The 576716-nt window shown below is 38.9% G+C and overlaps 3 protein-coding genes, 1 non-coding gene and 2 pseudogenes across 6 annotated transcripts; 3 read left to right on the top strand and 3 right to left on the bottom strand.

The window, feature by feature from the left end:
- Positions 1 to 6578: 6578 nt before the first annotated feature.
- Positions 6579 to 6685, top strand: LOC144249586 (U6 spliceosomal RNA). Its single transcript, XR_013342243.1, has one exon. It is a non-coding gene; the product is annotated as a U6 spliceosomal RNA (small nuclear RNA).
- A 2996-nt stretch (positions 6686 to 9681) lies between these two features.
- Positions 9682 to 20943, bottom strand: Ankra2 (ankyrin repeat family A member 2). Of its 3 annotated transcripts, XM_026393277.2 has the most exons (9): positions 20470 to 20943; positions 17055 to 17441; positions 16299 to 16457; positions 14651 to 14716; positions 12339 to 12436; positions 11713 to 11838; positions 11364 to 11430; positions 10720 to 10800; positions 9682 to 10191 (listed from the first exon to the last, which is right to left on the bottom strand). In XM_026393277.2, exons 2-9 carry the CDS (start codon positions 17341 to 17343, stop codon positions 10136 to 10138), a joined length of 942 nt encoding a protein of 313 aa, XP_026249062.1. In that variant the 5' UTR covers positions 17344 to 17441; positions 20470 to 20943; the 3' UTR covers positions 9682 to 10135. The 3 variants fall into 3 exon arrangements, with proteins under 3 accessions (XP_026249062.1, XP_026249063.1, XP_026249064.1); XM_026393278.2 differs by lacking the exon at positions 11713 to 11838; XM_026393279.2 differs by lacking the exon at positions 20470 to 20943 and having other exon boundaries at positions 17042 to 17215.
- Positions 20944 to 21007: 64 nt separating this feature from the next.
- Positions 21008 to 34994, top strand: Utp15 (UTP15 small subunit processome component). The gene is made up of 13 exons (XM_026393287.2): positions 21008 to 21148; positions 24181 to 24351; positions 25574 to 25666; positions 25757 to 25941; positions 26281 to 26459; positions 27134 to 27259; positions 28878 to 29010; positions 29703 to 29787; positions 30643 to 30792; positions 31436 to 31537; positions 31690 to 31823; positions 32000 to 32058; positions 32686 to 34994. The coding sequence occupies exons 2-13, from the start codon at positions 24262 to 24264 to the stop codon at positions 32901 to 32903; spliced, it is 1554 nt and encodes a 517-aa protein (XP_026249072.2). The 5' UTR covers positions 21008 to 21148; positions 24181 to 24261; the 3' UTR covers positions 32904 to 34994.
- A 72162-nt stretch (positions 34995 to 107156) lies between these two features.
- Arhgef28 (Rho guanine nucleotide exchange factor 28) lies at positions 107157 to 355221 on the top strand. The gene is made up of 35 exons (XM_077795966.1): positions 107157 to 107197; positions 173590 to 173737; positions 176741 to 177034; positions 196564 to 196747; positions 199119 to 199299; positions 202270 to 202339; positions 217441 to 217493; positions 218039 to 218099; positions 250561 to 250682; positions 256961 to 257241; positions 263652 to 263859; positions 266341 to 266452; positions 270529 to 270571; positions 275281 to 275404; positions 275685 to 275817; positions 282174 to 282229; positions 283251 to 283299; positions 285121 to 285265; positions 285350 to 285477; positions 286643 to 286783; positions 289601 to 289848; positions 294659 to 294781; positions 295951 to 296068; positions 299003 to 299257; positions 300966 to 301042; positions 305636 to 305814; positions 306805 to 306896; positions 307982 to 308164; positions 311412 to 311543; positions 314645 to 314745; positions 317597 to 317635; positions 317738 to 317785; positions 322349 to 322831; positions 324622 to 324922; positions 354094 to 355221. Exons 1-35 carry the CDS (start codon positions 107165 to 107167, stop codon positions 354255 to 354257), a joined length of 5109 nt encoding a protein of 1702 aa, XP_077652092.1. The 5' UTR covers positions 107157 to 107164; the 3' UTR covers positions 354258 to 355221.
- LOC113185992 (U6 spliceosomal RNA) lies at positions 168484 to 168584 on the bottom strand (annotated as a pseudogene).
- Positions 355222 to 562022: 206801 nt separating the features above from the next.
- LOC144253643 (F-actin-capping protein subunit alpha-1 pseudogene) lies at positions 562023 to 563294 on the bottom strand (annotated as a pseudogene).
- Between the last annotated feature and the right edge of the window lie 13422 nt (positions 563295 to 576716).

Here is a 576716-nt window from a genome sequence, read left to right as displayed (position 1 = left end):
ATCAGCTTTTAGTTCAATCTATGGATTTTGACCCTGAGGAAAGGGAGGGCTGGTTGTACTCATTTCACTCAAAGGAGAATCCCCCCCCCGCCCCGCCCCCGCCACCAGGCAATGAGTTTGCAATAGTCTTTCTTTCCCAGCATCATAATTTATGAACCTAATTTCAACTCCGTAGGACATAGAATCACCAATAATAAAGGTTTATTACTTCTAGTTGCTGATGTGGCAACAATGCAGATTGGTCATGTTGCTGGGTACACAGCTGGTATCACATAGCTCTCACTCTAATGAAGAGGGCTTGACCATGTAAAGAGGAAATCTGTTCACAAGGCAGAACAACCCTGTGAAGTTTACTTTAACCAAAAAATATTTACACAATTCTCTTTGGATTGTACCTCAGTGGGTGAAGTTCCTGTCTAAAAGCATGCCTAAAAATGTTTCAATTGTGTTACACTCCTTTATCATGTCTTTACCATTTTTTATTATAAAACCAGTAAACGTGTATAGTAAAAGGTTCTAAGCAATTAAAAAAAAATGTAAAGTTGGGCCATCTGTAATCCCAGCAGCTTGGAAGCCTGAGACAGGAGGATTGCAAGTTCAAAGTCAGCCTCAGCAATTTAGCAAGGTCCTGAGAAACTCAGCAGATCCTGTCTCAAAATAAAAAATAGGGCTGGGTTTGTGGCTCAGTGGTAGAGCACTTGCCTAGCACACATGAGGTGCTGGGTTCCACCCCTTAGCACCACATAATGAATAAATAAACAAACAAACAAATAAATAAATAAAATGGCTGGGGATATGTCCCGTGCTAAGTACCCCTGGGTTCAGTCTTTGATACCAAAACAACAACAAAATGTACATTCCTTTGAATTTTGTCAGTAGTATCCACTACAAAAGAATATGGTGGTAAACTTTTGAGGCTCTCATTAGTTATCTAAGTATGAGAAAATCTGACACAGAAAAAAAATTAAATATTAAAAAGAAAGAACACTTAATTTAAGAATTTATAATAATCAGAGTTTGTCTTGCCTTTTGTTTTATTTTTGTCCATTTTACATCAGATTTATAAACATTTTATTTATCACACAGAAAATTTATGAACAGACATGAATACATTCAATGCCACCCATTGGAAATATAAATATTCAATGATATAATTTGTATAAAATTATCTATGATCTGTCTGTTGATTATGTATGTAGATATAGCCAATTATTTTCTCACAAAATAATTTAAACTTTTTACTTTTTATATGCATAAGGATAAAAAGTTATGGTAATAAAATATTACAGAATGTTTTCTAAAAATCAGGAGATTAACTGACATTTTAAAGAACACTTCACAGCCATAAACCCATTACATTTTCCTTAAAAAAACATCAACAACATATTCACTTATCCAAACTATTGGCAATATTTTGTAAGATCAGGAATATTAAAATTTAACCTTTTGCATTCAGATCTCCAGTTTCCCTGTGGTGACTCTGGAGTGAATCATTTTTATATTTTATATTTTATATTTATAATCAGCAGGATGATGAATGAAAAGTGCTGTCACCAACACTTCAGGATGCCTGTATTAGTTTACTCTCAACTGATGAAAGGAGATTAATTACTAGTGTGATTACTTTAGCCACAGCCCAGCTTTCCCTGATGTACTAACAAGTCCTGGTGACACGTCTTTTCAATGTTCTATGAAACAAAAGCCATCCAAGGATTATTTGAAGAAATGGAATTCGGTTCAGTGTTTATTAAAGGTCTCAGACTTAGTGAAGTTACATGTTAATTTGAAGATTTTATCTAGTAAAGAAATGATTCTTGTTCCATGGAAATAATCCATTATGGCAATTTGTGTCCCTTTTGGACATTAACTGGGTTTGTATACAACCCAGCGATCTTACCTTACTATTGTCAAAAATTACTCAGCTTCTCAGATGCTCTTGGAGTCAATTTTCATCTCTTACTGGTTTCTTCATTAATTAATGAATTGAATGAAATCTTTCTCATGTGTTTATTTGTATGAGAGTGTCATATTTTGTAATCTTTTGAAAATTATATTTGATCAGTTCTGAAGGTCAGGCACTGAGATGTTTGAGGGGACTCACTTGATGAGTCCCCTCTTTAGCCTGCACATCTTTCCTTGACCTCTGAAGTGAGTCCTGGGTGGAAACACAACTTTAACTTTTCTTGCTCTCTAGGCCTTCCTCTTTTTCTATTGGTTTTCTGAATTTGTTTTTGTTTCTAGATTGCACACATTCAATAAATTATTTTCTATTAGTGGCAGCAATGATTGGGAATTCATTTTTATAATCTAGTTGGTGATCTCTGTTGGGTGAATAATGGAGACCTGTGCTCTGCTGGGTGAGAGATAACAGAGAATCCCATTTATCAGCCTTTTTTGTTGTTGTTGTTTGGTTTGATCTGTTCATCTACATGCAATCTCAGATGAAGAATTTTGTGATTGGTGGATAGGAACATAACTCTTCAATTGTCTGAACCTGTGACTGAATCTATAAATATGAAACTATTAGCACTCTGTATTTGCATGTCTGCACCTGTAATTGCAAAAGGCCTTTACCTCTCATTGTATAAGTAGGAAATACTTTCTAACTCTGGAAGGTATTTATAAACTAGATTATAATGTATCATTAAAAGAGTGTTATTCTGACTGGCTTGTATGAGTCAAATATTATCAAAATCTAGGAAATAGAATGAACCTCCTGCACTTCAAGTATGCTATAATTTTAAGAAAAAAACAATTGTTTTTCCAGAAACCACTATCTCAGAAACATTTTACAAATCCAAGTTTTCATAATGGTGAGTTTTTGAATAAATTAGCCTAATTTAATAATTCGTTTTTCTAGAATATTAGTTACATGTCATTGTCCTAAGTTTATCAATATATAGCATGATTCCAGCAAAAACTTTTTAAATGAAAACTTTAGTTTGTTATCACAGAAAAAGACTAATTTGAATTTCTTACACTTTTTATACTGGTTTACTTATTTAAATAAGATAAAATACTGCTACTTAATGCTTAATATTATAAAGGTGTAAATTTGTATTCAACTAAATTGAATCATGATTTTGACAAACTTCTAATATCACCAGTAATTATGTTTTATTTTTATTTATTTATTTTTTTTAAACAATGTTTTTATTTTTGTTTTTTATTTTTTTTTTTAAAGAGAGAGTGAGAGAGAGGGAGAGAGAGAGAATTTTAATATTTATTTTTTAGTTCTCGGCGGACACAACATCTTTGTTGGCATGTGGTGCTGAGGATCGAAGCTGGCCGGCACGCATGCCAGGCAAGCGCGCTACCGCTTGAGCCACATCCCCAGCCCAGTAATTATGTTTTAGAGTTTGTCAGCTTAAACATAATTTTTAATATCCTTGAGTAAAACTTGGATTAATAGCTGGTTGCAGTGGCACATGCCTGTAATCCCAGCGGCTTTGGAGGCTGAGACAGGAGGATCGAAAGTTCAAAGGCCAGCCTTAGCAACAGACCCTGTCTCAGCTGTAGGTAGTACCTCTGAGTTCAATTCCCATACCCCCCCCCAAAAAAACCCCTTAGATTAATTATAAATTATGAATAAGTGATTATTAGATAACTAATAATTTCCAAATAAGATAAAACATTGAAGCATTGATTGTTTAGTATACTTTTGGGTTTATATATTTTTGGTTCTAATTTTTATATGCTATTGGCTCTATCTCTGGACATATTAATGAATGAATGTTTGTTTTTACCAAAGTTCAAGAGATGTATGTGACCATAGAAAGTTGTATATTTATTCATAAATTTCTTTCACTACCCTGATACAATTCTCTACTCTGACAGTTCTCAATTTACCTCCTAGTTTTCTCTATAAAGTAGAATTATTAGTTTAGTTAAAATAAGCACTAATATAGCTGATTGAAACTATATTAGTTGATTGTAGCAGAGAAATACAACTGTGTATACAAGTACTATTTCTCAGCACTCAAGGGCTTATTTAAATAAAGACTGTAAATCTTCTAACTTAAAAAAAAATTGTCTCCCAGGGTCAGATTCTAAATTTTGAAAGAAAATATTTCCAGGACATCTTGTAGATCTACAGCTATCTTTGAGACTTCTTAGAGAGCCCTTGGAAGATTACAAAGATTTGTCATTTCACTTTATATGAAGAGGTAGGCTGGATCAATCATATTTGTTTGGTATTCTCCATATTTCTTAATTAGCTCAATATCATAAAAAGAAGAACATCATCGGAAGAAGTGTCCCATGTTAGAAACGAATGCTCAACCTTCCTAAAGTTGATAGGTTCAGATGAGCAAAATACTACTAATATAAATATTTCAGATATTGTGCATATTATGGAAAGACTCTGGAGATTTTTTAATACCCTTACTGTTTACCCTTTGGAGAGATAATCAATTGTGTACAAAATACTTATATAGAGTAACATAATAGAGAATTTTCTCCTTTCTGACACCAGTGAGTCATGCAATCTTATTATCATTTTTTATTTTATTGGATGCATATCTGAAGGTTCTGCTCTGGGCCCAGAGCCTCTAAGTGTCAGAGCCTTGTAGAAAGGTGTACCAGATACTGCTAACTACTGACCCTAACAAGAATAGACTCCTGGATACATGTTTCTTGGCTGCTATCACTTAAACATCCTTCAAAGACTAAAGTAGATTGAGTCAGAATTTCTGAATTCCAAGATTCCAAAGATTCATTTCTGTTCAGCTGTATTTTATAATAACCCACCATTTGACATAAGATTCCAGGAAATAAGAATTAATTACACAGAACCAAAATAGCTGATGAGGACTTTTAAAAATAGTAATTAGTATGGAATGTTATATTATTTTTGATGTTTTCTTCTCACAGAGACATGAAAAAAATCCTTTATCATCTCAAGTTATCCATAACCTTCAGTTTTTAGATTATGCACAGTAATCTAGAATGAAATGTTTAAAAACGGTATCTGATTTTTACTAATGTCTTAAGAGTGGGTCTCCTTACGTTTTATGACAAATTAGTTTTTTGTATAGGTTTAATAAGAATTTGTCATTATTTTCCCAAGATATAAGTGTACAGATATGTTTTTCAGCCAAAATCATACCCAATTTTAGAATGATCCTATTAACCAGGCATAAGAAGTTCATATTAAGGAATGGGTAATTTTTATTATGTGGAGCCACTGTCTACAAAGCCATTTCCTGCACTGGTCTTGGTGCCTGTCTCTGTACCCCAGGACTTACTGGTACTGAGGAGTCACTTCCTAAAAAGCCATGGACTTAGCAGATACTGCAGGCTTCAAGAATGGAGACATTTATACCTATTTATTGATTCTGTAGGTGAAATCTAGGGAAAAGAGTTTCCTGGGTGTAGGCCCCTAGCCTACAAAGGAGCAAATAATCCGGACTTTCAAAAGTCTGAGATTCATTATGAAAATTGCGGAAGAGAATGTAAATGTTGGCGTTTTAGTAGTTCCTCAATAATGTAAGGCTCTAGGTTTGCAGAGAAAACTTGAGGCTTATATTGTTAAATTGCTGCATGGATATAAAATATCAGGGCAAACCTAAAATGAACAGTCTTTTTTGTGATCAGAAATAATATTTAGATGTTATTATGATTCCAAGCCAGGAGACTGCCAAAAATCTTACTGAAACTTGAAAATAAAGAAACAGAAGAGGCACATTCTTTCAGGGCCACACTGGGGAGGCCATCCAAGAACAATCAAAATGAAGTCCCAAGACAAGCAGTATCAGAATCACTTGGAAACTTATTAGAATTGAAAATTCTTGGGTTCCACCCCAGACAAACTAACCTGGAAACTCTGGGGGGTAGTGTCCAACAATCAGAATTCTAACAAACCTTTCAGATGATTCTGATATATATCTGATAAAGTTTGAGAGCCATTAATTTAAGAGAAGGTACTTGTTCAACTATTTGACCAATTAAAGGTCTCAGATTTAATGAAGGCACATGTTATCTTAATGATTTATTTTCTCTAGAGATGTAAATAATTTCTGTTCTGTGGAAAAGATAACTTCAAAAGCTAAGGCTTATGACCTTGTTGGGCATTAGCCAGATTTGCTTTGCTTACACTGACATGACATAAACTATATAGCTTTTCAAATGTTCTTTGAATTAGTTTTGACATCATGCTGGTTTCTTCACTAATTGATGAGTAAAAAAAATCTTCAGTAGGTGTTTATATGAAAATAATGTTTTTTAACTTCTCAAAAATTATTCTTTATCAATGTATTTCACATTGTGACTCTATAATGAGTTCCATTACTAGGCAGTGAGTATTTCTTTCCATGTTAATTTTTGCTTAATATTTTATCCTTGTTTAAAGCACAGCATGTGGTACAGAAACTTTGAATGAATACGTGCAGTCAACAAATATTATCTAAAATACTTGATTTTTAAAAGAGAAATTTTATAAATTGCTTTTAAATACCACTCCTGTTAATTAACTTGTATTACTATTTCTTAAGGGATTTTTCTGGGATCTGTTATAAAGGATCCTGAGGCTAAAAGATGATAGAATTGCAAAGGGTAACATCCTTCAAGATCTGTTCTGAGTGCTCGCTTCGGCAGCACATATACTAAAATTGGAACGATACAGAGAAGATTAGCATGGCCCCTGCGCAAGGATGACACGCAAATTCGTGAAGCGTTCCATATTTTTAGGCAGAACTAACATCATCAAAATGGCGATATTACCAAAAGTTCTCTATAAGTTCAATGCAATGCCAATCAAAATCCCAACAGCATATCTTGTAGAAATAGATAAAAGAATCATGAAATTCATATGGAATAATAAAAGACCCAGAATAGCAAAAACAATACTAAGCAGGAAGTGTGAATCAGGCGGTATAGCGATACCAGACTTCAAGCTATACTACAGAGCAATAGTAACAAAAACAGCATGGTACTGGTACCAAAACAGGCGGGTGGACCAATGGTACAGAATAGAGGACACAGTAACTAATCCACAAAACTACAACTATCTTATTTTTGATAAAGGGGCTAAAAGCATGCAATGGAGGAAGGATAGCATCTTCAACAAATGGTGCTGGGAAAACTGGAAATCCATTTGCACCAAAATGAATCTGAATCCCTATCTTTCGCCGTGCACAAAAGTTAACTCAAAATGGATCAAGGAGCTTGATATTAAATCAGAGACACGGCATCTGATAGAAGAAAAAGTTGGTTATGATCTACACGCTGTGGGATCGGGCTCCAAATTCCTCAATAGGACACCCATAGCGCTAGAGTTAACAAATAGAATCAACAAATGGGACTTACTCAAACTAAAAAGTTTTTTCTCAGCAAAAGAAACAATAAGAGAGATAAATAGGGAGCCTACATCCTGGGAACAAATCTTTACTCCACACACTTCAGATAGAGCCCTAATAACCAGAATATACAAAGAACTCAAAAAATTAGACAATAAGATAACAAATAACCCAATCAATAAATGGGCCAAGGACCTGAACAGACACTTCTCAGAGGAGGACATACAATCAATCAACAAGTACATGAAAAAATGCTCACCATCGCTAGCAGTCAGAGAAATGCAAATCAAAACTACCCTAAGATACCATCTCACTCCAGTAAGACTGGCAGCCATTAGGAAGTCAAACAACAATAAGTGCTGGAGAGGATGCGGGGAAAAGGGCACTCTTGTTCATTGCTGGTGGGACTGCAAATTGGTGCAGCCAATTTGGAAAGCAGTATGGAGATTTCTTGGAAAGCTGGGAATGGAACCACCATTTGACCCAGCTATTCCCCTTCTCGGTCTATTCCCTAAAGCCCTAACAAGAGCATGCTACAGGGACACTGCTACATCGATGTTCATAGCAGCTCAATTCACGATAGCAAGACTGTGGAACCAGCCTAGATGCCCTTCAATAGATGAATGGATAAAAAAAATGTGGCATTTATACACTATGGAGTATTACTCTGCATTAAAAAATGACAAAATTATAGAATTTGGAGGGAAATGGATGGCATTAGAGCAGATTATGCTAAGTGAAGCTAGTCAATCTTTAAAAAACAAATACCAAATGACTCCTTTGATATAAGGGGTGTAAACAAGGACAGGGTAGGGACGAACAGCTTGAGAAGAATATTTACAGTAAACAGGGATGAGAGGTGGGAGGGAAAGGGAGTGAGAAGGGAAATTGCATGGAAATGGAAGGCGATCCTCAGGGTTATACAAAATGTCATATAAGAGGTAAGGAGGGGTAAGTCAAGATAATACAAATGGAAGACATGATTTACAGTAGAAGGGGTAGAGAGAGAAAAGGGGAGGGGAGGGGAGGGGAGGAGAGGGGGGATAGTAGACAATAGGACAGACAGCAGAATACATCAGACACTAGAAAGGCAATATGTCAATCAATGGAAGGGTAACTGATGTGATACAGCAATTTGTATACGGGGTAAAAGCAGGAGTTCATAATCCACTTGAATCAAACCGTGTAATATGATGTATTAAGAACTATGTAATGTTATGAACGACCAATAAAAAAAAAAAAATAAGAAAGATCTGTTCTGAGATCCGTTGGCTGTCAACCAAGAGTCAGACTAGGGCTAAAGTGGTTATTCTGTATTCAGCCTTGGCACAGGTTGTTTAGTTGTTGTTCAGCAGTGGAAAAAGCAGTTGCAAGTAATACTCAGTGCTGTGCACCCATGTATCATTGGATGCTGTTACTGGACAATATAAATGAGAACTAAAAATTCATAGACACATCCCATTGATAAGAAAAGGCACCAAATAAAAGGATGAATGACTTTAGGTAAATCCATCAAAAGTGCTAGAAAATCTGATTAAAGTATATGCCTTATTAAATGGGTGAAACATTAGGACTATTTTCACATATTACTTAGATTGCATGGAGAGAGAATATTTATTGGTTTTCTCTTTCTCCTGATTTTCTGTTAGGCAGCTTTTGCCTCCTGCATTCCAGGTGACCTGGGGGCAATGGAGTATTATTAAGCCATCTCCATATAGTGGCACATTTATATCTCATCATAAACAAATTTCTGCCTCCTGAGAATTTAAGTGCTAAGCAGAATGCTAAACAAAAAGTTTAAATGTGAACATTATAACAGCAGCACCCCAAATGACTGGCCATGTTTCCTGGCCAAGATCCTTAGTGTCATTCCTTGGGACTACCTGCTTCTTCAGCTTTTCCTTTCTTTCCGTATCTCTCCATTAATCCACTTCTGCTTAGATTATCCAGATCAAGTTAATGTGGCTTACAGCTAAAGTATCATAACTGATATAAAATCTGTTTTCCAGATGAAGTGAATTAACTAAATCAAGTCCCACAATCAGTGTTCAAATCAACTTCTAGTCTTTGACTTGCTCTTCTAGATTTTGGTGAAACATGAGTGTATAGTGTGCTCCTTTAGTTGAATTAAAGAGCATCTCACTTGTATTGCCTTCTCTTTTATGGAGGAATTTTCCTTCTAAAAAGCTTATTTAGGGGCTGGGGTTATGGCTCAGCGGTAGAGCGCTCACCTCGCACATGCAAGATCCTGGGTTCGATCCTCAGCACCACATTAAATAAATAAATAAATAAAAGTTATTGTGTACAACTACAAAAAAAAAGCTTATTTAGATGAGAAAAATTCTAAACATACTTATATAATTTAAAAAACTAGAATAATACAAAGTGACAGAAAAAGCACTTATTTATTTATAACATCAGTTTGTAAACAATCACACTGTGCACTTTTTAACAGTAACATTTTTTCCCCCTATGGATTTACAGTAAACTCTATGTAAATTCAATGAGTTAATACAGAGTGAAGATGAATAGGGTAGAATAATTTCTGAAAATGTCAAATTACGGCACTTGATAAAAGATAACTATCTGTACCATAAAAATTTACATGCCACAAAACATTAATTTATAATTTTAAATATATAGTAAAACACATTTATAAAAAAAGCATCAACGTTAATTTTATTATAAACCAGTGAATTACCCAGAGGAATATTTATTAAAACTTACTAAAAATCATAAAATATTGCAACTGAGGTAAATATTTATAAGTAAACAAAACTATCATTTATAAGGACTTCAAAAGTGAATGGAAGGGCAGACAACATTTTCTGGGGACTATGTCACTCTTTGATATTTTGAAGCAGCTTCAACAAATGTGACTCAATAACCTGTTGAACTAGAACAGATAGGTAATCAAGATTACACAGCATGTTGATTATAAAAATTTTAAAAATATTAAATTCAACTTATCCTTAATGTTTTTCTAAAATAAACTTTTTTAAAATAGGATACACCAATTATCTGAGGGCAATAATGCAATGCAAAACTTGAAATACTTAAAACTTAAGTCCATCACTAATTTAATAGTTGTCCAAGTTACTGGACTTTCTGTACCTAGGTTTTTATATTTTTTAAACTGAAGTAGAATCCAAAATAAGTAGTTTGTTATGCAAAATATTAAATAAATGTTTAAATAGGTATGCACTTATCCTCCAGTAACTAATTATTTGGGTCAATGAAAAGCACTGTAAACAAACTCATTTCTCAACTTTGTAGGAATTTTTTTTTTTTTACTTTGCCCACAGTTAAAAGCATGTATCAGGAGTTAGGGAAACATGCAATGTTTTATGACTACAAGTGATGAAACACTGGCCTATGCCATTTAAAATAATCAAACAAAACCTGAGAGTTCTAAAATACTTACCACTTCTATAACCCAGGGCTACAGCTAAATCCATAGAATTATACCCAGAGTCGGTTTCAATTGTTGGGTCAGCTCCATTTTCTATACCAAAACAGAAAAATATACATAAGTAAAATAAATGTGTGAATATGTTTACCTAGTACTGGCTGGTATGCAAATATCTGGATAGATTTTCAGCCAATTCAGAGTCTATTTTCAGAATGGTCTTCCCAAGTTCGTAGTATACTAGGGATACAGAATTCACTTGCATGGGCTGGAGGGAAAACAGTTCAAAAAGGCATCCCCTAGATGAAACTCATAGACAACTAAAAACTTATGCAAAGAGATACTACAAATGCAAAACTTATGCAAAGAGATACTACAGACAAGGAAAAAACATGACCCCAAATTCAAATGTGATTTACATGTGACTTCAAATGAAAGCAGCAAGGACAAATCCTTTAACAAAGATGTGGTGTTTTCATGGAGCTGCTTCTCTCATGGGCATCTCTGTGGTAGCAGGTACCTCAGGAGTGAACAGCAGCAGGATTAGTGTATTTTACAATAGATATTGGTCATCCTGACTAACACCAAGAAAGGCCAGATTGAAAAAATAAAGTCCTCGCAGGGCATTTTCTAAATAATTTTCATTTTCATCTGCTTACCTAAGAGCATCTTTACACATTTCACATGATTCCCATGTACAGCATAAAGCAAAGGTGTTCCTCCATTCTGCAAAATGAAAGAGCTTTTCAGGGTGAACAACAGTCAAATATTGCTGTAGGAAGTTTTACTAAGAATTGGGCATGTAAAAGTAGTTTAAGGTAATTTTAACATCTTTCAAAGAATGCTTAAGTCAGAACAAATAATTGAATTTATGGCATTAACTTGTTCTTCCAGGTATTTACTTAAATAAACATTTTTAGGAGCTTCATAAAATCTATTATGTCTCCCCCAGCCAAATAAATTCTAGAATGTGTTACAGTAGTTTTAAATTCAGTATCATAGACTCACCCAATCATATTCATTTACATCAACTCCACAATCAAGCAGCATTTTGACAATATCTGTGTAGCCTTTACTACAGGCCAATGACAGTGCACTTTCTCGACCTTTTCCTAAAAGTTGGGGATCGGCACCCTGGTATGGGAAGTTGAAATAAAAGACTTTCAGTGAATTTAAACAAAAATGTTGCTACTCCTATCAATAACAATTACAGTTCAACACTGAAGTCAGGTATTCTGGGGTCAATATGGAAATTATTATTCACGGATGCTCTTGTTATTGAGATTTTCTGAATGAATGAATGCCTTCCTTCTTCTATCTCAAGCCTAACTGTCCTTTCACTCCTGAGTCAAGTCACAACTCCTCTATGAAGCCTTCTCCTCCAAGGCCGATAGTACTTTTGTTCCTATTGCACTTAATGGGGGATGGACATGAAATTATTTCTCAATTTTTCATGTATGATTAGCATTGCTTTCCCAACTAGATCCAAGTTCTACAGAAATATAAAAAGCATTACAATGTTTTTTGTATCCTCCATAATTATATGTAGCTGGTTGGAGATACAAAAACTTTACTAAAGATTTAATGGAACTTAAGTAACTATACATATACATTTTCTGAGGCATTTTCCTTACATTCTGAAGTAGAAACTCTACCACAGCTATTTGCCCGTGTGCTGCAGCCCACATCAGAGGAGTAAATCCTTCTTCATCCGTGTGATTGATAACATTTTCTATTTAAAAGAAAAGCAATTTTTGTGATCTAACTTAACCATCACATATTCATAACACTATGAAATCACTGACATTCCAAAAAGTTGATTATATGGCTCAAAAAATTCACTTTGTGCTAAGGTCCAATGGTGTTGTTGCAACTTGAAGTCTGATTGTATTAAAATGTGCCTCAATGTACGTAGCTGGGTTTATAGAGCATGTTCTTGAAGGTATAAACTACCAGAGAATGACAAAAGGCTAGATACAAGGTGTCAATAGAACACTGGTCTCAGAATTAGGAGACCAGAGTTTGAATCCTGGCTCTGTTACTAGCAGTGTGACTCTAGGCAAGATACTTAATTTCTTCAATGCACATAATACCTTGTTTACCTCAGTGTATAAGCTGGGAGGATCATAATAAGAATTAGATTACTTGGTAGTCCCTAGCATTACATAAATATATACAATTATAAAAACTCCAAATTCTTTTGAAAGCCATCTTCTATTCCATAGCTGTTGCTGCCTATGAACTTCTCATTCATGTGGTTTGGTAACATAATATGAAAATTGAATGGTCTGAAATGCAGTATCACACAATCCCACTGTGAAACCCATTTTATTCCCTAGACTTAGTATAGTAGTTATAAATTCTAGCTTTCCCCCTAAATTATGTAGTAGACTGACAAGGAAACCTCCAAATATTTATAAACAAATGTAAATACAATGATTAAATTATAAGAATGACATGATCAAGAAAAACAAAACTCTGATCGTGCTCCCTGTATTCAATAAACAATGTTGGAACAACTGCTTAACTTTTTGAAAAGTGAAAATTAATGTAATCTTTACCTCATTACACCAAAACATTTTATGTGAGTCAAAGATGAGTAAGTTCTAGATAAGTAAGACTAAGGAATCAGTTCATTTATAGTTCTTGAATGGGAAATCTTTTTGAAGCAGGATATAAAACTCAGCAGGCACAAAGGAAATAAATCATTTACTACTTGAAAATATTAAACCTTGCTGGGCATGGTGGCTTATGCCTTTAATCCCAGTGACTTGGGTGGCTAAGGCAGAAGAATTGCAAATTCAAGGCCATCCTTGGCAATTTAGCAAGATCCTGTCTGAAAACAAATTTTTTTTTTTTTTAAATGGGCTGAGGATATAGCTCAGAGGCAGAATGCTATTGGGTTCAATCCTTGGTAGTGCCAAAAAAATTTAAGCCTTTGGAAGTAATAAAAGGCGGCAAAGGAAAAATGACATAATGGGAAGAAACTATATGCAACATAAATAGTAAAAAGCTAATTTCCTTAATTTAGAGAGTTCATATAAATCAATATATTGCAGGCAGTTCGCACAAAAAGAAATTCAGCAATCAAAATTTTAAAAACATAAAGTACTGTGAGATACCAGTTTTCACTCATGGATTTGTGAAAATCAAAGTATGATAAAATTCTATGTCAGTGAGGGTATAGGCAAATAGAAAATCTAACTATGGTATGAGGACAAACACCTGATTTTATTTTTATGCATATCTACGTACGTATGTATATATATGAATTTAGGGCTGGTGTGTAGTTTGATGGTAAAGCACTTGCTTAGCATGCACAAGGCCCTGGGTTGGATGTCTATTATTATAAGAAAAAAAAAGTGAACATATTCCCTTTGACCCAGCAAATCTACTTGTGCTAATTTACTCAATGAATAGATTTTAAAATAATAATGTTGTCATTTAATAGTAAAAATTTTGAATTAACTCCACCAGGATGAATAGTTAAGAATATGCATATGTAATATGCAAAATTATGCAGATATTAAAAGGAATAAAATAGATTTTTATGGCTTAAATGGAAAGCTCTCCAAAACATTAAGTGAAAAGTAAGGCATAATGCAGTATGAATATTTTCCTGCTGTGTAAATAATTAAAAGCAAATACATATTCTCACACATAACCCCAAATATAAATTGAAATGTTTTCTAGAAAGTTTTTCTGAAAATATAAGAAATGTATGTTTCAGGAAAAGTGTAGGGTGCCAAAGGAAGTTATAACTTTTGTACTTTCTATTACTTAAACTTTTTTTTTTTTTTATTATCCATTGGGTTAACTGCCTGATGAGATTATCCAACTATTTGTTTTGTCTTTATATGTTTCTGTGTTAAATAAAGCAAAACAACAAATCTAGTAAATCCTATTGAATTTGTTTTATATAAAATATTTAAAACTAAGCCATTACCTTGTTCAATACGAGTAGCCAGGTAGAGCATCTCTCCCTGAGCTGCCAACTGGTGAACAGACAAAGCTGAAACAATACCATAAAATATTTCATGTGCGTCTGTGTGGTACATGCTCATCATTCCATGGTTCATGTTTGTTTGGTAAATTTCTTTTCTAAAAAAAGCTTATCATTTAAAAAATCAAACATATAGTATATCCTAATATACTATAGTATATGCCCATTTTACATCTGAGAATTGACTCATACATTCATTTAAGGTGATTTGACATCTGCAAAATGTCCAGACAAAATTTATTCCAAAGAAATGATTTAGGCACTTACACACACACACACATTCAAATACATATATTGGTTAGTTAGTTTGTTTGAGACAGAATATCAATATGTTGCCCAGGCTAGGCTTAATCTCCTGGGCTCAAATGACCCTCTGCCTCAGCCTCCCGAAGACATGAGCCACAATGCCCAGCCTTTTGGAAGTCCTAAATATTTTTATTTCAAGATTCCAAGATTCCATAATATTTCAATATTTCCTTAACATTAGGAAGAGTGAGGTCATAAAAGCAAAACTGGCCTTGAGAACATATTCTTACAAAACCAATTACATATTTTTATTTGTAACATGAAGGATGTGATCCAGATGATCACTATTATTCATTTCTTTTCAGGATTTCAAAAATACTCCAGTTGGAATATTTTAAGGGAATCTCTTCATTTTAGAGCAGTAACAAAAAGACATTGTATTTTGAGAGTTCTCCTAAAAAATTAGTATTGCTTGATCATTGACTTCAGTGATATGATCAGATAGCTTTAACATTCAAAGGAAAGTAACAGGGAGTTACATACAACTTTATTTAAATAAACCAGAAACAGTCAATAGGTAGAAGGAGAGTTCCAGAGGAAGGTTTTATGTCTTAACTGCCACAACATGTGATTCAGAAATCAGGAGGGATTTAGTATTTCCAAAGTAAAAATAAAGATTTCAATAGGCTTTAGAATATATATATATATATATATATATATATATATATATATATATATATCACAGTCTCAAATATAGTTACTAGCATTAAATTGCCGATTTTCTTTCATTCACACATCCATACTGTATACTGTATAGAATACTTTCTGGTCTGAATAGAAAAACCTTATTTTCCTCTACAATGATTCTACAATTTTAAAAATTGTGAATTCAAAGTTTTAAAAAAACGTAGGTTTCACATTCATATTCTTATATTCAAATATAACATTTATACTTTATATTATAAATCACTTGGCTTTTTTGCAAAATCATTTGTTGAGCAATATTTTATAAGTAAAACAAGCATTGTACTCCAAGAGCACAAAAATATTGGCAATTAATATGCAAAATTAATTTGCAAAATGTTTAAAATAACTCATTATTTCTGTAGTAAAAATTAAAGATTTTAATATTTCAATCTGTATTTGTTCTCAACACAGAAACATAATATTAAATATTTAAATATGTAATAGTATATGAAAAAGTTTTAAATTACTAAAACTATTAGGATATTGCTTAACCTTTCAACAAGAGAATATGCATTTAATGAAAATAAATGCATATGAAAGCCAAATTCTTAAAATTCCTATACTAGAATATTTTAGTACATTAGCTACAAGTACTTACAATTTGCTAAAAGAGGTGTGGTAGAGACCTCGTTTCCTCTGTGTTTGTTGGTTAAAGTAGTTGACTGTTTTATGGGTGAGAAATGCTTTGTTGTAGAGGGAGTGTAGACATGCCTTACTTGAATTCCAGGAGAAGGAGATGTATGGATATTGCATTCAGCTAAGTGAAATAAATGTACATTAAAACAATACGATTAAAAAATGCATGAGGCATATGAACTTCTCACAACTATCTCTCATGTGATATTAAAATTTTTGTCATAAAGTCAATATTACCATAGTGAAAATTCCAGAAAAATAAGTATTAATCTCTTATTTTAAGAGATTAGTTTTATTATTCAATAGATCATTATAAAGGTAAATCTAAAGCATGTTGACAGACTTTATTGAATTAAAGCATTGGAAGCTAGTGCAAATTAAATATTCAGGGAACAAGGAATATTTAACTGATTCATTTAGAAAAGAAACAAGGAATTTTTTTCTATGATTTAAAAAGGTATAATAAAAAGCTTCACTAGAGAATTTGTAAATGAAGATTAGGTAAAAAAATTTTTAAAAATCAACATGTACTGCCTTTATCATAGACATTACATAGCATGAAATTATTTAAATTTGGTTTCTGTGAGGTCAGAAAATTCTATTAAAATATGATTTCCAAACTTCCTAAATATTTGTATTTTTGTATTTCCTATGGTGGAAATACACAAAACTCAAATAAACAAAAACAAATGCAGATATTTATACCATAACTTTCAACCTTTAAATAGGACGGATGCCACCTCCAGGTCAGAGTTAACCTGATCTTGAATGTTTTTACTATCTTCTTCATTTAAGGACTTCACAAATCGAGAACACACGTTCATATCAAATCGATTAGGCAATATGAATTTCATTCCCATGGCAACACCCTGAGCTGATCCTTCTTCTGAATTTGGATCCAGTGGGTGTTCTATTTTAATGTCTGGCATGCCAGAGAGACTATAACTGCTGGGACACTCTTCTACTATCAATTTGGCACCAATATCCAGATTTGCTGATGTAGCCATGATTTCAACTACGTTCAATAATTAAAACATTTCTTCATGATTTCTTCTTGGGTTTAGAGCAGTATCCAGTGTATTCTAGAATTTTGATATTGAAAAACCTGAAAGGAAAGAAATTAGAAAATTAGAAGTACTATATCAATTTAGTAAAAGAGCACAAAATAATCATTTTCAATGAAGCGTACAAACAGTGCTCTTAGAAGCAGCTAAACCTAATAGAGTACAATGTGCAAAGATACAGAAATCTGGGTATGTATTTAAGCTTCAGCACTTCACTTATAAGCTTTGTCACTGTACAAGTTATTGAACTTTCTGAACCTCAAACTCATTTATAAAATAGGGATACCACCATTAACTTTACATGATCCTGATAAAGAGCAAATGAAATACAGAAACATTATCACTTCTATCCTCCATTCCAACGAATTTTAGTCACTGTTTCTCTTCCTTCCTATATCTGAATATTGCCAAGTGGATAAAAGATAAGGCTACCAATGAAAATAAACTTTCATGTTAAAACTTTAACCTCTTACTTAAGGTTCATATTTTTAAAAACATGTTTATATAAGTGGCTCTCGGTTTGAATTTAATGAAAAATGTAACTTATGTTATAGCCAAGTTTCTTAGCATTGTTGTCTATAACACCTTTGTTTCTTAGTGAAAGACCACAGCTTTAGTTTTTTTTTTGTTTTGTTTTTTTAAGAGAGAGTGAGAGAGGAGAGAGAGAGAGAGAGAGATAGAGAGAGAGAGAGAGAGAGAGAGAGAGAGAATTTTTTTTTAATATTTATTTTTTAGTTCTCGGCAGACACAACATCTTTGTTGGTATGTGGTGCTGAGGATCGAACCCGGGCCGCACGCATGCCAGGCAAGCGCGCTACCGCTTGAGCCACATCCCCAGCCCACAGCTTTAGTTTTAATAAACTTAAAGGGGTATTTCTAAGTTTTTGTTTAGATTAAGCATTAGCAACTTAATACAGGTTTTTAAAAATGACAAGTAAAGTGTGTAGATTATGGATTGGCTTCCAAAAATAAATAGCTGTCCTGGATATGTAATCACGTGAGACAAGAAAACATACAATTTTTTTCCATGTTAGGATTTATTGCCTCTTAGAAATTTTGAGAGGGTTCAATGAGTTTTAAAATTGGAATTAAAAGAGAAAAATGCATTAGGATCATAGTGAAGCAGGTTTAGCAAATCACAGATTTCCAGATAACCAACTGCTTATAGTTTTAAAGATATTTTCAAAGGTTGATCTTTATAACAATCCTTCCAATAGGCAAGGCAAGTAATCATGTCCACACCAGAGGGGAGAAAAAGGCAGCTCATGAATTAAGGGAAACCTATCCAGTTTTATTGACTCCTTTCATCCTGACCATTAAATAAAAAGCAGCACTAAATCCAAAAGTTTCATGAGAGGGGGAGTTGAAGAATAATACACAGTCAGGAAAAAAAAAATCCAGGAATAAAGTTAGTACATTTTAGCAAAAGGAAAGAAGGAAACCAGAACAATTAGTTTGGTGACTCAAATGGACATGGATTCTTCTTGCATTCTTACAATGCAAGAAGTCTGTGGGTACTTAAAAGATGAGTGCATAAGTGAACTGTTTCCTGAGAGAAGAATGATTTCCTTCCTTCTTCAACCCAAAGGGAGGCTAAATGCAATTTCCCTAGGCTCTTAGCACTCTGTATATATCTTCAGCACTTGCCATTCTCTTGAAAATTCCCTTTTAAGCCCCCACTAAGTTGAAAACTCAAGGATGGGGACAACTCTTTACTAATCTTTTCACATGAAACAGTACTTGGTTCTACCAGGTGCTCCATACACGTTTTCTGATTTGAACTTCAACATTTTTTATAAAATATTCATTTTTTAGTTATAGGTGGACACAATGTCTTTATTTTACTTTATGTGGTGCTGAGGATGGAACCCAGTGCCTCACACATGCTAGGCAAGTGCTCTCCCTCTGAGCCCCAGTCCCAGCCCAATGAACTTCAACATTTTAAAACATTCTTTTTGGTGTCTAATATTTGCTGATGAGATCTTGCTTTCCATTCCCAACATCAACTAATTAGCTGTGCAACCCTGGATACATGAACCATATAAATTTTCTGAAAATCAATCATCTACAGAATAAAGGTGTTGAAATAAGCATCTCTAATAGTCTTCTCAGCTCTAAAGGGTTTACAGACGAAACTACCAGTTTTTGGAGGAGATCCGGCAAATGTGCTTAGGGGAGGAGGATGGAAACAATGCTTATCTTGGCACCACTCTAGAGAAGCTGCAAAATTGACTGGCAAGTCAAATTTTTGAATGGGAGGCGGAAGAAACAGACGACAGAGAAGTGGAGAGAGTGGTGAGAAAAGGAAAGCTTTGAAGTCGATCTGTCATAGCCCAGGAATGCAGGGAAAGAATATAAGGGGGCAAGGGGGCAACTGTGCTAGTCCTAGTGGAAGCTAATAGTAGAAGCCCCCGATTCTTCCCAATCCCGAAATTGTCCTAAAAGGAGAGGAAGGTACTATGTGGCATCTATACACAATGGAGTACTATGCAGCAATAAAAATGACAAAATCATAGAATTTGCAGGGAAATGGATGGCACTAGAGCAGATTATGCTTAGTGAAGCTAGTCAATCCCTAAAAAACAAATACCAAATGTCTTCTTTGATATAATGAGAGCAACTACGAACAGAGCAGGGAGGAAGAGCAGGAATAAAAGATTAACATTAAACAGAGACATGAGATGGGAGGAAAGGGAGAGAAAAGGGAAATTGCATGGAAATGAAGGGAGACCCTCATTGCTATACAAAATTACATATAAGAGGTTATGAGGGGAATGGGAAAATAAACAAGGAGAGAAATGAATTACAGTAGATGGGGTAGAGAGAGAAGATGGGAGGGGAGGGGGGATAGTAGGGGATAAGAAAGGTAGCAGAATACAACAATTACTAATTGGGCATTATGTAAAATTGTGGATGTGTAACCGAGGTGATTCTGCAATCTGCATTTGGGGTAAAATTGGGAGTTCATAACCCACTTCAATCTAATGTATGAAATATGATATGTCAAGAGCTTTGTAATGTTGTGAACAACCAATAAAAAAAAAAAAAAGAAAATAAATGAAGCCTCACAGGCGACAGGTGTCCCAGCGTCCCGGAACAGGAGGAGCCCCGTGGAGGGGAGACCTGTAGAGTGGGAAGTCCGCTCTGTCGCCGCTGGCCAGCTGTGCTCGAAATGTCCCAGGCAGAAACTCGCTCACGCTCGGCCTGGAGAGGTTGGAGGCTCACAGGGTGGGCGCGAGGCGACTCTCGATCACCTTCGAGGAGGCCACGGACTCGGTGCAGGCCGGGGTTGTTTTGGCCACGACGTCACTTCCGATTTTTTTTCTTTCGTTTTCTGGCAAAAAAAGCTCTGCAGCCGAGACGACTTCCAGGTGTTTTTTGTTTGATTGGTTATGGCCGCCCCCGCGGTCCGTCCTGTCCGAGTACCACAGAGACTGGATCACTTCGGTTGACAGCTCTGGGTCACCAGGAGAAGGCCGCAGTCTAGACTCCGGCTACGCCTCCTGTCTGGTTGCCCCGCCCGGCCGCCCCGGCCTAGCGTCATCCGGGCTGCGTAAGTCTTCTGAGCATGCGCCGTTACGTCATCTTGACGCGACGTTCTCTTCTTGGTGTGTGCCGACTGGGCAGTGGGTGGCCGCGTGACTTTGCCCAGGTGGATTCAGAACGGTCCGGTGCTGGACGCTGGAGAAGTCAGAAAACTTATCCTTGGAAGTCGGGTACCTCGGAGGATCTTTGGGTCTCAGTGGAGGTAGGTGAAGGCGGCTCCTGTGAAGGTAACCCGAACTGTCATCAGGCCTCCCTGTGGTTTCTGGCATGCTCTGGAGATGGTTAAACTTCCTAACCGGCTTTTCAAGATCCCGGCAATGGAATTTAGACCCAGATTTTGCTGCGCTACAGTCACCTTCTTTCTTGTTCATTTATCAGCTTCCGGAATAATCCTCACCCTTTCAAGGCAGTAGGCAGAATTCCATCTTTCTTTGCTTAGAAGGTTCCCTCGGTTTCTAATGACCCCGTATTTCCTCTTCTGCACCGCCTTCTGCTTGTGCCTGTCGTAAGTGGCGAAGACGGGCTAATGTTATACTTTAATGCCCAGGTGCAATGATACACTCTTTCCATGTAGAATTAAAACTTTTATAAGGCGCTCTCAGTACCCTGGTCGTTACTCATAGCATTTTATTTGATAGCATTGTATTGCAGTAGTACTTGTTATTCATTTAGATCTTGACTTAGGCCGAATCATTCTCCTTCTCTTCATTTTCACACATTTTTTTGCCTCAGGTTCTTTGCACTGTGTCTCCCCGCCACCCACATCCCTGCTCTCCACTACTCCTCATTTTGTAATCTGTCAAACCACTGCTACAGCACTTCACTACTACTACTACTACTACTACTACTACTACTACTACTACTACTTCTACTACTACTACTACTACTACTACTTCTTCTTCTTCTTCTTCTTCTTCTTCTTCTTCTTCTTCTTCTTCTTCTTCTTCTTCTTCTTCTTTTTTAGAGAGAGAGAGAATTTTTATTTATTTTTTTTAGTTTTTCGGCGGGCACAACATCTTTCTTTGTATGTGGTGCTGAGGATCCAACTGGGTTGCACGCTCGCCAGGCGAGCGCGCTACCGCTTGAGCCACATCCCCAGCCCCGAGCACTTCACTTCTTTCCACTAAAACTTTAAACTATTTGTTGAAAGGGATAAGAAGTGGTACTCCTATTACTGTAATGAGAGGTAAAGAAGGGAGTCAGGGAGCAGATTTGTGTATTCAGAGATTCAAGAATACTTTTTATAGATGAGCATATGCAGTCCTTGATGTTGGAAGCACTGACTTTGAACTGGAATTAAACGAAATGTTATCCCTTGCCCCCCTAAAATCCTATTTTTCTTATTCTAAACAACAACAAAAAAATTGTGATGTTTATTTTGGGAGGATTGTTAGTAAAACTTTGGGACTTTTTTTTCTTACTTGCTATATAAATAACTATATAATATCCTTCCTTCAATTTTCCTTGTTGGCCCCTCCAAGCCTAAAATATTTACCATTTGGCCCTTTACAGAAAGTTTGTGAACTGGTTCACTGTAGCAGTGTTCATATTTTAAGACAGTACTTGTAATTTTAATTTTGTGTTTCCCCATAGAAATTTACCCAGTGCTTCCTTTCTCTTCTTCCAAAAACATTCTTTGAGCACTTAAAAAAAAATCTTTCAGATTCAAAATTTCAATTCAACTTAACAGGGAAAAGAGATCATTCCAATGCAATAGAATTATGTGCATAGACAGAAATATTCAGAGCTAAATAGGATACTAGAAGACAGGACCCCTCCTCAGAGGGCAGAATAGGTTTCCTGGAGAATGATCTGATTCTTATGTTGAGCCTTAAATATTAAATATTAAATAGCAGAGAGCACAAGTGACAAAGACATTGAGGCAAGAATGAGCATGATGTGTTAAGTGAACAGTTAATGATTGGTAATAACAAAAGATGAGGCTGGAAGGTAAGCTAGGGCCAAATCAGAGAGGACCTTACATTCTTGTTCCTTGTTCTTCCTGTTAAGGAGCTTGTACTTTATTTTCTGGATAGCATTGGGTTTTGTAAGCAAGGCCAGCTGCTTACAAATATTTGAAAATTTGAAATATGGATGGGGTTGAGGGAGGTCAAAGAGACCTTGGAACATTGTTGCATTATTTACACAGATGAGAAAACCTGAATTAGGGTAATGGAACTAGCGGTTAAGTGGACTTAAGGAAGTTTAAGAAAGATTTGGAAGATTAAAATCAGTAGATTTTGTTTACTATTAGGGTGTGAGGAGGATGACAAGTCAAATCTGACTCTAGATTCCTAGCTGCAGCCAATCACCAGCCAAATGAAGAATATTCACCTCTGTATTCCCAGTGCCTGAAACAGTGTCCTGCACTTTATAGGTGCTTGAATGAACAGTAAAGATTTTCTCCTTTAGGCATGAATTGCCATGTTTATCAAAATAGCCTTTAAAATATGTCATATCTATTTGTTTTGGTGTTACCAATGTCATATTTTGGGGCTTTTCAAAACAGATGAAGAATAGCATCACTGGAATCATTCATCTGATATGATAGAATTGAATCTCTTTTTTTGCCACTGAATAGTTCTGGAAAGATGTTTTAGCTTGATTAGGTTAAAGGTTTTAGTTCATTTTTATCTTATTTTGTCACTTTAACTTAGAATTGCCTTTTCTGTTTTTTTCCTACTGTTTAAACCTTTTAAAATTACATTATAAGCTTCTATATCAGAATATTACCTTTTCATTACATTGTAAGCCTTACAAAATTAAGCTTCTCCACTAGAATCATTAGCTTTGGTTTCCTTCTTGGCATTTTTAGACTTTCAGAAAGTCAAGTCTGGGGACTTTATTCTTAAAGATTAAACATCTTCTTAAGTTTCAAGAAAGTTTTGTATTTGTAGTTATAGTACATATTTCCTATGGTCAAACCTGAAGCCAGTGTGCTTCTTTCTGGTTTGACTACCAGAAGGCTGCACCAGATTTATTCCTAACTATTGCAAACTGGTCAGGTAGGTGTGAGAACATTTGTATACAGCCCTTACGTACAGCTGAATAGATGGTACAGTGTGGTAACCTGACCTATATTCTTCTTGTTTCCTTTAGATTATCTCTTCTGGGTTACAATTAAGTGGTTTATTGGTCTATAAACTTCCACATAGCCTTCTGAAAGAAAGCAGAGTAAAAATCATATCCATATGTTTATGAATAATGTGTGTTTTAAAATATTTTCTTTTTCAGAGTTAAGCAGAGTCACTATAATTATTTCTAACATCAACTCTAAATTATTGACCTTGGACAAGAGTGCAATTATATGAAATCATGGCTGGTTATAAACCTGTAGCTATTCAAACATATCCTATACTTGGTGAAAAAATCACCCAAGATACTCTGTACTGGAACAACTATAAGGTAAGTATGGGAGATAATGAGGGAGGAGGGGAATTATGTTTATTTATTTATGCATTTATACCCATTTTTTCCTGCATATGTTATGCTTTAGGTATACTGACAGACCATTAACTAAAAACAATCTATGAGAGGCTTATAGTTGGGTAGATAACATGACACCTATTTATATCTTGGAATTCTATAAAAAGTCTATATTACTTGATACGTACAAGGGCCTAACTCAGAATATATGACTAATCAATACCAAATGAAATAAATTTTAGAATTTATTTCATTATTATATGTGAGAAGTATTTTCTTTCTTTTTTAAATCTAAGTGCTGTGAAATTAGTTCTATATCTTCTAATAAGGTTTACAAGTGATTTTTTTTTTTTTTTAGATGGAAAAACTAAATAGGAAACTGAAAAAAGTTTGGAAGTGGGCAGTTTGTGGAAAAAAAATACAAATATACAGTAAATATATTAAATGGTCATGAGGGCTACTTGGAAATTAGTACACATTTGGAAGGCAATTTGACAGTATCTGTTATGATTTTTAAAATGCAGATGTCCTTTGGCTTTGTACTTTGATAACTTGAAACATAATCAATATACTCCCCAAGGTTTGTTTAAGTATATATGTATGTGTGTGTGTGTATATATATGCATATACATATATTATGTATATGTATCTTAACATTTATATGTATACATGCATACGTATGCATATTAGATGTAAACTTATCAAAGTATTATATGTAAGAATTCCTGAAAAACTTGTGTCTATTACTAGTCAGCTGCTATAATAAATTTTGGTATATCCTTATAATGAATAGTTAATCTGTTGTTTTCTATATGAAAGTTTGCTAAGATGGGTTATTTAGTGACAAAAAGCAAGGTATATAACTGCCTGCATAGTATGGTCATGTTTGTGTTAATTTTTAAAAAACTAAATGTATGCTGGTAAAGACTTTACTTTTTCTTTTCTGTTGGAAATTACAGCATATAGCAACTGAAGAGATGGTGGGGTGTAGCTTTCTAGCCATGTTTATTTAAGTTAGCAGCAACAAGAATAGTCTGGGTGATGGGATATTGCCCTTTTTTGATTCTTTTGTATTCGTAAAACCTGATAAACCTAATAAATGTTATTAAGAACAAACAAATTATCTGTAAGAAATTACATAATGCTTAAATAGGTTTTCCAGGTGTAATTCTGTTAATACTCTTCATTCTTTTTCATGAAGACCCCTGTTCAGATTAAGGAATTTGGTGCAGTGTCAAAAGTAGACTTTTCTCCCCAGCCTCCATATAACTATGCAGTCACATCTTCCTCAAGAGTAAGTACAATAATATTTTTTTTTTTTTTTTTTTTTTAGTTTACTATTGATCTTGAGCCCCTGGTAAAAATATTGTTTTTTATCTTATAGATTCACATTTATGGCCGATACTCCCAAGAACCTATAAAAACCTTTTCCCGTTTTAAAGACACAGCATATTGTGCTACTTTTCGACAAGATGGTAGATTGCTTGTGGCCGGCAGTGAAGATGGTGGAGTTCAGCTTTTTGATATAAGCGGCAGGGCTCCCCTCAGACAGTTTGAAGGCCATACAAAGTAAGAGACAGTGGTTTTTATGTTTTTGTTTTATTTGTTGAAGCAAAACAATAGCTTCAGCATTTAAAATACTCATTTTCATTAAGCAGCTAAGTAGAATTATTAACATACTACAAAATGCAATTTTAAGACTGTTGTTCAATATTCTTATTAACTTTATAGTGTAGTGGTATTACCATTTTTAAATTGGCTTGTGGCAAATACCTGTTTTAAAAGATTTTTTTTTCTCTCATGATTTCTTTCTATAAATATTCTCTGAAAAAGGAATGTTTTCTGTTTGAAGGTATAATAAATATAATTTTTTCTTGCTTTTTAATATACTGGCTCTTGTTCTTTCAGAGCAGTTCATACAGTAGATTTTACAGCTGACAAATACCATGTGGTCTCTGGGGCTGATGATTATACAGTTAAATTATGGGATATTCCAAACTCAAAAGAAATTCTGACATTCAAAGAACATTCTGATTATGTACGATGTGGATGTGCTAGCAAACTGAACCCAGATCTCTTTGTAACAGGTTGGTGAACTCTTTGCATTTTATTGCTATGGGATTCTTTTGGGATAGAGAGGTTTAACTTTTTTTTTTTTTTAAATAGGACTGGGGGGTATAGCTCAGTGGTAGAGTGCTTGCCTAGCATGTGTGAGGCCCTGGGTTCAATTCCCAGCATTGGGGAAAAAACATTAAAAAGGATTTTTTAAATTAATTATATAATTATTTTTTCTTTTTTTCCTTTTAGTGGTTGTTCTGTTGTCCTCTAAATGTGTTTAGAAATATCAGGCTGTCTTGAAAACATAGGCTATCAAAACTGTCATGGGTTTAGTCTCCTGTTATTCAGAGAACTTCTAGCAGCCAAGACACTGTAGTGTTTTTACATGCAGTTCAGTTTTTAAGGGATTCTGTATAAAGATACCCAGATGATTCCACAGTGACAGTAGTCTGAAGATAGGAATAATTTAAGATAAGACCTGGTTAACTACTATGTAGAAATATATACTGCTTCTTCAGAAACAATAAGTCGTAGCAGAGGATTTAGAAATATTGTGTCGGGTTAATATATGTAGGCTTTTTTAAAAAAATTCCATCTAAAGTTTATCTCCTTTGAAAATTTATGTCTGGACACACATATACTTGTGTAGTTTTTATTTTTTTAGATGGTAAAACACACATAATACAAAAAATTGATATTTTAGGGTCATATGATCATACTGTGAAGATGTTTGATGCGCGAACAAATAAGAGTGTTCTCTCTGTGGAGCATGGGCAGCCAGTGGAGAGTGTCCTGCTTTTCCCCTCTGGAGGTCTTCTGGTGTCTTCAGGTATCTCTTTTAGCTCTCATCAGTATTGTTCTTGAATCAAACTTTTCTTTATCAATTGTTATTTATAATTTTTTAGTTTGTATTTGGATTACATATCTAAGTTTTTGCTTAAACAGTTGATAAGTGGGACAGGCAAATAGCTATTTATTGAAAGCGTAGTTGAGCCAAGCACTGTGCTGTTATATACAAATTATTTCTAATGCCTTCCAAAAGTCCTATAGGATTGTTAGTTTTCTCACTGCTTTACAACCAAGGAGATAAATGAAAATTTCAACTAATTGTCCGAGGCAAAATGATATGTGGCAGTTCCAAAATTCCAGAATTGAAAACTCTTATTATGCATTTAACTCTGTGTCATTTGACCCCAGAAATCTATTGGGTGCTCCTTTTGTTATTCCTGCATAAGAGATTTATAGCAGCTTTTGAAAACAGGATCTTTTAGATCTAGAATCAGGCTTGTTACTTTTTATGTATCTCTATTGATAAAATGTTCTTACCCAGTAGTCGTTGATAGTGCTGGAGGAGGAGCTAATGTGGAGTCAGGCATTTTCTTCAAATTGGGGCAGAAGATTTTTTTGATTAGTCCATTTTTATGATGATAATAGAAGAAGTAATTTGACTTTTATTCATTTCTTAACAAAGCAGAAATCTGTCAGCAGCATTGCCACACACCTATAATCCCAGTGGCTTGGGAGGCTGAGGCAGGAGAATTGCGGGTTCAAAACCAGCTTAAGCAACTTAGAGAGGCCCTAAGCAACTTAGCAACTCTATGTCTAAATAAAATATAAAAAGGGATGGGGATGTGGCTCAGTGGTAAATTGCCCCTGGGTTCAATTCCTGGTACCAAAAAAAAAAAAAAAAAAAAAATTGAAAAAGTGTTCACATAGAAGAATGTACAGGTAGTATGGATACTTCATAGCATACACATGGTAGTGTGTGCACCCATTCTTTTTGGCTTATCCTGTTTTATATTCTTTTTTCCTAGTACCTGTTTTTGTTTTAGTTTTTTTTTTAAAAGCAATAAGTTGACACCATTGTCAGATGTATCTATTTTTCTTGTTATTTTGAGAAATAGAAATAAGGCCAGGTTGAACAGGAGAATGAAAACCTATATGCTTATCTGCACTGTGCCATTGTCACTAGCTAGTTGTGTGACCTTGGGCAGTCACTTAATGTCTCTAGACTTGGAAAATAAGAGATTGGACTAGATCATTAGTTTCAAACTGTGATTCCTTTCATAAACTGCTACATTGAAGTAGGAAGGTAGGGATTGTGGATTGAATTGCAGCCCTGTTTCCCCAAATGATACAAAAGCTTCATTCCCCCATCCCTTTTTCTATTTTCTCTACTAGATTTTTTTTCTTGACATTTTGTTGAAAAAAGATACTGAATTTAAAATGTTCTTAAGCATCTGGACAGTTCTGTAAGGTGGGAAGTGTTATTATTTAGTCACATACTTCGTGGGTTGGGGAGCCAGGATTTAAACCAGGCAGTGTGGCTCTGGAACCTCTCACTCCACCTCTACCCTAAGGAATGTCTAGTGAAGGATGTTTTTCAGCTCCTTAAAATGTTGTTGATGTGGGTAGAATATCAAACTCATGACTATTTCTTTTTATAGGAGGTCGCTATGTTAAAGTTTGGGACATGTTAAAAGGACAGTTGCTCGTGTCTTTGAAAAATCATCACAAAACTGTCACATGTTTATGTCTGAGCAGCTCTGGACAGAGGTTACTCTCAGGCTCACTGGATAGGTTGGCATTTTAATTTTCTTGTTTATCTTTATTAATTTACAAGTATTTATTGCTTGAGAAAATAAAGTATTTTAGCAATATTTGTGGTAAATAAATAAATACATTAATCTTTTAAAATAATCTATAGTTTCTTTTAAAATCATTATACAATTATATATTTTGAAGTTTTTTATTATGAATATGTATATTATTCTAGATGTTTAAAATTTAAAGCTTCATGTGAACATTTCTATCATTGATATCCAAATATTACTATTTTAAATAGATATTTACTATTCCATTTATTAATGTTCTAAAACTGTGCTTCACACAAGCAGCCCTCACAACATGATTCTCTGACCCCAAATATCTGTAATACAGAGGTTGTAAAACTGTTCTGTTCTTTTGACTTGCAGTGGACATTCATGGATTCCTTTTTTTTTTTTTTAACTTGCAGGTTTTATCTTTAAATGACAGTGGTTCATGGTCTACCCTTTGGTTTCTATTTTAAGTGGCTAATCAAAGTCTTTATTCATGTATGGCCAGTGCTGAAATGTAGCTCATTTTTTAAAGGGATTCAGTGAAGAATTGTTTTTCTAAACTGTTATATAAATTTTAATGTTCATATATTGAGTTTTCCAATAGATGAATTGAAATGGAAAAATGCATTTTATACTCAAGATGATTTTTGACAATTCTTTCTTTTTTATTAGGAAGGTGAAAGTATATAGCACGACTTCCTACAAAGTAGTCCACAGTTTTGATTATGCAGCTTCAATTTTAAGTCTTGCACTTGCAGTAAGTACTTTTAGCTTTTATTAAAAGCTGTCACTAACCTTGTCTGTTAAATGAAAATACGATGGAATTTTAGGGTTTATCTTTGGATTAGAATAAACCACATTAGCTCTTAAGTTCTAGAATATGAGTTGTCCTAATAACTTAGCATCAATTTAGATTTAGGTTCCAATGACTCCTGTAGTAAGTACAGTGCTGTGGGCATTATTAACATCAGGGATTAAACCTAGAAAGTTGATAAATCTCTCTTCAACACATTTAACTCAAGGGTATTACGGTACTTTAGAAAGGCAATTTTGGCTCTATGTGTGTACACACACACACACACACACACACACACACACACCATGAAGTGAGAAAGGAGCAGCAAAACGAATATTTCCTTTCTTTGTTGACTGTTTTTTCTGGAATGTCCGTTATCAGGTTTCTAAGGAGCCACATTTGGGCTGGAATATGTTTGAATACATTATATAAAAATCTGAATTGGGAGCAGAAAAGCTAATTAAAAACTATTTTGGAAAGCAGTTCTGTGAAAAGTCATGCCACCGTGTAATCCTTTTTCTAATCAGAGAATGCAGAAAAATTATTTTGCATCTTTTCTAAGATGCCATTAACTGTGTCTTATTATATATACTTTGCCAGTGATATTTTACAAGTATAATAAGTTCCATCAACGTAATGGTGTCCTAGAGGAAAAAATGATTTTGCTTTTAACATTTTGCATAGATCATTGTTAGTTATAGTTTCTATGTCTGAATGATGCTGTTGATGATAGAGTGCATAAGTAGCAAACATGGTATAAAGGTGCTATAAAATTATTACACTGAAATAGACTAATGTATTTCTAATTGCTATTAGCATGAAGATGAGACAATAGTTGTAGGAATGACCAATGGAATATTGAGTGTTAAACATCGGAAGTCTGAAGCAAAGAAAGATCCTCTTCCAAGAAGAAGAAGGCCTGCATATAGAACCTTTATTAAAGGAAAAAATTACATGAAACAACGGGTAATTATATATTTCTCATATCTTTTAAAAGGTGACATTTCTTAAAGTAGCCAATTTCATCCCTGCCTATTACTAGAAAGTGTAGTTTGCGTGGTATTTAACTTTATTTTGCTTTTGGCTTTATTAGAATTGGCTCCAGATTGCTATATTGGGAACATTATTGAATAATTATTGAGTATAATAATGGGGAACAAAGGCTAGTTTATTTAATATTCTGAGCCATAACATAATAACGATACAGTGCATCACCGTGTTCAAAACACTGTCTTTAACACACTGTCTGATTTGCTTTTCTAAATGACTCCTGCCAATAATGTCTCTATTTGGCATCTGAGAAGATTGAAATACACAAAGCTTTGATTGATTCAGTATTCCATTACTGGTATCCAGAGATGTTAGAACTAGATCTTAATATCTCTGATTCTCGTTTTATTATTCTGCCTGCCATGTAAAGAGGATTGAGAAAGTTGTAAGTAGAAAATCATAAAAGAGTAAGAACACATTGATTGACAAATCATTATGGACATATGAACATTATCTGACATAGTGTAAAGGCACCTGATTAAAAAAAATCATTATTTCATTGTGAAAAAGTTTGTTTTGAATGGAACTTGGTATATGCTGATTTTCTTCCTCCATACAGGATGATATTTTGATCAATAGGCCAACAAAGAAACACCTAGAATTGTATGACAGGGATCTGAAAAATTTTAGGATCTCTAAGGCACTTGACAGAGTCCTTGAGGTGAGTAAGGGGCATTTTTTTTTTTTTTAATCATTTTAGTATTTGGTTTGTGTATTACCATGACTTGGAATTGTGGAAGTAGAAGAAACTTGGTGATTTAGCAAGGTGATTTTTTTTTTTTAACCCCATTTTTTCTCCTCATGTTTTTCTAGCCTAGTTGTGTAATAAAGACTCCTGAGGTTACAGTTTCCATCATAAAAGAACTAAATCGAAGAGGAGTCCTTGCAAATGCCCTTGCAGGTCGGGATGAAAAGGAAATTAGTCGTGTTCTTAATTTTTTGATAAGGTATGTTTTATGTTTATGAAACATTTGTATGTTTCATCAAAATCCTTCTTTAACACCTAATGAGAGACATTTATTTTTAGTTTGATCTTTGTGAGAAACTGGTAGAACAATTAAATCTGCTTTAGGGAGTTTTTAAAAGTTTGGAGGTTTCATTAAATAGAAGTTTTGCTTTGTAGGAATTTGTCTCAACCAAGATTTGCCCCTGTTTTGATCAATGCTGCTGAAATAATTATTGGTAAGTGTTGTTAAAACTTAAAAATCCTAACATAGTTGTATAAGTAGAGGTGTTGGGTTGGGGGTATAGCTCAGTGGTAGCATGCTTGCCTAACATGTGCAAGGTTCTGTGTTTGATCCCAGCACTACCTACCCCTCCCACCTCCAAAAAAAAGTAGAGGCATCATGATCAAATAAAAATTTAGAAATCCGAAGCAATTTTAGTTGTTTTGCTTTTTATCAGTTGTCCAATAAGGATTTTCATGAAGAAGACAAAATATCAATAATATATCATTGCAGTTCAAAATGGAGTAAAGTTCACAGCGGCATGACTTAGAATTGACAGGATTAGGGTTATTAAAATTAAAAAGAAATGTTTCCATAAACATCTGAAATGACCATGACTATTTTTTAATGGGAAAATGAAAATGAGACTACTGCTTTGTCGTTTCTATAATTATGTTTTTATGAAATGCATTTATTTAGATGAATTATTATGCTTTCTGTATATCATGAATTGATTATAAAATAAGTACAGATTTTTTTCAGTGTTTTTGTATTTAATATTTTAATACTTTTCTAACACTTGATTTTTACTTATTATATATAGAAAGCTGTTTCTAGTTTATGTGTTTCCTTCTCTTTTTAGATATATATCTGCCTGTGATTGGTCAGTCACCTGTAGTTGATAAAAAGTTTATATTACTTCAAGGACTTGTAGAAAAAGAGATTGATTACCAAAGAGAGCTCCTAGAAACCTTGGGAATGATGGACATGCTTTTTGCTACCATGACAAGGCAAGAAAGCTCTTCTTTGTTGGAACATACATCTGTTGAATTTCCAGACAAGAAGAAGACAGCATCGTAGTGTTGTCTTAATAGGACAAAGAAGAACTTCTAACTTTGGATAGATTTGACTCTAATAACTATTGGAAAGAAAATGTCTTGCTATATTAAAAAGACTACACAGAAGCAACTTTATAGAAGAGACTGGAATAATTATGATTGGAAAATAAGTACCTTTTCTAATACATGGTTTTCCATGTAAGAAATGATTTTATGGCATCGTCAGCTAGAAGATCTCATTTATCTTGGTCGAAGTGTTGGTCTACCTTGGATGAGTTGATACCGACTTTAATAAGCAATGTTTTGTGTCAGCCTTTGGGTAGGCATTCACATAAGAGTTCAAATATGAATCCTTTCTGGAGAAGTTCCAACTGGGAATCCTGCCAAATGAACAGAGCTTTTTTTTTTTTTTTTTTCTTTTTTTCTTCTAGCCTTGAAACAACAAAAACACATGGCAACAACATTATAACTCCACTGTAATCAGTGCCCTTGGGGTTTTGGGGCCCTTGCCCCCACTTGGTGGCCCTCTGCCACCGCTCCCTTGTTATCATCACTGTTTTAGATCACGTGCTCTGTCTGAGCTGGTCTGGGAACTGTGTCTGTTCCAAGTGTGACAGATTGCTGGTCAGCCCTGAATAGTTCATATTGGACAAGTGTTCAGAGGATGATAAGGCAGATTTGATGCCTAAAAATTATGCTCTCCAGCCCAGGTTTTTCTTTTTATTTAGTCTCAACTATTCTTACTAGAATAGTAAGGTCTACAGATAGACCGTATTGGACTGCATTTCCCCCCTTTCCTTTAATATGTGGGCTTTCCACCAAGTTTAGGTCAGGAGAAAGATAAAATTTGTCACTTCTTTTGTAATAAAATGGCCTTTCAGCCTAATATGTACATGTTTGTATCTTATTTTATAGCTACCTGTCCCTCTCAAAACTCTTCTCTGATCTAAGAATTTATTTTTTCTGTTCTTAATAATTACCTTGTGGTTCGGAACCTCAAACCAGAGCAGCTTACTTTGAAAAATAGTTTTTGAAAGCTTAATGTAAATTACATTTTTATTAAAGAGATTCTTATTTTCTTATTGGCTTTTTGGTAAGTACCAATTCCTGATGGATAATGTCTAGTAACTCCTAGCACACAGTTCACAATTGCTACCTCTCCCACCTTCCCCCAATTTCTACCAACCTCAGTTAGTAATGTGTATAGTAATGATGTCTTGAGCTAGAAGAATCTTTAGAGAAAGATTTTATTATGGGAATCTCTCATAATTTTGGTTTTGTAAATTCAGGTTTTCATAAAATGGAAAAAAGTGGGCTAATGTGTTCTAGTACGGCCATAAGCACAAATGTAAGGTATAGTTTCCCTTTTGTGAATTGTATAAGCAATCAGGCAGCACAATGGCTTGTAAGAAACCAGGAGTTTGCTTCCCTGAGTAATTATGAGATTAATCAAGATCAGAAGCTGTGTTTTCAGGTTGAAAAGGATTAATTTATTTAAATAAAATTTCTTTTTAAAAGCTTTTTTTAACATTAAAAAACTTTGTAAGCATGCTGATAATTAACGTACTAGAGTTGAAATTCTAACGAACTGTGGCTGCTATCAGTTGTGAAACATCGGAGTTTTTTGTAGTTATTTCATGTGGTTCTCACCACAGCCATCCAAGTCATCAATATTTTTAAGTTCAATTGTTTTTATATTCATGGGGATAAATATGCTACTTGAAGTATTTTAGCCTAATTGTCATGGTATAATATGTAACGTTGGCTTTAAGATTTTAATTTAAAATGCCTAACAGATTTTTGTGATTTTTAGTTGGAAGATATTTTTAAATGTTACTAAGTCTGCAAAAATACTGAAATGTTTTGAAGAACTTAGAAGGTCATTATATGTTTAACTTAATATGTTTGTAAGAGTTAAACACTTGAGAAGGTTTTGCTTGTTGGGTCAAGCAGTGGAAGTCCTGTTTAAAAGAGAATCAGATTCTTAAATCTAAATATTTTTTAATTGTATAAAGGAATTTGTAAGTGGAACAGTTAGAAGAAATTTACTTTGTGCAACTTAAATGAATAATTCCAAGCAATAGGAAAGGGGTCACTTGAAAGTAATCATTAAAATGAGGTTTTCCAAATGGAATATTTCTAAGTTATACTTAAAAATGCTTAAGGAAAATTTTGAAATGCCTTACTTTAACAAGTAATTATAAATAGCCTTATTTCTTAGACATTGAAAAATACTCACTGGTAGGTAGATGGCTACATGCCTGTTCCCTTGGCCATTGTTAACTGTAACAGTTGCACCTGACTCTTCAAAGACTTTGTTCTGTTTCAGAGCCATTCTCCACTTCTTTTTTCTATGGATGTTTCTTCCTTAACTGTATTTAATTCTGTTTAATTGCCTTCTCAGTGTCCATTCATATGGTTCAAACCCCTGACAGTTCTTTATTCTGACCTGTGAGAGTGTGGGCACAGTAATTCCTGCTGGGGCATATCACAGATGTATTTTCAGGTTACTTATAGCTTGGCACAGACTTAACATCTTGAGCCATCTCCACTCAGTTTTTCTAGGGTCTTTCCCTACCTAGGCCCAAATTTTTCTAACTCTTACTTGTTCTGTCTAACATAGTAGCCACTAGCCATAGCTGGCTATTTAAAATTAAAATTTATTGAAGCTTAAAGATTCCGGTCCTCAGTCATACTTGTCACATTTTAAGTGCTCTACAGCTACAAATGTCTAGGGGTAACCATATTGGACAGCACAGATATAGAACAGTTTGATCACCACAGAAGACTGTCTTAGAGATCCTTAGACCTTTGGCTCCTGAGAGATCTCTTCCTGTTGAGGGCCCATGTCCACTTCTTTGACTTGGTCTGAAGCACTTACTTGGTAGCCACTTGATCTGCCAACCTGCCTAACCCCTGGGTTTGATCCTTCCTGGATGTATTTTAGAGTTCTCCAGAAAAAACAAAACTAATAGGATATATATATATATATATATATATATATATATATATATATATATATATATAAAATATGTTATATAATATGTATCATTTGTATCTTTCTGTAAGAGGAAATTAATTAGAATTGATTCATGCAATTCTGGAGGCTGAGAAGTCTCACAGTAAGTTGTCTGAAACTGAAGAACCATGAAAGCTGGTAAAGGGGCTCAGTCTTAAGTCCAAAGGACCCAGAACCAGTGTTAGGGTTTAGATATGCTGTGTCCCCCAAGAGTTCATATGTGAGACAATGGGGAGGTTTCAGATGTAAAATGAGTAAAATTATGAGAGCCCTAACCTAATCAGTGGATTAATTCACTGATACAGATTGACTGGGTGGTAACTGTAGGCAGAGAGGGTGTGGCTGGAGGTAGTAAGTCACTGGGGATGTGCCTCTGGAGGTTATATTTTGTCCCTTGTGAGAGTAGCTCTCTCTGCTTCCTTGTTGCCATGTCCTGAGCTGTTTTTCTTCACCATGCCCTTTCATCATGATATTTTGCCTCATTTTGTCTCACCTCCAACCCAGAGCTATGGGAGTTGGCTGATTGTGGACTGATTCTCTGAAACTGAGCCGAAATAAACTTTTCCTCCTGTATGTTGTTCTTTTGGGTCAGTAAGAAAAGCTATTTTTTTTTTTTTTTGTCACAGTAATGAAAAGCTAATTAAGCCATTAGGAAAACTAACAGTGTAACAAAGGCCTGAGACGTGGGTTGGGTGATGGGATGGGAGGAGGAACTGGTGCACCTGGAAAACTGGTGAACTGGAAAACCTGGAATTCTGAGGTTCACAGGCAAGAGAACTGTCTCAGCTCCAGAAAAGTGAGGCAATTCATCTTTTTTTCTGCCCTCTTATTCTTTCCAGGCCCTCAACAGATTGGATGGTGGGAGCAACACTGGGGACAAGTCTTCCTCAGTTCACTGATTGAAAATACCTAGAAACACCGTCTCAGACATATATAGAAACAGTGCTTTACCAGCTACCCAGTGTCCCGTATTCTAGTCACATTGAGTGCTGAAATTTGCCATCACACTGGCCATGGCCCCTGACCCTGAGTGCCCCAGATCTGACCCTAGGTTTTCTTTCATTGATTTTTGCTCTTATTCTGCTCACAAATCTTGATCCTTCCAGCCTTGCTGTTTTGCACCAGCCTACAGGTATTTTCCCCAGATTCTTATGAACCCACAAATTTGGGGAGAGCTTCTGCTGTGCTCTGCAGCAATCTTTACTAGGCTGGAGGATCTGTCCCTACTTGCAGAGCCTTAGGTAATGATCAGAGAGCATAATAATTCACATGCACATGTTAGCATTCTTATGTTTCATTTACCAAACCTTTCTAGACCATAAACGGTGTTCCCTGAGTCCTGGGTCTGTGATAATGTTTGTGGATGAGACAGGCACTCTGTTCTTTTGAGGCTTCTTATGTTGCACATAGCCATCACCATGCCCTAGAAGGTCTCACCCTCTCAACAAGAAATTCATCGCTAACCTCTAGGCAGCTGCACATCCACATGGAGATTCCCTCAACAAACAGCAGGGGGAGCGCTAGGCAAACTCAAGCTATTGCTGATTTGTTTCCATTTTCCTCAACCTTGTAGACACTGCTCTGCCCTGAATGGCTGCAACTCCTCTGTTTTGGAGGAATAACTATGGCTTTGAGAACCACCAAGCCCCTTCACTAGTCAAAAGAGGAAATTCGTTAACTAATTTTTATTTTTTCACATCTATATCTTTAGTCAGTTCATTTGGAACTTAAGCACCTGTGACTAATTGTGAACTTTGACATGAACAGGTAAAGGAGAGTTTGGGAGATGAAGAAGTGATTTTTTACATTTAAAACTACAATGTTGAGTGAAAAACCAGCTCTGAATGTAAACTTGATTTGATAATTCCCTTTGCCTTGGCAGGGAGAGAGGACAAACGGGACATTGAAACAAAAAACTTGAAGCTTTCTGACCTAAGAGGGATCTTAACATTTTAGGGAGGTGGATTAGGGACCAGTGCAATTAGAGTGTTGTAAAGACCACACCCAGTGGCTTCCAGGGATGGAGGGAAACAAACTGGTAGGGAATCAGGCCTGTTTGGCCGATCATGTAGTATATCAATGACTGTATTGATGAAAAGTTTTCCTAAAGCAGCCAAACTTGAGGAGATGGGAGAGCAGGTCTCAAATTTGCCTTCCTGAGGGAAGGGTTTAGGAATATTTGTGGAATGAAGAAGCGGGTGGTTTAAGGTCTGGGGAAAGTTGATTGTAGGTGAGGTAATCAGTGTTCTGGGCATACATAGTCAATTTTTTGGCTCTTCAGAGGACACCTATTCAGAAAATGGCAGCGTCAGCATAATCTAAGGAGAGAGTTTTCAGCCCTCTGACATTACTTAAAAGGTGACCCATCCACCTACACTAGCCCAAGTCAACTGTTGGTAGTTTCAACAAAAATGGCTTGCAAGTCCTTGAAAAGTAAACAAGGCAACATATTGTTTAGCTGTGTGACTTCCAAAATTAGTGACTTTTAAAGTCAAAAAGAGAAAGAAACTAAAAGCAAGTGAAACCAGAGGATTTATTCAGGTTTTGTCTCAATTTCAGAACCCCAGCATACCAAATTCTTCCTAGCTCTTGTTTTTATTGCCTAAGCACTAGCCTACATTTTAATCTTAGTCTTACCTCCAAGTAATTGCCAGGAAGAAGCCTATGGCTTGGCCAAAGAAAATATTATTTTAAAACTTGATAGATCTCTAATTTTAATTAATAAGATAGTTTTGAATAGACATGTGAAGGGCATAAAATTCTAAAGTGTACAGTGAACCGAAATGAGTCTCTCTCCCTTCCTCCAGCCACCCAGCTACTCTTTCTGGAGGCATTTATTTTTATAAGCATTTATTTATATATCTACATATACACCTATAAATCTATACACATTTTTTCCCAATGCAGTTGAAACACTATGTATAATGTAGTTCACATTAAAAAAATTTAATTCCATGCTGTAGCTTTAGTTTCATATCAGTACATGTAGAACTGCCTCATAAAATCTGCATATACAAAATTTCTGATAGTGCAAAAGGGTATATGATGAAAAGAAAATCTCCATTCATTTCAGATCTCAGTCAATTTTCTTCCAAGGGGAGGACTTGTATTAGAGTTCTCCAGAGAACAGAAACAATGGGATATATATTGTATAAGATTAAGGGAACCAAGAAGTCCTGTGATCTGCCATCTGTAACATGGAGAACCAAGGAAACCAGTAGTTTTCAATCTGAGTCCAAAGTTATATGAGAATTGGGGTGGAGATAAAAGCTGCTGGTCTAAGTCTAGAATCTGAAGGTACAATAACCAAAAGATCTGATGTTTAAGGACAGGAGAAAAAGGATATTTCACTCAAGAAAAGAGACTGAATTCAATCTTCCTTTGCATTGTTTTCTATCCAGACCCTCAACAGATTAGATGATGCCACCCATATTGGTGAGGACAGATTTTCCTTACTAGGTCTACTGATTCAAATGCAAATATCATCAGGGAATACTTTCATAGACACATTCACAATAATGTTCTACCAGCTATATGGGCATCCTATAGCTCAGTCATGTTGACACATAACATTAATCATCACAGGACTAATACCAATTTATTTTGTATCTATATAGTCAAGGTTCAGTGCAGCAAACAAATCATTCTAGAAAACTAAAGCAGATAAGGATTTTAATACAGGGAACTATGTCCTTATGAAATCATTAGGAGAGAAGGGATGGGCTGTGGGAAAGGAGCCCTACAAATGGAGCCTCTACTCAAGAGCACAGCTCCAGAGAGAAAAATCCTCTTCTGCTGCCATCAAGAAGCCAAGGAATAGACCCTGGGTTGCTGGGTCACTTTACCACAATCACCTCTCAATTCCCACCTGCTGACTTGCTTGTCAACAATAACAGGCAGGAAGCAGACCTTGCTTCCCCTCTCTTTTGACTTTTAAATCATGTGTATGTACATCTAACTGGGGGAGCCCAGTTTTATATCTGGAGTACTGATGGCCTCTGGGAAATGTGGATTTTTAGTTTTCCAGCTCTGCAGCCCTAAAGGCATCCTAGAAAGAGCATGGGGCAGAGGTAAGGGAGCTGACTGATACAATATTCTTTACCAAATAGTCTGCACATCTTTAAGTACTGGTTAGGCACAATCTCACTTCTAAACAAACGAGAACACACTTTACTTGCTGTTGCGTATTTCAGTTTTTCAGTTTCTCCACTGAGGATGCGTTAAAGATTACCTTGTCTCAGTATGTGAATTTCTACTTCTACTTCATATATATATATATAATGATGGCTTCCTATATCACTGCCTAGATGTGCCATCATCAGTGTAACAGTCCCCTATTGATGGGCTTTTATGTGGTTTTTCAGTCCCTTGTAACTGTAAGCAATTCTACCCTAAGGGTTTTACTTAAGCCTTTGTGAATTTGAGGAGTGCATCTCAGGGTAAATCAACTTGATACTGGAGAGCAAGTCTGTCCCCTGCCCCGCCCCCCAACACTCACACCTGAAGTCCTTATCTGGTAACTCCTCATCCTGGAGCTCATCTTCACTTAAGGTAATGCTATCTGCCCTGACGACCTTCTCCTTACACATCTATGGTGCTTAATATTCCACCAAGTAGTTGATAACTGCAGGAGGCAGGTAGTATTATTATTCCTATCATAGGTGACCTGTTCAAAGTCACACAATTGACTAGTGGCAGACTTAGATTTGAATTCAGGTTAATTACCTTTAAAAGTACATATTCTCAACCGGCACATGAATAGCATTTTATGTTCTAAAAACATAGAGTGCATCCTTATTCACCTTTGTATTCCTAACAAAACACAACACAGCTTTGTATGCATGATACTTAGCTGGTGCTTAGTAAATACATGCTAAATCAATGAATTCTTACTGGATCCGGCTTTGCAGTTAACATGAAAAAGTAGCTTAAGTACTATGTGCAAGATAACATGTATATATTTTCATTTTGCTGTGAGATGCAATTCAAATAGAAAATGTTCCTGGAAGCAGCCCTATTGCCCTTTGAGAATTTCTGTCACGTGAAATTGAAGTTTTTCTATCTGAAACTGTGCTCTTGAGTAGAGGCTCCATTTGTAGGGCTCCTTTCCCACAGCCCATCCCTTCTCTCCTAATGATTTCATAAGGACATAGTTCCCTGTATTAAAATCCTTATCTGCTTTAGTTTTCTAGAATGATTTGTTTGCTGCACTGAACCTTGACTATATAGATACAAAATAAATTGGTATTAGTCCTGTGATGATTAATGTTATGTGTCAACATGACTGAGCTACAGGCATTAGGACAGCCTACCTCTGCCACCATTAGTCCACAAGGTGGCAGTATTATTTTGAAAACTGTAAGAAGACTGCTTTTCCTCAGCCTCTTTGAAGATTTAAATTGATGTTTCCAAAGAGAAATGAGAGTTCTTTCAGGAATTTCTTTCTTTCTTTCTTTTTCTTTCTTTCTTTCTTTCTTTCTTTCTTTCTTTCTTTCTTTCTTTCTTTCTTTCTTTCTTTCTCTCTCTCTCTCTCTCTCTCTCTCTCTCTCTCTCTCTCTCTCTCTCTCTCTCTCTTTCTCACACCTGAAGTCCTTATCTGGTAACTCCTTTCTTTCTTTCTTTCTTTCTTTCTTTCTTTCTTTCTTTCTTTCTTTCTTTCTTTCTTTCTTTCTTTCTTTCTTTCTTTCTTTCTTTCTTTCTGCATTACTTTCTGCAAGGCAGTGGACCCATATAAGAGATATATTCTTGACCAAGTGATCCCAAAAAACTTTTAATGCATGAGTCAAAAACAATTCTCTCATAAGAAATAAATGGAAAGAAGTGGCCAGATTTTTTTCTTTTACTGTTGCCCATTGAGGAGGGAAGATTTGTGTCTTGCCTTCTTAACCCAGTGTTCAGTAGGAATAGATCTAGGTTATAACAAAGAATTGGGAAGAACAAAATAGACAATTTGCAGTGTAACTTATTGACAACAGCATGTATGAACTTTCCTATTACTTTATAGTTTCTAAAAGAAGACTATAAGTTTATACACATGGTTTTCTACTGCAAAATCATTACCTGTAAACTTAAACATAACCCAATGGTTTTATAAATTTAAATAGGATAAATTGGTAATCATTAATGCAGTGCATCTTCATTAGAAAACTCTATGGTCAATTTTAAGATCATGTATAATTCTTTAGCAGTAAGTATAAGAGTGATAAAATTGAAAAATTATAATAAAAATAATAATAATGTCTAACACTAATCCTGAGCTTACCAAGGCACTGTTTTCTCATATATGTATATATCAACTTATTTAATCACAACAACTCCAAGGGTAGGTGCTATTACTATTGCTGCTGAAAGCTTGGTCCTTTTCCCTGATGCCAATCCAATAATGAGGACACGGTTTTGAGAAAAAGGAAAAAGATGGTCTCTTACTTTGCTAGCAAAGGAGAAATATGGGAGATTCCTCTCCCAAAGGCTGTGATTCTGCCCATCCTCAGGAACAGGAGGCTTTTAAAGAGGTGATTTAGAACAAATGAGATAGGGAGGAGAGATTTGGAAGGAGAAGATCAGGGGGGAAAAAATCTGGAAGTAGAAGGTTAAGTAAAAGACCAGGGAGGATAACATCAGAGAGAAGAAGTTTGGGAAAAAAGAAAAAAAAATGTAAATTTCAAAGCCACAAGGGATATAGTCAAAGCATCAAGTGACCCCCTGTTATACTGTCTCCACAAAAATGTCAGGTTTTGCAAATACATATACTGTACTGTGTAACTAGGAAAAATTAAACACAATTAGAAATAAGTAACAAGACATAATTATAGATACAAAGGGAATTTAAAAAATTAATTTATAAGAATCCTTGACAAACTTTTATACAAATATATTTTAGAAACCACATTAGATGAATCTTTTTAGGGGAGGAGGCGGATATAAGTGAACCAATAGATCTCACAGGGAAAAGAAATTGAAACAGACTACTGAACAGGAAAGTCAGTGAGAAGGTTATCCCAAAAGGTGATCTTCCTCCTCCTCCTCCTCCTCCTCTTCTTCCCCTTCTATTTCTTCTTCTACTATTTTCCTAAGTGTTTGCTTTCCCTCTTGGGGAACAGTTCTTCATCTCACTGGATCTGATTTACCCTCAGGACTCAAAGGTGCTCCTCCCTCTGGCAGAATTACACATCCCCATCTGTTGAGGCCAGGAGCAGTCATTTGCCTTGGCCGGTAAAATAAGGGCAGAAGTGACATCACACAACTCAGAAGAAGCTGAAAATTCAGTTCATGGTTCACCAAATCCTCATCTTTGCCAGGAGGACCAGGAACATGCCAGATGAGTTGCTTTATCCACCTCCTCTCAGAAGGAAGAAAGATGGCAAGGAACATGGACATAGCAGACCCTTGCTGGACATACACTAAGAGCAAAAATTAAGCCTTTTACACTAAAACCTACTAAAATTTGGAAACCAGGTTCAGTGGTCCATGCTTGTAATCCCAGCTATTCAGGCGACTGAGGCAGCAGCATTGCAAGTTCAAGGACAGCCTGGGCAACTCAGAGAGACCCTGTCTCAAAATAAAATGAAAAGGGCTGAGGAGGTACCTCATTGGTAGAGCACTTGCCTATCATGTGTGAGGCCCTGGATTCAACTCCCTGTCTTAAAAAAATAAGTATATAAATTAATTAATTTTTAAAGTTGAGTGTGTACTTAACTTTGTCAGAAATTTCCAAATATTCCTCCAGAAGTATTGTAACATTTGCATTCCTACAAACAATATATGAGAGTGCCCATTTCCCTAAGTCCTTGCCAACACAATGACTTGTCAAGCTTTTTAACTTTTGCTTATCTCATAGATGAGAAATGATAACTTAGTAATGCTTTAATTTTAAAATGTCTAGTTATGAGTGAGTTTAGACATTTTTACATTTTCTGTGAATTGTTAGTTCCTGTGTTTTCTCCATTTTTCTATCAGTTTTTTTTTGTTTTGACCCTCAATTTTTAGATGTTCTTCATATGTGAGCGATATCAGCCTCTTCCCCTTGTTGTGAAAATTGTCTTCCAATTGGTCTGTGTTCTTTAGACTTTGTTTATGGTGTCTTTGTCATGCAAAGTTTCATTTTCATGTCCTCGAATCTTTGTCAATTTTTCTTGTGTTGCATTCAGAATCTGAGTCATGGGTACACTTAAAAGTTCCACATGAAGATTAATAGGCACAGTTAAAAGCCCAGGTCTTTGTTTTCTGAAGAAAAGGTCTTCCTCAAGGGTCGGTTTTCATGGTTGCCTCTAAGCAAATATTTATAAGACAATGATACCAAAAGTTTTGGTAGTTTTAAGAGTAACAACGTTTCATTTATTTTTTTAAGTTATATTTTTGGTTAATCGATGTGTATATGCTGTGTGTGCTTGGGAAGATGGGGAGGTTTGTTTGTAGGTCTCTAAGGTGTCCTAATTAAGCTTTATATTTCCAGGAAGTATCTTTGGTTCCTTCAGGATCCAATGGGAGGAGGCAATGGTTCTTTCCACATGCTAGTTCTCTCAGTGTAGCATATGACTTTAGGGAGATGACTCTCAGAAAGCCTTTCTAGAACACAATTCCACCTCAGGACCTTTACGCTTGCTGTTTATTCCCCCAACAAAGGGTGTGCCCAGAGGCAAGCTGGTACAGGTCTGCTCAAAGGTCACCTTCTCCTTTGCATGAGGTCTCCTCTGACCCACATATTTAAAATCCCAACTCCAACTCTCCTTAGCACTTCCCTTTTCTTTTCCCTGTGCCTGACATACTGCATACTTATTTCACTTATTTGCTTAGTATCTACCCTTCTTCACTGGAATGTAAGCTCATGGGGATAGGAATTTTTGTTGCTATTCCTGTATTGCCAAAACCTGTTATTCCTGTATTGCCACAGGGCCTGGCATGTAATAATATATTATTTTATTAATATTATATTATTATTAATAATATAATATTAATGAATAATATAATATTAATGAATATTGAGTGAATTGATGTGGAGAAGAGGGTATTTTTAAAGATACTAAAATGACTCACAGAGGCTACAGAAATATTCCAGAATTAGGCTTGGAGTAATGCTCAGATTTATCCCTAACTATCTGGGGGATCCCCACTGCTGCCAGAAGCAGGTAAAGAGCTTCTTGTGACCTGGATGCTGGGCACTAGGACCCTCTGCCAGTGTGACTTCTAAAACTTTGGGTGTTCTCATATAGTGTTCTTATAGCTCTTACTGAGATTGATCCTAAAAGGCACTATTTCCACACACACACCCCACCCATTTTCTTTGGAATTGAGTCCTTAATGGAGTGCATCTGGTTGGAAGACCTAGGTCCTGTGGCAGGTGCATAAGCAAGAGAGTGGAACAGTGTGTCTCCAGCCTTTTCTTCTACCAGGGAAGCAGAACTACAAAGTGGGAAACTTCTACACAGGAAGCTTATCAAAAAGGGGATAGGCAGAGGGGGAAAGACATAGCAAAGAGTCCCTTGAAGTTTATACTGTGATCAAAAGGTAGGTATGAGCCCATGGCTCCAGGTAGGAAGTGAAGTGACAGGCCTCAGAAGACACTTGGCTCAAGGTAACACCTGGTGAGTGAAGTGTCTTGCAGGAAGTTCTGTGGACAATGGGATCAGGGAAGGATCTGCAAAGCTCTTTTCTAGAAGCAGTGATTTATTCCTAGTTTCTATTTTAAAACATTATCATCCTTAGGGCTGGGACTATGGCTCAGTGGTAGCATACTTGCCTGGCATGTGTTAGGTACTGGGTTTGATTTTCAGCACTGCTTATAAATAAATTTTTTAAAAATAATGGTCTATCAACAAATAAGAAATTTTTTTTATAAAAACATTATCATCTTTTAATATTAGGGGTATGATGCTAATTTAGTTAAGAAGATAAATCATTCATTAGTAATGAGTATTAAGCAGTGACTAAATTTAGGTATGGTGTGGCTACCAAGAAATGCAGGTGATTGGTTCTGGGGTGGCCAAGAACCCCCGAAAAGTTAAAACAATTGAGTGAATATGAGCAAATATACATTATTTGGAGCTGAAAGTCTGAACTTTTTAAGGTTCTTCAAAAATTATCTCCCTATTGATAATGATTTAATTGAATTCAGCAGACAGACAGATCATCCTTTTTCCCTTACTCAAACCTAAAATGCTGTGCTTGGCAAAATTTACAAAGGAAGACAGAATAAACTTTCATTCAAGCGGATCATATTAGTTGGAGAAAAATATAGGACATACAACGAGTGAAAGATACCAAGTTTCCCTCTTCTCTTGCCAAGAACACAGATCTGGATCAGTCTTGTTTAACTTACAGAGAAACAATTACATTTCGATGCCCACAGAAAATCAAATATGTGTTTGGTATGATTAATGATACTGCTGCACTTGGGGCTTTAATCTTTGGTGTGGTGTTTACTCATTATGGTTTATGCAATTTGTCATACAGTTGACTTTGAAAGTGAAAGTCAAACTGCAGTGGGCTAAGGGGTTTAGGGCATACCATTTCCATTCTTTCTTTTCATCAATGTCTCATTGCAGTTTATGTTGTGTTTGTTCTAGAGGAATGCAATACTTAGGAACAAGTTGAAGGCTTTATCCAATATTTGTTACCTGTCATTTTAGTGGCATACTTTACAGAGCCAAAATGACAGGTACAATAGATACTCAGTTATATATAAGTGTGATTGGTGATGAAAGTGATGATGAGTGTGATTTGTTTATAATGTGTTTAATAATCCTTTTGGTTTTTGTTTCTTGGTGCTAGGGATCAAACCCAGAGTCTCATGCATAATAAACAAGTGCTCTACCTCTGTGCTACATTGCAAGCCCTGATATTCAGTAATCTTGGAGTACAGCAGCAGTGTTCAAGGGGATTAATAGAAATTATTTGTAATATTGGTAATAGAAACTATAAGAGAGTATTTGTTATCCATAAAGTCTTCTAGAAGAGCAAACACCATTCTATGTTTCTTCCTACTTGGTTTGCTTATTCTCTTGGCCCTGTGTTGCAATTCCATTGGCAGTTCCTGCTCACCTCCTTTTTCTGTAACTCCTTGTGCATCAGGAAGCACAACTAATTCTGAAAACCTCAAATTTTAAATGATCACTGAGTGTTTTGGTGTATGTCTGCAATCCTCAGCAACTTAGGAGCTTGAACAAGAGGATTGCATGTTGCCAACCTGAGAAACTTAGGGAGATCTTGTTTCAAAATAAAACAAAAATGGAAGGGGATGTTGTTCAGTGGAAGAGCACTTGCCTAGCATATGTGACAACTTGGCTTCAACTGACAGTACCAAAAAATAAATAAAATAAAATATAAAGACAAGAACATTTTTGTCTGCAGCCTGCATGTTGGAGACAACTATGAAGTATTTTGGTATGTCATATGTCTGTTTTATTGGAGCTTTCATCTAGAGTGCTCAGGAACCCCCTTTCATTGTTTGGGAAGGTCTCCCACTAGTTAAGTCTGAGTAGAATGGAAAAGAGAGAATTTAAGAATGACAAAGTAGGTTTTTCTGTTAGAAAAGTTGGAGTTTGAATGGAAGTATACATTTTCCATAGTAAGGAAGGCTGCTGTGTCCTTGGCTCCTGGGCTTGAGAAAAATAACATATCAGGGGGTTGGAAGGAAAACAGAAAAGTATCCAAAGAGTGAGAGTCTGTACTCTTTAGAGGAAACCTTAAATAGGGGACTATTGGACAATGTCCCTTCTTGTTCCAGACTCCAGAGATGATTAATAAGCCTTCTTACAAGTTGAGGGGTAGAGGTATCATTGAGGCCAACACTGTTTATTCAACAAACAGTTGCAAAAAGAAACAAACAAACTCCTACTTTGTTTCTTCTGCAAGATCTTGTAGTAGGCCTTAGGGAATCCAAGATGCCAGAAATATACTCCTATCTGTAGCAAATGCCCAGTTGAGTGAGAAGGAGGTAGGGATTGGAATGCCTCATGGTAAATTTGGTGATCAAGAAATGTACAGAGTAAGGAGGGAAGTGCAAATAAAGTCTAATCCAGATAGGCATGGGCAGTGGGGGTGTTGGAGAAAGTTTTCTGGAAGGAGAGCCTGAGCTAATGCTTAGGGGATCAACAGGAAAGCATTGAGATCTGTGGTATTGTTACCATAATTCTGTGACTGAACAGAGCAAGGAGATAGGAGAGCTGGGGTGGTGGTAAAGCCAGGTGGATCAGGGTTATAGAGGTCAGCTTGGGTTGGTTCAATGGGAAAGAGACATGGGGCTGCTGAGAACTTCTGAAACTCACTGCAAGAAGCTTCATAGGGTGTTGTTAAGTGTACGCGCTGGTTCTAAATCTGGGCTTTGCCATCCATTAGTTGCTTCCTTGATAAAAAAATAAAGATAGTGCTAGTATCACATAGCATTTGGGTGAGGATTAAATGAGTTAAAAACCTAGAAAAGTGTCTGATACATGTTAAAGACATTAGCTGCCATTGTTGAGATTCTGAGGCTGTCATTCATAGTGTGATTCCTTGCAGGACTGTATGACCGAGGCCAGTGGTCAGTGAGAAAGTGGCTCTCCAGAATCCATTGCCAAGAGTAGCTCTTCAGACGGGAACACAGGTTGCGCTGGTGTTTCTTGAGTACAGAACCGGGAGGCACTACTTGGGAAACATTTTCCAGGATACACCCTGGAATTGCTGAATCAGTACCTCCAAGGGTGAGGTCCAAGCATGTGTAATAAGAAAAGCCTTCTGTGTCTTATGTCTTCCTAAGCTTCTGGCCTGAAGAAACTACTTCTGCCTATCCATGGGATAGCAATTGAACCGAGGAACTCATGTAGCATGGATGCATTCTGGGTACAATAGGTTGCCATATTGTTTTCCTAAATACACGGAAGAAATCATGTCCCTTTTCATTCTGTAATTTGATGTGCCAGTGTGCAAATGTAGAGAGAGAGAGGAAGAGGACAAAGATAAAAGGGTAAGCAGCAGAAGAGCTATGCTGCTGAAGGGTTAGGAAGGAATGCCCAGTGCTTAGAGATTTGACCTTGGGAAAGCAGGAGATGGTCTGAGGAGCTTTTGCGAAGCCTTTGTGCTTACATCATAACCACCCATGGAAGAGGTTGAGCTGCACGGCTACATGCAAGTGGACTCCCAGGGTCAGGGGACACATGATGAGACCAGCAGGCCTAAATGCATCTCCATACTTGGTACAGTGGGGACCATCTCATCTGCATATGTGCCAGGAAACTTTCTAACACAAGCACTCTGGCACAGTGGGCTTAAAGCAAGCTTTGCTAGCACAACACATACATATTAAATTATAAAATATATGGAAAAAGAAAGGAAGCAAAGGAAAGTTATTAGGTGTCTAGGATCTCAGAATTTCAACTGTGCTCGAAGAGAATTCTCCAATGTCACTTACCATCCCCAGGAGTGGTTTCCTATCTGGTTCTGGGGTAAGACAATAGGCCAGTGTGTTAGCTTTTTGTCCTGATGACCAAAACAACTTGGAGGAGGAAAGTTTGGCTCCGTTTCAGAGGTTCAGCTGGTGGTCAGCCTGCTCCATTGCTCTGGACTAAGATAAGTCAGAGCATCATGGTGGATGGATGTAGCAAAGGAAAGCTGCTCAGCTCAAGGCAACCTGGAAGCAGAGGCTGGGTAAAAGAGGTTGGGCACAAGAAAGAGTCCCCAGTGACCCACTTCTTCCAACTCGATCCCAATTCCTACGGTTTCGATCACCTACCAATCGTCCATTAAAATTATTAATTCATGGAATGGAGAATCCACTGATAAGGCTAGAAATTTCATGATTCAATAATTTCCTGAAAGCCCCATCTCTGCACATGGCTGTACTAGGGACCAAGCCTTTGACACACAAGTCTTTGGGGGTCACTTCATATTCAAACCACCACAGCCAGTCATCCATTCCCTGGCACAGAGTCTTGCTTGCTGCTGTCTTCTAGAACTCTCTTGAAGACCTGCAGCTTACCTTCAATTTCCTGGAATGGCATTTGGTATTTGGGTTAGACACTGGGGGTTCATGCAAAGATAAGGCTGACATGCCTCTGCCCTTAATGATCTTACTACCCTGCATGCAAGACAGAATAGTAATTAAGTCTGCCACTTGTAAATTCCTACTGAAGTACTAAGCTCCAATGTTTGCCACAGTCTCAAAAATGCATCTAAAATTCCTTTGATTGTCTTCATTTTAAGGGTGAGGAAAGTGTTTCTTAGTGAGTTAAAGTCACTTGTCAAAGGAATATCATTAGTACATAGTGTCAGTTCTATCTAAAGACAAAGTCCATGCTGCTCTTTCTACTCAAGTGCATATTCTCTCTCTCTCTTTCTCTCTCTCTCTCAAGCACTCTGCCACATGAGCTATATCCCTGTCCCAAACACATTACCCTTTAACCAGCAAAATGATAAACACTAACTAAGGCACAATGTAATCATTCTTATTATTATGATGTCTTCTAAGCACTATGGGTATATGCATGAGAAAGGAGAAGGCTGATTCTGTCACCATATGCAGACCAGAAATCTGCTCTGTATGAGTATAAAGGAGATAACGGAGTGTTAATAGATCTCTCTGTAAAGTTGTAGGAGGTCATAAGTGGGTGAATAGAGCTGGGCCAAATAATCAGCTATTTTTAGAAGTAAGCAGCTATTAGTGCTTTTCTAGTTGACTTTTTATTTCTTTTCTTTTCTTTTTTTTTTTTTATGGTGCTGGGGATTGGACCCAGGGCCTTGTGCATGCAAGGTAAGCACTCTACCAACTGAGCTATATCCCCAGCCCCTACTTCTTATTTCTTGATGCTTTTAAATATTCATTTCTCTACTTATTTCTTTATGGATTATAAGTAATTTGCTAAATTATTTAAAACTTAAAATCTTTTGACTCTTTTGTTTTCAAAACTTTCTTAATCTAAACAAATTATTTGGCAATGATGTGAACAGTCCTTTATTCTTAGAACCTTATACTAATAGGAGTTGCAATACTCCAGCCTAACAACATGCTTCCTGCCTCTTGTAATGGATAGAGGTAGCCAGTGAGATGGAAGTAGAAGTTGCGGGGTGAAGCTTCTAGGGAAACTCTTTAAAGGAGGCTAACTGGGTAAAGTATGTCTATTTTCCCTTGGTTTTTCCTCCTTTCTGCTGGGTGGAAAATAGGAATGATGGTTGGTGCTATGGAACCCATCTTGAGATGATGTGGCTAACTTGAAGTTAGAAACCAGTACTAACAATGATGAAGCAGGAGAATAGAAGGAACCTGAGACCCTTATGATGATGAAACCATTGAAATAGCTCAGCACTACCTACCTTTGCACTCCTTTGGTATGTTAGAAAAGTAGGCCCTTCTTGATGAAGCCATTGTTATTTGAGTTTTCATTGTCGTTGTTGTATACAGCTAAAGCTAATCCTAACTACCATGATCCCTGTAATCTAGGTGGGCTGCTCCCCTCACCTCTGCATGAATTCTACATGCTTAGTCGAATCAAGACCTTCACTCTTGCTGATTGTCTGACTTATAATGTTCTCCTTTCTGCCATCTTTCAACTCCCACTTGTTCCAGGAAGCATTCTTGGCTCCTCCAGCTTTCAATGATCTCCTCCTCTGAACTCCCAGGCCTTAATATAATGCACAATTTGATGGGAGACTGTACCACTGAGTACCAGTCATGATTGGCCATCTGTGTGGGCCTGCCTTTCCAAGTCTGCTGCAAGCTCCTGAAAGATAGGGCAATGCCTTAACTTCTCATATTCCTTATCTGGGTTATAGTCTTTCTCTAGTCAGGAATTTTCTTTTCTTTTCATTCTGACTCCTCATAACCTGCTGCTTTCCCCCAAAAAAAGTATAATAAAGGGAAAACCTTTCTTTTTTCTGTATAATATTGTAAATAATTTTCTTACTGCCATTGATTTTTAAAATGTCCAGAAGAAACACAGATTATTCAAAAATCAATAATATAGATATATGTAAATGCAAAGTTAAAAGGCAGTTCACTAACTCCTAGTTTCCTTCTCTCTTGAGATAATCACGATTGACATCTCCTTGAGTAGATTTCTAGGCCTGCTTCAAAGCATTTGCAAAACGTATAAATTTGTAAATAATTTTAAAATTATTATTATTATTTTGTGGTGCTGGGGATAGAACTTAGGGCCTGTGCACACTAAGAGTGTGCTCTGGGGCTGGGATTGTGGCTCAGGGGTAGAGTGCTCGCCTAGCATGTGTGAGGCACTGGGTTCAATTCTCAGCACAACATATAAATAAATAAAATAATGGTTTTGACAACTAAAAAAAATTTTAAAAAAACAGTGTGCTCTGCTCCTGAGCTACACTCCCAGTCCTTTATTTTGAACTATTTTTTTTTAAAAAAGAAAAATACATTCCCAGTAAACACATGGTTCTGCAACTTGCTTTTTCTCACTTAAGAGTCTGTTCTGAAGATCTTTCCATGTTAGTACATCCAGAGCCACATAATTATTTTTAAAACTTCATAATCTAGGTGTTTTATAATTTATCTAACAAAATAACCATTTAAACAATTAGGTCATTGCAAATTTTTGCTGTTTCAAAAATGTTGCATTGAACACATTGTTGTGTATGTGTCTTCATGTCCTTGCACATATCTTGAGGATAAATCTTTGAAGTAGACTTGTTTTCCTGAATCCTGAGTTTAAAAAAATTATGTCTTTAATCATTTACTTCGCTCTCTTTTCTGTCTTCTCCTAGAGCTCTTTATAAGTGGGAAGTTGAATGGGTGAGATTACTCTTGAAAAATTTAATTTTGATTTCATTTTTCTGTGCATTTGCCTTCTTTTTTTTTTTTTTTTTTTTTTTGCAGTGCTGGGAATTGAACCCAGGGTCATGTGCATGCTGGGCAAGTGCTCTGCCACTGAGCCATACCCCCAGTCTTGTGCATTTACCTGTTACAAAACTTTCTGTAATATTTTTCAAACTTTATCTTCAACCTTCTGTCATATTTTTAATTTTCTTTTTTAATTAATTAATTAATTAATTATTTTAAAGAGAGAGAGAGAGAGAATTTTTTTAATATTTATTTTTTAGTTTTTGGCGGACACAACATCCTTGTTTGTATGTGGTGCTGAGGATCGAACCCGGGCCGCACGCATGCCAGGCGAGCGTGCTACCACTTGAGCCATATCCCCAGCCCCATATTTTTAATTTTCAAAGAAACTTTCTCATCCTCTGGTTGTTCACTTTTGATAGTGCCTTCTTCTTGTTCTATAGATACATACTTTCTTTTATACCTTTGGGGTTTATTAATGAGAATTTCTGCAGTATTCTCTTTTCTTCCCTGCATTATGTTTTCTTTTTCTATAGCTTATGTTTTAATTTATATAGCTAAATTGCATAGCTTACTTTTGGACTATCCTTATATCGTGGATTTTTTTAAAGACCCTTGGTTCATTTCTGAGGGAATCCAACACCAGTGGTTTTTATAGCTTCCCAAGTTATTCCAATGGCCTACAGCAGGGCCTAGCAGAGTGTGGTTTAGGGGTCAAATCTGGCTCACTGCTTGCTTTTGTAAACAAAAAAGGTTTTTTTTTTTTTTTAGAACATAGACAAGTTTGTGCACATATCATCTATTGACATATTTTATCAATAGTATATATACATACACACGTATATATACTATATCAATAATATAGTATAGTACTATAATGACTGAGTTGAGTGTTTATGCCAGAGACCATATAGCCCACAAAGTCTAAAATACAGCTGTTCCTGGGTGTCTGAGGAAGATTGGTTCAAGGACAAACCCCCACCCCCCTGCAAAATAACAAAATCTGTGGATGCTCCAGTAACCACCATTCTATTCTCAACTTATATGAAATCAGCTTTTTAGTTTCCATATAGAAGTGAGAACATGTGTCTTTCTGTGCCTAGTTTATTTCACTTAACATAATGTCTTCCAGGCTCATCTATCTGTGTTGCCAGAAATGATAGAATTTTATTCTTTTAAATGGCTAAATAACATTGTGTTGTGTACATATACCACCTCCCTTGTATCCGTTCATCCCTTAAGGAATAAGTTCTACTACTCTACATCAGAGGAGGATGACTATAGTTTACAATAGTTTATTATATATTTTATGAAGAACTAGAAGAAATGAGTTTGAAGGCTCCCAACTCAAAGAAATGACAAATGTTTAAGAAGACAAAAATGTTAATTACCCCAGTTTGATCATTATGTATTGCATACATATATTAAATTATCACATTCTAACCCATAAATGCATATAATTATGTGTCAGTTAAAAAAATCCTAAAAATAATAGCATAGCATTTGCAGGTAACCTATATATATCCTTCCAAATGCTTTAAATCATCTCTGGAATGCTTATAATAATGCAATGTACACACTATGTAAATAGTTGTCATATTGTATTATTAGGGAATAATGACAAGTCAAACATCCATATATGTTCAGTAAGGTGCAGGTGTTTGTTCTGAATATTTTTTATCTGTTCTTTTTACATATACATGACAGTAGAATGCATTTTGACATGTTATACATGGAGTATAACTTATTATAATTAGGATCCCAGTCTTGTGGTTGTACATGATGTGGTATTTCACTGGTGAAATATTCATATATGAACATAGGAAAGTTACATCCTATTCATTCTACTGTCTTTCCTATTCCCATCCCCACTCTGTTCCCTTCATTTCCCTTTGTCTAATCCACTGAACTTCTATGCCCCCACCCCTGCTTCTTGTTGTGTGTTAGCCTCTACATGTCAGAGAGAACATTTGACCTTTGGTTTTTTGAGATTGGCTTATTTCTCTTGGCACGATGGTCTCGAGATCCTTCCATTTACCAGCAAGTCATAAAATCAGACTTTTTAAAAAAAATATTTATTTTTTAGTTGTGGTTGGACACAATAACTTTATTTATTTATTTATTTTTATGTGGTGCCGAGGATCGAACCCAGAGCTAGGCGAGCACTCTACCGCTGAGCCACAACCCAAGCTCCTAAAATCAGACTTTTTAATGACTGTGCAATATTCTATTGTGTATACGTACCACATTTTCTTTATCTATTCATCTATTGAAAAGTACCTGGGTTGGTTCCATAGATCAGCTATTATGAATTGAGGTCCTATAAACTTTTGATTCACAATTGGTCAAATCTGTGGATGAGGAACTGGTAGATAGGAAGGTCAACTGTATTTATAATGTGGGTCTTTACAGAAAAAGTCTGCTGAGCCTTTGTCCAGAGGGAGATGGTGAAGTTGTAGAAACTCCCTGAGTTTGCTCTTCACGTCTGTCCTGGATGCTTTCCATGTTCATTTGTTCCACATGATTGAGATTATTTTTCAAAAATGAAAAATAACTAATTATTTGCATTTTGAATGATATCAGAGTATAAAAATGTAAAGACATTTTCTTTGATTAAAGAGAATCATCTACATTTTATGGCAGGATTCTGGGTAGGACACTTAATTTTTAAAAAACAAGAAAGGTTAAAGACATTTTACTTAAAAACTATGTCTTCTAAGCCTTTCTGTTTTCTTCTGTACATTATGGAATGTTTTTCTTCTGTACATTCTTAAGACTTTTTTAGCTGAGTTGAAGTATTGAAGTATGAGGGTCTCTGTAAACTTCCCTGCCCTACCTCCTCTATAAAGTGCTGAAGATAGGGTTTTCAAGGGAGTGGGGCTGGTTTTTTAGAATTGAAAACAAGTTTCCTTACATTGCAGTAAGAAAATTGACAATCTAGGTCTTTGGAGTTGGATTCAGAGATCACAGGATATTTAACTTAGGCTATTCCAAAATTGTCGGATCCTTTTGTGGCAAGATTCCAAATTTAGTTCTTTAGTTCTTGGATGATATGAGCCAGTAAATGTATCTGAATTAACTTAAAAACTTAGTTAAAATATTTTTATATAATTTTTTAGGGGGGGAGAAAAAACTGATTCACACTCATTTTATTTATAGATTTTTCTGCCTTTTTCCTTCCCCTGCCTGCCCTTTGTCAATGAAAATCAGGATCTTGATATTCTGTAATGAGTAATAGCTGCCCAGAGCTATAAGTGCAGTTTGCAGCTTCCAGGTGACATCGTGGTCAGAACCCTAGAGCTTCATTCTCACTATCTGTCATGCCACCAGAAGTCTTAAATATAATCACAGCTCATGTGACAGTTGCATACACATTATTTCCCACATGTATAATCAGTGACTGACTAGCCATGCCACTCTAATTAAAATGGTATTAGTATCTCAATTATCAACTCTATTTTTTAAGATCTTTTTCTTATGTAACTATGAAAACCTGCTTGAGGGTGGGATTTAACTAGCGTCCAGCAGATGTTAGAGGACTGGAGAAATGTTAGATGTTGTGTTGTTCTGTCCTATGCTCCACACCTGAGCAACCTGATGTGCTCTTGGGAACAAAACTGCTGACCAATGGAAGATTTAGAGACACTCCATGCATCTGGGGAATATCCAGTTGCACTGCCTTGTATAGTTATGCCCTGGAAATGAAAAGAGGGCCTTGAGTTGGTTTAAAATTTATGAAGTTGGCTACAACTGGAAGTCACCTAAAACCGTTTTCGCAAAGGAAAAAATAAAAGATATAAAGAATAACTTTCAGTGAAGACTGTTCTAGAAACAATCTAGGGGAAAACTTCTGCAGCTCCTTAGGTGGATTTGGCATAGTATTTACTGACTTTTCACAAGTCAGAGAGGTCTGGCTCTCTTGAAGAGTGAAGAGTATCAGTGAAAAGTTGCTTTGGGATGTTTAGAAAAGACTGGAACAACTGATTGTGTGGTTACAGATCAGTTGACAAGAGGGAAAAAATTATGCCTGATCTATAGTCCAAATATTTCCACAATTACTTTTGTACTTCAGGATATTGAGGAAGGGTGAGCTCCTTTTTCTTCTCCACACAAAACCTCTATATCCTCACTGTCCAATAGGAACCTGTTGAGCACTCACTATGGGGCTAGTACAATGAAAACAAAATCTTAAATTTTATTTAGTTTTAGGAATTTAAACTTAAATAGCAACACTATGTGGTAGATAGTGAAACAATCAGTAATTTTTGTTAGGGTTATTGCATTGAATAACAGTAATGAAGGCAATATTCTTTATACATGAATGGCCATATTGCCTTTTTTAGGAACTGATCTGAATTGGACATAAGATTTCATTCCTGTTGGACATGGTGGCATTCACCTGTAATCCCAGTGGTATGGCGGGTTAAGGCAGGAGGATTGCAAGTTTGAGGTCAGCCTCAGCAATTTAGTAAGGCCTAAGCAACTTAGTGAGACCCTGTCTCAAAATAAAAAAATTAAATGTGCCGGGGAGGTGGCTCAGTGATTAAGTGTCCCTGGATTCAAACCCTGGTATCAAAACTCAGAAAGAAAAGATTCATTCCTATTAGAAAAATTTTTCATTATTGTATTTTCTTTTTTAAGGGAGATTCTTCCTAGATGTTTCCAGTATGTGGTTCTGGATCTGGAGGATAAAATAATTGGGCCTAAAAGAAGGTCAGTGTTACAAAGAAAGAGCTCTTGATCATGTGACTCTCTGAAGACTGACTCTGGAGGTAGAATAATTATTATTTTTTAAATTTTAAATAAATCTTTAATGGTAGAATTTTAGACCCTTAGCTATCATTTGAAGGAGCATAGGTTGTGTGTGTGTGTGTGTGTGTGTGTGTGTGTGTATGTGTGCTAATGGAATATTCCCAGCATTCTTCAAATCACACCTGTGGGAAGTGTTGAACTCTATGTACTTATATGGCCTGCCTCTTTCATGAGGTATATTAATTATTTCTCCCCAATACTCTAGCCATTCATGTAAATATCGATGTGCAAATATCAAGCAACAACAGATTTCACTTGCTTTCCTAAAATTTCCTGGGACTGGTTTGGACTCTAAGAATATGCCCACATTATGACTAAAGTGAGTTCTGGGAATTTTGCATTCATAAGCTCCTTTCTCTAGGAAAATCAAGTAAGTTAAAAAAAATGAAAATTATATTTTACTACTGCACATAAAGACAAATGTACTAGTATTATGTTAAAATAATTTTCTTGACCTAAAAATTCATTTGTCTCTTCTGATTTTAAAAGAAATGAAAACATTTTCATGGGTCCCTAAAGTATTATGGGCCTTGGGTACTGCCCCTACTTTGCTTAATGAATAAGCTGACCTTTTAGGGAAGATTCTGTACTTCTAACTGGCTAAAATCATCTATTCTTTAATTCAACTATTGAAAAATAAGTATTTTATGTATGGTTGGTACTCAATAAGTTGGTTAAAAATATTCAGGGATATTAGGACTTCTCTTTTAGGAAATGTAAATATTTCTCTGCTTTTTCCCCCCCTCCTAATATCCATTAAGAATCTATTATTTTGATGCTTAGAGTTTGGTTTGAGGCACAGGCACCACCTGAAGCTTGTCAGAAACATAATATTTTAGTCTCCATCTGATACTGAATCTGAATCTGCATTTTAACAAACCCCTAGATGCCTCATGCACACATTACTCTGAAGCACCACTTACCTGTAACTTCTTGTTCAACATTAGTAAAAATGAAAGGGCTAATCTCCTTACCCACATATAATTGAAAGCTGGACCTCACTCATCTCCAGTGGCAACAAATTCAATTTCTTTATTCCAGATTTTCCCAGATTTGGCTGAACAGTGGACATGGTGCGCTTTAAGAACACACCAAAGTCTGGGACCCGTTCCCTAGAGTTTCTAAAATAATTGGTATGGTGTGGGGTTCTGGGAATTGAGATTTTTTTAAATTTAATTTTTTAAAAAAATTTTGGTACCAGAGATTGAATTCAGGGGCACTCAACCACTGAGCCACATTCCCAGCTCTATTTTGTATTTTACTTAGAGATAGTGTCTCGCTGAGTTGCTTAGCATCTTGCTTTTGCAGAGGCTGGCTTAGAAATCATACCTCCTCCTGTCTCAGTCTCCAGAGCCACTGGGATTACAGGATATTAGGTGCACCACTGCACCCGGCTTAATTTTTTTTTAAAGCTCCCAGATGGTGCTAATGTGTAGGCAGAATGAGAATTGTGAGCCTTTATTCATGAGAACTGTCCCCTGGTTTTGATCACATGGGCCTATTTCCTCTGTGTTCTCTGACTTTAGGCTGCACAACCACATGTACAATCAAGAACTGGTCTCTTACCCTGGAGTGGGATGTACTCTATTAATTATCTCAGAGATCTGAAATGTTCTTCGAATACTCCATGTTCTGAATTATTAATTGCTACCATTTCCTGAATCCCTATATTTATCCTGCAGTCCCTGTTAGCCATTTAATCTTCACAATGATAGCAGATACCATTCTTGTACCCACTTTATAGATAAGGAAATAAAGATTTAGAAAGGTTGGATCTTCCCTAGGTCATCCTATTTTTAATTAAAGGTTTTCCCTATCCCCCACTAAATCTCCCATTTTCTAATATCTTGCTTTCATTTAAGGAACACTGGTAATTTCTTAACGCTTATGGCCAGATTTTTTACTTTTGAAGAATCGTTGGCAAAGAAAATAAACTAAAGGGTAGAAAAGAATTAAACAGATAATCAAAGTTAAAGAAAAATTAGAAAAATTTGACATACATTTTCCTTCCTGCAGAACTGATGAGATCATTCAATTAACAAACTATCATTAAATACTCCAGAAATGCCCTGTGTTTGGGCTGTAGAGATTTCAAGGTAAGAAACAGTCTTTGTCCTTGAAATGACAAGTTGAAAAGAGGATAAGAACCTGTAATAGCCCAACATATGATAGCAAGTATAGTCAGGTGCTATTACTATGTAATAAGACCATGATGCTTTGTACAAGTTCAGAGTTTGGCAGAAACCAGAACAATGAAGAAAGGATGTGTGGTGGAGGTGTGTCTAGAATGAAGTCTAAGAGGGAATGGAGATTGGATTGACAGACAAGAGGGAGCTTAGCAGGACACTGGTGTAATACTGGGAAGCTGAGCTGGAATTTTCCCAGCAGAATCGCCCACCTGGTTTCTTGCTGGCTGAATATTCCTTGTCTGAGACCACATGGTCTTTGTCTGAATTCTACACATACATTGTCCCAGCCAAGCTCTGTGCTATCCATGTCCCGTGTGACCTATATCTACAGCAGCCAAATCAATCAGATGCAAAGGGTTATTTACACAATGGAGAGCTTCAGCGGCTTCTTTTAAGGTTGTTGGAGCACAATTTGCTTAATGTTTGAACCTAGAAGTTGAAAGCCAAGTACTTATCTAAATATTGATCAAGTTGAGTGCTCAAGAGAAAGTAAGAAAATTGCAGCTGGTACCATTATATGTCCTCACATATATATAATCATGAGGAAGAGTTTCACAATTACAAGCTTTTCTGGTTTCTTTTTATTTGGGAAAGGGATTTCTTAAAATATTGGCTCATTTTCCCTCATTTCTTTTTCCACGCCATCTCTATATATTACAGAATTAAGGAAAAAAAGGGAAAAAAATTTCAAAACTAGTGATGTGAAAAAGAGTAACAAAGCCTCTAACACATTAACATTCTTGCTCACCAATTTGGTAATCATTTTTTTTTTTTTTTGGTAATCATTTTTGTCCACACTTTTGAAGGTACTTCGAAAGTGCAGACCAAATTCAAGCAGACATTTAATCTCCAGTAGACATTTTAATGTTAAAAACTTTTTTATGTTTGAAAAAAATATTATTGCTTTTATTTTTATCTTTAGTACCTTGAAGTCCTGGCAATGGGCAGGAACTTCTTTTGGGTTCACAGCTCTGTGGGACAGAATTGCCTGGGATGAGCACCCTGGTCAAGAGTGCAATGCCAGAGTCCAGGTTCCTTTACCCAGAAGGAATGGCTGGAACAGGGATATGGTCTTCAGACAGGGGATGGTCTTTTCTTGCTAACTTGTCCTTCCTCAAGCTCCATATCAGCAAAGTGGGCTCTGGAAGGTGGTCAAGACTAAGAGGTGATGGTGACAGGTGGGAAAGGGTGCTCCTTTCTGACTTGGTGCCTTGCTTCCCTATCAGGTCTTTTAGAGAAGAACAGAGATCAAGGTGATTACAGAAAAGTCAAATCGGCAATTTTACCTTTAAGGCTGCAACAATCATCTGTTTTATAGAGGTCTGGCTGACAGACTTGTAAGCTTGGGGTTACAATCAGTTCTAAGTGAGTGGAAAAGCGGGTTGAAGGATAAAAACAATCCTCCATATTGTTCATTGTTAAAAAAAAAGGATATGGTTTTCATTCGTTTTTGAAGTCGCAAGGTTGCCGACTTTTGGCCACTTGCATGCAAGAACGCAAAGGGAATCACAGCTTGCAAAAAGCTCCGGGCCAGAGGAACACCGGCCCTCATGAAATAAGAGGGCGTTTACTGTTTTTTTAAATAATACTTCCTATTGTAATAGACCTGGGTCGCATTATGTCACGGGTGTGGTGGCTTTTGGCTGAGGACAGCCCGGCCTCCCCCGGGCTTGGCACAACTCCTCTCAGGAGTGGACCGCCAGCCCCTTCCTCCTGCGGCGCCTAGGCGTGGGGGCCCCCAGGGCGCACGGGCGCCGCCCCTCGGGTGCAACCGGGCCCTCCCTTGGCGCTGCAGGTCCGCGCCAGTCTCCGCGCGTCCCGGAGCTCCGTGCCGGGGGAAGGGAAGCCAAGGCGACCTGCCACCGCCCCGCGGCAGGAGGGGCTGGTGGAGCCTTAGGAGTCCGAGCAGCTTCAGGTTTCCTCCTGGAGCCGGTGTCGAGCGCGGCTGGCGGGCCTCGCCATGTGATGCGGCGGCTGCGAGCCGTGGAGGCCCGGAGGTGGGCAGTCGCGGGATCCAGTGGCCGCGGGGAGGCGCGGGGGGAGTGGGGGCGGCACCAGTGGCGGGCAAGCCAGGCGGCCGGGGAGCCTCGGCTCCGCCCCCTCCGCCCGGGCCCCAGCAGGGCCGCCGGCGGGTGTTGGCAGCTCCGGGTAGAGGCTTCCCGGCTTCGGGCAGCGGCGGGCCGGGGGCGCATTCCTGGACGCCCTGGGGCAGGCCACGAGGGGCTGCGCCTCGCCTGGGCTCCGGAGGCTATACGGGGCCGCAGCTCCAGGTAAATGTTCCTTGGGGCTCCATCCTCCACGTCTCCCGGTAGCCCTGGGCTGAAAAGTTTGCCCACCTGACTTTGCAGGGGACAAACTCTCTCCAGAGGCCACTTGCTCCTCGGGGACGCAGGGGTCAGCAGACGTGAAACTGGGGTGCTACTGTATGCAGGGCGGAGGAAAGGCTGGGCGCCGCCTCCCGGTCTGTCGGGGACCGCAACAAGTGCAGAGAGCTGCTCAGTTTTGCACGGCGGCGGCAGCTGTGGAGCGCGAGGTTGCTCCGGCAGCACGGCCGCAAGAGCACCTTGAGCCTGCAGCGACCCTTCTTGCCCTGGTCGGCCAACCTTGGGGACGGGGGATGGGCAGAGGGAATACCCAACGCGAGTCCTTCGGGAGTCGGGGAAATTGATGGCACTGTAGCAGAGAAGGGAGAGCTTCGAAAGCTGGGGTCTGCCTTTCCCATCTGTGCCTCTGATCTTGGGTTGAGGTACTTGGAGGGACTCCAAAAGTGCAAACCAAGCTCAAGCTCCGGGGCACAAACACTAACATTTATTTTGTGTGGAAACATTTGCTGTTTTAAAAAGCATCTGTGGTCCTCTTGGTTGGGAGGAGCTTTCAGGATTCTGTGGGATTTCTCGCACTTATTTTATGGAAAGGTTTTCTCCTGGAATATTGGGGTATGGGTTGTTGCACCCTAACCTTCTCATGCTTAGCGTTGCCGAAGGGTCATAATGACAGACCTGTAGTCGACTGAGAAGCAGAGGGAGAAACCCTTCTTGTCTGTGGAAAACCATGTGGAAACTGGGTGCTCAGGCCGCTTAGGAAATGACAATTCTGGTTTCCCAGACACCAGTTAGATTTTCAAGAGAGAATCCACTTTAGGAGACGACGAGGTCCTTCCTATGTTACAGTTGAGTGGGTGGAGAAAGGAGGCAACATCGTGTGTGCACTGCTTCTCCCTCCTTGACCCCTGCTTGGGTCTCAGTCTCCACAGACTGAGATGAGGTTTACCACCAGTCCGCCCATTGGGCAAGAAATGAAAAAACAAAAACAAAAACAAAAAAACAAGTAAGCTGGTTATAAGGAACTGACCATTTGAGGTTCCATGTGTCCTGAGGCTTTGTCCTCTTGTGTTCCTCCTCCTGAAGCTTGTCTGGGTGAACAAAATCTTGTTTTCATAGCCAGAAAATAAAAAAACTTGCCTTTCTGTTCTGTGGGATCCACTTTGCACAGAACAGTCCAGATTGATAACTTTACCTGGAAGGTTTCTATATCTTTGTCCTGGAATTATATATAAAGGTTGTCAAAATAAATAGGTGTTGCCTAATCTTCACCAATGGCCAAGCTAACCCCTTGGGAGTATTTGGAGGAAAAGGAATAAATACTGCAAAAGCCTTTGGAATTTTTAATGCAATATAGCATTTCAATGTAATATTCTGATGTGGACATGGTATGTGATTATTATGCTCATTAACTTTGATTAAATAGGAATTTGAATAGTAGCAGACCTGATAGTTAGTGGTCAGGGAAACAGAGTCACAGAGCTAGTAATTGGGTGTGTGATTCAGATGTGTTCTGGCTAATAGGAGAATGGAGAACAGAGAGTGTTTGTTCTGCTTTTGACTGTTTTTCTTATCAAAACCACATAATCAGGCCAATCAAGCCCAGGTTATGTAACAGATGTGTCATTAGACTTCTCTTTGAAGTACCGTCTGTCCTCGAAGCAGTTAAGAAACACTTAAAGGTAAAGAAAAAGAAAAAAAGAAGTAGTTGGTAAGAGTCTATGAAATTTCATCAGGGCCTCTGCTTGGGTTTCACATTTTTTTTCCCTCTCTTTTTAAACATATGAGTACTATAGAAGTGTTAGGAATAAATTCTTATTGTGTTTTTATGAGAAACTACTCTTGTGGATAAGACATTGGGCAGGAATTTCAGGTGAGCTCTGATACATGACCTCTTTTAGTATGCCACATGAGAAAAGGAAATGTGTTTAAAGCAGTATTAAAACAAATAGGGGGATATACTATATTACTTTTTATTAAGAATTCAGTACAAAATTGGTCACCACTAAATTGGTACATAAGTTCCAACTTCAAGACCTGCCAGGGTTTATGACCAAGTACTGACTTCCAAGAAGAAAGATTTATGATATAGATGTTGGAAAACCCTTTTCTACTGAGCCATGGCTAGCATGGTACTGAAAAGAACCTAAATTACTCTCAAACTCTCAAGCTGATTATAATTTTATTGTGCTTTAATTTACTGATTAGATATGACAGACCTGATTTATGTAGGTTTTGTTTTATTGCATTTGCATTTATGTTGCTTTTAGTGGAGCAAAGTAGCTATGCCTCTCCCCACCCCCACCGAGTGACCTTAAACAGGATTTGTTATGAAGAGATGGGTCATGCTGGGCAACTCCTACTGAATTAAAAACAGTAGTACATTTGAAATGTACCAAATTGGGGGAATTTTGCCATGTAGAGAGTTGTACTATAAATATTATGCCAACCTTTAAGGCTTGAGTCCAGATCTCTTGCTTAGGCAAAGCTGGGCTTAGAAATATTTTTCTTGCTTACAAAGCATAGATCAGGACATATCTGACAGAGCATCTTGCCCTAAGTGGATGGTACTCTGTCATTTTGTCCAGTCTCCACAACATTTGGGTTATTATTCTACTGAAAATAAGTTCTCAAAACTTCAAGGGAGTGTTAACTGTTGTTTTGCCATTTTGACAGTCTATTGTGCGCCTCTCTGTGAAAAAAAAAATTGGGGGGACCAGTGTGCTTAACCATTCAGCCACAACTCCCCCCCTTTTTAAAATTTTTTTGAGACAGGGTCTTGCTAAGTTGCTTTAGGGCCTTGCTAAGTTACAGAGGCTGGCTTTGAACCTATGATCCTCTTGCTTCAGCTCCCAGAACCGCTGGGATTACAGGCATGCACCACCAGGGCTGGCTGAAATTTGTCTTTATTTACATTCATTCAATAAATATTTATTGAGAGCCTGGTATCGCTCTTTGCTCTAATTCTGTGGGTTGTGAATTTCATGTCACAGAGACACTTTGCTGGCTTTAGAGTCCTGGGATCTGCTGTATTTCCAGAGTAGACTTTTGCAGACTCCATATGGTCAAATAAGCCATGTGACTTTTTAATGTGATAGTGCATCTTCTTAATTGGCTCCCATTTTTCCCTTGAAATTTGATCTTAGGCACAATGGTAATTTGTTTATTTGTACCATTATTGCTTCTGGACTACTTCTCCTGGATCAGCAAGATAATGAGATTTGACATCATTTTAATAAGAGAAAAAGTAATATAATTGAATATTGGGTATTTGTTCCAGTGATGTTGGTTTTGAACACATTTATCAAAATGTATTTTTATTATTCTTTAGAGGTGTATTCTTATATTTTAGTTTAGTAATTTCCTCAACTATTAGCAATTTCAGGTTTGTTTTTCTTTAGAAAGTTAACACAAAAGTGATGTTCCTTTCAGAGTTGAAGAAATTATATCTATGAGTGAAGGCTGGAAAAGGCAGAAGTCAGCAATGGTACTTTTGCTTTCTGCAGTAGTGTGCCCAGAAGAGACCCTTCCAAAACTAGCATGCAAATAACATCCTGCCTATTTCAAGTGACAGGCTTTGACTGGTGTGCCTATGGCCATTTTGCCTTTTAAAAAATGTGCTTCTCTATAAATTTTCATCAAGTATACACAGATATTCCCTGAACTCAATAGATGACCAAGAGATATATTGCGTACGCTAACTGACATTATGTTTTAGCTCTTAAGTTCCATGCCCTTGGTGCTTAAAGCTTACTCCTTTTTTTCCCATTATTTGACAATTTAAATAGATTTTATTTCATAAACTCTAACAAAGTGGTTTTGAGTGTGGACTTTGGAGCCAGACTGTCTGGGTTAGACAGTCATCCCAGCTTTGTCCTGGCTGGGTGTCCTCTCCCTACCTTGTGTTTTCCATTTGTAAAATGGGAATAATAGTAGTAACCTGCGTTATTGGATTGTCAATGAGTTAATTGATGGAGCGCCCTTCTAGTAGTGCCTGGCAGAAAGTGTCAGAAAATGATTTTGATTATGTTTACAGAAGCTGATAACCATTTAAAAAGAGTGGTAGTGTGAGGGTGTAGTTCAGTGGTAAAGCATGTGCTTAGCACGTGTGAGGCCCTGGGTTTTATCCCCAGCACCAAACACAAAAATAAAAACACAAAACAGTGGTGGCTTTACTAGGTTTTCCAAGTTTTAGAAGGCTGAGAGATGTCAGTGTGACCCAGGGGAAATAGCTCTAGGCTGGAAGTTCAAGGCAGGTGTGGAGTCCCTGGTAATGTCTCAGCCATTTGACCTTGGGCAAGTGGTTTCCATTTCCTCATCCAGTTAAACAAAGGATTAGGCTGGATGGTCTCTAAGACCCTTTCAGTTTTAACATTCTGTACAGTCATGAAACTGGAAGGTGGGGAGGGTGTTTGTCAATTCAGTCTTTCCTGTCTGGGTCAACACTGTCAGGAATGTGCAGTCTACAGGTCAGCATTGTGCCTGCAGCAGGCAACCGTAAGCATTTGAAGGGATGATGAGGTATAACTATTGTTGCTTTATCTTACCTTAATTGCAGTCACCAGGTTTAAATGACTTGCAGTTATTTTTCTGGACTTAGTCCAGAGAGATTTCAGACATAAAAGTCTGAATCTCACACATGCAGGTCATGTGGCTACCCTGGTCCCTTCCTTCGGAAGAACCCCCACACCCATGTAGAAGCGAGGTGGTAAAGCACTGGAAAGAGGAATGATAAACAGGCTGATTGTTTCTTTTTTTCTTTTTTTAATTTTTATTGGTTGTTCACAACATTACAAAGTTCTTGACATATCATATTTCATACATTAGATTGAAGTGGGTTATGAGCTCCCAATTTTACCCCAAATGCAGATTGCAGAATCACGTCGGTTATTTTATGATAAAAATAAAATCTGGGCCAAAGGAGTTTTCATTAAGGACCTTTAAGTGTGGTGAGACTTGAGAGGTTTTTATTGGGCTGCATGGTTCAGACAAAGACCCTCTCCAGCAAATTTCTGCCTTTCCCCTAAGCCCTTGTTTATTGTCTGAGTCTATTATTGTTGTCACCTGGCTCTTTGTCAACAGTTTTCCTCCTTTTCTTGCTTGCTCTCTCAGCTTCCTGGTTTGCTTGTGGCCAAGTGTTAGAGTTCCAAAATGTAGGGAATGCTCAGTGATTCCTGGAACTATGGGTTGTTTACTTTGAGCCCCCTACCTCAAGATTTCAAGCCTGGTTGTACACTGGAACCACCTTGGCTCAGAATCTCTCAGCTGGACCTAGCATTCTTTTAAAAAGAGGTGATTCCAATATGCAGCCAGGTTTGACAGCCACTTTTCTAATCCTTAGGTGTTTCTGGCTTTCTGTATCCTGTAGTGTCAAGAAAAAGGGTAATGCCTACTGTATCTCATGGTGTTATTTTAACCTGCTGTTGTGTCAGCTTTCCCCTTTATGAAAACTTCACTTCCATCAGCCAGGACTAGTAATGGCCTGTGGGACCTGCTATATACAGCTGGCCCTCTATATCCATGGGTTCTGCTTCCTTGGGTTCAACCAGCTGCGTATCAAAAATACTTAGAAAAAAATGTCTTTAATGAACATGTACAAACTCCTCCCACTATTATTCTACTCTAAATGATACCATGTAACAATTATTTGCATTGTATTAGGTGTTACAAATAGTCTAGAGATAATTTAAAGTATACAGGAGGATGTGTGAGTTATATGCAAATATATGTAATTTTATTTGAAGGATATATTTTCCTCAAATTTTGGTATTCATGGATGTCTTGGTAACAATCCTCCTTGGATACTGAAGGATGACTGTATGTCTAACCTTTTTGACTTGTTTGCAATAGGTCTCATTTTTTTCCCTAGCTAACATCTATTATAGTCCTCACAGCACTTTCTTTCTGGAACCTTCCACTTAGTAACAACCGAACTGCTTTCCCTTCTGAATTCCTGTTACCACATTGCTGGTTCCTCTCATTTATCACTTGCCACCTGCCCTTGGGTTCACTGTGTGTAAGTGTCTTGAGTGTATGTAAATCTCAACTTTCCAACCTCAGTCTAAGTCTGCTGATGGCAGGGACTCTGATTTAGGCTATTTTGTATATATATTTGTTTGTTGGTTCAATTATTTTGCTATTTTTATCTCAGGTCCTTTCAGTTCACAGCATTGCTGCAAAGACTAGTGGTAGTTTGTTCCTGTGAATCAGGTGTAGATTGCTTTGGAAAATATTGTAATGCAGGGAAAGGAAGGTCATAATGCAGGAAGTTGATGGCTGGTTCTTTTTAATGTAAAAGGGAGACACTGTGGACATTTTCAAGGAAGTTGTATCATTCTGTTTGAGGAAATGAATGGAATTCTTGATTGGAATCTGAGTCTTTGGATTGGTAGAAACAGGAAAGTTTTTGTCTACTTGCTAGCAGACAACATTTCCCTTGTGTAACATACCTCCAGATGGTTGACCAGTCTGTCCTTGAATACTTTTGGTGATGAGGAACTCAACCATAAAGATATTCTAGTCTATCTTTGGAAAGCTGAGGCTTTTCAATACAATTCTTTCTTATACTAAGTTCACCATGATCCTGCTGCTTGGAGACCATTCTGAACAATTTCATTTTTATGAAAGCCACTTACATTTTTGAAAATTAAAACTTCTACCTTTGAACTTCTTTTATTGAAACTAGAAAAAAAAAACCCTTCAAGTTTTTGCAGCTTTTGTTAAGTGGTATGATTTTGAATTCTTTCATCATCCTTAGTATTTAACATATTCCAAGTCTACTATATTCTTCTTAAGGTGCTGACAGGGTGGAGTACAGTGGACCCATCCTAGTCTTGGAGAGATGCCCTTTTTTTCTAGGGAAAGGAGTAAAACCTCACTGATAAGATTAGCAGTTGAAAACCAGAGAGATAGTGAGACTCAGGGCTTTGCCACTTCTACCTTGTCTTGGACAAGTCACCTAAACTTTTAGTCTGAGTGTTTATTTTTCTCATAGGGTTGTTATAAGGACTTAATAAGCTAGTCTGTATAAATTGCTTGGCAAAGGACCTGAGAGAAAAATTCCTGCATAAATATTACAACTATGGTACTTTTAAGCAGTGGTATTTGCTGATCTTCAAGGTTCACAGTCATCTTGAAATTGCATACTTTTTATACATGTTGTTACTGAGGCACGTCTCATCATGGGATTGTGCAAAATTGTCCTTTTCAGGCTATGAACAATTTTACTCTCTCTTAAATGTATTTTCCTATATTTCACTATTTGATCTGGCCTTTCAGAAATATTTTAACTTGTTTATAAATTTATAACATTCACTAACCATTATTAGTTTCAAGTTATCCACTATACGTGTTTGTATGGATGTGTATACACATGTGTGTGTGTGTGTGTGTATATATATATATATATATATATATATATATATATATTTATATATATATATAAATGAACGTATTCATATATGCTTTCCAACTGCTACCTTAACATTTACCTAGCACTTAAATTCGAGGAAAGTAGACTTATGCCACCAATTTTAACTATAAGACAGCTTTTAGTCTAAATCTCAAAGCAATTCTAAAAACTGCAAAAATTCCTAAAAATGTCAGGCTTAATGAAGAAGAATACCACCCTTTTGTATATATATATGGTTATATTTATGATATATATCAAAGTAGAACATCCTCTTTTGTATATAAATGGTTGCATAGTCCTTTAATGCCTCAAGGATATTAAAAAATAAAAACACAACTGCTCTGAAGGGTGAGGTTTAGGATGGAGCAATCTGGTTTGCCTACATAAACTTCACACTTACATTCATCAGTTTTGGGTCGCATCATTCAACTAATTACCACCCATTTGTATGAGAATCTGATTATTAAACCTCCGTATTGTCATAAGGCTACACACTTTATCTATTTTATCTCTTTATTTACCAGTCTAATAGCTTATAATTACATAATATAATGGGGGTGATTCTCAGGGGAGTTATTCTTAGAGAACCCCATTGGCTCTGTGTGTCTGTTATTTTCACTCTGATATATTTGTACACCAGTCCTCTAATTTTCTGCTCTAGAATCTTATCTAGGATCAACATGAAATGTGTTCTGTCTAGAATTTGTAGATTCTGCCTTTTTGAAAATGGAAATGACATATAGCTATCTCCCATAGTGAATCCTTGCATCAGTTTCTGATGTAGTTAGGAAATCTCATTGGATTCTTCCCTATCCTGGTATGTCTAGCAGCCTGGAATTAATTTAAAATAGCTTGATACTCACTTAAAACTGACTTTCACACTAAGAGATGTTCTTTATCTCCTCTTTAATTAGAAAAGCATTCTCCTCCAGGAGTAGACCAAGTCCAAGTAGACATAGAGGAGTTCTCCTTATTTCTATGTCATTCTTCCACATCCTCTCACCAGCCCCATGCAGATCTATCCCTTCCTTGACACTGTAGCATAAAAAAAAATAAATTGAAACATACATCTTATCTATAGCTTTTTGGAAAGCCTGAGGTTATTTGGGTCATTCATCTGTCTGATAGAAGTCTTAAGAGCAATATTCCTCATCTTTGTTCCTGAAAAGGGGCCAAGAAGAAGGCAAAAAAAAAAAAAAGCCTTTAAAAAAATGGTACAAGTGGAAAACAGCAGAAACCTAGCAATGAGAAGGCTAGAATTGTGAGCTTGTTGAATGTAATGATCCCTTCAAATCTCTGTAACATCAGTTTCATTTCCAAGTGGGAGGTCTTTGGTTATTTTTTTTTTTTAATTTAATTTTTTTAGTTGTTGTTAGAACTTTATTTTTATTTGTTTATATGTAGTGCTGAGAATTGAACCCAGTGCCTCACACATACTAGGCAAATGCTCTACCACTGAGCCACCACCCCAGCCCCCATCTTTGGCTATTTCTATTAATAGATGAATTTTTTTTGTGGTGATTTCATTGTAGTAAAGTTAGGTGGAGGTGTAATTTGAATTGGGTGGAGTGTTAGGGGAATTAAGGTCTAGGTTTATGACTCTGTAGAAGAGTGTAATGTGTTTCCTTATTATTTTCAGAAGCCTTTTATTCTTTCATGTAAAAGAAGCAGTTGGTCTAATGCTGAAGGGTTGTCTTTCATGGAGTTCCCAAGTTTGCAACTTGTTCATGAATGGATTTCTGGAAGTTGCTTTTATACCAGTTATCACAGCCCCCAGGGACTTAGCAAGTTTCCTGCTGGCTCTTTCCTATTCTTGTAGGCAAAGGACAATGTATAAAACCCATTATCAATATAGGGTTTTAACTGATGGAGTCTCAGGGGAGTAAAAGAGAAGCATTTCTTGTCAGTTGCATACTTCTTGTCAGAATAAGTTATATAAAATACTATGTATTATTTTCTCATTTGATCACCAGGCATATTGATAGCTTGCTTATTGAAAATAAAAGGAATTCTTGGTTTCAGTTAAAAGGTCTTATTTAGTTAGATGTTTGTTAAGGACACTTTTTCTCATGTCCTTTGATTTTTAGCTTTCTTATAAAAATGTGCTGGAATCTTATGCAAGAAGAGGGTGATGAGATTTTATACGGATTTTGTGTAGACAACTTGGATTGTTTTGCAACTACTGTGAAAACTCTAGGTTATCTTCTTCAAGGCTGCAGAAAGTTCCAGGTTAACTTTTCACTTGCCTTATTCTTCTAACAGAAAATAGGGCTGAGCTAAAGAAAATCCAACTTCACTTAACCAGCAGTTTAAGAAAAATCTCATTTTGATAGAATGCCAAGTCTAATTTTCATACTGGTTTATCAGAAGAGGGGTTTTTTAAATTAAAAATAAAGAGTAAGATTTTTTTCTTCCACATTTGTGGTAGGAATCTTTATCTTCATTCATTAACTGTTATTCATTGGGTCTTTGTTCACAAAAGTTCACATTATATACTTTTTTTTTCATTATATACTTTTTTGTCATTGTAAGTTATTAGATAACTTAAAAAGTGTCCACAGAAGTGGACAAGCAGTGGTGGAAATGAGAAGTAGGTGAGGTGTCTGGATTTAAATGAATTTTAAAACAGTCTTTTTAGTGTGAGTTGGACTTAATTGTTGGTGGTTTGTGCATTCAGTGTAGGGGGTAATAGATTGTATGTGAGATGAAGGTTTTAAAATGACTCTCAGTCTGGATATAGGTTGGATCACAGTGGAATTTGGGGGGAAATCTTACATTGTGCCTAATATGTTGGTTGGGACATGTCACCTCTTTGGTCCCTGCTCACCTCATCTGAAACCCAGGGGGTTGGGGCCTGCCCACTCCGTGATGTGTTCCATCTTGCAGCTTTTGTGAATGGAAGGATGGTATGTTAAGGCCCCTGGGGTTAGTAGCATAATGCTTGGTTCCCAGAGCACATTCAGATACTTGACTGACAATGTCTAGATTGTTCAGGAAGTTGAGTGTGAAGATGGTACTTTGGTATTGCATCTGCATAGGGAAAAATGATTGCTAATACTCTGAGATTACCCTGTCACATTCAGCTCATGTTTTTGCTGTCAGAATACTTCAAGAGCAGTGAGGTGGAATCAGCCAATAATAATCCAGTAATTATTTTTAATTGAATTTTAAGATGAGTAGAAGTGGGTATTAATTTCATTTTAGCAGATGGAACTTAATGGACCCTACTCCATTTAGAGTAGGTGGAGAATATGCCCTGAAATATATGGTATTTTTGATAAATATCAATTTTCAGCCAAAGTAAGAACATTTCTAATGGTTCATTCTTTCTTTTCCTGCTTTCCTCTTCTTCCCCCTACTTTTCTCTCAAGAAATGTGTTGGTTTTCTTTCTGTTTCATTTCATAGTTTTTTTTTTAAAGCAAGTTTTGAAAACCACTACTATATCATGTGATTTCTAACTAGTAATATTTATTTTTTAGAAGTACACAATTGTTGTTAATAGGGATTAAAAAACCCACCTTGCTAAGTTGTGCTTATAAATAAATTGGACATTTATAGTATCTATTTGGGGATGAGGAAGGCCTTGGATATTATAAAATAGAAGAGACTATTCTTGTTTAGGCCGTGGATATAGCTCAGTGGCAGAGTGCTTGCCTAGCACATGTGAGGCCTTGGGTTGAATCCCTAGCAACACACACACACACACACACACACACACACACTCACATACAAAACCAGTTTAAGTTTATTTTGGCAATCTGTTATGATGACTTTACATCTTACATTTGCATGAAAAAGTCTAGTTTATGTATGAATAATTCTACATGCAGAATTTGGGAAATTCTGGTAAAGATCCTGGTGTTCCTCTTGCTATGTCAAGAGTGAAGTGATTCTCACATTTCAATTGATGGGGGAACAGCTCCCAGTCCAGGGATAAGCACCCCACAACCTTGAATTGCACTGAAGGCCATAGCTTAAGCCAAAACTAAACCAGGGAAGTTAAATCATCAAGCATTATCTTGCCCTAGTGACATTAAATAGTGCTGTTGTGAATATAGTGAGTGTCTGCTGGCTTTTATGCTTTTGGGGGCACAGAGTGATTTAAACAGCTTAGAACTTAAAATTAAAAAATAAATCCTTCTGTGCCACAGTTGAACATCACTAAACTTATGGAACATTTAAAGTCACAAAGTACTTACAAGATACTAATTGAATGAATCACCATCTCATGAGTTGTTTTGACAGGAAGTGTATCACATCTCAATAATTTCTTTAACATTTTTCCTGCCAGGTGCCTGTTTTCTTCTTATTAACTTATTTCTGTAGAATTCCAAATATGTGGCTGGTTTCCCTCACTGATACACTTTCACGTTCCTTTTTCCCATTCTTTAAAGTAGCTGGTGCACATATATTTGCTTGTTTATGAGCAGCTATTTTGGAGGATGAAGATGTCCAGCCAGGATGCCTTTATCTGGCAAGTGTATTTATGGTCCCAGCACATGGGATTTTACAGAGGAGGCTGGGAGACATACCTGTGGACAGAATGCTTCTAAGGCCAAACCTACTGAAGTGGTGCTCATTCAGTCACCTCTGGAGTGATGGAGAAGCTTTTCATTTTTCTGTTTTGTGTGTGTGTCTCTGTATACATATGTAATTAAACAAAATGTATTTTTACAATGCTCTGTGAGCTACCTTGAAATGAAACAAATTAGAAACCACCTTTTTCTAAATTAAGAGATTATACAGATGTATGTAAAGAGGCTTTTGTAATTAGTTCAGTAGTTTGTGCAGCTGTTGGAAACATTTGTGTGTCTGCCTTTGGAATATTTTTAGCAATAAAAATATACTAATATGTATAACTATAAATTTATATATTTTACCATTATAAAAATAAATTTTGAATTCTATTGATTTTACAAGTAAGTTATCAGCCATAGCCCTTTATGTTATGGTTTGATTTATTTGTGTGTGTGTGTGTGTGTGTGTGTGTGTGTGTGTGTGTGAGAGAGAGAGAGAGAGAGAGAGAGAGAGAGAGAGAGAGAGAGAGAGAGAGATTTAAATCTAGTGGTTTACTTCCTTGGAAAGATATAGTTTTGGTTTATGTCCTCTGTCTTTCTTTATTGAATATAGAATTATTGCATTAGAAATGCAAGTATATAGTGAATACTTTCTGCTCAGGAAGAATGATAGTGACCTTTTCTACTGTAAGCCTTCCCTTTTTGTAATGTGTGATTTACTAGTATAAATAGTGAGCCTTACCATCACTAGGTGTTTCAAGCATATAACTTTATGCTGTATAAAGACTCTAAAGAGATTTTAAGCTGCCATGCTTGTAGCAGTTGTCATCTTTGTGATTAGATGCAGTCCTACCACTCACACCTGTCAGTATAAACTTATAATTGAAATGAAAAACTAGCTTTATACATCAGGACTTTAACAGTTATACTTTAAAATTTTCTTATTTAGGAATAACACATAGTATAGAAAAATAGTACTATGTATTGTCAAATCTATAGCTTAATAAAGGTCAACCCTAAAACGAGAGTCTCTTTCTGTATTGTATAATGTTTGTAACAGAGATGAATATCAAAACTCAGAATATGGTTAAAATGAAGCTATATATAGCATCTATAGGAAGTAGCATTCCCAAATATAGCTAATCTAGGGCATTAGTACTATATGTAATTAGGAGATAAGAGGAGAGGGGGACGAAGTTCCCAAGGATGGGCACTTCTGGTCCTGACTGCTTGTTCCAACTTTCTCCCTTGGATTCTTCTCTGCATTTATTTTTCAGGGATTAAACAGGCATCTTGCCATAAGCTTATAAGTGATAGTACTATAAATCTCGGTTTCCTCGTCTGTCACCTTCTGTGATTCTATGAACAATATGCAAATAGTTGCATGTGTGATATGAAGTGCCCTGAAAAATGTTAAACAGCCTTATTAAATGTATTTCATACGGCTGGAACAAGAATGGCATTAAAGTGTCAATTTCACAGGGGTTTGATATTTATAGTGCCAAAGATTTGGCCAGCAGAGGTCAAATGAAAATATACTCTGTTTCAGCAGAGCTTTCTTCTATATTGCTATATAGTAATAAAAGTAAAAAATAAAAATTAAAAAGAAGCAATTATTCCCTCTACAAATAAACCAGCTAGGGATTTATTCTTTACAAGGTAGCCAGCTAAGGATTATTTATTAATAGGTCATTCTTGCTTGAAATGCAATTGATCTCACTGAGAGTCTCAAAATTAAATTTGAGATTGGAGGCACAAACCTATATTAACTTTATATGGTTGTTTTGCATTCCCCGTTTCCTCACCTATAGAATGGGGACAATAGCAGCCCTTTAGATAAAAGACTGTAGTTTACCAGTTAAATGAAGTTATAGAGCTAGAGATGGAAGCACTTTGAGAAGTTCAAGTGAAATATAATTATGAAACTATAACTCCATTTACAGAAAGTTATTTATGGCACGGATTTACTATTGCTGTAAATATGTATGTGGAAAAGCAGTGGATGTGATCAATTGGTGCTGTGCCAGTTCTAAGTCTCTTTGTTAACACTTCTGCATTTAGTAATGTGTAAGAAAAATGTGGGGCCAATTCAAATTAGGAGAAGAAAGTCTCAAAGAGGCCTGTTGTGCAAGAAAAGGGACTAATGAGTGGCCCTATTCTCATAGGAATCCTTGGTTCTGCCCTCATAGTCACAAAGACACTGTTCTTGTTTCACTGTTTAGCTAGAGTGTAAGGCCATTTGAGGAAAAAAACACTCATGAAGCATTTTATTACACCACAAATTCCCCCTTTAAGAAAAAAACAAGTTATTACCAAAGACATTTTGTGTACTTCTCTCATATATTGGTGGAGAGGTATATGTACAAATGGTTTACTAATGCTTGCCTCCTTCTTTCATTAAGAAAGAGTTCCACAGCCCCCAAGCATCAATCTCTTCTAATCTTTCAAACCTGGTGACCAGAAGACCCTTTTCTCTTGAATTGGTGGGTGATGACCAGGTGATGGCAAGGGGAACACTTTTTGCTCGTGTTATTCTGGATCTGGAGTCATGCTCAATTTGAACAACACACTTAAAAAAAAATATTACTCACCTCCATGTGGGAAATGTTTAGGGCTAAGTAAACTTTGACTATTTTGGAGACTTGAATTTTTGTTGCCTCCCTGAGAAGGATCTAGCTTCTTAGTGCATTAAACAAAAATTCTCCTCTCTGTATCTTCTGGGGATGCATATTATTCCTATTGCATAAGATGGGGATTTAATAAATTTCTCTAGGTAGTGAACATCTTTGCGCAGTTAAAATATGAAGCTTATGTGGTTTAGTTGACCATCTAAGTGGTTCCTGCAGCATTTGCGGGCCCTGTCATAAGAAGTATCTTATGTCACTTTCATTAGTTATTGAAAGACAATTTGGTTTGGAGTTCTGGAGTTCGATATTAATAATGAAGATGATGGTGACCACTGGTTGCTTTCCCTGGGTTGGGCACTGGACTTGGAGCCTCATGCATGTTATCTTTAATTCCTGCAACAACCTTACAACTTATCTCTAGTTTTCAATTGAGGGGTCTAAGGAGCAGAGAGGTTAAGTACCTACTCCTTGTGTAGTACTTGCTTCTTATTCCTGGTCTGTGGGACTTTTGGATCCTGTGTCCACTTTCCCATGGTGTCTCTATGGAAGGCTTGGAGAGGAATCCAGTTTGTCCACATGTGGCAGAGACCAGAGAAGGTTATGCCATAGTCAACTTGCTCTATGTTTTCAGTTTTGTCTTCATGATCAAAGTATTTGCCTCATTTTTTTACATTGTCACAATCTATATAAGATATCTGTCTGTGTTTGAGAATCTGATTTACATAGTCATCCTAAAACTTCACAGGAAAAAAATCCAATCTGTTTTTCTTTCATACCCTGACCCTGTCCTGCCTTTGAGTCTAATTTGCTATCTAATTGGTTAATTATGACTTCTCAAGTTCCTGGTTATTTTTTAGCAGAAAAGCCTCATACAAAGCACAATACTCTAGACCCCAAATTCTGACTTGCGCTCTGTTCTTAGCATTTTAAACACATTCCAGGAGTCTGTTTGCATTTTAAATGTGTTGTGTTTTGAATGTGAGGGTGATTCCCAAGGATTTATCCTGTTTGCTTTTGTTCCACTCTACTATTCTGTACTTGTTTTTTAATTGACCTTGATTCTGTCCTTTTTGGTCTTTCAGTTTCCATGGGCATCCCAAGGACAATGGGCATGTTCCCCTCTTCCTACTCCCAAGTATAGATGATAGAGTGTGCATTTTCTGCAGAAAATTTTAAAAGTACATTAAAAGCTGATATTCATCCATTTAGTCTTGCTCCAGCAATTCAGACGATATCTCTCAGAGTTACTGCTCCTCAAAACCAAATTTCTGTTCTAAGTTCTGAGCTATTGCTGCCCTTATAGTTGCATTTTAACCATATCCATTAAACTTCTAATTGGCACATATTAGTGATTTATCCTTTAATTCACATTGTGGTCAACATGGAATTTAAGTCTGACAACTCTGAGTTATATAGGCGAACCCTGTACATACTACCCATGTTTGTTCTGAAAATAGAGTCACAAAGTTTTGGCATCATTTAGGCTGGATCTGGGTCCACCTTGTGTCTGATTTCTATGGCACTATTTATTTTTATTTTATTTTTTTTGTTTTTGTACCAGGGATTGAATCCAGTGGCACTTAGCCACTGAGCATATCCTCAGCCCTTTTAAACATTTTATTTTGACACAGTGTCTCCCTAAGTTGTTTTAGGGCCTTGCTAAATTACTGAGGCTGGCTTTGAGCTTGCAATTCTTCTGCCTCAGCCTCCAGAGCTGCTGAGATTAGAAGCATATGCCACTGCCATCGCACCTGGTTATAGCACTATTTAACAGTGCATTTGCATAGTAGTAGGTTTGAGATAAGCAATGATAACAGTGATGATGAAGACCAAAAACAAAACTTGAATTACTTTAAATCTGTCAGTCTGTGTGATCTCTAGGAGTTTCTGTATTTAACTTGTAAAGCAGTGAAGCAGTGTGAGAGCTGTTTTTGTGGTTTTGTTTTCTAAGTGAACATTTTAAACTTGAAGTATTTTACTGAATTCAAATAATATCTTTTGATTTGAAGTTTAATTTTAAAGATCATTTTAAAACTAAAAGATAAATGAAGAAAATAAAATGTCATTGGCACAATTTAGTGGTTGCTTTCATTATATTGGGGAGACATTAAGGTTTTTATTTACATTTGCTTTATGTTTTACTGGTGTGATATATGCACACACATATCAATCTCATATGTGTGTGTGTATATATATATGTATATATGTATATATATATATATATCAAAAAACAAAATCAGAAAGCAAGATTTACAGTGCATTTCTTACTACAGTGCATTTCATTTTAAGGTTATGACTGAAAATACTTTTATGGCCTAGAGGAGGGGAGATTAAATGACCTGCCTCTTAGGTATTAGATACAGTAGGTGTGTGCCCTCCTGGGATTACTGTAACTGTTGCTCTACATCTTCCCATTTTGCATTATCCCTAAAGTCAGTGAGATTCAAGGTTCTGGGTAGGCATTGAATTAGCAGACCTCAAAGTAATTTCCGTGGTCTCAACTGTGTTCGCCTGTTTCAGGCTTTACCATTTTTCTGAGCTGCTATAATGGCTTCCTTACAACAGTCCCTGTTCCCAGGTTCCCCTCTGCCTGTCTGCATCCCTCTCCTTCCCTCTAACACCATCCATACTCCTCTCTGCTCTCAGAGGGAAGTTTAAAATACAAAGCCAAGCAGGCCAGTTTCCCACTTGGAATCCTTCACTAGCTCCCTATAGTCTTTAGTCCTCATGACTCTTGTTGGTCTGGCTCTGGTGTTCCTCTGACCTTGCCTTTGCAGAGTAGGTCTCCCATGTGCCTCCATTCAACACACCTAGATGCTTAATTTGCTCCTTTGCACTTATTTTGACCTCTTCATTTCACTCCCTCCTCCTTGCAAAGACCCAGCTGACTCCTGTTCTTAGAACACCTGAAGACTGAGTCAGTTGCCATCTGTCCCTTGTGCTCATGTGAGTACCTGGGCCCACTTCTGTCATTGCACATCCTGCACCATGTTATTATCGTCGCTGGTTATGTTGTCATGTGCCTTCCACACTAGACTACAGGCCTAGCTCAGTGAATTGTGTGAATTGGGTGCTGTCTACAAATGCTGCCCAGTGGATAGATGGACAGCTGCAGATTCCAGCCATCTGAGATACAGCAGTACTGAAAGGGCCTGCTATCTCAAGCATTTTCTAGGATAGGGAGAATATCGGTTTCTGAACTATCTACTTGTGAGAACCTGGGGAGGTCTTTGAAACACAAACCATTGGCACCAAGACCATTTAATGAAAATTTCTGTCAGGTGAGACCTGGGAATCTGCATTAAACACACCTGGAATAGATTATTATTATTATTTTTTTGTCTAGGAAGCTTTTTATGAAAATCATGGTTAATTATTGTTATTGCTTTCCTTCTGTCCACTAGCTTGCTGTTCCCTACAAGAAAGAGATTTTAGTAGTCTTTCAGAGTTTCTTCTGTGGAAGAGAATAGTTTGTATATCCATTTGATCCATTTGCAGTTGATATTTCATTTAGTTCTCAATAGTTCTGGGAGGTAGGAAGGTGGGTTTGATTTTATCATCATTTTAAAGATATGGAAACTGAAACTCAGAGAAGTTAAATAACTTGCCCAGGGTCACAGTTTTAAAAGGTGTTTATGTAATTAGGTTTTTATGGTTTCTAATCACTAGCATTTTAGCAAATTTAGAAGCAATGGAATTTTTTCTCGAGTTGCTTCCTCAAAAATGAGCCAAATGAATATATGTAAGTTCTTTAAAATAGCATATCCCAGTGGTTTCAAGTAGTAAAAAAAAAAAGTTACTATAAATTTCTATCCCATCTTGGTTGATTTTAATTTGGAAAAAATCTTAAATTGAATTATATCTTGGTACGTGTGGTCCTTCCTCAGAAAACATAGTAACTAATTAGAGAAAATGATTTTTTCTGAGCAATAGAGGAATTCACTACTATTAATAGTAAAATTAATGAAGAGGTTAAGAAAGAGCTATGTTGAGCAAAGGATTTGCTTTAAAATCTTGGCATAGCTTTGACTCCCTTTTAAAAAGATATTTATATTTTAGTTGTAGTTGGGCACAATACCTTTATTTTATTTATTTATTTTTATGTGGTGCTGAGGATCAAACCCAGGGCCTTGCATGTGCTAGGTGAGTGCTCCACCACTGAGCCACAATCCCAGTCTGAGAACAGGCTGGAGAGTTTCATCAGTGTCTCAAGATTCCATGATTTTGATGAATTTTTCCTCTTTTTCTTTTCCTCCTCCATTTCTGCCTTCAGGCATATTGAAACGCCTGGTTTGCCTGTCAGTATTTGTGGTCACGAGGTAACCACATGAAAACTATGACCTTCATTGATTCTGTACCATTTTTAAGTGCTGGGCAAAGGGAAGCTGTTTATGACATAAATAGGGTCTGAAACTAACCCTGTCACTTCCCCGCTTCACCCCAAATGACTCTCCTGCTACCTCCCCTGCCTCAGTTGTGAGCACCCTTCTCTAACCTAGAACCCCAAGAGTCTGCTTTTACATCTCCTTCTTCTTATTCCTAGGGTAACTTTACCTTGTGAATAGGCCTTAATTCTGTCGTATCGTCTCCATACTGCTATTGTGCTGGCAACAGAAAGATTCATCTATTGGAAAGAGAATTGATTGTTCCCTCCTTGGGTAGGCTCTTTAGTAGCTCTCTGTTCTATATGATTAACACTTCAAGGTCCCCAACTCACCATCCAAGTCTTTCTAGGACTTGACCTGCCTCTGCAGCCTTGTGCTTCAGTGCTCTTCCCTCCCTGGCCCTAAGTGCATGTTCCTGTTTGAGAGCTCACTGTGCACAACTGCAAGTCTCTCTCTGCTCTACCTTCTCCCTGCCCCCAAATACCCTTCTTCTTGCCCTTGGCCCTTGTGAACAAAACATCACTCTCCTTCTCCTGCTCTTTAAATGTCCTTAATAGTATCATCTCCTCTAGGAAACTTTCTCTTATACTCTTCTGTATTAACAGAATATTTTTTATTCATCTTAAAGAGATTAAAATAGAGGTTTAAGTAATCTAAGAATACCTGTCTTCTGTAAATGTATAAGCCAGAGAGTTGGGTGTGGAGAGCAGGGTGGCTTTCTTTGAGGTTATCCAGGGTCCATGTTCCTTCTCTCTTGCTGCTCTGCATCCCTAGGGCACCTCCTCATTGGCATGGTGGCAGCTGACTTGCCACCACTCATCTGTATCCATCCAGGAACACCAAGGGAAGAAGATACTCAGAGCAGAGCCCTTCCTTTGAAAAACCCAAGTTAGACATTGTATATATTATTCCTGTTCATTTCCCATTAGCACAGCTTCACCATATGCCCACATCTAACAGTCAAGGAAGGCTGCGTGATGGAGTCTTCAGCTCAGCCCTGTCTTATGCAAATATAACATGAGCTCTGCATATAATCTAAACTTTTCTAATAATATTAAAAGGTCAAAAGTGATAAGTGGAATTAACCCAGTGAATTTAACCAAATATATTAAAAATATTATCATTTCATCAGGTAAGACCAGCCACATTCCAAGTGCTCAGTGGCCCTGTATGACTAGTGGCCACCCTATTGGACAGTAATGCTTTAGCTGGCTGACTGAAATTGAAGGATCCTGCTAAAATGAAGAAGAGGGAGGATGGATAGTGAGGGTCAATTAGTAGTCACTGTCCTCGCTCCTCTTCAGTCTCTTCCTATCTGTTTCATCTTAGTTTCTACTCTTCAGTGTTGTCTGTGACAGCTCATATGTAAAGTTTTCTGTTTAAGTCTGTCATACCTTTTGGATTGAGTCTTTCTCCTCCTCCTCCTCCTTCTTCTTCTTCTTCATATTAGAGATTGAACCCAGGGGTGTTTAACCATTGAGCCACATTCCCAGCCCCCCTTTTTGGGGGGGTACTGGGGATTAAACTTGGGCATTCAACCACTGAGTCACAAACCCAGCCCTATTTTGTATTTTATTTAGAGACAGGGCCTCACTGATTTGCTTATTGCTATGCCATTGCTGAGGCTGGCTTTGAACTCATAATCCTCCTTCCTCAGCCTCCTGAGTCACTGGGATTACAGGGGAGGGTTGAGCATCTTAAGGTCAAAATTATTGAGCCCTATTTTTTCCACATGCTCTTCCAGTATTTAGCCCACTTTGATTCTCTGATATTAGTCAATTGAATGATAAATGTCAGTTAAATGGAGATGTTCATTTTTTCTTAGGCACATGCTATTATTCCCTCTTAAGCATCACAAGTCATAATATTTTTCTTAGGGGGATGATTTACTTTGATTCTATTTGGCAAACTTGCTATTAACTCACATTCAGAGATGCTTTTGGTTGTCATTCACATTCTGATATAATGGCAGATTCTCTGGTTCCACAAATGATGTTTTGGAAAATAATATGTCCAGTGTCCAGAAAATCAATATTTTCCTGAAAATTGAATTTTGGGAGGCTGCCTCTGCCTTATGAAGTAAAAAGAGAGAGCTGTTTCCCTGAGACTCTTCCATTGAGAGTTCTTGTTCAGTCTTTGGGGGAAAATGCCATTTCCAGGAAACATTATTATAAATCTGTTGCTATCACTGATAGAGACAGAGGATATTTACCAGAAGTCAGCAAGTGTACAAAACTTAATAGTGGTTTCTGGAATTACATGAAAAACACAAATGCAACTTCTCATTAAATGAGCGTTGATTGTTCCATAAAGATAGATTCTAGAGGTCACAGGCTGTTCCTGTCTCTCACCTCCCTGTCTTGCACTCTTTACAGAATGGACAGTCATAGGTGAGGGGTCAGAGGAAGGACAAATGCTCAGCATGGTGCCCCCACCTGCCACTTTTCATTAACAGTTTCCTTCACCTCTCATTTCCTCTCTCTCCTGCCCCCTAAAAACAGAAGCTTCTCTTTTTTCCACAAGCTGCTCTTGAAATGAGTGTCACTTGATCAGGTTGTGGCATCTTTCAAGAAAATATTTATAGCAGTAATAATCACCACTACCATTACCATGATGATGATGTTATAATGCAGGCACATGCCAGGCTCTTGCTAAGAGCTTTATATGTGTTTCTCATCTATCCCTACAGCATCTTATGAAATAGACATTGTTATGATCCCTATTTTATAGACAAGGAAACAGAGGCTTAGACTAAGTGGCTTATCTAGGGTCACAAGCTAATGAGTTGCTAAATTGGATTGACACCCATATGAATCTAAACCTTGGGCCTTTGGCCATCATATGATCTTGACTCCTAAATATCATGTATATGGCTTTTTTTTTTTGTTTTATATATGTATTTGTGGGGGTAGGGCTGCTAAAGGAATGGGGAGGGGCATAGGGACAGGAAGAGGGAGCCAGCACACTGGATCTAGAATAGAAAGAGTGAAGGACGGTTTGAAAGAGGCCTTTTGGAATGAGAATTATTTCTGTAGAGCAAGAGGAGCCAGAAATATGGGACTCATTTACATCCTGAGGTTGGAAAGACCTTTCATTGTGACCCTCTTTAGCATTAAGACACTGTAGATGTAAAAACCCTAGTTTTATTGATCAGGAAACTGGAGCTTAGTGACTTGGAAGCTATTTGCCCAAGGGCATGTTCCTCATGCCTAAAATAAAGTGAGCCACATGTTTGAACTTGTTCTTAGGTTAATTTTATTTAGTTATCCTGTTTCATTGTAACCTTTTAAGATGTTGAAACCAACTTTTGTTTGTTATCTCTATTTTATGTTTCTACTTGTTACCAGTAGAAAAGGTGCTTGGAAAACATCAAAAGGGAGTCTGTGCTTGCTTGAGGAAAAATAGCAGGGTGGTGGAGAGGCTGGAACAGAAATCTCTTCCTCAGCTCCCCAAGAGGATTGATGCAGTGTGGGGTGTAGGGTAAGGAATATCTAGGATGAACACTGGGTCCCTCTGCAGTGAAGGGAAGCAGGGGAGGGCTATTGTGGGACTCTGGGAGACCCTCTCCCCACCCTGTTGTGGCTCATACCTAGTCCCTGTTTCTCCATGGAGTTTAGGTGTCCCAATTCCATCACTTCATGCATGGAGAGAAGTGTGTATGTAAACCTTTCACCAAGAGTATAACAGGAGGAAGTATGTTCTTGGAATTCTATGGGAACCCTAATTCTCCCATGAAACATAGCTAAACATGATGCATAAGCCAAAGCTCCAGGTCAGCGTATGAGTTAAAGTGTCACTTATAGGTTGACCTCCTATGGAGTGTAGGCTTGTTTTGAAGCTGCAGATAATCCACTTAGAAGTGTTGGAATCTGTAACTTCTATCACAGAAGAAATGTGTTCTGATGATAGAAACTACCTGTATACACCAGCTTCTGATTTATCCAGATGAAAAGCTTATTCGAGTAAACATATCTTAATAGTAAGTGCTTGAGGAAATTAATTGAAACCCTGAAATTCTATAAGTCAGAGAAGCCAAAGTACTTTCAAAAGATGAATGCTGCTAATAGTTCTAAGATGTTTAAGAGAGTTGAAACAAGAACTTGAATTGGGTAAAATTTCATGATCTCAGCCCTGAACCTGTTTATATACACAGGCTTTGACTAGTCTGCTGAGTTTGTTTAGCCTTAAGAAGAAAGGGTGAAAATGCTCCTGGTCCAGGTAAGCAGGTAAGTGAGAGAGACTTGGTTTAATTCTCACCACAACCAAGGTTTAACTGGTGATTTTGGGCCTGTGCTCTGTTTTTTTTTTTTTTTTTTTTTTTTTTTTACCATAAATGGGAATAATAATGTTTTATGGGCTGTTTGCAAAATAATTACCATATGTTAAAAGGCAATTTCAGAATTTGTAAATAGCAAGAATGGAGGGAAAGCAACAGGACTATCTGGAAATGGAGGTCTTGTCTTGAAATGAAGCATGTTTTACTTGATTGTATTATTTGGGGGGAAACTGGTAGAGATTACGGGAGATATTAAAGGTGTCACCAAGCTGCCCTTGTTGCTGTCACTCTGGGAAGTACAACACATAGGGCCTCATGTGTAGTAAACCACAGCCAATATTTTTATGCTATATACATATTCAAAAATGATCATTTTCAATAACTGCATAAAATTCTCTATTACTATACTCTTTCCAGTATGGGACTTTTAGGTTATGCCCAACATTTTTCTGATGGCATAATTTGTGACTTGCATCTTGATCTGAGTTTATGGTTCAATTCCTACAAGAGAAAAAAGCAATTTTGTGTTTTAACTGTCGTTTTAAATTTCAAGTCAAGAGTTGGGATCCAGTGCTACAGCCATTGTGGGCCCAGCTTCCCATGCTCAGTTATTTGTCATTGACATGTTTGTCTCAATCTGTAGACCCAAGAACCTTCCCTACTCATCTTGGTTCCTGTTGGCATCAAGCAAAGAGTGTTTGTGGAACTGAATTGAGGATACAAGTTTTGGGTTACAAAGAGGTTTGAGAACCTGCAGGCCGCCTTTTCCTCCATGTGCTCTATGAACTATTTTGGAGTGATAGAGGATGAGAATATAAAAGATGATGTGATCTTTTTCCTCAAGCAGCTTATTATCTAGTTGAGACAACTGTATGCAGGAAGGAAATAGAGAATGTAGTCAAGTCTGAAATATCAATTGAAAATTTGGCTAGGAGTTCAAAACTTTAAGCTTTAGAGAGAATCCATATTTCTGGAGTAATCAGAGAGGGCTCCTGGGAAGAGATGAAGTGACTTGGGTTTTAGGATTTGTCCATGGAGAGAGACAGAAGGGGAAAGGCACGGGCTTTTGAGGAAGGGGGCACCAGGATGAGCAAGAGTGCAGGAGTGGGAATGAGTGTGGACCCTGGTGGGATAGAGGGAAGTGGCCTTGGATAACTCGGCAGGGTGGGACTAAGAAGGGTTGGAAAGCAAACAATTTGAGAGGTCTAATAAGCAATAAGGAGTCTTTGTGTAAGTTTATGAGTGACATAAGGAAAGTGGTTGAACTGGAAATTCAAAGGTGGTGTCAGAAATGTCTTTGAGAAGGTCATTCATAAGTACACAAACACTTGGCAAGAATAGCAATATCTTCTGCATTTGGAGTCCTTTGAAGTTTTCAAGAATCTGTTAATACTGACATGTCTAGGAGTAGACAAATAATTTTATCCCCATTTTACAGCTGGGAAAATTGAACCTCCAAGTGGTTGAATGATTTCTCAGTGTCACATCTCATTCCTGACCCATGGGCTTTTCGGTGATACCTCAGGGTACATGGGGCATGTCTTCTTTTGTTAGGGGCACTACTTCTGGTAAGAAAAGTATAGTGTCAGCCTCTAGTTAATGTAGCATTAGGTAGCTGGGCAGGGTGGGTGCTTTACATACACTTAACTTCATCACCCTGACAGTTTTTTAATTATTGGTATCAATAGCTCCACTTTATAGACAGGAAAACTGAGGTTTCAAAGAGGTTAAGTAACTTTCTCAAAGTCACACACCCAGTTAGAGGCAGAGCTGGGAGCCCTAATCCAAGTGTGTGTGACTTTCTTGCCTTGGGTCTTTTCAAAACCTGACACTTGGACAATACTGGAGCTGCTTCTATTTTCTGCTTTGCTTGGGAACATGTGGGGATTGATTTTAGGTGCTATGTATTCAAAATAAAGTAATTTTTTGGTTTGTCTTTTGGTACCAGGAATTGAACTCAGGGGCACTCAACCACTGAGGCACTCCTTAGCCCTTTTTGTATTTTATCTAGAGATAGGGTCTTAATGACTTGCTTTAGTGCCTTGCTTTTTGCTGAGGCTGGCTTTGAACTAATGATCCTCCTGCCTCAGCCTCCCAAGCTTCTGGGATTACAGGTGTGCACCACTGCATGCAGCTAAGATTAAATAACTTGGGGAAGAATTTAACTAAGCATGTGTTTTGGCTTAATATTACATTATATTTTATAGAGGTGAGTGCATATTGAGAATGAATATTAGGGATTTCAAAACACTAATTAGGGAAAACAGAATTTTGATCTGTATGATTTGGGGAAATCTATGCTTATACTTCTAAGGCCCTCCTTACTTCAGGATGGAGACTCAGATTATTAACTACATGCAAGAACTGAGTGAGTGGGCCCTGGCTTACATTTGTAGTCCAAGTACCCTCCATGCTGGTATCTTGCACACAGTGACATGGGAGCAATTTTACGTCCTATACATGGTTTGATATCTTCTCTGTCCTCAGTGCATATGCAGAATGTGCCTCCCCTCTCCAGCCCCTCCATCTTTCCCTTTGGTCTAGCTAACTGGTATTGATCCTTTACAACTCAGTGTCATTCATGTCCAGTCTCTTCCTGTAGGCTGCCCCCACCCCTTATATCCAGTCCTTGGACCAGGCTTGGCATTTCTGCCCCATGCTTACCCCTGCCAGGGCACTTCTGCCCTGTCAAAGGTGCCACGGGGTGGAGATATCTGCATGGTGTTTGGGGGACACTGAGTTGGCCAAACTAGTGGAATGGCCGGTTTGCAAAGGGGATGTTATATGAAAGAAATAAGCTGCAGAGGGCCTCAGTTATAGTTCTTGGATGTAAACAACATAAATAGACTTTGGTTCCTAAATATGACCCTGACTACTCCCACGTTATTATCTGCTTAGGAACGAACCCCTGCGTAAGCATCATATCCATGTGCCGACCCCTGGCTGCACTGAGGCAGGGAGTGGGTAATGAAATCCCATGGCTCTGTAAGGGATCCTACTTCGTATCAAAGCTATGCATGATGGGGATTCCCCAGAGGGAAGATCCAGGTGCCCAGCAGAAGGGGAAAAAAAAGGAAGGATGCCAGTACCCCACAAATGTCTACTTCCCAGAAGAAAGGAAGGTGCATGGGCCAATGTACACATGCAGGTAGGAGGGAGGACTTCCCTCTCTAGGCAGCAGGGAGCCTGTGGGGGATTTAGAGCAGGGGAAGGGACTGGATACCCAGAGCATTATTTTCATTATAATTCAATGTTTTTGTCTTGCTTTGAGCAGACTGGAGAGAGCTGGGGCCAACAGTGGGGAGACCAGTTGGGAGATCAGTGTGTCCAGTAAACATGAACTGGAGATCCAGAGTTTACCCTGGGTCATTAGGAGATGAGGGATGAGGACTCGCGCTGAGCTTGGGGAAGTCCTGAGACCTTCCTTGCCTCACACAGTGGTGTAATTTCGCTGCCCCACTTGGTAAAACGCGGTTGGAATGAACTCATGAAAACCTTTGGTCCAGATTCAGGCTGATGGTGGCATCCTTTTAAGCTCGTGGCTTCTTTTTGCCCTTTGTGATCATTTTCTAGCCACTGCGTATTTCTGCTTCCTGAAATGAGAAGTGAGGTGTGTGAAAACCCGAGGGTCGCAGTAATCTGAGCACACCCTGGCTTTGTCAGGGAAAGATTTTGCTTCCAGATTGTGCCTTCATCTAGTCCTTGGCACGCTCTGAGCCAGGAACTAGACAAAGTGAAAGGTTGTTTGAATACTGATGTAAAATCCCATTGGGTAGGGAAAACCATCTCTTTGAGTTATGAACACAATCTGTACAGTGGCCTATTCACTTCAATGTTAATTGTCACCATTTGAATGGAGTTGGACAGCATTTAGAAAATAAGGGGAAAACGCCTTCAACAAAGCCCTTTTCATGGGTGGCTCTTACCCTGTGCCTGATTCTACTGCTCTTGCACAAAATTCTGTATTTTCTCCCAGGGCTTTTTCATGCTTCTAGCTTGTACAATAGCTAGGAGTTTGGCCTAATTATGATTCACAGGCCAGCACATTCAAACCCCCTTGTGAAGCCTTCCTATACTGATGATTTTTGGTTAGTTTGCCTTTGGTGATTTTTGACCTGGTTAATACTGCATTTTTTTTTTATCCTGATAGGTCATTTCTAGAGAGAATTATATCAGAATTGTACTTCACAAAGAGCTTTCCTGTGTTATCTTACTTTATCTCTCAACAGGCTCATACAAAATAACTTCTGGTATCTTAGTCTGATTTGCTACAGAGTTTGTAAGAAAATAGTTAAAATTACTCTGTCTGGACCTCAAAAACATACAAATAGAGTTTCATTGTCCCTTTATTTGAGTAGCTCATAGTGTTTTATACACATAATTCAAGAACTCTCTCTGTGTGTAGGCAGTGGAAAATATTTTTTCCTTGAGGCAGTATTTATACATAGAGAAACAAAGTCCCAAGGAAAGCAGGATGGTCCTGTGAACAGGAAGCCAGGGCTGATTTGAGCTGCCGAGTTTTCAGTCTGGTCCTTTTCCTTGCCCATTAGAAAGCCTGAACTCAGGTATTGCCACATGACTGGAACCCCAGCTACTCAGGAGGCTGAGGTAGGAGGACTGCAAGTTCAAGGCCAGCCTCAGCAACATAGTAGGGCTCTGTCTCAAAGAAAACAAACAAACAAACAAACAAAAAAACGAACTCTTCTTTTTTGGGGGGAGGGATAATTGTTTTTAAGAAAATTAGTATTTTAGGCCAAATTCTCCCTGGAGAGCTAACTGTGAGAGGGAGCCTTTGGGTGACTTTTTCTCATGCAATAGTGAGGGGGTTTCCTTTTCTTGCATTGTCAGCAGTCCTTTTCTGTAGGGTAGCCAGAAGCCAGATGGTCAGTGTGGTAGCATGTTTTTGTTTCTGAAAACCATGTTTGGATGTCCCCATCTCGTGGGGCTGTGGAAGCCTTTCCAAATGTTAGAGAAGACAGCAGCTGCTCGTCCGCCTCAGGCTGTGATGGGCAGGGGAACAGGTCTCCTCTTCCCCTTATTTTCAGCATCTTCAAGGACAGGCAGGGTCTCTCCTCTTCTTCTCTGAACCTCTTTTCACCTTCCCACTAGTGCTTTGATCAAAGAGTAAAGGAGCAAAAAGACTTGGTGTGCAGAATAAAACCCAGGCTGGTATGCCACACGTCTTCAGGGCAGCTCTCTGTGCCTGGGCATCTCAAACAGAGATTGTATTCACAACTGAACTCCTGGTTTCCTTCCCCCAAAGGGGACCACCTATACCGTCCCCCAGCCCTGTGATGGCAGCTTCACCTTTTTCTCAGACTTCAAACTTGGGAGGTAGCTGTCTCTGTCACTTCCAGTTTGTCAGGAAGTCTTACTGCCTCTATCTGCAGAATATATCCAGGATCCTGTTGTGCACCCCCCCCCCCCCCGCAACCCCCTGCTACTCTGTGGTCTCAGCCAGTCTTTCTTGCCTGGATTATTGCAGTGGCCTCCCAAAGGCTTTTCCTTTGTCCCCTCTCAGTCTGTCTGTGGTGCAGTACTCAGAAGGATCCTTTCAGTGTATGTGTCAGATTATATCATTTCTCAGCTTAGAACCCTCAGATGGGTCTTCATTGCACTCAGAAGAGAAACCAAAGTCCTTATGGTGATGTGCAAAGCCCTTTGGGATCAGTCTGCCATTTTTCTCTCTGTCCTAATTTATATATATATTAATTGTAGATGGACACAATATCTTTATTTACTTATTTTTATGTGGTGCTGATGAGGATCCAACCCAGGGCCTCACAGGTATGATGCTGCTCTACCACTGAGCTACAACCCCAGCTCTTCTCTGTCCTGATTTTAAACGTTACTTTTTCTCACCTATTCTGCCCCAAAGTGTGGCCTTGCTGCTCTGTGAATATGCTCCTGCCAGACCTGCTTTTGTCTTGCCTTTAGACTTCCCACTCCCTACATCCTCTGCATGAGTATTCTCAGCCCACATATCTCACTCCTGCAGGCTTTCCCTGACCACTGTATTTAAAATTGCACCCTCACCACTGCCAGTCTTTTATTTTTTTAAATAACGCCTTTGCTTCATTTTTCAAATACCACACATCACCTTTTAATGCGCGATAATTTTTCTTTTTAGATGTGATTTATTATTGGCCAGAGGTAAACTGTAAACTTCAGAATGACTCGGATTTTTGTTTCTCTTCAGATATATAATATCTGGCACATAATAATCCTTGCACCTAGCAGGTGTCCAAATATTGTTGAATGAGTATATATTGTTTTCAAAACAATTATCTTTGCTTTACAATCCTACTCAAAGAACATAATAATTAGACTTATTCTCCTAATGAATTTTTGATATGTATGGAGTACAGCAAAGGGTGTGGGAGGAATATTTTAGCTGGGGAGGTAAGATAAACACATGAAACAATTAGCAAATAGTGCTGAGATATAATTAATTATTAGATTATAGGCCATCAACAAATAAATCACTCACTTGCTATAGTTGGGTTTCACAAGGCACATTCCACACTGGGGGATTGTGTGTGTTATCTGTGTTTTACTGAATGCTATTTGAACTCTCATCTATATAAACATGTAATCTAAATTTATAGACCACACACGTAGATACGTTTGTGATGCACACAGATGCACACACGAGAGCCCATGGGCACGCCCACATACACTCTCACGTACACAGAAAACTGCACATTTTCTAAAATTTGGCTAAGAGGCCTGCTTGTTCTAAACTATACCCCAATCTGTGTGTCCTTCTTTCCTTCTGTGTTCCATTTTTTTTAGTTATTTTGAGTCCTGGTCTGCTGGCAAGGAAGATCAAGATTTTACAGCCATTGCTACCCATTATTACAGCACTCAGTTAATCAACCATCCTCTAGTAAAGAATAGGAACTTAAAAAACTAGGAGACAAGAGAGGTAAAAGCATATGTGTTTGTGTATGTGCACATGTATGTTGGGAGTGGGGTTGACATGAACTAAAGTTAGTCCTATTAGTGTGGTGAGAAGTACTGATTAGGCACAGACCATTTATTTTTTTGTTTTAGGTGCTGTTTAGGTCTTCATTTTATTAAACTGAAAAACATTATTTTCTTTTTTTTTCAATAACTGAGATTTTATTTTAACAGTCATAAGTAAACCCTTTTTTATTTCTTTCTCTTCCCTTGTCTCCTCCCACCCCCTGAACCCCTGGGTCTACTCTACTGATTTCCCTTTTACTACTGCTGCCTATTACTACTGCTACTGCTACTACTATTGACATCATCATCATTTTAATTAGACTGTATATTTGGGATATATATCCTGTCACTGATAATGTTAGTATCTTGGATCATGTTTATTTTCCAGATCAGGCAGAGAGTGGTTTAGTTCGTGGCATGCAAAGATCTGTCTTCATGTGGCATTTGCTGCCTTAGGTACTGCAAAGCATCACATTTAGTTCCTAGTTCCTCTCTCTCTTTCTTTATCCCTCTTCTCTTTCCTATGGATGGAACCTGGAGCCTCCCCACATGCTAGGCAGGCAGTCTGCTACTGAGCCCTCAGTTCCTTTTGAACAGTGCTTTGGTCAAAGTATTAAGCTCAGTGTTGCATTAGGAAGCACATCAATATTTGAGAGTTATAAAAAAACATGATCTAAGGCGGGGACACTGAGTTTTTCTGAGGATTAGTATAAGCTACTACTGTGAAGAAGAAAAAAGCCCACATTCTACCTGCTACAGTAGACATTGTATTTTTTGGGGGAGTGTATCCAGTGTTAAAAGAATCTCCCACTTGTCCAAGTTAAGATCACCTGGAAAGACAGAGACCTTTTCTTTGGTTACTCTTGCTAATTGTTTCATGTGTTTATCTTGCCTCCCCAGCTAAAATATTCCTCCCACACCCTTTGCTGTGCTCCGTACTGATGAGAAACTTAACATACCATAATGTAAACCTATTCACCTTAGAGGAATCTATGCAGATTGCACATTTTAATTTTTTACGTTATTTTTAAATGTTGTAATAAGACTGCCTTTATATTTTATTTAAAATCAATTTTAATTTTATTAAGTGTGAGTTAACAATGAAATTATGTTGTAAAATCTTTAGGAATTTTATCTAGTATATCATATGTTCTTTATAATTTTAATTAAATTTTTCTTTTTCTTTCTTCCTTTTTTTCTTTTCTTTTTTTTTTTTTGTTTTTCAGTAACTGGGATTGACTCATGTGCTTTACCACTGAGCTTTTTATTTTTTTATTTTGAGACAGGGTCTTACTCAGTCACTCAAGTTGGTCTTGAACTTGTGATCCTCCTGCCTCAGCCTCCCAAGGTTCTGGGATTCCAGAAGTGTACCATCCTGAACAGCTTAGTACACATGTTTTTTAAAAAGGGATTTATAAACCTCTTACTAGGAAATTACACCTGGATATTCTTAGGAAGTTAATTGGTGTGATTCTCCTAGAATATAGGAAATAGCTGGAGAAGATCCTCTTTCTGAAGGAGTCTTCAGGAGGTAATTAACCATTTTTTGCTTTAAGGAAGAAGCATACTTAAACCATCAGCCATAAAATTAAAATCTGTCTAATATCCAGAGAAGGACATGGAATAGTTCTTCAGTGCCTAGGAGTACCCTGTGACAGGACACTGCACATCCCTGGCCACCACACTCTAGTGCCAGGACCTGTATTCTCCAGCACATTCAGCATCCTCATTTCTTTCTTCTCCTTGCAAATAGACACAGGTTTGCACTGCATTTGAACTGGTAGCTAGTAACTTTGTCACTTCCAAAGACCATGGCCCCTTCTGAGTCTTCATTCTTCTTAACCTTACTGCAGTCTGTTGTAAACACTAAGTGTTGCCTGTTATTATATTGAACTGTTATTTAGCTCTTGATTTTTGCTAACTGTACACGTGTTTGGACTTGTCAATCTGTAAACCTCTCAAAGGCAGGATCTTATATTTCTTTATGCCCATTGTAATATTCAGGATGACTTTAAAAAATAGATGCTTAATTTAAGATCTTTTTATAACTCGTTGCAACATTTAATACTTAATGGAAAAAGAAAATTCTTTTCTATTTGAATTTTAAATTCCAAATGCTGACTCTCACAAGTCTTTGTACATGATAGAAATCTATAGCAATGATTCTTAGTATGTGTAGTCATGTTTGTGTAGGTCCAAGGAACTCATGGTTAGAGGTGAATTTCAATCACAATAACAATTTTTAAGCTTGTGTTTCACCAGTGAAACCATTGGATTCCTAGACCTCAAACTTCCTGCTCTATAAGACACCATGATCCCTTTCTTGGTGCTGGCTTTTTTGATGGCTTTAGCTCAAAGCTCTTTCCTGTCCCTGAGCTCCTATAGCATTTACCATATAGCTGGGTTATCCCAAGTTCTTACCTCCTGGCTGCTACTTCACCTGCCCTTATCACATGAAGGGGCCAGAAATTGCTCACATCAAGGAGCCTATGAGCATTGGTCAGTTCTCATCCTGATTTGCTTCATTTATGTCACCATGTTTGCTGCCTTCTCTCTCTTTTGGATCTGTCTCCTTTCTTGGATTTTGTCACATTATACTCCTAAATTTCTATCACAGCAATAGAGTGAGATGGTTGGGAAGGAAGGATTTGGAGCAGACTGGTTTAAATCCTGGTTCCAAGTTTTCTTTCATATGTGGAAGCTAGAGAGGAAAAAGGAAATGACAGGTGTGGTGGTGTTGGGGAGGAATTGCATGAAAAATCAAGGGAGATCAGTAGAACAGAGGAAGGGGACCAGGGGGTGGGAGGTGGGGAGGGAAGGGGAGAGGTGCTGGGGAGGGCTATTGGTCCAGGTATATTGTTTTATTGTGTGCATGTATGAATATATAACAACACATTCGACCATTATGCACGACTGTAATGCATCAGTAAAAAAGAAAACCATATATAAAAAATAAATCCTGGTTCTGCCACTTATTAGCTATGTAACCTTGGACAAAGTGCTTAGCCTCTCTGGGTTAATATCAGCATTTTTCTACATGGTTTAATATCAGGTGAATTAAAAAGCACTCAGATTATGCCCAGTGCAATGAACAGTGCTAAAGAAATGTCAACTCTGATTGCTATTTCATGGATGGTTCTTTCTTGATGTCTTTGTAAACTCCTCTTCCTCCAATTTTCTCTTGGACTTCTCCAAGTTTCTAAGATAAGCTTTTCCGTATTTCCAATCACCCACCTCTTTGATCATGTTATTTATTCCCAATAGTGTTAATGTTTGTACCATGTAATCAAAATCTTGTTCTCCAGACCAGACCTCTTTTTCTGGAGCTCCAGATCTTTGTTTTCAACCCACCCTGGGCACCATCATCTCATCTCATTTCCTTCCTCTAATAATGTTTCATTGTTTATCTATTTCTCTTGTCTGCTTTTCTTTTCACTCTCCTTATTTTGGTTGATGACACTACCCACCTAGTTTCCCATACTGGGAGGGAAGGAGTCATCTTAGATTCCTCCTGGTCCTCATGCCTACATCTAGCGTAACACCAAGGCCTGTCTATTTTATACCTTATATATGTCTTGGCTTTACCTTTGTCCTTCCTATGGCATTGCTTTCAATCAGCTCTCATGCATGATGCACCTGAAGGATAGCAGTGGTCTCTTCTCTGGTTGCCCTGACTTTAGTCTCTGTCCCCTTTGTCCAACACTTGGGGAATTGTCCAGCACTTGCGACCACTGTGATCTCTTTAAGACCCAATTTGCATCACAGCCTCCCTGCTTAAAAAGCTACTTACATCATTTAGTATGACATATCATTGGGGTGTGGGAAAAGTTTCCATCTCCTTTCCATCACCATCCCATACACACATTCTTCAGCAGGCCTGGAGATCTCTGTAGCATCATGAACAGATCTTTTATGCTTCCATGGAGCTGTGTCTGATTCTTCCAATTGAACTGTCCTCCTGTTTCTCGGCTTACTTGGCAACAATACCATGTACCTCAATGATTCTCAACAGGAGCCACTGTTGGCGTTTGGGGTGGGACAGTCCTTTGTGCAGGATTGATCTGACGGGAAAGGATGCTTGGCATACTTGGTTCTTGGGCGTTGAATGCTAATAGCAGCTCCCTTCCTCCTCCTCTTCCCTCACCCCACCAACCCCAGTCACTATGACAAGCATAGAAGCTGCCTACCCCCATTTCCCAAGCCCTTTCTGGGTAGGATGTCCCTAGTTAAAAACCAGTGCGTTCCTTAAAACTCAGCTGAGGCTTCATCCACTTGGGAAGCCGTGCCTCCAACCTCCGCGGCTGCTGATACAGTTGAGCATTTCTGCCTCCCCGTCCTCGCTGATCCCCAGCACATTTTGTATTTTCATTATTTCCTTCTCTCTCTCATTGGGCGGGCAGTTCCTCTAGTACAGGTTTTATCTTTGCATCCCCAGGATCTAGTATATAATAGGCACCCAGTAAATATTTGTAAAGCAAGTGAATGTTTATATTATCCTTGGTATACATCTATTCTTTCAGGTCATTATTTATCTATTTCACATCTGTGTATCCTTCCTTTTCATGTAGTTTTAAAGGGGCTTAAAGGAAGAAACTTTTATGCCATTTTTTAAAAAAAACCTGTGGATAGCATGGGGTATGTTGAGCTAAATTAAACTTTAGAGACTTAGTCATATTTCTAAGGTTAAATCTCAATTCTTTAAATCTTTGCATAAAAGTCATATTTCTAAATGTTAAAGTATTATTCCACTCTCTTTCTGGAGCTCTTTATCTAGGTCTTGTACTTTTGTCCACTTAGAATTAGAATTGGATATAATAATTAACTATGCCAATTTAACAATACCTTATTTTTTAACATTTATTTTTTAGTTGTAGGGGGACACAATATTTTTAAAAAAAAAATTTTATGTGGTGCTGAGGATTGAGCCCATTGACTTACACATGCTAGGCAAACACTCTACCACTGAGCCACAACCCCAGCCCAAACAATACCTTAATTTTAATCAACTCAAGGAAGTAATTTTACATCCCTGTAAAAACTATATAAAGCCTGGGTGGGGAAAGGAGGTAGGTTTTGAGTTCTGGAAGAAAAATCACATTCTTCTGGTTGAGAAGCCACTTCTATGGAACTGTATAGTTTGTAACCTTTTGGGGGTTGGCATTTTTTTGCATAGCAAAATTTTCTGAAGTTTTATTCATGTTATTATATGTATCTGCAGTTTGATCTTTTTTATTGATTAATATATAGTCACCCTTGTTATCTGTGGGGATTGGTCCCAGGAATCCCCATGGGTACCAAATCCAAGGATGCTCAAGTTCTTTATTTAAAATGGTGATATTTTTGTATAGCCTATGCACATGCTTTCATATGCTCCAGATCATCTCTTGATTACTTATACTTGACTAACACAATACAAGTGCTATGTAAATAGTTGTTATATTCGTGTTATTAAGGGAATAGTGCCAAGACAAAAATCTGTACATGTTCAACACAGACGCACTCATCCTAGGCCTCGCTACCTTTCCAATCTGCATTTGGAGAAACCCATGGATGTGGAATGAGGGCCCACTGTACACTACTGTGATATGGACGTTTTTCTGTAGTATGTGTTTACATACCAGGATTTAACCATCAACCTGTTGAAGCACAGCTTGATAGATTCTAGCTTTTGGTTATTACAAATAAGGCTGCTGTTAATGTTTACATCCATTTTTTTATGTGAATATAAGTTTTTATTTCTCTGGAGGGAAAATAGCCACTAGCACAATTACTGGCATGAATTGTGTATTTAGTTTTTAAGGAGAAAACTTCTCCAGAGTGGCTGTATCATTTTGCATTCCCGCTAGCAGTGTGTGAATTTCCAGTACATCCACATCCCCTTTGGTATGTGGAAATGTCACTTTTTTTTTAAACCATGATGAATGATATGTATTGATAGCTATGATTTTAATTTGCCTCTCCCAAATAGCTAATGATTTGAACATCTACCCATGTATTTATTTGCCATCCTTATGTCCTCTTGTTCAAAACATCTGTTCTTAATTTTGTCAGTTTTTCTAATTGGGCTGTTGGAGGGTTCTTTGTTAAATATGTGGTTTGTAAACATTTTCTCCTAGACTGTAACATATCCTTTTATTCTCCTCACATGGTCTCTTACAGAGCACAAATTTTTAATTTTGTTGTCTAACATGATTAAAAAATAGTTCTTAGCTTTTTTCAGGTGTAGTGATCCTTTAAGAATCTGATGAAAACTATAAACTTGTTATGAAAATTCACTTACACAAATTTTTCTGTCTCATTTCATAGAGCTCATGGGCTCTCTCAAGCCCTCCATGGACTATAATTTATGATCTCATGGCTGAATTAATATTGTATTAATTTCTAGTAATCCCAGATAGGACTCCAGGAGAGTGGAGTCCTATCTGGGATTACTTCCCCTTGTCAAAGTGAGAAGTGGGAAGCTCTGCGGTTTACAAAATAAGAGCAAGTTGAGCATGCTTCTTACCAGGCTAGGGCTCAGCTCAAGTGCCCTTTTCTCAGTAATACATTCCTTGGTCTGTCTGGAAGATGTTGCCAAGTTGCTATTCTAAAGTTTTGTAGACTGAACAGCACCACAAAAAACCATCTTTCTTACATTGGATTCAAACATTTAGGCATCAGAAATGAATGAAATTTGGAACTTTCCTACCTACCAGTTCAGTTTTATTATCTAGGACTCTCTTGTTTGTGTGATTTATTATTTTTCTTAATCTAACTTTATAAAAATGGATGGAAAGTAAGACAACAAAAATAAGGTATTGGTGAAGAATCATGGGTCTGCTAAATTTGATATGATCATTCACAATGCCCAAGCATAGAATCCTCAATACAAGCTGGGCTTTCACTGAACTTGGGAATGTATTCCATTATGAGGGGAAAGCAAAAGGGAAGCACATGGGAATGCTGGAATATATGCTGTAAATTCTGATTAACAGGTGGTGTGTAATTAGGAGTGTCATTGTTAGATGGCTGGCACAATACCCTTGTTCCCTATCAGTTTGTACTTTCGTCACAGATGCAGCCTGTGTCTTTTAAGGATGGGTTGGATATAAACATAGACTCCGCGTCTGCATTCATGTCTGTCCCAGTGCTGAGCACATTCCATTTAGAGAACTCCTCTCTCCCTTCATGCTTGCCTTCCTCTACCACATTCTGCAATTTCAGTTGCCTCTCTCCTTCCCCTCTCTGGCTTCTCCTGGATGTAGACCTTATCATCCCAACTAGACTGTGAACCCAGTGATGATAGCTGTAGCATGCGATATATTTTAATACCTCTCCCAAGCAGCCTACATGGTGCTTTGCACAGTGTACATGACTGTGAATTGACTTTTGGACATCAAGGAGGGACTTTAGAGATCTATTGCTAATGAACAAATAGTCACTTTGATAGGTTGTATCTTGTCCAAGATACTTGAATGGTAATTGAGCTTTGCACTGACTATGAACAATACATGAAACAGACTCACAGCAGAAGTAAAATTGTAAAGAAGATGTTCAATAGATTTGGAAAAAGCCTTTTTAAAAGGCTTAGTGATAATCACTTTGTCTATGTGCAAATATATCCTGAGAAATACAAATGAGTGAGACAGGCTTGGCAGAACATTTTGTTAGCAGCCAACTCATGCTCCTCTTTGTACTTTATAAACATCCTTTAATTTAGGCTGCACCATTTCAGACTTACTAGCTCCCCTTCTTCCTCCCCACTACTCAGCCTTCATTAGACAGAATTAATGAGATCCTGTTGAATAGTTAGTGGTGTTTCCTTTCTAATCTTTAGACATCTCTTCATTGAGTTTACCAAATAATTCAACATTTTCACTCAAAGCTGCTTTGGATTGCATAATTCAGATAGATATCTCTGGTCTGAATCAGGTCTATAGATATCATTGGCTATTCAGTGGTAGGTTTATTTCTAAAATGCTCTTTCTCTCTCTCTTTGCTGATTTCCATTGTGTTGGCATCAAAGGGTTTTACTGAGACTTGGCCTTATCTCCCAGTTATGTGTTGTGTCTGAATAACAGCTCCAACATTTCTAAATATGTGACATTATGCATGTTGGAATTTTCAATTCTGTGCTAATTCTAAGAATGAACAGAAAGTGAATTGTGTGTGTGTGTGTGTGTGTGTGTGTGTATGCGCACGCTCTAGTATGCACATGTGTGTGCATGTAATTAATTGGGGAAGGAGATTGGGAATTTTTCTTATAAACCATAACATCTATGCTGCCACATTTTAAAATAACAACAACAACAATAATAATTTTGATTATCATTGGTACTGGGGATCCAACCCAGGGCCTCAAACATGCAAGGCAAGAGCTCTAATCCTGAGTTACACCCCCTGCATGCATTACATTTGATTTTCAAAGCACATTTGTGACAGTAATTTTTACTCAAGAGCTTCCATTTCCTCATGGTGGGGAGAGGTACTCTTATTCCTTTAATATTGAAATTATTATATTTGAAGCTCCTGTCTTCTCATGATTCCCCCTCCCTTTTTCACTTGTTAATGGGTCTCTGCCACATTCTCATGGATCAATAATTTCATGTATAGTTTAGTCAGTTCTTCAATAACACTATTCCCAACTTTGCAAAAATTTTATGCTTTAAAAAAACATTTCCAGTTTTATTTTAAACTGATTTGTATTTTATTTACATCAGTTGGTCACCATACCAAGACCAAAGCAAACAAACAAGAGAAAACAAACTACAAAACAATTTGTTTCTCTATAAGGATGTAATAGCTGGTAGATAGATGCTAGAATTAATTGGAGGAATGGGGCAGTGTATGAATGGGGAGAGCATTGCTTATCTGGGGCTTAATTTTATAAATGACCAAATCATTAAAAAAATAATTTAGGTTGCTTTCACTTCTTATGTAACCTTGAATACAGGGAATTAAACATGAATATTCGTGCAACAAGGTCTTCCTATGTTTTTTGTTCAAGGCTGCTGGGAGGATTTGAGTTGACAATTATGAAATATTTAGCATATGACTGAATCTTTAGGTTTCCAAAAGGTAATTATTAATGATGATAAGTATTCTTTGTGTATCACCTATTAATTGGTTTTATAAAAGTCATGTAATCGAGTATTAGTATGTTCAAAAACCAAATTCAATATGTCTTAGAATATTTCATTTAGATGCACAAACATGCGAAACCCCAAATTTCATAAAGTCAAGAATTAATTTTTTCTTATAAGTTGAATGTTACATTTGCTTTGCTCTTTAAAACAAATCAGCCTGTTTAAAAGGCTCTAATATTTTTCTTTAGTGATAACTAGCTGTCACAGGCATTAGAATATTATATATTCCTTATAATGTATGTCTAAAATATGTGTCTTGATATTCTTTTCATAAGATGTTTTTCCCCTTTTTGGGAAAAAACTTAAAAACTATGGTAACCTACTAAGGCCCAAATCGTTTCCTAATATCTGCCAGCAAGACTTTGCAAATATTTTGGCATTTACTTTCCCAAGAAATATTTTTGGAAAATGTAGTGCAATTCTTTTAGAAGTGCTTGAGTGTGAAAAACTTAGAATCACAGGTGAAAAAGTCAAGCATTAGGGAATAAAATTAAGCACAGAGGATGACATTTGTACAGTGGAAAAACTAGACCTTATGAAGAACTTAGGCAGTTGAAACTTGCCTGGCAAACACAAATTTGTTTGATTATTAAACTTTAGGTAAAGGAGACACAACATAGTTCAGCTATACAACTGTGCAAGGGAACATAGAACTTACTGCTCTTTACTGTGTAGGAATCAGTTTGGGGAAAATCCATATGAGAATATAAATACTTAAAATATTCAATTTGAGGTTTATAGTTATGTTGGTATATTATATATTTTCCCCAAATTATTTTTTTTCTGCAACTCATTTAGGAAATTCTGATAGGAGCTTTTTTTTTTTTCCCCTAAAATGTCTTAAAATTTAAGAAAAACAACAAACGGCAAAGTCTTCCCACATTTGCTATGTAAATGGCATTTAAAATTTTGTCATTTCCAATTTTCATTAAATTCTGCAAAATTGGTATTATTTTGATAGGGGTTTAGAAGGATTGGGAGTAGGGTTGAAGACATGCATTACTTCTATTCGAATTTATGTATCAAGAGTGAAATATTTTCTTTCAGCTATGAAACATTTTAAAACCAATTTCAAAGTAAAAACAGTAATAAGAACCAGACATTCAAGTTGAAGTGTTACAAAGTTTTAGAATGACTAAACCAACATTAAAAAAAAATAATGGCACATATTTTAGTTTTTGTTTTTCCTAGGGTAAAAAAAACACACACACACACACACAATACTTGCTGCTCAGAATGATTTTAAAATTTCTATACTGAAAATGGCAAAGGCAGAGTACACAGGAATAATAAGATATGAGTTATTAAATATAAGGCATTATTGGCCCTGGATGGTTCACTTTTGGGCTGAGATCATGTTACAATTCAAATGTTACAATTTGTGCTGACTGACTGACAAAACTCTGGAGAAACCAGATTCTTCTTCAAGCTGTGCCATGTTGGAATTCGCATGAGACTCCAGTTGACATGTGCCTTCTCACCATGTAAATAGAGAACTAGTTCCTGGAGCTTGCCACACTCCATAGGTCATGCTTAATTCTTCTAAAGGAAGAGAACAGTACCCATGGCCTGAGGAGGAGGGGAAAAGGTCTACTTTTTAGGAGCAGATCCTCAAAACGTTGTTGCCATGTTCCCTTATTAAATAAGCAAACAAACACGTATCTCATTTAATGTATTTATAAACCATATTAGCCTAACAATGTGTATTCCAAAGCATACACAAAGTGGAAAAATTATGAATATCAAACATGACAGTAAATTTTTTTTCTATTAATAAACCCTTTTTGTTTTCTAATATGTAAAATATATAAAATGCCAGTGATAGTAATATGATGAATACTTGACATTATTTTTGTAAACTTTGGTTTAATCATTTTAATACTCTGTAAGAGTCCCACTTGAATGTCTGGTTCTCATTACTGTTTACTCTGAAGTTGGTTTTAAAATGTTTTATGGCTGAAGAGGATACTTCACTTGGATGCATGGATTCTAGCAGACATGCTCTTTTGGCTGCACACACAAATTTATAAGGGACTTATGTTTCAATTGTATTTACCTTTTATGCAAAAGTTTCTTGTTTAGATGTAGCTGGTAAATAAATTCTCATCTTCTCTGATGGAAACCCATCCTTCTGCAAACTAATTAGAAGTTGTTGCATTAAGGAAAGAAAAAAAAATGCTTGAAATGTTCCCTTTGGAATATTTAAAAAAATAGACTAGAAAGCTCTTTTCCCAACAATTTACAGAATGCAGATGTGAGGGCTACCAGAGGTGGCAAACTTAAAAAAGTTATTGCAACAAAATCACATAACAACGAACGTGTGCAATTACTCTATTTCAAAATGTTCTAACTGTGGCATGCAACATCAATAATCTTTTGAAATGCATTTTCTTTTTCATTTATTAAAATATACTCCCTTCTTGAAGGGACAGTCTATTTATCTGGAAAAAAAGCATGTTCTTTAAAAAGCACCTGATATAAATAGTCACTTTCCATCTCAGAAATCTTAGCAAGTTTGGAATTTTTCTGTTTTTATAAGGGAAAATTATGTAGTATGTGTTTAAGTTTGACAACTTAAAAAGAATCTTTTGCCACAACATTACCAAAGTATCTCAAGGTAGTAAAAATTTTTTTAATTACATCCTATCTCATTACAAAAATGATCACGATATAACCACAATGAAGCTCTTATTTCTATAGTTAACCATATGGACTGGCTAGCATCCTGCTGATTTCTTTGTGTTTTTGTCTTCAATGTATTCATTGCAATATCTTGCCTATGACTGACAAAGTGATGGATCTCATGTGTAATGCTTTTAAAATTTCTTATCAGAGTAGCTGCCTTATTAGTGGTTATACTTACAGTTTTCTTATAGGACATTATTATTAATTAAAAAGCATCTTCTTACCAAAAACATTTTTTGGTATACTTTATAATCAGGCAAAATCTAGCAAATTGTATAAGCTGAGTTGTGGGAAACATCTGTACTCATATCTAAGTGTATAGAAATCGTCTCACACAATTTAATTTGCTGAATATAGTTGTTTCTTAAAATATCTAGCAGAGTCTAGAACAGTTTTATTCAGAGAGGAATGCATTTTTTGCTTTATTTTTGTGTATTATTTATGTCATTTAAAAATCACTTAGTTACTATGTAATGCATTTATTTTCCTATTAAATAACAATATTAAAAAAGTCTTCTAGTTTTATCATTGGTGAAATTTTGTGAAGGATTGGAATTGAATATGGCATGACTGTAAACAGAAGAAAAAATTGTTACTATCTTGAGGTGCAGCAGATATTTAGAGTGGAGGTCATTCATGGTCAATGTTAGTGGATATAGATTCATATTTTAAATGCTTTCTTGATAAGTTAGAATTTGAGGTTATCAACTTATCAGTGCTCTTGGGTTGGTCATTTTTATTTCATAGTGTGTTTGGCAAACAATTCATACTGGGAATTCATATTAGGAATATTTTATCATATTCTTGTTAGGTTATCTTTATTTTGAAGATTCTTTCCCAACCTTTTGAAGCCATTGGTATGGTCTGTAAAGTGAGTTCATTATAAATTGGTGATTATCATTAAGAAGCTCATTTGAGTGGGTCCATGTACACCTCCCCAGGGCATAACACGTTAGAAATGGGAGCTGTCGTCAAGCCCTTGACCTTGTGTGAACCTCTGTTGCCCGTCAAGATGACTCATGGAATATAGCTTGTGATGTTAGAGGCTACCATGCCAGCAATGCGTATGAAGTATTAGTAAAACTCAATATAAGTGGTTTCAGACAAAATAAATAGAAAGAGAGCTTTTCCTATTTTCTTCCTTGCCAAGTGCATCCTCTGGGAATTGCTATACTAAATGCCATGTGTCTGCCTTCTTAAGTCAAGTCCCCAAAGAACTGCAGTGGGACTGTGGCCTGGGACCCAGAGAACCTGGGCTTCAAAGTCGGGGAACAGGCAGGAATGTGACTGGAGTAGGGAGCCGCAGTGAAGAGGCAGCGAGTCCCCTGTGTGTGGTGCTCAGAATCCTCACCCAGCCTGCCCTTCACTTTGTCCTGATCTCTTTGCTGTTGTTTCTTTGCCTGAAACTTCGTGAGGGCTGGACCACTTTGTGGTCGCCTGACCATAGTTGTCGTTCAGTGAGCGATGCCACGTCTTTTTTGTTTTGTTTTATTTTTTTCTAATCAGGAAGCCAGTTTCTGGCAGTTATTCAAAAATTATTTTTAGTTTTTAATTGTGGCCGAATAAACATAACAATTTACCATCTGAACCATTTTTCAGTGAACGGTTCAATAGTGTTAAGTACATTCATGTTATTGTGCAACAATTGCCCTCGTTTATCCCAAGAACACTTCTCCTAGTGCAGAAAACTAAAACTCCATATCCATTAAAATCCATTAAATAATAAAGTCTCCTTTCCCTCCTGGTAACCACCATTCGACATCCAGTTTCTGAGTCTGACTGTACTTTTGATACTTCATACAACTGGAATCATGCAGTATTTGTTCTGTCTCATTCACTTAGGATGATGTTAAGCTTCATCCACACTATGAATAATATTCCACTGTACATATAGTCCACATTTTGCTTATAGATGTCTGTCCATAGACCCTGCAGGGCAGCACCTGCAGAGGCAGATGTAGGGCACACAACCAGCAAAGAAGTTGGTTAGCTTGACAGTGAACTGCATGCCTCCACTATGATCCTGTGGCTGGAATCTCTTGTATCTGTGAAAGAGGAAACTAGAACCGAGTTGTTACTACATCTTCTGCTTCATCTGCACAGACATAGATCTGATCTTGATGTGGCCTATGAGTCAAATGATAAACTAAGGCAAAACTTTCAAGGTGCTTCTGTTCCCTTCCTTGGCTTTCTGAAATATTCGTATTCTGGGAGCAGCCCGTGGAATAATGCCTGAGGTCATAGGTTTTCCTTATGTGGGGAAAATATTATGAAGGAATAAAGGTGGAGTAGAGATATATGTGTGTATATTTAAATTAAAATTATTTCTATGTTGCTTCATAAATACTACGTGTACTGTAATGAACTTACTGTGTTTTTTATTGTGGTGAAACTTAGATAAGTTTACCATCTGAACCACTTTTGAGTATACAATTCCAAACTGTCGTGCAACCACCATCACGATGCATCTTCGAGACATTTTAATCTTCCCAAATGGAAACTCTGCATCCATTGAACAATAAGCCAAGCTCCTGCCAACCTCCATTCTACCTTCCATCTCTATGAATTTGGCTGTACAAATGGAATTAGGTGGTATTTGTTCTCTTGTGATTGGCTTATTTCACTTAGTATAACATCCATGTTGTCAGAATTTTATTCCTTTTCAAGACTGAATGATATCCCATGGCATATGTATGCCACATTTTGATCATCCATTTTTCAGTTGATGACATTAGGGTTGTTTCTCCTGGGGCTATGGTGAACTGTGCTGCTATGAACATGGGTGTCAAATATCTAGGTCCCCGCTTTCAATTCTTTTGGTACTTCATACAACTTAGAGGTAAAATTATGGTATCATATGCTTATTGTATGTTTAATTTTTTGAGGAAAAGTCATATTGTCTTCCAAGGGAAAAAAAATATGGATAGCAACTCATTCCTTTCTTCTCTCTGTCTGTCTCACATCCTGGGGAATCAAACTCAGGGCCTCCCACTGAGCTAAACCCCTCGCTTTTTCTCTCTTCTTTCATAAAGTCTCTGCAGTTTTCCAATGATTTTACTGCTCCCTCCAGGATGTCGATAACTCAACAGTGGGCCACAGGGAGCTCTGCTGACTGGTTACATCGGGCCTCCTGCGATAACAGCTCTTGTTTGTTGTCATTGCAGATGCAGAAGCCATGGAGTTGAGCTGCAGTGAAGTACCTCTTTATGTAAGTCCCTAAGCTTTGGACTTCAGGTCCAAGTGGCCCTTTCTTCATTCAGAACCACGTGAAACTGAAGTGGAGAGAAATGTTTTACTTGCTATTGAGTTGGGCTTTTTTAAAACAACACACTGAGCATTACTGTCTACTTCAAGTATTTGCACGGAGCCTTTTAAAACTGGTTGGCTCCTGTTTCCAAAGTCTGCGTTTTAGTTAGATTTCCTTCATAGTAATTTTTTTTAACTGTATGGTTTCTGGATTCAGAAGCACTCAGTTCATGTACATGGGTGATTTTTGAGAATATTATTTTATGATAAGAGTAAAAAATGTTTCTGTGTGTGTCTTTTGGGGAATGGTTTGGTGATAATTGTGTCAGCAAAAATTATGAAATAGGAATTCAAATGGCAAAGTTCTGGGACATGTACAGAATCAATAGGGGGCTGTGGGGCAGAGATGCCTAGTGAAATTCTTAGTTAGGCATTTCTTCTGGGAAGAAGGAGGATTCTGTTTTTGAGAACAGTTCCTGGGTACAATAGGGAAGTGAACTGATTTTCTCTTCACACACAAAATGGCAGATAGTCTTGTCTGTCCTTCTTTGGGAAGCTGTGTTGGTGGGGGCTGGGCCTGGGCAGGGGAGTAGGGACATGTGGGGGAACAGTGTTTTGAAACAAAATACTAAGGGACTGGAACAAATTCAGAAACCTCAATTGATGAAAATATATTCATCCACTTCCCACATTTCACCTCCCAGCTAACATGGACCCCTCCTTCCCTTCCCCATTTCCTGCCATCTTCTCTCTCTTCTTCCACACCCACTGTACAGGTCACTCCATCCCCTGGAGGAAGAAAAGATAATAAAATAAATGGGTTTCAGAATAATAAAAAGCGCTGCCTTCTGGGTTACCCAGTGGTCTGCAGTTTTCTCTCTAGATTGTGATTTGCAGGCTATAAAAGGTATTCTGGCTCAGCCATAATTAAAGATTAAAAAAAGACTGGCCCAAGGCTAAATTGTAAAGTACTACCAAGTCTTACTGTTCCTTTGTGTGTGCATGCTTTCTTTCTCCTTTCTATATTCATTTCATCCTACTCCCCTACTTCAAAATGAATGATCCTGAACCTAATCATGATATATAACTTTGAAGTTGATCAATCCTGGTGGAGCTAGTTTGAACAGAGACCTACTAGATTAGGGTCAGATTAGGGGGAGAGGCAGTACACAATGTCCAAGGAAAGAAGACATTTAAACAAACAAAATAAAAATGCACAAGTTTTTCTAATTATTAAACAATATACTGATTAGAATAAGATGAAAAGTGTTTAGGAAAATGAGCTGTCATGGCATATACTTATTATTAAAAATTAATATATTATCAATTCTAAGGGGTTAGCTTTCCCCCCATTTTACTTTTGAAATTGAGGTGTTCTTACATTCACTGTGCATCTTGGCAGATTCTTTATCAATGCAATTGTGACCTTGGTCACAGTGGTTTAATTTTGTTATCACTGCAGTTTACTTATGTTCTTTGTTTATATTATAGGAATTAATTGCTTTCAAAATGATTTCAGCATTAAATGGCAAAGTTATTCTATATACAGATATGATAACAGTAGCATGATATATGATAAAATCTACAAATTAATTTAGAAGAGCTTGTTTGATATGTATACAATAAAATTCTAGGTGATTAAACATTACATCATACTTACTCAGCATTTTTAGTGGAATATAAAGTGCATATTATAACTGATGATGGGTTAGATGAAATACAGAAACTATATTAACATGCTTCCTATGTGTATGAATTATATTCAGCTTTTTTCACTTGACTTTTTTTTTTGTCAAAATTATCACAAACTGACATATATCCAACTGTCCATTTGGCCTTACCCAGTAAGACATCAGTAGAATGTGTTATGATGGAAACTCATTTTAAACCAAATTCCACCAAATAAGTGACAGGCATATGGTGCAGCCCCCAAAACTGTACTACAGCTCGTTTTATATCTTGAAGGACCGCTTCTTCCTCTTTGCCCTCCTATCTTCAGAGATTTGATAAATATCATCATTGGCCCCTGAATTCATGGGCTATGCATTCATAGATTCAACCAACCACAGATTGAAAATATTTGAGAAAAAAATTGCATCTGTACTCAACATGTAGACTTCTTTTCCATGTCATTATTACCCAAACAATACAGTACAGTGACTATTTACACAGCATGTACATTACATTAGGTTTTATAAGTAATCTAGAGATGATTAAAATATACAGGTGACTGTGCATAGGTTATATGCAAGAACTGAACCAGTTGTATAAGGGCTTTGAGCATGTGTGGTTTTGATATCTGCATAGGGTCCTGGAACAAATCCAAGGTTCTGAGGATGGAGCCCAGAATGTATTCACACTTTTTTTGGTGGGAGCCGGAGTACCGGGGATTGAACTCAGGGTCACTTGGCCTCTGAGCCACATTCCCATCCCTATTTTGTATTTTATTTAGAGACAGGGTCTCACTGAGTTGCTTAGCACCTTATCAATGCGGAGGGTGGCTTTGAACTTGTGATTCTCCTGTCTCAGCCTCTGAAGCAATGTAATCACTCTTAGATTCTCCTAGTTCACTGAATTTATATATTTAATGTTTTTTTGTAGTTTTATGTATTATATTTTATACACATATGGTCATAAAAATAAGAAGTAAACTTAAACTAAAAGAAAAAAATCAAAAACCTCATGTTTAGGACCGGAGCTATAGCTCAGTGACAGCTCAGTGACAGAGTGCTTGCCTAGCATGTGTGAGGCACTACTGGATTCAATCCTCAGCACCACATTGAAAAAATAAACAAATAAAATAAAGGCATGTTGTCCATACACAACTACAACTTTAAAAAAACCCTCGTGTTTAATTTCATTATGAATTATAAGCACTATTGACATTTTGATATATATTCTCCCAGAGATTTGTCTATGTCTCTGTTGAATTTTATCAAGTGTTCTCTTGGCATTTATTTTGATGATATAATGTTTTCTTGTTTGATTGTGATATATTGGATTTCTTCATTTTGATGCTTTTGTGTACTTCTGACAATCCTGTTTGGTTATTATGACACGTCCTTTTGGGAAAAAAAACAAGTTAAAAATAATTGTGTCAAGTATATAATTCAAGTGTATAGTTAAGATCTCACCAAATTACCAATTCTGAAGAGCCCGTAACATATTAGGATGCTATCTTAAAAGCATGTCTTAATACTAGGCATAATTATGTACTGATGTCTGAGAAAAAAATCTCATTACAATACTATTTTTAAAGCAAATAAATGAACACAATTTATCTCCTGGAGAATTAGATCACCTAAATAGGTCAATAATTCCAGAGGAAAAAATTAGTAGAAATTATTTCCCAACTTCTGTCTACCTTCTCAGAAAAGGGTACCTCATTCAGATAGTTTTATAAGTGATTTTAAAATTCCCTTTGACTCTAACCTGTTTTAACTGAATTATTATTCTTATAAAGCACTTGCCTATCATGTGTGTGACACTGGGTTCAATCCTCGGCACCAAATAAAACTAAATAATAAAATAAAGGTGTTGTGTCCATCTACAACTAAAAATATTTAAAAAATTCTCCCCCATTGCATTTTTGGGTTACTATAAACCCTTTCTAAAGGGTTTAAACATATAGACAATACATCCATTTAAATCTTTTTTATTCCCTGTGTTTTTGCTTGGATCCATGAAGAAACATTTCCATTTTCTTTCTTATTTTTTTAAAATTTATTTTATTTTATTTTTTAAATACATGACAGTGGAATGCATTACAATTCTTATTACACATATAGAGCACAATTTTTCATATCTCTGTATATAAAGTATGTTGACACCAATTCATGTCTTCATACATGTACTTTGGATAATGGTGTCTATCACATTCCATCATCATTGCTAACCCCCTGACCTCTCTCTTACCCTCCCACCCCTCTGCCCTATCCAGAGTTTGGCTATTCCTCCCATGCTCCCCTTTCCTACCCCACTATGAATCAGCTTCTTTATATCAGAGAAAACATTCAGCATTTGTTTTTTTGGGATTGACTAACTTCATTTAGCATTATCTCCTCCAACTCCATCCATTTACCTGCAAATGCCATAATTTTGTTCTCTTTTATTGCCGAGTAATATTCCATTGTGTATAAATGCCACGTTTTAATCCATTCATCTACTGAAGGGCATCTAGGTTGGTTCCACGATTTAGCTATTGTGAATTGTGCTGCTATAAACATTGATGTAGCTGTGTCCCTGTAGTATGCTGTTTTTAAGTCCTTTGAGTACAGACCAAGGAGAGGGATAGCTGGATCAAATGGTGGTTCCATTCTCAGCTTTCCAAGGAATCTCCATATTGCTTTCCTTATTGGATGCATCAATTTGCAGTCCCACCAGCAATGTATGAGTGTGCCTTTCCCCCCACATCCTTGCCAACACTTATTGTTGTTTGTCTTCATAATAGCTGCCATTCTGACTGGAGTGAGATGATATCTTAGTTTTGATTTGCATTTTTCTAATTGTGAGAGATGATGAATATTTTTCCATATATTTATTAATTGGTTATATATCCTTTTCTGGGAAGTGTCTGTTCATGTCCTTGGCCCATTTATTGATTGGGTTATTTGTTTTTTTTGGTGCTTAGCTTTTTGAGTTCTTTATGTACCCTAGAGATTAGTGCTATATCTGATGTGTGAGGGGTAAAATTTGTTCCCAAGACGTAGTCTCTCCATTCACCTCACAGATTGTTTCTTTTGCTGAAAAGAAACTTTTTAGTTTGAATCCATCCCATTTATTGATTCTTGGTTTTAATTCTTGGGCTATAGGAGTCTTATTAGGGAAATTGGGGCCTAATCCCACATGATGAAGATTAGGGCCTACTTTTTCTTCTATTAGACACAGAGTCTCTGGTTTAATTCCTAGGTCCTTGATCCACTTTGAGTTGAGTTTTGTGCATGGTGAGGGATAGGGGTTTAATTTCATTTTGTTGCATATGGATTTCCAGTTTTTTCCAGCATTTGTTGAAGAGGCTATCTTTTCTCCAATGCATGTTTTTGGCACCTTTGTCTAATATAAGATAATTGTAATTTTGTGGGTTAGTCATAGAACTTGAAACACTGGCCAGATCATAGACAGATGAAAGAAATTAAAGGGGTACATATAGGAAAAGAAGCACTATTTGCTGACGATATGATTCTATACCAAAAATCTCCACCAGAAAACTTCTAGAACTAGTAAATGATGAATTCAGTAAAGTAGCACAAAAAAAGTAGTATAAAATCAACACCCATAAATCAAAGGCATTCTGTATATCAGTGACAAATCCTCTGAAAAGAAAATGAGGAATACTACCCCATTTACAATAGCCTCAAAAAAAAAAAAAAGATTTGGGAATCAACTTAATGAAAGAGGTGAAAGATCTATACAATGAAAACCACAGAACCCTAAAGAAAGAAATCAAAGAAGATCTTAGAAGATGGAAAGATCTACCTCGCTCTTGGATAGGCAAAATTAATATTATCAAAATGACCATACTACCAAAAGCACTATACAGATTTAATGCAATTCTGATCAAAATCCCAATGGCATTCCTCACAAAAATAGAAAAAGAAATCATGAAATTCATCTAGAAAAATAAGAGACCCAGATAGCTAAAGCAATCCTTAGCAGGAAGAGTGAAGCAGGTGGCATCACTATATCAAACTTAAAAAATTTTTTTTTAAGGTTTTGATAGACCTTTATTTTACTTATTTGTATGTGGTGATGAGAATCTAATCCAAGGCCTCACACATGTTAGGCAAGCACTCTACCACTGAGCCACAACCCTAGCCCCTCCATTTTCTTTTTAAAGATTTCTTCTTTTGTGTCTCCCACTATTGTTTTCTTCATCTAGAATGACAAATATTCAAGGGTTGAACTATTTTTCTTTTCTTTTCTTTTTGGTGCTGGGGATTGAACCCAGGGCCTTGTTCTTGCAAGGCAAGCACTCTACCAACTGAGCTACATCCATAGCTTTGGACTATTTTGTCTTTTGGGAAAATGGAGATTGAATTCTGGAAGTATGTTTTAATCTTTGTTCTCTATTTGGTTTTGTTGTGTCCAGCTTTTCTTTTTTCGTGCTTGACAGTACAGATTTAGTTTCTATTATTTTTAGTTTCCAGGTAGCATTTTCATGCCATGTTTGCCTTTTTGTGCCCAGTTTTATTGGAGCGATCTTTCTCATTTTCCTGTGAGCATGAAGCAATAATTAAAATTATTCTTCTGTGCTCTCAGGGATCTGTGTCAGAAGAGGTAGTCTCTAATTCTGTCTCTTGCACTATAGAATTTTCTGGCTTATTTTCATTTGCTCATCTTTGGGAAAGACACTCTGTCGCAGTCTTGGGGATGTGGGGGTGTGCCTGAATTCAGCCACAGACTCACTGTATTTTTAAAAATGCAATAAACCATTGCAGTGTGTTGAACTGCTCTTGCAGAAGAGAAACACTGACTGCGGTATCCGAAAAATAGCAGAGGTTGGCAAGACTGGCAGCTGAGAGTTTTATAGTATCAATTTGCAGAATTTAGGGATGTGAGCACTGCAAATCCAATTTGCAGCCTCTGAGCAGCTTCCTGCATCTGTGTTTGAACGGGGCCCCGAAGGAACAGTTCTGTTTGTTCTCAGTGGAAAAAATAACTGAAGCCTGCTTCTGAGTTGAGGTCTAGGATTAATTTTCCGATTGAATAGTCAACTGGTATCAAGAGGTGTGTTTTAAGCTGGCAAAGAGATGTGGTGCTCAGAAGTGTGAAAGCCTGAGAAAGTGTAAATTAAAATCGGTGTAACCATCTAAGATGTTTGTTTTCTGGCTTAAAAACTCTTTAATTGACATTATTTAGGGGCTGCAAAGTCACATACCGGAAGTCATAAAGTTATCTCTATTTTGTTTGATTTCAGCTTACTGATTTTAGTCTTATTTTCTAACAAAAATAGGTAGAAAGCTATGCAAGTATAGTTTTTAAGAAGAGATTTTGCTTAGTGTGAATTTCATAGAATTTTGAGAGACAAAGAGATTTTGCATTCACAAGCCAAATAGTACATTTTTGAAGATGAATATTTTTTATTACTTTTTAATATTGTTTCCTCTACATTTTTGTGCATTAGAAAAGTTATACAACATGGGAGGCTGAGGTAGGAGGATTGTGACTTCAAAGCCAGCCTCAGCAATGAGGAGGTGCTAAGCAAAATACAAAAATAGGGCTGGGAATGTGGTTTAGTGGTTGAGTGCCTCTGAGTTCAATAGCCCATATCAGAATGAAAGAAAGAAAGAAAGAAGGAAGGAAGGAAGTAAGGAAGGAAGGAAGGAAAATAAATACATATTCTACTTTTTTAATCTATCCTCGAGTAACTTTTTTATGTTTTTATTTTTATTTGAAGTGTAATTTAATGTTAATCTTCCTAAAATACCAGTTCAGTGCTATGAATAAAACAGAAAAGTTGTTCCTTGAGAAATTGTTGGTTCCAAAGATTTCTTCACCAGTAAACATGGTTTTATCTTAAATGACTCTTGAAATAACACTTGTTCATTATAAAGAATATAATAAATAAATTTGTAAAGAATAAAGAAAAGAGTCCTTGATATTCTACTTCTGAAAGAAGTTCAATTAGTATTTTGATAACAGTCATTTCAGGAATTTGTTTTTGCAAAACTGTACACACACACACACACACACACACAATGTTTCAAAAGTGGAATCCTGTGGAAAAGTTGTTGTTATTGTCTTGGACTGATCCACAATTTCCCTTCCCTCATTTCATACCTTCTCTCTCTGTTATGCCAGGTAGCTCTTTCTGAAAAGAGTTACCTACTATGTCGATCTCAACAGGATCAGAGTCTCCAAGGAACTTGCTAGAAATGCATATTTTCAGACTTCACCCCAGACCTACTGAATCAAATACTCTGCAGGTGGATCCTGGCAATCTTAAGAAAATCTTCGTGTGATTTTTCACCTTCTTTTCCTTCTGTGGGGTCTTACTACATTGCTTAGGTTGTTCTCAAACTCATGAACCTCCTGCCTCTGCCTCCTGGGTAGCTGGGATTACAGGTGTGTGCCACCTCATTCAGCTGAAGTGACTCTGATGAGTGCTAAAGTTTGAGAGCTACTGATACCACAGTCAGTGTTTCTTTTTTTCTGCAAACATTTCCATATTTTCTGTACTCATATCTCTCTCACACACATATGCACACACTGATAAAGCCTTAATAGAATATATTTTTTAAAAATGCTAGATCATATTGTGTAGATGTTTGTATATATCCAACTCAACAACACTTACAAACTCCTCCAAATCATCAAATGTAACTCCAATTTGTGGAATGGGTCTGGATCAAGCCACTTTCCTGATGGATCTTTCTTTGGGTTTTTGGAAACCACAAATGATTATTCACTAGACTTTTTCTTGTCAATCATATATCCTTATGTATTGATACCCTCATCTCTGTGCAATAGATTCCTGGGAGTGGAATCATTGTATGGAGGTGTATCTATTCCAAATTTTAAGGAATTTCTTTGCAAATGAGATGTATTAGTTCACATTTTATTCAGCCACTTTCAGAAGTATTTTATGTCTATTTTTTATCTTTAATAACTGATAACTATGAAATTGGGGATTATTTCATATTCATTGCTTAAGGCAAATAGTGTGTTAAGTTTTATATGTTACATTGATTAATTTTTTAAGAGGAATCCTTTTGTTGTTATAATCCTTTTTTTTTAAACCACAGTACTCCACTTCTCTGTTACTTGTGTTCTAGCTGGGAAAAACATTTTTTTTAAAAAATATCCTTTTATTAGTCACTAATAGACCTTTATTTTATTTATTGATATGTGGTGCTAAGAATTGAACCCACTGCCTCACACATGCCAGGCAAGTGCGCTACCGCTGAGCCCCACCTCCAACCCCTAGGATGAACATATAATCCCTAGAGATTTTTATGACATCTGCAGAGGGTGCACCTGTGAGCCTTCGCATGCGGATTCTTGCCTTCTTCCACCCTTCTGACATGTTGCAGAGACCTGGGAATTGCAGTAAATGACGGAGAAGAGTAGAATCCTTTCTTTCTCTGGAGGCTGTAAATTGTATAACTGTTTGGGCAGCGGAGTTTCTGTTTCCGTAACTTGTTACCAGCTGGATCTAAGTTGCTTCCCTAATCCCTCAGGATTTATATTATCCTTTTATTCTGAGTCATAGTATCCTGCTATGGTTGGTCTCAAGGTTCCTGCTGGGCTCCACTGTATGTATTCATTGAAGGTGTAGCCTGATGTGCAGAGACCTGACCCATGTCTGAGCTAAATCCTCCCCCATCCAGCCTTTTCTGTCTTCTGGGTCTTGGTGTGTCTTCCTTGAAACTTGGCTGAGATGTTCCCCTTGGCTAGTCTCCTGGAGGAGCCCACAAGGACAAATCCTAGGTTGTTTGGTTGGACTGTCTGATTCCCAGGTCCATTTTCTAATCCAGGCAGCAGCTTCCTATTGAGGCAGTAGTGAGTTGGTGGCTTCATTCTGTGCTTACCTGACAGGTGCCTCCTTCTGGACTCCTGCAGATTCCCACTGACTTGCGGTTCCTGCTGAAGATAATCCTGTCCTCCAGACCTGCTCCTTCTCTGTTTGTGGTTCTGCATCTCCTGACGGTCTGCCCGTGACTGGTCTCTCTTGAGCACCGGCTCAGAATCTTAGTCTGTGAAGGCACCTTGGAGATCTTTGCCTGGCACACCTCACTTTGCCAATGGGGAGTTAAGGCTTCAGGAGGAGGAGTGATTTACTTGACTCAGCTGGTCTGGCACTGTGGATTTTCATATGCTATATTGGATGTCATAAAATATATATATTTTTTTGGCTTGGAAGTTTTGTTAGTGGTAGATCCTACAACAAGCCTAGGGTTTTCCCATCTTCACTGGTGACGAACATCACCTCCCCCACTGTTCATCACCACAACTCCATCTCCTCATTGGCTGGGTACTCAATGGTACCTTTTTAGCCTTTTCTTCCCTATAGTCTCCCTGGAGTTCTCCAACATGAAGAAAAGCCCCACTTCCCACTTCCTGGGTCTTACAGTGTCTTACTTTCTCACTTTTTTGGTTCTGCTAGAAGATATTGCTGGTAACTAAGTCGAGGCAAGTCCTGACCTTCTAAAGCTCATTTGCTCACAAAAACCTGGGCCTAATAATTGACAGTTATTTGTCCTATCAAGCTCAAGTGAGTAGACATTTCATTTGCTCAGGGGTCAGAATGTGTGGGTGATGCTCTTTTAAAATGTCATGCTACTGATTCTGGCCTAAAAAGTAGATTCAGAAGGGGCTTTAGCCTGAAATCAACTTCTGAATCACGTTTGCTTTGTGCAAATTGTTTTTAGCAAATTATATTAGCATTACCTGTGTCTGACTGTCCCCTATGTGTTTCTGCCCTTGTTCTAAGCTGAGCTTGCTGAAGTGGACTCTTTTGGTGGTTTTTGCTTTCTACTGACTTGATCTTTTCCTCCCTTCTCTGCTTGCTTTTCTCTCTTGTCTGTTTGCCTTCTGAGGGGGCAAATAAATTCCAAAGCAACACGTTCTAGCCATGGAGCAAAGAGGACCATGGTGACTATTTTACCATGCCTGGCCAGCAGCCACACCTGTCAATTCCTGTAACATCTTGAGCTCCTTAGCTGCTGCAAGAGATGGCTTGATTGTTCTGGCAGGAGCAGAAGGGAAAAACCACTTCTAGCAAAAGCTTTGGCTTAGAAACTTTATATAAATCCTCTACTGGTTTCATCCTTGTCCAAATTCCAAAAGAATTTTCTTTTTCTTCTCAGCACAGTGGCAGTTCATGGTGTTCCCTGCTACTGTCACCACTAAGATGATAGGTTTCTCAGGAAAGAACTGAAGATAAAACATACAGCTGCAGGAGATGGCAACAATAGCAAGTTCCTGGGCACATCTTTGAACGACTTTCTTTGTGGGCATGGGCTCACAGTTCTGCGGGTAATAGGTACCAAGTGTTCTAAAGTCTGATATTGCCTCACTTGCCATATTGCAGCGCCCCCCCCCCAATTTTGGGTAATATGAAGCCTTGTATTATTTTTAATTAAGAACTAGAAATAGTTGACATTTTGTTTGATTTTTAAATGTACTTTTCCATTTACTAAGCAAGGATTTTAGGCCTGGGGGATCTCAGGGTTTTTGCAGAAAGAACCTTTAGTGGAAGAAATAAGAAGGGATTCAGACAAAATGCTTTGTTCACATACTCTGGGAAGGTTGCTCTTATAGAAGGTGTGATTGTAGCTATACTACTTTAACAACTCCTCTTCCCCCATGAGGGTGTGTATGTTTTGGATGAGTTGTCTTAGTTCTTGCCTCCTCTTCCTCCCCATAACTTGGTATGGTCTGGTTTTAATCCTGTTATTTTTGTCAAAACCCTTCTTAGGCCTCTAATTTTCTTTCTTCTTTAATCTAAGGTGTCTTTTTCTTAAGTCCCCATTTAGTACTATGTACTGTAAGAACAGAGTGAAAAACAAGGTCCCAGGTCCCTCGTCCTGAGTCTACCTGAGAGTAGGGAGATGGACCATGAGGAGGTAAACAAATAACAGTGAGAATTTCACAGTTGTGTGTGTCGGGACAATTCAAGGCTATGCTCTGGGAGAGAATGGTGTGCATTTGTGCCATTAGATAGACGGATCCAGGATCCTTTGAAGAGTGTCCTGGTAGAGGGATCAGAAAGCACAAAGGCTTCCAAAGTGGAAGTGAATTTAAATGTTTGGGAGACAGTGTATTACGGTAAGTGTGGCTGGTGTGGTGTGAGGGAGAGGAGAGGCCCGAGTCAGGGGTGGGGCCAGGTTCTGGCTGCCTGGGCTTGCCCAGGTAGCTCAGGAGAAGTCACTGGCGGGGGCTTCTCAGGGGAGCTGCGTGATCAGAAATGTACCCCAAAATTTTACCTTTGGAGCTCAGGAGCCCTGGTGGCTCCTTTCCGGTGATCTCTGTCTGCTGAGCTTCCTTCTCCTGCTGCGTGAACTTCCCCAGGGCCCTTTCCCCCTCCTCGCCTAGTGAGCTCATCTATTCTTGTTATTTCAACCATGTCTCCTCCTTGTGTGGCCCTCCTGTCCTGCCCTGCCCTCTGCCCTGCCTCTCTTCTTTTTCCAACTGGCCTGATTGCTGTAATCACTCAGTTTTCCAGCCTGGGCTTCAAATCCAGACATTTATATTTAAAAAAAAAAAAAAAAAAAAAAACATGTTCAAGTTCTCTCTAGAGCAGACTACTTCTGGCTTCTGTTCCCATATACCTTTCTCCCAGGCATCCCATGGTAAGCCTGAGTCCTCCTAATCCCTTCAGCCCTCATCCTCATAGCTTATCAGCCATCAGCTCTGCGATGCTCAATGTTGTCCTCCCCTCTACCATGATCCTAATTCACATTTTTTTTTTACTTTTATTTTTTATTTTCTAACTTTTTTGTTGTTGTTGTAGTAGAAGGACACAATACCTTTATTTTTTGTTTATTTCTTTTTATGTGGTGCTAAGGATTGAATCCAGCACTTCACACCGAATTCACCTTTGAATGGTTGCTTTTAGCCCCTTAGAGTTCATGTTATTAGACTTTGTGAATACTTTATTCTTCCCCTTAAATATTGGTTCTTTCCCTGAATTTGTCTCTCACTTTGCAGGCATAGCTTTTCTAGTCAGACAACTCCTCTGTCCACCTGGGTGGGCTGTCTTTATTCTCTCATTTCCAGAACTTTGCCCAAGCTGCTGTGCTTCTGTATCCAAGAATATCCCTAAAGTCCTGTCAAGGTTATGATCCTGGAGAGCTGTGCATTTGGTATTTTATTGGCAGTTTTCTAAGGCTGATGCCCATTTTATGGGAAGCTACCCCCAGGACATGTTATCAACAATCAGGATGTATTGCCATCTCATGGTGCCTTCAATACAGCTAATAAAAATACATTATCATCGAAGCCTGGTGGCCCAAGAGGCCGGGCATTCCAAAGGCAATTTAAAAATGAAGATGCCAGAAACACTAGCATTTCCGTGTAATCAGAGAAATTATTTGTAGCAAAATAGAAACTGGAGTCCAATGGACAATCCTAAAAACTAAACATTTTAAATGTACCTGTTATATGTCAAACACTGCAAAGTATACTAAGGGGTTCTTGTTTAATTTTTACCACAGCCCTGCGAGGCAGGAAATGTTGTCTATTTGCAGATGAGGAGGCTGAGGGTGGTGTTCCTTCATCAACATTCATTTAGCCTGGGCCAGGGACCGGGACTGACCCGAGGAGCTGAGTGCAGGATGGCCACCTACTCAATTAGGAAGGAGCATCTTCTGGTTCTCAGTTCAGAGTGTTCTTGAACTGAACACAGATTTCCCCCCTTCCCTGTGGTGTCCCGTGCATTGTAAATGCTCATTGGTTGAATTTCTAGGCGGTCATTAAGGGGAGACAAGCTGACTCTCTGTCCCTCTGTAAGAGCATTCTGGGCAATGGCTGTGGCCATTAAGGGAAGGTCAGTTAACAAAAATTTAAAGAAAAGTGGCTCTTGGTCACATATGTGGGACCCCTTCCACCAGAAAGTCCAGCCAGGCTCTCTCCTCTCAGTTCCTCATGAAAGCAAAGCATCTTCCTACCCCAGCACCTTTGTATTTCCTTTACTGGGCACACTCTTGCTCCTTCCTTTTTTATAGTCAACTTTTATTTAATTATGTATTTGGTACCAGGGATTGAACCCAGGGGTGCTTAACCAGTCAGCCACATCCCCAGCCCTTTTTAATGTTTTATTTAGAGGCAGTGTCTCTGAGTTGCTTAGGGTCTGGCTAAGTTGCTTAGTCTGGCTTTGAACTCATGATCTTCCTGCCTCAGCCTCTTGAACCACTGGCATTAGAAGCATGCACCACTGCACCCAGCATATAATCAACTTCTTACCTTGCAGGTTTCAGCTTAAATGTTACACGCTCAGCAAAGTCTGCTAAGCACACTGATTTACATTTTAAGGAGGCTTTATTGTTATATTATTCTAGTTAGTGTCTCTTCTGTTAAATTGTAAACAATAAAACAGCAGAGATTAAAGGAAATTTTTTTTCCACTGATTTTTTCAATCCTAGTCCATGGCCTGATGTACACTATATGCCCAGTAAATATTTGTTGAGTGAATACAAGGTTCTAATTTAGTTCCATTCAAAGCACAGTGGCTGACATTCATCCTGGAGCAGTCTTTAATTTTGTTGTTTGATTATTTCTATACTGTGTTTAGTTTTTCCAGTGATATCTATTTTGGGATGAGGACAGTCATTTTTTTTTCTACTCCAGGTGTACAAAGAGACAGAGGAGGAAGGTCAAGCAGGAGTTGACTGTGATCATAATCGTCAGTAAATCTGGGGATTGGAGGAACATTTCTCAGAATTTGAGTCTTAATTAAAAATTAATATATATGTAATATATTAAAAAATATACAATAAAAATTGAGTAAGTTTTGTGAGACATACATTTCCTAGCTGAAAACTAGATTTAACAGTAAGGAAGTTTGGTTAAAATAGCATGGAATGAAAAGTTTGCTTTCTCTAACAGATTCATGAACAATCTTCTAACTCAGAAAGGATTTTTTTTTTGCATGCCATGTCACATGAGCTCATCTCTTAAAACCCCATTCCTTAGCATTCTTGACTACTTTCTCCCAATACTCAAAGTTATTTTGATCTATATATTTGAAAAAACAGATTGAGCTATGATCTTATCCATTTAGAGTGTCTTGTAGTTCCCTGCAGAATGTTCTCACACACAGACTATTTAATTAGGACCTCACCTTACTGACTAGTGGTGGAGGTAAACTTGGCCATGTAGGTGACTTGCCCTCATGCACTGGTGCACCCATGAGTTCAATGGTCAGATCTTATATGCCAGCTGCTAAGTGAGGTACAGACAGGGGCAAATCCAGGTTTTGTGAGGAATACGCTTATGCCCTTTGAAGAATTCCCTTTCAGAGAAGGAATGTAAAATTGTGAATAAGAAATTAGATGGAAAGTGAGTATGATGAGAAATTATCAGTTTAAAAAACTGGCTAATTCCATAAGGATCTTTAAAAAAATCCAAATTCAGCTTCTCTAGATTTAGAAAAATGCCCTCAGATGTTCCAGTGTCCCCCCAACAGGAAGAGGGGTTTGTCTGAGAGGAAAGGGAAAGGAAAGAGACAGCAGCAGACTTAACTAAAGGCAGTCAAGACAGCTGCCCTACCTGCCCTGCCACTCTGGACCCATGGAACAATTTAATTAATCAATTAATTTTTTGGGTAACAATTCACCTAAAACACTTTGAGCAAACACCAGATGACAAGCTAACTTCCTGATATCCCATGTTGTTGTCTTTTCTGACAGTCACACGGTGACTACCCTATACTTGTACAGGTCAACCTGTATCCCATTTCGAAGAGTTTTCTAGTTTGCAGAATAGAATAAAATGACTCTGTGAGTATATTTCTTAGGGTTCTCCCAGGATTTGGAAAAAGATTCATAAACCCAGAGCCCTGAGGTTTCATTCCTGTGGTACAGTGAATCTACGTCTGGGATCAGGATTTTTACAGAAAAATAGGCTGTCCTGCCCATGAGGATCACCAAGAGGCAATTGCACCATCACAGAAGTGATTATGAGTGATGATTATGATAAATTATTAGATGAAGACACACGAGGATGCTCCTGAAACCACAGGCGGGAATCAAGACATGTATTTCAGGGGAGGCTATGTAGGAGCTGGTTTAGAACAGTTAGTGGGATTAGCCAGGTGACAGGTTGGAAAGGAGTGGTCCAAGGAGCTGACATGTCTGAGAGAGCACACATGGGCTGATCAGCCATCAGACTGGATGGGAGGAAAGCCGTGAGCCTGGGAAAGAAATGGTTGTAGCCCTCACACCCTCATGATGGTAAAGATGGCGTTGGAGCCTGGTCTTCTGACTCTACCCCACTGAACCACAAAATGTGATGTGCCATGCATCCTCCAGTTAATTTTGCAAACTCTCCTCACCCTCCATAATGTAAAGAACAAGAACATTAACTTCTTCCAACAGATTGTGGAATTATTGAGAGCATAATAGGCAGGCCAGATTTCTCCCCTAGAGGTGTAGAAATGTGTGTGTATGTGTGTGTGTGTGTGTGTGTGTGTGTGTGTGTGTGTGAGTGTGTGTGTGTGTGTGTGTGTGTGTGTGTGTGTGTGAGAGAGAGAGAGAGAGAGAGAGAGAGAGAGAGAGAGAGAGAGAGACTTAGAAACAACTGCAGGCATAGACTGTCAAAGACTAAGCTTATCTTCCTGATAACCACAAGACCTTTGTGCCTCCTTGGAATTGAAGATGTGGTAGGACAACATATGGAGGACATCTGGGTGATCTGGGTGTGAGAAGTGCTAAGCACAGGGCAAGGTGATGGCAGGGAATTTGAAAATCTGGGTCACTAAAACAGAATACATTTAAGCATCTGACATTGTCATTTATTGTTTAGACTCTGGCTAGAGTTATTGAAAGGGACTTTCTAGGAAGAGGAAGCATAGCTTCTTGTATTCCCTTGAGAACAGATAACAGAAGCCAATAGAAGAAAAGAAGGGGATAACTGAAGTATTCATTTTCATCAGAGAATTTTGGCAGATGATTTAATACAGTTCCATCATTAAAGCACCAATTCATTTCAATGTCCTGAGTCACTCATAAATCCGATTAAGAAAATTTGTAGGTCAAGCAGGAATCACAATTTTTTTTTTGCCTTTAAACTCTCCATAAAATGTGTGAAAGGAGTTGTACATATTTTGATAAGAAGCTGAAAACACTTCAAACAAATGAGTATGTAGAGTCACCCCAAGGAGTTGTGGAACAAACATGGGTTGAATGACTTTTTTGGGTAGGAAGTTCAAAATTGACTTTCCTGGGCTGGGGTTGTGACTCAGTGGTAGAGCACTTGCCTAGCATGCGTGAGGTAAGGCACTGGGTTCAATGCTCAGCACCACATCAAAGTAAAATAAAGGTATCATGTCTGCCTACAACCAAAAAATGTTTAAAAAAATTGACTTTCCTAGTAACACAGTTGTCTATATTTTGAATTGTGACTTTTGTAGTTCTTTACACCTTTGTTTTAGATGTTACCTACATATAAAGTCATTTTGTATCAGAAGTGTTTTTTTTTAATAAAATTCAATGGTGTTCTCTGATAAGTAGATGCTGATTCATAATGGGGGGGTGCATCTAGGGAAGAGAGGAGAAATTTTGGTTTGGGCAGAGGGGAGTGGGGGAGAAAGGGGTGTGTGTGTAGGGGGAAGGACGGTGGAATATATATTACCCTTTATACATGTATGATTGTACAACTGGTGTGACTCTGCATTGTATACAGCCAGAAGAATGAGAAGTTGTGCTTCATTTGTGTACATCGTGTCAAAATGCATTCTACTGTCATATATAACTAATTAGAACAAATAAAAAAATGTGTATATGAGAAAAAAACTCAAGGTGAACAAGTAATAAAGGCACTAAATTGCATGCATGAGTGTTTAGGTTTTTCATCCACTGGATTTGTTTGTAGTCAGAGTGCTCTGGACATCTTTGTGTATCCTTGAATTTTAGACAGGAATCTATACATAGGTGATTAACATACTCTAGGCGTAGACGACTAAACATCCTCTATGATATTGTGCCACAACTGACTAAACTCAACAGGAAGCCTTCCCCCTAGCAAAACAGGGAAGAAAATAAGCCACACTGTGGTAGGCTAGAGGTTGTTAGTGGAATTTATTTTGGTAGCTGCCATTGTGTTTTTAGTGGAAGTTGGAATGACTGGAAGTGGAAATTATCTATTAAATTACATGCAGTCCTTCATTAAAGAATGGGGGCATGGGATGTTTTTGAAGTTTCATTGATGGTAGATAATTGCAAGTATCTTCCACTTCCATCAACGAATAGATAAATTATGTTACATTTATATATCCCCACTCACCTCCTCTCATCATCCAGAAACCCTGACAATAGTTGATATCTTCTTCATCTCTATAATTTTGTCATTTTGAGAATGTTGCCTACATAGTGTCACACAATGTGTGACTTTTTGAGGTTGTCAGCCTCCCCTCAACATTAATACCCTTATGATCAAGCCAACTCATTGAATGTATCAGTGCTTCATTCTTTTTATTGGTGCAGAGTATTCCATGGTATGGATATCCACAGTGTGTATAACCATTCACCTATTTTCATGATATTTTGGTTGCTTTGATTTTGGGGTTTTGTTATTCTAAATAAAGCTTCTATAAACATTTGTGTATGTGTTTTTGTTTGGACATAATTTTCATTTCTCTTGTTGTGAATGTGCAAGAGTGTGTTTGTTGGGCTATATGGTAAATGTATGATTTGCTTTTCTAAAGGAACCACCAAACTATTTTCCAGAGTGTCTGTACAAGGAATGTATGAAAGATCCAATTTCTTTGTATCCTTATGAGGATTTAACATTGCCACTCTTTTTGTCCTACCTGTTCAAATAGGTAAAACAAATATCTCAAATAGGTAAAAATAAATAGAGAACTCATTGTGGTCTCTGTTATATTTTATCATTATTTATTCTGATAAAGTAAATATAGCAAAATTTCTCATACTAACCTTCTTGAGGTGTGTAGTTCAGTGCCCTTGAGTATGTTTACTTGTGCAGCCTTCCCTACCAACCATCCCCAGGACTTTCTCATCTTCCCACACTGAGACTCTACCCATTGGACGCTCCCTCCCCATTCCTCCCTCCACAGCCGTGGCAACCACTATTCTTCTTTCTGTCTCTATATATTCGACTACTCTAAAAACATTGGTGTACAGGTATCTGCTAGAATCCCAGCTTTCATTTTTTTAGGTGTATGTCTGGGAGCAGACTTGCTAGTTTGTACGGTAATTCTGTGTTTAACTTTTGGAAAGCACCAGTCTCTTTTCCACAGCAGCTGCATCATTTTACAATCTGTTTTCTCCTCATCCTCACCAACACTTATTTTCTGCTTTTGTGTTTTGTTTTGGATAATAGTTATTCTAAGAGGCATAAAGTGATCTGATATGGACTTTGATAAAGATGTTTAAAATGAATATCAGCCATCCCCAGAGTAGAGATTTCTGATTAGAGATCCTCAGATCTTTGGAATTGCATGCAATCTTCACCCTACCTCAGGGTGAGATTTAAATGAATTTCTACAGCCCTCTGAAATTATAAGCCTTCTTCACTATCTGAATATATTTAGATTCTGAGTTGAAAAATCAAGTTCATATGGTTAGTTTAGATAGCAAAGACATCTCTAAATTTGTCTGAGTGGAAAAGTGAGGATTCAGATATCAAAATAATATAAACCTAAAAGGTTATTTGAATCCAGTTAGAGAGCCAATGTTCAGAGGATGGAGTAGTTTAGGGAGGGGATCTCTCTTTTAAAGTCAGCTGGAACACAGACAACAAAGCAGGGAAAACTCAACCAGTCTGGGTAGGCAGCTATGTTTTGTGGTTAAATTGGTGATATTAGGTCAAGTTGCTTGACTGTTGCTTAAGAGAAACTGAGTTTTTATAATGCCTTGCAAGTCAAATACAAGGGTTTTCTTTTAGGGTTTGGGGTTCTCATATCCTCAGTTTATTGATTCTTTTCTTTGATTCCTGAAGACAAGCCCTTAGAGGGTGTGAACACAATTAGGAGAGGGTCTTGGGACTTTCCTGCAGGACCAGGACTTCAGGAGGGTGGCTGCTTTGGGTATTTCAGGCCTTAGGCTGACCAGTGCCAGGAGCCCAGGGAGGGGAGATCAGGTGGCTTCAGGAGTCACTAACTACACTAGACTGTGGTCTGCTCACTGCCTTCAAGGCACTGGTAGAGGGAAGGTCTTTTTTTTTTTAAAGGGGGGGGGGAAGAGAGCGAGAGAACAAGAGAGTGAGAGAGCGGGAGAGAATTTTTTAATATTTATTTTAGTTTTTGGCGGACACAACATCTTTGTGGTGCTGAGGATCGAACCCGGGCCGCACGCATGCCAGGCAAGCACGCTACCGCTTGAGCCACATCCCCAGCCCCGAGGGAAGGTCTTTGACCTGGCCTCTTTCTCTTTTCTTATTTTAATTAAATGATTTGAAAGTCTTGAAAATTCTTACCCCATCCCAAATTGTATGTGTGCATTATGAGTATTGCCCATCTATGTCCAAAGGTATATGTCATCTCCACTCTCACTTTCCACAAGTCATATTGTTTGAAAAGAGATTTTTTTTAGAAAAAAGACATAGTGTGTGTGTTGGTGGGTGGGATGGTGGGGCAGTTAGGGAGTTAAAGGGCAAGGCTTGCTGTGGAGCTGAGGCGGCCACAGTTGTCCTTTCTCAGTGGTTCTTACATTCGTACCAGGAGAATTTCAGACCTGCCACTCAGAGTAACAGGCCTGAGTTTATTGAAGGGATAGGAAAAGGAAAAGGGGACACTCTCAAGGGAGACAGTGGGTCCTCTCAGAGGGAGAAGGGCAGTGCAGCCCTCCTGCCCTCCAGTTTTATTGGGGGTCCGAAGGTAGTTTCCAGAGTCTTGCCCAGGTCTACTCTTGAATTTTGACTGACGCAGGATGATATCAGACTTTCAAGTCTCCACTGCCCATGACAACTCTAGGTCACTTTGGCCTATACTGACCAGCTTTAATTGGAATCTTCTTATAGATTTTATGGTGGAAGGGAATTATCCTTATCTCTCTGAGTTCTGGGATCTAGTTTGTATAAGGGACACAAAAGCAAACCCCCAACACACGCACTTCAGAATAACTTCTTGTATTCTTATTGGCATATCAGGCCTGCCTTTCTCCCTCAGATAGCATGTTTTTTGCTGAGGAATGTTAAATATCCTGTTGATTTAAGCCAGGCAGAGCTGCAGGTAAATTGCTTTTTAAAAAAGCATGTGGGGATCAGCACAGTGTTCCCACAACTCACATCTATTACCTATCAGGGAGATGACATTCAGGACATTTCCTGCTTTGGCTAAGTTGGCGAGATGAGTACTTCTCCTCAGGTACACTAACAGATGTTACTGTGTTGGCCTCATAAAGTTAAAGACCCTAGTGAACCTACACAATGACCAGTGAATCTTTTGGAAATACCCAAAGGATATAATTTACCTGTTGGAAAGGAACTGCTTCAGTCTCCTTCTCTTCAGACATTGCCTTATGGAAAAGCCCGGTTAGGATTTCCACATGCAAACCCAGCAGAGAAGAGTCAGAGAGCCAGGCTGTGAGCCACCATTAGTATCATTTTAAAAATGAAAAGCCTTTTAAAAAGAAAAATTGGATATGAACCTAACTCAGAAATTACAGCGGGAAATATGAAACAGTATGACAACAAACTTCAAGTTCCAAGAGAGTCCAGCAACTACCCAGGGTTGTGGCACCTTTAAGAGCATCTGACAGGAACAAACACAATGAAGGCTGTTCCTTGTGTCCCCCGGCAGGTCACATTTTCACCTTGCTGTACCGCTGTTAGCTCTCTTTGATTAGTCAGTAGGTTCAGTGACCACATGGTATCACCACATCTGGGCTAAAGGCCTAGGAGATCTCGCTCTCTCCACCAGCCCATGCATCACTGTGTCTTGGGTTTCTCTACTGTGGTTTGTTAATATTTGACAGAGGCAAGGTGGAGGGGACACATACGCAATTTGGGGAGGGCAAATGAAACCTTTCATGGATATGTTGAAGGGTCTAATGTTTTTGGAAATGAGATGTTAAGACATTTTGGAACTTCAGTGCTTATATGCATGACTTTGACCTCCTTTCTCTAAATGGCAATTAATCCCATGAATTGCTTTGTCTTTACATAGTGTTTAAAATAGAGGTGGAAGGAACCAGCAATCCCACAACCAATGGGTAGCTCCAAGCATTCAGAGTCCAAGGAATTAAAATCCATACATTAAAGAGATGTCTGCTCTTCCAGGTTCACTGCTGTACTATTTACAACAGTCAAGACGTGGAGTCAACCCAAGTGTCAACTAAGGCATGAATGAATTTTTAAAACATGATTTATATAGACAATGGAATACTATTCAGTCTTTAAAAAAAACCCAGGAAATTCTATTATTTGTGAAACATAGATTAAACTAGAGGACATTGTGCTAAATGCGATAAGCTAGGCACCGAGAGACCTATACCATATGATCTCACACATGCCATCTACAAGGGTTGAACTTGTAGAAATGGAAAATAGAATGGTGGTTACCAGAGGCTGGGAAGGGATGGCCATGTGGGGAAAAGGAGACATTGGTCAATGGGAATGAGCTTTTAGTTAGGAGGAATAAGTCCTCATGTTCTATTACATAGTAAGGTGACTACAGATGATAATAATGTATTTATGTTGCAAAATAGATAAAAGGAAGGATTTTAAGTGCTCTCACTACAAGGAAAAGATAAATATCTCAGGTAGTGGGTTTGATAATTAGCCTGATTTGACCACTTCACAATGCTTACATGTATCAAAACATTCCACTGTACCCTATAAACATGCACAATTTTATTTTTTTGTCAGTTAAAAATAAAATATAAAAAATGAAAAAGTGGAAAATGAAACCTAGGTAGAGGATCTTGCAATGGTTGTGACCAAAGCAAGCAAACATTGAGTCGGGCGTAACAACTTTAAAGATTGGCTCTTTTTGCCCCTCTTACTTTAACTACCCCCATCCTCGCCTTGTTCTGATGCCCTTCTTTACTCAACCATTGCTCCCACCTTCTCTGTTGATACTAACTTCACTCTGCCTTATCGCTGTCTCTCTCCAGCTTTTAACTATGTGATAGTTGATGTGAGCATTAAGTACTGCCTGGTGAATAGTAAGCACTCAATAAATGTTTATTGACTGACCTAATGATAAATACTGGGATCAGAATCATGCTTCTCAGTTTTTCCATAAATTAAAGCCACATGGTGGCCACTGTCCTATCTAGATTAGTCCCTCTCTCCAAATCTTGGCTGTTCATGCCTCTGAAAGAAGTCCCAGCCCTTTGGCTTTATTAGTGGATTTTAGGGGAGGGAGAGGGGAAATGGGAAGCAAGGCAGCACCTGCAGGAGATATGGTTGAGAGTCTTTCTTATGGCTCAGAGGAAATCTAGTCTCTGGCCAGAATTTTTAGGGATGGGAGGCTGGGTTTTGTAGATCATGTTATCATCACAGATTTTGACCTCTACAGATAGAAATGACCTTGGCAGTGAATGTTATTAGTTCTTGTAAGCAGGTCAGTGTAAATCAGTGACTCTGCCCATTATCTGCTTGGATCTGGGTTTCAGGAGGGCTGGCTCTGTGTTGCTGTTCAGAGATTGCTGCTTTATCATGGCAGTTAGCTTAACTCAGGGGGAATAAACTGTTTAACACAGGATACTTGGGCAGAAGAAAGTCCAGCAGCCACCAAAGCTCTGAGTGGAGCTGAGGCAGGGAAGGGTCTGAGTTCCTCCACACCACACCCTGAATCCACATTCCTTCAGCAAAGCTCTTTGGCCAGAAGGACAGAAATAGCCCAGAGAGGAAACAGATGAAATCCCGTTGTTGTCCTTAGCCTCTAAGGTAGACTATTCAAATGAAGGCCATTCCAAATAAACCAACCAACAAGCAAAACAAACATTCTGCATCAAAGTTAAGCATCTTGTGTGAAAATGTACAATATCGTTAAAAAAAAAAAAAGAAGTCTACTTGAGTGTATTTGTCACAGTTCATTTGCTTTTGCACTTGAATGTGAGCCCTGGGAGAGGAGAGCTGCAGCTCTGCTTCTCCCTGCTGAGCTCTAGGTCCTGTGCAGGGGAAACAGAGAGGATGTGTAGCAACAATATGAGTGAATGAAACACATGAAGGAAGATCAGTGTAGTTTTCCATTTATAAATTTATACCCCAACTTTTAAGGAGGGTCTGGGTTAACTAAGGAGACCGGGAAAATTCTTCCCAGTGCTTCCTGCATGAGACCAGAAGCTGTTGTTACTTCTATGGTCAGAATGCTGCCGGGGGTGTGGGGGGGTGTGGGGGGTGGTGGGGGTTGGGGGGTGGGGGGTGAACAACTTCCTTGGTAGGTGCTCTCTTCCCATCTTCTCCCTTTCCTCTTTCCTCCTTCTGTTCTTCTGCCTTGGCAAATAGGATGATCTGGGGATGCGTGTGAGTGATGCATGACCGGAACCCTTAACGTGATGGGTTGTTGAGTGAATGGGGTGTCCATCTGTGAGTATCTCGAAGGGTAGCCCTGACCTGGGATCAGCAGCCCTGTCCTGTTTCTACAGAGACAGGAGTCCTGGAATTAGGACTCTGGCCCTAACCCCTTAAGCCCTCTGTCCCACCATCGTCTGAACTCTCTGTTGACCCCAGGTCTTGCTGTGGGACAGTGGGTTGCCCTCCCTACATGGTACAGCACCACCTGCTACACCCTGCATTAGCACCTGGCCCGAGTGGCCCTTACAGGCTGCATCTTCTCAGCCCTGGCCCTCCATGAATGTTTTCAACTTGTAGCTGCCTATGACCAAAGCTGAGAGGTAAATTCAGACTGTGGGATATTTGGAGGGTGAATTTGCTTTTTGGTAAGTGATGGTGTGTGAAAGGATACAGTAGCTGATGATGAGCAGGAGGCTATGGTTTGGCCACTCAGGGTTAGATGGGGCTATCAGTTCTGCTTCTAACCAGGAAACAGCCCTGAAACAGAAGAAGGGCTTGTCAGATGGGGCTGCCTGGGGAGTTCCAAACCACAGACTTAGAAATGATCTTTTAGAACTGACTCCAAGCAGAAATTGGGGAATTCCCAGATCTGCATTTATAAATTGTGATCAAATTCAATATGTCCAATTTCATTCAACTATCCCTGATCCATGAATATACAGAGGCAGGCTCATAGATTTCTATTATTTTTTTTTAATTTATAAATTCATTTGTTTTTGTTTTGTTGTCTTTAAATACAAGGTCTTCCTATGCTACTGAGGCTGGCCTCAACCTCTGGTTTCAAGCCATCCTCTTGCCTTAGCTTCCTGAGAAACTGGGACTGCAGGTGTGTGCCATCAAGACTGATCTTGTAAAGTTGTTTTTAACTTATGCAAATTTTTATTTGTCATTGAAGAATGACTCTCCACTAACTAAAGAGGTCATTACTTTTGTTCTAAGTAAGCAAAATATAAATAAATAAAAACAAAAAACCCAGAATTTTTAATCTTACTAAATGAAAATATATAAATAACTCAGGAAAATAAAAAGCTGAAGAGAACCCTCTACTGGTTGGTGAGACCAATATCTTGACTTCAGACAAACACCGTAAAATCCATTCTAGTGTCAGATGTGCTGGTGCACACCTGTAATCCCAGTAGTTTTGGATGTTAAGGCAGGAAGATCTTGAGTTCAAACCAGCCTCAGCAATTATCGAGACCCTAAGCAACTCAATGAGACCTTGTCTCTAAATAAAATATAAAAAAGGGCTGAGGATGTGGCTTCTTAGTTGTTAAGAGCCCCTGTGTTCAATTTCCAGTACACCCCCACTGCCCCACAAATCCATTCTAGTGTTTACTCTTTGTTAATAACTTTACTCTTTGCTTATGGCTTCCCCCTCCCTCTCTTATAATGGAAAACTTGGCTCTCACTATTTACAGTATATTTACTTATTTTTTCAACCCCACTACACTTGTAAAATAGTTTTATTATATTACTCACCTGTATTTTGCCAACCAGAATAGAGAGTTTGTTTACAGTTCTTTTTGCCTTACAGTCAAAACAAAGTGATTTAGTTCAGCTCTTTTCCAAATCCCTTTCAGTATGGTTATGTTGCACATTAGTAATTCAGTTAGATTCCTGGCTATTGTCTATATTTCTTTCTGAATTCTCCCATAATCCTGGTTGAGTTTTTTAAAAATTAAAAGATTAAAAATTCTGGGTTTTTTGTTTTTATTTATCTATATTTTGCTTACTTAGAACAAAATTAATAACCTTCTTTAGGTAGTGGAGAGTCATTCTTCAATGACAAATAAGAATTTACATACAGTAAAATTTACTTGTAATGTTGTAGAGTTCCAGGGTTTTTGGCAAGTGTAGCCTTGTATCTACCACCATAGGACTGCTGCCTCTGAAATTTTCTTGCGTTTCTCTATTGCATTCAAATCCTATCCTGTCTCCAACCCTAACAACTGTTATCCTGCTTTTACTTCCCATAGTTTTTCCTTTCTAGAATGTAAAATATATAGAATTATAGAATCATAGAATAGTAACCTTTTGGGCTATGGCTTCTTACATTTAGCAAAATGCATTTAAAATTTATTTGTTTTTGTGTGTATCAATAATTTGTGGCTTTGTATCACTGAGTAATATTCTACTGTATGGATATACCACAATTTGTTTAACCATTCATTTGTTGAAGGTCCAAATTCTGGAGATTATGAAAAAAGCTGCTCTAAATATTTGTGTACAGATTTTTGTGTAAACATAGTTTTCAATTCACTTGGGTAAAATACTAAGAGTGGTATTGATATTTAACTTTATGAAAAAATTGTGAAACTCTTTTCTAAAGTGATTCTTATTATTTTTTTATTCCCACTAGTAACATATGATTGTTATTCCAGTTGTCCTATATTTTTACCAGCTCATAGCATTGTTAGTTGTTTTATATTAACCATCCTAAAAGGTGGGTAACAGTATCTCAGAGTTTTAATCTGCTCTCTCCCTATGAACAATGATATTGAGCATATTTTTGTAAGCTTATTTGCCATTTATATTTTTTTATTTGATAAGGTCTCTGTTCAGAGTTTTTTCACTGGCCTTTATTATATTAGGTCATTTGTTTTCTTATTATTGAGTTCTAAGAGTTCTTTCTATATTCTGGATACAATTTTTATTTCAGATATATGATTTACAAATATTTTTCTCCCAGTGTGTGGCTTGTCTTTTAACCATGTTTTTTTTTAACATAGAGCAAAACTTTTTAATTTTGTAAAATAATTATAATTCATTGGCTTTTCTTTTTACGAATCATACTTTTTGATATTGTATCTAAAAACTCTTTGCTAAACTCAAGGTCCTATTTTCTTTATCCGTGTTTTCTTTTAGAAGTCATATAGTCTTATATTTTATGTTTAGATCTGTGATGCTTTTGAGTTAATTTTATGAATATGTATTCAACATTTAAAAAATACATTGGGTATTCAACATTCATATGTCAAACACGTTTTGAGTATGTTCAATTGTCCCAGCACCATTTGTTGAAAATACCATACTCTCTCCATTAAATTGCCTGTGTAGCTTTGAAAAAAAATTGGTTGGCTGCATTTGTAAGAGTTTATTTATAGGCTCTCTACCCTGTTCTCCTATAGGTATATATAATTTTATCAATATTACACTGTCTTTATTATGGTAGCTTTATAACCCTGAAATGGAACAGTGAGAGTCTGCTGTAGTTTGGATATTAAATACTCTGGAAGACCCATGTGCTAAAGTTGTGGTCCTAGTTTGCTGCTTGTTGGGAGGTGGTGGAATCTTTAGGAAGGAAGTTAAGTCACTGAGTGTGTGTCCTTGCAGGGGATATTTGGACCTGGGCCACCTCCTGTGCTTTCTTTTTCTTTTTTTCCCCTAGCTGCTATGAGATGAGGTAAGCAGATTTTCTGCCACATATTCTGCTATGAAGTGCTGCCTTGCCACAAGCCCAAAGCAACGGGGCCACGTGACCATGAGCTAAGGCTTTGGAACCCAGGAACCAAAATAAACCCTTCCTCCTTTTAAGCTGATTTTCTCAACTATTTTGTCATAGTGCCGAAAAGCTGACGAACACAGGTTCTCTGGCTTTGTTCTTTTTCAGAATTACTTTGGTTATTACTGTTTCCATAAAAGCTTTATAAGCAACTTCTTGCTATCTAAAATAAAGCTTCCTGGCTGGGGATGTTGGTCGGAGGGAGAGGACTTGACTACCTCTATGTGTGAGGCCTTGGGTTCAATTCCCAATACTGAAAAAAGAAGTTTAAAATAAAGCTTTTTGAGATTTTAATTTGAATTGCATTAGATCTATAAATCAAATTGGGAAAATCTGACATCTCAACAATATTAATTCCTCTAATCTGTGACCACATTTCCTTATTTCCTTAGATCTTATTTCCTTTGTAAGTGTTTGATAGCTGTCAGCATACAGATATTTATTTATTTATTTTTATTATAAAGCAAATTCCTTTAAATTTTTATTACAAAATTTATAAATATTCACACAAAATATTCACAGAACACTCCTAGACCACCATTCAGATTAAATAATTCTTAATATTTTGCCACATTTTTAATATATCTGTATTTATATTTTTGTGAAGCATTTAAAAGTAAGTTGCAGACAGCATATAGACATTGTACATATTTTGTTAGATTTTTATGCAACTAATTCACTTTTGGTGCTAGTATAGGGGTATTGTTTTTAAAATTTCAAATTATAATTATTCATTGATAGTTTTTAGGAATACAACTAATTTCTGTGTTTTGCAATGTTGCCACCCTTGCTTATTAGTTCTAGGGTGTTTTGGTTAATTTTTTGGTTCTTTAGCTTTTTATGTAGATGATCATGTCATCAACAAGTAGGGACCGTTTTATTTCTTTCTTCCTGATCCTGAGCATTTGTTTGTTTACCTTGTGAAATTAGATAGAAATAATGAAAACAAACATGGTTTTCTTCCTGATCTTGGTGGGAAAGCATTCTCACCATAGAGTATATTGGTCCTAAGTTTTTTCCCCTCCGATGTTCTTCATTAGTTTAAGAAAGCTCCCTTCTAGTCCTAGTTTATTGATTGTTTTTTAATTTTTAATCATGAATGGATGTGAGTTTTATTAAATGCCTTTTCTGCATCTATTGAGATTGTATTGTTTTTTGCTTTCATCTGTTAATATAGGCCATTACACAGACTCATACTTTAATGTTAAAACAGCCTTACATTCCTGGGATGAACTACACTGGTTGTAATGTATTATGTTTTTAATGTATTTTTGGGTTCAATTTGCTAATACTTTGTGGAGGACTTTGTATCTATATTTATTGAGGGATGCTGGTCCATAATTTGTTTGTTTCTTTATATTTATAGTGCTTTGTCAGGTTTCAGCAGTAGTGTAATTTCATATTTATTTGAAGAAATTGATTGTTCATAAGTAGACCTGGAACAGCTTGTGCTTGTGAAATGTGAGGAAACAAAATGATGAAGAATAGTATAATACCACAGGTAGTTCACCTGTTTAAAGTGAAAGCATGGGTCTCCTGATTTCCCTTCATTTCCCCTACCTCTTGGTGCAGTGGATGCTTTTTTCTCCTCCACAAGTGGCTTGGCACCTACAATACCAAGACCAGTGCAGGTGTATATCTTGCTGCTGAAACTGTACCAGTCTTTTCCAAAGGACAGGGTCTGAAAGTTCCAGGAAACCTGGACCCAATTTGCATAGAAATTTGCATGCATGTTAGCCAGTGGGAAGAAATAGGAAATAAGTACTTGGAACTGGCACAAATTTCAGTGAACTTTTCCCTTGAAATGATCAGCATGCTTCCATTATACACAGAACAATAGGAAAGTCCTCATTAAACTAATAGAACAGAGACATATTTCTACTACTTGAAGTCTAGGCTCTTAATCTAGTTCATGAGTTGCCCTTCTTTCAATCTCTCTTAGAGGAAAAAAATGGAAGAAAATAAGAAAGTGGCATGAAGATATAACTTTGTTCTGGGATTGGAGATCATCACTTTGGTTATTGACTATTGGATATAATTATATGAATATTAAATAAAATGAACATTTGTTAAGAGTGATTTCCCTATTTGCTGCTCATTGTGGTTTCCCCAAATACAATTCTCTCTCTTTTCTCTTTCACTTGTTGAATGGAAAACCAAGGAAATGAAAAAAAATTGATGTATGGACATGAATTTTTTATAAAAATGCAATTTTTGATGAAGCAGTTATGAAACAATTCTTAACCTCCCCATGAAGGATTTCTTAATGTTAGTATGGAAAACCTATTTATCAGAGGCCAGACTAGGGAAACTCATGGCCCAAGCAAATCCTGGGGGATGAGTTCCAGCAACATATATCCTCCTATGCATTCTGCTATTCTTCTGGGACCTCTTAGTCTCTCTATATTGCTTTCTTCATCATTGTTTTTAAACATACTTCTCTGTTTTCATTATGTCTTTCCCTCTGGCCATAGTCCTGGTATTGAGGATCAGGGCTAAATGTTAAATCCCAGATGATATAGTTTTCTTGCTGACACAACGTACCTTTGCTTCTCGGGATGGGTAAGGGGTTGGTTCCTGGAGACAGAATGGTAGGATAAAAGCACAGGAAGAGGAAATTGGGCCACTGGCATGTTTCCAGGTCTGTTGTCTTCAATCCTGAACAAATAGAAATTTTTGGCAGAGCTATTTGAGATGTGGTCTTGACATATTTGTGAACATTGGCACTCAGAATTCTGGAGAGACAGAAATATGATAGTATTTGGGGTGGAAGAGGGAAGAGGCTGCCAAGGGTTGTCCCTTCTGAGTAGGTGTTGTTTATAAGGTGAATTTTTGTAACTTGGGAGTGATTACAAAAGTTTGTATGGCAAGTTAAATGTTTTCCAAAGAAAGGAATATGGACTAATAATGCAGACGGCTTCTGAGCTGAAGTATCCTTTCCTTTCTTATTTGGCATAATTCATGTTTACTGGTAGGGATAGGAGAATGAAGGGGAGGGGAAACAAAACTTAGAATGGCAAATGGATGCCTTTAAACAGAAATCATAAGGGGAAATGAAAAGCCTGAGACTGAGCACATCTTGGATTTTAGCTCTTAGCAGGGATACTCAGGTTGAGCTAGTCCTCCTAAAGCAGCCCTGTAAGGTAGGGAATTTATTTAAGCCCCAGATGTCTCAGTTTCTACCTGTGGAGAGGGAGCATAGTTGTAGTAGTTGGCCTTAAGAAGTGCCTAGACAGCAATGATACCTAGTTAATTTCTTTATCATCGTCTCTGGCACCAGATAGGGGGATGATCAAGGTCACTAGATAAGAACAGGAAATATGAGGGCAGGATTTAAAGAACAGTAAAGCCAGTCTCTAGGTTTGGGGATTAAAATACAGTGAGGTGGGAATACAAGACGGAGACTCTCTCTCTGCCAAGTTTTTTGATCAAATAGTTGAAGGAGTGAGGAAAAATGAAATTAGAACTGATTACAGGTTCATTCCCGGGAGGCACTGAACAATGTTACTGGGTGTTGAAAAAGAGGTTTGGATGCCATTCAGACAGAAATGAAATAATAATGCCCACAGCATGCATAAAATTTCTTTTATTGTTAATATTATTTTAATATTAATATTATTATTGTTAATATTATTGTTAATATTATTAATAATAATATTGTTAATATTATTTTTAATGATATTTTAAAGCCATCATTTACTGTATGAATATATATTTTTTCCACTACTGGGGACTGAACTCAGTGTACCACTGAGCTACACTTACCACCTTTTTAATTTTTTCTTTTGATGTGGTATCTCGCTAAGTGCTGAGGGTCTCACCAATTTGCTGAGGATTGACCTAGAAATTATGTTCTTTCTGCCTCAGCCTCCCCATTACAGGTGTGTACCTCTGTGCCCAGCTAAAATAGATTTAAATTTTAGATTATAACACATGCAAAGCATCAGTATGTGGAACCCTGGTAGCAGATTCCAAGTATTACTCTCATGCTGAGCTGTTCTCTTGCCTATCAATCCAGTCATGGAGTTTCTGAACAGTCATCTCTTGGAATACTGCCTTGACTTATTTAGGTGTCATCTCTGTGAGTCTCTTTCACTTGTCCTATAATGGAGAGTTGATGTGGTAGTCAGAGTTCCCTCTTCATGGATCAGTTGTCCTGTCCAGTGTGTGCTTAAACAAAGATGAGAGGTTGTCAGCTAATCTCTTCTCATGTAAAACACAGGCTTATAATCTGAATTTGATTCACTCAACCATGAAAAATTAAGAACTAACCAGAGGAGATGGATTTTTTTCTTAAACTGATAATCTGTGAGGTACCAGGCACCTTTGTTTCCTGAATTAGTCTCAAACATTAATTTATTGCCTAAAAATGCATTGATTAAGAATTATTGCTAAAAAAAAAAGAATTATTGCTTCCTGTGTTTTGAAGACAAGTCTGCATAGTGCCTGGGTCAGTTTGCAGTACAGTGTCCCTCAGTATCAGGGAGTTTGGTTGCAGGACTGCTGTGGATAGCCAAATCTGTGGATGTTCAAGTCCCTTCTATAAAATGATACAATATCTGCATGTAATCTGTACAAATCCTCCCATATATTTTAAATCACCTCTAGATTACTTATAATACCCAATACAATGTAAATATCATGTAAATTAATGCACAGCATTGTGTAGGGAATAATGACAAGAAAAATGTCAGTACATGTTCAGTTACAGAGCTAATATTTTTCCATGAATATTTTCCATCTGTGGTTGGTTGAATCTGCAGATGCAGAACCTGAGGGTATGAAGAGCCAATTATATTTCCAATGTAAGAGCCTGATTTGAGACGCAGTATTCTTTTTTTCCCATGTTATTTATTTGTTGGTGGCAAGATGGTACATCTTTTGTGGCCTGGGTTTTGCTTGTGTTTGCTGTTTTGACTTTGACTTAAATTTGAGAGAGCATGCTCATTGCAGTTATACAGCTCAGAGCAGTGGTGTCCTGTTCCCTTTGCTAGACAGTGCTGTGGCCCCAGGAGATCCTCAGGTGGCCAGTCTGGGCACCTAGTTCCTGCCAGGGTTTGTTTCTGTTTGCTTTGTTATGGAAACAGCACTTCTCTCTTACCTGGTTAACCCCAGCTGCTGCAGGCGGTTAGTGACATTCTTCAGACTTTTCCCGGATGTGTATTTTTCAACATCAATTGTAGTAATATCTGGGCTCAAGGATGAAGGTCATTTAAAGGATTGTTTGAGGATTTGGAGAAAATATTTGTTTCTCCTACATGAATCTGGCTTATAAATATTTAATTAAACTAAATACTAAGGGGAAAAATATGAATTCTTCATAAAGTTTATGTTTAGGATGCAAATCTCATGACTAAATGCTGCTCTATACTGCTCATGCTCAGAATTCCCACTTGGTTCTCACTATAAAGAGGCTGGGACTGGGGATGTGGCTCAGTGGGAGAGCTCTTCCCTAGCATGGCAAGGCTCCAGGTTCAATGACCAGAAATGGAGAAGGAACAAGAAAAAGGACCTTGCTTGCTCTTAGTAGAAGTGACCTGTTTACATGCTTAGCCTAAAGTGCTTTCCTTATCTGAATAGTTGGAGCATTTATTAAAATGGAGTATCTAGAATGAATTTTTAAAAAATCTTGAAAAATCCTGCCAAGCAAATGTATTAATTAACATGATGAGACTCCATAATTCCATAGTTATTGCTTTTAGCTCTATACTCAATGGTGTAAATACAGGCCTGTTGGCAAATCACTTAACATGCTTAATATGCTCCTATTAAAACCCCAGCCTGAAGATCTTTATGCCTCCCCTTTCCCCCTCCTTCCTTATGGCTGTCTTCCTGGGGATCCGCTTATTAAACTGGTCTTGTTAGTTGGATTGTTAAACTCCTTTGTTTTGCTCTGTCTTTAACCTTGTTCTTCTCATGTTGTAGCTAATCTCCCCACTGACTTCCCTGTAGTGTTAGCCTCTGTTCCTTTCTTGGAAATCTCTTTGTCTACTATTAAAGTCTTATTTGGAAAAACTGGAATGATGACAAGACTTAGGTTGCATGCAACAATATATCAACACCACAATAATAATGTAGAACATGGTTGTGTTTCTATTTATTATTGAATGTCTACTCTTTATGACTTTCGTTTACTTATTAAAAGTTTATTGAGTGCCACCTACATGTCAGGTATTGGAAATATAAAAAGAACTGGGCTCATAGTTTTCTGGGCATGGGGGGTGTTAGAAGAAAGATAAATCATAATTGCAGCTAGAAGCATGTGCAAGAGTCTCATGTGTAAACTTATTATTGTATTAGTCAGAGCAGCAGAGACCTCTTGGTATCAGTCCTGGAAATGATGACATTATACTGAAAATAGAATTTATGGGAATGGAGTTTTTCTTCTTTGTATTATTAAGAGGATTCTAGACTTGTTCAAGTTAAATTTGATAAAAAGAAATATATTTTTTACATTTTTTTCTAAGAAAAATTTGATCCTCCTCATCATCTCCTGTCTACTGGGTAGCAGGAGATAACAAAATGAATACATTCTAGTAGGTATGGTCTGTTGCAGGGATATAACCAATTCCTTCAGGTTTCTCATGATAACATTTAGACACTATTCTCAGTCTTTTCAATATTTGACTCCCTTTCCAGTATGGTTTCTGGGGTGGGGTAGGGGAGGAGGGCTGGGGACAGGGCTGTTAGGGGTTGAGGATTTCTAGCTTCATGCCACTCCTCAATGGGCTCATCCATCCTTGGGTGTCTGCTTGCCTCTGTGGTTGCAGCTGTGTGGTTTGGTCTCTTACACTTGGGTCAGGGCCTGGCTGACCTTGACTCCACATCCTCTCAGCTCTTGCCAGCACTCTTCTGGATGGACTCTGGCACATCTCCATCATACCCTCCACTAGCCACAGCCTAGGCTGTCACCTAATAATCTCCCAGGTAGGATCTGCTGTCTCTTGACTCATGACCATCTTCATCCTTGTTGGGGGTGCACAGAGCAGCCTGGTCCTGCTGGCACCATATCAGAGCTGAAGCTATCAGGGGAAAGCTAAATGCTATCCTTCCCTTAGCCTGGCCACTTTGCCTTGCTGTGTTTACTGTGCTCTGATCATCCTCTGGGCTGATGCAAGAGCAGCCTCCCCAAATCAAAATGGCCATATGCTACTCACTCCTGGAGGGCACGTAGCTTATCTGACAACCTTTCCATCTTTGCAGCCAGAACCACAGCAGGGCAATCAGGACTCAAGTTTCTCTTCTGTCTCTCCTGACAATCACCCAGAAGGGGGGAATCTTGGGATTTTCCCCTTATATGCTCTTTTCGTCTCCTGTCTTAAGGCAACATGCTTTGTTGCTAGCCTTTTTCTTTTATTAAAAACCATGAGGGCTGGGGTCATGGCTCAGAGGTAGAACACTTGCCATGTGTGAGGCACTGGGTTTTATTCTCAGCACCACATATGAATAAATAAAATAAAGTCCATCGACAACTTAAAAAAATACCATGACCTGCTTTTGATAAAGCCGGCATTTCTAGCTCATTGTCATATTATGAAATCATATTTTCGATGTCAGAATATGATCCTTCTCTTTTCGTTTTTGCTGTATCAGTGTTAAAATGTCTTCTCACTCCCATCCCTGAAATTCTCAAAACAGGTGGATGCTTCAGAGTGATACAAGAAAGATTCAATACTTAAAATGAGAGAAAGAAAGAAAAGAAAAAAAATGCACATCATTGTTTTTCAAACTTCTTATCATAGTTGTCAATAACTAAAAAAAGTAACTCCTTCTGTGCAAGTTGGAAATATTTGCATCACACTGTGATTTTAGGGACTAAGGTATTCAAAATTTCTAGGGTGAATGCTGACCATTCAGTAACAGGCACGTGTTCCCAGAGGCAAGGGCTTCTATTGTGCCTATTATAGTTTGGTCCTGTGACGTTTCTCAAAGGCTCATGTGTTGAAGGCTTGGTCCCCCATGCAGTTCAGAGGTAGGGCCTTTGGGAAGTAACTGGATCATGGGGGCTCTAACCTCATCAATGGATTCATCTAGTGATGGGCTCCCATTGAGTGGATTACTGGAGGCAGAGGAAGAGGTGAGAGGACCTAGTTGGAAGAGGTGGGTCACTGGGTGCATTCCTTTGAAGAATACATCTTGTCTCTGACCCCTTCCCCACTCTCTCTCTGCTTCCCAGATGCCACTGGTGAGCAGCTTAACTCTGCCATGTCCTTCCACCTGCGGTTCTGCTTCACCACAGGACCAGTAGCAATGGAGGCAGCCGACATGGACCCTGAGCCAAAATAAATCGTTCCTCCCTTAAGTTGTTTTCTTAGGTATTTTGTCTCAGTTATGAAAGCTGACTAATATTAGGAGCCCCATTATCAAGTAGGCAGCTTATACTCGTACATAGGTAGAAAATGTTACCTGGGGATTATATTCCTAAGTACCAGATATGGCTAGTTGCCAAGCACCATTGAAGGAATGCTAAAGAACACTGCACAATGGGAAAAGTCCAGGCTAGAGAATGGACAGTACAGATCCCATGATTAATCCTGCCTGTCAAACCATCCGTTGTTTCACAGGCAAATGGGTAAAATAAAAATGGGTTGTTGTAAAATACAAATAAATTAATGTAAATGAAGGTGCTTTGAATATGCCAGTTTGCCTTAAGAAATGTTATGCATGAAAATTTAAAATAATACAGATATGCTTTTCCTGTTGTGTCACTAGATTATAGAGACCATTTGTAATGATAATAATGATTGTATTTTACAGGTAAAAAGAGTAAATGGCTCTATGAATAAAGATGATAAGTGGTTCCTGGAGGCAGCATGTCTTTCGCCTTGAGTGAATGAATAGAAGAGGTTTGGAAATCTAAGGGACAATTTAAAAAGAGAAGAGAAAATGGTGTGTTGGAAGCCAGGGGAGGGGAGAATTTCAAGAAGGGAGTAGGTATCAAAATTAGCAGACAGAGAGAGGTCAGGAGATTGCATCTGGACACTAAGACTCAGTGGTGACTTTGGTCAAGTTGTGTCAGAGGTAGGATGTCAGCCAGGGTGAGCTGGGGAGACAGGGAAATGCCAGAGAACACGGGGAGTGGTGGGTGGGAGGATACAGCCTGACATACAGGGACGGAGTACACAGGGAGTTTGAAGAGAAATGTCCTCTTCTGAGACTTGAGGAAAGATGTAAAGGAGGCTCATGGGTAGAACCAGGACCCGGAATCCACATCTTCCCAGCCTGTATATTATCCTTTCTGCTGACAAACTGTTTTTTACAAGTGGTACATAAATATGTGTATGTCAGAGTTGATGTCAGAAAACAACAACAAAATTCACACACACACACACAAATAAATAAATAAAAGTGCTAGCTCCAATATAATTGAAGACACATATATCTTGCCATTTTGTTGACTGTGTTAGGATATGAAAAACCTTTGGGGGGATTTGAAAGCCCCATACCTGTTCAAAACAACAGCTTTATACAAAATGTGCTGACTCTCAGACTTTTTCATAGCAGGAGAGGTTGAAACTCATTCCATTTAACATTAGTTTTACAATAGAGATTAGAGGTTTCATTGTTTTAATTCGCACTCAGATCTTTGTTTTGAGAATCTGGAGAGCAGGAAACTCTTGAATCTGGGCTTTTCTTCTCCTTCTCTCTTTCTCTTTGGCCTCGAAGGGCCAGAGAAACTAAATGTTGAGAGCCACAGTTTAGTCGGAATGACGCCTGACATTTTTGCCAGAGGGAATGATTGAAAGGTGACCCTGCTCAGGGATTAGGGTGGATTCTGCTGCCTCGGGCACCCGCTACTTTGGAGTTCCTGTGGAGTTCTCTTGGGGTTCCGGGAGAATTGGCACGCAGAGCCTGGTGGAGGGAGTGTGTTCCTGGGAAGTGTGTGTAGAGTGCCGATGAGAGTTCGGGAATAAAGAGTTGCTGTTTGAACCTACAAGGCTTTGTGGCGGCTCGGTTATTTGTGCCCAGCCAGACTTTGGCATTTGGTGGCCTGTACGGGGAATGCCTGAAGCTTGGAGGTAAGTGAAATTGCTCACCCCTGAAGGAGAGCGAAAGAATGGGTGACCATTTCAAAAAACAATGTATTCTTGTTTTGATTTATTTTGTTTTTATTTCAAGTTGCCTGTCCCTAGAACTTTCTCAGGCAAACTGGGGAAAATGGTTGGCTCAAGGTTTGAAGTTGTTCGCCCCTGAGGAACAGATAGAGATAGACCACAAATGCACGTCAAGAAAATAAAAAAAACTGATACAACGATTTTTGTTTCATTCTGTTTTGGTTTTGTTTTGTGTTATCTTGTTGGGTTGCGTTATCTTTATAGTAGATCAGAAATTAGTAAAAAACAAACCGAAACCTCACCCCCCATTGGCACCAAGGCCAAATTTGGGGGCCAACAGAGGTGAGACAAAAAACCTCACCCCCCCCCCACTGGTGCAAAGGCCTATCCACAAGTATGGCTGTATGCTGGACCGGTAGCCAATGATGGATAAGATCCAATTACAATGAACCAACCTAAGACAGGAGGCTGACGCCTTGAGGTCAGCTCATCCAATGACAGGTAAGGACCATATGTAGTATTGGACAACCTAAGACAGGCAAGGTCCCTAAGTCACATGCTTGTTGTTTAATTAAACAGAAGTGGGGAGATGTTGAGAGCCACAGTTTACGCCTGGCATTTTTGCCAGAGGGAATGGTTAAAAGGTGACCCTGCTCTGGGAATAGGGCAGCTCCAGGATTAGGGTGGATCCTGCTGCCTGGGGCGCCCGCTAATTTGGAGTTCCCGTGGAGTTCTCACGGGGTTCTGGGAGAATTGGCGCATGGAGCCCAGTGGAGGGAGTGTGTTCCCGGGAAGTGTGTGTAGAATGCTGGTGAGGGAATAAAGAGTTGCTGTTTGAACCTACAGTGCTTTGTGGCTGCTCGGTTATTTGTGCCCAGCCAGACTGCGGCAACTACAGGCAATTTTCCCTGGAGTCCAAGGCAGGGCAGGGTTGCTGGAATAGGAGGAGGAGGCCCACATCCCTGCCTTAGATACTGGGGCTTAGGTACTGGGGCTTAGTTCTCCGTCAGGGCTGTGTGGATACCTGTTGACCAGACTTTCTTCTTCAATGTTCTCACTTTGTCATCTTCTTGAGTCACTATTTGTGGATGCTGGAAAACTGTTGAAATGTTGAGAAATTGAGGGAAAACATCACTTAGATTCTGCTGAGGATGCAGAGGGAACAATTCAGATCTCCACAATGTGGCTTGGTCTGTTGGTCAGTGACTTTTGACATATTTTCCTCCCAGAAGCTGACTTTGCTTTGAGCACTCTCAGGGCCTTTTTTAAAAAATGAGCCTAATCTTGGCTTGTCAGACCAGCTACTTTTAATTTATAATTACCCTACATACAAGTTGGTTTTATTATCATTATAATTTTATTTAGTGCTCCTTGGTTTTTGTTGACTTTGTAGCTAAAAATTGTCAATCCCATGCCCCTTTGCCTGGGAACTCTTTAGGAATCTTCTCCCATCTGTCTGCAGTCCCTCTGTCAGAGATGCCCTTGGCTTAAGGACTTAGGTATAGTCCTGCCACGAGCCTAGAGCTGGTTCCACCCTAACCTGGACAGTTCTCTGCAGACCAAAGCACACAGTCAATGTTTAATGATTATAGCCAGGAGATTGCCAACTAGGTCTTTTGCTGCTATTTACTGCTAATTAAAAAATAATTAGGCAACAGTACACACATATATCAAACACATGAGGCTTCAGAGATGGAAAAGCTTGCTTCTGTGCTAAGCTGCCTATTTAGTAGGCCAAGCAAATGATCCACTGTGAATATGTAACAATAGCTTTTCAGAAGGGAGGGAAAGTGATAATTAATATTCTCGAACATCCATGACATACCAGACACCGCCACACCGACAGGTTTCTAAACGTTAACCAATTTTCATGACTTACTCAGTTTGATTTTTTTCCCCTCTGTAAGTCTCAGAGAGATATATGTGGTGTGTCCAAAATCACACAGCTGTTTAATGGTACTCTGGGACTACCAGAGAATGACAACAGTGAATTTCAGTGGTATGATGAATAGGATAGAATGAAATGGCCCAGGTCTCTTAACTACAGCCCAAACAAATTTCCACATTATTATTTTGTCTCTTATCTCACAATTTATGTTTCAAAATATACAATGCTTTATCTTTTAGAAAGACCCACTTTCATCAAGTAGGTCATGAAAATAATGTGTACCAATTTACTTGCTTCTATTGCTTTTTTTTTTTTTTTAGTTGTAGATGAACACAATACCTTTTTATAAAATTTATTTTTATTGGGGCTGGGGATGTGGCTCAAGTGGTAGTGCACTCACCTGGCATGCGCCCGGCACTGGGTTCGATCCTCAGAACCACATAAAAAATAAAGATGTTGTGTCCACCGAAAACTAAAAAATAAATATTTAAAAAATTCTCTCTCTCTCTCTCTCTCTCTCTCTCTCTCTCTCTCTCTCAAAGTACCTGATTCAACACCCAAAATACCACTCCTGATACTAGTTTGGTATCCCTGTTGAGAAAGAAGCAAGTGGATCTCTCTCTCTCTCTCTCTTTAAATTTATTTATTGGTTGATTGTACTGGGGATTCAACCCAGTGGTGCTTAACCACTGAGCCATATCCCCACCCCTTTTTATATTTTATTTTGAGATAAGGTCTCACTAAGTTTCTTAGGACCTTGCTAGGTGGCTGAGGCTGGCTTTGAACACGTGCTTCTTCTTCAACCTCCTGAGTTGCTGGGATTATAGGTGTGTGCCATTGCACCTGGCTGGATCTCTATTTTATGATGAATTTTCATTAATTCAGAATTTCAGAGAAAATGAAGATGAAAAAAGGTAAGTGTATGTATATGTCCTTATTCATATATTAACAAAGATTACACAACTTTTAAAGAGGCCATTTTAAAGTGGTGATCCGGTTTGATAAACATGTTAAGATAGTACTTTTAAGGGCCTTTTAAGACACCAAATTGCTTTAAAGACAATTGGTATCTTAATTAGCCAAATAATTATTTTTCAGGAACATTTGTTAGTCAGTATGAAGTATGAAGATATATTTAGTCCACATTCTAATTTAAGAAATTTTGACATCCTTTTAAAGTGTCTAGGGAAGTCTCTAATATAATTGTTTTCTGGTAATTATTCCTGTACCTCTTATAGGCCACTCTCCTTTCTTATATCCCCTGTGGAAAATGATTACCATGCTCTTCCATTTGAGGGAAAAGAATGTTCCTTAAGAAAAACAATTTCTTACTTTATAAAAACTAGTTTTAACGTCTCTGACCTAAATATGACCTTATATTTCTCTGTAAGGACCAGTTAAGGTTTATTTATATGCTTTTCCTAAAAAAAAAAAAAAAAAAGTAAAAAGTGAAAAAAAAGACGAATATAAAAAAGCAGTTCTCCTGTTAAGCTCAAGAGGAAGTTCCTTGCTTTCAAATCTGTTTAGGAGAATAAGCCTTTCTAAGTCTCCTGTGCCACCTCTCAGGCCTCCTGTTCTAGTGTTTTAAAGATATGGAGCACATTTTTAAATTAATTAATTAATTAATTAAAATGAGGTATACGTGACAGCAGAATGCATTTTGCTTCATGCAATTGCAGCACAACTTTTCATTTCTCTGATTATGCGGGATGTAGTGTCACAGCATATATGTACCTAGGGTAGGGTTGTCCATCTCATTCCACCATCTTTCCTGACCTCATGCCCCTTCCCCAACCTCCCTCCCCTTTGCCTAATCAAATTTCTCCATTTTTCCCATATCCTGTCCTGTGCCCCCACCCCCCACCCCCATTACAGATCAGCATCCACTTATCAGAGAGAACATTCAGCCTTTGTTTTTTTGGGATTGGCTTACTTCGCTCAGCATGATATTCTCCATCCATTTACCTGCAAATGCCATAATTTTATTCTCTTTTAATGCTGAGTAGTATTCCACTGTGTATATATATACCACAGTTTCTTTATACATTCATCTACTGTGGAGCATCTAGGTTGGTTCCACAGTTTAGCTATTGTGAATTATGCTGCTATAAACGTTGATTTGTTTATGTCACTGTAGTATGCTCTTTTTAAGTCCTTTGGGTATAGACTGAGGAGTGGGATAACTGGGTCAAATGGTGGTTCCATTGCCAGGTTTCCAAGGAATCTCCATACCGCTTTCCAGATTGGCTGCACCAATTTCAGTCTCACCAGCAATATATGAGTGTACCTTTTCCCCACATCCTTGTCAATAGTTATTGTTGCCTGTATTCCTGATAACTGCCATTTTGACTGGCATGAGATGAAATCTTCAAGTAGTTTTGATTTGTATTCTCTAATTACTAGAGATGTTGAACATTTTTTCATATATTTGTCGATTGAATGTATATCTTCTTCTGAGAAGTGTCTGTTAAGCTGCTTGGCCCATTCATTGATTGGGTTATTTGTTTTTTTGGTGTTAACTTTTTTGAGTTCTTTATATATCCTGGAGATTAGTGCTCTATCTAAAGTGCAGGTGGCAAAAATTTGCTCCCAAAATGCAGGCTCTCTTTTCACCTCACAGATTGTTTCTTTTGCTGAGAAGAAGCTTTTTAGTTTGAATCCATCCCATTATTAATTCTTAATTTTATTTCTTGTGCTATAGGAGTCTTGTTCAGGAAGTCAGGGCCTAATCTGACATGATGAAGATTTGGGCCTGCTTTTTCCTCTATTAGGTACAGGTCTCTGGTCTAATTCCTAGGTCTTTGATCCACTTTGAATTGAGTTTTTTGCATGGTGAGAAATAGAGGTTTATTTTCATTATTTCTGCATGTGGATTTCCAGTTCTCTTCAGCATCATTTGTTGAATAGGATATCTTTTCTCCAATGTATGTTTTTGGTGCGTTTATCTAGTATGGGAAAACTGTTTATGTGAGTTTGTCTCTGTGTTTTCTATTCTGTACCATTGATCTACATGTCTATTTTGGTGCCAATACTATGAAGGACATTCTAAGCCCCACTTGGATCAAACCAGATTGGTTTGTTCCTGGTGACTCCTTCGTCATGACTTAATTGATCTAGAAATGTTTCAGTGTAGACCTGAGGAAATTGAAAGCATTCACCTGCACCCTTGGCTTGGCCCTTGAGTGGACTCTGGGGTTTACATTTGGGGACAATTCCTGAAAGTAGAAAGCTGAAAGAGGCTGTCTTCTGTCCCCATTCCCTTTTAAGATAAAACCTTCTTTCTAGCTCTGTGTAATAGTTTGGTGGCCCTCCAGTGGCCCATGGAAATGCCCCTGCTGTGGTCTCTCAGGGTATCCCAGCTAGGCCTGAGGGTCCCGAAATTCATATAATTTATGTACTCCATTAAAAATTCTCTCTTCTGTGTTCTATTCCTTCAAAAATTCTAGGTAATAATTATGCAACCTTAAAACAGATAACCTCTTTTTATCCCCCTTTAAGAAATGAATACATTTTGGAGAATTACACAGAACCTAATTTAATCTGGACAGGAGAAGACTTTTTTTTTAAGAGAATGATTTTTTAAAAGGCGGATTTATTAAGGTACAATGTTCACATAATAAAATTCACCCATTTTAGTGTATAGCTCTCTGGGTTTTGACAAATGCACACAGTGTTATGAGCAGCCCCAAAACCTAAATATAGAACATTTCTATCACCCCCATCCCACCAAATCTCTCTGCTACCTCTTTGTTGTAGCCAGAGCATCCTCTGACTCTAATCTTGGGCAACCGGTGATCTGTTTTCTTCCCTATAGTTGTAAAACATTAAAGGTAACTTCTAGGATGTCAGATAAGTAGACTCTTTGTTTATTTAACCATGCAAGTCTGGTTTTTAACCACTCGGCAAAATCCATCTGAGATTTCATCATTTGTCCTAAGTTTGAGAACTTTGCTCTTTTGTATTGTCAAGTGGCTTTGCATTGTGAAAGGCCACAGTTTTATTCATGAAAGGATGTTTGAGTGCTTCCAGTTTGGGAGGATTATGAATAGAGCTGCTATAACCCTACACAGGTTTTTGTGGATATAGCTTCACCCAATACACTATACCTAGATAAATACCTATGAGTGAAGATGCTGAGTCAGAATGGTTGGTATTTCCGTTTTTTGTGACTTATTTTTTACTTCACCATTATTTTTCTGTACCATTAAATATTATTTATCATTATTCTTAATGACTTTATAATACCCAAGTCTAAATTTAATGATTAGAGTATCATAAACTGTGGCAGACTAATTCAGGAGATATTTTTGTACAGAGGAGCAGTTCCGTGGTTGTAGCTCTTTGCCCTGCCTAATTATAATTGCACAGTATTTATTTTGTGAATTCATTTAGGAGCAGTTAGAGCTATTATGGTCCATTACCTTGTGTGGCTATGCTCTTTACTTTTTATTTATTTGTTTTTGTTTTAGGCACAAGGGTCTGAACCCAGGGGTGCTCTACCACTGAGCCACATCCCCAGACCTTTTAATTTTTTAAATTTTTAAACAGATTCTCACTAAGTTGCTCTTAGGACCTTCCTAAGTTTCTGAGGCTGGCCTTGTACTTGTGATCCTTCTGCCTCAACCATCTGGGATTACAGGTATGCACCACTGAACCTGGCTACCCTTTAGTTTTGAGGTTTGTAAGTATGAATAGAACATTGGTCCACTGGACACTATTTTTTCCCTTGGATAAACTTAATAACACTTAACAGTTCTTCAAATGGTGACTCTAAAAATATTGATGCTCTTCACTTTCATTAAAGAATTCATGCTAGTTTTCTGAAGTGAAATTAAGGTTAGAGACTCTCATACTAAATAATCAGCTAATAACAAGATTATTTTTCTTTTTTTCCCTATTCTTCTTGCATTATTGATTCAAGTGAATGCAGTAAAGAGAATCTAGAATATGATATGCAGTTAACTAGGAAATAAGGAGTTTTAATGGAAAATTGATTGGCTCCCTAGTAAGCAAATTGGTGAGGTGCAAAAGTATATCAGCATGGTATGTGATCAATTTACCGAGCACAGTATAAGTTGCTAGGAATCAGGCCAGCAAGCATTCTATGCTAAGCAGTGTTCCAAGGCAACTGTATTTTGGCAGCTTATCCAGTTTCTACAGAAATGAGAGAAGGGCGTATTTTATTTAATCTGTATTTTGGTACCTTTTAAGTGAACAGACATTTTAAAACACAAGTAATGTTGCCACCAGCCTTTTAAGGTTTTCATGTGTTCCTGTGACCCAACCATATTTTACCCTCTGTTTTGAGGTGTTTTAAACCAAATACATTAAGTTTCTGAAAAGTTCTTTTTGCACAGAGATAGAAATATGGGCCTGAAAATAAAAGCAGAGCTTTTATGCAAGGAGGTCAGTGTTTTCACTCTGAAATGAAAGTGTGCAAACTAGTCTTCTAGTGATTTTTATAAGTGTTCTAAATGATATTTGGCATTCAGTGATTGAAAGCTTTCTAAATTCATTGCTTAGGGGCTGGAGTTGTAGCTCAGTAGTTGAGCACTTGCCTTGCATATGTGAGGCACTGGGATCAATTCTCAGTATCATGTATAAATAAATAAAAAAAAGGTCCATCAACAACTAAAAAAAATTCCAAAAAATTTATTGCTTAATATTTTTTTTTGTAAATATTTTTCCTTCATTAATTATCTCTTCTTATGTCCATTGTCCTGTCATGATCATTACAAAGCCCATTTTAGTATCCATGTGTATTGATAAAACTCGGAAGGAGAAATTTAGGTTAAATATCAGGAAGAACCTTTTTTAAAGCTAGGGCTATGGGAATACCAAGAAAATGAGAAAAATCTCTTTTTGGAAATATATAAAGAAAAACATTTCAAGTGATTGTGGACAGCTTGTCCCCTTGCCTAGAATTAAGGGGAGGTGTGAAATGATCTTTTGTGTCCATATCACTTTGAGCTTTTGTGATTCTCTGGATATCAGCAACAGAGAAACGCCCTTTATATCCAGTGAGAGGGTTATGGTTTGGTTATGAGATGTCCCTTGAAAATCTCAAGAGTTAGGCAATGCAGGAATGTTCAGAGGTGAAATGACTAGATTATGAGAACTACAACATCATCATCATATTAATACATTTAATGGATTAATAATTTGAATGGACTCCTTGGTGGTTTACTATAGACAGGTGCAGTGTGACTGGAAGAAGTAGGCCATTGGCTGTCACTGGCTCCTTGCTCTCTCTGCTTCCTGGTTACCTTGAGCTGAGCAGTCCTCCTTCACCATGCCCTTCCGCCATGGACCCATAGCCATGGAGTTAGCCAACCAAGGACCTCTGAAACAGAGAGCCCCAAATAAACTTTTCTTCCTGTACATTGTTAGTGTCTGGGATTTGGGCCACAGGGAATAAAAAACTGACTAACAAAGTGAGTTTGAATAGTTTTCTTAATGGCATCTTTGTGTAGGAATCCCTCTGACAATGGGAACTGATGGCCATTTACTCTCCAAGGGATGACTGGTGGTGGAGAGAAACCCTTTACCCTGAAGGAAGGGATTCCATAGTTGGAAAGTTCTAAAATCTGCCTCCAGTAATTCTCTCCACTGGTTCCAGTTTTCCCCTGAGGCATTATGTAGCAACTCTACACTTTTTGGGGCATAATTCTTTGAAAGTCTGAGAACAGATTTTATAGCCTGCCACTAGGGTCTCCTTGTCAGCATAAATAACCTACTTGAGCAGCCTTTCTTCTCAGGGTGTGGTCTTGAGAGCTATGACTAAGCTGATTTCCCTCAACATCCAGTTCAATCACAGCGCTCCAAACTGAACAGGAGGCTCTGCATTGCCTTGCAGAGGACAATGCAACCATTCTTTCCCCGGCTCTGGATACTGTCCTGCAGTCTCCGGTCATTTTAGCTCATTTTGGCGAGCTGTGGTGCAATGTTGAACCATCCTGAGTTCACTGTATTCAAAATTTATAAGTCCTTTACACATCAGTGTTGTTTATCATCTGATCCACTTCCATTCTCTGTCACGGAGCTGAGTTTTCTTTAACCTGAGTTCCATAACTTTCACTGATAGTTGATGAAACTCATCTTGTTGGTGTTGGCCCTGTTGAGTTCCTTTTGAATCTCAGTTCACCATAACTGACCCTCCCAACCTTTCTTCTGCCAGGTAAATTTGATAAGGACACCTATGCCTTCATTGAAGCCATTAATAAACATGCACAACAGGACAGGAAGGTTTCTCATTCTTACAGTTATTTCTTTGTTTGATCCCAGTGTGTAAGGAAATGTTCAGGCTAGTGGCTCCATGGGGCCTCTACCGATCTTGGATCAACTTAACTTTGCAAATATGAAAATGAAATTTTTCTTTCAAATTGGGTGTGATATATAAATCTTATTGTAAACTGCTTCTTATGTAGATTTTAAATGAGGAAATACTGGAATTATAGAGAGTAGTACAGAAAATAACAAAGCTCTCCTTGAACTTAACACAAAGTTTAGATGGGTTGAGGGGCTAATATTCAGAGTGCTAAAGAATATTCACAGCTACAGAGAACTCACGCAGTTTCCAGCACTGAACACATGTACTAGATGGGCTTATGGAAAAGTTTCTCTCTGGGATGAGATCACCTGATGTGTGTGATCTCAAACTTCTGGGTTGACTGGGTGCTTTCAATCATGTTGCTTTCTGTGGCTGCTCTTTCTACCATTTCTCCATGTTCTTAAAGATCAGTTTTGATGTAAGGTAGTTGACCAAAGGTGTGTGAGCTTGTTCTGAGAAACCAAAGAAGAGTACAGTTCTGGGAACTGAAATGCGAGTTTTCATGCGGTGCACTCAAGGCAATGGAAAATAAAGGCAAGCAGAAAATTGGGAAAGGGTAGAAAGCCTTGACCATTAGGAAGGGCCCTATAAATATCACTGCAACCTAGAGGTCCTTCATAATGGTGCATGATCAGAGCTAAATGGATTAGAGTCACGCACCATTACAATATATGTTGTTCTGTGCATGATGGTGCTGTGTATAGTGCTAATTTCATTTTCAAGAACCTGTTGTCTAAAGAAGAATTGTTTGCAAATGCTGCATTCAAGACTGCAGCATCCACTTTTGCTTGCTTTGCTCTTCTTGTTTATAGGACAATACTGAATAAATATTAAAAAATTCTCATTCTCTGGATTTTCTATTTCTAAAAGTCATTTAGTGAACCATCTGTTTGTTTGTATTCTTCATTCTAGTGTCACTTTTTTTGTGTGTGCTGGAGATTGAACCCAGGGGTACTTAACCACTGAGCCACATCCCCACCCCCACCCACCCCCCCTTTTTTTAAAAAATCGAGACAGGGTTTCACTAAGTTGCTGAGGGTGGCTTTGAACTTGTGATCCTCCTGGGTCAGCCTCCCTAGTTGATGGAATTATAGGCATGCACCACGATGCATCACTCTGTATTTCAATTCCTGGGATATATTAAATTTCTCAAGTTTATTTTGATCACATTTCAGGGAAGCTACTGCTTTATGATATTATGAAGATAGATACATTCTTGTCCTTATTAAGCTGTCCAAATTAAAGTAAGTAGCCAATTTCACCCAAATTGTATGGACTATTTTTATTAGTCTTGGAGAGTGGCACTATATGAATTGGGAACTTGTCTTCTGGGGGCCTTTGCATACCTACGAACCATCTGCACACTAACAATTGTTTTAATCTTGAAACAGGAGCAAGCAATAAAGACTAGACAGACCTGAATTTGAATCCCAGCTGTGACCTAATTTGATCAGAGTCTCACTTTCCTCATTTATTAAATGGGAATGACAAAACTCACTACTGTGTGGATTAAACATTTCCTAATGGTGGTATGCAGTGATATTCAGTTAATACATCATGACGCTAATCCTGGTTACAAGTCAGTTTCTTTTTTTAGTTCAAGATAAAATTCAAAACATTAACATGCATGTTATTTGCAGCTTATGGTTTATAGCTTATAGTTATGTCTATAAATGTTAAAAGTGAACTTTAATAAAATCTATTTAATTTACCCTCAAATTCAGAGTTTTTTTAAACAGTAAACTGGACAGATATGTCATTTAGGTCTACTACTCACAGAGCAGTGATTGGAGTAAAAATGATCATCCTGTTAACAAGATGTGCTAGCAAGGCTATGAAAAAGACTGACATGTTGACAGATGGATAGACAAAGAGAGGGAAAGGGCAGTAGGGATATTTTGCCCACCAGGCTGGATTCTAGTATTACCTGGATCTCTATGGAATTTTAAGGCCAAATAAGAAAAAAATACATCCAAGATTGTCAACTTGATAATGGATGAATTCTCCCATCAATACAGCTTACCACTGGTCTGCCACCAGAAGGAATTTCTTTAAAAGTTGATGTATTTTAATTGTTTAAAATTTTAGATTTGAAAAAAAGGAAAGATTGTTCTTGATATTTTTTGTGAAAATTAAGTACCTTCTAAGAATATTTTGCCTTTCTTTTTAAAAACTTTGTGTTGAGTTTTCAAACCATTAAATATCAACACCTTGAATGTCAGCATACTTTGGAACAGTATGTTGTGAACTAGATTATTATTATTTTTTACAGTGATCAGATGAAGGTCTTTAATTTTTCCCTTCTTTGCCTTTAGGCAAATAAAAATTAAACAAACAAAAATGACCTCCTTTTATCTCTTATCCCAAAATGTAGAAAGTTCCTGATGGTCTCTCTGACAAGAAGAAACCATTTTTAGCAACAGTGTGCTCAACAAAATTTAGCATCTTGGGTTTCAACAGGAATGCTTTAATTTCTGTAATTATTGGGACCATGGTTACTTGCCTCAGAGAAGTTATGTGTGCTTTCCTTATGTGGCTAAAAAGGTTTAGAATCACGCAGTTTGGAAGAAGGGTATAACCAGTTAAAAAAACAAATGTGACTCTGTAGCTATCCTGTTCAGAATGAGATAACTGAAGGGTTCCCTGTAATTTAGGGATTTCTTCAATTAGACAGACCTTTAAAAATTCAAATCATCTTATGGGTTGGAGACATGCTTTTTGCTCCACCACCAAAGAGTTTTTTCAGGTCTGGGATGTAGCTCAGTGGCAAAGTGACTGCCTTGCATTTGCCAAGCCCTGGGTTCCACCACCAGTACCAAAAAATACAAAAAAAAAAAAAAAAAAAAAGAACCCCAACAAGAGTTTTTTTTTTTCAGAGAGATAGGGTCTTGTTGTAATATCTAGTGATTGTGTGTTAGAAAGGAAATAACTGGAATCCTGCAACACAATCATGGGAATATTTGACAGGTTACCTTGTAATAATAGACTCCAGGAGGAGACCCATCCTTACCATCTCCAGGTGGTCAGCAAGTTGCTATTTGAATTTGGATAGGGTGGTTATGGAACTTGGTTTTTCTTCCTTACTGATGAGTAAATTATAAGGCTAAATGCTTTAAGAAGACTTTAATTCATTAGTTGTGTTGTGCTTTGGGGTGATTTCAAGAGGCCCAGTAGACAGCCATAATTTAATCCACAGTACCAGAAATATCCCTTATCATTAGGCATGGCAGTTTCCTTTATTGTGTAAGCAGGTCTTTATCAAGGAGACTGTTTTCTCCCAACTTCTTTCATTCCTAAATTAAGAGACACTGGTAGTATAACTTCCGTCACAGCATTTGGGATAAAATTGTTGAGACTGAGAGAGGTGTATGTGGGGAGAGGGGAGATGCTTTTGAAAATAACCATATGGGTGGGAAGATATTATTTAGCCATTATTTTCAACATGCTCCACCCACTTGATTAACTCTTCTGTTTTTAAATTATTTTTTAAAAATTAAGTATATATTCAATTTTGATGAAACTAAATTTGAGATTTGGTGGCATTCTTAGCTCTTAGATGTTCTCTGGGAATTGCTCAATGTGTGAGATCCTGTGGCAGAACTTCAACTAATAACCAAACTGTTCCTTCCTTCTCTGGAACACTAATCTATTAAACATTTCCTAACCACTCACTGGCCACCTGAAGGGGAGTGGACCAGATGGGTGCCAGGTGCAGGCCTGGAAAGCTGTGATTGTCACTTGCTTTTCTCCTGTCTGACATGCAGCAGGGGAACCTGGCAACCAAGTGTTGTAGGTGATAGAGCCACAAGGTGGCCAGAGCCTGGGTCCCTGGAACACTACCTGGAGGAGAGTCACCTGGGCAGCAGTGTTTGCCTGGGGAACTTTTAGGAGCAAGAAATGAGCTTTTAATTATGTTGTGCCAATTGGCTTCTGAGTTTCTCTGTTACAGCAATTGGGTCACCTCCTGCTCTTCTCACTGTCACTTAGTTTAAGGTGCAGCACATTCACTGTGTACCTGTGTTCGGGCAGCATCTTTTCATTGTTTCTAGTAGACTTGCCTTCTTCACTCATCTGTCCATTTTTGTTTCCTTCCCATGCACTCTGTTCACATTCCTTTCTCTTCCCTCATAATAAATTTGCAAATCTTGCAGTTTGGCTCTCAGTCTCCATACACGGCCTCTGAAAGCTGTCCCTGTCTGGCCCAAGCTCAAATTCCTCCTGGGCAAGGGATATTATTCAGTTTTTTTTTAAAGATTGTTTTTAAAGCAGTTTTAGTTACATAGCAGAATTAAGCAGAAGGTACACGAGGTTTTCCATCTCCCTGTGCCCCCACACATCTGTAGCCTCCCCTATTATCAACATCCCCACCAGAGTGGTCCACAGGTTGCAACTGATGAAACTACATGGACCTGGGATAATCATCCAAAGTCCAGTGTATATTAGGATTCACTCTTGGTATTGAACGTTCTCTGGGTTTGAACAAACCTGTAACAACAGGTATCTTACCTTATAGTATCACTGCCCTAAAATCCTCTGCACTTCCCCTATTTATACTCTGCCAGCTATTAATCCCTGGGAGCTACTAATCTTTTTTTTTTTTTTTTTACTTTCTCCATATAGATTTGCCTTTTCTAGAATGCTGTATAGTTGGGTTGTTTAGTATGTAGCCTTTTAAGATTAAAAACAGTACAAAGAAAAATGGCAATTATCAAGAATATAAGTAACAATAAATGTTGGCAAGGATGTCGGGGGTGGGGGGGAAGATACATTCATACATTGCTGGGGAAACTATAAATTGGTGCAATCACTCTGGAAAGCAGTATGGAGATTTCTCAGAAAACTTGGAATGGAACCACCATTTGACCCAGTTATCCCATTCCTCAGCATATATGCAAAGACTTAAAATTGGCATACTATAGTGATGCCACATCAATGTTCCTATCACAATAGCTAAGCTATGGAACCAACCTAGGTGACCTTCAAAGATGAATGGGGATAAAGAAAAGGTGGCACATATACACAATGGAATATTACTCAGTCAGAAAGAAAAATGGAATTGTGGCATTTGATGGTATATGGATGGAACTGGAGGCTATTATGCTAAGTGAAATAAACTAATTTCCCCAAACCAAAGGCCAAATATTCTCTGATAAGCAGATGCTGACTCTCAATAACAGGGGTGGGAGTGGGGGGCATTTGTTGAGGAATCGAAATTCACTGGATTGCACAGGGGGGTACAGGGGGAAGCAAGGGGGAGGGGGATGGTAATGGCAAAGACAGTAGAATGAATCAGACATAACTTTCCTATGTTAATATATGAATACATGACCAGTGTAACTCCACATCATGTACAACCTCAAGAATGGGAAGTTATACTCCATGTATGTGTGATACATCAAAATACATTCTACTGTGATGAATAACTAAAAACAACAATAAAAAACAGTACAAAGGTTGTAAGGTTTGTAAGCAATGTTAGATCATATGTTGCATGTTTATAGTTGACCTTAGGAAAAGCAGAATTTTATTGACCACAGCAGTCTGGGTCAGAGAGGGTGTTTGAAGCTATTTCCATGTTCACGTTGAAATGTTGCGTGACCAGAACTACCATTTGATCACCAGGTGTTGCAGGTGGACAGATAAAAGGCAGTGGAGGGGACAATAGCTCTACATAACCATCTGCCTGTCCATCTGTCCATCTGTCTGTGTGTTTTTAAGGAACGGCAGAAAAGACCCTGAGTTCCAGGCCATCCGTTCCACAAGGGCGCTGGAATAATCTCCCACTTGCCTTCAGGCCCTTGTAGCTTCTGTTTTCTCACTGGCACAGGGATGCTGGAGCTGCCGCAGTCTGTGATAAACAGAGCTGAATACAGATGTGGTCTCCTGGGTGATAGGTTCATTAGCCTCTTCTCAGCAGAGGGAAAAATCACATCAAGTGTGTCCACAATGTGGTAGAAAATGCTCGGAAAGAATGCCCAGTCATTTCTTGCCTGGATTGGTGCAGGGGATCCACAATTTCAACCTTAACCCCATCGTTGCCTAGTCTTAGGAAAACAGCCAGAGTGATCTTTTTAAAGAGAAATCTAGATCTTGTTAACCTTTCTACTCAAAAACAATTCAATGGCTTCCTACTATGGAGTCGATGCCCGAACGCTCCCAATAACCTTGCTTGTCTCTGTCCTTGCCTCATACCTTTTGCCAATAGTGCTGCAGCCGTTTCCAGCTTTCCTTGCTGTTTCTCGCACCCTGCTGGTACCTGCTGCTTCAGGACTTTGCCTAAAGGGCTCCTTAGCTTCCACAAGACTCAGTCCCTTACTTATTTAGGTCTCTGTTTAAATGTCACCTCATTAAAGGCTTTCTCCTTCTGTCCTAACCAAAACAGCTCTCTCCTTACCAACCTTCCTTTTAGGTTAGATCCCTTGTCACTTACAACTCTTATGAACCCCATACATGTCAAATGCTTAATTACTTATTGATTGCCGTGTCTCCCCACTAGAATCCTTTCATGAAGTCAGGTGGTTGGTTTTAACCAAGCGCTTAGTAGATGTTCTGTAAGTATCTGTGGACTGAATGAGTAAATGAGGAAAGAGATTTAGTGCTGGTCCTGTCCTCCTGGGAAAATTATTCACCTGTTCGCGTCCCTGGGGTTCACAGGGAGCGAATGAAGCAGCACATGGAGATAGTAAAGCACCAAGGAAATGGAAGGTATTTTTATTAACAATATTAACTGCACTCTCAGGGTTCTGGGGTTCAGTTCTCTGTGTTCGTGGCTATAGTTGTTGTTCTTATACTGCCAGGCTTTGTGCTGAACTAGAAAGAGGGGGGTGGACCCCAATTTATTTTGGCCAGATGGTACCTCTGGTGATGCCAGCATTCCGCCTCTCTGTATGTAGGTCCTGTTTCTTGCTGGCTTAGAGCCACAAACACTTGGCCTGAGGGGGTGGGGGAGAGGGAGAGTGAATGAGAGTGAGCTAAGTACTGGGCAAGAAAGGACAGGGCTAGAAAAATGAGCCCCAGCATTCTGAAGTCATGGCTCACTCTGCCTAAAGTAGGACAGAGCAAGGAATCTCCAGGTGTGGTCTTCCCTTCTCCCTGTGGGACTCTTTGTGATGTGGAAAGACAGGCTTACCAGAATGAGGGCGTGTGGTTATTGGGTGTTGAGTCCTTTGAAAAAGTACCCCCACACTGATTCATGACAAAGACTCATTTTTTTCTTCTTCTTCTTTTTTTTTTTTTTTTTTTTTTTTTAGTACCAGGGATTGAACCCAGGGACACTTAACCACTAAGCCACATCCCCAGCCCTTTTTAAAATTTTTTTTAATATATATTTTTTTTTAGTTGTCAATGGACCTTTATTTATTTATTTATATGTGGTGTTGAGGATTGAATCCAGTGCCTCACACACTCCAGACAAGTGCGCTACTGCTGAGCCACAACCTCAGCATCCCCAGCCCTTATTTATATTTTATGTAGAGACAGGATCTCACTGAGTTGCTTAGTGTCTTGCTAAGTTGCTGAGGCTGGCTTTGAACTTGCAGTCCTTTTGCCTCAGCCTCCCGAGCTGCTGGGATTACAGGTGTGCACCACTGTGCCCAGCCAAAAAGATACATTTCAAGATGCTCCTTGGGGCTGGGGATGTGGCTCAAGCGGTAGTGCGCTCGCCTGGCATGCCTGCGGCCCGGGTTCGATCCTCAGCACCACATACAAAGATGTTGTGTCTGCCGAAAAACTAAAAAATAAATATTAACAAAAAAAGATGCTTCTTTTGCCTTTGACTCTTGGTTTGGATTCCATGAAATGGCCTTTATCAGCACCCGCATTTAGGTCCTTTTCCTCCCTGGTTGCCCCTCCTGCTCTCTCTAGTATTGTTTCCAGAGTGCAGGGTCCGGTGGGGTGACTGTTTCTCTTTCCCGTTAATCTGCTTATTCTCCGTCCTCCTTGCCCCTTCCCTGTTTCAGTCACCCTCCTCCTCACTGTGTTTCCCATCTTTCTCCCTTATGTGGTCATCTCTCCTGAGCCCTGGCTGCTGATGGTTTACTTTGCCTCCCACTGAGCCCTCCTCTGTCTCTTCCTCTCCTCTCCTCCTGTGTGCATGTGGATCTGGGCTCTGGTGCTGGTCCTTGGTGCCCTGCTGCTTCCTGCTTCACTAGTCTGTCATGTTTTCTGTGCTGTGTCTGGGCTGGCTTTTTACTTGATTGTGTTTTGATGTGAGGAAAGGAAGGCAGAGCAGCAGGGCCTGGAAGTGCTCTGTGGTTTAACTCAAGTGATGGGAGCCCTTGATAGAAGCCATGGGATAGTGGAAGGGATGGGAATGGGGGGATGGGGGAACTTTGGGGACAGTTACTGATTCTGATTCTGACTTGCTTCCCAGTTACTGGAGGAGGAATAGGGTTCATCTGGGGGTCAGAGGCTGTGGCTCTTCCTCACTAGTGGCATGGAACTGTGGGGAGGGTCCTAATAGGTAGAGGTGGCAACTTGGGCCCTGCCCCAGTCTGCTGTGTGATGGGCCCCAGACCAAGTCACCTTTTCTTATAAGTGTTCAGTTTGCTTGAAAAATAAGAGTTTTGATTCCAATAAACTGTATATTTTAAAATTTCTGAGTTTATGCTTCCGTTAGTGAGGATTGCTTGATTCTTTTATCTTGCAATGGAATTGCTTGGCAGGATCTTCAGTGTTTTTTTTTTTTTTTTTTTTTTTTAAGAAAGGCCTGCTGTGTGTGTGTGTGCGCGCATGCACGCTCGCACGTGTGCTCCTGCTCACAGTGCATGCATGGTGAGGGCAGAAGAGGTGTTCTGGCACAAGCACTGGTCATATGAGAGGGGCAAAGGCACTGCTTTCTGCCTGGATACCTTGTAAGAGGGCCTTCCTGCAGAACACAGAGGCTCAATGATCTGTCCTGAATAAGAGTACTAATGATTACTCCCATTAGTACTTCTTTGCCCAGGACCGATCAATTTGTGGAGAATTAGGGTTCTTTGTGTTCTTACTAGTCTTAGTTTGGGTTTGGCATGTTCTAGACTGTCAGCTGACCCACACTGACCTTTAGACAACACTTGGTTTGACATAAATCCCTAGACCTCAGGGATTTACCCAATAGCCATGTGTGGCTATGGTCTGTGAGAGTTCAACCTGAATCTGAAGTGGATGAGTTCTAGTCTTCATTGGGTTGCAGATGTATCTTGTTCGAGATGTGAACTATACAAAGGTGTGGAGAAATATTTGTTTAGGCCATTAGTGACTCTTGTCACTGATAGAACTTTGTTATCTCCCAATAGAACAGCAGAGAGCATCCTGTCCTCAGAGGGACCTTAGAAACCCCGAACAGGTGATGTGGAAACTTTGATTTTGTAGGAAAAGATTTTTTTCCCCAAAATATTATGGGGAATTTTAATATGTAAATTTAAAAACTTTATGATTATAAAAGTATTATTTAAATTTATTACATTTGTCAATTCAGTGGACTAGTCAATAACTTCGTATGGTAGTTCAAATGCTCTCTGGGGACTTAAAATTTGGTCAAAGGTACATTTAAGTGAATAACAATCTTTTTATATTTAAAAATAACTCTAAATACATTTTCAAAATGAAATTTAAGTGAGGTGTTTGCGAACTCCCAACATCCTAAGGTGCCTATGAACTCAGTTTGAAAATCACTCAAAGAATAAAAATGAACTAGCCATCTACCCAAGGAGCTGGAAAAGTAAATTCAAACAAAAGCATAAGGGGGAAATGAAATAAAACTCCTTATCTAGATTGACTCATTTTTAAATAGTGAAGCAATTAATCTAGAATTATATACCAGAGAGTATAGATTCTGGGTAGTTAAGACTAGACAGATTTTAGCTCCATTCTCTTTTAGAACAAATAAATACAAAAAAAAAAAAGAAAGAAAAGAGAAAAACAACAATGAAAAACAATGAAACCCCCCACTATATCCTGGTGGTGCTTGTTCCCCCAAAGTCAAAGCTTGTCATCCATGGGCTCCTCTGATCCTTAGAAAGCTGTCACAGTGGAGCTGAACTCTGTCCCTTGTCCTTCCCTCCATTGTTCTGTGCTCTCCCCTTGGGGCCCTGAGGACATGTCTACTCCCTTGTCTGCATGACAGACCCTCAGATATTTGCAGTGGGGACTGTTTACCCTCAAGTCTGCTCTTCTTTGGCAAAACAGCCCCAGTTCCTTCAATTGTTCTTCCTTGGACAATGTAGCTTCTGCGTCCCTTTGGCATCTTCGTCTTATTTGTGTGACAGTATTTCATGGCCCAGGTTTGTCTGGCAGAAATAGGGCAGAGCTCTACCATACTCATTCCTCATGCAGTTCCTAGATTTCCCTCAGTACAGGGTAATGTGGAATTAGCATTTGGGGGCAGCTATCTCAGTGATGAGTCATGCTAATTGATTATTGACTAAAATCTCAACTTGTGTCCGCTTGAGTTGCCTTGTTTTTCCTTTTTGTAGTTGATTATTTTGGGACCATGTGAATATCAAGCTAGAGAGTAGAGATTAAAATTTTTCTTATATTCAACACAGTACACTTCCCACTGTGATCTGCTGCTTAAACTCCCAGATATATGTTTTCAATTTCTAGGAGTTCTATGTTTTCATGGATTCTGTAAGTGATTTGAAAAGAAAGAAAGCTAGGAGTTTTCAAAAGCCTGCCCCTGGTCTTGAGAGGAATCTGGAGTCGTTTACTAACCTCTGTTGTGAATTTTTTTTTTTTTTTACTTGATTCATCTGTCTTACAGAAACAAAGCCTGATTCTAAAGTGGTGAATCATCTCATCCAGTATGAAAGTCATAAAGACTTTTTGATTTGTATGTTTATATTTTTTGAACTGCTGAGTCTAATTCAGAAGTTTGGATAAGGGATAGTTTTCATAAATATTAACACATATATTTAATTTATGGCAATGGTTCCTTTTTAAAAATATTGTTTTTAGCTGTAGATGGACACAATACTTTTATTTTATTTGTTTACTTTTCTGTGGTGCCGTAGATTGAACCCAGTGCCTCATGCATGCTAGGCAAGTGACCTGTCACTGAGCCAAAACCCTGGCCTGGCAATGGTTCCTTTTAATAAGTGATTTTAATTGTCTAATACAGGATCGTTTTTATCCTTCTACACCTTTTGTCTACTTGTTCTACCATGTTAAAAGTCTTCCACTGTAATCATGGTTTTGTCTATTTTTATATTTATTATGTACTTTAAGCATTTGAAGCTATGTTATTAGATGCATATAGATTTAAAATATTATGACAACGTGTTCAACTGACTCTCTTTCACTAGTAACATGTCTTGCTTCAATATCTACTTTGATATTATACCAAAATTGGTTAGTATCTCCTGGTATTTTTTACTTTTAAGCTTTCTGTATTATTTTTCAATTGTGTCTCTTGAAAGCAGCATTTAGATATAGTCATTATTTTTGGATTAAAAAATTCATACTGTCAGTCTTGGTGTTCAATTTGAGCAACTGGTCCATTTACATTTAATATATCTGCTGCTGTGGTTGGATTCATGTAACTATTTGCTCTATTTGGTATACACTTTTTATGTTGTTTCTCTTGTTTTGTCGTCTTTTTGATTAATCATCTGTTTTCTATTTCATCTTCCCCTCTATTACTTTTAGTTTTATATATATATATTTTCTGGGTGTGGGGGGGGGGTCCAGGGATTAAACTCGGGCACTTGGCCACTGAACCACATCCCAGCCCTATTTTGTTTAGAGACAGGATCTCACTGAGTTGCTTAGCACCTTACTGTGGCTGCCCCTGGCTTTGAACTCGCCATCCTCCTGCCTCAGTCTCCAGAGCTGCTGGGATTACAGGCATGTGCCACTGTGCCTGGCTAGTTATATTTTCTTTTACTATTCTTGTATTTGTCATTTGCAAGTAAAATATTGGATATTTGATACATTATAATTATAAGAAAAGTTATTAGTTTCAACACTTTCCCACACTTTAATTCCATCTACCTTTTACAATATTGTTGTCTAACATTGAAATACAAATATTTTAAACTCCATGACATTGTTTTGCAAAACATTATATTATATATTTTAAAATATATTATTGTGTAAATTATAATTTTATACATTTAATATTAATAATATTTACTCACATATTACCCATATTATTTATCTATTTATTTATTTTTATGTGGTTCTGAGGATAGAACCCAGGCCCTTGCACATGTGGGGCAAGGGCTCTACCACTGAGCCACAATCCCAGCCCCACATATTACCCATATTACTGCCCCACATTCCGTCCTGCACATCAATGTTACTGTTGAGAGTATTTTATTTCTGCTTGATTAATTTCCTTTAGTATTTCTTTATATACTGGTTTACAGGTGATGAGTCCCTGAAGTATTTGCCTTAAAAATTTAAATTCCACCTTCATTTAAAAAGCATATTTTTTTAGATGTGGAATTTTAGTGTGTTGATTATTTTTTTCCATTGCTTTGAAGATACTAGTCCATTATCTTCTATTCTCTAAGTGCTTCTCCTCTTTCTGGAATTTTATTGCTTTTGTCTTCATTGTTTTCACAGAAGTTGGATGCTTTTAAGAACACTTTTGGGGCTGGGGTTGTGGCTCAGCAGTAGAGCACTTGCCTAGCATGTGTGAGGCCTTGGGTTTGATCCTCAACACCACATAAAAATAAATAAACCAAATAAAGGTATTGTGCCCAACTAAAACTAAAAAATAAATGTTAAAAAAAGAGAACACTTTTATCTGTTTTTTTTTTTTTTTTTCCTTCCTCAGTTGTTATCAGCAGGAATGCTGGTCTACTATGGTCTGGTCATCGTATCTGGAAATGGAAGCCATTTGTACCCCAAACACAATTTCTGAAGAAATGTCTTATAAGTCTTTTAAGCCATTTTAGTTAACCTCATCTTAAAAAAATGATATTTGGATATTTTTCCCCAGAATTTAACTAATTAATATTCACATGAATTTTATTGGGTGATAAATTTGAGTAATCTTTCTATTTTACACTATGTAAAAGTAAGACTCTTTTAAACCTGCTCTAATTTGGTGGTTCTTAATTTTTCTTTTGAATCATATGCTTTTTCTGTACCCTTCTAAGGATTTTTGATTAACAGATTGATTCCCAAATTAATGCCTCTAATGGCTGCATATGTCTTTGGAGGAATTAGGGAACATTTATCCATCTCTCCCACTCCCATACCTACCCATGGCTTTCATGATGTGAACCCTGGTGAATTTCAAGATGATAAATTCTTTATTAAGTATATAAAACAAATACTGAATTAAATGTAAAAGTGCAGGTGAGTCACTAAACATTCAGTCTTTTGCTGTTTGTGCAGTAACCTGATGGGGATAAAAGCTTGTTGGTTTTGCACAGGAAGATAGAAGTTGAATTTCTGGTTTTCCTGCTTACTAAAGACTTGATATTTTTAGTGTTCTCCTTTAGAAATGAGGATAAAAATATTACCCTCCCAGGTATTATTATGGAATAAGATGAGAAAATACACAAGGAAGTACTTTATAAATTGTGAAGTCCTATACATATAAAAGATAATGTTTGTGTATAGATATGTATATATTTAGATCTGTATAAATAATCTTTGCATTTCCGTACTTTATTTTAAAGAAGTCCTTCAGTTAAATAAAGTGATTTGGAATAAAATACTTTGTGCTCACAGTAATTTCTTTGACACCACCCACAGAGAGTGTGCGGAGAAACTGTGAAGGGAAGAAGCTGACTGGGAGGTTGAGCAGAAATCACAAAAAGCAACGTTGTCCTCCTGACTCTGGAGTACTGAGCCAGTTAGTGTTAGGACTCACCAGTACCTGTACTTGTATTTGCTTTCCTTCATAGGGATACAATAAAAAAAATATCGTATTCTTTCCCCCTAAATTTTCAAGGATTTTGTCTGTATAGAATTATTATTATTATTATTATTATTAAGAAGTTAGGCTTCAAATATTAAAACAAAGAAATGAATTTGGTAGTTCACTTAGAACACTATCTTTATATTAGAATAATGCTTTTTTATGGCATGAATAGTAAATTTTGATTGTTATATTTCACATACCAACTCACATCTATCTTTGTTGCTTCTACTCTCCAAATCATCCCATATAAAGGTTGTATATTACACCAGAATATTTGGAAAACATGTCCAACTGTTATATAAAAAGGTGGCTATTGTCATTAAAAAGCATTTGTTAAATTTCCATTTTTATCTGTTACTATAAAAGTCAGAGTTCACAATACCTTTTGAATTTTTGTATGCCTCTGAGACTGTGATGAAGGCTGTAAATCTTTTCTTAACATGAACACATATACACAGAAACAGTTTTGCTAATAATTTTTTTTTCAAAATATGAAACACTTATGCATAAAGGCCATGCTAATCTTCTCTGTATTATTCCAATTTTAGTATATGTGCTACCAAAGCAAGCACTAGTTTTGCTAATAATTTTAAAAGGTGCTCATACTACCTGAAATGCATTTATGGATTCTTCCCATGACTCCAGATTAAGAAAACCCACATAATTGGGAGAATACCTGTAATCCCAGAGGCTCAAGAGGCTGAGGCAGGAGGACTGCAAATTCAGCAACTGAGCAAAGCTCTAGGCTACTTAGCAAGATTCTGTCTCTAAATAAAACATAAAAATGCAGTTCAAAGGTTAAGTGTCTCTGAGTTCAGTCTGCAATACCAACCAACCAACAAACAAAAAACCCACTATAAAAAGATGTACTACTTTTTCTCATTGTCTAATTTGAAAATACATTATTCTTACTAGATATTTTTGAAACTCACAGCTAAGGTTGTTGTCTAGCAAACAGCATTGTTATTAACAAAGAAAAACTAGGTACAGATTCATGGCCTGCAGTGGGTGAGAGGGTAGAGGGGCGGGGGGAGGGAGAGGATATTAGTGCAAGAATGCTCAGTGATTAGGTTAATGCAGCTACTCTTTTACTCAGGGTACTACAGACAGAGATTGGTGAACAAGTCCTTGGAACATGCAAATTAGCATCTATGACTGTTTCTACTCCATATGCTGTCTAAACAGGAGTTACGATGTTTGTTGGATGAGATAGTTTAAGTGGAAAACCACATAATACATTTCAAATTCTTTTGGAAAAATAATCCGTAGATGTCCTAGCATTTTAGCAGAAGACTAAGTCTTTGAGAATTATTCATGGATTCTATAAGTAGTATTTGTCTAGAAGGATATTGATGGTAAAGATATATTGATTTAATGCACCTAATTTTTTGTGTTTATATGGAAGTCTATTTAATAGGATTACAGTTCATCTTTCCTATTCCACATTTGTTATTACCATTTTCTATGTTGCTTGGCCTTGAGAGCAAGATGGAGTACACAGGAATATAGATGAGGGTCTCACAGGAGTAGAGCTGAGTGTTTTTTACCCAATCATGAATGGGTAAAAGGTGGTTTATCTTCACTATTCAAAGGGAAAAAGGGGTGATCTGACATTGGCTCCAGCTGGTTTACTTGGGAAAGTGAAAATTTTGTCCCATCAAAGGCAAAACTTATACAGGTGAACTCAGAAGTGAAAAAGAAGAGGAGGAAAGAGTAGAATGCTTTAAATTGAAGTTTGACTTGCCTACTATCAAGTGTGTACACCATTTAGTAACAGATTTTTCTAAAAGTGTGCAAATAATTTCATTGGCAACTGAAAGAAATGAATTAAATCAGCAAGGAATGGTTTATTATCTAACACAGGAAATACTACAAAAAATAGTTTTGACAAGGTTGAGATGAAAATGGTACACATGATCTGCATACGAGATAATGAGAGTTAATACAACAGTTTTGGATAGCAATTTGGCTGCTTGTGACAACTTATTCACATTCTTGGATTCATTTCTGGAATTTACTTTAAACTAGTAACTTGAAGAACAAAAATTGTTTATTATGTTATTGTTTATAATGTTAAAAAAGAAATACAGTTAATGTACAATGCTAGAAGAATGTTTAATTACAGAATTATGAAATATCAAATACTTAATGGATGCAAATAGAAAAGTGTCAACAACTGTAACAATGTGGAAAATATTTTTTTTTTAGATTTGGAATATGTCTATTTAGATATTTTTCTTAAATAGCATATTTATAATTTATTGAAAAATAGAGAAAATTTTCCAACCAAAAGTAAAGGAGAAAGAAAAGTAATTTTGATAAAAGAGAGGAAATCTCAGCAGTGCATGTACTTCTTCTGTAGCATAGGTACCTGGGGAATATCTGTTCCTAGGGACAAAGCCAGTAAGACCATAGGAAAATGAAAAGCAGTTTGTACTCTTCATTTCCATGTGTCTGAAATTTAGATATCTGTAATCACCATCATTTTGTTTGATAATGAAGACTTTAAATGGTCTTCTAGTTTCATGCTCTTATGAATTTTGTGTGTTAAATATTGAATTAATTAGAAATTTAGTTATGGGATAGGAAGCATATTTTCATTCCCAGTGGAGAGCTGTTGTACCCAAACCATTTATTAAGTAGACCATTCTTAACCCACTGATTTGAAATGCCACCTTGATTATGTAATTTCCATGGGCACATGTGTCTGTCTCTGCACTCTACTTTGGGATCTGTCTCTACATACTGTTCACTTTACCTGGGTTTTATTCTATATTTTGCTATGTCATAGGGCAAGCTTTGAGCTCTTCATTCACCGCCTAAATATTATTCTATCTCAAACTTTTCTTTCTATTCTTATGTATTTACTCTTCCAAATAAACTTTAAAACAAGCTTATTCTGGAGTTTTGATTTTGATTGGTGCACATTACATTTATAAATTAATTTTAGAGATGATTTTTCTTAGTATGTCTCTTCTTGTGTCTAGAAGTTTCAGTGAAGTATTTCAGAGATTGCATTTAGAATGTAATTGATAGAAAGGTGATAACACATCTCGGTTACCTCTGTTCAGATATGGAGTGATTCTGATGTTGATGCTAACAAATTAGGAAAGTTTGTCATTTTCAATTGCCCAAAGCAAAGAATGCAATTGAATCCAGATGGGAAAGTGAAAGAGGTACCCTGGAATCTGTAAGTTGGAATTTGTCTTTATCATGTATGAAACAAGTGGTCTTTTAAGAAGAGAAGCTGATTTTCAGGGGCCACCGTGATTAGAAAGACCCCAGTTTTAGCCAAAATCTGGTACCTGTGGCTGATTATTCACACTGCTCTGATTGCTCAGCATATTCTTTCCGTGTTCCTGAGATCCTCCAGGGAGCTTCATGTACAGTCCACCTTCTACAAGCCATATGAATGGCCTTTCCTGAATGTAGATGTTCTTGTTCTACCATCTTCATGTTTTCTTTCTCTGGCTTCCTCTCCTGACTCCCTTTCTATCTCATGGGCTACCTCTATTGGTTTCTGTATCATCTCCTTTCCTTCCCCTCCCATAGTATCTTTGTCTTTCTGGTGTCCTTGTGATTATTAAAAAGGGACTCCTTTTATTGCTGATATCGGACTTAGTGCTAGGACTTGTGGGCATCTCTCTTTAATGGGCCTGTCTCACTTCTGACATGAGTGTTATTTATCTTCTTTTCTGACATAAGCATGATGAGGTTCTTGAAAGAGGGCTACCATGAAGTGCAAGACCATACTGTTAGGGGACATACTGCATTAGAAAAGGGTTATAATTAAATGCTTTGCTAAGTGGTAGTCCTTGTTCACCCAACCAAGCAAAATAGTAATATGACCACTGTTTGGAATAGATGTAGATTAGATATTCTTGTGATCTGAGAAAATCTTTGATCTATTTATACAATCTATTTTCTATTTAAAAAAAAAAGAACATGAAGAGGTCAGGTCAGATTCTGTCCATGGATTACTAACAATCCCTTTAGTAACCAAGAACATGACTATAGCAATTTGTTCTTCCTTTTTTAGGAAATGGAATTTCATCTCAGTTTCCTGTCGCTCATGTTAGATATTTGTTATTGTTTTTTTTTTCCTTTTCAGATCTCCTTCCTGAACTTTTTTTTGAAGCTATTGTGTGATAGACTTTTCTTGTTGTGTTACTTTCTTTCACTTGTGTTTGTGCATGCATGCCCTATGCAGACAAAAGACAATTCAAAATTGTGAACTGGTGATGTTTTTTTTTTTCAGAACTCCACAATTGGTGTTCACCCCAAGTTATAATTTCAGATAACTTTATGTATGTTGGATGGATTCAAACCACTATGAAAACATATCTTTTTTTATTTAAAAAAATTTTAGATTAAATAACAGTGTGGCAACTGAAAGGAGGAGCCCTGCACAAATCTTGCTTTTGTTCCTGATTCACCTGATTCTTAGCATCCTACAGTGTCATGCTGTTATATAGACTGTCAGTCTGATACCCATCAAAGGCAAACAGATGTCCAGGAGACTGCATAGGTGTTTCTCTGCTCAGTTTTCTTTCCTGTCTCAGGGTGAGAATCTTCTGGAGGATGGGTTTGGTTTGCTGTGGTTGAGCACACAGAAGCCCAGATGCTTCTCCACACTGGGCGAGCTCTGGAGGCCCTCCAAGGTGGGCGACCTTTCCAGCCCCCACTTTCCACTTCCTTGCCACTCCCACGGGCTGGGCGGAATGCTCCCTCTCCCTGGAGGCCCCACTCCACACTGCTTTTTTGTGTTTGGGGTAGGGAGTGTTATGAATCCTTCTAAGTCTCCTGGGATGATCTGGTGGGCTTGTCCATCACTGCATCCCACCGGGGCACAGCTCTGCTGATTTAGCACCATGCCCAAAGCCACTGCAGGATCATATACTCAAGACTGCTAGCTGCCACCTCAGTTCCTTTGGACACTTGTCCTCAGATTGTGCCTCCATGGGACAGGGTGCTTTGCAGGCTTTGTGCCAACCAGGAGCTCTTGAGAGAAACTGTAAGGCCAGGTTGGTTGAGAAAGGGGACTTGGAAATCCCTTCGAGAAGATAAATAGCAAATGGAACTGGCATATCAAGTGTGGGAGCCAGTTGTCCTGTTTGTTTGGCAACGTTCGTGAACATTGAAGGTTCTTGCCACCGACAAGGCAAAGCCAGGGCTAATGATAATGATCATGAACCTTTGTACTAATAGTGGCATTTCAGGTACAGGATGAAAATTAATACAAGCAATGATGTTTGGCAGGTAAGAGTTCCAAGTAAAAGACAATGAAATATCACATTCCCACATCTAGTAAATTAAAAAAAAATTCTTCCCTATGTCCTGAACTTCTTTAACTTTCCTGAACAGACCAGCTCTTACCCCCATTCCAAATATAACAGGAAGCATCTTCCCCAATGTCACAAAATATTGTTGTTGGAAAGGTGGATTCATGATATTTGAGCTTACTCACACGAAGTGAATATAACAAATGACAATGTTTTGGATGTGCGCCCTTTTGTTGTGGTTTCTTAGAGCCAGGACCAGGAAGTGTAATGATGCCCCAACTTATTTATCTTTCAGGGGCAGATGACAGTCTATGCAAAGTTTGGCAAAAATGTTTATCTTCCCGAAGATGCTGAGTTTTACTTTATTTATGATGGATCTCATCAGAGACACATTGTGATCGCAGAGCGCATCGAGGATAACATTCTCCAATCCAGAATTCCAGGTGAGCGGCCTCTTTGTTGCATGACTGGGAACTCTGTTAGCAGTCATCTTCCCTCCAGAGTTCTAGGCCGGGAGAAAACCAAAAGGGAAAGGAAAACAGTTCTCTGAGGCTGTGTGTGGGTGTGTACAGACGGGTACCATCAGGAAGAAGACTTGCACTGTGTTCTCTCTCATGGGAGGTTTTTCCTGCTTGTCTGCAGCTACATTTGGAGTCTTGACTTAGTCCTTGACTAACAGGCCCATCCTGCTGGCTGCACCATGCTCTTATGATTGGGTGTACTTTGGATGCAGCCAAACGGAGGAAACACTATACCTCAAGTATCACCTCCTCAAGTCCCAGGGTTCAATGCCAGGGTTGGCTCAGGAAGAACTGGCACTGATGAAGTCTGTTTTCAGCCTCCTTCCTCATTCCCCTTTGTCAGCCTGGCAGCTCCAGGTCCACCTCTCCCCTGCCTTGCTCCCTTTGCTGGCTGGGGTTCTGTATCCATTCAGAATTCTCCTCAATGATCTTAGGCTCCAGAACTTTCTCTCCCCACCATCAAAGTGTTCCCTTTTTGAAACCTGTTATTCTCCTTCAAATGCCCTGGTGACATGTGACAAGGTGATATACCTTGCATTAAGAGTAATATATTTTACATAATAAAAATTAAATTAATGTATCTTATTTATTTTATATAGAGTTAATCTGGTATTATGAACTAACAACCCTTATCAGATATATTTGTTTTGCATTTTCAATATGATGTAGCTTATGCATTTATCAAGCTTTAATCTAAAGGTAGAATTTAAATGTCATCACCTGCAGAACAGGTAATAGTTTTTTTTTTTTCATTATTTTGCTGATTTTTTTTTCCTTAATCATGGGCCTTTTAGGCCCTCTCAAGTTGTAGCATATACATGATCTTCAATTTTTCTTATAGGTAAGATTGGCCTCATTCTTTTGATTGATTTATTATTTTTTTAGTTGTAGGTGGACACAATACCTTTATTTTACTTATTTATTTTTATGTGGTGCTGAAGATCAAACCCAGTGCCTCACATATGCTAGGCAAGTGCTCTACCACTGAGCTAAAGCCCCAGCCCCTGGCCTTATTCTTAAAGAAAATATGTTCCTAAGCACTTATGTAGTATATCAGCTGCATGTGGAACTAGGTTTTGTAGAGAATATGCAAACAACACAGATACAGTGAAAATTGTAGAGAAGTATGAATACTTTTCAATCCTGCCTGGTCTTAGTCATTGAAGACCATCTCTGCGACTGTGGGCAATATTAAGCACTTTCCTCTCTGGCCCCAGTAACCCTCGTCCTTACAAGAAAAAAAAAATCAAACTTAATTAGTGGCACATAGTTACTTTGCCTGTTGGTCCTTTTTCTCTCTGTCTTTGTGCTCTGGCATTTACATTGATGTCTTTCTTACCTTTAGTTTCCTCCCTTTTTTCTTAGCTTTCTCTTTTATTAAGCCTCTTATAGAGAAAAAATAGAAATAATTAACAAAAATGCCCCTCCCAATATCAAAACCTTCCGTTTTGTCTTTTTCTTTGCTTACATGTAGGGGCAATTCTCCTTCCCCTCCTGTCTTAAAGAAAGTCTTTCTGATTATATTGTGGCCTCCTTAAAGTAAGGGTCCTTAACTTCATTTCAAGATTCCCTAGAAGTGAGCAGTCTTTATTTCTGATCCCTACATTTAGCTGGCTACAGGTTTATCAGGGTAACCTTCAGAAACATGGAAAATAGGTTTCTGTAGTATATATTGGATATTTGCAGTCTAGTGGCAGTGGGTACATTCTATACCTCCCCTTTTAAAGGGTTAGTGTGAGGCTGTAAGTAACTCTCTAGTAAACTTCAGATACTCTTGATCCTGGAGTCCTGGTAGAATAGCATCTGGGGAAAGCTTTGCAGAATAAGGCAGAGCCATTTGCTTGGGGACAGGAAGGCCTCATGGGCCAGTGGTAGCTGAATGGCTTGTGTGTCAGCTGTAATTATCATGGTTACAGTGGTTTGCTGCTGTTAATTCCTGGAAAATCTGCCAAAGTCAACAGAAAAATGTACTTGAGTAGGAGTTCACCAACTTTGGCAAAAGTTGAGAGTGAGGCAAAGAAGAAGAGTATAAGGAGGGGCTTGGTAACTACCCCTACCAGTATTAAGAGCTGAGAAGACAGTTATCAGAGGATCAGAGGAACTATTATCAGAAGTCAAGGGGAAGGCACTAAAGAACATACATATACTTTTGTTGAATATGTTCATATCAATATGTGCATGTGTTTTAGTATTCTTTTCTTGTTTTTTTTTTTTTTTGTACTGGGGATTAAACTCAGGGGGGCTTATCTACTGAGCCACATCCTCAGCCCTTTTTTGTGTTTTTAATTTAGAGTGATCTTGATGGCTGAGTTGCTTAGGGTCTTGCTAAATTGCTGAGGCTGGCTTTAAACTTGCAATTCTCCTTCCTTACCCTCCTGAGTCACTGGGATTACAGGTACACTACCACACTTGGACTGTTTAGTATTGTTAACCCTTCCCAACTCACATTCAAAGGAGTGCCATGGAATTAGGATGAATGTGTGTAATTCTGTGATGCTATCTTACAAAATTCTCACCTAAATAAATAGGTAAAAATATATGATGCTGGAGGAAATGTCAGAGAGGAAAAGAGCTGATGTAGCTGGATGTGTGCAGTTTAATGGGAGTGGGTACATTCAAGGTGGCAGACTTGAACTCAGGGGCTGTGGTGGAGATAAGAGGTGAAGACAGGCAAATAACTGTGCTTGGTCATGAGAGAGGAATAGACCCTAAGCTCATAAAAGAGAGCTTTAAAATCAGTAGTCACTAAAAGAAGACGGTGTCAGCTTTAACTTGACTGCCACACAGGTGTGGCAGTGTTTAAAGACTGGCGGGCCCTCTCCTCCGTTCTGCCTGTCCTCCTGCCAGTGCTGCTGAGCTAGCTTGAGGCCACTGGGAGAGTCTTCTGCAGACTTGGGCTGAGCTGTTCACTGTCTTGTCGTCCAGGCCACCGGCTTCAGGAGACGGTGACGGTGTCTGTGTGCCTCTGCTCAGAAGGCTACTCCCCGGTGACCATGGGCTCTGGCTCAGTGACCTACGTGGACAACATGGCCTGCAGGCTGGCCCGATTGCTGGTTACCCAGGCTGATCGCCTCACAGCCTGTAGCCACCAGAGCCTGCTCACCCCATTTGCCCTGACGGTGGCAGCACTACCTGCTTTGGATGAGGAGCTGGTACTGGCTCTGACCCAGCTGGAGCTACCTGCGGGTTGGACTGTGCTGGGAAGTTCTTCACTTGAAGGTGGGTCTTCCTCAGAAGATTCAGCTGTGCACACTTTATGTTAAATTGAGAATGTGTCTTATTTACATTAGTTGTCTGTCTTTCTGGGTGGGTTTTTGTGTCCATCTTTTTTTTTTTGAGCCTTGCTCTGATGTGGCTGGGTTCCCTGAGGCCCTGAGCCACTCATCTCTGGGTGATTGATGTGGCTGTGTCCTCGGGGTTGTTGGGGAGGGGGAGGTGAGGGGGATGGGATGGGACTCAATGGGATGGGACTGTTTCTTTATGGCAGGTTCTTGAAGCCAGATGCTTTGGGTTGTGGCTCCACTTCCCTTGGCAGGTTTTCTTGCTGTGAAAAGAGGACATTGCTGACTTGTTTTCAAATAGAAAACAAGGAAAAAACAAAAACAAAAATACCTCCATGAAGGAGGGACACTAATGCCTTTAGAAGAAATGTGGTCATAAAAGAAATGTCATTGATGAGTTGACATCTTTAGACATGTCCGTGTCTCCAAGAACATTTGTACTATATTTGTACTCAACATTTTAATTGACATAATTGTTTCTATTTATGGGGTACAGTGTGGTAATTACATACATGGATACCAGGTATATTGACCAAATCAAGGTAATTAGCATTTCCATTTCCTTAGGCACTGATCATTTTTTTTTGTACTATGTTTTTACTAATTTTTGGAGTTACTAAACTCTCTTAATACCAACTATTTGGAATGTGCACGCGAACAGAGCTGTAGATGTTATTAGTCCCAAACTAGGCACACAGCTAAGCTGTTTAATGGATGCCTCTGATGGTGGCTACAAATTACATAATTTTATTGAAAACACAGAAGTGTTGTTTTTATTAAACACAACATATATTATTTTTGCTTTTTCCTATTCTTCCCATGATTTTAGCTTTGTGGTTAGGTGATGCTTTTTTAAAGAATTTCTGCTTCCTGATAAATGCTAGTTAGGAGTCGAAAGTTGGCTTAAATTTGAACATGGATAAGATTTAATGCGCTACTCTAGGTAAAAGGGTATGATTTTTGTAAACAGGGCTATAAGCCACAACTAGAGAGGTAATTTTTTTTTAATCTTTCTATTGGAAGTCTCCTGGGCACTCAAGGATGTTTCTTATTTTTGAAGGCCTTGGATGAGAGAAGCCAAAGTGTTGTGCAACACTGGGCCTTGCCTGGATCCTTGTGCTCCTCTTTGCTGTGAGATGTCTGATTGATGTGTACAAAGGGGTGGCTCCCTGAAGGTGTGGGCTTGTGTCTGTTCTGCTCTTTATTATCCCCAAGGTCCTAGAGAGGGGACGTGATATATGTGGAGGAATTGCACATATACCTTCTTGAAGGTCTCAGAATAAACTCTTCTATATGTGCATGGCATGTTTGTTATGTAGTAAATAATGTGTTATATATATTGATATATTGTTATACATATGATTTATATATGAAATATTTTAATATGCCTTATATACACAATATTTTCTGGCTAAGAAACTTTATTTTCTTAAGCTTCTTGGATTTTTAAAACCTTTCTAACTAGAATATTGGATAGTGTTTTATGTTTTCCAAAGCGCATCCATTTTGACAAAGACAGAAAGCACTGGGATTCTCTACCTGTCACTGTGCTCAAACTCATGAGTGAAGAGCATCTGTGTTAGTCTGTTTTTTGTAACTGTGACTAAAATACCTGACAACAACATCTTAGAGTCGGAAAAGTTTATTTTGGCTAATAGTTTTAGGGGTCTTAGTCCATAGTTGGTTGACTCCACTGCTCTGGGAACAAGGTAAGGTGGAAGGGAAATGGCAGAGGAAGACTACTTAGCTCATGTCAGCCAGGAATCAGAAAGAGAACATGCAAGAAGCTGGAGAGAAAATATATAATTTCTTACACACACACCTGGTGAAAAACCTCCTGCAACCATGCCCCAGCTGTCATCCAAATTATTAATCCATCCAGTGGATTAATCCTCTAGATTAGTTTATATCTCTTGCAGTCAAATCATTTCATCTCCTGTATTAGCACAGGAGTTTTAGGGGAACACCTCATATCCAAACCATAACAGCATCAAAGCTTCAAGGGGCAGAGCTACCATCACAGGCTCCTACCAGCAACCCTATCAGCATAGCAGTGGGGTGTCTGCAGTGATTCAGTCAGTGTCTCTGCAAAGTTGCAAATTGTTAAAGATCATGGAACTTCATAACTTCACATGAATAGCTTAAACTAAGTGATTCCAAAATGGAATTCAAGTTACTCATTTGCTATATTTGTTTTTCATGTCAAAATTTAGAAATTAAAGATATTATAACATTTAACATGTGCATTGACAATAGTATGTACACACAATTCTCCATGTTGGGTGTGGATGCTCATGGTTATTTCTGATAGAGAGTCATGAAATGAGTTTGGAGACACTGAGTTGTTAAAAGCAATCTTCCTGCCATTTTCATGGATTTTTAGAGATGCATTCTTAATTACTATGCCTCTGCCTTTCATGATCTTTGATTTATCCATATCCTTGTATCAGACATGTATATGTTACCAAGAGGCGCTTTCTGGCCCTTTCACCAGTATTTATATAGGACAGATATATTTTCATGAGGGAAAAACTGAAGCCATTCTTTTTCATGGCGAGACATTGTATTGTATAGAAAAACAATTCTACTGTCATAGTTAATAAAAAGTGCTCTGGAGCCAGGTTTAAGTCCTAAATGTGCAGCTTCCTGGCTATGAGACTTGGAAAGTTACTTTATTTCTGGTGCCACAAATTTTTAATTTCTAAAATAAGGCACAATAGTATCCAAACTGATTTGCTTATTCTAGTGATTATATTAGATGATATATGGTGAAGTCTGTAGAACCATGTCTAAACATAAAAGTTTGTACTAAAAGTTGGCTTTCTTGTGCTTATGTGAATGGACTTCCATATATAGGTAGTATATTTTATATGTGTGCACGTATATGCATAGAATGGAAATTATAACTGGTTTGAGCAAGTTGAAGATCCAGCCAAAGGATAAAATCCTACTATTATAAACAATTACTAAACATTTCTAGGAACTTTTCTAGACTTTCTCTAGCATCAGCGTATAGTACCTGATATTACACTTCCTGCAGCCTAGACTTGCAGAAGGGCTTCTCCACAACTCACTGTCAAAGGACAGACTAACACCATGTTTTTAGCTAAGTTTTACTCTGAGGTTTGTGACTGTCCTAGGGGATTTTATTCAGTCTGCCATAGGCTTAAATTTTTGTATCTACAGTTCTGTTATGTGTGTAAGTTATGGATCATATATGGATAATGGCCAATGTTAGATTGGGGGGCCTTAATGGATGCATTTATCAGGATACTTTTGTCAAAATTATTCCAGTTTTTTATATATGCATTTTTTAATTAATTATTTGAATTAGGTATATATTACAACAGAATGCATTCTGATTCATTTTACACAATTGCAGCCCAAAAATTATTCCAGTTTTTAAAAAGCAAATTGGGCATTTAGACAAATAATTCAAATATCAATTCTTCTATGTTAGTTTTAATTTTTAACTTCAGAAATTCTATTATATACTGGGTGGGTGGGGACCTGGAGTTTTTGTTGCATTGACTGAAACTTAATTGGACATAAATTACTCATTTTATAGTTGGGAATCAACAAGAACACTAGGTGAAGGCCTCATAGAGATGTCCTGTGGCAGCAGGGTTATGTCAGGTTATGATGCACGTGTGACTTCAGGGGACATGTTTTAACTTATTGCCTATTCAAATCCATTTGGTAGGGTAGTACTAATTTTGAACTATTTTGGATTTGTTCTTTATTATTTTTAACTCTCAATTTAGAGTTTTGATCTAACTGGTTTAGGATCTCTTACACACTCAGATTTTTTTTTCCCCAACACACGTATTTTATTGGTTTTGGTTGTCTTTGAAGTAGATAAATTATAATAATGAATTGAGAATTAAATTGAGGGATGGGATCTGCTGGAATTGATAGTGGTGATGGCGTCAGACATGGAAAATAGTTTCTTTCCTAATAATTATTTCTTTTTTAAAACTCCATTTTTCCATTGATACATAGAAATATAAAAATTGTGCATATTAATGGAGTACCATGTGATGTTTTGATGCATGTATATATTGGGTAGTATTTAAGTTGAGCTAAACATATTTATTTCCTCAAATATCATTTCTTTTTGGTGAAAACTTTCAACATCCTTTCATCTAGCTTATTGAAATGTATAAGACATTACTGTCCTCTATAGTCACTACAGTACAATAGCACACTATAACATAGTACCCATTGATGAACAATTTCCCTCCTTGCTGTCCTCTGGTAGCCACTAGTCTGCTCTCAACTTCTATGAGATCAATGTTCTTAGATTCCACATGTGAGTGAAATCATATGGTATTTGTCTTTCTGTGCCTGGCTTATTTCATTTAACATAATGATCTCTAGTTCCATTTATGTTGCTGTAATTGGCAGGATTTTCTTTTTATGCTTGAAAAGTATTCCATTGTGTATAGGTACCACATTTTCTTTTCCCATTCATCAGTGAATAGGATTGGTTAATTTCTCGGTTATTGTGAATACTGCTGCAATGAACATGGTGCTGCAGATGTCTCTTTGGCATAATGATTTCCTTTCTCTTGGATATATACCCAGTCGTGGGATTGCTTGGATCATATGGTAGTTCTGTTTTAATTTTTCAGCGGAATCACTATACTATTCAGTAATTATTAGTACTTATCCAAAAACAGTTTGAAATCTTCACTGTTCACTCTTATGAAAATGATGTGTGTTGTTCATTTATTTATGATTTCCTTAGGTATAAATAGATATTGCTGGATGAATATGAATTAATTTTGACAATGGCTTTGTCTCTCTTACCAGACAAACTCTTTTGAGTTTGATTAAAGTCTTACTGTGAAGCATACTGTAATTCCCTTGTATTTTATGATAAATCTCTCATTTCTTTTTTTCCTCTTAGTCATTGAGAGTTATCGGGAAGTCCAGGATCCTGGAGAAGGGCCAGAATCTGAGTGGAGCATTGTGTCCCATAAAGAAAAGCAGAGCCTCCTCTTGGCCTGCGTTTTACCCGTCATTAGTCATAAGGCAACTTCATTATGCCTACGAGGGAAGGAAATATCCCAGGTTTTATTTAATTTTAGGCCATCCATAAAACTGGGTTTCTGTTTCATAAAATTAGGCCCATTCCTTCTGTGCAATAGCTTTCATGATAGAAAACTGGCAGGGTCTCAGAGGCTCTCAATTATAGTAAAATATTGAGAAGTAATATAATTACCCCATGAAATTTCACAATTTATCTATTTTGTTTTGGGTTCTTTGCTTCATTTTGGACAGAAATTTTTTCTCAGAGATTGGCATAATGTTGACAATTAGGTTAACTGGGATTAAATATTCTAATGTTTCACATGTTGATACTTACATGACTTTGGACTTGAAAGCCTTCCCTTCCTGTTCAACCACACGATTTCCTTGTATTTGTGCTCCCAGGAGCTTGCAAGGCCTTCCCAGGGGTTGCGGGTGGGGCTGCTGCGAGGGCAGAAGACCCAGGGGGCTACATATGCCATCTCAAGGCTGATGGCATTACCCTGTGAACTTAGAGACTTTTCTCACAGCCTAAGGAGAGGTAGAGCTTGTCCTGGCCATGCTTTCTGATTAAAGAGTGAAAAAAGGCATATAAAGATGTCACATAGTCACATGTATTTATACTTACAAACTTGTGTATAGCAAATTCAAGATTTTTTTTTTCCAGAGTAGATTTTAATTCTACAAGTGAATTTGGATTTCTGCAGTTGACTAGGTGCAAGTATTTCTTGTGATCAGAGGTCTTCACATAGGCCTTCTTGTATTTGTTATGGAGCACATGTGATTCTTGGTTATACCAACCAAAAAACATAACAAAGCTTGGTTTTGTAAAGGTGATGCCAGGAATTGAATCTTATTAAAATCTTATAATAAAACAAAGTTTTATCATTCAGGTTATTTTATTCATTCAACATTCCTCCTGCCTTTGTAAGTGATTCTATGCAGAGAAGGAATTTTTGATGGTAAGGCAGTTGTGCCTTTGCAACCTTTTGACAGGGCTATCTTGGTCTTAAAGTTAAACACAGCTGATGTATTTAGGGAGTTGGCTTCTCATTCTCTGGTTATTTGATTGGAGAGCTGTCCCCAAAGAGGAGCAGTTGGTGGAATTGGTAGGAGGGGTTAGAGAATTTAATATTTTAATTATTTATTCCAAAGATCAGATTAAGAGTATGCTCCATAATTTGCAAATAACATCATGATAGATTGAACTTGAATCTAGAAATTAGAATGATTTATTAGTTGCAGAATATACGTTGTAACAAGAAGTTCAAGTAATGTTTGTTTGTGTAAAAACTAGTCACAGCATAATGAATGGGGACTTAAAGAAAAAACAGAAATCCTTGTCATGGACTGCAGGTGTGGTGCACAGTGTGGGTAGCGTAGTGTGAGGCTCTTATAAAGAAGATGGCTGGCATGATGCTTTGGGTCTTTATAATTAGCACCCTTTGAAGAACATTGTTTGCCTTTCTATGTTCCACAACTAATGAGAGAAGAAAAAAAAAAGAAATGCAGAGATCAGAAGGATTTCAGAAGAAAGTTTTTAAGAATAAGAGTTATGCAACAACTTTTAGGATGTGCCTTGATTGTTTAGTGTTCATGTGGGGAATTTAAAGAGCAATTTTGATATGGTTTATTATCTGCAGGAATAGCTACTAAATAAGAATTAGGAGTTTATTATGAAAGACTTAGGGGGAACGGCCAGTTTTATGTGACATCTGCATCTTGCTTCAAGCTGGTCAGAACAATTACCTTCACCCCAGGGACCACAAGAAGGGGAATATGGGGCCCAGCAGAGTTGACAGAGGAGAGTATCTGTTTCTCTTTCTTGGAATAGAGAAAAGAGATCTGTAGCCAATAGAAGTGAGATTTGTTCAACACTAGAGTTTGAGCTGGATTTGTGTTTTTATTCCTGAATATAGCCTGCCAACAGCTGATATAGAAATAAAATAGAGCGAGGCCGAGGAGCAGACCCATAGATAGGCCCCACTTCACTGTTTTCCAAGTCTTATAGACCAGGGAAGGGTGCATTGAGTCATGAGCCTTGCTTGCTGGCCTGCAGACAATGTGACAGGTCAGCTCTGTTATTCTAGCCCAAAGCTTTATACTGGATGGCAACTTTGAAATGACACCAGCTGGAATATCAGTGGGCAGAAAACCCATAAAAGACAGATTTATTTCAAAATATGTGTTTCCAGCTTCTTCTTTTCAGTTTTGAAATTAATGTATAATGGGTAACAACTAATTTCAGGGTGTGTGTGTTTCTCTTGGAAACTGTTACATTTTTTAAGCAATTGTGTGCACATTCATTATTGCTTTCTGGCCTTCTGTCACTTCTGATAGTACCTACTGGGACAAATACCTCCACAACCTTTTTTCTGACATGATAAGCTGGTAATGTCTTCCTGGGTTGCTATAGTAACCCATGAGGTGAATACTAATGGTGGGGAGAATGTTTTTGGAATAGATCCCATGGTAAACTAATAAAGTTGTTTCACAATACTTAGCTATGAGTATGTATGTCATTTGTGACATTTAAAGTCCTTAATTTAAAAATGTTTTCTTTGACTTTTGAGCTTTTAATTTTTTAAAAACTAGGATTTGTGGCAGTGAAGAATGTAATATAGACTTAAATTCCTCCCAAACAGGTGTTTTGCTCCCCTCAAAAATATTAGATTTATTTTTCATCTTTAGTCGGTACCGCTTATTGAGCACCTTCTCTAAGGTACAGCATTTTAAAGAAGAAACAGCAGCTTAAAACTCTTCCTTAAAAAAAGCAAGCTTCCTACTTTTGTCTGGCAACAATAGCCCTTCGACTGGAATAGGGAATTACACATTTACTCTCACATCTGGGAAATAGAACATAGGGTTGTATTCAGGTCACTTTTCTCTCCCTCAATTATAATTTTCAAGGAAAAAGAATGTAAATGGGAGCTTTTTATTTTTAAACACTCTACTCTATTGTGATTCCCAAAGGACTCTGAGCCACAGACATTTTGAAGCTCTCCTCTGGCCAGCCGTGCCGGCTCCCTGCCTGCTGTCTGCTGGGAGCCCTTCAAACATGGCAGGATGCACAGGCAGCTTTTGATGGCACACGGGAGGCTAGAATGGAACTTGAAAATGACAGCAGCCACGCAATCTCTTAGCACTTATCTGGAAGGAAAAAGCTAAGAGTTTTGCTGTTTTCATAGATTTCTTAATAGGAATTAGATGTTGGCAGTTGTCCTTGTACTATTTTATTTAAAACACATATGACACATATTTTTTAAAATGACCAATCCAGGAAGGTCAAAAAGCCGGTAGTTGAAGGTGAGTGGGAGAGGCCTGGGAGAAGGGTAGTGCTAGTCAAAAGTGACGTGGACGCCTAGAGAAATGGGCAGTGTGTTCTGCTGCAAGGCCCTCTTTATTTGACCCTGGTGACCCTTAAAAGACCTTGTGTTGACTCTTAACTGTGAGCCTCCATGATAGAAACCTTGAGAAATCTTCTGTAATCCCTCTCTCTGTTCCTATTGACCTGCTGTCCCTACCCTTCCTGTACTTGTGCTTGTTTTTGCTATGCTGATTTTTTTTTTTTGAGGGGGGCAGAGAGAGAGAGAGAGAGAGAGACAAAGAGAGAGAGAGAGAGAGAGAGAAAGAGAGAGAGAGAGAGAGAGAGAGAGAGAGAGAGAGGGAGAGAGAGAGGTGGCGGACAGGCACCAGAGGGCGACACATCAGGCCAACCCTGGAGAAAGGCCTGAACCTGGTTCCTTATGAATGATGCAGCTCATTCTCCTTTTGCTTATTCCCCACCCCCTCAATTGGTTGATTTATTAACATTCTATCTTTTCTTGCATGCTTTTAAAATATATTTAGGGCTTTTAATTCCTTTTTTTGTTTAATATTTTTTTAGTTGTCAATGGACCTTTATTTAATTTATTTATATGCTGTACTGAGAATTGGACCCAGGGCCGCACACATGCTAGGCAAGAGCTCTACCACTGAGCCACAATCCCAGTCCCAGCTTTTAGTTCTTGATTAGATTTCTCTCCACAAGTTCTACCTTACTTCATATCTTCCATCTGCAACTTACAGCTGGAGATATGAAATAAGTGTGGTATTAAGTGAATCATTCCATGATTTTTAAAAAAGATGCTTTCCAATTCTTATAGTATGACTCTCCTAGGTTTCCTTTTAAAACTTTAATTTTTATAGTTTTGACTTTTTGCTACTGTTGACTTTAACATATGTTTTCTTTGACAAGTATACTGCCATTGATGCTAACTCAAAGGGACCCTTTGCATAAGAGAAGGCATAATTGTTAAGAACTTGAATTTTGGAGGTTGAAATGTCTGGGTACAAATCCTTGATGCTCCATTTATTATCTGAGTGGGCTTGGACAATTGCATGATTGTGTCAAGCCTCAGTTTCTGGTCCTATAAAATGAGGATGATGAAAGAACATACATCATGGAATGGCTGTCAGGGTTAAATGAGAGAGAATGTCTAGGAAGCACTGAATAAATGTTAGCTCCCTTTAGAAACAAGGAATATACAATCATACCATAGTTGTTGGCATCTGGTAGGCATGAAGTACCTGTGGTTGTGGTGGTTCATTTCTTTGCTTTCATTCATGCATCTAGATTTTTGTTTACCTTTTTTCCTAACCTCCCCAGCCAGTGTGAACTGGGTAAGCAGCTCCTTTTGTACTAGTTTCCTGTGTGGTTGATCCTTCTTAATTTCTTCCCCTCCTCTCACCAGAATATCCTTTGCTGACTGTGCCCTGATGCTGAAGGAGGGGATTAATCTCCCAGGGAGGCTATAGTTCATACCCAAAGAATTTGATATCTTAGTCTGGGACCTTGGACATATTTTAGTCAGCTTTTTCTCTGCTGCAACCAGAAGATCTCATAAGAATTATCTTAGAGGAGGAAAAGTTCATTTGGTGCTCATAGTTTCAGAGGTCTCTGTCCGCAGGTGGCTGGCTCCATTGCTCTGGGCCTGAAGTGAGAAAGAACATCAGAGTAAAGTGTGTGCAGGAGGGAATCAGCTCAGAACATGGCAGTTGGGAAGCAGAGAAGGGGGAGAGAGAGAGAGTGCGCGAAAGCGAGCAAGTGTGAGTGAGCAAGAAAGCTATCTCTCTCTGCTCACCAGGAACCAAATATAAACCCCTAAAGTCATGCCCCCACTGACCTACCTCCCCTAACCACGTTCTACCTGCCTAGGATTACCACCCCATTAATCCCTATCAGTGGATTAATATACTGATGATGTTATAACTCTTATATCTGATCTTTTTACCTCGAAATGTTCTTCATCATTTCACACATGAGCTTTTGGGGGACACCTCATATCTAAAGTATAACAGGACATGAGGCTCTGGCATCCAGTCGCAGGGTAGTGAGTAGACCTGGCTCGGCTGTAGATAGGACCCGTTTTCTGGTTGTACTTGAATTCCAGTTAGCGCTGCAGACTTCAACAGGCCAGTTGCAAGACATAATGAGGCCATGCTTTTTCTGCTTGAAATAACTGCAGGGTATTTTCATTTATCTCCCAAACAAACGAAGGGTCTCTGGAGGGTCAATGGGAAGGCATCTGGGAACTTCTGCTCCCCAGTGGCATGAGAGAAGACCAGAAGAGTGCCTGCCTGGTGCACAGTAGGCTATCAGCAAATATCTATTGAAGGAATAGATGGTGGCTGAAATCACAGCCTTGAAGGAATATTAACGAATGAAAGAAAAATGATTGCCCAAGCTGGAAAGGAGGTCTGGCATAATTGCTGCTTAAAAACACCTAATGACTGGCTGCTGCCTGAGGCACGAGATTATAGCATATTTGTTTTAATGGCACATCTGGTATACTGCACTGATGCAATTATAGTGCCTCCCATACAGGGGGCTAGTTCCCTTCAATTATGCTTTTAAATGGCAACCAGAGGAAAACTGTATTCAAACAGACCACATATCTATTAGTGACTGTTTATTGTAATTATTATTTTTTGTATTAACAAGATCAGATGAGAGTGTACAAATGCTAAGTTCCCCTAACATTGGCTTTCATGGTTCTTGAGGGCCCTGTCCCATATGATATTTTCATTGTGGTCCCCCGACATTCCTGGGTAGCAAGCTGAACAGATATCCCTTCCCTTTTACAGATCAAACAACTTGAAACGTGAAAATTAAATCGTCTCTCCAAAGTGATAGCATGGCAAGTGCCACGCTACAGGTCCAGGTCTTTCAGTCCTTTAATCTGTTCCCTTTCACACTCTGCATGGTTGTAGCTGAACTCCTCAGACTTTGCCCTGATGCTTGCTTTGTCTTGTTCAATCTGGAAATGACTCCGGAATGTGAAGGCCAAAACTTGGACTGCCATTTGGAATTCTAATAAAGACATTAGTACTAGTTCCACAGCTGAAGGGTAAGTAGCCTGTATGAGATGCCAGATCAGTTTAGTCTTGTTCGTTTTTGTCTGGTACATCACCGTGCAAATGTTTTGGAATGCTTGTGTCTGTGATGGGTGTTTTCCCAGATCCTTTTCAGTCAGGGATGGTCATAATCTAAGTGTCTCAAATTCATCTGATGCAGAAAGGAAGTTTCAGGGCGTTCAGCCTGCTGCTGCTATGCTTACTTCACTCCTCCTTCTACCTCTTGACTTCAGGATCCAGCTGTGCCTGCTAGGCTGGTCTTGGGCCCCTTAGAATGGCCAGTTTCCATCTTATAAATCAATGTGTTTCTATTTGTAATTCCTATACCCTGGACTCATTGACCTCCCATTTTCTGCATGGAAGACTGATTTACATATGCATATTCCAGAGCCCTGAGCAGACTACATAAAAGGAAGGGGCTGGAAGAGTAATCCACTTGTTCTCACAAGGATTCTGAAAGTGTCAGAGATTGTGTGTGGCGCCCATGCCAAATTCATTCTTCTACCTTCCATCCATCTTTTTTCCATTGGCTATACTATTTGCCTATCGATTTTGGCATTTTATAAACTTTCAAATTATTATACATGACATAGGTTAACTTAAATTTACCTGTAGATCACTTTTCTTATAAGCCAGATATTTTTGTTTACAATCTTTGTATATAAGCCTAAAGTTGAAGTTCATCTGATAGTGATATCAGTAGGCTGAATATTTATTTTGTTTTGAACAAAAGTGAGCCATCTGCATGCTTCTCAGACAGAGATCATGTCCTTCTTTCTGCACATAGGGCTTGCCACATAGACATGATCTCATTCAATATTTTTCTCCTGAATGTCTTAGATGCATAAATTGAGACCCTCATGGTATGTGTGACTTTGGGAATCAGAGTAAAACTTATTTTAATGAGACTTTTTTATGAATTAAAAAACTATGTTTAAAAAAATTAAATTTATTTTAATTAGTTATACATGACAATAGAATGCACTTTGATACATCACATATGATGGAGTATAATTTCTCATTCTTCTGGTGTACATGATGTAGAATCACACTGGTTGTACATTTATATATGTACATAGGATAATAATGTCTGATTCATCCTACTGTTCTTCCTATACCCATATCCCCTCCCCTCCCTTCAGTCCCCTCTATATAATCTAAAATAACTCTTTTCTTCCCTAGTTCCCCTACTGTACATTAGCATCCACATATTAGAGAAAACATTTGGCTTTTGATTTTGGGGAGATTGGCTTATTTCACATAGCATGATATTCTCCAGCTCCATCCCATTTACCAGCAGATGCCATAATTCCATTCTTCTTTAAGGCTGAGTAATATTTCTAATATTGTGTGTGTGTGTGTGTGTGTGTGTGTACATCACAGTTTCTTTATCCATTCATCTATTGAAGGGCATCTAGATCAGTTCCATAGTTTAACTGTTGTGAATTGAGCTGCTATAAACATTGATGTGGCTTTGTCTCTGTAATATGCTGATTTTAAGTCTTTTGGGAATAAATCAAGAAGTGAGGTAGCTGGGTCAGAGGTGGTTCCATTCCAAGTTTCTGAGGAATCTCCATACCTCTTTCCATAATGGTTGCACCAATTTGCATTTCCACTAGCAATGTATGAATGTACCTTTTTCCCCACATCCTCACCAACATTTATTGTTGTTTGTATTCTTGATAGCTGCCATTCTGACTGGAGTGAGATGAAATATTAGAGTAGTTTTGATTTTCATTTCTCTAATTGCTAAAGATGTTGAACATTTTTTCATATATTTGTTGGTTGATTGTATTTTTCTTCTGTGAAGTGTCTGTTCAATTCCTTAGCCCATTTATTGATTGCATTGGTTTTTTTTTGGGGGGGGGGTTAAGTTTTTTAATATATTCTGGAGATTAATGCTCTGTCTGATGTGCATGTGGTAAAGATTTTCTCCCATTTTGTAGGCTTTCTCTCTCTTTATGTTATTAATTGTTTCCAAATGTACAAAATAGAAGACAGAGGGACAAACCCACATAAATACTGTTATCTCATATTAGACAAAGGTACCAAAAACATTCACTGGAGAAAAGATAGCCTATTTAACAAATGGTGCTTGAAAATTGGAAATCCACATGTAACAAAATGAAATTAAACCCCTTTCTCTCACCCTGCATGAAACTCAACTCAAAGTGGAATCAAAGACTTAGGCACTAGACCAGACACCCTGTGCCTAATAGAGGAAAAAGTAGGCCCAAATCTTCACCATGTTGGCTTAGGATCTGAATTCCTTAACAAGACTCCTAAAGCACAAGAAGTAAAATTAAGAATCAGAAAATGGGATGGATACAAATTAAAACACTATGTTTTAGTCTCCCCAAAACTTTATTGGATACATTTCAATGGCTGCACTCAGAAATATGAAACATTACTAAGCCCTACAAAATAGAGGTACTTCTGAATTAACTTGAGTTTAAAAATATCATTTGCTTATAGGTTATTGGACTCATCACATTTTAGCTTTAAGATTTTGCTAAATGTCTAATACTGTTTCCTGGCTTAGCAGTAAATAATGTGAATGAAAGATAACTTTAAAAGTCACAGATCACCATTGCTGTTGCTATTCTCTGCTGACATTCCTTTTAGCTAACAGATAGATCTTCAGTGCTGATTTTGAGCCTGGGATCCTCCTGCCTTCATCTCCTGAGCTTCTGGGATTACAGGTGTGCACCACCACACCTGGCATTAGTGTTTTTAAAAACCATCATCCCCCTATGTGTGTGCATGTGTATTTATGTGTGTTTGAGAAAGAGAAGGAGGGAGATGGAAGAGAGGGAGAGGGGAAAGAGACCAGAAGAGTCTTACGCATACCAGCAAACGCCAGAAGGACCAGTTCCCCTCTGTCTTTCCTGTCACATTCTCCTTTTTTCCTTCAGAAGTATTATGCTGACTTTTACAGCAATCACTTTCCTGCTTTTCTTTATAGTTTTCCCCCTAAATATACACATAGGTATATGCTTTTTTGAGCTTCTTATTTATTAAAATATATCCTCTATATTCTTTTGTGACTTCAATTATCCCATTCTACATTATATTTGTTATCTTCTTCTGTTAGCCTAGAATTAGTTTTATTTTTATTTTTTTTAGTGGGGGGGGGGCTACTGGGACTTGAACTCAGGGGCACTTGACTACTGAGCCACATCCCCAGCCTTATTTTGTATTTTATTTAGAGACAGGGTCTCACTGAGTTCCTTAGCATCTTGATTTTGCTGAGGCTGGCTTTGAACTAGTGATCCTCCTGTCTCACTCTACTGAGCTGCTGGGATTAAAAGTGTGCACCACCACCCCTGGCTAGAATTCATTTTTATTGTTAGAATACTAATGTATGATTACATTACAATTTATTGCATTGCTGATGGACATTAAGATTGTTTCTAATTTCAAACACTTTACATGTTTATGCATGTTTCCTGGTGCACGTGAAGTATGTTCTTTGCTAGGATTCATATAAAGGATGGGACGATTATGGAATGGAATGGATTTACTATAAGATACTAGACTCTCTAAATGTATTAGATAATGCCACTGTGTATTCTGAAGTGTTTGTACCAATTTATATTTCAAGCAGTGATTTTGAGTTCTGGAGGGCTTGATTAATTATTTTATTTTATTATTAATGGGCTTTAATTTTTAGAGCAGGTGAAGTTCATGACAAATTTGAGTAAAAGGTACAGAGATTTCCAACATACCTCTTGCCACCATGGCCTCCCCTCTATCACTGTCCCTGACAGAGTGGTACATTCATTGTTGTGGGTGAACCTTCAACAGAGGTTAATATTTAAATCTTCCAAGATGAATTTTCTTCCAAGTGAATGCTATGGTCAGACCTTGTACAATAGTGATTCCAAAGGCTGACAAGAAAACAAAATCACTTTCTCTTAGTAACAATCAAACTGTCTATTCCTGTTCTTGGTGTGTGCTGCTTTTCATAAATCTTTGCTCACCATAAAGTGAAAGCATTTGTGTGTGTATATGTGTGTGTGTGTGTGTGTGTGTGTGTGTGTGTGTGTGTTGCTGGGGATTGAGCCCAGAGCAGCTCTACCACTGAAGTACATCTCTGTCCCCATTTTAAAAAAAAATTTTACTTTGAGACAGGTTCTAAGTAGCTAAGGTTGACTCTGAACTTGTGATCCTCCTGCCTCAGCCTCCAGAGTCTCTGGGGATTACAGGTGTGTGCCACCGTGCCTGGCAAAGTCAAGATATGTTTAGATACTCAAAGAAACTGAGGTCTTTATTGTAACAACTTCATTTTATGGCAAAGAAGTTGATGCTCTGTAGAGTGGGCCTTGATTTTTCCCTGTCTGGGGCAGATGGACCTTCACTGTGTTGTAATAGGAATCATTTATTCAATGACACAGCCTGTTCAGTTCCTTTCTGTGTCTGAGTGATTGTGCTGCCAGGATGTTAGAGGTAATACTTTTTAATGTTTGCTGTTAGAGCAATTATTAGTAATTCTGCCTTGGTTACATTAGTTCAAATAACTCCTGGTACCAGCTAAACAGGAAGACACATATTTATTTGGTAAAAATTTTTTTGTTTTAATTAAACAGCCCATCTCTGCTAAATTGTATAACCCCTTTCCACAGTTTGTTTTCCTGGCTGCCCTTAAGAAACCTGAAACTCTCCAACAAGTGGAAATATTTATGTATGTCATGATGCTTCCTATTTCAAGCTGTTTGCCCTCTTCTGTGCTCTGAACTCTTGTACTGAACAAGACAGCTCTCTCTTAAAACACTTAGGTCAGTTTCTTATTTGTTTTCTTTAAACATCAGAAGATCCTCTCTTCCCCTGCCTTCCTGCTCTCCGTAAGTGGAGAGGCTCAGAAGGAGAGAGGGAGGGAGGAAAGGAGGGGAAAAAGAAGAGAGAGAGAGGGGAGAGAGAGAGAGAGAGAGAGAGAGAGAGAGAGAGAGAGAGAGAGAGAGAGAGAGAGAGTGAGAGTGTCAGGTCAACAATGAGCCGTTCAGCTCCACCTGTTTGCTGTTCTCTCAGATCTGAAGATGGAGCCTGAAAGCAGAGGACTGGGAGCTGGACTAGCAGGACTGGCTTGGAAGGATCTCCTGGTAGATGAAACAGAAATATTTATGTATGTCATGATAGGTCAGGTTGAGCATGGTGCCCTGCACCCTGGGTTTGATGGTATTTAGAGCAGTGCAGCAGGTACCGCAGGGCACACCATCTAAACAGCTGGTACCCTGTCTGTTTCTACAAACACTATGATTTTAAAAAGGAACATGAAGGGTTTAGATGTGCCCACTTGATTGTATTGCAGCCTATACAACCATGGAACATTTTTTTCACCTGATTTACAGAGGCTTCTCCGCCTTAGAAATCTCATGCAGGTGAGGTTGGTAGCATCTCATGCTGATGAGATGTGCTGTGAGTGTATGTGTGTACATGTGTGCATGTGTGTGTTCATCTCATTACCTGATCTTGACAAGTCTCTTCCTGGTTATTACCTTAAAAAGGAAGTAAAACATGTCCTCTTGGGAATCTCTTAATAATAAAACAATCAAATTAGTAGAATAGGCAAAAACTTACAGGATAAAAACTTGTAGGATAAAATAGTTTATCTTTTCAGTTTTGTAAAGATAACAATTTCTAGTACATGAAGCAAATGTGCTACCTTGTATGTTTTTAGATGTTTTGGCATTTTTGATGCCATTTCAATGGGGGAGATCTATGTTGTGTCAAACAGACAGATAATGGAACAAATATAAAGAGAACTGGGTAGCATTTCACTGTGATAAGTGCTCTTTACATATTTGAAATATAAAGCCATATGTTCATTGATCTAGATTTAGAAATAGCAATAGCAGTATAAACTAATAAAGAATGCAAACTAATCAGTTTTCTTTGGTATTCCTGTGAAGTGGAGTATTTCCTCCTAGTTGTTTCAAATTAGAGTGCTGTTGGATACTGGCCTATTACATACCATCAGCACAGCCTGTTGGTAGGACAAAGCTGAGCTTATTCCCTATGGTGAGGGGGACATCTCTGTACAGGGTCTTAGCAGAGTCTTGGAGAGGGTAGAATGGCAAGGCTGGAATTTATTAAGAATTGCAGTTTGGTTGAATGAAGATCTTTTAATTTGGGGGTTGAGTGTCAGGGAATGGCAAATGGGGAAGGAATCTGATAGGGTTTCTGTATGGATCATGATACAATTTAGAATTGGTTTTATATATACTGTCTGTGGAGACTTCCTACTGAAGAGTCGATGAGTCTTGGGGGAAGTCCCTGTAAGAACAATCAGTCATTTGCCTGAGCAAGTGTCTCTGGGAATAGTGAAGTTATCTTCGTGAAGACAATGGAAACATAAAATCATGTTAATATGGACAGTGAGCTGTGTGGGGAAGCAGGTGGTTTTGTCCCAATTGTGTGTGGGAGTACAGAATTTCTTTTCTCAACTATTGCTCAAGAGGTATCTGAGGCAGAACCAAGAACAACAGATGCTACCTACAGCAGCTGTAGTCAAATACTAAAAGCTAACTTTTGTAGGAATTCACCAGGGGAAGAGCTATTGGTCATTTATTCATTCATCTAATAAGCCAATATAGAGCACATCCCACATCCCAGGCACTGTGCTAAGATTGGGAATACTACAACATACAAGACAGAGTCCCCACTTCTTGGTCCTTTCAGTCTGGTGTTACACAGCTTTGTCTGGCTCTTTGTAGTTTACACACACAGTCAATAACATGACTGGAGTTTCTGTAAGGCTCACATTCTTGCTGCATGCTCATTGCAACAGATCTTGCTGGTAATTTCATGTTTAGGTTAAAATGAGGCATATTTTAAGGTGTGCCAATGCCTATAGAGTTCATGGGTCTATCTTGTTTTTATTTTATTTATCTGTTTATTTGTTTATTTATTTTAGACAGGGTCTCACTATGTTTCACAGGCTGGTCTCAAACTACTAGACTTAAGAGATCCTCCAGCCTCAGCTTTCCAAGTGCTGGGACTACAGGTTTATGCTACCATAGCCAGCTTGTGACTAGTTTAGTTTTTTTTTTTTAAAATATGGGCAAATTTATTCTTTTACATACTTATAATACAGTGTTTACTATGGGCGAGTCGTGTTCCAGGCACTGAGCCATTGCAAGAAAAATACAGGTGTACAAACTTTATACAAATTAGCTAATCTAAACACACAAATAATTCTGATTTTTAACAGCTGATCGCCATTTAACTCCACAAATAAGGAATAGCTTTGGTTTGCCAGACTATGCTAGGGTATTAGAAATAGAAGCACCAAGGACCTGTCAACCTGCAGAGTGGTCCAGCTGGGAACCAATCATAATGCATAGAAGCAAACATCATAAGGGAAACCAAGACACAGACCAACCAGGAGCCCTTTGTCCAGCAAAGGGGTGTCCAGGGGCATCCGGTAAGGCCTGGTTTTAGCCTGCTGCACAGCTGGCCTGGCTTTGGCAATATTGACATAAGCTCAGGGATCTAATAGATGACCAAATACCACTGTAAGATTTGAGAAAGGCCATAGTCTCATATTTTCTGGATATATGAAGTCCATTTTGTTGTAGCTTCACCAGGGGAGAAACAGCACTGAGGATAAAGGGTAGAAACAGAGGCTCCTTAATAGCCTTGGCCTCTGAGAGCCTGCCCTGCCTGAGTAGCGGACCCTCCTTCAGGGATCTTGGAAGCTGACAAGTATCTGTTTACCAAAGAGTGGTCTTTCCCTAGAACCTGTTTTCCTTAGATGACCCTCCTGCATGTGCAGAGACAGCGATGGCAATATGTAGACAGTGAACAAAAAATCATACCAGTGAAAAGTGGATCTGGCTCCAGCATCTTCTGGCTCCCTAACCTTGGACAAATCCCTCTCCATATTCACAGAGTGAGGTGTTGGGATTTGGTGCTTTGGCAGTTCCTTATGGCTCTGACGTTTTTATTATGTCTAAATACATTGTCTCTTTGATAAAATGTATGAAATGAACTGTGACGACAGAGGAACTAATGTCACATGCTTTTCTTTCTCTGCAGTATCTCTACAAAGAGAGTCTCTTCTACACTTGGCTGTGAGATGGGGCTTGGCTAAGCTTTTCCACTTCTTCCTGTGTCTCCCTGGGGGAGTGCAGGCCTTGGCATTACCCAATGAAGAAGGCGCCACACCCTTGGACTTAGCTTCACATGGTGGACACTCCAGGCTGGTGGAAGACATCACCAAGTAAGTTCAGATGCTTGATAGTTTCTCTCTTCATCTGTTTCTGTAAAGTCTGCCAAGCATTATGAAAAAAATAACCCAATCATAAGTTAATGTTGGTGTATGATTTTTACTTTTAGTTCATTTGTACCATACAGACACAAAGCTGGGACCTTATCTGTTTTACCCACTGCAATATTTCTATAACAGTGCCCAGTCCATGATTTTCATTGAAAGAATATACATTTTGTTAAATCAATGAATAACAGACGGACTTTATGGTACTATTTAGCCAGTGGGATGGTCATTAGGGTCTAGAAAAATAATATAAAGGAAATAACTTGCTAACTATAAGGTTCTTTATGTTGATGATTTATCAACACTTTTGTGAATTGTGAGTATATTGTTTTATTTAGAACGGTTCAGATTGGTCATTATTTTTAACTTACGAAAGAAGGTTTCGTATATATTGATTTTCATGATTTAATGAGTGGTCAAATATATAATATAATTGGAAAAGTACTTTAAGAATTATAAAGTACTATATAAATATTATTAGAGTATTATTACACAATGTCTCATAGTAGACTGGTTTTTCTTGTTTGGCTCATGGAACTCAATGTAACTAATTTATGGTTATATGGGGAATGAGAGAATGTTAGAGTAAAAACTGGAGATTTCTGTTTATTTTTCTTATTTGGTCAAATGACCATCAATCAAGAGACAAGCCTATCCAAAGGGAATTTCCTTTATCTTTGGTTTAACGTGACCTCACTTTTTAGCTAGTGGGGCAAGAATGCTTCCTTTGACTTAGTCATCCTGGATATTTAGTTCATGGTTCAGTGAGGTCCTGGAGGCCAGCTCTTCATATGTTGGTAGCTTTGTATCTTTTTTTCTTCATGCAAGAAAAAATTATGTGTTTTAAAAGCTTGCATGCTTAATAAATCCATCCATGGATGGAATTAAAAGTATGTAAGTTCAATGTTGATCATAGGATGAAGCTTCCATTTCTAAATTAACGACAAGGATCTTACTCCTCAGGCTCAGAGTCCATTCACCTTGGTGGCTTGGTGTTGGCATGGGAATTTTTCTGGAAGATTCTAGAATCCTTGCCATCAATTGGTGTGAAGATTTGGGGAGGTTCCTCAAGCCTTAGAGTAACAACTTCTCTTTGTAGATCTCTTTTTTTTTATCATTCTGGATGAGGGCAGTAATATTTATTTCAGTGGAAATATAGATACTTCTTGACATCTGATAGGTCTGTCCTTGTGAGCCCATTGCAAATTGAATAACCCTAAGTTGAAAATGAATTTATTAAATTTAACCAACCAGCAGCATAACTTAGCAACACAGTCCACCATGGAGTATTGATTATTTACCCTTGTGATTGAGTGACTGCCTGGGAACTGTGGCTTGCTGCCACTGCCCAGCCTGGGAACATACCAAAATTCAAAATTTGAAGTAAGATTTATGATGAATGTATGTAGTTTTAATACCATTGTGAAGTTGAGAAATTATTAAACTGTTGTAAGTTAGGCACCATCTGTAGAATATATTTTTGTAAAGCAACCAGTTTTTGGCAAAATAAGGTCATATTAGAAGAGGAAAGAGACACAGAACTGAAGTGAGGAATCTGGGAACAACCTTTTGGGATGTGACAACATGCTGAACATTAACATTTTTATCCTGAGGCATCTTTACTGTTGCTATTGCATGATAACCCATCTAGAATATTGGGACATTAACCATGAAGCCTACTAATAGCTAATGAATATGCAATTGTTCTTTGCCATGACAGAACAGAAAAATCCACTTATATTCAAGAATTTAACTTGGGAATATTGTTCTATTGTTAATGAATGTATTCAAGAATATGACATGATTAAATTTATGCATGTTTTAATTTGCATGAGAAAGTGATTTGCAACAGTGGTACCAGTGTGTTATGAATACCTCACTTGTTTGTAACATCCAAGCTTCACCACACTCCCTGGAGAGCATGTCTGTTTTCCACTGTAATCATCTAATAAACTATTGGCTGCCAGTTAATTTGTTCTACATGTGGCTCCATTAAAGGGAGAGGCATCTTTTCAGATTAAAAGGGGAATGAAATTTTGAGGTAAATTTCTATGTTTGAGTTAGTAATGTTTCACTGTTTATCTAAATCTTTAAAGTACGTAGTATACTTCAATATCTTTTCCATAGACCCTTCTCTGGGTGTCTATAGTTTTTTTTTAAGTAGCTGTTTTCATGAGCTTATGTATTTGTTGCACGTAGGTGATTTTCAAGGTTTATTTTGTCAGTTGGGTTTGTCATATCAGGGAGCTAAGGGAATTGGAATCTTGGGGGTGGTATTTCAGAAACTGTGCATGGATTTTGATTTGTGATGTTTCAGTTTTCAGGACAAGTGTTCCCCAGGCTTTTCTCGAGTTCGGCTCAGTGAAGATGCCTCCCTGCAATACATTCACTCATCAGAAACACTGACTCTGACCCTTAACCACACAGCCGGGCATTTGTTGGAGGCAGATATTAAACTCTTCCGGAAATACTTCTGGGACAGAGCCTTTCTTGTCAAGGTTTGTGCCCAGATGTTCTGGTACACAATAGTGCACACTCCTTTACAGAATACAGGCATCTATTCATGGTTTTAGGAACAGTATTTTTTGGGGGGTAGCACTTTCTTTCTAATGAAACATTGGGGGGCATGGAATTGGAAACTATTAGATCAATAGAATGAAGATTACATATGTTGTTATCAGGAAAACAGTATTTTGTATAATATTCCTGTTTACTTTTCTGAGTCCAACCCCACCCATGGTTGGGTTTTAATTCTAACACTGGATGTTTTATCTGTACTTATTAATTGCTTTATAATTCTCAACTAAAGCAGTTGCATTTAGGACTATTGTATGTGTATATATCCACTCCTGGGCTTCCTTGTGGTTTAGATGTAGTTAAGCCCAGGCATACAAATAGGAACAGGTAAGAACTTAGTTTTTTTTTCCAAAGAGATTTTCCCCCTTCCATCATGACCAGCTTTGAGGGCTATCATAGCTTCATATCATAGCATGCCCATTTCAGAGTTAAAATGTTTTACTTTCTTTATAATCATTATCATTATATTTTAAGTTCATTTTTATTAATGAACCCAAGTTAAAGTCTCAAACTGGGGTTCAGGTTCTAAAAGATAGGCAGGTTTAGTATATTTGTCACCACCTTAATATTGCTTAACTTCAGGTAAAACTGATAGCTGATAAGTCTGTGAATTGAGGATAAATCCTGAGTTGTTGATGTTAATATGCTATTCAAGAACCCCAAGTATTTATTTTTGTTCTATGTTGTAATATATCTTGCTAGGCTCATGTTAATTATTTTGACAATGGCCTCTTTTTTTCTAATTTACTCAATTATTTTAGTTAATGACCTGATATGTTATTACTATTATTATTTTTTAGAAAACAAATAGAATGTGACTAAAAAAATATAAAGAATATTTAACATATTTTAATTATTATTAGGCAAAGTGTTATTTAGCTTGGTTTGTTGTTATTTTAAATGTAAGCAAGTGGTAATTATTATGGATTTTTCATACTAAAGCTTTACAACTTAGGATAAGAAATATTACATGACCATATATAGATTTTGTACAGAAAGTATTCATGCTTTACTGGATCTTACATGTCTAAAAGTTTATTTTTATGTGTTAGCTTTAGATGACTTGGCTCTGAGGTGAGGGGCTGAACCACAACTCAAACTCAGTCTCTTACAAGGAGACACATTAAGTCTAAGGTTTGAGCATTGCTCAGTTATCTGCAGCCTTCTAGAGCAACAGTGGACAATTTGCTGTGGAAACTCAAGCTTGCTTTACCATGCACTCGACCTAGCGTGGTGCTCCCCTTCAGAAGCCACAGAGGTTACAGGTTTTCACTCTATATTGCAGTTTATAGTGGTGGCATGACAATTTGTAATAAGTATTAAATGTTAAAGTGACAGGTTTGTGCTAAATATCTAAACTGTAAAGACAAATATTAAGAAATTAAAGAAAAAGCAGAATCCTTTCTTGGTTGTTGTTGATTTGCCTGGCACTGGGGATTGAACCCAGGGCCTTGCACATGCACATACTCTGCCATTAAGCCATACACTTAACCCTGAATAGGCAAAGTCAGCTGTATCCTTTATTAATTTTTCTTAATTGTTTAACAAAGTATTTCCTATTAATCAGAATGCTGATAGCTGAAAATTTATTTGTGGAACTGGGCTAAAATTAATAAGACAACCAGTAAATTTAAATTTCTCTGAGGTGGCATTCCAAGTCACTTATAAAAGTGAAGTATTCACACATTCCATTTCCAAAAATAATAGTACTTTATTTCATGTTTTGTAATCAGAAACCAACATTGTCTGTTGTGCTTTTCTTGCATAAGCTTGACAGCTCCCCTCATTGAAAGATAAGGGTTCAAGGTCAAGGCTGACCTCAGGTAAACACGGTGCAGGTGAATGTCTCAGGCCTAGAGACCCCTCTTTCAGCCCCATTTCTTATACTTCCATCTCCTCAGCACCCCCTAGTATTGAACTACTCTAGTCCATCTCTTAAGTCCCTGGAGGCTCTGGAAGAGAGAACACCATATCCTGGAAGAGGTGCTGGGCAAGTTAGTAGCCCAAACAGGGTGTGTGACTAGACATTCCCTGCCCTTTTGTGGTCAATGAGTTGTATATTTTCTCATGTCATTTTTTGCTCTGGCCTCAGGATGCTGTTCCAAGATGGTCAGAATGAGGCAATAGATCCACTGGGCTGAAGCATGCTTGGTAGGATTCAGGGGTCTGTATCAGTTGTGTGGTTTCCCACCCAAGGAGGCTGAAGATTTATTTTGGAACATGTGCTAATGCATTTTTGGGCTCTTTCACCATTTGGCACATCAGCAAGTGATTCTGCATATTTTCACATTTTTGCTGGCTGTGAGTAGTCTGTCTGAAAAGAAAATCCAGATGGTCCCAAGAGGGCAGCTTTTCTCTAAGGCCTTTGCAAGGCTTCCCAACTTAGTTTCAGCAGGTATAGCTTGCACTTTCGGTGCCAGTTTGCAGCTCAAGGTGTGGTTTTCTACTTTTTTGGTCCATGGACATCCTGGATCCTACCTGTGATTGTGGTCCTATCCTGTCATCTAACCCTCCAAGGTCCCTACATCGTAGGGTCTGGGTGTGGGTTGCTACTGGTGAGCAGATGCAGTGTCCCTTGTTAACAGTTTCAGAGATGTTCTGTTCTTTTTCTGGTTTATGCATCACATTCCTGAGAGCTTTCTGATTGTTGTGACCTGCAGAAGCAGTCAAGGATTAGTGGAAGGGACAGCTTTGGCCCCCTTGCCCCTGGATTTCTCTGACTTAGCTCCCTGTTATTCTGGAACAGTGACTGTTCTCCCAGCAGTTCTTACCTACCCTTGTCTTTCCCAGACTTCCCAGCTCTCAGGTTCTTGATTGTGACTTTTCTCTCTTTGTTGTATATCAGAAGTCTCAAATAGTTTTCAGTGATTTTTTCCCCCTTCATTTCTTAGGCTCTTGAGCAAGAAGTCAGGCCAGAGGAAAGACCAACTATGCCTTCCCGAGTTGCAGAAACTGAAGAAGGTACGTATGCTTTTGCCCCATTAGGCAACTAGAAAAGTACCAGGACTAACTAGCTAACCAGTCTGCTGAAGTGCGTGGCAAAATTGCATGAACTAAGAATCTCAGAGGCAAGATCTGGGGTTAGTGGTGATTACAAAGCCCCTGGATCCTCTGACGGCACCAAATGCAGGGTACTGTTTGTTTCCATTTTCTTCCACTAATGTTCACTGAGTGCTGTTTGCAAGCCCTTGGCTGGGTCTTCACATTCTTGATCTTTTGAGCATTCTCTGGACACACATAGATTGTTTATATCTTATTGCCAGTGGCTTCCCTTTTGCTTCATACTTTAGTGAGGGTATTATGTTGATTTTGGTTTTTAAAAATTTTATGTGAGGATCAGTTTACAAATATTTGGAGAGGTAGATTGTGTTATCTGTTAATTTAATTTCGGGGTAGTGAAGGAAAATTATGAAAGTTCAGTCTGTTCATTTATTTAGTCCTTCCTTCCTTTATTCGTTCTTTTGCTCATTTAACCTTTGTGAAACTTCTCTTCTAAGTTAGGTCACCAGGTCTTAAAGGGAAGCTTTGAAAATCATTAAGATATGTTGGTTGGCACAAGGGGTGGGCAGCACCATTGGCATTTAGAAGTAAGGGGCTGGGGTCCTAGATGCTTATCAAGGTACAGGCAGTCCTTCCTAAGAGTTGCCCTGTAGAGCTAATTTCAAGACTGAATGCACAATTCTAGTGGCAGGAGTTTACACAGGAAGATATTTTTATAATACATTACCACTACATTGTTCTCCATCTTAGCACACAAAATCATTCTGATGCCACCCTTGAACCAATTCACCTGCAGGAATACCATTAATCTTCATTTTCTCCAACTTGGCAATTTATTAGGGTATTCAATCCTTACTGTAATTCATATAGTTCCCTCTTTTCCATGTATACCTGAATCTGGTCTGTTAATAAATCGTAATAATAAGCACAAGTTTTTATCTTAGGAAGCATTCTCATCTATTTTTTGCATATTCCTGTATTTTTTTGTCTGGAAAGAATTCTGGTTTCCAGAGAGAATCCAATAGTTGCAAACGTCTGACCACATCATTGTGTCTTCCAAGGCAGCTAAGGAGATTGTTTTGTATGTTGAAATACAAAATATCTTACTATCAGTTGCTTTCCTTTTGCTTCATACTTTAGTTAGGGTATTATGTTGATTTTGACTTTTTGAAATTTCATGTGAAGATCATGTTATATGTATTTGTAGAGGTAGAATTGTCTTGTCTATTAATTTTATTTCAGGGTAGTGAAGGACCATTATGAAATACCTGTTAATGTAAAGGGACATTGGTCTGACAGGGCTGAGAATCTCCATGCTAGATGCTGCCGTTCGGGAGGTAAAACAGGGCAATGTCCTCGTTTCTACCCTACCAAGGTTAACAGCTGGTTAATAACTTTGATCCTGCTTTTAATTGACAACTTGGAAACAGGATTTATCAGATAGCATAATAATAAACTCTTTGCCCTATGTTTGTAGAAAAGTTGTCCCAGATAAGAAGTATCTATGGTGAGCTGCTAGAAGTCTGTGTGGCCTGTCCATGATGTCCCTGCTCCTGGGTCAGTCCTGATCAATTGAGCTTCCTACCTAGCCTACATCTTTGGGGCTTGTGGAGTTGCCCTTGTTGTGGGTGGTGCTGCTGGCTGTGTTGGGGAGGAATAAGGGGTCTGCCTGCCTAAGGAGTTAGTGGGTTCTTTCATGCTTCATCCTTCAAGACTGAGAGGAGAAACTTCTTCCTGGTCTATTGTGGGGAATGCTGGCTTTCCCTGAGCACCTGGCCCAGTTTTACTGCTATAACTATAACTGATCAAGTTTCTTACTTCTTGTTGGCTGGTACTAGCCATGAAGCTGTCACTGGCCTGCCAATTGCAAATACCTAGGGCACTACATTTTATGTTGTCCTTTTTTTTTTTTTCATTTAAGCCTCTACCTTTGCTTTTTTAAAAATTAATTTTTAAGTTTATTTTTTATTAGTTATACATGACAGTAGAATGCATTCAATCACTTTGATATATTATGCATAGATGGGATATAACTTCTCATTTTTCTGAGTATACATGTTGTAGAATCATATTGGTCATGCAGTCACATATGTACCTAAAGTAATAATGTCTGTTTCATTCTACTATCTTCCCTATCCTTGCATCTCCTTCCCTCCCCTCCCTTCATTTCCCTCTACCTAATCTAAGGTAACACTATTCTTCTCTGATACCCTCCTCCTTATTGTGAATTAGCATCCACATATTAGAGAAAACATTCAGCCTTTGGTTTTGTGGGATTGGCTCACTTCTCTTAGCATGATATTCTCCAACTCCAACCATTTGCTGGCAAATGCCATAATTTTACTCTTCTTTAAAGCTGAGTAATATTGCATTGAGTATATATACCACATTTTAGTTATCCATGCATCTATTGAGGGACACTCAGGTTGGTTTCATAGTCTAGCTATTGTGAATTGAGCTGCTATAAACGTTGATGTGGCTATGTCACTATAGTATGCTTACTTTAAGTCTTTAGGTATTACCATGGAGTGGGATGGCTGGGTCAAATGGTGGTTCTATTCCAAATTTTCTGAAGAATCTCCATACTGCTTTCCATAGTGGTTGTACTAATTTGCAATCCCACCAGCAATGTATCAGTGTACTTTTTTCACCACATCTTCGCCAACATTTATTATTGCCTGTATTCTTTATGATTGCCATTCTGACAGGAGTGAGATGACATCTTAGAGTACTTTTGATTTGCATTTCTCTAATTGCTAGAGATGTTGAACACTTTTTCATATATTTGTTTATTGATTGCATATCATCTTCTGAGAGGTGTATGTTCAGCTCCTTAGCCCATTTATTGATTGTGTTATTTATTTATTTTTTGCTGTTGTTGTTAAGTTTTTTGGGTTCTTTATATATCCTAGAGATTAATGCTTTATTGGAGGTGGATGTGTATACACAGATATACATGTACACACACACACACACACACATACATAGCTCTCCTCACTTTATTAATTGTTTCCTTTGCTGAGAAAAAGCTTTTTAATTTGAATCCATTCCATTTATTATTTCTTGATTTTTGTGCAGGGTGAGAGAGGTTTAATTTCATTTAGCTACATATGGATTCCAGTTTTGCCAGTGCTTTTTTTTAAGTCAACTTCTAATTTTTTTATCATCTTGTATATCTTTTCTCCATTGTATCCCCCTTTAAACTAATTAAGAAAAAAAACCAAACTCTAAATAAGTACTTAAATTCCAAGTTTTATATTTAAGGGGCTTCCAGTTTGGGTTTGGGGATGAGAAAACAAGCTCTCTCAGAAAAGTATAATTGCTCTAGGAGTCATTTGCAGATCACACTGTGAGCATACTGCAGACTTGACAGTGGATGGATCAGGAGAAGCTTCTTGAAAGAAGTGCCCCCTGGAGCTGTGCACTAATATAGGGAAGGCTTCCAGATGGTGGAAATACATGCAGTATGGACTCCTGAACTGGAGGATGCATCAGGGGAAATGCTGGTCATTTTTTAGTCTTAGAAGTATAGGGGTTTGTGTGTGTGTGTGTGTGTGTGTGTGTGTGCATGTATGTGAGTATGTGTGTTTGTGTGTACATATACATCTGTGTGTAGTGGTGGTGGTGATACCAGGAATACATGCATGAGAGGCAGGTAGACTGGCAGGACATATATAAGAGGCCAGGAATAGGAGCTCCTCCCTGACTGCTCTACAGCTGTTTGAAACAATTAGATTAGATTATTAGTTTAGAATGGTCATTCTGGAGGGAGTATGGAGAATAGATTTGCAGGGCCAAGTGGAAATCTGGGAACCAGCCAGGGTCTGCTGAAAAGAATGCAGCAGATGGGCTGCACCATAGCAATGCAACGAGCTGGGAGAGGTGGAGACAGGTGAGTCCTTTCCTGAAGGTGCAGGGTCTAATTGGAGCCAGAGTGAGGGAGAAGTCTAATTGATTCCTCCTTTCCTGAGGTATGTCTGTAGGTGGGATAGGCCTTATATCAAGCAGAATTGACCCAAAATGTACTCAGTTTTGGACAGGTTGAGTTTGTATGGACCTGTGAGGCAGCCAGGTAAAGAGGGCTGCAGTTGGATGGTGGAATGTGATGGACATCATTATCCAAAGTACATGTATGAAGACACGAATTGGGTGTCAAATATCTTTGTTTATGTACAAACAGAGATATGAAAAATTGTGGTATATATGTGTGATAAGAATTGTAATGCAAAAAACCTCACAAAGTACACGTATAAAGACATGAATTGGCATGAACATACTTTACATACAAAGATATGAAAAATTGTGCCCTATATGTGTAATAAGAATTATAATGCATTCCATTGTTGTGTATTTAAAAAAATAAAATCAATTAAATAAAAAAGAGGGCTGCAGTCACTAAACTAAAAAATGGGTAGAAATTTAATTCCCTTTAGTTTCATATTAATAATGTGTGTATTTTATAGTACATCTAGATACATTTTTGTATTTAACTACCCTTGAAGGAATATTAGAAGCTGTATTCACATTCCAGCAGAGGGCAGTATTCAGCTAATACGAAAACAGTTTTGTCCATTCAGGAGCCCTCAGAGATGTAACTGAAAGAACAAAGCATTTTAAGCATAAGGACTTCCTTCCTTTTTCTTTTAACCATAAACTATTTTTGAGATCTACTAGAAGATTTTTTTAGATGAATTGTGCTTTTCTATGCCTTTTGGGGCAATGAGTGGATGAAGAGCTTGCCTTTGTAGCTGTAATAGGTTATAACTTTAGCCTGGAAATTAAGTCTTCTGCCTTTGGGTGCAATGAATGATTTTATTATTATTCCTATGAACCAATTATGTTTGCATAATTTCATGATTATAATTGCACTTCCAGAATAATAGGAAGCTATCCTGAATGAATTAAACAGGCCCAAAAGTCATCTCATTTTTCAATATGCTCAGATTAATAGACCATTAGTATTTATTAATCCACAAACTGGATCTATGTTTTTCTTTGCTTTCTTGTTGTTGTTTGATCTCTCCACCTTAGGAATGCCTGAAGAGCATTGTATAGAACACAAGTCTCATAAGATATTCTGAAAGATAAAAAAATCTTTGGTCAAATAAATAGAAAATGCTGTATATGAAACCCCACACTGGAGATGCAAATGCATGTAGTGTTTCATAAGTTCTAGGAAGTGATGAGTCAGGAAACCCATGCAACCTTATTTGGCTTAGCAGATCCTCAGCTTAAAGAAGCCTTTAAGAACCCCTTTCTGTAGTTCTCAACATCTCATGGAAGTAATGTCCAGAAGGCAATTTGAAGAATGAGGCTGTTCTTCATTTCTCCTGACCCTCTTCTCTCTGGACTTATTTCCTCCATTTTCACTATCATCTGGGTTCTTGGCATTCATCACTATAGTAATGTCACACTGGACAGGATCCAGGGTGGTATTTTCAAACTACTTGTGATCGCCTTGAATATTCAAGACCCTACAGGCCTCCCTACACCTCCACTGACATTGTTTTTGTCTAAAAAATGAATTAATATATATTAATTGTACATTAATGGGATTTGGTGTATTATATCCATACATGCATATGGCATGCATAGATCATATTTCTTTGGAGAGCTATTGCCCTCCTAGAATCTATAGCCATAATGCAAGCCAAGAACAAATACGATGTCACTTACCACTATATAAATCCAGTTGCTTTCTTTCTTTTTATTCTTTTATAGTTAAAAGAAACCATCTGTATGATATGCTGTCTCAGCTTTTGTGTCTCTGGTCTGTAACTTTGTTGACTTCCCCCCCATATTTTCATTAACAAGAAAACAAATTCCAATCACAAAAAAGAGAGAATGACATTATTTTCTCCAGGACTGAGGCAGAGGCTCAGATGTGATCTGCAGGAGGGGCCATGGATCCAAACATAAGACACAGTCTGAGAGGACAGGGGTCCTATAGGCTCCTTTACCTAACCATGCAGTAAAGATTTGAGTGCCCGCCTTATGTCCAGCATTGTTCTAGGCACTGATTATACAGCAGTAACAACAACAACAACAACAACAACAAAAAAAAAAAACCCAAACTAAATAAATAAATAAAAGAAGAAGGAGCAAAGTGAGAAAAGCCCTCTCAAAGAGTTTTCTTTTATTAATTTCCGTGAAGCATTTGTGAGTAGCTGCACTATGTGAGTAGCTGAGCTGAATGAAGTGTGCACACTCAGAACAGACATACCAGCAGTTCTTGGGAGGGACATTTCTGGGAGTCAGGAATCAGTTTTCTCATTTTATGTATGAGGAAGTGGCAGTACCCAGAGGTCATTATGTTACTTGTCTGAGGTGACACAACTTGCCCAGGTTGTCAGAAGTCAGGTCAGGAGTCTACCCTCTTACCCACCACCCTACAACCTACCAACCACCCCCATGTAACAGAGGATCTATTGGTTTAAGTGTTTGGTGTGCTGTTCTAGAATTTTCTCTAGCATTTGTGTGATGGAAAAAGTGGTAAACATCAGAATCATTGCTTGGCAGGGAGCTCTATTCCAGATGGTAATCTGTCTCAAATCCTGATGAAGGGAGATTTGTGACCCGCATGCACGGGCTTGTCTAGATGACACATACCTGCAACAAGCAGGCTCTGCTAAAGCCTCAGCTCTGCCATGGACTAGATTTTCAGCACTATGCAAATTACCCCGCTGTGTTTGCTTTTGCAGAAAATGGCCGATGGAGGTAGAGGTGGGGGTGTCATATGATACTTACTTAATAGTAAAAATAATACAAAAATACAGTATGTAATGAGGTCAATGCTTAGCACATGATGTCTGGTTCTGAGCACAATGCCTGCCTATATTGAGTTCAATTATAAAGGCATAGGTTTTGAGATACCAGAACATGACCATTTATATGACTAGAGGTAAATCGAGTTTTTGCCTGGGCATTTTTTAGATGGAGGTATGGCCCTTACTTGTGTGCTTTGATTTGTGAGATACAGAGAGGGTTGCATGGTGGATTCTCCTTATTTCCTACAAGGCATTGGGAAGACAAGAGTGTTTTTATCCACACACAATTTCTTCCCCAAGATTTCTCAGTTTAAATACTCTAACTCAGGGTTTTTTAGAACTATTGCATGTGGTTCAATTGTTTTATCAAAATATAGGTCCTTTAAGCCAGGACAGCTGGGGATTGGGGGATTGAGGACAGCAGTTTGAAAACTTTCTGCAGGATGATTATTCAGTCGGGGACACAACCATATCCTAACCCTCACGTTGAATTTCTATCCAAGGCCTTGATCAGTGTCATTTACCTACAAGTAGGGGATTTTGGCATTTTGACATAATTTAATGGGCCAGGCATAGAAAGACAGATGCTGCATCTCTCAGTCATAGGTGGAAGTAAAAAAAAATGACCACATAGAGAGAGTAGAACAGTGATTACTAGACAAAGTAGGAAGAGAGAGAAGAGGAGCTAGAGGGAGTTTGGATGACAGCATCAATATACAGTTCCACAGGAGGAATCCATTCTGTGTCTACAGCACAGCACGGTGACTATCATTTACAACAATGTGTATTTTACAAAGATTAGAAGGGAAGAATTCATAGCCTCCAAAAACAAAGGATGGGAATGGTAACTATCCTGATCTGATCATTACACAATGTATCCATCTATCAAATTACCACACTCTATGCCACACCCCTAGTACAAGAATATGTCAGTTTTTAAAAATTTTTTAAAAATACACAGAGAACATGTCTCCCAGCTCCAGGAAATGATTTATAGTTGTTTCTTTCATTTTACAGAATACTTCATCCTTTTCTGAGTTTTCTTTATAGAGTGACTTTGCCAGTCTTTTTCTCCTAAAAGGACCAATTTTTGTTGTTAAAGGACCAAAGATAAGATGGAATGTCAAGCTGGTCGGTTGCTCATTTTGCATATTATTATAATAATATCAGTATTTTCTCACATAAAAATCCAAATTCTCTTCCTTACCCCCAGTTCATCACGGAATTAAAGGCTCAAACTTTGACCTATAGAGAACTTGAGAGATCGGTTAGCTGAACCACTGGATGTGTGAGCTCAGGGCTCAGAGGCTCCTCAGAGCTCACCTAGAGGCAACAAATGCAGTTCACATCTGCTATGGAGCCTTTCTTCCAGCTGGCTCAGGTTAGCAGGCAGGAGAGTCAGCGAAGGATTCTAATGAAGTTGAAATAAGCTAAACGTTTTCTTGAACTGAACTAGAATCTAAGCTTGAAGTCTTAGGGACAAAAAGTATTCTAAATCAAAATTATGCTCTTACTTCACTTTGAAATATAAGACTTGGAGCTTCTGCTTAATTGATAACTATAACCAAATCTGGAAGCTGCAAGTATCTTTTTGTTCCCCACAACTGGTATTTTTTTTTTTTACTTTGAGATTTAATGGGGCAAGATTGTGTAGGAGATGTAAAAATCTATATAAGAATATATTAAATATGAAGAGTTGAGTATGGTGGTACATCCCTGTAATCCTTGCAACCAGAGAGGCTGAGGCAGGAGGATATCAAGTTTGAGGTCAGCCTCAGAAACTTAGGGACACCTTCAACAACTTAGTGAGGTCCTGTCTAAAAAAATATAAAAGGGCTGAGGATGTGGCTCAGTGGCTAAGGCCCTGTGCTCAATCCCTGGCACCAAAAAAAAAAAAAAAAAAAAAGAAGAATATATTAAACAGAATATCATATGACTCAACAAGTTCACCCGTAGGTATATATAGGTATATATTCAAAAGAAATAAAAGCACATATACACAAAAACTTGTACATGAATGTTCATAGCAGCATTGTTCATGATAGACATAAAGCGGAAACAACCCACCCCAAATGTCCATCAGCAGAGGTATTAATAAACAAAATGTTGTGTGTGTGTGTATATATATATATATATATATATATATATATATATATATAACAAAATACTATTTATCAGTATAAAAGAATGAACTACTGATACAGTACTGTTATATATATATATAACAAAATACTATTTATCAGTATAAAAGAATGAACTACTGATACAGTACTGCAGCATATATGAACGTTGAATCCCTCATGCTAAGTGAAAGAAGACAATCACAAAAGATCTTGGTGGCGCACATCTGTAATCCCAGCAGCTTGGGAGGCTGAGGCAGGAGGATCTTGAGTTCAAAGCTAGCCTCAGCAAAATTGAGGCACTAAGCAACTCAGTGAGACCCTGTCTCTAAATAAAGTACAAAATAGGATTGGGGTGTGGCTCAGTGGCCAAGTGCCTCTGAGTTCAATCCCAGTACCCCCGCTCCCCCCAAAAAAAGACCTCAAAAAAAGATCTCATATTGTGATTCCATTTATATGGAATGTCCAGGATAAATCCATTGAGACAGAAAGTACATTAGTGGCTGCCTAGGGCTGGGCTGCAGGAGTGGGTGGTAGTGTGGTTGGGGAGATATGAGATAATGGATGTGGGGTTTCTTATGGTAATGAGAATGTCCTAAACTTGATTGTGGTGATGTGGCATAGCTCTGAATATACTAAAACCAATTGAAATATGTGTGCTAAATGGGTATATTTTATGGTATGTGAGTTATACCACAATAAAGCTGTTTTATATATCTCTATAGAAATAATTTATGTATTGATGTAAAATAATTTTAATATATGATTAAGTTTCTTCTTGCCCTCTTCTTCTGTAGAAGGGATACATACCAAAATTTAATTTAATGGTGGTTATATTGATATTTTTTATAGTCCTTTTAAAGAATTCTTGTAACTATTGTTGAAAAAGTATTGGAAATAATTTAAATTAAAAAATGTATTTCAAAAAGATATCTTACATTCTTTCAGAAATAATGCAGAGAGTAAGTATAAAAACTACATTCTAAAAGAGCACAGTTTAGAGTTCTTCCAGGGCAAGAATTTCTTTTCTCATCTTGATAGCTTTTCCAAGGATGTAGTTCAGTGGGGATGGGTAGAGCTTGTGAAACTGACTGGAATGTTGGGGCTTTTGAATGAACAAAGCTCATTTTGATATTTCTGTAGATAAATGTCTTATCATTTCTCCCAGTGCATATTTATCCTGGGCAGGCAAAATTAAAGTGCTCATTAGTACTCCCACTTTTAGGAAAAAGCACCTAGTATGTACTAAGCAGCAGATACAAAAATTGGACCAACATCAATTAGAATGTTGGGACAAAAGTTCAAGTGTTATAATTGTCGCTGAATTAGGAGCGTTTGTTCTCTTTGCAGTTTTGGCTCTCTGGCAGTTGTGAATTGGGTGTGCACACTAGGGTAACACGTTGTAGCAACATGGAGGTGAAGTACTTGCTATGAGGCACCAAGGCACCAAGGGACTGACAGCTGGTAGGGCGGGAAGACAGCAAGGGAAGTCACTCATCTATCTGGTCACTAATAAAATAGTTCTAGTTGTAATAAAACAGAGCTAGCATTGAGAGTGTTGAATCGGTGAGTCAAAAAGTAAGCAGCTTTCCCCTGCCTGTTCTGCTCTGCAGCTTGCCTCATGATATACCACATCTGTATATATTGAGCCTCATAGGTGTTGGTGCAGGAGAGAAGCATTTATTTGTTTGGCACCTAGAATGTGCCAAGATGGAGATACAGATGTTGGGCCAAAATCAATTTGGTCCCAGCCCTCCTGGAATTCATAGCCTATTGGGAGAAAATGAGTCATTCAAAGACTGTGAACTGTTCCCAGTGTATTGCCAAAGGGGTACCCAGAGCCTGCTGTAAACAGTCTCAGGGTATTTTTTTTTTTTTTTTGGCATTCATGCGGTGGGTTGAGCAAATGGAGAGCATGACCCTTGTTTTCCAGCTGCGTTGTTGATGCTGTTCTGCAGATTGAAGCCAGGCGTGGACTTGGTTGTGGACAGTTGAACCTGAGGGCAGGGCAGCATTGGTGGTCTGGCTGGCTCTGATTAGGATTCTTCTCCTCCTCCTTCCTGGGGAAGGAGTCGGATGGCACAGCCAAATGGCAATTAAAGGAAAATGTGGAGCATCCTGTCTTTGGTGTAAGCTTTTTCTTTGCCTAAGCTTAGACACTTGGTTCCATTTTGCAAAAGGAGACAGTAAAACTTGTGAACAGAGTTGAGATTGTTTTAGACAAATCTGCTTCTTAATGACACATTGATATTAATCTTGCAGCTACTTAACCCTGATTAAAAAAAAAAAAAAACCTGTTTGCTAATGCTGTGTTACTAGTGAACATAAGTACTGGAGATTAGCTCTTGTTCTATTATAATTTGGCAATAAAAAAACATGTTTATCAAGTTTTGTAAGTCTGATTTAGAGGCGTAATCCTTCCTTTTGGGTGGGCCTCCAAGGCAAGATTAATAGGCCTTGAACACAGAATAGCTAGAGTTACTGATACCATTATCTGCTGAAGGTTGCTATAGCAATGAGTGGTTTAATTGCACTATGCAATTGGTGGTTCTTGAGTTGGTGTAAACGGATCCCACTAATTTAGCAGAAACTCTCCTGGAGTAATTTAATTAAACTCTGGTAAAATGAGTGCTAAATTTGAAATGTCTAAGATATGGTTCTGCTTAGTCCTAGATTAATTAAAGATATATTATTATTCTGAATCTGCACATTGCCACAAAGGTTTGTAAGTTATTTTAAAAATAAAGTCTACTTTCTGTGAAAATTTATTGGCTTTAATATAGTTTGTAGCAGTTGCTTTAAAATAAAAAAAATTGCAGTTGATGATAAGAAAAAAAATGTAGGCATGGCAATGTCTAGTAATCAGCACAGCAACCTTTTGGGGCAGGAGAGGGGAGGAAACTGAACCTAAGCTACTGGGTGTGAACAAGCTGGAATAAATGGGTACCATTTCATAAACAAGCTGGAATAAATGGGTACCATTCTAAATAAATGCTATCTGTATGGACTTTTTCAGAAATGAAGTATAATGATCATTTAGGAGCTTATGGTATGAGATGGCTTTAAAGAAATATCCTATAATGGGGGCTGAGATTGTAGCTCAGTGGTAGGGTGCTTGCTTAGCATAAGTGAGGCACTAGGTTTGATCCTCAGCACCATGTAAGAATAAATAAATTTAAAAAAGAAGTGCATTGTGCAAAAAAAAAAAAAAAAATCTTAAAGAAATATCTTATAATGGGCAAAATAAAAGTGTGACTCTCAGTGTCTAATGCAGATGTATCTGTTGAAACTTTGGTTCTGGTTATCCTTCCCTCCTTCTTTTTAACACCTTGGAGTTAATCTCTACTTACTCCAATTTTTACAATGTGAGTATATGAGTTTCAAGACCAAACCTCTGCTATAGGCCTAAAATATGGTGAATGCCATTCTAGGCGATTCACATTAGTATTCTGCATCTGTTCAGCGGGACAAAAAACATTAAACTTGCATTTTGGATTTTGGCATGTACAAGGAGTCTTTTAAAAAATGAAGAAGTTGGCCCATTTAGATAGTCATATCCCTGGCAATGTCGTTTACGCAGATGTTACTCTGCTGCCACCTGGAGGCCTTGTGTGGGATGTGCATCTAAAAGCTAGCAGGGATGCTGGGTAACATGGACTGTCCAGGCTGGGTGTCAGCCACAGCCCTATCCCTGGGACTCCCTCCCTGTTGAGAATTGTTCTCATAGCCATAGAATATCGGGGTTATTACATCTTTATTTTTTATCATGGAAGCTAATATACAGTATGAATTCAAGAGTGATATGCTGTTTTGTAGTGTAATTGTAGTATTCTTTTTTTTTAATTTTTAAAATTTGTTTTAATTAGTTATACATGACAATAGAATGCATTTATACACTTTGATGTATCATACATAGATGGGATATAATTTCTCATTTTTCTGAGTGTACATGTTATAAAATCATATTGGTCATGCAGTCACATATATACATAAAGTAATAATGTCTGTTTCATTCTACTACATTTCCTATCCCCACACCCCTCTCCGCCCCTCCCATCACTTCCTTCTACCTAATGTAAGGTAATTCTATTTTTCTCTAGTGCCCCCCACCCCCTTTTGTGAATTAGCATCCGCATATTAGAGAAAACATTTGGCCTTTGGTTTTGTGGGATTGGCTTATTTTTCTTAGCATGATATTATCCAACTCCAACCATTTATTGGCAAATGCCATAATTTTACTCTTCTTTAAAGCTGAGTAATATTTCATTGAGTATATATAGCACATTTTTTTTAATCCATGCATCTATTGAGGGACACCTAGGTTGTTCCATGGTCTAGCTACTGTGAATTGAGTTGCTATAAACATTGATGTGGCTGTGTCACTATAGTATGCTGATTTTAAGTCCTTTGGGTATAAACCAAAGAGTGGGATAGCTGGGTCAAATGGTGATTCCATTCCCAATTTTCTGAGGAATCTCTTGATATAAAACAAATTAAAAATTTTTGTTAAGCATTCTTACCACTAAGCTATATCTCCCGACCATTTTTATTTTTTATTTTGAAACAGGATCTTGCTAACTTGCCCAGACTGTCCTCAAAATTGTGATCTTCCTGCCTCAGCCTCCCAAATAACTGTGATTACAGGCATGCATCAGCACGTCCAGCTGTTAAGCAGACTTAAAAACAAACAAACAAAAACAACAACAACAAAAAAATATGATAAGTGGAATTGTAGCCTTCTGCTCCATCCTGTCTCATTAAGTAATGAGTAACTCCACCTTTGTCATTTATGACCCTTGTTATTTATGACTTGTCATGGAGAGCCATGTAAATGAAGCCTTATATCCCTTTTCTAAACAGAATGGATGGAAACTCCTGGCTGTAGGAAGAGCTTGAGTAAATCTACTTGGAGGTTTGAGGCATTAGGGAACTGAAATCAGTAGGAGTAGTAGAGTTGGGAAAGTCTAGTTGATACATTTTCTAGGAAAACTGTTGGTATTTCATCAGGACTTGCATCTTGTAGGACCTTGGTGACCAGAAGGTGAGATTCCAGCAAAGAGCCTCGGGCTCCACCGTGTTGTGTATTTATACAAAATCAGATCGAAGGTTTTCAGCCATCTGCCCCTGCTAGGGATGTCAACACTTATTTTCCCCACAACCAAACCTGCTCCCGGGGGTTATTTCGACAGTAGTGACTCTTGTTTCCAGGCAACTGAGTATTTGGGAAGAGAACCAATCAGTCAAGCCACAGAGAGAAACGTCCCCTTAAATGGACCTTCCTGTTCATCCCAGAACATCCTGACCACCACGGTTTCCAGGAAAACCTTTACAGAGAGAGGACTCCTGGGGTGCCCAGGGCTGGGCACTGCTCAGCTCAGCTCAGGGTGGCCCCGGCGTCTGGCTGAGGCTGGAGCTGGGGGCTGCACTGGAGTGTTCTGCTCTCAGCACTGAGCCATGAAAAGCCAGACCTCTTCTGGAATGAATAATGCTCTTTTGAAAGTTCTCCTGAGACATTGAAATCTGTGGTGTTTGAGGAAATAGATGAGTGGGATTTCCTCAGGTGGGTACAAGTCACGTCCTTAATCTGTGCTATTTTTTGGAGGGGGATACTGGGGATTGAACTCAGGGCATTCGACCACTGAGCCACATCCTCAGGCCTATTTTATATTTTATTTAGAGACAGGGTCTCATTGAGTTACTTAGCACTTCTCTGTTACTGAGGCTGGCATTCAGTTTGCTATCCTCCTGTCTCAGCCTCCCGAGCTGCTGGCTTTACGTGTGCGAGCCACCCGCCTGGCAATCTGGGCTATTTTGAAGAGCCTTCGGTAGTGAGCAGCCTTCCTCTGGCACCAAAGGCATTTATTTATTTAATGATCCTTCTTTCCCCCCAGGATTTCCTGTGAAAGCTCCTGGGATTGTTTACATTTTGATCTGCACAAATACCAGAGAGTGAGTAGTCAGGTGATAGGGTAGTCTACTCTGGGGAGAGAGGATTTTAAAGAAGCTTTATCTAAAAAACAAACAAACAAACAAACTTAGCTAGCACTACAGACAGCTCCTGGCACTCATTTATTATATTTGTTATCTAGTTTATTTTTTTCTTTCTTCTTCTTCTTTTTTTTTTAACCAACAAGTTCTAATCAGCAGATCTTGATGAGAATTATTCCTTTTGCAGAGATTAAGAATGTGGGTTCCAGCAGATCGCCAACTGAAAAGGAGGATGTAAAGGTAATGAATGATTCCCTGTTTCCCTTTTTTTTTGTGTGTGTGTACATCTATCCAGAGTTAAAATGGAATGAAGATCTAGTTGTCATAAAAATAGAAATAAATTCAACAAACAGGCATGTGCCTAAAGCCACTTTTAGAATAATTTGAAATCCAGTTTCCTTTATCAGATTCTCAATCTCTACCCTTTACAACTAAACTTTGCTATCTTCTGGGTTTTTGTAAATGCAAGATGATTGAATTCATTTTCCAAAACAAATTTTACTTAAAGTTTGATATATATGGCTATCGGCCAATAATAAGTTTTACCTATGGACAGTTTTCAGGTGTATTTCTGCTTAGGGCAGATCTCTTTTTTATTTTTAGTTCTTAAATAATATTAATTATGAACAGGACTAGTTTTCTGTTTACATGATGCGATTCATGTAGCATGTTTTTACTGATGCTTCCCGAGATTGTTTTTCTAATTTACAAAAATAAAAAAACATTAAGTATAGCATTATATATATATAATAATAATAATACCTCATTGACTTTATCTTTCTTAGTGTGTCAAAAACCTGGAGGTTCAACCGAGTGAACATGAGGACCAGGAGAACCTAGATTTGGGTATGTTCCAAAGTATTGCTTTCCCTGCACTTATGAGGATATCACAGACCAGGTATACTGTGGACAAGAAGAAAATATTCCTTCCTGGAAACCTTGTCTACTTTTTAAAACCTATCCAGGCAAAGTTTCTTTGAAGCATCAGTCATAATATTATGACTTTAGGGACAGGATTCCATTTAAAATCTAAAAAAAACAACCAAGTCATCAGAGCTTTTTCTTGCCAAATGCTGGCTTAAGGTTTGTCATGGTTATCTTGTAATTCCTATGAAGAGGCACTGCCAGATTCATTTCAGGAAAGCAACTGAGCCACTGGTGGAAGGTGAACAGTGGAGTTGAAACTGGGAACGTCATTCTGCCGGGCCCAAGCGTTCTCAAGTGTACCGCCGTCCCACACTGATAACCACGTGTCTCTGTGGAGCTGAACCTATGAGATCTACCCGTCTGGCCTCAGGAAAAGGCCAGATGTGTGCTGGGGGTGTGGGGCTGATGGGAGTGTCCTTTTGGAGGGATCAGGAGCTCCCTCAGCAGGATGGACGTCACTCTTCACTCTTTCTGTAGACCTGAGAATTCTCATCTGCTCAAAAGGGTCCTGGCTTACCACGTCCTAGGGCACCTTTCTAAATTTCTTCCCCATGTAGTTTATTTCTCTTCAAGGTTCACTTGGGCCCCAGACTTATCCCTTGAGTTATTTAGAGGCAAGCAGGTTCAGAGGAACCTTCTGAAGCTACTGGAGACATGGCTGGGACAACCAGCAGATATCAGTTATGGCTCCTGGATGGTCCAGTGGGATGCAGATGGACACTCACCTTCCCAGTTGGTTTCTTCAGGTTTACTGAAGCCAAGGCAGCTCTCACACCTGGAAAGCACATGTGGGAAGAGTGGTCTTAGAAGGTGGGAGCGAAGAGGAGCTGGTGGTGGCTGAGGGCTCAGGTTGATGTGAGATCAGGGAAAACTGAACCAATCCCTGGTGGGAGTCAGATAGTGAAGGTGTGTGACCTACGGAGCTCACCAGAGTTTAGGGGAGTGTGGCTGGCACATTTGGCAGACACACAAAGAAGCAGTTACAATAGTTGAGAAATCATGTCACACAGAGGAAGAGCCCGCAGTGTCCGTTGACTGTGCTGCCTGTACTTGGCCACAAGCCAGAGGTGGTTTGCTGGATCTCCCTGCCTGAGGTGCTCCTGAAATTGGAATAGAAACTTAGGTCTGCACTAAGCCATAAGCACGCCTGTAATATTTCTGCTACATAAGGTAAGGGGTAATCATTTTCTTCCAGAAGAGAGGAAGAGGAAGGAGAAAGGAAAGCAAACACCTCCCACACATGATTGTTGTGGGCCCCTGAAGCCGGGTGCATAGCTGTTACTCACGCATACAGGATGTCTCATCTATAAATTGCATCATTCTCCCAGGAATGTCAGCTTTGAAGAATGTTTACCAAGACAAATTGCTGGGGGAGGGGAAGGGCTGGCTGCTAAAAGTATTAAATAGTCGGATTATTTTAATCTTAGATTTCAAAAAAAAAAAAAAAAAAAGCACTCCAATCTCCAGCTGGTGTCCTTGCTGGGTAAGAAGACTTGTGCTACGGAAACCGTAGTAACCCAATCTAATCTTAGTGCTTTGTCAGCATCATCACTGTGACTGGAGAGCAGTGTTAGGAAGGCCTTGGGACACAAATGCGCAGGACTTTCATCCAGTGATTTATGGAAAGGGCCAGGGGTGAGCTTTTTGCTGCTAGCATTCGCTTTGTTGTTCATATAAATATCTTGGATTCAGGAAGGCTCCTTGACTTCATGCAAAGAAAATGATAATAGATTTTAAAGGAACCTTCTGAGACAGGGAAGCAGGCATTGAGCAGTGAGTAAGAGTCAGATGCTAACCCAGAGGCTGGGAAAATAGCTCTCCCCAAAGGCCACTTCAAAACACCTGAATTCTCTCTGTGCTTGTATTCTACCCAGTCTCTGAGGAACTCCTGATAAAATATGTATGTGGACGAGAGGTGCAAGTCTTTGACAACTTGTATTATTCAGTACTGTGGGATGGAGAGTTGTGTGATGTAAATGGCATGGGGGCTGTTTCAGGAGACCTTTCTGTGTTGATGGATGTGTTCTCCATCTGTGCTGTCCAGAGTCAGAGCCAGTAGCTACCTGTGCATGCAATGTATGACCAGTGCCAGCCACCAAGGAACTGAATACTTTAATTAACTTTATTATATTGGACAGGATAATCCATAGAAAGTTCATTTATGTAATTCTAATTGATCCCTCAGAGCATCAAGAATCACACTGGCCCTTAGTTTATACAAAAATGATTGGGTTGGAGGAATGATGTCGTGGGTGGTGATAGCTGTCTGGGAAGCTCATCCAAGCCAGTGGCCCAGACCTCCTCAGCAAATAGTTGATGGTAATCCCACTCTCTGCGGATGGTGTAGGCCTGGTGTTTTGCTCCAAGGGGAGAATCTGCAGTGGAAGGGATGGGATCTGATCCTGTTGCCGTCACAGTGGAGAATGAGACTCCATGCTCTGGGCAGCTAGCACGGGGAGAGGGGGAACAAAGCATTCAAGGTCATGGAAGAAAAGGAGATGGAAGACAGAACATGGGTTAATGCTGAAGGTGAGAAGGAAGAGAAGGTTCATTTGGCTCGAGTCAGAGGATCTAAATGTGATTTAGAAATCAGATCAACACTAAAAGCAAAGCCAAAATTGATAGTGGGCAACAGCAATTGCTGTACCAAGAAGGTGGGAAGTGACCGTCCAGAGGGTGCAAATGGACAGCTTGTGGAACAGCAGTGGGCAGCGGGTGGGGTGATGCTTACCTGTAGTACTGGAATCCCAACTCCAAACAGGGATGCAGGAACCCTCCATATCAGCAAAGCTTCAGGCAGCTTGATCAGTCACCGTCTTGCAAATTCCTTTTAAAAGGTTGAATCTGAAAAAAGGAAACTGTGGCTTTGGTTGGAATTTTAAGATTTCCAGTTAAAAGTTCCTCCTTGTGAAGCCACAGTGTCTCAGGCGAATTTCAGAAGCTTCTGGAAGGTGATGGTTTTATTCTTTCGGCAAGGTCTATTCCAGAGCATGAGTGAGATTGTGAGTGACAGACCAGATGTAGTGACACTCACACTGAAGCCGATTTTTGAGCATAATTAATCACACATGGTCTGCATTGGATTAAAAGGTATGTGAAATTTCTTTGGCTAAAGTCGTATATCATGTAACTATTTGCATGGAAAAAAATGAAGGATTGGTGAAACTGACATGACAAAACGAAGAGCTGAGTGAGTGCTTTAACTTTCCCCAGGGGGAGGGTAGTAGAGGGAGAGAGACACTGGGATGGGGTAGGGATAGAATTGGCTGCCATCTCTTCACTTGAGGAGTCTCAACACCTCAGAGCTCTGGCATGAAGCAGTGACACATCTGCCGACACAGGTCTGGCTGGCAGAGAGTGGGCTTGGTGCAAGTGCCAGCAATTTTAAACATAAAATTTTGCAAAATGAGTCTTTTGGAAAAAATTTACTCTTCAAAATTATGGAAGTAATAAATACTCACAGCAGCAAAAATGAAAATTATAGAACATATAAAAAAGCATCCCCTATAGTTTTCCACTCAGAGACTGCTACTATTAAATTTGTATGTGTTTTCTGCCAGTGTTTTTCCACATATTTGTGATGATGTGGACAATAGAATTTGTGGCCTATGTTGTTCATTTACCATTATATACCACAAGTAAGCTCCATTGTGGAAGATAGCCTACCATGACAGTGTACATTTTTCTACAAAGAACATGGATTATTTTTGCAAGAAGAAAGAGAAAATGCCAATCCTCCCCACAAGAATTTATTAGCGAATCCTCCCCCCTTTAAAGGTATGTAGTATTGATTTCATAGAGTGGCCAGGTCAGCACACGCAGAAGTTCAAATCACAGATACATCTTTAAAACTCTGGGTCCTTTCATTGGCTAGTATTGTTCATTACTTATACATAATATGAGAAAATACGCTGGGTGCTGGCACTCTGGGGGTGGGCACAAGGGAGACAGAGGAGCCAAAGCTGAATGTGGAAGGAAACCAGACTTGATAACAAAATGAACAACAGCAAAAAGCTCTTGTAGAGGCCAGTGAGGAAGAGAAGGAAGCAGAAACAGACAGAAACAAACACTAGGATCTGAGGTTCATATTTCTCAACTTGGAAGACAGAAACTTTTCATGACCTTAGACAAGACCCAGGGAGAGAAACAAGGCCTTCACCTAGGGGAATTCATCAGCAAAGGGAAACTGGTAGAAAATGATTAGAAGAGCCAAAGGAACAGCCCCTCTAGACCCCTCTAGACCCCTCTAGAACATTAGGTAGAGTATAAAATATGTTTTCAAGATCTGCATCTCCATCTCATTCAGGCCCTCGATTCTAGTGGCTGTTGGAGTAGAGACAATGCAGTCCATGGTACCAGTTTGGCAAACAACCAAATAAGTAGAACCAATTAGGTTAGTTTCCCATTTCTTCTTATATTAACAAAAAAAAATTGGAAATGGAATTAATACTGCTGAGCTACAAATGCTTATAAAGCTTGTAAAAATTGAGTTTTGAGATGGTTCCAAACAGGATCTTAGTGTGGCAGACCCTGGGTGTGTGTAAGGGAAGCTGACCCTCTATTGGCTGTTATTTAATAGCACATGTGTATCTATATTGAAATCTCAAGAATGTGGCATGAAACATGAAGGAAAACGAAAAGGAGGAGGGAGAGGGAACCTTAGCAGAAAGCTCTTACCCTTCTGAAAATTAAGTTTTCGGCTTAATTTTTGTCAGGTCTCTCTGTATGCCCCAGGCTTTGGATGCTTCTGTGGACTCTTTTTTCCTTCTCTCTCTCTCTCTCTCTCTCTCTCTCTGGTGGGGGTCACCTCTCTTCCATACACTAAATGTTTACCACTGATTTGGTTTTGAAGTAAAAGTGTTGGCAATAGAGAAATATTCCAAGAAGGGGATTGGAAATGTAAAGTTATTTGTGTCAATTTGGACTTAAATAGTTTCCCTTTTGTTCACTTTAGTGAAATCTCATTGTGGGTGCAGAGGTTTTAGAATTTGTTTTTGGAAGGAAAAAAATCGCTGACTTATTGGAATGCTACTGCGTGTTATGAGCTCAATTTGATTCTCTTATCAAGCGTGTTCTGCCTTTTATACTTGTGGTTTTATTGTTTGGGTAAAATTCTCATGGAATGTGAATGAAATATTTTGCTTTAAGTGAGACCATTGGAGTATCTATTGACAGACTTTTGTCCCATAAATTATAAGAAAGAACATTCGGGGATTTTTAGATGAATTGCTATAGATTAGGAAACATGAAGGAACCAAAACCTTTTTGGAGGTGTACAGTATATCTCACTGTCTTTTCTTCTGAGTAAAATCCCAGAAAACTGTGAAATTAAAAGCCCCAAGTCTAGAATGCTCTCTGGTTTAATGACAGTTCTACTGTTCTGCTTGTTATTGGCTCAAAAATGTAAAATAAAAAAATAACTAAATAAAAATCAGTTATGGTTAGGAGTTGCTTATCTAGGTACTGTGCTACCCTATGGTTGTGTATTCTGCCTCCACACTGGAATTGAAGCTTTGCAATAGTCAAGCCAGATCCCACATCCAGAGATGGTGATTTACATGATCTAGAGCAGAGCATGCATATCCAGAGTCCAAAAAGGGACCCAGGTGATCCTCAGAGGCTGACAAGGTTGAGAACTGTGACCAGATATTTTTGGGGACCTGACTTCCTGGAGTTTCGGGTTTTTATTGTAACTGAGAAATGGGGTTCTATTTTTATCTCAACTGATTGCAAAAGTAACTAATAGAGGCCTGTTTGTATTAGGTTTGCAAACCCTCAGTGATTGTCAGCATCCATATCATAGATTGTGGGAACGATGAAAACTTTGAAAAAAAAAAGATGGAAAAAAATTTCTCAACCACTTAAATAAGATGATGAGAAACCTTTAAAAATGTACGTATAAGCATTAAGATAATAATTTGATAGTGACTGTAATTTGCTGTCACAGAATCATTCATTGGATTTTGAGGTGAACAGAGTGGGATGAAGGGTGGGCTTGATGTTGACACTGATATCATAAGGGCATTGTTGGGATACCTGACATTTGGCATTAGTGCTCTCCCACCTTTAGTACATTCTAAATTGCCTTTTTCTTTCATATAACAAACTGATTTAATCTCTGAAATGTAGTTGAGGGAAGGGAAAAAATAGGGAGTCCTTTCTTTGAACTCTAATTTTTTCCTTCTCCAAAATAAGATTCTCAACCCCCAAATAAGCTAGCTTAGTGAATACGTAAATTCCATAAATTCCATCCCTAAGGAACATTTTATTTTGATGTTTCAATCAAATGGTTATATATAAATTTCAAATAAGTATAAAATCTTAAGGAGACTATACCTAACTCATATGATAGGAAACAAATGAAAAATATGAAATATATTCTGAAAATGGTGTTATAAAATTTGTTTTATAGAAAGTTGAGTGACACCCAGATATTTCTTCCTATTTTCTTATGGGAATTTCATATAGGCATATACAAAAGAATCCCCCATCTCTGAAGGATCCTTGGCAGCCAGCTTGATTGCAGGGAGTGTATTTGTGGTAGTAGAGCCTTTTTTTTTTTTTAATTGAGTATCCAGTGGTTAATCCCTTGGAAGGGACTTTAGGGCAATTAAGATTCTAATTAGCTTTCATGTCAGGCAATACAAGCTCTAACAGTTTATTGGGACAATTTGCTGTAACTTTTAGAGTTTGCCTAATTTGGAAAACTTTTTTTTTTTTTTTTTTTTTTAATGAACCACGGCCCCTTACTTCAGGCATGGGTAAGAAAGTCAGCGGAGTTTATGCCTCACTTTATAAGACTCTGCTGAAAGAAGGAATGTAGTTGAAGGGTATGGAGAAGTGATGTGATTGGATGTCAAACAAAATAACAACAACAACAACAACAACAACAATTAGAATAAAGATGAAGTTGAAGGCATTTAGAACTTGAGGATAAAACTTTGAGTGAGCCATGAGGATTCATCCAGGTTCTTGAGATTTGTCTGCCAATAAGGTTTCAGCTAATCTAAGATGGATTCATCTACCTCACAGGTGCCAAATGAGAGCTTTTCATTGGGGTCAGCTCTAGGGAATAGAGGGAATTTCAGTATATGATATTTTAATGTCTAATTACTTCCCTCAGACTCACATGATAACTTCACACAGTAAAAACCTGACCAAAAGGAAATGGAATTTAATGCTTGGCTGTAATCTCCGTATCTACATAAGGGATACAAACATCCATTTAGCATTAGTTCCACATTTAATGAACATAAGTTCCTCTTCTTTAAAAATTTTTAATAAATTATATTTTTAAGGAAAGTTTTAGATTGACTGTTTCAAAGATTTTCTTACTCTTCACCTAATTTCCTTTTTCTGTTGCTGGATCCCCTACTACATTTAGACTTCATGTTTTCTTAGGCTCTTTTTGTCTATGAGAATTTCTCACACTTTCCTTGTTTTTGGCCATCTTGATAGTTTTGAGAAATGTTGGTCATGAATTTTGTAGGATATTCCTTAACTGGGATTTTTCTGATGTGTTTTTTTTCCCATCACTGAAGTGCGAGTGCAGGTTTCAGGAGGAAGACCACATCAGTGAAGAGCTGCTTTCATCACATCCTATTGAGTCCATTCTGTCAACATTATTAATCACCGTTGATGTTGACCTTGGTTACTTGGCTGTGGTAGTGTTTGTCCTTTTCTCTCCTGTAAAGTTACTCTTCATACTCCCTTTTCCACACTGTACCCTTTGAAAGGAAGCCAAGTTATACAGCCTGCACTTAAGGAGTGGGGAGTTATCTAAATACTTCCTTGTGGGAGGAGTATCTACCTATATTATTTGGAATTATTTCACCTTTGAGATTTATATCCCCCCTATTATTTATTCAGTCATTTATTTATGTCTACATGGAACCGAGGATATTTATTTTATACTTTTGGTAAAATAAATAAATCTAATACTCTGTATTTGTTGTCAAAGCATTCCAACTTTTATAGTTGGGAATCTTTTAGTTGACGCTTATGTCCTTTTTATATATCCTTGTCTGTGTGTGTGTGTGTGTGTGTGTGTGTGTGTTTAGGGTGGTGAAAATATTCTTTATGATTTGTTAATTGAGACTCCCTGACACCATGCATTTGTGGAAACCCATAGAACTTTATAGCACATAGAGTAAACCTTAATCTAGGCAAATTTGAAAAATTGAAGGTTGAGACATCCCAGGACAGAATGCAGAATGTGACAAAACAATTTAACTTTATTAAAAAATGTATGAAACAAACTTATTGATGGTCATTATTTTGAGGAGAAGGTACAGACCTAAGAAACTTTGGAAATGAGTGGAGCTTGTAAGAATAAAGGCAAAATAAGCTGTAGAGAAGAACTGTTGTTTGGTTATTAAGATTTTTTTCCCCCATAGGAACACAGGTTAACAACTTTGACACCACTATCCAGGTGCACTGGGATGGAATAATGAAGTAAATGAGTTATGGATGGTGGGTGTCGGGTTCTTCGCTGTTGGAGTGGAGGCTTAAAGATGAGCAGGAAGAGGAGGGTATAATGATCCATGTGGTAATGCTACCAAGCAAGGCCTGTTGTGCCCTCTGTGTAATTCACCAACCACTGAGTTTTGAAAAAGAGTTTATTTATGGGGCAGCCAAACATGAGGAGATGGGAGCCCCAAGACTCAAATCTGCCTTCCTGAGGATAGGACAGGGTTTCTTTAGAGGGTGAAGAAAGAAATGGTTTGGCATGGGAAAAAGTGATTGGAGGTAAAGAGAAGTAATCAGTGATCTACACATGAGTAATTCTACTTCACAGCTCTTCCTAGGATGCATGGTTAGAAACTGGCAGCATTAGCAGTGTGGAGTTTTCAGCTCTTTGATGTCCAATAGTCACCCATCAGACACTGGTGTAGGGTGAAGTGAAGGGTCAGTGGTTCAGACCATTTGGAGGTACAACCAAGTTCCTGGAAAACAACTTAGGCAACCATTACCACTGTGACCCATACCTCAGAGGTGTTATACTTAGCAAAGCTAATGGAAGCATACTGCTTAGCTCTATGACTTCTAAAATTGTTGATGAAAGCAAGCAACTAAAAGCAAGGGAAGCTAGAGGGTTTACTCAGGTCTCCCTCTAGTTTTAGTAATAGATTAGAGTTGTGCATATTAGTATGCACTCCTGTTTGGTTAATACAGACACAAATGGCTGCATATAGAAATATTTGTGGATGTGTAAATCCACTCAGGTGAAGATGCACACATGTATTTTCTTGCTGTCAATCAAGACTGCCTCAAACCATGACATTCCAGTCGCATATGCAAGATGGTTCTGCTCTTCTTTAAAAACCAGGACAATCTACCCCATCTTATGAGAGTTTTAGCTTCAGAACTATGGTGTTAGTTTAGAGATGGTGTTAAAATTAATTATTTAAATTCTTTGCTCATTTGATGGCTCACATTTGACAAATTTACATTGTGAATAACTGTACAAAAGTCTGTAGAGCATGAATTTTGTTATGATGTGCTATGAAGTTCAATGGGTTTGCACAGATGATGTTTGTGAAAAAGTCTATGGGAGTAAGACACTTCTCTTGAAGGTTTGAGGAAATTGGAATTGGAACATGATCAGGAAAAACTTAAAATGTAATTTTAGATGTTGCTCTCTCTAAGCTCATGAATTGTGAGGAATTTCTTTCTCCTTAGGCTACTCTTCCACTGTTTCTCTGATCCTCGCTTCCCTTACTCCCAGAGCTCATTACTTCCACCATCCACACCTCCAGGTGACACATCCATGTGTCCACAACCCGCACCTCCTGGAAAGGGACTCCTTTTCCTTGTCCTCCTTCTTCTGTCCTTTTTTAATTCTTTTATTTACTTATTTTTTTTTATTAGAACTTCCTGGTACATGGGCATGTTGCAATTTTGAAAATCAAGCTATTATAACAAGGTCAAGATATGACTATTTTGTCTATAATGTGGAAGAGAATTGTAATGAAAGGAAACTTTATAATTAATATTTAAAGCTCATTGACAATTCTTTTAAGTTCTTTTCTGTTATAATCTCCTTTGATCTTCACAATACCCCTTTGAAGGACAGACATTATGATTTCATTTTATATGTGACAACTACTGCTCAGACAGTATGAGTGACTTGGTTAGGGCTACTAAGTAAGTCAGTGTGAGATCTACTTTATAGGTGTCTCCAAAACCCTCTATGTTTTCTTTTTAGTATATGGCTCCTTAAAAATACCAGTAAGACAACAGTTCTTGACCTTAAGGAATTTGGGGACCCATGGGAGGATAAGAAGATTTCTCAAATACTAAATGTAAATATCGCTTTGAAAAGATTGCATTTTATCCAGGTTGCAAGGCAGGTGACATGTCCTCCATCTGAAGGGGATGCAGGAAGTCTTCTATGTGGGTCTTCCAGAAAGCTGAAACTTCAAGGCCATAGCATTTGCCCTGAATGATTTTAACCTCATGGAGGTGATTTTCTCAGTAAAGGATTTCTAACTAAAGGAGGCATGGCAAGATGAAGTCATTTGCATGCTTACTCTGTACTGGTTGTATGATGTCTGGTGATGAGGTGGGCCTGGGGGATATCACTGAGTTCTGCCAACTGCAATTATAATCAGTCAGACAAAGCAATTTATCTATTGAATATGAATGAGATGTAAATAACATCTTGAATCCATTTAAATGCAATTATATTAATAAAATGGGGTGGAAAAAATTCACCTCGTTTACTATAGAAAACAATGAGGATAAATGACTCATTCAGAAGAGAGTCTTTGGTGAGCAAGAAAATGATCTGGCTTAAAAATAAAAGGCTATGCAAACAATGTTTTTGACTTTACATGTTAACTATGCATGGATGCTAAGTGGAAATCCTTTCATTCCTTTAAAAGTATGGCTATATTGCAAAGCAAATACGAATATTGTGAAGTCTCTTTATACCAGAGGTAGTTTTATAGGCATTGGTTGGGTAGTTCTAGTAGTTTTATTGTCAGAATGATTTTGGTATCAGTAATCAATTGATATGTAATTGGTCAACAAAGACTGTGTTTTGGGGAAATTAGATAAGATTAATCCACATGGTATCTCAACTAATAGAAATGCTTTTTACCAAGTTCTTTCATCTCTTTCTCTGTCTGCATTGTCCTAAGGTTCTTCTGATAGATCAATGATGATGGTCAAGGGAGGAGCAGACTTCTCTGGGAACTTGTTGACCTGGGTTTATCATCTTCTAGTTTACTGACTCTAAAACTTTACTAGGCATGTGAATCTGCCTGGGATGGGGATGGTGCCCCTTGTAAGTACAGAATTGGACCACCCTCAGAGATCTTGATTCAACAGGACTATGGTAGGAATCTTATCATTTGCATTTTATGAATGCTGCCTCCCATGTTGATGCCATCTGAGAAGTTCTGCCCCGGACTCTGCTGTCTCTACTATTAGAGTTTCCTGACCACTTTGTCACTTTTCTGACCAACTTAGTAAACAAGATAGGAACCCTGTATTATCTTTGTTCTGACTGCCATTTAATCAAAAACATGTCTCCTTTCCCATAGCACCAGAAAAATATAATGTTTATCACTCCTATTGCTTTAGTGAAGCAAAGATCTGCAAAACCACCACCACTGATTCAGGATGAGGAATGAAGTATTTCTAATCTCTCAAAGTTTTCATCAGATAAAAATATACTGATCCAGCACTGTTATTGAGTTTGGTGATTGTCCACAACAATGGAGGTCCCCTTTCTTTGGTCTGCAGACATCTTGGGAGCAGCTGAGGGCCTGTGGAACTGTGCACACCCCAAGTACGATCTGGAGCGTCAAAGAACATTGCGTTTTCTCTACTCATAACTGTGGTTCTTTTTACATATGTAGATATTGTTGTAGTAAACAAAACAAATCTATTTTAAACACTCAACCAGAGTTATTGTAGTAGCTTTTTGTCAAAATGTATGTTTGTAATCAGCAGACGCTATAAATACTTTAGCTGTCATGTAAAGGTTTTTCACCACATATTGTGACCCATTTGTATAAATCACTCATTCATTTAACAAAATGCCTGCAATATCTCAGCGACTATATTAGGCTCTAAAATAGACACAATGTAAAAACTCACAAGATTTTGTTATTTTCTTATTGATGATCCATGTGAATTAAGACTCTCTCACTGGACATAAGGCTTGAGAGTAATTTATAATTGTGTCCAGCTGATTAAGGAGAATATGTAATTATTCCTCAAGTGAAAGGCCACATAATTTCTTTTTATTTACTTGCAATGCTTGCAACAATATTCCAGTTTTACTTTGTTCTAGATGTATGATTATGTAGCAAACCATATAACATCATAGTAGTGATTTACATAATTCTGATTTTTTATTTGAATTTGAACTTAGGGGGTCTCTCCCCTTTCTCCTCTGAGTTCTTTACTCTCCTCCAACCCCATGGGTCAGAATTAGCTACCACAGAGCAGGCCTTGCAGCACAGCATAATAGTGCCAACAATTTGGGAAATAAAGTGAAGAGTTGAATGTTACCTAAGACACATACTATTGTGTTCCCAGTTGGCAGAACTAAATGGATCCTCATATCAATGCCAGTGTCCTTTAGTGTCTTTGGGCATCACACAGCCTTATTAAACACAGTGCAACAAAATACTTCTTGCTGTACTCTTACTGAGAGAAGTACTCAAAAGAGACTCCCTTTTTTGCTCTGTGCATCTTGGCCGCTATGCTTGGTCTTATTCCAGTCACGCGTATCTATGTGCCTGTAGAAGTAGGGAAGTAAGTTTGAGCCATGCCATGATTTATGGGAAGGCAGTAATGGGCTTCTACCGAATGCTAATCACAGCAGAGTGCTCAGGGAGACTGTATAAGAAGTGCTGGTTTGCAGCAAATTGGTGACTAGTTCTATTGAGATGGACTGAAAGTTTAGATGGGAGCTATTAAGGCATCCAAATCCTTATGACTGACAGACAAACTTGGTGAGAAATCAGGAAAATACCCCATTTGTGCTAAACAATAGTAGATAACTTTGCACAAATCTAATGGAATGAGTTACAATTCTACACACAAGTTAAAGCCTCCAGACCACGTTAGCATTACAAGCACTGGGAGCGGGGATTGTTAAGTGAATTAGCAGAGCTGTTTTGGCTCTCAGATCCAAAAAGCTGCCCAAGCTGCCCAAGCTGCCCGTGTGAATGAATAGACTGCTCTGGAGGGAGTCTCCCGGTCTGATGGCCTTCATTTGCCTGTGGATCATGCTTTCTGGCTGTCCACACACATAAACCTCAACCTTTATCTCACACCACACAGGGCGGCTTTTCCGAGAAATGATACTCTAGCTCCCGAGCAAAACAAGCAGCTGTATTTGGAGGCTTTTCTCGAATCCCAGGCGGCTCTTTCAACCCCTGCTTACCTTCCTTCTGCATTTTCATTTCCAGCAACAAGAAGAGGGGAGTTAATGATTCATTTGCTCCCAATGACCTTTTGAATAACTGGACTGTGAAGTATCAGCGAGACTCTTGGTCCCCCCTCTCTCCCCCTTTCACTTTCCTGGTTTGGCTTTAATATTTACAGCCTCCTTGTTGGTCTACATGCCTGAACGCCCGAGGGAAGCAAAACATTTATTGCCTCTCCCTCCCTGCGTTCGGGAGCTGTTTCATCCAGCCTCATTCCTTCCTTTGACATCACCGGGGAGGCTTGCCTCCTGGCTGGCAGGAGCTCTTCCTGAGTCTGTTCATTTCACCAAAACAAAAGCATGGATTCTGACTCGGACTCACCTTTTAACTACTCCTGGCCTTCCTTCCCCAAAATGAAGATTCGGCGAAGGGCATCCAAACAAGGTAGATCGCAGGATCTTTTGTGTTTTCCCCCAGCCAAGCTGGACGTCTTCATATGCTTACCTTTCTTTTCCTCATTTCTTTGCCAGCCTGTTTTCGGATGAAGTTCATGTTTATACACGTCCTTCTAAAACTCTTGCTGTAGAGATACTGTACAGTTAGACTTCGGAGGTAAACCTACTTTTTCCCCCTTATCTTCCTTTCACTTTAAATCTACCTTTGTATTATTATCCATGTATAATCCCCCCTCCCCCTTAAAAGGAAGATTAGTGCAAGGTAAATGTTTTGGAGTCATATAATCAGAATTACCTTGGAGTTACCTTGACAGTAAAGAGTCATGTTGATTTAAGCATGTCTAGCTTTTGTGAGATTTGAAAAGAACTATGCATGGGCTTTTACTTACTTATTTATTTTAGTTTTCAGGTATGTGTTAACTTAAAAAAATTTAAAGAACTATGCATGCTTTTACTTACTTATTTTAGTTTTCAGGAGTGTGTTAACTTAAAAAAATGTGTGACTAAAAATGCTAATTTATTGATTTTTAGATGTGATAAGTAAGGAAGGGATTTGGCAAAAATAATTTCAATAAGGAAATTATTTTTATATGTTTATCTCCATGGAATATAGCCATGTACAATAGGTTTATTAAAAATAGTACCAAGTAAGCAAAATCATTTACTGCCAAAGGAAAAAGAGTGATTTATCTGCTGGATGATGAATAATGGAATGGGCTTACCTGGTTTATTCCTTTTTACTTGCCACGACTGAGTAACATGGGCCTTGGGCAAGTTGGTATTTGTCCACAGTGGAGGTGCCTGAGTAACTGCTCCACTATCCTTGGCTGGGAGTCATAGGTGGCAATTTTTGCCTTCTGAGGCTTAAAAAAAAAAAAAAAGTAGTGAGTAACCCTTCCTATCTTTTGTCCTGTGCAGGAAATTGTGTGGTTACGTTTTAACTCAAGGAGAAAAGGAATATTTTCATGAACTTATGAGCAGAAGAGATGTGTCTTGAAAGCAGGTTGTCCCTGCAGCCCTGGCCTTTGGGAGCTAACTAGTTCTGGAGTCTATTCTGTAGGGACAGGTTGCCCCATGCTATTCCCAGAGGAGGATAGACTCTTGCAGTCATCAGTACACTGGTTAGCTTCAAGGATCTTCTTCCTCCCTTCTAAACTAAAATGGAGGCGTTTGCTGTTCCACTGAGACAAAGGCCAAGAAACGAGATGAGTTGACTGTCCAGGGGTGATAGGTGTTTGGAGCTTCCCATGCCGTTCTGCTGCTGTCCTGGAAATGCTATCATTGGAGACCTTAATAGTTTGTATTCAACAAACTCTTTATTTATTTATTTATTTTTTTGTTATCCTGTTTTAAAAATTAACTTTTGTACCTAAGAGTTTTTTTTTCTATTTTATACTCTTGTATTGATTTTATAGATATCCTAAAAAAAAGGGATTTAAAAAATTCAACGTGAAAGCCTATAAATCTTTAGGGGATATGATCAGATCAAAGGGGCATGATGCGTGCAAGTTACCACAAATGATTCTGGGAGAAATAAACCCACAAGAAAGCTGTCCTGTCCTTGTAAAAAGCAAGCTTGTACACAATAGGAGATGAAGTAAAATGTTAACAAGAGGTAAGTCTGGGTAGAGAGTGTTTGGTTTTCTTTGTGCATTTTTTTTTTTAGCTTTTCAAATTTGAAATTACTTCCAAATAGTAATTTTTTTTCATTTTTTATTGGCTCTAAGTAGTAATTTTTTTTAAAAGGTTTTAACTTATTTCCTAAAGGAGAGATACACTAAGGCCCTAATATTTCAGAGTGTATCATGTGAGTTGTGGTGCATCGAAAGCTTCTCGAGGACAGGAACCACATGTGAGACTACTACATCTCTGGTGCCAAGTCTTGCCTGGTTGTGGGGTATGATATGCTATATTGATTTTCATAATTAGGTTGTCCACCTGCCTTATTGGATGCCTATGTTGTTGGGGGGTTCAGGCATCCAAACAACCTGGAGGGATGAAAACTTCATGATTGGAGGCCAGGGAGAGCCTAGGGAATGGATTAATCATGCTCTTGCTTTAAATCCAGGCTTGGAGCATGGCCAGTTTGAGCTATAACAGAAAGTCATAGCATAGCTATGTATAAATTAATCCTGATTCAAGTGAAAGCAGGTATCTCAGATATGAAAATTATTAACTCTTTGCCACTAGTAAACAGAAGATAAGTGAAAATAAGGTAGATTGGTAGCTGAGAGTTGGGGATTGTTAGGCTGTGTATCACCCTTCCTGTCTTTACTAAATGATGGCGGCCTAGTTGTGAAGAGAGGGATTGGCCTTTTTTACGTCAGCTGGACAGAGTCCCAGAACTGTAAACTCCTAGAGCCAAAAGGGCCATAGAGACAACCTCTCTCAACCACTTCTTTTTCCCGATGAGGACATCAGGACTGAAAGAGGTGAATGGATGGAATTATCCATTTGTTCAAAATGCACTTCCAGAGTGCCAAGCCTGTCTTAGGGGGTGGTGTGAAGTGCTGATTCTGGTAGATGCTATCCCTGCTTCCAGGGGTCTTTGTGTTGGGACTGTATTCCACATTTCCCAGAACCCAGGCAGAAACACCCCCTAAAATCTGTTTTTTTCAGTTCAATGGCCAGTTTATGAAGAACTGTGCTCTCTTAACTCTTACAGGCTGATGCAAATATTTTTGTCAGTCTTCAAAAGTAAGGTGGCTTGGACTTCATCCTCATTTTCTCCTTCCTTTCCTATGAGCACCAATAGCACTCTTAGAAATAGGCACCAGTCACTTGGGAAACCATGAAGGATGATTTGGGATCTCCAAGTTTCTGTGCTAATAACAAGCCTTCTTGTAGTTGATCAGAAATATGCTCTTATTTTTTTTTTTTCTCTTACTATTCGTACCTGGTCCCTGCTCTCCTTGTTAGTACTCCCTTTGCTCTGACACCCCCTCCCATCCTTGTTTTCTGTTTTTTGATGGATACACAGACACAGCCACATTATTGGTTTGTTTAGAGAGTGATGTGAAAATGTAGACAGAGGATTTGGTAATAAGAGGAAAACCCAACAAACCATATTTCCACTAAAAAAAAAAATGTAGCTGGTACTTTTTCATCTTCTTGCCTTCAGGGGGAAAGAGAAAAGGATGCAGCTTAGAAGCAGGTTGTCTGGAAGTGCCTGGCATCTCAAGGGTGGGCAGTGAAAGCTGCAAAAGCTGATGTGACCAGAAAGTTCTCCTGGGGTTCTCAGGAGGTACCCTGGGTCATTCTGTGGGCAGCCCCAGGACAGGCTGTTCTGGGAGCCCAGTGGTTAATGATTGGAGTGGGCCAGAATCCACAACCGTTCTGCTTCAAGGGCTCCTGGAATGCCTGGATTTTTGTTTTTTTGGTTTAATAGGAGATTCGAGCAAAAAAAAAATGTTTATTAATGTTATTAATCAAAGATTTAAAAATAGAGGGATTGGACCTCACTGAAGGCTCTGATAATTTATCATTCAATCTTTAAAGTGCATATTTTAGCGTAAGCCATCAGGCCCTCGGAAATGTTGACATGTTCTGTTCTTGGTGTCTTCTGTTCACTTAGGCAACCTCTCCCACTCTCTGCGGCTCCAGCTCATATGCCTCTCGAATGATGTAAAGTATGAAGAAGTGCTTTCCTCCCTTTTTTCCTTTTTGCGGGTGCAAATCCAGTCCACAGCTGCCTACAGAGGCCATGTGTATCAGAAATTGTGAACCTCTTGGGAAGCATAGGTGACACTAATTTTCTGTAGTCATAGCCAAAATAACTACGATGGTGTGACACTTTATTAATCACAACAACTACTTTTTTACTGAGCTATAACACGTGTTTGATATTTAATGATGTCTGCTTCTGAAAATAACTAACTCTGTAATACAGACATTATCTGTTTCATAGATGAAGAAACTGAGGCTTAGAGAGTGCCATAATTTGAATATGGTGTGTGTCCCCCAAAGGGTTCACATGTTGGAAGTTTGGTCCCCATTGTGGTACTGTTAAGAGGTGGGCCTGATGGCAAATCATTAGGTCATTGGAGACACTGCCCTTGGAAAGGATTGATGTAGTTCCTGTGGGGGCCTGGTTAGTTCTCTAGAGAAGGCATACATAAAAGAGCAAGACTAGCTCCTTGCTGTCCTCTGTCTTCTTGTCTTCTGAGGATTTCTCCTTCTTCCACACATTTCTGCCATGACATCCATTTCCATGATCTGACAAAACCAGGGGGCCTTCCAGAGCTGGTGCTATGCTCTTTGGATCTTAAGCCTTCCAAACTATGAGCTAAGTAAACTTTTTTCTTTCTAAATTGCCTAACCTCAGATATTTTGCTATAGCAACAGAAAATGGACTAATATTGAGAATTTTAAAATTATTCCCAAGGCCATACCAGGAAATGCAGAGAACAAGGAATAGCAGAATAAGGAAGGAAAATGAATGAAAGAATGACATATGAATCAAGTGTTTTCCATATGTGTTATCTTGTAAAAGACCTGAATGTTAGATGTAATTGTGACCTTCCTTCATTTATAGGTTGGGTCTCTGAGGCTCAGAAAAGAGAAATGAGTTATTCCATGTTACAGCCAATAAGTAGCAGAACCAGGCCTAGAACCAGGGCACTGGACTTAAGAGGTTTTGATCTTCCCAGTATGTTTTGCCATCACTTAATAGAGATAAGGGATGGTGAAGTTCAATGAGCTGCCACCTTGGGGTCCAAAGATGTCACTATGTCTCACTGTCATAGTTCTTCATCTTCTTTGTGAATCTTTTACTAGGAAGAGAGGTGGCAGAGGAAACTCTAGGGGAGCAAGATGTGAGGGCTGATTATGGTCCAGGAGACGTCCCCCTACACACAGATGTGCTACTTACATCACTGATGGACAGAGGCCTGGAGAGAGGATGAATTGAGAAAAGAGGCGGGAGAGAGTCCTTTCCAGAACCTAGAAGTCTCCAGTTTTTGTCCAGGACAGATAAGGTTGCAGTCAGGTGGAGTGTGCTGGGAATGGAGTTGAGGAGCCTGAGGCCACTGTTATGGTTTCTCTGTGTTACCCAGGCTGATCTTGAACTCCTGGCTCAAGTGATCCTCCTTCTTCAGACTTGGCTTGTTTGGGCTTTTTATTTATTTACCTTTTTTTAAAATTAGCTCATTTAGTGTTTGCAAGGCAGGTACCTAATCTGAAAAAATAACCCTCAACACAGTAAATATTTAGAGGTCTAATGATGTTTCAAGAATTTTAATGATCATTTTTAAAGGTGAGTTATTTTTAATCTCATGGGCTTACTTGTTGTTTTCCTCTTTCCCTTTCTCCCTTTTCCTGAAGTTTCATTGACTACACACATGCACACAGGTGTGTAACCGTGTGTGTGTGTGTGTGTGTGTGTGTGTGTGTGTGTGTGTGTGGTGTGTGTGTCCCCAACTCAGAAATTCCCCAGAGGAGTTCCTGAATGCCATAGAAGGAATGAGTCATTATAGAAAACCTCATTAAGGAAGAGAGACATTTTCGTAAAGGTGACATAACCTGCTAAGATTTCTTTGGCTCTCAATGAAGATAAAGTTGAACCTCATACAGAGCCGTTTCAGTTCCAGACTCTGCCTCGGGGACCCAGTTTGTCAGCAGAGAAGAGACCCATCGAGAGCCCTTTGCCCTACCACACAGCCATGTATCCCTCGTGATTCCCATTAGTTAAACAAATACTTTACCAAAAATTTTTTAAAGTGATCCCCCCCACCCCGCACCCTTTTTGTTTCTGGCTAGCCCAAATTCTTGGGCAAGATATCTTCTCCATTAATCCCTTCAGGGGGAAAGGCGACAGTACTACAGTGTATCGTCCTCATGTTCAGGGGACTTCTCTCTCTCATTCTTTGTTTTGGGGAAGGACAAAGTTTCCTATTTAGAAATGTTGATTACATAAGCTAGACAAGGATTAAGTTCCATAGGAGAGATTAGGAAAAATTTCAGTAAAATTTCAAGGTGGAGAGACCAGTTTGAGATGGAAGGCATCGTGAAAGGGGTGTCAGTTTATTAACCTGTAGTGACCTGGTGGGCTTTTAACAGGTAGGATGGTCCCTCTAAGCAAATGGGCAGTCAGGCATATAGATATCACATTGAAGGAAAAGAGCCTGGTGGTTTGGACTGCTGATTCATGAGGACATGGAAATGTAGTGTGATGCCACATGTTGCCTGGGCCTGGACAGTGACTTTGGTCTGCTTAGCGTCCTTCTCCTTGTGAACAACAAGCACCTTCTTTATGGGGTGTCTCTTCCATTGCTCTGGTTACAAGTCCAAATGATGCTGCCACTATTTCATGTGGCCTTGCCTTCCTGAGTGCAGTGGGATGGGCATACTATCCAGAATGGACCAATCATAGCACTCTTCCCACCTGGCCACAGGGATTAGCCCGGGAGTCACACATGGCCCAAACAGCCAATCAGAATCCTTCCTTGGGATTTTTCCAATTCAAGTTTGGAGGCATCTGTCTTTCCTCTTGAATGGCAATTGCAGAAGGATGGGAGTAGAAGTCATTAACTGGAAGAAAATAGTCTGTTCTTGGAAGAAATATGTGAATGAACAAAGAGAAACAGATGGGTGGCTTCCAGGCTCCTGATCTAGTCTCTGAGGCTCTGGTGGCTGCCCAGGTTCCAATTCTTAGCCCTTGGATGTCAAGTCCATTCAGTTCTGTGAGTATCCACCATATATCTTCAAGAAATATCTTTCTTCCTTTTTTTTTATTTTTGTTTTAGCAAATTTAGATGTTTCTCCCACTTCCAACTAGAAATCCTCAAATTGTCCTTTAGGATGTCGATTGAGGGTCCTTCATTTAGAAGGTCTCCTGAATTCTCTCAGAGGTCAACACTGTACCCTTCGTGCCACTCTGCCTCGTGTATATTTTAGGATAGCCCTTCTCATCGGTATCACAGCTATTATTTAACTCTATACCTTAAGAGACTGAGTTCCTTGAAAGTGGAGGCTGGCCCACTTGTTTCCACATCTCCAATGCCTGGATCACAGAAGGCAGGCAGTAAATATTACAATTATATTTCAATATTTTTTTAAAAATATTGACCCATACTATAGCCAGATACGGTTTATTTTGTCAACAGTCTATCTTATTTTCATGAAGTCCTGCCCTGTAGACAATGGGATGGGAAGGGTAAAGAGTATATTTTACTTTATTTATATAAATGTATTTATATAAATATTTATACAGAAAACCTGGGTCTGATGAATAATGTAAGCAGTCATTTTTGATTACCACTTAGTGTCTTTAAGCAAAATGTTGAGCATCTCAGATTTCTTCTCTCTATCCTCTTCCTTGCCAAGTGGGTATAAAATGTGATTTCTTGGTGTGGGTAGAGGGCAGTTGGCAGTGGCAGGGGGCCCAATCCCTGATTGAAACATTGTTTTCTGGGTCCTTCTGGGCACTGCTGCAGACTGACTGGCCTGGGCTCTTCCCCAAGGTATGACCACATTGTTGCTGGCTGCCCTGGCATTTGTGACCAAGATCTGTGGTTAGGATCCTCCCACTGGTGTTGGTGAGGACCTGGTGATTCTCCTTCTGACTTCACTCTGACTTAGCCTCCTTTTGGCATCATCCTGGTTTTATACTCCAGAACATTGGAATCTTGGCCCCTGGCCACTGGCCCAGATGCATCTTCCAGAAATATCTGCTATAAGGTCTCTTTCTTTGCACTATGTTGGGCCTGGGTGCTCAACTCAGCCACTGTTTTCTCCTCTGCAAGGCCTTTGGGACCTTAGGGAATCCATTTTCACCACTTGGGAAACTGAGAGCAGCCAGGGAAGGGGGAACCTGGTCTTGCTCTCTGACCTTGCTCTCCCATCTGGTGTGCATGGTGTGGTTGTTGTCATAATGAAAGAGGGCAGCCTGTGAGGTCATCTCCTTCAGAGCTCCAGATGGAAACAGGAAATGCCTACCCCTTTGCAAAGTGACCCCCAGCCTATCTCATACTGCTCCCAGCCACCATCCATGACCATGGAAACCCCTCATTATGAATTCTAACAAATCCCATATCCAACTCTCTCTCATGTCCGTCTTACCAAGAGGTGCCCCAGAGTTGCTCAGGATAATGAAACAGGATTCGGGGATTCAGTGGAATGTTTATCAACCAGAACAAACCCAGTACAACTTGGAGGAATGCTAGGCAGTACTTGACAGTCATCATTCAAAATGTTCTTATCGAAGACACAAAACAATAAGTGAAATAATTTATATTTCCAAGGACAAGTCTTCGTTTTTGCCAGCACAGTTCCTTGTGCATAGTAGAACTCAATTACTTTTGAGGATATTTGGGAGGAACAAAAACACATAGGGCTCTAGAGACGAGCACTGGAGAATGAAAGTTCCTTCTGATTTTTAAAATAAATAAAGTCACTATTGGGTACCAGCATCTTTCCATAAATTATGCAAGATTTGAATTATTCATCGATTTCCTTGTGATGATGACATATGGGGACATCTTCCTCATCAGTTTGTTTACATTTTTTTGGAGGGACTTGAAATGGCCTTGCTCTCTGAGGGCCTTTGGTTCTCTCCTGGTATTACTATAATGTGTTAGTTTCCACCCTTCTCTGCTTGCTGAGTTTTCCCTTTATGTAGACTAATTTGCTTTAGGCCTTGGAGAATTGCATCAAGAAGGAAAGGAACTGCTGGTTAAATGTGATCACACCAAATCCACACACTACACAGGACTGAATATCTACCTGATTGCTTGGAAGAAGCAAGGGCAGACACAAGTCATTAACGCACCTGAGAGTCCTTTCTCAAACGTAAACGTAGGTACTCTTGAAGGCGACTTTGTACTACTGTAATCAGGAATGGGGACTTGGAAGGATTTGGGGGAAATCATGTTGCCCTCCGAGGACTGTTTTCTTTCCCCATTCACCTTCCCTCTGTGCCTCCCGTGTAATTGTGATGGAAAAGTCTTGCTTTCTTAAAAAATTTTGATACTTGGATCTTTCAAAACACCAGAATAGGACTTTTATTTAGAGCCTGATTTTAGAGATCAAAGTTGTAGTTGTTATTGAGAAGGGGATTTTAAACATCTGTTCCAACTCTGCTGGGGAAACAAACCACTCTTGCCTCTGGAATCCATTGGCTTCTGTTATCAGCCATCACTGCTGTTAACAGGACTTTTCTGAGAGGCTTGACCTCCCCCCAGGGCATTTATTTATTTATTTATTTATTTATTTATTTATTTATTTATTCATTCATTCATTCATTTAATAGGATCCCAGGAAGAAGAGGTAAGAGGGAGCACCAGGCATTTGGATGGATGTTAGAGACTCTCTAACAGAGGCTCCTGGGTTCTCCTAGACACCTCTTGGTGTAAACTAAAACCTACAGGGTGACTTCAGCTTAATGTGACCCACAGGAAATTCCTGGGCTAAGAATAATTTTGGAATTTGGATGGATCCTCTCTGTAACCTCAGGTCTAACTCAGAAGAGTGAGGCCAAGAGATTTTCCAGGCCAAGATTAATACTGGGAAAATCTTAAGAGAAACTTAGAAGAGGAATAGTCAAGGAGATAAACTGCAGTTTGCTTCTGGAAATGTTCACTTTCATTTCTTCTGGATCACACTAAGACCATGAGAAGAGGCTTTCTGTATATTTCAAAACTTGAGAAAGGTCCCTTAAATTGGAAAGTCCGAGAGACAGTGTACTGCAGTGACCAAGGATGGGATTGGTCTCTGTTAGCACTGGGCTTCTGTCCTAATTCAATCCCTATTTTCCCTGGGCCTAAACTTTCTTATCTATAAAATGAACATGAAAACACTTATCTGGTTATGGAGAATACAGTTGGCTGATGGTTCAAACAATGCTGTATACTCACAGGGAGAACATTTCCATTTAATACATGTACATGTATGTTCTCTGCTTTAGTTGACTTACTCATAACCTAGTATTTGGCATGAAATTACATTGTTGTTCTTTTTTTTAACCTTTATTTATTTTTATGTGGTGCTGAGGATTGAACCCAGTGCCTCACACATGCCAGGCAAGTGTTTTACCACTGAGCCACAACCCCAACCTCATAGCTGTTCTCTGACACAGAAAGCACATTTTAAAATTGCTTTTCATTATCTTATTTTAGATGGGAAGATGATTTTTTTCTGGATTTTTTTTAAAGTCTAGGAATGGTAGATCATAAAATGTTGGATATAAAGGCCACCAGATCACCTGACTTCTTAGTTTATCATTCCAGTCTTTTCTCCGCAGTACTTTGAATGCGCTGTCATTAAACAAAACAAAATTATATAGTTACTGTTTTGTGAATATTTTCTCAGCAGGATTCATGCTGTCATCCCCTGGCAGCAAGTGACTAGGGTGAATAATACCACAGGCCCAGGAAGTAGGCAGACACACCTAGGTACAAATCACACTGTAACACGTTAACGGAGCCTCTTAATGAGAAAATACCAGACATTGCTCGAATTCCATTTTCTTTGTTTCCAAATATGATACACAGAAATCCCAATTATTAAACACTGTACTCAGACCCTCCTTGGGGGGTACCTCTGTAGAGCTGCCATATTTGTGTATGACCTTGAGAAAGTACATAAAGGGCTCCAAGTTTCCTCATCTGTACAATGAAGTAATAAACAGTACAGCTTCAAAGGGTTGTTTTGAGGATCCAATGAGTGAATACATGTAAGTTTTAAGTGCCTAGTTCATTAAAAGCGCATTGATGTGAGCTATAATAGTAGTGGCATCTGGCACAGTTGTCCCCTATGGGACAGGTGTTTGATACATTCCGACTCTTGTGGTATCTCATATCTTGCTCCTTCTTTCTCTCTTTGAAAGTGCGTTTTTCCATCTTTCCCCCAGTGCCTTTATTTTGCAAATCTATTTGTTCCATTTTTCCTCTGGTAAGAGGGTACCTATATGATATTTTAAAGAAAGCGATTGGACGGTGATATTCTTGGGCCGTGCATAGCACAGGGTACAGGAAGTTGGTGAGATACACGTGGTTCTGTGCCATCTGTTTCTGCATCAGACCCAACCAGAAAGTCGCCTATTCCCCCGCCAGGAGGAGCCAAGGAAATCTCACCACCAGAGTGTGGCAGCTGACAGAGGGGAAAATGCAGAAGCAGCAGAAGGAAGACTCTCGCAGGAGAAGGAGAGCCTCCTGGCCATGTAGAGGAATAGGCTCTACCTCCTGGGACCTCTTGGGAATACACAGGGATGTGCTTTCAGGACGTTTTTAAGAGTCATCATTGGGGGATGAGCATCCTGGGCTGGCAATCAGTAGACTCTCAGTAAATATGAAAAAAAAAAAGAAGAATGAATAAATGAATGAAATTTTAAAAAGTGCCACTCCCTCACATCCTGGAGTAGAGCAAGACCAGCTGGGCAAAGTCCAAGGAAACCTCCAAAATCTGAGAAAACATTTCAGACCAGGGGAGAACATCTCTTAGTTGTATCCTAGTTGTACAAATGTCTGTTCTTTTCTAAGAAGAAATTATTCATTTCTTCTGTGAGTATTTGTTGAATATCTACTTGTATCCTGCATGGTTATAAGACACTGGAAATATAGTACAGAAAACTTTCAAAGCTATTGTTCTAAGGGGACTTCCATTCTGATGGAAGAAAATGGACAATATATGATAAAAGTGTAATGTGCTAGGTGATGGTAAGTGGTGTAGGAGAAATAAAGCAGAGCTTAGGGAGTTATCATTTTATATATACTGGTCATTTACATGATGCCTCTTTGATATGACAACATTTGAACAGAAACCTTAAGAAAGCAGGGTATCCAGATATCCAGGGGAAGAGCAGTGCTGGTAGAGGGGAGTGGCAAGTGCAAATGGCTTGAGGCACAGGACAGCACAGAGGCCAGTGAGGCTGGAGTAGAGGAGTGGGCAGGACTTCAGGGAGGTTAAGTGGGGATGGAGGAGACACAGTGTGTGAGGCACAGTAGGTCCTAATAAAGTCTGGCTTTTACTCAGGATGAGATAGGAAGCAATTTCCTTTGTAAAAGGACTGCTGTGTCTATGTTGTGGAGAATAGTCTGTGGAGGGAAGACCATAGACTAGAAGCAGAGAGACCAGCTGGGACACTCCTGCAGTAATCTAGGAAGGAGATGCTGGTGGCTGGCCCTGGGGTAGCAGTGGAGGTGATGAGAAAAGATTAATTCTGAATCTTAGTTGTGAAAGGAAGAGATAAACCAAGGGTGAGTCCAAGGAAAGCCACAGGACTATGTCCTAGAGAAGCATGGAAACCTGGGAGAAGTGGACGGTCCTGTCTGATTTGGACCAGTTATGCTGGGCATGGCTGTCGGGAGACTGGGGGGAGATGTTGAGGAGAGAGTTGTCATTCGAGAGAGGTCTGGAGTGAAGACCTGAGAGTCCTCACCGCACGATGTCACGGGATGCCCTGTTGTCAGATGACCCAGGAAATGAGTGGACCGAGGGGAGGTTGGAGGATTGACCCTAGAGCAATGTGACCTGCCTAAATCTGGATAGCCAGTTGTAGAAAGGCCAATGGGTGAAAGGACCTAGGGACAGCAGTGTCCTGGAGGCTGAGGGCAGGAAGGGAGGCATGGTAGGTCCGAGAGGGTGAGGCAGAACTGGGGATGAGCTCTAGCATAGGAAGACAGTAGGGACCACGATGGACACTGTTTCAGTAGAGCGAAGGAACCCAGAAGGCTTACCCTTTGCCAAACGGGGGTCCTTCTGCCACACTCAGAAAGTTCTAGGTTCAGAACAAAACCTGATGAATGAGCGAGCAAGTGAGTGAATAAAACCCATCTGCCCAGCCATAGTGAAGAGATCTGTGGGTTGAGAGGCGTTCACCTGACTTTGGCAGGTGAGAGCTTGGCACCCAGAGTGGGCCAGACCAGGCCAAGGGCAGGTTCGCCGAAGGCTGCCCAGGCCGGGTTTGATCATGTCTGGGCGTGGGTCTCTTACATAACCTTCAAGTAGGCCACAGTTACCTGCAGCCACCAGGCCCTGAGCTTCTGGAGGGAGACCTGGATCTCACCAGACATCCATCAGGTGGCAGAGGTGTGGGAGGGGGGAGGGGGAGGACTAGGCTGTTAACTGTTTCCTGCCAGATTTGGAGGAGTCCTAAGGGCCAGAGAGAAGGAGGCATCTGCAGCTTCCTTCCCTGCCCCCTTCCAGGAGCCCACTCCCCTTCTTCCTCTGCGTGAAGCATGTTCATGCTCAGCGTTGCTCGTGTCCCCTAACTAGAGCATCCAGCACCCCAAAGAAGTGAAGTGCTGGCCAACCCTTGTAGAGTTCCCAGGATCACATGACAAAGCAGCAGTGGGAGAGGGAGAGCTGCAGGCCGGGCAGCCGCTGTTTGTCCTGCAGGGAGACGCTGGCCCAGTCCACTCCTGGTTAGAACATCTTAGCTCCTGAAATCCTCCCTTTGTTCTGGAGAGGCTGGCTGGGGTTATGGGACTTTTGTCTTTGTGCTGCAGTTATAATCCCTCCCCTTTTGTGAGATCTCATCCTTGAGTCGCTGGAGGGAAATCCTGGATCCCGGCAGGTGAAGGCTTTTCTTTTCTATTCACATTTATGTTTTTCAGTTGCCTGATCTAGGACGACAGACTTGGCAAAAGGTCTTAACATGAGTTAGGACTGAAATAAAAGTCAGAGCATTTTTAAATGTTCTTGGTGTAGCAAATGGAATGTTCGGCGCATTCCAGTCGCCTTGAGTTGTTTTAAAAGATATAAAGTGATCGCCAAGGACAATATTACTTTTTTTTAATAAGAATCAAAAGTGGGGTAGAGAGAGAAAAGGGGAGGGGAGGGGAGGGGAGGGGAGGGGAGGGGGGATAGTAGACAATAGGACAGACAGCAGAATACATCAGACACTAGAAAGGCAATATGTCAATCAATGGAAGGGTAACTGATGTGATACAGCAATTTGTATACGGGGTAAAAGCGGGAGTTCATAATCCACTTGAATCAAACCATGTAATATGATGTATTAAGAACTATGTAATGTTATGAACGACCAATAAAAAAAAAAAAAAGAATCAAAAGTGCACAACCACATTTACTTGTATGATAGTCACAAGCATTTACATAATGCTTACTGTGCATCAGGTTCTATTCTAATCGCTTGAAATATTTGCTCATTTGATCCTCACAACAGTTCTATGGGATAAATATATTATTGTCCTTATTTTACAGAGCAGGAAATGGAGACACAGAGGCCAAGTAACTTGCTCAAGGTCACACAGCTAATAGGTGGTGGAGACTAAACCCAGATAATCTGGCTTTAAAGCCCGTGTTCTTTGCTACTATAATGTTCTACCCTTTACTAATTTAAAATCTGTAGTTGCTTGGATGGGAGTTGAGCTTTAATCATTGTTATACTGTTTTTGAAATATGGGATTACTGCATATTAGAAATTAATGCTATTAGCAACACTATAAAGCTAACTTTTTACTAAAAATAGGTTTACATGACAGCAGTTATTTAAGACAAATACGTGACATTCTTAAGCAAAATATTTTTATATGTTCATTGAAAAAGAACCAGAAGGACATTTTGGGGGAGGGTGAGGTCAATGGTTTTCTGCTTAATTTACTACTAAAGTAGTTACATATGGAAGCAATAAAGTCATATTTCTTGAAAACCTTAAAAAAGATTTTTTTTTTTAAGGTAAAGCACCATAACTTTTCCTTTGGTCTGAAACACAGAAAAACAATTAGCCACTTAAATAGATGTAATCGGTGTTTATTTGGAAGTCCTCTTGAAGGCTCCTTTTCTTTTCACAATCTCATTCTGCTGGTTTAAGCCCAATTATTTGCAGTGACTTGTGTTGAGTGGATGAAGTATCATGGTCCTGTTAGCCTGTGTCACTTTCTGGTCTGTCAGTCTTCTGGATCCTGTGACCTTGAGGTGCCCTTTAACAAGTACAAGTGATGGATATTCCAGGGAGATGTTCAAATTTATTAAAATTAGCTGTGCTAATTTGCAGCAAGTGACCCAACTAAATCCACATGGCAGGTTATGAGTGACAGAAGTAGAGAGAAGATAGAGATTTTCCCTCCTCACTGCCGTATTATAATCGTGTAAAGTCATGTCCCTCCTCCCCCAAATCAGGACTTACTGCCACATCAGAGTCATTGCCTGAGAGACAGGATCATGATTCCATCTAGGCTAGTTTTTCAAAGTGTAGGGTAAACTCTTCTGGAAACTATCTATCATGGAGATGAACAATCTAGCACTACCTGACATCAAATCCGGTACTGGGACAGGAATTTTCTTTTGATCATTCTGGTGATTGAAGGAGAGCATCTCAGTTTAGTACTTCTGCATCTTGAACACGTCTTGAATCCTTCAGAACCTCCCTTATAACCAAGAAAGAACAGATCTCTCAGATTCCCAGCTTAGACAGAAAACGGTGTTCAGACTTTAATTTCATGATTTACTTTTCACTGATTTTAGTATGTGAATTCCATTCTACTTTTGACAAGGAAGAGTGGTTTTCTGTTTATAGTAGGGATAGGCATTTCTTTCAAATAATTTTATTTAAAGAATAAAGATAAGTCAATCTGAAGAAAAGTACTGAAGAGCAGAATCATGTAGGTGATAGGTTTGCTATGGTAAAATTGTGAATTTGGTAGATTTGTTATGCAAATTTTTGTTATACTGTGACCAAATTACCTGACACAAACAACTTGAAGGAGGAAAGGTTTATTTTGGCACAAGGTTCCAGAGGATTCAGTCCACAATTGGCCAGTTGCATTGCAGAAACATCATGGCAGAAGAAAACTGTTCCTCGTGGAAGCTGGGAAGGGGCGGGGGAAGAGAGAGAGAGAGAGAGAGAGAGAGAGAGAGAGAGAGAGAGAGAGAGAAGCCAGGGACAAGATACAGTCCCCAAAGCCATGCTCCCAATAATCTACTTCCTCCAGCCACACCCCACCTGCCTACAGTTACCTCTTGTTAGTCCATTCATATTATTAATTCAGCAAATACATTAATCCAGTGATGAGGTTATAACTCTCATAATTCCATATTTTCACCTCTGAACATTACTGCATTGCCTAATGCATGAGCCTTTGTGGGTACATTTCAGATCTGAACTGTAATAGTAGAGGATTACCAAGATTTTGGGAATTGTTGTTCTAAGATTTGTTTGGAAATTGAGAATTTTCAGATCTTTTTGACAAGATGCTTGTATATTGTGTGTGATATGAGTGATGGTGGTGCAACCCATCATCAAGCATGATAATATTTCCATGGCAAGATGTGTGAGTGTTCATCCCAAGTGGAGTAAATAAAGAGTACATCTGAGCTCAGGTCAGATTTCAGCACCAAATATGTTTCCGAATGAAACTGATGAAAAAGTTTTGATTTTTCAAGATTTCAGAATTGCAGCTGAGATATTGTAGACCTGGCTTTGTAATAAATTATAAAATTTTCTTTAACCTTAATCAAATCAATCATGCAGAAAATAAATTTGACCCAAGCGTGGACAAAGTACCCAGATTCTACCTCCTCTGAATTTCTTTTACTGCTTGAGCATGATCTCCTGATAGATTCTGCTGTGCCACACAGGGCAGATAGATTTGTTTATGAAGGAAAATTGCATCCCCAAGTATCTCTTACCTATGTACATGAAAACACCAGTAAATTCTGCTCCTATTCATCCCTGAAGTAAGTGGTCAGAGTTTTTGGACACTACATTTTCTTTGTTCATTAAGAGCATGTCTTTTGCATCACTTGGCAATGCATTTAATGCACCATACAATTTGGGGTAATATTTCATTATATGCTGTATTTTTAAAAATGAAAACCATCCATTTCTTGGAATCATTTTGTTCAATATCGTGTTAGTTCTTAGGTCAGTCTAGTTATCAACAAAATTTTAATTTGGCAGTGATTAAAAAGGAGAATGAACAGTCCCCCAGATGTGATGGCAGAAATACCAGGTGTTTTACAGTTGGTGAAAATATGACACTGTAGAGCAGTTAAGCTGGATTAATCACACTTCAGAGGGCTGTGTTGAATCACTTATGGTTGTTTGTAAAACATTCTGTAAAATGACAAATGAGCAAGTATTTTCTGACTCCAGAATGCATTGGAAGCATTTTGTCAAGTTCGTAATTTATAACCTTTGGAACCTACCTTGCTTTTCTTTTGTGTAATCAGAATCAAAACATATGTAATTGATCATAAAGGTTGTACTTGTGAATTATTTTTGGACTTCGTATATTATATACCTAGCTGTTCAATTAAGTTAATTAAATATTATGTTATGGACGTAAGAAGAAACTATTTTGCTTTGTATATTTTCTCAAGGCTTAATAAAACCTCACTTTGGTGTTCTGTGGGAAAGAGGTAGTTTTGGATTTGGAATCCAAAGCCAAGCCATTTGATTTGTACAATCCATATATCTTTGTAACTTTTATATCATCTAGGACTTTCTCATGAAAGAGTAGATTTTTTTTTGCTTGTTGTATATCAGTCTAACAGTTGTTAATCTTTTTAAAACAATTCCTGATCCACTCCCACGGGCTCCAGCATTTCTAATGGCTTACTGGCAGTACCATCCCCTTTGTACTCATTCAAGAAAACTTACTGGAATGTGAATGAGAATGACCACTGTTGAGGATGGAACATTGAATCTCCTTATAAATGTCATTTACAGGTATCAGTATCCTGTTATTATACCACACAGTGCAATTAGTATTAATGACCTTATACCTTGCACTGAACATGGTTTAAAATCAACATTTATGATAGTGACAGGAATAGTAGTGACACATGATATTAATTGAGCACTTTGTGTCTGAACTTCATGTGTCTGAACTCTTTTCATCCTCATAACCCTACTAGGAGGAAAGCATGATAATAATCTACTTTTATGGATGAAGAAATTTGGTGAATATCTCTTGAGTTTTATAAATAAACCAAAGTCACAGGAAACAAGGCCTTTTGGATCTCCTATGTTTTGTCACTTTCAATTATTTGTTCCCTACAAATATGATAATGTGTCAGCTCTCTCTCTGGGACACAACTTTGAGCCACCTCATCTAATTGGAGCAAATCTGGGGACACGGAAGCAAGCACAAACATTTCTGTAACTGAAACAGGAGGGAAACTTTATATCAGAGACTCTGCACTCCCTTGAGCTGCCCAGAGCCAGAGCTGCTGGGCCTTGTTCTCTGTGTGTACTCGTAGGCAGTCACTGGCCCTGAGCCTGTCATTTTACCCAAGAAGCACAAGAATATGTCCAATGCTTTCATTTCATTGATGAAGGCAACTAGAATTTAATCTGTTAAAATTGATGGCAAATATTTAATTGATTTCAATAGTGCTTAAAGTGGGCAAATATTTAGTTATCTAGAACTATTCATTCTACAAGAAGGTTCTAGATAACTGAGAAGATTTGAGTACAGAACAGATTTTTGTGTAGATCTTAAGATGTGAAGACAGCAAAATGCCATCTTAAAAAATGCACTCCTAATTTTTTCTCCTTATGGTTTGACCAAGAAGGTAAAGCTTGACAAAGTAAATTCCTCCGACTTTATCTGTTCTGTTTTCATTTCCCTCTAGATCGCTCCTTTGATGCCCTCAAAACATCCAAGCACTCCCCGACTTTCCTTGAGGCAGGCCGGCTTTCCCACATGCTGAATGGGGGTGATGAAGTCTATGCTAACTGCATGGTGATAGATCAGGTAAGGCATGCCTGATAACCCAGGGTGCATCTGTACCTCTTTCCACAACTTGAGCCTGTGAGAAATACGTGCAGCATCATCGTGTTTCTTTGAAAAACTTCCGCCTCAGAGCTGCCTTGGCAACGTAGCTGTGAGATTTTGTTTTAGGAACATTCAACTTAGGTTCTTATTTCAGAACACAACACATCTGACCTCACTGAAAAGCACTGGAAGGGAGGGGTCTTGAGACACTGGAAAATGAGAAAAGTGTGAGAGCTCTTTACTGGGGCCAAAGGATGACACAACAATGGGTCACCAACATTTTTTGTATGGCTTTTCGATAAACAGGGCATGGATGACTTGATTAGGCAGTATTTGTATTGAAATCTAGGAATCACTAATGAGCAAGCGCTTGGTTCCAGCCTGGTATGACACGGTCACTTATAGAACTATAGTATCAAAATAAAATGGTATCACATTACAGAGAAACTGGAACCTTTCAGAATTTTCTACCAATTCCCTGAAAGAGACTTGCTGGGCGCAGTGGCACACGTAGGAGGCTGAGACAGGAGGATTTTTTGCGAGTTCAAAGCCAGTCTCAGCAAAAGTGAGGTGCTAAGCAACTCAGTGAGACCCTGTATCTAATAAAATACAAAATTGGGCTGGGGATGTGGCTCAGTGGTTCACTGTCCCTGAGTTCAATCCCTGGTACACCCCAACCCTCACAAAAAAAAAAAAAAAATCTCATAAAGGCAGAGGGTTTGAACGTGCCAGGTGTCTACTAACATTTTTTTGTTTCTCTAGCTCAGTGATCTTCAAATTTTGTGTTTATAAAAATTAAAATGTAGTTGTAGAACTGGAGATTTCTACATATTATTATTTATAGGAGATAGAACGGATTTTCATGGATAATTTAGACAACAATTTTTTCCTTTTCCACTGAATTTAAAACCTAAATATGATATGTACCATATTATATCAATTGGGCAATGATGTATTTTACCTTTCTTATTAATGTTATGTATTTTACATTATTAATGTTTTCTTTGATATGAACTTTTTTCCTGTTTAATTGATCAGCCCTTAGTTGTATAGCTCTGCTCATTTTCTCTAGTATTATAAACATTGTTACAACAAATGCATAGTATGAATGACATAGGTTGAATGGAATTCAAAATGACATAGAAACCAATAAATCAGAATAACAACAGTTGTCTTGGTGTAAACCAGCTGCATGTCAGCTCTCATTATAAAAATCTAGATTGGAACATAGGACAAATTGGGAGTTCTGGGGATATTCTTTCAGGGTACAGTGTAACTAGATTTTGTGTGCTCTAGACATACTTTAAGATGCATGTATACATTTATGTAAGATTTATTGTTTTATTTATGATACTTACACCCAGCTTTTTTAAAGTATAGTTGACAAAAATTATATATATATTTCAGGTATATAATGTGATTTTTGTTTTTATTAGTACTGGTGATTGAACCCAGGGGTGGGCTTTATCACTGAGCTACATTCCCAGACCTTTTATTTATTTATTTATTTTTAATGTTGAGGCAGGGTCTCATTAAGTTGCTTAGGGCCTTGCTAAGTTGCTGAGTCTGTCCTCAAATTTGTAATCCTCCTGTCTCTGCCTCCTGAGTCACTGGGTTATAGGCATGTGCCACTGTGCTTGGTGTAATATGATGGTTTGTGTACACACATGCACATACACACACACACACTGTGAAATGATGACCAAAATCAAATTAATTTAACATATCCATCGTCTTACATAGTTTTTGTTGTGTTGTTTGCTCAGATCTGTACTTACTGTTTCTATGAATTTTTCATATGTAAATAAGGTCATGCAGTACTTATCTTTCTGTGTTTTGGCTTATTTCAATTAGCACAGTATCCTCCAAGTTCATCCGTGTTGTAACAAATTATAGGGTTTTTTTTCTTTTTTAAGGCCAAATAATATGCTTCTCTCTGAATCATGATACACACCTATTATGTTTTCTTTGTGCATTCATCCACTGATGGACACATGTTGATTCCCTGCCTTGGCTGTTGTCAATAATACTGCCATGGGTATGGGAGTACTGCTGTCTCTTATATGGAGTGAATTTATTTCCTTTGGCCTGGAAATGGAATTTTTGTTGTTACAGTTTTAGTTTGGGGGAACCTCTGTACTGGTTTATGTAATGACTGTAACAATTACTTTCCCAATGATGGTGTACCAGGTTTTCCTTTTTTCTGTATCTTCCCAATGCTTGTCTTTGACTTTTGATGATAGCCATCCTAACAGGTGACATTTCATTGTGGTTTTAATTTGCATTTTGCTGACAATTGGTAACGTTCACCACCTTTTCATAGACCTGGTTGCCATTTGTAAGCCTTCTTTGGAAACATGTCTAATTGTGGTCCTTTGCCTATTTTTTAATCAGGTTATGTTGTTATCAATTTGCATGAGTTCCTTATGGATTTTGGATGCTAACCTCTTTTCAGACATATGGTTTGTAAATATTCTCTCCGATTTCATAGGTCTTTTAATTTTGTTGATCATTTCCTTTGCTACACATTTTAGCCTAATGCAGTCCTGCTAATTTATTTTGCTTTTGTTACTTGTGTTTTTGGTGTCAACCCCCCCCCCAAAACAACATCATTGTCATGGCATTTTTCTTCTATGCTTTGTTTTAGAACTTTTATAGTTTCAAGTTTCACATTTAAGACTTTAATGCATCTTGAGTTGACTGTTGAGCATGGTGTTAGAAAGGCATCCAGTTTCACTTTTTTTACTGTGGATGTCTAGTTTTCCCAGTATCATTTATTTAAAAGAAACCACCCATTCTGTTATCTTGGTACCTTTGTCAAAGATTAGTTGACTGTATATATGTGCATTGATTTCTGGACTTTCTATTCTGTTCCATTAGTCTGTGTCTGTTATTATGCCAGATGCATTCTGTTTTTGTTATTGTAATGTCGTAAAATCATTTGGAAACAAGAAGTGCCACGCCTCCAGCTTTGTGCTTCTTGCTCAAGATTGCTTTAGGTGTTCTTGATCTTGAGTGGTTCCATGCAAATTTTAAGATCTATTTTTCTATTTCTACAAAAATGAAAAAACAAAACTAAATTCCTTCTAAAAACCAAACCAAACACTCTTTCTAAAATACAGGGATTTCAGTGAATCTGCATGTCACTTTGGCTAGTATGAACATTTTAACAATATTAATTCTTCCAATCCATGAACACAAGATATCTCTACATTTGTTTGTGTCTTCTTTAGATTCTTTCATCAGTGTTTTATAGTTTTTAGTGTTTAGCTCTTTTCCATATTCTGATTTTGATGCTTTTTGGCCATAATTTCTCAATAGTTGAAATGAAAGATTTCTTGAGTTCTTATTTCATTTTGTTCTGAGCTCCAGTGAGTACTATAATGTTTCCATTCACTTCAACTAGCTAAAATTATAAATGACTCAGTTCTATGTGGGGGAAACTGTTTTTATATGTTCTGAGACACATTAAAAATGCAAAATTTCCCAAACCAAAGATGAGGTTTAGGTATCATTTCTCTTTGGTTATATTTTGTGGGAAAAAAAGTATTGCTCTAATAATGTTGAACAAACCACAAAAGAACTAAAGTTAGCATTTATAGAGAATCCAAAGAGTCTAATTCAATAAACTGAAACAGAGTTGAAGACGGTTGAATTTGTGCAATTAAAACCTAGGAATAAAACTAAATTACAGGGACTGGAGTTTTAGCTCAATGATAGAGTGCTTACCTAGAGGGTGTGAGGTACTGGGTTCTATCCTCCCCACCCATAAAAGTAAATAAATAAAATAAAGATATTGTGTTGATTTACAACTTAAAAGTATTAAAAAAACCCTTAATCACAAAGGTCCTATATCAGTGTAGTACAGTTTTCACATAGTCTTTGTTACTATTCTTATGGCCAATTGAATAACAAGGACAATGTGAAGAGCTAAACTTTTGTGTATTTAAAATAATTTCTACAGTATCTGAAAATAATATTTTCAAATCTCCTTTGTCTCTCTCTCTCAACTTACATAGAAACCTAAATAGATTATTAGGTTAGCTTATATTCTATGCTGTTCCCCATTACTTTTCAGGGTTATCAACCTACCTGATGAGAACATTCATATGATTAAAAACTACTTTGAAAATTTCTCTGTCATATAAACTACTTTGAAAAAACACTTTGAAAAAATATTTTTAGTTGTAGATGGACACAATATCTTTATTTTATTTATTTATTTTCATGTAGTGCTGGGACTCAAATCCATTACCTCACATGTGCTAGGCAAGCGCTCTACTACTGAGCCACAATCCCAGCCCCCCGCCCCGGAACACTTTCTTTGGATATAATTTGGGATCTACATAACTTCAGTACAAAGAATCCTGTATACTTTTTACCTCAGTTCCCCCAATGTTAACATTTTCTACACTCTACTTTTTATTCTTTGAGTGTGTATTTGTGTGTGTGCATGCATGTGTGCTTGCAAATGGCTAAAATATTTATGTAAAATTTTTAACCATTTGAGAATACATTGAAAATATGGAGCGCCTTTGTCCCTCAATTATTCATGATGTATTTTTCTAAAAACATGGAAATTCTCTTACATAAGCACAATATAGTTGCCCAAATCAGAAAATTATCATTGATAAATACTGTTATCTCCAGACCTTATTTAATTTTATCCAATTGTCCCCATAATGTTCTTTGCAGTAAAAGAAAATTCCATGATATATGTTGTATTAGTAGTCACATCTCTTAATTCTCCTTTAATCTGGGAGAGTTCATGGATCTTTGTCTTTTATTACATTAATATTTTTTAAGAATATGGACCATATTTATTTTTATTTTCCTAGAAAGTTCTTCAGTTTCAGTTTGTCTGATATCTCTTCAAAATTAGATTGTGTTTGGGAGGATCATTTATTATGGGAATAATGTCGTGTTCTTCTCAGTGCATTATATCAGGAGGTTCCTAATGTCAGACTATCCCTTGTGATTTTATCTTTGATTTATCAAGTTTCTTTTCAGTAAGGTTACTATTTTTTTTTTCTTTTTAAAATTATTAAACATGTTGTCAGGGGATAGTTTGAGTTTCTGTAGACATCCCTTTACTCATTAGAATTTCATCTGCTAGTATGGGCATTCATTGTTAGATTTTTCCTTAATAAATTATGATGATGATGCTTGATGATTTAGGATCCTAAAATTTCCCCCTTTTGCTTCTTTTCTTCTTTGCCATCCTATCTCTGATCTCTTTCTCCTCCTCCTCCTCCTCCTCCTCCTCCTCCTCCTCCTCCTCCTCCTCCTCCTCCTCCTTCTCTTCTTCTTCTTCTTCTTCTTCTTCTTCTTCTTCTTCTTCTTCTTCTTTTTGGTGATGGGGGTTGAACTGAGGGCCTTGAAGATACTAAGTGTGTGTTCTACTTTGAGCTATACCCTGGCTCAACAGTCTTCCTTTTTACTGACTTACCCCCAAGTTATAATGCTTTTTAATGACTACCACTCAAATCACAGCACTTTTAAACGTCTAAGAGTAAGTACTTTGGGTCAACTAAGACTTTTTTTTTTTCCATGTGTGTAGGTCACACTTCTTTCTGGTGATGATTTTTAGATAGATAAGTTTTAGGCTCCCAATGGCTCCCTCTTCTCTTTCTGCCAAGTCTCATGGTGGGAATAAGGGGGTACTTGCTGGAATTGATGCTTATTTTATTATTCACAGGTAATTCAAGGTTTGGGTCATTTCTTGTCTTCTACATTTGCAACACACATATACTTTATGTTGTTTTATTTGTTCTTTTTGTTTGGTGTGTTTTGGGGGAGACTCAAGTTAGTGTGACCACCATTAATTACCTTGGTTACTCAGGTTCTGATGAACCGATGAATTCTGGTGGAATAAAGCAGTATACTCTTTAGATTTTTCTTTAGTATTTTAAACATTTCCTCCTCATTTTGAATCAGTGGTTCACAAAATATCAAAAGCATAATCAGTTTCGGGTTCATAAAGTGCTAAAAGTATAATCAGTTTCTGGATTTGTGATAAAAAGCAGTCTTTGAAACAGTCTTCTTCCATCTGAGAATTATGGAATGGCAGGCATGTGAGCAAAAACAGATCCTGAAGGAATTCTCTGTTTATATAAAGCCAAACAAAAATAAGGTAAAAACAAAGCAAAAAGACAAATAAGGTGGAATTTTTTTAAATTAGGAAAATTTTATTAATTTTCAGCTAAGCCATTCTTTCCTACTTTTTCTCAGCAAAAAATTTTGCCTTCAACTTCCAGGTTGGTGATTTGGATATCAATTATATTAATATAGAGGGAATCTCTGCCTGCACCAGCCCTGAATCCACTGGTCCCTCGCTGGAGCCTCAGAGCTGCAAGCAGATCCTTCCTGCTGACACCAGCCCCAGTATGTACCCACTCGGGGAGAACAGCCAAGTGATGGCAGATTCGGAAGCCCAGCAGTCTTTCATATCACCATCTAGTTCATGCACTTCCAACTTGAACCTTTCTTTTGGTCTTCATGGATTCGAAAAGGAACAAAGTCATCTGCAGAAAAGAAGGTACAGGGCTGGGGTTGTGGCTCAGTGGTAGAGCGCTCACTTACCACATGTAAGGCCCTGGGTTTGAATCTCAGCACCACATAAAAAGCAAATAAATAAAATTAAAGTATGTGTCTATCTACAACTAAAAAAAAAATTAAAAAAGAAAGCACAAGACTATCTTCTAGAGGAAGATTGTAGAAAATCAAGGAACCTTGTAGCTAGATTTGGAAACCCCTATTTTTGATTTTTAATTGTTTCCACCACTTTTATCTCTGCATCAAATTGTCGCCCCCTTTTAATATTCTATAGGTGTTTTTTTTAAAATAAGCACTTAATAAAACTGACTAAGATATACCAGAAAAACTGCAACAAGATACCACTTCCTGCTTATTAGACAGAAATTTTAAAAGTCTAATAATACCATGTTTTAGGAACATGCATACAATGGAAACTCATGCACAGTTGAGAGGAATAAAAACTGTATAACAACTTTGGAGGATAATTTGACATTTTCTTGTAAAGTTGTAAAGGGCATTTCCCTACCATGCACTAGCAGACATATTCATGAGTATGTACAGCAGCAGGAAATAACTCAAATGGGGAATAAATAAGTAATTATGTATGCCTTTAAATTATATATGTATGAAATACTACACAGTAATAAAAATGAATCAACTACCACTGCTCTGCATGCATCTCAGAAGCATAAAATTGAACAAAAAAAGTGAGCTGCAAAATGCTGCAGGCAGATTTCATTTTTATAGAGCCCAAAACCAAATTATTTATTATTTAGAAGATATGTATATATGTTCATAAGCTATAAAGAAAAATTACAGAATGAGGGGCAAAAAATCCCTGAATTCAAGATAGCTGTTATAACTAATGAGATAAGTGTTGAGACTGAGAATGGAACCATGAGAGTTTCCATGGTATGGTGAATGTTCCACTTTCAGTTTAGATAAGTTCTTAAGTGTTTTATTTTTAGGTCCTTAAGCTTACAGATAACTTCCATGTGAAGTACTTGCACCTGTAGAAATATCACTTAACAATAGTTTCATTGTTTAGAATGTGATTGCATATATTTGTGTGTGTGTACATGCTTGTGTGTGTACCTGTATCTCTCCATTCACACTATTGTCTGTTTTCCTTAGGGACTAGGCCAAGTTCCTCTTTCATTAGGTATCAGTCTTTTTTTTTTTTTTTCTTATGTCCTAACCCTATGATTATATGCTCGTTTTCACATGTAAAATCATGATTAAAAATAAAAGTAGAACACATATGCGAGTGTTTATATACATTTTTATCTATGAGTGGGATATCCACATAGGCAAATGAACATGGAGCAGGGATTTAATTGATCAGGAAGGAGAGGAAGAGAGAGTACCCAGCAATCAGTGGGTGCAGTTCTCTGTGCTATATTTTGCACAGATGAGGTTGCAAAACTTAAAGTGACAGGAGTTGGTACCAGAGGTTATGTATCATATGTAAATAATAAAATCTTCCTTTTGGTTTGTATTTTATGAGTTATAGTTTTAGAGATATTGGAGAGTGGTCATGACTTTAAATTTCATAGTTAGGTTATTTTGAGCTCTTCATGGTATCTACTTGGGATAAGAGGCTGCCAGTCCATGCAAGATCCTTTACAGTTCTATAGAAATACATTAAACTGTATGTGACTACAGCATTCTGCTAGAATTGTTAGGATTTGTTGAATGTGTGATTCCCAGATCTCCAGAAGTAAGTAAGTTCTTTAGAGGAAGCATTTTAGGAATATATGATAGAAAAGGTTCCAATGATATTCTCTTTTCTTTGTACAAATATTTGCAGAGTATTGAAATTATACTTTTGGATCATTGTCTGCTCTGGGAAGTACAAACATTTCACTAACACCGATAGAACTTTTCTTCTTTAGAGGAACAAGAGACGTTACTCAGAGTAAAAGTATTTGGAAGGCTTTGTAGAAATGGCAGAGCTGGTCAAGGCAGAAGGAGAAGCTGTCCTAGCAAAAAACCCTCTGGCCGCCCCCATAAGCTAATGTTCTCCTTTATACTCCTTCCACTCTGAAAACTGTTGGAATGAGTGTGGAGAACAGGTGACCCTGAAAAGCCTTATCTGGACCTTCAGTGTCTTTCATCATGAGGGTCTGCAATATGATTGACAGTGAACTCAAAGTGAAATATACTTCATTTGTTAATACATGAAAAATGAAAGAGAAATTTGGGGTATGCAATAAAAACCATAGTCCATACAGGGACAAGGCTGATTGGAGCCTAAGACCTAAATTTTCTGAGTTTTGAAATAATATTTTAGTAAAATGTGCACAATATATAACCATTATGTTATTTAACCTTAATAGTTTTTTGAGATGCCACATGGGGAAAGCAATAAAACATCATTTAAAATATTAGACATTAAAAAATAAGGTAAGGGAAATAAGCATTTGTTTCAATCTAAAAGTTTTTTTTTTTTTGTTTCACCATAATCCACAGTATAAAATGTGTGTTATGCCATCACCACCCCATACACACAAAATTTAAGCAAAGTTTTATGAAATAACATGTGGAATGTATTTCATAAAATCAGAATGTATTCTGATATTTTCTGTTTTATATTATTTTAAAAGAAAATTTTGGTCACAATCTAATGAATTGACTCCTATTCCATTAATGGAATTTAAATAACATAATTGTAAAATGAGAATCTATAGGTAATCCTGAAGCATACCAATAACTTATGTTAATAGCTTACCAAAGAAAAGCAGTAGTCTAATTTGAATTAATGTAAAAAGAAATGTTTTATGGTATATAAGATAAAGTAATGCTACAACATTATACTGTAGCATTAAAGTAATGCTGTTACATCTGTAGTGATGGAAAAACACAATCTGTAACTGGAGAGTCTTGTAGTACAATAGGGTATTAAGGCAGGCTGCCAATCATCTGAATAACTATTTTTCACTGGTATAGAGATCACAAATTGAAACACAGTTGCAGAGGCATAAGACATCAGCAAGCTTTGACTGGCCTGAAGATTTTCTTTGTATTAGGAAATCACATAGCATCTTGAATATCTGTAATTTACTCTAACCTCAAAGCACCAGAATTTACCAGGAAGATTTTCTTAACATTGAACTTCATTTTTTTATATAAATAATTGAATGGAATCCAAGATGCTAAGTATTGACTTAAGGCAAAGCACCTCCAATTTGTTCCCTTCTGCTCCATGCCAAGGCAAGGCTGTCTCTCAATATGTTCTTTTTTATTTTTTCCCATACTAGGGATTTAACCTAGGGGTACATAACCACTGAGCAATATCCCTACCCCTTTTTATTTTCTTATTTTGAGACAGGATCTTGCTAAGTTGCTTATGGCCTTGCCAAGTTGCTGAAGCTGGCCTCAAACTTGTAATCCTCCTGCCTCAGCCTCCCAAACTGCGGGGATTACAGGTATAGTCCACTGTGCCCAGCTCTCAATTAGTTCTTAAAGGAGAAAATCCTGCTTTGGAAATCCTTTGTGGTGCCAGTCATGGCTTATACTTATCTCCCAGTTTTCTGGTGCCTTCTATTGTCTATGAAATGGTTCAAGGATTAGAAACTAATCAGGGTTCACATTGGAAGCACGGAGGATATGAAATTGATTTTTTATTTGTGTGTCCCTTTAGTGATTTATGGTTTATAAGAAAAAATAATCCAAATGTATTCAATCAAAGTTTATCTTCTGATCATTTATAATTCAAAATCAAGACAGTTTCATTGTGTCATTATTAAAGTCTTAACTCCAGAACTGACACAACCAAAGAAAAATATATTTAAAAGGGCTTCCTGTGTTCACATGCCCAGAACTCTGTTGTCCTTGACATTAGAGTGGTTTAAAAATGTAAATGTTATGAATAAACTCAAAATGTGGAAGGTCAAATTTTTCCCTTTTAATTTTATGGTTAGGAAAGTTAAATGGGGAAAGAAACACTGTAGTCAAGAAGAATCAGGACCTGGTTCTGAGATGGAATCATTTATAAAAAAAAAAAAAATCTCTACAGATGATAATTTATCCTGTGCAGTGTCTGGGACCTTGCATATGACTCGTTTCTGACCTGGGTCTTGGCCCAGCTTTGAGGTGAGAGCTGCACAGGCCTCTGCCCTCCTGAGCTTCCAGCTGAGGCCCATGGAGAGAATGTCACACTGCACATTCCCACATGTGGTCCCCACAGCCTCTGTCTCCACACACAGCCCAGTGGCTTTGTGTCATTTGCATCTTCAGTATTTGAAGGGCTGCTATGTGAGTCTTGATATAATTACCTTTATGACTACATTTATAAATGGTGTGATTAAGGCCTGTGCCAGTGTGTTGGAGGGTTGACCATATTTCCATCTAGTGGTTGCATTTTCTACTCTAATTCTAGGTCTTAGATGGACTTTGATTTTTCCTGTTGGGCAGAGTAAGAGGCAGAGATCTAGTCTCATCCTTCTACATACGGATATCTAGTTTTCCTAACACCATTTGTTTAAAAGGCTGTCTTTTCTCCAATGTATGTTTTCGGCACTTTTGTTGAGTATCAGGCACCAACTTCCTTAATAAGACTCCTAAAGCACAAGAAATAAACCGAAAAATCTATAAGTGGGCTAGCATCAAATTTGAAAAGCTTCTGTAAAGCAAAGGAAATGATGAAAAGCATGAAGAGAGAACCTACAGAAAGAGAAGATTTTTGCTAGCTGCTTCTCCATTAGGAGACTAATATCCAAAATATATGAAGAGCTCAAAAAAACCTCAATACCAAAAAAAGAAAAGTTACCACCAACAACAAAAAACAATAAACTAATTAATAAATGGGTAAAAGTACTAAACAGACACTTCTCAAAATAAATACAAATGACAAACAAATATATAAAAAATGTTTTCGATCCCTGGCAATCAAGGAAATACAAATCAAAACTACACTGAGAGTTCACCTCGCCCAAGTCAGAATGGCAGTTATCAAGAATAAAATTAATAAACACTGGTGAGGATTTAGGGGGAAAGGTACACTCGTGCATTGTTGGTAGGACTGCAACTTAGTACAATCACTATGGAAAAGCATTATGGAGATATCTCAAAGATCTAAGAAAGGAACCTCCATATGATCCAGCTATCCATTCCTCAGTATTTATCCAAAAGAACCAAACTAGCGTACTATAATGATATAGCCACATCAATTTGTTTGGAATAGTGCAGTTCACAATAGCCAAGTCATGGAACCAGTCCAGGTGCCTGTCAACAGATGAATAGATAAAGAAAATGTGATATATATATATTTATGTGTGTGTGCGTGTGTGTATTTGTGTGTGTGTATATACACACACACACACAAATACACAATGGAGTTTAATGCAACCATAAGGAATGAAATTGTGGGGCCTGGGGCTGGGGCTCAGTGGTACAGCGCTTGTCTACCACGTGTGAGGCAGTGGGTTCGATCCTTAGCACCACAGAAAATAAATAAATAAATAAAGGTATTGTGTCCATCTACAACTAAAAAATTACTTTAAAAAGAATGAAATTGTGGCCTTTGCTGGTAAATGAATGGAACTGGAGCACATCATGCTAAGTGAAATAAATCAGACTCAGGAAGTCAGGGGTTGAATGTTTTCTCTCATATGTGGAAGTTTGATCAAAATAAGGGGAAAAAACGTGGAGTGGGGGAACTCCATAAAATAGAAAGGAGAGGGCTGGGTTTGTGGCTCAGTGGCAGAGCACTTGCCTAACATGTGTGAGGCACAGATCCTCAGCATCACATAAAAATAAATTAATAAAATAAAGCTATTGTGTCTATCTACAACTATAAAAATATTATTAAAAAATAGAAGGGAGATCGTGGAGCAGAGGAAGGGGATTGAAGAGAAGGAATGAGAAGTGGGAAAAGAGACTGTGGAATGAAGTTGAACAAAATATGTTATGCATATATATGAGTATACCACAGTGAATTTCACGTTTATGTGTCTCTATAAATCTTTAATTAAAAAAGACACTAAAAGTAAGTAGAAAAAAGATCAATATAGAGGAAGAGGAACAGGGGGAGAGAAGGGGAGGAAAAGGGGAAGTACTGGGGACAGAAGTAGAGCAAATTGTATTCCATGGTTGTACGAGTATGTCAAAATTATCTATGACTATAATTCACTAAAAAAATTTAAAAACATAAAAAAGAGTGTAGTGAGTGCTAATTCAAACCAGCTTTTGTTTCTTAAGGTAATTGAAATGTCTTTGGTAGGTAGAAATGTTCATTTGGGAAAACCTAGAAAATGATTTAAAAAGAGGTGATTACATGTTAGTGTAAAGTTAAATGAACAACCCTTGCACCCTACACCAATGAGAGAATCTGAACTCTGAGAAACAGAAAGCACTGTCTGTCTGCCTGCCTGCTTACTGGATCATTTACTTACTGAATCTGTGCTTTAGTTCTAGCCTCGATGCCCTGGTGGCCGACAGTGAAGGAGACAGGCATTCCGAGCAGCCACACCTGTGCTATACTCCAGTGTCTCAGAGTTCCTCAAGAACTGGGATTCCTAGTGGCGATGAACTGGACTCTTTTGAGACCAACACTGAACCAGATTTCAATATCTCCAGGACTGAATCACTTTCTTTATCAAGTAATCTGCACTTGAAGGTATTCTTATTGGTGTTAATTTGGCTGATTTTAAGTGTGCTGAGTAGGTTGTCTAAATCAATCCATCTATCTGAAAGACAAATTCTGTCTTACAAATATGAACTCCTTTTTGTGTTAGAGGAGAGACTCCTTTGATGTCTGTTTGAGTCTCTTTAATCTTTGTAACTTGTTTAATTTTTATAGTTCTTATGATGGTTGATTTATGTTTTCATTAATTTGCAAGGAGTACATGCCACTTTTTACAGACTTGGAAAATTTTAATATTTTATATAATGATCTCTACCATCATCCCTTAAGCAGAAGGAAAAAAATGGGTAGTATTAAATGACTTCAAGTGATCAAACTTATTTTGCTCACATAAATTTTAACCTGGCCCAGTGATGAGACAAATGATGTTAGGCAGAGATGATATTGGTTCAGCATTCCTGGCTTCATGAACTAATCAGCAATATCATAAACATTTTCAGCTTTTCCATTGGAGCCAGATTTTCTCCTGTTAAAATTTCACAAAAGAATTTCATTTTCTTGTAATTGTTTTTAAAAATACTAAACACCATCTTTTCTGGTCTTGCAAAGAAAGCTCTTTTGTGTTTGAACATATTTTCTTCCTATTTGATTTCTGTTGTCATCCACTCATTTCTTTTTAAATCAAGATTACTACTGTAAAACAGTGTGTGCCATGCCCAAATTTCTCTTAATAAGAACATATTGTTGTTAGGATAATATTTTTGTTCCAAGTCCTACAATATACAAAGTGTTTAGTGTATGTGCAAAATATATACTTTTCTTATAAGTCACCTAGAACATAATTAATGCTTTTATTTGTGTTTTTTGAGTAGATGAGGTACTTGAAGTGTTAGAGTTTTGTCCAGGTAGACTCAATTGGTGATAGAATCATTATTTTAATTCATCTTCTGACTAAAAATCCTTCACCCTTTTCTCTTAGCTCTGAGGTCTGTAGAACTATTGTTATCTTTTGAATCTGAACATCATGTGACATTTCTGGTTAAGAAATGGGTATGATTGTTAATGTAGGTACTAATTAGTTTTGCATTTTGAATCGAATTGTGAAAAACTCAATATAACTTGGAGTGAAAAATAATTCAGTCTTTTAACAGCTTCGTGTTGTTCATTTTTAGAAGAGTTTGCCCTAGAAACTTTATCATGCCTTGCCTGTGTAATTACCCCAAGTATAATGTTTTGCCAAAGGTTTTTGGACAATTTTCAAATTCCATTGTCTTGAAAAATGATTACCATATATGACTTAAATGAAGAAAATGGCTCTTGGCTAGATGCTTGGTGGCCAGGTCACTGTTAGGTTATAGGACAGCCAGAATCCTATCACCCTTCCCACTTCTAGCCCTATGGGTGCTTCCTGCTAGGACAGTCAGGGAGCCACAGTCCAGAACCTGGGAAGCAAGATCAGCTTCTGTTTTCAACTTTTCTCTGGACTGTTTAACTAACAAATGAACCCAGGATGAGTGTGTTTTCACTCAGGAACTGAAGAGGCTAGTGCTTGTGAAAGACAGTTTCTAATGGTTTAATTTTAGAAAAGACTTTTGCTTTACTTTCTTTTAGCTCTAACTTTAAGTGCCATCTCAAAAACACATGGACAGGATAAATCCTAAGGCCTCTGTGGAATAGGAGTTGGATACCATAAATGACTTTAGTGGAGTTCTATTGCATACTGATCTAAATTTTCTAGAACATGTAAGAAAACCATGTTTTAATTACCTTGTCATCTTGCATTTTTCATGTGTTGCCAACATAATAATAGAAATAATATATAATTGGGGAAATAGGAACAAAAAAGACAGGTCATTAAAAGGAATAATATTGAAGAAATGTAAATCAATGATATTCAAACATCACTCCAGGTGCAGCATGGCAGATCTATTGAAAAATGAGCATGGACTAGTAGCATTTGTATATTGACCTGATGTATTTGACCCTAGAGGCATCAGCTAACATTGTAAATTTAAATAGCTCTTTGGAAGCTTAAAAAAAACTCTTAAAATTGTAGGTGGCTATTCTTCTGCCTTCTAATAAGCCTGAAGTATAGAAATCTCAGTATAGAATTTTGTTTGAATGCTACAGTGTAAAATGAAAAAACTGACAATTCAGTTAACAACAAGTCAAACACCTTGATCATGCAGAGAAAATGTCATTTGACTTAATTTTTCATTTTTTAAAAAATTAGTTGTAATGGCATTATTGCATATGAAAGTATGTATAGGAAACCTTCCCCAAAGCTTGAGTTTAATAAAACATTAGAAAGACAACATTTTAAAAGTTGTGAGAGGCAAACAGAAACAAATAATCCATAAAAAAATCTAAGAAATGTTCAGGTTGAATTATTTTTTCAAAGACATTGACTTTATAACATTCATGATGAACATGTACTTTCAAGTCTTCTGTAGAATTTTTTTGAAAGCTTCATTACCTTCTTCTTCATTACCATTCCTAATACTTCTCTTTCAGGAATCATTGCTTTCTGGAATCCGCTCACGTTCTTATTCCTGCTCATCACCCAAAATTTCCTTAGGAAAAACTCGGCTGGTGCGTGATTTTACAGTGTGCAATTCAAGTGAAGGTAAACATTATTTACCATTTGGCTTTGGAAGCATTCTGTTCCAGACAGATTTTCAATTATAATAAGACACAAGAAAAGCAAGTTTCAATCCCATTCCTGCAATTGACTTTTCTTTCCTTCTTTCTTTTCTTTTCACAGTGCTGGGTTTGAACCCAGGGGTATTCTACCACTGAGCAATATTACTAGCCCCCACCTTTTTTTTTTCTTTTGAGACAGGGCTTTGCTAAGTTGATCAGGCTGTCCTTGAACTTGTGATCCTCCAGCCTCAGCCTCCTCAGTTGCTGGATTACAGGCATGCACAATTGATTTTTCTAAGCTTAGGAAAATCCTTTTCTCATTGGATGTCAGTCAAGTAATAGATTTAATGGTGATGAAATTGCACATAGGTACATACCTCTCTTTTGCTTTGTTCTTTGTATGAAATGTTTTCCTTGAGGACAGTGCAATAAATTACAGTCAATTCCAAGTTTATTTCTGTGGGGACTTTAGAGAATTTTATTTAAGCAAATGATAAAAGCCCCTTTTGTCTTGTGTATAAAGTGTTGAAATAATCCAATTCCTCAGAGCCTACACATTGCAAAATGGAGTTTCTTTCCTTCTTTATTTAGCAAGGGACTTTGGAGAGTTGAAATAAGAACAAAGTCACAACACTTGCAAATATTTTCATCATTTTAGGGGGGATGGTGATATAATCAATCAGAAATATAACTTTTGTACAATAAACTTTTACTTGAAATAGTTAAAGGATATAAATTATAGTCATACAGTTTGATGAATTTTTTTAAAAATTGCAGTTGGACCCATACCTATATTTTATTTATTTATTTATTTATTTATTTATTTAATTTTTTTTTTATATTTATTTTTTTAATGTGGTGCTGAGGATCAAACCTAGTGCCTCACAGGTGCTAGGCAAGTGATCTACCACTGAACCACAACCCCAGCCCCAGCTTGATGAATTTTCAAGTGAATCTGACCTATAACTAGAAAAATTACGGTCAATTTAGAGCTTCCTCATGGCCTCTCAGCCCCTGCGCCCATTTTAAACTTTCTTCTGAAATGGAATTATTTCATGCCTTATGTAAGTAATGCAACATGTAATTATCACATTTAAAGTCATATTTGGAAGTAAGTATTCATGCCAAGGCAAAATACATAACATTTTAATGAAAACTTTAAAAATATAAATATATATATATATATATATATATATAAAATAATAACTTTCTAGTTTGTTATCTTTAAGAGTTATGATAGACTCAGAAAATCCTCTCAGTGTCTCAATATACAATATTTAAAATTGGATTTATTTAATTTCTTCCTCTTTTCCTTTTTTCCTTACTTCATTACATTTTTAGTATTATTTGGCTTTTCATTGCTATGTGGAGCAATACTGAGAATGGAATCTTTGTGCTTGAAACTGCCATCTAAGGTCATAACATATATGGCAGCTGTTCAAAGAATACTTGTTGGTTGAATATGATGGACAATAAATATAAAATACAAAACAATTGCAACTTTGAGTTTTCCCCCTCTTTTCCCAGGATGAATTATTAGAAGAGAAGAAAGTAAGCCTGATAATAAGTGTCAGTTTGGGGATTTACAATGGACACGTTCTAAAGGAAAAGTTATCAGAGAATGTAAACTAGCTTGAGAGGACAGGAAAGAGAAGGTGAATTGAATTGGCTCTCAATTGTTTTTTCCTTTGATTTCATGGGTCCTTACAGAATCTCCAGGTCTCCCCATCCTTAATTTAGGTTCTTTTTAAAGGCAACTTTCAATTTTTCACTGACAGTCCTAGCTGATTAATTAGCTTTATACTTTTACAACTTGAAAAACATGTTAAGTATTCCATGCAGTGTGTCACATGATGACTTTGCCTTTGCATCTGTGGTGTCTCTGATTTGTAAAGTCAGAAAACTCTGGAGTTTTAGATTCCCAATCAGATGACCAAAAGGAAAAAAGGGGAAAGTGCCTCAATTTATACAATCTGTAATGAGCAAAGAAAGGTACATACAAGCCTTAAATCTTTGCATTTAGAATTAGAAAGAATAAGAAGCTGACATCAATTCCTTTTTTTTTTCTGAAAAAAAAAAAAAAAACCCTTTCCTTTAGGCAAGATATTTAAAAGCAGGGCTATTCAAATGAAGTTTGATACTATCCAGAGGGTAAGAATTACAACCAGGTGATTTAAGTAGAAGCTACACACTACACATACAAAAATCCCAATGGATAGACCATCTGGTTGCAACCATTTGCATGGATACCAGATTGGCCAGTCAAAATCATTGTACTGTGAAGAGTAATTTACCTTCCAGTAAAGAAGGAGTAATTTTGTGTAATCCAAGCACAGGTATGAAGACTTGTCTAATTCAAAAGTATATTCTAATGTTTCATTGTTTAGTTTGCTTTATCAAAAGCAAATAGACATTTTTGTTCCTGTAAATCTTCTCTTGATGGGTTTTGAAGAGTCCTAAGAATTTTCTCTATTTGAACAGAATCTGTCTGTTGGGGAGGCTCCCATAGATGAGGTGTCATGCTGATATACAAAGATAGGATTTTTTTTTCAGTCCTTTTTTTCAGGGGGAGTTGGTCCTGGGGATTGAACTCTGGGGCCCTCAACCACTGAGCCACATCACCAGCCCTATTTTGAATTTTATTTAGAGACAGGGTCTCACTAGTTACTTAGAACTTTGTTTTTGCTGAGGCTGGCTTTGAACTCTCGATCCTTCTTCCTCAGCCTCTGGAGCCAATGGGATTCCAGGCATGTGCCATCATGCTCAGCATTTTCAATTCTTTTTAATTCTTATGTGTTCCTTCTTTCTTGTCACTTTCAATGAGGCAATTTTTTTTTCTTTTTAGCTAAGGATACAATGGTGGCAACTGTACTATTTATTGTTTAGATACTTAAAACGTTTAAGTCTAGTTTTGTAATTCCTTTTGGTACATTGTAAATTTACATAGAAGGAAACATTGTCATATTGAAGTAATAACTCAGTCTCACCAGGCTGGATGAAAGCATTCTACTTCTAAGCATTTGAGAGGTGAAGTCAGCATACTTTTGAAAGTTACTGTGAACTGATGAGGGCACTCCTGTTACATTGTGCCCAGGTGACTGAGTCTACTATATTATTTTATTGCTTGATTATCTTAGATACCTTATTTTCTTGGAATTTTACCAGATTTCTATGGCTTAACTTGAGGAACACTTTATGATAGCTATAAAATAAAGCCTTAACTTCCTCAAAGTAGGATTTCTCTTACAACAAGGCAGTACTAGATGCAACATTGATATTTACAGGTTTCAGGGAATCTTTATTTATTCTCCATATGTAGCTGGCTCATTTCCCTTTATGACCTAGTTTTGCCTCTTCACTGTTCTGGATTGTAACAGTGAAGGATTGTCCTGCTCAGTAGATGGTGTGCTTCACAGTGGCCACTCCCTCCTTCAGTTCTTCTCACAATCTTAAGTCAGTGTATCTGCTCCATCCCTGGAGTAACCACCAACTCTGGAAACGAGATGGAGATGGCGTGAAGCTTTCGTGAGCCCTTCCTTCTGTCCCACCAGCCCAGCAGGAAAGGTAGTTCTCCTCTCCCATGAGCTACAAAGCACATCTCTGAATTGGCTGCAGCTAGGATTTTATAAAGACAGCAGCTATATTAAGATGGATTCTTCCTTATGACTTTTCCTTTGAGCTTTGCTAAAAAAAAAATCAGCTAAGAGAAATTTATTGATTCTTTATGTTGGGGAATTAGTGTTATGAATAAGGGTTGATGCTCTGGTGAGAAGTAAACATAGAACATAGGACTAATTTCCCACACTTCTCCTTCTCCTTGCTGATGCTCAGCCCATGAGTTCATAACTTTGTCCTCCTCCCCTCCCTTTCCAGTCTAGGGAAAGTGATCAAGACCTCTAGAGCAGTGCCCTACTTAGATGAGATTACTTGTTTTCTCTCCCATTTTCCAACTGGTAGTGGGTATGATGATGAAATATGATGAATGTGTGCATTTCAGACTAACCCAAGACTGCACGTTTGTCTGCATTAGTTTTCATTTTATTTTTCTGTGTCTTACAGAGCAAAGAGCGTACAGCTTACCAGAGCCACCAGGAGAAAAAAGGTACTTTAACTGTTCCAATTTTCTGGAGTGACCACTTGATCCACCTTTGGAAATGTTTGCACATCTTGGTTATCTGTTCAATGGTTTATGAGAGGTTTCTGTGTAAAAAAAAAAGATCCTTCACTCCCAGGATGGGGTTATGGCTCAGTGGTACAGCACTTGCCTAGAATGTGTGAGGCATTGGATTCTATCCTCAATACCACATAAAAACAAATAAACAAAGGTATTGTGTCCATTTACAACTAATTTTTTTTTAAAGATCCTTTGTTCCCTTTGTGGTTTGTATCAGTGCAAATTGGACAACTGTCTCTTTTAGTCTCAGGTGTGCAGGCCTTGGAATGGGGAAAAGATGTTTTGTTTTGGGGTATTTTCAAAACTGAATACCTCCACATATGGCACCCAAGGGAGCAGTGTGAGGACCACCTGCTTCAAGAAGGCAGCAGGTCTGCCCTGGATCTGCTGTGCCAAAGAGAAAACTTAAATCTATTAACAAATCTCGGGATGGTGAGTATAGGCCACCTCACTTATTCCAGGGTGCCTAAACTTCCTCATTCTCTCTTACTATGGATTTTTCTTATCAATGTTAGATTTGAAAGGAAGAATAAATGATGCAGAAAGGATTTCAAGCATTATCAGTTTTCTGGATGACATGCAGATTTGCAGAGAAGCCTAAACTTCTCTTTTCCCTAGAAGGTAAAAACCATTGCTGGAGGAAAGATTGCAAAACAGACTAGGAAACAAGTGTGATAGCTGAGATCTGTTGGTCTTGAATAACTAACTGATCATGAGTCACACCATGTAACAGATCTGGGGTCATATGCAAAGCTAGCACTAGAAATGGCATAAATGTTTGGCTTTAAGAAATCATCTAAAAAAACAGTAAAATTGACTGAGTTTTGGTCATTTTAACACGAAAGCTCTGAAACTGTTTAATATGTAGTTCAGGACAGACTATTTTGTTTTAAATGTTAGAATAAAAGTATCAATAAGAAAATGGCTCTTTTGGTTCATTTCTATTCTTTTTGGGCCAGAATAGATACTTCCAAATGGTACAAACAGAGGAAGTCTGGGAATGTCCTTGAAGGATAGGATGACAATGAGACAGCCTTGTAATGATGGTAGTGGTGATAATGAGGAGGACAGAAGTACTAACCACTGACAATTACTGAGTGGTTTTTTTTTTTTTTTTTTGAGCCTTGAACTGTTTTAAACAGCTTATATTTATTACCTCATTTAGGCAAATTTATTTCCTAATTATGGCATTTGATCATCCTCTTCACCATCATTTTGATTAGAGGTCTTCTTCCTTTAATCTTTTCAAAAATTGGAGAAATAATGGGCTGATTGTAAAGATGTTTTAAAAATAAAAACATTTATTTTCCATTTGGAGAAGGATTTAAGACTGGAGGAGCCAGCGCTCTACTGGGTTAAATAGTAGCCTCTCTATCTTTCACATGGATGGGTGTTGAGAGCCACAGCCAAAGGGGCCCCAGCAAACTTCCAGCTGCCAGCAAACTTCCAGCTGCCGGCTGATGATTGGCTCACAGTGGCCCCAGCAACATCTAGCTGATTGGCTCCTCTGCGGTGATGTTCATTGGGCTGTTTCCCTGCCCTTCAAGCTGCCAGCTGATGATTGGCTCACAGTGGCCCCAGCAACATCTAGCTGATTGGCTCCTCTGCAGTCATGTTCATTGGGCTGTTTCCCTGCCCTTCAGACTACGGAACTGCTCACTGGGGGACTTCTTTGGCTCCGCCCACGCGACCTAGCCAATCGGCCTCAAGAGCAGGAGGATTGTGGGAGGTGGTGGTTGGTGTGTGGGAGAGGCTTGTGGAAGCCGGTGGTGGCAGTTGGGCTCTGAGGGTTTTTCCTGAGGAGCTGTTTTGTTTGGCGTTTGTAGTTTTAAAAATAAAGTTTGTTTCTTTTGACAAGTGGCTCCTGAATTGTGCCCAGTCAGACTGCGGCAGATGGGTTCTGTGTGTGGAGGCCCTTTCTAATTCCTCATTCCTCTCACTCCTGTTTTCCTCTGTTCTTTCATCTTTTTTGGTCTATATCCTGAAAGCCCCTGACTTTCTCTAACATACCCCTTGTCATATCTAGTGCAGTATAGCCTTCTTCTTGCTTAATCTCTTCCTGATGTCTTGTTAGATATCCCAACCATACCTGATGCTTCACTGTAGTCATGTTGCAGTTAGCTACCTGAAGGACTGCCTTCTTAGGAGTCCTCTTACTGAGTTTCTGGAAAAGGATACATTCAGGTACAAAGGGGCTCATGCCAGAATTTTCAGGCTTGTTTAGCAGACACTTCATCTATCCCAGTTCTTGAAGATCACAGAGCATAACTCAGTTGTCTTTTTGCCACTTCTATATCAAATCTAGAACATCTATAGCTGGTTTTTTTGGTTGTTTATTTGTTTGTTTGTCATACTGGGGATTAAACCCAAGGCCTTATGCATGTGAGGCAAGTACGCAAGCACTCTACCAATTGAGCTATGTCCCTAGCCTGTTTTTTCTTTTTCTTTTTTTTTTAACTCCAACTATCTATGTGTTAAAGGAAGCATCACTGTGTCAATTTTCAATTTGCATAGTGGGAACTTCTTTTAACACTTTAGATGCCCTGTTCTTTAAAAAAAAAAACACAGGCAGTTATAGATATAATTAATTAAGGATTAAGATATTGAGGATTTATGTTCTTAATATATATTAAATATCTGTTTACATATTGAGAGGGCAGTACTAGGACAGCCTCTGAAGAATGGGCACTAGTGTTTTGGCATTTGTGTGTTTACTCTGTCATTGCTCAGGTCTTATCAGCTTTTGAGCCTTAAAGGTTAAATGGCACGGTTTATGTCATTTTGTAGATATGCATAGGACACTTGCTAAACTGTGGTACACTTAGAGATTTTTAATCAAAACTAAAAAAAAAATTGGTGCAGCTTTCTGTAACTTGGAGAATAGGAATAAAGTTGGGTAGCTAAGGGTTTATTTCATTTTATTTGAGAAAGTTTAGTTCTTTTCCTGGTGGGGAGTAGGGGAAGAGACTTCTTGACCTTAAAATCCACACTGACCTGACTTGACCATTCTTTAATTCATTATGTCCCAAGTTTTCATTTCTATATAGAACAATGAGATGTAATAGAATTTAGGCCTTTTCACCATTCTGCTCTTCTTTTAGACATTGTATGGCACTTAGTGGGATCAAAAAAAGGTGTTCCAGAGGAGATTTAGGGTAATCTCTGGAATGTGTTTTTCATCCCTAATTCTAACAGTGAGCCTGTAGACTATTATGACAAAGAGTTTTGCAAATCAGGATGCCTAAGGTAACAGAGTTTATGGGGGAATTTTAGATTATATTAACCAGTCAGATAACTAAGGCAAAAATGACTAGAAGTGGCTGAGGAAGTAGAGAGGAAGTAAAAAGACCTGAGATCTTTTGTTACTTTCTATCATCACTCAGTTCTGTTCACTTCCTTTCCCTTCTAGCTTTTTCAGATAGCTTCTGTCAGGGGCACACAAAGTTTCACTTACTGTGCAGGATTTGAGTAGCAGAACATACACCATCCTGACTGTGCCTTTAAATCTGTATGGCCAAGAGGTAACTCTGAAGCCACTGGAGATAAATATTTTCCCTAAATGCATTATAGATTTGAAACTCTAAAGTACTGAAGATAGAGCTTCAATAATTTAGTTTAATATACAAAAGGTTTAAAGCATACTAGGTAGATATATATTAAAGTGTGGAATGGGTCTCAGAAGTAACTTAGTCTAAGTTTGTCATTAATCAGATAAGAAAAATTCAAGTCCTAAAAAGTTCTCATCAAAAAACCACCTTTTCATGAAAAGCAATCATGAAGTTTAAGGGGAGACTTTAGTTGGGAAATATTCATTATAGAAATAATGTACAGAAGTATTATCTGGCTTGACATGAAACTTAGTTTGATTTTTAATGTATATTTTTTCTCTCTCAAGTAATAGTGTCAGAAATATGAGTGTTAAAGGAAGTTCTAGGAGGAAATGTAACTTTGTAGCTTAGATTTTTTTTTTCCCTAAAGAATGGTCATATGCATTAGAGGAGAGTAAGTGATGCTCAGTGTGCTCATGGTCGTGTGCAATCACCTCTAGCTTGCATCTTATTTTGGGGAGAATCCAAGGTCTTTTCTCCTCTGCTATTCAGAGTCTCAGATTACAAATAGCCCAAAGAAGTGGGAAAAACTGAATTGATGGGGACACAGTCTATTTCTTGGGCTATATCAACAATATATGCCTACTGAGTATCATCTCTGCTTCTCAAAATAAATAAAAGCCAGTTTCATATTATTGATTATTTGGCAACTTCTCCGTGTCCTGGGAAATTTCTATTAGCACAATAAGAGGGAAACGAGAATTCTCAGAGTAAAATTGTAAGTCTAAGATTTCCTTTACTTCCCTAATATTTTGGCATAAAAAAATTTCAGGTATATAGAAAAGTTGAAACTCTGAAGTACTGAATACACATTTCTTCCATCTAAAGTCTACAGTTGTTAACATTGTAAGATAGTTGCTTTATCATATCTGAAGAGATGTGTCTATAAGATACATTTTTAATAAAGAGTTTCTATTTTTTCTCTTTGGAACAACCATTAAAGCCTGATTTACACATCCATCCATGCATATGCTGTTCTTGGATCAGACTTAAGTCCTGTGAACCATGATAACATGTTCTCTTTTGCAGAATTCAGGAAGAAGAATGGGATAAATACATCATCCCTGCCAAATCTGAGACTGAAAAGTATAAAGTGAGCCGAACTTTCAGCTTCCTCATGAATAGGATGACTAGCCCTCGGAATAAATCCAAGGTAATCAAAGTTCTGCACCTCTTGGTACAAAGCATCAGTGGCTTTCTGTCTCAGAAATTGATATAGTTTGCATTTTCCTTTAAAAATCGCTCACCTTAGATTTTGCACACATTTTCCATATGGAATATCTTCCAAGTCATTAGAAATACCAGGGCATCCTGACACCTAGTTCTTATTCTCATAGAAAACACAGATTCTGCCCCTCTGAGCTCTGCGAGAATGGCTCACAGCTTTTCCCTTTTTGCTTTCCCCCCACTTTCCGTGGCTGCTGGTTCTGAAGATGAAAAACAAGGATGCCAAAGACAAAGAGAAGCTGAATCGACATCAGTTTGTCCCAGGAACATTCTCTGGGGTTCTGCAATGTTCAGCTTGTGATAAAACACTCCCGGGGAAAGAGTCATTCCAGTGCTCCAGTAAGTTTGGGGGTCTAGTGTGTGATGTGTTTTGTCTCCCCAGCCAGTAGGCTTTCTGAGACTAGGGCCGTTGCTAAGCACATTTGCTAAACTTTCATTTTAGTGCCGTGGGTCTGATTGAGCAGTTTACCACGCAATAGCCAATACTGGTTAGAGTCACTACACATTGTGCACAGTGGGTTGCCTCCCTGAGCTCCAGGCTTATCTCCTTCACTGCCTACTTGATGTCTCTACTTGGGTGTCTCTGCAGCATCTCAAATGTTACATGTCTAAAACTGAGCTCCTGATCTTCCCCTCTGTGCTCACCTACAAGCTGACCCTTTCCATTAATGGCAAGTCCATCAGTTGAGCCAAATGCTCACGCTAAACACTTCTGAGTACTGTGTGCACCTCCCTTTCTCTCACAACTTACACATAATCCTTCGGCAATCCCCTTGGCTCTATTTTCAAAGTGTGCATAAAACCCAGCCACTTGCCACCCTTATCACTGCTATCTGTCTGATGTAAAGCCATCATTTCAACACCAGTCTGACTTATTTTGAACTTTTACCACCTCTTCTCAAAACATTGGCCAGAGTGAGCTTGTTAAGACATGAATTCCTGGATTCCAAGTCTTTCAGCGGCTCCCTGTACCCCTCTGACTGAAGGCTAGAGCCTTACCATGGCCCATTCCATTGGTCCCATTTCCTCCTCCCACTTGCACCCTGCTTTGGCCACACTGGCATCTCTGCTGTTCTCCCAACATCCAGGTACCTCCTGCCCTAGGACCTTCCCTTCCCTGGTGGTTCCTTCTGCCCACAATGCTATTCCCTCAACTGGCCACATGATGGCTTAGGTAACCCCTTCTCTTCAGGCCTTTCCCATCCACTTTGTGTCTGGCTCTTCTTTTCCCTCCCTTTTATAATATTTACCACCATCTAACTTACTACATATTCTGTTTTATTGTTGGTCTCTTTTACTGTAACTTCTATGGGGCTGGATTTTTTGTCTACTGACAATGGCTAACACATAGGAAATGCTTAGTAAATATTTGTTGAATGAAAGAGACAAAGAATTTAGGCCCAGGCAGGTGCAATACATTTCATGGCATTTGCTGGTAGCCAGAACTGGGAAGATATTTGGGAGGTGGGGTGAAAGCACAAGGGGAAGAGAAGAGCAGGGGAAGGGCCATGTAAAGAACCAGGCAACTCAGAGTGAAAGTGCTTATATGCACTTGCAGTTGTTCATCTGATGCTGGCACAGTCTGTCTGTGGCATTAAAGGCAGACTGAATGCTTTTCTCACACTTGGCACAGTCTTCAGAGATGCCACGTTATTGTATGCTGGAACTTTGCTGTCCTTCAAGACTGATTTCTTTCTTTTACTGGATACAAAATGGCACAAGGCCGTTCAGATGTGTGTTAATTTGTTAAAGGTTTAGAGATTTTCTCTGAGTGCTATCAGTGGATTGCTGCTGGCTTGCCTGCACTTCAGCAGTCAGCTTATCCGTGTGGTGGGTGGTTGTTTCATAGGTTGTCACTTCACCTTTCTCATGGGACCTGATTTCTTCTATAGTGCCCGAGGCCACAACTAAGACCTCTTTCCCTGCTATTTTCCATTCTCCTGGTTCTTCATTCGGTGCTTAATATCCATCTCTGCTTCTTCTTATGAAGCATCTGCATTTTGGCCTCTGTCCATACCACTTAACAGAAGTCTTGCTTTTGATGGAAACTTGGGATTACTTTGTAATTTAGTCTACAGTCTTTCCTCCTGCTTTTAGATTGAAATCCCTTCTTTGGGGAAGGGTTCTCTTCTTTTCCATGGTGGCCACTCTTCTCTTTTACCCCTTGCATGGTCTCCTTTTTCCTAACTCTAGGTGCCCTCCAAACTCATCTTTTGAGCATTCATTCATTTTCCTTTTATTATTTTTAAGAATAGTCACCCAGCCTATGTTCTAAAATACCCAGCTTAGACCTGTTCTTCAGCTTCATGGACTTCTTACTTTCCTTTTAGTTCCACATTTCCAGTTGCCTAGAGGCTGAGCACCATGTAATTTATGGCTACTTTTGAGCATGATGGCAGAATGATAGATGTAAACCAAGACTGCCACAGGCACTCAGGCTCATAGGTGACCCTGTGTATGGACGTCTTCTCCCAGAGACATCGTTGTCTCCTAGACTCTACGTGTTTAAAACCACCATGGTAATGTGGTCCCCTGCTTGGGCTAATGTCACTGCAGACTCAAACTTTGGCTGCAGTGATCCCACTTCCCTTTTGTCTCACTCTCCCTGGGTCAATCCATCACTCTTTCATTTCCCTTTTCACTGTTAATAGTCGGGTAAATTCCTATCCCACTGCTACAAGTGAATTGTGCTAGTTTCTCTCTCTCCGGGTGTTTTCATCTACAAATTAGGATGAATACTTTTACTGCATTTATCAAAATGCCATTGGCTCACATAAATTAGGGACTTCTCTCTCTTTTGGTTTACTGAGCTAAGCTTGGTTCTTTGCATGGGCAGCCAGTCCCTCATCTGTGACCTGCCTTCCGGTCCCATGCTTCTCTCTTCAGCCTTAGTTGACCTCCCGAGGCCTTGTGAGTCCTTTGTCTCCTACCACATGTGTTTTCCTGCGTCTGTCTTTGTGCTTAGGCTGATCTCCCTCCTCAGACTCCCCTCCTCCTGCACATGGATCCAGGTGTCTGACCTCATCTTTGCAGGTCTTTCCTGTCTTCTGTGGTCCAAATTCCATCACATTTGTGGTATATTGCTCCTATTCTATTTAGTACTGGGCTATGTAAACCCTTCTGGAGTTTAACTACTAAAATAGACCAAGTTCTTTAAGGACTTTAATGGTGGTGACTCTTGGGTAGCCCCTACAGCAGCCACCACAGAGCTGGCTCTTAGACACTCAGGCCCAGTGGATGACTGATAAAACCAGGGAGCCAGGGCTCAATGGAAAGGAGACTTGTAGTAAACAAAATGTTGGTTCTTAGTGGGTTGATACTGTGGATTTTGATGGAGGTTGCAGTGAAAGATGGAATTTGTTGGAAGTACTTAAAACATATTTAGCTGTTAAAACAGTTATTCCTTTTTTAAAAAAAATGGATTCAGATTCATAAAAGATATAAGATTTAAGGAGAAATTTAAAATTATTTAAAATTTACCACTTAGAAAAAATTACTATTTTGGAGTGCCTTCTAACCACAAAAATATTATATCAGCTTTTCATGATAATGTTTCATTTGATGGTGATGTCAAAGGTATTCAAGTCTTTTTGTACATTTCAGTTTTTTCTAATTTTTTTACAACATAAACGAACATTCCTTTGCACCTATCACCACCCACATCTTCAATTATTCCTGTAGATTAAATTCCAGAATCAATATGTATGAGTCAAAGTGTATGTTTGACTTTTTTATTAACCCATAATTTTTTTAGAATTAGTATTAAAATTTATAGTTTTGTTGTTGTTGTTGTTGTTGTTTAAAGGGGGGAGAAGGGCGTTGGTTCTTTAGCTTTTGTTTAATAAGTTTTTACATTGGGTAACAAGGTATGATAGACAGTCTCTGCTAGGTAGACAACCATAGTCTTTGAGTATGTTTTTGTTTTTAATAACAATGGCTAATATTTCTAATCTTAAAACATGATATGATATGAAACAACATGTAAATCCCTGTGTCCCTTTTTTCTCTGTTAGAGTTGCTAATTTTTTTTCCAAAAATTGTATTTCTATGAAATTCCCTATGTTTATAAATAGGTTTCCCTGCTTATATTTTGATATTACCTTAACCTGGTAGGCAGAAATTTTAAAAATCACACCTTCATTGCAGATTTAACTGAAAACTACCCTTTTTAACTCCATTACATGTCTTTTATGACAAATTTTACTTTGTCTGAGATGAAAATTCCTTTTGTTCTCTTCTTTACATTTCCCTTCACTACCCCTGTGGTTCTGACTTGGGGCGTGTGCCTTGAATTTAGCTAGAGGTGATCTGCAACACAACTGAACGAGCTTGTTTTATAGCAAAGAGTTTTTCTTATTTACATTTAATTTTACTGCTTCCAACTGTCTTTTATGGCTCATTGCTGTTTTCCTTGATGTTTGGCTTAGCTATTTAGACCATGTGTCCTTCGCTTTTATCTTCTCACAGGATTTGGCTCAATACACTCTTTTAATATCTACTAATGAAGGCTTTAAGGCTAAGTAAGGCTAATAATTTAATACTCTTTTATTTTCCTTCTGTTTACCCTTTCCCCCAACCTCAGTTAATATACCAAGTTAATTATTATAATTATTATATTACTTTTTTATATTGTACATTTAATCTTTCAAGAAAAATTTTCTATCTGAAGAAAAATTTGACTTTTTTATTTATTTATTTTTTCCATTCTGCATCTCTACTTACAACAACTTTTAGATATGCTTATTTTCCTGGTGGCTTTTGCTTTCCTTCCTTCCTTCCTTTCTTTTTTTTTTTAATACAGCCAATCTATTCTTGAACCCTCACTTTTGATTCTGCTCTCTTGGGCTGGAATAGGATTGCTCTGTTTTCTGAAACCTTGTGTATGGAAGGGCCGTATCTTTGCTCATTCACACAACTTACCTAGCTAAATAAAACCTTGAACTACTATCTTTTCCTTTGGTGCTGCCTCAAGGATTGGTCCTCCTTGAGCTCTTCCTATTACAGTGGCAAAGTCTGGGGCTGCCTGAAGGGACTCTTATCGGTGACCTCCCTTTTTTCTGCTTGGATGTTAGAGGACTTAAACATTTTTAATCACGTGGGTATTGTCAGAATGTGTCTATGGGATAGTTGTTATTTAGTTATTTTTCTTAGAAGACAGGGAGACCTTGGGTGTGCTCTTTGCAGCATCATAATGTCCTCATGTTTTGTACCTTGTTGCTTCTGATCTACTTTTCCTGATTTCCTCCTTGGGTAAATATGATCTCTGATATCTGCCTTCTTTCTGTGGCATCTTGTGTTATATAATCATACCTGTCTTCTCCACATTCAGGAGGGAATCTTTCAAGTTTGGTTTCTAGCATGCCTTTGATATTTTTGTCACCCTGATGCATCCCGTCTTGTCAGCTGACACTCTGCGCTTCCCCGTCCATGTCCTCGCAGTCCCCACTTGTCTCATGAAGTTCCATTTTCCTCTTACCCCATTGGCCTGTCTTCACATCCTGTTCTCCCTTCCTGGCCTTGGTCCTATGTCACTGAAGCCTTATCTTCTGTCTTTTAGTTCAAGTATCTACATTTTTCTTCTCTACTGCTGGACTTTATATTCAGTGACTTGCTCTTTCCCTGAGTTTCAGTGTAGCCTTGTACTCTGGAATCTCAGAGGTGCTACTTTTTTCTTTTTCCTTTTTTTACTTGCTCAGGAATGAGGAGAGAGCCGGTGGATTTGCCAGGAGGGCTAGTGTGTAGTGTGCCTTTGGCTCTGCTCCTAGGCTGTGGGGGTGTTGGCTAAACTGCCCCTTTATACCTGCAGCTCAAGAACAACTGTGGGGTTCTGTATCTCACCCAGTGCACAGTAGGTGACTGGCTCTTATCCAGCATGGCTCTGACAGGCTAAACTGGTGTCTTCTATCCCCATAGAAAAATATCTGCTAAAGGAGTTTCTAATCCATCACAGGCTTCTCTAGCTAAGATGCAGTATGTGGGTGGGTAAAGTGAGAGGGTGGGGTGTGTGGTGGGGAGACAGGGAGGAGGAGAGGGAAGGAAGATGGCACAGGTTTCCCTGAAGAGAGCCTGGTCCCTGGGCTTGTGGGCAGAGAGTAGCAAGGCGTATAGAGGGTTTCCCTGTCTTCCAGTGAGATAAAGCCATGTGTTTTTATGTTGCTTTCTGATACAAAATCTGGAATGGTGGCTAACTTATCTTTCCAGATATGCCTATCTCAAACTTCGAGTCAGGAACTCTTGTTGTAACTGACAATAGCACCCTGTTCCCTATCCCCACGACCTTGGCATTTTTTGGTTTTTTTTGTTTCCACTGTCCTGGACTTTTCACCTGGTATAGGAGTGGGAGGCTGCTACCAGCCAGCTGTCAAAAATCCCTTCAAAGCATAATGCATAGGATAGGAGGTTCATTCTCAGGCAGGGGCAGCAGTGCCCAATATACATAAAGCCAGGTTTCAGAATTGATAAAATAACTGCAGAAGATTAAAAATATCTCCAAGGAAATTGAAATTCCAACACTTAGGAAGAGCTTAGGAAGAGCTATTTGTGATTTGAGTATTTGTCTTTCCTTAAGTTTTCTAAGTATTGCTAGCACTTATATGTTATTTTTATAGTGACTAATGAAAGCACGATGTGGTCTTACTCATTTCAGATCCACATAAATAAGATGGTGGCTTTTGAATCTTTTCCTTTTATTTCAGACTGTAACGCAAATGTACATAAGGGTTGTAAAGACGCCATGCCTCCGTGCACCAAGGTAATCTCTCTTTGCTGAATATACATGTCTATATCCTATCACCTGTTTGAGATTTAACTCTTATTCTCCCTAAATTTATTTCTACAGTGATCATTGTAGTGGGAAAACATCCTCAAAGTGTATGGTTATGTACTAAACTGTACAATGTAGAAATAGAGGGAAGCCCAAGTGTGACCATTTGTGTTAAATGGTGTGGGTGCGATATGTGGGGGTCAGGCTTCCTGTGGAGACCTGCTTGCTTTACCAGTTCCAATTCCTGAGTACTCCTAAATGAAGAGCATATGGCAATTCTCAAAAATGAGCCAACACAAGAATTACCTGGAAGATTTATGGGCCCTACCTCCACAATCTCTGATTCTGTAGGTCTAAATGGGACTGATAATGTGTATTCTAACACATTCCAGGATTTGCTGATGTTGCTGAGTTCCCACTTGGAGGCCACTGGACTAGAGGGATGTTCTCTGTCTTTGGGGTGGGCTTGCATGGATGGAGACATATGATTTCTGTTCTTTCTCTTCATTCCACATTATGTCAAAAGTGCATGATGTTTTTTCAGTGGGAAACTTGAAGTCTTGAAACCTCTGTGTTAACTGAAATGTGTATTGTTTGGGATCAAGAACTGAGGCTGTTCTAGAAAGTCATGTTTCAGTGCTGGGTGGTCATCTCCTGCAGTCAGGAATCAAGGAGTAGAAAGAAATAGGAGGATAAAGGCAGTGTTGGTAGGAGCTCCTCTTTCACTCTGGGTCTGAAAACAGGAACTGGAGATGTCTGGTTGCCCTGAGGCTTTTAATGAAATGGAGCATTTATGAGGCTCACCTTCATCATTGCACATTTCATTGTTGATACACCTAAGTTCTTCATTGCATTTGATGTCTTTTGCTTTGAGTTCCTCTTTGTTTGAAATAAATAAAATAAGAAAAATGATACAGATGAGAATTCTATTCTGTGTAACTGTGTGCACATTCTTATAGCCCACTGGCACTTTGATCTTATTTTATGTGTTTCTAATATTCTTTACCAGAAATTCCAAGAGAAATATAACAAGAACAAACCACAGACCATCCATGGAAGTAAGTGATGTGGAAAATGACAAGAACTTTAAAAGTTAATACACACCACACATTTTTTTTATTGTTAAAAATACCTCTTGCTTTTGTTTTCTCATTTGCCCAATATTTTTTCTTCTTTCATAACATATGCTTGGCGTAATTTTTATTTAGGCATCAAGGTTAAGAAGGATATCATGTCTCTGACAGTCAGAAAGCTTTTGAATTATATGAACTGTATTATCTTCTGTACTAAAGAGGACTGTAAGGAAAAGTTATCATCTGATTGCCTCAGTTTTCAGATGCCATCTAGTACAATGTACTATATTGATTTAATAAGCTTTTGAGGCAAAAGACACTACATTAAATGTACCTATGTACACAAATTTATCTATGCTGATATGTACCTCGTTCTTCTTAAGAATGACAAAGTTTGGTGAAAGAAAAAAGGTTTGAGTTTAGAGTCTGTTTTAGACCCCAAGATTTTTATGAGTCCTTGTCCATTATCATGGCAACTTGGTGCTTTGACTAGCAATCTTGAAGCTATGTACTCCTTACTACCTTTAGGATGATGGTGAAATTCCAAGGTATATAGGAGTTTTGTTTTTACATTTCAAAATTTGGTGGTTCTGTTTTTTTTTTCCATTGCTGAAATTTAAACAGTTTCTCTTGAAAGTAATTGTGACCTTTGAGAGTTATTTGCATTACATTCAAGAACCAGTCAGACTCATGTCTCCTAAGTTTGAAAATGATTTATTTATTGTGAGAGATTTTGCCATTTCTTCTACCTAAAGTTTTATTGCCTGACATGCAGCAGGAATTTTAAGTGCATGATAACTTTTCATTTCAATGCTATAACAGAATGTGACTGATATTTTGAAAACCACTTCAATTGGGGGATAACTAGGTATGCAAAGTCATGGAACCTGCCATTTGGTGTGATATTACACAAGGTTAAGTTAGTGGAGGCAGTAATAGCTGTTATGTCACTTACTCCCTGTGACTTCAGAAGTCTTTCAATCTCTATTTGATAAGGTTAAGTGTGAAAATGAAACACATCTTAGAATTGATAAGATATCATGTGACCTTCCTCTTGATAATCATGAGAACAAATCACACATGTATAAAATCCCCTGTAATATCCTGATATCTGTGAATTTCCACCTTCCTTGCCTGAAAATATGTATACCATGACTCTAATATTATGGGACTGCAATATTTTCTGAGAGTCATTTATGGTTCATATCAAATGTAAATGCATATGTTTATGCCTAGAACATTCTAGAACTGGCCAGAAAAGTATGGAAACACCATTTAGTTTTCAGTATGTGAAAAGAGAACAGCCCAGCTGGGTTTGCAGGTTTCCTTTGTCTGGATTTCGTACACCATGAGGAATAATCTCCCCAGCATCATTCCATTCCATTGACACGCCCTCCCTGTGTGTATCCGTGTTTACACACACAGTGTGCATTCTAGTAACAGTGCTAATAACACCTTGCATCTATTTAAAGCTCACTTTAAGGAATACAAGCTGTGGTTTATGGGAGAGCTTCCCAGTGTTTCCCCATTCCATTTCCTCTTTTGCTTGTGTCATTCCAAACACCCACAATCTCCAAGTGGAGATGCAGTAGAAGGCCTGAAGCATGGTGTCGGGAGAGCATGAGAAAGAAGGGGCATCCGAAGCGAGTGTCAAGATGTGGCAGGGAGACCAGTTTCAAGTGTGAGCATGCAACACCTTAGAAGTGACTGTTTGAGGGTTTACCCTTCGGGCTTTGAAGTGGCTTTCTTTACTTGTAATTGCTGTCCTCTATCAGAACCACATGAAGTTTCTACTCTGATTTCCAGGTTCTTCAGTGAGAGACATCCCACAGCCTGGGCTCTCCCTGCACCCCTCTTCGTCCATGCCTATCGGATTGCCAGCTGGAAGGAAGGACACCGCAGGGCAAGTCCATCCATTGTCCAGAAGCGTTCCAGGCACCACATTGGAAAGGTAAGGCTCAGCCTGTTGTCTCACCTTTGTGGCTCAGACAGGCTGCTGGAGCTAACTCCTCTCCTCTTCCTCCCTCCCTTTCAGCTTCAGAAGGTCAGGGACATCATTGGAATCTGAGGGTGACAGTAACAACTGGCGAAGCAGGTCTCACTCCGATGAGCTGCTACAATCTGTGGGCTCTTCTCCCTCCACAGAGTCTTTCATGATGGAAGGTGAGGAGAAGATGCATTTCCATTTATTGGTGCTTCTGTGAGCATTTGCTGAAATAAATTTTTTTCTGAAGAATATTCATTTGTTCTTTCTGAAAGAAATCTGTTTCTTGGTGTCTCTTTGCTATAGGCTCTACTTTTAAAAATAAGGGAAATTTAGTTTTAAAGGAAATAACCAGGGAATAGTGCTCAGAAAATATGTTGCAAATTTTAAATGGACATATTCCCCAAAAGATTAGGCAGTGAACACAGCAAAGAGAATAAAATACATTGTGTGCTTATACTAAAAAATGTTTTACAGGTATTGATGGATTGAAATGGCTCCTACATGAAAATACATACTTTAATTTGTTAACCCTGGTCTTGCCTGGATCTCTGAGATACTTTTCCCTACCTGTTGCATCTGATTCCTAATGGCATAAAAACATTTTTAAAGCATATTTTATAGTTCAGTTTTGAATATGGAGAATTGACTTTTGTATCCAAGTTGCATCAGTAAGTGAAGAGAAACCAAACAGAAGGAGAATATTGACAAGAGAGGGTTGGACCCTGTTCCAGGAAACTCTTTCTTTAAATCCTTTGTCATCTCATCTTTATTGTGATGAGTTGGAATCTCTCTAATGAGTGCTATTTAGAGCCAATAAGGGTGAGTTTTCCTGAAGGGCATTTGTGTATGTGTGCCTGATTCTATCAAGAAAATCTTTACTCACCTGAGATTCAAATTCTTATGCTCTGCCTTGTGTCTTGCCAAGTCAAGAGCAAACCAAGTGGTCAAGTTCAAAACTCAGATCTGAGCAAATAGCAAATTAGATTGAAAAAAAAAATCAGTGAGCCTGAGGTCCTATAGGCACATTGTAGATTCCAAAAATTTCCTAAAATAGAGCAAGCCAAAATAAACAAAATTACCTTTAATTTTCTTTTTTCCCCCGTAGATACAATCACTATTTTAATATCTGATTCTTCTTTGCTTACACGAAAGCTGTCTTGATTTGGACCATTTCATCCTTCTGGTTCTCAGTGTTTTGACTCCACAAGCCAGTATTCTGGCTGAGGAGTTTCTGTGTTCATAGCAGCTTTATTTGCTGTGCTGAACCTGCAAACAGAACTTGAAAGGTCTGTTTGAGCTGTGTGGTTACTTTGTGTGTTTTCTTTTCTAAACACATATTAGATGTAGTGGATTCTTCTCTGTGGAGTGACCTCAGCAGTGATGCCCAGGAGTTTGAAGCAGAATCCTGGAGTCTTGTGGTGGATCCTTCCTTTTGCAGTAGGCAGGAGAAGGATGTCATTAAAAGACAGGATGTCATTTTTGGTAAGCATTTCAAATATGTCTTGGGGCTGGAGCCGTGTGGTTCAGAGGAAAGAGCATGGAATCCCAGTTTTACCATTTCCTGGTTGCCTGATCTCAGACAAATGACTTTACTCATCTAGACCTCAGTTTCTCCACCTACAGATTGGGGATAATGAAGCTCAGGTTTAAAAAGTCTGATGCGAGGCCCTGTGTTCCATCCTGAGCATTACAAAAACAAAACCGACAATGACAGTGAGACTTAAATGTGGTGTTGTATGTACCTGGTATAAAACAGGTTTTATTTCTCATACTCTTTTTAGATTTACTTAGGTTTGGCCTACACTTTCTTACCTCTTTTATTTAAGAGTCACAGTGAATTTTCACGTATTTAACATAGAGGAGACAGGGTTCCTTGGTACAGCCTTTGAATGTATGTACCAGGTCCCATACATATAGATAAGTTCAACTGAGTGCCACAGTCCTGAGTGTAAAATTCAACTGTGGTGAGATTTCATTATTTCATGCTATATGGAGTGGTGTTAGTGTAAAATAGGGGAAGTTAAATTATAGTGTAATCGGGAAAAAATGAAGTCTTAAAAGAAATTTTAAGTACAAAGTCTGTGCTAAACCGTAGTTCAAGAAGATGCCCTACTTTAACAAAGAGCTTTGTAACAGGCTCTTCGTTTCCCTGACCCTGTGTTTGTAAGTTGTCTGCTGAGGAGGCCACCTTCACACCTGCCTCAGGTGACAGGCAGGTCAGGTGAGGGATGAGTGTGCTTTAAAACCTGCCAGGGGCTATGGATGTGGGAGACCATTGGGAAAGAAAGGACTGTCCCTTTTAGTATTTCTTAATCATTTATATTATACTGTCCTTCTTCAATTACCCATCAATTTCACATAGTATTAAAAATAACCTAAGTAATTTGGGTTATGGATGACTACATATAACATGGCTTTTGGCCTCAGAAAGGCAAAATCTGGGAAAAATCCTTCACCCTTCTTTTCACATTGTTTCCCTTTTAAAGATGAGGATAATTGTTCCTATTTGGGGGGTCATAATGGCAAATGGATTAAAGGATTAAATGAAATGATATGGAAAAGTGCCTAGTACAGAATGGGCACTAAAAATACAGTGGAAAATAATAATTGTTAAAAGTCAGTGGGTTCCCAGTGAAAGATTTGTTTATGATAAAGTAATAAAGCTATTTTTAGACTTATTTGCTCTCCAAGGATGATATTTTAGATTTTGTTCTCAAAAAGTACAGTGTTTATTCTGGAAATAAACACCCAGAATTTATATTTCTGGTATTTCCACAGTTATTATTTTCTCTCATGTTGCATTTAAAAAAATCAAGATGTAATTCCATACAATAAGATCCCTCACATGCAGTGTACAATCTAATGATTTTTTGTGAATTAACAAAGTTATGCTACCATGGAGCTTCATCTAATTCCAGAACATTTGTATTGCTTCAAATGTCTGCGTTACCCCTTCCAGCAGCATCCAGCAACCACTCATCTACTTTCTGTCCCTAAGGACTTGCCTCTTTTGGACATTTAGCAACATATGGTATTTGCAATGGCTCCTGCCTCTTAGCATAATGTTTTCAAGGTTCATATTAGTTGTAATACATATCAGCACTCCATTCCTTTTTATGGCTAGTATTCCTTTTTATTTAATCATCAGTTGATGGACATTTTGGGTTGTTTCCACTTTTGGGGTCACATGTGTAACTTTATTTTTAACCTTTAGAGGAACTACCAGACTGCCTTATAAAGTGGCAATACCATTTTACCTTCCTACCAGCAATGTATGAGGGTTCCAGGGTTCTACTTTCTCCACATCCTTACCAACCCTTGTTTTTGTCCATCTTTTCTCATTATGTTTATTCTAGTGTGTATGAACTGGTGTCTTATTTTGGTTTTGATTTGCATTTTCCAAATGGCTAATGATATTGAGCATCTTTCCTCCTCCATCTCCTCCTCTTTCTTCTCTTCTCCTTCTCCTTTCCTTTTCCTTCTTCTTGGTGGTGCCAGAGTCTAATCCAGGGCTTTTCACACTAAGCAAGTGTTCTACCACTGAGCCACACCCTTCAGGCCTCTTGAGCATCATTTTATGTGCTGTCAACCATTTGTATACCTATTTGAGAAACATTTATTCAAATCTTTTGCCTATTTAAGGTTTTTTTCCCCATTTTTGAGTTGTTTTTCCTATAATCTGGATATAAGTCCCTTATCAGATATGTAATTTAAAAGATTTTTTTTCCTATTCTTAGGATCATCTTTTTTCACTTTTGGCGGGGGGGGGGGGGTTCTGTCATTGTGATGTATCATTTTCCTCTACAGAAAGTGGTATTTGGGGAGCATCTTGCAATAGAAAGAACCTACTATTATCTGCATTGAGGGACTTTATTATATTTAGTTCAAGTAAATTCACCAATTCACTTGTGCACAATTAATTGTACTTCCAGTCAGTGCAAAAACCAAAGAAAGAAAGAAGCATTCAGGTTGCAATGGGCCCTAGTTCCCAGTGGAAGGCCCTAAAGTTGCAGGTTAGTTGTAAGGATTCCAGATATATTTGATCGTTATGTATGAGAATTGACTTCCTTATGATTCTTCTTTCATTATCTGGAAAAAAGAAAATGACTTAATATTTTGAGCTTCAGTTAAATGTGAAGCCAACACTAACTTTTATATTGGAAAAAATGTTCTTGTCCTTTCTAAACATTCCTTCTTCCTTATTTGCATAACATAGAATGTTGGGCTCCTGATTTGGGACAACAGTGACACTTGTGTTTTAGAGCTTGTTTAGAACATGTTTCTGCTGACGCCTTTCAGAGCTAATGCAAACAGAAATGCACCACATCCAGACCCTGCTCATCATGTCTGAGGTCTTCAGGAAAGGTATGAAGGAGGAGCTGCAGCTGGACCATAGCACTGTGGATAAAATCTTCCCCTGTTTAGATGAGCTGCTCGAAATCCACAGGCATTTCTTCTACTGCATGAAGGAACGCAGACAGGAATCCTGTGTGGACAACGACAGGAATTTTGTGATCAACCAAATTGGAGATATTTTGGTACAACAGGTAAGAAAGGGTTTTCAAACTCTTTACAGAGCTTTGAAACCTAAAGAGTTGATTTCATTACAGTTATTATCAGATAGGTTCGGTTGGTTTTCTTTCATTGAATGTTGGTTTGTAAGATGGTTGTCGGAGAGCTTCCAGCAGCCAATGACTTGACTCCACTCTGTCACCGAACGGGGCTAGATTATCTCTGATCCCATTGCTGCCTCTACCAGGAATCACAGTCATAAGTGAATCTCCTGATGAACATCCCACTTAGACTTTTTGATGTGATGCACTCTCTGATAACACGGCTTCCCAGTGGGACTGTGATGGTCTCACTAATATCTCCCAGACAAATATAGGCTCATCTCAGGGAGAGTGAGGGAAATCTGTCATCATTAGAGCTCTGGAGCTCATGCTTGGGGAACAAGATGAGCAAACCTCACTTCAAGTGCTTGGAATGTTTGAAGCATCAGTGAGAAGGGCTGTGCCCTCTCCTAATACAGTAATGGCAACCACCTGTTACTTGACTGTCCACTGTCTCTCTGAAGGACTTATTAAAAAACACTCTCATAGAAAGGTGTGATAACCTTTATTATGTGATTCCCATATGGTAGGCACTTTTAGAATGCTTTCATGCTTTTCATTTAAGCCATTTTTGTTCTTCATTTAACTCTCATGACACTGTAAGGTCAATGCTGTTTTTCCCATTGCATAGGTAGTGACTTTCTTTAGTCATAACACATCTCATAGGTTGCATAACTGGGATTTGAGTCAAAATCTGCTCTTTGATCAAGACAACCTAAGAATGTGGGGTCTTGGAACATCCATTGTGACATTCATGGGAAGGGTTTGCTAACACTGGACCCTAAGTTTCAGTGAGACAGGGATTCTTATCTATTTGGTTACTACTGTCTTTCAGCACCTAGAGCAGTGCTTGGTACTATGATGTTTATAAATGAATGGGTCATGTCAGGAAAAACATCAGGAATTTTACAGTTGCCGTAAGCACCTGGGGAAAGGCCTGGATATCTATACATAATGGCTTTAGTACAGCTTTTCCTAGGTAGATGCCAAAGTGCCATCTTCTCACACAACGTTTTTGAAGCAGTTTCATTCTGCCACATGTGCCAATGGGATTAAGCTGTTGTTCTATATGCTAAAAACAGAGGTGTTAAGTTCATTGATATAAATATGCTTAAATACAAATATTTTTAATGCACAAAAACATAACTTAATATTTGTTGCCAAGTTGCTACAGCTACATATCTAACAATGTAAAAGTCTAAATCATAATAACAATTTTTGATCAAAGAGATATCTTCTTTGCGGATTAAAGCCCTAGACCTATTCTATCCTCCTCATTCACCAGAAAGGTTTTGTGCCAAGTAGCAAGGCCAAGTTAAGCAACTCCAAAATACTTTGCAAGATGGTTTAAATAAAAATGTCCAAATGTGTCTAAATGAACATGAAACTAAGTATATTTTAAAATGAAAAGCAAGATTTTGATTTTGTCATTTGAAATTATTTGCATGTCTGTCTCCTTGATAGAAATAATCATTATTTTACTGTTTTAAATCTAACAATTTAAGCCATTTTTAGTTCTTCAGTTCCTTTCATAGTTACAAACATTACACATCTCTATTAGTTCTATATTTATTTAATTTTTGTCAATAAACCTGGGGCCTAAATTGAGAACAAGTTTGGATAGTTTTCTGTCACGAAGGATGAGCCTGGTGGTCTCTTGGATGAAGCACACACTTCCTTTTGGGGAAAGGACCTTGGTATTCAGAGAAAAGGGTTCTAGTCATTGGCCATGCATAGTGGATGTAGAAAGGGGAACCCCAATAGTTTGTAAATAAAGACATTTACAAACTATTCATCCTCAGATAATGGATTTGGGTAAAAGAGACAGGCTGTTTAAGAGTGTACAAGAGGTGGGTTTGGGTAAATCCCACAGTCTAACCATGGAAACTTCTTATGATCTCAGAGGCTAGGCTGGAATATGATATGATTTGATCAGTGCGAATTCTTGGAGAGAAATTGCGGACAGGAGGAATTTGATCTAAAACAATAGTTTTTCATCTTCAGATACATAAGGATCACTTGAAGATTGTTAAAAATAAGTAATCTATGCTTTAACTCTCAGTGGTTTTGTTTCCTTGGGATTGAGGTGAGATCTTGGGTATGGCATATCTACTTATTTATTTAGGTACTGGGGATTGGAGTCCTGGAGTGCTTAACCACTGAGCCATATCCCCATCCCTTTTTATTTAGAGATTGGGTCTCACTAAGTTTCTTAGGGCTTTTTAAGTTGCTGAGGCTGGCTTTGAACTTGTGATCCCCCTGCCTCAGCTCCTGAGTTTCTGAGATTACAGGCATGTATCACCATGCCTAGCTAAAATTTTTAATTGTTTTCTCCCCAATGGTAACATCTTGCAAAACTATTACAATATCACAACCAAGATACCGACATGAATACAGTCAAGACACAGAATGTTTCTATCACATGGTTTCTTCATCTGGCCTTTATAGTTCTGTGTCCTTTCCTCATGTCCCTACCTTCTCTCTCACTCCTGGCACCCCCTAACCTGTTCTGCTTCATAATTTTGTCATTCCAATAATACTGTGTAAATGAAATTATGTAATTGGGAGTTAGCAGTTTTCACTCGGCATAATTCTCTCAAGAAAAATCTTAGTGGTTGTGTATGTCAGTAGTTCATTTCCTTTTATGAGAAATAGTCCATGGTACGGATGTTCCACAGTTTGTTTAATCATTCTCCTGTAGAAGGGTGTTTTATTTTTTTCAGGCTTTGGACTATTATAAGTAAATACACTATAAACATTCATGTATAAATTTTTGTGCAAAGTTAAGTTTTTATTTTACTGGGATAAATGCCCAGGGTTGTGATTTCTGGATTGTATAGTGGTTGTATGTTTAGTTTTGTAAGGAACTTCCAACTGTTTTCTAGAGTGGTTTACCATTTTGTATTTTCATCAACAATATATCAACAATCCAGCTGTTCTGCATCCTTACCAGCATTTGATATTGTGACTGTCTTTTTTTAGCTCTCCTGAGAGGTATGTAATGATATTTTGTTGTGGTTTAAATTGGATTTCCCTAATGGCTAGTGATGTTGAACATGTTTTCATATGCTTTTTTGTCATCTATATATTCTTTCCAGTGAAATGTCTATTCATGCCTTTTGCCCATTTTATAACTGGATTTTTTTCTTATTGAATATTGAGATTTTTTTTCATATTTGAAATATTAATTTTCTTGTTGAATATATGGTGTGTAAATATTTTCTCAAATTCTTTAACTTGCCTTAATTTTGATGAAGTTCAGTGTATCTATTTTTCCCTGTAAGGTTTGTGTTTTTGATTTCAGATCTGAGAACTCTCTGTCTAGCCGTAAATCTCAAAGATTTTCTCCAATTTTTTTCCTAAAAGTTTTGTAGTTTCATTTTTACATTTAAGTCTATGTTTCATTTTGAATTTTTGTAAAAGAAAAAGTTATGAAACTTAGGTTGAGGTTTTCTTTTCTTTTCTGTTTTTGGGGTATAGACATCCAATTGCTTCAGCATTATTTCTTATTGAATAGGCTATTCTTTCTCTACTGAGTTACTTTTGCACCTTTGTCAAAAATCGGTTGAGTTCCCTAGATTTCTATTCTGTGCCACTCTTTCCATATAGTCTTAATAACTGTACCTATATAATGCATCTTGAAATTGGAAGAAGGTGCCTTATTTTATTATTCTTTAGAAAATTGTTATGCTATTTCCTTTGCCATTTCATATAAATTCTAGGACAGCCTTATCTATATTTATAAAGATATAAAAAGATTGCCTGGATTTCTTTTTAAGAATTACATTAAAACTGTATACCAGTTTTGGAGGGAATTGACATCTTTACTAGGTTGAGTCTTCCAATTTGTGAACATGGTATGGCTCTCCATTTATTTAGTTCTTTGATTTCTTTCATTAGCATTGTGGAGTCTTCAGTATACAAGTCCTATATGGTCAATTTTTTAGCAATTGTAACTGGATTAAGGATCACTTTTGAAGTATATGGACCTCAAACATAGATAAAAATTAAGCAAAAATGAAAAGATTAGAGATAGTGATATAAATTTGAAGTACTTTTCAAAGGGGGATGTAGATATTCTGGTTTCTGTTTCTGTGATCTTCAGTGTGAGCATGTGTACATAGAGCTATCTATCATAGGTTAAAAAACTGGCACTCAAATCAGTCAGCTAATTCTCTCAACACCACCCATGACTCTAAGTTGATTCCTGCACAGATTTTTCTACAGCTACTTTTTGGCAGGTCAGGCTTATTGAAACTTCAAGTCTATATCTCTTCTTCTTATCAATTAATTAGTTGACATTCTGGTTATTCATCATTTTATTTTCATCTGGGCTAAAAATAGTCTGACTCTTGATCCTTTTGAGATGTATGGACACTCAATCTATAAAGGTACTAAAATTACAAATTGAAATCATAAAGTTTCACACACACCCAACAACAACAACAACAACAACAACAAAAAGAAAATGATGACAACAAATGTTTTTACTTGGCTGTTTGATTATTAGTTCAGTACATATAAAATACTTAATCTCATTAGGTTGAACCTCATCACTCAACAACTCCCTTTTATTTTTATTTAAAAAGTGCCTGGGGAAAAGAAGTGATTATGTTCAGAAATTCCATGATGTTTGTTCTTTATTTGCAAGGAATGTTTTGAAATGTAAGAGAATTGAGTGTTCTTTTCTGTGTTTAGAACTTCCTAAATTTGTAAACCAATATTGAAATGTTATTCTTCTCAGTTTTCAGAAGAAAATGCCAGTAAGATGAAGAAAATATACGGTGAATTCTGTAGCCACCACAAAGAAGCTGTTAGCCTTTTTAAAGAACTCCAGCAGAATAAAAAGTTTCAGAATTTTATCAAGGCAAGTAGTGTAAAATTTTATTCCAAAGTGGTAAACCAGCACAGGGAAATAGTTCATTCTTGGTCCTTGTATGATTTAAACAAGTTTCATATCTGGGTTCTAATTCTCAGGGGAAGGAGAAGGAAGTGATGGGTTTGTGGCAAAGAAGGAAAGTCTCTTTTTCTGTTAGTAAAATACTTCTCCTAAATAATTTCTGTTTGTATCTTATATTTGTTTGTATCTTATATTTTTGGAGGTCATGCCCTCCAAATTTCTGAGAATATTTGTAGTGTTTTGGGAAGCTATTTCATGCCCTGATAGATTATATATCAGAAAACCCAGAGTAAAAGCAAACATAAAATCCATCATAATATGATACATGATATCATATAATTTCCTCTATAATGTGTGCCTCTAAGCAATATATCTTTTAAAAATACGATGACATTATCACAAATAAATTAGCAATACTTCTTTCATATTTTTTAATTTCTCTGTTTATCTCATGAAACCATATTGCTTTAATAAGGATCTGACCAGTGTTCACTTGCAGTGTATGGTGGTTATATATCTTAAATCTCTTCTAACTTGAGTGTTCTCCCCTACCCTCTTTTCCAGTTTATTTGTGGAAGAATTTTGTCTTGTAAAGCATGTTGGATTCTAAATTTTTATCTACCATTTTAAGAATGCTACCAGATTCTCCTCTATTTTTTCCCCATGTACATGTGTGTTGAGTAATTGAAATCTGAAGGAATATTTTGAAATGTTTAGGAGAAAGTTGCCCTGATTTGAAGAAACTTTAAGCACTACAATGTGTAACAAGAAATGTAGTGGGAGACATGTCAGAAAAACAAATAGTAAACCACAACCTCATCTTCAAAATTAACTTTGATTTCTGATTACTTTTCCAAAAGTTTTGCTACTCAGAAATCCTGATAACTTGCTCACTTTTGGAGTTAAATAAAAATACATCCAAGTAACTTGACATTTCTTGAAATCTTTGAGTCTTGGGGCATTGAAACTAATGGCAGAGTGTAAAATTTAAGGACAATGCATCAAGTTTTACTGAATGAAGATAAATATTCTGCTACATCTGAATAGAACTGTACTGTTGTAGAAATTTTTGTATTATTAAATTTGAACATAAAAAGTAAATGCAAGTAGTAGATAAAATGTATTTTTATTTTAAGCTCCGAAATAGTAATCTTTTGGCTCGTCGCCGAGGAATTCCAGAATGCATTCTCCTGGTCACTCAGCGCATCACAAAATACCCTGTCTTGGTGGAAAGGATATTGCGGTATACCAAGGGTGAGTGGTGACTTGTGGCCTGATATTTGCTTCTCTTTTGTTTAAACATACCTGACATGTCCTACATGGCCACAAATGTTTATGGCCTCTGATTCATAAAAATTTTCATGATGAGGAAAATGTGAAAGCCTTAGAATTTGGATTCATTTTGAGAAATTATCTCTAATCATGCAGCTTTCTAATAGTTTCAGTTCCTACAAGGAGCCCAAACCAAGTGGTCTTCTTCATTCCTTGACCCTGCTTTTCTTCATTGTTTCCCCATATCTGGACCTTCTTAATATCTCCCTACCCTCTTCTTCCAATTACCTTCACAGCAGTCTGTTGAAACAGGATGCTATTGATCCTACCACATAACATCCACACTCCCAAGCAATGAATTATTACACTGAGAGTGACTTTATGCAAGAGCTACTTTGACCCTGTCAGTTCATCAGGTACCAGGCAATAACAATATCTGGGTGTCTTTTAAGAAACTATTCATGCACACAGTTGAACTATGAGCTCTTTGTGGGATTTATCAGGCCTGTACTTTCCTGGTTCATAGCTAGATCTTCAACGTCTAGTGCACTGACTGGCACAGATTAGGCTGTCAATAAGTAAAAACATGTCAGTGCAATGAGTGAATAAATAAAAACAACCAATTCTTAAACTAACTTACTGGTCTTGAGTAAAAATTACTATCAGTGTGGTAGTGCATTATGTTAACAAGGGCATAGATTTGGAATTGTGTGACTATGTATTACCATTGTTTTTGTTTGGTTCTGCTTCTTATTAGTTGGGCAAGTTTCTCCTTTACAAAATGAAAATGATCATCCTAGCCACATGGAATTGTTGTGAGTACTATGTGAGATTGTAACAGGATGGAGACCAGACTAGCAGAAATAACCTGGCAAAAGCAAAGTGCTCAATAAATGGAACCTGTTGTTATTGCCTTTATTATTACCAGTTGACTTAGAAACAATTGAAATGGTAATGAGATCTTAAATGCCCATTTTATAAAAACTCAACTTTTTTTTTTTTGTAAGAGGTCTAGGTGAGCAGACATACATAATTTATTCTTTTCATTTTATCAGTCACATTTAGAACTAAATCCAGGCAAAAATTATAGTGTTTGTTTCTTATGTCTCATTTTTATTGCTTCCTATAATTTAATGTACAAGAAAATATAAAAATAATACAAAAAGAAAAGCCTTGTAAATTTTGTTCTCAGTAAAAGAATGAAAGCAAAATTAAGGCTCTTTAGTTTATATATTCTCTCTTAAGTTTACTGTAATAGTATGAGAACTAAAATTTGTCAGATCATGGTAGTCAACTAGTGTTACTCCAAGAATCATCCCACACCAAATTTCTGGTAGAATGAATAAACTAATGTATGTTAGAAGCTGTAAGTATAAGTCATGGCCCTTCTCACATAGTGGCATGAAGACCAAATGCAAGCCTTCTCAGGTCAGCCCTTACCAATGGTCAGTCACTCCCTGAGCTTCTGAGGACATTGGTTTCCATGACTCTGTTACAGCAGTGTTTCTCAAACTTTATTAGCCATCTCCTTTCCTAGAAACCTTGTTTAGGTGCATATCCTGAATAAGTAGGTCTGGGGAAGAGCCCAAGGCAAGCATTTTTAACAGGATTCCCAGGGAGGCCCATGCTGTCCACTTTGGGTAACTAAGCTTTTCAAGAAGTAATTTATCAAAAGACAGCCTCTTCTTGACCTTTCCTTGACCTTGTAACTCAACTCTGATTTTCTCTACTTGGCTTTTCTAGTAGTGAAACAGGCTTTATAGAAATTAGAATCTTTTGTGGAGGAGGGGCTCTGTGCAGGTCAAGTAGTGAGGTGTGTTCTTTGACAGGCAGCAAGGAGAAAAAATCTTCCTTGAAAGATGGGCATCAGGATCTGCTCCTTGAGGTTTTCTGATAAGACCCTCCCAAATATATGAAGATGTTTAGATCCTGGAAATATTTAAACCCTTTTGAGGGTTGTTTCCCATTCCTCACTGACTGCTCATTCTAAGATATATTTCTGCAGCTCTAGCCTCTAGAGAGTCTTTGGTTTCTCTGCCAGTTTTTCTTTTGTCCTCTCCTCTTTAGCCCTTGAGTTCCAGCCACCTCAGTAAACATCAGCTAGGTGACCTTATCATCAATTCACTTCTGTGTGGCTTCAGAAGGCTATTTCAGAAACTCCTCCAGAGTACTTCCTTAAGGTGATACAGAAATGAGAGCATGTGGCCAGTGGTTGAAAGTGAAACTACTAGAACTGATAATCATTTGCTCTGGTGACAGGAGCTTGACTGACTTGCCCATTAAGCACCGTATTTGGAGCTCTTGGAAATATATTAATTTCTTTCACAGAAGAAAAAAAAAATGTTAGGTCAAAGAAAATATTGAAATTATAATGTGAATATATTCATAGGTATGCCAACATGGCTATAAAACACAGTTTTGAATGTTATTTTTATGGAAGAAGGATCCAGGAAGCCAAATGAATCTGAAGTCCACTCAGGTGATCTGTGGCTGAGCTTGTAAGAAGATGGAGACTAGATGCCAAGGGTAGCTTCAGTTCTTGGAAACTTGGTGTGGGAATTACTAGACTGCTGTGTCTAGGAAGGTGTAAGGAAGCCCTGAATTGGCTGTGACATATTCTCTGCTATAGGAGATAGAACTCAGCTATCTTATTGTCACCAAAAACACATTTAATAAGCAAATCTTTTATAATACAAGTATTCTAATGTTTCTTTTTGGGGGTGGGAAGTGCAGAGTGATAATATAGTATTTGATTTAATCCAGCACTTTTCTCATGGAGTTTTTGCTATTTGGATAATACATATAATTATATTTAAAAACTAAAGAAAAAAAAACCTTTCTTTTTCAGTGCTCTTATTGTATGTGTTCTTTCAGTGGCTTATTGTATGGTGTTCTTTCTCTCTTTTTCCCATGCAGAAAGAACTGAAGAACATAAAGACTTATGTAAAGCTCTTTGCTTAATTAAAGACATGATTGCAGCTGTGGATCTGAAAGTCAACGAATATGAGAAAAACCAAAAATGGCTTGAGATTCTAAGTAAGATCGAAAACAAAACATGCACAAAGCTGAAAAACGGCCACGTGTTTAGAAAGCAGGCCCTGATGAGTACAGAGCGAACCCTGCTGTATGATGGTCTCGTTTACTGGAAAACCGCCACGGGACGTTTCAAAGGTAACTGTGGCTACACCAGACCCATTCCTGCCTTCAGTCCTGTTGTTCAGGCAACAGGGGACGGGTTTTCAGAGGAAAAACGGTTCAAAGTGGCAGGACTGCATACACAGACCCTTGATTTTTTCAGTTGAAAGATCAAGTTGTGAGGTTCCATAGGCAAGTGTGACCAGTGATCACGTCTTTGATGGGAATTTGCTGTCCCAACCAACAACTTTCCTATGTGGTTTTATGAATGTGCATGTTTGTGATGTCTAAAATTAAAGGAGCCGAGAGTTCTGCTCATCATTGGCACAGGAATATTATTCTGGCAGTTGTGTTGATAGCAAGGTATTATCACACCTACACGGGCAGGGTCCATTGTGTGCCAAGTCAGCCTGAGGCTGTCAGATCGTGAAGGGAGCAAGTGAGAAAACTCTGAATGTCGTCTTTGTTATTGAGCACTGGAACACACATCCACCTGCACGCTGGCCCTGGTGTAAGCACTTCTTCAGGCTACTGTTTGCTCATGGCATTAACTCAACTCTGTTAATCTGGTTGGACTCTAAAGCAGCTGATTTCCATTCTTGAGGTCGTGTAGATAGCGCCTTGCCTGACCCAGGCTTTTTTACTCTGGCCACACGCTAAAATCACCTCTGGAGCTTGAAAAAAAATCAGTGATGCTCAAGTCTCCTCCCAGAGATTCTGATTTTGTCAGTGAGGGTCATCCCCTCAGAGGTCAACCAGCTCAGAGGGATGTTTTAAAGCCCCCTCCCCCAGCTCTACCCAGGTGAGTCTGCTTTGCAGACAGGAATAAGAGCTACAGGCCTGGTCTCCTTGTTTCTAACACTTCATCGTAATAATGTTCTCTGGTGAGTAACGAGAGGAAGAGAATGTTAAATCTGGTTAAATTGTTAAATTCAAGGTCATTATGCACAGGAGGATGGTCAGGTTTTTTTGGAAGTTCAGCTAATGTCTGAAATGGGATTTGTTGTTTGACAGGTTACACTGTTGTATTGAAAAAGCTTTAACCACTATCCATAGATCTGATTGTTCCTTTTCCCTTTAATAGAGTCACTGCATGGGGTCAGTCTGTGTGTGCAGTGGTTCCAGTGAAGGTGGGCTCTTGTAAACAATTTGCAAGAGAAATCTAGACACTCAAACTTCACTCAACTCTCCATGAAACACAGGAACAGGTTTTCGTGTATAAGTTGATGTGGAAGCTGCCTTTTTATATTTTAAAAAATATTAATTTTTTAGTTGTAGTTGGACACAATACCTGTATTTTATTTATTTATTTTTATGTGGTGATGAGGATCTAACCCAGGGCCTCGCATGTGCTAGGTGAGTGCTCTACTGCTGAGCCACAACCCCAGCCCCCTTGTTACATTTTTAATTAAGCGTGGTTTTCCCCTAAATGTAAGGGCTTGCTCCAATCTATTAGAACCTTCTTTCTGTAGGATATTTTTCATCCATTTTAAATTTAAATTCTGTAAGTATAGTTATACATACAAACATGCACACTAAAAGTTGGCTTTTTACTAAGTTGTCTGTATATCCTTCACTATCATAATACTGGGGATTTAATAAAAGCTTTATAATTAGACTAACCTGAGTCACTTAATTTTTATTGAATTTATTTAAATTTGAAGCATGAAATTAGAATATTTAATAAAGGCATTTGAAATGTGGTTTGCATCACTAACATTAGTAATTTTTTTTTTCTTTGAAGATATCCTAGCTCTACTTCTAACTGATGTGCTGCTCTTTTTACAAGAAAAAGACCAGAAATACATCTTTGCAGCCGTAGTAAGTATATGGCCATATGATGCATATTTTTAATAAGACTTCATTCTGCATTTCCTTGGGAAAAAAATGCCTGAAATTCTTAGTGAAATAAAATGCTTCTCATATAGTTCCATTATTATTGGTGATTTTACAGCTGGTTTAGTAACTATTTGAATTGTGAAAAGATTGTAGTACTTTGGTACTAGATAGTGAAGAGGCACTTCCCTGAGCCCCCCAGGTACCTCTCTGTTATGGCTATCTTGGTCTTTCCTATTATCCCCAAACCCTATGTCCTTTTCTCATATCTAATGGCTGAAATGTTAATGCTGGGGACAGAGGGTCACTTTCAGCATCTTGCTCCTTTCATTCCTACTGGGAGTGCCTTATTGTGCTGTTTGCTGACCCCATTTGTAACTGTCATAATAATATTCCTTCTGCCAAACAAGCGAACACTATCCTGTTATCTGAAGAAGATTCTTTCTTATTTCTACTACAATGGGTTCTGATGACTCAGGTCATGAATAACACTTACCTTTGGGATGTATAATTTTATTGTTGAGTCATAATTAGATTTAGTGAAAGCCAGCACTTTATCACATTTCTTACATAGCATCTATGTCTATGTAGTCCAAAATGGTGTGGAGAAGGAAGATAGCATCCATTAACTCCTTGTGGGCACCACGGAGCATCAGGCTCTGTTAGCAAGAAGAATCCAAGAGACAATACTAACAGGGGCAGTACAGTGGTGGCTCTGTAAAATGTATCTATTATCCATTGATTGACAGGCTATTTGGTACATGAGCAGGTAGCATTGATTCTATCTGGTTTTGGAAAAATCAAAGCTCAATAAAGTTTCTGTCTTGCTGTTCCAAGAAAACAAAGAAGCGTGTCTATGGTGATGAGATTCTGGGATGAGGCGGCCGGAGCAGTGGTTTGCTGGTACATGTCAGTTGGCTGGAGAGGCTTCTTCATTCTGCTCAGCCATGCTGAGTTGTTCAAAGGTGAAATGCTTTGCACAGAGCTAAAGCAGAGGATGACCAGAAGCCTTCCAGAAGCCCCGTCTCCCTAATACATTTGTAACTATTGCAACTTTCATGAAAACTTACTGATTTTTCCAGCTTCCTCTCTGGTATCTAGGATATTCTGAAGGAATATGGAGAAAAAAATGGGAATTGGGGGGAACCGTTTTGATTAATCCATGAGACAGTGAAAACCTGGCTGGAAGAATATCAGCATATTTTAACAGAAACAGATTTCCTCAAAACTGAAGGCCAGAAAGAAAAGCAAATCCTACTTTTGGAGTGGTATTTCAAGCCAAATGACTGACCGATTAATCAAGAATTAGACACAGTAAAAGACAATCGTCTTGTTTTCTAGGCAATAGAGCATATGGATGCAGGTCAAGCCATGATGTTCAACTTACAGTATGACCTGAGATATGGATCTGTGCCTCTTATCTCACATGATCCCCATAGACCACCTGTAGACCACACTTAACTTTAAACAGGCAGTTCGGAATGCAGTTTGTCAAATATCAGAATGAAGGCAGCCACTACTTAGTTTTTGGTAGAATATGTTTGGCCGTAAACAATAGTAAAATGTTGCTAATATTGTTTCTGGAAGATGTTATCTGAATTCATATCATAAAGCTGCATTCATATCATAAAGGCGATACCAGGGAGTAAAAGAGAAAGCAGGATCGTAGACCTATTAGTTACATCTGTCTAACATCTGTCTTACATCTGTCCCTGCGCCATCAATCTCTTTTAGTGAACACGTTGTAGAATTGAAGCATTAGCTAGGGGTACATAGATACCCTCGTTTCCTAGTTCCTACCCTAGTGTTTCAGAAAATTATTCTCACACTCTGATCAAAAAGAGAGATTCTTCATTCCTTGTGCCCTTCAGTACTAAGATGTTTATCCTGCTGCGTGTTATAGAAGACACGATGAACCGGGAAACAGCCAGAAGCTAAGCATCTGAAAGTAGTAAGAAGATAGAGTAGTGTCCTTACCAGACGGTTTTGTTTGTTTGTTTGTTTTTAAAAAGCACTCAGCTGGGAATGAGTAGGAACCAAACCTGCAAAATGTATAGATGAGTTCTTCTAAGTCCTGGGATACTGAGTCTAAGAAGCATCCCTTGAATATTAAATAAGACAATTTCTAAATTAAACAATAAAAAGACAATGAACATGTAGATCAGCTAGTTCAAGTCAAAGAATGAAGCAACCTTAAATCTTTTCATTCCCTTGGAATCACTAACAGAATCAGTGCAAAGTGGACATGATATAACAACAGAATTACAGGGAGCAGCTCCTTTGCCCCTTCCCCAGCATCATTGGTCTTCAGCTTCAGATGTCCATAGGGACTTGGCAGGAGTGGAAGTGAGCGAATCCTCGTTCAGCATCAAGGAGTCAGCGGGGCAGAGGCAGCAGAGAATGGTAGAGACTGTTGTCAACTAGTGAGTGCACATTCCAGCTTAGCAGAGCCATTGCTCAGCCATAGTTGGTGTTTTTAAATGAGAATATGGACCCTTTATCACCAATCTTCTGTCTTACCCAAGCACCCAGAATCCTAGAGTTTTTTTTTTTTTTATGGTAGAATCTCTCCGTTTTTAAATGTTGGCAACTTATTTTGTAAGAAATGGTTTTTAAGTGCTATGGCACAAATAAACATCTTTGCATTGCCAGTGTTTAATATCTGTCTCCAGAGAAGCTGTGTTGCCTTTTCTCCTGGGAATTTGAGTTCTTGTTCACAGCTTATGATTACTATGAGTAGTGATGGGCTTGCTTCAGGTGTCTTCTGGCCTAAAGGTTATTTAATGAATGAGACTTTATTTAATTTATTCTTTACTCTTTAAAGATCTTATCATGCTAGGTGTGGTAGCACACACCTGTAATCTCAGTGGCTTAGGAGGCTGAGGCAGGAGGATCTCAGGTTCAAAGCCAGCCTCAGTAATTTAGCAAAGCTCTCGGCAACTTAGTGAGACCCTGTCTCAAAATAAAAAATAAAAATTGCTGGAGATGTAGCTCAGTGGCTAAGTACCCTTGGGTTCAATACCTGACACCAAAAATTAAAAAACAAACAAACAAAAAATCTTACTCTCCCAGTGCCCCTCTCCCAATAACTCTGATTCAAGTGATTTCACTCTTGCTTATGTCTTAAGAAATTTAAACCCACCCTGAATTTTTATATATAGACACCACCAACCTTGTAATCCGAGAAAGCTGAAACAATCCATTGAAAAAAGGGAGGGAGATGACACTCCAGATAATAGGGCTGTAATAGAACAACAGATATTAGTAATGCTCAGAAGATCTTTCCTCATCACAGAAGGCCATATTGGAGAAGGCTTGCCACAAAATTTCTTTTGCCTCCATTTTCAGAGGCCAAGCACAGAACCAGGTTGACCAATTTTCTGTCTGTCCCATCCTATATTTTCATGCAACTCTAAAAAACATGGAGGAGATGCTCCAGGTCCCCCCGGCACACAACTCCAGATCTGGCAATGATGACTGCAGAGTCAGGAGGGCAGACAAGCCAATGCCAAGGAGCCAGCAGTGGTGCACAGAGCAGCATGTTCTGAATAAAGGCGTCACTCAGTCCGTGAAGGAGAAAGAAAACCACACACTGCAGCCAGCTCTGTAAACAGTGGCGAGAGCCACAAACCAAAGCCAGAGTTTTCATTTTCACCCCCACACTGCTCAGCGGCAGGCATTCTTTTGGCCATTCTTTCAGCTCCTGGTCCAAGTCAGTGTCAATCAGGGTCGTCTTCATCTTTGGGTCCCTAGAGCTGCACGTGAGGCTTCTAAGGACCACAGTGAATGTCCGTAGAAGGTGGCTGAATCACAGTGTGGCTCCACATTTTAGGCTTTCTTCCTATTTTCTCCGGTGGAATCATGCGAAGTCTAGTTCTACAGACAGTTGTTGTGTGCCTGCTCTGTGCAAGACAATGTGCCCGGCACAGAAAGATGAATTAGACCCTCTGCTGCCCACTCATCAGCTTATCTAGCTGGTGAGGAGAGATACCTGTAGATAGAGCTGTAGCAGTTCTGTTTCTGGGTTGTACAGGACAGTAGCAGAAGAGGCTGGTGACATCTGGGGAATGTAAGGTCTGGCCTTCTTGTTCTTTTTTTTTTTCTTTTTTTTTTTTTTACAGTCGATGATGTTGATTTCTGGGGATTTGTGCCCATCACTGAAACTGTATTGCTATTAACTGCCAAATTCAAGGGACTCTTCAGGTCCATCATCCTTCTCCATCTCTCATATTTTAGAGACTGTTCTCCTTTCTCATATCCTCATAGAAAAATCCCTTGTCCCAGACCACAGCATTCTGATATATTTTTTAATGAGTTCTCTGACGTTTCTCTGTCTTTTTTAAAAGCCGACTTTTTAAACCACTAATTTTTAAGCACAAACATTCCCCTGAACCCTTTCTTTCTATTATTTCTTCTCCATACCCTCTCCCTTAGAGATCTTATCAACTTCCACAGCTCTTTTGTAAATGGGAAATGAAATAAAGGTTTCCCTAGTCCTGTGCTTTCCACGGCTCATGTGTTCAGGGTGACCCTTAGAAAGGACGCAGGTTCATCTGCACATTCTCCTATTTTATGTAGGATCAGAAGCCATCCGTTATTTCCCTTCAGAAGCTTATTGCTAGAGAAGTTGCTAATGAGGAGAGAGGAATGTTTCTGATCAGTGCTTCATCAGCTGGTCCCGAGATGTATGAAATTCACACCAATTCCAAGGAGGAACGAAATAACTGGATGAGGCGGATCCAACAGGCAGTAGAAAGGTAATGTTTCCTTCTGTCTTTGATCCATGGAATGTGCTTGTTCAATTGGGAAAAAAACATTCTAACCATGTCTCCCCTGCATGAAAACGCTGCTTCAGCCAGAATGGTCTGCTCCCTGCCCCTGCACCTGCCTGCGATAGTGGTAGCATGTCACCTGCAGATCTGTCGTCCACACTCCTCTCTGCATGCAGCGCCCTCCCCTCCCCTCTGCCTGTGCACTGTGGTGCAGCTCCTGTCTCGCCTGCTTCATGAAGAATGCCTTAGCACCTGCTCTCTAAGGCATTTATCTGGTGCTTGTGGATCTTATCTTTTACATGTATGTATATATATATATATATATATGCTTATTTAATCAGATTGGAAGCTCCTCGAGGGCAGGGACATGTCATGTGTACCTCTGGGTGCCTTGTATTGAGGAATCATTCAATAAATATTTTTAGATTGGTGGAACTAAAGGTTCTAAATCAATTTATTTCTCTTGGGTACTCAAGGACAGTTTGTATAAATGAGGGTCCAAAGAGATCATTCTTAATGGTAATTTGATTTCATTAATTTCCCTACCTCCACTGCATCCACTCAGTATGGCTCCCTAACTTCATCCCCCAATGCACTTACTCTCACCTGTTAAAACACCCAAATGTTGTAAAAAATAAAAATTATTATCTTATTTGTACTTAACATGAGTGTTGGGTGTATGTGTGTTTATGTGTGTGTGTGTGTGTGTGTGTGTGTGTGTGTGTGTGTGGTTGTGTGTTGGAATATTTGAGTCATCCTATACTGCTGACTTTGAGAGTCATGTTGTATTTTGCACGGTCCTTTTCTCTCAAGAAAAACCACGCTCTTGGCCAAGGGGCATCACTAATTCTCTTTATGCTGATTTTTTTTGCCTTTATGAATAAATTTTATTGCCAAGTTTCCATGTTTTCCTAATGATTCTACACATACTTGGATTTAGTTTCAGTTGTGTCCCTTGACTATTGTCTCTTAAAGTTGCCCAGAAGAAGAAGGGGGAAGGACAAGTGAATCCGATGAAGAGAGGCGGAAAGCTGAAGCCAGAGTGGCCAGAATTCAGCAATGTCAAGGTATGGTGTGGGCCCTTCTGGCTCCCTGGTCGTGGTGTGCTCGTTGGGTGTTGGGAAAGCCCTGGTGTCATGAATGGAAGGTTAACTGTGTGTTTCTGAGGCTTGCCCTGATCACCTTCCAGGAAAACATCCTGATACCAGCCAAGCTCCTTCTTTTACCTTAATGATTAAAACACACAGAAATGCACGCATGAAACAGTAACTGGGCAGTGTGGTACTGATGAATGTCGGAATTGCTGCCTGATGGTTTAATTTTAGGTCCAGCACTGTCATGTCGTAGTTGTAAGACTGCACAAGGAACCCAATAGGTCTGGCCATCAAATGCAAATCTGTAAAGTAAGGTTAGCTCAACTTTGGCCTGATGTTAGAATCACTTGAGGAGGTTGCTCGTGTCTGGGCTGTACCCTCAACTAACTGACTCAGAATCAGTGAGGTGTGCAGAGTAGACATGAATATTTTAAACTCTCTCCAGGTAATCTTGAGGAGCAGAGGGCTGAGAACCCCTGGATTAGATTTTGGTTAAGGACTCTGAGGTTTAAGAATTTTGTCACATAGGACAATCAGGAGAGAAGGATGCATGCAAGGGTGGTGACACAAATTGGGTGTTTAGAAACAAAGACACAAGCCAGCATGCTTGGTTTTGACCATGACTGGCTGAGGACTGAGGAGTTTCAGGCCTTTGTGTTGTTTTCCCCTGTGGGCATTCACTCATCCTGGACTGGGCTGCCTCAATTTTCATTCCTGAGCAGGGTGTCTAGTCTTAATAGGAATCAGCCTGCTTAAACAAAGAAGAACTCTGCAGGGTTTCCTGGAAATAGGGGAATGAAGTGCAGTGGAAGCTGAGAGGGTTGATAAGTCACTTGCTGGGGGCCACAGTCACAAAGTGGAAGAGGCAAGATTTGAACCTGGGTCTGTCCCACCCAACGGCATGAGCTTTACCTTTTAGATCAGACAACTCACTAAGCAGCATCTTTATCTTCTAACTTGAATATAATTATATAATTCAAATTATATAACTTGAATTCTTATGTAATTTGTTGTATTCATGGTAGTGATAAACTTCTATGGTAAATGCTATTTCACAGAAATACTCAGTAATCAAGACCAGCAAATTTGCACATATTTGGAAGAAAAGCTGCATATCTATGCTGAACTGGGGGAGCTGAGTGGCTTTGAGGATGTCCATCTAGAACCTCACCTCCTCATTAAGCCTGACCCAGGAGAGCCTCCTCAGGCAGCCTCTTTACTGGCAGCAGCACTGAAAGAAGGTAAGTTGCTTTGTAAAGGGTTTGTTTTGACAAAGGAAAAAAATATTTATTGAGTACCTACTATATGTCATGCACCATTGTCTTGGTGCTGAGAATATAGTAGAACAAAACATGAGTACCTGCTCTCCTGGAACTTAAATTTAGGAAGAACAAAATATAAAGAAATAAACACACAGGCTGCATCAAGTGCTATGAAGAAAAATAAGCAAGGCAGAAGGGATAGAGGGTGACAGACTTGGGGTGGTTCCATTTTAGATAGGGTGGCCAGGGAAGGCCTCTTTGATGTAATGCTATGTACGCAGACATGAAGGAAGTGAGAAGGCCAAGTGACAAACCCCCTAATTGTGGTTTAAAGGGAGAGCTCTGATTGTGGCATCAGAGGGGCAAAGTGCAGATACTGGTGTTAACAAAGTCTTGGGTATAATTGGGGCAGGTGGTGGCGGAGGTTGGGTGGAGGACAAGATCACTGGATGGAAATGTCATGGAGATGAGAGGCCAGGCTGGTTGAAGGACTGAGTTTATAAAATTACTGAGAATTTTTGGCAGAATTAGCTTTGGAGGGAAGTCGAGAACTTGTGCCAGGTGCTGGGTTGTTCAGGGATTGTGGGCAGAGGTGGGAGTCTGTGGTTCAATGGTGCCAGCTGATGGCAGGAGTGTGGAGGGAGAAAGGACCTTAAGGGGACAGATGGGGATAGTGGTTAGGAACCGATAATAGGAATAAAAAGTTTAAAAAATAAAGTAGCTTCTACCTGATTGGCAAAGAATGCTGTTATTCAGAAAAGGGATTGGTACATTACAGACCATGGATCAAGGTCACTGTGCTGCCTGTTTTGGTGAATGTAGTTCTCCTGGAACACAGGCACATTTCATTTACTGTGTTGGACTGCTGTTTCCTACAGTGGCCCGGGTAAAACAGTTCTGGCAGAGACTGTATGGTCTGCAAAATCTATAATATTAACTATCTGATCACTTGCAGAAAGTGTTTACCAAACACTGGTTTAGAATATCAGAAAATTCACTTTAGGAGAGAACTTAGAAATCATGGGATCCACCACCTTGGGAAGGGCGTAAAGGTTGTCTGAAGTGGAGTCCACAGAGAGAACCACCTATTTGTTTATCCATTCATTCAACATTCACATTCACTGAAAATCTACCCTGTGCATCATTGAAGGTGCTAAGGGAATGGTAATGCTTTCATAAAAGTTCCAGTGGGGATGACAAACAGTACCTAAGGAACCCAGATCATTCAGAAAGTCACATGGAAACAAGATAATGGGATTGGGAGGAGGCAAAGGCTTTGCTCTAGAGAAGTTAAGGAAGATCCTCGCCCCAGGAAGTTATTGTTTGAAATAAGAGTTGAGGGGTGAGAAGCCAGCTATCTAGAGATCTGGGGGAGAATCATTCTTGAACAGAGAGAAAGTAAGCTCAAAGGCCCTGAGCCTGGAATTTTCAAGAAAGAAAGAAGGTGGTGGAAGTCAGCGACTGCCTCAACTGGAGTGGTGCAGGTGGGTGGGGATCAGATCACTGTCGGCCATGATTCAATCTTTTCTATTGTTCCAAATGTGCTGGAAGTCACTGGAAACTTTTAGTCAGGGTGTGGTGTGATCTTCTTTATGTTTTAAAAGGAACACTGGCTACTGTAGGAGAACAGATTGGAAGGGGATGAGTTTGCTTGGAGACGTGTTAGAAAGCAATTGAGATGAGAGATACTGGTGCATGGGTCTAGGCTCCGACTATTGACAACGGAAGCAGAGAGAAGTAAACAGATTCGAGTTGTATTTTAGAAGTAACACCAAAAGGACTTCCAAATGAGTTAAAAGTGATAAGGCCTTTGTGAAACAAATCACTCATTCTTCATTTTTAGCCAGTGGCTTTGACTTCATTTCCCCACTAAAACTTTTTATTAATGATGGGTTATAAGTTCATTGGCTTCAATTCCTTTGGCCCATTGTGTGAAAGAGATATGAGGGAACAGCCCTGGACACAGCTGCTCAAAAGGAACCAGATCAGGGGAGGTACTGCAAGGGCCCCAAGTGGGGTAATTCACCCCTGAGTCATTGGTCAGCACTCAGCCTTCAGGTGAGAGATGCAGCAGGAATTCTTATCAGAGCAAGGTAATCATCTTCTGTTAAAAAAAAAAAAAAAAAAAAAACCAGCTGAATATGCACCTTGAATGGTCTTCCTGGTTCTTTGAAATGCCAGACTGGTTTTCCTTTCTCTTCTTCTGTCTCTGCCCCACGGATCCCAGCCATCCTTCCAGGTCTGCTCAGATTTCATCCCTTTTGTGAACTTTGCCTTAATCCCACTAGTTTATGTAACTCTCCTGCTCACCAGTGCTGCAGTAGCTTTTGCAATGCTCAAATAACTGAGAGACAGAGCTTACCTGATAATGTGCCGCCCTGTAATATGGTTAGTTGTATGTCTCTTTCTTTCTCCAGTCTGCAGGTTCTCTTTAGTAGTTATAAAAGTAGTTTAGTAGTCAGAGTTGATTCTCAGTATTTTCTGATTGGAATCATTGGACAAGATGGCTTTAGGAATATTTGTAGAGTCCTCAAAGTCATAGTCTGCTATAGACTAGTCAAAATCTTTTATTATGAACACACTTTCCCCTTCCTGGTGTGGCTTTTCTTAAGCTGTTGGAAGCTTTGTGATTCAGAATTAGCCTTTGGAGCTTGTTTAGAACAAAAATTGCCCCCTTTCCTCTGTGGAACCTGATATCAAGGTCTAGAGTGAATACTGGGAATCTATATTATTAAAGTTGGAGGAAATACTCTTTTGAAGAATAGCTAATATTTCTGAACAACTGCTTTTAAAAGTCTAATACCTGATGTTTATATTACTTGAATTACAGGAAGTTTTTCAACATACTATTTTAGTGAAGTAAAAGTTACATTGAGATTTTTTATATAATGGTTTTTTACTGTTTTATTGAGTTAGCGCTATATTTCAAGATGATGTTAAAAGTATTGGTTTAAATTTCAGGCCTGTATATTTTTTTCTATAAAGGGAGAGATTGTAAATATTTTAGGGTTTGCAGGTCACCCCATCTTGATCTTGTGTGGGAGTGTGTGTGCGTGTGCACACACAAGCCTGTGTTTTAACAAGCTTTTAAAAACGTAAAAATAATACATAGCTCCCAGGCCACGTAAAATCATACACAGACCAAATACAATTTGTTAACTCTTGGTCTAGATCAAACTCTACACATACATTCATTTTTTAAATTTATTTTTATTTTCCTACTTAGCGGAGAGTCTGCAAGTTGCAGTGAAGGCCTCACAGATGGGCGATGCAAGTCAGCCATCTGAGGAAGGTGGCGGAGAAGCTGTCTTGGTGGACACACTCCATTCTGCTGATGTACCAGGACCGCCCACTGCTCGTAAGTGAAAACACAGGCCTTGGCAATGAGCCTGAACAGCCCCTGGAGCCTGTAGTGGTCACATAAGATGAAAGCAATGACTCTGTCCCTATGGAAAGGGACTTTGTGTATTTTTTTTAAATTGGAAAAAAAAAAATAAGAACAACTATGCTAGTCATAAGTAAATATCATATGCATACATTCATGGCATGGTGTTCCAAGGATAAAGACTTGAAGAGTGGTTGGTGGGTTTTACTGTTCTGTTTCCCATCAAAGCATTGCACCTTCCCCGAGGCATACCCTGCTTCGACTTTTTATATGACTTATTGAACACCAATTTAGAAAGGACTTTTTCAATCTTTTTTTTTTTAAGCGTCCCTGCAGTCCACTGGAGAATAAGCCTTAAACTTAATTTCATGAATATCAACTGAGAAAATATAACTGAGAATATCTCTGATTCTTAATAAAACTAGGATCTCTCTCCCTCTCTCTCTCTCTCTCCCTCTCTCTCTCTCTCTCTCCCTCTCTCTCTCTCTCTCTCTCTCTCTCTCTCTCTCTCTCTCTCACACACACACACACACACACACACACACACACACACAGAGTTTGGTGTGTGCAAAGGTAGAATTGCCAAAAGAGTCTTCATCTGTGTTATCATATACTTTAATTCAGGTCAAAATTTATTTATTGAAACACCATTTCAGTATATTTTAAGTACAGAAAAACAGAATATAGAGAATTAGCTTAGGTAATATAGGTAATATAAACCTAATTATGTTGTTATATGTGTTATTTTTAAACTGAATAGTTAATTCCATAGAGGACTCAAAGATGAGAGTATAAAGTCTATCTTTCAGCACATACAGGTGGTAAAAACTTTACTTCCAAAGAAATGTCTTATGTACATGTGATAAACCATCTTTAGTAGCGAGAGACTGGAGGATTAAATTGTTTTAGACTTTCTTTAACAACATCCCCTGGTTAATTAAGATATATTGAAGCAGTATAGCTTTTTAATTCTAGACATTTTTTTTGTGAGCACCAATAATTATTTTCCCCTCTCCAGTTCTGCTTTATCTAATCCTGGGTCTCTATTTTCAGAGTGTGCACATGTGTTTTTCATTTCAACACAGCTCAGATTCATCAGGGGAGTTGTACTGCCCTGGGTGATTTCCTTTTAAAAGAAGAACCTCATTATGCCATTGAGGAAGTTCTATCTAAAAATACATGTAGGGATCTGCTGCTTTCAGCCTCAGCCCAGGGACAGCTGAAGAGGCTCCACTCCGCCTCTGCAGCTGCTCAGAGCACGTGGCCAGATCCCTCCCTTTGGGCCAGGCAATGGAGGCTCTCCCCATCTGTGTCCACATCTCCCACAACTCTGTAGGGATAACTGTGGCATTTGCTAGAACCAGAACAGTCTGATACCAGGATTCACATAGAGGAGATGCAGGTTCAGGGGGCAGGGTCCTGAACCCAAAGAGCTTATTGGTTCTGGGCTGAATTGGACCATGATGCTATAAAAATTAGATTTTCTTTATAAGGTCACTAAAGGCAAAAGATTATTCCTAAATGAAAGCCTCCACTAAAATGGGTCAGTTCTGTGATTGACTTTGAGGACTGGGTTCTTCCAAATCAAGCTCATGTCAGCCTGAGGTTATAAGCCAAACAAAACTCTATTTTTAGGATTCAGTATACTTCATCAGGTGAACGAGTGAAATCTACTTCTGTCAGTTTCTGTCCACTGGAAACCCTCTCACTTGCCCTGAAATTGACTATGGAGAGGGGCAACCTGATCCAAATTCCAGAAATCTGCCTTTATTTGGCCCATCACTGCCTTCTTTCCACATTTGGTTGCCCTTATTTCTGTGAAGAGTTGGGGAAGAGAAAGAGAATAGTTAATTCTTTGCTAATGCCTTTTGACATCTCTTTAAGACATTTTTTTTTTTAAAGGAATGGTATCCAATGGAACTACTTTTTGAGTGACAGAAGAGTCTCTATACAATGTCCTTTCACTATAGGCATAGACAATGAACTTGGTTTCTACTTGATATCATTTAAAGTAATTTCTGCTGAGATCAAAAGTCTTTTTTTACAAGAGGCCTTTAGAGTCTTAGACAACTCTACTTTTCCAAAGATATAAGCATTTTTTTTTTGCTAATTTAAACAAAAAGAAAAAGCATTTCCCAAACTAGAAATAAAGTTTTGAGATATCATCAAATAAAGAATTGTATAAACAGCACCACGAAGTGAATATCTTTTTCATTAGCGTCCTGATTAGACATTGTTTCATTGAAATACTATGTGTGAAATGGCCTCAAAGGGTCTAGCTTTAATCAGTGCAAGGTGAGCATGGTATATATTTTAACTGAGTTCACATGGTAAATAAAGAAATAAATTCATGCCAATGGAGATTTATTGGAAGTGAAATTTGTATTTGGTACTTAAAAATATTTCTCGACTAATCCCTATGTTTTCGTAGGTTAAATATACAGTAATTACAGTATTTGCAAATTTAGAGTATTAGTAGGAAGTGTGAGAAAAAAAATTGGAAATTATGAGAAACTGGGACAGGGTCTCAGTTTATGTGACCCTGAAACCATGAAGCCTTAGCCATCTTCAGCCTTCTTAGAAAGGTGACAACTGCTGGTCTGCTCTTTCCTTCTAAACCTTGCTTATGGGCTGCCGCTCTCGTACTGGGCAGGGGGGCCTTCTTACAGACCTGGGTCTGCCCTGAGACCTTGCTTTCATTCAATTGTGCCTGGTTTAAATTTCACCCTCCCCAGTAGGCTTTTTCCTACTAAGTGAATGTGATACATAGAATCTATATTTCCTAGACCACAAACAACACATGGGCACGTCTGCATGAGAAAGAAGTAAATGTGAAAAGATGAGTGCTCATTCATGCCCTGTGTCAATATGACTTGTGTTAGTGTGTAAGCCCCCTGTGGGCAGGGACTGTGTGCTTTGCTCTGTGCTGCTTTGGTGCCTCCTATGAGAACATTCCAGATGTATCAATTGTCCTCGTTCCTTATTTGGAAGGGTGGGTCAGCTGTGTGTGGATGAACCCAATCGGGTGGCTGATGTTTGTCCTTTTTGTTTCTGTCTCAATGGCGTGCTCCCAGCACTAGACACAGAAGGGACAGAAGGAAGAGGCTGTTGGGATGTGGATCCCGGGATCCAGGGTGTGGTAACCGACTTGGAGGTCTCTGATGCAGGGGAGAAGGTATTGTTAACTGATTTGTTAGTAAATGACTTGGGTTGCTTTGTACCAATAAAATAGCCTCAGGTCCTGCCCTGTCAATGGCAGTGAGTGGAATGAAAGTGCTTTTCTGAATTGTTCTCAATATTCCTATTTAAACTTTCTAACTTATTTCTTCTTTCAATGTTCTTGTTCTTCCTATATCATGTAGGTGTAAACAAAAGAAAAGTGAAAAAGTTATTAAAGAAGGTTGAAAACTCTCACGTCTGTATGTGTGTCTGTGCTCTGACCTCTGGGCTCACTTTCCGCGCTGCAAACCTTGCTTTCCACACACTGCTTTTGGCAACCATCTGGCTGAGGTGGTCCTGAGCATCGGGGCCCTTATGCAACCGGATGGTGCTCACGTAGCTGAGATAATTTCTACTATGGAATATTCTTGCTGCTTTTACCTTCCTTGACTTTCTCCGCTTTTCCAATTTTTTTTCCCTGTCACTGCCCACATTTCACCTACTCTTGGTAGATTTTTAATTCACCTGACCAATTTTTCATTTGTGATAAAGTGGTTCCAAATGCTGCTGCTCCTTCTATGACTTCTACTATACATAGGTTATAACTCTCTCTTTAGAAATTAAATACATACAACTTCCCATTAACTTCAAATGAAATTGAAATGTCTCATATATTAAAAGAATAAAACTACGATTCCGGGAGATGCCAAGTTGTCCTCCTTAGGAGGGCTTGAGGGCTCAAGAATTTGGTTTTGTCTGACACTGAATTAGGTCCATTATCAAGTATCAGCATGTGCCAGTGTAGGAAAGAACATAAACCTGTATGTCATCTATATGTTTAAATGTAGCATTTTATATATGATGTATGTATTACATATGGCTAGGAGACCAAGTTCAAAGATGTAAAAAAAAAAAAAAATAGAAAAGACAACTAATTTAAAATCATTTTAAAACTTTATAAGAAAAGTGAATGTGACAAAATGAATATAAGAATGCAATGTTTTATGTTTTCTGATTGTAAACTTTCTAACTTATTTGTCTTAAAATGTTCCTGCTTTTCATCCTTCTCTGTACAGACTTCACTTTTAAATCTGGTTTGTAGCTTTTAACTGTTTTCATGTTATCAGGAAGGAAGGAGAGAGGGTTGGAGGTAGGACGAGTTGGTCAGTGATAGTTTACTCTCAAATGAAAAGCCATCACAGCTCCCACCTGTGATTTAGTTACAGGAGGATAATCGAGATTAAGTGTCCAGGTTCTTCTTTGTATTAACCTATGTAGAAAATTTGGCACTTAATAAGGCATTTTGAGAAACTAAGCTAAGGTTCCACTTGAAATCACACTCTTAAAAATTGTATAATGGATAGTTTCCCATTAGCTCACTTAATAAGGTAAGATTAAAACATTACTACTGAAAGAATTAAAAAACAACCCCCCCCCCTCCAAAAACCCAATGGCAGAAATCCTGTTAATCATCCATTGCAATTATGCTCTTGAACCACAAGGTGGCGGACCAACTCCATTAAAAGGATTATGTGCATTTTCCTTTCTCACTAGTAATGGTGGTTCTTGGGTAGCACAAAGCAACTCATTTCTATGTGTTTAATTTTTAGAGTATAAAAATTCTATACCATATTTTATTTCAAAATAATAAAATGTTGATGGGCAAGAACAGACTAGTAGAAAAGCAAGAACTCCAAAACTCACTAAAGAATGGGGATTCTTAGTCCTTGTTATCTTCCATAGGGTTGGGCACAGATCTAATGCCTTTAAATTTCATCTCCCTTTTTCAGACTTTGTCTTTCCCTCTATTGGAGGGGCTTCTCAGTAATGAAATTTTTAATTTGCCATATGGGGGAAGAGAAGATCTGGTTAGTTCATCATCAACCTGAACTGATTGCATTTAACAACAAGTTGAAAGTTATCTGAGAACATTACCATGGCTGACTGTTTTTTACACTTGAAATTAGATCTGCTCAGATGAAAACAAGCAGCATATTGGAGACTGTAGGCTCTTGGAGAACAGGGAGTCCAATGATCTCCCATAGGATAAAGCATAGTGTTGATAGTGAGTGATCAGTACTTATTGAGTAGAGCGCAATCAAATTCAAGTTTTCATTGCATGCCAGACATCATCTTAGGTTTGCAGATATAATATTGAATACACAAAGTCCTGCTATTCACTGGTTTATGTACTAGTGTGAGAAGACAGACAATAGGTAAATAAACAAAAGTTTAATTCAATTCTGGAAACTGGAAACCCTCAGTATCCACATGTTCCATTAATGTGTGCTGCTGTGGGCAAGACAAAGAATGAAGCATAGACCTACTTCCCAAGGAGCAGATGGTCTCCTGTGGCCTCACTTATAGTCTTTGCACTGGCCCAGTGAAGTCTAATTGAGGCAGGCTCTGGGGGAGACCAGTTTTCTTAGTCTAACCAGTGACTATTTTGGCCAGTGAGGCAGGGAACTGGAGGCCTGATACAATGTTCTCTATCTTCTAAATCTGGCCTCGAGGATGTAAGGGGTCAGTCTGACTCAGGAGAAAACTTCAACCTGGGCGCAGAGCGCTCAGTTTACAGTGTGGTCTGCATGCAGTAAACATGTGTCCCTTGCAAGGCTTCCTCTCAGTCCTCCCTTGTTTTAAGATGGAGCATGGTAAAACTTTCCATGCATCCCTAACACCAAGTTTGCATGAGGGAGTCTCTTGCTTTCAAGTGGGGGTTTCTATAGGTTTTTCATCCTAGAAGGATTCAGAGTCACTATAGATGAGGTAATTGAGTTTAGAGAGGATGAGGGTCATGCATTTTGGAACAGCTTTTCCAAAAAGTAGAGTGGCTATTCATTTTCTTATGTTTTTATGTATTGTAGGTGGAATATAGAAGTTTTTCAGAATCTTCACAATCAGAGGTGAGCTATGTATGCTTTAAATATATCACTATGCTTTTTTTTTTGATTTGTAGCTAATGAAAGGTTTTTCAAGAATTTGATATATACCCTCTTATTTTTCAGATTATACAAGCTATACAGAATTTAACTCGTCTTTTATATAGCCTTCAGGTAACAACCTTCTGCTAATCTTTGACCTTGTGAATGTTTCTCTTAATGCAATTCACTTTGATGATTCCCAGACTTTAGAAATTAGAATATCTTGAGAGATAGTGAGTGATCTCAGAAGAATGCCAACCCCGTAAGAGAAAGTCAGCCAGATGAGCTGAACTTCACCTGGTTTTGTAATCATGAGGCAACACCACTACTACATTTTATACCATTCTTCTTAGAAACCATAAAACAGTTCATATCTTTAGAAAATAGTGATGAATATGTTCTGGCTTGACATTTACAATGAAGCTCTTAGGTGAGTGTAGCATGACTTCACATTTTCTGGTGAAAACTTAAATTCACACCTAAACTTTTTCACTTCCACATGTGGCCTTAGGTCTTAAGAGCAGTTAAATAATTCATCCACTCTTTCGGGTTTTTTTTTCCCCCCTTCTCCATCGCTTAACATTTTTTGAGTACCTGCTCTGTCTGTGCTGGACACTATGCTGAGGGTTAAGTCCACAAAAGCAAAAGGACCACAAGACCTATTCTCAAAGGGCTTATTCTTTTTCAAAAAAAAAAATAAGCATAAAAATGTTTGAATTGAGGATTAGAGTGCTGAGGGATCCCTCAGGTCATGCACAGAAAAGAGGCTCAGGGCACCCAGTTGCTTAGTTTACTGATTAACAAAATTTTAATGCTATAAAAGCAATGTTTATCTAGTAAAACGATTTGAAGAAATTTGGAAATACAAATAGATAAAAGAAATGGCTTGTGATTCTGTGGAGAGGACTCACCACCATCATGCTAGTGCATATCCCTCCCGATTCTGGATTGCTTTTTGTATGTATGTTAGCAACACCTGTCTGTGCCATCCTCCATTCTGCAATAGCATGATTTTCAATAAATGTGTAATGTTCAAGTCTATGAAATTTATCCAATCACCAATTAGCTACACTTTTTTATTATTAATAGCACAAAATGTGGACATCCTTGTACGCTGATCTCTATAGCCATATCTAAATGTTTCTTCTTCAGGATAAATTACTAGAACTATTTTCTTTCTTTCTTTTCTTTTTTTTTTTAAGGTTTTAAATAAACATTGCCCAAATAAAGCAATCAACCTTCTCTTTCTCTTTCTTTCTTTCTCTCTTCAATTTGAAAATGGGTCAAGAATCTGATAATTTGAATTTGCACTTCTGTGATTAGTAGTGAGACTAAACTTTTTACCCCTTCCTGGTTTATTACTCATTCATATTTCATATTTGTATACCTTTTGAATGTTAAAAGAATATTAAGTCTAATTTGTCACCAAAAAATGTTAAGTCATACTGCATTTGCTGTTTCCTTATTTATACTTCAACCCAACTACATCAAGACTTTATTATTATCACATTAATTAATGAATAAAGCTTTGGATCACATTTGAATATATGACAGTGCTAGTCTCTTCTTATTTTTTCATATATTTACACATACTTTTACCAGAACTTTTGAATCACTCTGTCAATTATTTCCTACCAAGACCCACAAAATCAAAATTTTATTTTATTTATGAATTAAATTGGAGAGAATTGGAACTTCTGCCATAATCAGTCCTCTTGTCTAAAAACATGGGCCAGTCATCTCTTATTTTATGTTCTGTTACAAAGCTTTAGAATATCTTCATATAGGTGAATATATGTATCCCTAATGGTTGTAAGTAAAGGATATTTGTGTATTTATTTTTTAACTGGTCTACTCAATTAACTTCTTTATTTGATTCTTTGAGGTATCCCAGGTAGGAAAAAAATTGAAAATAATAGTTATTTAACTGTTCTTTAATAGTCCTATCAATTTTATTTTCTTGATTTATTGCTTTGTATGAAACTTCTGAAAATCTGTTAACTAACAGGGGTGATAGTAAGCTCCTTATTCACAGTTTTGTGGGATTGCCTTTAGTGTCTTAAAGCATCAGAGATGCTGGTCTGGAATAGGAGTTCTTAGAGATGAATTTATCATGTAAAACAAATATGTTTAAAATATGCTTTCTTTTAAATGTCAACAAAGAAGAGATAGAGTTTGAATGTAATGTATTATCTCTTAAGGAATAAAAAAACTTGAGCATCCTGGGTTGTGTTACCTGGTAAAATACAAGTTCATCTCTCTTCTATTCAACTCTGAATGTAGCCCCTTGTGGATTCAAGGTTCAAAATGCCCTGTGACCTAAATGACCTCATTTTTGCAATGCATTAGGTTGAAGCCACTTGGGAAATACCAAAGTCTGCAGTAGACTTTTTCAAACAGGCTAAAGCTTTTGGGCTGCTCTAAAGATATGGTCTCTGAAAGATTTTCGTTCATGGTACAGTCATCTCTTTAGAAGCTGAATTTCTTATCCATGCTTAATGTTTTTACATAAGTGTGTCTGAATGAGATGAAAATGAAATTTGGTCATTTGAGAACAGGGTCAGAGAATAGGTAGAATGAGTCAAAAAGGAAAAGGCACAGATATTCTGGCAATGTAAGTGAAGAGAGAATGGATTGCATGCGGATTCCTAAAAAAGTACTGTTCTCTCCTAAATATAAGTGCAAACTTTAAGTGTGGGAAATGAATATCCAATCTTTGAATTCCACCTCTGTGTTAGGGAAGAAAATAATCTTATCCCAAATGATAAGTAGACACAAAGTGGTCTTCATAGTCATGCTGAATTATTCTAATGGTAATCCTTACATGATAGTTATCATTTCCCGTGGCAGTTTTGACATGTAAATGATTGGATTTTTGTTTGTTTAACCGTACTGATGCCCTTAGGATTTATTGGAATTAGGGAGTGATGTATTGTCTACAGTGTGTTCTGCCAGGTCAGCGAGTCCTGAGTGGTTTATTATGTGCTAATTATTTCATATTTAAAGAGCATAGTAATTAGCATCTATTCTCAATGATAATCATTGTTCTCTTTATAACAGCTGTTAAAGGTCATTAACCAAATAGTCAAACAAGCCTGAAATTTTAAAAATAATTCTAAAATCTAAAAATATGAATTTCATTTCAAAAAGCCCCAAGGGAATATCTTTTTGAGTCTTACTCTAAAACGAGTACACATTTAAAATATATTTTAGTTCTCTAACTTTCAAAAGTATAGAAAACTGCTGATCTAACAAAGAACTAATGTTCAAACCCCCATCTTCCTAGCATCTGTTACATGGACAGTTTAAAAAATTCTTAGAAAGGAAAAATGTGAATTTATTCCTAAGAGAGTAATGATTTCTCATACTGAGTCAAAACACACACACATACCCAGTATGTGTCCATTTTCAATTTGTCCCTTCTGTACATCTTTGCACTTTAAATGGAACTTTCAAAATGAAAAGCTTCCAAGGACATTCACAGAGAAATTTTGGCTTAGTGGCATCTATCCAAATCTTGGCAATTATTTTCTGTGATGTTGCCAAACTTTTCATAGGCAGATACCATAACTCAAAATGTTTTTTTAAATCTATTTGGTAATGTCCTCTGGGATTTAGAGTGTCTATTTTCTCTTAATCATTCCAGCCTCCTGTTAGCAATCTATTAAACAAATGAATTTCAGCTCAGTGTTTTATGCATGACCTTCCTGTGAGAATGCAAAGACATAACAGTAAGCAGACTAGCTTCAGCCACTTACGTATCTCCTGAAAATAGCATTAACTGCTATCCTTAAGCATTATGCTATAAAGAGATATTTATCAAATCTCTCCAAATAGTTGACTTTTATTTTTATGTCTTCATGAAAGCAACCTATGTGACTCAAGTAATTTCTGGTTTGGGATTCAAATAAAAGATACTACTAGGTTTACATAGATTTTAAAATTAATGTGACTATTAATTTATTAACTGGGGAAGCTCAGAAAGAGAATGAGTTCTAGAATGGGAATGTAGAGTCTTACAAGTTTATGTACTGTATTCTTTCTTACTAAGAAGACTTACTTAAATATCACCCAACAGCTGGCAACCAATGACATTTACAGAAGGGGGTTGAGTACAATAAACCTTCTGTAACCACATTTTCTGCATCCTCTCATTCAAACAACATTGGATAGAAAAATGTAGGGAAAAAATTTCATAAAGTTCCAAAAAGCAAAACTTGAGTTTGCATCTTGCTCAGTACTACACTGGATTTGTGCACATGAAGTGACTTGTGGGCATTGTATTAGGAATTATGAGTCATCTAGAGATGATTCAAAGTATGCAGGAGGATGTGCGTAGGTTTTGTGCAAACACTAAGGCGTTTTATGTAAGAGGCTAGAGCATCTGCAGACTTGGGTACCCACAAGGAGTCCTGGAACCAATCCCCTCAGACACTAAGGAAAAATGATATGATTTTTTCTCTATATAAGATTTCTTCTCTATATAATTTCCCAGATGATGTCATTAAGAACTAAAGATAAACCTATTTGAAATGCCAAAGTCTGTCTTTACATGTAATTTGGAAAAAGGGCAGAATATTAAGAGAAAATAGTTTGATTAGTTTGATTATACATTTTGTATTTAGGGATGCTTCCAACCCAAGAGGTAAACAAGACACAAGCCTGTTTATTCATTTGTCCTCCGCTGCCCCACAGGCCGCCTTGACCATTCAGGATAGCCACATCGAGATCCACAAGCTGGTTCTGCAGCAGGAGAGCCTGGCCCCCGGCCACTCTTTGCGAGGCGGCTCCTTCCAAGACCAGGAAAAGTCCCGCAACCTGGAGAAGCGGCGTGAGGAGCTGGCTAACATCCACAAGCTCCAACACCAGTTCCAGCAGGAACAGCGGCGCTGGCACCGCAGGTGTGACCAGCAGCAGCGGGAGCAGGAGGCCAAGGAGAGCTGGCTGCAGGCGCGGGAACGGGAGTGCCAGTCCCAGGAGGAGCTTCTGCTCAAGAACCGCAGCGAGCTGGACCATCAGCTCCAGGAGTACCAGCAAAACCTGGAGCGGCTGAGGGAGGGCCAGAGGATGGTGGAGAGGGAGAGAGAGAGCGTGCGCGCCCAACTGGGCCTGCAGTGTCAGTGGAAGCACAGCCGGCAGAGCAGCCTCCCCGCCGCCTTTCCACCAGGAAGCAAGGAGGTATGGCTCTTCCAGGGTGTCCAAGCAGCTTTCAAAGGCAGGCTCAGTCCTCCAGGGATGCTATACAAACACCGCTGTTACTGGTTGTTGTGTAAGAGCTCACAAGAGCGTCTCAAATTAGTAGATAGTGAAAGCTAGGATCTTTTAGAAGCAATGCATGTGTCTTGACTTGAAACATGGAAATTTTTAAGACCAAGGTTCTGTTGGGTCATTGTACTCAGAGACACCTTTGCCTGAGGAAGGAACATAGAATCAGATTGACCCAGTGAGGTGAGGGCAGGTTTGCCTTAGAAGCACATTCACTGTGAGCATGCCATTGTTCCAGTATTTTAAGGACCCTGTTTCTACAATCTATTCCTATAGGATATAATAAGAAAATTCTATCATCCAGGATTCATGTACCTTTTAGACTGGTTAGGTATGAATATATATTATATGCAAATAAAACACTATTCTGTTATGTTACTCTTCTTTGTGAATTGGATAGATTAAATTCCAAATCTATATCACTAATAATAGTTAACATGATTTGCACTGTCACCATAATGGGACTCAAGGAAATCTGTCCAAAGAAAGAGGAGACCGCTATTCTACTTTCCAGCCTCTTGACCTATCACAGAAAAGAATCTAAGAATCAGTCAGGTTTTAGCAAAGAGGGGGTGCTTTGTTGGAAAGTGAAAAACAAAAGCCAAAAGAAAGTGAAAGTGAAGATGTGTTTCCAGAGCCGTATACAGTGCTGTTGAGGGTAAGAAGCAGCTTTGGGGTCTCTAGTGGGCATGGGAAGGTCAGTGGGAATGGCCTCAGCCTGGTGGTTGTGAGGCCATTTATGGGAGCCTGGCCTTTCTCAGGCCCTTAGTTCAATGTTGTCTCCTCTATCTGATTGGTAGATAACATTGGGAATGTATCCTAGATTATAGGTTTCTAAAAATATTACATCTCCCTTTGTTTAGTCTGAACATACATTGTGTAAGCTAACAATGCTCTTGAGCTTAATCAAAATGAGGCCCTTCTCATAGACAAGTGAATTTATAATAATTCTAAGATTCATACATTTGTCAGTAATTATTCATTTCCTACTTAGCTGGATTCAGTTTGCTCCAGGTGTGGAGGAGAAACTGGCCTGGGGATAAAAGGTGTGAGGAGCTTTCCCATAGGCTCTGGGGTTAAAGATACAGTTTTTTTTCCTCACTCTTTTGTTTCCTTTCTACTTATATTTTCTATCTTGCCTCAAAGCTAATTAAAGACATAGGCTATGTCTGAGTAGGATGAAATCTTTCAGAAGATTACGTGTTTTCTTTGCATCCTCTCTGACAATGCTTGGCAATCCCATTCATCCCAGGAGTTTAGTTTTCTGTGCTATATGTGTTGCATGTATGCTTTTTATTGATAATGCATGGAGTTGTAAAAGCTAATGAGAACTGTGTTGCATCTGATTTTTCTTTCAAGTTTGCTAAATTACATTTATTGCAAATTCCTTGTGTATATATGGATATGTTTTCAATTTTTTATTTAGTAAAAATTAAAATGTTCTGTCTTTGATTAAAATAGAGACTCTTTAATAGTCTAGGACACTGCAGCTTTGTTATAAAAGACATTGTGGATAGTGAATTGAATTCTTTGGTTCTAGCTCATTTAAATGGAATGAGAGGAAACAGTAAATGGTGATATTCTTCTTGATCTCACTCTTATTGAGGTCTTGATTGTGAGATTCTAGTAGAAATAAACACTTTACTACGTTTGTTTAAGTTGCTGGAGAAATTATAGTACTTTTTCTGTATTTCTTTACACAGGTAATGGAACTTAATCCATCTGAGGGTTTGTGTCGTGAAAATTCACTCCTCGTCCATGAAGCTTTAGTACAAATGTCACTTAACACTTTCAGTAAACCGAGTCCATCAGGCATCCACGAGGATGCCACTTACCCCTCAAATATATCTAATTCTGATTTGGTGAGGACTAGTGAAAATCAAGTAAACCTCAAGACGGAAGTTTCTCAGCCTTCAGATGTCAACCATGAACTGTGGACAGCTGTTGGGCCCTGTCATCAGATACCTCCTCTCCACGAAAGCAGCAAGGATTCTTGTAAATATGGTAATTAACACCTTACACATCGCCTGTGTAGTTTCAACAAGAAATTGTGTTCTCTGAATGATTGGCTCTTCTGCAGATTGAATCAAAGTGAGCCCTAATATGGGAGTCAATTGGTGATGATGAGCTGGAGTCTGTAGCACACACTTTTCTGTGGGGAAGTCTGGGGATGGCCTTCTCTCAGAAGCATCTAGACAAGCAAAGCCACGAATGTAGGGTTTAGGAAATGAGACCAACACAAAGGAACCAGGTGTTTTTTAGGCCTGTGGCCCCAAAGGGTCATGTCCCCTTAAAAGTGAAGCAACTTGATCTTTATTCCCCACTGTAGACCCTGCTATGTCCCGATACGCATATCCATTGACTCTCAGAAATAAAAGATATGAACAGGGTTTGCAATAGGACTTTATGGTCTATCACAGCAATTTCCTGTAACGTTAGAGAAATCTTCTGTACTGCTATTAAACACCCCAAATGAAACTGTTAACATCATTTGTCATTGTAAAAAAAGGTGTCGTCTCTCCATAAGTACCTCATAATAACACAATTTGCTAATCCCATTAAAGCATTTGCCAAATATAAAGGAAGGGCAGCTCGAGTTTCCAACTCGTGAATCCAAATGATTTAAATCTATGTCTATCATAAATTGTTTTCTGTGGGATATGAGGTAGGGAATGAGAAGAACTTGAAACCTCTCTACAGAAAAACAGATGGTATGCAATAGAATAAACAAATGGCCGGCCACATGGACCTGAAATAAATCACTGACAGTAAAATGTTTCAGAAACATAAAACAAGCAGTGTATAGAGATCCTTAGAACTTGACATGGACTTGTGTCTGCGATTAATATATATTAGTTTGTCAGTTGGGTGGATAATTTTTCAGAAACAAAATTATTTGAAGGTGTTGAGCTTCTTCCAATTAGGGAATCATAATTCTGAGACTACCTGCAAGTGGATTTATTGCTGATATAAAAGATCTTGATTCTCAATAGAGAATAATTCTTTATACCACTTAGCCACTGTTGTGATGTTCTTACTTCTTGTCAGCATGTAGGAGAGAATGAAATAGGTCTTAAAAGTATTGTTTCAGATGTTCCCTAAATAAAAGAGAACAATACATTGGATTAATAGTTTGGACTAAAAAAAAGGTTAAGCAAAATTTAGAAAATAGGACCCCTTTAATGTATTATCTTGCAGTTTAATACTGTGGAGACCACACTGCAGGGTGCTTTTTTCCTAGGCACATGTTGCTTTGCTCTGCTGATTCATTACCTTGCTATTTACAGGGCTTTATGTGTTTTTGCCAGTGTGGTTTTGCATCCTGGCTTTGGTATAATTCAAAAACTCAGTTTGAGCTTAACCACATTCGGCTTTTGTTTAAGAGAAGTATTTCTGTTTTACTTGTTTTGTGTATCTGCCATCTTTTTCTATTGCCTTGTGCTTCAAAGTAGAAAGCTTTTAAACATTTGGCAGCATACCCGCAGTAGATAGAAAATGTACCAAGGAAATAAACAGTGACTATACACAAAACCATTCTATCTGCCTATAAAGAGTTAGATAGGGCCAAGAGAAATGCTGAGAAAATAGACTTATGCTGAAGAAATTGAATGTCCAGTATAGGCCAAGGACACTCAGCACATTTACAGCAGGGAGGGAAATCAACTTTGGCCTAAATCTCTCAGGAACATCCTGGTGTATATAAGTACAGATTGGATCAGAAATGCTATGTGCACTGTTAACCACCAGAGTTTTGCAACTAGTCAGAAAAACCCTATTTATATTTGTTTACTTAAGCACGATAAGCAATTTCTGGAAGAGACAAAAGAACAGGGAATAGGAGGTGATAGGGAAGTGGAATGAAAATGTGATATATTTTCCTAAGAGGGCGGTCAGGGCCAGATAACATTGTTGAAATGGCTCCAGAGCTTTCACAGCACTTTAAATCGAAAGTAGCAGGACATCAGCTGCTGGCCAGGGTCTCAGCTGGGGTGTGGAAGCAGTGATGGAGGGGGCAGGGCTGGTGGAGGCAGGCCCCTGGTGTGCTGGGTGGTTGGGAGCACAGTGTGTGTGCTGGAGTCAAGGTCTAGTCAGAGTGTCCAGCGTCTTTCATACTGTGCTATTGAATCTTTGGATGAGTGGTCACAGAGACCACTACTGAGAATCCCCGTGGTTCACAGTATGCTGGCCAACAGTATTTGCCCATAATGTTCTGGGCTGGTGAATTTGTTAAATGTTCATTTAACCACGACTTTAACCATCAGCTGTGCTGATTATTTCATCCATAGGCCCTAAGGTCAGCTGTTTCAGGCAACACCTTAAAGGATGGTTTGCTTTCTTGTCTGGTCCAATACTATATATGAGCCCCGCTCAGATCAGCAGATGTGAATTTCAGGAACATTCAGGAACATTAAGGCTGATGCACAAAATTGTATGTAAACAAAATTTGTGAACATGTTTAGAAGTCACCTAGTCTGGAATTTTCATTGTTTTTTTCTTGTTTGTTTGTTTGTTTTTTCCCCCAATCCAGCCTCACCAGTCACTTTATACTCTCTGTGCTCTGATTTTGATTAGTGTGAATTGCTCTACCACCAATAACCATATGGCACATTGTTATTTCATTCACTAAGGATTTATTTGGAGAAATTTCCTTTAGTATGACAACCCACTGACGTGGTTCTGGTTATCTCCATTTGAGAGGGGAAACTAGGATGCATAATGGTTAAGCAGCTTGTCCTAGATCACATAGTTAGGAAATGGGAGAAATGGGAATTGAACCCAGGAAGACTGGCTCTGGAGCTCATGCTCTCAGTGATTGCATTATAAATTATTACTTTCCAGAGAACCGGGTTGAGTTGTACTTTTAACTTAAGTTGCAGTAGATATAAAATAAATCCTTTTTTAATGCCTGGCAGGATGTTCATGATTAAGGGCCAGGTTTTTGTTTTTGTTTATTTCCTTTCCCTCCCTTTGTTTTTAATGTTACCATTTGGAAACAATTTCTAAGTGCTTTGGATTGCGGTGGCCAACTCTTACATGGAGCTTGAGCATGTTCAGATATCATAAATATCCTTTAGTTTCCCTCTTTCCTCATAAGGCGCCCTTTCTTAAGAATACTTTGCTTCCTAATGTTTAATAATAATCCCATGTTATTTGAAAATATTTTTAAGGTGGCACTTTAAAGTTTACTTTGTAATTTTGGGAGTTATTTCATGGACAAAATTCTTGGATGTTTGTATTTGTTAAATCCAAATTCGTATTTAACTTTCTTCATAATAGAAGAGATGGTTGGTTTAAAAACTTTTTCTGCTCTCTTCTGAGGGATACCAGCCAAAGCCACAAATAAAAAAAAAAAAATCTTTAAGCAATGAAGTCTCTGTGGGGCGATTGCTATGTAATTGGCCCTGTGAGATTCTCAACTGCATTACCCCTAAAAGAAAAAAAAAATGCTGCTGTGACTTTTTTCCTTCTAACTTGAAAATTCTAGAACAATATATTTAATGCATCTATTAGTTTAAATTATTTGTCTTTTTTGTTAATCAATAAAGAAAACATTTTATGAAAATCAAAAATCTTCATAGTGTTCTCCTTCAATTGTATTTCTATCTGTATCTCCATGCATGGCTTTCCCTCTGTGCCTGTCTGTATTTTGATTCAGTCTTCTTATACCCTCATATTGCATCAGGGCCTGTGCTAATTACCTCATTTAACTCATTTTCCTCTTTAAAGGCTCTGTCCCCTAATACATTTAGAGATACTTCAATATGTAAACTTTTAACGGACACAATTCAGTCCTTAATGGGATAAAATGATTATTTTAAACGTTACAAAAGCCTCATTTTTTTAATGCACAAAGTTGAACTATAATCTACCTGCATTGTTAATTTTTTGACTTGATTAGGGTAGTGATTTGAATTTAGTTTAAAAAAATTGCTTAATGACAAAATTATGATAAATGCCTTTATATACATTTATAGATAGAGTGATTAAATCTATATCAACACATAAATTAGGGCAGAAAAATATACTCTACAGGTTTATTTCCTACTTATATAACCTAAACAAGAAATTCATATTTGCCAGCTGAGGCCTTAGACAAGGGGCTTTGGGAATTTTGAGCTCTCTCAAAATTAGATATAAGATGTCTCTGTTTGGATTACTTAAATGAAACCCAAACTAAAGGGTTGGGAACATTTATTATGGCATTGAATATATCTATATGAGTTTGAAGCAGTCAAAATTAACAAACAATTGAACAACTCTGTCTTTCTTCTAGAATCTTGACTATCACTTTAGATAATATGTTACAGAAACCATAATACTGATTGCTTTTGGGAAATTTACATCATGATAGAAGTATAAGGAATTTTTCTGGAATAAAAGGCTTAGTTTTAATCTTCCTCATTGACAAATGTAGCTGATTGACTTTAGCCTTTTGCAGATTTTGTACCAGGAAAAGGAAACATGACCTTTGCCTGGTAAAGCCAGGTGAGCCTCAAGTGCTAATTGCTAGTTCCTGATGGCGTATAATCCAGGTACAGGTTGGCCCTGTAAGCCAACTGGGCCAGGGCCATCTGCCTTAGCACTTGGAGCCCGGTAAACAGCAGGAGAGCAAAACCAGCAGGTGGATGGACTGGGGAGCAGCCTGCCAATCCTGTGGCTGCTTGTTCATCCTGCCCTGCTGCCAAAGTGGGCGTCCACTTAGTAAGAATGGTTCTAGAGGAAATGGGTTCTGGCTCAGTGGTAGAACGCTTGCCTAGCATGTGTGAGGCACTGGGTTCAATTCTCAGCACACTTATAAATAAATGAACAAAATAAAGGCCCATTAATGTCTTAAAAACACATTAACAACAACAAGAAAAGAATGGTTCTAGAAGTTAGGCCTGGCTCTGAGTCATCCTTAACTTAAAAACTGAAACGCACACACACACACACACACACACACATACACACACACACACATGCACACACGGCCTTAGTCTCAAGGTGATTAAGGATTGGGTTTAGAAAGGAGGTCATTTATATCCACTTATATATCAAACATGCCTTAGGGATCAATCCTGCTTCCATCCATCACAGTGACGTGTGGGGCAAAGATCCATCACCAGCAAAAAAAGCATCGCCCTCACCAGGAATCAGAATCAGGGGATGGTCTTCCTCATCCTTATCCCTAACCAACTGTGAAGTGTCTACTTTTAGATCCCATTTGAAATATGGAATATTCAGCTGAGTACTGTTGTTTTACGTTTGCCTGAAGAATCTGGCCATCTGGTTCAGATAGTAGCCTCGTAGAGTAAATAGTGTTTGTGGATCATCAGATCTTTGTGGCAGCTCTTCAACACTGACGTTGTGACTTGAATACAGCCATAGGCAATACATAAAGAGTGTGCTAGCCAGGCGTGGTGGCGCATGCCTGTAATTTCAGCAAGTCTAGAGGCTGAGACAGGAGGATCACAAGTTTCAGGTCAGCCTCAGCAACTCATTGAGGCCCTAAGCAATGTAGTAAGATCCTGACTCAAAAAATAAATAGCTCAGTGTAAAGTGCCCCTGGTTCAAACTGCAGTACCAAAAAAAAAAAAAAAATGTGCTCAGCTATGTTCCAACTAAACTTATTTATAAAAACAGGTGAATGTAGTTTGCCAACACCAGAAGTTGGTTTCCAAACTTAACCCCCTTCTGCTTAAGTTGAGGGTAGATGAAATACTCCCACTAGATTGAAATGTTCATCCAAATTAACTCCCCTTCAGAAGAATTAATAATGTGATATTATATGGCACTTCATGCCATTGAAAAACACATCTGAATTCATGATCTCATTTGCTCTTTATAATGATCTCCTGAGATCATGATTACTGTCTTTTTTTTCCAAATAAGGCAACTTTTCTTTCACTCTGTTCAGTGAACACATGAATTCAGATAGATAGTTAAGTGTATTTGATGAAGTTTAAGCCCAGTGGTTGAAACTTGGAGAATCATTCTTCCAAACTCCCATTCTCTATGACAGTGTTGGGGCAGGCTCTAACTCTGAAGCTAATGAGAAGTAAGACACATGAATGGGATTTTTTTTTGCTAGAAACCTGATTACTGCAACTGAACATATATCAGAGTTTCCTGCAGCTTGCAATAAAAGCACAGCTTCCTCTGTTTAGAGATCTGATATGAATTAGGGTTTGTCTGGAGCCTGCAACCTTGTGTATCTAACATTCTTCTTCGGTGATTTTGAAGCATCCAGCATGATGAATGTCCATGTGTCTCTGTACTGTCAACCTGGGTTGTTGGGCTTGATGTTCCAGAACCTCAGTTCAGATCCTGAATCTTGTACTGCTGTGTGATCTCTTAGTTTCCACCAAAGGCAGGGACATGTTGATAGGATTAAGGAAAAGGCCTTGCATGTCCTGGGGAGCCAGTGAACATCAGTTTCATTCCTACATTCTGAAAACAATTTATTTTAATGGACATCCAGAGGTAGCCTACTAATAAAATGAATGTGTCTTCTAAATGTCACTAGAAAGCTAATGGCTTAAAATGTGATAAAAATTAGCTGTACATTAGAGATTTTTTTTTTCTTTTTACTCAGAATGGGAAGAAGTAGAATAGAAGGGGTGACTATTTTTCTGTATTAGTCTCATTTGGGGACATTTATAGTGCATCACCAGAATTGACCCAGGGAGGAAGTCCTGAAAGCCCAGTGTTTTCTTCCCTTTCTTCCTACCTGTGGTAGAACAATTTTTACCAAATATTTTTATAGCCAGGTGTAAATACCCAAATGTAAGACATTCTGCAACAAGACTGAACTTCTCAAATTAGAATGGAGAACTTTCATATCTAAACCACCCAACCCTTGTTGGTTGCTTCCTATAAATATACCTCCAGCAAAACTTCTAATCATATTTCAGTTCTGGAGCAAGCCCTCTGACTGTCAGACAGAAAATGTCAAATGCATCCAACAGGAGTTGGATGAGGTAAACCGTTTCTTGCTTTAAATTGTAAAAATCCATTCTGGTTTATGACCTTAATCTCTCTGAGTTGGATTATCCTGGAATAATTTGTCCTTGATAGTGCTCGAAAAACTGATAAAAATCAAACTTCAGAATCACCAGGAAGCAGCTCTTATTAGCACTTATAATTTGAATTAATTAGGTGTGCAACAATTTATATAATGTCTGTCTGTCCCACTAGAGAGTAAGCTGCATGGGGGTGGAGTATTGTACGCATCTTCTTTGTTAATTGCTCTATCGCAGGCACCAAGTGCAGTGTTTGGCATATAATGCACAACTGATAAATATTTATGAAATTAATGAAGGAGTCGAGGCTACATTGTTTAGCAGAAATGAAAGCAACTGTGAGCTTGAGCCACACATTGTAAGAAGTTGAAAAGAGATATCAGAGCTACGGGATGTGGTAGTGGTTGATGCAGGCTGGGTGGGCAGGGTTCTTGCCTTAGGATGGCTAATGGGAATGACTGTTTTAAAACTTTTCATCAAATGGGTGCACGTTATATTCCATCTGATTCAAATTGAATCCTCTTTAAAGAAATAGAATGTGTAGGTACCTGCAACATCCCTGCCCTTTAACATCTTTCTGAATTCTTGGTAGCAGACTTGAAAAATTACAGACTTTTTTTCCCTCCTCTCCACTAATGATATAAATTTGTTTACTGACATCCAATACTATTAGAGTAAGAATTCCTCCTAGAACTTTAGAGAGCATCTCTTTTATATGAGTAAGTTTTCCATTTAGAACATTATACATATAGCTCCCATATGGTCATGTGTAGCAAATGAAAACAAGTTAAAATGTGTTTTTCATAAAATGCTTTATGTTAACCTAAACTTGTAGAAATGAATCCATTGCTGTCCTTGTAAGAAGTGAACACATAAATGATTTACCATGTAATTGTTATATCGATAACAATTAGTCAGTTTATCTATTCATTGGCATTTTTTAAAAGAGAGAGTGAGAGAGAGAGAAAGAATTTTTAATATTTATTTTTTAGTTTTCAGCGGACACAACATCTTTGTTTGTATGTGGTGCTGAGGATCAAACCCGGGCCGCACGCATGCCAGGCGAGCGCGCTACCGCTGAGCCACATCCCCAGCCCATTGGCATTTTTTTTTTAAACAAAGTATCTGGAACACCAGTAAATTAAGCATGGGTGGCTAGCTTGACATCAGTGAAACACTTTCTTAAACTCTTTTTCTTCTGCTAAATCCTATTTAACAGTCCAATGTATCTCCCCAGGCAAAACAATTAGTATTTGTTTATTTAAATACACTCCTAAAATGTGAACCAATTTCTCTGGCATGGCATTCTATGTGTCAGCCTTAGAATATTGCCTGAAACAACACATATTTATTACAACAGTCTTAAAATTAAGTGTGGTGGTATCTTCGGAAATATATTCCTTTGCTTTACCCCAGACTAATGGACTGAAACACACTTATGTTACTAGCCTGTCACTTCTGAGACACAACTGGCTGGGGAGGAGTAATTGTTCTAATCAGATCTTGGGCCAGATAATAAGGCTGTGCCTTAGTTTTGATCTATGGAGATGCTAATTTGCTACAATAAATCACTATTGAATTTCCTTGGGTAAGGGACCAGAGTATCCATTCTCTTTTTGGAGAAGGTATTTTTTTTCAACTGAATATGCAATGTTAATACTTGATTTGAAGAATTACTGAAGGGAAGACAGACTGCAACAGCTCAAATTATGAGGGATAGGAGCAATTGCACAGTGAGGCTATTTAAGATCTAATTGTTTTCGTGGTGACTCTTTTTCCACAGCTCTCTTTGTGCAGACTTTATTACCCTACATCTCTTTCTTCCTAAAACACAGCATGTTGGATATTTGTATTAAATATAGATTATATGGATCATCCAGTAAAAATATAGGAGACTCTGCTTCTCTGGTGAATTGAAGTCATTATTGTTTTCTTAGCAATGATGCTGTAAGGCTTTGGAAGAAACATTTACAAGCAAAGCATTGGCAGAGTTTTAATTTTATTTAATGACCTGCTTCCTACCAGTGATCTTGGCACCCTGTGCAGCGATTTGCAATCAATTAATCATGCAGAATGTTGTAATGCTGCATTAAGGGCATTGCCCTCTCAGAGTCCCATAAATCCACCAGAAACAAAGAACAGGAATTACATGCTCAGAGACCTCTTCATGGGAAACCCAAATGAGGGGGTGGTTTTTATGTTCTGTTTTCTAATGTGTCCTCCAAAGCCTCAATATTTTCTTGTGGATTCTGACTTTTGAAGTCCCCACTTCTCAGAGACAGCTTGACCTTTACTGGGCTCTCAGTATAGGAATCCATAAATCTTAAAATGCATAAAATTTAGACAGCGATCACTTAGGCAGGGGGGAATTCTTGATTCTTCTGGATTACTGAAAGAAGGTTATGGTTTAGTGTTTTCCTGTGAATTGAGGGCAGTTATGTCCAACTGCAGGAGGCCATGTTTTGGGGAGTCCTGGTAGGAATGATTCAGAAAGGAAGCATGTTTCCATCCTGGAAATACACTGACATGTGCTACAGGCAGATGGTAGAAGATGGGATAGTGAGATATTAGAAGTCAGGAAGACTTTGCATACTTGGCTTTGCCAAGAGCTTCTGGAATCTGCATGTTCAGAATCTTAAGCTTGTATTCTTGTCATTTCAGAAGTGCCCTTGCAGTTAACTTTTATGATGAATTTTATTTTCTAATTTGAGCATTGAAAATATGGAGCAATTTGATTTATAAAATTGAATAAGTTTAAACCCTTGGATGTACATATATTATATTGTTGCCTTTGTTCATTTTCCTATGGTTCTGTTTTTGGAATGTTCTTGTACCAAGAATACAAAAGCTTAACATGCATTCTGTCTGATTAAAAGTGAACTCTCTTTAAAGAAATGGAAGATTTTTTCCAAGCTCTTTTACTTCCAGTGAGTAGGTTAAACTTCTGGCTCTTGAAGAATTTATTCCTACCAAAAAGTTGTACTATTTTTGATTTCCTGTTGGTTTGTCTGGATTGGCATAATAGACACAAGCAGAACTCATCCTATATTTTTAGATGCTTGATGCTTCTGTTCAGCAAGAGCCTTAAAATATACTCACAAAGTTTTACATATGCAAATTACTTTTCATCAGTTCCTAGAGTGGGTGTAGGAGGGGGAGAACATAATGAACATTTTGACCAAAATGTGATGGTCTGTTAGTCAGCATGTGGTAGTGCGGCCACATTTTGCATTCAGACTCCAATATGAGAAAGTATAGTTGCTTATTGGTGTCTCCCTTGGGACAGACCACTGGAGCCATACCCACCTTGAAAGTAGAATGCTGTGGTCCTATAGGGGGTTGTTTGGCAGTTTAGGGTACTTCACTCAATTACCTACATCATTTGGTATTTAAAAAAAATTCTTTTAGTTATTTTATGCTGAACACGCAATCTGAGGTTAAGGATTATGAAAAAACAGATGCTAAATTTGTCCTTATGAGTTCCCTCTGCTCTGAGCTGGTTATAAATTGTTCACCTTAATGAACACAGAGGGGGAAGCCAGAACCTATTCTGTGCGAGCTGGGAGCAAACAAAATACTGGGGGAAAAAAATCACATTAAAAGTCCCCTACTTGTGCAAGTTATCGTAGGTTCTGGTCAGAACATAGAAAGATTTTTTTTCCTGAGTGATGCTGCCAGTAAATTTAAGTACTTCCTCTGTATATTTGTCAGATAACAGATGAAGACAGATAGAGATATGACTGACATGCATGTCAGATTCGATCTCTTGCCTACTACTTAAGATATCCAGTGCCCTCCCCACCCCCACACAGTGGTAGGAGAGGAACACAGCTAAATTCTTTTTGCAAACCAAGGTAGGCTTAAAGGTAAAACATTTAGTTTCTCAAACAAACTTATAGTACTCCTGGTTATGATTATTATTTTCAGGATTTTTTTTGAGAGAACTTTGGGTAACATGGAGAAGATGGGGTTCAGGAAAATTCCAGAAAATGTGTTTCAAAAAGGGCTTGATTAAACAAATGAGTCAACATTGACCCAGAAAAAACTCTAGGGTTGAAATCTGCTTAGGTTTTTGCTCATTTTTGATCAGAATGACCACGAGCCAAATCAGACCAGACATGTTCCTGTGAGGAAAGTAGCTCTTCCCTGCCAATCAAAGATGAGAAAACAAAGAATGGCCCCCACCCCTGCATTCAAATTTCAGCAAAAATAGTTTAAAAACCCATTTTTCCAATATAGTGAACTTATGTGCATTTATCAGTACTTCACTTTTTATGTGAGGGATTTGAATGAATGGACAGATGGACGTGTGGAAGAATGCTCTTGGGTAACACTGGACTATGGAGATGGGAGACTGGCACTGTGATTCAGATGGAGGGCTTGGGAATTACATGTGGGTTCAGATCCCAACTCTGTCATTTATTATCTGTGAAAAATATAGCACTTGTTTAACTTATGACGTATCTTAATGTCCTCATCTTTAAAATTGAATTTCTGATGGTGTCTACTTTGCAGGTAGTGTGAAGATCATAGACAACTCTTAGAATTGTGTGATCCCTTAATAAACATTTATTGTCATTACTGATCACTATTATATCTTGGGGTAAGAAAGGAGTAGTTATTAGGAAGTGTGTTTGGTCACTTGGGCCACTGGACTCTTTCCAATGTGGTTGCTTGTGTGGCCAGAAAGACTTCTTGTGCCTTATTTGCATATTATCTAAGTTGTCACATCCGCCCAAATGTTCCACAATTCACTGGTTGTTATTAATTATTATATGACTTAAAAAGTTCTCATGATCAAATAAGACTGGGAAATGCTGTTTTGAGGACTGTAGGACTTTTTCCACACTTTCATTATGATCATATGCTCTGAGACTCTCCAAAAGTAGCATTTCCCAAACCTTTTTTAACCACAGCATCCTCCTCCCCATCCCAGCCTCTTACAGGACCTACTGTTTTTTGAAACACACTGTGGAAAAGACTGATGTCAATGGATGTTGAAATTAACTCATTGCATGGGGCACACCCTTCAAGAACATTTTTTCTCCCTTGGGAACAAGTTGAAATCCAAGTGACATATCCCAGCATGATTTATCACATGGTTGTATTTTGAAACCCAAATTTAACACAACAGATTTCAGATAGAGCTTTGTTTAGCCCCTAGGCCAGCATGGGGGCCTATGGACAGGGTTGGTGTCTGCTCCTTTTAGGGCTTTGTTGGGTCCACTTTGGGGAACTTATTCAAACTCTCCTTGTGCTGGAAGTTGGTCATCCCTGATGAAGCATGGGCCTGGAGGCAGACTCTGGCCTCCAGTCTCTCAGCCTCATCTTGTTCTCTTCCCTCCTTCTTACCCTGAGGTCCTGCTGTGGGATATCCTTTCAGTGTGTGAAAGACCAGGCCCTTATACCTTTTGTTCATCTGTTTTTTTCTGAATATTTCCTCAGAATATCCTCTCCCCTACCCTTTATTCCTGACCTTGTCACCTCTTAATCCTATTTCAGGAATAGCTCTGGGTCATTTTCTAGCTGAGCCTCTCCAGATCCTCTCACACAGGGCCAGGAGCCTCTCCCGTGTGGTCCTGTGGAACCAGGAGATACCTTTATTACCTTATGCACTGTTTTCTCACTTGTGTCTCCTCTGGACTCTGCAGTGTTTTCTACAGCTTACTTCATGAATCAAGGTGTAATTTACAGAGGCTGAAATGCTCAGCTATTAAGTCTGTGGTCCAATCAGTTGGGAAGAAAGAACATCAAGGCACAGAACATGTCTGCACCCCTTATACTCCTTTCCAATCAGCCTCCAACTCCAGCAGCAACCTATCCTCTGCTTTCCATCACCACAGGCTAATTTTGTTTATTCTAAAATGGAATCAGACCACCCATACCTTTTTGTGTCAGCTTTGTTCACTCAGCATGTTATTTTTTTTTTTTTAAAGAGAGAGTGAGAGAGAGGGGGGGACAGAGAGAGAGAGAGAGAGAGAGAGAGAATTTTAACATTTATTTATTTTCTTAGTTCTCGGCGGACACAACATCTTTTTGTTGGTATGTGGTGCAGCTGAGAATCGAACCCGGGCCGCACGCATGCTAGGCGAGCGCGCTACCGCTTGAGCCACATCCCCAGCCCCTCAGCATGTTATTTTTGAGATGCATCCATGTCATGGCTTGACTCCTGGGCTGGTTTCCTTGTATTTATTACTGGATACTCTTCCGATGAGGAATATGCCACTGTTGCTTACCCCTTGTGTTGGTGGACACCTGGATTGGTTTTTGGTTTTCGCTATTATGAATAAAACTGCAAAGAGCATTCTCCTACATGGATTTTTCTGAATTATGTTTTCATTTCTCTTGGATAAATACCCAGGAGTATAATTACTGCTAGAATAGGTACCTGTTTAACTCTTAAGAAGCTGTGGAACAGATTTCAAAGTGACTGTACTGACTCTATCCTGGGTGATGGGAGCAGGTCTCTTTCAACTTAGTTTCCCTGGAGCCCAGCCCAGTGCAGGGCACACGCTGGACACTTGGAGTGTGTTGAAGAATGAATGGGTAAGAAGCTCAAACCAGTTTTAATTCTGAAATACTTTGACAAAGCCTAAATGCTTTGTTCATTCAAGGGGAAGGAAGTTTCCTGGCTAAATGTGGGTTCATTATCGGCAGGCAGAAAACAGGGAACACTGCTCCCTTCTCAACCTGCTCTTGGGTCAGGCTTTCTCGTTTCAGTTTGGCAGGGTGTGCTGGATAGCCAAGGATGCAGTTGACACAGAGCCATAGAATTATCCTGATTACTAGTAGCAGCCACGCTTTAAAAAGCCTCCTAAATTTAAGATCCCATAATATTCTCATTCTGGGCCCTCCCCCACTTGGTTCACCAACACAAACCCAGATTCAACCAAACTTGACAATTCTCTTTCCATGATGACATCCCCTTTGCAATGGTGGTGGACACTGCCTGTAAGCCCTCCCACAGGCCACCTCCTCCTGTGGACATCCTGGGGAGCCTTCAAGACACAGTTCAGATGCTTTCTCCTCTCTGAAATCTGTCTTGGCTACCATTATCTGGAAGCTCTCCTTTTCTGGAGGGTCTCAGAAGTCATGTCCACTTCCAATAGCTATTTAGCAGAATATCTTACCTACCGAACTTACCACTCTGCAAGGTAATAGGCAGATCACATGCTTAGTGGCCTCAGCAGCCTGGAGGAGCAAGGGCTGTTGCTCACCAAGGGAGTAACTGAGGCCACTCTACATGATCTTTGGTCTTGGATCCTGCTCATGATTTTCCACTAGAGAAAAGTAACATTGTATGGTAAGGTTGGGCTTCTTCTTGAGAAGAGTTGTTTTTTTTTTTTTTTCCCATTGGTCTAATCTTTTTTTTTTTTTTACATTTTTTTTTATTGATTGTTCAAAACATTACAGAGCTCATGATATATCATCTTTCATACATTTGACTGAATTGGGTTTTGAACTCCCTTTTTTACCCCAAATACAGATTGCAGAATCACATCTGTTACATACTCACATTTTTACATAATGGCATATTAGTGACTGTTGTATTCTGCTACCTTTCCTATCCCCTACTGTCCCCACTCCCCTCCCCTCCCCTCCCATCTTCCCTCTCTACCTCCTCTGCTGTTGTTCAATTCTCTCCCTTTTTCCCCCCTCCCCATTGCCCCTCATATCCTCTTATAATTTTGTGTATCATTGAAGGTCTCCTACCATTTCCATATGCTTTCCCTTCTCTCTCCCTTTCTCTCCCCCCATTAGTCTTTGTTTACTGTTAGTCTTTTCCTCATGCTCTTCCTTCCTGTTCTGTTCTTAGTGGCTCTCTTTATATCAAAGAAGACATTTGGCATTTGTTTTTTAGGGCTTGGCTAACTTCATTTAGCATAATCTGCTCTAATGCCATCCATTTCCCTGCAAATTCAATGATTTTGTCATTTCTTAGTGCTGCATAATACTCCGTTGTGTTTAGATGCCACATTTTTTTTATCCATTCATCTATTGAAGGGCATCTAGGTTGGTTCCACAGTCTAGCTATTGTGAATTGTGCTGCTATAATCATTGCTGTGGCCGTATCCCTATAGTGCGCTCTTTTAAGGTCCTCAGGGAATAGTCCGAGAAGGGCGATAGCTGGGTCAAATGGTGGATCCATTCCCAGCTTTCCCAGGAATCTCCATACTGCTTTCCAAATTGGCCTCACCATTTTGCAGTCCCACCAGCAGTGTACAAGTGTACCCTTTTCCCCACATCCTCGCCAATAGAAAAACAAGCTCCGATTAAAATAAGGCAGCTAGAGAACAAATAGGGGATTTATATCCCCTGCCAGATGATGGACCCATTAAGCCCCAAGTTTTCAATTCTGCAAACATAATAATTATTTCAAAGTTGCCATAAGTGGTATATTCATTGCATAATTTAAGTTTTTATAGTGTTTCACATCTGGGAGTGTGGGACAAAATGGGTTAAAGGGAAATTAGCTAGCTTTCTTTAGACTTGGATGTTTGTCATCGGTCACATGTCAAGAAGCACAAATACTAATGGCTAGAGGAACTCCATATGACATTTGTATTTACAAGACAATTTAAAATCACTTCCTTTAGGGAGAGATTGCCCCAAGGAATAGAACAGTACATATGTTCTCTTTTGATTGTGGTTTCAGTAGTTTAAAATTCTAAATTTACCTCTTTTCCATAAACTGTCTACTTTTCTAATTGTACAATTCCTAAAAATGTTTAATTTCCAGAAATGTCATCTTTCCTCTGATAGCATAAATTTAAAAAGAACGTCCAAGGGTGTGAAGTCTTCATTGAACAAAACATATCTTCAATATATTATGTTGTACTTTTAAGTTGTAATTATTTTTGAGCAGCAGAAACTCAAGGCTGTAATTGGAAAAGATATTTCAGAATTTGGTTTCTTAGCAAATGTTATTTCAACCAAATGAGAATTACAAAATTAATGTTTCTCATTTGAAAAAAGATTCGTGTTGTACCAAGAATTGTAAATACCAATGTCTCAAAACAGAATAGGCCTGTAAGTTCTTTAGATCTCATAATTTTACAGTGGATGAAGAAAAACAAAAACACTCATGAGTAGTCTGTTAAAACAAAAAAAATTGGAGGCCAATTTTTTTAAGTCTAGTAATAACATAATTATTAAGAAGCAGGTAGAACTAATTAGCTTGGGTGTGTTTGATTTAAATGCTTGCTGCTTTCTGGATTAAAGGAAAGCACCGCTTCTTGCATGTGTAAGAATTTTAACAGCTGTTTTCCCCTCTACTGAACCAGCGAGAAGTAAATGCAGCATTGAAATTCCTATGTTGACTTCCTGCCTTATTCAGCTGGCAGAGAAATGAATTGGATTCTTCTCACAGCAAAAGGAGAGGCGTGATTCTTCCTGAATGGGGAGGGTCATGCTGGCAGCAGTTTCCAGAAAGCCAGAGGCTCTTTTGCTGGGATCCTTAGTAGTCCATGATCTCTGTATCCTTAAAAGAAATTTCATGCCACGACAGTACTACCCTGTCCTGCGGCTCCCTGTCATTTAATTCAGCATACCACCTAAGAGAGTGTCCTTGCTTCTTCACCGGGACTCCAAGATCTGAATATTTTAATTTGTTTCCATCGTTTAAAAAATGGATATTTATTGTCTAATTGAATATGGACAATTTAAAATATATACAAAATTAATAGAGGACTCAAGCAATCACTCTTCTACCCATCACCCCTTTAAAAACTAATGGCCACAGAACTGGGTTTGTAGCTCAGTGGTAGAGTGCTTACCTAGCACATGTGAGGCTGTGGGTTCGATCCTCAGCACCACCTTAAAAATAATAATAATAAGTAAAATAAAGGTATTGTGTCCATTTAAAAAAATAATGGCAAGTTGTGTTTCATCTAAATTCCCACTCCCTACATCCTGTATATTATTTTGAAGTAAATTCTAAAAATCATCTATAAATACTAATTCACCCATAAAAACATTTCAATAGATATCTCCCAAAGATAAGGCATTCATTTTAAAACCATTGTCACACCTAGGAAAAAAATTAACAATAATTCCATAATGTCAAAATATAGTCATATGTTTAAATTTCCAATTGTTTCATCAATGTCACCTGTGTGTATCTTTCCAGTTTGTTTTTTTTTTGGACTCCAGACCCAAATAAAGCCCACATATTACACTTTTTTTCTTTCTAGTTTAATGTATCTAGTAATAAAAAAAGTTTAATTATGAAAAAATTCAAAAATTATAGAAAATATCTACTCATCATATATTTAACAACTGTTTACATTTTGCCACATTTGCTTCCAATATCTTTTTCTTTTTAAGAAATAATGTATTACTGATATGGCTAAGGACCCTCCCATTATCTTGTCCTTCCCCCCACCACTCAGAGTTAACCAATATCCTAAAATTGGTATATATCAGCCCACAGTATATTTTATGCTATTGCAGCCCCATCACCAATATCTCATGTTTTTTGTTTTTAATATTTATGTAATCATATTATTTATGTGTATATTTGCAACTTGCTTTTTCACTTATACATGTAGCACAAAATGTTCATAAAATTGCTACCTTATTCAATTTATGAATAAGCCTGTTTATTACCCTAGTGATGAGCAAGTAGGAGGTTTCCAGGGTTTTCCCATTACAGACTATGCTGCATCACATTTCAGTGTGTGTCTCCAGAGCACAGGGATGAGAGTTCACCTACAAATGGTAAGGATAGGATACCTACAGCTTTGCCAGGTGGACTGATTTCTAAAGTTATTGCACACTGTTACTATCTACGGTAATGTGTGAGTGTTCCAGCTTCTCCATACCTGCCTCAACACTTATCATTGTTCAGTTTCTAATTCTTTTGCCAGTATAATGGGTATGAAATGGTAACTCATTCTTTCCATTGATTCTTTTCTGATTAGCAATGAGATGTAGTTCTATTTCATAGTTTCAGGATTGGCTTTTTAGGCTCCTCTTCTGGGAATTCTCTGTTTATATACATTTTTTTTTCTCTTTTTCCCCTAAGTCATAGTAGATTTTGAAATCCCCAAACTGCCCACTCTGAGTTATACTGAGAAAATATTTTTGAATTTTTGAAATAATATTTATAATTATATCTGCACACTTTAAAATTGGAAAGGGACATTTGAGAGAAGCGAACTTTTTATTCTTTCCTTTTTGGGGGGCGGTGGGAGGATGTGTACCAGAATAGAGCCCAGGGGTGCTTAACCACTGGCCTCAATCCCCATCCCTTTTTGTATTTTATTTGGAGAGAGTGTCTCACTGAGTTGCTTAGGGCCTCGATATGTTGCTGAGGCTGGCTTTGAACTCACAATCTTCCTGCCTCAGCACCCACCAGACCTACTGAGATTACAGTTGGACACCACTTGCTTCCACAGTGGGCTCCTTCAAGATGGAGAAGAATCAACCACAAATGCAGTAAACCCTTGGAGTGCTGTTTCTGTATTCTGAGACTTAACCATTTGCCTTATTATTCATTTGCATATTTTGTTTCTACTTCTCACCATTTTCCTCCAAATCCCCTGTATCTCTCTTGATAATTTACCAATATTATTTTACACACAATACATCTAATATCTGTCAGCTTTATTTTCTTTTCTGGAAATTTTGCTTTTTTTTGAATTTTTTAAAATTATAGGTATTTTGACATAAACACATGGGGTGCAACCCATTACAGTTTTGATTCCATTCTTGTGGGTTGAACATGACATGGAGTCACACTCACTGATCAAGTATTCATAAATTAGTATAAGGAAAGTTATGTTCGATTAATTCTACTGTCTTTCCTATTCCCATCTCCCTTCCCTTCCCTTCATTCTCCTTTGTCTAATCCAATGAACTCCTATGCTTCCCCTCCGTATCCTTCCTTGTTATGGGTTAGTATTCACATATCAGAGAGAACATTTGGCCTTTGGTTTTGGGGGATTGGCTTATTTCACTTTGCATGATATTCTATAGCTCCGTCCCTTTACCAGCAAATGCCATAATTTCATTCTTCTTTAAAAATGAGTAATTCTTCATTGTCTATATATACCACATTTTCTTGATCCATTCATCTGTTGAAGAGCACCTGGGTTCATTCCATAGCTTAGCTATTGTGAATTCAGCTTCTATAAACATTGATGTGGCTGCGTCACTGTAGTATGCTGATTTTAAGTCCTTTGGTTATAAGCCAATGAGTGGGATAACTGGGGCAAATGGTGGTTCCATTCCAAGTTTTCTAATCTACATACTGCTTTCCAGAGTGGTTGAACCAATTTGCAGTCCTATCAGCAATTTATGAGTGAACCTTTTTTTCCCACATCCTCACCAACATTTATTGTTACTTGTATTCTTGATAATTGCCATTCTGACTGGAGATAGAATCTTAGTGTAGTTTTAATTTGCATTTCTCCAATTGCTAAAGATGTTGAACATTTTTTTCACGTATTTTGACATTTATATTTCTTTTCAGTGAAGTGCCTGTTTAGTTCCTTTGCCCATTTATTGATTGGGTTATTTGTGGGTTTAGTTATTGTTGTTATTGTTTGTGTGTGTATATGTTCAGTTTTTTGAGTTCTTTGTATATTCTGGAGGTTAATAATCTATCTGAGATACAGGTGGTAAAGATCTTCTCCGGTTCTTTAGGCTTTCTGTTCATATTCTTGATTGCTTCCTTTGCTGTGAAGAAGCATTTTAGTTTGATGCCATCCCATTTATTGATTCTTGATTTTAGTGCTTGTACTTTAGGAATCCTATTGAGGAAGTGTGTTCCTGAGCCAATATGATGAAGAGTTGGGCCTACTTTTTCTTCTAGTAGGCACAGGGTTTCTGGTCTAGCCCTAATGCCTAGGTCTTTGATCCACTTTGAGTTAAGTTTTGTGCAGGGTGAGAGATGGGGGTTCAATTTTAATCTACCAATATGGATTTCTAGTTCTCCTAGAACTATTTGTTAAAGAGACTATCATTTCCCCAATTTCTGTTTATGGAAATTTTGCTTTTAGTATCCTCTGTACTTCTGTTCCAATATGACCTTGCTCCCCACTTCTGCTCTGTCCTTGTCACCTGCCACTTCTTGGCTCTCTCATGCTGAATCCTCTTGCTCTCCATCCAGGCTTCCTCCTTCCTGGGACATCACTTTATTGGGTTGTATGTGTGTGTAAAGTATATCTCTAGGATTTTTCCTAAGAAGAGATGAAGTGAAAGTAAATTTTTTCTGGATTACTTGAAATGCCTTTTAAAATCTCATTTAATTATTTTTGCTACTATGACACTCCTTTACTGCTATTTTTTTAGAAAAAAAAATTTAATCTTTTCAGAGTTTTGAAGGGTTTGTTTCTTCTCCTTTCAAGGGTTGTGCTGAGAAATCTAATTCTGTTCTGATTCCTGATCTTTTGTTGGTGACCTATTTTCACCCTGGGAGCTTTTCTGTCCTTTTTTATTCCTATTATCTGAATTTTATAACATGTCTTTATGTGATCTTTTGTTAAAATTATTTTTACCAGTTATTCATTAGGCTCTTTTAACTTGGAGGCATATTCCTTCAAGTTCTGAGAAATAGTCTTTTTCTTTGAATTTTCTTTCAAAGAAATAATTCTTTCTCTTCAGTTGTGCCTTCCTTGAACTGATCTGGTTGGAAGTTGGAGCTCTTAAATCCTCTGATTTTTCTGTTTTCCTCCTATTTACATTTACTCACATTTTTGTCCTGTTTCGTGGGAGATTTTATTTTCTCCTTTTAAAAATATTTTTTCTTTTAACATTTTTTTATTAGTTGTCAATAGGCCTTTATTTTATTTATTTATATGTGGTGCTGAGAATCAAACCCAGGACCTCATATGTGATAGGCAAACACTCTACCACTGAGTCATAACCCCAGCCCTTTATTTTCTCCTGAACGTCCTGCTGTTCTTTCAATTAAAAAAAAAAATCACTACCATAATTTTAATTTCTAAGACATTTTCCTTGTTTCTTAGGGGTCAGTGTTTTACAGAATCTTGTTTTGTGGCTGAAAGTTCTCTTAAATATTTCTTTGAAGATAATAAGTATGATTTTGGGGAAATTTTCTTTTGCTTTCCACATTCCTGAGTTGTGTTCTGGACTTTTCCAGTTGGATTTGTCTCTGTGTTTATTTTAGGCTTCCTCTGCCGGGTTCCATAGCATACCTACCATTTGTACAAGAGATATGTGCATGTAGAACAGTGCCTGGAATTTAACAAGTACTCAATGCATTTTTTTTTTGGTCATTTTAAAGGTTTTCCACATGCCTGGATATTTATAGATCACCTTGAAGTACCTTAAAAAATAAATGTAAATATTGAGACTTTACAGGAGAAAATGTTGAAAACATAAGCCACGTTAGTGTTCTGAGAAATCTAAAAGTTTTTCAGTTCAAAATATATAAACCTTCATCTGTTTTGATCAGTTTTGAAAAGTAGCCTCAATAATACATTAGAAATAATGGAAAAAAGGCTTAAGTTTGTAAACTACTGACATTTCACAGTATCATTTTAAGTTGGAGAAAATTCAGGTTTGCCTTTACAGAAGCAGTTCTCACTCACATCCTGATGTACTTGGTAGCTCAGGAATTACTAATAATTTGTGGCCTATTTTATGTGTGGGACCCCCAATAATTTGAGCAAATATATGGTTGTGTGCTCTGCTGTGAACGTTATCCAGTGTTGTGGGGAGATTTGAGGCCTGCCACCTAGTTCACATGCCTCAGTAGACAAATAAGGACATGGATGTTCACTATATGGTTACCCAAGATGGAATAATAGTAGCATCTCAGTGGGAGAAGCCTGTTTGCAATTCTAGCTTTGTTACAGCTACAGTTTGATTCTGCTAAGAGAACAAGGATCAAACAAAATGAAATTTTAAGGTCTTTTCTAAGCATAAGAATTCCAAGTTAATGATTTCCTATGAGTCTGACCACAGTAGATAGAATTTTTGAGCCAAATATTCACAACTCATTCATTTATTTGACAATATATATTGTTGGAACTAGCTATATTACTTTATTTCTTAAATGTTACTTTATTTATTTATTTATTGGTACCAGCGATTGAACCCAGGGGTGTTTAACCACTGAACCACATTCCCAACTCTTTTTATTTTTTCATTTTGAGACAGAGTCTCACTAGGTTGCTTGCAGTCTCACTTAGTTGCTGAGGCTGGCTTTGAACCTGTGATCCTCCTGCCTCAGCCTCCCAAGCCACTGGGATTACAGGGCTGCATCACTGCACCTGGCTTAAATGTTACTTTTAAATTTTAAATGAATTCAAACTTTAAAGGCCAAAATTCCAAAACAACTTTATCAATTTATTGCTAAGGGAAAAATAAAACCAGGATAAGTTATTTTTGGAATCACCTAGAAGGTATTATTATTGTATTTTCTAGGCAAGAGCAAGGACTATAGCTGAATCAATAACATTTTTATTGTAGCTGTAAACTAAAATGAGCCATATTCATTTTATCCACTATTTGTATATCTTTCTAAATAGATAGAAGCCTATAGACACACTTGCCAATGACTTGTTATATAGTTGCATTAAAGTTGATACAAACATGTTCAGCATCAGAAGGAAGCCTCTCATTTATTGCCACGGTATCCATTTATATCAGATATATAGAAACTACATTGTTGGAATAGCAGAGAAACCTTTATAATATTATAGTCCGAATGTATGGAAGGCTACTGATTTTAAAATGTTATCATGGAAAATTTCAAACATACAAAAGAAGAATAATTTAATGAATCCCATCTACCTACACTGAACTTAACAATCACCAACTTTCAGCCAGTCTTGGATGGATGTCCTTTTCCATATCTTTCATATTGAGTTATCTTTAAATGAACCCAGGGCATCCTTTAATTTCACCCCAAAATACTTCAGTATCTTTCTCTAAAAGTTATGACTTGCTTTTTAAGCATCTTCACAATATTATATAAAATGATATTGATAATTGCTACTTAAAATCATGCTGTCAGTACTTGTCTTTGATAGTTTCATAAATGCCTTTTCCCCTGGGCTTCTTTAAATTAGGATCCAAATAATTTCATACATTGTGTTTGGTTGCCATCTCTCTTAAGACTCTTTTAATGTTCTCTTTTCTTTAATCTTATAATTTATGTACAGAAAAGACCACATTGTTCATTTGTTGAAAAGACCAGGTTGTTTTTTGTTTTTTTTTTTTTGTCTAAAAATATTTCCATACTCTGGACTTTTCTGGTTGCATTCCCACAGTTTCATTTAACATATTCTTCTGCTCCTTAGTTCCTATAAACTGGTAGTTGGGAACAGAGATTGGATGCAATGCAAGTTTTATTTTTCTGACATGAAAATATCTCCATGGATAGTATTGTATATTTCCTATTGCATCCTATCATGTGACACACAATGTCTGTTCCTCTCTTTACGATATTAAGATTGATCCCTGGGTTCAGATGTTGCCAGCCTGATCTGTTATAAAGTTTCCCATCAGCTTCTGTCTTAATAGTTTCAGCAGCCATTGATGATGATATTCAGGGTTATGATCTTGTAAATTTGGAAAACTTCACCTATTTCCACTTTTCACCCCTGATTTATTCTAGCATCAATTATTTACTTTTTTGTTTTCTCTTAGTTTATAATGGACTTATAGTTCTCTATGACCTGGTCTCCAAAGGGTGTTGTATGGAACACAATACTATAAGGTACACTATTGAGAAAAGGCTTCCTGAGTGGGGGGTATGCCTCATAGTGTCTGTTTTCTTCCTCGGAGGGATTCTAATATACATGAACCTATTCAAGCTCTGAACAATTGTCAAATAAGAAGCTTGACTTACCTGGAGTTTCACCAACTTATTTGATCACTGTTTTCTTTTGTTATGAATGCTTATTGGTATCCTGCTTAGAAGAACACTTTGAAATGTGCTTCAAGGATAAGGTGAAAAATGTTCCCCTGGGACTTGCTGCTTTTGAGGTCATAGTGACTTAACGATGGCACCTTCTTGAGAGAAAGATGAATGTGAGAGCCATCAAAGTTCAGGTGGCAGATTCATATGTTTCACTGTTTTTTTGTTAATATAATTTCATCTTCTTTGTATTGATTGCTTCAATTTCTTTGTTTCTTTTCAGCTTACTTATATAACCAATATAGAATATTCTAAATATGTTAATTATGAAGGAAATAAAGTCCAACTGACACAGTCACAACTTTAAAAAATTATAACACAATTTGCTTTTTTGACAAATTTGTATGTGCACATAACACACACACACACACACACACACACACACTCACACACACATGCTCCAAAGCACATTTCAATGATTTTATTTCAGGTGTAATATTGGTACACGAGGAATAGAAGGGGAAATCATAAAGCTAATTTAGTTTGTTTTTTTTTTTTGCTTCAGATATCAAGTCCAGATTGGTTTTCATGCTAGAGGCTCACATCCTGTTTGTGGCTGTCTATGGAAAATTGAGTTGAGCAAAATTAGGGACAGAGACCAATTTTCCTTTGCTCTGAAGATACCTCAAGCTCTCTACAATAAAAGTTTTCCACTAGATGGAAAATATTGTTCATTAATGCTCCTGAGAAAAAAACAGTGATTGCCAGTAATGCCATCAGGAAATGATTTTTCAGTATTTCAGAGTGTAAGCATGAATCGATCACTAAATAGGGAATACAACTTATTTTGCAGAGTTGGAACATTAACAATAAAATCATGGGTATTTGAGGTACAGTTATTCTAGGAAAGTGTGAATTTTGATTTTAGGAATGTGCATGAGGAATATAGTCATGAGAAGTACAAGTTAGAGCACTTGATTAAAATAAACAAGGGCAGAGCCAAGGCTGGGAAGGAATGAGGTTCTGTTCTGTGACCCCCGTTGAAAAGGATGGAATGGGATGAGACGTGAGGGGCTTGAATGGTGCATCATTAGTGATTTTGACAGTAAACTAAACATGCTCTAGTGCTGGACTTCTGGGTTCTTGGCCATTGGGTACACTGTTGGGCTAAATTCAGACATTGGCAGTTGATGTTTATGATGAAAATTACACAGTGATTTTGAGTTTAAATAAAATTTTCATTTAAAAATGAAAATGATCGTGATTTTAAATGTGTTTCTATTCAGAAGGCCAAGACTACATTAATTCAATATTTTTACATTATAGACGATCCTTTCCTGCTTTCACAAACTTGTTCTTTATGAAAGTTGCTCTGAGGTTTAACAAGAGGAGAGATCCAGTGTAGATTTTAAATGTGGATGTTATTTTCAACTCATTAGTTAGCCTTCCAAATTCAATCTTTTGAGGATTGTGTGTGGGCTTGCCTCAAATATGTTGGAAAAACCAAAGATAGAGGGGTGGAAAAATGTCTGACTGCCACCATAAAAACATTATTTTAAGTGCAGCTTCAGGTAGAATTTGATTGCACTTCCTGAGTGAAAAAAAGGGTAGGAAAACACATTTTTTAAACTTCAGTTTGTTACTTGATAAATCAATGTGCCAAAGCACACATGTAAAAATTCACATGCTATGTGACAAGTTTGAGCGGCCTTCGTGATGATTTCAGTTCAATCCTTCATGAGCTGATGTTCAGAGGGGATGTGACTTGTCCAGGGTTTTTTTTATTCCACCTTGTGGTTTGGGAGATCTCATTTGCTTCATAGTTTAGGGGTAACTTTATCCATTCTAAATATGACACACAATTGTATTTCACACATGGAGTCTTAGACTGGTCTTTAAAAGCAGCCAATTATCGAGTTGGCTCAAAATAATAATGATGAGCTGATGGGAGGGTGACTGACTCTCTTCCCTGTTAGTTAGAATTTCCAATACTGAGTGAGCAAAGTCTGAAGATGATAAATACAAATGTCAACAAACAGGCTTCCAAGAGGGGATAAAGATCAGGAGACTTAGGGAATTGTCCCTGATTATCAGTCCTCTACGTATGCATGTCCCTTGGCAGCTTGGGTATTTTTTTGCCCCATGTATCCCCAAGAGAAAGCAGCCATGCCAACTAGAATGTGAATAGCTTTAATTTTAAAAACTGCATCAGGAGACTAACTTAGATCCCACAGTGGTCCTCATAAATATGAGGGTGGAAATTTCTTGTGGAGGATGAAATTTTAGTCTGTGAACAGAACCCTCACTATGAAGCAGAAAAATCCCTGAAACAAGATTTTACTTTTCCACTTGCTATAGCCAGGTTTTGGGTTTTTTTTTTTTTTTATGTGCGTTAGTCTATTTGTCCTTATTTTAAACGTAATAATACTCATTCTGTTTCATTTCCAGAGACATGGTTAGGATCAAATTAGTTCTGTTCTGTCAAGAGAGACAGTGTTGGTTCTTTGCAGTCTGAAGTTTTGTTTCATTATAATAGTATTCAATTTTTAGTGGACCAAAATTATGATTGAATTAATACTTCTCTGTTAATTAAAAATAAACCATTCTATTTTTATCTCCTATTAACAGGCATTTTGATCATAAATGGAATTGGATGATTAATTTTACGCCCCAAGAATCCTGCTTTTGGGATCAGCAATGTTTAATTTTCACAAATGTTTCTTTCAGCTTGGGGTTCTATGTGATGAGAGGACTCTCTAGGGTAAAATGTGTAGAAAAAGGTGGCTGGCCCTGAGAAGCACACTATTGCTGTGCTGGAGTTCTTTCAGGGTTGAAATGGAGTAATAAAGCCAGAAATCATGGAATGGTTTCCAATTTCAAAGACAGACTGTCTGACCTTGCCTGCATAGTTCAGGTAGAAACCAAGAAGGGACACAGAGAAGGAAATTGAGTTCCTGTCCAGGTGACGCACAACCACAACAATATCCAGCAATACATCTGAAATTACAACATGGGCCATTTTACCATCGGGCTCAACAAGCTCTTGTTAGAAATGTTTTCTACTATACTTTTGTTCTAATTTGAAAGCATTCTGATTAACTCTCTGCATTCAGACACACACACACAGACACACACACACACACACACAGTTTCCCCACCCCACCATTCCTTCTTGGTCTTCTATCTTCCTAAGTTCAAGCCTGCAATTTAATTTAAGGTAATACTTTCTATTATGCATTTGGTTCCCTGGCTTGTTCTTTGGACAAGTCTCTTGTAGCCATTAAAGGGACTTCCTAGGTTCTCAGGCCCATCAGTATTCGGGACCTTTTGCTACATGTTTCACCTCCAGAGGAAGGAAACTTACATGGATTAAGGGCTTCCCTTGTGCCTGGCATTGTCACACTTGTCAGCAGTCACCTCCCAGATCCTTGTTCAACAGATGATTTTTCCTTCTCAATGTAATATTTCTTGTGCCCTGGCTGGATTCTCTTTTGAAGAGAAGGCTGTGACTGGAACAGCTTGGGTGTCTGCTCACGCTGCTACATAGAAGTTTTGAGAGTTTTTTTCTTCCTTTGAAGTTGTGTGGTATTAACTTGAGCAGTTTAACTGGGACTTTTTATATTTAGAATGGCTTCATTCAATGGCGGGAGGAAAAAATGGAGAGTGTGAATGTGTGTCATGGCCACCGACAGGCATACTCTGTCTGCCAATGGGTAAAAATGATGGGGATCATTCTAGATTGATATGCTCTGATAGTGAAATCTGTTGGGGATATTTGTGTTTGCCTGATTAAGTGGACAAGGTTCCTAGTTCTGTAATAACTGTTGTCAATTTTGAGAGGCTCGTGATGTCTTTTGCTTTTGTATTTTTTTCTCTTTTTTCCTTTTTGGTAAGTGATGGTTCAAAAATGTAGAACTTTGGGGAGGGCAAATATTAAACATCCAGGTTCTCTTAACTCAGAAAAGATGTACAAGCCATTTCTGGCACACTGAGAAATGAGAACCCTAAGACTCCGGAACTGCTAAGCAAATGTCTTCACAGGTCACGGTCCTCTGAATGGAGAGCTGACTAACTTCCTAGCTGCGTGATGTCCTGCTTAGAGTTTAGCCTGAGGACAGTTTCTGCAGTCAGAGAGGGTCCTGGATAAATGGTGGCAGTTAGAAACCTCCTCTGTAGTTGTTTTACCTGTTGTTATTGAGTTATTGGCATTTGAGGTAAAGATTTGGTATCGGGCAGGAGAATCAAGTCACCTCATTTAGGTGGATTTTTTTTCTTTGTGCCCGTGGGAATGTAAAAGGTCAGTGTGGAGTCAGGGCCAGGGCTGGTCTAAGCCTTTGAGCATGCTGTGGAGGGAAGCCTCCCTCCCTCCTTTCCTTTCCTCTCCCTCAGACATGCAGTTCAGCTTTTGGCACTGCTTCTGGGGGGTTCTGTGTCTACTTCCTGTGGCCCTGCTTGGCCCGACTCCATCGACTCAGCCTCCTATTGGAAATTTGGTGATCAAAGAAATGATGGGTAGCAAAGGCCACCACCTCCCCTAAGATAGATCCTTGTGGGGACAGGTCTGCTGTTCATTTCTGCTAAGCCTTGTGGACTCCTTTACTAGCAAACAAGGATCTGTGTCAGGAGGGTAAAAATCACAAGCATTTTTTTTTTTTGTCATGAGAATGCTAACAGGCATGATATCCATCCAGATAATAGATGCTTTGAATAAGATGTGGCAAGAGTTAGAATGGCCTCTGGTTAAGGGGTCTCAGGGTAGTTCACCCTCCCTGCCCACCTGGATTTCCATGCCTGCTCCACTTTTGGTTCCAACAGAAGCTGGTTATTTGTAATATTGCCATATGGCTGTGCCTCAGGGAGGATGGTTAATGGAAGAAGTGCAGTGAAAATGGTTTGCAGCAAGTGTCTTCCTTCAAATCAAGCATCTCCCCTTTAAACCACACTATTACAGGGTTTTACCAGAAAGGGGCAGGGGCAGTGCCCTGCTGTTGCTAGGTAACCAGAAAGGGCGGGGGGTGGGGTAGGGTGTTCAATCCCAGCCATAGTTGATATTGGCTTGATTTTCTTCAAGAATCTGTCTACTCTTGCTATGGATTCTGTGTAGTGTTAACAGATCTGCGCAATGGTAAGGCCTGAGGGTCTCCCTCGTTCCTTGACTTCTTTCTCCCCACACCTTGCCCATACCAGTGAAGTCCCTTGTACTTTGTGATTTGAATATTGAGGTCATTCCTTAACTTTGAGGTATTCTGAGGCTGACTTCCTAATCTTTGAGATCTAGTTTCATGTGCTTTGTGTCCCAAGCTGGCTGTCCTGTAACCTGTGCTATCTGTCTGTTTCAGATGTGGACACTTCCCGAACTGAGTCCCCAACCCCACAGGACACAAATCCACACTACCATCAGCCACAGACATTGATAGCAGAAGCAAACTTAAATCTACAGACAATGGCCAGACAAGATGGGGAAGTTGGAAATGGAGCTGAAGAAAATATTTTTTACCTCTAATTGTGTGTCATTATTTTTTCAAACAAGCAACAGACAAAACCACTGTCACTTCTGACTTGTGTGTATGATTGTGCCCATATTGCTTTATGAATATTTACCATTTCATGCAAGTTGATTTTTTTTCCATGAGTCTAATAATTAAGTTATTGAAAACAGTTCTGTTTGTATAATCTTTAACTTATCACACCTATTTTCAACTTTCTGGAGGAGAAACTAACTTGAATAAGCAGAGTATATTAAAATTGTTTGGACTTTAAAATTCCACATCGCATTTTTTGCACAGTCATCCGGAGTTTTGAAATGTCCTTTAAGATCAGGATGAAGCAACTTGGATTTAAAAAGTAATATTCATAAGGGGTAAACTTTCATTGTCACAGCAGTAGCTTATTAAGACTGGCCTCAGTGCCCAAGAAGGCAGGGGAGGCTATGGGGAGGGCTTTGTCTCAGCTAGCTTGTATGTGTTCATTTCTCTTTGGAACATCAAAGGTGGAGATCTGTCTTTATTACCATTCGACCAATGTGTCCTGCTTGGGTACCTGTTCTGACTCGGTGACCACTGTGCCAGGGACATAGTCTGAACATGCCTAGGTCCTAAGCCACATGCTCTGTGACATATTTTATTGGTCCTGATACTGGTAGGGTTTCAAGCCACAGTTCAGCAGCATCTTTCAGCCCAGCTCAGACACCTACGCCTGGACATTTTGATACAAATAGTAAAACTCTTTCAGCTAGCCTGTCCATGGGGCACTTGGAGCACCAATGACTAACACTCACTGGAAGGGACACTTCCCTTCAGTTCTTTAAAGACGGAAATGGCTCACTCTTGATGAGATGTGCTGCCAGATAGTCTTTTCCATAGAGGACAAATGGGACATCTTGCTTTCTGTATACTATGGGTCTCTGTGAGAAAATAACCAGGAAATATTTTTATTTTGTTCTTCAGAAATATTTGTATATGTTTTGGTCAGTGTCAATAAATGTCTTTTATCTCCTTATTCCACTCTGTAATTTTAATATTCATTACAGGACCATAGTAAAGCACACATTTCACACACATATAAATCTCTCCTTATAAATAGTGAAAATAAATCAAAACTATTAAATTCATCAGAATTATAACATTTCCAGGAAGATGTGATGGAAAGGGAAGAAGAATTCACTCAGATCCTGATTTTGTTTTTCCTACTTAAAGTTATTAGTTGTATATCTAGATCATATTTTTACTTCAGAAATCAAATCTTTAAGTTTTTAGAGAAGCTTTTCTGGGGAATACTCTGACACATTGCTTCTGGCCATTTTTGTCACATTTTGTCTATTAAAAAGTTCAGTGGCTGTGCTTTACTGAGAATGGCCATAGCTTATGAAAATTCTAGTCAACCACACCAACTCCAAGCTAAATTCCCCATTTTTCCCCTTAGTTCTATGAATTAAACCCAGGGGCATTTTACCCCTGAGCTACATCCTCAGCACCCCCACTTTTTCTTTTTGAGACAGGGTCTAACTAAGTTGCTGAGGGCCTCACCAGGTTGCTGAGGCTGTCCTTGAACTTGAAATCCTCCTGCTGCAGCCCCATTGAGTCACTGAGATTACAGGTGTGTGCCACTGTGCCCCATCTAAACTGCTAAATTATAAGACACTTCCTGCATTCCTAAGGACATCTAGAAAAAGATGAAAACTCCATTTTCTTTCTTGAACCAGTGAATTTCATTCCCTATGTCTTTTGAATGAAAAGCATATAGCTACTTAAGTCTAAATCCTTCCTCCAATGGCTATAAATACCTTCCCTTTTTTTCATGAAAGTAGATATGGAAATGGTGAGAATATGTAAAGATGTTCAAAATCTCCATGGGAATTCTTCAAAAATGTCTGTGCTCAATTGATTTTCAAGCCCAGCAAAATGAAAGTTTTCATGTGGTCCCCTGGGGAAACATGAGCATATTTTGAGATACCTATGTTCATAGGTTCTTCTCAGTAATTCTCATATTTCATATTAGGACTTTTCAATGGCATGTAATTAAATTTCAAAGCTTTCACAGTAAGCTCTTTCTTTTTACTTTGTCCTCACTATGTAAAGAGCACAAATTCTGCTGATTTGAATATTTGTGTCCTGGAAAATTCACATGTTGAAAACATAATCAAAACATTGATATTAGGAGGGTGGTCTTGGCAAGGTGGTTGGATCATGGGAGTGGAGCTTTCATAAATGGGTTGAGTGCACTTATAAAAGAGGCCCCTGAGAAGTCCCTTGCTCCTTTGCCGTGTGGAGAACATAGAAAGCAGATCCTGTCTATGAACCAGGAAGTTGATCCTCACCAGACTGAATCTGATGGCACCTTGCTCTTGTGCTTTCCAGACTCAGGAACTATGAGAAAGAAGTTTGTGTTATTTATAAGCCACCCAGTTTATGGTATTTTGTTATGGTAGCCCAAACAGACTAAACCTCCTAAAAATCGCTAAACCTCCTCAAAATCATGTGTCCAATAAACAGACTAAGATCTCAACAGACTCACTGTGGCTGCCACACAAGTACACCAGTCTTACAAGAAGACCACCCTATTTCCCAGGATCATAAATAAGATTCCCCCAAAGGATTTACTTTCTCCATTCAGTTAAGAGCTTAAAGAAAACAGTCATCCCTTTAGAGATTTGTCCTGGAATGAAAAGTGTACTTGCTCCATTCCTTCTAGGCTGCATGAATTTATGTGTCATCTCATTTTGACTCCAAGTTACTCTGCATTTCATCAGGACTGCAAGATTTCTGGAATTGTGCAACACCTTCCAATACACTCACAGAGGAAGCCCTGTTCATTCAGAAAAGTGTAAAAACACTTGTACTGGGGAGGCAGGTGTGCACATGTGTGTGCGCTTGTATGTGCACACAAAGATGTTATATAAAGAACATACTGTTTTAGTTAATTTTTTTTTTGGTTCTGTGTGTGACCAAAAGACCCAACAAGAACAATTTTAAGGAGAAAAAGTTTATTTGGAGGCTCAAGATTTCAGAGGTCTCAGTGTATAGACAGCCAGCTCTATTCCTTGGGGCTCAAGGTGAGACAGAACATCATGGAGGAAGAATGTGGTAAAGGGAAGTGGCTTAGGACATCCCACTAGGAAGTAGAGGGAGAGCCTTGCTGAATAAGGACAAGATATATGCCCAAAGACTCACCCCCAATAACCCACCTCCTCTAGCCACATCCTCCTGCCATCCTACATTCACCAGTTAATACCTATCAGGGAATTAACCCACTGATTGGGTTAAGGTTCTCACAACCCAATCATTTCACCTCTAAACTTTCTTGCATTGTCTCACACATGAGCTTTTGAGGTATACCTATTATCTAAACTATAACAGATAGCATAATTAAATCATGGAATAACAGAAAAAATAGCAAAAAGTAATGTACATTTTTTTTCCTGTGGCCTAGGAGCAATTTTAAACTCAGAAAAACAAACTGAAGCTATTCAGTAGCTAATCTCTCTGCTTTTCTAATCTGAAGGCAGCAGAGCAGCACAGTTGAGGGTATAGATTCTGGCCACATGGGTCACTTACTGACTATGTGTCCCTGGCATATTACTTTACCCTCCATTTCCTTATCTAAAAAAACAGGATAATTACCTTATGACATTGTTGTGAAGATGAAATGATTATTATATGCAATGTGCTTAAAACAGAGCCTAAGGCACGGTTGTAATCACTCAATATATGCTAGCTATTATTAGCATATCATTTAAAAAATCTGTTAATAATTGCTCAGCCTGATCCCAATCTTTAGACAGATTGCTCCTGTGTAGCCAAAAACACTGAATAGAGATTTCAATGCTTGGCAATGTATTGTTGTGAGATTGAAGTAAGGTGCCATAAGGTTAGCTTTCAACTAATTTGCATCGCTAAACCTCCTCAAAGTAATGTATCCAATAAACATTTATTGACTGTCTGTTAAAGGCCAAGCAATCTGTTGGGGATAAAATAAAAAAGAAGAAGCCGGCAAGCTTTTGGAGAACACTGACTCATGAGCAGATGATCCTAACAGAGAGGCACAAACAATGACATGGAGAAAGGCGGGTTGCTATGGGAGCTGTTAGAAAGAGCCCGCTGGGGGCCTGTGCCTGTGGAATGGAGGGAGTCATCCTAAAGCAGGAGAGGCCTGTGGCTTGAAGGATCAGTCCAAAAGGATGTGGGAAAGGCATTCCCAGCAAGGAGAGCAACCCAAGGAAAAGTCTGGAGGCTTGAGACACCCAGAGCGAGTTCCTTCCCTCTAGAGTAAGGTACATAGTGACAAAATCTACCTCTGCCTCTTCCAAGCTCTCATAAAAGCAGGGAAACATGGAAGTCTGCCCTCACCTTTTTGGTAACTGATCAGGCTCCACATGAAGCCAGACTATGGAGTGTAGAGTACTTGCGGCCACACTGGGATTGTGTGCTTTCAACGTGTGACAAGACGCCCCTCATCCTTTCAACACCCACCTCTACCATAAAGCAACATGGGTTCTGGTCCAATGGCCAATTGGATGTCCATCTACTGGCTCCAAAACCACAAGAAACCATGAGTAAAGGGGCCCCAGAGATCACCTGAAGATGCTTACTGGAGCAGAGGGGTCCAGAAGAATACTTCTGGGTGCTCTGGCAGGAAGTGAGGACTGTATGATGACTCAGAAGGGGGGATTGAAAATGGGGAAGAGAAAGGAAAGGACAGGCTTCCTTCTTTCTTTTCTTTATCAACCCTGATGCTGCCCCTAGAACCCCATTCTGATCTGCCATTTAGAGGCACAGAATAGAAGAGAAAAAGAGGAGGAACACAAAGAGGAAGATTAGAGAACAGTCTTACAATAGACCTTAATGTCTCCGTTCCACATGCTGAGACCTTACTGCTCTTTCTTGACTGCCTCTCAGGTACAGATATTCCCTTAACAGTGAAAAAGACTCAGTAAAGAGGTAGGGGAACCTGGACCAGCACTGGGCTCTGCTTCCTGAATCTCCCCCAGGAGCACTGGGTTGGGCAATCCCAGGGGCACCCTACACAGACACTTAGAGATTCCAATGAGAGGAACCTCCTTCAGGTGGACAATCCTGCTACTTTGCTTGTGAATTGTTTGCTTATGGGAGTGTCAAAGGAGTCTGCCCTGCCAACCTGTCTGAGAACTACGTGAATCAAGCCCAGTACAGTGAATGTCACACAATGAGCACTCTAACAATTGACATCTACTGCGGAAAAGGCAGTCTTGGGTATGCTCAAGAACCGAAATAGCTGGGGCATAATAACTTCAGTTTTTCACAACCCATTTTCCTGTGGCCTGAAGGATCAAAGCCTACTATGAAGCTCTGCTTGGAGCAAGAACTTCATGTTTCAAATTGAACAAAGGGATGAGGGGTTGAACAAGAGTCTTTGGAAACCTGGGATCAGAGTTGACAGAATAGAACTAAAACCCTGATCCAGTACTTCTACTTCTCCTCTTCCTCCTCCTCCTCCTCCTCCTCCTCCTTCTTCTTTTGCCTCTGGCTGGTGAGTTAAAAAAAAATCACTTCAAGTTGATGATTGAACATGTTTTAGGTGAAATAACTTGAAGGGGAACATGGTTCAAGTAGTTCTTAGATGCTTCACGGATCAGAAACTTCAACATGTCATTAGTTGAATCCTTCCTACCGGTCTGCCTACTGATGAAACTCTTTGAAAAGCAGAAAGTCAGGAGTCTTAGATTCTACCAACAGCTAAGATTCTCATCACAATTGCCCAAGGATAAGGAATGAATTGGTGTGAAAGTGGAATTTCATTTTTCTAGAATCTACCGTTATATTAGAAAACTGTCCCTGATTCCTTCAAGCATCCCAATCCCCACTTCCCCCCATGTCCTTCCTTTGATTCATAGGTCCGGTGACACCATAGCCTCCTGGATCAAGCTGGCTTTGTCTTCTGCTGACCCAGGGATCAATTTTCTCCAGGGATCCACAAAATTCCAGTCACTGGAGAAAGTTGGGGAGGTTCTCTTATTGTACACAGGCTCAATTCAGTGGTCCCATTTTATTTCATAAAAGGAATCTGATTTGACTGCTGAAATGCATTTTCGCTTACCTTAGCAGTTTGTCCGAGTTCTTTTCTTCTCTCTCCTCAGCCAGTTTTGGGTTGTTTTCCTAGGTAGAAGCAGTGAGGGGGAAAGGAGCTAGATCGCTGATGAATGGTTTACTTCTAGTTAGCAACTCAAGTTAAACATTTAATGATGGATGCCGGTGTGATCTGAAGTGCCACTTGGGGGTAAATGCCTGGCTTCACTTTTCCATGCTCTCTTTAGCACGACTTGCCCCAGCCTTTGACGGCATGGATAAAGTCTGAGCAGGTTTTCTGGGTAGTCGCCAGTGCTTATTTTTACAGTCTGCAACATAACAGCTTCAAATGTAAACACAAACATAGCCAGCATCAACGAGAGCATCTGCATGGGCCACGGAGCTAAAACAGATTCTCAGAAATGTGCTTGACATTTCCCTTGGCAGCTTCGCAGCCTCCTTTGGAAAGCCTTGGTCACCTCTGCACTGCTGGTGAGCTCTCACTGGGGTAAGACGTTGGCAGGTGCCAGGAAAGGACAATAGGCTTTTAATTAAGGTCTGCAGAGCCAAATCTCAAAAATACACCTCCCAAAGAGTTTCTTTTAAACACTTTCATTTCTCCTTACTGCCCTACAAACAAATTCTGTATGCTCCATCAAGGCAACTGTGGTCATTAATCTTCCATAGCACAGGAATTTCTTGTAACATAAAGGTAGTAATGGGATTTTTTTTTCTCTCTGTCTTTTTTTTTTTTCTCTTCTAGCAATAGCTTGAAAGAAAAAATACTGTTCCTTTCTATTCCCAGTTTGGGGCAGTGGTTTTTACTATGGTGATCGCACAACTTATCTTTCCATGCAAATGCACTCCATGCAGAGTTCTCATTATATCTGACACTAGAATTAATGTAAACATATCTTGGTAATGGTCATATTTTGAGTCGCTCACTTGGAGGAAGACTTTCTAATGTGGAGTCTGAGCCCGTTAAGCACTGTTGCTATGGAGACCGTGTGAGAGTTAGATTAATTAAGGCCTGAACAGATGTTGTGAAGTGTGCAGAATGCACTGTTTTCTGTTAGTAATTAAAGAGGGTACGTGTGTACGTGAGAGAGGAGAAAACTAGAGACAATTAGAAACAAAGCAGTCAGACAGACAGACGTGCTTGGCACTGGGCATGTAACATTTCCTCCAGTAGAACTGGGATGATAACTCTGCTGACACCACTCTATTTTCTAATTGCTTGACATGGCCAAGAGGTCCACCCAATCTTCCTTTTTTGGTCTGATTTATAAGAGGCATAGGAATATGCAAAAACATGTTCTTGGATCGGTGGGTTCAAATGACCCATCTGTCTGTGCACTCAAAAATCAAACTGGGCTGTGTAAATGGTTTTTCAACTAGCTGGCAGGGAGGCTAATACATAGACTGTAACTAGGTTAGTTTTCCAACCTGCCAGGAGTATTGTCATCAGTGAATTGGCTGCCAGGAGAGAGACCAGCCACCCAGCACCATGGAGAGATTGTCATAGCGGTGCCTTTAGGACAAGTGAGCAAAATCTTTTCATCAAAGAATACTGATTTCAGTTTTTGTACGACCTCTTTTGATTTTTAGAACACTGTATTTTTATTTTCACCTGAGTAAAATATTAACATTAGGTTGATGTCTGAGTTTAGCAAATTGGGTTCCATTTGAATCCTGCTTAGTAATCCCAATGAGTGGTGTCTCCAGATTACCTCCTCCTGATTGGCAGGAAGTAATCAATGATTTGAAAATGTTTGAAGACTTTTCTTTTGGGTGGGCAGCAATTGAACTTGAACTGGTAGCTTTTGGAGCATCATCATGTTTTCTTTGTCTCCGTGGTAAAAGAAAAGTTGTCTGAAAATGAAGGATCGGAAAGCATCACAGTTATGATTTGTTTTCTGGGGGAATCTCCTGCTGGCCCAGTTCTGCCTGTTGCTGCCCACAGACTGTGAAGAGCAAGTAAGCATGTAATGATGTCATGGGGAATTGGGCAAATCTTGGGCCCGAGAAGTCAAAAAGAGTTGGGGTTGGGGGTAGGGAGAGAGCATGTGCGCCCAGCCACAGCTTGGCACCTACTCATACACATGGGCCTCTAATCAGTCAGCCACCCCCACACATAATTTTTGCCCAGTTTTGCCATGTCACCACATGTCACACTGTTCTAGCCAGATTATGGGGCAGTTTCTTTCTGTTTGTAAACTAAATGGAGACTGAAGAAAGGAGTTCTAATATCCCACCGAAAGTCAGATGCCTTTCAGTTGTGTGCTGATGAAGGCCATAGAGATAGGGAAAGGGGGACAAATCAGATTTATCATTATCTGGGGGAAAAATACACATTTGCCTATTCATTTCTGTGTTGTTCTCTGCAGATGTGACCAGAAGTTCACTCACTCTTAAGCCTGATTGTTGAATCTGTTGTACTTTCTACCATGCCTCATATTTGAGAATTATCTTCATTTAACTCATGGAAGGAAGCACTTACACTACAGAAATAGAAAGGAGCAGGATTTGCCTATGGATTACATTGAAATCTATGCCTCTGATTATGAATAAGAAAGATGGTCTTTTCTCTTAAAATTAATTTATTTTAATTAGGTATATATGACAACACAATGCTTTTTGATTCATTGTACATAATTGCAGCACAACTTTATTTTTCTATGGTTGTACACGATGTAGCGTCACACCATATGTGCAGTCATACATATATCTAGGGTACTGATGCCCATCTTAGCTCACCAAGAAAGATGGTCTGCCTTTTCTTTCTTTCAGACACATAGAAACAAAGGGACAAATGTATTCTGGGTTTGTCTACTGAAAAATAAATTGGGATGGGTGAAAAAAAATGGTTTGATGTCTTTGAAGAGACCCGATTTAGCAAAAGAGCAACAATGGAAACCTTGAAACAAATGCATAAAAGTAGAACCATTATAGGGAGTTAGTTCAAGAGAAAAGTCCACTTTCCCCCTCAATTATTGGATTTTGAGAAAGTATTTTATTTTTGGCAAACATCAACTTGTATTATTTCTCTCTTTCTGTGGTGTGTGTGTGTGTGTGTGTGTGTGTGTGTGTATCAGACACTATTTGTGGTTGCTTCAATATACTTGCTGCCTCAGGAAAAAAAAAAACTTTACTGTTTTCTTCCACTGTGTTCTTCCATATGTTAGTATGAATTCCCCACATAATTGCCATAATGATTCAGGCACATTCCACTATTCCGTTGTTTAAAGTTCATTGTGGCTGCTATTACAAAATACCATAGACCAGGTAACTTATAAAGAAGAGAAATTTATTTCTCACAGTTGTGGAGGCTGGGAAGTCCAAGATTGAGGCACTGGCATCTCTGAAGATTGCTGAAGGTGGGATTCCAGATTTATAGATAACTTCTTACAGATGTGTCCTCACGTGGTAAGAGAGGTAAAGCAGTTCTCTAAGGCTTCTTTTAAAAGGGAATTATCCCAATCATGATGGCTTCACTCTGATGATCTAATCACCTCTTCAAGCCCTACCTTCTTTTTTTTTTTTCTTTTTTTATTGTTGGTCGTTCAAAACATTACATAGTTCTTGATATATCATATTTCACAGTTTGATTCAAGTGGATTATGAATTCCCATTTTTACCCCGTATCAAGCCCTACCTTCTAATACAATCACATTGGTGACTAGGTTTTCAGCATATGAATTTGAGCACAAATACTCATATAGTACCCATAACCCATGAAGACAAGCAGAAAACACTGTACACTGTTTCTCTTATTAAGCCATCCACCAGTGGTCCAGGATTTAGTTCCTCTCTATCTCTGATTTATCCACATGAAGTTATTAAGTCTCTACCACACCCAGGAATCTGCTTAATATGGGAGCATGACAAAAAGTCTATCCTAAGGTATCTGCCATCCAAAAGGACAGTATGGAACCAATCAAGACCTACATCATCAGCCAATGAACAACACAGTTCAAGTGGCATCACAAAGCAGTAGAAGCCAGCAACGGCCCAAGCCTACACACAGTTTTAGGAGTTCAGTGGGGAAAGCTCCAAGAATGGAGGTGTGAGGAGACCTGGTGGGTGCAAGAACTTTGTTTTTGCTTTGTTTTCTGGTCTGGGGTGGAAAATTTTTTAATTTAACATTGCCTTCATAGGGGCAGACCATGCCTCTCAGAGGCCTGTTTAGTTGTCACTGGAAGGGCAGAAAGGTGTGCTCATGATAAGTCGTTTACAACCAGTACTCTTAGAGCAAGAAACAGGCCAGTGAAAGCCTAACAAATTTATTTAATTGAAGTGTTACAGGATATGGCAGTCTTCAGAAATGAAGACCCAGGAAAACCCATCTCTTTTTATGTTTAGGTTCTATGAAGAATGGAAAGTCGTGTAGAAATATGATTTTAAAAGGGGATCAGATCTGCTGGAATGGACTGACAGGTGAATCCAACAAGGCTTGCCTGTGCAGATTCTTGCTGACCCCTCTGGGTGGCATTCCTTTAAGAGAGAAGGGAAATCAAGCTTGCTTGGGGGCTGAGGAGTTCTGATTTCTATGGGCCATATTGGGGAAGAGGAATTCCGGTTTCTGTGACTCTCTTTGGAGGAAAATGTGGCAGGAGACAGGAGGATGGATGCCAGAAAGGCCTTTTTTCAGAGATCCTGATCATCGTTTTCAGAGCTCTAACATCACAATGACATTTAGAGGACAGCAAACACAGGGAAGCTCAAAGGTCTCATAGTGGGTGGGACAGTGCTGCCCAAGAACAGTTGTCAAAACCCCAAAAGCTGAGAAACACTGATCAAATTCCAGCTTTTAGAATATTTAATAGAATGTGAATTCAAAGGTGGGAAAGCATTTAGAAACCCTTTGACATTCTGAAAAGTGGCAATTTATAGATACCAGTAATTTGAAACATCTTGATTTTTAAACCAGTGTTCAGATTTTTTAGACATTATCATAAAAATTCAAAAGAATCCTTAGTGCAAAGCATTCCTAGAATAATAATTTTCTTAACATTTTCAACCCAAAAGTTAGAAGGGACCAATTCAAAGCCAAAGTTAATGAGACTCTGACATTTTTTTTTTTTTTTTTAAAGACACACTCTAACTGTAGCTGACATTTAAATGAAAAAGCCCAGCAGTGTAGCAGGGAGCTGATTGATTTGGAAAGCAAGGATAGGAGATAATGAAGGCTCTACCATCTTGTTCCTGGTGATGGGTAATAAATGATCTATTCTTGGCCAAAAGCAACGGAGATGAGGCAGTTCCTGCATTTGAACTGTATGAATTCACATCACATTGAGATTAAAAGTCATTCAAATTCTGCCTGTCTTCTGCTTACTATAGCATATTTTCATGTTAACCTTGATGGGAAAAGACCCTAGTAGGCGTGTCATGTGTCAGAAACATTAATGGTTGTTTTCTTACATTTCCCAAGTACTTTAGACCCCTAGATTTGTAGACAGTCAAGCAACAATCAATTTTGTAAGTATGTTAGTCCTGCCTTGACCTGCTGAGTGTGGGAGGTTCGAAAACCTCAGGTCAGAAATCTAAGTTGGCCCACCCCCCTTTGGAAATTTATCACCTATTTTGCCAAGAGGCTGACTCTGCATAGCCATGAAGTGCGATGCAATCAGAAGTCTGGGAGTGGGAGGAGGTACTGTCAGAGCAGGCTTCAGGTCCATAAGCTGCCATAAAACTCTCCTGTGTCAGTTTTCCTCATCCATTAAATGGTCCAATAGCAATGCTCATGCTCTCACTGAAGATTAATGTAGTGAGATTTATAATGGACTTTTAACTCAAGGATCAACTCCAAGTCCTTTGAATAAAGCTCCTAGAGGGGAGATATATATAAATATATGGAGGGCTGGGGATGTGGCTCAAGCGGTAGCGCGCTCACCTCGCATGCGTGCGGCCCGGGTTCGATCCTCAGCACCACATACCAACAAAGATGTTGTGTCCGCCGAGAACTAAAAAATAAATATTAAAAATTCTCTCTCTCTCTCTCTCTCTCTCTCTCTCTCTCTCTCTCTCTCTCTCCCTCTCTCTCTCCTCTCTCACTCTCTCTTTAAAAAAAAAAAAATATATGGAAACCTAGTTGGCAAAGGCCTTATAGAAGCCCAATCCAAACAACAGGAAGAACAGATCCTTCCTTTCTTACAGAAAAAGTAGGTTCTCATTCCATTTGTTAAAAGGATATAAAAATGCAAGCGGGTCCTCAGTCACGATAGGCACAAAATTTGGTTGACAAAGAGGTCTGTCCTTTTAATCATGTTCTATTCATTATTCCAAATTAACTTCAGTTCTGACTCTTGTCAAGAAGGCACTGATTCTCAAAATCAGTGTTAGAGCAGGACTCTGTACTCCAAATTATATTCTGGTACTTCCCTTGAGAAGTCAGACAGTTCCTGAGCATGGGGAAGAAAAAAAAAATCATTCCCTTAGAAACTTGGAGTTTCAACAATGGCAGAAAAGGAGTAAAGCCTAGCAGTCCCCTTGGGTCCTGGAAATGTGGTCTATATTACACTAATTGGATATTTTCTAGACAGATCTATGTGGAACGACTCTTAGAGTATTTATCTTAATTTTCTCCTTGGAGAAAAATTTAATTATCATTTTTTAGGTGCTTTTTAAGTTGGTTGCTGTTAAACTGTGTCTTAAAATAAACTCTTTCCTCCTTGATTTTCCCTCTGGGATCCATCAAGAGATTGACTTTCAGGAAGCTTAATGAAAGACAAGGGTCCATCAACATTGCTTAAGAAACTGCAGGAATTGTGCTAATTGCTGAGGCCTGAGTGCTGCTAGCAGCCTGGCTTAGCCCACTGGGCCCAGCCATCCCAGCCTTTGCTCCAACCTGACTGTAAAGGATAGAAAAAGATGGGGGGAGGGGTAATGTGGAGTTCTGACAACTACCAGTGACAAGCTTGTAGATAGACTCATCTGGGCAACATCATGTTACAAATTAGCCTCTAGGAGTGGCTGGCATAATTCCAATGCACAGAGCTTCAATGCAGACTCTGCTTATCTACCATATTTGGGCTTAATGCTCCCAGTGTAGATATTTTGTCTTTAATGCAGTCAGTAGAGTTTGTATTGAAATTCCAAACTTGTCCCCCAGGGGGAGCAGTCTGAAGGTATCAAAGAACTCAGGGAGTGATGGGGTGGATGGAGCTGGAGGGGTGGAGGGTAGAAGCCATTTCAGGTTACTGCATCCTGAATTCATTAAATGGGAGTTCATCAGTTGGGATATGCTAGAGAGATCCTAGCCTCTTTTTAAAAGAAATTTATCCACATTATTTTCTCTTATTTCTAGAAATGGCTTAAATGGGATGTAGTAAAACCAGGGGCTTTAAAAGAATGTAGGTAGCTCAGTGGTTATGAGCTTGTATTAGAATCTGAGGACCAGGATTTGAAGCCTAGCACTACTGCTTATTTCCTATATGACCCTGAGTTATTACCTAACCTTTCTGTTCCTCAATTTTTCATGGCAAGCAGGCATAATAATACCATCTGTTATAATCTAAATGTTTGAGTCCTCTCAGAAGTTTCATGTTGCATATACAAACTTCCACCCTGATAGTATTTGGAGGTATGGCCTTTTCGAGGGTATTAGGCTAAATGAAGTCAAGAGGGTAGGGCCATGGTAGGATTGATGCTGTAAGATTGATGCCATAAGGATTTCCCTCTCTCTCCAGCCTGTACTATGTGTTTTAGTCAGCTTTTTTTTTTTTTTTCACTGCTGTGACTAAAGGATCTGATCAGAACAATTTTAGGAGAGTAAAAGTTTATTTGAGGGCTCACAGTTTCAGAGGTCTTAGTTCATAGGCAGCCAACTTCATTCCTCAGGGCTTGAAGTGAGGCTGAACACCATGGTGGAAGAGTATGGCAGAAGGAACTAGCTGATATGGTGATCAGGAATCAGAAAGGTCTCCACTGTAGGTCTTGACCTCTCTAGGTCTCCAGACACAAATATATACCCCAAAGCCATGCCGCAATTCCTATCTCCTCCAGCCACACCATACCACTTAATAAATCCCTATTATGGGATTAATTCACTGATTGGGCTAAGGCTCTGAACCTTCTTGCATTGTCTCACACGTGAGCTTTTGGGGGATCCCTCTGTCCAAATCATAACACCATATGAGGATACAAGAAGAAGATGGCAGTCTACAAACTGGAAGAAGGCCCTTCCTAGAACCTGAACACTGGCAAGCTGATCTTGGTCTTCTTCTTCCAGAAGTGTGAGAAGATAAACATCAGTTTATGATGCTTTGTTACAGCATCGTGCATTGACTGAGACAAACTTATTGGGTCATTTGGAGGTATATGTAAAGCTCTTTGAGAATTAATAGCAAACACTAGTAACCTTTTATCATCAGATTAATGCTATTATTTGGGGTGTACTTTCAGTTACTTCATAGTGTATGGCATTCATCATCCCTACCATTCCCCTGGTATGACTTTTATCCATAGGGGGTTTTTAATCTGAAAAGTTAGAAATGATTGCAGACTGTTATGGTTTGGATTTAGAAATGTTCCTTGAAAAGCTAATGTTTTAAAAGCATGATCCCCAGTGCAACAAGGTTCAGAGGTGGAGCTTTTAGGCAGTGATTAGGACTATAACCTCATCAGTGGATTAATCCAGTTGATGGATTCATAGTTTGAATGGACTACCACTGAGTGGTAATGGTAGGCAGATGGATGTGGTTGGAGAAAGTAGGTCACTGGGAGAGTGAATTTAGACTATTTCTGTACCTGGCCCCTTTTTCTCCCATCCCTTCCCTTCCCTCACCTTTTCACTACCCTCTCTCCCCTGGCTGCCATCCTCTACCACATCCTTTTGCCATGATGTCCTTCCTCACCTCAGGCAGAGAAATAAAGTTGGCCAACCATGAACCGAATCTCTGAAACCATGATCCCAAAATAAACTTTTCTCTTTCTAAGCTATTCTTGTCAGGTATTTTGGCCACAGAGATGAAAAGCTGACTAACACACAGACCTCTCATTAATTCTCACAATGTCATTAAGAAGTAGGTAAGAGAGCAGGTATAAGCCACTTTCCCACAGTTGGAAAAAAATAAAAGATGCCATTATAGTAGAATCATTGTCAAATATGAGAAAACTCATTAACTGACTGGTTTTCCCCCCAGCATTAAGTTCATGAACTTAGTGAATTCACCTGGGAAGTACTCATGGCTGATTCACCAACACTCAAGGTGTGATAAAGGGAAGAGAGCCTCGAGTTGTCATTATTGAGAGAAGCTTAAGTATAATGGTTTTTGTTGCCTACTCAGGAATTTTTGCTGGAGTCACTACAAAAACCCACAGAGCAAAAGAGAATGGCATATGCCATTGCTCTGGTGAAGATACCTCCCAGGCTAGATGCTAATTTTAGGAGGAATATGACCTCATTATTCCAGTTTATTGCACAAAATCAAGAAGAGCGAGACACTGGTTGTTAGTTTGACACATGACAAAACTCATTTAGTTTCAATCCATTTCCCTGGGCCGAGTTTAGCATATCCCAAACTAGATTTGGAGAGGAAGGCATTATTTTCCAAGGGTAGAAACTTCTGGATGTCTTATATTTGGGTCTCACAGGAATTCCTAATGGTTTTATCTTCCAATTCAAGGGATTCTCTGTTACAATTTTCTTTTCTTTTTTTTTTTTTTTAGATGGATTAGAGGCTGAATCCAGGTGATTTTCTTCCCACAGACTCCATAAAGTCTACTTTGAATCCATAGTTTGCATAATATCAAAAGAAAAAAAAGATACCAAAAACTTGATTGACTCATTAATTGAACTCAATAACATTTCTTAAGCCAGTTATGTCAACAGAGTCTTTATCTTATTCTAGAGGGTCTTAAATTTTCATTGTCCTGGACCAAAATGAAATTGCCCAGTGGCCCATATTCTTTCTTCCCTCTGCACCATATTGTGCAGCATAGGTAACTCACCTACTCAAAATGAGCTGATGAACTCTGCTGATCCAATGAGCCATGTCTGGCAACTTGGAAGTCTGGGAGGATGGAGCCACTAAGATGAAAGAGAGGAATGGGCCTTTGATTTTACCAAAGAAAGTTGGCATGTTTGTGCAGATTTTTCTATGAGATGACATAACATGTTTCCTAGTAGCAACATGCAGTCTGACTGCAGTGCTATTGGTATCACTCAGCTTCCCACTGGGAAAAGTAACAGGCGACCAGGCTTGGCCAAATGCCTCTGGACATTTGGCGCTCAGCTGTACCAAGCTTGAGCTTCATCTGCTTTTTGCACCAAGCTCTGAAATTCATCTTCATATGGAAGGGTATGTTCTTGCTAGGCTTCTGTATGACCCTTCTGCTGAAACCAATTAATATTCTCCTTTGTAAAAGTCATTTGATGTCCCCCAAACCTAAGGAGCCCTGAAAAAAAAAAAAGCATGCTATTTTCTTTCAAATAAAAAGTCTTCTACTGTCAAGAATTTCTTTCTAACCTGAAATTCAAAAAGCACAAGCAAGGAAGAATTGTTGCAAGAGCAAGTCAACCACCTCTCAAATTTATCTGAAGTGAAATAATCAACACCCAACAAAACTAGCCAAGGTCAGGCAGTGGGTAAATGCAGGACTGATTTGCAAGCCTGAGAATCCAGGTGGGGAGATGGGTCAATAAACAAAGTATACGAGGGAGGGTGTATTCACATTCTTCTTCCTATAGGAGTTGGTGTGGCTTCTCCCTGGGAGCTAGAGTTACTGAACAGATCCCAGTCAGAACTGATATCTCAGCATGTGAGGATCACCATCCTTAGAGCACTCCATGTGGGTCATGTACTATACTCTCATTTCCCAGGAAATATTTTGGCCAGTATTGTTATTATTCTCAGCTTACAGATGGGTAGCCTGAGGCTCACAGAAGTTGAACAGTTTGCTCAATGTCATTCAGTAGTGGAGCTAGGATTCACCCAATGTCTGATGGGTTCCAAAGCCAGGGCAGGATTTTAAGCATATGCACTTGAGTTACCAGTGAGTTAACAACTTGTTGTGAACTTTATACTACAGAGTACTGAGTGCGTTATACACATCTAAACATCTAAAGCTATTTGGAGTGTTCATAGTATTTTAGTGTTAAATTCAATTCTAAGGTGATTATTATTCCTACAACCTAGGGATAATAGTAGATAGTACTTATTGAGCATTTACCAGGTGTAAGACACTTTACCAAGAACCTTAAGATGCATAATGTCATCTAATTACCACCAAATATAGAAGTTATTAACTTCTATTTTATAGAAAACAGGTTTGAAAATGCAATGTCCCCCCTCTATGCTCTTTTGATATTAGGACCTATATGGAACCATATGAAACTGCTCATTGAGGTGGGTCAGTATGAATTGAATATAGTTCAACTTCATATTAACTAGTAAAACTGGGACTTGAGTCCAGCTTTGACACCTAAATAATTAGCAAGAATACAGTTTATAGTGCAAAAATAGACTCGATTGTCCTTGATGTCATTGGAAAGCAATGCTTCAGATCAGGGAGGAATAAACTATTGGAAGCCATTCATAATATTTATAGTGTGTGAACTGACACAGGCTTCTAGAATGAACAGTCACAGAAGACGGCTGGAATGCTGTCTGAACTGTGGTTCAGACTCAGCCTTTGGATATCACACCACACGCCTCTTCCACCACCTTCCTGCTGTTTTACACTGGATTCCCGTTTCCCTTCAACTCTGTCCTCCTTCCCTACAGACTGCTGGATTCCTGCCCTTGGATCCACCTCAGACTTGGTGCTTCTTCTGCCTTGACTTGTTCTGACGAGTTTTCTCCTCTGGAAAGGCCCCAGGCACTCCATTGCTCCTGTGACTCACAGGCCTCTCGGTTCCCACTTTTGCTCTCAACCCTCTGGGGCCTCTGGCTGCAGCATCAGGCTCAGCCCTGCCTGGGCAGCTATTTACCCTGGGGCTGACCTTGATGTTTCCTTAGTTCCCAGTTTTCCACACCAGACATTTTTCTGTTCCAGACTCCAAAAGATCTAACTTCCCTCTCCTTTCCTCAACCCATTGTGTGGGTTGGGACAGACAGCCTTTGAAGGTGTTGGTGATAAGTTTGGAGGTGGGAGAGTTAGCTAGCTCTGTTTGGTTCCCACGAGCAGGAAGGAGTTCTTCAGAGAGTGGGCAATTCTGGCAAAGGCCATGAGAATCTGATGGCTGTTTATGGTTTCTGAGAGGATAACTATGATAAAAGGGTGTGCTGGAAGGTGGGAAGGGAGAGAAAACAATAGGGACATGCAGTTTTGTCGGTCCCCTAAGGGAGCAGATCATTTAACAACTAGTTCTTAGAGGAAACCACCCATCAGGAAAGGAAACAAAGTCAGTCATGCCCCTGATGAGCAGGTAGAAGGAGGGGAAAGCTCATGGCTGGTGGGACTGCAAATTGGTGCAGCCAATTTGGAAAGCAGTATGGAGATTCCTTGGAAAACTGGGAATGGAACCACCATTTGACCCAGCTATCCCTCTTCTCAGACTATACCCAAAGGGCCTAAAAACAGCATACTACAGGGACACAGCCACACCAATGTTTATACAGCACAATTCACAATAGCTAGACTGTGGAGCCAACCTAGATGCCCTTCAATGGATGAATGGATAAAAAAAGGGGGGGCATTTATACACAATGGAATGTTATTCAGCACTAAAAAATAACAAGATCATGGCATTTGCAGGGAAATGGATGGCATTAAAGCAGATTATGCTAAGTAAAGTTAAACAATCCCAAAAAAACAAATGCCAAATGTCTTCTCTGATATAAGGGGGGGGTGACTCAAAATGGGGTAGGGAGGAAGAGCATGGGAAGAAAATTACCTCTACATAAGGGAGAGAGGTGGGAGGGAAAGGGAGGGAGAAGGGGAATTGCATGGATGGTTGAAGGAGACCCTCATCGGTATACAAAATACATGTATGAAGATGTGAGGAAAAAATAGCATTACCTTAGATTAGATAGAGAGAAGTGATAGGAGGGGAGGGGCGGGATGAAGGGATAGGAAGGATAGTAGAATGAAACAGACATTATTATTGCTGTGTGTATATATGTGAATGCATGTCCAATGTGATTCTGCAATCTGTACACTCAGAAAAATGAGAAATTATATCCCATCTGATTCAAATGTATGATATGTCAAGGTCATTGTACTGTCATGTGTAACTAATTAAAACAAATTTTATTTTTTTTATTTTTTATTTTTTAATATTTATTTCTTAGTTCTCGGCAGACACACATCTTTGTTGGTATGTGGTGCTGAGGATCGAACCCGGGCCGCACGCATGCCAGGCGAGCGCACTACCGCTTGAGCCACATCCCCAGCCCCTAAAACAAATTTTAAAAAAGAAAAAAAAAAGGAGGGGGAAGCTGACTTCTACATTTATCTTAAAGGAAAAAATGTATTAGGTCTTTTTTTTTTTCTCCCTGAGCAAAAGTGGTTGACCAGGAATGGGACAGATGGCGTGCAGAAGGGGAGACGGGCTGTCTTGGCACCTCTTTCCTTGTGGAGGATTTCTTCATACTGGTCGACCCAAGTATTTTCATCCCCATGAGCCAACTAATTAAAGCGATGGAAATTCTTTTTTTTTTTTTTTTTTTTAGAGAGAGAATTTTTTTAATATTTATTTTTTTAGTTCTTGGCGGACACACATCTTTGTTGGTATGTGGTGCTGAGGATCAAACCCGGGCCGCATGCATGCCAGGCGAGCGCGCTACGGCTGAGCCACATCTCCAGCCCGCGATGGAAATTCTTAATGAAAATCTGGGAATGATGACCCAAAGGAAAGCCAGACTGAAAGATTTCAGTAGAGAAAATGAATTCACTTTATGGGGAAATAAAAAGGATCACAGGAAACCTATTTGGGATGATTGGCAAGAGGCTAATGGGAAACCACAAAGTGGAGTGTGAACTTACCTAGGCGTATTTAATACCTGGACGCTTGAGGACTGGGCCACTGATCTTAAACACATGTAAGACAAATACAATGAAGACGCCCTTTCCCTATCACCCTGTAGGAGGTACAGCTACATAGATGTGTCATAGTCAAATCACTTGGGCATGGCAGTGAAAGGAGGCTTGGGTGACCATGGGGACTAGAAATTTTAATGGAGAGATATGGGGATCCAGAGAGCAGCAAAAATCAGAATCTGAGCCTGGTAATAAGAGTCTCAGAGAGTTGGAGCCCTTATATTTCTACACTGATACCTCTTTGGGACTGTGCTATGTCCTCCAACCAGAACTGAGCCTGACCCCTATGAAGAGGTTGTAGGGTTATATGATTACTTTGGTGATTAAAAAAAAAATATTGATTAGTGACTGGGCATTGCAGTAAGATACCTGGGTTCAAATCCAGTTCTACCATTTCTACCACCAAATGGTCCCTTCCCTTTCCCTAACAATAAAAATGAAAAAGAAATAGCTACTTCACAGGATTAAATAAAAGCATATATGTATGTGAAATAATTCACTTAGGATTTTGTTCATACTGAAGAACTGATAGAGGGTGTAATAATGATGAAGAAGATGATGGTGGGATGATGCTAATTCCCAGTTTGAGAGGCAGGGTTGATAGTGAAAAATGACGCCTTAGTTTCAACTTGAGAAACCCTCTTCATTTCTTCTCTATGTTTAATCATTTTCTGTCCAGGTGTTTTAGAAAACCCTGGTCTTCCTGTGCATGCTGGGCCTCACCATAGACTCATAGATGCCTACCTCTTTTTTCACAATGTGCCAAAGCAACATTCTTTCCCTTGATATCCATCCTACCCTTAAGGCAGACTGCACCCACCACCTGACCTAACCAGAAGCCTCTGAGAGAAGCACTCCACAAAGGGCAAGCCCTTGTTCCACGAGAGTTGGAGGAGAAAGCAGTCTTGCTATCAAAGTGGTAGGAGAAGGACCAATTGCAAACTGGCTCCTTATTACTTTCTCCTGGGGTATCAAGCACCATATATTGCGTACCCTTTAAAGCTGCAGGATTAGTGAACAGAAGAGTCATTTACGGGGGCCTAATTTTGAGACTCTTTACTTGATACTTCTTCACTGGAAAGAAGGATCCATTTACTGGAAATGAGGTGTTCCAGCACTGAGGCTCAGGTGGACACACTGATCAAAATTTGCTTGTAGTAAAGGAGCCCGGTGATTTGGTGTTCTGTTTTCTGTCTTGTACTCTTCAGGTCTGTCTGTGTAGCATGTGAGGGGAAGGGGGTTGGGAGTGCTTTGGAAGCAATTCATACTGGAATCAAATTGACTTAAGGAGTTGTGGGTCAATGAGTATCCTCGAGCATGTTTATTTCATTCTGTGTTCAAGTATGGCAATATTTGTAGTTTGACTCAAATGGATTATAATTAAAAAGGGATGGTCATCTCCCTGAATGTTGATTGTTTTCTTATGTTTTTACAAATTGAACATATACACCTCTCTTGATACAACACAGTCATATGTCTCTATAATTATGAATTAAATCTCCCACAGCATGGAGTTTCCAGATAACTGAAGCATATTTCCTCTAAGAGATAATACATGTCAGTTTTAAACATTGAATTGCAAATCTTTCTTGGATGCATGACATATTTCTCTGATTTCCTAAACAGTGTCCCTTGACACAAGCCAACCTTTTCTTGATGAGACAGACTTGGGTGGTTTTGTTTTTGCTTTTTTCCAAATATCTTTTGTGTCCTTTCTTGCTGTCATTCTTTTGTGGGAAACTCTTGCTACTATTGGAAGGCTGATGTCTATGCTTTCTCCTTAAAGTTGTCAGCTCTACTAGACTTTGGACAAAGAAACCAGATAACCAATCTTAGCGAATTTTTAAGTAAAGCCAGAGTCAGTAGTGTCTGAGAGAAGTTTTCTCAGAAATAAAATATTTATGTTTCAGTACATTGACTTCATGAGCCATATTTTGGCTACACTAGTGACTTTTTGGTTTTTATTTTGGCGTTTTTCCCAAGTGTTCTAGATAGAAGTTGCAAGATATGTGAATGCTAGGTGATTGAGATACTGCTGTGCTCCTGAAAAAAATAATCAGTCCTTTTAAATTAGTCTGCCTGTGTATCCATTGACTCCAGAAATGAACATCGAGAGCCTTCCTACTCAGTCTTGTTCACATTAATCTCTCCCCTGATTCCCTAAGGGTAGAGCTTTGATTTCCAACCACACAGTTAGTAGTTTATTATACATAGTAGACCCCTGGAATTCACCAGAGATATATTCCAAGGCCTTAGCAAATCTCCACCATTGCAAATATTATTACAATATATTAGTGTCCTCCATACAATGCAATAAAGTGTGGTAGAAAAATTTAAGTGCTCTTAATGACTCCATAAATACAGGACTTATAAAATTGGCTGACTTTCTTTTTAGGGCTGTTTCTTACCAAGAAATAAACTTTTATTATTTCTCCAACATTATGCCTGAGACTTGACAGAGGGAAGCAAAACCCAGATATGAGGTGGTTGCCATGGGTCACACTGGGGTCTGGCATTCAACAAAGTGACTCTTCCCACATATCAGGCTTCCACCTTAAATGGTTCAAGTTCATGCTTAGCAAAACTTGTTATGGACCAAAGATCGAAACTCCAGGTGCCTACAGGTCCATGCAAATAAGTGAGATGAAATGTCAATCACATTCATGGATGTACTCTGTGAACACTTCTATCCTCATCGATTTCAAATACAGCTTCCCATACTCCTAGTGTGACAGCAACACAAGGGCCTCACTCGGAAACCATCCGAGTCCTCTTCTCTATTGTTTTTCTCACCTTTAGTGGTTACAACTTCATTTCCAAGTTTCCTTGCTATAGGAGTAGGCCCAGGACAAGAGTCCTGGTTAATGAGACACAACAGAGGTCCCTGGGAAGGGCTACCTTTTTTCCCTTTTCCTTTATTTTATTTTTATTTTTGTAATACTAGGGATTAACCCCAGGGGTGGTCTACCACTGACCTATATCTCCAGCCCTTTTAATATTTTTAAAAAATCGATATGAGATCCTGCTAAGTTGTCCAGATTGGCCTCCAACTAGGGATCTTCCTGCCTCAGCTTCTCCAGTAGCTGTGATTACAGGCATGAGCCACTATGCCTTGCCCTCTTCCTTCTTTCTACTTGCAACATGTGTGAGATGCTTTTCTTTCTTTTTCTCTTTTGTCCTTCTTCTTTTTTCACATTTTTTATTGGTGCATTATAGTTGAACATAATGATGCAATTTGTCATAACATATTCGTACATAAACACAATAAAACAATATAATTTGGCCAATATCACTCCCCTGCACTTACCTGCTCTCTTTCTGCCTCCCATCCTTTGGTCCCTTTCCTTTACTGATCTCCCTTTGATTTTCATGATGCAAGATGCTTTTTAACCATGAACATAAAAACCACACAATAAGATGATAAAATCTGAGGGGGCCTGGGGTTAGAAATCATGGTGGAATGTGATGGATATTATTATCCAAAGTACATGTATGAAGACATGAATTGGTGTGAATATACTTTGTATACAACCAGAGATGTGAAAAATTGAGTTCAATTCAAAAATTGTGTAATAAGAATTGTAATGCATTCTGCTGTCATATATAATTAAAAACATTTTTTAAAGGTGTTAAAACCTGTGTCCCCAAAAGCCTTGCAGAGCTGCTAACACTCTAAGCTAAGCCAGTGTTTTGGACTTTTCTATTACTTGGAGCTGAATATATTACTGACCAGTTCACTGATCAAAATTCTTACCATGGTTTACTTTTCATCATAAAACATTAAGCTGCATTCTTTCACCCAGATACACATTTTCCTGTTAAACACAAAACATAGATTTCTCGTCCACAAGAAATATTTGCTCACTCCCCGCCCCCTTTTTTGAAACATGTAACCTTCTCAGTTTATGTACCTTAGCAATATTTTGAAAAAAAAAAACTCTGTGATTTCAAAAATATAAGAAAGAGATGATAAATACCCTCTGTCTCAATGCTGGAGAGAAAGAAGGAAATGCTAAGTATAAGTCTTATGAAAATATTCAGGATTTGTAGCTCATCCAAACAGATCTTTGAAATGGGACTCTGGATCCAGCATTGCTAAGAAAAGAAGTATATTTGATTTTTTTTTTTGCAAGAGAAGCCAGAAATGTGGATATTGGTTATATGTCACATTTATACAATTTCTTGGCAACTGAAAAATTTTAAACACCCTGTGAACCCCCAATGTGTAGGATTACCTATAGATGTGCTTGGATCACTTGGCTGGTTGCAAGTGTCTTTTATTCTGGTCCTGGGGAGCTCACTGAAATTGCACATAGCAGAACACCAAGAATCTACCCTACTAACTTCCATTGTTATTATTTCACCTATAAATTCTTCCCTCTGTGAGTCAATTTTAGGGACTTTAATAGAAAGGAATTTCTATTTTTTTTTTCAATAGTCCTTAAGATGCCCTCCTGGGGTTGCCTCCCAGCAGACTCACCAAGATTGTTGTGTCTTTTAGGAGATTTTCAAGGGCATGTGATATTCTTGCACTCAACACCAACATGCACGTATAGAATATTAACTGAGGACACAACACTGTGAGCAACACAAAAGAATGCAAGAGAAACAAAAAAGAAATAGAAGAAAATGTAGCAAATCCCTGCCGTCTAGTGGAAGGAACTACATTCACAGTACATATGATCTAGCAACCTGGTAGAAAAGAACCACAGACTATAAATAGGGGAAAACAAGTGTTGCACAAATTGTATACATATATCCTGAGGGAACAAGAAGTGGATGTGTTATTACTCAGTAAGCCTTCATACAGAGCGTGAACCTTGAACGGGTCTTGACTAGAAAGGGGACCTACCAGGTTAGGGATTGCTATGAGTCCAAACACAAAGCCTTTGAGAAATGGGAACCCTCTCTCTTAAAACAATTTGGACCTTGACCATCTTTCCATAGACCACAGCAAAAAAATCATCTCTGCACAAATTGTTTATTTGTATACACATAACGCATTTCATGACAGGTTAGGTGAAAATGGAAAATGTGAATGCTGAGAACATGCCAGATATGTTTGTTAAACATTAAAGTGATTTCTATGATAATGAATGCATGGTTACTGAGCTGTGAAAATTTTGAGTAAGATGAATTACCAAATACCTTCGTACATTTAACAACCCTGGGATGTTATCAGGGCTGGGAAGTTAAATTTATTTAATGCTGCACATCGAACATCCAGCTAAGCACCCAAAGAATGTGGAACGAAAGCTAGGGGAGCCACATATCTTTAGAAAAATCCCCGAACTTGACCAACAACATGTGCTTGCTTGATTCCTCAAGTTTCAGCAGGCTGAGCGCCAAATTTTCTAAATTCATTTCATACCTGTGATAACTTCCAAAACTAATAGTTCTTGCTTTTATTTGGTACACAGTAGTCATGGATGATACTACGACCAGAATAATAATGGGGTGAAAGCCAGAAATGGACAGGGCAGCTGTTGGAAGTCAGAAGTGGAGTCCAGCTGACTTCAGAATCTCTAGCTCAAAGGATACTAGATAGGGAAGTGTAAATGAGGTTCAAGTTTGCGCTCAGCTAGATGCTAAGCACTGTGAGGGGTTTCCCAAAATTTGAGTGGTCTATGTTTGCCCCTAAAAATTCTGCCACATGGGCACCTTATAAAGATTCACTATGAGAAAGACACATCTGGTTTTGGGTACGGACTCCACATTTCTTGCATTAGCTGTCTAACCTTGGAGATGTACTTAACCTCTTTGAACTTCAGTGTCCTTATATTTAGCCTGGAGCTGGTACATCTCAAGCCAGGCAGCTACTGCAGAGTTTATAATGCAGGCCAACAGCTTAGCACATTTGCTCAGTACAAAATCCCCACAGATTAAAGGCTGACTGGTATCTTTGTGGGGTATTGTGTAAAAGACTGAATTCGAGATTGCTCCTACACAATAGCTTTGTTAGTTTCCCATCCCTGTGATAAAATACTTGAGAAAACTGACCTGAAAAGAGGAATGGCTTATTTTGTTTCATAGCTTCAGAGGTTCAGTCCAAGGTCACTTGGCCTGGTTGCTTTGGGTCTGTGGTGACATAGTACATCATGGTGGTGGAAGCACATAGCAAAAGGAGACTGTTCACCTCATTGTGGCAATAGGAAGGAGTGGATGTCCCAATGTCCCCTTCAAGGGCAAGCCCCCAATGACTTAAATCCCTTCCACTAAGCTCTGCCTCCTAAGGGTTCTGCCACCTCCCAGTGGCAACACAGGCTGAAAACAAAGATAGCATATGGCCCCTAAGGGACATTTAAGATCAAAAATTGTAATAATGAATTTACTATGAAGGCAGGTAGTGAGGGAGGGGAAAAACTTGATCCTAGCCAGGTCTGAAAGTAAAACTGACAAAGACAGATTAATGGAAGAAAATACGCAAATTTATTGAATGAAAGTCTTATGTGACACAGAGCATTCAGAAATGAAGAACCAGACCATAGGGGAAACTGTCTTTGTTTTCGATGAAGAGTGGACAGCTAGGTAGAAACATAACTGGGAAAGGGGGTGTGAGTTGATGGTGATTGAGTGAGGGGGAGACCCCATGAGGTCTCTGCCTGGATTCTACCTGGCCTCTGTGTGGTGTTACTTCCTCCTGGATATGGGCAGAACCCTCTGGAAGAAGGTCTGGTTACCTACTATCAGAAAAGTCAGGTCAGAGAATTTTTTTAAAATGGGGGCAGGTTTCAAGTAATATTTTTAGGGTTTTTAGGCTGGTTTAAGGAAAGAGGAGTTTAGTTTCCCTCACCCCCTTTGGAGAAGAAGAATTCTAGTTTCTACAACTTTCCTTTGGGGAGAAAGGAGGGCTGGAGAAGTTCAGAGAGACTTTACTTCTTAGTCCCATTCAATCTCCTTCAGTTCAAAGGACTCAACATAGCAAGGCTCCAGTCCATGGTGTATGGTGTTCTGATCTCCAAATAGATGGAAATCATAACATCTGGCCCTAAGGGTGCCCTTAAATTGTACTTTGAGGGCACATCTGAAGGAGGCTCTCTGGTTAGTACACAGCAGGGTATGGTCTGGTGTGCTTTTGTATTCTTGGAGTCTCTGCTGGGCCTGGTGAAGTGTGTTCACAGGTGGCTTCCCTGGGAATTTAGAGTGAAACTTAAAAGGCAGGACACATCACCAGCATCCCCAAATCCCTGAGTTCTGAAAATCTGGAATTGAACATCTCTGTACAGGTCACACAGTCTAGACAGCTTATTTTATGGAATAAGAAATCTGCTCACCTCTACTCATGCAGGGGTATTCAGAGGCTGTTACCAGTAGGAGCAGTGCCTAGAGAAGGATTGGCTAGTTTTTTTTTTCATCTTTTAGAACAGTTCTTCCCCTATCAAACAGCATTTCCTTGCCACTCCTCAGTCTTTGCAGCTCCAGCTCCACTGAAGGCAGAGCAGAGGAATTAGAGGGTGGGCTTCCTGCAGGAGCTGAGCTGTTCATCCAGCCTGGGACAGTTTTGATATGATTCAGCCTAGATTCAGAGGGATGAGCCAATATGATTTTCTTAGGATGCTGCCCATAATGCCGAGCCAGGAATTTAACAATCAATTAATCAAACAACATGAGCCCTCTATAACAGCATGGGGGAGGGGCAAATGAGCAAGTTTGGCATTTCTCTTGGGATTTAGAAGCACTTGAAACTAGTCATTTTATTTGAGTTTATACCTCTCTAGCTACTCTGTGCTTTCTAGAAAACAATTATGTTAGAAAATTTCATCAATGTTGTGTTGTTGGGTAATTCACTGGCTCTAATTGGTTTTGAGAGTTGGTGATTGCAGAATTTCTGTGGGTAAGTGCACAAATGAAAACACCTCTTCTCAGTGTGATGAGATGTAATTGAATGATCACTCTAATTTTAATAACCAGAACATCCAAGCTCTGGGAGTGTAGCTATTGGTATAGGTTACAAGACAGAACATTACCCAAAGGAAGCACAGGCTGATGACAAATGGTGGTCATCTCATTTGTCTAGAAACAACAATAGGAGTCGTAGATTATATCCGCCAAAAGCCAGGTACCATTGTAAAATTTTTATGAATTAACTCATTCAGTCCACAGCAATCCTATGAGATAGGCGCCGTCATCTTCAGTTTATAAAGGCAGAAGCTGAGGTATAGAGAGATTGAAAAACTTTTCCAACCAGTTCTCTCAATGAGGATGCAATGAAGCCAACCAGGGAAGAATTTCCATCCCCATTTCGCCCCCTAAATGTTCATATGTGGGATTTGTTGGTTTCCTGTCCTCCATCTTTACCATGTGGGTTTTCATCTTTTTCTATGTACATCTCATGCATTAGGTTGAACCATGTGAAATTACTGTTTCACAAGTCAAAAATCATTGACTATTAGTTTCATATAGTTCAACCTAATAGTCCTTGGTCAAGGGGTTATCCTTAATTAATTAAGTTAGACAATCAGCACTCTATTTTCTTGATCATAGCCAACTGCTGAGGAGGAAGGCATGAGACCAAAGTGATACAAGCAGGATGAATCTCAGGACTTTTACCTGGACATCTAAGATGGACACTGTTGTGTATGGATAAAATGTATAGAACTCTGGTAGCTATATCTATAAGGGCTTAAAAATGAAACCTACCTGGGGTTTCCACACCTATCCATAGCCAAGAGATTGCAAAATGTAGAGCCAGAACTGTGAATGAATCATACCTGATCATCCATCTCCCCATATTTTACTTACATGAGCCAGTCTCTTTCTTTATAATTTAAAGCAATTGAGATGAGTCTTTCCTTATTCCCAGTCACACAACAGCCTTTCTTAAGTGAACAGAGATTTCAGTGGACAGGAGTTTCCGTTTTGCAATTGACTGGAGTGACAGAGAAGCCAGAAATGCCCAATGACCCTCTGAGTCTTCAGCCAATTGGCCACCTAATACTGAGACAATTTGCTTTCCCTTTTTACTTGCGAATCCTTTCCACTTCGTCTTTGGTGTCTCTAAAGACACACTTGCCTGTCAAGAAACCTCCCAGAGACAAAGTAGACCTTTGCAGTTGTACCAAGTGAGTGAGTGTTTTAGTCAGCTTTTTGTCACTGTGACCAAAATGTCCAACAAGAACAACCTAGAGGAAGGAAAGTTTATTTGGGGCTCATCATTTCATAGGTCTCAGTCCATAAGTTGGCTGACTCCATTGCTCTAGGTCTATGGTGAGGCAGCACATTGTGGCAGAAGGGCCCAGCAGAAGAAAGCTGCTCATGGCAGAGTCAGCAAGAAGAGAGAATGAGGAGGAGAGGGGGCCCTAGGGAGGATGTACCCCTGCCCCCAATGACCCACCCCCTCCAGCCTTGCCCCATGGCCTACAGTTACTACTCAGTCAGTCCATTCAAACTAGGATGATCTGATGAAGTTACAGCTCTCAATAGCTAATCATTCTACCTCTGAATGTTTTTGCATTAACAGGAGCTTTTGGGGTCACCTCATAGCTAAACCATAGCAGTGAGATAGAGGAAGCAAGGCAAAAGAGCTGGAAATTTATGTAGGATAGTAAACAGTGAAGTTTTATGTCTAAAGAGGGCTATTCAGGAAAAGCAAGAGGTAGGAAGTTAAAGGGAGTGTCCTGGATTTTGTTATAAACTGACCATGAAATTTATATTTTTATTTCTATGTGGTATTTCTCTATTTGGAATTGGCAACCACTCATATTTTCCTCTACTTTATGAGATGTACTGAGAAATGAGGAACGATATCAGTGGTCTGTTGTCCCATAAATGATAGACATTTTTGGTTGCCTAACTAATATCCATCCTATTCTCCCTATTCCTTCCTACAAGAATTCTAATTGGCATCCCCAAATAAGAATGCTTCACAATGCAGAATATACCCTGAGCATGGATTTCAAGGGGGTTCAAGAAAGCCAAAGCTAATTTTTAAGATAGAAATATTTGTCCCCATTGCTTAAGGGCATTGCTTTGGTGGTAACTGATGGATGATTGCTCTGTCTAGGAATAGATTGTATATTTAGTGGTAATATGAGTAATGTTCTTTGATCAGACATGATTTAATTATAGGCTCAAGGATTTAAGAATATGAAGGAAAGTCTTTCAATGTTATTCCACTGAAAGGGTGTTAGAAACCACATGCTATTCAAAATGGGACTGGTTCCCAGAGAGAGATTTTTTTTCTGGTCATGGGTGGGTATAGGAAATTAGGGGGGAAAATCTCCTGGAATGTATTGACCTAATTCATTTAGAACCAGAGACTGACAGGCTGAGGGGTTAAGCTGGGAAACAAATAGGCTGAGCGTCCTGGAATGCTGGGTTCCTTTCCCACTTTGCAGTGGGACCCCAACAGAACCCAGGATGTGTTTCTGTCTTGTGAGATAGGTGACACCAATGTTTAAGCTCACATTACTAAGCTCACTGGCTTTCCTGTCTGTTTATCCATTAGAAATTCCCTTCTTGGATGTCAGTGATGGTGAAGACATTGTCACCATTTGTAGATATGTATGTGAATGAAGCAAGAACCAAGCAGGTCCAAGGTGGTCTGGGGAGCAGATGACAAACACTGGCCACGTACCTGTTATCCACATCAATTGGTATTAGGGAATGCTGTATCCCTTGAGTTGTGTGTAGAAGCATGAGAAACTGGTCCTTTGGATGAAGTGGGACACCTGGATGTGAGCAGGGTGGAGAGTACTAATTGTTAGCGTCCTCCTAGGGCGATGCAGACCTCCTTCCCCAACATGCACTTGGATGATTTCATGGGAAGTCACATAGAAATAAACTTGCAGGGAAGATATTGAAGGTAAAAAGAAGTTCACCTTGCTGCCTGACAGAATATGAGAACCGGACCTGAGGAGCCCTCCCGGTTGGTCTTGGAGACTGTGAGAAGTGGTTATAAGTCTCATAAACTTGGGAAGCATTGTGTAACTTTCATTATCTCTTGAAATTTCTCCAAAATTAAAAAAAAAAATTGTCATCGTTAACTCTGTTTTTATGTCCCGGAAGACTAGGAAAATGAGAAAATAGGATAAAAATTGTAGTTTTATTGTGTGAACGTCAGACCCATTAGGTCATTCGTGGGGGTTGCTTACCACTCGGGCTTCATGACCAGGTGACATGATGAGGGTCCTGGAGAGCACTTGATTGTGTGAGACTATGTGTCAATGGAGTCCAGCCAAAAAACTCACATGCCTAGCACATGTTATTTGTATGTCAGGGACATACAAGTTGTCTGTGATGTAAATAGTTTTAAGAGGGGATGGAGGGGGGACTTCAGTGTTTGCCCATGTGGTGAGCTAAACTTCCTAACCGCAGCCACTTGGCCCAGCCTCCTGAGCGGCTCTTCAGTAAGCAGCCCCTGTGAAAGACTGAAATCGCCAATAGCTAGAGGTGGCTGGGAAACTATCACTGTACCAATGACAACGACATCTAGCTTCCTTAATTTTCACTCTAGTCCTGATAGAGTGCAAGAGAAATAAGCACTTTTTCTTATTCAGTCTTCAAAATTACCTTCCGGGGTAGATACCATTATTTCTACTTTCCAGATAGTTGAAGTAACTTTCCTGCGTCACAACTGATAAGAGGCAGAGCCAGAAAGCAAACATGGGTCAGTGTGACCCTACAGCCAGAGTCTGCAACTGTCCCAGCAAGAAGCTCTCAGAATGTCCAGAACTTTTTTGAAGGTGTTCAGACGTAAATACTGTTTGAGTGCCACCCTGGCATTTGCCCCATGGGACAGTACAGAAATGGGTCAGGTAAGAAGGGGTTTCCTCAAAGTCACACACAAGGCAAGGAGGCCTCACAGCTGAATTTCAACAAAGCCCCATGCCTGGCCTGAAAAAAAAAAAAAAAATGAGCTTTACTCTCTCCAAAACAGGGTGGAGTGTCTGAGCCATTTCCAGTTCAGTCTTTGCACATCCCTGCAGGAACTGTTTTCCCAGCCCGTGATCAATCACCCAGCTAAACAAAGTGGTTTATAGAAGACTCCCAGTGTTGCCAATAAGATAAGAAATTGCTCTCAAATTTCACCCTTGAAAGTTCTTCCTCCCTTTTTTTCACTCTAGGATTGATTCATCTTGAGTTTCAAAATAGGGAGAGATGGGGGTCACCAGGAAATTTACAGGGCTACTTCCGAGAGCAATTTCCAGTGTTTAGCCATAAATATTTTCAAGGCGGATAAAAGCAGTTACTCTGTCTCTAACTGCCCTACACACAGGGGCTCTGGAAGCAGAGACGTGGGGCCAGCCAGGGAGTATGGTCTGACTTACCTAACCTACAGCTGCAGTCTTTCCTGTTGGTCCCAGGGAGGCAGGGGAGGGAAAGAGGGAGGAAGGGAGGGAGGGAGGGCAGGAGGCACTGCTGCTGTGCTGTGGAAAGTGCAGAGCCCCCACCCCACCCCCAATTTGTTCCTAATCTCCCTAGACGTGTATGTTCTTTCATTGCCAGGTCAGGATCCCTGACAATAGTTTCCATTTTTTCACCATCACCCAAGCAGTGAGCAACAAAGGGAAGATAGAGCCCATGAAATGTTTTTATTGAAACCATGATCTCCAGAGAGAGATTGAGGAAGCAATTTAAACAACCTTATTACAAAATAAAAATGTATCCTCCTCCATGACAGGAAATGTGAGAAAGAGAGACAAGCCCATAAAAAAAAAAAAAAGCAAGGACACGTGTGCACACATGCACACATACACACACAAAGTAAGAACCACAAAACAAAAAAACAAAAACAAAAAGAAAAGAAAAGGAAAAAAATGTTTGCAAAAGGACTGGAACAAAGAAGAGATGTTAAATCATTATGAACACAAGAAGCAAACATAGCATCAGACTCAGAAGGATCTTAAAAAGCATTCTAAGCATAATACTGTCTTTTGGGGTCTATTATGTATTATGTTACAAATGTTCTAATTAAGAAGATTCATCTAGCTGTGGATAATAGGTGAGAGGGAATCCCTCATCTTTAACATGACAGCTTATAAGAGCATCCCCCACTGTACCATTGGCAGTATGAGGAGGGTATTTGGCGGTGCTTCCAGAAATATTTCAGGTGCTTCATATTTTGTTTACATAACACATGTTATGGCATATCATCGTTTAATGGCATCTAAATAAATCTGCTCATTAATGAAGCTGATTAGAAAACAGACATGGCATAATACAGCTACACTTCCCGATTGATTTTCCACCAGTCCCCACTTTCCACCCGCAGTTTAGCTGAACATTCTTCTGGAATTGAAGTGAACAGGAAGTGCTGAGCTCTGTTTTTTAGGGACCCCCCCACCACCACCACCACGACCAATTCTGCTTGGCTTTGACCTTGGTCATTGCTGGCTAATCTAGGAATTTCAGAATGCAGGATTTAGTGATTTCCCCGCCCCCCACCCCCACCGGATACCTACCTCTTGTGTTTCCACGTACACTTCCTATGGATTCTGCTGCAGAGCAGGTAATAAGTACTTGGATATGGAGGCACACCAAAACAAGACTTCCATTGGAGGGGCTTATTCATTTTCTAATACACAGTTCTCCCTTTGGGATTGGTGTTCTTCCTCAGCTCTAGGAGTAGTGCTTTCCTGACTGTGAGGAATGAAGGTCAAGGGCAGATGGGGGAGACAGGCCTCTCTCTCTTCCCCTCTGTTTGCCCATCTGCTAGAAATTGTGCCTGTTAGTTTCAAATGATGTGGCCAACCAGCAGTGGTCATGGGGCCAGAGGATTATATAACTTGTTCCCCTGTAGTGTTAGTTAGGGATTGGCAGGGAGGTAGGAAGAGCAGAAGGGTGGATGGATTGGGGCTGAAAACGGAGTGGGTGTGTGGGATGAGTGGTATATAACTGGGGGATTCCTTTGTGAAAGGAGATGAGCAAGATGGACCTAGGATGGCATGTAGGGAAAGTGACAGGTCTTGTCTATATAAGGTTTGATCTCATCTCGGACTCCTAACCTCTGGGTGTCCCAACTGAGCTCCCCTGTGTAGATATGCAGCTCTCCAATGACACCCACACTATCTAATACAGAATTTATGTCTTATGTGAATTCTCCAAATATCAAAGCATAGAATAGAATAGATGTAGATTCTGAGCAAAGGTTGACTATCTAAATGGCCCAATTTCTCTCCTAAGCAGCTTTTAAGATGAATAAGGCCATGAAAATCAAGGTAGCAAGCAGTATTATTCCTCCAAGGCATGTTTGAGTCAGAAAGAGCCTGAATTTTAAAAATAAAAACTGCTGCCTTGCTTAATATATTCACACTTCTAACAAGCCACCAAGCTGCTATTGTATTCTCCCTAGCCAATGGACATATATCTTGTTGAGACACATGCATCCAAAGTCAGGATATTGTCTAGGAAACCTGAGCCCCCAGCCTGCGCAGGAGCCGCCATCACTACATAATTCCTTCCAGAAGAATAGAAACCCAGGCTCCAAGCTGCAGCACAGAGTCCCCAAAGGACACATTGCCATTTATTTTTGGTGTGATTATTTTCCATTACACACTGTGCAAGGGGCATTTTTGAATGCTATCTTACTTGCTTTTCATGTCCCTTCATTTACTGTGCCCCGAGAGACAGTCAAAGTCTCCGGGCCACACTCTGCAATAAAAACTCAGCAAGTTTGAAGGATACAGCATGAAGCTTCCCAGATGGCCAGGAAGTTCTGCTGACGGTACTAAAATTCAGGAGCTTCATCTAGCATCCCAGGCAGGTGTGTTTATTCAGCAAAGAGGAAGCCGGAAATATCTCCTTTGAGGATGGCTTCTCTTCTTCCTGTGGGACAAAGACTTGGAGTTTTTTCCTTCTTGACTATGTTGATCCCTGACGTTGCCACTTCTGGATTACAGACCAGATTCTGGGGCTTTGTTTGGATTCTGGGGGTGACTTCTCTGGGGACCCTTTATACTGCTTTAGGGATGTGTCTGTCTTCAGAGTTAGAAGGCCCTGTATGAACTATGATTTTGAGATCTTTTCACTCAAGAGTTTTTTTTCAGACTGTCCCTGAGTTCAGGGTGACAGAACAGTCCTATGTTGGTTTGTGATCTGGAAGTGCAGGGAACCCTCTAATGTATTCATAGCAAAGTAATGTTTTTCCAACAAAACATAAGTCCAGTTCCATATGAAGTGGCCCATAGGTTACTCCATGAAACCTTTCATGTTTTTAAGAACTCTCCTCTATTTCTGAACTTTGAGTTAGGATTGCTTTTTGTATTTTAGAAAATCCCTCAGGTGTCTTAAAATCAGTAATTCTCAAGGTACACTCATACATTGTTGGTGGGACTGCAAATTGGTGTAAACACTGTACAAAGCAGTATAAAGATTCCTCAAAACACTAGGAATGGGCTGGGGTTGTGGCTCAGTGGTAGAGCACTTGCCTAGCATGTGTGAGGCACTGGGTTCAATCCCCAGCACCACATAAAAAATACTAAGTAAAGGTATTGTGTCTACCTTCAACTAAAAAAAATGTTTGTTTTTTTTTTTAAAAAAAAACACTAGTAATGGAACTACCATTTGACCCAGCTATCCCACTCCTTAGTACATATCTAAAATATTTTAAATCAGCACAGTGACACAGCCACATCAATGCTTGTAGTAGCACAATTAACAATAGCATAAGCTATGGAGCCAACCTTGAGGCCTATCAACAGATGAATGGATAAATAAAATGTGGTGTATATATATACGATGAAATACTATTCAGCCATAAAGAAGAATGAATTTATGGCATTTGCCAGTAAATGGATGGATCTGGAGACTATCATGCTAAGTGAAATAAGCAAATTCCAGAAGGTCAAAGGTTGAATGTTTTCTCTGATATGTGGAAGCCAATCCAAAAATAAGGGGGAAGCAGTTAAAAAAAAAGAATAGAAGAAAGATCAGTGGAGTAACAAAGGGGAATGAAGGGAAGAGTAGAAGGGTGGAAGGATGGTATAGGGAAAGACAGTGGAATTAATGTGACCTAACTTTCCTAGGCATGTATATTAATATGCCACAGTGAATCTCACCATTGTGTATATCCACAAGAAATTAATTTTTAAAAAATGCTTTAAGACTTAAGGAGATGGAATAGTTGCATCAACCAAAGGCAGTATACGAATTTTGGACTGATCCAACTATAAAAGGACACTTTTGAGAAATTAGAGGAAATATGATATGTGTATTAGATTACATTATGAAATTACTACAATTCTGGATTTATGATAATGACTATTGAAAAAAGACTTTTTTTTTCATTACAATTGTTAATACACATATATACCACAATTTTTCAAATCTCTGTATATAACGTATGTTGATATCTAATTCAAATCTTCATACATGTACTTTGTATAATGATGACCATCATATTATACCATCCTTGCTAATCCCTTCCCTCTCCTTTTCCCACCCCTCTTCCCGATGAAAAAAGACTGTTTTAAAGATTTAAAAAGCTGATTAAAATATAGCTAACGTTGTTAAATTCTGGTGTGAGTATATGGAAGTTCATTGTATCATGATAACATTCTTCTGTATGTTTTAGGTTTGCCATTATAAAAGCCTAAAAGTAAACAATTAAAAAAAATCAGTGGTTCTCAAAACTTTCGAGCATCAGAGTCTCCTGTATTTGATTAAAAAGACTTTCTGGAATTCCCCTCTTCCTCTGGGTTTCAGATTAAATAGTTCTTAGGTAAGGCTTAAGAATTTGCAGCTATAATTATTCCTAGGTATACTGGGTTGCATAGTATCCCCTCTGTCTTCATATTTTCAGAGTGCTATAACAAAATATCATAGACTGGTGACTTATAAACAGCAGAAATTTTTTTTCATCATTCTTTTTTTTTTTAAAGAGAGAGTGAGAGAGGAGAGAGAGAGAGAGAGAATTTTTAATATTTATTTTTTAGTTCTCGGCGGACACAACATCTTTGTTGGTATGTGGTGCTGAGGATCAAACCCGGGCCGCACGCATGCCAGGCGAGCGCGCTACCGCTTGAGCCACATCCCCAGCCCATTTTTCATCATTCTTGAGGTTGAGTAATTCAAGATCAAGGGGCAAGCAGATTCAGTGTCTGGTAGGGGCCAAATTCCTTGTAGACAGCTAGCTTTTTACTACAACTTCACTGGCAGAAGGGACAAGGGATCACTCTAAGGTCCCTTTTGTAAGGGCAGGGAGCCCTCATGACCTAATCAATTCCCAAAGGCCCTACTTCCTAGAACCATCACCTTGGGGGTTAGAATATCAATATTTAAAAACTTGGGAATTTGAAAATTTGGGAAAAACATAGACATTTAGACAACAGCACAATCAAAATTGACATCCTTCCTTGAACCTCAAAATGAGAACTAATTTGAAAACAGGATTGTTATAGATGTGGTTAGGTAAGATGAAGTCTTAACGACATCTATTAACACGGCGAAGGGCAGGTCCTTAATGCAGTTTGATGGTTTACTTATGAGAGTAGGAGAAGAGACCCAAAAACAGACATAGGAGAAAATACCCTGTGACAACAGAGGTGGTGGTTGCAGTCATGTATTCATAAACTAAGGAAAGCCAATGATTTCTGTCAACACCACAAAAAAAGGGTAAGTCATGGAACAGATCCTTTCCTGGTGCCTTCAGGGGAACACATCTTTGCTGGCCCCTTGACGTTGGACTTTTAGCCTCTCGTGTGGTGAGAAAACAAGTTTCTGTTGTTTAAAGTCACCAGTTTCTCACGGTTTGTTACCGTAGCCCTAGAAAGCTAACACATTGGAGATGTTGTTGATAGCCCTGGGACCACCCTTTGAAAACCACCGATCAAAACTAATCAGCTCATCTCCTTCTTCAACTCCTATTTCTCCCCTATAAAGTCCATGATAAATTTTCTTTCCTGGAATAATTCCTACTTGTATCTGCCAGCACCTGCTTAATTCCCTAAGAAGAATTTTCACCAGCTCCTGGTTCTTGAATACTTTGCTGTTTTTTTGTTCCTGATCTCTTACCCCTGTATAATTCCTGGGGGCTCGCTTCTGCTCTATTGTGGTAAAAGAGGATCTCTGATCTCCCTGAAGCTGGTCAAGAATTGCTACTTCATGTGGTTGGGTTTCCCTAAACTCTAGCAAGGGCTGAAGACGCAGGGAGCAGGAAGCCATTGCAAGAGCCACTGGGAGACTGGAGAGACAGGGTGGGAGCGAGGGGATTTTGACTTCAGGAAGACAAGCATTAAGAGGGATTTATCTGCCTTCAAATATATGAAGTGTTACTGTGCGTGCGATGCAGGCAGCCTGCGTCCCAACCCTTCCAAGAATGGGCTAAAAGGAAGGCAGGCTTAGAAAGGAGAACTTTGAGTGGACAGAAAGAATTTCCTGAGATGGAAGGTTTTAAGTCACTGGGATGTCAAGGGAGAAGTTTAAGTAAGAGCAAACACCTCTTCATTGAGTTTGATTTAGATGAGGCCCTTGCTGGAGCCAGGCAAACGAATGAGATAGGCTTTGGGGGTGCCCTTTGCTCTTTGGGTCTACAAACTTGCAAAATAAAAAAATATGTCCTTTGGGAGAAAAATCAACTCAAAGGGAAGAAACCCCTCTCTGTTGATGTCGTTATGGTCCTACCGGGAATCTTCCTAACTTTCTTCTTTCATATCTTTTAACTGAATACCTGGAAGACGCCCTTTTGTGTTAAGGAGTTAGATTAGTTAGAAGGTTTGTTTTTTTAATCCCTCTGGTATTATCTAGTCTTGTCAAGTCCAATTTTACCCACCTGCAGCAAGATAAAAGCAGTACATATTTGTTTTCTATTGCTACATGGCAAATTAGCAAAAACTTAGCAGCTTCAAACAATACACATGTATTATCTCACCATTTGCGTGGGTCAGGAGCCTAGGCATGACTTAACTGGATCATGCCCCCGGGGTCTCACAAGGCTGCCATCAGGGTGTTGGTGGACTGTGTGCCTTTTTGGAGTTTGGGATCCCCTTCCAAGTTTACATGAGTCAGCAGACTTCAGTTCCTTTTAGCTGTAGGGCTGAGGTCTCCACTCTGTTGCTGGCTGTCATCTGGGGGCTGCTCTAAGCATCTGGGATCCTCACTAGTTCTCAGGACCTCTCACAACATGGCAGCTCACTTCTTCAAGATCAGCAGGAGAATCTCTGACTTTGTAATATAATCATGGGAAAGGTTGTCCATCCCCTTCGCCATACTCTCTATTGGCTGGAAGTTAGTCACAGGTTCCAACTGCAGCAAAGAGGAGGAGACTACATAGGGGTGTGTGTCACAGGGCCATATCAGAATGCTTCCCTATTTTGGTGGGTGGGAAGGGGCTGGTCTGCTCCTTTCCCCCAAGGCCTGGCTGCAGTGGGCTGGGATCTAAAGACTTATACTCTATTTGGGACTTACCTAATTATATAAATATAGAAATAGAATTCCAAAGGGAATGCAGGAAGTATGAATAATCCTGGTTTTATGTACCAGTAGTACCCTAAAATCTCAATTGTCAGAATGTAAGTTCTTTAATGTGGGACACAATGTTAAAATCGGTGATTTTCTACCCTTTTATTCTAGGCTGTAGAAGGTCAATCTTGGAGTCAGACTGTTGGGGTTCAAGACTTGACTCATGTACTTTGTAGTCCTGGGTAGGCCATTTAGCCTTTCAGTGCCCAGTCTTACTCTTTTGTAAATGGGGGCAATACTAGCACTGACCTTAGGAAGCAGTGGTGAGGATGAGAGGACATGTGTTAGCAGGTAGGACGATGCTTGGCACATGGTAAACACCATGAGTGCCTTAGCCATATGGTATTGGGCTAGGTCCCCAAGCATCCTCAGATGCCATGCACATGCAGAACACTCACGTGGGCATTCTTAGCATTGCTTCCTTGTAGCTATGGCTTTGCTCTGCTCTCTTTCACTCAGGGAAACATTTCAGAATACAAAGAAAAGTGACATTCCTATAAAGGTCAGTTTGAATGAGGACTGATTTTCAAGCATTAAATCATCTATCATTTTTATTTCTCAAAACTACTAATAATGACAATGACAGATGAAATTTAGTCAGCATTTACTCTATGTCAATAAGTCCACCAGGTGCTATGACAGTATCACCTCGTGACCTCACAACACTCCCACAGGTAGGTATTGTTCTCCTCTCTCCATAGAGAAGGAGCCTGAGGCTTCCTTACTTGCTTAACCCAGCTGGTTAGTGGCAAAGCCTGAGAAGAAAAGGAGGAGAAGCACCTGGATTCCAGAATTATTCTATTCTGAGCTATTTCCCCATTTTTATTGCTGGTAGCTCACCTCCTAATTCATATATTGTAAAAATAATGAACAAAAATACTAATACCAGTGGCAAAAAATGATTGAGAAACTGTGAGATCTTTTTATTTATTTATTTTATTAGAGCTTTATAGTTATACATAGTAGTTGGGTTCATCCCAACAAACTCATACATTTTAGTTCATGATCTCCCCACTTTCCCCTCTCCCTTTTCCTTCCCATATTTCCTTACCTCCCCCAATCTCTTTCCTGTACTCTACTAGACTTCCTCTCACTTATCCATTTATCTATATTTGATTGGTTCTTTCTACTTATGCATAAAATGAAGTTCCTGTAGTATAGTTATATATATACTTAACATGATTTTTAAAGAATTCATTTTGCATTGCCTCCCATTACCCATCCCTCTACTTTGTCCCTTGATCTCCCCATTACTAACCTTCCCTTTAACTTTATGTTATCCTATCCTCCCCCCCCCCTTTTATTTTACTCTAGCTTTCACATGTGAGAGAAAACTTTTTTGAGTTTCTGAGTTCAGCTAATTTCACTTATCATGATGTTCTCTATTTCCATCCATTTACTGGCAAATGCCATGATTCTATTCTTTTGTTATGGCTGAGTAGAACTCCATAATGTGTGTGTGTGTGTGTGTGTGTGTGTGTGTGTACCATAATTTCTTAACTTATTCATCTATGATGGGCACCTGGGTTGATAAACTGTGAGTTCTTGTTTGCTGAACTAGGTGGGTAGTGTAAAGGCAGCCAGGGGGAAGTCAACTCAGAAGACTCTTGCACTGGGTGAGCAACTGCTGTGGACCAAGCACCAGGCAGGGTTCCCTACTCACTGTTGTCTCATTTCATCCTTAAAAATGACTGTGTGAGGGCTCTTAGTACTTTCTTTTTGCAGATGAAGATACTAAGGCTGGAAAGTTGCTAATGAGAAGATGAATGCGTTCAAACTTAGTTTTTCAGGCCCCAAATTCTTGCACTGTTTCCAGAACACAGTTTTGTCTGAATGGTGAGAAAAAGGAGGCAGGAAAAGGACCAAAGTGGCCCAAAGGATCTCAGGATAGGAGAGAGTGGAACATCCTGGACAGGGCAGCAACCCTGACTAGCCCAACTGCACTGTGATGGACTTGACAGTAAGTACGGTTTGCTGGGCACGGGGCAAACCACTCCAACACCTTCTGCATCAGCTTCTCCATTTTCTCAGATGAAATTTGCCTTGTTCACAGAATAAAGCGAGATATTTTTGACAGCACGGGGTAGACGATAGAACACTTTACGCTTTTCATTGAAACAGATAATAACTGTGGAGGTAGGGAGGAGAGAGGAAACCATGATGAGCTGCAGGTGGAGAGGAGAGACCTCAGGAAAAGCAGCAAGCACTATCTAGGAGATATTATGACTTTGTGAATAAGAAAACAGCCCAATCCCAGAATGCTTTGCCATTTGCATGCTAGATAAGCATACTATCCTTCCAGCCCCTTACCCTTTTGTAGTTTGCTTCTAGAATTCATTCAATAAGTGAGTAAATGGAAGACATCCTGATAAATAGTATTTTAAACTCTTGATGGAGAAAAAGGGACGTATCCTGGAGGTGACGTTGAATTGACGACCCTTCTGCTGCTACCTTCTCCCTCTCATTCGTGTCTGGTGCTGTTGGTAGTCCCTGCGGCTGCTGTGCACTTACTATTAAAATAAGAATGAAACCTGAAAAAAGCATGGTCACTCTAGTGTAAACAGCACTGAGAGACCTTTTCCTGACTTGAGCCTTACCAGTGGAATCTAAGACACAGGAGACTAAGGTGTGGGAGGACCAGGCAGAAAGGGCATGTCTCAGATGTTTGCCCAGGCACTCTAGGGCTGGGAACGGGAACCAGGCAGCTCTAAGTTTCAGGAATGATTGGATGATGACCTTAGAGGAGAGGCCCTGTGCTGCCTCTCAGATCTGATAGAGGTTAACCATAGTATCAGGCAGGGTAGTGGAGACAGAGGCCGGGCATCCTTTCCTATATGCAAGTCAGCAGCCTTTTGGAGGACTTGATAGTGTGCTTGAGGGTGAAGGGCACCTCAAAAATATCAGCTCTTACTATTCCTAACCCTAGCATTCAGGGGAAACTGACAAATCAGACAAGCAAAATTTCAAATAGTGAAAAGTCGGCATCCAGATTTGTGTCTTCTCAGGATATAGGATTTTCTTCATGTCCCCTCATGTCTGTCCAAATAGTTATTAAAGTACATAGCAATAAAAGTGTGTCCAGGGCTGGGGTTGTAGCTCAGTGGTAGAGCATTTGCTTAACACATGTGAGACACTGGGTTCAATCTTCAGCACCACATAAAAATAAGTAAATAAAATAAAGGTATTGTGTCCGTTTATGACTAAAACAAAACAAAACAAAACAAAAATGTGTGTCCAGAAAAGCCATTTTTAAGGTGCTCTCATTTCCCATTTCCTGACAGTGGAAGGGCTTTGAAGAACTTGGGGGAGAATTCTGGGACTAGACCAAGAATCACGTCTGCCCAGAGCTGAGGAGTATTATTTTCTGATTCCTGCAGACTCCCACATGTTCTAAATACAAACACAAAGTTCAAAAGCTGTTGTAGACTGAACCTTTTAGCATATCCTGAAAGAGAATAGTTGATTTCATCTGTTTGAGAAAAGTATTTCAGCATAAAGGGGCCTAAAATGGAATGGATGGTCCTTTACAAAAAGCCAGATTTTACAGGGGTCAGAAGGAAAAGACAGGTAGGCCAGCTGATAGCCTGAGATAAGACTGAGGGAGTCCCAGCAGGCAGCCTGAGCTCAGAGTCTTGTACCTCATGCTAGGAGCTGATCAGATAGGGAGAAAAGTGAAAATGACGACTGCTGGTTTTCAACTGAATACAACGAACAAAGTTGGTCAATTTTTTTTTTCTTCCTCTCCTTGGGATTATAGTGAAGAGCATCAATTGTCCCTGCCTTAGTTCCCCTCAACCCCCATTTGAGCAGGACAGGATTGCCTAGGAAATGTGCCATCAAAGTTGCAATGACTTACTAGGGACTTATGGTGGACCCATGTCCCTCTCTGGTCAAAATTTCCAGTAGCCCATGTGCCCCTCTCCTTCAGGTATTCACATTCCCAGTGGTTCAACCTCGGTTTGCCTAAACTCTGCACTCATCAAACAAACAGTTTTCTAACATGGAAAAATTGGCCAAAGACTGTATATTTTAGCAGGCTATTCTCTCAAAGGCCAGCACAGTACCATTTGGCTTCAAAAATAGTTCAAGGAAAAAATAAGTCACCCAGGAGTAGGGTTGCTGGGTTATTAATGTTTCTTCCACTGCTACCCAATTATTCTCTTTCTTTCTTTATTTTTTCCCCCTGTGGTTGAAATTTTAAAGCATTAATATTCCTTAAGAAACTTTCTATTTAGAAAAAAATGTCAAAAAGATGGAGAGAGGATAGAATGCAAAGCAGCCACAGGAAGGACTGGAAGGCCCCACATGGGGCAGCACCCTTAGCCACGAGGACCCAGCCAGGTCTGCAAAAGATCCTGCTCAGGGAGGACAGCAGTGCCCAGAGGCCCCCCAACAGATCAGCTCTTGCTGTCCAGCCTCCCCCACCAACAGCCAATGAGGAAGTCCTTCTGAGTTCTGTCTCTGCTTCTTTTATCCCGACTCCTAACCTGTCCAACCCCATCAGAAAGATGAAGAAAGAGAAAAGGAAAAAGAACAAGTTTATCTGTTAAAATGTGTTCAGCTATGAGTAACTGAAGCTCACCTCATAGTGATTTAAACAAACAGGTTCTTCTTTCTCATAGCACAAATTCGGAAAGACGTATCTCTTGAGTTGGGTCAGTGGCTTAGTTATGATCGAATCTTTGTGATTCTCTTGGCTTTTCCAACATGCCTGATACCTCATGGCCACAAGGTGGCTGCTGCAGTTCTAAATATAAACTCTGTGTTCAAGGCACACAGAAATGGGAAGGGGATAGGAAGGTACCAGTCCCCTATAGTCAGCATAGCAGAGACTTTCCATATATCAGCAGATTTATGTCTCACAGGCCAACGCTGAATCCATGGCTTTCTCTGGCTCCAAGAGAGGATGGGAAAATAAGTGTTTAGATTCTCAGTCTTTGTAGCAGGAAGTGACAAGAGAGAAGAAAGTAGATATTGAATTCAATCAGTCAATAATATTGACCACAAATGTGGAATCTTGTTTAAAATGAGAGATTCCCAGGCCCCATACATCCCTAATATACAGTTAGCAGATCTGGGTGCAGCCCAGAAAATCTGGATCTTTGTAAAGCTTCTGGTTTGATTCTGATAATCATCCAGATTAGAGAACTACCTATGTGCATAGGAATCTCTGCTTTTCTAAGAAAAGTGAGGGTTAATTGTGTAGTCAGTGAATAGCTGAGCATCACCTTCTTCTGAAACATCTATCTACCCCTCTATCTTTCCTGCAATGAAGGAGACTAAAAGGAAACAAGTCACTGGTGTGCACATACTCTTCTGTAAGCTGAGAGCATCTGGGGCCTGAGAAACCACTGTTATCTTTTTACAGAAGGACATGGGATAATAAAAACTATTTTTTTTTTTTTTTTTTTGTCCATGGATAGATCAGAAGCCTTGGGCCGAAGACTTCTATTCTGTAAAACTTCTATTCTGTAAAATTCAGTGTTCATATTTCCAATAAATGTGAGAGGTAGATAGTATTATTCCTAGTTTTTAGACAAGGAAGTAGGCTTGATGAGGATCAGTGGGTCACAGAGTTGGTGCTCAAGACTGTTCATCTGATCTTCCTGTCACTAGGCTACTAATGTAGTATACATCCCAAAAAAGGGCAGGGGGAAGAACATAGTAATCAGAGTAATCAGTAGGAAGATCTCATTCTGAAACTCTCTGATGGGATGTGCGGAATCAGAGGGTGAGCGAGGTCTCAGGATGCATTGAGTTAGACTGTAAGTTTTATCTTTAGGCAAAAGGAATTAGCCCTTCTGTCTTCAAGGCTGCACCTGTGTTTCAAGTCCAGGTACCTCACTTGGTTATTGGAAGCTTTAGGCTGTACCCAGCTGCACCCATTTCCCCTCCCTATCTCTCTGGAACAGATAGTTAAACTCTGAGCTGATTCCTTCCAGAGCATACTTTTCCATCCTTGTCTCTGCTGGTGAGAGGAACTTTGTTCCCAGTGTCCTGAGATCCAAGCCCACCTCAAAACTTCTCAGCTCAGGGAGTTGCTTACTGAGGACTGTCGTTCAAATTTTCATATGGTATCTAGGGAGGATTCTGTTGGTTCAGAAAGCCATTTCCTCACGGATATTGTTTCCCACATAATGAACAGTCATTTACCAGGCAGGTATACACCTGCTTCATTTCCCTCTTGGTGGGTGAAGCCACCACCACTTGTTGATTGCTCACCAGGCAGGCATTGAGCAAAACCGGACATGTTCAGTCTCTTTTAACCCTGCAGTGGCTCACTGAAGAAGATGTCATCATAGTTCCCATTTTGTAGATCAATGCATTGAGATTCAGGGTGTGAAATGACTTGAATTTCCCATAAGGAGCCAATGGCTGAGGAAAGATTCAAACCTTGGTCTGCCTGCTTTCTTGGTCTGTCCACTTTCTCCGGACTTCGTGCCTTGAAGCACAAATCACAGATCAAGTGAAGGAAAATGTCTGAAGAGTTGTATGTAGATCACTGCCATTCTCAATGAGAAGAGCTCTGGGATTGTATCTGAGTCCAATTTGTGTTGTAGTTTCACCTTATTTGATTGTGAAACTATAGATATCAATTGTTTTCCAAAATACTTATTGCTTGGGTTTGGGGTAACATTGAGAGAAAATTACCTGAAACCAGTTAGCACAAGACTGTCCTTATCCTGAAGGTTTTGGTTCACAGGTTTTCCTTTAAATAGGAGTGGCCATGACAGCCCCTCCCCATTCCAACAATTGTTAACTTGGTCCCTACTGAGAGCTGAGATTCTACACCCTGTTGCCTGAGGCCTTATGTCCGGTCCCCTTTAGAACTTCTGATGGAATGGAGCTAGGGTCTGAACGTCAGACCTTTTAAATTCCTTCCAGATTTCTCCACATTGTTCTAAGGTGTGGCCAAGCTTGGGGGCTATTAATGTCAATTGATAGAGAAAGGAGAAGAGTTGGGGGAGAGGCCTATAAACTAAAATATGAAGAAGCACTGCAGAAAGATCAGCTCATCTGTCTGCCAGGAACTGTTCTCATTTTAGGACTTAAAATCCTGAGCAAACTACAGTGGTCACTCATCCTAATACACTGCCAGGCTTTAGGTTAAGAAGGCTCTCAAATAACTATTTGCTTTCACAGGAAATGGATCTGTTTGCAAAACTTCTCTTTAGGTAACACTTTAAAACCTTGTGGGTTTTACATGGAAATAATCTCATTCCATTTGAATTCTAGCAAAACAAATGTATATCTCTGCTCTTACAACATGCATTTCCTAAGCTTTGCAGTTTGGTCCAGGGCTTGACTATTATCCACAAAGAGGCAAGCATCAATCCAGCTCTGTGGATATATTCCATGGCACTGTTATTTCAGAAAAGTCTTAGCCAATAATACTGCTTTTTCCTGTTGGCCAAATAATTCCCAACATCTGAAGATAGTCTGGTCTCTTTGAAGTACCCTGTGATTCTGATTCCAATCACTTTACAAGCGATGGGAGATAAATCTGAATTTACTCAAATTAATGTGTAACTTTCGGAAGGACCCCACCCACTGCAAGCATCCTGACTAGATTTCGTGGAATCCTATTTGATGCTGGCTTCCCATGGACTAAGGAATCCAGCCTTGGAGAGGGAAAGACAGTCATTCCTACTCACTGAGAATGTTTGGCAGAGTTTAGAGTAAACTCCAAGGAGACTGGCCTCTGACATGTCTCAGCTACTGAATCAATCAAGTTGCAGTGGCAGAGATATATTCAAAGCATCAAGTAGACCACTGTTACATTTCCCCACTGTCAATTTCTACATTTCATCTCTCTGGCAAAATGGGTTTCTGGTGGGCCCTACCTGCCCAGCCCCGAGCTGGTGTCCTGAAGGCACATATTGGCAGGAGACCTGCAGTTTGGGACCAGAATGGCCAACTTGGTCATCAACAAGTTGCCCTGTGAAAAAGTCCACACTTGGAAATACATGAAAAGGACTCCAAGGTGCTGTTAGTGAGGTATGATAGGTTGTTGCTCAGGGTTCCCTCTGGGCAGGGGCCAGCACAGACACGGCCAGTGTTCATATTTCCAATAAATGTGAGAGGTAGATAGTATTATTCCTAGTTTTTAAGATGAGGAAGCAGGCTTGATGAGGATCAGTGGATCACAGAGTTGGTGCTCAAGACAGTTCATCTGATCTTCCTCTCACTAGGCTACTGATGTAGTACACATCCCAAAAAGGCAGGGGGAAGAACATAAAACACTGAAGTATAAAAAGAGAAAATTGTATAATACGTCACAACACATTCTACTGTCATGTATAACTAAGAAGAACAAATTTAAAAAATTTTAAATAAAACAAGGGCTGGGGTTGTGGCTCAGTAGAGTGCCTGCCTGCCTCGCACATGTGAGGCACTGGGTTTGATCCTCAGCACCACATAAAAATAAATAAAGATATTAAAAATAATAATAAAAAAATAAAACAAGCCTCTGCTTACTCCTAACCAAAAAGAAAATTTAGATAGAAAAATTAATGTAAAGTGTCAAGGACGTAGTAAGACAATTTAATGTTTGGACTTGGAACCACACTGCCTACTTCTAGATCTTGGTTCACTTGTCTATACAATGGTTTCAACAAGTTAATCAAGGTAGAAACAAATTAAGATCAGTAAGCAGATTTTGAGCAGTAGCAGTATTGCTCTTATTATTGTTTGGGTCTTCATTATTATTATGGCTTTTAAAATCAGAAATAATACATTTATTTAGGCCCTAATAAACTTTTAAGTGATATATCATGGTGGTATTAGAATGAACCTCAGAATCAGAGAGATTTGGGTTGAATTTTCACTTTGGCATTATTGTTTTGGGGAAGAACCTGATCTTATTAACACAGTTGATTTGTCTGTTAAAGGGGAACAATGACATACTTTGAGAGCTATGGAGACAATGAAGATGAAGCAGTTACCAACATCTGGGGTCATTGTTGGTTCCCAACATATGGTAGCTGTCATAGTCATCATCATCACCATCATCGTTGCTGTTATTATCTACTAATTGTCCCCAATGCCAATCTAGTAATGAGGACATGGATTTGAGAAAAAGGAAAAACGTTTTATTGCTTTGCTAGCAAAGGAGAAGCACAGGGGACTCCTGTCCCAGGGGCTGTGATTCTGGCCATCAGCAGAAACAGGGAGCTTTTAAAGAGGTGATTCAAAGGCTACATTCCACATGTTCTCCGTAGTCCTAATTCACTTGTCAATTTGGGAGAGTCATTTCTGAGATCTTCTGTACCATCCTCAAAGTCTGGATTACTTCATTCCTATGGTGGGTGTATATTCAAGGACAGATTAATCTGCCTAAAATGGGAAAGAAAGGCAATCCTGTTTCCCCTGAGATTAGGGAGGAGCAGGAAGAGAGGAAAAGAAAGAAACATGTTCATTTTAAAAATCAGTTGCAGTGGCAGAGCAGCAAGGGATATATTCAAAGCATAAAGTCGACACTGTTACATTTCCCCATTGTCAATGTCTACATTCCATTTCTTTTCAAGATGGGTACCAATATCTCCAAGCTGCTTCCTGCTGAAAGAGAGGGAAGTTGGGAGAAGTGACCTGAGTCCTTGTTTTCTATGTGTGTGTGTGTAATTATTTTGGCCTTTTGTGTCTTTGTTGAGGACATCCCTTGAGCTTCTTGGGCAATAATAATACTAAGATTAACAGAGTCCTAGGGTGGGTGGGTGGGGAAGCCATCCAGAGCAGGGTATACCTCATTTCCTTTCAAATCATGGCCTACTGTTTTCTGAAAAATATATATTTTTTAAAACAGAAAAAATCCTGAGCCCACTTTGCTAATCTTCATTCAAGAAATGTGGAAGCCAAGGTTTATATTCAGTGCTCATGATTGTGCTTGAATAATTTGCAGCTAGAGAACATTTTGCAATAGGGATTTTTTAATTGACCCCCACCCCACTACTGAATCCAGGTTGATTTTCTATTCGGTGGTACCACCTTGCATTATGAAGAAACACATGGAACGTAGACTTCCTAAGTCAAATCTAGTTGTTCCACTGTCTCTGTTTCAGAAATCCCTTCCTCGGTCTCCCTCCTGACATTTGAATGCCTCTAGTACTAGGGCATTCACTACCTCAAGATGAAGCCTGTGTCACTTTCCACCAGCCTCATGTGTTACAAATTCCTTCTTTGGATAATCCACAATCTGTTTTCCTCTAACAACATCTATCCCAGCCCTGCCTTCTTGGCCAGGGCACCACCCCGCCCTCACCCACAGAGGGAGATAGCACCTGCACCCATCATTTAAGTATTTGGCAATTTATTCCTTTTCAAATTTCTTGGGGAAAATGTTCCAACTGTGGAAGACAAGTTTTACTATTATACTGGGAACAATGTGCTTATTGTGTGGACCGTTTTTTGGATCCAAACAAGCTGCATTGCTTAACAGTTTTGTGCAAACATGTTTGAATGGGCTTAAGTATGAGATTTGGTCATTTCAGCACAAGGCCAGACTGGCCACATTTCAGGCCTGCAATTGAATTACCAATTCATAATCACCTTTATCACTTGGCGAATTTTTTTTTGTTTGTTTGTTTGTTTCCTGCACGTGAAATCTTTTACTTATTCTGATGCCAGCAGGTCCTGATCATCTTTAACTATTCCCATTTTCGGTATGGAATTTTTATTTCCAGTCCAATGTCTTTGTCTAAAACCTAGAAATAGAGCAGGTTCTCTCTGCAGAAAACCACAAGGCCACAGCTTCACAGAGAATTTGCTCCAGTGTGTGTGTGTGTGTGTGTGTGTGTGTGTGTGTGTGTTTTAAAGGGCTATCCCACATCCCTACTAATAATAAGGTTGTCTCAGAGTCACTTCCCTTCTGTGATTGAGTTCAAAGTGCTTTATGGGCCAAGCCTAATTAGAGCATTTTTATTATTTTGTTAAGTCTGACTGATGTGCTATGTTATTATCCCCACTTTGTATTGAGGGAAATACAGGGAAGCCCCGAGCATGGGAAAGAAGCAGGAGCTGGGAGTCTGATGCACACTCTCCTTCAGGCTCTTCCTCACCTCAGGAATGCTGCTCCTGCCCTGCCCAATTTCACCCAGTCTCCAAAGTCTACTTCATGGGCCTAACTTTATGGATATTTCTCTTCCCAGCTACTTGAGCATGCCATATAGCTCTTGATTTGATTCAAACCTTTGTTTTCTGGGTAGGTGTTTTGTGGCATTTTGACTCATTCTAGTTGTTTATGCTTTTACCCTTCCAATGTGCAATAGCAGTTTCTTAAACCAAGAGCATATAATCTATTATTTCTTGTTTAGCCCAAACAGCTCTTATATAAGGGTCGGGGAGAGGGTTACATAGTGCTTATCCAAAAAACAATTTTAAGTTTCACCTTATCACTTAGATATGGGATATGACATGCACAAATAACCAAATATTTATGCCATGGTTGTGGGTTTGGAAAGGAAGAGACTCAACCAATCAGCACAGTGCTTGAGGCTCTACCATGTGCAGGACACTATGCTATGTTGGAAGGAGGATGCAAAGAAAGGCAGAATGCTGCCTCTACCTTCAGGAATTTCCAGTCCCTTGTCTTGTGCTGTTTGTGCTGCTGTAACAAAATTCCATATTGGGTGACTTAGGAACAACAGAAATGTACTGTTCATAATTCTGGAGGCAGGAAGTCTAAGATCAAGACATCAAGAGTTTCAGGTTCCTCACTAAAGGTATCATTGTGCTGTGTCCTCACATGAAGGTAGAAGCAAATAAGCTCCCTTGACCTCTTTTATGAGGACATTAATCTCATTCATGAAGATGGCGTAGATCACCACTTAAGATCCCCATAGCTTAATACTATTGCAATGTGGATTAGGATTCAACAAATAAATTTGGAGTTGGGGGTCACAAATATTCAAACTGTAGTACTCATTAAAGAGTTAAGGGTTATTTTTAAGTTAAGGTTATATTTATATAATGGTGGATGATATAGGATTTATAACAGGGAGATGTGTCTTTGAATCTCTGATCATCCACTTATATGTAGCCTTGAGCAAGTTTATTTAAATATTTGAAATTATGGTTTCACTTTTGTAAAATTAAAATAATAATAGTGTAGAGATGATAAATGAGAGAATGCCTACAAAAGTGTTTTGCATAATGGCTCTTACAGAATTGAGAATCAAACAGGGATGGGATGTAACTCAGTGGTAGAACTCTTGCCTAGCATGCAAAAGGCCCTCGGCTCAGTCTCCAGAAAACTACCCCACCCACACACAAAGAATCAGTAAATAGTAATTATTTTAATATTATTACCAGGTAGTTGGTAATTCCAGGTAGCATAAAAAGTAGGGGGCATACATAGCAAAAGCATATGTGGAAGTTCAAAAGATTGGCCAGTAAAACACATAATGAGGAATGCACCTGCAACTAATCTTGGAAGATAGAGGACATAGGGTTTTGAGGAATAGAAAGGACAGAGGAGGTCCAGGGAAACGTAAGAACCAAGCTCAGGGGTGGGGATGAGAGTGGGCTGGAATGGAGAAATAATAGCAGATAATAATAAGAAAATGAAAACATGCTACTATGAATAATAGCAGTGAATTCTTTCCTTTAATAACATGATAAAGAATTAGCATGGCCATTTTAAAGAGCAGGAAGCTGAAGTTCCAAGACAAGCTGCTAAGTTAATTGTAAACATATACTCAGACCTTAGTTAGTGTTAGTGGGGATGGGCCCCTGAAATGCTATCAACAGAAAGTAAGACAGAGTCTTTCTGGAGAGCCCTTTGTTAGCATTTATTAAAATTTTACATGACATGTCAGGTCCTGATGATCCTGGAGAAACGTGTGTAATCAAGGAGATACCAACAAAGATACTTACCGAATATTCCAAAGACTTGAATGAAACTCACCTGTCCAGGTAAAGTAGAGAACTTATGATTTCTAAGTACTAGTGTGTCCACACTGATCTGTATTATTCAGCACTTCAACATAATGATTGATATGGAACAAGCTCTAAAAGAAGCATTTGGTGAAAAAGAAAAGCCACAGATCATAAAATCATTATAATACTATTAACTTTTAAAATCCTACCCATTTATAGCTCTATTTCACATGCATATTAACACACAACAAAAAGGCCTGGAAGGAGACAAGTCAAACCTCTTAATAGTGGTTGCGTCTGGGGAAGGAAGGGGAATCTGAGGGAGGATATATGTTGCAGGAGAATTATACTTTAGTTTACATACTTTTTGTATTGTTTATGAGGAAAATATGTTCAGTTACTTCTCAAATTCAGCAATTAAAATTAATATATATATACATATATATGTACACACACACATATATATGCTATATCAATATTGTAAAGTATGGTCATGAAATATGTTATAAGATGTACTTTTTGCATTGGAAAAAATATTCCTCATCAAGTGAAAAAAAAAACAGTACGTTTCAAAGCAATAAGATACGTATATGGTGCTTAATAAAAATGAGTGCTTTATATAAACACATATGAGTAAAAATGACAGACCAAATGCAGTTATCACTGTGTGTAAGGTAGGTGCAAGGTGTCTTAAAATTTTCTTTCATTGTATTTGTAGCATTCAGCTTTTGCTATAATGATGCTGTATGACAAATGACCCTAACACTCAGTGTCTGAAAAAAATCATATTTTTCTCATAGACATGTGTCTACAGGTCAGTCTAGGTAAAGCTCAGATCAGCAAGGATTGGCTTTAATCTGTAGGCTAGGTCCAGGTCTAATCTATGTATCTCGTCTTTCTTGGACTTTGGGCTAACTAGGGCATGTTCTTGGGATAATAGAAGTACAAGAGGTTAGTGGAAATTCATGTTCTCTCTTCAGGCTTTGGTTTGGAGTTGGCCCACTATCTACTCTGCCCCCACATAGACAAACCTAAATCAATGGAGGAGAGAAATGGGCTTAGTTTCTAGTGGAAAGATCTGCAGTCACATGTCAAAGGGCATGAATACAGGGAGTGGCAGAGTTTGAGAATTACAATGCAATCTAGAAAACTTGACCTATTTTGTCCCAGTGTCCCAGATATCATATTTGCCCAGTGTTCTATTTTTAGGACTGCTTATATGTGTAAAAGGTACTGTATGTCCCACTGTTCTATTTATGACAGTCTATTTTCTTAATGATAATACATAAGGTCTACATTTCCAACCTATTTTAACACACTTATGTCAATTTCATTGAACTATTTACAGAACTGAAACTTTAGGATTCACTGGATAAGTGTGTGTCCTAATCTGTTCTTTAATGAGTACAAACTTTTTATACATTAAAAATATTATTATTTAAAGTATGATTCTTCAAAAAGATGGGTGATAAACCAAGATTTGGGAGAGGTGGTACTTTCCTTAATGCTTGCCTGGCTCTGCTCCAGAACCTTCTGGCTTTTGGGATTATTGCTACTCTCACCCGTAATTTCATCAGTCCTTAAGAGACACCTGAAAATGATACCTGATTTTGGCAACCACACAGGCCTTTTCTTCTCTTAGCAAAATTCTCTCTGGATTGTGATAGTTCACAAAACTCTGGGAAAATAACTTGGAATGCTAAATGATTTTCTGAGGAATATAAAATTAAGAGCAAGAATGCTGGCCAGTCACTGCATTCTAAGGAGGAGACACACCAGAAGCCCTTTTTGTACTGTTTCACAATTCTCAATTGGAATGATGATGTGCCCATCAGGCCTCCTGGCTCAGATGGCAAGCAACAATGGCCACAAATATGCCACCATCTCAAACAATACAGCAACAGCTTGATTGATTACCTCAGCTTCTTCTTCTGGCTTTACCTTAGTTTATTGCACCAAAGCACCAAATCATAGCAATGAGAGATGACTTTAATGCTGCCCCACTTTGCCATCACTGTGTACCCTGTCCACCAAAAAGGCTATCACTTTCAGAAAAAGTGCTTGGGACAGAAACCATTCTTTTTTCTACCCTTATTACCTTCTGCCCACCCGACCCCAAGCTAAACTTTTGTCTCAAACACAGATTTTGTTTTCCTGAGAAGAGCCAGTGGACCTCTCCATATATACAGTAAACCTCCTACCTGTCTGTTTTAAGGCTCTTAAATAACAATGGTGGTGGTGGTGGTAGTGGTGGTTGGTGGTGGTAGTGGTGGTTGGTGGTGGTTGTGGTGGTGGTTGGTGGTATGTGTGTTTATGTAAGGAAAGGTTTCATAATGCAAATAGTTATGGACTTTTAAAATTTTCCTCTAGTCTTTGGCCAAATAATCCCTTAACTGCTTTAGCCTTTCTTCATAAATCACTCCATGCCTCTTCCTTTTCCACTCTATTTTTTATGTGGTGCTGAGGACGGAACCCAGTGCCTTACCTGTGCTAAGCAAGCTCTCTACCCCTGAGCCCCAGCCCCAGCCCCGCCATTTCCATTCTGATCTATCAACCTCTTTCTTATTTCTCAGATGTCCAGTGTGGAGATCAGAACTGTCTAGAGCCATCCCCAGATTTTGCTTGGCGTCTTGCTTAATTTTATCTAAAGTAGAGATGGATGTGAAAGCTTTTACGGGTGAAAGATTTCCTTTTACTCCTTTAGACGTTCAAATATCCATTTCACTCCAAATAGACAACATTTCTGTTCAGAGCAATCAGGCAACAGACAAAATATCCTCCAGCTTCTGTGTGGGCTCCTGTGTGAGTGGCTCTGCATCAGTGGTGGAGGGAGGGAGCATGTGGCGAAGTATATTTTGAGCATCTCTGCCCTGTGGTCTGTCCCCTGTTGATGGAATCATGCACTCGTGTAGTTTCACATCGCATTAATTGCATGTCTCTGCATGCATAAAATATGTATGAGAGCCAGGCACAGTGGTGCACTCCTGTAATCCCAGTGACTCAGAAGGCTGAGAAAGGAGGATTGCAAGTTTGAGGCCAGACTCAGCAAATTAGTGAGATTCTGTTTCAAAATTTAAAAAATGGGATACTGGGATTGTAGCTCAATGGTAAAGTACCCAGGATTCAATCCCTACTACCATAAAAAATATATATGCACATATATATATTTGTGTGTGTGTGTGTGTGTGTGATTACCACTTTTGAAGGAAATGCTTGGAATAGAAAACACCCTTTCCTCCACCCCTACCTCTTTTCTACCTTTTTTCTATCTAAGTGCTCGTTCAAAAACTGGAGTTCAGGTCCTTTCCAGTATGCTCTATGGCTACTCTCTCCTCTGCAGGGACATAAGCTGTGCCCTGCTGTGTTTCTCTGAGACAAGGGCAAGATGCTCAAGCTTGGTAGCTCCATTTGTGGTCATACTCAGTTCTGAGTAAGTATCCCTTGCAGAGCTGCTCAAGATGGTCACACAGAGTGGGAGTGCGGCCACTATAACAACCTCATAGCCAGCTTGATGAAGAGCCATTGGCTGACAATATGCTGACAATGAGGGCATGGGCCTTACCTGATCCAATGCTTCTTAATGAAAAGAAGGAAGGAAAAATGCTTTCAGGAATCTTAAAGAATTGAGGGATAGGCCAGTATTTTAGTAAGCACATTTTGAACTCTGAAAGGGATCACCTACAGGAAGTTTTTTGATTCTTTGTTTTTGGATACATCATTTGGGGAAGTTCCAATTCCTTTCCCTTCATAACTGAAGCCTATAAACCAACCCTGGGAAGCGATTTCACGACTCCTATTTCAGTTAAAGCTAAGGGAAAGTTCCATAATAGGGAAAATGGAAAACTTGTTCTGATTATTTGGAGAGGAAGCATCTAAAAACAATAATGACAACTAATTCTTGATTTGCTAAGATGGACCACCTATCTTGGCAGGGATTATGGAATAGAATACCAGGTAGGCAGGAGAAGGAGGCAAATCAGGTGTTATTGGAGATGGCATAGTTAAAATGTTGGCAAAATGAATCCTTCTGAGGGACAAGAAACACACAAGGTTGAAAGCATCTCCAAAGGGTTAAGGATTCAGGATCAACAGAAGGGAAACTCTTGTGGTCCTTCCCAGCATTCCAGATGAGGAGATGTCCTGAGGGAGCAATAGATATTGATTTCTGAGGACCATCTATGGTCCTTCTCCAATTTACACCACCTGTTTGAGGCTGGTTTCAGACAAGAAATAATTTGTGCGAGTGATAGTACAGCACTTCTGAAAGTGTTCTGAGGACTACAGGTCCCACAAAACACCATCCAACCTAAGGCACTTCCAATCCCCAGGTAGACTCGTGGGTGGTGAGTTGGCGTAGAAAGAATATAGTGCATGTCCTGTTCCAAAACTGTCTCCTTCTACCTTTCTTGCCTGGAAAACTTTTTTTTTTTTTTTTTAAATTCATGTTCCATGAAATATTCTATGGCCCGCAATGACCAAGTGGGAAAAAATCTAGGATTGGGAATTAATTTAATCAGGATTTTAGTTTTAGTTCTGATTGTTTAACTTTGGGCATTTTTAAAACTTCTTTGAGCCTCAGCTTTCTCATCTGCCCTAAAAGAAAGTTGAGAATCTTGTGCTTCTTATATAAGCACTTTCTCATGTTCATCTTCTTTCCTCCAAAAATGTATTCTGAGAACTCTTTTTAGGGAGTCAACCTAATGATTTGCCCAAGATAAACAAATAATATCCCACTACTATTTTTGTGACTCACCAAAGTATTGATAGAACCAAGTGGTTTTGTACTCAACCATTGCACACTAGCCAAACTTTCCTGAGAGAACAGTTTATACTGTAGAATGTTCTCTTGACAGATTACTCTCAGAAAACATGAATCACACCTTGAACTTCAAGTCCATTGCAAAACTCATCATATTTTCCACCGTGGCCGGGAACATGCTCTAAGTGGAGGAAGACACAGTCATTTTCCCTGGGGTAATTTGTCAGAATGATAAAGAAACTCTTGCAGAGAAGCTAGGATCCCATACAATAGATACCTGGTAGAAGCTCTGCTATGTGTTCACTATCCTGCAGGGAAAAGCCATCACAAGCATGGGTGGTCCAGGCTAAGTCACAGCTGAACTGAAGACAGAATTTCTTGAATTTCTCATTCATCCAACAACTCGAATTTAGCACCAGTTGTCCCAGGGTTTTAACAGCTACCATTATCATCATGTCCTGAAAGGATTCCTTTTAAAACATTCTTGCCAGGAATGGGTATTATATTATAAAACTGCTAATTTTGGAAGTAAAAAAATATATATATTACCTCACTGTGGTTTTAATTTAAATTTCTGATACTTGACATTTTATAATTTTTTTGGCTTCCTGTATTTTCTGTCTCATGAATTTTCCATTTATATATTAGGATCTCAGTACATTTTGAAGGAATAAATAAATACCAGGAGAACACTTAGTAACCCATGACCACAGGAATGATGAAGAAAACTATGAGGAAGATGATCATCCAATGTAGATGAGAAACACTGAGTACACAGGCCAGGCTTCTCCCTCCCTGGCCATTCTGCTGGCTGTGACATCTCCTTCCTCCTGCCATGTGTCCTTCCACCTATGTGAGACCCTCATGTGACCTCTCCAAGTGGTTCTTCTTCTAGTCTGTGTTCTTGTAGGAAACACACACACACACACACACACACACACACACACACACTGTTTCTGGAGAGATAGAATACACTTATTACCCAATGACTATTTAGGTATTGAGCTATGTAGTTTTTACTTATGGATCTTCTCTTCCTTGTGTTTCTGCATGAATTTGGAATCGTCATGTGAGAGGAGCAATGAACATTGCCCATCCATTTGACAGAGCTGACACTCATGCTTGAATGTTGCTCTAAGGAAACCCAAAGTCTCATAAAACTTTGAAGCCAGTTCTTTGGCATCAATGTATTTTTTCCCACATTTTTAAATGTCCCGTTGGATGCACACTCCAGGGAAGCATCACAAGGCTTACACAGCAGCAAGTTCTTGTGGTTCTGTGGCTGAAAAGATCTGGGTGGACAACCAACTTCCTATTGGTGAAGTTCTCACCTAGTTGGACCCTTTCCCACCTGCCAAATTTCTTCCTCCTGCATAAAAAATGATTTGGGGCCCCAGTGAGCTCCCTGGCTGGCCTGAGGATGAAAGGTTCTCCCAGTTTCTTTTTCCTCCTATTTTCAAAATTGACAAGTTCATTGTTTGGCAGTGGGGGGGGTAGGGGAATTGTTTTAAGGCAAATCTTTTACTTATAGATTTGATTTTTGAAAGTTGAGAACATGGTGGGCACTTTCTCAGAGTAACCTCACTTCACGAATGTTTGTCAGGCTTTGCAATTTGCTAGTGACATATGGTTTAATTAGCTCCCAACCTATGACTGCCCATGAAATAGAGCCATTCTCTATCTTGTCTCTCACCTTGGCATAAATTTGTTGAGGACTGACCTCCTCTTAGCAATGGTGATACAGTGCTGATTACTATGCAACCCTAAGGTAGCCCACACCTCCATTTGATAATGGGATATTAGATATGCTGTGGGAGACTATTTGTTAGGAATTGTATTCAACTTGCAGTTTGTATTGGATTGAATAGATAGTTCTTCAAGTCAAACAAAGCCTTGTTCATGCTCCCTCCTACTTTTCTTGTAATCACCCATGTCTCTGGATAAGAAATGGCAGATTTGTAAAGGAAACCAAGGCTTGGGTCAATGCCCCAAACTTTTCTTTCTGTGATGTAACAATTTATTTCATTTAAAGCTGTGTTACTGAACTGGTAGGCCCCCTGATGGTGCCTTTGGAACTGTTTTATGCTTATAGTTCACACTGGCAGAGGAGCATGGAAGGAAAGATGGACAGATGAGAAGAGAAGCAAAGATCCAGGGAACTGATCATTGGAGTAATCTTTGCCAATCCCATGCTCTAGACCAGAATGCTATGCTACATCACGGTTGTGTGTCCCTGACGAGTAAGCCCTCTGTATCTATGGGTTCTACCTTCACAGATTCAACCAGCCATGGGTTGGAAGTGTATAGAAAAGAAAATCATCTGTAGTACACTGGTACTGACATTTTTTTTTCCTTCTCATTTTTTTTATAAACAATTCAGTAAAACAACTATTTATGTAGCATTTACATTATATTATATAAGTAAACTAGAGATGATTTAAAGTATACAGGAGAATGTGTGCACCATTTTATATAAGGGACTTGGGTGTCTGTGGATTTTAGTGTCCACAGAGGTCCTTGAACCAATTCCCCTGGTGTGGGGATAGCTTTCCCATTCTTTTCTCATCATTAGTACTGGTAGTAATGATTGTACCTATCTTAAAAGGTTGTTGAAATATTGAAAGTTAATACCTGTGAAAAAGAACAATATCTAGAGTACGATAAAGAAGTATGTTAGTGATGATGATGATGATGATGAATACCACAGTGGCTCCAGCAGACTACAAATGGAAGCCTCTGGTTACCTTGAAGTGAAGGATATTCCATGAAAAGATGATTCATGGTACCTTGAACTATTGGTTTCTGAAAAGCTGACCATCTGCACAGAAAATAGGTTGTGTAACTTTCTTTTTGCCTTAACCTCCTAGTTGATAAAATTATTTTAAAATATTTGTACCTCTGCCCCTCTCCTTAGTTTTCTATAAAAATAAATGTTATAATTTTTAAAAGTGAAAGAAAGGAAAATACAAGGAATGTCATTATTATGCTTTTTCTTTTTAGCCATGAAGATACACAGATTTTTCCCCCTGCCACTAACACAGGTAAAATAGCCTTTTTAAATATATATATAATTTTGCAAAAAAAAAAAATAGGCTTTACAATGTTTGGAAGTGACAAAATTGCTTTTAGAGCTTCTTGTGTTACCCTAGATCATTCAGTCTTTAGCTCAACAGGGCTTGTCAATACAGGGAAATGCCTAGGAGATCTTTGTTCAATCTATAGCAGAAAACACAGTAAGTGATGAAAATGACCTTCTGGGGCCAAAGTAACAGTAGACACAAAATACTGATACAGCTGCAGTCAGATGACCTCTCTGGAACAGTTAAAGGAAAATTGCAATTTACTGGGAAGCTCTGTAGCAGCAGTCCTTATCTTTTAAATCTTACTTGCTAAAATTAATTAGATATTATCTGTGCTCTAGGCACCCTTATAAGGGATCTACAATATTTTCTCCTTTCAAATTCTGATTAATAACCCGAGGGGTAGATATTATTTTTATTTCCATTTTATAGTGGAGCAAAGAGAAGCCCCGGGGGGTTAAATAACTTTCTGAAGATGGTAGCAGAGAAGTGGCAGAGCTACAATTTAATCCAGATCTATGAGACTATAAAGCTCAAGCTCAGATTTGTAACCACGAGGCTATAATGGCTCCCATATTAACGTGTGATACCTCCCAATAGCTTCTAGGGTACCTGTGTTGGACAGGTAGTAAAAATGTATCCTCCCAAAAGGAGGTCATTAGCTTTAAAAGGAATAGGGAGACATCACCTCTTACCCTACGGTGCTTCCAAACTTGCATTTCACTTTTGAGCTTGTGAACCAGTGCCTTTAAGGGAGAAATATTTGCAGAGGAAAAATATATCCTGGGCCCAACATTGCCATGGTAAGTGAGCTAAAACATGAACCCACAAAGAGCTATGCATCACTGCTGCTCAGCAAACCATAAATAATAATGGCAACTAATAAAATCAAATACATGTGCACCAATGTGATTACTTGAGCGTTAGCCTTTCCAGGGAGAGTCCAGCACATCTGCTGCTGTAACTCAAAAGAAATCAGACTCCTGGTATTTCTAGTGGCCAGTTTTGGGAGAGCTACCTTTTAAGAAGTCTGGAATAATCTTACATACTTTAGTGAATATGCAATTGACAGATAATTTACTTCCCATTCATCAACATCCTCAATGAAGGAAAATGTTGGAGTGATTAATATGATGATTTAATGGGGGAAGGAAGGGGAAAAAATCAATCTGGAAAGTTGGTATTTGGATAATTTATGGGCAGCATGGCACGGAAAGGCTCCATCAATTTTTGAGCAAGTACGAATAATGTGCTTCAATAAGGAGCTTATAAATAAACATGAAGGCCTAGCAATCTTGAACTTCAGTATTAATCTTGTCTGAACCAATCAGGGACTTGTTTCATAGGAGAAAATCTAGGCCACAATGCCCAGCTCAGCAGACAATCTGAGGAAGGGTAAAGTTTTCTGAGAAATTAAAAACCTATTAGTTATTTTTATTTTTAAGCTTAAATGTAAGTGTATCACAGTTATTCACATGTAACCTCTGAAAATTTTATGAGAGTAAATTTTACATTGAAAACATTTTAAAATTTATTGAATCTGTTATGGTTTGGATATGAGATGTTCCCCCAAACTCTGGTGTCAATGCGGCAGTGTTCAGAGGTGAAATAATTAGCTTATGAGAGCTGTAGTGGTATCAGTCCATCCTAGTTTAAGTGGACTAACTGGGTGGTAACTGTAGGCAGGTAGGGCCTGGCTGGATGGGGTGGGGTCACTGAAAGGTTTAGATCTTAAATGTCCCCCAAGGGCACATATGCTGAGGGTCACCAGCTTGTGATGCTGTTGGAAAGTAGTGGAACCTACTGAAAGGAAGTTAAGTCATTGGGGTGTGCCCTTGAGGGGACATCGGGACACCAACTCCTTCCTCTCTCTCTTCTTCCTAACTGCCATGAAATGAATAGTGTTTCTCTGCCACATATTCTACCATGATACACTGTGTCACCATAGGCCCAAACAGCAGAGTCAAGCAAACATGTAGTGAAAACTCTGAAACCATGAGAAAACATGATTTTACATTGTTAGTCTCAGATATTTTGTCACAGTGGCAGAAAGCTAACAACATTAATAATAAAAAATATTACATATTTACCCACAATAGTTATCATTTCTGGCTTCCTGTTTTTATTTGTGAAGATCCATATTTATGGATACCCATTTCTGATATCATTTCCTTCTATCTAACTGACATTCTTTAATGTTTCTTATAGTCGAGGTTTTGAGGATGATTTTTATTTTGGTTTTTGTATGTTTAGAAAAGAATCTATGTTGACTTGGTTTTCAAAAATATTTTTCCAGGATATAGAATTATAGGTTGATAGTTTTTTTTGTTTTTTGTTTGTCTTCCAGCACTTAAAAAATGATGTTCCACTGTTCTGCTTTCCTGCAAGAAATTTAATATCATACTTATTTTTGTTGTTCTGTATCTGTGGTTTTTTCTTTTTCTGGTTGAATATTTTTATCATTGGTTTTGATTATTTGTGCTCATTTGATTCTTGTGCTTGGGGTTTATTGTAGTTTGTAGTTTGTAACACTCATTCGATTTGGCAAATTTGGGGCCATTGCTTCTCCAACTAATTTTTTTTTGTCCCCTACTCTTTTGAGAAGTCTGATTATACATGTACTAAGTTATGAAGTTGTCACACATCTCACTGATGGTTTGTTTATGGCTTGTTCATTATTTGAAAAGTTGTTATCTCTTAATATCTTTAAATTAGCTATTTTTGTGTGTGTTTGTGTGTGATTGCTCTGCAATAGCAGATCTGTCATTAGTACCATCCAGTGCATTTTTCATTTCAGATATTGTAGATTTTATTTTTAGTAGTATGATTTAGATCTTTAAAAAATGTCTCAACTTTTGAACATACAGAATGAGGTTTCACATTCTTAACTGATAATTCTAACATCTGTATCAGTTTCGATTGATTCATTATCCTCTTTATGGATTATATTTCCTGACTTCTTTACATAGCCATTGGTTTTTATTATCTTCCAGACATTGCAGATTTTACCTTTTGGGGTAGTGGATGATTTTATATTCCTATCAATATTCATGAACTTTGTCCTTTGCAGTTAGTTAGAAACAATCTGATCCTTCTAGTCTTGCTTTTAACATTTGTTAGGAAAGAGTGGAGTGCTGCTCAGTCTAGGTCTTATTTTCTCCTATTGAGGCATAATCTTTCTGTGTGTCTGCCTAATAAATTACCAAGTTTTCCTTCTGTCTTGTGGGAATATGCCCTATATCCAGCCTTGCGTGAGTGCTAGTATTTTGACCTCCAATCCTATCCAAGCCTATTAAGTGGTTCTTTCCCCAGCCTTTGGAAGCTTCCTCACGTGCATTTGCAAACACTACTCAGCTGAACATTGAACAGAGACCCTCTCAAATCAGCAAACTCTTCCCTATCCAGGACTCTGTTCTGAGAACTCTCGCAGCTTTGGTGTCCCCACACCCTCAGCTCCCTCTCCTCAACTCTAAAAAGTCTCCAGGTTCTACCTGGGTCCCTCCTCTAAATGGACTGGAAATTCTCAAGGCACTAAACTAAATGTTCTAGTCAGCTTTTTTTGTTGCTATGACTAAAAGATTTGACCAGAACTATTGTAGGAGAGGAAAAGTTTATTTAAGGGCCCACAGTTTCAGAAGACTCCATCCATAAAAGGCTGGCTCCACTCCTAGGGGCCAAGGTGAGGCAGAACATCATGGCAGAAAAGTGTGGCAGAGGGAAGCCCCTCACATGTGACCAGGAAGCAGAGGTCTCTACTTGCCAGATACAAATAGATACCCCAAATCTGGGCCCAGTTCCTACCTCCTTCAGCCACACTCGACCACTTCAGTTACCACTCAGTTAATCCCTCTCAGGGGATTAATTCACTTCTACCTGATCATTTCTCCTCTGAGCCTTCTTGCATTGTCTCACATGTGAACTTTTGGGGGACACCTCAAATCCAAACCATAACACTAAGCAATTATAGGGCTTATTTCATCTGTTTCCTGTCTTTTAGAGGTAATTGTGATTTTTGTTACCTGAGGTCTAGGGTCTTAAAAATCATCACTTAATATATTTTATCTTTTTATTTTTTTGTAATCTTTTCCAGGCAGGAGTACCTTTTACAGTACCTTTTACTCTATCTTGGTCAGAAGCAAGAAGCATGTGAGTAATAAAATTTGAAGTTATTTGATACATATTGCTGAATTCTTCTCCATTAAAATCAGATAATAAAATAACAACCCAAGGGCATTTTTCTTCAGTGGCCATCATTTTATTTAAAATATATCAATTTGATAAATGGCAAATACTATTTGATTTTAACATGCCATTCTTTTGAGTCACCAGTGAAAGGTAGTGCACTTTCATCTTTGTATCAATCACTTTATGTCCTCTTTGGTGGTCTTAACTGTTCACAGTCTTCCATATTTTTATTAGTTTCAGGGAACACTTACAGAATCTGAGTCAGCACCTCAGGCAGAGAAGCTAGTCAATAACTTCAGATTCCTGTTCCAGAAGCTGCTCTGTGGGCTGGGAGGTTGTGGAACATGAGGACATGTGGAATGGGAGGCAGAAGCTGAGCCAAGGTGCCCTGAAAGCCAACAAAGGCCTATTACCTAACTCAGAACACAAAACTAACGAGCTCTTTGTTAGCAGCAAAGAAGGGTATGATTAAGCCCCCCCCCCCCCCCCCCCCCCCGCAACCAAATTCTGTTCACAGTTCCTTCCAACTCGGAGCTGCCTGTGTGTGTTTGCAGGTGGTAGCCGTGGTCTGGATTTATTGGCTGGGGGGGGGGGCTTTTGGCAAATAGAAGTGTGCTGGTCAGATCTGAGATTAGTCAGACCCTGGTCTATAATGTCTGCTTGGGCCAAATAATACTCCCTATTTAAAATAAAGTCCTATTCATTCTTTGGCTCATTTCATTGGAGGGAAAAACTTACAATTTAGTTGGGTTTCCACCTTCATCCCCGTTGAGAAGTAGGCATATTAAATTTAAGTAGAGAAAAGGTTATCCAAAAACTCCCGGTTTACTTCAAAAACTTGGAAAAGTTGTTTCTAATAGACTTCATGTCTTTGATTTATACGGAATCTAATACAGTACATATAAGAATGTTTTATAATGATGGTAATTCCCAGAATGAATAAATATTTTTAAGTGAAACTGACAGTTATATTTTATCTGGCAGTTATATTTTTAACAAGTTATAAAAATCTGCAGATTGTCCAACATCAACTTTCTCAACAACCTTTAGTAAGCAAAATAGAAGGTCAGAGTGATATATAAATACATGCATGCAAACATTTTCACACATATCCCAGGGCTGTTATTAGTTTGTGCATTTACCATGAAGAACTAGGAGGTGTTCAAGGCAATTGTAGCAATTCATTTGTATATTTTTCTCTTTAGGATGCCATTAAAAAGTACCATGACTGGGTGCCTTAAACAATAGAAATTTACTTTTAATAGTTCTGAAGTCTAGAAGTGCAGCATCAAGGTGCCAGGAGGGCTGGTTTCTCCAGAGGCTCTCTCCTGGATTGCAGATGGCAGCCTTCTTCTTGTGTCCCCACATTGGCCTTCTTGCTGTGTGTGCCCTTCCATCATGCCTCTTTCTCTTTTTATGAGGACCCCAGTCCTGAGTTCCTTATGAGCTCACCTAACCTCAATTACCTCTTTAAAGCCCTGTTTCAAATAGAGTCACATTGGAGATTTGGGTTTTAACATGAATTTTGAAGGTACAATTCAGTTTGTAGCAATGTTCAAGGGGGTTCCTATGCTTTTGAGGAAGGAATACAGAATTGAGGCTTAGTTCCAGATCTGCTGATGTTTCCAGATTATTACTAACCAGGTGTGAGATTCTTGTTTCAATTCCTGAATCTAGAAATGGTGGTGGGCCAGTAAGTATGATTATTTTTAGGAAAATAGAACTCACCAAGGCATGGGAAAAGTCTATGCATCCAGGCTCCCTTCTGTAGAGACTACGAATGTTAGCAAGATTTTATCTACCATTTAAAAGGTAACTAAGAAGCTTTAAATGATGTGCGTGGGTTTCCTAAGTTTTGAGTCCCTATTGACTAGGACAGCAAAAGTCACGGACAGTATGTACATATCCAACAACAGATTAACCAGTTTGAAAATTAGTAGTCACTCAAACGTCACCTCCTACTTAACACTAGTTGTCTATCCAGTTGTGTGTTAGCTAGCTTTATGTAGCTGTGACCAAAATACCTGACAAGAGCAACTTAGAGAAAGAAAAGTTCATTTGGGGCTCTTGGTTCAGGGTTTCAGTCCTGGTCAGTTGTTTCCATTCCTCTGGGCCCAGAGGGAGGCAGATCATAGCAGAAGGTTATGGTGGAGGAAAACTGCTCAGCTTATAGAAGCAGGAAAGAGAGAGAGGGAAAGAGAAAAGCCAGGGACAAAATATAGTCCCCAAAGGCACACCCCCAATGACGCACTTCCCCTAGCCATGCCCCGCCTGCTTACGATTACCTCCCGGGAAGTCCATTTGAATTATTAATTCATCGAATAGACTAATTTCATTAGTCCAATATTCATTTTACCTCTGAAAACCCCTGCATTGCCTAGCAGAAGTGTTCTGGAAGATATTTCCTATCCAAACCATAATATGTGGTGTGCTGGAGCTGGGCCTCAGAGTCAATGTACACATTTTTTTTCTGACTCCTCATTAAATGACATCACATTGCTAGCTTGGAAGTGGCCACAGTGGGATATTTGAATCATGATAATTGCAGACACTATAAAACAGAACTTTGGGGTTTTCATATTAAGTATTTATTATAAGATGTTATGAAATATCTTTTTAAATAAATATTTACCTACAAATGTCTGGATCTACTCATGCCCATAGGTTCAATATCATTACTAGACCACTTATGGCCTATTGCTGAAAACACCTAAGAGAAAATAAAAATTCAGCAGAAACACAAGGCAGAGTGAAACTGAATCTTTCACAAGCCAATAAATACCATGGGACTTTATGTATCATGGCTTAGGCTTCATCCTCAGGATCTACTCTGCCACAGCTTCTGTTGACTATGACCTGAAGGTTCTGGGGACCTTTAAGGAGGACATATTGGGACACCCCAGAAATTGGAAATTATAGTTGAATAGAGATGCCCCAGGGCTGATGGGGTTGTAGCTCAGTGGTAGAGCACTTGCCTAGCATGCATGAGGCACTGGGTTCGATCCTCAGCACCACATAAAAATAAATATAATAAATGGAGCTGGGGTTGTGGCTCAGTGGTAGAGCGCTTGCCTAGCATGTGTGAGGCACTGGGTTCGATTCTCAGCACCGCATGTGAATAAAAAATAAAGGTCCATTAACAACTACAAATAGAGGCGGACCTGTGACCCAACCACAGAACAGGCCCAGAGGCCTCTACGTTAGAAGAGGTAATATCTGCAGCACATGGAATGTCAGAAAAAGAATTCAGGATATACATGCTTCAGATGATCTGGAGTCTCAAGGAAGACATTAGACAGGAAAATCAGACAATGAATTACATAAACAAATCCAAGAAGCAAAAGATCAACTATACAGGGAGATAGAGGTTATAAAAAACAAACAAACAGAAATCCTAGAAATGCAGGAAGCAATAAACCAACTTAAAAACTCAATTGAGAATACTACCAGCAGAGTAGAACACTTAGAAGATAGAACATCAGACAATGAAGACAAAGTATTTCAACTTGAAAAGAACATAGACAGCTCAGCAAGACTGTTAAGAAACCATGAGCAGAACATCCAAGAAATATGGGATAACATAAAGAGACCAAACTTAAGAGTCATTGGGATACAGGAAGGTATAGAGGTCCAAACCAAAGGAATGAGCAATCTATTCAATGAAATATTACGAGAAAACTTCCCAGACTTGAAGAATGAGACAGAATCCCAAATCCTTGAAGCCTACAGGATGCCGAATGTGCAAAATCATAAGAGATCCACACCTAGACACATTAAAATGAAGATGCCCAACATACAGAATAAGGAGAGAATTTTAAAAGCTACAAGAGAAAGGAAGCAGATTACATTTAGGGGTAAACCAATCAGGATAACAGCTGATCTTTCAACACAGACTCTGAAAGCTAGAAGATCCTGGAATAACATATTTCAAACACTAAAAGAAAATGGGTTCCAACCAAGAATCATGTATTCAGCGAAATTAAGCTTCAGAATGGAAGATGAAATTAAAACCTTCCACGATAAACAAAAGTTAAAAGAATTTGTAGCTAGAAAACCATCTCTTCAAAACATCCTTGGCAAAACATTACAGGAAGAGGAAATGGAAAATAACAATGAAAACCAACAGTGGGAGGTAGGACAGTAAATGGGGGAAAAATAAAGAGGAAAACAAACCATGTATAGTAACATAAATAAACAAATATGGCTGGAAGAACAACCCATATCTCAATAATAACCCTAAATGTTAATGGCTTAAACTCACCAATTAAGAGACACAAGCTAGTAGAATGGATCATAAAACAAGATCCAACAATATGCTGCCTACAGGAGATGCATTTGATAGGAAAAGATATACATAGACTGAAGGTGAAAGGTTGGGAAAAATCATATCACTCATATGGACTTCGGAAACAAGCAGGAGTGTCCATACTCATATCAAATAAAATAGATTTCAAGCCAAAGTTAATCAAAAGGGATAAAGAGGGACACTACATACTGCTCAAGGGAACCATACACCAACAAGACATAACAATGATAAATATATATGCCCCAAACAATGGTGCAGCTATGTTCATCAAACAAACTCTTCTCAAGTTCAAGAGTCTAATAGACCACCATACAATAATCATGGGAGACTTCAACACACCTCTCTCACCACTGGACAGATCTTCCAAATAAAAGTTGAATAAGGAAACTACAGAACTCAATAACACAATTAATAACCTAGACTTAATTGACATATATAGAATATACCACCCAACATCAAGCAGTTACACTTTTTTTCTCAGCAGCACATGGATCCTTCTCAAAAATAGATCATATATTATGTCACAGGGCAACTTGTAGACAATATAAAGGAGTAGAGATAATACCATGCATCTTATCTGATCATAGTGGAATGAAACTAAAAATCAACAATAAAAGAAGGAAGGAAAAATCATGCATCACTTGGAGAATGAACAATAGGTTACTGAATGATCAATGGGTTATAGAAGACATCAAGGAGGAAATTAAAAAATTCTTAGAGATAAATGAAAACACAGACACAACATATCAGAATCTATGGGACACATTGAAAGCAGTTCTAAGAGGAAAATTGATTGCTTGGAGTGCATTCCTTAAAAAAAGAAAAAAACAACAAATAAATGATCTCATATTTCATCTCAAAATCCTAGAAAAAGAAGAGCAAAACAAAAGCAAAAGAAGTAGAAGGCAAGAAATAATTAAAATCAGAGCTGAAATTAATGAAATCGAAACAAAAGGAACAATTGAAAAAATTGACAAAACTAAAAGTTGGTTCTTTGAAAAAATAAATAAAATTGACAGGCCCTTAGCCATGCTAATGAAGAGAAGAAGAGAGAGAACTGAAATTACTAGCATATGGGATGAAAAAGGAAATATCACAACAGACACTTCAGAAATACAGAAGATAATCAGAAATTATTTTGAATCCTTATACTCCAATAAAATAGAAAATAGTGAAGGCATCGATAAGTTTCTTAAGTCATATGATCTGCCCAGATTGAGTCAGGAGGATATTGACAACCTAAACAGATCAATATCAACTGAGGAAATAGAAGAAACCATCAAAAGAATACCAACTAAGAAAAGCCCAGGACCGGATGGGTATACAGCAGAGTTTTACAAAACCTTTAAAGAGGAACTAATACCAATATTTTTCAAGCTATTCCAGGAAATAGAAAAAGAGGGAGAATTTCCAAATTCATTCTACGAGGCCAACATCACCCTGATTCCTAAACCAAAGACATTTCAAAGAAAGAAAACTACAGACCAATATCTCTAATGAACCTAGATGCAAAAATCCTCAATAAAATTCTGGCGAATCAGATACAAAAACATATCAAAAAAATTGTGCACCATGATCAAGTAGGATTCATCCCTGGGATGCAAGTCTGGTTCAGTATACGGAAATCAATAAATGTTATTCACCACATCAATAGACTTAAAAATAAAAACCATATGATCATCTCGATAGATGCAGAAAAAGCATTCGACAAAGTACAGCATCCCTTTATGTTCAAAACTCTTGAAAAACTAGGGATAACAGGAACATACCTCAATATTGTAAAAGCAATCTATGCTAAGCCTCAGGCTAGCATCATTCTGAATGGAGAAAAATTGAAGGCATTCCCTCTAAAATCTGGAACAAGACAGGGATGCCCTCTCTCACCACTTATGTTCAAAATAGTTCTTGAAACACTGGCCAGAGCAATTAGACAGACGAAAGAAATTAAAGGCATAAAAATAGGAAAAGAAGAACTTAAATTATCACTATGATTCTATACCTACCAGACCCAAAAGGGTCTACAAAGAAACTATTAGAGCTAATAAATGAATTCAGCAAAGTGGCAGGATATAAAATCAACACGCATAAATCAAAGGCATTCCAGTATATTAGAGACAAATCCTCTGAAATGGAAATGAGGACAACCACTCCATTCACAATATCGTCAAAAAAAAAATAAAATACTTGGGAATCAACCTAACAAAAGAGGTGAAAGATTTATACAATGAAAACTACAGAACCCTAAAAAGAGAAATAGAAGAAGATCTTAGAAGATGGAAAAATATACCCTGTTCATGGATAGGCAGAACTAACATCATCAAAATGGCAATATTACCAAAAGTTCTCTATAGGTTTAATGCAATGCCAATCAAAATCCCAACGGCATTTCTTGTAGAAATAGAGAAAGCAATTATAAAATTCATATGGAAAAATAAAAGACCCAAAATAGCAAAAACAACTCTAAGCAGGAAGTGTGAATCAGGAGGTATAGCGATACCAGATCTCAAACTATACTACAGAGCAATAGTAACAAAAACAGCATGTTACTGGTACCAAAACAGGCGGGTGGACCAATGGTACAGAATAGAGGACACAGAGACTAATCCACAAAGCTACAACTATCTTATATTTGATAAAGGGGCTAAAAGCATGAAATGGAGGAAGGATAGCATCTTCAACAAATGGTGCTGGGAAAACTGGAAATCCATATGCAACAAAATGAAACTGAATCCCTTTCTCTCGCCATGCACAAAAGTTAACTCAAATGGATTAAAGAGATTGATATCAAATCAGAGACATGGCGTCTGATACAAGAAAAAGTTGGCTACGATCTACTTACTGTGGGGTCGTGCTCCAAATTCCTCAATAGGACACCCATAGCACAAGAGTTAATAACTAGAATCAAGAAATGGGACTTAAACTAAAAAGTTTTTTCTCAGCAAGAGAAACAATAAGAGAGGTAAATAGGGAGCCTACATCCTGGGAACAAATCTTTACTCCTCACACTTCAGATAGAGCCCTAATATCCAGAGTATACAAAGAACTCAAAAAATTAAACGATAAGAAAACGAATAACCCAATCAACAAATGGGCCAAGGACCTGAACAGACACTTCTCAGAGGAGGACATACAATCAATCAATAAGTACATGAAAAAATGCTCACCATCTCTAGCAGTCAGAGAAATGCAAATCAAAACCACCCTAAGATACTATCTCACTCCAGTAAGATTGGCAGCCATTATGAAGTCAAACAACAAGAAGTACTGGCGAGGATGTGGGGGAAAGGGTACACTTGTACATTGCTGGTGGGACTGCAAATTGGTGCAGCCAATTTGGAAAGCGGTATGGAGATTTCTTGGAAAGCTGGGAATGGAACCACCATTTGACCCAGCTATTCCCCTTCTCAGTCTATTCCCTAAAGACCTAAAAAGAGCATGCTACAGGGACACTGCTACATCAATGTTCATAGCAGCACAATTCACAATAGCTAGACTGTGGAACCAACCTAGATGCCCTTCAATAGACGAATGGATAAAAAAAATGTGGCATTTATACACAATGGAGTACTACTCTGCATTAAAAAATGACAAAATCATAGAATTTGCAGGGAAATGGATGGAATTAGAGCAGATTATGCTAAGTGAAGCTAGCCAATCCCTAAAAAACAAATGCCAAATGTTTTCTTTGATATAAGGAGAGTAACTAAGAACAGAGTGGGGAGGAAGAGCGTGAGAAGATTAACATTAAACAGGGGTGAGAGGTGGGAGGGAAAAGGAAAGAGAAAGGAAATTGCATGGAAATGGAAGGAGACCCTCATGGTTATACAAAATTACATACAAGAGGAAGTGAGGGGAAAGGGAAAAAAAACAAGGGGGAGAAATGAATTATAGTAGATGGGGTAGAGAGAGAAGATGGGAGGGGAGGGGATGGAGGATAGTAGAGGATAGTAAAGGCAGCAGAATACAACAGACACTAGTATAGCAATATGTAAATCAATGGAAGTGTAACCGATGTGATGCTGCAATCTGTATACGGGGTAAAAATGGGAGTTCATAACCCACTTGAATCAAAGTGTGAAATATGATATGTCAAGAACTATGTAATGTTTTGAACAACCAACAATAAAAATAAAAGAAAAAAAAACAACTACAAATACAAAAATAAAATGCCTTTAAATGAATAAATAAATAAATATAATAAAGGTATTATGTCCATGCACAACTAAAAATATTTAAAAAATAGAGATGCCCCATGTTTGGCTCCTTCTCCACAAAGAAGAACCAAAGCAATAGGCAGTGGCTGCATTTTGAGGTGAGTGATGGAGGGAGAATGCTAGAACTCAGCAGGGAAAGACTGGAACCAGGTAAGACTTGGAGACTGGTATGGCGCCCTAAAAGATGAACAAAGCTCACTGGCATCTACAACTCTGGCTCCTCAGCTGCTGGGGACACCACTTTAAAGGGGAAAGAGTGAGCTGGAGAATGCCAGCAAATCCTATTAGGGTGGACACTGGCAATGCTAGCTACTGAAAAATTTCACAGGTATAGAAAGCTTGGAGGTTAATTTGGGGAGCTACCTGGAGTCTGCACAGCAACTCTGCTTCATCAAAGGAACTCACATTCTCCCTTTTCTCAACCTCCAACATCCAAGCTGTTGTAGTTCAGTGCCATCTTGAGAAAAGAACAGTATTCCCCAAGTCGTATTGCCCTAGGGATCAGAAACATGTACATGTTTCCATCCTTGGAACCCACCAGCATTCCACCACATTAGCACAGGGGACTGAAACTTAAAAACCTGTCTTGATCCATCAGAGCAGTTGTGACCCCAGCATCCAATCCTGTCTCATGCCCTGCCCTACAGGGGACAGATAGGTGGTTCTGCAGAGGTGGAGGAGGGGTGCCACTCTCAAGGCCTGAGAGATCAAGGTGCTTTTCAACAACTCAGGGACCTAGGGTCTGGTGTGGACAGCTGTTGGTGGGCCTATACAATCACTGAGAGTGAGGGCAGGTGCTGCAGGTCTCCCACCATTGCTAGAGTTGTGAGTGCTAGAGGCCCTTCCTTGCCAGCCACAGAATCCATCCCATTAGAGTCTGAAAAAAATAAAAATAAAATGCCTACTGAGCTTTCAGTGCCACCAATTCTGTTGATGAAGTGATTGCAAAGTGGGCACCCCATCCCCACTGCTGTGTGCATTATACCCACCTGGGCATGCAAGAGTAACTCTTACATGACCCCTGGAGACAATGGGCTTCTCTGGCCTTGCTGTTTCACACACTGTTCCCATAGCCATTGATTTCAGCCAGAGAAGCAATAGGAAGACCATGCTAATGCACCCAGATATAACCAAAACCAGCACCACATACCAAATGGACACCCCAAAACACATCTTCAGGAAAAAGCTGTATATTATGAAAGTCATCCTATAAAAGTGATAGAGACAAATGATTCACCAGATGTGCAAATCTTAATGTAAGAATATGAAAAATATGTTTATCAGAAGTAAAACAAGGTAATACAACACCTTCAAAGGAACACAATAACTATTTAGCAATAGATCCCAAGAAAACAGTGTCAACAAAATGTCTGATTAAGAATTTAAAAGAATGATCATAGGAAAACTCAATCAGAATCAAGAAAATACAGATGGACTGTTGAATAAAATTAGGAAAACAAATCATGATGTGAATGAAAAATTCCCCAAAGAGAAACAGAACCAAACAGAAATCTAGAAAATGAATAACTCAATATTGTCTATGCCTCATGAGAGATGCAAGATTTTTTTAAATATATTTTTTCAGTTGTGGATGGACACAATACCTTTATTGATTTATTTATGTGGTGCTGGGGATTGAACCCAGGACCTCACACATGCTAGGCAAATGCTCTACCACTGAGCCTCAACCCCAGCACGAGATGCAAGATTTTTGACACAAATGAAAATGGTATCAGCTACTATTCAAACCTGCCGCAGTCCGGCTGCAGCAAAATAACCAGGGGGTGACGAACAACTTGTGTACATTGATACAGCAGAAGTGGGAGCCGTTTATTGTAGGACAACAGAGGTATTTATACATTCCACACAGCTTATCTTAATTAACATAAACTAGATACAGCAGCCAACCCATAAGGAATCTCCACACTTAATGGCTCGCTGGCGTTACTTCACAAACCACTCCCCCTGGCAAAATGCCAGGCGCCATCCTGACTTGTTTACAGACTCCAACAGAAACCCATAGCCACTGACAAAGACATGAGAGTGTTTGATCCGTTATCAACTAGAGAAGGGAAATGAATCAAATGCATACTTAAATGCAATGAGTTTCATATCAAAAGAAAATTTTGATATGTAAATATCTAACAGTAGTCCTGTTGAGAAATGATGAAACCTTGAATTTTTCCCCAAACAATTCACTGTTTAAGTCTGTTTTGTGCAGCTATAACTGAATACCACAAACTGGGCAGTTTATTATGAAAATATATTTATTGTCTCGTGTTTCCGGAGCCTGGGAAGTCCATGGCTGAGGACTGGCAACTGCTGAGGGCTTTCTTGCTGTGTCAAGGTGGAGAGGGGGCAAGAGGTGGAGCTTGAAGCCTCAAGCCTTTTTATAATCAACACTAATCTATTCATGAGTGTGGAGCCCTCCTGACCCAAACATCTTCTAGTAGGACCTACCTTTCAATAAAGTTGCATTAGGTATTAAATTTCCAATAGATGCTTTTTAGGGAATACATTCAAAGCATAGTAAGTACAATAGTCCACCTGAAATTACAATGTCCTCATGGATGCTATCGAAGAGTTATTTTGGAAAATTTTTTACTCCAAATATTATTTCTAAAAATAGTATCAAAATATACATATAATCGAAGGATTTATTTTAAAACAAAAGGACTTACTGAATAATTTTAGTTTTATTTGTAACATAAAGTTCAAGTTAATTTTTCTTAAAGGGTCCTTTTCCAGATTTTAATTATGTTCAGATAATAAAAATATGGAAAATATTCATTGAGCATCCATCTTCATCCATTCACTGATTCATCACTCTTTAATTATCTACTGTGTATTATATACTCTAAGAATATCTGAAAATAATGAGATGAATAAGACAATGTTATTATATTGAAGTGTTCTTTCTAGTAGGAAAATAGGTAATTAAGTTATAGTACAATTAGAGAGGAAGAGACAAAAGATCACACAGAAAGTGACAAGTTTTGTAATGAGAAGAGTGACTAACTCTATATGAGGCTAGGAAGGACCTGAAATAAGGGAAGCTGAACTCAAGCAGCACCTTTACAGAAAGCCTTCCCTAAATCCTTAATCTAGTTTGCACGTCCTTTATTGGTGCTCTATATCCCCGTGTACAGTCCTATTGTAGCTGTAGCCTTATTTGTTTGTCTCTCTATTTAGACTGAATACATCTTATAAATCAGTAACGAGTAGAGAAGAGCAACTAGGGGTAGAGATTGCCCACTGTGAAGAGAAGAATCGTTCCCTCGTGTGAGTCTGGCCGGTACTCAAATCTTGGAAACTTTGGAAGGCAATACCAGTAGCTGCAATTATTGAAGGCTTATTGTGAGTCAGGCACTGCTGAGGATTTTTTTTAATTCAAATTTTTCAATTTGATCCTCACAAAAGAGGACTAGGGGATGATTTCAAGCAAGTTTGAACCCCAATTAATGCTCTTGACCTTTAAGCTCTACTGCCTTGCTAAGCAGCCGGCAAAATTAATCCAAAAGCTTGTTCTGAGATTATGTGCAGAAGTTATGACTTGAGAAACCAGACATCGGGTATGTGTGTGTAGACTTTTGAGTACATATCTATGTGTACATATAAAGTTAGGGAGGAGTATGGTATGGCCACAGGTTGGGCTCTCATGGAGCAGACACCAAGATGGTGTTTGTGAGATGTTCATTTGAGATCAACATCTGTGAAAGAAAGGGGAGGAAGCAAGAATGACAAGAGGGAAATGGCATTCTATGATTCAGACCTGACACAGTTTTGTCAGTCTCGATAGGCTGTATCCATCAGAGTTGTCCAACACTGAGTGAAGATGGCTGTCATTTGTATGTCAGCAGGAAGGGTGTGATCCCAGGCAAGGCAGCTCAGTGCCACTGAGTTTGTTCCTGGGGTTGCTGAGAGCTGGAGGCTGGGTTCCACTCTTCTTTCTGGGTAGTACTCTCCCTGCTGGTAGGTATGGAGATGAACCACCCAGGTTCATCTCCATACCTACCCCTGGCATAAGAATTAACCTGATCACTTTGGGGATCAAATGGATTTTGGTATAAGCCTGCTTCTGACTGTGGTAGATTTCTCAACTTCTTTGTGACTGTTTTCTCACCTATGAAGGGTGTGTGTGTGTGTGTGTGTGTGTGTGTGTGTGTGTGTGTGTTTGTTGGGGGCTAATAATAGTACCTAAATAATGGAGTCTTGAGAAGATCAAAAGAGATGTTGTTAGATTGCCTGGCACAGAGTAAACTTTCCATAAATGTTAGTCATTATTCAAAAGACATGATATACTTTTAAATTTTGAATATCTCACACTGAAGATTGACACCCTCTATTCAAAACATTTTATGGCAAATTGCATTTTTTACTTACAGAATTGAAAATGTAATTCTACTTGACATAGCTTACACTGAACTGACCTCAGTTCATCATAGGATAAAAAGAACTACAAACTCACTGGGAATCATTTTGAAAAATATGTTAGAAGTGAAAACATTTATTTCTTAAACAGAAAATCAGAATGACAAATTTAAAAGAGAAAGTAACTTTGTAAAGATCATGCTTCTCCCGGTTCATTGGTTCATTTTATTCCCTTCCTTTCTCAGTCCCTGAAAAGAAGAGCCTGAGTTCCCCTCCTGTCTGAACCCACCTGTATGATGGAGCTTCAGCCTGGTACCTTCTGTGTGGGGGGTTCTCTTATTTCCCATGAATTGATTTTTCTCTCCTGTCTAGATTGATGTTTTCTAAGAACAAAAACTTCATCTTTGTATGGTGACTCCTAAACTGAAGAGTATACTTCCATACGATTGTCAGCTAGGACAATACAGTACAAATATATTGTACAGTACAAACATATTATTTAGATGCCCCCAAGGGTTGATTAATTCCTGTATCAGAGAATCAAAGATGACCAGAATTTTCTGAAGCTAAGGGACTCAAGATTTCTCCCCAAATCCTTCCTGTTGAGATTCTAACATTTGGCTCAATAGCAATAATTCTGTAAATACACATCCAATCAATCATCTATGGTAGGAGATCAGATAATATTCCTGACTAAAATCCTCTTTTAAAATTGAATTTGAACTTCTATTAAGTAAAAAAAAAATTCTATAAATTTTCTCTGGGAGGAAGAAAACTTACTTCCAAGAAAGTAAGTAAGTAAGACAGACAAGCAAGGGTCTGTCTTCCAGAATGCAAGTTTCAGACTGTGAAAGCTGAGGACCCAGGGCTAGATCCATGACCAGGCACTGCCCAAATCACCCATATGGCTAACAGGAGCAGTGGGGGGCTGCATGGATGTGGTAGGCAGGAAGAAGCAGAAGTTGCAAGCTACTGAGAAGCATGATCACTAATATCCATGTCCCATGAACATTGGAGCAACAATACTGGGCAGATCTGGAGAGCGCAGTAGCATCGAGAGATGCCATCCCTTCCAGTAGTAGCTCTCCTACCACTGGTACAGTGAAAGCTGACGGGAGAGGCTTTCCATCCACATGGGCATTCCTGCTCTCTCTCTTCCTTATCCGTGGTTACTCAAACATTAATCTACCTGCAGCAGGAAGACACAGGCTTTGTAAACACAACCTCCTTCTGAGGGTGGAAGCTGAGATTGCCTCCCCTCTCCACACAGAGCTGGAGTTCCATCTCACGTGGCGTCCCCTGCTGGTAAGATGTGGTTACCGTATTTTCCCCAAACCACCTCATGATTTCCATTTTCCCTGGTGATACTTTTTATACTAGAGTACCTTTTAAAAGGCATTTTTGCAGTCTTTAAAAGCTAATTACGAACACATTGGGAAGCCCGCCATGACAAATGAATAGCCCTGCAGACCTGGGGTAACGTGTTTCACATGACTCAGTGGGGCCCTTGGGCAGATGTCAGCAGGTTTCATGGACTCCTGACAATGCAGGGTTGTCTGAAAAGGGGAGGCTCTGCCCAGGTGATAATTTCATAGACTGTAATGTGGTGAAAGTTAACTCTGGAAAATCTTCTCATAGGATATTTTGGCTCAAATAGCTATAATTTGTGCCTCGTATCTCTGACCCAGGGGACTTTTAACCGGATTAGCCAAAGGCATTTTCTGTCCGTTTCAGCCTCTGAGGGCCCTCATTCTGTACCCCGCCTCCCCGGCTCCTTGGCCCCATTGCAGCCAGGCCAGGATGCTAGTAGACAGAGAGCCATGAGACCAGATTTTGAAGCAAAAACACAGAGATCAAGGTTTGCCCCTCTTTGAAGCAAAGAGGGGCAAGCCTTGATCTCTGTGTTTTGGCACTTGTTCCTGGAAATATTCAGATATCCAGGCAGGAGGAGCATGAATTTGGAGCTAGAGGAACTAGGCTGAATCCTGATCTACAATGACAACTTCAACCCATCACTTCCTCTCTCTGGGTTATAGTTACGTAAATCACAAAGCAAGAGAATTTTACTAGGACTCTTAGATCTTTTCCAGCTCTTAAAATGTACATTGTTTTCAACTCTGGTCATGCAGTAGGCCCACCTGGACAGCTTTCAAAGCACACTGATGCCCAACCTGTAGCCCCAGGGACGTAGGTCAAGAACCTGATCCCAGTTTTAGGGTCCTGAAGAATATACAGTTTGAGGGCCCTTGTCAAAAAGACCTTACTTTGTCCAATTTTATAAAAGTCTGATTTTGTGAATGCAATACCAGGGTCCCTTCCATCCCAGAGCTTTGGGAGAGATCTGGGAAACTGATAAACACCGAAAGTTAACTTGACTACTTCAGAATAAATCTAGGGGTGGCAGGCATCATTCAAAGCTCCCCAATTTCAACAAGGATAATTGCAGAAAACTGCTGTTTCTATAATGCAGAAGCTTTGACTTCCACTTTCCTATCTCTGTCCCTCATTTAAAAAATAATAAATCTAGTTTTATTTAAGCAATATTGGTAACATAAACTATCCTGAAACATTTTCAATAAAATACTTGTACAAGGGCTGGGGGTGTGGCTCAAGTGGTAGTGTGCTCGCCTAGCATGTGTGAGGCACTGAGTTTGATTCTCAGCACCACATAAAAACAAAATAAAGATATTGTGTCCACCTAAAACTAAAAAATAAATATTTTTTTAAAAAAATACTTGTACAAACTACTTACTTCGGAATTAAATTTTTGAGAGGTGATTATTCTTGTTCCTACTGAAATCTTTTCTCCCTGGCTTCAAAGCTGTTGGCACCCACTTCCCCTGCCACCTCCTACATCATCTCAGAGATTTTAAGGGTTCCCCTTCCCAAAATAAAGTTCAGAGCTTTCCTACCTGGACATGGTTCATACCTCAGCTCTCTTTCCTATGCAAGTAACTCCATGGACCATTAAATTGGGAGCCCACTGGTGCCCTCCTCAGCCTGACACCTCATTCCCCTATTTGAAGGGGGACAGGAACAGCCCCTGCATGTTTCTTGTGCACAGGGAGATAAAGCCCATGGAGGACCCTTGGCATCTGGCCTGAAAGGATGGCATGGGGTTTGCAGTGCTGGAGGAGGACAGCAGGGGTGTCCTGCCTCACATTTTCTTCTTCCTCCCATCAACTGTCAACTGCAAATCTCCCTGCTGCTCTGTCTTCCTTTCACAGCAAGTCACCAGAAACTAAGAGAAGAACATCTCTCTGAGAACTGGCCAGTGGAGTCCACCATTTTCTTTTGCTTGGAGTCCCCCATTTTCCCTCAACCTGGCTTCCACCACCATTCTGTCTCTGCTTCTCTCACTGTTTTTTCCCCCTCGGATGGGAGATGACAATGTAAGGGGGAGCTTCTTAAATAACATTTCTCTGATTCGTAAATAATCTACAGGAGAGAGTTTGAGAATAAGAATGTGTGGACCCCACAGCACATTGTTGAACTTTCAAATCTCTTAAAGTTATGGTTAAGGCTGGGATCTGGAATGCAGAGCCACATTTGTCAAGGAGATAGTAATTTTCTCTTTAGCTTTCTAGAAAGAATGAGGGGTTCTGGTGAAGTAAAAGCAGAGGTCTCAGCAGGAGGAAAGAAAGCAAAGAGTTATCTTAGCTGAGACTGAGGGTGGCCTCAGAAAGAATTGAGAAACTGAGGGCAAGGAAGCCCGGGGCTGCCTGGACTGGACACCAGAGAGGCTCCTACAGGAGAAGCAGAGGAGGCCAGGCCAGGTTCTGCCTGTGCAGGGGTGGGGCCCTGAGACTACAAAGATGACTTCTTCTTTCTGGGGATTGTGAGTCATGGGATGCAGGCAGGTATGACTGATTCCAAAAGACCAATGGGTCACTACATAGATAATACAGGTGCCCTGATGGATTGGAGTTCCTTGACCACCAGGCCTGTGGAGTCTACTTTGCATCTCAGTCCACAGCACAATACTTGATGCCTAGTAGACCCTGAAAGGATGGTTCTGGAATGAATGAAAGAATGAATAAATGAGGCTGGGGATATGGCTCAAGTAGTAGCGCACTCACCTGGCATGTGTGAGGCACTCAGCACCACATAAAAACAAAATAAAGATATTGTGTCCACTGAAAACTAAAAAATAAATTTAAAAATGTTATCTCTCTCTCAAAAAAAGAATGAATAAATGAGTTAGTGACTGAATCAATGAAGAATAAAGAAATTTGATATTTCCCTTTAAACACTGTCCTACCCAACTATAGTATTTCTTCTTAAACACTGAGGGAAAGCATATGCTAAAGTAGAATGATGCCCCTCAAATCTCCTCTTGACGTCTCCTTCTTCTCCTCCCCACACAATAAAAAGTAACCTGGAACTTGATTTGGGGACCAAGCCAGCTTTCTAAACTTGAGTTCCAAACATGTGTCTGTTCCCCAGTGCCCTGGTAAACCAGTGCCTGGGAAAAGTCCACAGGAGAATCGTGGTTTTTGCCCCTCTCTCTTTTCAATTCTCAAGTCCAAGGCTATAAAACCTGGCCCGGAGCTCTAGACAGGGGTGTGGCCTCGGTGCTTTGGGCAGAGCCTTCCAGACCACAGGCTTTGTCTGAAATCATTCTCCTTCTATCTGGAGGACAATGGTAAATAACCAATCCCATGCCCAAACTGGAGATTTCAGGGCCTTAGAAGGCTAATTAACAATACCCTGGGAGCACCGAGTCCATTGCCATAATCACCAGTGGCCCTGTTGCCTGCTCCAAGTGAGAGTGCTCTGTGACTCACAGGGCTCCTGACTCAGAGTGCTCCAGGCAGGTTTTAATAGGTTTCAGGAACAGCTCCTCTCACCACTCACTGACTTCCGGAAAGTGGCTCTGACCAGGTGATAATTGCCTTGACCTTGAATCTATTGAGTCTATTGTTGTGGCCAGGGAGTTCTCTGTGCTGGAGCAGAGGGGAAGCGAAGCCAGGGCACATAGAGACTAGCAAAACCGGGTTTCACAACAGGGCTGGGGAAGTGCACAATTCTCATAAGACCCAGCAGAGAATCCTCTGGCTTCCTTGAAAAGGCCAGGCCTATTTAGTAGGCATGAAACCACCCAGGTGATTGAGTGGGTTAGTTCAGATGGGACCTACAGTCTCTACCCTCCTAGATGAGTTGCTTCTGGTTCCATAATCACAAGTTCCTAGCCTCTCAGAGCCTCAGTTTTCTCATCACCCAGATGGAGCTAACCATTGTATATACAGCACAGGTTGTTGTGAGGAATAAAGAAAATAGCAAAGTGCCTGGCAGGTAATAAATGTCCAATAGCACTCACTTTTCTCCTCAACACTCGGTAGAAAGTCAAGATGAAATTGATGGTTGGGCAAGAAACTCTTTCCAAATATTCATGTTAAGTAAAACATTTTCCTTTCCCACCAACATTGACATCAAATCTAGGAAATAAATACAAAATGTATAAACTGTAACTGGAGGGTTGATTCCTTTACTGATATGCAGAATAGGGGTGCTTAAGCAGTACTCCAAGGCCACTCTAAGAATCAGCCAGTGGCTTGTTTCAAGCTCCTACAATTACAAGATGACCTGGCAATAAGGTGAGCCCTGCCCTCAAGAGGTCCCCAGTCTGGGTTGGAACAAATTCAGACACATGCCGCTGGCACTGGGACAAGGGCTCAAATGCAGACGTGCTTGAACTAGTCTGTCTCAGAATCTTCTGGCAAACACAGATTCTGGACTATGCCCTCTGATCCTGGGTCAGAGATCAGGTGGATTAATTTACATTTCTATCAAAATCCTATGTGATGCTGCTGCTATTGTTTTGTGGCTGTTTGATTTTCATTGTGATAATAGAAGTCCAAAGTTATGGGATTGTTTATAGAGGTGGGAGAGCAATGAATCAATATTATGGCAGGATGGGGGTGCTATTTAGAGTAACTTCAAGGAGGAAGCAGAATTTAAGCAAAGCCCTGAAGCATGGGTAATGGGTAATATTCCAGCACATGGCAACTAGAGGAAGTATTTTCACATATCAAAAAACAAAAACAAAACAAAACATAAACCTAAAAAGTCAGAACCACAGAACATGTTCAGCCAGGCAGAGAATACCAGGGGTTCTGTTCTGGGAAACAGAGAGTAACAGAAGGGAATGCTGAGCACTTATTTCTAGAAGACCTGAGTGCTCAGGCTGAGGGTCAGGATAATTCTACGAATTATAGAGGGCACTTTTTTTTTTTTTTTTTTAGGATGGGGATAATGTCATCAATTCAATGGTCTGGTGAGTTATGCCTATGTGTGAGACAGATTACAGGAAGTGTTGAGAAATGATAAGCCCATTTGCCACTTAGACATTTTAAGTTCTTTAAGTGATAGCAGACCACCTGGAAACCTAATTTACGTCAGTGGGAGTAGAAAGAAGACCTCAGAGATGAAAAATAAACTGGAATTGAACCTAGTATAGAAGCTCGGCCCAGATTCAAGGACAGATCACTTTGGCTTAAATAAGGATTTTTGAATTAAATTACCTGTGATAGATGAGAGAGAGAAATAAGTCGAAGATGATCCTAAGAAATGAATCTTGAATACTGATGCCAGTAGACAAGAAAGGGGTTTGAGGAAGAGGGAAGATTAAACAAGAAAGATAATGACCTTGATCCTGCACCTGTTAAATTTGAAGTGTTTACAAGTTACCTGTCAGTTTGCACTGTGAGCCTGGGTTCAGCAGAGAGGCTGGGCTGGGCACACCTATCTGAGCATGTCATATGGAAATGATGTGGAAACCGAGTAGACTTTTTCATCAAGGGAGCAAGGGGGAAAGACGTAAGCAAATGAGTCTTAGGTAATGTCCACATTTAAGTGGTTGGTGGAGGAAGAGCCAGCAGAGGGGACTCAGAAAAAGTGGTCTAGGAGGCAGTTGAACCCAATGGAGAGGACTTTAATAAGGGGGAGATTTGGAGAGTTAACTGCTCCAGAGCTGAGAGGGAGGAGAGAGATGTCATTGGACTTGTTCATTGGGATTGGAGTACACTTTCCAAGGTGAGACGGGACCCAGGCTGCAGGGCCTGGGGATTTGGGAAGTGAGAAAGTAGGGGAAGCCAGGGTTGAGTGATGACAGGAAAAAAATTGGACAATAACTCCTGAGAAAACAAGGCTATGGAGAGTTTGTCATTGGAGGATCAGGGAACCCCGCTTGCGTGCAGGCCAGGGGAGAAGGAGCCTGTGGGAAGGGCAAGATGAAAGAGGTAAAAAGGAGAGGGATGACTGATGCTATGGGGTCTGGGAAGAGAGGAGAGGGTAGGATGGAGAGTTCTGAGACCACAGGGCTCTGTAGAATAGATGAGGACATTCGGGTGTTCAGGCAAGGAGACTGTCTTGGATGAGATCCAAGCAAGCCTCTGATTTGATTCAGGCCAACAGCATGGTGACTCCAACACAGTCCCCAATATCTCAAATGCGGAGGTGTCTGCTTTCTCCCAAGCCCAATCTTTCTACTTTGGAGCATTCAAAAGCAACCACAGGTTAGTTTCATGACTCTAATTTTCTAACAAATTTATTTTCTTCCTGGTTTGGCCAAATCAAGAAGTCTTTTCCCTCACCTGGGTTCCCAAATTTAATTAGCCAACTTCCTCCTTCCCCTCTGAGAGTCAAAAAACAGACCTTATTTCTCTCCTTCCCTTCTTAGCTTTGACTTATCTAAGCTCAGGGCCCCTCAGGGGCTCTCAGCTGATGTATTTCAGCTGGTCCCTCCCAGCCACTCTGACTCTGGGTTAACCTCCTCCAGCCCCTCTGGGGCTGCTTTCAGGAAGGTTTGCTAGGTATTCTGACCTGCTAATAGGTCCCTCAAGGGGAAGGCCACACTGTCACAGTAGATCTTACTACCTAACACCTAGTGAAATCCTAGGCTTTGCTGAGCTCAGCCAAGATACTGCAGGAAACACGTGGTCTGGTGTTCCCAGGGAGATTGTCTATATCTCAAAGAATAATGCTAAACAGACAGTACAAAGCTGTCTGGTATAGAAGACTTTAGAGTTTTCTTTCAAGACTCTCTTTTTTTTTCCCCTCAAAACTTTGTTCTGGATGGAGTAGCTCTGTGACGAAGCATAGGAAATGGACAAAATGTGTTTGTTTGTTGGAATTTGTTATTTTAGGTAGTATTATGGCATTATTAATTAGGAGACGAGCAAGAAGCGCTTTGTGGAATGCTGTAAGCAAAGGTGTTTTGCCTTTTGTTTGGCCTGCAGGGAGTGATCCCCTCACCTTGGCATTGGTCCACTTGCTAAAGCTTTTCAAGGGCACATCATTAGTTTGAATGGCAGGAAAATGTGCTGCACCCTTCATAGAAGTTCATTAATCTCTTTTCTTAAAGCATTTTCTTGCACATCAGGTTCTGTTCTATAGCATTTCCACAAACATCGCACTGGAAATTCTAACTCAGCCTTATCTTGCATGTTTAATTAAAGATGCCAGGAGAAAGAGAAGGGCCAAATGTGATTATAAAGCTGGCAAGTGGGACATGAACTTCTGTCCCACGGCATATTTTTCAAAACTTTGTTAGAGCACAAACATGGGGAGTATATTTCCTTCTGTATTTTATTTTGTTGGGGGCTTTAAAAATAATTTATCTGTAAAAGTTATGAAAATAGAGATTTTAATTTAATAGAGCATGAACTGTGTTTTTAAATTAGAAATGGAGTACCATACATTGCTGCATGTATTGAACAGTGCATTTTTGGGGTGCAATATCATTGCCAACAAGTCTTTATTCTCTTATTTTAAGAAATATTGGTCTTAGTCAATCTTTATGTTACAGTAGTGAAAAATATTTAATATCTGTCCATGAAATGTAGTAGTTATTTTGTCTGAGTGGATATGACCACTTGCCAAAGTGACTCTGAGAATGTAAGGGAAAGAATCTGCCTATGTATCCTCATTCAAATCTTCCAGCATAAAGAGCAGGTTCCTATGGAGGCTGGGAACTGATGTCATAGTCAGACAGTCTTGATTTAGCTCATGGTGCTGGGTGACCTTCATCAATTTATTTGTTCTTCTGGTGTCTCAGATCCCTCTTCTGTAATATAGGAATTATGGTAATAGTAACTTACCTCAAACAATGTGGAGATTAAATAATCTAACATACACAGAGCGTGGGCACAGATGTCGTGGGTTCTTCTTACAGATGCCTTTTATCAGGTGCCCACACCCACTCCCACCTGCTGCAGGTTTGGGCTGCTAAAAGCTCACATCTGCATCCTTCTCCAGAGATTTGCCCATGGATGACAAGTGCTATCTTGCTGGCCATGCTTATTACATGCTTTCCTGACGACACCCTGCTGGAGGTGGCCCATAGCCAATGACCTACTAGTTCAAGGTTATAAGAACCAGCAGTCTTGCTTCTGGAAGGAATAACCATTGATATCATTTTTTAATGTACCATGAAATCAGGCTGAGGCTAAACTTCTGAAGCCACATTTTGCCTGACTGTTTTCCTTACCCTTCCTCACTTCTCTCTTATTTTATTGCTTTCTTCTTAGCAAAAATAGTCCCTTGCTTGCATAGAAATCATTTTCAGTCTGCTGGGAACCTGACCTGAAACCAGGTCAAGTATTTCAAATGGTGCTCAGCATTAAATACTTGCTCAATAAATGTGAGCATTGAGTGCCTAAAAAAGGCAGGTTGAGAAGTTGCCAGGTTGTTGTCAGACAAAGGACTCTTGGTGCGCAAACATGGTTGGGGACTTCCAGTGCCCAGCTCCATAAGTGATAAGTAGCAGGGGTTTCAGGTGTCCTAGGTCCAGGGTCTGAGGGATGTAGCCAGGGAAGAGACAAAGCAGTGAGAACTCAGAAGGAGAAATGGTCTAGTTCTTGCTCATTTCTTGACAGACAGGGGTCAGGTTGAATCTTGTGGCTCATTAATTTGGGATAACCAGATCTGAGATATTGTTTTTGCCAATATAATAAAAAATCAGAGACAGATTCTCCAAATAATAATATTTATTTGAGAATAGCAGAGGATTGCAATGGAACTGCATGTACCATAATAAACTATAGGCTTGTGGTTCAGGTAGTCTTTTGTGATACTTATTATCAGGAAATTATGGATAAGAACCCTTCTTTCATAACCTCCCTGCTTTATTTGCCTTTTGGTTGTTGGTGTCCTTATGGTTTGTATAAGTGATTCCATTTTGATTCTGACAACTTTCAAATTTCTTTCGCATTCTGTTTAAGGGCAGAGGAAACTTCTTTCAAAATTGGGAAGGAAGAGGGAAAGAGCAAAGAAGAAAGGACAGGAAAGGAAGGACGTTTCAGCTATCAGTGAAGACCCTTCCTGAGTAGCAGGGGAGAGAAGGTAGCTTTAGGAGAGTGGAGGCTGGGAACTGATGTCATAGTCAGACAGTCTTGATTTAGCTCATGGTTCTGGGTAGCTTTAGGAGAGTGGACAGAAAGGATTCCAGGTAAAGTTTAACTGCTAAATTGAGTCCCCTGCACTGCAAAGGCAAAAAGCATCCCCTCCTGGAAGGTGTTACTGGTGAGGAGAAAAGCCATTGCAAAGAGCTAGGGCACCAAGTTGCAGGACCACAATCCCCAAAGGAGCCAGGTCACAAGCCCATAGGTGGCAGTGGGTGCCAGAAGTGACAACTAAAATGGGCAGCTAGATCTGGGAATTTTATCTTCAAAAGTCCAGAATCAATCTTGAAGAAGTTCCTTTCCACTCACTATCTCATGATTAGGAAATCAGAGTCACCGTGCAACAATCTGCAGTTGCAACACAATCATTTCCTCAATTGCCACTTCTGGCTTTATCTCCTAGGAGCTGCTCCATTGCCATCATCATTGTTGGTGATGGTAAGTTGGAGACACCAGTGTACAGGTAGAAATCTGTCCTCCTGGAACTTAGAAGCAGACGTTGATTTGCTTTAATACCAGGATCACTCCCACGGAAAGATAAGAACCAGGAGCAAGGGCAGATCCTTTTGGATAGAAGATGGTAAAGCTGACAGAAGCATTGGGAGGAGAGATATAGGAGCAGCACTCCTGAGCATCTCAAGTCCATTCCAACGAGATTTCTTATCAAATTCAAGGCCAAAGAGGAGGAAAAAGGATGCTCTGGATCTCTGGCTCATATGTTTAGCCGGGGCCACCTGCCCAGACCCAGACCCTCAAAGCTCACTGCATTGAAATGACAACACTGCTGCATATTTGGGTGATTTTAAGGTTACACATGATCTTGGTCAATCCTGAACACAGCAATATTATTTCCTCCCTTTTAAAATCTAAGCAAGAAAAATAAGGTTCCAAAAATTGAACACAGAAAGTAAAAAAGTCTGTATTTGGACCCTGGCCGTTTGCCTGAGAGTCTGGTGTTCTTCATTAGAGAAAAGAGCACAGCCCTCCTACAGATATGCACTGTGAGAGTGTCTTTTAGTATAGCACACACCATTCTTATCTTTTGATTTATTTACATTTTGAAAACCCAAAAAAGGAGAAAACTCTCTGCTATGGGTTGCCCTTGTGAGGGTGTAAAGAGATGGGGCCTTGAAGAGGTGAGTGAGTCATGGGGACGCTTCCCTCACGCAGGGATTGAGGCCATTCTCGTGGGAATGGGTCTGTTATCTCAGGAGTGGGTTAGTTATAAAAGGGGAGAGCCTGGTCTCCTCTTCCTCTCAGGCTCACGTCCTCTTGTACCACATGATGTCTCCTGCCATGGGACAATGTGGCACGAAGATCCTAGCTGATGCCCTTGACTTCCTTCCCCACCTCAGGTCTGACTCAAGTAAATCTCCTTTATAAATTTCCTAGTCTGCGGTATTCAGTTAAAACTGCAGAAAATGGACTAAGATGCTCATCTTACCACCCTTGACCCTTGTCAACCATGTTCCCCTCACCCCAGCCCCATAAGTAACCACTGGTCTTGGTTTTTCTTCCAAAGTCTCTTTATGTCCCATAAGGAAATGGGAGATTATTTTCTTCTTCCTGTTTATACACAAGTTATTTATAAATATTGATAAACACCGTTCTTTTTTAAAAAAAAATGCATCCTAGAGATCTTTCTGTGTCATTTTATAGAGAGAACTTCTTCATTCTTTTTTAAATAGAGTTGTCCAGAATTCCATGTTATAAATGTTCTGCCATTTATTAAATCAGTCCCCTGTTGGTGCAAATTTGGGTTGTTGCCTATTGTTTACTATTTCAAAATGTTACTGGAAATAGCCTTACCACCTTCTTTAGCATTATGCAAGTTACCTGTAGGTGAAATGTGTGAAAGTAGAATCGTTAAAGAAAGACACATACATGCTTGTTAATTTTATAGATAATCACCAGAAATTTTGATAAAGCCAAAAGTAGATACAATGCACTTTCATTCCTCATACTAAATGAGGAACTAATTTCATATCCCATAATAGTTGGTCATACCCAGATAATGAGGACCCAGCTCATCTCCTTTCAAGGACTGAGTTAGTACTAGATTAAACCCATGGCCACTCAATGTGACAGTGCCCCTGAGTTTTTCCCTGGGATCTTTGGCCTCTTTCCTTTCTGTACAGGCTGTAAAGGCAGGAAAGCTGGGTATGTTCTTGAAATCCATCCCCTTACCCTTCAGATACATCAGACTAGAAAATAGCTGAGACAGGCAGCCCTCTGCAATCTGCCTCAGTGAAATGGAAAAGACATGGGCTCTAGGGTCAGAAAGACCTGAGTTTGAATGTTCACTGTCACTTTTTATCTGTGTAGTCCCGAGTAAAATTTCTGTTTGTTTGTTTGGGGTGCCAGGAATTGAACTCAAGGGCATTCAACCACTGAGCCACATCCCCATCCCTAGTTTTTATATTTTATTTTGAGACAGGGTCTCACTGAGTTGCTTAGAGCCTCACTTTTGCTAAGGCTGGCTATGAACTCGAGGATCCGCTGAGATTACAGTCATGCACCACCTTGCCTGGTATGAGTGAGGTTTTTAATAACTTTCTGAGCCTCAGTTCCTTCATTTGGGAAAGAGGGGAAATGGAACACATTAAAAAGTGCGTATGGTAGGGCACACCTGTAATCCCAGCAGCTTGGCAGGCTGAGGCAGGAGCTGAGGCCAGCCTCAGCAACTTCGCAAGGCCCCTAAGCAACTCATTACAGAAATAAAAAATAAAAAGGGCTGGGGATTTGGCTTAGTGCTAACCACCCCCCCCCCAAGGTTAAATCCCCAGTAGCCCCTCCCCACAAAAAGAAAAGAAGGTGGTCCTGGGGACTATATATTGTGAGGAGAGCACAGCATGTGCTCAAGAACTGGTTACTATTATTTTGTAGAATGATCTTAAAATGTGTGCTCATAAGCACACTTTTTATGTCTGTGTCATTAAGGGCCAGCACCAGCCTCTACCTGGCATGCACATTAATGACTCATAACCTCAGCTGCAAAACCATCTCATTATTGATGGTTGACTCTTGCTAAGCAGTTTATAATGGTTTGCCACATCCTTTTGATGATAAGGTCTTCCTCATGGTATAGCCAACCAAACTCATAACATCAAAGGACCCTGGATCATCAATTAGATAGAAAGCACTTTTTCAACACATGGTCCAGCACCTAAGCTGGCCTCAAAAAGCATCGAGGTTTATCTAGGGTCAGATGAGCTTAGAAATTCTACCAATAGGGCCACCCACAGTCACATAGTTTAGTGACAGGTGTCTGGACTCACAAGAAACAAAGATGCACAGAATACAAAGCAGATATTTTTAGCTCTAGTCTGAGAGTTTCTGCTTCCAGTTCTCTACTTTCATCATTTTTGTGTTTCCTGACACCCAAATCAGCACACTGAGGTCCATGTCCTCCCACGAAGGAAATAAATGCTTTCTGAAATGCAGACAGCTTCGGTGACGGCAGTAATACAATGATGGATTGCCTTGATGTTTCCTCTTCCTCTGAATCCATTAAAAGGAGGGAATTGAATTCTATCTAATCAGGATCCTCATTCCTTTCCTTAATTGCTTTTTAAACTACTGAAATGAAAAGTTGCAAATGAGGCACGTATTAGCTGTTCCTCCTGTCTGCAGCCCATCCCTGCTCCTGTCCCATCCTCTGCCCTTCAAAGTCATTCACCAGCAAAGATGTTCAAAGGTGTGAGTCACTCACAGGTTGTTCTGGGGTGTGAAGGAAAATCTGCTAATGGGATTCATGGTTTTTACAGCAGAAAAGACTGAGATAGGAAATGGGCATCATGTCGGGATTCTTCTATGTCATTCAGAGGAATGAGATCCTGTCACAGCTTCTTCCTGATTTAAAATCCTTGACAATGTATTTGCATATTCATTTTTGGATACTTAGATCTAAAAATGTCATTGGGTGAAGTCAGCCTAAAGACATATGAGAATCGGAAGTTAAGGAAAAATTCTTTCCTAAGCTTATTTCTTTCCTCAATACTTTTTTTTTTTTTGTGTGTGTGTGTGTGTGGTGCTGGGGTTCAAACCTAGGGATGTGCATAGGAGGCAAGCATTCTACCAACTGAGCTATATCTTCTCAACATTTTTATGGACTTGAAGAAGAAATTGATGGCTAAATGAATGTCAAACCTACTACCTTCCATGATATGCTCACTGCCTTTAAAAAAAATCAGAGATTTGTGGAAGGAATATGAACCTATAGTATTTGCAGTTTTAAAAATTTTATTTATTTTATTTATTTATATGGTGCTGAGGATCAAACCCAGAGCCTCATGCATGTGAAGCAAGCACTCTGCCATTGAGCCACAACCCCAGCCCAGTATTTGCAGTTTTTGTCTTTTATATTATTGAAGATCAGTTGCAGACCTTTATATATCATCATGGAGATATAGGTGGAAATATTTCTATATTTGTACTGGGCAATATGCTGACCACTAGTCACTTGTGCTATTTGAATTTAAATCAATTAAAATTAAATCAAATTAAAATTACATCAGTAGCCCTAGCTTTATGGCTAGTGTTCCATATCCACATGTACCTGTTGCACAGTGCCACTCTAGAGCACAGAAAGTGTCACACAGCTGTGTGAACAAGCCTTAATCTCCCAGACTGAGAGTGATGGAGAGCTCTACAATGGTTAATCACCCTAATTAGCAGCCTTTTGTAAAAGCCTTTTCTCCTTATTAGTGTGGGATTTTACTTGTCCCTCTTTTATAATATCCCTAACCATGATTAGATATGGAAAGCTAGGCTTGCAAATTGAAGCTCATATGTTCATGGTCCTAGATCTAGCATATGTGAGTTATGTGTCAACCCTTCTGAATCATTGTTTATTCAAATTTCTTAATTTAAACAAAAATCGAGCTGGCATCATCAATGGACATGCTTTGGAGGATTATGTTTCCTCCAGGGGGAAAAAATGCATCAGTTTGATATTTCTTTTTTTAAAAACACATTTATTTTTTAGTTGTAGGTGGACACAATACCTTTATTTTATTTTATTATTCGGTGTGGAGGATAGAACCCAGGGCCTCACACATGCTAGGCTAGCGCTCTTCCTCTGAGCCATGACCCCAGTCCCCAGTTTTATATTTTGATGTTATTTCATTTACAAGTATACAAATTTAGCCATTTGAAATAACAAACAAAGCTTAATAGTCTGCAGTTTCTGATTATGAGTTCACTCCCAAGCCTTGATTTAAATCAATCTTTTCTTGATGCAAAGAGGCTATAGAAATTGTTATGTGTGTATTGTTAGTAAAGCTATTTCTTGACTGGGGTTGTGGCTCAGTGGTACAGTACTCACCTAGCACGAGTGTGGCACTGGGTTTGATTTTCAGCACTATATTAATTAATTAATTAATTAATTAAAGGTCCATCAACAACTAAAACCAAAAAATTTTGAAAAACTATTTCTTATTCAATATGCCTATGTTCTTTCAGACAGTTTTAGGCGGTTAGAAGCTATTACCTTGCCCTTCCTCACTTCTCATTCTCCCAAACCCTCCAACTGCTGACATGGTTATATCAGCAGGTATCACCACAATGCACCTCTCTCTCTCTCTCTCTCTCTCTGAACCAGGGATTGAACTCAGGGGCACTAGACCACTGAGCTATATCCCCAGCTCTATTTTTTTTGTATTTTATTTAGAGACAGGGTCTTACTGAGTTGCTAAGCACCTCACTGTTGCTGAGGCTGGCTTTGAACTTGCAATCTTCCTGCCTCAGCCTCCCAAGCTGCTGGAATTATAGGCATGCGCCACTACACCCGGCAACACCAAGCACTCTTGATTTTTCTCTCCTTCCAACTCTTGGTAGAAGGGAAAAATTAAAAGTGTTCTTGAGGAAAGTCAATGTAAATCATTCTATAAGCTTCACCTAGGTGGCCAAAAATGGTGGTATGATCTTATCTGACATACCTAATTAACTTACAGGCTTATTCTATACTGGATGCTGTTCTGAACATTCTGTATGTACTCATTTCATTATCACAACCACCACATTTTTCTGATGAGGAAACTGAGGTACAGAGAGGTTAAACAACTTGCTCAAGTTCACATAACTAGGTGACAAACCCAGGCAATAAAACCAGGCAGTCTAGGGCCAGATCCTGTGCTCTTAACCATGAGGCTACCTACTGCATCTGCCCAAGTCCTTGCTGGGGGCATCCGTGGTCCTGAGTACTGCCTGGTGAGATTGACTGGGCCTGAAACACTCTACAAGGGTCTCAGAATGCAGGATGGGAAGCCCAGTGCCAGGTGCCACTATCTTATCCAGAAGGTGTAAGGGGAACCGAGGGACCACCGGAATGCTCACTTCGTTCTTCTTCCACTTGGGCTGTTCTTGTTGGCCAAGTATTGGAGAAGTTCATCCTATAACCCTTTGTCCAGGCCTAGATCTCTGTGTGAAGAGGAGGGCTTGCCTGCATTCTCAGGGAAACCTGTGCCTCATGGGCTTGATTGCCCACTTTTTGCAGGCCTTTGATGGGCTTGGGGTAAACAGGCCCTCACGAACACTAGAGGGTAGTCTCAGACCCTTAGGAACAGAAAACTGCCTTTGGCAGGGTCTCGCCTGGATCCACATTACCCCGTGGGTGAAGTGAATGTCAACAGGCTCCCAGGTTGAAAAGATTTCTGCTTTACAGACCCACATTAGAAAATTAAAAATTCAAGAGATACTTTAGAAAGAAAAGCAAAAGGCTTTCCTTTATAGCAGCACCAAATTAGCTGATTGCTCATGGCCTGGGCATAGAAATGAAACCATGATGTGGAAATGCAGTTTAGCCCACTATGCCCAGTTAGGAGAATGTGGTTGTTGCATAGCCTGGCTTGGCTTTGGGGGCAAGTGGAGGAGCATCACAGTGCATGTCCCTTAACAGTCTTGGTATGTCCTGTGGCTGAACAGGAATGACTTCCTCCTCCTTATCTGCAGCAGAGTGACTGACAGGAGGTAGGGTTACAGGGTCAGATTGCAGGAGAGATGCTTTTCCCTGCATTGCCTGGGTGGTCCTTGTCCCTGTCCTCCTGGAAAAGCTGATTAGATACAATTCTGGATAGGAAGGAACCTCAGAGAGAACACAGTCCCACCCTCATTGTTTGTAGATAAAGGAACTGAACCTTGGAATAATAAAGGGTGTGCCAGTGCCTGAGATCAGTTAATGCCAGGGGTTATGATCGTTGATGTCATCCAAAGAAGACTCCAATTCTGTCCCAAGCTACTAAGTGAAGTCAGTTTGTAATACATCCGTCTTAAAGGGCTTAACTACTGTTTATTAGTCAAAGTCTCAGTATATGTCATTCACACTGAGCACTCACAGGGAATTGAGGTGGAGGAAATGTTTTGTTGTCGTTGTTGTTATTATTTATAATGGGCACTCTGCTAACTACCTAAAAGGGTTTGAAGTGGATTATAATGAAGGGGAGGCACTGGAAGGGAGATTTTATTATAATAAAACTCTTATAAAAAGTTTAAAAAAGGGGAAAAAAATCTCAAAGAACAGGGAAAGAAAACCCTATCAAACTCTTTTGTTAAAGGTAGCCAATGGGAGCAGTATGAATAACACTGCTGAAAGAAAACTGTAATTTTTAGGTCTGACATACTTGAATGAAAGTAGTTGATTAGCTTAATTGTTGCTCTTTTCTGATTGTGAATTTTGTTTTTTGGTGTGTGTGTGTGTGTGTTGTTGTTATTGTTGTTGTTGTTGTTTTTAACCAAGCAAAGGGTTCTATGGCCTTCAAGATGCTCTGACCCTTAATGACATGATGGGTAGTGTCCAGAAGGGGGCACCAGAAGGCATTACTACAGGGGCTTCAGCATTACGCTGAGGCACTATTTTCACAGTGCACTATTTTGACACCATATTAATTGTAGGTTTTACCTGGGCACATATATTTTTACCTGGTAATTTACCTGTCTATTTAGGGACTTTTGTGGTATTTAATATATGGACATGTCAGGATGCACTAAAGGCAGAACTGCAAACCAGGGAGATCTCATCTGAATTTGTTCATCTGAATACAACATTGCATATTGAGGTCCTGCTGCATGTCTCCCCCTTGCTGAGGAGCAAATGATCAGATGTAAGATGAGCCTGCATAATACACAGACGGGGATCCAATGACTTATAACACAATATAATGACATAGCATGATTTAACAATCACCTGAATGATGTATTTTAGAAACAAACTGTAGGAGAGTAGATTCTGCACAGAGGCATGGGAGGAGGGTTGGGACAGGAGAGAACATTTAATTCATTCCTATTAGTGAGTGTATATTTTCTTCCAGACACTGTGCTAGGATTAGCAAGGCCATGTTGGTCTCTAGTCTATTTTTTAAAAAATCTTTATTTTTTAGTTTTCGGCGGACACAACATCTTTTGTTTGTATGTGGTGTTGAGGATCGAACCTGGGCCGCACACATGCCAGGTGAGCGCGCTGTCGCTTGAGCCACATCCCCAGCCCCTCTAGTCTACTTTTGAAGTAATAGGCTACTTATAAAGAGGGAAGATTCCTACAGTCTCCTGTTTCCTCCAGCAATAGGAAACAAAAAACCAAAACTGGGAGCAAAATGAAAGAGACATACAAGCTAAAAGGTGACCAGATAAAGTGAGGGTCATTAAGGAACTTGAACTTAATTCCATAGGCAATGGGAAACAGGGAAGGATTTGAGGAAGGGAGTGGCATATTTGTGCTTTAAAAGTTAATTAGCCACAAAGATTTAAGTACATAAAAATGAACCCATGAAAGTACTAGAAAAAATATACAAGTTTATTATTTTAATTTGGGGAAAAGCTTTCAGTATATAGCATGAAAAAGTTAAAATCATACAGAAAAAGACTGCTTTGAGTATGTGAAGATTTAAAAGTATATCACAATCCCGTATTCAAAGTTAAAAGAATAGAATTCTTGAAAAAATTCTTTAAAAAATGAAAAAGGACAAATAGGGGCAAATTTAATAGTCTCGACACACAAGTGATCCTTTATACATAAATAAGAAAAAGAAAACTTTATAACATATGAGCAAAGAATACAAATAAGACATTTACAAAAGGAGATATTCATATATCAAAAAAAAGTGAAAAAAATGTTCAAGCTCACTATTGATCTAAGGAAATTAAAACAGGTAGATATCAGTTTCCATTTACCAAATTAAAGATTTTTCAAAAAGCAATTACATGGGTGAAGACACTTTCAGGTATTACCTGGATAGATGGTTTTTGAAAGAGCAATTTGTATCATGTATCAGAATTTTTAAAAGTAAACGCATAGATTGACTCTGCAAATTTACTTCTAGGAATATATGCTAAGGAAATAGGTGAATTTACAAAAATTCTTTTTCTTCATTCCAATGTTTTTATAATAGCAAAACAAAACAACAACCAAACAAAGAAAAATCCCAAACAAAGTAAAATAACAAGAACAAAAACCCACAAGGCAACAATGTAAATGCCTAACTCTAAAATAAAGGAGGCTAAAGCCACAATAGCACATGCAGACAGATGCTATGCAGTCATTTAAAAGGATGTGAATCTATGTTTGCTGAGATGGAAATTTGCACCCAATGTATTGTTAATGGAGAACAGAGGATTACAGAGAACCATCAGAGCAGAATTCAGTATTGCAAAAATCTATTTTATATATGTAAGTGAAAACCTGGGAGGAAAGACAACCAAATATTATCATTGTTTTTGATTGTGGTTGGTATTTTTTGTACTCTGCCCATTTTTATTTTCTTGTTATTTTACATGAAAATGGATTAATAAAATCAATCAATCAAATTGTTGCAATATACATTGAAACCATTAATCCCAAGGAACAGGAGATGAAGGTCATTTACAGGAGGCACTTGCCATAATTGAAGTGAGGAATGAGGAAGGCATGGGCTGGGATCCTGTGGATTCCTTTTCTGGCTGTACTTTTGGGAGGGATTAAAGGTACTAACTCCATGCACATCACAGACTAATTAATTAAAAGTTTCTGGGGTGGGGCCTTGACCTTGGTATATTTTATTCTCTCTTTCCCCTCAATCCCTCAATCTAGGTGATTCTAAAATGTGTAGCCAGAGATAAACCAAGTACTGGGGGCTGGCAGTGGCAGAGAGGGGGATGTGTACCTGAGTTATGTTCCAAGAGTGGATTTTAAGACACCCAATAAGTTAGATTTGGTGTTTCCCTGCATTGTATACAACTCTCAAGGCCAAGTGTATTGCTGTGGAACAGACAATGGCTTCTCACTGGCTAAGCTGCAGCTGGCATTGCCACATGAGAGGCACGTCCACTGTGGCACATTTAGAGTACGATGATGCTGCAGGAACAAGCAGCCCATCTTAAAGTCCTGTCGGTACATTGGTGCTCCGAAACACTGGCCAGGCACAGAGTGGTCACAGTAGAAAGAGAGGATGACATGGCATGCCCAGATCTGTGACTTACATGATAATATTTTTTTTTAGGAGTGATATATGCCAACTGGAGTCTGCTGTTTAATTACTAATCACTTTGTGGTGTAGGCGGTAGCTAACATTCCTATAACTGAATGTTTTCAGCAACACTGCAATAACTTCCCTTAAGCTTTAAAACTTAAGATTTGCTTATAATTGCTGTCTGTCTTCATAGGTGTTACTCAAACAGGAAGGAAAACTCCGTGTATTTTCACCAGGTTTTGACACCAGAGATTGCTGAGATAATTGGAGAGAGATCTCAAAATGTGTCAGGTAAGTACAGGTGAATTTCAATATATGATATTAACTGACATTTCTATTCTAGGTAGCAACAGAGAGACTTTTGTGTGGCTGGGGCCAAATTGCATAAGGTTTTGGCTATGAAGATGGGACTTCTCACTTTTTATTGGCTGGAAAAAATGAAGTTATTATAGTAGTATTGAACTATTAATCATACCTTCCATGTTTAAACACCCCTTTAAAGACAAAAGTTACTCAATCTTTCTTCGACTTTATCTTAGACTTTCATCCCAACACTAATGGGAAGAAATGAGATCTGGCTGAATTCAGAATTGAAAGTGACTTGGACTTCACAGAGAATGACCCCAATGAGGCAGAGACCTTGACTGTGCCTTCTCATCCACTTGGGGTCAGTGTTTGGTACATGCAGAGAGAAGCCCAAGAAACAGGATAGGAAATGGTGGCATTTCCACCAAAGGTCAAGGGTGGCATTGAGATAATGGGCTGTGTCCCAGATACAGCGCTGACATCCTCTTCAAAGGAGCTCAGTGGTAGAAATGCAGGCTCAGAACCACTCCCAAGGGCATGGTGAGGCCAGGAGCATTAGGGAAAGAGACAGTGTGCAGGGGAAGGGAGGGCACCTCTGAAGTTACCTTTCCAGCTGAGCTTACATCAAAGTGCATGCATCTGCCTTTAATTGGCAGGTAAAAAATGCTGTGCGGGTGTCAACAGGCTTTGGGAAGATAAGGACAAGAAATCTTTGAACTTCAAATCCTAGATCTTTATGCTTCACTGAAGCTGGTCCTCTCTACCTGGGAAGTCAATCCTGTGGTTGTGGTGACTGACCACAAAACCCTGCAGGGCAGAGGCTGTGGAGTCCTTGTGTTGTCCCCAGACTACATGAAACGACTGAATAAGCATTTTCTCTGTTCAGTTTTTTCAGGATATATATGTTCTTGGCAAATAAAATTCAAATAATGCTGAAAGATATTTAACTGAGAGGAAGCCTTCCTCTCTGCCTGTCCCCGTTCCCTAGATCCACACTTCTCCTCCCTGGAAGCCACCACTCTTAGCATAGTTTTAGACATCTGACTAGAGGTAGATATTCCTCTTGTGTCCTCCCCAAGGCCCTCCCCCATGCATAAATACTCCTTGTTTGTTTGTTTGTTCTAATTAGTTATATTAGAACACACTTTGACACATCATACATAAATGGAGTATAATTTCTCATTCTTCAAGTTGCACATGATGTAGAATCACACCGGTTGTGTAGTCATATATGGGATCATGACCTGAGAAACCCTTCTAAATTGAGCATAAGTAAAAAATGCGTTTAATACTCCTGATCTACCAGACATCATAGCTTAACGTCATAGCACACTAGAGAGGACCCATTGTTTCCTTTCATGTTGGCAGGGCTGACTGGGAACTGTAGCTTACTGCTGCTGCCCAGACTCGAAAGAGAATACTGTGCCACGTTTCCCCACGTTGCCAGACTGGGGAAAGATTGAAATTCGAAATTTGAAGTATGGTTTCTATTGAAGAGTATTGCTTTCACACAATCAATAAATTGAAAAAATACTTAAGTTGAACCACACATATACAGGAACATACATATAAATGCAGATACACACATTTACTTATACCCCTTTACTGTTTTACACAGGTTTAAGTCAACTTTATACATTGTTCTGTACCTTGCTGTGTCCCTGTATAGTCACATACAATAGATTCTGGAGATTATTGCACACCCATACAGGACCGACACGCCCCATGAATGAGTGCACATTGCTCAGCTGTAGGGTGCAGTCATGATGTATCCAGCCCGGTCCCTCACTGATGAACTTTGAATATTTTTCCAGTCTTTGTCAAAGCTGCTGTAAATAGTCTTTATACAACTATCTTCATGTATGTGATAATATTTATTTTTTAAACATATATATATATATATATATATATATATATAGTTATAGTTATAGTTATAGATAGACACAATACCTTTATTTTCTTTATTTTTCTGTGGTACTGAGGATGGAACCCAGTGCCTCACCCATGCTAGGCAAGTACTCTACCACTGAGATACAGCCCCAGCCCATGAGAATATTTCTGAGGGATTAATGTTTGGGCAAAATATTTCTGAGTCAGGGTATACATTTTAAATTTTGATTATTGACACATTTGCTTCCAAATGTTGAACCAATTTGAATCCTTCATAGTAAACTATCTTGAAACTATCCAGAATATATGAGACCTTGAAAATATTCTATTAAGTGAAAGAAGCAGGTCACAAAGGCTATGCCATATATGAGTGACAGGTCTGGAATAGGCAAGCTCATACAGAGAGTAGATAAGTGGCTACCAGGGGCTGTAGGCAGAAGGAAATTGGGAGTCATTGCTAAAGGGTACAGTTTCATTTTGAGGTGATAAAAATATTCTGAATTTAGATAGTCGTGATGTTTGCATAACTATGAAAATGCTAAAACCCACAGAAGTGTATACTTTAAAAGAATCAATTTTATGATAAATGAATTCTGTCTCAATAAGGTTGCCATCTAAATACACACACACACACACACATACACGTACTTCTCACACTTTTTCATCATCACAATTGTAATTGCAAGTCTTTGCCCAGTCTTCCTGAAGGAGAAGAACCAAACAGGAAATAAACAGAAAGATTGAAAAGGCCAGGCACATATTTTAGGATTTGGACTATCAACTCTGTTGTGAATGATAATGGAAATGACTAAAACAGCAACAATCTAAATAGTCAAGTTGTCAACTATTGCCAGTGAATTTAGCAGTGCAAATTAAAAAGCAAGAAATGAGACCTAAGAATTCCAGAAAGAGAGAAAGGATCCTTTCCTCCTGCCTAAAAGATTTTGAAATCTCCTTTTGTTTACTGAGCCAAGGGCATTAATGCCTCATATGAATGCAGAACTGAATCCATCAGCCTGCCTCCAATAGAAAATGTACTGAAGCCCTTTGTAAGAAAAAAAAAGTATGAAAACGGAGGAAAGCATATAATTTTTGTACACAATTCCAGAGATACTGATGGGCTAAAAAAAAATAACCAATGCCTACCTCTCTTAAAACTAACTTGTATTTTCATTGAGATGGGTTTACTTTGGATTGCATTTCACTCCCTTTCACCTCTCACCTTCAGATTAACCCTGCTACATTCTTCTTTTTCTATGATGTCTTATATTTCAACCTGCTTGTACCCTGAGGGATTAAAAGCTAAACACTTACCAACAAGAGTAATCCCATAAGTGGACGTGTTTCTAAGATCGTTAGACATTTGATCACAAAGGAAAAAAGGAAAGCAGAGAGAAGGTATGAAGTGAAGAGGGCAGAGGTTTAAAACTTTCACCTTAGTGGTAGTTGATTGCAAAGGGACTCTCTAAACCAATATTTGCATGAAAATAGGCCCTGTCCTTAAATCCCAAGAATGAGTTCATTTCCCTTCTTTCTTTGAGAAATATGACCTCAAGGAACTGAGCTCCTATGAGGGAGGCCAGGACACACTTGACATTTCCCAGTTTGGGGCTCAGTTCATGTGATTTAAATAATAATAACAGTGAGCATTTAGAGATCAAACATTGAAGACGTGGTCTCCTCTGCTCTAAGTGCATTGGCTCATTGCAAGCAAAGTGTGATTTGTACTGCTGTTGTAGACTGGATTCATCTGTTGCAGCCCAAATGCACCCCCCACCCCCTCTCCACCCCCACAATTGATGATGTATGGAGGTAGAACTTCTGGGAGGGGATCAGGTCACCTCCCATGAGGGTGAAATCCTCATGATGAGACTAGGGCCCTTGTAAAAAGAGGAGAGAGCTTGCTTCCCCAATTGCAATCCTTGCCATCTGAGGACACAGGGAAAACGGTAGCCATCTAAAAACCAGAAAGAGAGCTCTCACTTGGGAACTGAATCTGCCTACACCTTGATTTTGATTTCCCAGCCTCCAGAACTGTAAGAAATCATATTTGTTGTTTAAGCTACTCACTGTCTGTTCTGTTGCAGCAGCCTATATTGATTGATAGAACTGCTGTCTTACGGAGGAAGTGGAGGTCCAGAGAGGTTAAGGAACTTACCTGTAAGAACTAGAAATTGATGGAGGCAGGGTTCAAACCCACTCAGTGTAGCTGCAGGGTCTGTATTCCTTGCTGTCTTGGTCATATGCTGTGAGGAAGACAATAGTTTCCATAATTCTGACCACTTTCCTTTCTGCCATCTTGAAATGTCAATCATGCCATCAGTAGACTCCCACAAGACTATGTTCTTGCTTCCACTGTAGCTCTGCACGTGTTTCAGAGGTTATGCCCTTCTGTGTATGGGGGCTCATAATGGCTGGGGACTTTCATCTCTGTGTCCCCTGTGTCCCCAGCTCTTAGTACTGTGCCTGAGTTAGGTATTGAATAAATCTTTTATTTTTTATTCATTAATGTTTTTAGCGAATGAGTGTACATAAATCAAAATTTATTTATCCACTGGTCAGGATTGCTTTTACTTTTTGGCTCTTATGAATAATACTGCTATAAATGTTTATGCACACACAAAAAAGAATAAATCATTGTTTTGTAAAATAATATTTGCAGCATGGGGGCTGTTTTTGTAATAACTCAGTTAACCAACAGTGGACCTTCTTAAAAAGTTACCCAAGCTCCAGAATGAGCAATCCTATGATAGCCTGAATGGGCTTGGGGATTACAGAGGGGACATCAAATTTCTATTTTGCTCTAAACTTCTTGCTCATAAAAAGTGCTCTTGCGGGTAGGCTTCTGAGGGAACAGGCTCTAAGCTAGTATCTAGTGTGCAGGATATTTATTCTGGAGGGTCCCTGGGGTCCATACCTGTGGAGGGGAGAGGGCTGAAGTAGGACTGGATAGAGGAAGAGGCTGAGATGTGATGGGGTCTCCCAGGGCAGCCTTGGCAAGCGCACAGGGAGCTCTAGAACTGTGGGATGGCTAGTGGAGCCATTTGGTGAGGTCTTTTTTCCCCAGCGCAGTCACTAGAAATGCCTGCCTGGAGTGGTATGACCTTGGGCGAGGCAACTCTCCTGAGAGGCTGGCAGCTGGGCCAGTAGCCCTTATTTCCAGGAGAGCTGGGTGGTGTATAAAAGCGTCCTGCACATGAACATTGTTCTGAAGGAACGTTTTGGCAGCACTGAAGAACAGCATGGAAAGAATTCTCATTATTTAGAATTTTACTTTCATCTCTTGAGCCACAGTTTCTTTTATGACTCTTGGCACATACCCAAAGATCACATGCCTGTGGAGAATCTTTTTGGGCCTTCACATATATTATCTCTTATGTGAGATTCTCTTTTGAGAATTCTCTAGCTTCAAGAGTCTAGCTTTAAATTTGTTTTCTCATGTTTCTTTCATATTACAGAGGAGCAAAGTTCCCTTCCCCCTTTTCAGGTTCATCTCCCTCCCACAACTCTGACTTGGCCCTTCTTGACCTCCTATAGATCCTTATCTTCTCCATGATCTTCTCTCAAATTTCTTTCCTACACGGGACAAAGGCCCAAGAACATTTTATTATAGGTAGCAGGTTCTTAGTAGGGAGTAACACAAGGACAGTGGGAGTCATTTGGGGGAAGAGCTCTCCGGTGATCTTTTAAGAGGTTGGTGAATCTAGGCCTGGAAGCAAGGAGACCAGGAATATGTGGCAGCTAAGTTAAGGAAATATAATTTAGTGTTATTTGTAGGAAATCTTAATTAATAATTCTTAGCTGCTTGTTACTCTGAACAACCCATTAGGCTTGTGGTTTTTGGAGCTGTTCAGGATTATCTGTGACACATAGCTGAGCCACTTCTGAGCTCTGTAATGCCCCCATCTGCAGTTTACTTACCTTCTTAGGGTTTCAGTTTCCTCATCTGGAACACCTGGCTTTATATGGCTCCCCTCAACTAGTGGCTGGGAGATGAGACAATCAATGAAATAACACTGGTAAAGACTTGCACACTTAGGAAGCCTCAATATGTGTAAGCTCCTTCCCAACGTTAAGGCAATCCCATCAAAGCAGTTGATTTAGCCCAGCCTGTCAGAAGCTTCCTCTCCTCTGGGCCTTTCAAACAAATGGGTCCAACTACTTACCAATTTTCCATTTAAACTCAGTGTCCAAATCCTCATCTTGCCTTTCTCAATGAGATTTCTCAATTGCACTTGAGCTGATGTTCTATTGGCCCAGTCAATATAAGACTGAACAAATAAAAACCACGTGTAAGTAAACTTAAGAATGCTTTATTACCTGAGTATTAAGTGGTTTATTATATTTTTTCTGTTTGAGGCCTAACCTGTATGTCCCATGGCTACTGGGCCGCATATGACAAGATGGTTTCTTAGTACACACAAGGGTCTGAGGGAACCTGCTTTTCTTTTGTTAACCTCACACAGCGAACTAATGTTAAAAATCATACCTCAGAAGAAACTTCTGTTCCTGCCTTTGGGGTATAACTTTAAGAGTTAAAGTTCTTCTCATCCTATGAATCCCTGAAAATTCATTTTAAATCAACAAACAAAGAACTAGCTACCAGGAAGGGCTGAGCAAAAATAAACTTTTTTGCACAGTGGTATTTTCCACAAAGAATTGGCCAGAGCTTTTCCTTGTTTTGGTAGAAACTTGAATATATGCGACAAACAGTTAAGCAACAGCTCAATTAAGACAAAAGGAAATAGAGATTAACAAACACATGCCTTTAAGTAAGTGAGTCTAAAAAAAAATGACTTTGCTTTGAGGAACTTGACTCTTATTTTGGTTTGTTTCACGATTGACTGAATTGTTTTCTACCTTACACGTCGCCTTATTTGTCTTGACACTAATCTGGCAGAAACATGTAGAGGAAAGTCCATAGGTCTCAGTGTCAGATCGGGGTCAGGACTCTGGTTGTGCTGCCACATAATCGTGGGATCCTGGGCAAGTTAATCCTCTTCAGTTTCTTCCTTAGCAAATTGGAGTTTTAGTATATATTTTTTTCTATTATAGTATATAAAAATATCATAATATATACAAAATGCCTAGAATGAAGAGGTATTAAAAATTCTGTGGTTCCTCTCTCATGAACTCCTCACTCCTAAAATATTAGTCACAGGATATTGGTTGCTACCATTTTCCCTATTAGTCACTATTTCCTGTCTTAGAATAGTCTCTACTTAAGTGTGGTTGCCATGAGCAAGTCTAGATACAAAGAGATGAAATTGCTTAGGCAGTTTGCTCAACTGGGTTTGAATTCAGGCTCTGCCACTTTTCAAATATGTGAACTTGGGCAATTTACTTAGGCTCTCTGTGCCTCGGTCTCCTTATCTGTAAATGTGGATATTAATATCTCCTTTCCAGGGCTGTGCTGAGGATTAAACGAGTTAATGTCTTTGAAGCCATTAGCCTGGTGCCTAGCAATTGTAATAACTATGTAACTATCAGCTATTACAATTGCTGACCCTACTTGATATGTCTGGGCTGCCTGCCCACTCACAGCTCTCCTCTTTGGGAACTGTCTCCACCCTGTATTCCCTCTGCTTCTAGTGGTGATTGTATTACATCAGTGCCTATATATTCAAGTCACAGTTGTTCAGATCAGGAGTGGACATCTTATCTAACCTGGATAAATCTGAACCCCTTCCTTAGTTTCAGGAGAGAGCACTTGAGCCAGTCAGCTGTGGTTGCTGAGCTGAAAGGTTAGGTAGACCCAGGTCTGAGACTGTCTGGGGGCCTTGATGGGTGAACAAAGAAAACTTTTCTGCTAAGAGAAGCAGGAAACTGTGTATTGTGTGTGTGTGTGTGTGTGTGTGTGTGTGTGTGTTTGTGTGTGTGTTTCTGTGACAGAAAACCAGAAAAAGAAAGTATATGCTCATAAGAAATATTGAGAATCCTGGGAAAAAGAATTTTCCAATTCTTAAGACTAGCCTGTGCTTGTATTCCTTTGGGATCTCTGGATTCTTACTCAGTCACCCTTCAATCCCCAACCCTTTCCAGAAGATGTGATTATAACACTGAATTTCAATAGGAAATGGTCTACATTAGTGGTCTATAAATGTTTTTGCTCACATAATTGCAGAATTTTGAAAACTTATGTACCACTGAACATTTTCAAGTTGACATAAACATTTCTTTTTCTTATGCTTAAATATCATAATTCACAGAATTCGATTCTACTAATATAAGACATTATTCATTATATTTATTCCATTAGCTTATGTATATCTAAAACATAATAAATACTGTCAAATCATGCCCTACTAGCATCATAAGGTGCATCAAATTTTAAGAGGTGTTAAGATGAGGGAAGAAAAGTGAAGCTTTCCATTGTGTTATCCTTGGAAAAAAAGAGGACAGTAAAATACCATGTTCCTGAAATGCCCCTTTCTGTTCCTAATAACCTAGCCAAGTTGAGGGGACAATGAGAGTAAGTGTGGGCCAGAAAGTCCAGATACATATTATCTTGAAGATATCAGCTTTCTCTCAGGAATGCTGGGATGTAGGGCACTTAGTGTTATCTATAGAAAGCTTCTGTCTTGCATGCATGCCAGATTCCTTAGGATGCTGGTCATCCAATGGGGCAAAGCAAGTTGAGTTAATGATGTCACTATTTCTGTAATTGAGTTTGTTAGCCCCTCCTCCCTGTGGTAACTACTGCAGAATGGAGTACAGTGGAAAGGATAAATGCCTGTCCCACAAGCCATATGTGGACAAAGCATCATCAGGGACACAGAGGCACTACTTTCTGGTGAAGCTCCAGAGGCATCATAAGAAATGGAGAGGCTACTTGTCTACCCCCTCACCACTGGACCATCTTCATAAGCATCTTTCAATAAACCTTCTGTCTCCAGATGTCTTCTTTGGTCTCTCAGCAACCTATCCTGCTGCCCTAGCACAACTGGGCTGTGGACAGTCCAACTACCAAACTGTGAACATTATCAAGGTTATAAATTTTTGTGTATTACAAATATTGACATTTAAAAATAAAACTGCAAAAGAGAGTGGCACAAAGTGGGGGGAAACCCTGCCAACCTCTTCTTTTAAATATATCCAAAGAATTTAACTATAAGGGTTTGATATTTACTATGATCTAGTTTAAATATATATATATATATATATATATATATATATATATATATATATATATATATATAAATCTATGTATATATGTGTACATACACATTTATATATATATATATCTATGCAAGATCTACTCTAAAATCTGGAAATTTTATATCTTTTCTTGTTTTGGAATCTAAATTTTCATTCTGTTATCCACACAGAATTTTATACAAATGTAATAACTTTTTATATAAAGATAAGTATAATTTTAAGTCTTTTATTGATTACTAGATCATTCTTTCTTGTGTAAACACAAGAAAAATTAGCAGATGAACTGGAAATTTGTTTTATTCCCTGAATTCATAGGATTTTAGCCTACATTATTCAATAACTACTAGCCACTGGTGACTATTTAAATTAGATAAAGCTAAAAATTAAAAATTCTGTGCCTGTATTATATTATTCACAAGTGCCCACTAGCCACAAGTGACAAAATGGTGGCTATTGTATTAGCATAGATAGGCACAGAAAGGGCTGCTGCTGGACAGGGCTGTATAAAAGTTAAAGATTAAAGATTTCTTCTAGATTCATTTATCATTATGCTTATGTAAGTACTCAATTGATCAAAACAGTTGAGATATTTACATATTTTTATAAATAATTGTTAAACAGAAAGAGGAGACTGTTTTTTTTTTTTTCTTTTTTGGTACTGGGGTTTGAACCCAGGTGAATTTAACCAATAAATCACATCCCCAGCCTATTTTGTACTTTTTATTTTGAGATGGGGTCTCACTAAGTTGCTGAGGCTGGCTTTGAACCTGTAATCCACCTGCCTTAGCCTCCTGAGCCACTGGGATCGGAGGCATGCACCATGGTGCCTGGGTAAGAGAAAACATTTTAAGCATTTGTGTCTTCTAGATGAATGGATTGGGAGTTTTGGTTTTTGTTATGCTTAAATCATTTTATTGTCTTTAACAGCTTATTGCTAGAATGAGACAGAATTCAACAGCAATTCTATTTCTATTTTTCAATTTTATTAGAGGGAATCATTGAAGAATTTTTTCATATAAGTAAAGAGTTAAAAAATTTAAAGTTTGTTATAGCATTTTCTTCAATTCTTTGAACTTCTAAGTTCTGAGGGAAAAAAAAGATCAGATAATAATCTATCATCAAAGCTTATATTTAAGGGTCATTAGACTGGCAACATTATTAGACACTCTTTCAATTCTGTTTGAGTCAAAGAATTGGAAATCACCTGGCTTGCAAAACAATTATGGCATCATAGTAATTGACTCTCAATTTCTGGGAAGTATACCAAAATAAACTTTCTTTCTTTCTTTTTTTTTCACTTAGAAGCTCTCTATTTAACTTTATACCATTTTTTAAAAAAAGGTTAGGAGGGGCTGAGGCTGTAGCTTTGTGGTAAAAGTTTGCCTTGCATGTGTGAGGCACTGGGTTCAATCCTCAGTATCTCATAAAAATACATATGGATACTGTGTGTTCATCTACAATTAAATAAATATATATTTTTAAAAAGGTTGGGAGTATATTGCTAATTTTATTAGATCTTTGCTAAAAATATTTTTTGCTAATGCCCTTTTCTTATCATAGCCTTCTAATATATATTTTAAGAGGCTGAAGACTTATTCATTTAATTTTGAGAAATATTGACCATAAACTCTAATTGACAAAACATAGATTAGTTTTCAAACAAATTAGCCAAAATAGGATTACTTCTTGCCAAAAAAGACTTTGACCTATTTTATGAAATGCATCTTGTAATACAGGTAAGGTCAAGACTAAAATGATGATAATTAAGTATAATTAGTTCATTTTTATAATGTTGTAAATACAAAATGATAAATTAATGTGTTCTAATTTATAATAATGTAAATGTAGCTAAGATAAAAGTTATACATAAAGAAAGAAGTTCAACAAATTTATTGGTGATTGGTAATTGTCACAGTAAGTTTGATAAACTTATGTGTATGCATGTATCCAACTCTGGTTTTGGGTTTTAGAAGATAAGATAGAAACATGTATTAAAAAAATAACTCCATTAATTTAATTAGTCAGTCCTCCTCGTTTTTAATGGAAGGTAAAGGTACATACCAATGAAAAGTAATTATTTGGCAGCTAACATATAATTAAATTTTTTGAAAGTAGAAAATATTAAACATTTTATAAGATGAGAATAGGCATAGTCAGTATATACAACTTAATAAAATTTTATAAAATAGATTTTAGATACTTTATTAATAATATATACCTAATGAGAAAAGAATTAAAGAATTTATCCAAGAAGTTTAATTTAGTGTGCCTTTAAAAATATAGTAATTCCAGAACATATTCTCTTTACATATGGAAGAATACACAGAAGTTTATACTATTTTGACTGTGTTTTTCTTTCCAGGTGGTGACATATTCCAGAGAAGACTTTAAAGAATAACTAAACATTATAAACTTTATTTAAGTGTGTAGTGTAAACACTGTTTTTGGAGTTCATTATTTGTCTGCTCTCTTTGGTTTGGTGCCTTGGGACTCTTCCTATGCAGTTTTTTAAAAAGTCATTTTTATTGGTTCTTTTTAGTTGTATATAACATTAGGATTAATTTTGACATACTTACAAAAGCATGAAATATAATTTGCTCTAATTCAGCCCCTAGTACTACCCCTTTCCCTGTCCTCTTCCCTCCCTTGTTCTCTATTCTACTGATCTTTTTGCTATTGACTTGCAGTTTCTTTTTTAATTAGTGCCTTGTGGATGGATATGCATGGATATGAGATATATTGTAGTATGTTCACATATGTACATAAGAAAGTTAGGTCAGGTTCTAGAATAGAGTATTCTGATAATAGCTGGTAGATGGGGGAAAATGTGATAAAAATGCTATCATTCCTCAGCCTGTCCCACCACAGATCTGAAATTCAAGATGTCCAAACCTGAGCTAGTATGCATCAGGGCTGGGGAAACTGGAGACCAAGGGGTTCTGGTGAATCTACCTCTGCTGGAGAATCTACCTCTGCTGCAATCCACCAGACTAATGGAGGTGAGTGAGGCTCTTGGCTTTCTTTTTATACTAATGAGAGAAAAGCTTTGAGGAACATAAGCATGTTCTTCTTCTTGAGCCAGATTAATTTTAGGGAAAAATACAGACAGAAGTTTGAAGATATAGAAAAAAATTTCTGAGAACTACATGGAATGTCCTAGCCCTGGATGGTCTGTGTATTTGTTTGAAAATTGGAATTTTTCTTTCTTTTTTAATATGTTACTAAAACTATTAGGGTAGCATTAAAAGAAATTTTCAGGAAAAAAAATCACAATTTTATTAAATTGATGCAAAAAACTCTCCATATTCCCTTCTAGATTTCTACAGTTCTTAGACATGCTTCTGCAAACCTAGATATGGTGAGTTTTAATTTTTTCTCCTGTTCTTATCTTTCAGTAATATTCCAATTTGTACCCAGAGGACATACAAACCACTCAGCACCACTAGTCAGCCAATGTGTGTAGGTTAATGAGCCTTACTTGGTTTTGTATTGCTGCTATAATGAATTATCACAAAATTAATGACTTAAAACAATACAAATTTTTTACCTTATGGTTCCAAAGATCAGAAGTTCTAAAATCCAGGCATCCCAGGACTGTGTCCCTCTCTGAGACACTTGGGGAGAATCATCTTCCCAGAACTGTTTCAGCTTCTAGAGACCACCTCCATTTCTTGGTTCTTAGCCCCTTCTTTTGTCTTCAAAGCCAGTCACAACAGCACATCTTCAAATCTCTCTTTGACTCTGACTCTTCTATCCCCCTCTTCCATGTATAAGAACACTTATGATTACATTGATGATCCAGGATCATCTCCCCAGTGCAAGGCCAGCTGATTAGTGCCCTTAATTCCATCCGCAACTTTAATTCCTCATTGCCATATAATTTAACATATTAACAGTTTCAGGGAATAAGACACTAATGTCCCATTACCTGCATACTGCTGACCCTCAAATCAGTTTGAATATTTACTAAATTTCCCCTTTTACTTCTGGAAAAAATCAAAAGGACCATTTGGTGTTATTATCATTCCACGTTGTTTGCCTGCCAACAACGCACTGAGTTCTCTGCTGGAACATATTTAGGAACAGTCTCTGCTCAATGTGCTTACAAATATGATTATTGTTAACATTTTCAATTATTTAGCATTTATTGAGCACCAACCATGTGCTAAGTACTCTTCAAAACATACAATTAGTCATGATGGATGCCTAAAAGGATTATTATTTTAAATTAGACAAGTCTATAAATAGCAATACTTTGTGAAAGAGCTGAATTTCCCAGACAAATCATATATAGTGCTTTGTATTATGAATCCTCAAAAATCTATCTTTACTTTCCTGAGTTCTAGAAATGTACATACTTCAGAGAGTACACATTGAAACTTTAGTCAGATGGGAAAGTAAGTAAATGCTATTTATACGCAATTTTAAAAAAATGGGACAACTGCTTTGCATTCTCATTTCAGATCTTGTGACAGATAAAGTCCTTTTGTGTCCTGTGGTTAATAGGATTCAACCATGAAAAGAAAACATTTCGTAAATGGTGCACAGTATAAAATCTAATTGCTAACTGGACAAAGAAACTTTCAAAAGATGGTACTGTGAATGGTGAGCCAAGCTCTTAGAGGCCAGAAATCATTTAGGAGAATGTTTCCCTCTGTAAGTCAAGAACAATCAAGGAACCATTTCTACAATTTAGATAATTGGACCAATTTTTACATTAATGTCTCATGTTAGTTGCTTGAAATATAAACATGGACACACAACTTGTTCTAACACTGAAAGCTACTGAATTCCTCTGGGGAGCAGCTTGCTCTATGCATCATTTATCGGCAAGGTAAATTCCAGAGGTGAATTCAAATTATACCCTTACCCTTTTGTTAAAAAAAAAAAAAGAAAATACATTTACAATACCATTTGATACATCAATATATTCTGTTTGATGAACTCTAAGGACAAAAACACCACATTCACTTAAGGAGAAAACACACTTGAGACCCTGAGGTGAGGGGAATTGTTTAAAGTATTAAAACTAATTAATGTCAGAGTTGAACTAAAAGCACAGTCACCTGTGATGCTGGGTGAGTATTTTACAACTTTACCTTGATGCCCCCTGCCTGCCTTTCACCCTGACCTTCCCTTTCCCTATGCTCCCCCTCCACTGCTTCCGCCTCCCCAGGTAACTCTGACATTGGCAAAGGGGGTCAGCTTCTGTAATGCCATGTATCTGTCATCACTGGCTTCTCCCAAACGTTCTTTTCCAAGATGTTCAGTGGACTGTGGAAGCATCAGTCTGTAATTGCCAGCAAAGGCCCAAGTCAATGCTCCCTGAAGAACAATGACATGATTCTCTCCAGTTCCATGACTGATGACGGTTTGATCTCGCTTGGCTGACCCAGCCAATTAGTACTCTGGGCACAAGCAGGGGTGGACGCCTCAACCTGTTCCTGGAGCCCAGGCCTGCCGTGTTAAATGGCTCTACCACAATGTGCCAATGGCGTGTGCTTTCTGTGGCGGGGACAGATTGTTACCTAAATTAAAATGACTAAGTGTTCATCCAACCATCTTTCCAGAGTTGGAGGAGCAGATGGAAAGGCTGGACCATGGCTTTGTATTTCGAGGGACCAGAGCTCTTGGTGGCAGGAGACTCCAGAGCTGTTTCTACCCTTTCCATGTTTTGAATTATGCCTGAGTGTGCTGCCCTCGGCCTTCCCAAGTCAGTTTTCAAACTGCTTAATGCTCCCTTCCTCTGCCCACCCATATGCCATGCTGATTGTAAAACTTGATCACCTGTGTTTAAGTCCTGCTCCACCACTGTGTGAGAACTGATGAGCCTTACGTAGCCTCTCTATGCCTCGGTATAAAATAGATGATTTTGGTATCTACCCCATAGGGCTGTTAAGCAGTTTTCACGAAGAAATACAGAATAAGCACTTGGGAAAAAACAGGCATATTATTAGTGCTCGATAAATGATGCTACTATTGTTCTTATTATTGTTCGTTTGATACATATTAGTGGAGTGACTAATCTGTGCCTCATCCTTGGATAGGCACAAGACAGGGCAATTGGTGAGATGTGGGCTTTGTTCTCAAGAATCTGCCTGTCAAGCCTGCAGAGATTCTTTTGCAAAAGGTAGAAATAATTTGGGCATATATAAGAAGAAGTTGCCAAGGTAGATGGTAAATAACTGTGAAGGTAGGAGGAAAGAAAGGAACAAGCAGGAAAAGGAAAAAATTGCCTACCCAGCAGAGATAGTATCTTGTGCATGTGTCCTCAAAGCATAAAAGCTGGCCAGTTAGAGTTCAGTGGCCATTTCATGTTTTTAAAAAATGGTAGGCAAGGTTGAATTGCTAGACCTAATTTGATTAATTTATGATATTATGGGGAATAAAAGAAAAATCACACTTTTCATCTTGTCCCCACTGCCTAGAAGTTGAATCTAAAGTCGTTTTATGAAGAAGGTTGACCCAGGCAGCCAGTGGGCATGGTTTTCTAGATACTCTAAGGCAGCAGAAATAAAATTAGACAGAAATATAATTTCAGCCACATATGCAATTTAAAATTTTCTACTAGTCATCTTTAAAAAGGGGGAAATAAGTAGGTGAAATAAAATTTAGCAACATTATTTTAACCTATCACATTAAAAATGTCAGCATTTCAGCATGCAATCAATATAAAAATTATCAATGAGATATTTAGATTTCTTTATATTGTTTTGAAATCCAGTGTGCAGATTTTACACTTACAGTGCATCTTCATTCATATGAGCCACATTTTTAAGTGCTCCATAAATCTAAGAGACTAAAGACTCGCATGTTGGACAGTTTAAATCTAAAAATTTTCACAAGGTAAGAGATTAAAAGAAAAATACATGCCTGACAATACTTTAGTTCAGAAAATAAATGGTTTCAGTAGTCCTTTCCCCAACAACTTTTAAACAATAAGGGCAAACATGAATCCAGTCTGAGGACTTGCTTGACATGGTGATTAATTAAGACATATGGGTGAACACAAAGCAAGATTTCCTCCTACAATCAGTCTTCCCCTGACCTTCATTAAGGACAAAGAACATTTTAATGGATGAAGCCTTCACCTTTAATAAGCCTTTACTCTGTTATTTCCCATGGAACAATTCATTAGATTAACAAAACAATGGTAGAAGACTAATGACAGAGCTGTGGTCAGAACCCCTGGGACTGTCTATGTCACCATTAATGCCCCATGGCAAAATGTCACTGGGGCCACCTCATCCAACCCAGTCAAGAAGACTTGACCTGTAATTGCATTCAGAGGTTCAAGGGCTCAAGAGTTTGCAGATTGGAATGGTGCTCCATGCTCTGTATCACCAGGTCATCTTGAGGGAAGGATGTATGAAAATATAAATGGAGATTGATCTGGGTATCAGTGAGACATATTTGTTTTCTGCTTCCAAATGATATTCCTGTTTTTCATGGACTACTTTGGAGAGTTGCATACTTAGGACCTTTCCAAGTTGCAGAGGCTGACATTGAACTTCTGCCTCAGCCTCCTGAATTGCTGAGATTACAGGTGGGTGCCACCACATCCAGCTAGAGAAGTATATTTGAGTATTTACCATCTAAATACACTTTTATTTTGGAATACTTTTAGATGACCAAAATAATTGGTAAAATAGAACAGAAAATTTCCACATACCTTTCACCCAGTTTCCCCTTACTGAGTATGTTAAATTTGTCAAAGCTAAGAAATCAGCATGAGTAACATTACTCATTGACTAAATTCCAGACTTCACATTGACTTTTTTGTTTTTTGTTTGTTTGATTTGTAGCTGTGAGTTTCAACATGAAGAATATGCAATTTAAAAATTTTTTAAATTTTTTTTAAAAAACAAATATCAAAGCTCCTATTTAAAGTTCCTATTCGTCTTAATTTCAAAAATTGAAAAACTTTAATTATAAAAAGGAGGGATAGAGATGCAAGATGGCAAGAGCAAAGAGATGATATCAACCCCAAAACTTACTTTCCCATCATGGACACATGGATAAACTTTAATCACTCATAGGGCACCTCTTCTGTAAGTGTTCCCTGACCTTATACCAGTAGCTTTTATGTCATCTTTAAAACACCTCAAGAGAAAATGTCTCTTGGGTCACCCTGTCCAATCTGTTATGCTCAAATTCGGGACCCCCCCAAAGACCACCAGAGACCAAGATCAATGTAAGCAGCAAAGAGGTGTTTATTGCGAGCTAGCTGGGTCCTCTGAGCGCACACAGCAACTGGTGACACTGAGAGGCCCTGAGCCCAGGGTTTGCAGCAGTTTTATACACTCTTTGGGGAAGGCAGGGACTTCACATACATCATAGCATCTCTTAGCAAATCATCACACACTATGGAAAAATCATAAAACTACTTTAAAACATGATTAGCACATTCACTGGCAGGAACAAGTTGGGTAGGGGTGAATGGTTAGTGCAAGAGGGGGATTCGTTTGAACTGATTGGTTTAAGCCACTAGGGGAGTACATGCTAAACTACATGGTTTCCCAACATGTTATCAACCACCATAAACTACTGGGAGGGTCATCTGGCATCCCAGGTGTTTCCCTGTCTCATGCTGATTGGTGGCTGCTAGGGGGTTGCTATGGGTCCCCACCTAGCCTGACTGAGTCAGGGACACCTGGTGCAGAAGATCTCTCCTGTTATTTGTAGATAAACAACTCAGCAGGGTGGGTATGTGCCTAGGAGTGCTCTGTGGGTCTTTCCAAGGACAAAGGTCATGCCCCTTCCTTGGAAAGGCTTTGCTCTGAAGTAGAGGCTGTTTTTTCAAATCCAGCCATGAAGATTTTGAGAAAACCACTCTCACTTTCCTCAGTGTGTGGCCTGGTGCTTTACAGACTCCAATGTCATCTGAGAGAAAGCAGGGGACAAGAGTATTCTCAAGGAGCAATTGTTACAGCTTCCCTCCTGCTTTTCCTCCTGCTTGCTACCTTCCAACCTGCATTACCTAATGTGGTTTCGAAAAGATTTATGCATCAAGAGTTTGTGTTTGGTCCTTTTCTTTCTTTGTTTTCTGTTTTCTTATTAGCAGGGAGTTTCATATCTCTTAAGATGTTCAGTTTAGGAATCATCATAGATAACACATCTTAGCATACTTGGGTAAATTATTCATATTAAAACAAATTAGTTCAGGAGGAATTAGGTTTATTCAGTTTACCTCTGACTAAATTCAGCAAATATCATTTGAACAACTGCTGTTATTTGGCACTCCACTGGACACGTTGTAAAGGTCACTCCTACTGGAGCTCTGATAAATAGTGCCGCAACATGTGACTAAATCATTCAGGGTCACTCTAGGTGAGTTTGGGTTGGCATGAAATAATCACACACAGACAGGAAGGACCTTTTTCTTAGTGTCCAGTGACAGCTCCTTGGCCCCAGCTCCCACAGGGAAGGAAGAGAGGCAGACAAAAGAGAGAGAGAGAGAGAGAGAGAGAGAGAGAGAGAGAGAGAGAGAGAGAGAGAGAGAGAAATCCTGAAACCATTCTATTTATTGAGGGGAAGGCACTCGAGAAAGTTCCACCCCAAATGAGGCAATGGGTCAGGTTTCAGGGGTTGAGTCTAATTGAGCAATGTCTTGTGGTCAGTAGATTGACTGACATCTTGGCAAGTCACACCCATTTCAGGTGCTGTGTGGGATCAAAGGCAGAGTGAGCAAAAAGGACACATATGTGCACAGCCCAGACAGAGCAGCATCGTCAGTCCAGTCCCCTCATGTGCTCAAAATGCTCACAGCTCACACACACACAGCCCATGGCTGGCCAGCAACAAAACAGGATGTTTCTCTCCTAAATTCCAAGTTTCTTGATGATAGGAAGAGTAAGAACTAGGTCTTGCTTAATCTTTCTCATGCTTAGATGCTCAATGCCTGAAACAATCCCTCAATCAGTGATGTTGAGCCAATAGTGGAGAAATAACTAACTATTGAATGGATAGATGGTTGGATGAATGCATGAATGATGAATGTGTTAGCTTTGTTTTACTCTAACAAGATACCTGAGATAATTAGCTTTCAAAGAGAAAAGGTATATTTCGCTTACAGTCATAGAGAAATTCTGGTCCAAGATAGATGAACCCCATTGTTCTAGGCCTGTGGTGCCAGGAGCAAATGAAAGTGCAAAGCCACTTATATCATGAAACAGGGAGAAAGGAAGGTCTGGAGTCACGCAGAGCCCTTCAAGGACCCACCTCCAGTGATCTAAGAGCCTCCCACTAGTTTGCACCTTTCAAATGTTCCATGACCTTCCAATAGTGTCACCCTACAAACCGAATCTTTGACACATGGACATTTGATGGACAGACAAGATCCACATTACAGCAATCAGTACTTCCTACTCTCTGCCTTCAGGAGACTATACTCTGGAAAGCACAGAGAAACATCCCAATGATTATAATATACGGTGAAAAGACGTCATGAGTGGTGCTAGAGGTGAACATGCTAAAGAAGTTGTGTTTGGGCTCAAAGAAACTGAGAGTTACAACTTCTAGGAAGATAAGCAGAAGTTAAATGGTTCTGGGTTGTCCAGGAAGGATGCACAGGATGTCATAGTCACAGCTGAGATGTGAAATATGAGGACACTGCAGCCTGGGGGAACACAGTGAATTGATACAGCAAGGTGGAACATCAGGGCCACTTTGAAGAGTGGAGCTTAGCCAACTTGTACGGTGTGTGGAGGTGAGTAAGGACAAGTAACGAGATTTACACATTGGATCCCCCTTATGGCAGCCCTTCATGCCTTGGCTTGCTAATTTGGAAATGATTACAGACACGGATAAATCATGAGAAGAAGCTGGTGTGGAGTGAGGGTGGATTTGTTCAAGAATATCTTCCCAAACCTTAATAGGTCTGAGAAAAAAGATTGGAATGGCAAGAAAGAAAAAAGAATTGATGATAATATGACAATGTAATTTGTCATTAAGTTCTTTAATGAGAAATCAGAATTTTCCTGTTTGTAATGTAGTAATCTATGCTGTGATGAAATTATTATTGTCTGCTCAGCCAATAAAAGGCAAAGAAATCCATCAAAGCAGTGTTGTTAAATAAGCCATTAAAATAGCAGGAAGGAGCTTCTGCATCTAATGCTTTTTCCTTTATGTATTACATGAAAAGTTATGTGATTAGGCTGAACAGAAAGAAGCTGAAGATTTGTTCACTCAAACAGTTAAGAAGAAAAACTCTGTGATGAGTTGCATTGTGTACTACTCTAAGAGTCCAGAGGATAAAACATGAACATCTCTGGAGGGGAAAGGATGCTTAGCTATAGTAAAGAAAAGGCCTGTGAACATCACAGTAATGTCTTTTATTTCAAGATTTTCTATTCAGGGGAATAACCCTTTATGCTTTTATGAAAATTTTCTTGGGAAAAGACAGATACACTGAGCCACTTGGCTGGGTGGCTCCTGATTATTCTCATTTGTGCGGGCCTTCTGCTGGGTGCCTCAGTTGCTGACTTTGTGAGCGGTACCGCCCCTCTGTTCCCAGCTCCCTGCATGCTGGGTGTGAGGCCAGAGGCTCTCATTGCCATAATTGCTGCATGTGCTGTGTTTGCACATCTGCGGTGGCCTTCTGAATTGAGTTTCGGGCAAGAGCCAGGCAGCGACCCCTTCCTCCCGCCCCTTTATTTTCAGTGTCACACCATTAAAGGAAATGAGATTATGGCACAAATCATCATTCACGTGACTGTAGCATAGAAGGTTAGGGAGATATTGCAGAGATAATTCCATAGCCACCATGGCCCCTGACAATAATTACAATGTGACCACAGGGGATCACCTTCTAATAGGCTTTTGTTCACTCAATTCAGGGTCTGTTGTGTGCTCCAGTTTGGATAATTAAAGTTGTGTCTCGGAAGCCACATGTGGTAGCTCATAATTATGTAGTCGAGTCTAAGAGGACACTGAGGTGACTGACACCCGAGCTGGAGTGAAGAACAGGGGCCCTGGTGACACGGAAGAAAGAAACCAGTCCCCTCATCTGAGGACAGGAGGTTGCTGTTCACTCCACAGCATCAACTGCTTTATTTATTTTAAAATGAAAATGACTAATTATAGTCCTTCCTGGCCCAGTCCCTTACCCCCCACAGGGACTTTCCCTAACCCTTTCCTAAGGCCTCCAACAAAAGAATAGTAGCTGACCTGGGCGAGGAAGAAAATATAAATGGCTTATTTAAACACTGTAATGGTTTAATTATTTAATCATTTGCATGTTGAGTGATTTGCATAAAAGCAGGAAAAGGCCCATGTTGGAATTTGGCCTGAATCTCCCCTCTGTTCCTCGCTGGAGAAAAGATCCTGAACTTGGCCCAATTTAAACCCTTGAATTTTAGAGAAATATGAACTTTGGGGAACTTAGATTTGTTATTACAAGGACACAATATTTTAAAGGAAAACAAACCCAAAGACTGTATCCCATCAGGCAATATTTCCCAAGTCAGCCTATGGCTGTCAAAGAAGCAAAGTAATTAATTTTCCCCATGCAGATGTTCTTGGGAAGCATGTGTGGCTCCTGAGCAGTATAGACAGAATGTTCTGGAAGAAAGTGCCTTTCCAGCACTCTTAAGACTGGCCCCAGATGGTCTAAAGATTCAATGTGTAAGAGATGGCTATTCTGCCATTCTGTTAAAAATTGGAAGCATTAGTACAGGACATCTCTTATCTTAAATCTTTAGAATGTTTAGCGGGATTCTTGGAATCTACTTCTAAAGAGCTTTGAATTTCCTGATCCTTAGAAGTAGAATTCAGCTTTATTATTCTAACATAAGACATCTTTCCCTCCAAGTTTTGCCAGGTAGAGAACAAGCCTCCTCATTCTTTTCAACATTGTGGTGTCTTTTGAAGCCCAGAAAATTTATTCTTCACCCAATGTGGGAACAACAATTGATATTCAAAATACTGCCCTTTCCGAAGGCTTTGCCTTCATGAAAATGAAACATATTTCGTACTGAGCACCATATGGTGTTTGTGAAGAGTGGACACGCAGATGCTTCCTAATTAAAGCATTAAAGTTTGTCATGAGAAATGGCAGCCACAGATGATTTTGGCTGGGTGTGTGTGTCTGGGAGGGGGGTAGGTGGGAAGGGATCCCAGAGAGTGGATGAAGTGATAGGCTGACTCCCAGCTTTTTCAAACACACACTCTGATTGGTCTTTAGGGAGCAGATAATGGCAAGAGGCAGTTAATTTGAAGATAATTGAGAGATCTCTTTCCTGTCTTTACACAATAAAGCAAGGTGTCGGGCCTCAGCTGGCATTTGCACTCGGGCAGGAAGAAAAGAGCCTGGAATTGGTCGACAAAAGCTGCCACCTCTTTTTCACTTCTCACACAAAGCTGGGAAACCACTTTCCTGTTCCCTACTCCGCCCACACCCAGTCCCAGTCTGGGCCCATGTTTATTGTTTCAACACATCAGGCCATAAATAAGAGTTTACAAAGAACTAGGGATGATCGATTCCTCTGGAAAACAAGGGCTGGGCCTCTAAAAACACTACCTTATATACCCACCCATCCAGATGGTGGGTTTTCTTTGAGAAAACCAATTGCTTTTCTGAACCAATTTTTTTCTTTCTCAGCATCTAAATTTAGTACTATGTGCCAAAATGGCTTCAAATCCACAGTGCAGAAATCCCGAGGGACTTTCTCAGGTTAATGAACACTCACTCATCTACACACCTTGCTGGGGATGGAGGCACTGGAGGAATTGTGTATGTGCATTACTTTTAAGCCAGGCTTCACGACTGTCTTAGGAAATTTTAGCAAAAGGGAAGAGGCAAATAGCAAAACACAGTCTTTTTTTCTTTTCTTTCTTTGTTTTTGTTTGTTTGTTTCTGAGGGATTCTTCCCTCTGCCCTGCCAGTCTTCCCAACTTATCTTTATTCTCTTTTGGGGCAGATTGTTCACGAATTCTAAGTGGGTGGTAAAATATCTAATTATTTTGATAACATGTATGTGAAGATATACTGGAAATTTGGATTAAATAAGAGTGAAAAAATGTCACTTTTTCCCACAGGACTGGGAAACTTAAGGGTGACAAGCTCATGAGTATAACAATGATAAGGAACTTTAAGAAGTGAAAGGAGTCTGACTCACCATATCATTTTTCATCAGAAAAGACCCCCACACAAAAAATAATCTTGAGGGAGGTACACAGAGGCAGAGAGTGACAGGGGACAAAACCAAGGGAGGAGGCCTGTCAGGGGAAACTGGATCAAGAGATTAACACAGGATGGTTTGAGGTCATTTAAAGTAGCTAGACAACTGGGTTTGCTAATCCGATTAAAAAATTTTTTGAAATGAAATGTATTTTTGTCATTATTGTGGTAAGTTGGGTCAAGTAATTTTTCTGCCTCTAAGCAGTGGGACTATGGTTGCTTTCCCCCCAAGTTTCCTCTCAAGATTCCCTTCAAGTTTGTTACTGGGAGTGCTATAAAGGTGCAAGTCAATTTCTCAAATAAGTAAATTTGCAAACACAGAAACTGAGATAGTGAGGTTCAATATGTGCTAAAATAAAGGTCTTGTCCTGAGGCTACATGGTGGACATATAACTTTTTTTTTCTGGTGCACATCCCTATTTATCTCTCAATATGTTGTATAAATACACATACATTTGTGTTATCTATATTTAAGTATATTTTTGTATTATGTAGATTTGTGACTGTTCATTTATGTGTATTTTATATATACTTGTTGGAGAAAACCAACTGTGAAGGCTCTTGTAGTACATTTGGTGAGGGCCTCATCATTTCAGCCTCACAGGGTTGAGTGATAGATGAGATGACTGAGTTGGGGACTTCTTTCTCAGTTATCAGATCCAGTCTAAGATTCATGATTCCACATTTTTTGTAAGATACCAAATATTGGGAATGTTCTCATTCAACAATAATTTGAAAAATTCGCAGAAGAGAAAAATAGAAGTTGAAGAACCTTGACTTGCAAATTTCTAATTTTAAGGACCTGATATTTAAAATGCTTTCAATAATAATTTGAGACACCTTCCATTACCTATTGGGGTGTCTTTCAAAATTATGTGACAACCAATAAAATGGTTCTAAGCATTTGGAAATGGGAGGGTATAGCTTTTACCTTTTTAAGGTCTTTAGAGAATATTTAAAAGTATGGGATGAGGCACCAAAACATGCAAGTCTGATCCAAATTCCAGTGTAAAAATGTATACATAAGTTATCCAAGACCCCTCAGGCCTCACACAAACATTTTTAAAAATCACGCTGCACTGGCTTTCCCCTCAGCGGCCCAGCTGGGACTTCTACGTCCCCCACTATTGCCCTGAATGCCACTGAAGTCGTCAATGCATGTCCCACATGTGCTCAAGGTGTCTTCTCCTGGAGGATACTGGTGCCTTTGAGGCATGGAAGTTCTCCCATTCATTGCTGTCTCTCTGGGGTCCTAGTGGCTGATTCCTGAAGGTCCCCCTTGGAGTTCTATGTGGTCATGCAGGGAAGGCGGGAAGAGCCCCTCTCTCCTCTGCCATGGTTCCCTGTTCAAGGGTGTCTGAGCAGGATTTCCTGTGCCCACATCCTGCTAAGGTGTAAGGAACTCTGTATTCTTTCTCTTCAAAGGGCCTAAAGATGCACCCAGGGGACTGGGATGAGCACAAATTTGAGTGACTGGCATGGTTCTGGACTCAGGATCACTCAGGTCCTCCCTAAATGGGGTTCTGTTACCAGGTAAGTTTATCACATCTGGCTTCTTTGTCCCTAAGAGTTATTCCTTAAGTTCCAACAAAATCCCTTGGGACTTGCCTTCTTAGCTGCCTCAATGAAGAAAAACAAAACAAAACACAAAAACACACATTGTGGCTGTTTACCAGACTACTGGACAAGTTTAGTCATGTCTGAAGCTTATTTGTGAGCACTTTTGAGACACAATCCTGACTCCTAGTGTGTAGAAGTGTGTGTGTTCACACAAAAATATAAACATTGAATGTGACTGAGGGTTGTGATCTCTTTTGATCTCATTGAAATTTCAAATTTTCTTCTGTGGTTTCCACTGTGTACTACACTTATGCTGAGAAAAAGATATTAAATAATTGATCATATACTCTCAAAGAAAATTACAAAACCCTAGATAAATACACTTGTATATTTTCCTCTCTTTACCTTTGGGAAAAAAATAGACTATATTTTCACTTGTCTTTGAGAGGAAATTTTAAAATCTATTTTCCCCTTATTATTGGAATTTACAGGAATGGATGGTAAATTTTGGAAATAGTTATTGCTTATCTATAGAAAAGTTCATTGCCTCAAATAGCAATGCACTTTTCTATAGATAAGCAATAATTATTTCCAAAATAAAGTAGAAAAGTATCCCCACACAATAGCAATAAAAAGCATAAGATAGCTTGAAATCCTAAGGAAGAAATGTGTAATACCTTTATAAAGAAAATTATAAAACTTTATTGAGGGATATAAAATATAATCAAATATCCCAAGTCACATACTAGATGTCTGAGTGGCAATTCTACCTGTCATAAATATGTCAGTTACTCACAAAATGTCTTATAGTTGTTAGACAAGGATGATTAACAACCCATTGATGTGTTTTAGAAGAAAGTGAAACGAAGTATTTCAAAAGTGATCTGCAGGTATGGAACAAGAACAACTAAGTAAATATTGAAAATCAGGAACATTTCTGGCTTCTGTCAAGATGGCAGGACGCCATGGCCTATTGATTACCTCTCCCGGTATCAACCCTGGAGACAACATTGAAGTAAAAAGAAAGCATGGATTTCTAGAATTAAAAAGAATAACTGAGAAATACTATGTTGGGGACTGACGTGTGTGTGTGTGTGTGTGTGTGTGTGTGTGTGTGTGTGTGTGTGTGTGTGAAGGGCTAGGGAAGGTGGTGATGGCTGCAGGCAGAACACAAGGCAGCATATATCAGTTGTGAGAGGATGAGTTGGAGAAGCAAATTTATGCTTTCCAGACAATCCTTACCTGCCCCAGGGCCACAGAAATTATTTGTTCAGCTTAGACCCCTGATGTCTTGGTAATATCAAGGCAAAGAAAGACCCTATTGGGAGGAACAGCTAATAAAAGAACATCCATTTTTCTCTCTTTTTTGTTTCAAATCTCTAAATTTGGTGAATTTCTAAAATTAAATAATTTGTCTTCTACCAATCCTGATTCTCTCTACAAGTTTAAAGCAAAAATTAAGTATATATAGCTTAAAATATATTGAAATAAGATTGTTTAACAGCAAAAATAGGCTGAGTTAAACTCACAAATTGTGAAAAGGGCAAAAGAACACTCAAATAAACAAGAAGGAAGGAAATACTAAATTAAAAATTCAGAAATGAATAAAAATAAGGTGTCTATAATAATCCAAAGTTATTTCTGTAAAAATATTCATAATATCATTAAATTTCTAGAGTAAATAATAAAGATAAAATTCAGACATATTGTATACTCACATACATTCTAAATATTAGCCCTTTGTCAGATGCATAGTTCTAGTAGCAGAGACATTTTCACAATATGAATTCTTTTAATTCGTGAACATTGAATATCTTTCTGTTCATATTTCCTTCCATTTCCTATGTTGTATTGTTTTCATTTTAGAGATCTTTCACCTCCATGGTTAAATTTATTACTAGGTATTTTATTTAAATTCTTTTTGTATTTGTTATAGATGAGATTGTTCTTTGGCTGTCTTTTTCAGACAGTTTGTTATTAGCATATAGTAATGCTACTGATTTTTGTACATTGATTTTTGATCCTGACTTCACTAAAATTGTTTAATAGTTCAAATAGTCTTTTGGTAAAGTCTTTTGGGTTTCCTATACATGAGATCATGTCATCTGCAAACAGGGATACTTGGATTCTTGTTTTCCAACACTGATGCCTTTTCATTTCTTTCTGCCTAATTGCTCTGGCCTTCCCTACTTTGTTATATAGAAGTGGTGAAAGCAGGTATCCTTCTCTGAAAATGTCTATTTTATTGCCACACTTATAAAAATTCTATGTAGGAAATTTTATCTCAGTATTTTGAAATCCTTCTTCAATATACTCTATCTTTACCTATTGATGTTAAGAAATTAGATGTAAATATTATTTCATATTTCTCTCTCTCCTCTGTGGAAGCTTTTAAGACTTTCTTTTTCTTTCCAGTATTCTCAAATTGCACAAGAATATCCTTCAGGTGAAAGGATTTGCTTTTATCTTGCTGGGAATTTTATGACCCACTTAAAGCTATGGAACTCATTTTTTTTTTCATCATTTTCTTGAAAATTTTCTCTCTTCACGTTTTCCTACACTTTCTGAAAGTGCAGTTGGCTAAGCATTGGAGCTCCTTGTTTGCTGCTCTAATTTTCTTGTCTTTTCTATGTCCTCTAATCATTTGCCTTTTAATTCTATTTTCTGGGAGATTCTATTGTCTTCATTGTAAAATCTTTCTACTAAAGTCCACATTTTAGCTCTTGTATTTCTAGTTTCCAAGACCTTCTATTCTTGGATTTTTCCTTCATTATTTCTTGTTTGTGTTTTGTATGTCACGTACCTTCCTGATATGGGAAAAGCACATATGCTTTGAAACCGCTAACCCTGGAGGTGACATCAGCCAACTGCCCACATCCCTTTGGGAAGAACTAGCCATTATGGCTCCACCTAGATGTAAAAGATGGAGCAATGGAAACGAGTAGATTTTCTGGGGATGTCAGGAGCCCATTATCAGCCTCTTCTACAGAATCACTTGTTAAATGATCTCTTTTCTCTGTTCATTTTTTGAAAGCAAGTCTGGAAAATTTGTTGGAAGCCTGTATGTGTGTAAGCAGGTCATGTCATTACTTGACTGAAGGTGAAGTGACAGCAAAATGGCTTTTTTTTTTTTTTTTTTTTGTAGGGGAAATTTCAAAGAATAGTACCTGAAGTTCTTTTCTCCAGAGGAAGGAAGGTGTTTCTCAGGAGAAAGCCCCCTACTTTTCTTTTATGGGTACAAACCTGATTTTAGTTCACATTTTGAAGCCAAGAGGGAAAAGGGCTGAGAATTCTCAGTTTGTACCTAGAATTTCACCTGATCTTCCTAAATTTTTGTCTATGTTTCCTCCTCCTTCACCTCTACTGTATCTGATATCTATGAATCCAGCTTCTTTGCTTTAGTTTTCCACAGATGAAACTTCAGTGTTCTTGTTGAGGAGAAGATCTGAGACTTGGGGCTGAGAACCCAAAGTCCCATGTTAAGATTTCAATCAATCCTCACTCTGCCCTTCAGCAATACAAGATGACACCAAGTCCTTAGCTTGCAGGAGTTCTCTGAGGTAAAATAGTCTTTCTTGGGATATCTTGCACTGAAGACTCCTCGGCTCTGAAAATGCATTATGTGCTTTTCTACTATCTTCCAAAAATTTGTTTCAACCTCTTATTTGCCCTTTTCTTACTTTCTCTTTCTCCCTGTAATTGAATACATTTAAAATTCCTTTACTTTCACTTTAAATGGCTTTTAGGAGGGAGAGGATATAAACATATATGGTCAATATGCCATATTTAAAGAGAAGTGTATAAATGATTTTGAAAACAAAGCTAATTTTATAACGCTTAGTACAAAATGGATATATAAATAGTATAAAAATATAATCTCAAGCATGTTAAATGCACAGAAAAAATACAGGCAGGAAACTGAATTTTTGTTACTTATGTCTGTATGATGAAATAATGGTGATTTTAGTTTCTCTTTAATCCTTTTATTTCTAAGTGTCTTAGTTACTTAGCATAAATTACTTTGTAATCAGAATAAAGCAAATATTTCTTTAAAAAAATACCTTGCAAAGTAGAGAAATAAGAAGCAATTAAGAGATTATCTCAGTGGGAAATGTTTTTCTCTAGGCATAGTGTGCAGAATTGAAATTGGATACTGCAGATTCTATCACCAGTGAATAAGTAGATACGTAAAATGTTAACATTGTGTGTTCACTATATGTCAACTACTTTATTCATTATCTCTCTTCATAGTCATAGTGATCATGAAGGTAAATATTATTTTCTTCTTCATTTATGGATGAGGAAATTAAAACATAGATACAGAACACTCTTCATCCTGTGTTGGTAAGTTACAGGGCTTGAGATTGGACCTACCAAGTCTAACTCTACAGAGGCTTATTTAACCATTATATTACAATCCTTCCCCATTCAGAGTTACCCCTCAATATTTTCAGGGTGTGATACTAGGATCTCCTTCAGATACCAAAATCTAGGGATACTGAAGTCCTATGTTTTTTGCATTTAACATACACATATCCTCCCATATACTTCAAATCTCCTCCAGATTACTTATAATACACAAATATGCTATATAAATAGTTTTACTACACTATTTAGGAAATAATGACAAGAAGAAAAAGCCTGTACATGTTTAGTACAGATGCAATGTTTTCCCCAAATACTTCCAATCCATGATGGGTACACATATGAATATTATACTGTTGTAGTCAGTTTTTTCACTGCTGTGACCAAAAGACCTGACAAGGACAATTTTAGAGGAGGAAAAGTTTATTTGTCACTCAGGGTTTCAGAGATCTCAATACTTAGGGGGCAACTCCATTTTTGGGGACCCGAGGTGGGCAGAACATCACAATTGAAGAATGTGGTGGAAGAAAACAGCTCAGCACATGGCACCAGGAAGGAGAGAGAAAGAGGGAGAGAGAGAGAGAGAGAGAGAGAGAGAGAGAGAGAGAGAGAGAGAGTGTTCCCCTCAAGAATAACAAAATATATATCCCAAAGACTCACCCCCAATGACCCACCACCTGGTCACACCCTACCTGCCTGCAGTTACCACACAGTTAATCCCTATCAAGGGATTAATACACTGACTAGGTTAAGACTCTCATAACCCAATCATCACCTCTAAGCTCTCCTGCACTGTCTCATACATGAGTTTTTTGGGGGATGCCTGATATCTAAACCACAACAGATAACCATAAATATAAAGGTCATGTGCACATGTCACACACACACACACACACACACACACACACACATTCTTATCTAACTCTTTCTATTCATTTGTGTTTATATCTACACGTGTTCATATTCAGTCAAGAATCTGCACTGGACCTTGAGCAATTATAAAGCCAGGACAAGGAGGTCAATATCAATATGGCATCTCAGTGAGAACTATGACACTAAACAACACAGGTGGCTATACAACTCCCTGGGTCTGAACCCTAGCCTCCTTTTCTTTCTTATACACTCTTCCATACCAATAGTCTCCCACATATGGAATAAGGGAGCTTTGGGCTTATGAGTGTGATTAGAAAACAAGCAACACACCTGCTTGGCCTTACGTTCTCTGATGGTTCCAGAGGTAGGATGCAGCCTTAAGTCTTTGTTTCCATACAGTGGGTGGAGGGAGCTTCTTGCCATCCAGAATGCATTAAACGTTCATATAAGCTGCCTAGAAATACTGCAGTGTTTCCCATTAAAGATGAATAAACTAGTTTAGGCTCCCAAGTATTTCCAGGAATGTAGGAGTTTTTGATCTGTTGTTCTTTCCACCCTATTGTTTCAAGGCTCTAATTAAATAATGCCACTCATAATAACTCCTCAAAGCCCTCTGAAGATATAATTTGAATGGTTTGAAATGTTCTAATTTTCTTTTAAAAGTTCTTACAAGTCTTAAGACATTCTTATTTGCAGGCAGTAATTTTTGTTGTGTAGATGATATTTCAAATTTATTCCTTCCTGATGGTCAGCTTGAGGCCACATGCTTGATTCTAATTGGCAGAGGGTTTGTCATTATGTACAGTTTTTGTCTCTATATCACCCCTTTGCTTTATGTTTATAGAATATTTCTCCAAGCTAATTTTATTTGCATCTTTCATATAAGAGCATCATTGACAGTCACATATCTTACCGTTCCCATATGAATCCCATTTAAAGTGGACAATTCAATGCTTCTTAGTATATTCACAGAGTTACAACAACCATCACCATGATCAGTTGTAGAACATTTGAATTACTCAGAAAAGAAACCCTAGAACAAATTTGACTCTCAGATCTTACTTCTAAGACAATTCTCCAATGAAAGGGTGCAGTGATCCTTGAGGAAATGGCTGATCATAGGTCGGAGGAAGGAAATAATACAAGGTAAGCCTAGAGCGTCTTGTAGCATTGGTAAGTGAAGAAATGCTTAAAAACAAACAAATGAAAAGGTCCCAAACTCACTGAACCTACCACATTCATTGAGACATATATAAGGGACCCAGGAGTCAACTGAAATATAGTACCTAATGGACAATATTAAAGCAATAAAATAAGTAGTATTGGATTATAACTTAAGGTATCAAGTAAACATCCATGAGTCTACACTGATTTTAAAAATGGCTGTATACATTAATAAATTGAAGAAAAAAGACAAATCTCTCTTGCAAAAGAATTCTAAATAACTTATCTTTTTTTTTATATGGGGATTGAACCTAGGGGCACTCAACTACTGAGCCACATACCATCCCTTTCTTTAAATTTTATTGTATTTAGAGACAGAGTCTCACTGAGTTGCTTAGGATCTCACTAAATTGCTGAGGTTGGCTTTGAACTCAAAATCCTCCTGCCTCAGCCTCCTGAGTTGCTGAGATTGCAGGCATGTGCCAATGCCCCTGGCCCTAATTTATCATTTTGATAATTTCTCTCTCTCTGTTGGGTGAGAAAATGTCATCATACCTTCCTTTAATTTTTTTTTTAATACACATACACACACACAGTCATAGATGAACACAATAACTCTATTTATTTATTTATTTTCATGTGGTGCTGAGGACTGATCCCAGTGCCTCACACATGCTAGGCAAGTGCTCTACCACTGAGCCCCAGCCCCAGCCCCAGCCACCTTCCTTTACTTTTTAAAGCACAGTTTTCTTTAGTGTTTTGAAGTCTTTGTTAAATTCAGTGTCTGTGTCCTCTTATAGGCAGGTTCTACCGCTTAATTTGTTCCCCCATGTATGGGTCATGCTTTCTTATTTTTTTCCCATGTCTCATTTTTTTTTTTGTTATTTTTTGTTGAAAATTGGGTATTGGTAGGTACTCCAATGTAGCAACTCTGGATACTGATCTCCTTCCTCTGTTGAGGACTGATTCATAATGTTGTTTGGTTGTTTATTTGGGTGGTCCATTTTAATGAAGTTTATTTCCCATATGATGCAAAACTTATGATGGCATTTTTCAGAAGATGGAGACTCAGTCATACACAGTAACCCTCGGATGACAGTGGTTTCAACGGGGCTCTCTTTTACTGTCTTATTCCCAGATTTATCTGTTAGGGTGCTTCTTCTGGTATCTCACCCAGCTGATAATTTCCTGTAATTGCTGGTTGATTGAGCTACTCTTTTCAATAATGCCTGGTGCATAATTTGCTCCACAGTCTGAGCCTATTAAATCCAGTCCTCTTCTAAAGAGAAGTTTTCTGATTTCTTCTTAGCTACCTCTTTCCCTTGTTCTCGATGGTAAACTTGTTCACCTATAGTTTAGCACACTCCTCTCCTAGAGCTACCAGCTGTTTCTTGATTGCTTGCTACCAAAATTGCCATTGGGTTTGAGAGTGTCCTTAAACTTGAACTTCTTCTTACTGTGCTTCAGATGAAGTTAGCTCCTTTGGGAAGAGATTTGAAGTTCTTATCTGTCTTCTTATCTGTCTCATTCCTTAGGTAAAAATCTCTGAACTGGGATGACATACTCTACTCCCACAATATGAGCAGAGTGCTAGGCAGAGGTCTTCTCAGCTTGCCTTTCCCAGCATGGAGCCACAACTCTATGAACAAGCTAAGGCACACAAATTGGGGCTCCAGTATTCTTGGGCTGCCATACCTGGAGTGAGGGTTCTGGGGAAGCAAGAGAACAGCCAGCCATGTGGCTATACTTGCCATGAATTTAGTCTCTGAAACTTGGAACTGAAGGGGATAAGAAATGCTGGGGCCACCCCCTCTTGGTGAGATGCTGTATCCCTCAGCTGGGAACTGAGGGGACAGGGAGACTGTTCTTCTTGGCCACAGTCATCCCACATGGAACTTTGGTCTTCCTAAACTGTGGAGAGTGGTGCAAGCAGAAGATGGGCTATGGCTCATATGCCACAGACTCTGGCTGTTCTTTCCAAGATTTAGTAGAATTTCTTGAGTAAATGTTTCTTTTTATTTTTTAAATTTGTTTTAATTAGTTATATATGACAGTAGGATGCATTTATGCACTTTGATATATCATGGCATATAGTTTCTCATTTTTCTGAGTGTACATGTTTTAGAATCATATTTATTGGTCATGTAGTTACATACATACATACAGTAATAATGTCTGTTTCATTCTACTATCTTTCCTATCCCCACATCCCCTCCTCTCCCCTCCTATCACTTCCTTCTACCTAATCTAAGGTAATGCTATTCTTCCCTAGTGTCTCTACTCCCAGCCTTATTGTGAATTAGCATCCTCATATTAGAGAAAACATTCAGCCTTTAATTTTCTTGTATGCCCTCTGGGGATCTCTAGATATTTTAAATAGTTGCTTTTAAAAAACCATTTTCTCTAGTTGTTTTTTCTGGGGAGTGGTTGCATGGAGCATCTCATTCTACCATCTGAAACTAGAACACTTTTTATTATTTTGTCCTGAGTCTAAATCATAGCTTGGTCTCATGAACTCTCTGGTGTTTAAGAATCTGTCTTCCCACTTGATATGAATCCATATTTTCTATTTGACAGTGTATCAGGAAAGTGAAATGGGGCCAACTCTCCAACAGAGAAAAGTGGAAGATGTGAGTCCTGGCTGTGCTGAGTCTGCCCAGATTGATCTGATTTATCTGCACAATATCCCCAAAGTGCTATGCTTAGTTACTGGAACCTCCAAGACAGGAGGAGCAAGAAGACTGGGAATTCAGTGATATAAATCCATTGGACTGAGGCCACATATGAAAGAGTTCTCCACAGAACATGGGATAATGTTATATAACACAGGACTAATTTTTTTTGGTTGGGTTATTTATAAGTTTACTAGAAGAAAGGAATTTAAAAATGTGAAGGTAGATAAAAATTTATATAAACAGGGCTTCCCAGTATGCAGACACATTAAAGATTCATGACAGGTGGAACTATTGCAATGTTTTGCTTTTAAAAAACAAATAAACAGACCAATTTAGACTCCTACAAATTTCCAGGAATGTAGGAAATCCTGCTACTGTTTTCTTTCCATTTTGTTGTACTCTAGTTAAAGAGTCCCACATCCATAATGCATTATTCTCCAAGGACCTAGAAAATTTGGATGATATGACATCGAACATTTTAAAAAATGATCTCTGCACAAACATATACACACCTGCGGAGTACATCAAAATTGTAATTTCACAATATTTTTTGCTAGGCAAGGCAAAATTAGCTATTTTCTTTCACAAAAAAATAAGCCAGCTTCAAAGTGATCCAGAGACAGCAACAATTGTAAAGATGGCATGAAAATGATTTGAGTTTGAAAAAAATTGTAAACATCAGGTAATAATTTTACACAATCCCAAATCTATCTAGACCAAAAATAATCAAATTGGCTGTTTGACTATTAATATGGCAAGAAGACACACTCGGCATTCCCTTCTGGAATTCCCTTCTGCCCAGTCACGCTGGGCAGCTTACACAAACAGGGTCCTCCAACTAACAAAAGGGGAAAATAATGGTTCCACCTTTTCCACCCACACAGCTTCTCTTTTGTAGCTTCAGGTGTGTCTACTCTTTTCCTTTTCATTCTTTTTAAGCATATCAGGATTAGCTCGAATGAGCAGACAGCCTCAGTGAACTTAAAAGTGGAGCACCTCCAGGACACTCCTGAATTATCACAGTCAGCAGGACACAGGTTAATTAGGAGCCATCATCAGCAATTCACACGGACCCAAAGCTTCCAGTCAATTGCTGATAATATCATCCTTTTCGAGTTTAAGAGCAGCCTTCCAGGGAAGATTCTGGATGTTTTCATGGGCTGGTTGTCACCTGGCCCATTTATGTCTATAAACTCAAAGTATTGTTTTTTATATACATATATATACACACACATATATATGTATATGTATATATATTGTTTTTGTTTTCATCTCTTTTGTTTTCAAAGTGTTGGTCCCCAAATATTTTTCAAATTCATAAATTTGTCAGGTCAGGCAGCAATAGCCAAAATGTTCCAGCTCGATGAATCTCAGGGGCGCCTGACACATGGTTTCCCCATGACACTGATGGTGAGTATCTGTGTTTCACACCGCCTGTGGGTCTCTTCTTCCCTGTCAACCTGGCCTCACCTCCTCTTCCTGCTCACTCTTCTCCTGAGAAGAGGATAAAGTTTCAAGGAAATAGACACACTTAGCACAACCCACACCCTCAATTTAAATGGAAAAAAAAAAAGATTCTGCTGAAAACCAAGCTTAAGCAAACATATCAGGAACCTTCTTTCCCACTATCCTTCAATTTAATGTCAGCTGTCCTCATTCATCTCTGTCCTACTTAATTAACCAGTTTTACCAGTGATTTCTAGGTGACAGTATTAACCAGCATGGGTTTTGCATTCTCTTGCCTCATGCTGCCCATGTTGGAAGACCTAAATAATTGGGCACAATAAGGATACACACAGAGTATTCAAAGAAGCGATGGATCTGGAAATTTCTTGAAGGACTGACCACAATTATAACGAGATGTATGTGTGGTAATAATACACCTAGTATAGGATACATGCTATGAGCCTCCTCAGATTCTTCTAGCCTCACCTGTCTCTTGGATCCTCAGCTTGTTGAGTAGCAGAAGAGGGAAAGATTCCAGGCAGAACCTTGGGGTTCTCTCCTATGATGTCTTCAGCTCTTCCCCTACTTCTGGATTCCCTAAAAATGTCACTATAGGTCACAGTATCTGCTTCCTCTAAAGAAGTCTGCTACCAAAAGAGGCTAGGGGACTCAACCCTGAAGACACAGGGATTAACTTCCACAGGGTTCTTTTTGATGAATGGGAAAGAGGAAACAAGAGACACAGGGTTCTTTTTGATGAATGGGAAAGAGGAAACAAGAGAATGAAGTCAACAGAGAACTTTCTTTTTATTTTTTCCTCTGATGTGTTGTTCTGAAGTTAGGTTTTTCGTGCAGCTTACTCTGAGACACCCTGCACCTGTCAAGCAAGTAGCTGTGCCACTTTGTGCCTTCTTGTGACTAGTAGCTTAGGTGATCAAGCAGTTCTTGCAGTTGCTTCCCATCCCCATCCTTCCTCCACTTCCCTTTCCCTCCTCACTCTTGCTTTCTTGTGATTTCATTTCCCAGTAGAACATGATAAGCACTTAAACCTTGCCCACACTGACTTGTTCTACTTTTTTCCCCATTTTTTTGGAACCTCTACTAAGATGCATCCTAAATTTTCTGTAACAGTTCCAAGTATTCTTTCTCTATCTCCAAACATGTTTTGTTTTTGCCAAAGTATGTGATTCCTTCTTTTATTTTATTTTTTCCCTTCAGAAAAATCTCCTCGATGGGATGTATAGAATTAAAGAAGATGCTGGCAGCTCTTTAATTCAGTTTTTAAATTTCTGTCTTCAATTTGCTGGCCTAAGTTTCCAATTAATTTGGATCCCCTGCTCTTGTGTTTTCTCTCTTCTCTTGCTGGCAAATCTTGACTTACCCTTCAAAGTCCAGCTAAACATGGTGTTCTGGGTGAGGCCTTTCTTGCTCCTTCTGCTCATGCCTGCCCTGCCAGTCTATGCTGTCTCAGGCCAGATGCCACAGAGCTTGTGTCTGCACTTCTAGGAGTCCTGTTAACTGGATACCACCTGACCTTAATTTTTTCCCTTCTGCATCAAGTCTTACTGAACTCCAGGACTGGCTCATAGAATAGCTTCAATAACGTTTGTTGAATCAAAGTGGTTTAGTTTCTCCTGTTTGCATCGATAATGATGGATAATGATCCATCCCAGCCCTGGACAGGACAGTGGCTTCCTAGCCTCCCTGCTGCCAGTCTCCTTCAAACAATGAAATCTGCATAAAACCTTAGGCTATTCTTTTTAAAAATTCTTTCTAAAAATTGCATCTTCCCTCTGCCCCTAGGCCGCCAGTGCCTATAGAAAAAAAAATAGTACAAAAAAGTAAGACTGTAAATGCACAAAGCACAGACAGTTATAGTATGTAGTAAATGGTTTGTCTCATGTTCAGCCTAACCCTTGCATTCCTACCACCACATATGAACTGTCCTTACTGTCTGTGTTTCCAAACAACAGGGAATCTGAATGAAGGAAAATTTGTACAGGACTTGTTTTTCCTTGGAAATGTTGTTAAGGATCTATAAATAATCTCCCACCTGAACCCTTTAGTCCAAATCATACTTTGGAAAGATATAGGCTTGGCTTTCTTCCCCCTCACTTTCTTGTAATTATATTTTTCAATAGTATGAGCATTTAAACCTTACCTAGAATACTAGGATCTCTCCTCTCTCGCTCTTTCTTAAATTTCAGATCCTACTTTTAATTAATCAGCAGAAATATTTTTGGAAAATAGAAAAAGATAAACCCAGATAAGCCACATCACTGACTGCTCCTTTATATGTTCAAAATTAATTGGCTTCTTGTGGATGGTGGCAGATTATCACTGAGAATGAATGTTAAGATGAACATTGAATTCATTTAAATAACAGGTTAGAATAGAAAAGAATCCTATTCTCCCCTGCCTTGGGATGCTCAGCTGTCCTCTTTATTGCAATAACATGTGTCTGCCCTGCATGCCAAGCCCTGTCTGCCTTTCACTGTCCCACCTCATAGTGGCTGTAGAGTTATTCTAACCAGGCAGATGCCCCTTATCTCAAGGTTCACACCCTCAGGGATAGGCCATCTAATTTCTTAGGCTTTTTGATTACCTTGAACTTTTCCCATTTTTTTTTTTTTTGCCTCAATAAGATTCCAAGGTTTCTAAGAGGAGGAGTTATATCTGATACTTCTTCAAACATCTTTCCAATGCCTGGGCAAGTAAAAAATCAACAAATATCAGCTAGCTGATCCATAGCTATAGGAATTAGCCTGACCAAACCAGGAGGAAGAAGTTGATAAGCTGCAACCTATTATTTAGAGGTTATCGTTAGATTTTTAAATTAAAAATGTTTTCCTGTTATTTTCACTTATGTCAGCATCTAAGGAGGAAAATCTGACACACACATTTTTCTATATGCCTAGAAAGAGAAATGCTACTATATGTTATAAAAGTTTATTAAAGCATTCTTCCGCTCCCTTTCCTAGCATATGCTATGAATCTTTGTAGCAGCCAGGGTACATTTTTTTTTCAATTAATTTTTCTTTTTTGCTTTCTGGCAGTCAATTTTACTAATAGTCATTTTTCTAAGTCAAACACTTTAATTAAAGTTGGAATGAAAAATCTGATTAAAATCTAAATTGGCTCTAGGAGCCATGATCTTTTGGTATGCTCTTTGCAGTTACATAATTTATGTCCCAAATTGCTACATTAGGACTTTCAGTCCATTTTCCCTAACTAAGGCATTTAGAAAGGTCTAGAGCTTTGAACCAAATAATCCTAATTTGGAAGCTAGCACATACCCAATGTCAAGAATTCCATGACTAGCAATAAGTTATGGAGCGAATTTCCAAAATGATTTAATTTTTGAGCAATTCTGAAAGAGGGACACACAATTTCTTTCCAGTTGGTTGCTTTTCGTATCCTAACTTGTTATTTAAATATATTCAATATTCATCTTAAAACTCATTCTCAGTGATAGATGCTCTGCTACCATTCAGAAGAAACCAATTAATTCTGAATATATAAAGGAGTAGTCAGTAGGGCAAAAAAAGCAATGCGGCTTATCTGGGTCCTATTTTCCAAAAACCTTTCTGATGACAAAATTTTAAACATAAGATATAAAAACCTTCCAAAACCAATGTGTGTAAGCCACACACACACACACAAAAAGCAAATGATAAGCATTCCAAACCTTGCATACAGAGAAAGCTGATAAATCTGATTCCCACTTAGTGTCTCAGGTGGATGAATTAATAATTTCATAAAAAATGTATGAGTCCATCAGGGACATCTGAATTAGAACAAAGGCTGAAAGAACAAAGGTAACGAATATGGGGAGTATTTATGAAAAGGACATTGTAGCTGCTGGGGCATGTTGTTTTTCAAGCTCAGCTTGTGGGGGTCAACTGGGGTGGCTGGCCCTATTGCTGTGCTCTATGGACAGAAATAGCCAGCCGCAGGCAAGGGTCACCCCATGGTATCAATTACTTGCTGCTACCTGGAAAATTTAATTTCATGCCCTGCAGTAGATCTGCTTTCTTCTCTAATATGAATGGCAACTGTCTCCGGTTGGTAACAAGAATAACTCATTTCCTCAGAGTCATTAGATGCTAGAAGCTTCTCCATTCAGAAAGTCCACAGCAGATTGCTAGCAAAGCTGAAAGATCTGCTGCACTAATGCTGAGTGAAAAGGAATGAAAAGTCTGTGTTTGCCCTCTTCCTCACCTTTTAAGGTATTGTTTGATTTCTGATTTGTGGTTGGGTTAGCCTCAATTCTTCTGTGAAATTCATATTTAGGTCAACATAGATCTCTCCATGGAATTCCCCCAAAGAAAGGTAGAGCTAGAGATGTTAGCAAATACAAAAGCCTGTGTTTTCAAACAACAGGAAATCTGGATGAAGGAAAATTTATACAGGACTTGTTTTTCCTTGGAAATGTTGTTAAGGGTCTATAAATAATCTCCCACCTGAACCCTCCAGTCCAAATCATACTTTGGAAAGATGAAGTGAGAACTGTTTTGATAATTAGATTAATATTGTACTAGAAAGCTGATGGGAATATTCAAAACAAAGAACACATCTTTCACATTTGATCTGCTCCATTATGGACCTGGCTGTTAACTAGGAGAATAGAATACAAAACTGTCAGAAAACGGATCCTATTAATGGTCCTGATTTTTGTTACTTTGTTTCCTTGGCCTTAGTTCTAGTTTTAAAATGTTGCTAATGATTTCATCAGCATTACAGAAATGATCATTCAATGAAATAGCCATGTGCACTAAAATTAAAAATTCAGAAATGAAAAATTGTAGTTAGTAAATGATGTTTCTTTTGGAGTTTAGGTGTGTGGATGTTTTTATGTACACACAACGTACATAACACCCTAACTGTGCAGTTGTGCTTGCCTGTAATAGTCAGTGACAAACATAAATGGAACTTACACCCAACTTCTTTCTCCCCAAATCACTCTGCCAATTCTCATTAACACAGTCAAATCCACCCAGGCCATAAAAGCATAGAAAGGAAAGAGACAGCCTTAGGGCTTTTGGTGTTGGGGATCTCAGTGGGCGGGGAAATGGTGGGGGAAGTGAGGAAAGATGAAGAGGTGGGTGAGAATTGCTTTTTCTCTGGACTTTAGTTCTAAGAACAATGGTGTATCTGAAAAGAGCTGTCATTGTTAGAGGAAGAAGCAAATATTTCCTACTGAGAGTCAGGGGTCTTCAAACTATTCCATCCTCTTTTACACAAAAGGTCATACTCTATCGCTCCTTCTCCTCATGTTAAGAAATAAATGGATTAATTATGTGTTGTTTTAAACTCACCACTATTATGGTTTATTTAAAAGATTTTTAAAAGTGTAAGTTAAGTAAAACAAAACAAAGAACTTCTCAAAATGAAAACAATTTTAAAAAAGGTCTCTGAAAAAGGGAAAAAAAAGAAAATTATGTATCTTGGGTATTTAGATCTAGACATAGAAAAGATATTAAAGATTTTGTACTGTAGTTCCCTTGTTATGCAAAATGAAAAACTGGGACTCAGAATGCAAAGTGACTTGCCCCAGGTCACTTAACCTCTTAGAGTCACAGATTTAATTAACATCCATGTTTCTTAAATCTGGGAAAATTTGAGCATCAAAATAAATGTTCATAATACATTTTAACCCATTGCCTAAAATAAAAGTCTTTAAAAAGTATAATGAAAAGATGGGGGGAAATATTGTGCTAAACTTACTACCCAGAATCAGCACTTTGAGCCCTTGGTGCTCCCTGAAAAGGGCTGAAAGTGTTTCAAAATTTTCCCTAAAATAAAAGATTCCTTATCTTTATAAATAAATAAACATAATAGGTCAGAGGAAAGAGTTCCTTAACTAGAATGCCAACTCGTAAATATAGAAGAAATGATAGATTTTAAAAATTATTAATGGAAATTAGAGCCAGAGAACAAAATTTTGATGAGAAACAGGATAGCAACATAGCCTAGAAGTATCATTGTCCCACAGCAGCACCTGTCTTCCCATCCATCCAGGGTCCCTGTGATACATTTCAGGTAGTCCCCAAGGGTGGTCATACCAGTTTCCACAAGTCCATAGTGCTAACAAAAGTTTCTCATTATTATCTCCTTTTGTCTCCAAGAGACAAAAGGTGACCCCATGTTCTCTCAGTTGGACTTAATCCCAACCAGACAATTAATGGACATTCTCTGCTTGAAATGTCAAAGTCAAACAAAAATATAGAGATGAATCTCCAATAAGCAAACTTTTATTTGTGAAAAATAAATGGGATTGTAATCCGGGACACAAATGCACAGGCTGGGGTAGCCTCTGGTATATCTGAATAACTAAGAAAAGTTTGAGGGTTTAACTTAAGACAGAGAAAATTATGCAAGTTATTATTAAAGAAAGTTCATTGGCACTTTGAGAGCCGGCAAGCTCTGATTGGTGAGCTACAGCAGCTACTATGTAAAGGTAGTTTTAAGGTCATAATTTGCAGCTCTTTTGACAGTTGTTAAGAAGAAAAAGCAGTCTTAAAGATAATATGAACCATTTTGCTGGGTTGGCCTGGTGGGCCAGTTTCTGGAACAATTGCTCGTGATATAAGCATTTTCTCCCCTAGTCTCTTGTCTTTACTTTAGATGAATGTGACAGGAATGTTTTTATTTATATACTCAATGTCCACAGAATGGACCAGGCTTCTGGAAGCCTGGGATCCCATGCCCATCCTCTGTACCAGTGAAGGTGTGTGGAAGGCAGGAGTACAGTCAACATTGACAGACAGGGTCACATTCTAAGAAGGCTCTGGTCATGGCTTACAGAGTTCAAGAGAAGACATGCTTGCTAAAAAGGTGTGCTGTTGGGACTGAAAATTGGTGCAGCAAATATATAAAGCAGTCTGGAGATTCATTGGAAAACTTGGAATGGAACCACCATTGACCCAGCGATCCACTCCTCAGTCTATATCCATAAAACTTAAAATCAGCATACTATAGTAATGCAGCCACATCAATGTTTATAACAGCATAATTCACAATAGCTGAACTGTGGAACCAACTTACATGCCCTTCAGAAGATGAATGGATAAAGAAACTGTGGTGTGTATACACAATGGAATATTATTCAACATTAAAAGAGAATAAAATTATGGCATTTGGTGGTAAATAGATGGAGTTGGAGAATATTATGACAAGTGAAGTAAGCCAATTCCAAAAAACCAAATGCCAAATATTTTCTCTGATATAATGATGCTGATCCATAATGGGGATGATAGGGAATAGAGAGGGAGTAGAGGAACTTTAGATAGGGCAAAGGAATGGGAGGGGAAGCGGGGATCATGGGGGTAGGAGAGATGGTGAAATGAGATGGACATCATTACCCTAAGAACATGTATAAAGACACAAATGGTGTGACTCTACTTTGTGTATAACCAGAGACATGAAAAATTGTGCTCTATATGTGTAATATGAATTGAAATGCATTCTGCTCTCATGCATAACAAATTAGAATAAAAAAAAAGAAAAGAAAGGTATGCTGTTCTTTGTCTATGCTATAAAATTCTGAACTGCAAATTTAACATGGCCAGAAAATAAACTATTATTCACCGCTCCCTTCATCCTCTGGGCAAGACTTGCATAGGTCATCATCCATAAAGCCCAGAAACAACATTCAAGAATGTCACTGGAAGCCAATATTCACAAGCAGCTCGATGAATGATGCAGAGGCATGAATAAAGATGTGGCTGGCATTAAATCAGTGCTAGGGGACTGCAGAGGCAAGCAGATCTATATTGTTTCAATATAAACCGCTTCTAAAGAAGGGAAGTATTCTCATTAATAGCAGCACCGCTACATTTTCTTGTGGTGGCAGATATGAAATTAGCCAGAACAAGTGCCCTTGACAATAAAGAACAAAAACAGATAGTTTAGTTTGTGAATAGGAAGAGAGTGCCTAGACTCCTACATTTATTAAACAGTAAGCAAATGCATAAGGAAGAGCCTCTTTTCTCCCTATTATTTTAAATCTCATTAATAAATCACAATATATCAGATGAGCCCATGTGTTCTTAAATATATTGTAAAATCAAATTGTTTTATCTAGATAGGTGTCTTGTGCAATCTAACATCTTATTTTGATGGTGATAGCTTAAGAGGGATTATAAAAAACGGTCTCAAGAGTTTGTAGTACCTCTCCATGGCTCAGTTTTCTCAGCTAGCTGATGTGAGATAATAATAATTTATAGTTTTACACTGAGAAAGATTATTGTCAAGCCCAAGCGGGTATAAAGAGGTCTTGGGGAGGCAAAGTTATGGGATCAGGAAGAGGGGAGTGTCTTCTACAATGGGAATGTTTAATGTCATCATCAGGAATTGACAGCCAGATGTGGGTGGATATACTGGTGTGCTAGCTTTGATCTAAAAACAGGGCTCACCTTCTCCAACACAGTGATGAGTGGAGCAACACTAACCTTTAGTTCCAATCTCTGCTTCTCTAAGATTATCAAACATTGCTGACACCTCCTCCCTCTGGATTGTATCCCTTATTAACATTAGCACTTTCAGATAGGTCTTGCCCTGCAAGGGAGCCAGAGTCACATGGACATTGTATATTTCTACCTTTCTTATTTCTGATACTTTAACTCTCCCAGGGCAGAGTTTTATAAATTCCCCTCCTATCCCCTGTTCTTGGGAAGTAACTCCCATCTATTTTGCCAATGAGGGCTTACCTTTTCTACAAAGGAAATGAGCCTGTTAACAATGATTCAGGGTTTATCTTAAAGCTCTATCATAGAAAATCTGAGAGTAATTGAAGTATACATTTCCTTTGTAATCTCCCTGATCACCATCCCTCCAGACCAGGCAGGCTGAGATGCCCCTGCTCCCCACTCCCCATGCACATTTCTTTAGGATAACATTTATGGTTCATTGTGCTGATTTTACAATTCTGCTTACTCCTGTGACCTATGAGCTCATTAGGATAGGGACCGTGCTTTACTCACTTTTGAATTTCCCAGAAGTAGTGTAGTGTCATAGTCAAGATCTTGGTTTCTGGAGTCAGACTGTCTAATATAGACTCCCTGCTCCAGTGTTGGCTTCCAACTTCTCTGAGCTTCTGTTTTCTCAATTATCAAAAGAGAAAGTTAATAGTTTCTTCCTCAGATTGTTGCGAGGACAAAATAACATTTGTAAAATACTTAGCATAGTACCTGCCATTTAAAAACACATAGTAAATGTTAATATTTAATTATTAGTAATTGGTGCATGGAACATAGTTATTCAAACAAAGGTGTACTAAATGGGTGACTGAATGAACAGGAAATGCCAAGCCTGTTGAACCCAAGTCACAAATAGAGCTCCCAAACCACAAATGGGTCCCGATAATAGCCCATTGCAAAGATGTTTACTAAATTTGACTGCAGTAGAAGGAATATCTCTGGTGATCGCTGCAGAGGGGTAAATGAATTTCCGAACTTCTGAGATTCTCAACATCTCATTCTTCACCCAAAGGCACCTTTCCCTGGAAGTCCTACAGAGGAGGCTCAGCCGCATTGGATCACAGAGTAATGTGTACAGAAGGGACATTAAAGATTGTGGAATGCACCCTGCCCCGTTGTAGAAGGAGGATTTCAGGCTCAGAGTTCAGAAGGCCCTGAAGTTAAAGTATACCATTCTCTCAGGGCTTTCTGCCATCCCTAGTAAAGTCAGGGCTACAGCAGTTGGAGGCAGAGCTAGAGGCACACCATGAATAGTGACTTCATATGAAGGCCAGAGGTTAACTGTCAGGTTTTAAGGCCCCTTTTTTGGAAGGAGGGAGGGGAAAGGGTCCTAAAAGGGCTGTCTCAGCACAGATGTACTGGCATATGTCATCATGACAGGTAGACACATCTTAAAACAAACCTCACCGATGCAATTCAAAACAAACTGAGTCTGCAAGAACTGGTTCCTTACATTAGCTCATCAAGTTCATCCCCTTGTCAAGAAGAATCGAATCTCCAGGTAAAAGGCAAAGCACTTGATCCTTTCCAGAAGGCTAGGCAAATTCAACTTCTTTCCCTTCCAGAACCGATAAGATCTCGAATAACCACAGTCTGGTGCGTGGGAGGAGCTAGACTTGGCTCTGCTGAGAAGCTGGTAGTTGTTAGTGGGAGCTTGAGACTGTGAGTGGAGGGATTTTCAGCTGCCCGGCTGCACTTAGTTTGGTTTTATGTCAGGCTTTCTCAGTGCTTACCTCATCCACTTGTTATACAGACCCAATGCGACATGTGTAACTGAGGGTTTAAAACAACTGCAAAGTGCTGCATGGATGGGATCTGTCCCCATTCTTAAAGACAAAGAGCTTTTGGTTGAATACATTTATGATCTGTATATTCAAACACTTTGTATGTGTGTGATTCCGATAGTCAGCTTCAGTGGTAGCTCTAAAGCCATATTAACAATAATTACCCCAATTCCACTACTTCTTGCTCCCACTTGTTCTGAAGCGCTATACTCCCTTTCAGATGCCCCTCCAATATTTTGACCAGTGCAAGTGGGAGCTGCCATCTTGCTCCGCCAACTCATGCTCCAGGCACCACCAGCACACTCAGCAGTACCATGTTTTTTTCTTAATTTGTGTTCTATATCACACTTGCGTGGAGAGTCCTACCAGCAGGATTGCCTGAACCTCTTTATTTTTTCAGAATTTTAGGGGCTTCTTATTCCTACTTCCTGCTCACATTGTTCTCCCTCTTGAGTCTAATATGGCTACTCTTGGAGGGAAACGAACCATGGACTCAACACTTCACACAGAGACTTACTCTATTGCTGGCTAAATTTGCTTAGTTCCCACCACCTGTACCTGGATTTTTCCTCAAGAAAACCTCTCTCTCTCTCTCTCTCTCTCTCTCTCTCTCTCTCTCTCGACTTCTTAGTCCCCCAAAGTCTGTCTCACCAGATTTTCCTGCAGAAATCCCCAGAAATGCTTGTATCCCACTTAATCTCCTTCTGCCAACATTCACTCATTCCATAGGTTTCTTTTTTTTTTAAAGAGAGAGTGAGAGAGGAGAGAGAGAGAGAGAGAGAGAGAGAGAGAGAGAGAGAGAGAAAGAATTTTTAATATTTATTTTTTAGTTCTCGGCGGACACAACATCTTTGTTGGTATGTGGTGCTGAGGATGGAACCCGGGCCGCCCGCATGCCAGGCGAGCGCGCTACCGCTGAGCCACATCCCCAGCCCCCCATAGGTTTCTTTGAAGAATATTTACTACATGAAACATTTCTCAAACTCTAAAACAGAATTGTTTTCCAACTCCAAGCAGTGCTGAAAAAAAAAAATCCTATAACCTTGGGACTCTGCAAGAAATTAGGCATATGGAAAATTGAAAGAAGTGGTTATTTGGGGTTTACTGAAATCAGAACACCAGAATATGCCCAGGTTAAAGATGAGTAGGGATGAGATCGTGTTGGGGGGAATGAAGAGGCCATTGTTAGGCAAGGTTCTTTGTGAGAGAGCTGTTGATGTTGGCAGAGGTCAGCATGATGTCTTTTAGGAATCTCCCAATTTTGTCTTAGATGTCTGTCCCACACACTCCTGTAGGGCAGCCCTAGCACTTATCCCACTTCCTGCAGAGTGCAGACTATATCCTGAGCAGCATAGCAGTCATTGCCCCTAACCCTACCTCCCAAGGAGGAATAACTAGTAGATACCAATTCATTACTTGCCTCCTGGCAGGACTTAGAGACAGTCCATAAGGCTATCAATTACGAAAGGCTCCAGGAAATCTTCCTAGATAAGAATGAAAACTCTTCAGCATTTTTAGATCACCTGACCAAGGCTTTATTACAATATACTAATCTGGACCCTAAAACTCTGGATGGGAGACAGCTACTAATGACTTACTGTTTCTCCCAGAGTTTCTCCAATATTAAGGCCAAACTAGGGTACCTAGAGAGGGGTCCCTAACTCCCCAAGCTGAGGTTCTGGGAGTAGCCTTGTTAGGTATATAACAGGAGAGACGAGAAGGCCCGGAAGCAGAAATATGAGATGCTCTCTCAAGCCATCTGTCTGGCCTTAGCATCTGTCCCTGGTTCCACTGGCCTGCAGAAGGGTCCCTCAGAGCCCCCCAGACCCTGTTTTAATTGTGGTCAGATGGGTCACTGGGGCTCGTACATGTCCTAAGCCTCACAAGCCTCCACGCCCTTGTCCTAAATGCCATCAGGAGGGACACTGGTCATCCAGCCCTTCTGGTTCCCCTTTCCAACTCTCAAGACTGGCTGCAGAGGACTGATGAGACCCAGGTCCCCATCACCTGATCACTACCATCACTCCACGGGAACCCAGGGTAACTCTGTGTGTTCAGTAGGCCTGTCTCCTGCCTTCAGTCCTCAAGGAGCTGTGGGGGCCTACCACTCGTTCTGTGACCTCTATTGTCAGGGTAGAGGTTAAACTTTAACAACCCTTACAGACACCTAGCCTTGTCTGTGCCTTTGGCTCTCTAGTTTTCACCCTCTCCTTTTTGGTGTTGCACAATGCCCTGTTCACCTTATAGTAAGGGACATCCTCACAAAGTTGGGGGCTATGCTTTCCTTCTCCCCTCACATGCACTTCCATCCAGACTCGCCTGCTGCTCCCCTGATCCTCACCTTAGGACCATCCCCTCTTCTGTCTGCCAGTGCCTTCCCATCACCCCCTTCTGAGGTGGCCCCTTCTGTCTGGGGTGTTTCAAGTCCTTCTATCTCCTCACACCACAAGCCCATTCATATCTATTTCAAAGACCCCTTCCCCCATTTTCTGGCCCAATTATAATACCTGCTCTCCCGACAAAAACTCTATGCTTACAGCCAATCATTTAAGACCTTTTGCAAACAGTTTCCTTAGACCTACTTATTCCCTTTATAACACCCCCATCTTGGCAGTAAAAAACCTAATGATTCCTACCCTTTGGTCCAAGACCTCCATTCCATCAACTCTGCGGTTGTCCCAATCCATCCCGTGGTAACCCAATCCTTATAACCCATCCTTCTCTCTACCATTCCTTCCAGGACCTCTTACTTCTCAGTACTAGACCTGAAAGATGTCTTCTTCTACATTCCCCTACATTCTGACTCTCAAGACATTTTTGCCTTTACATGAACAGACCCTGAGTCTTATAACTCCACTCAGCTGACACGGACACTTCTTTCTCCCCCAAGGGTTCAGCCCTCATGTCTTCGGACAGGCCTTGGCTCAGGACCTAACATCCATGCATCTCACTCAGTCCTTGGTGCTCCAGTATGTGGATGACCTCCTTCTTTGCAGTCCCTCCTTTGAGATCAGTCATCAGGACACCTGTAAACTTCTTAACTTCCTTTCTGCCTGTGGCGATCGGGTTTCCTCCATCCAAGGTACAGCTCTCCTTAGCAATGGTAACCTAGGTCCCCTCCTGACCCCTACACACAAAGCCATTACAGTTGATAGAAAGGGCCTTGATGCCCTCTACTAAGGAAGACATTCTGTCCTCTCTAGGTATGGCAGGATTCCTCAGAGCTTGGATTCCTAACTACTCTGTATTGGCTAAGCCTCTATATGACTCAACCTGGGGCCCCCTCTCTGAACCCCTATTGCACTCTGTTACAAAGCCCTTCACCAGGCTCCAGCAGGCCCTCCTCCAGGCCCCTGCTCTCCATCTCCCTGATCTCACACACCCATTTTACCTTTCCATGGCTGAAAAGAAGGGATTTGCTCTAGGGGTCTTTGGACACATGCTGGGGCCAACTTTTGCCCCTGTGGCTTAACTATGGAAGGGTCTTGGCCCTACTGTTTGGGCATGGGCCCTTGTATGAACATTGGCCACAGCCTCTCTACTCATTAACAAGTCAAAGAAACTCACCTTTGGGGCCCCAGTCACCATTCTGGCTCCCCATCACCTAAAGGAACTCCTCACCTACATGGGCTCATACTCCTTACCCCCCTGTCACCTTTTACCTCCACAGATTTTCCTGATGGAAGATCCCAGTCTTACTTTCCACACGTGCTCACCTTTAAACCCTGCTACTCTCCTCCCCGCTCCTCAGGACTCTTCCACCTCTTCTCCTCTTACCCATTCATGCCTTGAAACTCTGGAGGAGCTTCTTCCATGTCCCTCCACATACAGGAAGGCCCCTTGCTCCAGGCCACATACACAGGGTTCACAGATGGCTCCTCCTTCCTTCAGGGGGGAGTTGTCAGGCAGGGTGTGCTATAGTCTCTCTAGCCTCGGTTGTGAAATTGGCTCCCCTCCCCAATAATATATCCAATCAGCAGGCTGAGCTTGTCACCCTCCTCAGAACCTTCGCTTTGGCAAAGGGAGCCTCCCTCAATGTCTACACTGACTCTAATGTGCTTTCCACATACTTCTCTCCCACTCTGCTATTTGGAAGGAGTTCAGCTTCATTAACATCCAGAGAACTTCAATTACTAATGCCCCCTTTATCTCTGATCTCCTTCAGGCCTCAAAGCTTCCCACTGCCTTTGGAATCTCACATTTTAAATCCCATCAGACAGACACCTCCTTTGTGACACTGCAACAACGAGGTAGACTGAGGCGAGGACCGCCCCCCCTCTGACAGCCTACACCACCTGCGGTCCTCTGTCTTGCTAGTCCCCCTATGAACCCTTCTCCACCTGACACCCAACAGATGCTTACCTGCCTTCACAACTCTTTCACCCTAACACCACATCTTTAAAACAATTTCTCACTGCCCACCTTAAACTCTCTTTGGAGGACCTACAATTTCTCTTTGCCCTCTCTGCCTCCTGTGAAATCTGTCAAAAAACCAATACCACCTCCAATCCCAATCCATCTGCCTTCCTTTTACACCAGGCAAGAGGACATCTCCCTTGCTCTGATTGGCAGCTGAATTTCACCCATATGCCCCTGGTCAAGCAGTACTTGTTGACACCTTCTAGAGATGGGTTGAGGCTTTTCCTACCATCAATAAATGTGCCCCTACTGTGGCCACTATGCTCGCTGAACACATTCTTCCCGGATTCAACCTCCCCTCCTTGTTCCAGTCTGATAATGGTCCTGAATTTACTCCCCATGTTTGACTGTCTATGGCTAAGGCACTCAACATCTCCTGGCATTTTCATATCCCATATCATCCCTAGGCCTCTGGCAAGGTGGAACATACCAACCAGACCTTGAAGAACACTCTCACTAACCTATCGCTTGAATTACCTTTAGATTGGACTAAACTCCTTCCCTTGTCTCTCTTAGGGTTTGAGCCCTCCCAAAGAAGCCACTCAACATCTCCCACTTTGAACTTCTATATGGACAGCCTATCTATCTACCTGCTCACCTCACTACCTTCTGATTCTCTACTACCCTTGATCCTCATCTTTTCTGGCCCTTTCTTACATAAATTAGGAGCCTACAATAATACTGTTCTGGCAAAGCCTGGTTCTGCCTCTTCTCCTTCTTTCACTCTGTTTTCTGGAAACCTGGTACTTTTTGCCCCCCACCCCATAGGCCCTCCTCCTCCTCTTGACTCTCTGCAAAATGGACTGGACCCTATTGGGTCATTCTTACCACTCCTTTCATGGCCTGCCTTGAGAGCATCCCATATTGGGTTCATAACTCCCATTTAAAGTGGTTTTCTCTGCCCTTTTATACAGTGGCATCCACAGGCCCTCTCAAGCTATGTTTCTCCAAGGTTGGAACCCCAGTCTTCCTTCAGTCTCTGAGGACCACGAGGACACTGCAGAACCATGAGTACCATCCTTCCCTTTTTCAGTTTTGCCCTCCTCCCTTATTCTGCACTCACTTCCCAGGGGTACCATTACCAGGAATTACCATTCCAATCTCTAGGAGACTTACAGCAACTTGCTCAAACCATACTAACCATACAGTCCCAGATTGATTCTTTAGCTGCTGTGGTTCTGCAGAATCAAAGGGGCCTTGATCTTTTTATGGCCAAAAAAGGTGGACTTTGTACCTACAGGAGGAATGCTATTTTTATGCCAATCAATCTGGTTCAGTAAAGAACCAGATGAAACAACTCCAACAGGACCTTGAACATTGGAAACAACAGCTCCCCTCTACTGAAGGATGGTAGCAAAGTAACCCCCTTCTCCATGGGCACTTCCTTTCCTGACCCCTCTCCTTGTCATAGGCCTTCTGTTAATGCTTGCTCACTGCATCATTAGATTGGTTCAAGACTAGATCCAAAAAAGTCTCTAATCAAACTATAAACCAGCTTTTGTTACAGGAATACCAATCCCTCACCAACAATATTAGGGCACTGGGACAGCATTCCAGCACCACTCAACTTCCGCTATGTGACATCTCACGCCCCTAATGAGGGATTCAAACACAGTCCCTTCCCAGCTGGAAGCAGTTATAGAAGATTGACCTACCTCCCTGTTCCCAAAGGGGCCCAATAAAAACAAAAAGGGAGGGGGGATATAAGGTCCTTGTTTAGCATCTGAATGGCCATCTTAAGTGACAGCTTCCATTTTAAGGAAAAAGTTTCACTTTCCCTCCCTAAGGCATTTCTGAGAAAGGCTCACCACTCCCTCACACCAACCCAACCCCTAACTGCCTGCTTTAGGACCCTCCAGGCTCTAATCCCTGAGGCTGATCCATAAAAGTCCCAGAACTCCAGCCTGTTTTGCCTCTCTCTCCTATAGAGATGGCCTTTATTTGTCAGCTCTGACAAATGAACTCTCCTGTGTATCTCTATCTATTCTTCATCTTTCATTTCTCGCTTACCATCTCTTGTTCCTTGCTTTCCTTTCAGAACGCACTGTATTTTTTTTCCTACCATACTCACACTCTGAATGCTTTACTTCTAACACCAGATGTGTAAGGAGTTTTCTTATGTCCAGAGGTTCTCCAGCAGATAGCAACTGGATGCCTATGTTTCAATACAATTCTGACACTACCTTCCTAGAGATAGCATCAGGTCCTCCTGGTTTAGGGTTTAGTCCCAGAAGACTGACTCCTACTTCAGATCCCAATCACAAGTTCTGGGTTGTGACCTGTGCTCCTGACAGGCCATAGCCTGATATTCCTACAACCCTCTCCTTGGGTCCATAATTTGCTAATATGGCACAGAAAACGCAGAGGTAATCTTCATTTCTTTGCCCATTTATTTTAAAAGACATTACAAAAAGATACAGAACAGCCAAATGGAAGAGATAACACGCAGCTAAATATGGGAGGAAGGACAGAGCTTCCATTGTCTCTCTATCCAGGCCAAACTTCCATGCCAATCTCCAGGCGCCTCTACCAGGTTCAGCAAGCTAGAAGCTATCTGAAATCCACAACTCGGGGGTTTTTATGGAGGCTTCATCAAATAGGCATGATAAATTATTAACTCAATCTCCAATGTAACTTCCCTTCCTGGAGGATGGGGGTACAGTGGGAAGTTCCAAGATTTTAATCATGTCTTTGTTTTTTTGATGATGGCCACATCTAGGAACCCACCTTTATTAGAATAAAATATGCTCCTATCATTCAGGAATTTCCAAGGGGTTAGGAACTCTGTGCCAGGAATTGGGACAAAAAACAAATACTGCAACAAAAGATGTACCAAGTGCCCCTACTGCTCAGGAATTTATGAAAGTTTTAGGCATTCTGTTCTAGGAACCAGAGGCAGAGATCAAATATATATTTCTTATTATATCACAGTTTATCATAGACCAGGTCAAATGACAATCTCTGACCCTTGTTTTCACTAACATTAATCTTTGTTTTTCTTTTGTGGGACTCTCCAAGGCCCAGGGGCAGTTCCATTCTTCAAAGAGGATCTGCCAATTATCTCAGAGTACTTCTCATTGGCAAAACCTTTAATTTCTTTACAAATGGTATTCTCAACCAGACAGCAGTGTGGATTCAAACCCAGCCCACTGAATGACAAGCAAGAGACTGTGAACTTTTTAGGAAATCGGTTTTTCAACACTCAAAACCCAAATCAATCCACATTATGTTTCCTTGTCCTCTCCCTTTGCTATTTTCCTTTCTAATCTAGAGTGTGACTTTAGAAGTCCTAGGGTTTTGACAGGAGTCTAAATTCATCTGCCACTGGAACAGACCCTATCCCCTGGATAATTGTTAAAACTCAAGGGCACCAAAATTGTATAACACCCTCAAGGCCTGGCTCTGACTCCTATTTCCACTCTGGGTTCTAGCTCCCTCTTCATTTTTGGTTCTTGAGATTTCTTTGACTTTCATGTTTGTTACATATCCTCTTTCTTGGTACTTCATAGTAGGAGGGATTTTCAGAATATGTAGTCTGTCATATTGGTAGGAACTGAACCCGCCACTGACATTTTGTAAATAAGATAGAGTAACAATTAGCATAAGAAAGAAGAAGAAAAAAGAACCTACTACTTGAATGGGTAGGTGGTCCTACCCTTCAAATCAGAACTCAGCATGTATAAGGTTGGAGAATTTAAAATAAGAACTGGTTCAAGGAGTTCATGAATGTAGAGGAAATGATATCACTGCTAGGCCTGGGGCTCATCCTGACCCTTGGCTATGGAGAATCCAGGGGTTAATAGGAGAGTGACATTATCATCTACTCCCCAGCCCTTACTTCCCCGAATCACTACCAGTCATCCAGTCTCCAAAGATGACTGGGCTGGCCAGGCCAGGTCAGACAGGAATCCTTAATTCTTTGCCCTGGGGAAGGTCTCAGCCATGGCCTTGAATGTTTCAAGACTGCAAAACACATTATAGGTCGAAGTGATAAAATTTTCTATCACTCGGCTTTCTAAAGACAGGGTGAGGAAAAGAACAGAGAAATAGGTTCTTGCCATAGGACACACTAATCAAACACTTGCATTAAATATCCAACTGTTTGATCTTCAGTCAGTAAACAACAGAATCTTTGCCCAACATAAGGAGACAGTGAATGTTTTTGATTAAATAATAACCACGACATCAATCCCAGGTATATTCCTAGACAAGTCAGTGGGATAGTTTTTCAAGGTGTGGTAGTGGTAATGTAGTAGTGGTGGTGGTGATTTTGTGGTGGTGGCAATATGGTAATGATTGTGGTGGTGGTTGTGGTCCTGATGTGGTGGTGGTGGTGGTTGTTGGTGGTTGTGGTGGTGATGATGATGGAGGTGGTGGTGGTAGTGGTGATATGGTGATGGGAATGGTGACATGGTACTATTGCTGCTGGTGTTTGTGGTCATGATGTAGTGGTAATGGTGATGGTGACAGTGGCTGTAGTTGTGATGTAGTGATAATGGTGATGGTGGTGGTGGTGGTGGTAGTAGCGCTGGCCATGGTGTGGGGGAATGGATGGTAAGGGAGGAGAGCTGCCCCTGCTCTTCAGACAGTAGCTGAGTGGTGCTTGTTTTCCCTTCTTCTTGGGTTTTCTCATACATGAAGATCATTGTCTCAGTGAACTTCATTACTTCCTCCATTGGATTTCCCTTCTTATCATTAAATCAGGACTGAACTGGGTATGCTTATTGTGCAAAAAAATTCTTATCTTATGTGGGCTCTCCAGCTGGAGGAGAAGAAAAGCCCCCACAAGATCTATGAGCCTCAAGAGCCTGGCACTAGGACTGTCATCCTGTCAGATACACTTAAGTTTACCTGATAGAGGGGAAACTTTGGGCTTCTAAAGGAAAATGTTCTCAGCTTTTATCCCCTGTCCTAGTCCCTTTAGGGCCACCAAAGCTTTTAGCTATTGCAGAATCTACTTTCTATTTTAAATCCATAGCCTTTTGATTAATTTTTTAAAACTACGAAGGTTTTCCTTTCCTCCCATCACTACATTCAAGGTCCTGAAAGGTGTGGTGACACACCTAGAGTAACACTGCTCACGTGAACCAGAATCTCCAATCCCTAGAACAGTTTCCATTCCCCAAATCCTCATCGCTTCCCAAAGGGTGAAACTGGATGAAGAAGCCTTAATGAACAACTGGAAATTATCCCCCTCCAAATAGTGGGAAGACTGGTCCTGGGAGTCTGCCTTTGCTGATGTGGATTCTATGTAAATACTTGCTGAGTAGGGAGACGAACCGACTCCACCCTGAGCTCTGTCTTTACATCTCCAACTTAGTACAGGCCATATCTGGAGGAAACAGAACCCTTGCTTTTGAATTTCTAATAGGATCAAACCACTTTGGTGCTTGTAAAGAGCGGACCATCATTTTATAGGCATGTGACTTCTCTAGCTCTTGCTCCCTTCCCTGATTCAAAGGATGTCCCAGGAAGAAGGCCCAGAACTGCAGGTGTCACAAGACCTGCACATGAACTTTCCTTGGACTAGCAACCCCAAACCAATTCTCCTAGGTTTCCTAGAGAAACATAAAACTCTTGGAAAATATGGAAATACACTATCTGTGTCAGTCTTTGGGCCCATTATTGATATTGGGAACTTTTCCTTTAACCTCCTATGGGGAGGGGAATTCTCAATTTCAGGGAAAGCCTCATGAAAAATATCTGGCCATTTTGCCTTCCCAGCATCTGCACCTCCCAAGATATCTTGGAGGCAGAGCTTGTCTTTTAGAACAGAAACAGGTCAGAAAGTTGCTCTCTCAGCCACTTTGTGGAGTTGGGTACAATTGCCCTAGATGTTGGATCTGAAGAAAGTGGTGCAGGGGGATAAGGAGTACTTAAAGATTAATTCTAGCAGTACCCTCAGCATTAAGCGGTGCTTAATGGTGGAGATTTCAAGGGGAAGTGCAGCAACATCTAGAACTTTCTGTGGCATGACCTTGGCTATACGGCCAGCACTGACTCCCTTGCACCTGTTTGTTGTCCAAGCCTACTTCTCCTTTTAGCATTCCCATCAGTGCCACAAGTTATACAATCTCTTCCCAGTAAATTCATTTTCTGCACACTTCAACTAGAAATAGTTCTTGTAGTTTGCAACCACTGATCCTGACTAGACCTATCTCTGTCAAGTTTTTTCATTGAATGGTGAGGATTTGAGGACTGAGCTCTGCTCATGGCATCTTATTAAGAGGGAGTAAAGTAGGAGAGCTTCATGATTGAGGCTTGAAGGACTTTACTTATCCAGCTGCTGGTAGTGGGGAACAAGAAGGGAGGTCATTTAAAGCCAGCAGGAGGTGGTGGTCTATGTTAAATCACCCATGTGACTTTGCTACAGCTCCCATACCCCCAACTTAAAAGCAGGTACTGACAAGCATCCTGTGGATTTATTTTTCCACTGCTGCCCTCCCTCTCTTTCTGGCTCTTCTTTGCAGCCAAAAGTCCGGCTCCACAGCTGGATGAAATAAAATGATTATATTGGGAGACCTTAAAATTAGCATGGTTCAATATGTCTTAAAGTTGAGGCCATTCCCTGGGTAGAGAATGGAGGTTTTCTCACTTTCTCTGCTGCAGCTGCTGGGGATAAAGTCAGGAGCTCCCCAGCCCCAGACCAAACTTTCCTCCCCACACCCTTCCAAATCCATTCACTGCTACACTCGCCATGTACCACAGTGAAAGACAAACCCCCTCCATCAATGGCACATTATCATGTGGCTTTCCATTTTTCTTAATCACCTTATTCCTTTGCTCTTCCAAAGTTGAGGATAAATTATTTAACAAGTCCCCAGGGTTGACTTTATGAGAACTTAAAGCCAGTGCCCATCTGCTATAGGTTAGGGTGAGCCAAATGCTGAAAGTTAATCCTTCTTGTTCCACTCTGGAAAACACCCAGCCCAGCACACACACACGTGTGCACACGTGAGCAATCACAAACCCACACACCCGACAATAGCACCTTCCAAACCACATGGCCCAAGCAGTAAAACATCAAGGCTTGAATCACCATGCTCAGGCCAATAAAAACTTTGCTCTGTGGTCTCCTACAGTAGGGCTTGTGCTGCCCGAGTGGCCCCCACGTGCCTGCCTGGGATGGAAACACAGCCATGCCTTGTAGAAATAGGTTCCATGTAAACATTGAAACATTCAGATGCACCTATACTTTTTTGATACATGCATTGAATGTGTGTAATATTAGAGATGGAAGGAAATGTCTTCCAAATGCACACCTGTATCATAATATCTAATTTTATAATTCATGGGTTTCACCACATTTCTTTTAAGGGAGCAGAGATCAGCTAATGAGATAGTTTTCAATCTTTTACAGTAGAAGTGGGTTTGAAATCTGTCTCAGGCACATTCATATGAGAACAAACTTTCTAAGCCAGATCTCAATCTCTTTAGCTGTAAGGTGGCGGTGCAAAATACTACCTATTTATATGAGTGTGAAACCTAAATGAAACAGTAAATTAAGCCTTAGCCCAGAGTCTGTCAGATGATAAATGCTGTTATAGGCTAGGGAATGTTAGTCATCATTGTTGTTATTAATATTATTCAACTCAAATGAATTTTATCTTGAAGGAGGTTGCCAACAAAGCTGCATTGATGAATGAGTAATGAATTTACTCTTGCTATCTTTTAATTTTCAGAAACATTAATATCATCACTCCATCAGAGGCATCCATGTTTATATCTCCAATAAAAGCTAAAGAGTTTTTCTAATTAAATTTAACCCAAGCAGTCTTATTGTCAATGGCTTAAAAACAATGGAATTTTTAAAAGATTTGAGATATAATGATTTATAGCAAACTCAATGCATTTTTTCTGAAAAGGAAACAGATATCCAGAGAAGACACTTTGCCTCAGGCCACAAAGAAGAAGCAAGAACCCAGGTCTCCAACCCTGAGGCCTACTTCAGTTTCTTTGAACCTGTTTCCAAGTGAGAACCTATGGCCTACTGACTACTGGCCAGTAGAGTTTACAGGTTCATGATCTAATTTAGGAACTGTGGTAGAAACCTATTGGGTATGTGCCCAGCAAACTCACCCTAATGCCACCCAGCCTCTGGTGGGAACTGCTTGTTTGAAGGCTGTGAATCAACTCCTGGCCACAAGTCCATGGCAGCCACCAGGCCCTGGTTGGCCCAGTAGGAATTGCTCTTAGGAATATGGAATGAAGGAAAGAGAGAGAGTCTTTTCCAGGTGGACAGACACCATTATTGCTCATGTTTTCATTAGTGTTGTCTGAGGATGCAGAGAAAGTCAGGGTGTGAAAACGGAGAAGAGAGTAGACCCATTATGAAGAAAGGCAAGAAGAATGGGATTCCCTATGGTTTTTGTCTCTCTTAGTTTATTTGAGATCACTGTGAAGTTACCAGGAGTACAATTGTCTGACTCCCTGTCTGACTTCCTGTCCACCTCAGCTGCTGTGACACTTCCCCTGCAAGATGTCTAAGGCTCTGTATCAGATCCCCATGCCTCAGTCTAGCTGGGCAAAATAACGGAGTGGGGGGTGTGACAAAGAACTTGTGAAGGTTGATACAGCGGGAGCCGCTTTATTACAGGACAGAGAAGTATATATATATACCCAACTAATTACACACAGCTGAACTTAATTAACATAAACTAGATACAGCAGTCAACCAATAAGGAATCCTCATCATCTTAATGATTACACACAGCTTAACTTAATTGACATAATCTAGACACAGCAGTCAGTCATTAAGGAATCTCTATCATCTTAATGGCTCGCTGGCGTTACTTCTCAAACCACTCCTCTTGGCAAAGTGCCAGGCGCTATCTTGACTTGTTTGTGGCCCTCAACATCCCAACAGCCTTGTTCTTCACTTTTCATTTCTACTACCATTGCCTTGAAGGTGGCTTGGGCTTTCCAAAAACTCACATGCTACCCTCAGGTAGGTTACCCTTTGCTTCCACTTGGCAGCTGTGGCTCAGCACCTGCAGAACACAAGATGCTGAGAGGCGGCCCCAGTAGAGTGAGTGACAGACTTCACAGAACACACAGAGCATGCTCCCAGCTGGGAGCAGGCAAAGTCTGTGCTGGGGATTCTGCCAGTAGTAGAGCTTACTCAAACAGAGGGAAATCATATATATTAACCATTACTAAACTGAATTATTAAGTATAAATATGTGTTTGTGCATAAAATTTTTTTGGGGGGGTGGATACTAGGGATTGAACTCAAGGGCACTCAACCACTAAGTCACATTCCCTGCAGGAGTTTGTATTTTATTAGAGACGGGGTCTTACTGAGTTGCTTAGTGCCTTGCTTTTGTTGAAGTTGGCTTTGAACTCATGATTCTCCTGCTTCAGCCTCCCAAGCCGCTGGTGTGCATACACATTTTTTATTTGCACAAAGTAATGTATACAGAATGGTTTCATTGTAGTCGGTTCATATATACATAAAAATGTAAATCGATCAATTTCACTCCCCGAAATGTTTTAAGAAAAATGTTTCATAGGCAAATATTTTAACAAATCAGCTGGGTCACATTTAGGGGAATGTCTTTATTTGTAGCCCCAAGCAGGTTTATTTATTCAGGAGCTTAGCAAGTTTTTTAAAAGCTATGAGGAATATTTGGGCTTTCACTCAGCAAAGATTTCTTGTTCACCTACTATGAGATATTTAGCAGCATACAAAATGAATTCCTGGTCATTGTGGAGACTCTATGCAGCAGGCCCCCTAACAGCTCTTATGGCAGCAGAACAGTAGAACTGGAAAATAGTAAGAAAGCTGATGTCTATGCAGCACTTTTTATCCTGAAGGATTGTGCTCATGTGGCTTTCACATATTTGTTCATGTGTTTGACCAAAAGATAATTTCCATAAGTGAACAGACTGTGCCTTTATCATTCCATCTCCAGAACCTGACCCAGAATTGGTCTCAGTAAATACTTTTTGATTAAATAAATAAAACAAATTATCCCCCCATAAGATCTCTGTGTTAGCATGTCCATTTAACAGATGGCAAATTGAGGAAGAGAGAGGTTAAATAATTTGACCCAAATCACATAGCAAGAAGAGCCAAGGTTCAAACCCAGATTGCTTTTCAATATACCAAGATATGGCTTTGGCGTGTATCAGTTGGACTAAGGTTTTCTTGGAGTTCAGGTCACTCTTTACTATAAGTTGTGCCTGTAGGGACAAACCACAGCACTTTCATGCTATTCTGTACCCACAGGAGAATGTGATCTCTGATAGGTGTTAACTACATGTCACTCACATACCCCAGACATCACCAGCCCAGTCAGCAGCTACTGATATTAATAACCCCAACCCCTGGTTTTGCCTTTCTTTGCAGGCTCTGCAGCATCTCTCTCCTTAAATAATGCCAACTATATTCTGTTTACCCCACCTACACCACACATCCACAAAACTTCTAGACATTTTCAAAGATCAGTCTACATAGCTCTCAAACCTATCTGAGAGTCAGCCACCAACCACCATGGGATATCTGTAGGTCTTCTGCCACAGTTTTGCTTTGCCAACTCTACTGTGAGACGCTGCTGAGGACAGGCACTGTTGCGGCTCTCAGAGGTGATTTCTGGGAGAATAAGGATGGCTGTCAGTTCTCCGGAAGCACCTATTCCTGCTGGCTCCAGATGGAACTGATCTTGGTGAAAAGAATGGCCCCAAAGCCAATGTCCCTTATCTGCCCCTGAAGCAGCGCTCCCGTGTCCTCAGGCTCACATTGTTCTTCTTTATGTCAAGCCAAATGAACGCTCCCTCTCTATGTGCCCAGATCCAGACAGAGGAAGCTTGGTGGAGGGAAGAGGCTCCTAGGCAAGTTCAGGCAGTGCAGTGCAGAAAGCATGGCATTCTTCTGAAAATCCAAGAGCCTCTGATCTCTGATACATTGAACCTAAAATAACTAAATATTAGGGTTTTGCTAGATGACAGATATTCTTGGATTCTTACCTTAATAAGTATTAGGAAAACACCAGAATTGAAGCATTGAAGCATATTACAAATACACTCACACAGACCCCTTACAACTGAGGAAATCCACTCACTAGCACGCTGTGTGTGTGTACGAGTGTGTGTGTGTATGTGTGTGTGTGTGTATGAGAAAGGGGGGGGGAGAGAGAGAGAGAGAGAGAAGGAAAACTGTCCATTTTAAAAAACTTAACTGTGAGGCAGACACAGCCTACAGACCCCAGTGACCTGAAGGAGCCACATCTGAGAGGCACTAGAAAGTACCCACTGACTATTCTCAGTAGCCTGAGAGTCATTTAGGTCAGTCTGATCTACAGCTCAAAGTCCATACCATGTCATTCCTGGGCCTATTTCTTAATCTAGACAAGAAGCAGTCAGACTTGAGGTCCTGTTGGTCGTCATCCAGTTGTGGCCCTCCGAGTCTCCTATTGAAGTTGGTAGGCCAGGGTTTCGAAAGTTGTGGGGCAAAAGAAAATGCCTCAGGGAGAAAAATGCCAAGAAAGGAGGTTTATTAGGTGGTAATAAGTTTACAATACAGACCAGGACCTCGCTGTGGTCTGGCTCTACAAGGGTGGCACTGTAATTAGAAGGAATTTTAAAGGGAACATTCCCAGCCAGGAATAATATAATTTCAGTCTTTTATCCAAGCTTCTTAGTGCCTATGCACATGAACTTATTAAACTCTACAGACTCCCAGAATATGTCGCAAGTATCGTTGTATCTCTCAGGCAATAAAAGGAGCTGCAGCTATAGAGAGTGTTACCTCCGGGCTCCCAGAGTTACCCGCCAGCTCAGGGGTCCTCCAGGGGTGGTCCTGGCTTCTCTGGTGGTCTGCAGTGGGCTTCCAGGGGTCTGTGGGTTGGCTCCCGGAGTAGTCATGCTTCGTCAATAGCACTGTCTCTGCTTATCCTCCAGAAGTGACTTGTAATTTACTTGTGCTATGCCTTCTGATAGTTTGCCAGATTTTTAAATACCATTCTTCTCTCCTTGTAACATTGTCCATGCCCACTCTGTCCCTCATTTTTTATGATGCTAACTCATTGAAGGTGTTGCCTGGCCTGAATGTTTTCTGGTTATGACAAAGTAACACTTTACTTGAAAGTGGTAGATTCCCTGGTTCATCGTGGCTTCGGGTTAACACGCGATAACTTGCAGTGCTGCATTTTGGGGTATCTCACTGAGCATGGGAGATTTCAGATGTGTTAGGACAGAAGCCGTTTCCTGTTGCCATAGTAATTTTTTTTTCATCCAAAAGAAAGTGTTGATTGTCAAGATATTATCTAGACTGTACTTCTTTCTGGTCTAGTAAAACTCAAGAAAGGAAACCATGAAAAGTAGAGAAATTATTTGTAGGTCAAGGTTTGTTACTAACATCAAGGTTTTATTTTAGTGGAGAGAAAGGAAAAGAATATCCACAGGCCCACCCAAATAGCTTCCTAATGTGCACATTTTTTTTTTTTGTTATTGGCTGTTATTTCAAAGGCTCTTGAATGTACATACAGAATCATTTTTTTTAGTAGTAACAGTTTGCAAGATTTCACATTTTTAAATCAGCTCAATTTTTCAATAAATAAACATTACATCACAACCTGAGATCCCTGGAAACTTTTAAACATTTTTGTTGTTGTTTGACAACAAAATTTCCCATCTGGCCTGCCAAACCTGGCGCCAAATTTTGACCTCACACAATTTCAAATGGATGAATTATTATGTTCAAGAAAGTAAGAAAACTCAGGCTTCTGATGGGATGGCTTGATAGCCCTTTCTTTATGATTTGCTGCTAAAATGACAGGATAGATCTGCTCTGTGACTATGAACTCAGAGTCCTGTTACAGATCATCTTTCTAGAGAAGAAAATTGTTTTTACTTCACTCTTCATCAGTTAGTTATCAGGCAGGGTCCAAATGTCTGGTCTTTTCCATTTTTATTATCTGTGCCAGTAAGTGCTCCCCTCAAAGCCTAGAAGTGAGACTCAAACTAAGAATAGGACTTGGCCCTTCAAATTAGTCTTCCTTGATTATTTCTTGCTTCCATTTTCTCTTTGCAAAAAAAAAAAAAATAGCCACAATGACCACAGCAAAATCCAAATGAGTCATGGCTCAAGTGTGATTAGATTTATTATTTCTTGCTTATATAATGTCTAAAGCATATTCCCAGTGGGCAGTCTGTTCTGTTTCGATGTGTGATACAGGGGCTCAGCATCCTTCCACCTGTGACTCTGCCATCCATTTCATGGAGCCCATCTGTATGGACCCAGTATGAGAAGACTGCATGGCAAATCATGGGGGGAGGATTTTAAGGTTGGGCATGGAACATCACATATCACTTCAGCTCACATTTCCTTAGAAGATCAAACTGAACCATGAGGAAGTCTGGGAAATGCAGCCCAACCTTGCATCAGGGGGCAGAGGAAATGAACCCTGACCTGGTCTCTGTCCACCCACCTCCCCGCCCCCAGCAGTTCTAGCTGTACTCAAGTATATACTTGAGGTTGTGATGTTCTGAACCCCATTCCACCCCAGTGTTATAAAGGCCCCACCACAGGTACTACAGTAGAATCATCTACCCTTAGTCCTGATCCTGTCTCTGGAGGAATGAATGGGTGAATTTCAGCCAGAAGAGGAATATTGTAGACATATTTTATGAATCTTGGACTCCTTCTTGCGGGAACAGGCTGTGAAGCAGAGCAGATGTCGCTGTTAAGGTCATCTTTTGCAAAATTAAAGAAGGATTCTTGTCTTTTCTAATTATAAAAATCATATGTGTTCACTGTTAAAATTCAGAAAAATGTTGAAAATAAAAATCACCCCTAATCCCTTTTCCTGAGAGATGCTAACATTTTTCTTGTTTGTGTACTCTGATAATTCTTATGTGCATATCATTTAAATTAATTTGTGTCTACAAAACAGATCATACTGTAAAGCATATACTGTTTTGCAGTCTGCTTTTTCATTTAACAAGATAGGCTATAAACATCAATCCATGTAAATAAGTATACATCTCCATCATAATTTTTGGCTACATATTATTTGATTATATGTACATGCGTGAGAATAACTATAAAATACATTTAGCTTAGCTGAACGAATAGAGACTTGTTGTCATTAAGACCTGAGATTATATCTGTTTCATTTATCAGTTTATCCCCACCATGAGAGATGCTCAACAGTGCTCTGATGACCAGGAGTGTTGGCACATAACTGTAATCCCAGTGACTTGGGAGCCTGAGGCAGGAGGATTGCAAGTTCAGCCATTGCCTTAGCAATTTAGCAAGTCTCTAAGCAAATTAATGAGAAGAGTCTCAAAATAAATAAAATAAAATAAAATAAAAAGGGCTAGGGACATGGATCAGTGGATAAGCGCTTCTAGGTTCAATCCCTAGTACAGGGGAAAAAAAAATGTACTCTGATGATGAAGTAGGCCTCTGCAAAATTGGGAATGCTCTCATATTTTCGTGTACAGGCAAATCATATGGGGATCTGGTGAAAACATGGGTCATGACACAGAAGGTGTAGGTGGGCACTGAGATCCCAACACATTTCTAGGAGATGCTTATGCTAATATGCACAGAGTAACAAGGATCTGGACCAGTGGGTATCAATTTGGGGAGGTTTTATGCCCCAGAAGACCATTTGGCAATGTTTAGAGACATTTTTGGTCATTATTACTGTGTGTGGGGGGTGGATTTAGCTGGCATCTAGAGAATACACACACACACACATACACATCCATACATTCAGGGGGAGAGAGACACAGAGTGAGAGTGAGGGGGAGAGAGAGAGGAAGTTTCCTATTAGTTCTGTTTCTCTTGAGAACCCTGACTAATACAATAGACATCCTGTCCTATCTATGAAGCCACCTGGCTCTGTTCCTTGGTGTTTATCCTGGAGCTGAGCTTGAGTCCCTGTAGCTGCATAAGTCAGGAGCCCTTACAAATATGACATTAGCTAGAAAATATTTGCTCAGCAAATTGACAATGTAAATAAGATTAGAGTAAGATAAGGAGTGAGTTCAAATATTAAAATAGTGAGGACAAACTGTGTTCAAGCATCTTAAAATCATCCATTAGTAAGTAATTTAAAAATTAATTGTAAATGCGATCTATCAGGTCATGATAGGATTTGTTGATATAGATACAAAGTGTATACATATGCTCATGTAAATGTAGCTGATATAAGAAAGCAGCTGCTTTTCAGCTGTTTTCTAATTCACAGGTTTTATTTATACATCCAGTATCTTCAACATACCAGATTATTGACTTGAATGAAATAATGTGAGTACTAATTCCCATATTTTGGAAACTCCAAGCCCCCAATTGTTCATATAGTACCTTGGGTGTCCCCCACATATATATGGAATTTCCCAAAGTAACTTGCATTCATTTGAGAGTCAACTTGGCGACATTGTCTCTGCTAACCTTGTTCAGCCTCCTGGGGCCTCTGCAGCCCAGGCCCCATCACTGCCCTGACCTCAACCACTTTGCCTTGGCCTCTGCTGTTCACAGCTGCAGTCCCCTGCAGTCTCTGCCTCCCTAAGCCACATTCCTGCCTTTGACCTGGACCCTCTCCAGGGGTCTCTGCCTGGCCAGGGTTCAGCTGGTGCATCCTGGCCACCGGTGCTATCAGTCACTGCAGCACCCTGACAGCTTCACAGTCTCTTGTAAATTAGAAAGAAAAACATTCACTCCCTCTGTGTTACCTTCAGATGGGGGATCCCTCAGCAGGCTTCCTTGGGCCTCGGATTATTACCAGGTTTATTGCAACACCTGTCAGTTTACACACCCAGCTCCTGTTCTTCCAGGAGTAGACAAATACCACCAGGACATCAAGGATGGGGAGGATTCCATGCCCAGACACCAGGCTGGGTTCCAGAAATACCAGTGCCACTCTGAATTGCAGGTAAACTCTCCCTGTTGCTAGGTCTGACTGTCAGATTCATATTTGTTTATTATTTATTGGGTGGCGGGGAGGGTACTGGGATCTGAACCCAGGAGCATTTACCACTGTTCTTCCTGTTGTTTTGAGACAGAGTCTTACTAACTTGCTGAGGTTGACCTTGAACTTATGATCCTCCTGCCTCAGCTTCCAGAGTCACTGAGATGACAGGAGTGTGCCACTGAACCTAGAAAATTTACCATATTATTACCTATGGTAAAATCTTTCTTGAGGAACCCACCCCCTGTCCCCTCCTCACACATCCAGCAGTGGCTCACTGTCCAAAGGCTCACACACATTTAAATCCTATTGAGGACTTAGTTCAGGCAGCATCTTACCCGCCATGCTAATCCATTGCCACCAATAGATTTGGGGTTAAGGGAGGAGTGGAATGGAGGGTACAATAGGGCTCATCTCACAATAAAACACATTTTTAATAATCTAGTGTTTTAGCCTAACCAAGACCCTTGCTAGATATGGATTCATTTTATCACTTTTTTCTATTAGTCTACACTAGAGAGGTTAAACACTCTAGGAGTTAACTCTACTTATAAATCTCTAATATAGGAGCACTCACAGAGGAAACCCAAGTTAAGTTGTATATTTTCTATCAGGTAGTGGAGATACTTTTTTTTTACACTGAAAATGATGAAAAATGATAAACACTTGCATAAATATTACTATTAAATTCAAATTATTCCAAATGCTAAGGGTGAGTAATGCAATATATAAAATAACACAATATATCCCTGTTTTTTCCCCAAAGCTCTTAATTTCAAGTTTAATCCAATTTCCCAAATCTTTATTTTGAAAGCTATGGAAAACTACCTAGTGGAATACTAAACAATTATATGTTAAAATCTGAGTACCAACTCTCCAGCAACCATACCTTCAAAAAGCTTTACTTACAGTGCTTAGGGAGATAGGGAAAGAATACCCAGATTTTGTCTTTTTGTTTGGTTTTGTCACACTTATTTTATTTTGTTTTTTCTTTTAGATATACATGACCATAGAATGTATTGGCATATCATACATGGAGTAGAGCTTATTCTAATTAGAATATTATTCTTGTGGTTATACATAATGCAGAGTTTTATGTACTTATGTATTCAAATACAAGGCTAGAAAAATTGTGTCCAGTTAATTCTACTGTCCTTCCTATTCCCCTCCCCACTAATTTCCCTTTATTTCCCTTTTTCTAATTCATTCTATTTTTCCCCTCCCACCCTCCCTTCTTGTGGGTTAGCATCAAAATACAGAGAGAATATTCGGCCTTCAGTTTTTGGGGACTGGCTTATTCTACTTAGCATGATAATCTCCAGTTCCATTCCTTTTCCAACAAATGCCATAATTACATTCTTCTTTATAGCTGAGTAATATTCCATCATGTGTGTATGTGTGAGTGTGTGTGTGTGTGTGTGTGTGTGTGTGTATGTGTATCATTGGAATTTTAATAGGAATTGCATTAAATATGTATAGAGTTTTTGGTATTGTGGCCATTTTGACAATATTAATTCTGCCTATCTAAGAACATGGGAGATAGTTATATTTTCTAACGTCTTCTTCAATTACTTTCTTTAGTGTTCTGTAGTTTTCACTGTAAAAGTCCTTCACCTCTTTTGTTAGATTGATTCCAAAGTATTTTATTTTATTTTCCTTTGTTTGAGACTATTGTGAAGGGGATAGTTTTTCTGATTTCTCTTTCAGTTGAAAGGTCACTGGTGATAAGGATGTAATTCACTTATGGGTGTTGATTTTTATACCCTGTTATTTTGCTGAATTTGTTTATGAGTTCTAGAAGTATTTTTGTAGAATTATTTAGGTCTTCTAAGTATAGAATTATGTACTTGGCAAATAGGGATATTTTGAGCTCATCTTTTCTCATTCTTATCCCTTTAATTTCTTTTGTCTAATTGCTCTGGCTAAGGTTTTAAGGACCATGTTGAATAGGAGTGGTAAAAGAGGGCATCCTGTCTTGTTCCAGTTTTCAGAGGGAATGCTTTCAATTTTTCTCAATTTACAATGAGGTTGGCCTTGGGTTTAACATGTATAGCTTTTACAATGTTTCTACTATCCCTAGTTTTTCTAGTGTTTTGAGCTTGAGTGGATGATGAATTTTGCCAAATGCTTTTTCTGCATTTATTGAGAAGATCATATGACTCTTGTCTTTAAGTCTATTGATGTGATGAATTACGTTTATTGGTTTCCATATGTTGAACCAACCTTGCATTCCTGGAATGAACCCCATTTGATCATGCTGTACTATCTTTTAAATATGGTTTTATATTAAACTTGCCTGTATTTTATTGAAAATTTTTATGTCCATTAGGGATATTGGTCTGAAATTTTCCTTCCTTGATGTGTCAAGGCTTAATCTTATCGTATTGTTTCAACTATCAGTCCTACAATAATGGTGCTCAAATCTGTCTGTTGAGCCATGGTCTCTGCTGAACCTTGGGTGTGCAACTTTCCAGGCCACACCTAGCAGCCCTCTCAATTTTTTCTAAAGCTCAATATCTAAAATCAGATGCACCATTCCCTTTTCCCTGAACCAGGTGTGCCTCCAGATTTGTCCATTTCAACCAATTATTCCATGTTGTAATTTTCTATTTTAAATTTCATTCACTGTAAGAAACTTGGTAAATTATAATTATAGAACTGAGAGGCTTTAAAGAAAATTCTATTCCCTAACACAAAGGTGCAAATGTTTCCATTCTTCTTATTTATTTTTTGAGGATAAGTACAAATGAATGATAGGAGATTATGGTGATTGCAGGAAGAAATGTGAAGCAAGGAGGCTACTATATTTGTTGGCTGAGATGGTGAGTGGACAGGATTCCAGCAGAGATGCCATTTGAGACCAATTAGTGAGGCAGAGCCATTTCTCTGACATTCCCAATATTCCTGGGGAGCAGGATCTGGTACTCTCCTGCATGTGAAGAAGCATCTCCACCAGCATAGCCACATGCAGATGGTGTCACCAAGCACAGCTGCTGCCATGTCTGCCTTGGAGCTTTGCTCACAAACTGGCTTAGGCCTGGCACAGCTGCTGGCCAGGCCCTAACACATTCTGTTCAAGTCTCTGGGCACATTCTGTGCTTTCTGGCCTTTTTCAGGCCATGCTTTGCTTCTCCCACCCATTTTCCTTGGAGTGGGAGGCTACAGCTGCTGCTCACAGTCTGTTCTCCATGATCTTTTCCACACCAATGTCAAGAGTGAGAATGTGAACTGGCAGCTGACACTGACCGGTCTTTTTTTTGGTTGAACAGAGCACATTAGCAGGGACCTAAACCATCCCAGCCAAGAGCCAGACTCCACAGCCAGGCTGTCAGGGTTCCTATCCTATCCCTACCATTTTACAAGTTATGGGATGTTGGGCCAAGTATTTAGCCTCTCTGTGCCTCACTTTCCTAATAATAGTAATTATCTCATAGTAATAGTAATTATTTTAGGGATTAATAATAACAGTAATTATCTTAGGGCTACTAGATAATCTTAGGACATCTAGGAAGTCTCTTGGAAGCCACTAAAAAGTTCACTCACATCATTCCCAAGTCTATTTCTTGCTGCCAGAAGGGGAGTAAGGATGGCTTGTTCTCTTCTGCCATCTCAATCTGACATCAGTGCTTTTTATTGGCTAAATCTGGCTAAATTAAATGTAGTTTCTAGGCACACATAGGGTTTTATGGGAATTAAATGATATATTTAAAGAATTAAATAGTGATTCCCCTATAAAATATTCTAGTTGCTACAGTTTTTATTACTGAAAAGGTCTTAACTGCACAATGATCCCTACCACAACTGAAATGCTATCGTTTCTAAAAGAGGTATTATTAACAATAAAAATGATAGTTACTTCTTAGCTAATTGTAACATAAGGAAGTACATTCACCATTGCACTAAATCTTGCACAATAGACGAAATAGAAGTTTTTGGTTATATCCAACACATACGTTTTACTAACTTGCCTAATAATCACAGAATTTTTAAGCGGTAGAGTCAAAACTTAATGGCTTTGCTTATACCTAAATCAGGTAGTTTTCCTACTATATTAAGCTGCCTCAAATTTGTATTTATTTGTTCAATCAATATCTTTTTTAAATGCTGACTTGGTACTGAAACAGGTGAAATGAAATAGGGTGTGGTAAAGAAACAACTATCAAGAAGAAGACTCATAGCAGGCAAGCTGATTTACACCATTCAGCCAATAGTTCTCTCTGCATGCATATGAAATTCAAGTGTCATAAGGTAAGTAATCGTTTGTATCCACTCACTATTTAGAGAAATTTTTTAAAGAAAGCAACCTCCTAAATCAGCCAGGATTTATTCAGAAAATCAGAAAATATTTCATTAGAAATATTTTAGCAGGAAGGGATCTAATGCAGGAAATTATTGGCCTATTAGAAGAGCTGGGAATGTAAAAGTTCTGTGAGTGAGGATATAATAAAGGGATTATCTAGTAATCCTAAGAAAGGGACATTTTAGGGCTACTAGATAATCCTAGGACATCTAGGAAGTCTCTTGGAAGCCACAAAGTACACTCACATCATTCCCAAGTCTATGTCTTGCTGCCAGAAGAGTAAGGATGACTTGTTCTCTTCTGCCATCTCAATCTGACGTCAGTGCTTTCTATTGGCTAAATCTGAATGAGATGGAGAGGGGAGGGCTCTACCAGCAAAGGAGTCTGGGAGATGTAGTTTCTAGACACACAGCTCTGTGCCACAGAATAATAAGCTTAGAAGGGCAAGGGCATTGCTGAGCACTATGTAGAACCACTCTTACTAATGCCTGATGATGGGACAATTCTTTTCCTTGGGTCCAGGAGGCCAAACATTGCTTAGTAGAGAGAGGTGTCACTATTGTTTAATTCCATCCAAGTAAAAGAACTGAACATTTTCCCTTTGTCACCACCTGAATGGTATCGGAATTCCCACAGAGGTATTCCTTTCATAATACCACTGCCTGCGCATATTGGGTCTGTTCAAAGGAGGATGTCCATCCGAGTCCTGGTTTGGAACTTGGAAAGTCACTTGTGTGAGGTAATGAATATATGGATGATTTCAAGGAACAAAGAAAAGCCCTTACACTAGGCACGGCTCACATGGCTCCTCATCATTGGTAGTGAGTTCTGTTCCCTTGAATGGTGATTTAGAAAGAATCACCTGATTCTCTTGCAGTTCATGATTTCTCTTTTGTTGGGGGTATGGGGTACCAGGGATTGAACTCAAGGGCACTAGAACACTGAGCCACGTCCCCAGCACTATTTTGTATTTTACTTAGAGACAAGGTCTCACTGAATTGCTTAGCGCCTTGCTTTTGCTGAGGCTGGCTTTGAACTCTTAATCCTCCTGCTCAGCCTTCTGAGCCTCTGGGATCACAGGCATGTGCCACTGTCCCTGGTCCATGCTGATTTCTCTTCAGACAAGTCTTTCCTTCCTACATTTGCTGCTGTCTGATCTCTGAATCTTTAGGTAGGTGTGCCCAATCTGTCTTCCCTTCTCCATGCCCCCCTTCCAAGCTAGGCCAAAATAAGCCCCTAGGAGAAGGGTACCATTCATCAGGGTCTCCCTTCCAGTTCAAAGGTAACATAGCACCCAATTTTCTTTTGTTCTCAAAAGCTTTTCCTCTCTTGCCAAAACCTGGCTCTAACCAAAAAAAAAAAAAAAAAAAAAAAAAAAAAATGTTGTCTTTCAGAACGACTGTTTTGGTATGGACTGCAAGAGCTTACTTTGGAAGACAAAAACTGCACATCAAGTATTTCTCTGAAGAGATATTTCTAGAAACAGATACACACACACACAGTCACTTGATTTATGGCGGAGGAACAATTCAATAAGGAAAGGATGATCTTTTCATATGATGTTGGAGCAATTAGCTAGCTATATGAAAAAGTAATTAATCTTGATGCCCTACCTCACACAACACTAAATATCAATGCAGGATGGACTAGCCTAAATTAGGAAATAAATTCATGAGTATCCTAAAAAGAACATGGAAGACAATCTTCAGAACCTTGGGAAAGGCAACAATTTTTAAAAATCAGGACACAAAAAGGAATAATCATAAAAGAAAATGCTAATAAACTAAATTTCTTTAAAATTAAGAACATATGTTCATCAAAAGGAGCCAATAGGAGAGTAAAAAGGCAAGCCACAAACTGGAAGAAGATTTTTTTCAATAAATATGTCTGACAAAATATTAACATCCATGATATATAAGGAACTTCTATGAATCAATAAAAAAAAAGAAAAAACTCACTGAGATGGACTTGAACTGTCATTACATGTAAGAGAACATATAAAGGGCTAATAGCTATATGAAAAAGTACTCAACATCATTAGTTATCAGGGTAATATAGATTAAAATCACAATAAAATAACACTTCACATTTTCTAAAACACCGAAATCTTAAAAATTGGACAAAACCAAGTGTTGGCAATATTCTAAGCCAACAAAACTCTGATCTTAGGCTGATAGGGTGTAAAATGGTACAGTCACATTGGAAAAATGCTTTGAAACATCAATATAGCTGAACAGAAATTGTTTTCCTAGATATATGCCTAAGAGAAACAAGTGTTTATATCCACAGAAGCTTTACTCATCATAGTCAGAAACTGGAAATAATGCAAATATTCATTACTAATACAAAAGATAAATATATTGTGATATATTTATACAAAGGATATTACATATCAGTTTTTAAAAAGTGTGAACTACTACTTTACCAAACAATATATGTAAATCACAGAAACATTGAGTTGAGTGAAAAAAAAATCCTGTCTGATTGTATTTCTGTGAGGTTCAGGAGCAAATGACTCTATACTGATAGAAGTTATCCTTGAGAGTGGCTGGGTGTTAACCAGGAAGGAACCAAGGGGAACTTTTGGAATTTGTGGGAATGTTTATATCTTGATTTGGGCTGTGGCTAGTGGGCATATATGTTTGCAAAAAAAAAAAAATCTGTTGAATCATATACTTGAGATTAGTGCATTTACTCTAGGCATGTTTTTTGACAAAACACATGCTGCTTAATGATGGGAGTAAGTTCTGAGAAGTGCATCATGAGGTGACTCTGTTACTGCCAAGTCTCATAAAATTCACTTATACAAGGCCCAATGATTCAGCTACCTGCTTAATGTAACCAAGAGAGAAGATGAACAGGAGATGTCTGAGGCTACATCCTCATCAAACAGCATGCTATATTATAGTCAGCCTTTTTATATAAGCAAAAGGAATACACTCTAAAATAACCAAAAAAGTATGATGTAGTAAACGCATAGGCCAATATATATATCAAGTATCAAGTACTGAGGCTAATGTTATGTGCTATGTTTTTATCTGATTGGCATGAAGTAGCTTGTTTATACCAGCATCACCATAAACATGTGAGTACAGCATTGTGCTGTGGCATCAGGTGGCTAAAACATCACTAGGTGATAGGAATCTTTCAGCTCCACTGTAGTCTTCTGGGATCACCATCTACCTTGTTATGTTAGGACCATATTTGGAAAAATTAAAAAATAAACATCAAATTCATTCTCTTTTTTCTTCTAACAAATTTAATTCTTCTTCAAGAAACATTCACCTCTGATTGCCACACACAAATGAGTCTCAGAAGAAAAAGCTTACATTTGCTTTTTCTTCAAACATATATAGAGAGACACAAACAGTACATACCAGAGTAGGTGAAGGAAAGACAGAGAAGACTCAACCCTAGTCAGGCTGCCCTGGATAGCGCCAGTGCTGAGCAGAGTACTTTATACACTGTTATGATTTAGGTAAAAGTGTAACCCAAAAGCTCACATGTAAGACAATGCAAGAAAGTTTAGAGATGAAATGATTTGAGTTATGAGAGCCTTAACCTAATCAGTGCATCAGACCCCCATAGGGGTTAACTGGGTGATAACTGCAGGCAGGTAGGGTGTGGCTGCAGGTGTGGTCCCTGGGGACTTGCCTTTGGGTTTTATATTCTGTCCCTTGTAGACAATCTCTCTCTCTCTCTCTCTCTCTCTCTCTCTCTCTCTCTCTCTCTCTCTCTCTCTCTCTCTCTCCTTTCAGGTGGTCATGTCCTGAGCTGCTTTCCATCTCCATGTTCCTTATGTTCTGCCTCAGGGCCCAGAGCAATGGAGCCTGCTCTCTATGGACTGAGACCTCTGAAACCATGAGCATCATATAAACTTTTCCTCCTTGTCAGGTCTTTTGGTCACAGAAGAAAAAATAAACAAACAAACAAAAACAAAAAACTGACTAAAAAACACACACAATAGCAAGTAAACACTTGCTACTTTTCAAATTGAGTCTTTATAAGTGCACTCAGCTCCATTGAAGCCAAAGGAAGCAAGCACAGTCACATCAAGGGTGCATACTTGCTTCCCAAGGTACCCAGGGTTGACTTGGCTCCTCAGTAAGAGCTGGGGGCTGAGCTCCAAGGAGCCACTCCGCTTGGCTTCCCTTGGTCAGTCTGGTCCTCCTGATGGAGATGATGGGTTACCTGATGGCTGCTTCTCCAGCCTGGGAAAGTCCCTTCCCTGTAAAATTTCCTGGCGTGCTTCCCACTCCCCACACCCCCCACTTTACTTGGTGGCCTCTGGGTAAACCAGACATGCTGCATTTGAACAATCCCATCAGCAGACAAGCTTATTTCAGTCTAGCCACAGACTAAAAAGTACCTACATTTTCTGGTTTGGAAAATCCATCCTGTGTCTACAGAAAAGAGCATCCCCTCCCATGAACTCCTAATAAATATCTGGAAGATCTCAAGGAGTGACCCTTGGCTGACCCACGTGTGCACATCTTTGAAATCCCTCCCTTCTGCACTTTCTGTGGAGCCAGGCGAGGGGTCTGAAAACCCTCGAACACTTTTTCGAACAATAAATTCAGAGAACTGTTAGTTTGGGGATTTGAGGAACAGATTTCAGGAAGTAGCAAGGAATAATCATGTTTTGGGTCATTTCATCGTTGTCCGTTCCCAAGGGTTTACATATGTTCTTTGCCTGTATCCCTACAGATCTGTGCATTTCCTGTTGGAAGGAAAGGAACCAAGTCAGTATTCAATTTGCAAGTGATATTAATCAAAATTGTATTTTAAGTGACAGCGCTCGGTAATGTGGGGATAGCTCCATCTCTCAAAGAAGATGTATTTTGTCTGCTTGAATATGAACAAAAAGCAATGTGTGTCTTCCCTGCATAAAGAATCATCTCATAAATATATATTCCTTTCCCATATGGCACATCCTTTCAACCCTAGTTATGTGTGCATTCTGAGGAACAGCAAGCAGGAGTTTCAAGCTGTATGACCAAGTTCATGTTATTTTAAGAATCCAAGAGTTTGACCTCAACCCAGAGTCATACTTAAAATGGATAGATTCTATGACTTGGAATTGTAAAATGGGAATTCTTTGCTTGATGAGTTTATTTCATCATCTCTGCGGGATAGGATAAATGGAGATAATGATAATTAGAGAAAGAATAATTCATTTTTGTCTCTGTGTACAATTCACAGAATCTGCAAGTTTTGGGTTCTAGCCTAGAAGTTGAATCCCTCTGGTGTTTGAACTTGTTTATTTCAGTCAAAATTTGACTACAGAGGAAAAGGATTAAGACAGTTTTTGAATGATTGCCAAAAGCATCTTGGACATCAAAAGGTTCCATAAAACAGCATTTTAATGGTTTAATGTAAATGAACCAGAAATGGATATATTGCATTTCCTTTGTATGTACACAGAGTTTTAAACTAAAGGGGGAAATGCTTAGAGATAAGATTTCTGATTTCATTGAACCAGAAATGTTTCTAAGACTGATTAAAGGAGACCTGCTTGATTTTTCTAAGACATAGTAATTTGTTATATGTATTTTTAATTAATAGAGCTCCATATTAGCTATCATTGTCTAAATATAAGTCATCCCTGTTCATTATTGAAAATGCTGTGGCTACCATGGTTACAATAGATTTTATTTTCTTCATACTCAATAGTAATTTATGGCAATACTGAAAAATACAGAGTGTGAAATGCGGATGTCAGCAGAAATTACAAGAATGTGTTAAGGCGGAGGTTGCAAGCTGGTGGCTGCAAGCTGGTGGCCTATGGGCCGAGTCTGTTCCATACTCATGAGTTATTTGGCCCTGAGAGCATTCAAAATGATTTTAAATAACTTACTAGGATTTAAAACTCAGGTGATTTGATCAAGAAGTGAAGATTCCTAGTGACTCTTGACAAATAGAAAATCTGGCCACCTTGGAACCTGGTTGTTGCACGGCAGCCATCAGCAGGAGCTGAGAGCAATCTACCTCTTCAGATGGGACAGGGTTTCCCAGTCGACTCCTCAGATGCTTCGATGGATTGCATCACCTGCCTGGCCCCCCTAGGCTTTGAGTGTGTGATTCATACTCAAGGTCAGAAGCGGAATGGAACACCCTCTGAAAATGGTCTCCATCTCAAGAAACACACAGGGCAGGTCTGCTCTATATTCTTTCAGTGAAAAATGAACTCTGTACTTATTGATTGATTGTATGTCCTCCTCTGAGAAGTGTCTGTTCAGGTCCTTGGCCCATTTGTTGATTGGGTTATTTGTTATCTTATCGTTTAATTTTTTGAGTTCTTTGTATACTCTGGATATTAGGGCTCTATCTGAAGTGTGAGGAGTAAAGATTTGTTCCCAGGATGTAGGCTCCCTATTTACTTCTCTTATTGTTTCTCTTGCTGAGAAAAAAACTTTTTAGTTTGAGTAAGTCCCATTTGTTGATTCTTGTTATTAACTCTTGTGCTATGGGTGTCCTATTAAGGAATTTGGAGCCCGACCTCACAATATGGAGATCGGAGCCAACTTTTTCTTCTATCAGACACTGTGTCTCTGATTTGATATCAAGGTCCTTGATCCATTTTGAGTTGACTTTTGTGCATGGCGAAAGAAAGGGATTCAGTTTCATTTTGTTGCATGTGGATTTCCAGTTTTCCCAACACCATTTGTTGAAGATACTATCCTTCCTCCATTGCATGCTTTTAGCCCCTTTATCAAATATAAGATAGTTGTAACTTTGTGGATTAGTCTCTGTGTCCTCTATTCTGTACCATTGGTCCACCCGCCTGTTTTGGTACCAGTACCATGCTGTTTTTGTCACTTTTGCTCTGTAATATAGTTTGAAATCTGGTATCGCTATACCGCCTGATTCACACTTCCTGCTTAGAATTGCTTTTGCTATTCTGGGTCTTTTATTTTTCCATATGAATTTCATGATTGCTTTATCTATTTCTACAAGAAATGCCGTTTGGATTTTGATTGGCATTGCATTAAACCTATAGAGAACTTTTGGTAATATCGCCATTTTGATGATGTTAGTTCTGCCTATCCATGAACAGGGTATATTTTTCCATCTTCTAAGATCTTCTTCTACTTCTCTCTTTAGGGTTCTGTAGTTTTCATTGTATAAATCTTTCACCTCTTTTGTTAGGTTGATTCCCAAGTATATACAATCAATCAACAAGTACATGAAAAAATGCTCACCATCTCTAGCAGTCAGAGAAATGCAAATCAAAACCACCCTAAGATACCATCTCACTCCAGTAAGATTGGCAACCACTCTGAAGTCAAACAACAACAAGTGCTGGCGAGGATGTGGAGAAAAGGGTACACTTGTACATTGCTGGTGGGACTGCAAATTGGTGCGGCCAATTTGGAAAGCAGTATGGAGATTCCTGGGAAAGCTGGGAATGGAACCACCATTTGACCCAGCTATTCCCTGAAGACCTTAAAAGAGCATACTACAGGGATACTGCCACATCAATGTTCATAGCAGCACAATTCACAATAGCTAGACTGTGGAACCAACCCAGATGCCCTTCAATAGATGAATGGATAAAAAAAAAATGTGGCATTTATACACCATGGAGTATTACGCAGCACTAAAAAATGACAAAATCATGGAATTTGCAGGGAAATGGATGGCACTAGAGCAGATTATGCTTAGTGAAGCTAGCCAATCCCTAAAAAACAAATACCAAATGTCTTCTTTGATATAATGAGAGCAACTGTGAACAGAGCAGGGAAGAAGAGCAGGAAGAAAAGATTAACATTAAACAGAGACATGAGATGGGAGGGAAAGGGAGAGAAAAGGGAAATTGCATGGAAATGAAGGGAGACCCTCATTGCTATACAAAATTACATATAAGAGGTTGTGAGGGGAATGGGAAAATAAACAAGGAGAGAAATGAATTACAGTAGATGGGGTAGAGAGAGAAGATGGGAGGGAAGGAGAGGGGGGATAGTAGAGGATAGGAAAGGTATCAGAATACAACAGTTACTAATAGGGCATTATGTAATATTGTGAATGTGTAACCGACGTGATTCTTCAATCTGCATTTGGGGTAAAAATTGGGAGTTCATAACCCACTTGAATCTAATGTATGAAATATGATATGTCAAGAGCTTTGTAATGTTGTGAACAACCAATAAAAAAAAGAAAAAAGAAAGAAAAATGAACTCTGGATTATTCAGAGTTGAACAATTCCCAAATACAAATTCTTTGCTTAACTATCACTCCATCTGGTATTCCTCGCTTGCTCTTCATACAGCCCTTCATCAAAGGGTCAGGAGAATCACAGTGGGCCACTTACCAATTAAATACTTTAGCTGCTGATACAGCTGCTGAAAGAGAGAGCCCTTAACAATAAAATTGAATTTTGAAATTAATGACAATTCTCCAAGTTCAATCTTCAACCATTTTGCATTGGGTGATAAATAATTCACTGGGTTATTTAATTATTGCCTTAAATTTTTGGCAGACAAAAGTTAGAACTTATCCCAAGTTTTGGTTGGTTAAAACATTATCTTGGATCAGACAATATAATAAGATCAAGCATGGCATGGACCAGTCACATATTATGATGACAGAAAATGCATTTAAATCAAGTCAATCACCTTGCAAAACTAAATTGTTTATCATAAGGAGAGAGATTAGGAAGCATACCCAAATTATTACAAAACCCATCATTGTCATAAGTAAATAACTAAAAACATAGTTATAGGCAGAAAGTATCATCCTATAAGCAGGTTTGATTACTCATACCTGCTTTATAATCTGAATCTGAATAAAATGGCTAAGACTATGGAATATGTACAACTTAGTAACTGATAAATAGCATCTAGTTATATCTTAGCATCAGTCCACATAATAAAGAAATCCCACAGACAGGGGCTTATTTATGGCTTATGACATCTAGGTCAAGCTGACATGTGATCAGTTTTAGTAGAAATAAGTGCTAAAAGGAAAAGCTGATACCCAGAGTTTGCCAAGATTCACCATCACAAACTACTTTCTATCCAATTAAAGACTCATCATTACTACCATCAGGTGGGAATAAAATCCTCTGCTCTACTTGTGCTTCCCCTTGATCCTTCTTAGGTTCAAAATTTATCCGTAATATTCCTTAACAAATTCGCTGAAATTGTCCCTTCCTCTCCTTTATGCAGAGCTCAGCTATGTTGCTGTCCTTGGTGTCCCTTCTCAATGACAGGAATGTCATGCTAGGGGTAGGGCAAAAAGATTGGTGTGGAAGTTAGTCTCTAAGGAAATCAGAGTTGTGATTTACTGTTATAATTTGCGATATTTATTTCTCCATTCTAAATATATTCAACAAATATTTATTGGTTATTTACTATACCCCAGGTCAGATATAATTCCTGAGATATGGCATTTAAATTAATCAACTGTTTCTCAATATCTCCAGTAATGGAAAATGAAACCTTTACTCTACAACTCTTGCTAGTATATTAGCTTTCACATAATGATATACTTTCTCACTACTAGCCCCCAATTTTTATACTTATTTATATCATATTTATTGACTTAAAACTATTTAGTCACTTTTTCTGTTACTGAAGACTTCACCTATACATTAGTGATGAATCCACTGAAAGAGAAATTACCTCATTCACAATAGCCTCAAAATTAAATAAAATTCCTGGGAATCAATCTAATAAAAGAGATGAAATACCTCTACAATGAAAACTATAGAACACTAAACAAAGAAATTGAAGAAAAAGAAAGAAATTGAACCTTTCCTCAGAGATGGAAAGATCTCCCATGCTCCTGGATAGGCAGAATTAATATTGTCAAAATGGATATACTACTAAAAGCATTATGCAGAATTAATGCAATTCTTATTAAAATCCCAATGACATTCTTCATAGAAATAGAAAAACGAATCATGCAATTTATTTGGAAAAATAAGAGACCCAGAATAGCCAAAGCAATCCTTAGCAAGAAAAGTGAAGCCGGAGGCATCACAATACTAGATTTTAAACTATACTACAGAGCTATAGCAACAAAAATGGCATGGTATTGGCACCAAAATAGACATGTAGACCAATTGCACAGAATAGAAGACACAGAGACAAACCCACACAAATACAATTATATCATACTAGACAAAGGTGCCAAAAACATTCAGTGGAGAATAGAAAGTCTGTTCAATAAATGGTGCTGGCAAAACTGGAAACCCATATGTAGTAAAATGAAATTAAACCTCTATCTCTCACCCCGCACAAAAATCAACTCAGAGTGGATCAAAGACTTAGGCACTAGAACAGGGATCTTCTGCTTAATAGAAGAAAAAGAAGGTCCATTCTTCACCATGTCAGCCTAGGATCTGACTTCCTTAACAAGACGCTCAAGAAGTAAAATCAAGAATCAATAAGTGGGGTCTGTAGCTGTGGCTCAATGGTAGAGCACTTGCCTAGCATGTGTGAGGCACTGAGTTTGATCTTCAGCACACACATAAATAAATAAATTAAATAAAGGTGTTGTGTCTATCTATAACTAAAAATAAAAAAACAGAATCAATAAATGGGATGGATTCACACTAAATAGCTTCTCAAAGAAGACAATCAATAATGTGAGGAGAGAGCCCACAGATTGGGAGAAAATCTTTACCACATGCACCTCCAATAAAGCATTAATCTCTAAGATATTTAAAGAACTCAAAGAACTTAATGCCCCCCTGCCGCAAACTGCCCGGCCCCGGGCCGGCTGAGTCCCGCTCCTGCTGCCGAGCACTGCCTGCGGCACCCCTGCTGAGCGATCCCCTGCTGAGCTGTCAGTGCACGCGGGCTTGCAATCTTGCAACCCGGTTGGGCACAAAAACACAAGCCAGTCAAACTGAGACAAAGTTTTATTTAGAGAGAGGCCGTGTGCGTCCCCTAACAGGTGGGTCCGCCACGTGTGTGTCCTACCTGAGGGGGGGGGGGTTTCCCCTTCCCCCGGAACACCCTCCTACCATCCTTTCCCAACCAATGGGAACTCTCCCATTACAAGAGTGACATGAGTAACCTGAGTCCTGAAAATGGGCCCAGCTAGACAGCATGAGTCCAATTACCATATGAATGTGAATTGCTGGCTGGCAGTCATAAAATCCAAAGGTGCCTGTATCAATATTTTTGCTGTGGCTCCTAACACCCCCCAAAATAACTCAATCAATAAATGGGCCAAGGAACTGAACAGACACTTCACAGAAGAAGAAATACAATCAATCAACAAATATATGAAAAAATGTTTAACATCTCTAGCAATTAGAGAAATGCAAATCAAAACTACACTAAGATTTCATCTCACTTCAGTCAGAATGGCAATCATCAAGAATATAGGCAACAATAATGTTGGTGAGGATGTGGGAAAAAGGTACACTCATACATTGCTAGTGGGACTGCAAATTGGTAAAACCACTATGGAAAGCAGATAGAGATTCCTCAGAAAAATTTCAATGGAACCACCATTTTACCCAGCTATCCCACTCCTCGGTTCATATCCAAAAGACTTAAAATCAGCATACTAAAATGCAGCCATGTCAATGTTTATAGCAGCTCAATTCACAATAGCTAAACTAGGGAACCAACCTAGGTATCCTTCAATAGATGAATGGGTAAATAAAATGTGATATATATCTTCAATGGAATATTACTCAGCCTTAAAGGAAAATGAAATTAAGGCATTTGCTAGTAAATGGATGGAGTTGAAGAATATCATGCTAAGCAAAATAAGCCAATCCCCAAAATCCAAAGGCCAAATGTTTTCTCTAATATGCGGATGCTAATTAACAATAAGCATTGGGGGCACTAGAGAAGAATAGAGTTAGATTAGGTAGAGGGAAATGAAGGGAGGGCAGGGGAGGGGATGTGGGGATAAGAAAGATAGTAGAATGAAACAGACTATATCTATCTATCTATCTATCTATCTATCTATCTATCTATCTATCTATCCTCATGACCAATGTGATTCCGCAACATGTACACTCAGAAAAATGAGAAATTATATCCCATCTACGAATGATATATCAAAGTGCATAAATGCATTCTACTGTCATGTATGGCCAATTGAAAAATTTTTAAAAAGACTTAACACAATCATATCATGGTTAGTAATCACATCGCCATTTCAATGCTCTTTTTCCTTCAAATGACTTGAATGCATTCAGTAGAAATATTTATAGGGTGCCTTCTCCCCTTATGAAGAAACAGGGTCATTCCTTTATTTATTTATTTTTTATTTTAAGTTATTTGTTTCACTCCACAGTACAAATTGGCTATTTGTCAATACCAGTTCATGGAACAGGCCTACCTCAGAGATGATGTTTTCATTGTCGCTCTCCTAGAGGATCTCAGTAATCATTATAGTTGTTTAATAATGACTACATTAAGTTGTTCAGAATTGCAGAGGGATTTAGGTAAGATAAGAGGGTCCAACCAGGTGAGGAGTCAGATAAGGAGGCACAATTGCCTGTAAAGGTGTCCCCAGCATGATGGAGACATCACAGCATCATGCTGGTATATGTGATTCAACCCCCCTTGTTAATTCAGCTCTCCACAGCCTAACTTTAATGAGGCTCTTTGAGCACCCATAGGCCTTCTCAACAAAGATAACCTTCAGTGTCCTCCTATAACTCAGCCACACAATGGAGAAAAAGAGAAAATTGGAGGAGGTGTTGGACACTAGAAATTTGGACACAAGAAATGCGTGAGAAAAGAAAATTCTCTGACTCTTCATTCAGATGGATGCTTGATCACTGTGAGATTCAGTTTATTGTAATAGGATCTCATATACCATGAGGTTATATTGATAATCAATTGCTCATAGTTTTGGCTAAAGATAAACCTTGCAGAGAAATGAGATCCTCAAAAGATACTGAAACAAATATGTAACTGAGTAGAGAAGTGTTTATTAATTTGAATTACAAATTTAGCAGACCTTATACCTATCGTTATGCCTGTTCCTTCTGATAAAGTCATAATTGAGACAAATGTGCAGGTAGAAGCCCCAGAAGCAATTTCCATGCCACACAGCATGAAGAGGAAGGACACAGGGAGCATGCTTCAGCTTTGCAATCTGCATTCGCAGCTTTAACCCTGTGCAAGAGTCTGGCCAGCTACCAAGAATCAGACTTAATTTTTACCCTTGAGTATAAATTAGTCCAGTACATTGACTGCCTGACTCCAGAGCTCAGCTCAGATTCAGCTTTCCCGGACCCCACCATTTGCTGTAGCCAGGGCTCTTAAGCCCACCAACTAATTAAGCTAACTTCCTGCAGGGAGAATTTTAAATATATGGGGGTTGTGTAATAAACACCAGTGAAATATTACTGTGATGGTAGGCAAGGAAAAGGTCATATCAACTCTTGAATTTTCTGATATAATTTATAATTTTAAAAGTCCATTATTTATTAAATTCCTATAGGGTTTAAGCAAGTCTAAGACATGGAAATCATATTAAATCTTTATCGTTTGTTGGAATAACTGTTAATTAGGAATTACTTATATCTGACTCAGTCAAAAACAATGTTCAACTGTAAACAAGTTCAGAAGCATTAGACCAAGATGTATTAAATATTATTAGATTAGTTATTTATTCCACTGAGAATTAACTAAGATAACATCCTGGTATTGTTACCATTTTTTATAGAGTGAGAAATTTAGGAGTATAATTATATTTGGAACAAAATATATGTAAATATACATATACATGTAAGTTTATATATGTAAATATATCACACACACATACACATATGTAAGAGAAACTCAGTAACAAGCAAGATACCTTAAAAATAATATGAAATAATCAAATTTCCAGCACAGAAGCAGTTGGTGAGACTTTGAGGAAACATCTGAAATTGATGTTGAATGATCAACTGAACATATGTGAATGTTGCCAACACTGGCAGATGCTGTGTGAGAGGTGTAACAGTTGGACAGTAGCCATGCTGTGCAGACCTCGCCTGGAGGTCATGAAAGTAAATGAAACTAACAAAAAGTTTTTTTAAAAAAAGAGGTTTAAAGTATTGATGTAGAGAAGAAATTGAAAATACATGGATAAGTCAGGTATGATGGTGCACACCTCTAATCCCAGCTATTACTCAGGAGGCCAAACATTAGTTTGAGGCCATCCTGGGCAACTTAGCAAGGCCCTGCCTCAAAATAAAATTTTAAAATTTGGGGGTGTAGCTCAGTGCTTACTTACTTATGTGTGAGGTCCTGGGTTCAATCTCTAGTACCAAAAAAAAAAAATGAAAATACGTAAAAATACGGACATAATGGACCTGTCTAGGCCTGAGGAAATATGGGGATTTTGCAACTTTACAGGTATCTCTCCCTCTATCCGTGGACAGAATTGATAGACAAATACTTAGATGAATTTTTAAAAAACATACATTCCTCACAGGAGCATGATGATATCAAGAATGGTGAAGGATCTGAGATTCACCCCCTTGCAAGCTAACAAGTTAGCCTGCCAGTTTCATGGATGCTGACAGAGGACATAAGACTTCGGATTCAGATACCAAAGGCATTTTCTTACTTACAACAATAGTTCTAGCCACAGTGTTATTACTTTCTATGTCAGTTCCTTGATCCTCATGTCCTATTGGGGTGAAGGGACAAGGGCAAGGTGATATCTGCACATGCAGTAGGTTTTGTTATAGGAAAGGAATCTGTATCTTAAGAAATTTGAAACTTTGTAGAGGGCTGAAAAAAAAGCCCCTTGCAAGGAGAGAGGAGGAGAGAGAAGAGAGTGATTGATTATATCTCTGGGGCTTGATTGCTATAGTGCAAAACAGAAGTTGCTAGAGCTTCTGCTTACAAAATACACAGAAACACAGCAGACTGAGGGAGGTCTCCCAACAGGTAATACAGAATGTATTCTTAAAGCTCCACTGAATACATAAAAACTTTGTGTAACTCTGTATGACTAATTTTTCTATCAATGAATAAATTTAGAAAATATAACTACTAGCCTGTATTTCCATTTTTAATATTCTTTGTACTTTATATCACACTATGAGGAAGGCAAGTGTATTGGGCACAGCAGGGACCACAGGCCAACATCTCCTTTTAAGCTGAAATGGTCTCATCTTAGCCTTTGCCTTTGATAAGCAGTGCCCCAATCAGGATGACCAACAAGACACTATTTCTGGAATCACTAGTAATTAGCCAAGAGGAACCAAATCAGCTAAATTCCCATCATTAAAATTGGGGCTGTCAAGTGTTAAAGAAATAGACCTCTAGAAGTGAGAGGAGAAAGATGCAGGTATGGAGGAAGCTCTAACCCCAGGAAGACAATGAAAGGGATGGTGGGGGTAGCTGGCTCCTGGAGTTCCTGAAGACCTCATAGATCTTCTGTTTCAGATGGAGTACCGAACATTTTTCTGGCAAGGCCATTTTCAATTCCCCTTCCCTTTCCTTTTATTTCCAGAGAGTTTTTTTTTTTAATTGCTTACAACATAGGTACAGAAAAGTGAATACATCACTTTCCCAAGCGGGATTCATCCAAGTAGGTAGCACCCAGCACTCCAGAACCAATCGTGTTCTTTTCTATTTTCCTAGCTCCCCTATCTCTACAAACATAGGTATGTTTGCCTGTTAGTGTATTCCCTTTGGTAACTAGATTTTTCCCTCTCAATTTCTTGTTTGTGAGATGCATCTACACTGGCACATGAGGTTTTGCATTATTTACTCTCATTGCTTAATAGTATTAATGAACATGCCATGATTTATTTTTATCCATTCTAATGTTGATGGCCATTTGGATAATCCTCAATTTGGGGAGATTATAGACAATGTTGTTCTGAATTGTATAGTACATGCCTTCTGATAAGCATATGAATGAATTTCTTATAAGTACATCCTTGAAGGCAGAATGGCTGGGCTCTGTGGCCTGCATATATGCAGCTTCAGGAGAACTGCCAAACATCTTTCCTAAGTGGTTGCAGCAATTTATACCCCTCAGAAGCCAGTGGCTCCACATCCTAGCCAACACTTGATATTTTCCATCTTTTTCATATTAGGCATCCGGGTGCCTATTAGTAGCTGTAAATGAGTGTTAAGCTCAGTGTGCTTTAAACACGAAGCAGTTTTATTTTTCTAGCCACTACTTTCAACCATGCTGTCAAATCCTACTTTTCCATCACTTAATAATATTGTAGGAAAAATCCCAGGGCTTTGGGGTCCTTTTGTTATTACAACTTAGTTTGGGTCAGTTAAAAGTATAAATCTCTCTCTGATTCAGAGCTCCCAGCCCAGACTACACTTGAGGATTAAGGGGTAAGAGTAGAATAGTATGTGGTCTGCCCTTTACAGACTACCCTCCTCCCTTGTCTTGGTTCTGGTTCTACTTTGGGGGCAGAGAGAAGGAAAGAGTCAAACAAAACTGGCTGTGTGATGTTACAATCATCTCCTTGTTTATGGCTAGTACTGCTGCAGTATCATGGAGGATATGTCTGATATCCATCTCTGGTTCCTGACACACAGCTTCAAAAACTCTCGGAATTTCCAGATAGGAATTGTTGTTATGATAATAAGGTGACTCTGATGGCTCTCTAGGCTGGGAGCTGGACACTAGAAAGACCAACCATATGATTAGAAAATTAGAATTTTGGCTCAGCCTGGTCTCTAGAGAGGGAAGATCAGCCCAATGACTAAGTAGATGTCCATTCTGGGAGGTAATACCAGTTCCCACTCTGGTAGATAACCCAAAGTTCTTAGAGAAACTTCTCTTGGGGCTACACTCCTCCTCACCTTCAGTTAAATGATATGGTTAATGATTAAATCAATTGTGTTTATGAAATGAAATCCCAGTAAAAACTCTGGTCACCAGGGCTCAGGGGAACTGCCTGTTTGGTGAATGCCTTGATATACCTGGTTAGTGACATGCCCTGACTCCACTCCCTCCTGGGCCTGAATGGTGAGTTCTATGAGCCACTCTAGAAAATGATCAAATTTGAACAGGTTTTGAAAACCCCTGTATTTGTGGCCATTTGGTTAAAAGCATGATGGATCTGGGTACCTCATGAGCCTCTGCACTCTGAAATAAAGTAAGTCTTCTTGGGGGATCATGTCTGTGGAACCTGATCCTAGTTCTAGGTGATTAGATTCAGGACTGAACTTCAGTACAACCTGGTTGTATAAACACAGAACTGGTTTGTCTCTAATTGTCTCAATGGTCATTGTCCAGAAACTGACTCTGTCTTGGAGCTGTACCCTGTGTTCTATGGAAGGTGGAAAGACCTAGTTCCAGCCGCACCACTAGCTCCTCCTCCAGTCTCCTACAGTGGCCTTCTCAGCCACCTTTTGCTCCTAGGACCCCTGGGCAGCAGACAGTCTGCCTAGTTGGAAGACTGACAACAGAGGTCAAGTCTAGTTCCCTTTCTTTTTTGACCCCAAGACCCCCCTCAGAAGCCTTCTCTGCCAGGGAGAGGTAGGAAGCTCCATTCTTACCCCCTACTCCCACATTACTGTCTCTCTCCAAGTCTTTTTGTCTAGTTTATGATGGGAGAAATGCAGGGCATCCAGCCCAAGGGCTAAGTAGATGTTCAATCTGGTAATACCAGTTCCCACTTCTGGTAGGTACCCCAAAGTACTTAGAGAAACTTCTCTTGGGGCTACACCACTCCTCAACTGGATTAAGGAAAGGAATTCATACCCTGGTCAAACACTTTTGTCCCTCAAATTTTAGGTTTCCAGCCATTCTTACACTTCCCAGGTTCTTTTATGGGCTGGGGAGGAATTCTTGACCACTGACAGTAGGACTTGCTAGTCAGCTGTTAGTAGTTCCCGCAGAAATTGCCTACCTCTGTGAACAGCTCTCACTAGGAGGTAGGCAACCTTCTAATCTCCGTGTCGGCTTTAGGTATCAGCCATTCTTCCTAGACTTTTTATGAATTAGCAAGCAGACAAATAAAAACAGGCCACAACACTTATTGTTGTTTGTCTTCATAATAGCTGCCATTCTGACTGGAGTGAGATGAATTCTTAGAGTGGTTTTGATTTGCATTTCTCTAATTGATATGATGAACATTTTTTCATGTATTGTTGATTGATTGAACATCATCTTCTGAGAAGTGTCTCTTCAGGTCCTTGGCCCATTTATTGATTGGGTTATTTGGGTTTTTTTGGTGTTTAGCCTTTTGAGTTCTTTATATACCCTAGAGATTAGTGCTCTATCCGATGTGTGAGGGGTAAATATTTGCTCCCAAGATGTAGACTCTTTATTCACCTCACAGATTGTTTCTTTTGCTGAGAAGAAACTTTTTGATTTGAGTCCATCCCATTTATTGATTCTTGATTTTAATTCACTACAGGGACACAGCCACATCAATGTTTATAGCAGCACAATTCACAATAGCTAAACTGTGGAACCAACCTAGGTGCCCTTCAATAGATGAATGGATTAAAAAATGTGGCATATATACACAATGGAATATTACTCAACAATAAAATAGAATAAATTCATGGCATTTGCAGGTAAATGGGATGGAGTTAGAGAAGATAATGCTAAGTGAAGTTAGCCAATTCCAAAAAACCAAATGCCAATGTTTTCCTTGTTACAAGGAGGCTGATTCATAGTGGGATAAGGAGAGGGAGCATGGGAGGAATAGATGAACTCTAGATAGGGCAGAGGGGTTGGAGGGGAAGGAAGGGGACATGGGATTATTAATGATGATGGAATGTGATGATCATTATTATCCAAAGTACAGGTATGAAGACACGAATTCATGTGAATATACTATGTATACAACCAGAGATATGAAAAATTATGCTCTATATAAGTAATAAGAATTATAATGCATTCTGCTGTCATATATAAGTAAAAAAAAAAAAAAACAGGCCACCTTAATCAACAAGTATATTTTTGGGCCCCTGTTTCATGCACTCATACCATGGAATAAAAATGGAAATGGATCACAGGATTTGTGGTGAGAGACCTTAGTCGATTGATTAAAGGAGGTTAAACACACATAATAAGAGATAGAGTTGGAAAATCACAGATGAGAAGGAGAATTGGTCCTCATTGGGGACCAGATGTAATTTTATGCTGGCGATTTATACAGTTTTCTTTCTCTGCTTCCCTCATTGGAGCAGCACTAATGATAGGCAAGGGAAGGTGAATGCCACATAACTAAATTGGATTATTTTTATTGTTTCCACAGGAACCACGCCATGTGGGGAATGTTTATTCGGGGAATATGCTGTGTTTATCTTCATTTCATTCAATTGTCCGCAAGAGTGATTGAATTTTATGTTCTAAAACTTTAATTCCATGAAATACACTTGAAGTATATTGGTTTTAAACAGGATATGAATTTCAGAACTCCTGAGCTACCCCCTCTGCACTTGGGTACTTGTGTTCTGCTATTGTTTTATTAAGTTGGTCTTCTCTTTTGCTTGAAGACCATTTGCAAACCCCCACTGTTAAGAGTTGGGGCCTGGATCTTTCTGATTGGCAGCCATAACCATAACCATGATAAGGAGAATATTTTGATGGGGTTTTGATTCCATCACGCTAGGTACTGGAAGGGAATAGACCAGCAGGCAGCAGAGTGTCATGGTTAGGAGGTCAGACAGCTTTGTGACTTGGGGATGTTGCTTATTCTTCCTGAACTGCCATTTTACTATTTGTACGTGGCAATAACAATACTACCTCGCTAATAGGGCTGTTTGGAAGATTAGATGAGAAAACACATATAAATCCCTTAGGACAGTGCCTGACGCATAATAGTGCTTAATAAATATGATATGTTGCCCAAAATAGCAGGGTGGGGTGGGGGTGGAGACAAATGTTCTTAGTGCCTGTGCACAGAGCCATTACACATTTTATAAGTGTTCTGGCATTTTTGTGGCCTGTGTTGTCTCCAAGAGGGATCTATAGCTTTTCATTGGGTTGGGGGGCCTTCTCCGCGGAGAGGGAAATTATCTCATCAGGGTTCAAGTTCCCTGGTTGCAACGCCCACTGATGTTGACTTAGCTCACTGACAAAGCCACACATCGTGCAGCCGCGGTCATCGCCCTCCGTGTTAGCTTAATAATCCTCCCGTTACTCCTCTGTGGTTGAAGGGCATGTTTGCTTTCCAGAGGAGGCATCAAGAGGTGAAATAACGTGTCCCAACTGGGACAGAGGGAGTGTGCGATTCCACTCTTCTCCTGCTAGAGGCTGCCATAGATGGGGGAGTCCTAGTCCTAAAGAAGAATTTGGCCTCTCAAACTGGTGCTCTGATGGTAGGTGTTTCATTGGCTAAGTGAGAAAGAGGCAGTGGGGGATAATAGAGCCCAAACAGGCCAGTCATCACATTTTAGTCCCTGCCCTGCCCTCATGGCTCTGTTGCTGGGTGCCATCAGTCACATGACCTTTCCAGCCCTCATTCCCACATGAACAATAATGTAGCACCAACAGGGACACCCCTGAGTCACCTTCCAGGGCAAGCACTCCATGTGCTTGGAGAGAAGGGAAATGACTCCTAAATACTACTCTAATATCTTGTTAAATTGGAAGTGGTTTTACTTTAAAACTTTCTTCTTTGCCATTAAACAATATTAAGCAAGTTCCCCCACACATCTCCTATCCCCCATCCTTGCTCCCCAGCAAGTGGCTGTTGAGTGTGGCTCTGGGCTTCTTCAGACCCCAAAGAAGCACGAGACCAGCAATCAGTGGGTGTTCCAAATGCCCCAGGCTGAGGACCCTTCCTTGGCCCACCCTCACCCCCTTGGCTTTTTCCTGGTGTTGTGGGTGGTGCTGCTTCCTACCGAGCTTCCTGGCAGCTGCTGTTCTTGGATCCCCATCTGTGGGGGCTGCCAAAGACAGTGAGCTCATGGCATGGCTGTCTGGCCCAGCATTCTCTTTTCTGCACAGGCCTCACTCCATTCTCCTCTCAGGCAAATGTACAGCTGGCTTCAGTAGCACTGAACTGAAGTATAATCACTCAACTGTTCTCTGAAAATGTTGGGCCCAATTCTGCCCTGCTCAGCATAGATACACACACCGTGACAATGCCTGTGGTTGTCTCTCAGAGCTGCACCAGTTAATGTGCCGTTTCTCACAAACAAATATATCACATAAGGAAGAAGCTCAAGAACTCCACTAATATTGTGGGTAGATCTCACCAACACAAAGCTGATTAGGGAAAATCAGACTTAGAAGACCATGTATGTATTAGTCTACTTACTTATATGTGTACTGTACTTATAAAGTGCAAATACAATTCAAACTGATCTATGATTCTGGAGGTCAGATTAATGTTTACTTTGTGGATAGGGAGCAAAAATAGACCTTTAGGGTGCTAGTAAGTGTTTATTTTTCAGGCCAAGTAACTGATTAGTGTAAGTTTTTGATTGTTTGTTTGTTTTTTAAAGAACCCTCAAGCCACATACTTATAATGTGTGATCCTGTGCATGTGTGTATAAGTGTGTTGTGTGCATATCTAAATATATGAAATACTTCAATAAAATGTATGTAGTAAAAAATATACACGTACAAGTGATTCACAAGTCTGCACCTATTGTCCCTAAATGCTGTTTTCCTTACTCTGAGTCCAAGGAAGAAGTCCTTGGGTAATTCTGCACAGTTTTTAGAGGCAAGGCATTTTGCCCTCTCAGATCACTGCATAAAGAGTATGAGCTCCAGTCTCCCAGTCTCCCAGCAGCTAGACTTCCTGTGAGACCAAACACTTGGTTATTCATATTGAAATTTTTAGTTACTAATGGGGAAAAGGGGTGGGGATAATTATAGTTCTAATAGTTACTCTTGTTCAAAATCTTGTAGGTTGAGCATTTTACAGGTTCAGTGTGTCTTATAGTGTATCATCTAAGAGAAATACACAGGCCACATGGCTTATAAATATCAAAACTGGAATTTTAGTTAGAATAAAAAAAAATCAGGAGGAGGAGAACAACTTCTGGTTTTATAGACAATTGGTGTCCTTAGCCAGGGCATGCTGGAGCAGCCTGCTTGGTTCATGCACTTGGACAGTCGCCTTGGCAATACTCATCGAGCTCTTGTTTGAGGAAATCTGTGGGGTGGTGAGCACTGCCCAGTGCTGCAGAACACAGGGGCCAGCAATGAAGTTGCTGTGTTTCTGTAGAAAGGGCTCCTCCGTCATCCAAAAATAGGTGCACACCAGTTACCAAAAATCCTGCAGATCCGGAGCCAAGCACCTACGGAAGAACTGACCAGATCTGTCCAGCCTCCGCTTCTTCAATCTCATGTTTTTCCTTAAATCTTAATATTTTGCTTCAAATAACTGTTTATTGAAACATTATACATTATATAAGCATTATATATTATTTTATGGAAGTATTAAATATGCATATACACACAAAAAGTACACATACTCTAAATGCATATATTTTTACTACATACATTTTATTGAAGTATTTTTATATATTTAGATACACACACAACACACTTACACGCACATGCACAGGATCACACATTATAAGTATGTGGCTTGAGGGTTCTTTAAAAAACAAACAAACAAACAAACAAAAACTTACACTAATCGGTTACCTGGCCTGAAAAATAAACACTAGCACCCTAGAGGGCTATTTTTGCTCCCCCTCCACAAAGTAAACATTAATCTGACCTTCAGAACCATAGATCAGTTTGGATTGTATTTGTACTTTATGAGTACAGTATGCATATAAATAAGTAGACTAATACATACATGGTTTTCCAAATCTGATTTCCCCACTCAGCTTTGTGTTGGTGAGATCTACCCACAATATTACACAAAGTTATCATTCATCCTCATTTCAGTCAATTTTTCATTAAGTATAAATAGGAATTTACTTACCAATTCTGCAGTTGATGCACATTGGAACTTCTATTTGGAGTCTATCAGGTACAGATATATGCCTTAATTTAAAAAAGAAAATCTTTGATAAAGCTTCTCCCTCAGGGCTGGGTAACTAGTACTCATGAATGACTGCTGGTGTCCAGAATTCAGCTGTACTTAGCTGGGACTTCCTGGATGCCTGGCGTTAGCAAGTAAAGTCCATGAGTCCCAGGAAGCCAACAGAAACAGCTATTTCAGATAGCTTCTGTGTGCATTAACAAACCTAGGTAAAAGAAATATAGGACAGGTAGGAGACTTGAGACTAGCTCATGTGGAGATGCTACCCTAAAATTCATGGGAGCCCAGTGTCTTCTAGAGGCCAAAACCCCGTATTAGTCTCACAGTGAAGACCAAGTTACAATCAGAAGTCTTTGAGATAATTAGGAACGTTATAATTGAGGCCCAGTTCAATCACATTTCAAAACACAGTTGGAAGAGGAGGACCTTGGGGTCTGTAGATTACATTTGAGATAAAACTTTATGACCACAAATCAGTGTTGCTCTCTGCAGAAAACATTTCAGGGAAGGCTGGCATGAAGAACACCTTGAAAGGCCAGCATTTTAAGCTGCATATTTTAAGTTATGGCATAGCTTATGAGTAAAAACTATATATGCAAAGGATATTGTAAAGGTCATTCATCTTTTGAAAATATCCAATTACATCCTCAACCATGCTCAAGAAAAGTAGGCTGAAATCAACTGGGTCAATGTGATAATAGCAAGTTGAGTACAGAGGAAGAGCACTATAAACTGAGGCCCTAGAAAACCTAACAACTGTCTGAGCCATATATATCACTATCTGAAACAGAACTACATACTTCAAATTATAGACTTTCTGACTTAGGATGGTTCAACTTCCATTTTTTTAAATTTTACTATGGTGTGAAAATGACGCACATTCCAAAGAAACCACATTTTGACTTCTGCTCCTTCTTCAGGCTAGTGATATGCCCCTTGACATTCTCCTAAAATGCTGGGCAGCAGCAGTGAGCCACGGTTCCCACAAGGGAAACAAAGCCATCCTCCATCCCAGGGAGTGTGCTTCGTTGCTAAGCTACCATGTTTGCACTGGTAGGTGAGGTACATGAAATGCATTTTTTACTTAGAATATTTTCAGCATATCATGGGTTTATCAGGATGCAACTTCATCCATCACTTCACTTTCTTCTCTCATTTTTGAGGTAATTAGACTGTCTACCTTGCTGTATTGCTGGATTCTGCTTTTATCAGCTTGATTCTCCCCCAAATTGTAATGAAATCATATGCAAAGTATCTCTCTTAGAATGTGGCTTTGTGCTTGCTTCTTTCTTGTTTTCTCTGAGGAAGGCAAAATTGTAATGCCTGTCTTTTTCTTCAGCAAATGCTGTGCTCATAATTTCAGTGAGAATCCACTTATTATAGTTTACAGTTGAAAAGTCTATGAACTTGATACCCAAAATCTATATGTTCACCTGGAGGGCATTGAGGGGATTGGAATCTTAGGAGATGGAGGTGGTGCCTCCAAATCTCCTCATCACACTCTAGTCCATATGTCCCTCACAAGGAAATCAAAGGCTGACACATACTCTGTGCAAGTTTCAGGCAGTGTAGCGGTAAGTGAACCGAATGCCTTACCTACACTGACATTATGACAGGATCATCTGAGCTGATTGCTCTGACGCCCAAGAGGTCCATTTCCTTCCCATACCCCGCAGACTCAACATGTGAAACTGATATCCAGATTAGCACAGGTCCCAGGGACTCACAAGCAGGTTATTGAACGATCATCCTGAGGAATGGAGGAAGCTGATTTCCCAGGCAGTCAGAGGAGATCTCCTTTCAGGGCAAAAAGGGGCAACAATCCAGCTCAGGTAGCTTCATGCTAATTGGCAACCCAGGACACAGTTCTGATGATGCAAATGAGTCCAGCTGGATTCTGATTGACCCTATGAATCCACGTAGTGCTTTATAGACCACCAGTCCCTTCAGAGGCACAGTGGCCTCAGGGAAGGACAAGAATCACAAGTCACTCACTCTGCCTACACCTGCACACACCCCCTACACTCCAACTTGGACCTGGCAAAGGTGTGATCTCCAACTTTCAGACAGGCAAATGCAGTAAGAGCTCACTACCCTTCCTTGCAGAAACTTCTAGTCTCCTGGTGTCTGTGGCCTATTCTCAGGATCCTATTACTTCATCCCTGGGCACTTTTGCCCTCTGGCTTCCTTTCTAGTTTTCTCTGTTCAGCTAGCACTGGCCTCTTCTCAGCCTCCCTGTAGGACTGTTAATATTTGTGCAGGAACCTTCCTGCCACCTGGAGTCATCTCTCTGTATCTTTCCTCTTTGTTTCATTTTGGTTCACAGCAGGGCACCACAATTTTCTCGCTTTCTGTTAATAAAAATTAAGCAATCAATTTCCTTCCCCTCCATTACACCTAATTCCCTCTGTAACTCAATTATTATTGCGACTCTGGCAAGTGCTTTGCAAGGCAGATGGCAGGAAAGACACATTGCCAAAATAAAGGGCATTGTTTGCAGAGGAATATTGTTTACATGGAGGTAATGACACTTGCCTTCCAAGGATAGATTATCTTTTCTCAAATCAAATTCATGTAACTCTATTAATGTAATAAGTTTATGCAAATGCTGCCAAGGTCAATATAACCCCATGTAGCAAACTATAACAACCATGAAAAAACTTCACATGTACTCATACATACATACATACATATAAAATTTTCTTCATTCAGGAGTGGGATGAAGTTAGGATAAACCTATTCCATGACTTTTGATTTCTAGCTGCTTTCAATTCTATAACACCTGATTTGCAAAGGTATTTTAGGTTCTTTGTCAGGGTGCAGAGCAAGCCTGGTAGATAAGATTATGGTTCTTTGTAATGACACTTGGGAAGATTCAGTCTGGCCAAGAATGGTGAAAGAGTCCCAGCTCAAGTGGGAACTTCAATTGATTGACTGATTACAAATATTGCTATGCTGGGGTGGGAGGGAAAGGAGAGAAAAGAACTAGCATCCCCTGTAATATTCATGACTCCTACGGACGGGCAGAGAGAGTAAAAGAGACGTCATCATCCCCTTCCTGCCCACTGTGGGGACCCTGCAGAAGTTTGGTGGGCTATTTCTTTATAGTATTGGGTGGAACAATAAAATGGAGAGGCTATTTTCTATAAGACAGTTATAATACCAATCTTCTTACGTTGTAGTCTTACTTTGTTTATAACACTTTCTGTTGTGTTTGTATAACCACCTCCATTTCTCCCTATCCCTACTTCCTTGGGTAACTCATGCTTCTAGCAATTTGGTTCTCCCAGAAAACAAGAAGAATCCCTGAACCACTGATGTCAGGATCAAGATTTATATTTCCCTGCACTCAAAAAAACCTGGGCATCTGTGTCTCATTAATTCCCCGAGTAGATGTGAATTTATCAGGATACAGAAGTCTGGAGCATCTGGCCAGGAATTTTCTTCTTCTGAAATAACCTAAATATGCATTGCATAAGTGATTAATAGATAGAAATGTGAAACAAGTCTGTTCCCTTTGTACAATACTGTTACAAAACTTTAATACAACAGGAAAACATATTCATTGTTGAAACCCCTGAAAATGTAAGTAAGCACAATAAATAAAATAATTTATAAGTCCCTCCTTGGAGATTATAGTCACTGATATTTTATTGTATCTCAGCAGGGTTTTTTATTTTCTTAATGTGATCTGAAAAATGGGATCAGCCATATAAAATCTGCCATATAAAATCAGTAGTTATGTTAGTCAATTGTCCATTGCTGTGACAAAATTCCTGAGGTAATCAACATAAAAGGAGGAAATGTTTATTTTGGCCCATGTTTTCAGACCATGACCCCTTTATTTTGGGACCTGTGGTAAGGCAGAATATCATGGTGGGAAATACATGATGGATCAAAGCTGCTCACCTTATGGCAACTGGAAATCAAAGAGAGAGGAGGGTCTATGCCCTAATGCCCCCCTTTAATGGTCCATAATAACCTAACTTTCTTCTACTAGGTCCCCATTCCTAAGGGTTCCACTACTTTCCAATTAGTACCACAGGCTGGGAACCAAATTTTCAACACATGCTCCTTTGGGGGAGATTCAAGATCCAAGCTATAGCAGTACTACATCATTAATATTGTTTCCATCTCATCAAACATATGTTAGCATCATTTTAATGGCTACAAAGTTTCTCTGTTACATGGATATACCATAATTCATTTTAACTGGCTCCCTGGGGTCTATCTTTAGAAGATTTTTGAAGGCTACATGACTATTAGTAGTACAACTGAATTTTTTCTATTGTTAGTACTTTGCAAGTATCATGACTATTACCTTAGAACATCTTATTAAGAGTTGAAACTTAAATCAAAGATTATTCAAAGATTTCAGGATTTTGATATTGATTGCAAAATTGTCTTCTGAAAAGGGATACTTGGTAAATTATGATTTTTCAAAGCTGTATAATTCAATCTTTACTTTTGGCATCTTAAAGGCCCTACCTGTGTGTCTTTTGCATAGATTCACTTCAGCAGCCTGGCTAGATGTCTTAGGCATTGGTGTTCTTTAACAGCAATCTTCAAGTACTACCCTTTCAGAGCCTCAGTGTTTGAAGCCCACCAGTTATTAAAAGTCTTCCTCATTTACACAACCATTATCATACTTGGCATTACAAATCAGTGGCCCTAGGCTTGCATGGGATTGGAGGGCTGCTCACTTAGAGCCATTTTCATAATTTATTTGAAGAATTTTGCTCAATATTCATAAAGCCAAATGTTCCAATAGTTTATCTGCCAAGCTATTACGGTCCTGTCATTGTACGTGGGGCCCCTGTGTCTGAGGCAGGACTGGCAGCCGCACCCCAGCACCAGGAGCACAATGCAGGTAACGTCCGCTTTGGCTCCACTCCCAAAACCACAACACACAGATGGTGGAGAACAAAAGGCCTGCATGGTCCACCGTGATTCAGCTGTCTCCCAGCCTTAGCCCCAGCTCTCCTGGGTCCCTCCTCCCAGCAAGCACCTCTGCCTTCTAAAAGGCCACGCTTGAAAACACCCCCAGTGTTGGTCCAATACAGAGAAGCTGAAAGGAGAGCCATTTACTGTCACTCAATCTTCTCATTAGACGTTGTCATTGCCCTCCTCTTCCAATGTCAGGGAAATAAAAGTCCATCTAGGTGCCAACAAATCCTCCTGATAGAGTGGTTGCTATGGCAACCTTACAGCGATGAATTAAACAGCACACCATGCAGTCAGAAGGTGTTGGCTCAGCAACTGCTCTGTGCTGGGCCACACCTTCTTTTGAAACTAGTTGATTTTCTGTGACCCAACCTCTATTTTGTATCTCTGTGTTTCAGGCACAGTTCTTTGTTAAGGTATTTGATTTACTATGGAATCAAGATTTGCAAAAGGGAGAAGAAGGGGTGGAGTGGAGGATAGCTGAAAGACTAGAAAAAAAACCCCAACAAATACAAAGGGATGATTTTTAAAGAGAGAGGGGCAAGCTTAAATAGAATCAATTCATTCAAAACCAGGTGCAGAAGGATAATGTGAATTCTGTGCCCTGTGAGAGGGTAAAACCAAATCAGCTCTATCTAATGTTGGGCTGGTTTAAAACAAACCTCATGCTATTATTAATCTAATCCCTGCTTTGTAAGCCGTGACATTTAACTGGGTAATTAAATAATAATTGAATAAGTCTTCCAGGCATAGAACCAGGCCGAAAAGCCTATTCCCCTGAGGCAATTTTCATCAAATATTTACTTACTCTTCAGTATTAATGATGGGAATTTAATGTTGTATTTTATATTTACATACTAACATGGTTTGAAAGACCTTTTGTAATTTATGGTTTCTCAAGTTACACATATGACTTGAATTAAAAACACAAAAGAAAAATCTGGGGGATGGGCAATGTACATAAATGTAAGGCAGGTGGGATGGGGACCAACCTTCACGGCAGTTAGCTCTACATCTGCTGGGGCTCTTGCCTATCGTGGTCTACCTGTAGGCATCATAAAAACTTTAACAGTTCTTATTCTACAAAGAAGTCCCTCACTCCATGCTAGGCATAACTGGAGCTTCTTTTCCAAAAAAAAAAAAAAAAAAAAAAATCCTTGCATTTTGCTAGTTCTTCAGGAGGATCAGATAGAGAAGGGTATGGTGTCCTCAACCCAGTAGTGTGCTGATAAATGATGAAGAACTGGCTCTTGGGAAGGAATGTATGCCTGTGTACATGTTCATCAATTCATTCTAAATTTTACTGGTATAAAAGATATGTAATACATAATCTAAAATCATAATCAAATAGACAATAAAATCTCTTCCTAACTTCCATGTAGCCAATTCATTAGCACAAGAATGCTTTTTGCTGAATTCTCATATCTGTAGCCAACCTGTACTTACTTGCAATTAACAAATAAGTATAGTTACTACATGAAGGATGACTGATCCCTTGATCTATGTTGATTATGATGAACAAAGACATGTGGGAGCATCGCTCTGGTGTGTGTGACCTCTCTGCTGAATCAGATTATGGTTTTATGATGTTGGAAATATTTTACCATTCACAATGTAATGGCTGTAGACATGATACACTTTTAGGTTTAATTTGCATTGTTAACATTTTTTCACTATTTTCTAAAGTCTAAACCAATAGAGCACTAAGTTAAGCCCTAATTTTTTGTCATTAATATCAATGTCTATACATTCTGGCAGATTTAAATCCACCAACAAAGACGAGAAAGGGATGAATGATAGAGGACCATTGTGTGGAATTTCCATCACATAAGTATGAAAGAATTAAATAACCCCAAGAACACAGGTAAAATATGGTAAAGTAATAATAAAATGATGAATTTTGAGTAGTTATTATCTTTGCTTTTTGTATAACTCAACTAACATTTTAATTTTACTACTTGCTGTGTTTGATGGTCACCTCAGTTGTCACTAGAGAGGTGGTAAAAAACTGGTTCTGATATTCTAGGGCACCCTGGGGCTTCATGCATTGAACTTTGTCTGCCTTGGGTCTCAGGTCCTGCTAATACTGGTCATACTGTTAGTAATCTCCGTGACAACTTGCAATCTGGTGACTTCCACCAATAAGCTCAGCAACAGCTATCATGAACCAAGCCCCATCTCTGTGGTATGCACCCCGTATGCCCAGCCAGCCTCTAGGGTAGTGGCCCTGGGTTGCCTCTCAGCCATTCTTACTGCACATGCCTGGCTCTGCCCCTGCTTGGCTCTGCCCCTGCTTGGCTCTGCTCCACAGCCTGAGAATTTTGCTCCCCTGAAGCCATCCTCCCAGCCCTACCCTCCCTTTCCCTGTCCTTCCTGCCCAACTCAAGGATCTGCTCTACCCTGAATTTCTCCTAACTGACAGTGTTGCTATGTTCTCTCTCAATAGTTAGGAAACTGGAAATAATCCCTGGCTATTTTTTTTTCTGCTTCAGCTTTCAAGTGTTATGTTCAAATAGAACTGAACCTGACATTCTCTCAATTCAGCATTCTTTCCCTGGCTTGGGGCTCCATGGTCTGTGCTCTCCAACCCCGTTTTCAACCTAGAGTACAAGAATGGCCACCTCCAGACGACATGGCTAAAGACAACCAGCTCAGTTTTCTATCAGGTATATAATTCAGTGACCTAGCCAGATTCACTGTGTGGGTGTATATTATAGGGGAAGAAAACAACAAAGGACAACTGTCCCGATATTAGGCCAAACTCTTGTGGTTACAAATAACAACGAGCTTAAGCAAGGAAACAAAGGGGATGGATGCATTGGTTCATATTTAGGATGTCCAGATGTGCAGTTGGCCCCAGGCCAAGCTGGACCCAAGGACTCAAATGAAGAGGATGTAGTTTAATGATTGGTCTATTTCTCTTTCTCTCATTTTTTTTTTATCTCTTTCTCTGTTTCTTGGCCTCATTTTTTTTTTCCTGGAGATAAGCTTTTCCACAGGGCCAAGAAAGGAACTTAAAAGGCAGTTTAGGCAGAAATGGCCACACTTAGCAACCACAGTAGAGAGAAAGCATCTCTCTTCCCATGCACAGAAATCTAGGAGGACCAGCAGTGGCACTGCATGTGTTGTGCACCCAGCCAGAGCATCCCAGTGTGATAATGGCACCGGCTTCCAGCAGTGAAGAGAGAAAGTACAGCAGATGCTGTCAGTGCTCCAGCATCATCCTCCTGCTCTTCATCTTACAGTGCTCACCTGCTACCCACCATGTTGGCCTCCATGTTTCTACCTGAGGTCTTTGCTTTGAGCTGTGTGTATGACAGGGCAGAAATGCCTGGGATCAGCTGCCAGCCAGGAAGTCAGTGTAGGAAGATTATAGTTCTCTTGCCCCTGGAGAGGGCTAACTCTGAGTATCATGCTTCATACTGCTCCCCAGAATCCTCCAGCAGGGTTGAGCTCCATGCCCACAGTTGCATTGCAGCTCGCTGACCCCACTCCTTTACCAGCGTCTGCTGGTACTGCCTCACAAGTAAATCATGTGTACTAGCATCCTTTGTCAGAATCTGCTCTGGGAAATCTCCGACCAAGATAGAGAGAACCCAAGATCGGTTCCTCCAGGGACATAGGAAGGGGCCAGACAGGAAACAAACAAACAAACAAACAAAAAACCACAGAACCTAGGATACCTGCAACCATTTTTAGGGGCCTGACACCAATGACCTGCTCTTTCCTTCTTGCTCTCAGAGTGAAGTGACAGGATCCCACTTCCAGACATTCACAATCATTATCTTTCTATTCCAGCATCCCAGGGTCTCAGGCTTCCTGGGCACGTAGATTCCATTCTGTCCTCTCTATTCTGGGAACACTGAAGCCCTGGGAGGTTGGACCTCTCCTCCCCAGTCCTCTACATCCCCCATCCTTGAATTTCCATTTCAGACAATTAACTAATGCTTGATTTCTAAGATTTTCCAAAGGATATTTTTAGAATACAAGTAAATAATATATATGGAAACTTCATATCAAATTACTATTTAGGGTTTGATTTTTTTTTAGTTCTGCTTTCTATTCTCTTTGCCCTGTGACTTTTGAAGAGGCATATGAGATGTCCCCAAACTGTTAGTAAACCGAGACTTGTTGAGAAGTTGAAGACAAATACGCATATATTTGTGCCTCTGTGTTCTCTGAAGGATCCTGGGTTTTTCTTAGACTTTAATTTCTGCATCTCCTGCTTTGCGCTGCTTTTTCCAGAGATTCAAAATAATCCATAACATTTTTTTCTAACATTAAAATTTTTCTTTCAAAATTTATTTCCAGTTTCAACATTTCTCCAAGAAAGCAAAGCCCAAAGCCATCACAAAACTACCCCACTCTGTGACTTAACTTTGGGTATTTCCCCCCATTTCTGGGTATCTGGCCTTGAAACCACATGATTTCTCACATTGATTGAAGAGACTCAGAAACTTGATCCATCCATGCAAAGTTCAGAGAAATCCTCAGTCCCTTGCAGGACTCAGTACAGTCCACCTCTACTAGAGGTTGGTCATGTTATGTGAAGCTGCATCTATAAAATGCTAGGATGTATGCTTGTCAGAGGATGCAATCCTTCTAGCTATATCTAAATCAATGATAAAAATGTGACAAGTACTTTGCTCCCTTGGCAATATAACTTTTCAATTAATTTTATCTCCTGTCATTGGGGTAAATTATAGTCAACATTTGTAATGTAAAAGTTATAAATTTAAAATCATTTACATTAGAAAATTGGTGGGAGGGATGCTTGGAATTTAGCTCAGTTATAAGTATATGCCCAGCAATCAATGAGGCCCTGGGTTCAATCCCCAGCACTACCACAAAAAAAAAAAAAAAAAAAAAAGAAAGAAAGAAAGAAAGAAAAATATTAACTAAACACAAAACCATTATTTTTGGAAAATATTTTTCAGATGTTTTAGATTTTTGTGTGCTTCAAAAAGAGGACAATTAATACTAAATTGTTTTCAATTTAGTTTGATGTCTTAGGGTTACCATGATAAATAGCCATCATCATCATTGACATGATTTGGATATGAGGTATCCCCCAAAAGCTCACATGTAAACATTATAGGAATATTCAGAAGTGAAATGATTAGATTATGAAAATTATAACCTAATTAGTGGATTAATCCATTTGGTGGATTAATAATTTAAATGGATTACTAGATGGTAACTGTAGGCCACTGGGGCATGGCTAGAGGAAATAGGTCACTGAGGGTGTGCTGTTGGGCATTTTATTTTTGTCCCTGGCTCCTCTGTCTTCTAACCTTCTTCTATCCTCCACCATACCATTCCACCATGATGTCCTGTCTCACCTTGGGTCCAGAGCAATGGAGTTGGCCAACTGTGAGATAAACCTCTGAAACCAGGAGCCCCAAATGAACTTTTCCTCCTCTAAATTTTCCTTTTCAGCTATTTTGTTCACAGCAATGAAAGACTGACTAACAAAATCCCATTCACCACCACCATCGTCACCATGAACACCATCACAGAAGCTCTAATTCAACAATAGTATTAAGAACTTTTAAAATAGGTGGACTTGTTTGGTGCTCCTTAAACTCTTCTTAGACCAGTGTGCTTTGTGAGTTTCCCTCCTACTGCTCCCCCACCCTTTTCCTTCTCTCCACTAGTCCTTATCAGGTTCTCCCTAAAAGCCTGTGCTGGCTTTTGGTCTAATTAACTCAGCAAGTATTACTTAGCATCTATTCTAAGTTCAGGGGCTCTGTCAGTGAGCAAAACATACCAGGCATTTGCCCTGATGGAGCTGACATTCTGGCAGATAATGCCTCCCTACCTTCTCTGGCCTTGCCCACTTCCCATTGCTCAAAGTGATGAATAGAATTAAGTTTACATCAGGAGAATAAAAGTTCTGATCAAGGGTGCAAGATTGTCTTCTCCAAGAGTCATTTCGCAAAGTTCAGTGTTTGCACTAGGTAATATGAAGATTTTGGTACTGAAAACTATTTCTCTCTTTTACTTTTTTAAAAAAAATTGTTCTTTTGAGGTATACATGACAGTAGAGTGTATTTTGACATATTATACATACATGGAGTATAACTTATTCTAATTAGGATCCCATTCTTGAGATTGAACATCATGTGGAGTTTCACTGGTTATATACTCATATATGAACATAGAAAATTTATATCCATTTTCATTCTATTGTTTTTCCTATTCTCACCCCTTTCTCTCCATCCTTCTCTTCATTTCCCTTTGTCTGATCCAATGAATTTCTATTCTTCTTTCCCCCACTTATTGTGTGTTAGCATGGCATATCAGAGAGAACATGCAGCCTTTGTTTTTTGGGGGGATTAACTTATTTCACTTAGCATGGTAGTCTCCAGTTCCATCCACTTATAGGCAAGTGCCATAATTTCATTCTTCTTTATGGCTCAGTAGTATTCCATTGTGTGTATGTGTGTGTGTGTGTGTGTGTGTGTGTGTGTGTATTCCATTTTCCTTATCCATTCATCTGTTGAAGGGCACGCACGTTGATTGGTTCCATAGCTTAGCTATTGAGAATTGAGCTGCTATAAACATTGATGTGGCTGATTTTAAGGCCTTTGGGTATATCCCGAGGAGTGGAATAACTAGATCAAATGGTGATTCCATTCCACGTCTGAAAACGCGTATAAGTTCCATCTAGTTTCTCATTAATGGGCAGATGGTTTAAGCAGTGGGACAGTGATCCCTGGATATGAGTGTCATTTTATTTGATTCAGGTAAATATACTTTCTAAGAGAACCATATTCCTTTCTGACCCAATGGAAATTGACAAGGACACCTGACAAAAGAGGATCTTATTAATTTTTATTTAATATTTAAAAAAGCTTTATGGAATATGTGACAATAAGAGTGCACCTTGGAACTGGTTGGTATCAAACATTTATTCCAAAATGAAATCATAATGCATAAGTATTAATAAACCAAAAACTATCTTATAGCCCTGCCTCAACCATGCCTGGTTGCATAAACTAAAGAGAATCAGACAGCAACTTTAGAAGCAAATTCTTTCGATTGTCCCATTTTGGAATACCACCTGGTCAATCCCTCCGTATTATACTTTGGAGCAGGGCAGCCTGCCAACCTGCCACCTGCAGGCTGTTTTTCTTTTCTTTTCTCCAGCCACCTCCCCGACACTAGTTTGGTTTTTTATATGTTCAAGTTTGGGCAAAAGGGGAAAAAATTGGAATTCACTTTATCCATGATCACTGGGAACTTTCTGCTGGCTGCCTTCCTGACTGCCATAAATATATGTAGTCAGTAAACCAGACTTTCCAGGGAAGGATTCCAACCAGGAGGTTCTGAAGGTACTTCATATTTTAGAGAACTGTTCTTTGGTTTTCAGGACCTCCGGCCAATGGAAGAAATTATTGTTGTTTTTAAGGAGACATAATTGATTTTGTAAAGAAGCTAGAATTCAATCCAAAGACCCTTAGGTGAGCAGAGCTTCTAAAAAGTGAGTCAAAAGAAAAGTGTCCCATATACTCTCAGTTACAAAGTCCAGAAGTAGAAGTCTCCGGAAAATATTTTTAGAACCACTAGTGACATTCTGCCTCCCCAAATCATTTACATGTAAGTAAAAATGACTCATCTTAACCTGCACCCCAGAAAGTATTGGAGTTGACTCCTACAAGCTGAGATGTGAGGTTTTAACTACAGAAAGGCAAAGGAAGAGGAAGTGGATCTCAAGATTCTATTCTCCTTCCTTAGCCTCTAAGCTGTAGAATGACACTCACCACTTCAGTCAAGAGAATGCAAAGGCCCTGGGGCCAGGCTTTGAATCCACAAGACTTCTTGATGGAACAAGATAGGAGACTTTGCTATGAGAGCTCAGGAAGAAAAAGGGCCCCAACTTCTCTGCAAATACAATTAAGTTGTCAAAGACAAATACCAGCTCTGAATGAGGGCAACGACTCTTTCATCTGGACTGACCCTGCATCAAATGGTAGGAAAAGGGTCTTCCATCCAACCTACAGTTTAAAGAGGTCTTGCAGGCTTTGAGCATGAGAGACTCACCTTAAGCTCTTTCAGGCCACAGGTGGAGTCAGAAACAGGGACATCGAAAAGCCCTGACTGCCTTCGCACATAAGTCAGCAAGACAAGAAAAGCTTTATTGTATATTTGAAGCCTAGAATTATCAATGAACTTGAAGCCTTATGTTGAAAGTTTTGATTTTAGTATCTTACATTCTCTACCCTGTAGCTCCCACCTTTGTAAGCTTTGAGTACAGTTAAGAGGGAAATGCTGCTGAAGGCTGATAAAGAATTTCCATTCAGAGGAAGTTCTGGGAAGGAGAGATAACACACTTGAGTACAAAGTCAGCTCTGCTGCCTGGGTCTTTTGCAACTATCCACTTACACAGTGGTGGGGGCAGAATAGAGGAGGTGTCAGGGACTCATCATGCCTGAAACTGGAGCAGTAGCAGTCCAAACAGGGCTTTGGTGGACTAGGAGGGTGATGGTTACATTTACAGAAACAGGAACACGAGGATTCGGTTTTTGGGTGACTATGGCATACAGGTCAGGTGTCTCCAGGAACAACCAGCAAGGAGCTCATAGGAGAAAGTTCAGGAATGAAGGTCTGGATTCCACATATTCTAGTTAGTGCTACAAGCCTGAATTCCTCATTCCCAGCCTGGGTTTGCAGAGAGCTTTTCCTCACTGCTAACCCAGCCTCCAGCCCTGTTGGACCTGGTTGGACCGGTTGTATACAGCAAGTGTATGTTGAATGAAAGAATGAAGAAGACAGTGGCTTGGAAATGGCAGACTTTGGAATCTGAGATACCTGAGTTCAAATCTGATGTGGAGCCACTTTTTTTGGTATGTGAGTTCACAAGACTCATTTTTCCAAATCTTATTTAAAAATAAGAATAAGAATACCCAGCACCCAGGCCTGTTGTGAGACTTCAGTGAGATTGTGCATATGAAGCCCCAAGCATGGTGCCAGCTTGTACTGAGTTTGGCCAGTGTTCAGGGTTTATCCACTGCTTCCCCTTTCCCTGAGGGCAGCTGTGCCCTTTCTGTTTGCCCAGTATCTCTGGAGGATGACTGGCAGCACTCAGAGCTTCTGGCTAGCCCAACGAAGTCTTCAGCTTTTCTAGATTTATTATAAAGACACATCAAGAAAATTTTCTCGTGGTACTCAACCAACAATGTTTTTGTTGTTGTTGTTTTATTTGCAGTGCTGAGAACTCAACCCAGGTCCTCATGCATGCTTTGCAAGTGCCCTATCACCAAACCACATTCCTAGCCCAACAAATAGTGCTTTTACTTTTTATTAGTTCGTTTTAGTTTTACATAATATTGGGATTTAATTCTGATATAATTACATGAGCATGGAATATAATATGCTAGAATTCAGTCTCCGGTACTTCCCTTTCTCTCCCCCTATTCCCTTTCCTTAACTTTGTTGATCTTCTGTTTATTGAGGTATTTTTTTGTTTTATTTTTTAGAATGGTGACTTGTGGATAAACATAAAGGTGAGATTCACTGTGGTATATTCTTATACATACGTAGGAAAGTTTTCCCTCCAACTTCTCCTTTTATTTATTTTTTTTCCTTCCTATTTTGTTCCAACTTTCGAAAATCAGAGAAAACATTCGACCTTTGAATTTCTGGGTCTGTCTTATTTCACTTAGCATAATGGTCTTCAGTTCCATCCATTTATTGGCAAATGCCATAATTTCATTCTTCTTCAAACATCAAAATATTGCAAGGGTTGAAGCAATGTTTTTGTTTTTGCTTCTACCAACATAGAAATATTATACCAACTGAAGTCAAGCCTAGCACATAATCAAGGGAAAGTTCTTTTCAATCGTGGCATCACAGTTTCCCCTAAAAAAATATTATTATATTCATAAATAAAAAGTTATTATATTCATACAAATAAACACAATTTTCCTGATATTAAAATATCGTTTTGTTAAGTCATATTGGATTTACATAAAATACTAAAATTTGTACCTTTAAAAACTCTTGGTGTGGGGCTGGAACTGTAGCTCAGTGGCAACGTGTTTGCCTAACATGTGAGGCACTGGGTTTGATCCTCAAAACCACATAAAAATAAACAAATAAAATAAAGGAATTCTTTCCATCTACAACTACAAAAAACTTAAAAAATTTTAAAAAACCTCTTATGTGGTCCAAAAGAAACTTGAGATAATGTCTCCTATTAGAAATGAAGTCAATTGTGTTTATATTTATATAATGACTTAGTATTGACAGCTGTCTCAGTTTTACAATTATTGTTGCCTTTGAATATCTTGGCTCTCACATGCATGCATTAATTATCAATTATATATCTCATATTTCCTAGCAGAGATTGGAGCTTGCCATGATTTGAAATAATATATATATATTTTTTAATACAAATATATTTTATTTGAAATAAACAAAAATGCTTACACAGCATTCACTTGGAAACAAACTCTTGCTTGACTGTATTACTGAGCAAAGACAAAGCTGAAGCACAAACACCCTTCTTGTTTGACATGTATTTGGAGACAGGTAGGAAGACACTACTTGGTTTTTAAAAAACTGACCTTCCCTTAAGGCCTGGTCATAGAAGTGTAAACAATGTAAATGAATCCACCATTACCAGTTGTCCTATCATATCTATGTCACCTGTGTATTCTGAGATCACACACATACCTGCCAATATACCTGGGAAGGGTTGCTATATCACAGTTACACTTTATTTCTTGGCAGGCAGGACTGAGGAAGAGTAATTTGGAACAAGTTTTACATCCTATTTAGAAAACACTAGTATTCCCTTAAATAACAGGTTACAGTAGAAAGATACTGCCTGGAAGTTACCTTTTCACTTTGGTTCATCTTAAGTTTTTGTGATTTACAGAGTTGATTCATTTGCTTATAGTACAATCCTGCCACAAAGTGTTAAAGCACAAGATACGTATTATTCCTTCAGCATCTGCATTTTCAAGTTTTATACTCTACTACATCCACAGTATGCCCGTAGTTCTTGGGTACTTAAAAAAATAATACATGAATAAAACTCTTCTAAAAATGCAGATGTCTATAACTACAATGGTACTAAGTGGGAAGAAGACAATGAGGGAATGAAGAAAGCAAACATATTCCATGTGCAGGGAATGTGGTTCAAGTCTTTGGATTTAAAAATGAGTGCCCCCCAGAGAAGCTGGCTGTCATGGAATTTCCAGAAAACTTCCTTTGCCCCCCAAAATGGACCTGAAAAGCCTCAATCCAAACTTTTGAAAACTATAGTTATGAGATGCTATAAATGATGATCAAAGCAGTCAGAGGGAGAAGGATGAATGTGTCTTCCATTTAGCTACGATTTGTAGCAGAGCCTCCTTGGCTGTTGGTGGATCAGTCAAAAGCACTGAAGTACCAGAAGTGCTTTGGAGCACAGGGTAAAAGTACTGAGCATATTATCTGTCTAAATCAGTAACAGGACTTCATGGCTAGGAAAATTTTCTAAAGAGTAAAATGACCCCAGAATAGATGGATCTTTCTTCAACACTAATTGTAGCAGAATTAACAAAAAGGAAAAAAAAAAAAGATTTACAAGTAGATATAGTGATAACAGAAAAATACAAGGCAGAGAACACAAAAAGATGAAGTCAATGCTATAGGTTCAACAGTATTTCATGAGGCTAAAAAAATCTGTTAACTTTGAAAGCCCTTGCAAAATATCACTCTTGTTTATAAATCACTTATTTATCATATGACCACATGTTGAATCCTGCTCTTTCTACATACTGAAGAATCCTACAGTCAGCCTTTAAGCATTCTGCATTTCTTTGCCAATCTTGTAGCTGAGTATCTTGTTCCAATCAATTTTGGTGCGGGTAACTGGAAGCTGCCGGCGCAAGGCCTTGAATGTGGTGTCTGACATTGTTTGGTAGTTTTCACTAATTGCAGTCTGATATTCATTTTCTGCACTCTCTATGATTTTAATAAACTCCTTGGCAGTTTGGACTTCATTCGAAACAGTTACTAAATCTTATACATCTTTATGACTAACCAACTGAACATTTCCATCTTCATAATAGTGAACCTGAATCTTGAGTACTCCAACCACCTGGGCTGTAGGTGGTGTAATAGTGAACTTCCACTCTGATCTCCAACGACCATTCCAGAAGTTTTTAGGCTGAAACTGGTGGCTTTCAATACATGCAATAATAGTCTGTTGCCCATCTATAGTTTTAGCATAAACAGTACAGAAGCCGTTGGAATAATGATCTTTCACATAGGCTCTTAAAGCATTGTCACAGGATTCTCTCCAAGACTTCAAACCTCCCTCTACTTCCTCTGGTTGAGGGTCACTTGCTTCTTTCCGTAAGTGATCAAACTTAAAGGAAATTTTGTTTCTTGGATCTAAAAATCGGCTATTACCCAGGTCACCATGCTCTGTAATTAAGACCTGATCTTCATATCCTTCTATCTTCACAGGTGTGAACTGGTCCATGTTATATTGGGCAAATGCATGTGCTGCTCCTTCCCTGAGGAGATTGTCATTGTTAAGTAGTAGCCAGACATCATTGAATACTTCATTAAACTCCCCTGGGGGTGCATGAGTGATGAATTTAGCAGCTATAAGTACCTTCTCCTCATCCGACACCCGATCCTCGAAGTCGGCCATCTTGGGCTGCTCTCGAAATAATATATATTTTTCAGAAAGATAAAATGCCCATGTAAACCACAAAAGGTTCCCAATAGCACTGCAGACAGAATTTAAATTAGTCAATTTTCCTTCCCCTTTAGAGCATAATAGTTTGCTTCTAAGCACAAAGAGGGTGCTAAATCGTTCCTAAAATATTATCTTACTCTATAGGTGAAATTAACTCAATGAATGGAATCTCCAACATGATCTCCATTTTCTGCTTATTGATTTTTAGTGTAGCCTGAGTGTTATAATTCTGAAATCAAATGATTTGGCAGTAACTTGGAAAACTATACTGAGTACCAAGTGAAGAGGACATTTATTAGAGGATCTCAAGTTTATTTGAGCATTGGTTGAAGCCAATACTGATTCCAAATCAAAGTCCTATAGGATCTAGTATAACCTTTCTAGAACAAGTAAAGTAGATAATTATCAGGGTGATGGTGGAAACAAAGTTTTACTAACCTAAATCTGAAAGTCATTTACCTTCTCGATGCTAGAACAACAGATTTTCAGAGCTTCAATTCCTTCTTAACACTACAAGAATGAAAGCCTGAAGTTTATATCCTAGGTTGGCAAGGGCAAGAGTCCTGTATTATTATTCAGGAAACACACTAAGGTACCCCCATTTATTGCTGTGTTTTTCAGGGATAGGAACCCACATGTCTATGAAAAACCTGCAATCAGTCCATTGACTTGGGCATTGCAGTAGATGCAAACATTGCTGGTAAGGGAGAGTCATAGACCAAGAGTAGATTAAAGGGTCAAGCAAGAAGTTGCCTGGATTATCTGAAAATTTGTGACTTCCTGAAACATCTCCTAGTGGTGACCTAATCACCACATGTAAGGTGAAGTGCCAAGTTCCTAAACACAGCATGCAGAGCTCTCCATGAACTGACCTGACTGAACACTCCAAACTGAACTTTGATCTCTCCGTGATCTGACCTGCCTGAATACTCCACAGCTTTCCCAATGCAGCTAGAGGGTGAGCATGAGGAGTATGCTGCCAATACGGCCAGGCAGAGAAGTGGGTCACATTGCCCAAGTAGGCAACTTACCCACTCAGGGATGCAGGAAGGAAGCTGTCCTTGAGAGGAAGTGTCAGTAGTGCTAACACCTGGAACTCTGATCACCAGGGAGTGAGAAATGTAAAGACCTGTCATTTGTCTTATTCTTGTGTTTTTCACAATGACTTATAATTTACATACTGTAAAATTTTCAGATCTTCAATGTAAAATTCATTCTCTTGAAATTTCATTTTTTATTCTTTCACTGTTATTGCCTAGAAATCCAATATATTCTTGCATTTTAAATTCTGTTATCAGCTCTGGTAGCTGTTTTATATATACTTTAGTATATTCTAAGTAGATAATTATATAATCTGTAAGGAAGGAGAGTTTTAGTTCTTTTCTGATTGATATACCTTTTATTGCCTTTGCATTGAGTGAAACCTCTAGTACAATGTGGAATAGAAGTCATGTGAAAAGACATTCTTGACTTGATCTGGATCTTAAATTCAATATGATTCTTTTTTTTTTTTTTTTTTTGGTGGTGCTGGGATTGAACCCTTGACCTTGTGCATGTGAGGCAAACACTCTACCAACTGAGCTATAACCCCAGCCTTCAATATGATTTTTAAGTATGATAAAACTTTTTGTAGATTCCTTTATAAGATTAAAAAAGTTTTCAAACATTTTTAATTTGATAAGAATTTTAAATATAAACAAATGTTCAATTTTGTCAAAATTTTTTCTGCATCTATTAAAATGATCATATTATTTTAGCCTTTTATTTTATCAATACAAGGATTTACATTGCTTACTTTGCTAAGGTTGGACTAACCTTGCATTCCTGGTGATACCAGAGACTGGAACTTCTGACCCAGCAACAATAGAAATAAAACTGGATCAAGTGAGGGCAAATTCTCAGGCAAAGTTTTATGGGGACATCTGTTCAAGCCAAGAGGAGAGATGCAGCCCTTGGGAGTGTGTGTCATCTATGGGGTAGGCAGACACCCAGTTTCTTGATGTGATCACATGTAGCTATGGGGGTTTAATTATAACCTGAATTCTTCATCATGCTTCTCCATGTGATATGTGTCTCTTAACCAGTTTAAGTCTCTACCCCAGAGTGTGACTTTTACTGTGTTAATAAAATAAAGGTATCTTTAGGTACTCTAGTGACCTTCCTATGAATATGTTTGACCATTTCAACCTGGAATTTGCCTCCTTATCATCTGGAAATGTTCCTAATTGGGTTTTGGAAAATAGCAGATTATTTCCTTGCCCAACAGGTTTGATTTTCTGTTTTCTTTTTCTCTTTCCCCTCCCTTCCCCTCCCCTCCCCTCCCCTCCCCTCCCCTCCTCTTCTTCTTCTTCTCTCTCTCTCTCTCTCTCTCTCTCTCTCTCTCTCTCTCTCTCTCTCTCATACCAGGGAGTGAATCCAGGGATGCTTAACCACTGAGCCACATCCCTAGCCCTGTTCTCTGTATTTTGTATTTGCTATTTCCACTGGCGCATAGTCTTTAAAGGCTGAATTGATTTGCCAACTTCTCTCCTCCTAGTGTGTTATCTCAATTTTATAGCCTCAAAGACTGGTTTACTTTTTAATTCCTAATTTTCTGGTCTGTCTGTTAATCCCATAAAACTGAGAACTAGCTTGACTGTCTCACTGGGATTAATCACATTTGACCGTATGCATCATTCTCTTCATACATAGTTGAATTTGATTTGCTAATATTTTATTAAAGATTTTTGCATCTCTGAGCATAAGAAATGTTGATCTGTTATTTTTCTCTTGTTTTGTAATGTCTTTGTTATGTTTTGGTATTAAGATTATTCATATCTAATAATGTGAAATTGGGAATTGCTTTTTCTTCTTTATTTTCTGAAAAGAGTTTGAGTAAGATCAATGCTATTTCTTCAATCTTTGATACATTTTATCATCTGGCTTGGAATTTTCTTGATGGGAAGTTTTTGATAACAACAATTTTAAATAAAGTTATTCATATTTTTTGTTCCATCTTGTGTCAATTTTGGTAACTTCTATTTTTAAGCTATGATTCCTTTCCATATAAGTTGGTGAATTTATCAGCATCAAGTTGTCTCTTTTTTCTCTCTCTCTTTTTTAATGTGTATAGTATCTTTTAGCATCTGATAGTGATAATCTTTCTGTCTTTTCTGACATTGGTAACTTTCATTTGTTTCCTTTTTTTTTTTTTGATCCTTTGAGCTAGACAAGTATCAGTTCTGTTGATTTTCTCAGTTTTTTAATTTCTTTTATGTTGTTATTCTTTTCCATTTTGTTGATTTCTGCTTTTACCGGTGTTAGTCTTGCTTGTCCACTTACATCTACCTACTTTGAGTTTATTTTACTTTTGTCCCATCTTTTGAAACTGAAACCTGGGATTGTTGGCTTCAGACCTTTCTTATTTCCTAATTTAAATAATGACAGGTATAAATTTCCCTCTAAGCATTGCTTAACTAAATTTCACTGCTTAACTAAATTTTGCAATGTTACACTTTCATTATTAATTAAGTTTAAAATATTTTTGTTATACATTTATTTGATATTTTATTCTTTGACCTTTAGATTACTTAGAAGTATGTTTCTTAAATTCCAAATATTTGAAATTTTCCTGGAAATCTTATCACTGATTTATATTTAATTATGGCATGCCCAGAAAATGACAAAATCATCCTCTACATAATTTCAATCCTTTTAAAATTTAGTACAACTTATTGTATGGACCAGACTATGCATTTGTACAATGTACTATATGGGATTGAAAAAGAACATCACTTCTGTAGTTTCAGATTATCCATACCTTTTTTAAAAATATTTTTTTTAGTTGTACATGGATATAATAATCTTTATTTTATTTGTATGTGGTGCCAAGGATCAAACCTAGAGCCTCATGCATGCTAAGCAAGCACTCTACTGCTGAGCCACAACCCCAGCCCCATATTATCCATATCTTGATTGATTTTTTAAAAAATCTAGCTATCTAACAAAAGCTGAGAGAAGTATGTTGAAATCACTTACTATGATTGTAGAATTTTCAGTTTAAGACTATAACATTTTTTTCATATATTTTCAGTCTCTGTTATTAGGTTCATCTGTCTTTGTGACTGCTGTACTCTTCTGATAAATTGATACTTTTATCATTATTGGAATCAGAGCAACTATCTTATTATTTTATTTCCCCAGTGTGTCTATCCTTTGCCAAGTACTTAGCAGTCTCAATGTTTATTAAACAGAAATCTAAAGCATGCAGAATTTATCCTTCCTGGGAGAATTCAGTGCTACTCATTGACTTAGTTTGTTCAATCACACAAAATCTCCTAAGGAGCAACCTCTCCTCCTTGCTGTGAGACAGCATAGACCAATGATTCCCTCTTCCTGTGGGATGCCCTTCCTCCAGCCCACATTGTTCCAGTGAAATATACAGAAAGCCAAGTACCCAGAAGAAAAAGGATCCCTGCCTTCTCCAGTAGTTCTCTCTAATGAAGATTTGAATAGCTTCATGAATTCCACTTGTAGAGCTCAAATTTTAGATGCTGCATAGAGATTTCATTGAGTTAAAAACTACAACACAGATAGAAAATAAATGAGGCACAGGATGGGTATGAAAAGCAGATCATCCTTTGCTGTACCCGCTCATACTTGCTCCCCTGCTTCATCATCCACAAGCTCTCCCCTCACTTACCCAATGACAGGCACATTCATTCATTTTTACCATCTGTTCAGAGCTATAACATCTAAATGCCTTAAATAGCTTAGAAAATCTCTAAAACCCTTAATAAAAGTGCTCCTCTATTTAACAGATGAACAGGACACCTTGTGAGGAAAATAGGGCTGGCACAGTTCCGTCATTATGTCCCTCACCATCACAATCTTGCACCTGCCCATCTGCTCAGACAGGGTTGCTGACAGTTGGCAATGCACTTGGGTACAATTGGAAAGACCCACAAGTTCCAAGCAGCTTTTTCTCTTACTTCCCACACATCGTGGTGTCTTTTTGATTATTTTCCCATCTATTTCTTTGGCTTTCATGCAATCTTATTTCCTTTCCCACCTCGCCAAATGCTGACTTCTATCAGTCTCCATTTAAAGGTAAAACCTTAATAAATTTTATGATGTGTATAAATGAGAAGACATTTTAAGCTGTGCAAAAGACAAACCTCAGGGACTCATGTGTGGCTCAATGGGCTGTGACTTGGGAGCATGCAGCAGTGTTGTTACCAACAGGTCCTTAGTGAATCTATTCTGATTGGAATACCACTCCATCACTTGTAGCTCTGTGGCTTCTCCCTTCACTATAACAGGCTGATGGTGGAACTAAAAGTCAGAGGAATGGCCATACAATCTGCAGGGTTCCATGCAAAATAAAAATGCAATGTCAGTTCTCAAAAAGCAGGACAGGGGAGGTGGAGGATGCCATTAAAAGTACTAAAATGTACATTTTTTTCTTTCTTCTGTGGTTCTGAGTTGGGATACTAGCGGATGACTGCATACTCTCATGGATACCTGAAGGCCCCTCCTCGTGACTGGGAACATGCATGCAGCCCATTGTCTCCTAGGTTGCCCTCCTCTATAAGGCTGGAGGCAGGGAAATTGGGCCAGGTGACTGTCCTTCTCATGAGACTGCTGTCAACTGCTATGATTTGAGTATGGCTTGAGCAAGCCCCTCAAAGTCTCATGTGTTGGAAGCTTGGTACCCAATGTGGCAATGTTGAAAGATGTTGGAACTGTTAAGGGGTGGGGCCTAGTGGGAGGTCATTAGGTCATTGAGGGTGCTGCCCTCAGAAAGGGTTAATGCAGTTTTTATGGGACCCCAGTTTGTTCCCATGAGCATGGATTATTATAAAAAGAGTGAGCCTGATCCCTGAATTGATCTGGCTTTCTCTGTCACCCTGTGATCTCTCCCTCTCACATGTACTCCTGGTATGATGCCATCTGACCTGTTGTGACACAGCAAAGGTGGGCCCATTGAAAGAGCTGGGGCAATTCTGTTTAGACTTTCTGTATCCCAAACTTTGTAAAGTTTCCAGACTTGGGTATTTTGTTAAGCAACAGAAAACAGAAAAAGACACCAACCCATGGCAAAAAGGTGATCCCCAAGGGATTACAACCCCTTCCAAACTCAACACCTGGATCAGGGGTGAAGAAACAATTCTCCCCAGAAAATTTACCTGTTAAGGGCTGGGGTTGCGGCTCGGTGGTAGAGCGCTTGACTAGAATATGTCAGTCACTGGGTTCGATTCTCAGCACCACATATAAATAAATAAATAAAATAAAGGTTCATCAACAACTAATAAAAATATTTTTAAAAATTTACCTGATACATGCTCATGGAGTTGCCAGCCCATGTGGGGGACATGTGCCACAAGATACCATGTGGGGCACATGTTATCTGATCCCAATTTTTCTTGTGCCAAGTCTCTTGCCAAGGGCGGAGGTCCTCAGAGGTTGCTGTGTGAGGACACAAAGGCTGGACAGGGCACAGAGACGGTGGGAGGCTGGAATATGTTAGAGCTGGGTTTGAGACTATAGTGCTTCTTTGTACCATTGGAATTCCCTTAAAATATCAAATTCAAAGATAAAATTATTACAAATTTCAAAGAAAATGCAGAGAACTAAACCCAATTGCAGAACTCCTCTGACCATGGGAATATACACAACAACCTTGGTCATTTGCCCACAAAGCCATTCCTGAAAGGGAATAATATATGTAAAGGTTTTGTACAATGTCTGAGTCAGAGCCAGGAGACAATAAATATAAGCTATTAGTATTATTATTATTAATAGATGTTCAATATGAAGTAGAATTACATTCACAAGGATTATATATTTCAGAAATGATTATATATGTGTGAAAAAATAGTATCTTGGAGAGAAATGATGGAAAGGTGCTTACTCCTATGAGGCTTGTGACCCTTGGTTTCCCAAGAGCTGTTGACCTACTCCCAGTGGGGACACAATGACCTAGCTACGAGTCAACTGAAGGGCATGCAATTGTTTTAATGTGTGTTGGTGATACCAAAGAAGCTACATATATTTTAGGGAGATAGAAATATACGTTCCAAAATCAGCAGATAAGTTCAGTTGTAGCTCAGCTCAGCTTCAAAACCCAGTGTTAGGATGAAGGCTTGGTAACTATGGGAACAAGCAAAGCCTTTTCTCCCCTTGTTCATGTTTGAGGCTTTACTGAATAACTAGGTGAAATGACATGGAACTACTAATTTATAAAGAAAAGATCCATTGGGTAAGAATCACTCTGGAAGTGTCAATCAAACTTTTGCTGGAAGCAACCTGAGTCCCTGGGTGAGGTGGTAGCCATGCACTGTCAAAACCCCCATACATTGAAGGCCTGCTTTGAAGGAGCCAGGTTTTCCTAAGCCTGTGAAAGTGAACACTTTCCAAGCACATCCTTTTGTCTGAGCAACAGCACTCATTTTGAAAGCTTGATCTCTCCCTTTTTGTGCACACAGATACATACTCTAGTAACTGCTAGCTGTGTTTGCACTGACTTTTTGAATATCTTTCTCAGGAAGTCTAATGTATAAGGGGACTACTATCTGAGAATGATGGTCTTCCATATCTAGAAATCAGGACAGGTATAAAAGAAACTGTCTAAAAACAGAAACACTAAGATTTTTCTTTAAAAATAGAATTGTCTTTCAGTATTCATTGGGGATTGGTTCTAGGACACCCAGTAGATACCCAAATCCTGAATGCTCAAGTCCTTTATATAAAATGGCATAATATTTGCATATAACCTACATACATCCTCCTATATAAATCATCTTTAGATTACTTAAATCATCTTTAAATCATCTTTAGATTACTTAAAATATCTAATACAATGTAAATGCTGTTATGCTATGATATAGGCAATAATGACATCCTCCACAGAAGTCATACATGTTTGTTATTTTTTTATTGAATACTTTCAATCCATGGTTGATTGACTCCAGGGATGTAGAGCCTATGGATACAGAAGTCCAACTTTATGTAGAAAAGGATATCAGAGAAGGAAATGTTGATTGCTTCATCACTTAGTAATTCATTTAAAAGTAATTGTCCATGTAAACTCCTTTTTTTTTTTAAGAGTTAACATTTTCATGGTTAAGTTCAACTACAAATTTCTTTTATGACCAAGGGATGCCAAAAAAAATCTGGCCTGCAAAGCATGGGCCACAAAGGTATGCACAAGTCATTCTACAGTATTCTGAACAGAGCAATAGCCAACCTTCATAAGAACACTTGACTGATGCGTGCTATGTGTTAAGTACATCCCTTATATGAATGAATCCACAGGCTCACAACAAGATGGAGAAACTAACTTAAAGTCCATTGTCCACAATTAGAACAAAGCAAACCTTTAGCCCTTCAATCTATCTCTAAAGTATATGCTCTTAACTACTCTGCCCAAGTTCAAATTCTATAACAGTGAAGGGTTTCATATAAAGACTCAGCTGAAAGGGAGTATTCTAAGGTCATTCACTATGATATAGAAGTTATGCATGGCTGGTTTTTTGTACTAAATCTTGTTACTTCTATGTACCTAATACATTATCCATATAATGGTCATATTTTACACATTTATTTTTTAAAAAAAAAAACACTATATACAGAGTCACAACAAAACTTTGCTTAGAGCAGGACATGTGAATGTTGCCAGTAGTGACAGCATCAGAAAACACTTCCCATTTCTCAGAAGCACCATCTCATGATGCTATCCTGAAGCAAGAGCCACTCAGATCATTCCAACTGCTCCATTAAGTAGAGATTGTAAAGTCGGGATTGGTGGCACACCCTGTAATCCCAACTACCCAAGAGACAGTAGGATTGTAAACTCAAGGTCACCTCAGCAATTTAATGAGGCCTTCAGCAACTTAAGGAGACCATATCTGAAGATTAAAAAAAGTACTGGGGATGTAGCTCAATGGTAAAGCACCTCTGAGTTAAATCCCCAGTACCCTGTCTCAAAATCAAACAAAAAAAGCTGAGGATATAGCTTAGTGGTAGAGCACTTTCAGAGAATGTAGGAAGCTCTGGGGTTCAACTGCCAGCAATAAAAAGTGGAGGGGAGGAAACTGGAGAGAATGTGGGAGCTGAGAGGCCAGTTAGGAAACAATTATAATAATCTAGTAGAGAGATAATGCTCCCTCCACTGGGGTGCAGAAATGAAAATTGGGAGAAGTGATTAGATTCCAGGTGTATTTGAAGGCATTAGGATTATTTGAAGGGTCTGGTGTGGTGGCACAAGCAGGTAATCTCAGATTCTTGGGAGATTGGGGCAAGAGGATCATTGAGTTCAAAGCCAGCCTCAACAACTTAGCAAGGCACTAAGCAACTCAGTGAGATCCTGTCTCTAGATAAAAATACAAAAGGGGGATGTTGGGGGATGTGGCTCAGTGGTTGAGTGCCCCTGGATTCACTCCCTAGTACCAACAACAATAACCACAAAAAAGGATTATTTGAAGAGGGTGAAAGCAGGTAGGTGTAACAGAGAAGTCCTGGATGACTCCAAGAGTCATAAGAAGTTGAAGCTGCCCCTGACTATGGAGAGAAAAACATAAAGGAGTTGTCCATTAGCCATCCAAGCCAGGAGGGCAGTTACACTGTTACATATATAGCCCTGGAAGACAAGGTAGAGGCTCTGTCTAGAGTTGTAAATTTGCTAGTTGTCAGAAGTGCACCATATAGTCACTGAAGTGCATAGTGATAGAAAAAGTTATATAGTAAGATTCAAAATATGACCCATCAATCAACAACATGAGCATCACCTAAGATCTTGTGAGCTGTGCAAATTAGTGGGCTGACCTGTACTTATTAAATAAGAAACCTCTGAGTAGGGAACTGCACCTTATTTAACAAGTTTTTTAGACATTTCTTTTGCTTACAGAAGTTCAAGAACCACTGGTTTGGAAATTAGGGAAATTAAGGAGAAAGGAAGAATCTGATCAGGATCAGCCAGAAAGGAAAAGGAAAATCAGAGGGTATGATATATTGGTAAACAAGTCATCAATGTGTTACAAGTAGGAAGAGAATGGCATCCACTATTGGCCATACTCCTGAGATCTATCCATTAGAGCAATATTTTGTCCACACCATGGAGGCTATTGGTGGCATCTGTAGGTAAAGATTTGGTGGAGTTCTGCATGGATACAAGGCTGAGGAATAGAGTTTAAGAGTGAAGAGGTGTGGTAAAGGGAGAATTTGAAGACAACAAGAATAAATATGTACAGAAGCTTTGCCCAGAGGTAAGGAAAGAAATGGACAGAAGCTTGAGGGGGCAGTAGAGTTAAGAAAAAACTTACCTCCTTGCTTTCAGAAATGAGCTATAACAGGATATTTTCATGATGTCGAATCTGACCCAGTGCAGAGGGGGAAAGTCAGGACTCAGGAGGGAAGGGGAGACATGGAGGGGGTAATGCCACTGAATAGGAGGGGGAAAGGGGGATAAAATTCCCAGGTAAGAGCCCATCAACCAGGTGCACACAAGTGCTTCCTCCACAGTAATAAGCAAGAAGGAGCAAGACACAGGTAGATGGGCAAGTGGTTAGATGTAACAGTGAAGTCCACCAAAGAGGTTCTGTTCTGATTTTTTCCCTTTGCTCAGTCATTTAGGAAACAAGGTCATGCTGAGGGTGAGGATGGCAGAGGTACTATTGTCTAGGAGAGTGGGAGAATGAGAGGACAGGGGACAGATGGCACAGCTGCCAGGCAGCACCAAAGACCCACTGGGGATGTTCAAGTTTTTTGTTTGTTTGTTTTTGTTGTTACTGTTTTAGCAAGTATCAGAGTGGTGATTTTTAAAAATTTTATTTTTAAAGAAGGCTTTCTGGCAAAAATAGAATCTGATGCACTAGAATACACACAGAGAGAAAGAGAAGATCACGATCACTTGGGAAAATTCTGACCATCATAAGAAAATGTGAGCTCATTGCCATATTGTGGGGGAAAAGGAAGGCTGTTTGCTCAAAGAATGACCTGAAAGATGTCCTTTGAGCATATTCCCTAGACAGGTGGGATAAGAGTCAGGAGAGGAGGAGGTAGGCATATAGGTAGTCCTTTCAGCCACACCCTCTACAGTGGCAGAATGCAGTGGACTTGGGCTGAGGGTTGATGGAAGCCATCCTTGATTTGGGACATAGAGTTTGTGTGAAGAGGGAAGTGGCCAGGTAGGCAGGGATAACCCAGAGAAAAGATGTCATAAAAGAAGAATGGGGTGTGATTGCAGGAAATTCAGTGTAGGGACCTGGGCTCTGGAGACAGATGTTTCCACCTGAATCCTGGCTCTCCGATTACCACCTGTGGCTTGGACAAGTAACTCACTTTCTCCTCTAGAATATGGTACCATCCTATAAGTAAAACCCTCCATAAAGAATATAGCGTTGATTACATAGATTAGGTACTCAATAAATGCTATTATTCAGACTGAGGATGGATTTAAAAAAAGGAAAGATAGAATCAAACAAAAAATGTGAAGTCAAGGGAAGGATAAAAAGAGAGAAAGAAGAATTAATGTGAGTATGAAAAGGAAAAGACAAAATGGAAAAAAAGAAAGAAGTCAGACGTAAATAAGGAGAAGTGAAAAATAAGAGAATGAGGTAGACAATGAGAAGAAGAAATATAAATAGAAAAGTGGATAAAAAAAACAAGTATAGATAGAATCAACATCATCACCATCTCCTCAAGATACAAACCCAGCCATGCTTTTGATAAACACAGGCTGGTTCTCAGAGCACTGTGTCAGCCAAAATGAGTTTTCATAACAAATATATTTGGATCTTAGACTCAGCGTGAGTGTCTTGATCAAAACATTGAATTTCAACAGGAAATCCTAGGCTTGGATTGGGGAATAGCTGTGGAATCCTAAAGCCCAGGGAGAAACTGCATCAGCATCTAGTAAATCATTTGATAGCATATTTATAATGTTCTTTATGTTTAAAGGCCTTTTATGCAGTGCTCAGGCAGTGATGAGAATACCCTCTATGTTGGTCATGGTGGTGCATGCCTGTTAGCCCAGCTACTCAGGAGGCTGAGGCAAGGGGATCCCAAGTTTGAGGCCAGCCTGCACAATTTAGTAAATCCTGTCTCTAAAACTAAATAAAAGGCTTTGGGGGTATAGCTCTGTGGTAGAGTGCTTGCCAAGCATGTATGAGGCCCTGGTTCAATCCTCAACACCACCAACACAAAACCAAACCAAATGAAAACACCCTGTATGTGGGGTTAGGGTTAGGGTTAGGGTTAGGGTTAGGGTTAGGGTTAGGGTTCGGGTTATTCACATTAACAAGTTTCTATTAGTCCCTTTCCTATAGGGAGAAAGTATGGAACATTAAATTACCCGAAGTCTTTCAGCAAAGCATCCATACCACCAGCTATCAAACTTTGAGGAGTCTGAGTGGGACTGTCTTGGCCACCTTTGGGACTCTTTTCAGAACCAAACATTAGGGCTCCGAGCCCCTAAGGGTTTTCCAACCTCAGCACTTTGCCTTATATAGTTTTTAGCATGACCTTTCTGTCACTTACACACTTTCTAAAACTAGTGATAAGAAAGCCAGAAAGGGAGATATGCAAGAAAGAGAAATTTCTTCAAACTTTCTGAACCTCCTAAACTTCATCTCCATTTCAGGTCCCTTCCAATCAAGTCCCCCGGTCTCTTTCCCCAGGGTTGTGTCTCAGACCCAGGTGATGACATGTTCTTCGGGCACTGGAGGAGGGGAGAAATGAGTCCGAGCCTCACCTGTCAACTGGGCAGGCTGACTTTCTCTAAGCTGTGCGTTATTCCATCCAAACATCTGCCATCCACCAAAATGGTTCGCTTCTTATCCATTTCCAGCTCTTGGAAATATCTGTTGTTCTTCCACTATCTTGGGGGGGCCTCAGGAGAAAGTGGGACCCAAGGCCCTTCTTTATTTTCTATGTTTCTCCCTTGGCTTCACCAGGGACCAGGGCACCTCCACTGAGATTCTCAAACACAGCTGGGACTTGGCCAGTAGTGAAGAAGGGCGACCTGTGGTGACCTGCTGGCATCCTCCTTCCTCTGACCGTCCTTTCCCTTAGTCTGGGCAACTTTCCCAAGTGCACAGATGGGGCAGGGAACTGCAGAGAATGGAAAATAACTTTAACTAATTACTTAGTTATCCACATTTTTTTTCTTATGTCCTAAGCCCAGGCTTCTGAAAAGCAGAAGCCAAGTGTTGGAGTCCTTTGTCATCCTTGCATGGGCATCAGCATCTCTTCCCAGAGGCAATTGAGACAAAATACCCCCTGGCGGAAATTGTTGCAGAGGTAGGGTGAAAGTTGGGAAGCAGGAAGCAACTACCATTACCTCAAATTTACCCCACTACATGGACTTGTGTGCCTCCTTCCAGAAATTATTCATTTCACCCTG

The sequence above is a fragment of the Urocitellus parryii genome, chromosome 1 (genome assembly GCF_045843805.1).
Source record: "Urocitellus parryii isolate mUroPar1 chromosome 1, mUroPar1.hap1, whole genome shotgun sequence".
NCBI classification, from domain to species: Eukaryota; Metazoa; Chordata; class Mammalia; order Rodentia; family Sciuridae; genus Urocitellus; species Urocitellus parryii.
Note: the sequence above shows the minus strand (reverse complement) of the source record. Positions and strands in the feature narration are given on the sequence as shown.

Bases quoted from the DNA above. Each gene is read 5' to 3' on its own strand.
- Ankra2 (XM_026393277.2), bottom strand. From the start codon at position 17,343: ATGGCTACATCAGCAAATCTGGATATTGGTGCCAAATTGATAGTAGAA. The intron at 16,458-17,054 runs GTTGAAAGTTAT...TATTTCACTTAG, and splicing joins GGCATCCGTCCTATTTAAAG to CTGAATGCAATATCCATACA. The intron at 10,801-11,363 runs GTAAGCAGATGA...GTTTTGGTATAG, and splicing joins ATGTGTAAAGATGCTCTTAG to AAAATGGAGCTGACCCAACA.
- Utp15 (XM_026393287.2), top strand. From the start codon at position 24,262: ATGGCTGGTTATAAACCTGTAGCTATTCAAACATATCCTATACTTGGT. The intron at 25,667-25,756 runs GTAAGTACAATA...TTTATCTTATAG, and splicing joins CAGTCACATCTTCCTCAAGA to ATTCACATTTATGGCCGATA. The intron at 31,538-31,689 runs GTGAGTAAGGGG...ATGTTTTTCTAG, and splicing joins CACTTGACAGAGTCCTTGAG to CCTAGTTGTGTAATAAAGAC.
- Arhgef28 (XM_077795966.1), top strand. From the start codon at position 107,165: ATGGAGTTGAGCTGCAGTGAAGTACCTCTTTAT. The intron at 173,738-176,740 runs GTGAGCGGCCTC...CTTGTCGTCCAG, and splicing joins TCTCCAATCCAGAATTCCAG to GCCACCGGCTTCAGGAGACG. The intron at 324,923-354,093 runs GTAATTAACACC...TGTCTGTTTCAG, and splicing joins CAAGGATTCTTGTAAATATG to ATGTGGACACTTCCCGAACT.